Genomic DNA, 576716 nt, shown 5'->3' with positions numbered 1-576716 from the left:
GAACACAGTTGCCACTTGCCGGCGCTTTGCTTTGAATAATGGGAAGGAGTTTTGAGTTATGGAGACGAGGAAGAGAGGGCGTTCCACGTGGAAAGTGCTTAGAAATTTGGGCAATATTTGGGAAAAGACAAGCAGATAGGTTGGAGTGAGTCATTGAGGGTTGGAAAAGGGACTTTAAAAGATAATCATAATTATAGAAATTCCATTCATGGAGTCCTTTCCTGTAGGCAAGGTATTCTATTATGGGCTTTCCCTTCCTTATCTCATGCAATCCTTTACAACAACCCTTCAAAGTAGGTGCAATCCTCGCCATTTATAGGTAAGGAGCTAGTGGCACCAAATGGGAGAGTAACGAAGGCCAAGCTTACATGTGACCAAATGCCAGCATTGGGTTTGAACTGGGATCTGTCTGATTCCTAAGCCTGAACTCTTCCCACTATGGGCGAGGAGTATTAGGTCAAGATTCTTGAAGATTTTGAATATTGAGTTAAAGAGTTCTCAACACAAGAAAAAGAATTTTGTAACTATGTTTGGTGATGAATGCTGGCTAGATTTCTTGTGATCATTTAGCAACATAGACAAATATCAAATCATTATGTTGTACGGTTGAAACCAATATGTTATATGTCAATTATACCTCAATAAAAAAAGACATTCAAAGAAATATAGTCAAAATCACAATAGATAAGTTAAAAGGGAGTAATAAAAAATGCTCCAATAACCTAAAAAAAAGTTTTAAAATGAAAGAGATGCAGCTTTAAAAAAATAAAATAAAAATAAATAAAGAGTCTGGATATTATCTTTTAGGCAGGTTTTTTCCAAAGCTTGTTCTACTAGATATAGTCTTTAGATTTTAGTAAATGTTTCAGAGGGCAAAGGAAGTCCATTTCTGTAGCCCAGTTCATTGATAAGCCCTCCCAAACACAGAAGAACAGGTCCTTGTACTCTGTTTAATATACTACTGTGCATTGTGAAACACAAAGAGAGGATCTGGTGTGCAGCATTTCTCAAACATCTTTGGCCACGTTTCCATGTTCAGAAAATCATCTGTGGACAGATGCCAGTGGGCACTGGAGACCCTCAGATAACTTCTGAGCAGCTTGGTGCAAACATAGTCAGATCTGTGGTTATGAAGGCATCTTAGGCAGTAGATTCAAGGATGGACACACTGATGTCAAGCCTGGAGACAGGAAGAGTAGTTAGAAAGTAGCTAATTCTACTGAGGAAAAGCAAAAAGAAAGACACTTCACTCATCTGGCTCCTAATGAAAAGACAGGGCTCCAGTGACCCAGATCACCAGGGTGTCCTCAAAATTCTATCCAATTAAAAAGCCATCCCATCTGAGAGAACAAGTTTGAAAACCATGAAGAGCTATACATACAAAAATGGCAAAGGCTAGACAGTAGAGATGCTGTGTGAGCATACAGATGGACTCTGGGTTGCAGTTCCTCCTGCCTGCACCCCAGCCCCCTACTTTGTGTTGGTGCCAGTTGTAAAGATGAGCAATCCAGGGACCAAGGCTCCCACTTCATCAATCCAGGTACCAGGCTCACTGGGGACATTCATCTGCCTCCTCGCTCACAGCTCCCCTCTATGCCAAGGCCAAGTCCGCTCGTCCAGGGATGCCATTGATTGGCAAAGTGTATCCTCGGTACCCCCCAATTCTCCACCCACAATGGACGTGCTGGAGGCAGTGAGAGGCCTTTGATTGTCACTGGTCTTGTCAACCGATACCTTCTTTTCTTGTTTCCTTTGACAGTTGTAGTGGCATGCCTGTTTCATTCTTTGCATCTCATTACTCTCTCTTCCCATCATCACAGGCCTCCCTGGCCTGTCTGGATTGTGGGTGAGTGCTAGTAAAAACATGTCTAATTTGGAATATGTGAATATTTGGACCATTTCTTTTGTGATTTCCTTGTAAACGGTCTGCTAAAACAAACCACAGCAGCATATATGGGGAAATCTGGGTACATGGTGGAGGGGACAGACTACCTTAGAACCAGACAGAATGTTTGGGATTCCCGACTCCATGTCTTGATACCTGTACAACCTTGGACAAGTTACCAAGCCTCTCTAAACCCCAGTTTCAAAACATCAAAAATGGAAATGCGTCACTCTTTCCAGAGTGGGTTTGAGGATTCAAAGAGGATAAGGTGCTCAGTAAATGTAAGCACCCAGCATCTGCCCATGGGGAGGACTTGGTGGTGAGTACAATTGGTTTCTGCTGTTGGCACGGATCTCCTTCCTATTTCACTTTGCTTTTGCCTATCAGCTAGAGCCTACTCAGGTCTAGTGTTTCTGATGGCCAGGCAATTTTCTTTGCTAACTTATCCAGATGCTCCAATTCTAGCTGTATCTGATTCATGTCTCCACTCAGGGACTTAAATGAAAGTTGCTCTCTGTTGACTCCTAAAAGAAATGTGTCAGTTCTATCAACTCTGGGAATTGCTGGGCTCCAAACTCTCCCTCAGGGGAGAATTTTAGCAACATAACTTAGATTATAATTCAGCTAATGCTTAGGGAACACCTGCCATGTGATAGGCATTATGTTCTGTGCTTTCATACAAGTTGTCTCACTAACGTTACAGAAAATGACTTATTTTCTGGAACCATCAATAGCTCGAGGTAGCATTTATACATTCACGTCCAATCTTAGTGCTGTGAAACTTCTCTTTTCTTCTTCCGGGGTGATATTAAATATATTTATCAGTGAGTATGGCTTGGGTACCAACTGATCAGAATGAGCCACTGGAGGATGGCACTTTAAGGGCTTGGGGACAGCAGCTATTTCCCAGCTAGAAGTATTTTAACAATTCAATCTTCAATATTTTAACAATTGATATGACTGATCTGGGCAACCCAGATGAATATCAACCCAGTCCCCTTCCCCGATGGTTCAGACACTGGGGAGATGGCAAAATATTCCTTTACGTCTTTCAGTTGCTATCAGGGGAAACGCTGAAGAGACTACCCTTGGGGTGCCAGAAAAAGAATGGAGACTAGAGGCACGGCTTCTGGGGCTTGGAGACAGGCGGGAGCTGGGTGGGCTAGTGGAGGCAGTGTTGTATAGTGGTTAAGGCCTCAGGCTCTGGACACATGGAGCTGGGTTGAGGCCTCCCTCCATCACTTACTACCTGTGTGATACTGGGCGTGTTGTCAGGCTTGCTGAGCCTCAGTTTGGCCATTTCTGAGATGGTGACAACAGTTCTACCTCACAGGCTTTTTGTGCAGTTTTGTGAAGCAGTGTATGTAAGTCATTTAACACTGTTATTGGTTACTAGTGTAACTGGAATAATATTTTCAAAACACCCCTCCAAGTTCTCTCTTCTCAGTAATCCAGTTTTTTTCCTTTGACGTGTCTGCCCTCATAGTCTGAGGGAGGGAAGGACAAATATACTAAAGAAGGAAGATTTGTTAGATGGACAGCTTGTATCAGACAGGAAGAGGAAGTAGAAATCCCTTTTACTGTTGGGGGTGCAGAGAAAGGGGGCGAGTGAGGAGTCATCAGACAAGTGTCCTTGCTTTCTTCCCCTGCTCCTTTGGGAGACTGGGGAGGGTTTATAGAAACATCCAGATAACCTGGGTGAGTCCCAGCACCAGAAGGCTTGCTCCTTGCTTCCCAGCACATGGCCCAGGAAACTACGGGCCTCTCAGAGAAGGCCTCTCAGCTCGGCGCCTGGACAGAAGGTGCAGCCCTGGTGGCGGGGCACATTTGTTCCTGAGATGGTGCCTTGTTCCCTGTTCCTCTGTTCCCATGGCATCCAGGGTCCCAGAGGTTGTTGAGTGCCCCCAGGGGGACACAAAGTACTGAGAGATCCCAGTGTCCATAACGTCGCTGGGAAGGAGCCCCAGCAGGTGGGACCTCCGAGGTGGAGGCTCATGGCAGGATTCTAGACTTCACCTTGGACCTCAGCAAGATCCCCCAAAACAGACAGTAGCAGCCCCCCTCAGCCAGCACAGGAAACCCAGTGAGGAGCTGAGAAGAGGGACTGCCTAGTAGAGCGCCGAGGACCCAGGGGATGGTGAGTGACGAGAAGCCCCGGCTCTTGCTGCTGGGAGGCTCTGCCAGCTTCCCTCTGCCCTCAGCACCGGCTTAGGAAAGAGAGGGGAGGGGGAAACCTCTTGAAATGGAAGACAGGGCTGGATAGGGAGCACAGGATGGGAGCTGAGAAAGAGCAGAGAAATTGCCACCTTTAAGAGACAATGATACATTTTTCGTCCTCGGCACCCCTGCTCTACTGTCTCCAAAATGGGAGCTTAGATGAGGCTGTTTACAGACATTAACTCTGTGGTATGTAAATTTGGGTAGGTCATACCAGCTATTATTAACAGTGACAACAATGAAGCAAGCATGCCTTCACTGGCCTCCGGTACCCCGTCTGCCAGTGGTCACAGGCAAGGCAGGAACACAGCACCGGGAGCCTTAATGAGGCCCCTGCGCAGGCGCCCCCTGCACAAAATCTCAGCAAGCACAGCCCAGTCCTCTTGTCTTCTGGCTTCCTGTCTGCACCTTGTCCCATTGCCTGGACCTGTTTGGATGAGCGACCTGAACTCATAATCTTTTCCCTTGCCTTGACCAGATACCTCCTTTCGTGTATCTCTAGTCTGCTTCTATTAGAATCCACCTCTGAAATCATAACATTCCAGACATCCCATTCTCCGATCACAACCCCGTCTCCACTCACAGTTGTCACCAGTTAGCTTCAGCCTCGCTCCAACAGCCTGTCACTTGCCCTATCTATTCCCCGCCCCCACCCATCAGCAAGTCCTATCCTTCCTGCCTGTCCTTTCCAGCTTCAGCTCTGGGATCCATCCATAGTGTCAGCCAGTCTCTTGCCAGCATCCTCAACTCAAGCCTTTTATCTCACCCTCCTGGCAACACCCCAACCCTGTACCACTTCAACTCTGAGCCCTTTCTGCTGAGCATGAAGGAAGAAAAAATCACAGAAGCATGCAGATTGGGCCCAAGCTAAATTCCCAATATTCAGCCTCAAGCGGAGCTATGACACTGCCCGGGACTACTTCTATTTTCTCCAGACAGTTTCAGTCCCCTTCTTCCCAAGGGCTTTAAGTGGTCACTCCTATGCCCACTCTGTCTCAGCCAGTGATCTGATCCCGTACTTCCAGAGAAAAGGAACACCACAAGCAGATGTCCTCAAAGCGTCCTCAGGCTTCCTCAAACCCACAAGCGAATATATGCCTAAGGGTACCATTTCTCCTTTTCCTCTGTATCTGAGGCCACGCCACCGTCTGTGCTTTGGACCTCATTCCCTCCTGCCTCCTGGCATCCTTGTGCTATCCCCTGCTTGCCCTGTATCTTCAACTTCTCCTCTCCTGCCTCTTTTCCCTCCACATTCAAAGATCCTGAAGTCATTCCCAACCTAACAAATGAAGATAAGTGGAAAACAATCGCCCTTGGCTCCGCATCTCCCCTCTAGCTATCAATCCCATCCTTCTTCCGCCGTTCTTCACCAACACTCTTACTTGTTGCTTCCGCTGCCTCATTTTCAGCCACTCCTGAGTCTCTGCAATCCTTGGTGATCCACCAGCCCACTGAAAGTGCTCTTGTCAAGGTCAACAAAGACCAACTGGTCACCATATCCAATGACTACTTTTCAGACCTTATCTTATTTGCTTTTCCAGCAGTATTACTCCCTTTACACAAAACACCACCTCCTTTGGATGCCAATTCATCAGATCTTCTTGGATCTTGACATACCTTGCTGGCTTCTTCTGCTCAATCTCTTTTTCAGAGGAGGGATTTCTTTGTCTCGGAAGACCATCCTTTAACCCAGTGGTTCTCAAATGTTAGCATGCATCCAAATCACCTGAGGAGTTGTTAGAACATGGACTCCTGGGCCACACCCCCAGAGTTCCTGATCCACTAGGTCCGGGAGGCACCTCAGAATTTACATCTCTATTACGTTCCCAGGTGATGATGACGCTTCCGGTCCAGGGTCCACACTTTGAGATGCACTGTTGTAGGTATTAGTTGTCTGAGGTGTTTGTCTTTAGCTCCTTTCTCTTGTCTTCACCAGTAGTTCTTGACTCTGGTTGCACATTAATATTACTTGGGAAGCTTTTTTCAAAAACAGGAAGCCCTGGACACCACCTAGGCTGAGTTAATTGGACTAGCTGGGAGGGGGCCCAGGCATCAGCATTTATAAAAGCTGCCCAGGTGATTCTTATGCTTTGCTAGAGGTGAGGGCCACATCTTCCCAGGTGACTTCATCCAATAACGTGGCTTCACTTACTCTCTGAATGCTGATGCCTCATAAGTTTCAGACTTCATCCCAGACGTTGGTCCCAAGCATCAAACTTGTATTTCTAACCACCTGCTAGACATCTGCCCTCCAATAGTTCACAGCACTCTCACATTCCACATGGCCACTCTGGAACCCGCTCTTTCCTACCTGTTCCTCATTTAGAGTTTTGCATTCCGTGGAGGGCACTATCCTCCACTCAGTTGCCCAAGGTAGAAAACTGGTGGTTGGATTTTACTCTTCAACTCTGTATTAGTTTCTTGGGTCTTCTGCAACAAGTTTCCACAACTTGGTGGCTTAAAACAACAAAAAAACGTTCTCTTACCGTTCAGAGGCCAGAAGTCCAAGATCTGGCTTCACTGGGCTGAAACCAAGGTGTCTGCAGGGTCTCACTCCCTCTAGATGCTCTTGGGGAGAAGCTGTTCCTTGCCTCTTCTAGCTTCTGGCCGGCATTCCTTGGCTTGTGGCTGCACAAATCTAATCTCTGCCTCCATGGTTACATTTCCCCCTCCTCCATCTGTGACAAATCTCCCTGTGCCTCTCGCTTACAAGGACACTTGTGACTGCATTTAGGACCCACTGTATAACCCACGATAATCTCCCTATTTTACGATCCTTAAGTCAATCACATCTGCAAAGGCTTTCCCATATAAAGTAAAATTCACATGGTCCAGGGATGAGGACCTGACATCATTGGGGGCCATCATTCAGCCTGCTGTAAGCTCCCTCACCCCCAAGCCGCCACATCCAAATTCTGCCCATTCTACTTCCTAGATGTCTCTGGAGTCATTGTAGTTCTCTCCATCTCCATTGCTATGTTCAAATCCAGGTCCCATCATCTCTTGTCTATACTACACAGTAGTCTCTTAACTCAGGTCCTGGCTGCCCTCTTGCTACCCTTCAGCCTCTTTTCCATAAGGCAGAGTAATTTCCCCAAAACAGTCACACCATTCCCCTGCTTTACCTCTTCCAATGGCTTCCCATGATTTCCATGGGAAGCCCGTTCTCCTGATCCTGGCTTTGGGGCTCCACTCTGGCCTGTGCCTACCCCCCAGCCCAGCAGACACCCTCCCTCCAGCCTCAGTACAATTCTCTTGCTGTTCATCTGGGCTGGTCTTGGTGATCTCAGAGCCCTGCTACACTCTTCCCTCTGCCCAGGACATCCTTCACACACACAGCCCCATATTGGATCCCTGGGGTAGGTTTCCATGGCTACCTATGCTTTCTCAATCACAGACCCGGCACTGGTCAATTGTAAGTGAGGTTTAATTTTGTTTCCCAACTAGACTGTAAGCTTCAGGGGGCCCAGGCCTTTGGAGGGCTTGTTCTCCTCTTTCTCTGCGTCAAGCACAGCACCCACCTTGCAGTAACATCGAGCAATATTTATTGGGTTGAATAACCATGGCCCTTTGCCCAACCATTGCCTTTTAGGGTCTCAGGGACACCATTTGGACTATTTAGACGTCACCAGTATGCAATGAACCCTCAGTTCCTAGTGCAGAAGCCCCAGGTGTGTGCATCTTCATATCACTGGTAGGGCCCACCTGCCTATCCCTCTCTTCATCACCTGGTTTAGGGAGAAATCAAGTTGGCATGACGTTGGTTTTCTCTGATTGACTGGAGAATGATCCTGCATGTACTTGGAGCCCTGAATCTAGTCCTGTGCTCACCACTCCAAGCCCTTGGGCAGGGCCAGACTCTAGAGAACCCATTACCATGATCGCAAACAATATTATACCTACAAGACTCAGGCATGTTTCTCCAGTAGCTCCCTGCTTGCTGCCTTTCACAACACTAAAGACCACATATAGGCATGGGTCAGGGGCACAGGTCAGACGGTCTTTGATAACAAATGAACCCAGCTATAGGTAATTAGAGCAAAGTCAGGCCATCGCACTAACACAGCATAAGACAAGAATGTGGATAAAGAGCCCTGGGCATAGTGAAGTCCCGGATGCTCTCACCTCTTGCCCAACTTAACTTCTTTCCTCCCGTTCCACTGCCTTCTTTCAAATCTTTTAACTCAGACTCCTGTTTCCAGCTCCTCACCTCTGCACTGATCTCAGAGTTTAGGATTTGCCCTCTGCCTCTTGCTAGTCTGGATATCTCATGAAGCACTCAACAGCTAGAACTTCACCATCATACCAGCCTGCCCTTCCCTAGCCCCACAAAATGAGATGGGGAAAGTATGTGTGGGTGAGTGTGAGTACAGTGTGACAGAGCAGTTTATTCATTTTCCTCTTCAGTTGTCTGCAAGCCTTCTCTTCCTTTGCCCCCAACTCCCTCCCTGGCCCCAAGACTGTCAGCAAACAAGACCCTTCTGGGCCCCAAGGATCTATTTCTCTGGTCTCATTGTCATCTGTGTTCCTCCACTCACACTACGTTTCAGGACTCTGTGCTTGTCATGTGCTGTTCCTGTCCCTGGAATGTCATCTCCATCTTCTCTGCCTTGCAATTCCTGACCATCCTTTGGGAGGAGCCAGCTCCAATGCCCCTTCCTTTCTAAAGCTTCCCCGCTGCCCCAAGGCAGAGGTAGAAATCCCCTCCTTTGTGCGCTCACAACACCTTGTACTGATCTCTGTTAAAGTGTTTGTCATCTTGCACAGCTGTGGTCTGTTTGCAAGTCTGTCTCCCCAACTAAAACGTGAGCTTGCTCACTAGGTCTCATTCATTCATCTCTGGATTGCCTATGCCCAGCCAATAATTTGTGCTCAGCATTTGTTACAACAATGCATGGACCCAGAAGAGAAAGTCCTCATCCAGCAAGCCTTGCTCAGCCTCAGGCAAATGGGGAAAGTGGCCCTCGGAGAATCAGTGACAGCGGCTTCCCTCCCTTCCTTCTCCCCAACTCATCGTCCAGCTGCTCCCACCTCTTTTGTGATTTAATTTTGATTTGGCCCTTCAGCCTCTTGGCTGGCCCCTTCAGAAAGAGTCATCAGCGATGAAAGCTCTCCATATCACCTCACACCTACAGGGCTTGCTCAAATGATGGCCCTGCCCATCCTGGCCTCTCCAGCACCTGAGCAAGCTGTCCAGGGACACAACTTTAGATTGGATGGAGGGCAAAGTGGTTTGGAAAAGTCTGTGCACCTGGCAGGGTATTATGTTGGCGGCATTGGAGCTTAGGAAATTAATGAAAAGGGAGGGAAGACACTGGGATTTTAGACTTGCAATCAGGGGCTCTGCGACCATCGAAGCTGGCAATATTAAGGGAGCTAATGTGCTGACCGCGGGAGCTCAGCTGGTCTCCATTTGCTGAGCTCTGCATAGCAGCGGGAGCTGGGCACTTTTTCCTCGTGCCAGACAATGAGATGCTGGTGGAGAGGCAGCAGGCACGCCGCTGCAAATGCCAAGCAGGCACAGCTGTGCCAAGATTTGAGGGCGCAGATGATTCCCTGGCAGCCCAAGAGGCTTAACCCATCCAGCTATCCTCACTGATTCAAAAGGAAATCTGGAAGGAAGCTGATACTCCTTGGGCCCCAACCACGTGCTGGGTGCTTTATATGGTTCCCCTCATTTAATCTGCCCAGCAACTTTGAGGCCTCTGCCTCCCATCCTACCTGACAGAGGAAAACCCCAAGGCTCCTGTGAGTTAGTCCTTTCGCACAGCAGGGCCACCTCTTGCACTCCTACAGGCTGTGTCCTGCATAACGGCTCTTGGCCAAGCACACAAAGCGGGGTGGAAATCTAGCCACCCTCTGGTTGTGAGGCTGTGTCCAGAGGGTGCCTTTCTAATTTGCAGAGGCATCCCAGAGACTGGCCACCACCCTGCTTGACAGCTAGAATGGAGGTTGATCTCGGGTTGGTCCAAATGCTCCATTGGCTACCTCCTTGTATATTTCAGTCTTAGCCACAAACTTGAAGGAGGTCCAAACTCAGGTGAGGGCAAAACCAAGAGAAAGGGGAAGAGTTAGTGCTGGGAGGAATGGGGACCCACTGGCCTAGTTTCTCAATCATCTTATTTCTTCTAATCATGACCTGATCATTTGTTTATGGGTCCCGCCCAGCTGCTTCTCATTTTTCAATATAAACTTCTTTGGGATTCAGTTGGGTAGGGTAGGGAGACACGGACGCATGTTATCTTTGCTTTTACTTTTTTTAAATCACTCGTCAATACCACCACACGTTCAATCCCAGAGTTCTCCTGGGTATGAGGCAGCTATCTTGATTGGTTTGCTCACAGCTGATGAAGTTGGGGCCTGGAGGGCAGCATCTTCACGGGGTCACTATAAATAGTACAGTTAAGCCTAGCCAAGCACATCCCAAATGCTGGTTTCGTTCCTGCCTCAGCTTCTGCCTCCGTGACTACCCTCTCCAGCCCGCCCTACAGACCTCTGGCAGATAAGCCTTCACGAATCAGGAAGTTCATCGTTTTTCTTCCTAACTCAAAAGCTTTAAGGGAGTCCATATTGCTTAGAGGATAAAGTCCTAACTTTATCTAAAAGTGGTTCTCAAAGTGTAGTCCCCAGACCAGCAGCATCGATATCATCTGGGAACTTGTTAGAAATGCAACATTTTAGGGCTCCTCTCCAAGACCTACTGAATCAGAAATCCTAGGTGTGGGGTCCAGCAATTTGTGTTGGAACAAGCCCTCCAGGTACTTCTGATTCTTGCTAAAATCTCAGAACTTCTGGCCTATCCTAAATCCTGACTTACCATCTCTTTGTTATCTTCTACTCCGACCAGATCAATCCTCTCTCGGCTCCTGGTCATGGGCTGTTGGTTTATTCTTTTCCTCTCTGCTCCTATGGTGCCCACTGGCGATGGCAGCAGCTGGTTGTCTTCTCAACCTCCATCCTCCCTTTATTACCAATAGATCTGTATTATGGAGACACCATTGTGCCTAGCTGTCCACATTTCCTTTGCAACTAGGTATGGTCACAGAATTAAATTCTAGCTAATGATTTTAAGTGGAAGTTAAGGGGGAGGGACTTCTGAAAAGGAATGACAGCCAGCCAGGGTGGGCCCCTTTTTGTCTTTCCACTTTTTCCTCTTCCTCCTGACTACTGCCTGGAATATGGATATAATGGCTGGAGCTCTAGCAGCCTTCTGGGACCTTTGAGGTAACCTTGACAAGGATGTTACACACAGCCAAGTAGAAAGATAGAAAAAGCAAGGGTCCCATGGAGCCACCATGACAGCCCTGGAATCTGATCTCTGAACTTTATGGGGGAGAGAAAATGTCTGTGTATAGAAGCCATGGAAATTAGGTTTCTGTTAATAGCAACCCAGCAATTTCTAACTTAAAATGCCTTCCAATTTTTTCTTTATTTATACATATCCGACCTGTTCTTTAAGGCGTGGTTCGTTTCCTGTCTTATTCATTTAACAAACACTGAGAAGCATCCACACTGTGCCAGGCCCTGAGTAGGTCCTAGGAATGCAAAAGGGATGAGCACAGCATCATCACATGCTGGCAGGATTATGGACTTGTCTTTCTCCCCTGCCATCCAGGAGCTTGTCTGCCCTTTAAGGGCAGGGCCTCTGTCTCATTCATCTTCGGATCTTGAGGCTGTAATGTGGAACCTGATACCTGGGAGGGGCCCAGTAAAGGTTTAGGCCTTGAAAAAATGGCTGCCGTGGACTCCCCTGGAAGCTTCAGCTGAATGACTTGCTGGCTTATAACAGCACAGCTGGTAGTGGTTATAAGTGGAATTGATACTCTATTGGGATGTTTTTGGTTGTAAGAAACAGAAAATCTGATTTAAACTGGCTTAAATGATAAAGGGAATTGATTGACTTAAACCCAAAACTTTCAGAGGTAGGGCTGGCTTTAGGCAAGAGTAGTCCTAGAAGGTTCCTTTCTTTATACTCCACAAAATTCCAGGAGTTCACTCTGACTGAACGAACTTTGGTTCCTTGCCCACTCCTGAACCGTGTGTGGGGTTGGTGAAGATGGGCTATGTTAGGCTTGCACTAACATTTATGGCTTCCAGGCAAGTGTACAAACAGAGGCTTCCAGGCGATAGCCCAACCCTTTTCTCCTCCACTCCACGCTCCATCCCACATTGTGAGGGCTTCATATACATGCTCGTGGATACCTCTGCTCTTGTGTCCACACTCCACATCTGGCCTAGGCGTGTGCCCACTAGCAGCAGGATCTGCCTTTGGGAGGACAGAACTGGGGAAGAGGCTGGTGCAGGCCCAGGAAGCAGAGCCTGGATACCAAGGGCATGATCTACAAGGGGAGGCGCAGGCTCCTTGTGGGCCTGTCCCCTTAGTCCCTCAGACTCTCACCTTGTGGTAAAATGCCATGAGGTGAGAGCTCTGAACCAGGCTCAGAGCTGGGCTCTCTGAAGTGTGGGCCCTGGGCAGGGGCCCTGTTGCCTGCCTGCAGTTCTGGACATGGTGATTAACTTCAGCTAATGGGCCCATCTCCAGAACTGGAGGGAGTACCACACCTGCTCAAACCCCAGGCCTGAGTAAGGTAGAGTATGGCTTGGAAGGGTGAGATGGGAATGGATGCTGAAGGGGCAACCACCAACTATGCCTACAGTGGCTCAGCCCGACTGGCTACTGTGTCCATGCTCTTCCTGCTGAACCATGCCACCCGTTAGCCCAGAAGAGCTTGCCTGCAGGATCCATGTTTTGTTCACCACTGAATTCCCGTCACTATTCACAGAGCCTGGCCCAGAGTAAGTGCTCAATGTATATTTATGAAATGCTGAATGGTTGAATGAAAAAGGCTTCCTCTTATCCCCATCACTCACAGTTTTCATCAATTGTATCTTGCACATATTCTAAGTCTTGTTGCTTTCGGCCATCTCAGGTAAACTTTTTAGTTGACCCAAGGTCAGGGCTGCAGGGGGCCTGGCTTGGTTTCCTCCCTCAGAAGAGGTGGCATCACTCAAAGCCAGACACATGCTTCTAAGGGGGAGCTCAGTGATTAAAGGGCACCATGTCTTTTGCACACCTCATGTCCTCAAAAGCTGCGTGTACCTGCGTGTGGGGTGTGCATCACAGCCAGTCTTCTAGACTCTCAGATGCTGACATTAGAATTTGATCACACCAGAAGTATAATTTGGCCAGTCATCACGAAGCATTTTGCTTTTGTCTAATTTATCGTTATCAGTGGCCATCCGTGGAAATAACTACACTTTGCTGCTCAAAATAGCCGACCTTGTCTTCACTCCTGTCTCCACAATCAACGAGGGTCAGCCATGTGCTCCTCACACGCCGGTTCATGGCAGCGCCTCCTCTGAAAGGGAATTTTCCTGTCCCTGTGATGAGAATAAAATGGATGTTATCTCCTGCTTCCAAGAAAGAGCACCACATTTTCTGAGACATGAGCTTTGACCTGTGAAAATGGCCATCCTCTGTTGATGCCTGGCCCTGGACAGCTGGGTCCAGGGCTCCAGTGAAACAATTGTACAAGACACACAACAGGAGGCCACTCTACGGAAGGACTCAATCTGGTTATTTTAACCCTTTCAGTAAGTGATCTGAACCGGCACATGCCTAATCCCAGAGGGTATGATGTAGTCCACACGTCCCAAAGCCCCCAGATAGGTTCCGGGGGCTGACAGCCCACAGTGCGGGGACCCATGTTTCACTTGACTTGTTCTTGACTTGAATCTTTTCCCTGCTCACTCCACCCACCAGTTCCTCCTGAATCAGAAGATTGCTATAAATTCTCTGGGGTATTCGTTGGGGGACTGTAAGAGCTGGATTCCAGATAATTCCTCTGTGCGACTGGCCCATAGCAAGTTCTAAATAAAGAGTAACAAATCTCCTGAGACCATCAATCTGTGTCTACTTTATTGCCTCGTCTCTGCAGCACCAGCACAGTGGTGGGAGATATCAGGGCTTGTAATTAGTAAGGAATGAAGGAATGAATGAATGATGGAATGAATGAATGATTGAATGAATGAATTCACTGTCCCTGGACCCAGTACATGTAACCCAACTAATTCTTCCCCTAGGATTCATTTTCTCCCAATACTATAGCCTACCCAAAGGTATAAGAATAGCTACTGTCCCCCATGTTTCGAGGGTGTCTCAGCCCCAGAGAATGATCAGTTCTGACATGTTCAATATTGTCTGGTTCGTGGGAGTCACCTGTTGCAGGTCCTGGTACAGATATAAGTTCTGTGAGCTGCGTTGGCAAGCCTGATGTGCAGTTGTATGCAGTGCTGGTCTTTGCTCTGGTTCCCATCATTGCTATACTGGCCAGGGCTGACTGGGGAAAGAGGTGATAAAAGTGAGTATCCAGAACATCAAGGCCTCATTTAAGCCTAGTGCTTAGAACAAATGTTCTCTAGTTTATATTGAGACCCTGATAACAAAATGACATTGGTAGTTTTCAGTTTCAAAATGAAGGGGAAAAAGGAATCAAATCTCAAATGCCATGTCTCACCAGTGAAGGATGTAACCCACACAAGTTACAAATGGCTATTGAGTGGACTTATGACTGATGGTTGGGACATGGTTACATGGTGTTTTGGATGTGACAGGATCTGAAGAAGTTGCCAAGGAAACTATTGGAGAAATATTATTCTTGGGTTTAGATAGATACCCTCTGAACACATGTTGTTGGTAGGTTAAATAATTGTCCCTCAAATATGTCTGTGTCCTGATCCCTCGGATCTGTGAATATTACCTTACATGGCAAAGGGACTTTGTAGCTGTGATCAAGTTAAAGATCTTGAGATGGGGAGATTACTCTGGATTACCTGCATAGACCTGATATAATCCTGATTGTCCTTATAAGAGGGATGCAGGAAGAACCAGAGTCACTGGTGATGTAATGTTGAGGTGATGTAATGATGGAAGAAAAAATTGGAGTGATGTGTTTTGAAGATGAAGGAAGGGGTCACAAGCCAAGGAATCTAAGTGCAACTAGAAGCTGAAAAGGGCAAGGAAAGAGATTCTCCCCTCAGAGCCTCTATGAGCCACCAGCCCTATAGAAACATGGGTTTTAGTCCAGGAAGGCTGATTTCAGACTTCTGACCTTCAGAACTGTAAGAGAATAAATTTATGTTATTTTAAGTCATGGAGTCTGTGGTAACTTGTTACAGCAACAATAGGAAACTCATACAGATGTCAACCATTAACCCTGCATTTACTATGTCTTATCATGAGTAATTTATTGTGTCTCTGACCTCCTACCAATGGAAGACATACGAGTGAGGAAGGTTTGTTTGGCAGTGAAGTGATTTGGTGTAGAACATGTTAATGACTTATCATGCAGTATGAAGAGACTAGAGAGGTGGGCAATTCCACGTTACCCGTTTGCAGAGCCATTCTGCATTCCAATCACTTGAGGAAGTGAACCTATGATTTGGAGGAGTGATAACCAAGAGTAGCTTCCACTTCCAGAGAAAGGATGAGGGAACAGAAATGTGTTCCATAGAAAACAATCTTCTCGGGTTGGACCTCTCTAGATGTCACTTTAAGTCTCCATAACTCAGTTTTCCTAGAGTGGTTAAGAGCATGGACTTTTGGGTTAGAAATATCAGGGTTCAAATCTTAGATCCACAGCTCTCCAGCTTTGTCATCTGGGGCTGGTTAAACGATGTATTTAGGCAATATTCTCATCTGTAAACAGGAAGAATAAAAGTGACTCTATAAGATTAAATAAAATACCGTATGTAAGTAGGTTATCCTGTGGCCTGGCACATACTAATCACTCAATAAATGGGTATTATTATTATTTACTCACCCATGGAAGGGCCATTGTAATCATCTACATGAATGCCATGAGGGCCAATACAAATCCATCTTGGGAAGTACTTATCTTTTGATCAGTGTATTAGTCAGGGTTCTCCAGGGGAAAAGAATGAATAAGATATATCTATATTAATAGAAAGAGATTTATTGTAAGGAATTGATTCACACAATTATGGAGGCTGAGAAGTCCCAAGATCTGCAGTCAGCGAGCTAAAGAGCCGGGAGAGCCGATGTGTAGCTCCAGTCTGAGTCCGAAGGCCTGAGAAACAAGAAAGCTGATGGTGTATGTTCTAGTCTGGAAGCCACTAGGCTCAAGAACTGAGCAGAGCTAACTGTTCAGTCCGGGTCCAAGGATGGGAAAAGAACCCCAGTTCAGTCAGGCAGGAGGAGTTCCCTCTCGCTCAGCCTTTCTGTTCTATTGGTCTACAACTGATAGGATGAGGCCCATCCGTGTTAGGGAGAGCAACCTGCTTTACTCAGTTGACCAATTCAAATGTTAATCTTATCCAGAAACACAGACACACCTAAGGTAATGTTTGACCAAATATCTGGGCACCCTCTGGCCCAGTCAAGCTGACATAGAATTAACCATCACAATCAGCCAACAGATAAAATCAATGGGCAAATTCTGGTACTGTTTCACAGCTTGGGTTAGACAATAGGAGTGTGTGGTGTGTCATGCTCTCTTTCCCTTGACTGCCCAGTAGTGGGCGTACATGTTGAGTGAAGCCTCTATTAGCATAGACCCCTGAGTGGCTATGGTGAGTAGAATTCCCTGCTGACCTGCAATGGACATGTAACAATGTAGCAAAGGAGAGTCTTCAAAGCTTTCCTGAGCACCAGCCTGACATTTAACAGCATAAATTTACCGCTCCAATCGGACAGCTCCAAATCACATCCCAAATTTAACACATTTGCATGTCCAAAACCAAATTCTTACTTCCCTCCCTCCTCAAACCTGCTCCTCTCCAGTTTTGCCCATCTCAGTATGTGGCACCAGCATCCTCCCAATTAAAGCCAAAACGCATATCCTTCCTTGATTCTTTCCTATATTCCCCACATCCTTTCGTCAGTAAATCAGTTCAATTTCCAAACTGTTTCCTGAGGTTATTCACTTCTCTCCATGACCAATAGTATGACTCTAATCCAGACCAGGACCAATGCAATTGCCTCCTAACTCACTTTGCTCTCATACTCGTTGTTTTACAATCCATTCTCTGCACAGCAGCCAGAGTAAACTTTAGAAATGGAAAGTATATCTTATCATTCTCCTGCTTAAAATCAATTTATTAATTCACTAACAAATTTTTACTGGGCACTTAAGCACAAGGCACTGTTCCTGTGCACTGGAGATACAGCAATAATTAAAGCAAAGTTCCTCTCCTTGTGGGCAGAAATAGGCAAGCTCACAAGCAACTGCTGTATGTAACAGAAGAATAGAAGGCATAGATGCAGGTGGACCAGTAGATTTAATGATGGGAAGATGAGAACCCTCTCATGGATAGCTATATTCTTTAAGACAAATAAAAAGCAAGGTCATTAGCTGCAAGTGAGGCAGAGGGGCAAGGTATAGGTGGTTTAAGGTGAGAAGGAAATGTATGGAATGGTTGTCATGGAGAGAGGGATGACAAGGGGACTAAGGAACTAGAGTCGAGTCACCGGCAGCTCTGAAGGCTCCCTTGAGATCGTGAGCATAACTTTAAAGTCAAACAAGTCTGCCTGTGCGTTTCTCTCCAGACTCCATCTAGTTCTCTCAAGGCAAACATAGAGTATTTAAGCAGGGGTGGAATTTTGTTAGGTAAATGAAATGGCAGAAAGAGGTGAAACAGGTTGAGGATGTATAAAAGAAAGTGTTACTAGTGATGGTCCATGGATTTAAGCTGAGAAAGAAGGAGAGTAAGAACTTGAGGGAGTAGTGGATAGTAAAAGAATGGCAGACTCAATGGATTGGAGGTCCTCGTGGGACCAAGGAATGGTTGCAGTTGGGGTACTAGAAGGAGTAATGGTGGGGGTGGGGGTGGGTAATAGCACTTAAAATACAGTCCAGACCATGATGTGTCTCCCAACTTCCTCTCCAGACTCCATCCCATCCCACACTGTACCTAGGTCCTCAGCTTGGGCACACCAGTCTCTTTTCTCTTCTGAGAAACCTGCTCAAACTGCGCTCTCCTCTTTTTTGCCCTCCCTGTTCCGGATGCCTGGAGAGCTTTTCCCCCTATGCGTAGTCCTATGACTGGCTCCATCTCATCATTCAAGCCTTCCTTGACCTCCTATCTAAAGTATTGACCCACTCCTTCCCTCACTGAGGTTACTTTTGATCATATCAACCACATAGTATTTGCCTAAACCTGAAGTTATTACATTTATCTGTTGACTTGTTTATTTTCAGTCTGCCCCTCCCACCTAGAAGGCAACAGAAGCAGGGACCATGTGTGTCTTGTTCTCTGCTGACCCTCCAGCACCCAGAATAGTGCCTGGCACAGGGGAGGATCCCAAGGACCGAGGGGATAAATGGACAAAGGCATGAAGAAATGAATTTTTGTAAAGAAACTTTCCCTTCATCACCTCAAAAATTGTTGATCTACAGACATTTTTTCTTTTTCCCAAGCAAGTGTAGTGTTTTGGGTGAAATCACATGGAAACCCTTTCCAGTAGGGGCGGCAGTTGTCAACTGTGGGTAATTTTGTCCTCCAGAGGCATTTGGCAATGTCTGCTGACATTTTGGTCATCCAATGTATTATTGGAATCTAGTGGGCGGCGATCACGGATACTGCTAAATGCCCTACAATGCATAGGACAGCCCCCCACATCAAGGAATTATCTGGCCCCAAATGTCAATAACGTCAAGGTTGAGAACCCTGCTAGAGGCTAAGAATAATCACCCCGTGAGAATCACCGGCCAGACCAAACACTGTGTGGAACTTGAACGTACCTCCACAGTGCCCTGGAGAAGTGGAGCTCTCCCTTGACGTTGGAACTCCCCCACAGGCCCTGCCAGTGCGCTGTGTCTCTCCAGAGAGATACAGTGAGGGAAGCACCGGACTGGCACCAGCCAAGATAAACAATCCAGAAAATATACCCAGTTCTTCCAGGAAAGGACACAACCCTGAGGGCAGACCTGCATTTGTAACTGGTTGTTATTTGCCAACTGGGGCTCAGGCAGCCTTGAAGTGGACAAACAAACAATTATGTGGATGTGAAAGCACACATTGCAGGCCTTGATGGGCCCCGCATTGAGGGTTTCTCAACCCCTAAAGCCCTTCCTATTTATCGGGAGAGACCCCATTTGCAAAACATTTATTCAAGGCTTAATTACTAATAAATCCCCACATGGAGACACTCCATTGAAAGGCTGCACAATAGCCTGGCTTGGTAATCAATGCCCATTCATGCGCTAATCAGTGGAGAAAAATGGTTGTGAGAGGTGTGGGGAGCAGGCCCAGGGAACAGAGAAGAGACTCCCTCTCCCCTTCCCTTTGGGGCTTTTCTCTAATTAAGGCCCTGTTCACAGGCTAATCAGTACCAGACCCTTTCAAGTTAGGGAAGGCGTTCCCCTGCTGGATCTGTGCTCTTGTGTAGGCAGATACTCCAGTCCCTGTGGATTTCCTTCAGCCTGAAACATCAGCCCTGCTCTGACCAGTTGGGGTCTTGAGCCCTGTTTTTAAATAGGCTGGGGATCATCTCTGGGCTGGTCTCCACCCATACATGCAACCATCATGTATCAAGTCCTGGGACTGGGAGCTGCTCTACATGCATTCTTCTATTTAGCCCTTATCACAAATATGGGATATGGTTTTATCATTATTATTCTGATGCTAGAGATGGGAAATGAGGTTATCTGACTTTTCCCAAATCATATAGATAGTAAGCAGAGGAATTGGTCTTCAGTTCACCAATGAATTAAACGTTTATTTTACACACACATGTGCCAGGTACTGAAAATACAGTCCAAGGGGGAGGATGGATACAAAAGCAGTTAATTATCACATCACAAGTGGAGGCCCATGAGAGGGGCCTGCTCCATTCCAAAACCCAATGACCCTCTCCCCTGATTGAGTAAGGCTTCATTGGTAATCCAGGTGAGGGACACTAGTGACTTGGACCAGTGTGTAAATGGTAAGAAGCCATCAGATTCTTGTAAGGGAAAATTAATTCCTATGTCATTAAAGTTACTTCAGATAAGGATAATAAGAGAAAGGGCATTTATAATCCCATTTCATTTATTAACATAGATGTAAAAAATCTTACACAAAATATTAGCTAACTGAAATTAACAGTGTATTAAAAAATAATATGCAAGTGATTCTTTGTGGATAAATAAGAAAGATAGCAACCCCCAATAGAAAAATAGTCAAAGTATGTGAACATATAATTTACAGTAGAGGAAGCCAAACATATCTGAAGAGATGCTTAAAATCATTAACAATCTAAGATTATAAAATAAGATAGCACTTTCTGTCTAATAGATTGGCAAAATTAGAAAGCTGGATAACGTCAAGTGTTGGTGGCGATTTGGGGATGGAAAACCTTGGTCACTGCTGCCAGGAGGGCAGATGGTGCGGACGTTCCACAGAGCACAGCTGGTACTTTTCTCTTAATTGAGTCCAATTAGGTAGATGCACACTGAACGACTCAGCAATTCTATTCCTCTCTATGTCGTCCAAAGAAATTCTTACACATCTCCCCAAGGGGCATATACAAGGTTCTTCATCGCAGCATTGGTTGTGGTGCCAGGAAGCTGGAGACACCTGGGCATCTGTCATCTGGAGATTGGGTAGGTGAACTTGAAGGATGCACATAGCAGAGCAGGGAGCAGCAGCTTAGACGCAACAGATTAGCTGTAGCCATAGCAACATGGATGAACTTAAAAAAACATAATTAGTGAGAAAGGTAAGAAGCAGAATATATAACTCAATAACATTTATGAGAAAGTTCAAATACATGCATATAAAACAACATAGTTTTGCAAGAACACATACAAACAGAAGCGCATAAGTAAGTGCATTTGGATGGTTTCCACCTTGGGAAGGAGACCAGGAGAGGGGTGTAGAGTCAAGGTTCCAGCAGGAAACAGATGGTGCACCCAAATTAAGATAATTCAAGATAGATTTGTTTACAAAGGGGTGAAAGGGTGTAGGGAAACCTCAAGAGGGAGTAGAGAAATCCAGAACTGGTGGAAGTTGAGCCGTTACTTCAACCCAGCCTGAAAAGACTCGAGGAGGAAATGGTTACTGGAACCTGAAGTGATTAGACTTGTGAAGACAGGGTTGTCAGGAGAGCAGCAGTGGATTTCAGCAGCTGAGGGACCCAGCTAGGCTTGAGTGACCCAAAGGAAGAAAAGAAAATTAGGGATACCTTACCCTGACCTCACTCTCCTCCTCCCTTGTTCTCCATTGCCCCCACGCCACTTCCCATTGGCCTACTCAACAGAAAGCCAAGGGGCAAGGGAGGCCATTGATGTCATCCACTCAGGTCTGCCACTTGGACAGAAAGAAGAGGGAAGAAGCATTTGGGACGAGTAGATTTGGAGGGACAAGTGGCAGTTACAGGACTAATGGGCTCTGAGGAGAAAGGGAACTAGTAAATAAAACAAACAAATAAACATAACTGTGGGGGGGTGCTTGCAAAAAACCCAACAAACCAAGCAAATAAAGAGAGTTCCCTGTCTAGGTGGAATCTGGGGGCCAGCTGCAAAGGAAATGAAACAAACTTTCCCACACATTCTTATTCTACATTCAACACAAGTAAATTTGTTTTGCATGTTCACATTTATGATACTTACTATAAAGTTGGCGAGTTAGCGCACAAATTAAAGCACTAGTGTTCTCCAATAATGGTAAAATTTTGGAAACATAGCCTTTGAATATGCAAGTTTTTATTAGACCTTTTGAGAAACAGATAAATATCTAGACTTTCTGACTCAAACGTTGATGGAATCCTTGCAGACTTGAAGCATCCATGTAGGACTCTGTTTTAGGACCAGAGTTTAAAAATTACTTTCTTGAACAAATGCATAGCTCTCTGTGATTATCTAACCCAAGTCATCAATCTCCATAATGTGTCTTCTCTTCCAGCTCCTGCCTTTGATTAATCCAAATTTCTTTTAGTTTTCTTTTATTACAGAGTATTAATGTTTAAAATACCATAGTCTGTAAGAGTGCAATTAAGTGGCCTCTGGAAAATTCCATTTCTTCTCATTTAATGACGAATCTTCCAAGAATGACTTAAACATAGTGTGAACAGATGATAGGCCTTTTTTCTTCCTGCTTTGTATCACAGTTGGAAGTTAGAAATGTCTAGCGCATGTGAGTGACACTTGCAGAAATGAACCACAATGAGACCTAGGCTTTGAAATCAGGAGTGACTCTCGATAGGGTCTGAGGCAATGGCAAGGAGCCCCAAGGTAAGATGGCTTCCACATGGATTTTCCAGCAGACACTGGAGGGAGGGGCAGAAATGCTCAGTAAAATCAATAGATTAAAACGTCTAGCTTTGTTCAAGACTAGACTTTGGCAACAGACCAGTAAGTGGTTCAGACAAACTAAACACATTGGTTGAATGTTCCAGGAAGGGGAGAAAACTGTCCCGAGGACTGGAGACCATACCACACTGATCTCAGGAGGAGTGATGGAAACCTTGCAAAGGGATACCAGGCAAATCAGAAGCCCAGAGCTGGGCTCTTCAGAGGCAAGTACGAGGAGGCTTTAGGGACAGAGATGCTGTGGATAGGAGAACAGCTGCACAGAAGTGCTACGACTTCTGAGGCCAGGAGTGCAAGCCTAGGACCAAATAAGGACGGAAAGCAGGTTTGGGAGATACCAGATTTGGTGTCTCCAGATACCAAATCCACACCAGATTTGAGTGAGCAGCATCACTTCTGTTGGATTTTGGGACAGTTGAGACATCTGGGTTTAGGAACAATTTTCCTTACTCTCAATTCTATCCAGCTCACTTGATTGATCCATGGTTTCTGTGATCTTGTTTTCCACCTTTTTTTCTATCTTTGTAACCCTTAAAGTTGGTGTGTCTTTCTACAGCAAGATGGGTATAGATGGGGAGGTGGAAACTCACAGGGGTCCTGCTGGTGTGACGGTAGAAGGTCCAACAGCACAGCACCCAGGAAAATCTGGGCATCTGGGGGTCTGAGAGCAAAAGGGCAAGGTTGAGCATGACTCTGGAGGCCGGCAGGATCCTGAGAGGGTACCACGGCTGGTTCCTGAAGGTAAAGTAGGCTCCTGGGAGGGAATGTCCAAGCCTGGCATGGCTGATGCTATCTTCTTGGGCTCTGCTCACTCACCAACCATGATCCCCTTAAACTGACAGTTGAGTGCACTTATAGTATTCAATTGAGCCCTGGCTGGGAAATTTTAACGTGTGAGTGGTCTTAACCTTGTCAAGGAGGTAGGGTTTCTGGAAGTCATAGTATACCTCATGAGAATAATGAATATTCAAATATTCACAGTAAATTTCTTGTGGGAAAAGACCAGAGGAAAGTATTGTGTATTGTGCCCTTAATCCTAGCACAGTGCATGGCCGCTAGTAGCTGCTAAATAAATGTTTGTGGAAAGAAGGAAGAAAAGGAAGAAGGTAGAAAGGAAGGAAGGAAAGGTAATCAATTTAACTAGAAGAAATGTTTTCCAGACATTATTTTCTAATTGTATGTTAGAGATTTTCCTTTCTTAGTTTGCTCTTATGTTTAATCATTATATTGGCTTATCAATACTTGCTAGCAAAAAACGTCAGTAATAGGGAGGTACAATTTTAAGAAAAATTTTGGAAGGACAATTTTAAAACAGAAAATTCCAAGTTCTCCTGCAAATTACAAGAGCTACTTTTATCTCTCACCCCCTTTTCAGTAGTGGTCTATTTTGGCCTGGGTCAGAACTGGGTGCTTTGTGGGAGAACTACTGCTCTCAGGGGATAAGCTGACGACCGAGGGAGGCCACTGCTCAGTTGAGGTCTACAAATATTTCCTCAGCACCGGTGTTGTGTAAGGGAGCTGGAGGAGGGCACTGAGAGGATGTGATGGTCAGTTGACCTGCGAGCTGGACCTGGGCGATCAAGGGTTCCCCACCCTCTCTCCATCCTTGGAATGCACATTCTGCCCACTGTTCCCGCAGTGGGAGCTGTTCTTCAGACTCAGACTTGAGAGAATAAGGTGTTGTTGAGACCATCTGGACAGTATGCACGAGGGAACCCAGTAAGGCCCCTATCTAACTTTTTAAGATTAGGGCAGGCAGGTGAGGAGATATGCTCATTTTGTGGCAGCCCAAGACAAGCCTTCTAAGTGAGTTCCTTCACTTGTTAAACCTGCTGCCTCCCAATCTGGATGAGGTCTACCTCTTTCTTCCATCTCTCCTTGCCCTCTGTCTACAGCGGCCAGTTTACAAACCAATAGGAGTTGCCTTGCTTGAGGTGTGGGCTTAATACTTTCCTTCCTGGAGGAGGTCTAGAAGTAGAAGGCAGCCTCTGATTATTTCTGCGTAACGCAACATCCATCCATCCTTCCATGTTTCCTCCCATCCTTCCAGCCTTTGATCCATTTATCCACCCATCCGTCCATTTATTTAGTCATTCAACAAAAACTTATTTAGTTACAAGCATAATGCTAAGCTCCCAGGATGCAAATAATAATCAACCTGAATGAAGTAGGCGAAAGCTGGAGGTGTTGGAGATTCCAAGTGTTCTCGACCTAGGGAGTACATTGGGATCACTTGCGGAGCTTTCAAAGCACTGACACCTGGATCCCACTCCCAGAGTTCGGATTTAGATGCTGTAGGGTGAAGCCTGGGCATCAGCCTTTTTGAATGCTCTCCATTTGATTCTAATGTGCAGCCACGGTTGAGAACCACTACTTGAAGGGGATGAGTTTGAGTTTCCTGGACAGATAAGGGGAGACAAGATAGTCCAGGAATAAACGTATACAGAGGCACAAAAACGTGACAGAGTAAGTTGCCTTCAAGGAATAACGAAGAGTAGACAGTTGGAGAATAAAGGATTAGCTGGGACACAGGAGAGATGGGCTGGGCTGCTGTGATGGATGAGAACAGCATGCAATGGGAGACAGCACAGGCCAGTTAATCCCCTAAACCAGGATTTGGAAAGACCATTTAGAGAAGGTTGGCGTTAAGTCTCTCCCTTGCAGGACAGCTAGGATCTGACAGGTGGAGATGGGATGAAGTCTCTCCAGGTGGAAGGGACAGAATAAGTCAGGTAAAGCTGTGATATGTCTGCGAGAGCTGGAGCCTGGAGTTCCCAGGCTGGAGAGAGGGAGTGACATGGTGAACAAGAGAAAAAAGATTGAAATTAGATCACAGGCTGAGGATTTGAGATTTTACCCTGAAGGCAATGGCGAGCCATGGAAAGTCTGGAGGAAGGGAACATCAACCTGAGGCATCGTGGAGGAAGCCTAGCAGGCGGGAGAGCCTGAAATGAGGCTAATGAATAATTTCTAGGCGGTAGACTTTGCCTGTCTCTAACATGGTTAATGGGCACATTATTCTAGTCTGAGTGAGTAAGAGACATTTTCCTACCCTTTAAAACTCAGAAGCTGATTTAAGTGAGGAGTCATTTTAAAGATCAATTCTGAAATTGTTGTTGGTAGAGAACAGCCTGTGGGGGTGGAGACGAGGGTGACAGGGTGGAAGCAGAATTGGGTTTTGATGAAAAATCCCATTGCTTAAATACACGGAGCAATCAGCAGAGGATGAGCGGTGTAGCTTCCGTGTTACCTGTTCCAGGAAGATGGGGTCTCCAGAATGCGCCTGTGCTTGCCCCTCAGTCGTGTTGGGGCTGGGCACTGAAGGGACACCCCAAACAGCTACCTGATCCCCACAAATAGCTCAAAGCAGAAACAAAAAGGAGACAACTCCTGCCCTCGCCTTTGTGGTGGTTGTTAGCGCTGCCAAGTGAATTCTGACTCCTAGTGACCTGTATCCGGCTGAGCAGAACCCTGGTCTCTGTGTTTGTGCCATCCTTTTGAGCCTTCTGGCGCTGTATTGGACAAGGCTCTGCTGCTATTCACAGGGCTTTCATGGCCAATTTTTTCAGAAGTGGGTGGCCAGGTCCATCTTCCTAGTCTGTCTAGTCTGGAAGCTCTCCTGACCTGTCTGCCATGGGTGACCCTACTGGTATTTGAAATCCCAGCAGCATAGCTTTCAGCATCACAGCAACATGCAGTCACCGCAGTGTGACAACCGACAGATGGGTGGTGTGGTTCCCTGACCAGGAGACAAACCTGGGTTGCAGCGTTGCTGAATCTTAACCACTAGACTCCCAGGGCTGGATACCCTCCCCTTTATTGACCAAAAAATTTAAAGAAAGAACAAATGGGTCAGCCCTATCTCTCAGTCTGTGGGCAACAAGACCCTCCACCTACAGGTTAGGCCCTGCTCTTTCCTAGCTGTTCTGAGCAGGCAGGGGCCCTTCAGCAATGTACACCCATAGTGGTGGGCACAGTGTCTGGAATTTACTAGTGAGTGCAAGGCTGGCATTTCACCAGAAAGCACTGGTACAGAGCTAGTTTTTAAAATACTGAAATGTTTTCTTGGGAATTAGAAAATTGCTGCTGCTACCCGAATGCCCTTGTACTGCCTGGCTGTCCCACCTCCTTCCCTGGGGTCCCTTTGGATACTCCAGACCTCTCCAAGGTCCGGCAACTAAAGGGCCAGTGTTCCTGGCACAGCAGGGGGCTCCAGGCTCCCATCTAGAAAGTCACCTGCTCAGCTGCCAGGTTTTGGGTATCACCCTATGTGTGTGTCCAGGGGTCTCTCCTGAGAGCTTTGTTCTCGTCCTCTAGTTCCTAGCTGAACCCATGCCCAGCCCCCCTGCCTCTTCTTCCTGGGGCCTGGGCTCTGCCCCATTCCCCACCTCCCATCTTGCGTGCCCCTCTGCTGACTAGGATCTTGCTTTGAACTTAATGGACCAGCCTTCTCCGAGCATCACTGCTAGATGCCCCTCTATGTACACATGCCGACCTGTGTTGTCACAGCTCTGAAGTGTAGCCTGGGCCTGGTTAGCACAGCCTCAGAGCACCCTCCTTCACCAGGCCTCCAGAGCACTGGGCTTTGGTCTCCCAGTTGACCTCCCTGTCCAGGCCCTGCCTGAAATTGCAGCATACCCCAGCAGCCCAGTGCCTTTGAGCGAGGACAAATGCAGTGTCACATAGGATGATCTCAGGAATCTGCAGATCCTCACTGAAGGCAGTCGATGAAAGCCTGAGAGGCAGAAGGTTAAGGCCAAGGCCTCGGGTGGGCAACAGACACGTGCTCCAGGACTGGTGCTACCATGCACAGGCTGGTGACCTTGGACCATTTACTGAACACCTTAGAACCTCAGTTTCTTCTTCGCTAAAATGGGGGAAAGCATGCTAGCATCCCAGAGTTGAGATAAGCATTAAATGAGATACTATGTGAAGTACTGGGCAAGTAGAGGTGTTCAATAAGCGAGAGCTCTTATTAATAGATTATATTCCTCTTCTCTTGGAGCTTCTAGGCCTGTGTTTCCCAGGCCTCACTCTGACTGAGCCTCTGGACAGGCGGATTGGTCTTTGTTCCCTAGCTACTCCTCCCCCAAACCTGACTACAGATTTTAGTTCAGATGGCCCTCTGGGTCTTTCCTCTCTTGGACACTTCACCTGTCAATCTCAAATTCTGGCCCCTGCCCATCTTGTTGGCTGTGGCAGACATCGCTGAGAACCTACCTAGTACCCATTCTTCCTTTCTTGCTTATTAACAGGGCCCTGCTTTTGTCCACGACAGTGATATACCCAGCCGAAGTACTCACCTTCCCAGACTCCCTGAAGGAGGGGTGGCCAAGTGTTTATTTAGCAAACACTTATGTTGCACTCACTATGGGCCAGGCATGATTGTAAGCACTTTGCAATTTAGTTCTCATGGCATTTCTAAGAGGTAGGTACTATTATTCCTATTTTATACGTGAGAAAACCAGGAAAGGTTAAGTCAATAACTCAAGAACACAACTATTACATGGTGGAGCCAGGATTTGAACCCAGTTAGTTTTTCGAGTCGGTGCTCTTAACTATCATGCTTGACTGGTTCCAGCCAATACAAATTGGATTTCTGAGAAAGTTTGTGCTTTTCGGACATGGCTGTCAACCTCTTCCTGCTTTCTCTTTGCTGCTTCTTCTGGCCAAGAATGCTAATGGAAGGTATAAGGTGGAGCCATCATCTAACAGCCAGGAGGTGACAAGCATGAGGAATAAAAGCCACAATACAGATGATGAGAGCCCAGGACGGTGAAGACACCATGGGCTGCTGTACGACTTCTGGATAGCCTCCCCTGGGCTCCTTGTTATGGAGAAAAGGAACCCTCTACTTGGCTAAGCCACTGTGGTTGGGTTTCTGTAGCTGAATGATGAATCCTAACTGGTACCCTAGCCCCAGCCTCTGGCAAGGAGGATTGCACAAGGGCTCACTCACATCAGAAGCTTTTTCAGGACACAGCCTGCTTCAGCTCACATCTGATGGCCGGGAAGTGGCCCCTTAAGAGACCCAGCTGTGGCGCTGCTCATCCACAGAGCGAATGAGAGCCTTTGAGCATCATCACAGCCTTTCCCCAGCTCACTCCAAACTAGCCGTCAGTGATGGTAATGGAGAGGCTTGATTAGAACTCTCTGACACGGCTAGGAGTCTGGCTCTGTTCTCTCTGCCTCTCTGCCTCTGAGTGGAAGAGAAGCGCTGTATGGTGTGAGGAGGGCCCCACAAGATACAGATGACCAGAGAAGACTCAGGAAGATCGGCCTAACAGAACCTTGGCTGGGAGAAAAGAATAGCTTCAAACTCTGTCCCCTAATTTCCCAGCAGGATGCCTAGCACATAGAGCCTGCTCAGCATGTTTTATTCACGCCTTTGTTTGAACTTCAGGGTGGAGAAGGGAGAAAGGCATTCATACATGGACGTGCTAAACAAAACAAATAGTACGAAAAATGATAGGATAAAATCTTTCCCACTCCTCATTCTACTTGTCTCTCTGTTGCCAAATTTCTGTTTATATTTTCAGAAATATCCTGTGAATATATGTTTAATCAGATAGACTAGAAGAAGCTACACTAGCCAACAACCCAAGTAATAGTGGCTCAAAATTAAAAACAAACAAGATTTATTTCCCACTCATGTCATATATCCATTATGGGTTGGTAGGGGGCCCTGATCCCAAAAGTTGAAAGTCACTGGGCCGGGGGAAAGAGAGAACTAGAGGGTCTTGTGTTAGCAATTAAATGCACTAGCCTGCAAGTGACATTCACTGCTTTTGCTCAAAACTCATCGGCCAGAATGAGTCACACAGCCCCTCCCAAATACAGTGGAGCCAGGTTGTCTAATCAACTGGGGCTCAGAAGGCGGAGAACCAGGATTGTTGGGTGAACAGCACGATTGACTACCAGACACAATTTTGCACTTAGTTTTTGGTTTGTCTTGTACTTTGGAAATATGTAAAGTGTTTAGAACAGTGTCTGTCTCATAAATATTTTCTATTATCATTTTTTACCTATATTAATTCATATATAATATATCTTACATCACTTTTACCGATAGACCCTTCTTGTTTAGTAGATGTCTCTTGAATGAGAGAATGGAAGTTAAGCCCTGGCTTATCGTGTCTCTGGAGCTGTGGGGAATGAGGCGGAAGGGGAAGCTGTAGATTAGGAACTCAGCAGATACAATGCAGAGACAGCCCTGCAGAAAAACTCTAGGCAGCTCAGAGCAGAAAGATGTGGGTATTGGACTTTCTGGCCATGTTCCCACACTGTGCTGAGCCTCAGGACCTCATGCCAGCTCTTCATTTGATGGCCTTCAGGGTCCACATAATGAGGAGCACTCCTCAGCTGACTTGTCTTTTTTGCCTGGGAAAGGACAGAAGTTGGCGTGCCACCAAGCCCTGGCTGCCTCTTGGATCAAGTTCCTCCAACCATGCAGGACAACCCCACAAAGCCCTTTAAAAGGCACTTGTGATGATTTAATTAAATCTGACAGATTTTTAAAAAACCACTAACTGGAGACCTCAACCTCATTTCCCATCTATTTTTTTCCTGCTTCTAAAGGTTAACAGCAAGCTTAACTCCTTCCTTTGCCCTAGAACTGTAGTCATAATGAGCGTCCCAAGGGAACATCCCTTCCTCTGCCTTTAATGAAGCCACTTCATCTACTTCCTGAGAAGGGGGCAGTGTGTGCAAGCAGCAATCTATCATCATCTGGAGAGCTTAGAATCTCTCCCAGCATCAACTTGAACCTCTGGAGCTAAAGTGCGTTCAGGCTGGGATTCATTGGCAAAGACGCTGCCACCTCAGCCCAGGATGGCCATTGTCACAAGAATATGGCTAACTCTGGGGGTTACACAGAGGTTCTTAGAGACTCCTGAAGCTGCCAGCGATTGACAGTGGGAATGGCTTTGGGACAAACCTACCTCTGAGCTGGTGGGCCATGTGTGGAGAAGAAGAGGTCAGGGAAAAGTGACTTGAGAACCAGACTCTTAGCTACACTGGATTCAGCCTGCCTTGCACTTCCCAGCGGTGAGTGGATTGTTACTGAAAGCCTCCTTTGACTAGTGAAGGGGGTGCACAGGAAATTAACAACTTAATGTGGAATTCTCTCCCCCGATCCTCAGGTTAATACTGAATGGTCAGCCTCCACCACATATGACAGCACTGAGGTTCACTTTTCTTAGGGGAGTTGACCGCAGTCACGTGACTTGTAAGCAGCAGACCCTGGGCCCAGACGAGGGTCTTCTGACTCCTTGTCCAGTGTTTTCTCCACTCTCCCCTGTGGTCTCTCTGCTCATACTTACCCTACGCCTCCTCCCACCCGGGTGTATTTTTATGCTGCCCCCATCTCTGCTGTGGTGTGTTGCAAGGTCTGCTCTTCCCCTGTAAAGAACTCCTCCCGTTCAGTCCACCATCCCCCTCATCACCGATTGCCCAAACTTATCAGTCCAGGACCCATTCTCTGAAGACCTTGTTCTCTAAATCTAAAGGGACAGAGTTTTAAAGCCTGGGGGGGCACTACGCCCCCTAGTGGGGGGATTGGAATCCCCAGGGCGAAGGGGAGAGAGCTGTGAGCTTGAAGAAGCGTAGTCAAAACAATTTTGCTCCACTCTATTTTCCGTCCTGATATTCTATATCCTTTGAAGTTCCAGATAACTCTGAAGAAGCCCATGAGATTTTTATGTTTGTCAAGAAAGAGCTCACATTTGGAAATAGTGAAAAATGTGGATTTAACTACTATTAAGGTTGGTGTGGCTCTCATTGATGTCTGTATTTTAAAGGACTCTTGGAGACACGAGGCAGAACCCCACAAAATAAACCCCCAAAACGGGATCTTGGGCTCCATCGGGGCCAACCCTTTGTCAAAGAGCCTCTTCTTTCCAGCCACACCATTAGGTGGGTAGCCGGGTCTTTGGATAGAGGTGTTCCAACTCCCCCTTTCTCACCAACAGCCTGCAAAGCCTTTACAAGCAGGGCCAGTTCTGCCCTCTCATCTTTCAGCTTCCCTTTAATAGGAATTTTCAGAGCCACAAGATCCCAGTGGTCACAGGTTGCTGAAAAAATGGTGAAAATCAAGAAAGACTCAGAAAATCTTCTGAAAGAAACACATGTGTGTCTAGATGACATTGAGAAATGCCTGGTTCCATCCAAGCCCATTTCCTGAGGACCCTCTCCCCATTCCTGCCTCTAGACAGGAGATACCTGTTACCTCAAGAAGGGGCATCCCTGAGGCTGGGAAAAAAGGGGCATCAAATTCCTGGCTTTTAAATGAGGCAACTGAAAAACTGTCATCATCCATGCCTAAGGGAAGAATATTCAGAAGAAGAGCTGCCAAAGGTAGTGTTTCCCCCTTGAACAGAGTTTAAAATGTCTTTGGCTTGCAGGAGAAGGAAGAGCTGGAAATGGAGAGAGAGAGAGTGACAGGTGATGCCATGCTGAGATTGACCTCAAGTAAGGGGCTGTGTTATGAGTGAATTGTGACTCCCAAAAAGATACATTGAAGTCCTAACACCCCCCACACCCCCAGTACCTGTGAATGTGACCTTATTTGGAAATAAAGTCTTTACAAAGGAAATCAAGTTAAGACGAGGTCATACTGTATCCAGTGACTGGTGTCCCCATAAGAAGAGGAGATTTGGGGCCGGCCCGTGGCATAGTGGTTAAGTTTGCATGCTCTACTTCAGTAGCCCAGGTTCGTGGTTTGGATTCTGGGTGTAGACCTGCACTGCTTGTCAGCCATGCTGGGGTGCTGGCCTACATACAAAGTGGAGGAGGATTGGCATAGATTTTAGCTCAAGGCTAATCTTCCTTAAGCAGAAAAAGAAGAAAATTGGCAACAGATATTAGCTCAGGGCTAATCTTCCTCACCAAAAAAAAAAAAAAAACCCACAAAACAACAACAAAGAGGAGATTTGGACTCAGATGCAGGGGAGAAGGCCATGGGAAGGCAAAGGCAGAGATTGGAGTGATGCATCTACAAGCCAAAGAACACCAACCATGTCTGGCAAATACCAGAAACTGGAAGAAGCAAGGGAGGATCCTTCTCCAGCACCTTCAGAGAGAGCATGGCCCTGCTGACAACTTGATTTCAGACTTCTAGCCTCCTGAGTATATTTTTGTTGTTATAAGCCACCCAGTTTGTGATAATTTGTTCCAGCAGCCCTAGGAAACTATTACAGGTGGTTCTCTGAAGGAACACAATTCCCAGAGGAATTGAGGGATCCGAGAATAGAGAGAGGCCCAGGAGGCAGCATCCTTGCACCACCATGGCGTGGGAGCAGTAAAGACAAGGTGGCTGTCAAGGTCAGGGAGAGCCCGAAAGTTCTCAGTGGGGTGAGGGAAGAAGTATGAATTTTCCTGTGTCCTCAAGAAGGGAAGGTGCCATTCTGCACCTTCAGCCGTGCTTACGCTCCCATCCTCCACCTCGAGACGCGGCTGCTGATCCAGAAGGGGTTTGCGTCAGCTGACATTGTCTGGGACCCTGTGGCCGGGGATCAGAGAGGAATACAGACACATCAGCAGATTCCTACCCGGGCAGACACCACCCACAAGGATTTGAGGGGGCTCCTAAATGACATCCCTGTTCATCACCTAAGTTAGAAATAATGGACAGATGGACACAGAAGTTGGGCAGTTATAAATCCAAGTGTCATCTTTATAAGTGAGAAAGGCAGGGGAGGATGTTGCTGAGCTGAGTGGAAACAATGGGCCTATGACTACTGCACACCGGTGTGCAGTGGGCTGACTCGTTCACAGAAGGCACAGAGCACTGTGCCCCTTCGCTGGGAGGGGAGAGAGGAATGGGCAATTTCTGCATACAGATCCCAAAAGGAGGGAAACATGAGAGAGGCAGGCCTAGCTCCTTCTCTTAGATACCTCACGGAGAATGAGGAAAGGATCTGGGAGTATTGCTCTACGAACGTCTCCCCAGCTAGAAACGAGGACTGGGGAATATGAACTCCTTCCTTTCGCCTCCCCAGGACCAATGCTGCGATGCTGCGTGAGGCTCCCTGGACTATGATGCTACTCCCAGGAAAAGAAAGCGGGCGGGGAAACCCTGAACTGTTTGAGTTTAAACCTGAAATGCTAAGTTTATCCAGAACTGACTAAAATTATATCTGCTGCCTTCAAATAGAACGTGGCTTCAAAGAGAATTTGAGTTGTAGCAAAATCAAGTCTCCTTTCTTGCTAACCTGAGTTTATGAACTAGGTTCGTACCTGCTGCATGAGCAAATGAAGAGCCACGGTGGGAACACTGGAGGGATAGATGAATCACAAAACATGACCTTCCGGATTTGATTGACATAGGGCTACAGTCAATCCACCGTGCTGGGGCTTTCTTTTCTCCGAGAACTACAGCAGAGACCCTGCATGCAAGGTAGCTGTCCCTGAGGAAGTTTTCAGGTCATCAAAGCACTCTACTAGTTGATGCAGGCAGCTGCCCAGAGAGGGAGGGAGAATCCCCAAATCCATCACCTCCACTTTATACGTGATGCTAAAAGGTCGGTGTCAGAGTTGGGACTTGCCTAAGGCCATAGGGTAGGCCAGGGGCCAGGCTGGGATCGGAATTCAGGTCTCCGCATGCCCGGGAGGCCCTAGCTGCCTTTAGAGACTGGAAGCTTCCTGAGGCCAGGGTTGTTCTGCTGTTCTTTCCTAACTCCCCACACCACCCTTGCCCCACGTCAATGCCAGCATAGGTGGAGGCAACCTCGTTGTAAATAGCTTTGATGCACGCAGAGGGATTCTTTCCAGAAGGATGTGACAAGCAGGCTCTTGCAGTAGGGCCTCGGCAGAAAATCACCGAGGTTTGTGTCCATTTGCATTTCTACCTAACTCCACTAGGAAATTAGAGTCTTCCATTCTTCAGCCTTCCCTTTGGTACTAAGCAGTTCATCCCTGTGCCACATGGGCCGTTAGGACATGTCTGTATCATGTGTTGGCAGTCCCCAGGAGCTGGTACCATTTTGCACCTTCATCCATGCTTACCCTCCCATCCTCCACCTGGAGACATTGCTGCTGATCTAGCAGGGAAATGCTCCTTTTAGGTTACCCATGCCAGTTGGAGCATGAGGTGCAAGAGTTAGGCAAGGGTTTACTTTATTTGTAAAAGTGATAACTTTTTCCTTCCAGAAAGACACAAAGGAGCCTAATAAAGTGTTCTATCTTTCTTGTCCCTTCGAATAAACTCTGGCTTTTATATGGCATTTATTTGGCTTAACCAGGAGCCTGGTTAAACATACAATTTGTTTATGCTTCTGATACATTTTAACCAGCATTTATGGAGGGGCTGCTTTGCACTAGCGTCTCGTGGGGGCAAGATGCTGATCGAGTTGTGGTTTCCCCTCTGGGGAACTACAGGGGAAGGCCTTTGCCTGAATGCAATGCACCTTCTTCATATGCACGGGCACCCAGCCCTGCCTTCACAGAGCAGAACGGGAGGGCTGGGCAGGTCCCAGGGAGGAGAGACAGACAGCACTGCCAGAGTCTGCGTCACTCGGGAATTCGCAGTCAGGAGCTCAAGTAGCTACATCTATAATTGGCCACCAAAAGGGAAAAAAAGATGCATGTTACTCTGTCTAAAGATGTACTTATTTCCGTAGATGGCTTTTCCCAAACTCAGCTGAGGGATCAGACTCTGAAAGCAAGAAGAAGCTCCCGCAGATGGATTTGACAGTTAACGCTGGACTCTATTCTCCAGAAACGTTCCTGTCGGCTTTTGGTTGATATCATTTACCCAAGGGAATAAGGAGTAACAAACGTTGAAAACATTTTTTTCAGATTTTTTATGCATAGCATTTTTATTACAACATGGATAAAACCATAATAGATGTCAAAATGGCACGGTCTGTTTTTACTACTTACCTGCATGCCTGTGTGAATGCCTCCACGTTGACCGGTCTTCGGAACTACCTTTTAAAAGTTGGTTGTTAGATTATTAGGTTGTCCCAATTTTTTTGTGAGAATAAATAAAATGATTAAAGACAGCTTTGTGCATGAAATTTCCTCCTCTTTGGATTTGCCTTGTAATTTTGTAAGTGTAGATTTTTGCTATGTAGGAGAATTACATTTTAGGTTGTCAAATCCACCGGTCTCTTATCATTTCTGCGTGGTGTCCATCAGCACCACTCCCAGGTTCTAAAGCCACCTAGGGCACAGAGACAAAGGAGAGACAGAAACCACCTCATTTTAACTTACCTGGTGGTTGGTTGCTAAAGCCATCTGTGAGCATGCTTGCTGGCAGGAGTTCCTGGATGGTTCTAGACCATGTTTGTTTCTTATCTTGACTTCCTGATTTTCTTGTGAGTTACGCCCTGTTCCATCAGGAAATGAGTGATGGATTTTCATTCAGCCTCCTTGTTCTTGGGGCACCGATGGGGAGCCCAACCAGTTTGGGAACATCTCTTCACTTGTTTTCCGCCACTCTTTCCCCTCACCCTCCCTACTTCTCCTGGTACCTTCTCATTGCCTTTACTGGATGCTCTTCTTCAGTGCCTTGATGCATATGCTCCCCAAGGCGCTCTTTCTAGCAGTTTTTAAGGGGTACCAAGCAGGCAGGTCGTTTTTCTTCCGACATGTCTTGGGGTATTGTGCGGGGATTATACAGATGCCAAGCCATTTGCTGGGCTCCCATTCTCTCCAGCCACGGGGGAAAACAGACTTCCCCGGCTCAGAGAGCCGCCACAAGATGTTTCCTGTGGGAAGCATTTCCTAACGTTGTATCTCAGAGGGCTAGGTCGTGCCTCGTGTGGTCACTATCCTCTGGACTCCTTTGGCTGAGGGATAAAATCTAAACCCTTCCCTTGATATATAAAGCACTCCAGGTTGGTCCTGGCTGCTCTTCTGAGCCCCGTCTCGTGCTGCTTCTCCTCTCTCATATTCTATACCCCAGCAGCGCCAGCACATGGTCCACTCTCACATCAAGCCTTCACTTTCCCCACCCCCATGAACCTGTGCCCTTGCTCTTCTCTCTGTGTAAACTACTGTCCTCCCACCCACAGAAGCTTTATTTGCCTCTGTGCTGGCACATCTCAGGGTATACCTGTTTACTTAGATCTTTCTCCTTTTCTAGATCATGATATTCACAAGGGTAGAGTCCCTGCCTTCTGTGACCTATAGCATTAGTTCTAGCCCAAGGCTCAGCCCAGTGTGGGTGATCAGCTTATGCTTGTCACATGAATGCTTAAAGCTACAATAGTGAAAAGGAAGAAGGGAGGCTCTGTGGAGAATAAATACATAATCTATATGGTAAAACAGGGAATGATATTATGGGAGGTACATACAAGTTTACTATGAGTTATCAATTTTCTTTCAGCACATTTTACATTTGCTGCTGGAATTCTAAAGGGAGGAGCCAATATTTGCTCTGACACTTATAGCGCCTTGAAACGGGATTAGGAAAGACAAGATGGCAAGCAGCTAGCTGATTCTTTCAAATTCTCCTCCCATCACCAGTGCCTAACATGACAGCTTGTTTAACCAGGCTCCGGGAAAGGCCACCACTGGGACTTAAACTCTTCCTGCATTTGACCTTCCACTATGTGCATGGTTATCATACCTTGAAAAATTCAATTTGGTACTCAAGAGTCTGCAAGAATCTCTCAAAATAGCCACAAATATTTGCATAGTGCTGACGCTTACACAATTTTGTCTTCAGAACAACTCTGGGAGGTTGGAAGGGCGTGTTTTGTTGTTTTCATCTCCATTTTATGAATGAGAAAACATACTTGGTGATGTTAAAGAACTTGCTGAAAGACAGACAGCTAGGAGAAAAGTCAAGATCTCGACTTGAATCTCTCTGACTCCAGATGGATCTTCTACCAATAGTGATTAAGAGAGAGTAAAGAGAAAGAAGAGTCTTCATCCAAATGAGTAACTTTGTATTTATTTTAAAATGTGCTTCATTCTTTGGCCAACAGACATCTGTAACCACATCTGAGTCTATGTCAGGACTTTTTCTTCCTCTTGTAGTGGGCAAGGGATCTTCATTTCACACATCATTGACAGTTGGCTGCCATGATTCCACCATGGCAATGCAAGCCATTAACAAGACCAAAATTTATTCTAAGATGTAAGAAGAAAAGTTATTTTCTTCTGAATTGTATATGTTTTGGTTTACGAACAAAACACATTAAATGACATTCTGATTAAAAAGAACAAAGGGCTTTGTAATGGATGAGCAGTATCCCCTAAAAAGATAGGTCCAAGTCCTAACTCCCAGTACCTATGAATGTGACCTTACTTGGAAATAGGGTCTTTGCAGATATAATTAAGTAAGGATCTTGGGATGAGATTAATGGACTGGATTAGTGTGTGCCCTAAATCCAATGACTAGTGTCCTTAGAACAGAAAAGAGAGGGAGATTTGAGACAGAGAGGGAAAGACCATGTGAACACGGAGGCAGAGTTGCAATTATGCTTCTACAAGCCACGCAACATTTGAGCCACCTGAGGCTGGAAGAGGCAAGAAAGCATCCTCCCCTAGAGCCTTCAGAGAGAGAGAGAGAGAGCGTGGCCCTGCCAATAACATTGACTTCAGACTTCTGCTCTCCAGAACCGTGAGAGATTACGCTTCTGTGGTTTTAAGCTACCAGTTTGTTTGTGGTCAATCAGCCCTAGGAAACTAATACAGATTTTACTACCTGGAAATGGGGTGCTGCTGTAACAGATACCTACAAATGTGGAAGTGGCTTTGGAATTGGATAATGGGCAGAGGCTGGAAGAATTTTGGGGAGCATGAAAGGAAAGTCCTAGATGGCATGTTCCACTGGGTTTGCATTTGGGAGCTGCGGAGCACCTCAAGGAGTCCCACCAGTGCCCTCGGTGAGTGAGGACATTTCCTGCCCTGGCGAATCCTCTCTGCTCACAGAAGGCCAGCCTCTGGCCCCGTGTCTTGTGTTCAGTGCCCTCCTGATCGAGAGAGTGTCGCAAGGCCCCTGTTGAGTGGGAGCCCCTTGGTGCCTGCCAGAAAGCTGGGTGTAGAGGATCCTGTCGTGGGGGTACCTGCAGAAACTGACACTCCAGGCCAGAGGCAGAATGGAAATCAGGACAGCTGTGGTGGGGACTCTACTGCTCAGGTGAAGGACTTGGCTCACCTAGCACGTGCAGGGTTGGGTGTCCCCTCCAAGTGGGAGGCAGCAGGTTCAGGGAGAGGACCAGACTGCAGGTTTTGGAGCCAAAAAGACACGTAAGTGAACCTTGGCTCCACTGCTTAGTGACTCCACGACTGTGGGCAAGTCACTGAATCTCCCTGGATGTCGTTGTCACCATCTGCCAATGGGGATGATCACACCCACCTAACACGGTTACTTTGTGGATTAAATGAGACACCAGGCATAGTAACATGGTAACAAACCTAACCTGGTGCCCGGCATTTGGTGGGCACTCAGTTACTGGTTAGTCCCCCTTCTCCTCTTTGAATGGGACTATCTTTAAATTGAGTTCCAGTTGACAAACATTGGTTGAGTTCTTGCTCTGTCCTGTGTATGTGCCACTGCTGGGAACAGAGATGAATCCAATGAAAAAGTCCTTGTCCTCAGGAAGGTCACAGTGTAGGAAGGGAGAGAGACAAGTAAATGTAATTGTGATGGCCAGAGCACGGCAACATGAGTTGTTTTACAGGACAGAGGTTACAGTATACAGCACCACAGCATAAAAAGTCTCCCAGTAAGGCATAATTCTCTCCTCATCTCTGGGGTGAATAACCAAAAGGTGCCATTTGAGAGAGAAGAGGAGCTTCCCAGGTTTTCTTAGTCTGCTCAGGCTGCTATAGCTAAATACCATAGACTGTATGGCTCCAACAAAAAAAAGAAACATTTATTTCTGACAGTTCTCGAGGCTGGGAAGTCCAAGATCAAGATGCTGGCAGATGCAGTTCCTGGTGAGGGCCCCTTCCTGGTTTGCAGATGGCGACCTTCTTGCTGAATCCTCACATGGTAGAGAGAGCAAGTGCTGATGTCTCTTCTTATAAGGGCACTGATTCCATCATGGGGACCACACTCCCATGACTTCATCTAACCCTAATTACCTCCCAAAGACCCCAACTCCTAATACCATCACATTGGGAGGCAAAGATTCAACATACGAATTTTGGGGGGGTCACAGACATTCAGTCCATAACACAGATGGGCCCAGGGGAGAGGACCTTCAGGCAAAGGCCTGAAATCCTGAGCTGGTGTACTGAGGGATCTGTAAGTAAGGATCTGTAAGTGGATGTCTGAAGGGTAAACTTTCAGTTGCAGAGCAGGAGAGATGATGCTAAACAGATAGCAGAGCCAAAATATAAAGACCCAGTACATCATGCTGAGGCATCCTGAAGTTTCACTGAAGGGCTCTGGGGAGTCACTTAAGACTTGTAAGCAAGAATAAGAATGCTGCCATCAGCTATGCTTTCAAGGAACCCCTCCAGCTGCTGAGAGCAGGATGGATTAGAGGAAGAGAAGGGTGGAGGAAAGGAGACAGTGATCCTCTGTGACATGGCTCAGGGAAGAGCTAGTAATGGCCTAGACCAAGGTAGAAGATCCCTCCCATATGCTCCCAATACAGAATTTTCTCCAATCCACCTTCAAGGCACCTGAAGACCTTCCAGTTGGAGTCACTGGTGAATTGTTTTTTAATTGCCTAGGAGGAAGACAACATTGGTACCAACTTGTTTGCTTGATACTACCACCCAAGGCCACTTGGTGAAACTTACTCAACTTCTCTAAGGTGGGCTCTGCCGCCTAGAAAATGGAGTCGTGCCATCACTCAGAGGTTTAATGGGATGACGTATGCAATGTGCCCAACAGAGCAATGGCACCAGTGAGCGTCCAACATAGTTAGCTATGAATACTGGACAGGTTGAGGAAGGAGACGAATGCCCTCATGTCACACTCAGATCTCCTCCTCCTTCTCTAACCAGATTTACAACCGGGATAAGAATTGGCTCCAGCTTTGATGTGAAAGAATTTATTGATGAAGAAATCTGTCCTGGCTGAGGGATGCAAGACCTTTGGGGATTGAGGGCCTTTTCTCTCCCTTTGCTAAGACCCAGTGTAAGCCGTGGCAGGCCCTAGTTGGGGCTTGTAATGGTAAAGATGCTCTCTGAAGCACCTTTTTAACGGGATTGATGCCCAGGCCTCCTGAAGTCTCCAGAGGCTCCGTGAGGATAAGACGGTGGGTGGCTGGGTAAGCCCTTTGAGTGGATTAGGTGTGACACCAGAGCTCTGTGTGTGTCAGCTTAATCACTGTTTTTATTATAACAACTCTAATGGAAAATTTAGAGACTAAAATGCATCGCTTCTAATCCCACAGGTCTATGAAATTGATTTCATCTAATAAGCTGCTTTTCTGCCCTTGTCTATTTGCATATATGTGTACAAACACATACATATATCTGCATATCTATACACATACATTTTTACTTTTATTTGACCTATAAAAAATATTTTGGTTTGGAAGATAAAAATTAGAATATAGAGCTCTATCTATGTTGCTTATTCTTCATACTTGTCATTTTAATGAGCACAAGCAATTTCTTCAAGATGGTGTATGATAATTTGCTTTACTGCTTTTCTCACTGTGGGCACTTTACGTCATTTTCAACATTTTTTTTTTTTCAGTTTTAAGCAAAACTGCAGTAAATATATGCATGCATGTAATCTTTTTAGGAACTGTTGCCTTAGGGCAAATTCCTGGTAATGAGGCTCCTGGGAAACAGTAATGTGTAAAAATGCTGGCTTTGGAGTCAGGCAGATGTACATTCAAATCCTGGTTCTACTGTTTACTAGGAGTTTTACTCCAGCTGTGTTGCTTTCATCTCTTCATCTGACGGCACATATCAGTCAGGCATTGCTGCCTGACAAAGAAGCGCAAGTTATTAGTGGGATGTGACAATAAGCGTTTAGTAGGGTACAGGTCTGTGGCTGGCTAGGGTTCAACCCATCTAGACTGGGCTCCTTTCTTTGACCCTGCTTCTCTCTGCAGGTCTGTGGGTTAGCTGGAATGACTTTGTTCCACTTATCTCTTATCCTCTTCCTTCTTGCAGGTGTGTTCTTCTCATGGTGATAGCACACACACACAAGAAAATAAAACCAAATGCACAAGCACTTTTTGAGTCTCTGATCACATCACATCTGCTAACATTTCATTGGCCAAAGCAAGTCATATGGCCAAACAAGACGAAGGATCAGGGCAATATACTCTGCCTCTTTAGTGGGAAGGACTTCAAGTCACAGCCAGAGGGAATGGATACAGAGAGGAATAAGGAATTAGGGAACGTTAATGTGACCTACCAGAGTGGGTAATAGTAGTTAGTATCCACCTCACATTGCTGTTATAATGACATAATGATAGAAAGTTTCTTAGAGCTTAATAAACTTTACCTTCGGGGGAGGAGGGTTCATTTCTGTTTTCAGTTCTCCATTTTGTTCCTGAGCTTCCAACATTTTTGCATATGATTATTTATTCAGTAATTTTTTTTGTTGTTGCATGAAGTTGGCTATTATTATTATTTGTCCCAGTGACAAAGAATCCTAGCTTTACCCTAGTCCCTACCATAGGTAGTCACCACCCTCTACCTTTCTGTGCTCCTCTGGCACTTTGGCCAAATCTCCACCAGCATTCATCACATTCTATCGTATTTAATCATTTCTGCATCTACCTTTTCTGCTACGGATGAACTTCAGGAGAATGGGGGCTGCCACTTAATCATCTCTCTTGTCCCAGTGCCTAGCACAACATCATGTTCATAAGTGCCAGAATGAAGAAAAATGTCAGCACTCTCAATATTTTCTGTGTTTCTTTTCTTTCCTCCTCTTGGTCATGTTTTCCTCTACCTTCTTGCACATATAGAATATACTTATAAAAGCTGTTTTAATGTCCTTGTCTCCTATTTCTACGTTCTCTGTGATTTCTGAGTCTGCTTCTATTGACTGATTTTTCCTGTGGTTACAGGTTGTATTTTCCTGCTTCTTAGCTTGTCTGGTAATTTTTGATTAGATGTTGGATATTGTGTATTTTTATGTTGTTGGTTGCTGGATTTTGTTATTGTATGGAATTTTGTTTTGGCATGCAGTTAAATTACTTGGAATCAGATTCATCCTTTTGAGGTTTGCTTTTAAGTTTTCTTAGGGCCCTTAGAGCAGCCTGTAGTCTAGGGCTAATTTATCCCTGCTAATAAACCAATGCGCTTCCAAGGATTTTACCCATTACACGTGTATTAAGAAGTCTCTCCACTCTGGCTGATGGGAACATAAACTATACGCAGCCTCATGTGAGCCCCGGAAATTGTTCTATGCACTCTTTTCTGGTAGTTCTTTCCCCAATCTTTGGTAGTTTCCTCTCAAGCATGTGTAGATCAGTACTCAGCCAAAGACTCAAGACCCTTCGTGTAGCTTTATCCTGCCTCCCCAGAAATTCTAGTTGCTCTGGCCTCACTGAATCCCCTACAGTATCACCTCATCTCAGGGAGATGACCTGGCTCTATGTGAGTTCCCACTCCCTGTGCTGCAGCCTTGGAAATACCTCCGGGCAGTAAGCTAGGGCAACTGTAGGGCTCACTTCAGTTGTTTCTTTCTCTTGGTGACTACAGTCCTTAGCTACCTAGTGTCCCATGTCTGATAAACATTGTTTTAGATATATTTATCTGGTTTCCTTGTTGTGTAAGGTAGGAGGGTAAATCTGTTCCTGGTTATTCCATATTGGCTGGAATGGGTATAACTTTTGCTATTGCTCTGTGTCTGGGTGTTTTTAGCTTGTGAGAGAGCCATGCTCCCACCTCTTTCATGTCCTTGACATCACCAGTTTTGTATCTCTCTGACACGCTAGGCCAGTGTTTCTCAAGCTTGACACTGTTGACATTTTGGGCTGGAACATTCCTTGTTGTGGAGGGTTGTCCTGTGCATTGTAGAATGTTTATAAGCATCTGAGGCCTCTACCCACTAGATGCCAATAGCACATTTCCCACCCCAGATATGACAATCAAAATGTTTCCAGATATTGCCAAATGTTCCCTGGGGACAAAAATCATCCCCAGTTGGTAACTACTAGTCTAGGATATCAAGTTGATAGCAAAGCCCTCACTCATACCTTTCATGTAGTAGAGGATTTTCTATCCCTTGGGTCACGTACAGAGATGTGCTCTTCCAATCAAGAGTTTACCTCACTGGGAAGATGTTTCATTGGCCAACATTTCCAGTAATCTTTCAGTGACTTAAATGCCTTTTGTTCTGATCACTTTGGCAGAGAACATGAGAGAAAGACTCTGAACCTGAAGAGTGAGGTTGTTACCTACACATCAGTTTAAGGTGAAGGGGAGATAATTGAAAGAGTTCATTTTCTCAGTAGGAATGTCCTTTACAGGAAGTTTCATAATGGAAGCACTGATAAGAACCATGGAAATGGTCTTCTTAGTGTTTTTTGTATGTTCTGGAACAACAACAACAAACAATTATTGAATAGTGACCCCATAATTTGCATGTGGAAAATACGCCATTAAGGCTAAGAAGAACGGATTTATCTGAGTATTGTGGAGATTAGTGTTCTCTTACCATGGTTCAATAGATATAACCATTGCTGTAAACATGAGGACAAACAAGAATATTATCACCAGTTAACAAAACGTGAGGAAAATCAAAAGGCTGTTGACTAATAGAAACTGAAATCCTTCCTTTAATGAGCTGCCTCATGCATCTTCCACGTCTTTAATCTAGTGAATAGTTAATCTTTTTCTTTGCATTTGAAAAATTGCGCAATTTGTTTTCATTGAAGAAAAATCAGAAAGTCCAAATTACCTCAGAGAAAAATACCATAAAACAACCACCAGAGATAAATACTCTTCTCACCTTGGCGTATACCCTTACAGACGCCCTTTTGTCTGTCTCTACCTCCACACCCCCGCCTCCACCCGTATACCATCTATCTTTTTTTAAACAAATTGACATCCTGTTATATATAAAGTCTTGTAACTTGTTTTTTTACACATGACAGTATATCATAAACATCTTTCTACATTAATAAATATACAGCTATATAATATTTAAAGTGGGTACATAGTATTCCATTGAATGAATGGAATATACTTGAATCAATCTCCTATTACTAGACCCTTATGCGTGTTCTGAACTTTATCTTTATAAGCAAGACAGTGATGGACATCCAATTGTATACATTCCCATCCACTTTTCTAATTATTTCCTTAGGACGCTAAAGTATGATCTCTCAGTTTATTCCCAGAATATGGGCCATTTACAAGGCATACTTCTTTTAAAATAGAATCTGTATTAGTGTCATGATTAAACTCTCATTTAGTGAGGGTCAGGAAGGAAGTTTGTGAAAGTGGCCCAAGGGCCAGGGAACTGGAGAGAAACTTCCTTTGCTCAGGGTGCCAAGGATGATGTACTGTTTCTTTAAAATCCCGTATTCCAAATGGCGTCTTCAACTTTATCCTCAGTTTGTTATACAAGTGAAACATGGAGAATTTTTTAAAATAAAAAACAGAGGAAAAGAAGATGACAGTCACCCATTGTATTAGTTTTCTGTTGCTACATAATGAATTACCACAAACTGAACTTAAAACAGCAAAAATTTATTATCTCAGAGTTTCTGCGGGTCAAGAGTCTGGGCACAGCTTAGCTGGATATTCAGCTGTGTCTCATGAGGTCACTATCAAGATGTCAGCTGTGCTCTGGTTCTCATTTGGAGTTTGGGGTCTTCTTCCAAGCTCATTCAGGTTGTTGGCTGGATTCAGTTCCTTGTAGTTACAGGATTAAAGTCCCTATTTTGTTGCTAACTATTAGCCAAGGACTACTCTCAGCTAGAGGCCACTGACAGTTCCTTACCATAAGGTCCCCATGGGCAGGTCATAACTTTTCTTCCAGGCTAGCAGGAGCTCTCTGACTTCTCTTATCTACAACTTCTAGACCCCTTTTAAGAGCTCACCTGATTAGGTCAGGTCCACCTAGGGTCATCTTCCTTTTGATTCAACTGACTCATGGTCTTAATGACATCTGAAAAATACCTTTTGCTGTATAATATAACATAAATGTAGGAGTGAATATCCCATTGTATTTACATGTCCTGCCCATACTCAAGTGAAGGGGATTATACAGGGTGTACATGCCAGGGGTTGGAATCTCGGGGATCATCTTAGAATTCTGTCCACCACATCCATAATTCTAGTCTCCTAAGAAAACTGCTCTTGTTATGTTCTAGATTTTTGTCACCCCTATGGTCAGGTATTTCCTTAAAAAGAAATAGTTGTAATTATAGAGTTCAGTCACCATCAAATCTTTTTTTTTTTTTTCTGCTTTATCTCCCCAAGCCCCACCTGTACACAGTTGTATATCTTAGTTGCATGCCCTTCTAGTTGTGGGATGTGGGACGCCACCTCAACGTGGCCTGACCAGCGGTGCCATGTCTGTGCCCAGGATCTGAACCCTGGGCCGCCGCAGTGGAGCATGCAAACTTAACCACTCGGCCACAGAGCCGGCCCCAAATCTTTTATTCTCTTCATAATAATATGCCAATGTGTCACTGCAAAATTTAGATGAGCATTATTTGAAATTTTTGGTTGATGTCTGATATAGACTGAATGTTTGCTTGCCCTCAAAATTTAAGTATTGAAGCCCTAACCCCAATGTGGTGGTATTAGGAGGTGGTGTCTTTGGGATGTGATTAGGTTTAGATGAGGTTGTAAGGGCAGAGCCCCCATCATGTGATTAGTGCCCCTCTTAGAAGAGGAAGAGACACAAGAGCTTCTTCTCTTTGCCATGTGAGGACGCAGCAAGAAGACAGGCATCTGCAAGCCAGGAAGAGAGCTCTCACCAGGAACAGAATCTGCCAGCACCTTGATCTTGGACTTCCAACCTCCAAATTTGTGAGAAATGAATGACTGTTGTTTAAGCCGCCCAGTCTATGGTATTTTTTATAGCAGCCCAAGCCGACTAAGACAATATTATGAATGGGATTTTTTTTCCCATTATATTTTCTAATTACTTCCATTGCCAGGATTTTCAGAATTTTCCACTTGATTCCTTTGTCATCAGTTCCTCATCATGGATGTCAGGGGACATAGGGGTAGTGGATTTCTATTACTTTTTCTATTGTTTTTATAGAGGAGAGCTGAAGTACTGGAACCGATGAAGGATGGCTTCTCCCAGACAGACTTTCCTTCACCGATGAAATATTTATGATGACACGTTGCCTAGCAATGGTCACCAGATCCTCCTGCATACATAAGAGGGAAATTCAAGGGGGCATTTCTCCTAGAGACGCAGCAAAGAGAAAAACCAGCCTAATGAACACAGCCTCTGCTTCCTTGATGAAATTCCTCCTAGTTTCAGGCAAAGAAAATGTTCATTGGGGAAATGGTCGTGTAGGCTAGAATAATTTAACAGCTGGGTGAGAGTGGAGCAAGAGGAAGACTTTAAAGAGATAAAAGCAGACAGACTGTCAGGGCTACGTATCTGTCATGTAGCAAAATGTTTTATTTTTCATCACTGCCCACTGACGTGTCTCCTGACAACACTGTCCTTGTCCCTGTCATCTTGCCTGGTTCTGACTGTCAAACTGCTTGGCTCATTAAGGTAAACCAGGGCACCTGAGTTGAGGTCCACAAATTAAGGACCCATTCTTTTCAGGGGTGTTGGTTTCCAGGCATTAGAACATTTCACAGAGAAGGGGGCTAGGATGGAAGTCCCATTTAAAATGAATTGTGTTAGAATATAATTCTGTTAAAGGATGGGGTGTTCAAAGACTGTACGCTTCCTCAGAAGTCACTTTTCTCTTCCCAGAGTTATCATGAAACCACAGAATGCCAGAACTGGAAGGAATTGTTGAAACCACTGTGACAGAGCCCAGTTTTCTTCTTTCTCTGTCTCCCTCTCTCCCTCCTTCCCTTCCTTCCTCCTTCTCTCTATTTTTAATCACCAAGAACATTTTTCCCTCTCCTCACAAACTGCACATTTTGCAACTAGAGTCACCACACCAAGTAAATGTAATTCCAGGCAAAAGCAAAGAAACTGAACACCTTCATTAACAGGTGTGGCCTTAACACAGGTAAGTGTGCAATTTCTTTTAAATATTTTGCAATATTGAAAGTAGCTTGCCAACCTCATAATTTCCTTTGTGGATGCCAAGGGGCAAAGCATCCCAAGCTTGAAATCATGAATCTAATCTATGTTCCTCATTTTCCAGATGATGGAAATTTCCAGAACCCATGTAAATTACCTCGGTGGGCTCCTGAGTACTAAGCAGGCAACCTGGATCAAAGACCTTGGAGAGTGATCAGAGACCACGATGGTACATTGGAATCATCTGAGGAACTTAAAAAAATACTGACACTTGGATCCAGAGATCCTGATTTAGTTGGTGTGGGATGGGGCCAGGGCTTCTAATTTTAACGTGCAGCTGAGATTAGAGACATCGTAAATGCTTTCAAGTGTTGAGAGTAACTGATCAGGGATCTTCTATTGACAAGCTCTCTTCTCCCCATCCCCACCCTATTCACTTTGCTAATAGAAAAAGGACTTTAATTCAGAAATGAAGAGAGACATCAGCTGGGCTTTCAAAGGCAGGGAGGAAATCCTCGTGGCTTATAAAAGCCACTCTAAAGACTCTTGCAGACATCTTGTGAACAGTTTGTAGGTCTGGGCAGAGGCGTGCCTGTAGCCGAGAGGGGTGGAGCCGGGATAGTAACGAGTTGTCTGTCATTGGACAAGTTGTAAGAGTCTCCAGAAGTTAAAGGAGTCTTAGGAAATATGGGTCTTGATAGATAAGAGGCATGTAATAGGAAATAGGGGAGACTGTGGCAAACTGGAGACTGGGCACCCCCGAAGAAGGGCAGCTCATGCTGTCATGCAAAAATAGGAGCCAGGTGGTGGAAGATGTCCTAATTTTTCAAGGTAAGCCAGAAATCCAGACTTCTATGTGAAATCTCCTGCATTTTACGTTTTGGCAACACATTCAAACATTTTAAATCCACTTCTGGGTATCAGCTGGTGGCGCTCAGCCTGGGAAGGGCAGCAGTTTGTAATCTCTGAGCCACATTATTTCTAAGATCTCTTCCAGCTCTAAGTTGCTAAGAATTCTTATTTGGGGTGGGTCTATATGAGAGTTGCACCACCTGTGACAACCCCTAGAGAGCCCATTTGGCTGTCGCTGTTATTTTACAGTTCAAAAGTTTATTTTGTCTTGGCTCTCCTCAGCGCCAGCTACTGTAGCCTGCTTGCTCTTAAGTACTCATGAACAGTGGAGGCCAGGCACAGCTTGATCTCCTCTGGGTCTCAGCATCTCCCTACTCTAATATGGGGATGACAGCTGAGAACTGTGGGCAAAGGCTCCAGAGCAGTGTGCTTTCTATATGCCATGACAGGTGCTCCTGGGGGTGAGGGAGCGCCAGCAATCCATGCAGGATGCTCTCCCCAGAGCTGAGGTCAGAAGATGATTTCCATAGGTTAAACTACTTGTCACTGAGCCTCAGTAGAAGACTAGATTCCCCTCCACCCTCTCCCAGCTGGATTAGGCTTCTAAAAATATCTCCAACAGCAGCATACTCTATCTGATGGGCTTGACAAGTTATAGTCATCAAAGTCAGTTCCTGCTGCTCAGCCAAGAGGAGTCTGTCCCTGGTCAAAGTTTCACTTACTTGAAATCTGTCACCTTTCCCAGGTCAGCAGAGAGCTGATGGACATTTTGTTTAATATAAGAGTGAATGCTCAGCTATCCAGTCTGACTCAACAGCGATAGCCACCAGAGAACCTTCTTGTCTTTGTGATCTGGACTTCAGTAGAGAGGGACCTCTCTACATGTCAGCCCCGAATCAGATCTGTGAGAAGATTCTGTTTCCTAGCTGTTGGGCAGCCTGGAATCTTGCTCCTCAAAAGCTGTGGGGCATCTTTATTTGTTCAACACTTCTGGGAAGCACTTGAGTAGAAGGATCGAGATCTGTTGGGAGGTTTATATCGTACAATACTCAGTGGAAAAGTATACAAAATGGATTGCACACTATTATCTATTTATCTAATCTCTCTATTAAGGAATAGAAAGAAACCCTCTGAAGTATTCAAATTGACAACCTCTGGGTGCTAATGTGACTATGGACAAATTTTACATGCTTTATGCTTTTCTATATTTACCAAACAACCCACCAACATCTGGCACTACCTTAACATACTTTTAAAACGTTTTTAATAGTTTATATTAAGAAGCGTTTTTAGTTTTGTGTAAACGTTTGGGGTGAAATGTTATTAGGGTTTTTTAATTACTTTAAATGTTATTTTACTCTTAGCAGGATAATAGAGTTAGTAACTTCTGATAGCGATGGATATTAGGTTCTTTACATTAGATAAAGTTGCTTCAAATCACAGGAACCAGTTGTGCAAATAACTGAACAAACTTTTAAAAATATTTATATCCATTTGATCTGGTAGTTCCATTTCTAAGAAACTATCTTAAATAATGTTAAACGTAGAAAACACTTAGGCATGAAGATGTTCATCACAGTGTTATTTATGAAATAAAACGCTGGAAATACTTTAAAATGTTTTTGTTAAGGAGTTAAGTTATATCTAGTTAACGTAAAATATGAAATCATTAAAAATGATAACCATAAAAATTTTAGTAAAGTGAAAATGCTTATATTTAATGTCAAAAGCAAAAAATCTAGCAAACAAAATTGCATATACAGTCTAATCACACATATGGAGATTATAAGTAGTATTTACTCCCGTGAATTGTGATGAGAATTAAATGAAATAATGTATTTACGTCCTTACTAAAGTATTGGATACGTTATAGCATTCAATAAATGTCAGCTCTTAGTTTTCTGTACACATGTAAATGTTTATATTAAAAAGAATAGAGGAAGGGTTATTCAATAATTCTTTTACTTTCGTGGAGTTGTGAGCGAGTTGCAGGAGGATTTTCTTTCTATTTTTCACATTTTCCAAATACTTCTTAATGAACCAATATTCCTATAAATATGAGGAAATAAAAGCATATAAATGAAAATAAAATAAAGGTTACTCTACGTTTGGATTCCCTATTAAGTCAACAGAGTGACAGAGGAGAGGGAGACTCTTGTGATGCTCTTGTAGGACCCCCTGAGTGGTCCAGGGTTGGGTGCTCTTGCCCCACTGAGTGGTCCCGGACTGGGCTGAGATGTTGGTAGTAAGGGCCACAAGGCAACGCTTAGGAAATCAAGTAAAGATGAAACACATGTGACAGACTTAAAATTCTCAAGGAAGGAATAATCTGAAACACATCTTAAGGATGGATTGGAGAAGGAGACATCCATGGGTTTGCCTCCTCTTTCAGGAGCAGTGGCTTGGTGCAGTGTGGAGATCTGCCTCGACAAAAAATTATAAACTTCTCCATCAATTTCAGGGGTACCTGTTGTACTTTCATCTCAGTCAATCAGCAAAAAGCAACTGAGTGTCGATTGTGTCCTGTCCATTTTGCCCTAATCCAATACCTAGCAAAATGGCCTCTGGGAGGGCTCTGCTGGTCATGGCGCTGACCTGAGTAGGCAAAAGAGGTGGTCATGGTGGGTGGGGGCACAAGATGCTTATTCAGGAAGATGGATTTTTGAGAAGAAATATTAATTTAGCATTCTAGGGGGTCTTCCTACTGTGGATTTTATCCTCCTAGCCATTCCATTTCCTGCAATATTTCCATCCCAGAATGCATGTGTATGTAAAGTACTTTGGGAGGCTGGTGTTTGATAAAAAGCATTCTCAGCTTCATCATTTTGATGGGCATGTTCCATTAAATGATCTACTCCCACTGGGTGATAGAAGACGTCAAGGGTGAGTCTCTTTTACAAGAGTTCTTGACACAGGCTTGGAATCAAGCAAAATCTTCATGCTGGAAGCTGTTTGCTATGCAATGGCCAAACATGGTGGTCTCCTCATTGTACTCTCTTCTCTGCATTGGATGTGAAGACAGGCACCAGGGTGGGGAAGGGCAGGTGGCAGGAGGTCTCTGCCATACGTTCAGCTACTCACGTGTCCTCCTGGAAGGACTTTCTCTCTTGGGGCATCAGAGGATGCCATTTTTTTTGCTTTGGGGCTGCTGGAGGTGTGTGCCCCTGCCTTTCTTCTCTGTAGAGCTTTAGGTGGCGTCATCAGCACAAAGGTAGAGTTAGTTTCTTACTTGCCCATCTTTATTTCCACTTGGATTCAGGGCTGAGGAACTAATTTCCTGCCTTGTTGCACTCAGAACCTGGAGGCAGTTTAACCTTTGATGACTGAGTTAAACTCTCAAATAGGCTGAATAATCATTAGGCTTTAAATTAAGGATTAAACACTCCATGAGGCTCCCAGTGTGAGCGCACTCTGAGTACAGGCTGCTTCCATGGCTCTCAGCGTGGAGGTGAAGAATGTGATCTCAGTCTCTTGAGGCTCAGCTTGTGCTGGCAGCACAGATTCCATCCCTGAACTTGTAATGTAAAATCTTTGCTCCTCTTCTCATAAGATCCAGGGACTTCTACAGTACCCATGTGCAACTAGCTCAAAGCAGGTTTGGTAAATATTTGAAAAATCAAATCTCTACCCTGAACACATTCAAGGTTGGTCTACCCTTAATAACTCTGCTTGTCATCTTTGCTACTGCTTTGCTGTGTGATATTGGGCCAGTCACTCAGCTTTCCTAGGCTTTCTAAGATGAGACAGTTGGATCAGAATGCTCTAGCTTAAACTTTGATGACTCTATTTTAGGCAGGGACTTCAGAGTTCCTATTTTCTTCTTGCTTCTGTTCTCATGAAATAATCTTAACCTTCAATGCCTCCATCTATCCAACTATTATATAAGATATGGAGATAAAATGTCAGAAGAGCAAATATTTTGAACTTCTGCCACATGGGCAAAACACTTTGGAAATTCAAAAATATGCCACAATCTCTGCCCTTTGGCAATTATATTCTATGGGATGCTGGTTCCATAATATTTGATAAATCTTTAGGGGAAAAAAGATGTTTGGGGTTGAATGAATTTGGTTAAGGCTGCATACTACATCATCCTCTTAAAAATATGCAATGCACACTATCTTTGTGGCCTGAGATATCCTGTTTAACTTCATTTAATCAGCATCTTCCCAACTATTCAATCCACGGTGATCTTATTTATCTGCTTAGCTCACAATTACCTCGCCCACCTAAACTCACTTACTCTCTCAGAACAGAGGGCATTTAGAAGCCATTTTGGATAATCTGATTCATTGCCTAGCAAGAGTTGATTAGACTAGAGATGGGTCCCTCCCTTAAACTGGGCCAATCAGCTATAGCAGTCCCCCTTTAACCTGCAATGTACACTGAAGCAGCAAAGAACATCAGTCTGTAGAGGAAGCAAGAACAAAGCAGAGAGGCACTGAGGGACAGAGGTGAGAGAGCATCTGCATGGCATCCCTGATCCAGTCCATTCCTTAGGCCCCGCTGACTGAGGGTTCCTGGGAGACTTCTGTATCCTTAGACTAGGTTCTCCTTTTCTGCTCAAGCCACAGTGAGTGGTTTCTGTACCTTACAATGGGAAGAATCCAATTTACTTTTTTGGTTTTTTTGGGGAATGCCAAATAGCGTTTCCTTGAATCTGGAGAGTAGTTGGCCATAATTCCTTCTAGAGTACCTTGGGAGCTGGTGAGAGGCTGAGCCAGGGAGCACTCTAGCTGTCAGACCAGCGTTGTGGCAGAACGTCAGCATTTAGCTGGTTGGTGAGTAGGTAGAGTGGTTTTGGTACAGGTCATCTCTTGGGGCAATGGTGCAAAAGAGGCCTAGATAAGCAAAATTGTGTCAGAAACAAGAGTGTGGCCGCTTTCACATGCAAGTTGTTACTCTTTTGAAGGACAACAGGGGCTCAAAAGTATGTTAACCATGTTTTTTATTTTATGATGTTTTGACATTTTGGGGGGGTTGCTTGCTGGCTAGGGAGAAACTGTCCCTTGCAGGGCCAGCCAATTCCTAGAGATAGTAAACGACTTGCCTTTGAACATGCCTTTCATACGCAAACCAACCAGTCTTGGGTCCATATCCCCAACCACCTCCTTTATCTAACTCTCACAAACCAAGTCAATAGTCCCCTGCCCCAAAGCACCCAGGGATAGGTACCAGATAACTAGCAGCAACTCTTATGCCCCAAAGCCCATTGGAATTATTCAAACTAGCCAATCCTAAGATGTTTACTCTGCCCTGCCTTGCTGTTCCCATGGAAACCCCAATAAAATCTGTGGTCTATGCTTTCCCCTCGCTCCTGCTTCTTTCTCCTGACCAACGCTGGTGCTTCCTCATGTCACCCTGTGTGCCATACCTCTCATTTTTAGGGGAACCATGAGTAATGCTAAACTTTTCTTTCAATGGCGTTGACCCCTCCATGTCATGACCTTTATAAATTAAGGCCTAGGTGCAAATTAAAAAGCATCAGAGGGAAGGAGCTAACCTATGAGCCATTTCATAAAAATCTTCAAGAGTAGATAAATATGTTCTTTAAAATCAAAGAAGGCAAAGTTCAGAGAAGTTAAGTCCGATAGCCAAGGTCAGATAGGCAGCACCAATGGAGGTAGACTCAAAACATGCCACCCTATGCCGAAGCACATCCTCTTAACCACAGCTAAGACAGAGGCTCCCTGATCCACACTGTGCTCGGCGCTGGGCACATGGGATGAACATGACAGATAATGGTCTTCATCCTTATGGAGTTTATGCTCATTTTAGTGAGGAGACAGACACGGATAAATGAATCTACAAAGAAATGGATACTTTGAAACCAAGAAAGCCCTAAAAGTTCAAGGTAGTCAAGGAGATAACTAAAAGATCATTCTAAGTGAAAATAGCCTTAAGTTGGAGGAAGGTGAGGATTTTCGTTACTGAATGGAGATGAGTAGAGCCGACTTAAAAAACAAAAGGCAACAGATGTTAGTCAATATATCTTATTTCACCCAATGTATCCCAAAATATCATTTCAACACATAATCAATATAAAATATTAACAAGATAGTTAACATTCTTGTTTTCATAATAAATCTTTGAAATCCACAATGCATTTTACACTTACAGTATATCTCAATTTGGACTAGCCACATTTGAAGTGTTCAATAGCCACATTTGCCCATTCAATATTCCGTATCAAACAACACAGTGGCAGATTATCTAGATATAAAATTCTAGATTGATAGTTAGATTCCCTCAGCCCTTTGGAAATACAATTCTGGCATCTGTTATGCTAATACGAAATATGATGCCAGTCTGATTGACATTCCTTTATAGGTAATTTGGGTTTTTTCCCCTTCTTTGATTGCTTTTAAGATTTTTTTTTTTGTCTTCAGTATTTTGTGCTTTCACTATAATGTTGCTGGAATTAATTTCTTTATATATTTTTTGCTAATGATTCCATGTGTTGTTCAACATAAGAACCCAAGTCTTTTTAAACTTGGGAACGTTTCAACCATTTTTGTTGAATAATGTTTCTCCCCCCTTTTCAATGTCTTTTTCTAGAAGTGACATCAGGTACATGTTTAATCTTCTCATTCTATTCCCCATGTCTTTTGACAGCTCCTCTATAATATTCATCTTTTTTCCTTCTCTACAGTATTTAGTGTATTTCTTTAGTGTTTTCTTCTGGTTTACTTATTTTGTCATCAGCTACATCTACCTAATCTGGTTACCAAAGGTATGCTGGGGTTTTTAATTTTAATGACTAAGTTTTTAATTTCTAAAAGCCCCACTTAATTCTCTTTAAAATGTCTTTTCAAAAATTCTGAACTGTTCTTTCATTACAGTTCCTATCGCTTCTTCCATCTCCTTAATTCTTTTGCTCGTTTTTTAGTCCTTCTCAAATGGTCCTATTACCTCCAGTTCTCCATGTGATACATTTGCAGACTCACCCTCATTGTCTTCCATTTTCTCCTTGGGTTTATAATTTCGATTATGAATTCATCTCCAGTAGGGGCTGCCGCGTCTATAGTGGGCTGTGGAAGGGTTTGCGTAGTAGGGTTTTGTGTTTGCTTTGGCAAGAGTTCTAGGAGTTCCACTGGTTCAGGAATAGTTTTGTGTTCCTTTCTCAGTTTAGGGTTTTTTCACCGAGTGGGTGGCTTAATTTTGGACTATGTATCCATAGTTTCTATTTTTCCATTTTGTAGAGTTTACTCACTTTTTCTTTATCCCTGGCCCCAGGAGGACAAGTTTCCTTGCTCTTTTCCCAGACCCGTGGGCAAAGCTTTGTTGTCTTCCTTTGGAGGATGGAGTATCTCGTAAGGCTCCAGGCTTTATGCAGGGGCTTATGTCTAGCTCCCGAACTCCTAGGTTTGATGCTTCACATGGGGCTAAAACCCTAACCTCTAGAATTTGTTTGGGCTCAGTATCCATGGGAGCCGTAGTCAATGAACTGCCCCCTTATTACAGTTGCTTAGCTTCGAGGTCCTCTTTCATTTCCAGGTCTGGTCTTCTTGTTTTCTTTTCAAGCTTATTTTATAACTTTTTGAGAACCCTTTCCCATAATTTCCATTTGTCGTGGAAAGGTCTTGTGTCTTCTAAATCTACCATATTCCTAGAAGCCTTCTGTGCATTGCTTTTATAACTTAAATAAAAGGTAAGAAAACTCTTTCTTCTTCTTGCCCCACATACTTCATGTTCCCTGTCGTGGTTTTAAACAGTCTTTTCAATAAATGTTGTTGAGATAAAAAGTTTTTATGACTGTGTTGTTATGTTGTTATGACAGAGCTAGGAAGAAAACCATTTGTAGGCTTTCTTTGCCAGAAGAGCAAAAGAGGCTATGTGTAGGGGTTTGGGATCAGACAGGGTCCAAATCTTGGGATGACTCTCTGGCTATATGACCATGATGTTTGGACTGTCAGCCCCCTGAAAGCAGATACTTGCTGTCTGGATCTCCACTACCCTGTTCCCAGCACAAAGTAGGCCCAGAAATATTTGTTGAATAGATGAATAAGCAAATAACTTCAATTCTCTGATCCTTTGTATCCCTGTCTATAGGATAAGAGTAACACTGCTAACATTGTTATGTGGTAGTGCAGCTTAGAGTTGGTGTGTGTAAAGTACCAGGCACACTGTATGTGCTAAAAGATACGTACTGTACATGGTTCTAGAAAAGAGAGGACCATGGTTTTATTCAGAGAGTGGCCAACGTGGATCATGTAAGATTTTATAACTAGTCTCTTCTATGACTCCTTGCATGCGTTGTGCATTTCCCAATCATTCAGATAGTGTTGTTCACCTCTGCACATCTCCTAATCTATCTACATCTTTTGGCTAAGAAGGCTGTCACAATGGATGTAGTTCTCATGGCCCCCTGCACGGAGCTCTTATCTCCCTGTCATTCATGTACTGCCCTCTCATAGACTCCTTCCCTCATAATTAGTGCTTGTTTTTCTTATCATCCTTTCACTCGATAGCTTGCTGTCTGCTGTCATCCTTAGCTTTCCCTCAGATCCTTTGAATGCTTTATAAAGGTCAATTTGGAATCCAATCTTGCCCTTCCTCCCTTTTTCTTGTAACTATGTTGTCTCTGCAACTTGAGGCTATTGCTGAAATAATTTTTATCCTTTGCTGGCTTCCAAATGGCTGGATAGCTCTGTTTTTTGCCTGGATTTTTTTTATATATATACTTTTAGATCTACATGTGATTTAGAAGTCTTTGTCAAGGGAGTTTATTTGGTCTAGCTTTTGAAATCTATGTGCTGATTTTCAACTTGTGAATAATCCAATTACTCTTTCATGGATTTCCTACCCTGTCTCCATGCCTGTGCCAGGTACTGTGGAGGCAAACAACAAAGGAGAACGTTCTGTCTCTGAGAAGAGTACAGTCTTATTGGGGAACATGCCACAGGTGGCATTATAGGATAGTATCAAATAATGTATAACCAAGTGGGAAATTATGGGACTCAGGCTATGAGTGGCACATGAATTCAGAGATGAGCAAAATCCTTATGGCTGGAGTCATCTACAGAGTTTCATGGGGTAGAAGATTCTTCAGCTGGGTCTTGAAGGAGAGGGAAGATTTGAACAGGCATGAGGGAATTACAGATGTGGAGCACAGGTAGCCTCAAGCATGGTGTTCCGGGGACACAGAGAGGACACTCGCTATTACAGAGCAGAGTTTATGCTGAGTGGTTAAGGTGGGTGATTATAGAAGGCCTTACTAGGATGGGAGGGGCTCTTCCCAGAAGAAAGCATGTAAAGAAACAGATTGCAGAGGAAATACGTATGTGCCAGTTTGGGTTACCTTTGGTGGTCTTGGTCTTATACCATCCACCCCGCATAAACTTCACACTCACACTGGCAGTTCTGGACTGGCCAGCGTCAACTGGAGAGGATTCAGAATTCGCTCTCTCCGTCCAAGACTGCTCAGGATCCACATCTTAAGTAGAAGCTTTTACCAACAGAATCTCTGAAAAGGTTTATACTTTTTCCTTCAGCTTGCTTTGGCTACATCTGCTGATTACAGAGCAGTGACAACTGTCCTGAGTGGGCCTCCTGCCCTTGTGTCCAACTCTGTGTGTCTTGAACCAATTGTGATGGTGGGAGGAATTTGAGACATTTGTCATTTGGCCAAGAGAACAACCCCTGCCATGGCACAGAAACTGTGTCCTCTGTGGCATTCCCCACGAACCAAGCCCAGACACGCCCCAGCACTGCAGCGGCTCAAGGTTTGCTGTCCACTGTCACCTGGGCTACTTGAGCCTTAGGAGTGACCAAGTGCAAGCCAGGCATGGTTCAGAGTAGCCCAGTGAAGGAAGCCGTGCTTCTTGTTCAGTTACAGCTGAGGATAAGAAATGTGGCCGTCGGTCCCCTGGATTATTTCCTGCTTCTCTTACTATCATCATTTCCTTGACTCTTTCTCCTGTTCATTTCCAGGAGGGGTAAATTCAAGTGTTACTTGCTTTTAAGAACTGTCAAGGAGTGAAAAAATATAGTTCCTACCTCTCAATATAAAGATGTCTCAAGTGACTTTAATGGACAAATGTGTCAGTTTGGGTAGGAACAGGCTAAATGAATCAAGGATATTTTGCCTTTGGAATGAGTTTGACTTGCTGGATTTTGCTAAACTGCATAATATCTGTAGTAGGAAGCAACACTTCACCCAGACCAAGACTCCATGGGGTATGAAGTAGCTCAAGGAGGTTTTCGTAAAATCCTTTGGTTTTCTGTCACTATAGTGTGTTAAGAGAACCGACATCGACAGCAGGGAATGGTGTGCTGGGGTGGAGTTACTCTTGTTTGAGTTGGAGGAGTTAGGAAGGGGCTACCCTGTGTTTAATTTGAGTGGTCTACCTGGTATTATACAAATTATTCACACACACACGCACACACACACGCTTGACCTGATCTTGCCCTGGCAATCAGAAAAATGGCCTGATACTCAGATTACAGGGATACTAGAAAGATGACTCAGTAAAAATCATTCAATTAATGAATCAACAACAACAGCAACAATAATAGTAAAGAGATACGTGGTTTCTCCAGACCTTCCTGACCTTTGTATTATTTGTGCCATCATAGTTTCTTTGTTTTCCTCTGCCCACTGTGACACCATAACTGGTGTAGTCAGTGGCCAACATCACACTTGTGCTGTGGCCTAAATCTAGACGTTGGCTGAGTTCATTACCCATTCTTTGACTGCAAGTGATTGCAAGTGGAAAAGCAATTGTGTCACATGCAAAAGTGACCAATGAATAGGTGCCAGAGACCCTGTTTGAAATCCCCACCTCCTCCAAGTTATGCAGAAGTGGTGAATTAGGCTGCACGCAACGAAACTGCCTGGACCACAGGAAACTCACCATTGGAGCATCACCTTTGAGTTTCCGGTCATGGATGTACTCTGGGGCGAGATGCCTGATCATGGATGACAGTGCAGTGGCGCACAAAAATGAGGGTGCTTGAGAGACCCAGAGATGCCACCCATCCTGGTGTTCCTTGGGTCTTAGCTACTTGTGACACATGGCAAATCTCAGGGGTAGCAATTTGCCTTTAGGTTGGAAGTAAAGTTACCCTTTTTGTACAACAGATGATCGTGATGATTACTTTTGCTTTAGGCAAATGCATAAGAGGAAAAACAAGCCCACAAGGTTTGGAGGGGAGAGAAAAAGTTAAATATTAAGATCTGAACTTCATTCCTTAGAAACTGAGAAGGAATTGGGAGACAGGACCTGTTTTTTCTTTTTATTGCTGTTGGTTTTGTTTTTCAGTTTTGTTTTCATTCTAAGTAGAGATGACTCAAGGGATCATTAGTAGGTATTTGAACAACACCCTTTTCTGTTTTGTATTCCTGAGTATAGAGACTACCTGACTGCAAACCTGCGACTTAGGAATGGCCTTATACAGTGTTTCTTTTTCAACCATGTCTACCTCTCCTCATCTACTGGGTCCTGATTACACTTTAAGGCCAGTTGGTGGAATGAATTAAAAAGGTCTTTGTTGAATAGTGTAGTGTTGATCTGAAAAAAAATCTGTTTTTATTGGAGGAAGGAAATGTATCAGGTGAAATAATGAGAGTATAAAATGTGGCTGGTTACTGGATTTGCAAGTTTGGGCATGCAGTTCTGTGTGCTTTATTTATCTATTTAACCAGCATGTGTTGGTCTGTGTCCTCACACCAATCCAGGTGCTTGGGATCTAACTAAGCAAAGACTTGGAGGAGAGGGTGTCATCCAGGGAGAAATCTGGAAAAAGAGTGCTCTGGGCAGAAGCAACAGCAGGTGAAAACAGCCGGCATGCCTGACATGTTCCAGGGACTGCCAGGAGGCCAGTATGGCAGAGTCAGTACACAAGGGCAAGTGAGGTCCAGAGGCACTGAGGGGTGCCAGACCACACAGAGCCTCGTAGGCCACTGAACATCTTCAGTTTTTACTCTGAGGAGAGTTGGGAACCATGTAGGGTTCTGGGCAGGAGTGATATCATCTGACTTACATTTTAAAGAGATTAGTTTGGCTGCTCTGTTACAAATAGACTGTTGAGGGGCAAAGACAAAAGCAGAGGAACCAGTTAGAAAGCTATTGTAGAAATCTGAGTCAGGGTGGCAGCAGCGAGGCAGTGGGAAGTGATCCGATTATAGGCATATCCTGAAAGTAGAACAGCCTTAGTTTCCTGATGGATTGAGTATGAGAAAAAGAAGATGACTCCATATTTTTTGGCTTAAATACCTGCAATATGGAGCTGGCATCACTATGATAGAGGAAGCCAAGGTGAAATTAGGCTTTGGAGGGAGGATCAGAAATTTGGTTTTGGATGTGTGTATAAGAGAGATCTATTAGCTGTACAAGCAAATGTACATATCATTCAGATAGTAGGCGTTGGATATATGAGTCTGGAGTCTGAGAGAGAGCCTGGGCTGGAGATGCCAGTTTGAGAGTCATAAGCAAATGGATGGTATTAAATCCCTGGAACCAGATGGGGTGGAGAAGAGACAAGGTCCAAGGACTGAGCCTTGGGGTACTCCAACATCGAGACCTCAGGGAGGAGGGTGAAGTTGTGAAGGAGACTGAGAAAGCACTGCTAGGGAAATGGAGAAGTAAGAGGAAAACCAAGAGTGTGGTATCAGGAGCTTTGTGAAGGAGGAAGGAATGGTCAGTGGCACTGAGCACTGCAGATACACCTAGAGGAGGACTGAGGGATGACCAGTGAATGTAGAATCAGAGACAGCAAACACGGGCACCCTTATTTGTTGAGGAGTTTTGTATAAAGGCGAGCAAAGAAACAAGATGGCAGCAAATGGAGGAGGAAGTTGGGTCAAGAAAAGGAAATTTTTAAGAGAGAAACTGCAGTTTTGTATGAGTTCCAGTAGAGGAACTGTTGATGCACAGGAGACACAGGAAAGAATGGCTGGAATGCTTTGAGTGTCCTGCTGGCTGGAATGTGGATTAGGTGCTGAGAGAACTAGCAGCTATCTTGGGCTATGAGGTGTCATACTAAGGAAAGCAGAACAACACAATGGAAGGAGCTTGGATTCCTAATCATCATGGAGCTGCCATACAAGCTCCAGGCTGCCTGCTTCTGGACTGACCTTTCACGTCAAAGAGAAGTAAATCTCTTTCTTTTCTTCCAACAGGTTCTTAAGAAAAATTTCAAACATAGAACATTTGGAAGTATTGTCCAGTGAATACCTGCCACCTACTTTCTATATCTAACATTTTTCTCTTCTTGCTTTATCACATATCTAACCATCTATCCATTCCTCTATCCTTCCATTGATCCAGCTTATTTTTGGTGCATTCCAAAGTGAATTTCAGCTTTCAGTACATTCCACCCCTAAACTCTTCACCATGTGTACCACTACCTAGATTTTAATATCTGTTTACAGTTCTTGTATATTTCTTTTGAGATAAAATTTACATAAAATGAAATGTTCAAATTTTACTGTAACATTTGATGATTTTTGACAGATACATACACCTGTAAAACCCAAATCTTCATGGACATATAGAACAATACCATTACCCCAGAAAGTTTCCTCGTGCCCCTTCCCAATAACTGCTTGCCTTCACCTCCCTCCCCAGAGGCAACTATTGGGCTTTTTTTTTTTTCTTTTTTTTTTACCATATATTAATTTTCCATGTTCTAAAACTTCAGATAAATGGAATCATGTTTTGCATAAGGCTATTTTTCACAAAGAAAAATGTTTTCATATTAAGCCACATTGTAGCATTAATCAGTAGTTCACTCCTTTGTACTGGTGAGCACTATTCTATTGAATACTGCTAAAGTCCTAGTGAATATACTGAAGTTTGTATATCCAGTCTCCTTTTGATGGACACTTGGTCTACTGGCAGTTTTTGCCTGTTATGAACATTCTTGTACAATTTATGGACATGTGTTTTCCTTTTCTGGTATGGAATTGTTGGGTCATAGAATAGGTAAATGTTTAGTTTTATAAGAAACTATGAGACATTTTATCAGAGTGGTTGCACTATTTTACATTGCTACCAACAATGCATGAGAGTTCCTGTTGCTCCTTATCTTTACCAACATTTGGTGGTGTCAGTCTTTTTAAATTTTGGGTACTCTAGTGAGTATAGTGGTATCTCATTGTGGTTTAATTTGCATTTCCCTGGCTGTAATGATGTTGAACATCTTTTAATTGCTTATTGGCTACATGTGAAGTATCTGTTCCCATCATTTTCTCATTTATTTATTTGGTGGTTTGATGTTTTGTTATTGAGTTTGTATTCAGTTGCTGCATTTGTCAGATATTTGTTTTACAAATATTCTTTCCCAATCTCTGGCTTGTCCATAAATTTTCTTCGTGATGTCTTTTGATGCTCAAAAGTTTTTGATGAAGTCTAATTTATCAAATTTTTCTGAATTATGGTCACTACTCTCTATGTCCTATCTAAAAGAAACTTTTACCTACCCCCAGGTTGTGAAGATATTTTTCTAAGTTTTTCTCAAGAAGGCTTATAATTTTAGTTTTTGTAATTAGGTTTATGTATGATATGAGGTAAGGTGGCAAGATTTATTGTTTTGCCTATGGATATTTAATTATTCTAGCCCCTTAATTGAAAATGGTATATTTCTTCATTTATTTAGTTTCTTCAATTTCTCTCAGTAATACTTTATAATTTTCAATATAGAGGTCTTGCATGTCTTTAATGTAGAAACTAAATCCTAAGCATTTTATGTTTTTAAATACTACTGTAAATTGAACATTTTTTATTTAATTCCATTTTTAACTGTTTTCACACTAATATGCAAAATACAATTGATTTTTGCATATTTATTTTATATGATCTGATCTTGCTAAATTCATTTTGTAGATTCCTTAGGATTTTCAGTTTAAACAATCATGTCATCTTCAAACAAAGACCTCGTATTTTTTTAAAGAATTTATTCAGTTCATCTTCAGTTTCAAATTCGTTAACTTATATTTTCTTACTATTTTTATTTTAAATATCCATTATTTCTGTAGATATTTCCCAGTTTGAATTTTGTGTTTTGTTATTGGCATCTTCTCCTTGTTTCACTCTTATTCATCTTTTCCAGTAACATGATTTTGGTTTTATTAAGCATGACTTTTTTCTTGATAAAGTTTCTTGGTAAACATATTTAAAGTTATATAATCCCAAGATAGTACTGTTTTAGCTTCAAAATTTGACCTTCAGTGCTTAAATTCATTATAAATATTTCTTAATTTATTTTATAATGTACTATGAAAACACACAATTATTTGATAATGTGTATAGCCTCCAAATATATAGGATTTGAAAAACTATTCCTTCTCTATCAACTTCTAATATTAGTGTCTACAATCTATGTAATATTTATACTTTGGTCTTGATGGAGGATTTTTTTGTGTCCTAATACAAGGTCAATTTTTGTAAAAGTCCTCTGTGCATTTGAAAAAAATGTTTCTTCTCTGTTTGGTGAAGAGTGTAAATATATCCAGTAGCTAATGTCTGAATATTATTAATTGCATCGTAATTAATAATTCCCAATTTGCCTTCTGAACTCTGGTGAATTTTCTAAGTACAATTACTTGTCTATCTATTATTGATTTAGCTATTTCTATTTTATATCTATTTCACTGAAGTTGTGTTGATTATTTATTAATATTACAGGATATATTGTCATATAGATTAATGATATTTATGCTGGTCTCTACAGTGTTCTTCTAAATGTTATAAATATTCTTCTTTGTTTCTTGGAGTGTGTGCAGTGTGTGTAATTTTTTCAAAAAAATATTTTATTGAGGGGCTGGCCCAGTGGTGCAGCAAGTAAGTTCACACGTTCCACTTCAGCGGCCTGGGGTTCACTGGTTTGGATCCTGGGTGTGGGCCTATACACTGCTTGTCAAGCCATGCTGTGGCAGATGTCTCACATATAAAGCAGAGGAAGATGGGCATGGATGTTAACTCAGCACCAGTCTTCCTCAGCAAAAAGGAGGAGAATTGGCAGCAGATGTTAGCTCAGGGCAAATCTTCCTCAAAAACAAATTTATTTTATTGAGTTCATATTGGTTTATAACATTGCGTAATTTCAGGTATACTTTACTATATATTGGTTTCTACATAGACTGCATCTTGCTCGCCCCCAATAGTGTAGCTTTTATCTGTCACCATACATATGTGCCCTTTTACCCCTTTCACTGACTCCTACACCCCTTTAGTCTGTTCTCCTTATCCATGTGTTTGTTCATCTTGCACATATGAGTGAAATCATATGGTATTTGTCTTTCTCGGTCTGGCTTATTTCACTTAACATAGTAACCTCAAGGTCCATCCACGCTGTTGCAAATGGGAGGATTTTGTCTTTTTATGGCTGAGTAGTATTCCATTGTATATATATGCCACATCTTCTTTATCCATTCATCAGTTGATGGGCACTTGGGTTCCTTTCACGTCTTGGCTATTGTGAATAATGATGCAACAAACATCCAGGGGTGCATGTATCTCTTTGTATTTTTGATTTCATGTTCTTTGGATAAATACCCAGTAGTGGGATAGCTGGATCACATGGTATTTCTATTTTTAGTTTTTTGAGAAATCTCCATACTGTTTTCCATAGTGGTTGCACCAGTTTGCATTCCCACCAGCAGTGTATGAGGGTTCACTTTTCTCCACCATTTATTTTTTGTCTTGTTAATTGTAGCCATTCTGATGAGTGTGAGATGATATCGCATTGTAGTTTTGATTTGGATTTCCCCAATAACTAGTGAAGTTGAACATCTTTTCATCTGCCTGTTGGCCATCTGTATATCTTCTTTGGAAAAATGTCTGTTCATATCTTCTGCCCATTTTGTGTGTGTGTGCACGAAGAAGACTGGCCCTGAGCTAACATCCATGCCAATCTTACTCTATTTTTATGTGGGATGCCACCACAGCACGGCTTGACAAGCAGTTCTAGGTCCATGCCCAGGATCAAACCTGTGAACCCTGGGCTGCTGAAGTGGAGCACACGAACTTCACCACTATACAACCAGGCTGGCCCCTCCTCTGCTCATTTTTTGCTTGGGTTGTTTGTTTTTTTGTTGCTGAGTTGTGTGAGTTCTTTTCATATTTTGGAAATTAAGCCCTTGTTGGATATATGACTTGCAAATATTTTCTCCTAGTTGGTAGATTGTCTTTTCATTTTGTTCATGGTTTCCTTTGCCTTGCAGAAGTGTTTTAATCTGATGTAGTCCCATTTGTTTAGTTTTTCTTTTGTTTCCCTTGCCTGAGAAGACATGGTTTTCAAAAAGATATTGCCAAGACCTATGTCAAAGAGTGTATTGCCTATGTTTTATTCTAGGAGTTTTACAGTTTCCGATCTTACATTCAAGTCCTCAATCAATTTGAGTTGTTTTTTTGTGTATAGTGTAAGACAATAGTCTACTTTCATTCTTTTGCGTGTGGCTGTCCAGTTTTCCCAACACCATTCTCCATTGTATGTTCTTGGCTCTTTTGTTGGAGATTAGCTGTCCGTAGATGTGTGGTTTTATTTCTGGGAATTCAATTCTGTTCCACTTATCTGTGTGTCTGTTTTCATACCAGTATCATGCTGTTTTGATTACCATAGCTTTGTAGTGTATTTTGAAGTAAGGGATTGTGATGCCTCCAGCTTTGTTCTTTTTTGTCGGGATTGCTTTGGCTATTTGGCATCTTTTGTTGTTCCACATAAATATTAGGATTCTTTATTCTATTTCCATGAAGAATGTCATTGGGACTTTGATTGGGATTGCATTGAATCTGTAGATTGATTTAGGTAGTATGGACGTTTTAACTATGTTTATTCTTCCATCCATGAGCATGGAACATCTTTCCATTTCTTTATGTTGTCTTCGATTTCTTTCAACAATGTCTTATAGTTTTGAGTGTATAGGTCTTTCACTTCCTTGGTTAAATTTATTCCTCGATATTTATTTTCTTTGTTGCAATTGTAAATGGGATTGTATTCTTGATTTTCTGCTAGTTTGCTATTAGAAATGCAACTGATTTTTGGATTTTGATTTTGTACCCTGAAACTGCATTTGTTTATTATTTCTAATAGTTTTTTGGTGAATTCTTTAGAGTTTTCTATATATATAGAATCATGTCATCCACAAACAGCAAGAGTTTTACTTCTTTGTTTCCAATTTGGATACCTTTTATTTCTTTTTCTTTCCTAATTGCTCTGGCCAAAACCTCCAGTACTATGTTGGATAAGATTGGCAATAGTGGGCACCCTTGTGTTGTTTCTGTTCTCAGATGGATGGAATTCAGTTTTTCACCATTATGTATGATGTTGGCTGTGGGTTTGTCATATATTACCTTTACTATGTTAAGGTACTTTCCCTCTACACCCATTTTATTGAGAGTTTTATCATAAATGGTTGTTGGATCTTGTCAAATGTTTTCTCTGCATCTACTGAAATGATCATGTGATTTTCATTCCTCATTTTCTTAGTGTGGTGTATCACATTGATTTGCAGATATTGAACCATCCTTGCATCCCTGGTATAAATCCCACTCAATCATGGCATGTAATCCTTTTAATATATTGCTGTATTCAATTTGCAAATATTTTGTTGAGAACTTTTGCATCTATGTTTGTCAGCAATATTGGCCTATAACTTTCCTTTTTTGTGTTGTCCTAGTCTGGCTTTGGAATCAGGGTGATGTTGGCCTCATAGAATTAGTTAGGAAGCATCCTATCTTCTTGAATTTTTTGGAATAGTTTGAGAAGGATAGGTATTAAATCTTGTAGGGTTTGTTAGAATTCTCCAGAGAAGCCATCTGGCCCTGGGCTTTTGTCTTTTGGTAGTTTTTTGATTCCTGTTTCAATCTCTTTACTCATGATTGATCTATTCAGATTCTCTGTTTCTTCTTCATTCAGTTTTGGGAGGTTGTATGATTGTAAGAATCTATCCATTTCTTCTAGAGTGTTCAATTTTTTGGCATATAGTTTTTCATAGTATTCTCTTATAATCCTTTGTATTTCTGTGGTATTGTTGCAATTTTTCCTTTCATTTCTAATTTTATTTATTTGAGCCTTCTCTTTTTTTCTTAGTGAGTCTGGCTAAGAGTTTCTCAATTTTCTTTATCTTCTCAAAGAACCAACTCTTAGTTTCATTGACCCTTTCTAATTTGTTTTAGTTTCCATTTAATTTATTTCTTCTCTAATTTTTATTATTTCCTTCCTTCTGCTGACTTTGGGCTTTGTTTGTTCTTTTTCTAGTTCTGTTTAGGTGTAGTTTAAGATTACTTATTTGAGATTTTTCTTATTTGTTGAGGTAGGCCTGTATTGCTATAAAATTCCATCTTAGTACAACTTTTGCTGAATCCCATGAGTTGGTATGTTGTGTTTTCATTTTCATTTGTCTCCAGTTATTATTTTTATTTTTTTGCACTGAAGAAGATTTGCCCTCAGCTAACATTCACTACCAATCTTCCTCTTTTTGTATATGAGCTGCCACCACAGCATGGCCACTGACGGAGAAGTGATGTAGGTCCATGCCCAGGAACTGAACCCAGGCTGCCATAATGGAGTGCACTGACTTAACCACTAGGCCACCAGGGCTGGCCCTGTTTCCTGGTAATTTTTTATTTCTCCTTTGATTTCTTCATTGATCTAATGATTATTCAGTAGCATGTTGTTTAGTCTCCACATATTTGTGACTTTCCAAGCTTGTTTCTTGTAGTTGACTTCTAGTTTCATAGCATGTGTTGGAAAAGATACTTGATATGATTTCAATCTTCTTAAATTTATTGAGGCTTGCCTTGCTTCCCAACATATGGTCTATCTTTGAGAATGGGCACTTGAGAAGAATGTGTACTCTGTGGTTTTGGGATGGAATGTTCTATATATATATATTCATTAAATCCATCTTGTCTAATCTTTCATTTAAGGCCACTGTTTCCTTGTTGACTTTCTGTCTGGATGATCCATCCATTGATGTAACTGGGGTGTTGAGATCCCCTTATATTATTGTGTTGTTGTCAATTTCTCCCTTTAAGTCTATTTGTAGTTGCTTCATATACTTTGGTGCTCCTGTGTTAGATGCATATGTATTCATAAGTGCTATTTCCTCTTGGTAGAATCTCTCTTTTATCAGTATATACTGCCCTTCTTTGTCTCTCATTATCTTTTTTATCTTGATCTCTGCTTTGTCTGATAAAAGTATGGCAATGCCTGCTTTCTTTTGCTTGCCATTTGCCTGGAGTATCATCTTTCCTCCCTTCACTCTGAACCTATATTTGTCTTTAGAGCAGAAATGTGTTTCCTGAAGGTAGCATATTGTTGGGTCTTGTTTTTTAATCCACCCAGCCACTCTGTGTCTTTTGATTGAAGAATTCAATCCATTTACATTTAGAGTGATTATTGATATATGTGGGCTTAATACTGCAATTTCATCTCTTGTTTTCCAAGTGTTCTATATTTCCATTGTTTCTTTCCCTTGTATTTCTGACTGCCATTTGAGTTTGGTGGCTTTCTGTGATGGTTTTCTCAGTTTTCTCTTTAGTTACTATTTGTGGCTCTGCTCTGATTTTTTTGTTTAGTGGTTACCATGAGGTTTGTATAAAGGATCTCATAGATGAGATAGCCCATTTTCTGATAGCCTCTTATCTTCATTAGCCTGAGCAGGTTCTATCCTTTTCCTCTTCCTCTTCTGATTTATTCTTGTCACAAATTATTCTTTTTTGTGTTGTGAGTTTGTGACTAAATTGAACTCAGTTTATAGGTATCTTTTATGCTTTCCTTCCCTTTATATTTTATGTTATAATTGTTTGCTAACCTGTTCTGATAGAGAGCTATGATCTTCCGATTTTGTCTGTCTATCTCCTTGCTCAAAGCTTTGTAAACCTTTGCCATTTTGCTTCAGGTAGGAGGGCTTCCTTCATCTTTTCTTGTAAGGCAGGTCTAGTGGCCATGAAGTCTCTCAGCTTTTGTTTATCTGGGAAAGCTTTTATTTCTTCATCATATCTTAAGGATAATTTCACTGGATCGAGTATTCTTGGTTGAAAGTTTCTGTCCTTCAATCTTTTGAATATATCTTTCCCTTCTCTCCCAGCCTGTAAGGTTTCTGCTGAGAAATCTGCTGAAAGCCTGATGGGGGTTCCTTTCTAGGTTATTTTCTTCTGCCTTGCTGCCCTTAATATTTTTTCTTTGTCATTGATTTTTGCCAGTTTTACACTTATATGCCTTGGGGAAAATCTTCTTGCATTGATGTAATTAGGAGTTTTATTCATTCATGTACTTGTAAGTCCAATTCTTTCCCCAGGTTTGGGAAGTTCTCAGCTATTATTTCTTTGAAAAAGATCTCTCCTCCTTTCTCCCTCTAGTATGCATATAATCCTTATGTTACTTTTCCTAATTGAGATGAATATTTCTTGAAGCATTTCTTCATTTTTTAAAAATCTTAGTTCTCTCTCTTCCTTCACCACAAGCATTTCTATCTTCTAATTCACTAATTTTGTCCTTCATAAAATCTGCCCTATTTTTTATGGTTTCTACATTATTTTTTTACCTCACTAATTGTGTTCTTTGTGTCCAGAATTTCTGTATAGTTTTTTTTTAGGAGCTTCTCTCTCTTTGGTGAAGTATTCTTTCTGTTCATTAATTTTATTCCTGAGCTCGTTGAACTGTCTTTCTATGTTTCCTTCTTACTCATTGAATTTCTTTATGACAACTATTTTGAATTCTCTGTCATTTAGATTATAATATTCTGTGACTTCAGGATTGCTTTCTGGAGACTTATCATTTTCCTTCTGCTCTGCAGTGTTACTGTAGTTCTTCATGGTGTTTGATGAATTGATCCTCTGCTGGCACATTTGTGGCAGTATCAGGTCTTGGATTCCACCTGCCACTGCTGGGGTTGGGGGCAGGAGATGTGTTTCCTGATCCTTCCCTGTCCTACTGGTAGTTGTGCTGATTGGGCAACTCTGCATTCACATGGGCTTGCTGCAGCCACTTAGTGCATTGCATTCATGTGAATGGGGCCTGTTTGCTTGGTGGGTGGGTTGCAGCCAGGCACTGTACTTGGTGGGTGGGTCCAGCTGAGCTGCTGTATGTGGTGTAGCATGAGGCTGAGCCAGCATCACTCAGTGGGGAGTGTTCACAAGGGTGGGGCTGCCTTGGTAGGTGGGTGTTCCCATGGGCCAATCTACCATTCTGAAAGCATTCACATGCAGGCTAGTCTGCCCCTGCCTCTACTCATGGTCATGCTGCCCACTGTGTGAGGATCCATGACCTGGATTGCTGCCTCTGGGGAGAAGTCTGTTCACCTAGTTCCACTGCTTCCCAGGGATCGAGTCCACCCACCTTCAGATGTATAGCTGTGTGGATCTCTCAGGCATCCTATTGTGTTGTGTTGAGAATCCTCTGTTGGTTAATGAATCTCTGTTTAGTTGTAACTTAGAAGGGAGAGATAAGGGAACAACTCACTCTGCCATGATGCTGATGTCTCTTGACAAGACTTCATATTTTTTTAAACCTCTGTTACAATGATACTTTCTGTTACTTGCAGGAGTACTTAACTGCCTATTCATGAGTAGCACTAGTGAAATTTGATAAAGAACCAATGCCAAACACAATGAAGGCTCATTACACTATTTATAGTTTCCAAAAATGCCTCCAAATGTGTTCAATAATAGGAGATTAGTTCAGTAAATTTATGGTACATAAACTTGTGATGAAATATTATGGAGCCATTAAAAGTCTTGTTCTTGGATGATTGTTAAGGTTACGAGAGAAAGCTGATGTATAGTGTGGGGGGAAAACCCAGGATACAAAATAATCAGAACAGATTAAGTTATGTTATATTCAAGAACAATTTCAAAATCTTGATGTCTTTCCACAGCGAAAGTTTTTGGCACATGCAGGTCAACAGTCACTCAGGAATCCAGGTTGATTGTGCCCTACCATCTTGTGACTCCGGTATCTGAGTTACATGGTCCCTGTAGTTGCTGCTACAGGAGAACAGAGATTGGAGAATGGCTGGGAAGTGGTACAGTTAACTTCTCACATGTCATTGACCAAAATTAGTCCCATGGCCCTTTCCAACTTCAAGGGGCTAAGATGGTCACCTTTATGACCAGAAGAGGAATAGAACCTCATATTGGTGAACATCAGTCATGTCTTCTGCAGTAATGATTCCAAACTTTCATCCAAGTGTATAAAATTAATATTGCACTGTACAGAAAATATATCTGTGGCCACATCTGCCCTACAGTCCACAAGTCTGCAACCTCTGACTTAGACATAGAAATTTACATCTAAAATCAATTTTCAAGATAAAAATTTGAGATAAAAATTTCTTTGACATTATAAAAATTACATAAAAACAAGAAAAAATATTGTAGCATTATGGAAAAAACAGAAAAAGTGATTATCCATAGGTCAGGCATTTTGGAAAATTTTTGGATGAGAGTAAATAGATTCAGATTGATGGATATGCTAAGCAGAGACAACTATCCTGCAAGTCAGCACAAGGAAAGGTGGCTGTATGGAAGTAAGTGGGTGGATGAATGTTTTTCAGTGGCATCTTTGAAAACTGCTAGCATTTCTGTGACACAGGTTTGAAGCACAAGTGGAGATGAGCAGTACCTGGAGAGGGAGCCAAGTGACCAGGGTTCTTTGCTCTGTGCTAGTGGCCATAACTCTTCCTTGTGACAGCACACAAGCAAACATGGGGGCTTATCTGCAGTGGATCCAGAAGGTGTGGAACAGGGTCATGGAGAGAAAGTGGGCTGGTGCCACAGCCAGTGTGGGAGGGAGAAGTCACTAGCACAATGACGGATTCTTGGACGCCTATGGCCTCCCTACTAGCTTTTTCCTGACTTCCCTTGGCAACTGCCACTGTGATCTCCTCATTCCTCCTAGATCAAGTATTTATTGAAAGCCTACTGAAGGCCAAGCAACGTGGCATGATGAAGAGCAGGCTAAGCCCAGTCACCTCTAGGACTCCACCAGCATTCTGGTCTGCTATCGCTGAAAGGAAGTTTCTTTCATGAGCTACCATGGCCCATACACCTATGTTCATAGTGAGCCAACATGCTCACCAACTGGTGACCTGAGCTCAAAGATGGAGTTCACACTATCTCTCTGTATTGTTCATATCAGTCCACTGGTTCTGATGTGGGGTAAGGAAGCATGTCAGAATCACCTGGCTAGGTGTTTAATTTCATTTATTTATTAAAATTTTTTTTAAGAAATCCTGTAGTTAACACCTTAGTTTTTTTTGTTTGTTTGTTTTAGTTGGGAAAGATTCACCCTGAGGTAACATGTGTTGTCAATCTTCCTCTGTTTTTTTTCTTCCCCTCTCCAAAGCCTCAGTACATAGTTTTGTAAATCCTTCTAGTTCTTTGATGTGAGCCACCACCACAGCATGGATACTGACAGACGAGTGGTGTGACTCCACACCCAGGAACCAAACCTGGGCCATCCAAGTGGAGCATGGTGAACTTTAACCACTAGGCCATCAGGGCTGGCTCAGTGTTTTATTTTTTAATACTCTTATCTAGACATCTTTCCTGGAGATTGTTATACTTCTGTTGAGATTAGGAAAAGCAGCACTGAAGGAGGAAAAGAGAAACTGGAAATGTATATTTTGAAAACATTTGCCAAGTGATTCTGATATACAATTCCTCAAGGCACTGATTTCAATTTTTCTTTGTAAAATGAACAAACAAAATCAGCAGTTTGAAGAAATGTATCAAGCTGAGTGGCCAGGAAACGGGAAAGAATTCAAAAACATGAAATTCATATTTTTCATGAGATTGGAGAGGACATCACATTTATGAAACAAGAGAAGACAGCTGTGGGGAAGGACAATTCTAAAAACAAAGAAAGATCTTGGAAATAAAGCATGATCTTCACAAGACAAAATATAATAAATATCTCAATGGATACTTCAGAAAACTATATTAGAACTCAGGCCAACAAATGTTATCCTCCTAGAACACAAAACCAAAATTCAGAGGTGGGAATTACGAGTGAAAGTAGAAAAAACATTAAGGATAGAGCCAAGGACTCAATATTTGTAGAACAGAAGTTCCAGCAGGAGAAACTGGAGAAGAGGAGAAGCATTAAAGGAACCCGTCTAAGACTTCAATCGTCACACCACGTGAAACCTCAAGTGTTCTTTATCTAAGTTGAGGCTCCAAGAGGTGAAGGCTGGGAAAGAATTACTGTACACAAATTATAGCAGCTACTGTAACTGACCAAGAGCCCTAAGTTGATAATCATAACTTTCTTTTTCGTCATCCTCTCCTGTTCCCCTTACCTTCTGCCGGCACCTTGGGTGGATGGGATTCTGTTGTGTTGGAATAATGCCCACTCTCATTTTCACAAGATTAAGTTGTTTTTGGTCCCATCTTTATTGGATGGCTGCAATTTTCCACCAATACAGTGAACACCTGCCTCCCAGAGATAGTCCCACTTGCTCCGATAGCATAGCAGCAACCCAATTTCGCCTTGGTAATTGGATCAATCGCCTTAGTAGAATGACTCCTTCTCTACCTGTTAGTTCAGTAGTATGAGGAATTAAAAATGGCTAGGCTTCCATGTCAGGCTGCAATTTCATTGAAATATGGCTGTGATTCCTGGTGGAAGCTTTCTCACCTTGGGCGCTAGGAACTCCAACTCCATCAAACCCAAGGTCATAGCAAAAGAAAGTAAAATTTCTTCAGCAAATTATTTGGTAAAAGAAGGAGAGAGACAACTCCCACTTCCACACTTTACTTTCCAGACCTATGCATTCTGGCAGTTGGAGTAGCCCCAATATTGGCTGCTGACTTAAGGAACATACTGCATCCTGTAAGGTAGCTCCCCAGCCTTGCTGAATGTCATCTCCCCACTGGTTCTGTAACTAAGGCTTCACCACTTTATCAAGCCAGCTGCCTCCAGGTGACGGGGCACATCGTAATTTCATGGGCATGAGCTCATTGCTATACTTCTTTGCTGTAAAAAGATCGCTTTGTTGGAGTTGATGTTGTTTGGGATATCATGGCAGTAGATAAAGCATTGATCATGGTGCCAGCAGAAGCACTATAGACAAGAAAGAAAATCCATTAACATAATATACATTTATCCTGGTGAGGTCAAATTGTTGCCCTCTCCATGATCAACAAAAAGTGGAGAAATGGCATTTGCTTAGGTCGATTGTTGCATACCTGTGGCCAGCAGCTGTGCTGATTTTCCAAGTAATTTACCACCTTTGGAACCAAAGGTAAAATTGGTGTCACCACCTGATGGTTTGTGATAGTGTGAGTTATTTTCCACACCCGTGTGGGTTTTGTACAGGCCAAATAAACTAGTTAAAGGGGACTGTGGTAAAAACTCCTACCCCTGTATTTCTCAAGTCTTTGATGGTGGCCCTCTACGTGGTAGAACTGGACAACTAAATCATGTTTGGTCCCTCTAGACTGATTAAGAGATGAATTCAGCCCAAAACTCCATCCACCATCTCATCTTCATAAGTCACCACTCAGACTATTGGACCATGGTGGCAATTCAATCTCCAGGGCTTGACATCAGTTCAGAGGCAGAAATCTTATAACCCTTGGAAGATCTGGGTATTCTTTCCCTAATGCACAGCCATCCTCTAAATAGATGCAGGTCCCTCTGGGGAAGGCCTGGAGGAAGATGCATAGCATATACCTGTGTCTGAGTGATAGGGTCCTTTCTCAAAGGATACAGCCTAATCCAGGTCTGTGAACAGTTTATGTCTGGGAAATGGATGTGAGGCCATGGAAACTCATGACAGTGACTTATATTAGGATTCTGCCCACCAGAATATTAAGTACAGCTGAGTAAGCTGCTCATCTATTCTATTTCTGGGGACCCCATAATTAAATTAGCTAGTTTTGCAGATTCTGTGGGTCAAAATACTTCCATTTTCACAAAAGACACCATTGCTAATTTTAGAAATTGTTTCCACATTGTCTCTGATGGTTAAGCGCTGCCACTCAGCCCCTGGAACTACTCCTGGTACCAATTACCATGTCAGTCCAAGCCTGTCAAGAAACAGATGGAACACTAGAAGGGTGACTGGGAGAGTTGAAGGAAGGGCCTCTTTGCAGAGGTGTCGGTTGGGTTACAGGAATCCAACCCCATGACTAGTAAGAGGATAGAGCTGCTACGTGCACACTCCCTGCCCCTCAAGGCCTGAAGGGCAAGAGGAGGGAGTGGTTTCCGGAAACTGGAGTGGGGGCGTATAACAGAAGCTGTGGCCTTTGGTAGCGAAATGCAGCTACTGACTAGGTGCCGGGAGGATGCCAGGGCAGCTTATGTGCTGAGCTTCTCCCTCCTTCCTCACTAACACCCCTTTAGATTTCCTAAAGGTCCCTCCCACTGGTTGAACCCAAGCAATAGATGAAGGGCAAGGAAGCCCCCCTCCCCACACAGAGCAGACTAGAAAAGGTGGATTAGAGAGCCTGGGGAGAAGAGGACCCAGCACGGGGAACGCACCCAGTATGCGTTCAAGAGTGAAACTATTAACTAGCTGTGAATAAAGAGAAATTCTCTAACTTAAGTCAAGTATATCTAGCAGAAAACAAAAGCAAAAATTATACCTATATGTGAAACAATAGAACAATGCCACTTAGAAATATCACTTTGTATAAACTCTTAAAAACACATATGCCCATTTATGGGTCAAATTGTCTTCTGATAGTTTATTCTAAAGAATCACATCCACAAAATTGATAGTACATTTATGCTCATTGTGGGATTCTATATTAATTTAAAAACCATTGGAAGTGTTCAATAATTAGAGGTTGAGTAAATAAAGTATGGCATAGCTGAACAATGGAATGCTGTGCAAAGAAAAGCATTTCTTCTTTCTGTTGCTTTTCAGGTTTAAATTCTATTAGCCTTTCCTGTGCACCCAAACTGTAGATCAGGCACTTACCAGTCACTTTCTCAAAGTTCCATTTATTCTCCGTTATTCCATTTGATTTAACATCAGGCATGTGTTTTTCAATTAAAAAGCTTTTATGGAAGGACTGGTCTTCAGAAGACATCAAGACAGCTGCTGTAGGGTGCACAAAACGATTAAGATATACTCTCTCCCACCAAGGAACTCCCAGCTGAACAGGGCGAAGGCGGGACATGCGTTATGCACACAATGTGGTAACTGCTCTAGGGAACCAGGATCGGAAAGAGAGGGAGCTGTCTTTCCCCTGTTTGTAAGGAAGGCTTCATGCAGGAAGAAATACCTGTTCTGCATCTTGATAATGAGATGGGATTTGACGGGTGGGCATAAGCAAAGGGCATCCCGAGGAAAGCGAGATGGGAAAGCAGACTGTGTTCGTAAACAGTGAGTGGTGGGGTTTGGCAGTGTTGCTCTCCAGTATAATTAGGATTAGTAGGACCTTAGTGACTAGCCTGGGACCTTAACCATCGTTGTTTCTATTAAAGGAAATGTTCTGTTTTTTAACACAATGCGCTTTCAAGTGAAAATCTCTTCAGGAATCAGGGCTTTCAAAATCTTTGAGTCTTCCGTGAGCATAGTTGAAATCTGCCAATAATAATAACCCTGATTTTCTTCAGCTCTCTCTGCTTGCTGTTAGATTTCACTGGCTAATTTCTAATGGTTGGTGCCTCCTTATTGCTTATGTTGGAGATTTGCTCACAGACTGTGTGTTTCTTCCTGGGATCAGCCCCGTGGGGCCAATGTTTTCTTATCAGCAACGTGTCATTTTATTTGGGGTTGATTATATGTGTTTAACAAGGCATTCAGCTGGAAATATATCTCATAATTTTAATTGTCGATCACTATTCCTGGTGGAGGGTGTTTCTTTTACCATATGGGATACAGACATGAGGAGGATTGACAGAGGGCAAATATAATGACCATTAATCAGGACTGTTCGGGGCTGGGGGACGCGGGGGAGTTCTCTGAGTTTATCTCTATGGATGAATGTGACAGCTGTTGGCCACATGCTATTTAAGATGTAAAAGCAGTCAACATTGAGACGTAGAAACCTGCTGGAATGAAAGTTCCTTTGGGAAAAACTGACATTTGGAACATGGCTTGTTTGAGAGAGGCACACATGCGATGTTTTGTGCTCTTCTCAGCAGAAGGGGGCTTGGAGGGCATGTGGAAGGTGCAGAAACGAAGCAGGTGCTACTTTTCCACAGCTGTTACCCTGAATCTGCCAAGCAGAGGCCAGGGTGTGGCCACCTTTTGTAATTAGTCATCCCAGGCCTGCTCTGCTGCAGGTCCGAGTCCTGGATCTTGATTGCGTCTTTTGACCATGTTGTCTGGCAATACACACGTCAACTTGGGGAGTGTGTCAGTGGTTTCCTAGAATGTGATCAGTGGGAAGGGGGTCAGGCGTGTAGTTACCAGTGGGGGGAATAGGGCAATGGCTCCTTAAATGCATTCTGTGGGAGGCCTGGCACTCTATCATCTCGAGCACAAAAAGTGCAAATATGTGAAAGTCAGTGGTCACAAATATTTCTATCAGCCACCTTCACCCACCGTGTCCAGTTCTGCCACAATGTCCACAGGATGCCCCAGCCAGAGCAAGATGGAATCTCTGCAGTTGGCTTGAAAGGCCGGCCCTCTAGACCTGCCATTACCTGATCCAGGGGGACTTTCCAACCTGCCCCGCTTTGGCTCTAACATTTGAAGCATCTCATGCGCAATCCAACGCAGCTTCCTTCTCTTTGCCATGTTTCCTTCCTCCCTGCCTTGGCTCATTCTATTCCCATTAACCTGGAATCCGGATCCTACTTCTCCTTCAAATAGTTTTCCCAACTGGGAGGGACGGGCACCTCTTCCAGAAGTTACATCTCTTGGCTCTTTATGTGCACATGTTTCAAGGCACCAATCAGATCATTTGGGTGGACTTCTCTCACCAGTGGACTGACGGCTTCCCAAGGGCAAAGTGTTCACCTGGTTTGCAATACCTTGCATAAAGCCTAACAAAAAATAGGCCCTCATTGTGTGTTCAGGGCACCATTATCTGTTTTTCTCTCTAAAACATTTTATGCCTGTTAGTTTCTTCGAGGCCCTTTTTGAGGATTTTGGCTCATTTCCACAGCTGACTTTAATTGGTCAGGTTTTCGTGAACTTTAGAGCTCAGATGGTGCTGAAGGGGATGAGAGGAAGAATGCATTTACTAAGCATCTGCTTTGAACCAGATTCTAATATGATCTCATTGTCCCAATCACTCTCCAAGAAAGGTCTAAGCAATCCTTCCACTTTCGTATAGTTAAATTCCATATACATGTTCCTTTGTACCTTGACATCCTTAGCTGCCTTTTATGCATCCGATTTTATACATTATCTGATGAGCAAATATTTGTGGCTATCATGTGAAGTCATGGTCACCAGCCAAAGATCCCTGAGCAGAGAGCCAGCAGGTCTAAGGGTGTGGAGGTTGCCTCCTTTTCCTTGGGTTCCACCTCAGTTCCCACTTGGGCTCCACAGGGCAGGGCCTTTCCAGAATAAGAGACAGCTCCAGGTAGCCCTTAGACACCAGGATGCTCTGAGAAGAAAGGAATCCAAGAGAAAAGAGAAAATCTCAAGGAAGAGGCTAATGGAAAGAATGCAAATGGTCAAGCCCAAGAGAATGTGCCAGCTGGACTTTTCCAAGCTCATTGCACTTACAGGGAAGGCTCCACAACCAACTACACTGGCCCAGTTGTGTCCTGGGGTCTGACAGATATCAGTTCCCTGCTTCCTCCCCAGGATTAGTCAGTGGGGGAGGCAGGCAGCTCTGAAGTGTCTACCAAGCCAACATGGCTTATAAAGCTTCTTATGATCCCTGCATCCCTCCTTCATTTCCCCAGAGTTTCTCTTAGCACCATGCTCTTGAACTCCACTTTGCTGCGATCCTGTGCTACTTAAAAGACCCATGAACATACCGTGTTCTCTTCCTTCTAGGCCTTTGACCCTGCTGCTCCTCTTCCTAGAAAGTTCTTCCCCCTCCACTCCCCGACTCACTCTTACTTCTGCCTGTGCTTTTCCTCTCAGCTGAGACACCATTTCCTCCAGCAAGGCCTCTGTCTTTCCCTAACTCTTTATGATGACCTCACTGAGGGCCTTGTCACACTCCACTGAACCTGTCTTTTTACCCCTGTCTCTGAAGCTGGACCTTGAGCTCCTTGAGGGCAGACACTGTGTCCTATGCACCTCCTTTATCTCCAGCACCCAGCATGCTGTTTGCACACAGGGCACTCAGGGAGTATTTGTTGAATTAGTGAAGGAATTTGTGGCTCCTCATGCATACTTTCAGTGAATGGTTTGCAGTAAGGCAACGTGAAGCATTAGAGAAAGTTATCTGCAGACTGGCATGAACATATTTTAACATCTCCGTGGGGCTCTCAATGTGAGAAAGAGTTCAATTTTCCCAAGACTATTGGCAAAATTCCTAGGACCAAGGGGCTCAGGGTGAAAGAACCTTTTGATTTTGAGTAAGACCCTGCAAAGAGTCACCAGATAGGATCTCAACTGAGAAAGACATGTGGCCCTGTTTTTTCATTGTTAGTTAAAAACAGTGGTGTTTGCTGTTCTCTGCATGCACCCATCCTGAGGGCCAAATATGTGGTCACTCATGGTCACATAAAGTTGGTAGGGACATAGCTGATGGGCACAAAGCCACGTTAGCCAATGGCTGTGGGATTGAGGCTGCCAGAGAGCCAGCCTGGCCTCTGAGTTGGGGACAGCATTCCAGTTCTCATGCATTGTGACTACTCCTGAAGCTCTGAGAAGTGAGACATCCTCCTCTGCTGGCCTCACATCCAAGTGAGAAAAGCAATGAGCCCCTGTACATGCTGTCCTCATGTGGGAGCCTAGGCTCAGGCACGGGGGTGGCTGAGAGAGGCCAGGATGTGGCCCAAGAGCTCTTCAATGGAATAAACAAGCCACAAAGCAAGCTGCTGTTTATATTTTATTTTAAATAAAGACAAAACCCCCAAATTTTAGGTACTGCTTTGAGAAATCTCCTGTGCATATGAACTGCAAAGCTACTTACACAAACATTCATTTCCTTAATACATCTTATATTTGTTCCATTCTAACATAAGTTGTGTTTTGAGGAAGATTAGCCCTGAGCTAACATCTGCTGCCAAGCCTCTTTTTTTTCCTGAGGAAGACTGGCCCTGAGCTAACATCTGCTGCCAAGCCTCTTTTTTTTCCTGAGGAAGACTGGCCCTGAGCTAACATCCATGCCCATCTTCCTCTACGTTATATGTGGGACACCTGCCACAGCATGGCTTGACAAGCAGTACACAGGTCCACACCCGGGATCCAAACTGGCGAATACTGGCCACCAAAGCGGAATGTACAAACTTAACCGCTGCACAACTGGGCCGGCCCAACATTTGTTCCATTCTAAAACCACACTGAATAAATCTGGCAATTAGAGATTCCCCCTCCCCAATTGCCCTAAATCCAAACAAAAGCAATCACTACTAATGCATTGACTTCTATTTTTTAACACGTAGATATTTTAGCATAAGAAATAATTACTCTGTAATTACAGTTATCTTCCTTTTTACTCAATGTTATCAGCATTAAAATAGCACAATCTTAAAAACCATAATTTAAAATATGGTTCATTTTTCATTATAAATTTAGTGCATGCTTATTAAACAAAACTTAGGGAAAAAAGAGCACAATTTGAAAGAACTATGCTGCAAACACAATTAATGCCTATATTTCGCAACATTTTCTTTCAGGTGCTTCTTGGGCACAGAATCCTAAAAATGTAGCTGTAATTAAGCTGTAGATGCAATGTTGTATCCTTTTTCTTTTTTAACTTAACCTAGAAATGGTTTGTTGCCATAATACTATAATTATCACTTAGTCTTCACAGACATAATTCTTAATGGCTATGTACTATTCTATTGACTAAATGCTGGGCATTCAATTGTTGACAATCCGTCACTTTTATAAGTATAATTACAACGAACTTCTCTCTTATTTTCTTAAGATGGATTCCAATACACTATATGATTTTTTAATTGTGATCATGATTGTTACCATTTGTACTTGTTTAATCGCCCAATTCTGAGGCATCAGCTCTTTCTTTAGGAGATGGGTTGCTGCCCTTTGAAGTACGACAAACCTTCACTGGACATCCACTGGGTTGAAGTCAGGGGGTCTTAGGGCTTTCTTTAATCTGAGGGGAAGTTTGCACTGAAGTGCTGGGGCCCTGGGGTCTGGACGTGCCAGGCCTGGCACAGTCTGTGCCCAGTGGAGACAGCTACCTCTCTGTGAAGGGCAGCGCTTGGCTCACAGCCCCACTGCCAACAAGAGGCAATGCTGGGGACTCTTGGTACTGAGTGTTCTGCGCCATGGAAACTTAATATTCTCAAAATCACCACCTTGAGGTTGATAAAGCTGGGATGTACTTTCAAAATATTTTAAAACCTTTGAAGAACACAGTGGGACATCAATAACAAAACAAAAATAATTATGAATACCATGGACACATCCACCTTGCAGAATCTGTGAGGATACCCAGCCTTCAACAAGCTCACTGGTCCTGCTCATTTATGCCTACATTTTTAATTATGGCCTCTCCTGTGCTTCTTAATCGCCTCGCTTTTTCAATCCAAATCTACCTTTTGTCTCTAAAAGCCAAGAGCCTCTTTGTGTAACTGGGAAAGGTCAGGAGCTCAGGGGAGCTGCAGCTTCTGGAACTGCAGCCTGGGAAGGAAGCAGAGGTTTGATAGAGGATAATCTTTTACTGTCAGTTAAAGTTGGCAAATAGACTAATTCCCAAATTGCCTCATAGTCTCAATTCCTTAAAACAATCTCTATTGTACATTTCCTTCTAGATTTCAACATGTAGGTTATTTATAACTAAAAATCATACCACGCTAATTTGTTATCTTGCTTTTCCTTATCCTGTCATAGTTAATCTCTTACTGTTTTCCACTCAAGTCTGTAGGCCAATGATTCTCAAAATGTGATCTCTGGACCACTGCATCAGTATTACCCAGGAACTTATTAGAAATGCAAATTGGGGGTCCCACCAAGATCTACTGAATCAGGAACCCTGGGGGTGGCGCCTACCCATCTGTGATTTAATAAGCCCTCCAGGGGACCCCAATGAACCGAGTTTGAGAACCACTACTGTAGGCTATCATATTAAGCAACACCGATGTGCCTGACATTCTTTAAACCCTGCTACCCAAAGTGTGGCCCTTGGACCAGCAGCATTGACACCACCCGAGGGCTTGCTAGGAATGCAGAACCTCAGGCTCTCTGCAGACCTACTGAACGAGAATCTACGTTATAAGAGCAGTATGAATCATCTGAATCTTGTTAAAATGTGGATTCTGCTTAGGTGGGTTTGGAGTGATGCCTCAGAGTCTGCATTTCCAATGAGCTCTTAGGTGATGTGGATGCTGTTGGTTTGTGGACCACACTTGGAATAATAAGGCTCTATTGGGCGTATACTTTAAAAAAAACATAATGAGCTTTAAGTATATATACAAGTGCTTTACATAAGCATCTTATAAGTTAGGCACTAATATCTCCCTTTTATAGATGAGAAAAAATGAGTCAGAGAGGTGAAGTGACTTTATCAAGATTGCACAGCTAGTTCCTGCAGAAGCCAAGTCAACAGGTATGTGACTCTTTTCCTGCTTTCTATTATATGGTTTTGAGTGTTTAATACCTCTAAAACACACTCAAAAGTAATAATAGTGAAGGAAGCCAAAATCCAATCTCCTGGTGCCATCATCTTCTGTTCTCTTAACTTACTTAGCATTTGTATCTGTAGCTCTGTTTTTGACTCAATCTTTATATTGGTCATATGCTTAAATTACGGCAGTAGAGGATGTCATTACTTATGTCTACAGATACAGCAAATCTCATATCTCATGTATTATTCCTACCAGAGACCAAGATGTGCTAGCTCTATTTTTTGAGCTTTGCTAATAGTTTATTCCACAATTACCGCTTTCTTCTTAAATATGTGTATCTAAAACTATTAGCTGCCTTATGAAATGTGACTGCAATTCAAATGTGGAATTCTTCCAGAAGATTATATTTCCAGCCTCACTCAGTGCTGCCAATTCCCCGTGTTACATACCTTAGGGGTGAGACACACCTGAAACTGTTAGTGTCTCTGGCATCTTTTGGTCGGAATCAGCCCCTGTATTTCTGTGTCCTGGAAGGAAAGCAAATCATTTTTTCTAAAGCGGGTGAGGGGAGGAAAAGGGAAGGGAATAGGGTTTGAGCTGCGTCTGTGTTTCATTTTGGACTTAGCTTAATGTGCATGCGTTCGAGACTTCTCTTCACCGTGAACGTGGCTTTGTGTGGAGCCCAGAGTAACGTATCCCAAACCTGTTGGGACATGAGCTGGAGGCACAGGCAGAGTCTTCAAAGACGCGCGTCATCGCTGCTTTCTGTCCAGCTCTCTCCGCGGACACTCATTTTCTGAAAGGAATAGGTTTCATTCCGCACCTGTTCCTGATGTGTCAGTCAGCCGCACGCAGAGTCTAAAGCTATTACCAAGGGAGGGGAAAAGAATAAAAGCCCTATTGCACTTTTAGATTACCTTTCTTGTTAAACGATCTCATTACTTCCAAAGTAAGATGAAATACAATATAATTTTAGCATACGTCTTGGCAGCCTCTTCTTTCCAATAAGAGTGTGTTGGGGGTTGGGGGGTGATGGATAAGTGGAGAGGAAGAGAGATGCAGCTTGTTCCATGTCATCAAGAATCTCAGTCCATATTCAGTGGTAAACATAAAGAGATCACCTCACCACCCTGGAGGAGGTTGGTGCATTTATCCCGACTAATAAATGAGGGGTCTCACATACAGGCAATTCGAAGATCAAGCTGAAGGGATGCATGAGAGTCCTGGCCGGCACACTCAGCATCAATAACCTGCTGCTTGTGTGGGAGAGAGGCTGGTGCATTCCTTCCTTGGAGCTTAGGGCCCAGTGAGGGCAAATTCATCCTCTAACAGGCACCACAGTCTGATTCACACACCATGTGCTCATGGAAATTTCTGTGGTCTGTACTTAAAAATAGAGTCTGTGGGACTTGTGGACACAGATCAGTGGTTATTCCTGTAATGGGAAATGTGCATTTCCTGATATTTAGTAATGACTTCTCTCCTGGCCTTACACCACCTAATTACCACCCAATTCAACTTATAGTGGGCTGAGCAAGGCAGAAATTTATTATTTGCCTTTGTACTTTAATTTGGACATTTTCTGGTTATTCACACTGACTCCAGCCAAATGAGGAAACCACACTTTAACAACTTGTTTCACAGAAGCTGGAAAACTGTCTTGCTGTTTTATCCTGCCCCCTTGATGATGATCTTTAACTCCAACTGGATTATGAGTCACGAGGCCGGGGATCATACACATAATACACATCTCATACACATGAGTAGAGTGCCTTGTCCATGGTAAGTGCTCGGGAGTAATTATTTAAATCTTCATAGAGAGCTCTGGTCACGTCAATATTTACTTAACAAATCTCATTGGCTTCTCATGTTCTAAAGAAAGCTCTAACTCCTTGACATGCCATCCGAGCTCCATGCTGTGACCTCAATTCAATTTTTGTCACCTATTCCTTTCCTCTGTGAATGAGTCAAACTAAAAGACTCAGTGTTCCAAAAGCCCTGTAATGTCCTCTTGTGACGACATTTCCCTCTGCAGGGGATGTTCATCCTCTCATCTATCAAAATTCTACCCCCTTTTCAAAGCCCAGGCCTGATGCTGCCTTCTTCTGGAAGCCTTCCCTGAACCTCCAGCCAGAATTCCCATCCCTCTCACTTGTTTCCTCTGAAGGACTCATTTCACAGTTGCTAACACGTATGCTTACAGCTTTCACTTGTTCCCTCTGCCCAACACGGCATTCAGTCTCTGCCGTTTTAGCTGTTTTAAAGCCGTTAGAGACCCACTCAACCCACTCTGAGGATACCAAGGGCAAATTTGTGAAAGCAAAACAGGCAAACTGAAGAGGAACTACTCTGCAGAGGCAGGGGTGGGGTGGCAGGGGAGGACTTGGTGAGATCTGAGCCCATTATGCAAGAGGGGAGGCAGCAGAGAAACCGTCTGGGACAAGATGGGAAGATGGGTCTTGTCTAAAGTGAGAGGACTTCTTCAGGGTCTAGTGAGTGAAGGGCTCCGAGAAGTTGCAGGGCACTCAAGAATATGACAACAGAATTTATTTTTGGTCGTTTGTTTTTCAGTTTTTATGACGTCCATTACGTGAAAAATAATATATGTAATATATTATAAATTATGAAACATACTTATGAACTAGACACTCATAAGTCTACTTCCCAACTTAAGAAACAGAACATTACAAAAGCCATTCAAACTCTCTAGTGCTTTTCTCCAACCCCATCTCCCTCTCTGCCCCCACAACATCCATCGCCCATTATCTCACCAACTAGAGTAACGATTGCTCTGAAATTTTTATCATTCCATTGCTTTCATTACAGTTTTGTCAGATATGCACGTGTGTTTAAATTGTAACTTGATTCCATTTTTCTTTGTTTTGCATTTTGTATGAAATGGTATCATACTGTTTGTATTCTTCTGTGACTTTTTCATTCAAATCATATTTCAAAGCTTCATCCATGTTCATGAGTGTAGTTAAAATTCATTTACTTGTATCTCTGCATAGCATTCCCTTCTGTGACTATATCACACTTACTGGTCCATTCTTTTATTGATGGATACTGGGATTATTTCTACCTTCTTATTATAAACAAACCTGCTACTAGTATTCTTGGACATATCTCCTTGGGCATTGGTGCAATAGTCATTACCATAGCTGGATTTGATTTTTGTATATGGTGTAAAGTAGGGATGAATTCAATCTTTTCAAGATTGGTAATAAATCCTAACAGTATTTATTAAATTATTCATCCTTTTCACAGAGATATGTCAAATTTCTATATAATGTGGATCTGTTTCTTGTTTTTTTGGTCTATTTTCCATGCATTCACAACAACCAGACTATCTTAATTACTATTTATTTGTAAGTCTTGATACTAGTAGGAAATTCTACCTACTTAATGGTTCTTCTTCAAGAGTATCTTGGTTACTCCTGGTCTTTTTCTTTTCCATTCCCATTTCAAATTTAGTATGTCAGCAATGATGGAAGAAAAGGGACTAGATTTACTCTCCTACTTTAATACTATAAAATGAGTTGTGCTAAAACTGTAATGATGTTTTGAGTCTCTCCTTTACTTCTTCAACACATTTAACATACCTACTTATATCTGATAATTCTGATATCTGAAGTCTTTATGGATATGGTCTATCATTGTAGCTATTTCTTTCTGCTTTCTTTTACTTAGGATGATTTTTTCTTATATTTTATTTATTTATTTTTTTGGTTTTGGAGCTTGTAATCTTGGGGACACTTTCTGTAATTTCTCTGAGACCTGCGTTGCATTTCTTTAGAGAGGATTTGTTTGTTTCTCCCAGAGAACTGGAACCACTCAGACCCAGGTCCCTGTTAAGTAGAATTCTCCTTGCAAGGTTTTGGCCCACAAATCAGTTGTGTGACTTCTGTATGTGTGCTAATTTATGATTATGGGAGCTCAGGAGAGGCTATCTTTAAATTTATTATTTATTTTATTTTATTTTTTTACTGTGACCCTAGAACCTAGACTTAGCAAGGTAATTATCCACAGAGGCCTCGATGGCAACGACTATACCCACTTCCCTCCTTAGCCTCTGCTCCTTTTTCAACTCCATTTTCAATCAGGACTGCAAGGGATTTCTTTCTTTTTTAATTCATTGTCCATTTATTTGAAAGTGTGTGTGTGTGTGTCTGTGTGTATGATGCAGAATTATTACCTAACTTGCAATCAGAGAATTTCAGAATCTCTAGGCTATCATATTGTCAGAGATAATAGTGTTCTACTAAGAGTTGCTTTATGCTATGTCCTTGGATTTGTGTTACATTCTTATACGGCACACAATTGGATTTCTTTTAATGCAATGCTGCTCTGGTTTGAGCCTTGTGTATCATAACTTAACATATGGGTTGTAGCCCCGTATGTAGTGCCTTGTGTTCTGACCATGGTACTTTCTTATCTCCCAACTAGAAAGCAAGCTCTTGAGGACTCAGAATGCATCTTACTCATGACTATGCTTTCAGTGGTGTGCTGGCAAATTGGCTCCCTGAAAGAAAAAAGCCCTGATTTGTAGTGCTTGTCAGTTTCTGCGCCGTAAATACTCCAGCCATGGCCAGTTTCAAGCTACCAATGGTCTAATAACTGGATCAGAAAATTCTTGAAATTGTAAGTGTGGGCTCTTGCCAGCTGACCGAGCTGGCTCCAGCACACCACTCCCACAACTCCTCACGTGACATGTAACACAGAGGATGCTCTCAAATACTTGTTGCATTAAAGTACAAGTGATTTTTCAGTACCTCATGCAGAGCTATTAAAACTCAGCAATTCCTCCCATTTTTCGGATTTTTCAAAGTAGCTACCCAAATAAAATTGCCTCTCTCTACCTTTTGTCATTCTATTATCTTCCCAGTTCAGCCAATGAAATGACTAAATGCCTTGTTCTGTAATGTCTTTTTTCGATTTTCGATAAGCCTGCAAAATAAAATGACTAGAATGAGAATGACAGCTTCAACACGATGTGGAAAGCAAAGTTTGTCATAAGCAAGTTTCAAGGTATTTAGTGCCTCGACAGGTAACTAAAAAATGAAGAGTTGGCTGCAATGCCAAAAGCACGTTTTCTGTTTTGCAAAAATGGAAGAAAAGAAAAACTCCAGGTCAGAGTGAGTTCTTCACAGAGTGAGATAATTGTTTTGCAGCTATAATATGCACAGAACTCCTAATTGATTTAATTGGCCCAGTTATATCGACTGCTGGGTAAAGATATCCAATAAATTCCTAAAGACACGTAGGTTTAGAGAAGGTAGAGCTGTTTCCAGCTTTAGAGATGAGTGGGCTTCGTGAAAGAGAGCATGTTTGAGTTGGTTCTCAAAACGTGTGCAAGGTTTAGCCATGCCAAGTTGGGAAGAGTTTCAGGAATAGAGGAAACACCTGAAAACCCTACCACTTCTCTGCCTTTCCCTGAATTTACGTCCATCTCTGGAGGACTGTAAATGCTATAGCAATTTATAGATTTATGTACATGAAGAGGTCCTGACTGGTGAAGGATAGCTAGCTTCCTCTTGAAGAAGGTAGGAAGAATAAAACTCCTAAAGTCTCTACTTCTCTCCTTTTTCCAGTTAATTTAGGTTTTACTTTGAAAGGAAGTAAGAATTTTGGACAGGAATTCCACCATGGAATTTTCATAGCACACTCAATTTTTAAGGAAAATAGCTAAAATGAGTTTCCCTTGAAGTCAAAGCCTTTTAAACTTCAAAGAGTTTGGGGATGTGATTTGGTGAGATTGATTCAAATGCTTGCTTAGAACCTTACGGTGTTTAATATATGTTTTGTCGCGTGGTTGAAAGTTAAGCAAAGATTTGACAAAGTCTGAGTTTTTCAGGTTGTCTAAGTTTCCCTAGCAAACATCTTGAAAGTTTCTTGTAAACAGATGATGATTTATTATCCCCATTGTCTAAAGCCAGAAACTTGGAACGCAAATTCTCCTTCATCGCCTGCTTCCAATCAATCACCAGTCTTATTCATCATACGTCATTAATATTTCCCAAATCTATCCACTCTCCTCCACCCCCTTTATACTGAGCAGAGGCTGTCTTCATGCAGTAGTCTGTCTTCATGCAGAAAGCTGTCAATGCATCTCTTTACTTCTACCTTTGTTTCCCTTCCCTACCAGTTATGATTACTTTCTGCTGCCTATAATAGAAAACACAAATCACAGCAACTTAAACAAAATAAACATGAATTTTTCTCTAAATAAAGGCGGTCTGGAGCTAAGCAGACTTCTAGGGCTGGTATGGCAGCTCCACGGACAACAGGACTGACTCTCTCTGTTTCTCCTTTGCCATTCTCAGCACGTGGCTTCCATCCTCAGGGTTGCCTCATGATTGCAAGATGAACACTATTGCTACAGCCATTCCATCCACATTCCAGGTAGCAGCAAGAAGGAAGATGGCAAGGGCAAAAGAATTTACCTTCTAATCAGTCCTGCTTTAGAAAGCTTTTCTAGAAGCCCTACCCCTCTACTTACAGCTCATGGAGCAACCCTATTTGTAAAGGAGCCCAGGAAATCTCATTTTTTAATTAGAAATCTTGCTGTTCCCCGTAAATAAAGGTCCCGTTAATAAGAGAGAAGAGGAAAATGGCTACCAAGGAGGGAACCAGCAGGGCTTGCCACATGTATTAATTTTTGCAACTCTTAGTGAAATGCAAATTGGTCACCTCAGTCGTCCAAGTAAAATCCTTTTGTTGTTCCCTGTTATTTCCATACAGGGCCCTGTATTATCTGCCTCTTCTCTTTTATCTTTTGCCATCCCCACCTCACACTCTGTGTTCTACGCATGGACCCAAGCTCCTTCCTCCTCCCCAAATTCCAGGAGTTGTTTCCTCCTTACCTCCCAAGTCCCTTCGCCTGTTGACTTCCTACTTGTCGGCTAGATTCAGTTTAGACTTGGTCAGAAGTCTTCTGTGCCCACTCAAGGATGGCTTGGGTGTTCCATCTCTGTGCTCACATAGCACCTTTTCCTTATCCTGTTCACGCCATTAGCACATTGTATTCTGTTTATCTTTTACTTGTCTCTTTCCCCAAATAGATTGTAAACTCCTGGAGGAAAGGGAAATCGTTTCAGTCATCTTTGTATCTCCCACATCTAGCATAGTAAGAGCACATCGGAAGACCACTTAATACATTCTGGTTGGATGAATAAACTAATTATTAAAGCATGGGTTGGTGATGGGGTCATTCGTCTTAATGACTCCAGCAATGGTTGCCAGCCCAGGAGTGGGAGCAGCGGGGAACATGATCAGGAGGTATGTCAGCGGAATAAGAGGAGTCAAGGGGACAATAAATGACCCATCAGAGTTGACTGCTTGTAGCTCCACATTCCACAGTTTGCCTGTGAAATTGATAGAAAACTGTGAAGTGCAGATGAGAGTTTTTCCGTGTGGCCATCAGAAGATAAATCCATATCAAGGATTCTTTTAGTACAGTCTGAGATTAGTGGTGATTCATGAGGGCCGTCTTGGAGTCCTTGACCTGAACAAGACCTAGTCTAGTCTCTTGACCTGAACATATATGTAATTTATAAATTATAATTTTACTAATGATATTAAACCGTTGAGATTTCTTCTGGAGCATCTCATAGAAGCACCATTTTTCCTATCCATTCTGATAAATTATGCTATCATAGCATCTGGTTTTTGCTCAACTGAGGAGTTGGTGGAAAGTGGATTCCTGCTGCCCTCTGAGATCACAGGCCTGTGTCTGGACCACAGATAAAGCACAGTGAATGTGGGGCATCCTCCTGTCTGCTGTGAAGGCATCACACCCTGCAGGGCCTCTTGTTATTAGGGGAAGTGAGACAGGATCCTGCTCTGAAGCCACTTTAATATTTAAGTTTTAGGCATTTCTCCTGAAGAAGATAAAGGGGAAAGAAATAAGAAAGGGGTGGAAGTAGAGCCATGTGGAGTTTAGAAACCCACTATTGAGGCTGGCTGGTGGCATAGCAGTTAAGTTCACACGCTCTGCTTCGGTGGCCCAGGGTTGGCCGGTTCGGATCCCAGGTGCAGACTTACACACTGCTCATCAAGCCATGCTGTGACAGGCGTCCCACATAGGAAGTAGAGGAAGATGGGCATGGATGTTAGCTCAGGGCCAGTCTTCCTCAAAAAAAAAAAAAAAACAATTCTAGTATTATGACAGAGAGGCAATTAAACAGTTGGGCACCCCTTGTTTGAGAGTCAAGCCCTGTGTCTGGCATAAGGTGAAGAATCAAAAATTACTTATTGAATGGAGGAATGAATGATTTTGGAGTACCAATTAGACATTTTAATGAATGAATCACATATTCTTTCTCCTGCTGACGAGATCCCCAAACCAGGAAGTTTGGGAGTCTGGCATCACCTAACAAGACCCAAATGTGCCTGATTTCATACTTTGTCTTCAACCAGCCCATTAGGATGATATGGTTGAAACCCTAATTTTATTGTAGTTCTCAAGTTTAACCTTAGTTTTTACTTCCCCTGTGTCATTTTGATGTCTTTTTCTAACATGGCTTAATTATACTTCTCCATTTCTAGCAGAGAAACCATTTTATTATGGTTGGGAGATTTATGGCTAATGATGAGCAAGAACTGGAAGAAAAAGCTGAATCTAGTGAGCATACTCACCATTTTGTTTAGAAATGTTGTATATTTAACTCCCAATTACCTACACTAATAAAGGGAGGGGCTGTCCATATAAGAACCATTTGACATAAGGAAAAAAAATTTGAAGTAAAAACCAGTAAAGTCAGACTTCCACAATTTGGAATTTCTGATCATTCATCTAGAGTCAATCTAAAACTTTATAGTCTCTATGAAAAGTTTAAATATGCCATTACAAAAAGTCTTACATGTTTATTAAAGGCTGTTCTTGTTGAATCTCCCCTGGGAACCACTTTGTAGTTGTTGGTAGAAGTTATTACACTCAGGAAAGAATAAAGTTTCATTTCTTGAAACATGATCAATAATTCTGATGAAACTTCTTCGTAGTTACTCTGCCTTAGTCAGGGTCTTTTTTTTAAGTCTCAGCATGAAAAGATTTTCAGGGGCCCATATTTATCATCCTGAATTTTCTTTGGCTTAAGCTAAATATTGAAATTATTTGACCTTCTTGGAGTCGTAGGTGACCTGGAGAAGGGACCCATAGAACCTGTTCATTGGTATTTGTGTCACTCATGTTTTTACATTGTTCTTGGGGTCTGTGTAAGTATGAAGAGTTATGCCAAGTCACAAAAGTACTCACAGGAAAATCTATCATTTTAACTGGCCGCTCCGCCTAATTAAGGAAAGAAGATTCAGGCCTTTCTTATGAGAGACTGAAATCACATTAAGAGCCCTTCAAGAGTTCAGAGGAAGCCTGTTTGATGTGGCTGAAGTAGTGCGAGTTCAAAGCCGCTTTGTTCTCCTCAGCGTGGTTGTGCTCTAGACAGCCCAGAGCATCAACCTAAATAGCTTCGTGCTCCCTAAACCCAACAAAACCCAATTGCCCACATCACTGACCGCTGGAAAGGTCCGAAGAGGCAGGACATGGCACCATTAGCCAAGGTTAAAGAGCTGCTAGTAGTGGTGCGAAGATAACCCAGCATTCCAGAATTCTGGAACAGCTCTCTTTCCGTGAATTTGCCACCAATTCTTTACTCCACAGCAACATTTGGAGTCACAAGGTCTGGCTCTGAACTGGGGAAATTGCTTAATGACTCTAAACCACGAGTTTACAACTAGGGTCGATTTTGCTGTCCAGGGGACATTTGGCAATGTCTGGAGACACTACTGGCACTTAGGGATGCAGCTAAACTTGCCACAATGCACAGAACAGCCCCCATAAGAAAGGATTATCTGGCCCCAAATGTCAATAGCACTGAGGTTGAGAAACTCTAAGCTTTTGTTTACTCCTCAGCAATATGGAAATGACATTCCCTTCATAGGGTTATTGAAATAATGAGTGATCATGACAGCAAAATTCTTAGTTCAGTACCTGGCCCACAATGGATGCTCAGCAACAAACAGCTACTAGGCTAAGGAAGATGCCATGACATGTAGATTTAGTGGGATATTGTAGGGCCCGGGCCTTGCTTGCTCAGCAAGAGCCCACAAGCCCATTGCAGTCATGTGACCTTCTGGCTCCCTTTCGGGCAGGATGCCCAGCTGCTGGAATTTGTAACTAATCCAGGGCCTGGCCAGCCCAGATGTTACCTTGTCTCATTCAAAGAACATCACATCTTAAAGGAACAAGAGATCGTCCACATGAGCTACCATTCCTGGGAATGCTGGCCATGTCAGGGACAGCCCCTCCTGGCAAGCATCTAGCCTTTGTGCCCCCTGCCTATATAAGCAACCTCTTCCCCACCTGCAATTGTGGGCGTACACTTCTGTCCAGCCGGCCGCCACTGGAGCTCGCCTGTAACTCGCTCCCAATAAACCCGTATGTCTCGTCGCCATCTCCGGATCTTTTCTTCGGTCTTTCCACAACCTATCCTGTGCTGCTTACTCAACTGGACGTGTGGCCAGACAGATATGAACAGAGAGCCCACTGCCATTGAAACCCTTTTGGACCACTGCTTGGCTTCATGCAGCCCATCTTTCTTTTCAGGTTCACGTCCACCTCATGGAGTTTTATGCCTTTTCTTATACATGACATCTCCCCGTGCTTTAAGATCTTTATTTTTTTAATTCCTTTATTTGGCAGGTAGAAGAATTTATCAAGTTACTGTTTTCAGCCTGAATGTGTGGATGGATGTGTTAAGTATCTGCTTCTGTAAGGATGGTTTTCTACTCTCCTCATGTCCACAACAGCCCCAAACCCTGGAAACGAGGCATTTATGGCAATTTCTTCTGGCATTTAGAATTAAGAAAGAGAAATCTGAGGCCAGTCTAAATCTTTTCCTTTGTAGGTAATCTAGGTTTTCTACCTGGACTTGGAAGATACTGACTTTTTGCTGGAAATGAAATGATTATTATCATAATTCACCAGAGTATGTTTGCCTGCTTTTCTTTTTCATTAATGGCTTGGGAATTGATGGGACCTTAAATTTTAAGATGTTATTTACACAGGTAATTTTTTTTTTAAATAACAGCTTGGTGGAGATATAAATCACATGCCAAATAATTCACTTATTAAAGTATTTAGTGTTTTTTTTCAGTATATTCACAGAGTAGTGCAACCATCACCACGATCCATTTTAGAATAATTTTATACCCTTCCCACAAAACCCCATACCCATTAGCAATTATTCCTCATTCTCACCTTCCCCACTCCGGCCCTAGACAAATACTAATGTACTTTCTTAATCTATAGATTTGTCTATTCTAAATATTTCATATAAATAGGATCATACAATGCATGGTCTTTTGTCACTGGCTGTTTTCACTTAGCATAATGTTTTCAAGGTCCACCTATGTTGTAGCATGTGTCAATACTTCATTTCTTTTTATGGCCAAATAGTATTCCATTGCATAGATAGACCACATTTTGTTTATTTATTAATGAGTTGATGGGCATCTGGATTATTTCCACCTTTTGGTTACTATGAATAATATTGCCGTGAATATTTGTGTACAAGTTTTTGTACGGACATATGTTTTCGTTTCTCCAGATACATATATAGGAACAATTCTTAGGAATGGAATTGTTAGTGTCATAACTCTATGTGTTTTTTTTTCCCCAAGATTTTACTTTTTTCCTTTTTCTCCCCAAAGCCCCCCAGTACATGGTTGTATATTCTTGGTTGTGGGTCCTTCCAGTTGTGGCATGTGGGACGCCGCCTCAGCGTGGCTCGATGAGCAGTGCCATGTCCGCACCCAGAATTCGAACCAATGAAACTCTGGGCCGCCTGCAGCGGAGTGCACAAATTTAATCACTCGGCCACGGGGCCAGCCCCATAACTCTATGTTTATTTAAACATTTAAGGAACTGCCAGACTATTTTCCAAACTGGCTGCACCATTTTACATTGCCATTAGCAATCTATGTGGGCTGTGGTTTCACCACATCCTCACCAACTCTTGTCATCTGTCTTTTTTGTTTTGGCTTTCCCAGTGGTAATGAGGTGGCAAGGGAATATTTTTAACATTTACTTTCTAGCTTTATTGAGATGTAATTGACATACAACATTATGTAAGTTTAAGGTATATAATGTGATGATTTGATATATGTATATATTTTTAAATGATTACCACAATAAGGTTAGTTAGCACATCCATCACTTTACATAGGTACCGTTTTTGTGTGTGGTGAGAACTTGTAAGATCCACTTTCTTAGCATCTTTCAAGTATACAACACAGTATTGTTAACTATAGTCACTATGCTGTACCTTAGATTCTCAGAACTTAGTCATCTTATAACTAGAAGTTTTTGCGCTTTGACCACCTTCATCCAGTTACCCCAACCCCCACACCCCTGGCAACCACCATTCTACTTTCTGTTTCTAAAATTTTGGATTTTTTTATATTCTACATCTAAGAGAGATCATATAGTATTTATCTTTGTCTACTTATCTCACTTGGCATAGCATCCTCAGAGTCCATCCATGCTGTTGAAAATGGCAAGATTTCCTCCATTTTATGGATTAATAATATTCCATGTATATATTTATATATAGTTTTTTATCCATTCATCCTTTGATGAACACTTAGGTTGTTTCTGTGTAAGATAGAGTTTCATTCTTTTACTTGTGGCTATCCAGTCTTCCCAACACCATTTATTTAAGAGACTGTCTTTTCCCCATTGAGTGTTCTTGGCTCTCTTCTCACATATTAGTTGACCACATATGCACTAATTTATTTCTGAACTCTTGATTCTGTTTCATTGGTCTCTGTGTCTATTTTTATTCCAGTTCCATATTATTTTGATTACTATAGTTTTCTAGTATAGTTTGAAATCAGGAAGTGTGATGCCTCTAGTTCTGTTCTTTTTTCTCAAGACGCTTCATTTATTTAGGGTCTTATGTGGTTCCATACAAATTTTAGGAATTTTTTTTCTATACTTGTAAAAAATGTCGTTGGAATCTTGATAGGGATTGTACCAAGATGACCTCGGATGGTATGGACATTTTAACAATATTAATTCTTCCATCTGTGAACTTGAGATATCTGTCCATTTATTTGTGTTTTCTTCAACTTCTTTCACAAATGTCATGGTTTTCAAAGTACACATCTTCCACCTCTTTGGATAAGTTTATTCCTAAGTATTTCATTGTTTTTGATGCTATTGTAAATTGGGTTGTTTTATTACTTTTTCCAAATAGTTCATTGTTAGTGTATGCAATCACAAGTAATTTTTGTATGTCGATTTTTTATCTTGAAACTTCACTTTATTCTAACAGTTTTTCAGTGAAGTCTTCAGGGTTTTCTATATGTAAGATCATGTCACCTGCAAAGAGAGACAATTTCACTTCTTTCTCTCTGACGGGGATGCTTTTATTTCTTTTTCTTGCCTGATTATTCTGGCTAGGACTTCCAGTACTGTGTTGAATAGGTGTGGTGATACTGGGCCTCCTTGTCTTGTTCCTGATCTTAGAGGAAAAGCTTTCAAACTTTCACAGTTGAGTATGATGTTATCTTTGGCTTGTCATATATGGCCTTTAGTATGTTGAGGTACATCCCTCTATACCCAATTTATTGAGTTTTTAGTATTAAAGGATGTTGAATTTTGTCAAACGTTTTTTCTGCATTCTTTAGATGATCATGTAATTTTTATCCTTCATTCTATTAATATGGTGTATTACATCTGTTGATTTGTGTATGTTAAACCATCCTTGCATACCAGGGATGAATTCCACTTGATCATGATGTATGATTCTTTTAATGTGCTGTTGAATTTGGTTTTCCAGTATTCTGTTCGGAATTTTTGAAGCTATATTCACCAGGGATATTGGCTTATAGTTTTCTTTTCTTGTAGTGTCCTTATCTTGCTTTGGTATTGTGGTAATACTAGCCTGGTAAATTGAGTTTGGGAGTGTTCCCTCCGCTTCTATTTTTTGGAAAAGTTGAGAAGGATTGATATTAATTCTTTTTTGAAATGTTTGGTAGAATTCACCAGTGAAACCATATGGTCCTGGGCTTTTCTTTGTTGAGAAGTTTTATATTACTGACTCAATCTCCTTACTTGTTATTGGTCGGTTCATATTTTCTGTTTCTTCGTGATTCACTCTTTGTAGGTTGTATGTTTCTAAGAACTTATCTATTTTTCCCAGGTTGTCCAATTTGTTGGTGTATAATTGTTCACAGTAGTCTCACGATTCTTTGTATTTCTGTGATATCAGTTGTAATGTCTCCTCTTTCATTTATAATTTTATTTCTCAGAGTTTTTTTCTCTTTTTCCTTGGTTAGTCTAGCTAAAGGTTTGTCAATTTTGTTTATCTTTTCAAAGAACCAACTCTTAGTTTTGTTAATCTTTAAAATTTTCTATTCCCTATTTCACTTATTTCTGCTCTAATCTTTATTCTTTCCTTCTGCAAACTTCCAGTTTCATTTGTTCTTTTTCTAGTTCCTTAAAGTGTATTTTTAGGTTGTTTATTTGTATGATATTGTATTTTATAGTAAGAAATATACATTTGGTCTTCATCCCATTTCTGGCACAGAACTCCTAAAACCTTGGAATTTCCTGTAATGAAAGCAATAAAGGTGACTTTTGTTATGTTAATGTGGTTATTAGATGTTTGGAACTTTCAGTTCTACCCTCCAGACTCTGTGTAGGAGAGAGGGACTGGAGGTTGAATCAATCACCAATGGCCAATTATTTAATCAATCATGCCTATGTAACGAAACCTCCATAAAAATCCAAAAGGATGAGGTATAGAGAGCTTCTGGGTTTGTGAATATCTGGGCATTTGGGGAGAGTGGCACAATCAGAGAGCATGGAACCGCTGTGCCCTTTCCCACATATGCATCTCTTCCATCTGGCTGTTTCAAAATTACATCCTTCTATTATAAACCAGTAATCTAGTAAGTAAAATGTTTCTCTGAGTTCTGTGAGCTGCTCCAACAACTTAAGTGAAACCTAGGAGGAAGTCATTGGAACTTCTGACCTATAGCTGATCAGTTAGAAGCATAGGTGACAGTCTGGACTTGTGACTGGTATCTGAAGTGGGGGGAGGTGGTGCAGTCTTGTAGGACTGAGCCCTTAACCTGTGGGATCTGATGCTGTCTCCACGTAAATAGTGTCAGAATTGAGATGAATTGTAGGACATGCCTGGTGTGGGGAAAAATTCATACATCAGAATTGAGTGCAGAATTGTAATATGAGATTTCTTTTTCTTGATTTATGTGTTTATAGCTACAAACTTCCCTCATAGACCTGCTTTTGCTGCATCTCATAAATTTTGGCATGCTATGTTTCCACTTTCTTTTGTCTTAAGATTTTTTTATTTCCCTTTCAGTTTCATAGTCATTCTATGTGTTTTGGTTGGAGAATTTAATCCATTTGCAATTAAGGTAATTACTTATAGGTAAGGACTTATTGACATTTTGTTGTTTTTTGACTATTTTGTAGACCCTTTGTCCCTTGCTTCCTCTTTTGCTGTCTTCCTTTGTGATTTGATAACTTTTTGCTTTGACTCCAGTATTATAATCTTTTTTGTATCTACTACAGGTGTTTCCTTTGTGGTTACCATGTGGCTTACACACGATGTCTTATAGTTATAATATCCTATTTTAAACTAATAACTTTAATAGCATAGAAACTTTAAACTTTTATTTTTCTGCCCCTTACATTTTTAGGTTATTAACATTGCAATTTAAATCTTTTTAAATATTGTGCATCAAATAACAAATTAACATAGTTATAGTTACTTTTAATACATTTGTTTTTTTAACTTTTAAACTAGAGTTGTGATTTACATACCACCATTACAATATTAGAGAATCTGATTTTGACTATATCTTTACCTTGCACATTCATATGTTTTTACAATGTTAATTAGCATCCTTTCAACATATAGAATGCTCTTTAGCATTTCTTGTAAGGCAGGTCTGGTGGTGATGAACTCCCTCAGTTTTTGTTTGTTTCAGAAAATCTTTCTCTCTCCATTTCTGAAGGACAGCTTTGCTGGGTATAGTATTCTTGGTTGACAGATTCCGCCCCCCCCCCCCGCACCCCGATATTTTAAATATGTGATTCCACTCTCTCCTGACATAGAAAGATTCTACTGAGAAGCTACTGATAGTGTTATGAGGGCTCCCTTGTATGTGAAAAGTGACTTTTCTCTTGCTGCTTTCAAACTATTCTTGTCTTTGATTGTTGAAAATTTAATTATAATGCGTCTCAGAGTAGTCCTTTTTGGCTTGAAACTATTTGGGCTCCTTTGAACCTCATGAATCTTGATGTCCATTTCTCTTCTTAAGTTTGGGAAGTTTTCATCCATATTTCTTTATGTAGACTTTCTGTCCATTTTTTTTTCTTTTCCCCTTCTGAGATTCCTGTAAAGCATTTGTTGTTACTTGTCCCATAAGTCCTGTAGGCTTTATCTGCTATTTAAAACTTTTTGCTTCTCTGACTACATAATTTCAAACAATCTTCCTTTGAGTTCACTGATACTTTCTTCTGCTTGGTCAAGTTCTGCTGTTGAAGCTCTCTGTTGAATTCTTTGGTTCAGTCATTGTATTCTTCAGCTCTAGGATTTCTGCTTGTTTTTTGATGGTTTCTGTTTCTTTGTTGAACATATTTTTTCCTGCATTGTTTTCCTAATTTCACTTATTTGTGTCTGTGTGTTCTTGTAGTTCACTGAACTTCTTTTTTTGTGTGTGTGAGGAAGACTGGCCCTGAGCTAACATCTGTTGCCAATATTCTTCTTTTTGCTTGAAGAAGATGGTCCATGAGCTAAAATCTGTGCCAATATTCCTCTACTTTGTATATGGGATGCTGCCACAGCATGGCTTGATGAGCAATGTGTAGGTCTGCACCCAGGATCTGAACCTGCAAACCTCAAGCCATTGAAGTGGAGTGCATGAACTTAATCTCTATGCCACTGGGTCAGCCCCTCACTGAACTTCTTAAAAAGGATTATTCTGAATTGTTTGTCAGACAGTTCATAGATATCCATTTCTCTAGAGTCAATTATTGGATCTTTATTAGTTTCCTTTGGTGTATTCATGTTTACCTGATTCTTTGTGGTCCTTGATGCCTTGCATTGGTATCTGCACATTTGAGTAAGCAATCTCCTCTTCCAGAACTTATAGGTTTTTCACCAGGGAAAAAATTTTACCAGTCAGCTCAGCTTGGGGTCCTCAGCTCAGATGGGTCAGCTGGTAGTATCCATGGGCAGGTAGGACTTGCTCTCAGGGTCTCTTGTTGGGCATGGCCACTGCCCATGCTCTGAGGTCAGGGAGTGCTGCTGGCTGGGCTCCATGTTTGGGTGGTCCTGCTGACTGGACTCTGCATTCAAGCAGGGGCCACTGGATGAGCTCCCTGGCTTGGCAGTACTGCTGGATTTGTTCAGCTCTGGTCAGGTTGGGTTTCAGGCTGTGTTCCCTGGCAGGGTAGTGCCACTGGTTGGATTCCACAATTTGGCAGGGCTGCAGGCCATGCTCTGCAATTGCTCCTGGTTGAGTGGGGTCTCATCCTGTGCTCCAGACTTGATTTTGCCACTCTGTGTTGAGGCTGGACTTTGCAAACAGGTAGGCCATTGGCTGTGCACTGTAGAGTGAGGTTGCTGGCTAGCATCTCTTATTCGGCTAGGTCTTCAGCCATACCCCACAATTGGATCAGGATGGGGACTGTGCTCCATGGTTATATGAGGTGGCTGTCCAGGCTCTCTGGTCAGGTGGGGCTTCAGGCTATACTCCACAATTGTTTGGGGTCACTGGCTAGGCTCCCTAACTGGGCAAGGCCACAGGATGTGTTCAGTAATTGAGCAGGGCCATATGCTGTGCTGTGTGGCTGGGCAGTGCTGTAGACTTGGCTCTGAGGCTGCTCAGGGCCACTGTTCAGGCTTCCTGGTTATGCAGGTCCGGAGGCTATGCTCAACAGTTGGGCAGGGCTGCTGGCTTTGCTCCTTGCCTAGACTGGCCATAGGATATGCTCTTCAGCTTTTGTGTGTCTGTGGCCATGCTTTTTGGAGGGATGGGACTAGAGGCTATGCTGAGCAGTTGGGCAGGACACAGAATTTTCTCTGCTGCCCAACTGTAGTCATAAAATGGGCTCTGTGGCTAGCATGTCCCATTGGCTGGGAATCCAAGTCAGGCAGAATTGCCAACCAAGCTCCCTGGCCCAACATAGCCACCAGCTTGGCTCTACAGATGGGTAGAGCTGCTGGCTGGGATCTCCTCTCAGGCACCACTGCAAGCACGAGTGCTGTCTGCCAAGATCTGAGCACTGGTTGCTGTAAGCCCCATTTGCTTTCTCTGTCTTGATCTGATTGCCAGTGGTCAAGCTCCACAGGTTCTTCCAGTAATCTTCATGAGGCGAGACCTGACTGAGCCTCCCAGGAAGTGCCCCTAATATTGAGGAACCTGGATGACCGTCATGGGTTCTCCTTTTCCCACTGGAGAAATTGTAGATCTAGTGAGGGTTTCTCTGTGCAGCACTGTGATGCTTGGGCAGAGGCAATGCAGTCAGTTAAACTCCTCCTTTTACCCTTCTAATGCAGTACTTCTCAGACTCTGTTGTCAAGAGCGGTGCTTCAGCCTCATCCCTAGGTTCTGGAATTTTCACAATGATGTCTTGCCTATGGATGGTTGCTGGGTGGTCTTCTTGTGAGGGGGACTGAAGTCGGGATTGACCTATGTCTCCAACTTGATGATGTCACTCCTGGGAATTTTAAAAATTAGGTCTTTTATTATAATTTTTCTTCCATTTGCTCTGTTATTTCTTTTTGGATTATAAAGTCTTTTATCCATTTACTAGTTGTCTTAATCTCTTTATCCTTTACCTCTAAATCCTGTTATATTCTCAAGCTGAACTACTAAATCATTTGATATTTTGTAATATTTACTTAATTCCTATTTCTTATTATAGTCTTTACATGTACTCTAGCCCCCACCCCAAGGCCCTTGACAACTCAGTTTTTCATCAGAAAGTGACATTTTAGTTTGAACCATATGAGACGGCCAGTTTTGTAGCTCAAAAGTGTTCAAATATATGTAATTTCATACAGTTCAACCTAATGTCTTGATTTCAGATTTCTCTTTTTCCATAGACATAATGTCCTCTTGACCTGTTTTCAAAGAGTGATCTAGAGATGTGTCTCCTAGAGGAGACATTTCGTAGTGTGATGTTTGATTCCTCAGGAGACCCTTGTGGAATACTGAGTCTATTGGGGTCTAGTAATTTTTCTTTACTCACTGTTTAAGAGGTAGGTCATCTTCTTTTTAGCATTACAATTTATGATGGCTTTTTCCTAAGATTGTATGGGCTCCTCATTCACCCATTGCCTATCTTTGAATACATTATTGTGCTAAAAGGTCTTTCCAAATAAGAATTAGAAGGAAAGGAAAGAAAAGAAGTAAAGGGGACCAACATGCCCATACTACCCCATCAAGGTAGCTTAGGAACCAAGTTGCATTTCTATCTGTCCATCCTCAGCCCTCCATTACTTGGATCCCTGACCAGATGGAGTAGGGTAGCGAAAGTGGTTGCTGAGGCAAGCAGCCACTTTATAGGCAAGTTCTCAAAGCTCTCCCAAGTGTATCCCAGTTTGCCTCTTTCATCCAGCCTTTGCTGGTAGGATTCAGGCATATCAGTGTATGGTCAGAGCTTTAGTAGGAAGTAAGATAAATGAAGAATGTGGTAGGAAAATGTCCACTTAGTTGGTGCCCCCCCATATTTTCTTTAACTGTATATACCAAGCAAATATTGAGAGCAGATGCTGTAGCCAGAACCACATGAAGTCTTTTATGTGGGATCTGCCAACTGCCCATGGCCTGGTCTGTTATTGCCTTCAGCACCAAAGCTGTAGATATTTTTCTTCTTTTTTTCCCAGGGGTTCTAGTGGAGACTCTTTCTTGCAGGAAACCAAACCAATAGGAAACCCATCCCCAACTGAGTTTAGCTGTGGAATCATATTCTGGGCATCATAGGTCAGCATTTCTTTTTTAAAAATTTCATCTTCTTTGTGATTGGATAAATGTAAGGGCTGACTCGACTGGGCCATGGAGTGCCCAGATATTTGCTCAAATATTCTTCTGAGTGTCTCTGTGAGGGTGTTTCTGGATGAGATTAATATTTACATTGGTAGACTGAGTAAAGGAATGCCCACCTTAAGGTGGCTGGGCCTCATGCAATCTGTTGAAAGCCTGAATAGAACAAAAAGGCTGACCCTCCCCCGAGAAAGAGAGAATTCCTCCTGCTTGACTGCTTTCAGACTTGAACATCATCTTTTTCCTGCCTTAGGACTTGAGCTGAAATCTTGGCTCTTCTGGGTCTCGAGACTGCCAGCTTTTGGACTGGAACTATATCATTGGCTCTCCAGCTTGCCAATTCGCCCTGTAGATCTTGGGACTTGTCAGTCTCCATAATCAAGTCAATTCCTTCTAATAAATTGCTCTCTCCCTCTTGCTCCTTATATCCTATTGGTTTGGTTTCTCTGGAGAACCCTAATAAATGCTTCATGTTGTCCTGAAGTTCCTCAAGATTTCCTGTTCTCTTTTTCCTGTCTTATTTTTCAATGCTGCTATAGATGTTTTTGTATCTCCTTGGTCATTCTCATGAGTTTCTAGAGGGGAAGGGAGATAAGCACGTGAGCTCAAATCCCCATTTTGAAACCTGAAATCTACCAAGGTTTACAAAGCAGTGAGGAAATCGTCCTTTCTCTTTCTGTAAGTTCCTTCTCCTTTTTCATGCTACCACACATCCCCCCAGCTTCCTCATTGTTTCCTCCTAAATCATGACACATTTCCTCTCCCTTCTCTCTCCTCATAGTCTCTACTCTGGGTCTCTTAAAAAAAATACCTCCATTTCTGTGCTTTTTGGTAGTTAAATGCTAGCCATGTACCTCCTCAAAGCCTGTCATTTTCCTTTTTATTCCACTCACTGACCCTGTAAATGACATTTGATGCACAAGAGCTGGAACAGTCATTAGCTTAAAATGTATTTTTTTTTTAGGAAAAAATCTCTCTCAGCTCTGAATCATGTCTAAAAAAATTTTTTTTTTTTTTAAAAAGGCACCCTGCAATAAACCGTCTCAATGTCCACGTCTGGCCCTGTTGGGGTTTGATTGCACAGGAAAGCAGAGGAATGTTAGGTAATGTAACTGTGTGCACGGTTAGGTGAAAGACTGAAAGTACCAGCAACCCTAAGGGAAGGCTCCTAGGAGGGACTATTTTTTTCTTTTTCTTATAAAGATAATCTTTATCTTCCCTCTGATACTTAAAAACCAAGCTTCTATGTCTTTCCTGTTTATTCGGTTTAAGTAGAATCCTTGGAAGAATCCAACACAAAGCGATGTCTATTTGAAGCCACATGTCTTTTGAGGTGAGTTGGGTTGCATCTTGGAGTTATCACTAACTGAATATAGTAGGAAATTTCTCCCCCAATCTGGAGTCAGACACACTTAGGTAAATGCCCATACTGCATGATGCAAAGGGATAAGAGCAATATGACCAGATAACCCTTTTCCATGTTAGGGCTCATTTAGGTTACTTCAACTTGCACATTCTGTCAGGACATAATGTCATCTGCTGGTTAAAGTATCCTGAATGGACCCCCACATAAAACAGGGACATCCAACCCCTTCTGTACATATTCAGGCTGTACCAACAAGCCCCAATCCCTTTCCGAACTAGAGTCCTTGAGCCTCTTTAGAGACCCAGAAGTCCTTTAGAGTTCGTAAGGCCCTGGGGTATTGCTCCAGAGAGGGCTTACACGACATCCAAGCTGTCGTCAAATTGCATGGTGATCCACACACTAGTGACCCAAGATGTATGTAATGACAAACTCGATTGAGAAGAACTTAAGTGCAGGAAAGTACAGAGCACATGGCATTCCCTCAGCCCCAATGTTATCCCTTAGAAGACATGCTTAGGAAGCAGAGCTGGGTGTGCACTCCAAGTGAGGAAATGCCTCTCTGCCACCACGTTATGTATTTATGGGCTAGATTAAGGTGGGATAGGGAATATCTAGTTTTTTATGATACAAACAGGATTCTTGGCCCAGAAAGTAGCCTTGTTACTCAGTTTGAATACTGATGTTGCCGACAGAACTTTTTGTCCTTTCAACAGCTGATTCAGACCAGCTGAACCAATTCACTCCCTCTCCATTAGAAAGGGCCATCCCACACTGTGGTCATCAGAGACCAAAGGTTTGTCTGTCTTCAGTCTGAAGTCTTTCTTTGGACCTTTGGGACTAATTGAATATAACCTTCCCCATCAGGAAAATAATAAGACTTTAAATGGAGCCTTCAAAGCTTGCTGATGACATCAGAGGAGTCACTGTGTGATGAGAGAGGTCTCAAAAATACTATAAAGCACACCACAGGGATCTGAAGAGCTCTTCTGAGCCCAGCATGGAGCCCAGCCTAAAGCAAGAGGAGAAAACCCCAAGGTGCAGACTGAGAAAGATCCTGGAGCCACACAGCCTGATCCTGAGATACTGCTTGGATTACTCACTGAGCCCAAGGCTGAGGGCAGGAGATGTTTTACACCACATATACTTCTCCCAGGGCTATGTGCTTATCTACATGACCTGGGAAAGGGGGTCAAGGCTGTTCTGTTCAGGACTGAGATACTGATTGGCTCTGGAAAATGTGTTTTAGGGTAGCCAGTAGGTTGAAGATTATGTCTTGGCCTTAGAAGTGCCAATCCAAGTCCAGAATGTTCACACAAACTGGTAAAAATCTGTTTCCTAGATGCCATGAGGAGGCCCCAGTGCTGGTTCCAGAGACCTTAAGGACAGGTGTCCTGGAGGGTTCTTAGCCACTATGAAGACTGTAGAGATATTCCCAGAGTAAGAGAGGTGTTACATCTAGAAGAGGGCAGTGGACAGCTATATGTCCACATAGGAAAACATGTCCTGAGATGGGATACACAAAGGGTACACATACAGAGTCAGGATAACATTCAATATTCACTTGGCAATGACAATTGTCCATGGGAGAAGATGACTTGTGTGGTTTTAGGGAATAGTGATGGGGTGGATTAGGCCTGGTTGTAGTGATGGGGTGGAGAAGAGCATCACCAGGTCCCTTAGGGATAGTTTCCAAGACTTCTGGGAAGTGAGGTGGCAGAACAAGAGCATCACTGCACACTTGAGAGTTGAACATGATGGGCATGGATAATTGGAAGAGAACTGAAGAGGGCGGAGAAAACAGGGACTCTGGATTCTGCAAGTCATAGTGATTTCCTCAGCATTCTCTGACAATAGGATGCCAGCAAAGTCACCCAAAACTCAATCAGATTGTGAGTGACAAATTCAGCACCAAAATACGTTTTCACTGTGAACTGCTATCTGGGACAGTTAATACAAGACTATTCAGGGATCTCTGTTTATACAGACAATGAGCCATTTGACTTTTCCCTATTGTCTCTGTATACAGCTTTGACTTTCACGTGGGTCTGCCAGTCTTCTTACATATCTTCCATTATTAGCTGATGAGCACCTGTTCAATGTCTATTTTTTTTGGTCCCTCTATCCATGATTTCATAGTCATATATCTTTGTGGATGGCCCCTAATACTCCCTGACATTTACATCCTTGTACAGTCCCCTCCTACATTGATTCTTTGCTTCTTTAAAAACAAAATTCAGTGGAAGTGATAATATGTGACTTCAAAGCTAGGTCATAAAGTCATTGTGGCTTCCAACTTACTCCTTCTTAGATTGCTTGTTCTGGGGGAAGCCAGAGCATTCAAGAATTCCTGTAAAGAAGCCCACATAAAGAAGGATTGAGGCTTCCAACCATTACCCAAAACCCAACCATTACACCAACACCACGTAAGGAAGCCACCTGAGAAGTGGATTCCAAGCCTACAGACGGCTACATCCCTGGCCAATATCTGATTGCAGCCTTGCAAGAGATCTTGAACCAGAGCCATCCAGCTGCTCCTGAATTTCTGACCCCTAGAAAGAGAGATAATGGTGATCATTGTTTTAAACCACTAAGTTTTGGAATTACTTATTATGTAGCAATAGTTAACTAATAGGAAAGAGGACAAGAGCACAGAGGGGAAGGGCAAAGAGGCAAAGTGAATCGCTCCAAGGCAGTGTGACTGAGACTTGATTGACAAACTGGAAACATGTGGTTGGCCATATTTCAGTATTGCTATGGACCAGTGACTCCTGTGCACCTCCCATTTTCCCATGTTGGTCGAAAAGTGGTTGTCCTATGTCTCTCCCACCAACATATGTTGGGTGAGTTGGAGCAGAAAACTGGTCTTTTCAGTTCAGAGGTGTTCAACTCAACAGAAGCTGTACATGAGCAGCTGAACTCAAGGAACCACACCTGCAACACTTCATCCACATCTAGATCCGAGTAAAATGGATGGTGAACCTGAGTCTGGTGCCGTAATAAATGAAACCTGTGGAGGAGCTTGGGAAGGTCTGAGTGTATTTTGCATACAGAAGGAATGTAGATAATTTGTGGCCAGTGGACAGATGGTAGTAGTTTTAAAACATATTCACAAATTCTTTGAATCCTCCCACAAAAAGTGGAGTTTAATTCCCTACCCTTTGAATATAAATCAGTTTTAGATACCTGCTTCTAATTAGTAGAATGCAGTTGAAGTGATGTTACATGACTTAGAAAGCTAGGTTAGAAAAGATGATAAAGTTCCCATCCTGGCTCTCAGTCTGTACTTTTGCCCTTGGAGCTTTTGAAACCCAGTCATCATGTTGTGAGGCAGCCCAGGCCACATAGGGAAACCACATGTAAGTTTTCTGGCTAATAGCCCCAGCTGAGGTTCGAGCAATACCTTCCAAACATGTGAGTGAGAGTGCTTTCAGATGATTCCAGCCTTTTGTGCTCACAGCTGATGCCAGCTGGAGCAGAAACTAAATTATCCCCACCAAGCCCTGCTCAAATTGTAGATTTATAAGCAAAGTAAATGTTGTCATTGTTTTAAAACACTAAGTTTAGGAGTCATTTGTTAGGCAGCCACAGTAACTGTGACAAGATCCTCTGTCTTTTCTTTCTTGGCTCCCCCAATTTTTTTCATCTTGGAGAGAAACCTGAGACACATTCTGGGGTCCCTTTTCATTATTTTCTCCTTTGAGGTAGGGTACCATTAGTCTCACCCAATGGAAAAAGAAAATGTAAAGACATTGTCCATTTGAGAAGGACATGCCCATATTAAATCAACTTTCATTCTCTGTGTCAAGGGTGTATTGTGAGAAATTCTCCCTCAGTGTCCCAGCTCTCATATAACTATGGTAACACAGCAACTGTCTCAAAGTGGCAAATACCTTAGCGAGGTAATCCAGTTTATATTTATAACCTCAGGGATATTTCTCAATAAGAGTATGTATTCCCAAATGCACCAAGTACTTGATAAAGAATTGGACAGCAATAGCCTTTCCTACCATTTTTAATAAACCTACATAATTCTCTAGCCAGGGGTCATATGCTAATTCACCCTGTCTCTTATGATGCAACTTCACTCAATAAAACTGTCATCCCTTCTTCATGAAAAAGGACATCCTAAGCTTTTAAAGGCTCCTCTGCATGTTGATGATAGCACTCATGTAGGGAGCTAGATCTCATATGTAATCTGGTACCTCTTTCCAGTGATGGCCTCCTTTAGTCCCCTTTATAATGTGCTATATGAAATTAGTTTCAAACTGCCTCCATAGCTGCAATACCAGCCATTCTTCTTTCCTTCTGGAATAACTTCCCCTGTCTCTGAAGTGGCCATGTGTCTTGTCCTGTTGGCAACACTGAAGGTAGTGGTAGGGGTCTTTCCCCGTGGCATCTCCAGGATAAGTCATTGGTTCTACCAGCTGCCCTGGATGCAGTGAGAGAGTCTTTCCTGTTTTCTCCCTTCTCCTAAGGGCTCAAAAATACTTAGAAATGCAGAGTAACCAGGGCATCAATTCATGAACCATGTTATCTTCCCTCATAGCCCTCTCATAGCACTTCCACCTTCTGCCATGTCCCTCAGGAACCATCCTGTCACCAACCATCAAACCTCAGCCAAGTGACCTTGCCACTGCTCCCATGGGGATGTCTTATAGCCCTTTCCAGTTAGCCTCTTTCCATAATTTAAAAAAACCATAATACCAAATCAACTGGCACTGGCAGGGACCCCATAGTAAATCCCAAACATCAGGTAGGGTACATGGTAACCCACACCATGATGCATTCATAATGGAAACAGTGATAATATTTATTGAGAATAAATTTATGAGCATAGAAGAAGTAGAGTGCACAGAAGTAAGCTGTATTTGAGTCAATGGTAGTGCAAATGCTGAGAAAAGTGCCCCAGTAGAGGAAACTGGACCTGCACTGCTTTATTTATTGGCTGAGCTGGGAGAGGTAGAGGAGACCCAGTTTTCCATATAACAAAGTGGTTTACTGTTAGCAGCCTCGAGCTCAGCTATGGAGTATCCATACCAATGCTACTGATATGAGCTAGAGGCCTTGCTGAGGGATGGGAAAAAAGACGGGGGTCTGCATGACACTGGGAACCAAAGGTTAGTTTCTACTTACAGGCAGGGATGGGACTCTTGAAGCACTTACACTGCTTTTGTTGGGACTGGATGAACAGGGGGCAAAGAACCACTCAAAGCACAAGCCCGGTGAGAATTTTGTTTACATGGTTTAAGTTGCCCTATCAAGACAATCGGGACATCTCCCAAGAGCTCTCAAACTACTTTGAAGAGTCCTCTTATCCCTGCCTACCTCTCCCTGTCCTAACCCCTCTGTGTTTCAGTTTGGGTCATTCCTATGGACCTATCTTTAAGTTTACTGATTCCTTTCTTGCCTGTGTTGAATCTACTGATGAGGCTAAAGGGCATTTTAGATATCTTATGTAATTTTCATGTCTAGCATTTCCATTTAACTCTTATAGTTTCCATCTCTCTGCTGAAATTAACCATCTGATCATGCATGTTGTCCATCTTTTCCACTAGATCATTTAAGATATTAATCATGGTTAAGTTCCCTATCTAATATTTCCCACAGTTGTCATCTCTGAATCTACTGGTGATTGATTTGTCTCTTGACAATGTGGGTTTTTTCCTTTTTTATGACACGTAATTTTTGTTGAAAGTCAGATAACTTGTACAGGAAAGTAGAGACTGATGTGACTAATTCTTATGTCTGGAAAATTAGCACAACTTTCCTTCTACTAGGCATTTACCAGTTGGGCACTGGAGCCAATCTAGTCACCAATTAAGCTAACATGCCGTGATCTGTAGGTCTGTCCCCAGCACATGTTCCCACCCCTCCTCATCAGTAATGGTTTTGTTATGTTTTCTTTCCTTGGCCACAATGAGTTTTTACCAGTACCTTAAGGGCAACAGAGTTTGCTGCTGTTCCCCAATGTTTTAAGCCTTTAGTTCAAGAGGGAAAATAGAGAAGGATCCAAAAGAGGAATTCATATCCTTTCCCTTGGTGATTACTATTCCCTTATGAGATGCTTTGTTAAAACTCTTGCCCTACCTCTACCTCTTTTGTGAGCACCCAGTCAGGTATGTGGGTATAGCCTGCAGATGGGTGCAAATTCCCTTTAGGTCTTTGTCTCACAGGGGTTCTCTCTCTAGCCCATATTTGGTCTTTTGTAATTGGTTAAAAATATTAGCTGAATTCTTCTTACTGGTGTCTGGAAATGTCTACCCTAGTTAAGAAGTCCTCAGGCCCCACCTCTCCTTAAAGGAACCTCTATTTCCTTAGATTTTCTTGCCCTGAAACTTCAGCTTTCTGTTGGGTTCAAGATGAGTTTTAAATTTGGCAACCATCTGGCATTTTGTTGGTATTGTTGTCATGGTTAAAATGATGCTTTCTACAATTTTCTACATCCTAACAGGAAACCAGAAGATCCTCTCATTCACTTTAAATGAATCAACACAACTACAGAATCCTCCCCAGTAAAAACAAACCTTGAGAGTCACTTCATAAGTCTTTAATGATATATCCTGCCTTGTATTATTAATTACATAAAGACATAATATTCTTACTTATGGTCAAAAGTATTTAAAGTCTATTTCTTGGCCCTTCATTTGTGGCTGAATCAGTTATCTGCTGTGATTTCTTCAAGGTGAATTTTCCCAGAAGTATCCAATGCAGTGTTATTTTTAGCTTGCACCATTCCTGTCTAGTTAATTGTTTATTCTTCTTTCTTCTCAGTTAATTGCTTAAAAAATCTCCTAAATTTTGCATTTTCTTAATCTACAACATTTTATAGCATTCCTATATAGGAATCTGATCATAAAATTTAGGTAACTTGGCATGTATAGAAGCGTAATATCTGAGGTGTCAAGAAGTCTACAGTGACTGGAAACTTTGACTTTACCTCATTCTACCAATAAAATGAAATGACACGCTTTCCATTCCATTTTGTTCACTATGGGGTATAAATTATATGGTGATGGAGATATTTAGAAGATATTGGATAAGATATTTTAATACTGTAACCTATAATAATTTGTGAAATTTCTCTCTGAGTCAGGTTTGAATGGAACACATACTTTGGTGATGTTGATGGACATTATGTGATCGATAAAATCCTAAGACTCTACAAGCAGAAATTATCTTTGCTACTAAGAGATCATAGCTACCTAGGGAGTGGAGATCTTTGTATCATATAATCCCGAGGAAAACTAGATCCTTGACATTTCTCCTTTAGACACAATTATGTCATGAAACAGTGTGGGTCTCCAGCTGAAGTAGACATAAAAACCAGATTTTATGATACAGTATAAAGGAAAACATTACTTTAAAACTGTGATTTTTTTCTCATTATAAAAGTAGTACAATTTATTTTTTTAATGTGAAAAAACCAGAAGATTTAAGAAAGATTTCAAACAATATTTTAAAAATAGAATAACAAAGCCTAGTTGGGCAGTCTAAATGGTTGTATTTTTTTGTAGTCTCTCACAGATATATCCACATATAAATAATCCTAACTTTAAAATTATTCATATATACATAGTTATGTATATATTATCAGTGTCCTACTATATACAGTTTTCTACTCTGCCTTTTTTTTTAGGTATCATTGCATTGGAAGTATTTTCCCACGTCATCAAAAATGCTTCATAAATATTTTTAATGGCTGAATAATATTCTGTTTCATAGTTGTGCAATAATTGAATATAAGCCTCTTGTGTATTAAGATTGTTTCCACTGTTTCAGAATTGAAAATAATGCCATGATGAACTTCTCTACATATAAATCTGTCTTCATTTTTGATTACTTCCTTAGGATCCAATCATAGAAGTAAAATTACTGATTCAAAGAAGATGAAATTTTTTATAGCTCATGACAGGATATTTACAAATCATGTTCTGGAGAGGTTTAACAAATTATATTGCCACCAGTAGTTTATGAGAATATATGTCTTACTGAATCCTCACAAATATTGAGTACCATTATTTAAAAAAGTCTGTGACAGTGGTGAATCGTGAAGAACAGTATTTCCTCGATATTTTACTTTTTATTTCTTCTCTTAATACTGGGGCCAAACATTTTCCTACGAGTTTATGTGCCATTTGCATTTCAATTTTTATAAAATGCTTGACAATGTATTTTCTTCTTTCTACTTTTTCATAATGTTTGGTTTTCCAATGTGACTGTGCCATTTTGCATTACCAACAGCAATGTATGAGAGCTCCCATTGTTTTACATCCTCTGACTGTGCTTAATATTTTAAGTTCTTTAAAAAAATTATTTTTGACATTATAAAAGGTGTATAGTGGTATTTCATTGTGGTTTTAATTTGCGTTTCCCTAGTGACTAATGATACTGAGTATTTTGTTTTTTGGTGTTTATTTCCTATCTGTATCTTCTTTGTTGAGGTGGCTGTTGAAATCTTTTGTCCCTTTTTATTGGGTTGGTTATTTGCTTATTATTGAGTTTTGAGAGTTATGTTATTTATTCTGGATACATGTCCCTCTTAGATATGTGACTTGAAAACATTTTCTGCCAGTTTGTGGATTGTGTTTTCATTCTCTCAACAGTGTGTTTTGCAGAGTAGAAGTTTTTATTGTTGGAGAAGTATGGTTTATTGTGTTTTTCTTTAATAGAGCATACTTTTGGGGTTGTATCTAAAAACTCTTTGTTACATCACAGTGCTTATCTCATTTATTTTTGTCTATAAGTTTTATAGTTGTAGATTTTACGTTCAAATCTATAATTTATTTTGAGTCTAGTTTTTACGTGCTGTGAAGTATAGGTTGAGTTTTATTTATTTATTTGCATATGGACATCCACTTGTTGCAGAAACATTTGAAAACACTCTCCATTCTCTGCTGAGTTGCTGTTGTGTCTCTGTTAAAAATAATTGACCATATTTGGGTGGGTCTATTTCTGGATTCTTTATTCTGTTTCTTTGATCTGTGCATCTAAACTTTCATCAGTACTACACTGTCTTGATTATTAAAGTAGCTTTAAAGTAGTCTTAAAACCAGGTGGTTTTTGTGCTCTTTGTTCTTCTTTTTTCAAAATTGTTTTGATTATTCTAGTTCTTTTGCCTTTCATATAAGCAATAGATTCATTTAAAAATATCTACAAAAAATCCTGCTTGGATTTTGACAGGGATTTCATTGAATTTGTGATGATTTGGGGAGAACAGACATCTTAATATTGTTTCTTTAATCCATGAACATGGTATATCTATTTATTTATCCTTTTTATGATTTCTTTTATCAGTGTTGTGTAGCTTTCTGAATATGGATCTTACACATATCTTGTTAGATTTATACATAAATATTTCATGCATTTTTGTGTAATCAGTATTTTTACATTTTTCTAAATTTCCAGTTGTTCATTGCTAGTATACAGAAATACAATTGATTTTCATTTGTTGATCTTGTATTCTGAGACCTTGAAGCTTCTTCGCAGATTTTTAAAAAAATTCCTACATAGACAATTATCTGTGAATAGAAACAGTTATATTCTTTCCCTCCCAATCTATATTCCTTCAATTTCTTTTTCTCGCTTTATTGCACTAACTAGGAATTCCAGTACAATGTTGAATAAGATTTCTGAGAGTGAACATCCTTTCTTTGTTCCTGATCTTAGGGAGAAGTCATTAATCTTCCACCATTAAGTGTCATGTTTGCTACAAGTATTTTGTAGATGTAATTTATCAGGTTAAGAAGTTCTCTACTTCTATTCCCAGTTTTCTGTGAGTTTTGTTTTTTTTAATCAAAAGTGAACTTTGAATTTTGTCAAATTCTTTTACTTCATCTATTGATATGACCAAATAGTTTTTCGTCTTTATTAATATTATGATTTACATTAATTGATTTTCAAATGTTGAGTCAGTCTTACATTCCCAGAATAAGCTACACTTGATTGCGAGGTATTATTGTTTTTATACATTGCTGGATTTGATTTGCTAATATTTTGTTGATTATTGTGTTTTCTTCTGGGAGATATTGGTCTGAAGTTTTGAAGGGTTTTTTCGTACTTTCCCTATTTGTTTTCATATCAGAGTAAAACTGCCTTCATAAAATGTTTTGGGAAGTGGTTTCTGTTCTTCTATTTTCTGCAAGAGATTGTGTCATATTGGTATTTTTTCTTAAGTGTTTGGTAAAACTTGCCAGTGAAATCATCTGGGCCTGAAGTTTGCTTTGTTGAAAAGTTTTAAATTACAAATTCATTGTCTATAATAGATACAGTACTATTATTTTTTCTGGAATGTTTTGGCAGTTTCTGTTTTTCAAGAAATTGGTCGTTTTCATCTAAGTTGTCCAATTTACGGGTGTAGAGTTCATAGTATTCTTTTACTATCTTTTTAATGTCTATACTAATGTCCTCTTTTCCATTCCTGATATTGGAAATTTGTGTTTTTTTCTCTTGTTCAATATGGTTAGAGGTTAATTAATTTTGTTGATCTTTTCAAAGAATTGGCTTTTGGCTGTATTGATTTTCTCTATTCTTTTTTGTAATAATTTTATTGATTTCTGCACTTTATTGTAGACTTTTAAAATATGTAAGCATTTTTTGCTATAAATATCCTCTAAGCATTGATTTAGTTGTATCCCACAAATTTGGATATGTTGTATTTTCATTTTTATTAATTTCAAAATATTTTCTAACTTTTCTTGAGACTTCCTGTTTCATCCATGGGCTAGTTAGAAGTACATTGTTTTATTCAAGTATTTATGAATTTTTCAAATATATTTCTGCTACTGCATTCTAATTTAATTTTGTTTGGTTAGAGAATATACTTTGTATGATTTCAGTTCTTTTAAGTTTTCTAAGATTTCTTTGAAGGCCCAGGATATGGTCTATCTTAATGAAAGTTTCATGCACATATAAAGAATATGTATATTTTGCTAAAGTTGGCTGGGATGTTCTATCTATATCTGCTAGTTTAAGATGGTTAATAGTGTTGTTTAGGTTTTCTATATCATAGCTAATTTTCTGTCTACTTGTTCAATTGACTACTGAGTTGATTGTGTTGAAGTTTCAAGTATACTTGTGGTTTCAGTTCTATCAATTTTTGCTTTATGAATTTTGAAGCTCTTTTGTTAGGTAGATACACATTTAGAGTTGTTAATTCTTCTTGATGAAATCACTCACGTGTTAGTCAGCTAGGGCTGTCATGACAAAATGCCACAAACTGGGTGACTTAAACAACAGAAATTATCAGATTAATGATTTGCAGATGTTTCCTTCCATTCAGTAGGTTGACTTTTCATTTTGTTAATGGTTTCCTTCCCTGTGCAGAAGCTTTTTATTTTGATGTAGTCTCACTTGTTTGTTTTTACTTTTGTTGCTTTTGCTTTTCATGTCAAAATCAAAATATCACCAAGACTGATGTCAAGGTTATCACTTATGTTTTCTTCTAGGAAATTTATAGTTTCAGGTCTTATGTTAAAGACATTCAAGTTTTTAATCCATTTTGAGTTAATTTTTGTGTATGGTGTAAAATAGTGGTCCAGTTTCATTCTTTTTTTTTGCATGTGGCAGGACACCTAACTTTTCATTCATTTCAGCTGCGTCTACCTTGACCTCATGAAACACAGATAACATAGTTGCTTTAAATCTCTCTCTGATAATTCCTACCTCTGAATCATCTCAGGGTTGGCATCTGTTGATTGTCTTTTCCTTGAGAATTGGTCACATTTTCCTCATTTTTTATAAGTAGAGTAAGTTTGGGTTCTATTCTGGACACTTTTAAAAGTATGTTATAAGACTCTGAGACTGTTAACATTTTCTGGAGAATGTTGATTTTTGTTTATTTTAGCAGGCAACCTGGTTGAGTTTAGACCAAAAGTTTTATGTTGCTTTGTGTGGATGGTAGTTCCAACATCAATTCAATTTTCAAGGCAATTCTTTGCTCTTTTTGCTCCGTCCCATGGATGCACCATTCATGGGTGGTAACTTATAGTTCAGTTTCCAAAGGCTTTGTTATGCTGCTTTTGGTCTGTCTCATTATGTACAGCTCAGGGTTGAGTACATGATTTATATTTTTTCATAGGCAGAATTAGGAGATCCACTTCTCCATTACTCTTTGATTTCCTCCATACTCTCTGGCATACAGGGATCCCTTTTCCTGGTCCTCTGGCAACAGAAAGATGGAATTTATCTTGGAATTTTACCTGACCACTCTGCTGCCAAAGATGCAGCTCCATGATTGAGGCCACTGTCAGGAAAAAACAAAGAGAATACAATCATCATCATCATATCGCCACATTCTTTGGACGACTGGGCCTTTTCCTGGTTTCTTTGCCTAGAGTTTTTCTCAGTGTTTTGGCTGCTCATGCTGTCATTGCTGCAGCTTGAAAACTACGGCCTGCCTTTGGGGCAAGACGAGGAGAGAGAAAAGACGGAAAAAAATTGGAATCTTCCCCATTATCCATGGCTCTCAGGGTCCCTTTTCCTGATCCTCTGGTCAGAAGGAAAATTTCTCTCTGAGTTTTGCTGACTGTAACACCATGCAGCTTTGTGACTAGGACTGCTTTTGGTTCGAAATTGTGAGAGAAAAGATAAAAACAAAATAGATTAATCACTCTATGAGGGTTTTTTTTTTTCAATTTTTTACTCCCCTACCCAATTCACATGCTTTTACTTACTTTTTAAGTCCTTAGGTAGATGCTTTTTCTATTTTGTCCAGAGTTTAGTTGTAATCGATGAAATAGGTTGTAGTAGACCTACTCTATCCTGACCAGTGCTGAAAGAAGTCTTTCTTTTCTTTTCAAATTTATTAATTTCACAAGAATATGAAATTACTGGATTCTCTTTAATTTTCCCTGGTGTGTTTGGGCTATTTTGATCCACAGGTCCAATTCTCCCTATAGTTCAACTATTTTCTTCTATTTTATCTTTGAAAATTATTTTTCTTCCATTCTGCTCTTCTTTTCTCAGAAACATTGGTTATCCACTAAATCTTCAATGCCTGCTTTCTATATCTAGCATATTCTTTTTCCTGCCACTTTTTTCTCTTTGTACTTTTTCTTTGTAGTTTTCTCTTCCACATTAATGAGTCTATTTTCCACACTATAGTTTTAGTTCTTTATAACTTCTAATGTTTTAAATTCAAGAGTTTTTTTTGTGTCCTTTAAAAATTTCTCTAATAATTCCACTTCCCTTTTTACATCATTAAGTGTCTTAGTATTTGTTTTTAAAAAATTTTTTGAGTGCATAGTGGTACCAACAAAAATGTCTGGAGCAAGTATTCTTTAAAGTATGCTTTTCAGCTATCTTTTTAATGCTGTGTGCATTTTCTACTTTTAGAGTACAGAATTGCTGCATATATTTTATATTGGTATTTTGTTTATTCTACCCACTAATATGGGCAAATTCATCTAAATATTCAATTTGTCTCAAAATAGTATAGGAGGATTATTTTTGGATCTTCTATATGTTTTTCAAAGCATTTTGAGAATACTTTTATTAACACTTAAGACTAAAGGTTAATTGATGTAGAATAATGTTTTTAGTTTAGTCATTTTTTAGCAGGCTTGGCAAAGAAGTTGAGATTGTGATCTGACCCATATAAGAAACTTGATTTCTTAATGTTTTTTCTCTGTTGATCTTGCATCTCAAGGTTGAGATTTTTTCTCATTACATTAAAATCTTGCATTCCTTGGATAAATCCCAAATAATAATAATTAATTGGATTTTCAAGGTAATGTCAAACTCAGTCTGAAATATTATATTTGGTACCTACATTGCTACTTGAGGGAAATTGATCTATAATTTCCTTTTTTGTGCTATTCTTGTGAAGTTTGGTTGGGGAAACATTTGGTTTATTAAAGGTGACTCATCATATCAATTACTTATTATAAAAATGATAATCTCTACCATTTTGTTTAATATGCAAATTCCTTTCTAGATATTTGATGTTCATTATCTCTTATCCTCACAAAAACGCTTTGAGATACTTATTATTTTAAATATTTTCCATAGGACGTTTTGAGTCTCAAAGCAGTTAGGTACTTTTTTCAAGGTCACACAGCTATTAATTGAAGAGGTAGATTTCAAATATAAATTCTCAAAAGGTATCCCAAACATTCCTTTTTTATGGAAGAGTGAAAAAGAACTCAGGTATTTTCTTGGGAATGAAATGTTCATTACTGTAATTTTTAATGTAGTTGGAAAAATAGAGAAGCTTTTAAATTCATATTTTATATTTGAAAGTATAGAAAGAAGTGGCAATAGCTAAGTAGGAAGAGACTTAGATATTCTAAGAGGGAGGGAGAGAGAGCATTTAAACATTACACCTCCCAAAGACTAAACTTTCTATAACTATTGTGAGGGAAAATCATCCCAATGTAAGTGAAGTTCAAATAAACCATAAAAGAAAGTGAGACGGTTACGTGCAACATAACATTTCCAAGGGGAAAAAGTTAGTATTTATGTCCACCAAGATGTCTTCTCCTTACTCAGTAAGAGAATTGTAGGTGGGCACGTGGCTAGAATACATTTCCTTAGCAAGTTCTTCCCAATGTAATGGCTTTTAAGAGGCAGTTGAGCTCCCACCACACTTCTCTCTACTTCTGAGTAGATGCAGATATTTATGAAGCCCTAGCTGGGGGTAGAGTCACAACATGAAAGGTGCTTGAGTCCCTGAATCACTGCAAGTAGACCACTGCTAACCAGGAATACTTGCTTGGGATTTCTATGTGCATGAACAGTAGACTTCCACTGTGTTTATAGTTCTTTTACATTTTAGTGTCTATTTTTACAACAATTTAGCATACCCTAATGCAATTGTTTGTTCCATAATATGGTGGTTGGAAGCAGGAAATTTTAGGAAGCGCAGAACTCAACTCACACAGAAACCTTTACATCAATCCCATTCTTCTTGTCTCTAACCCTTCCCCCCAAGTAGGATATTAAAAAACAAACAAAATATTAAGTGACACAGAAATCCAAGAAATCAATATGCTGAACTTTTAGAGAGTAATTTCTAAGCTATGTACATGAATGAAAGCAAAAATAATTATAGTTGGTTCTGAAAGATAACATCCTGGTTATGAAGAATGTGCCATTTATAATAGCTAAGAAGAAAGAAGAGCACCAGGAATGGCCCTAACCAAGCTAACCACATGCCCATTATTCACAACAGAGTCTGTCCTGGAATGATTTTTCTTAGTTAACCTGAAGTTTTCCTCTGTTCATGGCAACTAAGACACAGCAAATCAGAAGCATAAGAGAGATTAATAAAGATAAGTTCACTTAGAGCAGAAAAATGACATACCACAGCCTAACAGATAAGGAAACTGAGGTGTAGAAAGGATGACTAATTTGCCCCAAATCACACAGTGGTAAGTGGCTGAATAAGGTTTTAAATCCATTTAGACCTGAATTTCTAAAGGATAGATATAAATGCTTGTGAAAGTGGAAAGAAGGATCTCCAAGGCATAGTGTTCTTGGATCCTTCATGTTGGGGTAAACAGGGCTATTGAATTGTTCATTAGACCCTAAAGATGGTATAATAGGCATAATAATCAATAGTTCCCATAATGAACTAGAGTCATCCAATATAGGGAAACAACTTCTTTTTAAGAAGGCATGAACTTCTGCCTCCAGAAAGATGGAGGAGATATACTTTTCCCTATTCCTTTCTCTAAGTACAACTGAAAACCCTAAACATTATATATAAAACAAATCTAATGAGACTCTTAAAAGTGGAGAGAAGTAGACAAAACTGTTAGGCACCTCACGACTCAAAGAACAACATGGTGATAAGTACCTTTGGTTTTCATTTTGCCTGATATATTCCAGACTTGGAGTAGAAGAAGCCAGCAACCTGGAGTTGCCAACCAGTGAAGAAAAAAAAAAGCTCAAATAAAATCCTGGTCTCTCTAGCCAAAGGACCAGGAAACGGGCAGCCTAGTAGGAAATAAAATTTTTTAACAATAACCACAGCCAAATACAACAGCTTTGCTCTCATCCATGACAGCCAATGCTAAGTGGGGAGCCAAGACTTCTACCCTCACCAGGGTGTAATGAGGTACCACAACATCCCCACTGGAATGATATCAGAGAAGGCCAAGTAGGGGGCCAGGACTTTCATCCCTGCAAATGGTAACAAGGCTCCCCCTCATGGTATCAATGGAGCCTGCCTCCACTCCCATCTGGCAGTAATGAAATGCCCCTCACCCTCCCTGCTGAGGTACTATCAGAAGAGGCCTAGTAGAGAGTCAGGACTTACACTGCCACCCACTGATAATGAAGCCACCCAAACCTGCATGGTATCAGTGGAGACCACATTGGCAGAACTAATGAGACACTCCTACTCCTAGCAAGGGAGGTATCAATGGAGGCTACTAAGGAGATGGAACTCCTACCTACACCCAGAAATAATGAGGAGCTCCCCCTTGGGTGTCAGTGGAAGCCAAATGGAGAACCTGGACTTCTACTTTTGCCTGACAGTAACAAGGCTGGACTCCTCCCCTTTGCCCCTGGCAGAGTAGTGTCAAAGGAATTCAACTAAAACAAAATATTTAAATAAGATTCAGAGTCTCATAGGATAATGCACAAAAAGTCCAGGTTTAAATAAAAAGTCACTTTTGAAAGAACCAGGGAGATCTCAAAATGAATGAAAAAAAGCCAATTAATAGATGCCAACACCAAAATGACAGTGATGTTAGAATTATCTGACAAAAATTTTAAGCAGTCATCATACAAATTCTTCAAAAAGAAATTAACAAACACACTTGTAACAAATGGGAAAAAAATTCTCAGAAAAAAAATAGCAGACATAGAGGAAAATCAAGTCAAAATTTTAGAACTGAAAAATACAATAACCAAAACAAAAAGCTCAATGCATTGGCTTAACAGCAGAATGGAGGAAAGAGAAGAAAGAATCAGTGAACTGAAAGCTAGAACAATAGGATTTCCCAATTTAAACAATGAAGGGAAAATAGATGGAAGAAAATGAACAGAGCTTCAGAGACATGTGGGACTATAACAAAAGATCTAGTATTTTGTCATCAGAATCTTGGAAGAAGAGGGGAAAGTGGGTGGGACTTTCAGGGAAATATGGTGGAAGACTTTCCAAATGTTGGTAAAAGACATAAACCTGCAGATTTAAGAAGATGAAAGTATCCCAAACAGGAGAAGCACAAAGAAATACACACCAAGCACACCATATTCAAACTTCGGAAACCTAAAGATAAAGAAAAAAATCTTGAAATCAGTGTGAGAGAAAAACAATACCTTACCTATAGGGGAAAAACAATTAGGACAATAGATTTCTCATCAGAAAACATGGAAGGTAATAGAAAGTGGCACAAAACTTTTCAAATACTGAAAGAAAAAACTGTCAACCCAGAATTTTATATATGGTAAAAATGTCTTTTATGTGAAGGGGAAATCAAGCATTCTCAGATGCAGGGAAACTAAGAGAATTTTTCACCACAAACCTACCTTAAAAGAATAGCTGAAGGAAGCTCTCTCTCAAAAAGGAAAACGACAAAATAGGAATCTTGGAACATCAGTAAGGAAGAAAGAATATGGTGAGCAAAGTTAAGGATAATTACAGTAGATTTTCTTTCTTCTCTTGAGTTTTCTAAATTATATTTGATGGTTGAAGCAAAAGTTATAACACTTTCTGATGTGCTTCTAATGTCTAGAGAGGAGATAATTAAGATAGTTACATTATAAACGTGAGAGTAGAGGGATGTACAGGGAGGTAAGGTTTTTATACTTCATTGGTATGATGGTAAAATGATGACACCAGTAGACTGATAATTTATGTATACATTATGTAATACCTGGAACAACCACTAAAACTGTTAAAGAGATACACTCGAAAATGCTAGAGATAAATCAAAGTAGAGTTCTAGAAAATATTCAGGTAACTCACAAGAAGACATGATTTAAAAAAACAGAGAAACAAAAGACTGAAGAAGCAGAAAACAAGAAATTAAATGACATACTTGAACTCTTACATATGGATAAATGCATTAACTGTAAATGGTCTGAATATATCAGTTAAAAGACAGAGATTGACAGAGTGGATAAAAAATCATGACTCAATTATATGCTGTCTATAAGAAACTTACTTTAAATATGACAGTTTAGGTAGTTGAAAGTAAAAGGATTGAAAAATATTTATCATGTATATATTAATCAAAAGAAAGCAGAAGTGGCTATATTAACGTCAGATAAAGCAGACTTCAGAGGAAAGAAAATTGCCAGAGACAAAGTGGGACATTATATCATGATAGAAGTGTTAATATGCCAAAACAGCATAGCAATCCTACATGTATATGCATCAAACAACAGAGTTGTAAAATACCTGAAACAAAAAGTAATAGAACCGAAAGGAGAAATAGACTAATCCACAATTATGGTTGGAGATGTCAACACCCCATTCTCAACAATTGATAGACAATGAGATAGAAAATCAGCAAGGATATAGAAGAACTCAACACCACCATCAACTGTCAGAAGCTAATCAACATTTATAGCATATTCCATCAAATATTAGCAGAATATACATTCTTTTCAGGTTCCCCCTGAACATATAGATCATATCCTGGGTCATAAAACAAATCTAAACAAATTTTAAAATAATTAAAACCATACAAAGTGTGTTCTCTAACCAAAATAGAATCAAACTAGAAATTAATAATAAAAAGATAACAGGAAAATCCTAAGCATTTGGGAACTAAACAACACACTTCTAAGTAATCCATAGATCAAAGAGGAAATCTCAAGAAATGTTAAAAAAAATAACTTGAACAGAAAGAAAATAAAATACAATATATCAAAATGCATGTGACACAGTAAAGCTGTGCTGGGAGCAATATTTATAGCACTAAATGCCCACATTAGGCAAAAAGGAAAAGTCACAAATTAATAATCTATGCTCCTACCTTAAGAATTTAGAAAAAGAAGAGCAAAATAAACCAAAAGAAAGCAGAGGTAAAGAGGTAATAAAAGTAGGAGCAGAAGTCAATGAAAATGAAAATGGGAAAACAATAGAGAAAATCAATGAGAATAAGAGCTGGTTCTTTGAAAAGACCAATAGACTTGACATATTCTAGTAAAACTGAATGACAGAAAGACAGAGAAGATACCAATTACCCCATCAGGGATGAAATAGGTATGTTACTACAGACCCTACAGACCTCAAAAAGATTGTAAGGGAATACCACAAACAACTCTACACACATAAATTCAACAACTAGGATGAAAAAAATACTATCATAACTCACTCAATATGACATAGATCATTTGCATTGCTCTGTAACTGCTAAGGAAATTTAATTTATAATTTAAAACCTACACAGAAAGAAATCTCCATACCCAGATGCTTTCACTGGAGAATTCTACAAAATGTTTCAAGAATGAGCACCAATTTCACAAAATTTCTTCCACAAAATAGAAGAGGAAAGAACCCTTCCTAACTTATTCTATGAAGCTAATATTACCCTGACACTGAAACCAGGCAAAGACAGTACCACCAAAAAAGAAAAAGAAAAAAGAAACCTGCAGACCAATATCACTAAAGAATATAGATGCAAAAATCCTTAACAAAATATTAGCAAATAGAGTGCAGCAACACACAAAAGGAATTATATATCATACCCAAGCAGGGTTTATTCCATGGGTATAAGCTGATTCATATTCAAAAGTCCGTCAATGAAATCCACCATATTAACGAGCTAAAGACGAAAACCGTATCATAACATCAACATCATAAAAACTCTCAGACAACTAGGAATACAGGTGGAACTTACTGAACTTGCTAAGAGCATCTACAAAGAACCTGTAGCTAATATTATTCTTAAGGCTGAAAGACTGAGTGAATTCTTTAAGTCAGGAACAAGAGAAGATTATTTCTTTTGTTCCTGTGTCACCCCTATTCAACATAGTGCTGGAAGTTCTACCCAGTGCAATAAGGCAAGAAAAGGAAATAAAAAGCATGCAGCTCAAAAAGGAAAGAAGAAAATTTTCCCTATTTGCAGAAGACATGATTATCTATATGGAAAATTCCAAGGAATCTATGTAAAAAAAAAAAGCAGTCTAGAACTAATAATATCAGGAAGTTTGCAGGATGTAAGATATTGTATAAACACATGAAAATCAATTGTATTTCTACATGCCAGCAATGAGTACATGAATATCAAAATTAAAAATTTAGTACTGCGGCTGGCCCTGTGGCCGAGTGGTTAAGTTTGCATGCTCCAGTTGGATGGCCCAGGGTTTCACTGGTTTGGATCCTGGGTGAGGACAGGCCACTTTGAGGCGATGTCCCAAATGCCACAACTAGAAGGACCCACAACAAAAATATACAAATATGTATTGGGGGGATTCGGGGAGAAAAAGCAGAAAAAAAAGCTTGACAACAGGTGTTAGCTCAGGTGTCAATCTTTAAAAAAAATGTAGCACCATTTACAATCACTCAGATAAAAAGAACACAAGTGTAAATCTAACAAAACATGTGCAAGACTTATATGCTAAAAACTATAAAACTCTGGTAAAAGAAGTAAAAGACGATATGAATAAATGGAGAATATGCTTTTTGTGGGTGACATAATAAATCTGTCAGTTCTCCTCAAATTGATATATAGGTTTAATGCCATTTCTATCAGATCTCAGCAAGGCTTTTCTGTCACTACTGACCATTTTAATCCAAAATTTACTCAGAAAAGGAACTAGAATAGCCAGAAATAATTTTAAAAAAAGAACAAAGTGGGAAGAATCAGTCTACCTTCTTTCAAGATTTATTATATAGCTACAGTAATCAAGACTGTGTGATATTAACAGATGGATAGACACATACATCAATGGAGCAGTATAGAGAACCCAGTGTAACAAACACATACAGAGACCCAACTGATTTTTGACAAAGTTGCAAAGCAATTCAATGAAGAAAGGATAGCATTTTCAACAAATGGTGCTGGAGCAATTGGACATCTTTGTCCAAAAAAAAGAACTTCGATCTACGTTTAACAACTTATACAAAAATTAGCTCAAAATGGATCATGAACTTACCTGTAAAATATAAAACTGTCAGAAAAAAATAGAAAAAAATCTTCGAGACTTAGGGCTGGGCTAAGAGTTTTCAGATTTGATACCAAGAGCGTGATCCTAAGAGGAGAAGATGATGTTAGACTTCATCGAAATTTAAAACTTTGCTCTGTGAAAGACTCTAAGTGGATAAAAAGACTGGGAGAAAATATTTGCAAACCACATATCTTACAAAGGACTAGTATCTAAAATATACAAAGCAGTAGAAGAAATCAAACAATTTGATTAGAAAATGGGAAAAAGATATGAATGGACATTTCACCGAAAGGATATACAGATAGCAATTAACACATGAAATGTTGTTCAGGATAATGCAAATCAAAACCACAACTAAATATCTCTACACACGTCTTAGAATGGCTAAAATATAAACCAATGAGAACACCAAATGCTAGTGAAAATGCAGAGAAACTAGATCACTTATACGTTGCTGGTGGAAATATAAAATGGTAGAGCCACTCCATAAAAAAAGTTTGTTAGTTTCTTAAAAACCTAAAATTGTGACTACCATGTAAATTGGCAAGTGCCTCCTAGGGATTTATTCCAGAGAAGTGAAAACTCATATTCTCACAAAAAGCTGTATGTGAATTTTTTTATTGTGGTAAAATATACATAACATAAAACATACCATCTTAAACATTTTTAAGTATACAGCTCATATTAAGTACATTCACACTGTTGTGAAGCTGTCACCACTACCCATCTCCAGAAATTTTTTCATATTCCCGAACTGGAACTCTGTACCCATTAAACAATAATTACCCTTTCCTCCCTCTCCCCAGCCTCTGGAATCACCATCCTACTTTCCGTCTCTATGAATTTGACTACTACAGATGCTTCATATAAATGGAGTCATACAGTATCTGTCCTTTTTTGATGGGCTTACTTCACCTAGCATAATGTCTTCAAGGTTCATTCAAGTTGTGATATTTGTCAGAATTTCTTTTTTAAGGATGAATGATATTGTACATGTATCCTACATTGTTTTCCAGTTTTATTGAGATATAATTGACATACAGCACTGTATACGTTTAAGGTGTACAGCATAATGATTTGACTTATATCTATTATGAAATTATTACCACAATAAGTTTAGTTAACATCCATCACCTTATATGGATACAAAAAAAGAAAAAGAAAGTGTTTTTTCTTTGCGATGAGAACTCTTCAGATCTACCCTCTTAACCAACTTCTACATATACCATACCGCAGTGTTAACTATGGTCATCGAGTTGTACATTACATACCTAGTACTTATTTATTTTATAACTGGAAGTTTGTACTTTTGACCACCTTCATCCAGTTCCCCTTTCCCCCAATCCCTGCCTCTGGTAACCACAAATATGACCTCTTTTTCTGAGTTTGGTTTTTATTTGTTTGTTTGTTGTTGTTATTTTTGATTCCACATATAAGCGAGATCATACAGTAGTTGTCTTTCTCTGTCTGACTTATTTCACTTAGCATAATGCCCTCAAGTTCCATCCATGTTGTCTGTAAAGGCAGGATTTCCCTTTTTTCTTCTGGCTGAATAATATTGCATTGTATGCATTATACCACAACTCTCTTACCCATTCATTTGTTGATGGACACTTAGGTTGTTTCCTCATCTTGGCTATTGCAAATAATGTTACTATGAACACGGGGGTGCAGATATATCTTTGACATAGTTTTTTATTTCCTTGGAATATGTTCCCAGAAGTGGAATTGCTGGATCATATGGTAGTTCTATTTTTATTTTTTTGAGGAACCTCCATACTGGTTTCCATAGTGGCTATACCAATTTGCAATCCCACCAACAGTGTAAAAGGTTCCCTTTGCTCCACATCCTCACCAGGATTTGTCATCTCTTATCTTTTTTATGATAACCATTCCAATAGATGTGAGACGATATCTCACTGTGATTTTGATTTGCATTTCCCTGATGGTTAGTGGTGTTGAGCACCTTTTCATGTTCCTGTTGGCTATCTGTATGTCTTCTCCGATAAAATGTCTATTCAGGTCCTTTGCCCATTTTTTAAATTGGATTATTTTAGTTTTTCTCTATTGAGTTGTATGAGTTCTTTATACATTGTAGATATTAACCTCTTATCAGACATGTGGTTCACAAATATTTTTCTCATTTTGTAGGTTGTCATTTCATTTTGTTGAACATTTCTTTTGCTGTGCAGAAGCTTTTTAGCTTGATGTAGTCCCTTTGGTTATTTTTTATTTTGTTGCTTGAGCTTTAGGAGTCATATCCAAAAAATCATTGCCAAGATGCCTGTCAAGGAGCTTTTTAAAAAACGTTTTCTTCTAGGAGTTTTACGGTTGCTGGTCTTACATTTAAGTCTTCAATCCATTTTAAGTTAACTTTTGTGAGTAGTGTAAGACAGAGGTCTAGTTTCATTCTTTTACATGTGGATATCCCATTTTCCCAGCACCATTTGTTAAGTAGACTGTCCTTTCTCCATTGAATATTTTTGGCTCCCTTGTCAAATATTAGTTGATCGTATATGCATAGGTTGATTTCTGGGCTCTTGATTCTGTTCCATTGGTCTAAGTGTCTGTTTTTATGCCAGTACCATGCTATTTTGATTACTATTGCTTTATAATATAGCTTGAAGCCAGGAAGTGCGATGCCTTGTGTTTTTGTGTTCTTTTTCAGGATTGCTTTGGCTATTCAGGCCTTTTGTAGTTCCATGTAAATTTCAGGATTTTTTTTTTACTTCTGTAAAAAATGTCATTGAAATCTTGATAGGAATTGCTTTGAATCTATACATGGCTTTGGGTAGCATGGACATTTTAGCAATATTAATTCTTCTTATCCATGAACATGGGATACTTTTCCATTTATTTGTGTCTTTGATTTCTTTCATAAATGTCTTGTAGTTTTCAGTGTAGAGGTCTTTTATCTCCTTGTTTAAATTTATTCCTAAATATTTTGTTTCTGATGTTATTGTAAGTGGGAGCATTCTCTCTTTCAGATAATTCATTGTTACTGTACAGCAATGCTACTGATTTTTACATGTTAATTTTGTATCCTGCAACTTTATTGAATTTGTTGATTAGATCTAAGAGCTTTTGGTGGGTTCTTTAGGATTTTCTCTACGCAAAAATCGTGTCATCTGTGAATACAGCCAACTTTACACCTTCCTTTCCAATTCTGATGACTTTTATTTATTTTTCTTGCCTGATTGGTCTGGCTAGGACTTCCAGTACTATGCTGAACAGGAGTAGTGAGAGTGGGGCACCCTTGTCCTGTTCCCAATCTTAGAAGAAAAGCTTTTAACCTTTCACCATTGAGTTTAACATTAGCTGTGGGTTTGTCATGTATGGCCTTTATTCTGTTGACTTCTGTTCCTTCTTAACCTAGTTTACAAGTTTTCATCATGAACAGATGAAGAATTTTGTCAAATGCTTTTTCTGCATCTATTGAATTGATCATATGATTTTTTAATTTCATCATGTTAAGGTAATATATCACACTTATTTGTGTGTGTTGAACTATCCTTGCATCCTAGGGATAAATCCCACTTGATCATGGTGAATTATCCTTTTAAGGTGGTGTTGAGTTTGGTTTGCTAGTATTGTATTGAGAATTTTTGCATCTATATTCAACAGGATTTTGGCTTGTAGTTTTCCTTTTGTTCATCAGGGTAATGCTGGCCTTGTAAAATGAGTTTGGGAGTGTTCCTTTTGATTTTTTTTTAAACAGTTTGAGAAGAATTGACATTAATTCTTCCTTAGATGTATGGTAAAATTCATCAGTGAAGCCATCTAGTCCTGGGCTTTGCTTCCTTGGGAGATATTTTACTGATTCAGTATCCTTACAAGTAATTGGTCTGTTCAGACTTCCTATTTCTTCCTGATTCAGTCTTGGTAGGTTGTATGTTTCTAAGAAATTGTTCATTTCTTCTAGGTTGTCCAGTTTGCTGGCATATTGTTGTTCATAGTAGCCTCTTCTGATCCTTTCTATTTTTGTGGTACTGGTTGTAATGTCTCCTCCTTCATTTATTATTTTCTTGATTTGAGTCCTCCTTCTCTTTGCCTATGGTTAGTCTAGCTAAAGATTTGTCAATTTTGTATATTTTCAAAGAAGAAACTCTGGTTTTGTTAACCTTTTCTATTGTTTTCCTGTTCCCTATTTCATTTATTTCTGCTCTAAACTTTATTATATTTTTCTGCTAACTTTGGGCTCAGTTTGTTCTCCTTTTTCTAGTCCCTTGAGGCAGAATTAGGTTGTTTATTTGAGATCTTCTTTGTTCTTAATATAGGCATTTATTGCTATGAACATCCCTTTCAGAACTGCTTTTGCTGCATCTCATAAGTTTTGGTATGTTGTCTTTCCACTTTTGTTTGTCTCAAGATACTTTTTATTTCCTTTTAATTTCTTCTTTTATCCATTAGTTGTTTAGGAAAGTGTTAATTTCCATGTATTTGTGAATTTTCCAGTTTTCTCTCTGTTATTGATTTCTAGTTTCATAGCATTGTAGTCAGAGAAGATACTTGGTATGATTTCAATCTTCTTGAATTTGCTAAGACTTGATTTATGGCCTAACATGTTGTATACCCTAGAAAATGTTTATATGCACTTGAGAAAAATGTATATTTTGCTGCTGTTGGATGAAATGTTTCATGTATGTCTTTTAGTTCCATTTTGTCTATAGTATTGTCCAAATTTACTGTTTCCTTATTGATTCTCTCTCTGGACAATCCATCCATCATTCATCATCCATCATCACAGAGTGGAGTACTAAAGAGCCCAACTAATATTGTATTGATGTTTATTTCTCCTTTTAGCTATGTTAGTTTTTGCTTTACGTATTTAGGTGCTGTGATGCTGGGTGCATAAAAATTTACAATTGTTCTATTTTCATGATAGATCGACCCCTGTATTGTTATACGATGCCCTTCTTTGTCTCTTTTTACCGTTTTTAGTTTAAAGTCTATTTTGTCTAAGTATGGCTACCCTCCCCCCTTTTTTATTTGGTTACTATTTGCTTGAAACATCTTTTTCCATCCCTTCACTCTCAGTCTGTGTGTGTCTTTAAGACCAAAGTGACTTTCTTGCAGGCAGCATTTGTTGGATCTTATTGTTTTATCCATTAAACCTTTCTGTCCTTTTATTGGAGAATTTAATTCATTTACATTTAAAGTAATTATTGATAAGTAAGGACTCACTATAGCCATCTTGTTAGTTGTTTTCTGGCTGTTTCACAGATCCACTGTTTCTTGCTTCTTATTCTACTGTCTTTTTTTTTGTATTTTGATATCTTTTATTACCAGTATGCTTTGACTTTTTTTTTCATGTTCTTTTGTATAATTACTATAGGTTTCCCCCCTGTGGTTGCCAAGAAGCTTATATAAAATATTTTAAAATTATAACACCCTATTGAAACTGATAACAACTTAACTTCAATAGCATTCCTAAACTTTAAACTTTTACTTCTCCTTCCCTCACGTTTGTGGTTATTGATGTTACAGTTTACATAATTTTTATATTGTGTACTGATAACAGATTATTTTAGTTATGGTTATTGTTTACTATATATGCTTTTTAACTTTTAAACTAGAGTTGTAAGTGAATTATGCACCACCATTACTATATTACAGACTCTTTCTGTGACTATATATTTACCATTATCAGTAAGTTTTATGCTACCTTCTTTTGCTTTTATGATAATTGGAGTCCTTTTACTTCTACTCAAAGAACTCCCTTTAGCATTTATTGTAAGGCAGATCTAGTGGTGATGAACTGCCTCAGCTTTGTTTGTTTGGGAAAATCTTTCTCTCTCCTTCATTTCTGAAGAACAACTTTGCTGGCCACAGAATTCTAGGTTGACAGTTTTTTTCTTTTTAATATTTTGAATGTATCATCTCATCTCTCCTGGCCTGAAGAGTTTCTGCTGAGAAATTCACTGATAGTCTTATGGGGGTTCCCTTATATGTAACTTCTCTCTTTTCTCTTGCTGCTTTCAAAATTCTTTATCTTTGATTTTTGATAACTTATCTATAATGTGTCTTGGTGTAGCCCTACTCATGGTAAAACTATTTGGGGTCCCTTGGGCCTCGTGGATCTGGATGTCCCTTTCTCTCCAAAGGTTTGGGAAGTTTTCAGCCACTATTGCTTTAAATATACTTCTGTCCCTTTCTCTTCTCCTTCTGGAATCCCTATAAAGTAGATATTGTTTCTTTTTTTGTGTCTCATAAGTCTCATGGACTTTCTTCATTCTCTTTCATTCTTTTTTCTTTTTGATCCTCTGACTTGATAATTTCTTCTAGGTCACTGATTCTTTCTTCTGCATGATCAAGTCTGTTTTTGAAGCTCTCTACTGAATTCTTCAGTCATATTTTTCAGTTCTAAGGTTTCTGTTTGTTCTTTAGTGGTTTCTATTTCTTTGTTCAATTTCTTGTTTTGTTCATGCATTATTTTCCTGATTTTGTTTAGTCTTCTATCTCTGTGTTCTTGTAGTTCACTAAACTTCTTTAAGAGGATTATTCTCAACTCTTTGTCAGACAGTTCATAGATCTTCATTTCTTTAAGGTCAGTTATTGGAGTTTTATTTCCTTTGGTGGTGTCATGTTTGCCTGAGTTTTTGTGATCCTTTGAGCATCTGAGTAAGTGGTCTCCACTTCCAGACTTTATAGGTTTACTTTGGCAGAGACAGTTCTTCACCAGTCTGTTCAGTGTGGATTTCTGAACAAGTCTGCTGGTAATATCCTTGGGCAGGTGGGGCTTGCTATCAGGGTCTATTTTTGGGAGAATCCACTGCCTGTGCTTTGAGGTTGGGGGTGGTGCCACTAGCTGAGAACAGTTGGATAGGACTGCTGCCTTGGTTTTCTGCCCAAGCAAGACTGTAGGATGGGCACCTCAGTTGCCTGGGTTCTCTGGTCAGGCTTCCTAGACATTTGGGACTGGGTGCAGTACTCAGCTGGGGCTCTGAATTAGCTTCCCTGCCCTAGCAGGGCAGCAGGACAGGGCCCCAGGTCCTACACAGCTCATTGTGTGGGGACTGAATCAGGCAAGACTGTGCACTGAATTCCCTGGCCAGATGAGGCCACACTTTTTTCTCTGCAGACAGAGAGAGCCATAGGCTGTGTTCTTTGTTGAAGTGCCACTGTAAGCAGGCTTGTTGGATGGCTACACAGCTTCTTCTGTGTCGTGGTAAGGTTCCCTGGTCAGGCTAGTTGGAGGCAGTATTCGGCAATAGGTGGGCCTACAAATTAGTTTCTGTGTCCAAGCAGAGCAGGAGAACAAGCTCCAAGGATGGAAAGGCTTTTTATTTGTGGTCTTGACTCATGCCCCAAGTTCCCTGTCTGAAAAGGGCCACTGGCTTTGCTCTGTGAACACTCATCTCTGCCTGCTTTACTCTTTGCTTGAGCATTGTTGGGCTGTGCATATTTCCAGGTGTTCTGAGAAGCCTTTCTGGTCAGACAGAGCTGGGAGCTACACTCAGCATTGGGAAGGGCTGTAAATTATCTCCCCTATCTGGGTGGAAAGGGAAGCCCAGCTCTAAGCAGACTCTCAGGTGTTCATGGTCGGTCTTTGTGGTCAGGAGGGGCAGGGAGCTATTCAACAGTAGATGGGGCTATGAATTAGCTCCCCTTCCTGGGAAGAGGCACGTCAGGCTCCAGGGATGTCAAAGCTCTTCATTTGAGGACCTAAATCGGGCAGACTTGCAACCCTCTGAGTTTGCTGGTCAGACAAACTTGAGCAGTTCAAGTTAGACCACTGACCTGATTCTGCAGATGTGCAAAGCCACTAGTTGGGGCTACTACTGCTAAGATCAGAGAGCTAGTTGTTGCAAACCCCTCCTCACTTCTCCATCACAGATTCCCAGTGGTCAAGTTCCATAGATTTCCTGCAATTCTTGTGGAGTGAGACTGGAGTGGGGGCTCACAAGAAGTGCCTCACAATGATTGGGGAACTGAATGCTCACCCTGGGCTTTCTTTTCCACTCGAGGAACCATAGGCTTAGGGAGACCACTTGAGGTGGTTCTGCACCTGCCTGGGGGAGGGGCAATGCAGTTAGTGTGTAGCCACTCCTCTTACCCTTCTGATGCAGTCTGTCTTGGTCTCTGCAGTGCAGGGAGTGCTTTATCACACCTCCATGTTCCAGGATTTTCTCAGTGGTATCTTATCCATGAATAGTTGTTAGTTCTTGTGAGGGGAAGCTAAGTCAGGAATGACCTATGCCACAATGTTGGTTGTGTCATTCCTACCACATTTAAAAAAAATCTGTTCATCTATCAATGGACTTTTCATTGCTTCCACCTTTAGGCTATTGTGAATAATGCTGCTCTGAACATGGGTGTACAAATATCTGAGTCTTGCTTTCAATTCTTTTGAGTATATACCAGAAGTGAAATTGCTGGATCATATGGTAATTCTATTTTTAATTTTCTTGAGGAACTGCCACACTGTCTTTCTTTATAGTAGCTGCACTATTTTACATCCCCACTAGCAGTATACAGGTTTCCAATTTTTCCACATCCTTGCCAACACTTATTTTCTGTCTTTCTTTTTTCTTTTTTTTTTTTTTTGATAATAGCTGTCTTAATGGGTGTGAGGTTTTTATCTCATCATGGTTCTGACTTGCATTTCCCTAGTGATTAGTAATGTTGGACATCTTTTCATGTGCCTTTTAGCCATTTTTATATCTTGTTTGGAGAAATGTCTATTCAAGTCCTCTGCCTATTTTTAAATAGGGTTGCTTGTTTTCTTGTTGAGTTGTAGGAATTCTTTATATATTCTGGATATTAACCATTTTTCAGATACAGATCTTCCTCCACTTATGATGGGGTTACACCCTGATAAACCCATTGTAACTTAAAAGCATTGTAAGTCAAAAATGCATTTAATACACCTAATCTGCTAAGCATCGTAGCTCAGTCTAGCCTGTCTTAAATGTGCTCAGAATACTTACATTAGCCTACAGCTTGGCAAAATCATCTAACTCAAAGCCTGTTTTCTAATGACGTGTTGAATATCTCATGTAATTTGTTGAATACTGTACTGAAAGTGAAAAACAGAATGGTTGAATGGGTACAGAATGGTTGTAAGTGTATCCGTTGTTTATCCTCGTGATCCAATGGCTGACTGGGAGCTGTGGCTCACTGCTGCTGCCCAGCATCACAAGAGAGAATCATACTACATATCACTAGCCTGGGAAAAGATCAAAATTCAGAATTTGAAGTAAGGTTTCTACTGAATGCATTTTGCTTTCACACTATCATAAAGTTGAAAAATTGTAAGTCGAACCATCGTAAGTTGGGGGCCAAGATTTGCAAATATTTTCTCCCATTCCTTTTCACTTTGTTGGTTGTGTCCTTTGATGCACAGAGAGTTTAAATTTTAATGTAATACAATTTATCTATATTTTCTTTTGTTGTCTGTGTTTTTGATGTCATATCCAAGAAATCATAGCAAAATCCAATGTCATGAAAATTTCCCCTGTGTTTTCTGAAAGTTTCATAGTTTTAGCTCTAATATTTAAGTCTTTGATCCATTTTGAGTTAATTTTTTTTTATATGGTGTAAGATAAGAGTCCAACTTCATTTGGGGGCATATGGATATCCCGTTTTCCTGGTACTATTTTTTGAAATGACTGTTCTTTCCTCATTGAATGGTCTTGGTGTTCTTGTCAAAAATCCATATATGCAAGATTTATTTCTGGGCTCTTTATTCTATTCATTTAATCTATATGTTTGTCTTTATGGCAGTATCACACTGTTTTGAGTACTGTAGCAGTGCAGTAAGTTTTGAAATCAGGAAGTGTAAGACCTCTAACTTCGTTCTCTTTCAAGATTGTTTTGGCTATTCAGGATCCCTTGAGATTCCATATGACTTTTAAGATGGATTTTTCTACTTTTTCAGAAAACATTGTTGGGATTTTGATAGATATTACGTTGAATCTGTAGATCGTTTGGTTAGTATTGACATCTTAACAATATTAAGTCTTCTAATTCATGACACAGGATGTGTTTCCATTTATTTATGTTTTTAATTTCTTTCATCAATTAACATGAGCTTTTATAGCAGCGTTATTCATAATAGTAAAAAACTGGAGATCACCCAGATGTCCTTCAGCGGGTTAATTGTTAAATAATCTGTGGTACGTCCCATAATGGAATGTTACTCAGCAATAAAAAGGAATGAATTATTGATATACTCAACAGCCCAGATGAATCTCCAGAGAACTACGCTGAGAAAAGCCAATCTCCAAATGTTACATACCGTATGATTCCACTTATATGACTTTCTTGAAATAATAAAATTATAGAAATGAACAACAGATTAGTGGTTACCAGGGATTAAAGATGGGATGAGAATAGGGAGGAAGTGGGTGTGGCTACAAAGATCAATAGGAGGGATTCTTGTGATGGAAATGTTTGACCGTACCAATGTCAATATCCTGAGTGTGATATTGTACTAGAATTTTGCAAAATGTTACTATTGGGGGAAACTGGGTAAAGGGTGCATGACATCTCTTTTTATTATTTCTTACAACTGCGTGTGAACCTACAATTATTTCAAAATAAAAAGTATAATTTAAGTGAAAGAAAAAGGAACAGAAATGTGTAATATCTTGTAGAAAAATTTCCATAAACTATTGTTAAAAATAAAAGGAAATTTAATGCTATTTTGGAAACCACTGGCTACTCAAGGTCTCTTGAGAACCAAGGGTTTTTGATTTGCCTTGTTTTCATGATGCTTATAATAAAAGTATGTGTAGCAGTCACAGCTCTGGGTGGTTTAGGAACACTGTTGTTATTAAAAACTAATTGTCACCAAAGATAATATGGAGAATCTGTCTAGAAGAGTGTGTGATGTTCTTACTTAAGTCAGACAACCATGAGTTCTAGTCAGGCAGCATTATCTAAATGGCCCCAAGCAGGGGAGTAGGTTGGCACCTTGTTTGCATTCACAGGAAAGTCTGCACTTGCCTGACCCAGAGACTGAGTCCCTTCTTGAATGTTGAGCCCTAGACACCTCATTCACCCCATCCTAGTCCTGGCCCTGCTCCCAGCCTTAAAAAGCTGGATGTCCTGAGCAAACTAATTTCTCAGCTGTAAATTGGATGAGTGATTCAAGATTATCTCTAGAGTTCTAAGTCTAAGATTAATAATAATAGCTAATGGGCATGGGCTTCTGTTTTAGCATTAGGCATTTTGTCCATTAACTTATTTAATCTTCATCACAACCTTTTGAGGGGTATCTTCTTATCACTCTCACTTTACAAATAGGAAAACTGAGTGTCAGAAAGCGAAGGAAATTTCCTGAGAACACACAGCAAGACGGTGAGGAAGCTGGGAAGAGGGGACCAATGATCCCAGTTTGCCCAAGACTGGAATTGGGAGTTCCAGTGCTAAAACTGGGGAAGCCCCAGGCAAAACGGGATGAGCTGGTCACCCTTGCTGGGAAGCCAATCCTAAATTAATAAGACTCCAGAGTCTATATTCTCTTGGCTGTACCACACCACCTCTCAGTTTCTTAGAGACCCCCCTGAGAATTGCAACTGTCAAAGCAATGAGACAAATTGTGTTTTTTCAAGGGGAAGTGGGCATAAAGATGCTATCAGGAAGAATAAGAGAAAGTGGCACACAAGGAAACCTGTATTTACATTCTATATTGCTCAGTTTCAAAAATAATTGGTGAAAAGAAAGAACAGCAGACAAGCAATTAAATTTGAAATGTATTAAAATGAGAAAATCAGGGAGATGAGCAGGGAATTTATATATATTTTAAATGTCTTATAGAAGTTTTAATAAATAATGTATGCTCCTTAGAAACAAACGCTAATAAAATAAATCTAGGAGGATGGTTTGCAGTAGGATTTGAGATCAACAGATACAGAACATTAATCCAAGATTGGCAGAGTTAATGGCCCCGCACACAAGAGAGCTTGCTTTCTCAGAATTGCAGTTTGCACAGAGTTAACCTCCCTTCTTTCCATAACCTTGCCTTTTGAATAAGTGTTCCTTTGCTGAAAAAGTGTGATACATTCCTCAGGGAGCAGAGTAGCACATCAGGCAAACACAGAATTGGCAACAGCTTGGAGGATGCCAAACCCAGTGACCGCTGGAGCAGAGTTGGGTAGCAGATGTTGTGTCACCATGGCAACCGGTTGGGCGGCTCCAAATGAAGAAGGGACTCAATTTCTGAGGATTGAGAGCTGAGGGAGGCTTTGACCCTGCCCTTCTCCAGAGCTCTGTGGCTTTGAAAATGTTGGGGGCAAAGGAAGAAATAAAGGAGAGGCTATCATAGTTTTATTTCCTCAGTGCCATTGTACTGTTGGTAAAGGAGAAAGACACTTTTTTTTAAATATCAATCTTAGGAAACATCTTGCCAGCTGTGAACTGAGTTGCCTTGTCTCTGGGAGACTTGATAATCCCACTCCTACTTGAACTGGTGGCTCCTTCCACAACCTTCCTCCGCTTCTTTTTGCTTCCCAATTACTGTGCTGGTGAAGGGTAAGGAATCCTGCAGAATGACTGCTTATGGGTAAAAACAAGGATCTATGGGCCACTTTCCCCCTCACCCTCTGGCTCTCGCGTTCTGCCCTGAAGCACAGGCACTCACTGGGCCATCACTACAGGGGCCCAGGGTCTATTTAGTGTGACTCACACACTCACTAGGGCCTCCACTGCCATCGCCAAGTGAGGTTGTGCACACACTCGCCGAAAGACTGATTGCAGCGAAGGGCGATGTTAACACAACCTTCTAATCGTTCTCCGACACCATTCTACTGCCTCTGTGTGCTCTGAATGAATTTTTTCTAGAAAACGTAATTATCTTGTGAATAACACAATTATATTGCATTCTGTTTTTTGCGTCAAAAGCCTTAATTTTTGAAATGTAAACAATTAAAATATTTCTCGGTGTTTTAACCCCACTTGGGCATTTCTTTGCCTTTCAATACATTGTGACCTTCAAAAAATAGCAGTACGCCCTGGCCTCCCTCACCCTCCAGGAGGCCTGGGAATCTGCATGCCATGCTGGGAAGAGCAAAGGCTCTGTGACCTGGGAGGTTCTGCAACCTTTCTGAACCTTAGCGGCCGATTCTAGAACAATCCCCTGGTCACAGATAGAAAATATTATCATTTCTATTTATTTTTCATCTCAGCCTACAAAAGTCTAGTTTCTGTATTTGTGTTATAGTGTACATAATATGTTAATGCAATGGTGTCTATGTGTGCATGTGTGTATAATTTTAAACTTAGTCTTTATGGAGGTTGTATCCTGTAATTTTTTAAACAGCTTTAATTCACATATAATGCAATTTATCCATTTAAAGTATATGATTCAATGACTTAGTATGTTCAGAGTTGTGCATCCATCATCAAGATCAGTTTTAGAAAATTTTCATTATCCCAAAAAAGAAACTCTCTTAGCTGTCACCTCCTCCAGTCTCCACTCCACCCCATCCAGTCCCTGGCAACCACTCATGTACTTTTTGTCTCTATCAATTTTCTGATTCTTGATATTTCATACGAACAGAATCATACTCATGTGGCCTTTTGTGTCTGGCTTCTTCAGTTAGCTTGGTGTTTTCAAGGTTCATCTGTGTTGTGGCATGTAGCCGTACTTTATTCCTTTTTATGACTGAATAAGATTCCACTGTGGATATGTCATCTTATTTATCGATTCATCATTGCTCTTATGCGTAAGCAACCCAACTTTGTTGTAGACCCTGACCCATACAATCTCTATATTATACGTACTATGCATCGAAGATGATTTTCAAAATATTCGACAACAGCAAGGCACTAACTAACAACAGATGTTGTAAGCATTGGAGTTGGGTTCTGGAAGGCCCACTTAGTGCCCAGGCACACCCTTGATTTGCTGGGACCCAAGCAGTGGGGCAAGGTTCTCAGGGGGCTCAGGGCAGAGGCTGTTTACCAACTGTCATGGAAGCATTTCAATATTTTAACAACAGATGTGGCAGTATCCGTGCATGTAAGCTGACATCTTCCTGGCAGATCAGCTGTGAGGGTTAAGTGAGGCCAGGCACACAGAGGGCCTGGGGTCTTGTTCAGAAATATGTAGTCCCTTACCACATGTAGCAAGCACATCTGCATCTGTCAGCCTAAAGTCACTGCTCCTTGTTCCTTTCTATCTAGGATTGCTCCCCGCGGCTGAGCGAGTCCCTCTCCTAGGAGCCTATTTTATTATGCACCTAAAGGGAGTCATAAGGTCTATTGCATGTGCATGCCCATCCCACTGAGATATCAGATGGAAAATCTTTTGCATGGGCCCCATGGTCCCTTCCCTGGAAAGAGGACAAACCTGGCTGGAGTATGATGGAATAGACTGGTTGCGAGGCCCCTGGGATGCAGGAAGGGAAAAGTTCAAACGAAATCCTACCTTTTCAATTCTCTTCTTGCCTCTCCTTGGCCTATATCTCAAGCATATTCCCTAATTCAGTCTAGGGTCAGTTGATCGCATCTCATTTTTACCACTGAAGTCACAGAATTTAGGAGGAAACTGAAGCCCAGTTACTTGCTGAAGATCACACATAGATAGCTAGCTTGTGGAAGAGCTGAGTTGAGAGCAGAGGTTTCCAGATTACAGGCAAGGGCTTCTTCCAGAATACCAGCCCTGCAAGAGCAGCCAGTTTGACAGCCACGGCTGAAGTGACCGTTCAGTTCAGTACAACAAACGGCAAGCTTCGCCGAGCTCCTCCCTGTTCAGTAATGGTGCCCTACACCCGTGCTGCGTTCCATTTATACTCATAAAGTGAGTCCACGTGCCCAGTCTCTTTCCGGCCTCATAGTAACTGTACAGTGCAATCGAAGGAGTTTTCATCTTAGAGGATCTTGGCCACTGGAGGACCTGGATTGGAGCCAAATGATAGTTAAAGAGAAAACAAAACTTATGAGAATGAACTCAAAGGATTTAGACCGAAGAAGAGAAAGCTGAAGGGGCAGATGGGTGACATGTTTGGATGTTTTAGATAACAAGGACTTGCTGCAAAGGAAGAAAGAGCATTTGGTGGAGGAATAGCATATAGCGGAGTCCAGTCAGAATGTAAATGGAGGGGTGACCCTTGCAGACAAAGTTTCCTGAAGGCCTGGGGGCAGTATTGGTGGATCAAGACCTATGTTCCCAGGAAGGTTTGTTACAATCCCTTTGGGTTATTTGAATGCACCAGCCTGTGTTCTGAAGGGAGAGCCAGGAATTGGAAGGAAAACAGCAGAAACTCCTCCTGAAGGGTGTGAAGGAAGCCACGGGTCACCTGAGCCAGGGGCACAGCGTCATCTTCTCTGCTTCTCCCACCTCTATATTACCCAGAATCGGGTAGGGTATCAGCCCCTCTGGGCTCCTCGAAGTGTTCAGAATCAGCAGGAGCATTGAGCTGCAGGTGACGGAAACCCCAGCTCCAGCTGGCTTAATCAATAAGGAGAGGGTTTATCTCCCATAACAGGACATGGGGAGCTAGCTAGGTCAGGCTCTAGGCATGGAACGATGAACTGCTCATCAGCCCCATCAAGGCCCTGGGCCCTTCATCTCTCCATGCCGTTGTCCTCAGCTTTGTCCCAGAACTCTTTCCTTGAAGGCTGTAAGGTGGGAGCCAGGAGCAAATGGGGTGACATGTTCTCATTCATAGAAGAGAGAATGCCCACTTGCTTCCCCGTCATGACATAAAAGCCTTTCCTTTTCTCTTGATTGGGCTCAAAAAGGTCACACATGCCCACTCTTATGCCAAAATCAATTACTAGGGAAATGCCATGGCCAATTGGCTCTTTGCTTTTAGACCAAAACAGTGTGGATGAAAGTTTGGGAGTTAACAGCAAAGCCCACTACACTTCCATTCCATCTGGACAAATTTGTCACAGTGCCCGCTAGGGTGAGGAATGAGCCTGGGGTCACCAGCTCTTATAGTTACCACCTGAGGACCAGGGTATTTCTGAATCCAAATTCTGTCTTCTTTCTACTACCGTATATGCCACACTCTCAAACTTCTATCACTCAAGTAACACCTTCACATTTTTTTTTGCAAGATCAGCACACCATCTGTGGCATTTCTTACTATTTTTCTTTAAACAAGCTCACTTATTCTTCATAAATTTGCTTAAAAGTGAAACTTTATCAACATTGGAAATAGGAAATCTGTATCTCTTGCCAAAATTATAAGATTGCCATAAAAACAAATGTGATAAACAATGTTAATTTTATCTAGACACTGTTGCCTGCAAAGGTACTGATTCTAAGACAGCATCTTCAAAAGGGAAGGTTAGCAAGTGTTTGAAACTGTTAACAACACACCAGCATCAAACAGAGACTTTCTCTTTAACCTAAGCAGATGGATTGAAAGAAATTTGAAAGTGGAATAACTTTCCCACTAGATGAGTCAATGTTATTTAAAGACATACATGTATACCACCTTTCAGGAACCAGTGTGATAACCAATAAGTCAAGTGAATAACGAATTTTACTCCATCATTCTATCTGGGTCGTGCTAGACATAACCACATGGACCATTAATGACTGGTGCTCCACTTTTTGGGGAACTGTCTATTATACTCTGCTTCCTTCCTTCAATTTTCATAACTCCTCTTTAGCACTTGGTAGTGACAACAATTGCAAAGGTATTGACACTGTTTGCTAGACATGGGCCCCTCATCAGGCTACAAACTATAGATATATATTTATTGAGCACTTACTATGAATTGAGAGGGTGTAATGTACTTATATCTATAGTCTACTTATAATCTAGGCGAAGAAAGAGGACCCAACAGTTGGCATGAAGAAGGGAAAAGTGTGAGTGGGGTTGAAACAGCAGCCTCTGCCCTCTCCGCCCATAGCTCAGAGGCAGCCCGAGGGGCCTGGAACCCTTCAGTCTCTGGCTGGTGTCCAAGGGATGAGGCACCTGAGTCACTGCTTGGCTCCCTAGATCTGGAGTGGATTTGACTCCCCAGTGAAGGCAGAGCCAAGAGCCACACTGTTGGCACCTCCCTCCCAGGCTCACCTGGATGCCAGCCAGGCCCTGAGGAGAGAGATGCCTTCTACAAAACACTTTAATGGCCAGCATACATAGGGGGCTTGAATCTAGCCAGGGGACTCAGCCAGAGCCTGAGAGCAGGAAGAAAAAGGTATGATGTGGCAGCTGCCCCAGGTGAGCTGAGGCCCGGGGTGCCCTCCCTGTGCAAGGAAGGATGCAGGGGCTGAAAAGAGCTTCCCTGGCAGGGCAGTTCCATTCGCTTTGTTTTAGACGATTCCATGGGCTGGTCCTTAGCTCGGATCGACTCCTTTGTGCTGGCGTTGGTTGGAGCACTGTGCTCATTGCTATGGAAGGGATGCTTTTGGAGGAGGCAGGCGGGGCAGGGAAGTGAGTGCATGCCCTGCCCTGAATGGTGACTTACTGTTTCAGGCTCCCCCAGTGAGTTCTTCCCCTGGGCATAAGCAGGGACACCCTCGCCCTTTGATCCTAATGTCATTCATCCATCATCTTCTAAGGCTTATTGAGAGCTGAGCCCAGTCATGCTCAGGGCCCACACAGATCACCCTGTAGGGCACTGCGTGGATCTCACCAAATGTGCCTCTTCTTCTCATACGGGGCCACGGCCATGTTCCTGCTCTTGGTCACTGACCTGCTGCCTTTATACTCCCTCTGTCAGCAGTTGGATTAATCATCTCTCCTTCCCACCCCTCCACCAAATTATTCTGAATTATCCTAAATTATTCAGCAAAACCTGACTAGCTCGAAGGAGGCTCTTTCATCCCTCTGTTTAATGTTTTTTATTACCTCACTAGGTAAGGAGTGTGGAAACTTCTTCTTGATTTGGGTTAGGACTTGGGAAAAGTTTTTAGATGTTAGTGTCTTGCACTGAGTTGGGCTCTGCTCTCAAAATCAGCTCCAGGTGGTACTTCCCCATCCTCAGTTCTGCCATCCCCCCATGTGGTGAAAACAGCACAGATCAGGAAGCCAGACAGACACTGTGAGATTCTGGGGTGTGGCGACCCCTCCAACCCTCACATTTCTCCTTGGCCAAGTAGATACAGTGGATACAAATTTCACAAATTCAGGTGCACAATATATGTAATTTTACTTTTCTATAGGAATTTAATTTATATTTTGAATACCTATTCTGCATGATAGAAGAAATGTACTGTCAAATAATTTGGGATTTCTTGCCCTTTCCCCAGGTTTGCACTTCAGTTCTGGGAGACTTATCTAAAAATGTCATCATTCCCAGGGCCCAACTGCTCCTCAAAGTCATTTGAACATCTGCGGAGCTGTTCTCCCCCTGTGTGGCTCTCTGTTCTCTATCCGTGCAATTGCCAGAGACAGTCTCCTGTCTGGAGGGTCCCTCCATCTGGAGCTCTCTCCTCCCCTTCTCAGCAATTTTTGGGAGCACAGGTATCATTCTCTGATACTACTCCAGTGGTGTGCTGGTAAATGTTTAACAACCAGTTCTGGGGCAGGGTGGAGGGGGAAGGGTGGAGAGAGAGAAGTCCTGATTTGTAGCTCTTGCTAATTTCCGGGGTGTAAATACTTCCACTATGGCTGATTTCAAGCTACTAACGATTTAACACTTAGCTCACCAAATTCCTCAAAATCTACCAATCGGCTCTAGCTAGCTGGCTCAAGCATGCCACTGCATGACACATCTTGTAACCAGTTCTCTGGAGATGAACTGCCTCCCTGACATAAGGCCCAGCATAGAAGACAGAAGTCATCTTGCCCTCACATCCCAGAAATGAATCTGGGATTTTTCTACCTGCTCAGGCTCAGCCCAGGGAGAAGGGCATAGGCCACTCTTGCAGGGGCCCCCCAGCATCTGTGCTCTCTCATCGCTTCTTTTCTGACTCCTTCTCCCAGCCTAGGGAACGTTTTTCTAGTTGGTGGGATGGCTTTGAGTGGGAGGCGGTGACTTCTAATACTCAGTCCACCTCTCAAGCTTGAGTGATTTCTATTGCCAAAGGGCTTTTCAGATGACTCTTTGCTCTGCTCTCTGTTATCCTATTCCTTCCTTAAAGCAACTAACACAAAATGGCCTACCTGATTGGAAGGAGAAAAGGGCCAAGAGGGAAAAGTCAATACAAAAATGAAAAATTCATCAATATTTGGAAAGCATTACTCTATTGCATAGATATAGTAATACTTCACAGGATTTTGGCATGGATAAATGAGAAAAGATACAGGAAGAGCTCCAGGCAGAGTTTGACATGGAGAAGATGCTTCATGACATGTGGAATCCTCTTTCACCTCCAGCTGAAGGAATCGCAACTTCCACTGGTTTGTATTGCCTTGAGTCAAGCATGGCTCCCACGGGTGCTGGCCGCCCTGTCTCCTTCCTCTCCCTCACCCTGAGAATGTGGCACTATCTGGGATCAGAGTGGATATTCTGTGCACCTTTCCATTTAGAAGTTAGGAAACAAGCACCCAACTTTACAAAGAGTTTACAGATCTTGTGCACAGCAAATATTAGCTAAAGAAGTTAAGGCATCAATGACACGGAGAGGTTAAACATGTTTAAATTGTTTGAGACTCTATTTTAGCTCTCACTGCATCCTCAGGGTAAAGGATATCTTAATGATATCATCGTATCTGCCCATTTTAAAGGGCTTGCCATCATTTTGCTTTGTGTTCTAGTTAACTGTCCTTTTGACCTCAGCCTCCCTGCAAGATGCACATCCCTGGAGACAGGCCTAACACAGAACTTCTTGGTGGTCAGAAAATGACTGTTGAGTTGTTTTCTTGATTCCTGGTTTTGCTATGGTTTTCTTCTATAAGAAGCCACCCACTCAAGAAAGAAATGGAAAATGTTTATTTCTTCAATGTTGCACTACTTGACTCTCAGCTTACGGCCCTATCTGGGTCTATCATTTCTACTGGTTCTAGTCTAGATGACCTTCTGTACAGGGCATGCTAATTCTTCCTTCTCTGGGGAAGGGATTGGAATGTGATACTCCATTCTGGCTTCACTCAGAGTCTTCAGCCATGGGAAATGCCTTTCAACTTCCATAAGATGGGGCTACCTTTAGAAACAGAAATGATCCTTGGAAACCAGAGGGGGCTTATTTTACCCTGGGATGGGAAAGGAGCGGGATTTCAGTTTGCTCCATCCTCTGCTGTACAGACACTCAGCGTAGCTACTTTTGATCTTGGGGAGATGGAAGCGAGGATGAAAACTGGGCAGAGGGAACTGGCGATCATTGGTTGGCCATGAACTCCACCACATCAGCATTCACATTGGATTGTGTGTGTGCTAGCTGACTGCAACCCTGGAGAGGTCCTTGAAGAAAATAACATGTCCAGGCTCCAGCCTGCAAATCAGATCAAATGCAAGGCCAGACTCTCGGCATGGGCACATAATGAAAGGGACTCTCAATACCATTTTTTTTTCCTTTTGAGAAAAAGTGGATGGGTATCTTTTCAGCTATGAGATATCTGGAGGTTGGAATGGGAGAAAGAGGCTCTCTAAATCTTGCTGCAGATTCCCTCTGAACTTTGGGTCTCTATCTCCATGCCTATGGTGGCATAAAAATATTTTGCAGGATTAGCAATACAACATGTTTCTAGTTTTCTGTGCTCCCCTCTCCCTTTATTAAACCTTTTAGTCCTTTCCCATTTAACTAGCCTTTGAAGCATCTATTACCTCAACAAAGCATTGGCAGAGCAGGAAAGCAGAGAGAAGAGTTTGGGAAAGCTTTGACCTTTAGGTATCAAAATCTAAGGCCTTGAAGGGTGGTGCTTGATTGGAAGCAATTTCTCTCCTCCCCCTCTCTACTAAATTAAATAAAAATCCCCTGAGATGGGAGAGAGAGAGGAGAGAATCAGAGAGTGGGTTAGACCCAGCAGTAAACTCTGGTGTGGTTCTAAGAAGGTGCCTTGAGTTCCTGTCAATCATTCCAGGGTGGGGTAATTAATGATGGAACCCCCAGGTAGGTTAGAGGATGATTCAAGAGCGGTCCTGTCTTCCTGCTAGATCAGAGCCTGGGGAGCTGGCAGGCTCTGTAGAATCCCTTTGAGTCCAGCATGGCATGGGGAGGAATAAATTAGAAATGACTCCTGGCATTTCTTTAGGCAGAAATATACTGAAACAGTCTCAAGAGTTTCCTAGGGCCTCCAGCAATGGTAGGCAGCAGCTGAAATTTCTCAGAAGAGGCGTGTGGAAGCGGCTGAGATAGACCTATCTCTGGAGAGCTAGTGATGGGGAAATGGGAATGTAATAGTGACCTTACTTCAGTCTCTATAACTTGCAGCAGACGTTTTTTTCTTATAGAAGAAAAAGAGGTGGTGCCTCCAATTTCTTGAGGAATCCAGACTAATACTTGCCCAGGGATCCTTCCTAGGCCTTTGACTTGGAAACTCTGCAGGAGAAGGTCACACCTCCCAGCCTCTTCCTCTTCAAGTAGGCTATAGTGTGATGTTCTATGCCTGCACCGTCCAGGATAGTAGTCCCTAGATACAAGTGACCATTTAGATTTAAGTTAATTAAGTTAATTAAAATCAAATTAAATTAAAAATTCAGTTGCACTAGCCACATTTTGAATGCTCAAAAGCATGCATGGCTGGTGGCTGCCATATTGAACAGTGCAGTCTAGAGCATTTCCATCGTTGTTCGAAGTTCTGTTGCTCAACACTGTGGCCTTTGCCACTACCTCTGCTAAGGCATTACTACTGACCACTTTTTTCTCCTCTGACATGCATGTGCATGTACACACACACACACACACCCACCCAAGCAGCCTGAGCCAACAGAATCTTGTTACCAATCTCTGAGCTGACATTTCGCTGGGTGTGGCCATGTTCAATGAGTGGTGTGTTTTTGCTGACATTTCCTAGTCTCCACTCTGCTCTCACCACCATCATTTCTGACCTTGATACTGAGTGAAAGCAAACCAGGCCCATGAAGCCTCAGAGTGGGCAGTCACCCAGGGGATTTTCTTGCTCCTCTAGCAGCTATCTCAAATGTCATAATCTCTGTGAAATCTGAATCACTTCATGACATGGACATCACACACTAATATGGTATCCTTTCGCAAGAGAGCCCATAGAGGATCAGCAACATGATGGCTTGGGGGGACGATGTTACCAGGCCCTCCCAAGGGCTGATTGTCTCACCATACTAGAATAGCAAGTTTTCCAGGAAGAACCTAAAGAATTTTCTTGATCCCCAGAATCTACCATTATCATTAAATCTGTTAACTGATGTCATTCTTCCAACTGAAACTAGAAAAGGAGAGGCCAGTGCCCTCTCAAGGAGAAAGAAGTCACAGAGGTGGGGACTACCTTATAAAATCGATTGTGGGGACAAATATAAAGTACCTAGGACAGTGGCTGCTACTTAATTTGGTCTCAATAAATAACAGCTGCTATTTTTATTTCTCAGCTGCCTTCTGGGATAATCTTCATTTTGAGGGTAAAGCAGTAAGAGGGAGGGAAAACAGCAGTGGCTGCCTCACCACAGGTCACTTGCTCTCGCCATCTGGCATAATAAGAAATTGTCCTGCCTCATCCTTCAGGCTGGACCTGGTTTACTCTGGTGGGTGTTGGGTTTTTTTTGGGTGAGGCTGTGGTTTCATGTGCCAGGAGAGGGTGCATTCTGGAACAATCCTTGGGGTCTGCCTTGAGGGTCTTTTGGAGAAGGAATCCCAGAAGGGTTGAACATACAGTAGATTCAGGGGACAGTTATCTAGGTCTGCCTAACCTAAGCTGAAGTGACCTCAGCTCCACTGTGCTGGCCAACAGCCAGTGGAACCTCTGGAAGAGAAGGAAATGCAGTTTCCAAGGCTCTGAGTGTTCAAGGTGAGTTGACCTTAATCCCTATAAACTGGCCTCAGCAGAGTCACAGGAGAAAAGACTGTGGACCTCACTCTTCTAGAAAAAGAGTGGCTCATTCTGCAGAGTTTGTACTGGATAGATTCAGAGGGAATGTGTAACTAACTCAGGTTATACTCAGAATATCCTGGAAGAATGTAGCTCTTGGAAATGAACAGCGAGGAAACTGGACCAAGGGGCAGGAGAACTCACTTCAGCCAGAACTGGGTCCCCAACCTAAAGTTCAGGATGTCCCTGAACTATGGGAAGTGTGGAGGGCTTTGGATTGTAGCCAGAGGAGATGATGTTGGTCTCTCAGCCAGAAGGTGCCTATGTTGAATGTTCCAGTCTGCTGAGGAGCATGCATTCCTCACTTCAGAGCAAGACTGATAACCCCAAAGGTCCCCCATTGCCTGCCACTGTCCTTCCCGACAAAAGGGCTCCACTCTAGCCAGATGGACAAATCATAGTTGTTTCCTACAAGGATGGACTAAGAATTGATACAAATGTCCAATATTTCTCCAGAGGCTATGAAATCTTATATGGGTCCCTGGACCCAAGCAATCCAACCTACTTGAAAATGAAATCCTGGTATCCCCAAGCAAGGGTTGGGTACTGGTTCTGTGCTGTATCTGCCTGCACCTCAGATCAGGAATTGACTCTTGATGTCCCTGCAAAGACAGAAGAAGCAGTGGAGGGGAAAACACTCAACTCTTGGAGAAAGGCACACTAAGCTCTTAATTCTAGCTCTGTCACTTACCAGTCAAGTAACTTGGGTAAGTCACTTAACCCTCAGAGTTCCAGTTATTTCTTTGGGTTGTTGGAGAATCAAGAAAGATCACAATTGAGTATAGAGTAACCTTGGGAACTCTAAAGTCCTATCTAGGCCTAAAGAATTATCAGTCCAGAGTGGCTGATTTGGATTGGGCTAAAAGAGATGGAGAAGAACAAGACACTTCAGTTCTGGTCTTCCTCATGTAAACTTAGGAGAGATTTGCTCAGTCATGGAAGATGTGTATGGTTAGAATGGCTCTGGGCATCAGATCTTCCCCCTGGCAACGTAACTTACCTTTTTAGGCTACTGGACAGGAAATTTACTTAATGCATTAAAAATATCTAGTGTACTTTTATATGTATCAGGTATTATCTTAAGCACTGTCAGAGCTAAAGAATTAAACAAGACATAGATATTGTCTGTAAGGAATATATCTCAATAGAGGAACATAGCATATGGACCTAAACATGATTAATACAATGAGTATAAGTGCTGTGAGAGCAAAGGATTGTGGGATCCAGTGGGAAACTCACTCTTGGTGAAAGAGTAGCGGGGAGAGTGTGGATCAGCAGAATCTCCAGTGACTCACCACCGAGGTGGCTGGTGCATTGAGCCTTCCCTAGCCCAGCTTCTGCCTGTAAGACCCCAGCAGAGGGGCCAATCTGGGTTTTAAAGATGCTTTAATATGATCACCCTGGGGATAACTGGGATGTGTAAGACATCACATGGGAGCTATTATGTGAACTAGATATTGAACTGTTTGCAAAAAGCCAAGCTTAATGAGCTGAACCTAGAGAGCACCATGGTTCTCTATAATATTTGTGCTTGATGTTGAAGGATAGGTGGGATTTAGACCAATGGAGACAGTTGGGTTATAACAGGATGTCAGGTAAAAGGAATTGAAGCTAAGTGCCCAACCATGCTCTTTATGTAGGTCATGATGGGCAAAAGATGAGAAGGTGGCCAGGAACTCAATTCTTGATCACCAACGATCCTGAAGACCCAAATCCTGTCATACCGTGGTACCTCCTTCCTCTGTCCCCACCCCACCTCTTTATTTAGGATAGGTGCTGAGCAATGTAATTTCTGGATCTCACCATATGAACATTTAAAGCATAATAGACATTGCCAAATTGTCTAGTGGGATGATTGTACCAATTTACACTGCAGCAGCATTTGAGAACAGCAGTTACCTTGCGCCCTGACACACAAGATTATCAAAATAAATTTTTACCATCTCGATAGGTAAAAATGATCCTTAATTCTTTAAAGATTTGTATAATAGTTCCTTGATTACTAGTAAGTTTGACTCCTTATTGTACATTTGTGGCTCCTCTTCTCTGAGCTTCTCGTTCATATTATTCGCTCTATTTTCTGTTGGATTTACAGACGATGATGGCAATGGCAGCCCCTGGAGCTGTGTAAAGCAGCAGCTTTGATTCTCTTTTTCTTGTTGATATGTAGAGATTTTTTATATAGTCTGACAGTAATATTTTGTCATTTATAGCTGTTTCAAATATTCTCTTCTCTTTAGATTTTGTATACGCTGTTTTAGATTATACAGATATTTTAATTTTGAAATGGTGGAATCTAAATCTATCAATCCTTTTAATTATGGATTTTTGTATTTTGGATCTTTTTAGAAAATCTCCAAACCATCAACGTATTCTGTTTTTCCTAAATCTTTATAGTTTTTTAAACACTTTTAGCTATGTAAAGCATGTAGGATTTATACTTTTCATTGGTGAGAGGCAATGAATCAAATTCCTCTCCAAATCACTCTCCCCAAACCATTAGTTGAATAGTCCAGTGTTTTCCCAGTAATTTGAAATGCTCTCCTTTAACATATGCTAAGTCCTCATATGTATAAGAATCTGTTTATGGATGCTATTCTGAGCTTTGATTTATTTATCTGGTCCTGTGCGAACGCCACACCTTTTTAAGTACCAGATCTTAATTAGCATGTTGATTTTTGAGAGAACTACTCCTCATTTATTGTTTTTTTTTTTTTTTTTGGAGGAAGATTAGCCCTGAGCTAACTGCTGCCAATCCTCCTCTTTTCTCTGAGGAAGACTGACCCTGAGCTAACATCTGTGCCCATCTTCCTCTACTTTATATGTGGGATGCCTACCACAGCATGGCTTGCCACACGGTGCCACGTCCGCACCCGGGATCCCAACCAGTGAACCCCGGGCCGCTGAAGCAGAACGTGTGCACTTAACCGCTGTGCCACCGGGCCGGCCCTTGTTCTTTTTTATTTGTATTTTCAGAATAACCATGGCTGTTCTTGGGCACTTCCATTTGAGTTTTGTAATCAGTTTGTGAATTTCCATAGAAACTTCTATTGAGATTTTCTTGGGGATTACATTGAATCTTTTGGGGAGAAATTACATTTTTCAAGTACTTGGCCGTCCAATCTCGGAATATGGTAATACTCTCTATTTTTCAAGTTATTTCCTTTGGCTTTGAAGATGGTTTCACAGTTTTTGTTTTTAAATAAATAATGGACATTTCTGTTAGGCATTTTCATAGGTTAGGTGTGCTGCTCTCATGAAAAAGCAATGTCATCATTGTTGTTGTGATTATTAAAATAATAAAACCTTTGTAAATGAACTGGGCTGGGTTCAGCCTTTTTTGTAGCTATGGCTTTGCATTTTGCTTTTTTAGAAATTTGAAAGCTAAGCCAGTAGGAAATTTATATTCATCAGTACTCAAGCAACACAACTGTCTCTACACCCTGTCTGCCCCAGATAGAAGGATGTGCAGATTTCTGCACATAAGAGATGACCATGAATCTGAGCCTACACAGGCAGAGAAGTGGTAAACATCAACTCACCACATTACTAGTATATACGCACAACTACTGATGGTCTAATCACATTCACACTAGTGTCTACAAAAGATGACCTTATATTGAAAAAAGAAGAAAAAAGACAATACAAGAATCCTTCTAACACCATAAGTTTCAGTTTCAGGTAGATATTTAGAAAGATCATTAAATGGTCTTCCAAAGGGTTGAGCATAGTCCCAACTTGGTTGTACTTCAGCTTTAGTCTTACCAGGTTCGATAATTATTGAACTTGGTTTGGTTTAAGGGTACATTTCAATGAGGCTTGAAATTCTCAGAGCTAACCATGATCTAGACTCAGAGGGCATGTTCAAGTGTGCAGTAGATGTTGCATGTACCCGTACCCATTTTTAATTCTGCAATAGCTTTGTAGGAAAATTTCTTTTTCATGAGTGAAAATATGAAAGTGATTGAAATGCTCTTACAGGCCAGTAAAAGCTGTGGCTCTCTCTGGCCACCATCTTGGAACTCAATAACCAGATGGTTTTACTTTCCTTGGTGGCAGGAGTGAAGTAAGCACTACTGGGAAAGACACCTTTCCTCTTCGAGATTTTTCTGGTGGTAAAAGAAAATTTTATGCCTTCCTTATCTCTATGTCATGGAAGTATTTCAAGCACCTAAGAAGTAGGCCAGTGTAGACTGCCACCAAAACTCATAAATGAAAAGTTGCATATAAATTCATGTAACTAACAGATGCCAATGATCTTGAAGCTTTAGGAGTGATAAACAGTAGACAAAGATTTAGAAATGAAAACTTAGACCTATGTCAGAAGTATAAGAACAATTAGAGTATTGGACATCTTCAGAAAGGAAAAGGAAAAATCTTTTATCATTCAGGGTCCATAAATTTGGACCCTACTAATCATTACTAGTTTGTTGTAGAATTCATGAGAATGAAATAAAGAGTTTGTAAACTCAATTTTTAAAGCCATTTTGAGATAAATGTGCACATGACCATTAGATAACTTGGAGAGTTTAAGGATAAAAAATTATCTAAATTTGTGAAATGACCATATTATATCACATTCCTTGGCCATTATTTAAAATAAACTTCTCAAACCAGGTCACATATTTTTCAGTTGAGATATTTGCCAAATTGACTTCACCACAAAATACCTTGTCTTCTATGGATCTATTCTGATAAAAAGATGAGGAGGTCTGTGTCTGTGGTTTTATAAAACCATCATAGTCATAGCTTCTCAGAAGTACATGGTGTTTATAAGGATTGCATGCATGCTGGGTTTTGGAAAATAATTAATACATGATTTGAATTCAGAGTACAAGCTTTCAAAAAATATGATCTAGTTGGAGAAGCATTTCTGAAATACCTCTGGGGAACAAATTTCTTTCATTAATCCAATCAGCCATTGGATGTCATCCTTCCAATTTAATTACGTTTATCTGCCACTGGGTGACTTTGCCGCTTATGCGTGTAATTTCAGTGGGTGCAAATGGTGATGGCAAATAATTGTCCTCTGGGAGATAATTGCTCTTATAATTATTTACCCATGCAAGTTAGCTCTGTTAGAAATTTAATCCTCTGTCAGATGACCTGGCAATAGGAGACAACATATTTCCTATGTACTCAATTGGAGCAGGAGCCCTTATTTTCTTGGACACTTTCTAGGCAGGCACAGCACTAAGTCCCTTATATACATCACCCTACTGAATCTTCACAATCTTCCTATGAAGTGGGCATGATTGCCTTTGCCTTATTGACGAGGAAAGCACTGCCATTTAGATGGCAGGTAGAGGAACCCAGATTCAAACAACCCAGGCCAACAGGCTGGAATGAAATGATTCTTATTTCACAGGGTCTTTGCAAGGCTTGAATGAGGAGGCGGCATTTGTAAAGAATTCAGCCAAGTGCTTGGTACGTTATGGTCCTTGTGTCTGTTCATAGAGATTTTACTCCTGCAACCACTGCCTGCCTCCTTCCAGAAACCCTTTCCAATGGACAGGCCAAGCCATCACACCTGGAGCCTTTGAGGCCTTATTCCACCCCACCTCCTTGAGAATGCTTCATCTGGCTACGCTGGTGTTTAGGAATCCCCTCCTCTCTGATTTCCCGTTACTCTCATGACTCTGTTTCTCAGGAGGAGCACCTGAACGTAGAGTATATCATAGAGATCTTTTTATTCTATGGAGGCTTGCTTTTCCTCAATCTAGATTGTAGATTTGTTGAGTGCATGTCTTGCTTGGATCTCTCCACAGGGCCTCAGAGGGAACAGGGCTCCATACCAGGCCCTGGATCAATACTCTGAGTAAGTGTGACCCCCATGAATAATTAACTACCTGAAGGCCAGAAGGTGCTGAGGGCTCAGGTGCAAGGTGGCTGTTCAGTATGGAAAACTGGGAGAATTCTCTTGCAGGAGCCTCCTGTCATCAGTACCACCCATTGACTGGCCTTCCTTTTTTGATGATAGTAGCATATTTTGGCAGTGTGGCGTGCCAGGGGAGATCTTGTGGGTTTTTCCCTCTTCAGAAAAACTGGCACTCCCAACTCCTCCTCTTTCTCCCTAGCCTGAGTGTGCCCCCTGCCCTCACACAAAAAGGGCTGTAGAAGAGGGTGAGTCACCATTTTGGAGGAGAAGCGATGTTTATGAAGAGAGGTGTTGACTGATTTTCTGCCCCAAAATTGAGAAAAGCGATTGCTCATAAAGCTCGGGGTTATATTAAGAAGGGGAGGCTGACATCCTGCAAGCCGGGTGTGTGGGCTTGCCGAGCTGTCCTGTCACCATCAGAGCAGGCAGGGGAGGAGTGCACTGGAGAGATGGGTGTGGAGGGGCCCCTTTACAGAAGGGGCTCAGGCAGCAGAGATGCCCAGTGACAGGAGCAAGCTTAGCCACGGAAAGTCCGATAGGCAAACCATGCTTCTTTCTTCAGCTTCCACTCCTCGGTCTGGAGCTGAGTTCAGGCAGGGAAGAGGAAGGCGGTGGGAGAGAGCAGACCCTGCTTCCTATCCATCCAGGCCCCCAGAGGCACAGGTCTGGGCTGCCCTTGTCAGGGAGGGCCTGAATGGAACAAGTGCCTGAAGTTCTTGAATGGTTAGTACCGGATCTTAACAAGCAAAGCAAAGCTGTTTTAATAAGTAAAAATGACTAAAAAATTAAGGAATTGACTGGGAAGTCATTACAGGAGCAGCTACCCAGCAGGAAAGAGGATTTCTAAAGAACAGAGTGGTAGCAAATATTGGTAAACAGAAGCTGGTTTGTATTTATATGGCCGAGGATAAGATTTCGCAATGAAACTCATTACTTCTTGAGTCCCAGAGGGACTGACGCTGGGCTGTACATACATTGCATTCTCATGATGCCTCTGCCAAGGAGGCTGAAACCTTCCCATTAAAGACTCACATAAAGATGAGGTTCAGAGTGATGACTTGACTTGCTAACCTGGCAGGGCTAGTAAGCAGCTGAGCTGAGATGCAAACCTGTTACCTGCTCTTTCCACCAAGCCTTCCTGCTCTCTGACTGCCCCAGCTATGCAGCGCCTATGCTGTGCAGAGGACCTCACAGTGTCCTGTCTGTTTTAACTAAAAATCATGTCTTTGCTTGAAACCTAGCATACATCAGTTTGACATACATACCGAATGGAGGAACCACTAACCATCCCCCCCCAATGCTCATATTCCCAAGAAGTGTAGGATGCTAAGAAGTAGAGGGTGGGACCAAGTTGGAGTGAGGGCCTCCAAGTACTTGTCAAGTCCTGTCCTCAACCCAGCATAGGTCTGAGTTCTGGATCTCTCCTCCCCGGTAGCTGCCTTGGTGATTTTTTTGGGATTGATCCACTGACGCCATCTGAGGAAATTACAACGATATGCTCCTTCAAGGGTCACATTCGCAGGGACAGTTGCTATTTGAATAAAATATTATCTCCAATGTCCTGCTCAAGCCCTATGTTGCCTTTTCTAGCACTGCATTGTAACGCCTAATCATTTGCATAAACCTTAAAGAGGTAGCCAATGATTATTTTAGAAACAACTGAAGGAACTGCCATTTTCTTTGGGCTCTTTTTTTACCTATACTGAGCACTGATTTTACTAGGAAAATATAGTTGCCTCAATAGAGAATAATTCCCCAAAGAAACTGAAGAGTAGGCACAGGGGCGAGTTAAGCATCTGGGGGAAGAGGAAAACAGCTCGTTGCTAAGCTGGGGGTGTAAAGCATGAGGCTGGAGGCTTCCCACGTCCATCTCATTGGGAAGATGCTCCAGTTGCACCTGTGGATTGTGGCCAAGTTCTCAGTGACAGAGATGTAGAGAAGCCTCATAGGAAAATGTCCCCTTTCCAAAGGAGGCTGGTGCCTTCTGCCATATCAAGTTGGAGTCCCTGAGGTTGTTCTCTATATAGCTGGTGTTCAGGGTTAATCGCCTTCTTTATCTCATCCCTTAATTCCCTAGTGAGGAACACAGAAGCGAGACTGCCCACTGAAACACTTATAAAGATCTAAAAAGCCCTCCTGTGGGGGTCCAGTAACCACATGCTTGTGCATCCCATCCCTGGGAACACTAGAACTTAGGAAGCGTAAGATTCTTTTTTAAGTGCTTTCTGGAAAGCAAAAGCTAGTCTCTGCTCTGTGCATTAACTATAGACATTTCTCTGCAGAGTTACGGAAACAGTTCGATAGCAGTAGTTCCTAAAGTAACAAGGCCTAAAAGAGGAAAACAATAAGCAGCTCTCTGTGAAGTGAATGTGCTAGTGGTTCTGATGCAAGGCCACAGAAACAGCTGTTTCTATTTTGGTTGAGCCAAACGCTTGGGTGCATGACTAGCCCTTTCACGGAGACTGAGAAAAACGTCAGGTTGGATTTTCAGATCTGGATTGAGGTGGACCAAATGTGTATGTGGTTCAAAGCCCTGGTGGCCCATGGTAGCTGATAGGCCCTTGGGAAGAGATGGCACTGGAGTTTAATACAAGCTGTCTATTCTCCCAGAGTTGGTTGAACGATCCGTGTGAACGGCTCTCTCATGGACCTGCTTAAATATTGAAGGATGAATAACTTGATTCCAAACAAGAAATAATATGTCTTTGTGAAGTTAAGATAAAATGGAGGAAGAGTAAGTTTTCCATAAATTGACCACCTTTAGCGGGGAACAGGTAGCAAGAGAAAAGAAAGTGAAGTGTAGGTGAAAAACAAATGTCAAATTTTGGTCTGAAAGCATGGACGCTGGGCGCAATACCCTCTCCTGCTTTCTTCTTCTGCCTCCAACTGAATTTCCAGTGCAAATGAGGAACCACTCACTGCACTTTCAGCCGCTTCAGCATCTTTTCACATCAGGACAGAGAATGTTGAAATTGCACTTTCTTGAGATTTTTCTGCCGGAGAGAATAAATCATGCTGCTTTGCAAAAAATAAACAATCACATAAGTAACAAGACCAGGCTAAAAAAGAAGTTCTCAAGGCACCAATGGGCCAAGTAATAGGGCCCCAGAGAAGATAACTAACCCAAGCACACCCTTTCCTGACTCCAGAGGGAAAAAGACAATGCAGGGCTGAGGGAGGTGCTAGGTTGACAAGCTTTGATTTAAGGTTAGTTCAACTGCAAACAACGATGGGGCTGAAGAGCGCAAGATCCAGGCTGGAAGGAGATAGGAAGAACGTGACCAGCCCCACAAGAGCAGTGGGGCTGTTTGGGGTCTTTTCTTCAGAAGATGAAGGGGGAGCATCAGTTCCTGGTGCTCCAGTCTGGCCAGGGATGTGACGAATGTAGCGTGACTCTAAGATGCATGTCAGTGGCAGGCATCCACCTGACCAACCTGTCTATATGAGGTAGGAGTCCAGTCAGTGGACTAAGGATGTGCAGGTGAAGCTAGCTAATTAGGAAAAGGCCTGGCAAGGATTGGGAAGGTGACTGGAGCTCCATCCATGGTGAGGCTTGTAGGAGCGTCTATGGACTTAGAGAAGGGAAGCCAAATGCTGCCGTTGCCTCTGAGAAATGTGACTGTAGTTAAAGCCAGACAGGCTGATGAGTCTGAGGCTGTTGGTTCATCATTCATTCATTCAAGTGTATATTGGTTGTCCATGAAATGTCACGTCCTATACTAGACAGATACTCTGACAGGAGGCCATTCCCTGTTCCCCAGGGTTCACAGACAGTGGGAGAATTGGAAAGGAAAACCAGACAGTAACAGTACAGGATGATGGGATGTCTCAACCAGTCTATCAGTGCTGTGGAGCATCTCATTCCAGCCAGAGGCTGGGTAGCAGTGAACAATTACCATTTATCAAGTGCCCATTCTGTGCTAGACACTGTGCTTGGTGCCTTCACACGGGATCTCAAGTCTTACCACAATGTAGAAAGCAGGTGTCAATATTCTCATTTTACAGATAATAAAACTGGGGATCAGAGGAGTCAGATCCCTTCCTCAAGGCCACACCGGCAGCAAGTGCTGGGGGCAGGATTTGAACGTAGGTCTGTTTTGGCTCCAGAGACCATGCTCTTTTGAACAATTCAAAGCCCATAAATATAGGACACACACAGCCAGAAACACTCTTCTAAAGAATCTTTTAGGATTGTCCTATCCAGAGGCACAAGAGAGAAAGATAATAGAGATTACAGCATGAGACAGAGGAAGAATTAAAATAGTGCTTTTAATATAATTTTCAGCAAACGTACAGTATGTACTTTACATCATATATTTCTAAACTGCTCATCTGGAAAATATAAGCTGCAAAAATACAGAATACCACACTCAAAATCTATTGAGTATGTGCTTTTTCCCCCTCCATTCTGTGAAGCAGGGTGATTTTTGAACTCTCCTAACAAAATCCAATCTCGGCCGATTTCAGAACTGTTGGAGCCCTCGGTGAGAGAAGCATTCCCAAGTTGGGGTTTTCTAAAGCATGTCAGCAGGCCACCCCGACAGGAGCCACCGGAAGGAAGGCAGAAGGGAATTTGCATACCGGCTCAATATTACTCTTGAGGGACCCGGGAAAAATGCCTACTCCGAGGGTTTGGAGGACTCCTGACCACAGCCGCCTCCTTAGTCCTCGTCACAGGCCTGTGCCTGGGGCCTCAAAGGACCACACACTGGCCGGAGAATCCACACAGGGCCCCTTGGGTTCTCGGGTGGGCAGAGCACACTAAGTCAGGCCCGCGAAGTGTGCGGGCAGTGTCAGGCTGTTCTCTGCAGGCAGAGGATGAGGGCCAGGCCCTCAGCTTCTCACAAAGGAGTCTTCTGAAGGTGAATGTGACTCGGGGCAGGTTTTCTCAGTCTCAATGTCTTGGTACTCTGTGCCTAAAGGGGGAGGAGGGAAGAAGAGCCAAGAGGAAAGAGAGATCGGTCTTTTCTGGTTTTCCTACTTTTTTTAAGGCTTATATAATAGTATCATGGCTTTCCAGTGGAACGGAAAAGGGCAGGAAGTCATGTCAATAAAATGCTGGGTTTTGCTCCATGTAACCCCAATGGAACCAGATTCTAAGCCCAAAGACCTTTTGCAAGGCCACATCTTTCTGAGAAGCATATCTATCTATGTAACTATACCAACACCCACGTGGATGTTTCTTCTATGAGAATTAAACAGATGTATGACAGTCATGAACTTATCCTTATCTTATATAAATCACCAGTGACAGACTTCGTGTTCTAGGACTCGAAGTGTCACTGTAGTCTCTACTGGAGAGGTGGCTAAGGGCCAGAGAAGACCTCCTGCGTCTTAATGTCATGCTCTCTCCTCTAGCATTCTGGACCAGTTTTTCTCATGTAGCCACAGATCTTTACTGCATGCTGAGTGAAACAATCTCATCGGAGCAAGGTTTTTAAGCCTATGCCACACTTCCAAAATAGATGCGGTGGCTTCATTTAAAAGGCATTAAAAACTCAGCTAGTCCCTGTGATGATTTACAAGCTGCGTAGATCTCATTGACTGTGACATGCAGCTTTCCTGTTCAATGATAGGCAGAGGGGGGCCATACCAGTCCCCACTCATTTACTTGTCCTCTTTAGACTCTGACTCGCTGGTACAAAAGGTGACAATTTGGAAATGTCACTCCTTTCCTTGGGATTTTGCAGCTGAGATCTGACTTATAGAAGCAGCAGCCCATAGCTTCTGGAGCATCCTTCCTCAACTTTCCCAAGGCTCGGATTCTTGTAGTCCTAGGGGAACTGCTGGAAGCCTTGGGGGCAGGGGCTTGGGGAGAGTGGGACAGAAGCAAGAGAGCTGGGGTTGGTTCTTGCGTGCAGAATGAGTAAGACAGAGGAAAGCTTCTGCTGACGTGGCTAAGATGGAAGGAAAGAGGAGTGTTTTTAAATGTCTCCAATGTTTCATTATTAATGTAAAAAAGTTTTCTCATTTTAGTTTCCTGTGCCTGTAGGCTAAATTTTGAAGAGGTTCTCACCTCCAGCTAGCTCTTGGCTCATTTCTTTATGAAAGTACAGACTTCTGTGGGGCTTTTCCTGATAAGAGATGCCCTGTTGGCCTCATCGGAGCTTCCTAAGAAGCCAGCTCTGTGTTCTCACTTTGGTGGCTATGTGGCATAGGGGAAAGAGCACTGCTTCAGGAGGCAGACAGACCTGGCATTGGCTTCTGTTGACTTTTCTAACTAGCTGTGTGAGCTTGGGAAGCTTGGGTTTACTCAGCCTTAGTTTTCTGATCTGTAAAGTGGAAAAAATTATACTTACCTTATAGGGCTGCTGTGAGAAAGCTGCTAGGAGCATGACCTGGGATCATGCCTTTATGGCACCTGGCACGTGGGCAAGCAGGCTCTTAATAAACTTGAGCTCCCAACCCCTTCCTTCCTTAAAGGTGCTGGACCAGAGCACAATTTGTGTTAGTGGGGTTCCTCTTGTAATGCAACTTCCTACATTGCATACTTCCAATTCATTTTATGGCCTTAGATTATAAAACCAAACCGTCTCGACAAACATATCTCCATGAGAGTTATCTTGTATTAAGTTAGCATGACTTTAAGAAAATCACTGTTTCAAGGGATTTAATGGGATGACAAAATCTCAACCTACAGAATGTTAAACCTCCAGAAAATTTACTATGTTGTTCCATTTGCTCATAGCAAAAGAACATAATCACTTTACCTTATGGAAAAATTCAGAATTTATGCTAATCATTACCTAGTGATTATTGGCCTCAGTCATTAACACAAAAATAGAAAAGTCTAGAAACTCTGTTCCTAAAAGCCTAGTATCTGATAATAGAGTAAGACATATCCAAAGGGTGACCTGTGTCACTGCGTCTCAAGGCCCTGGGCTGAGCTCTTGAAGTTGATGCTGTGGATGCAGTGGTGCCAGCGGGAGAGGTGTCTGGGTCTCTCCACTGGAGCTGATGACCAGCACTGAGGAGTGCTTTGAACGTGCATTTCAGAAAGCATTAGAATGCAGGAATCCCGTTTCCTCTTACCTGTCCACTTCCGGTAGAATACCCCATACAAATTGATCACTGAGCTCTGTGGTTTAGACCAGGAATAACACAGGAAGCACGGACATCCACACAATATAGCTGTCATGGAGTCCTGGTTGCTATATCAGGGGGCATGTGAGAGGGTGTGGGGCCCCACAGTCCCTTTGAGCCGGAGTCTTCCTGATGAAGCAGTCCCTAAGGTGGGGAGGGTCTCTGAAGTCTGCCCAGTAGGGGGGGAATATCCACAAAGGCTAAAAACACGGGCTTTGGATTCATAGCCCTGGGTTTGACTCCCAGCTCTGCTTCGTGACCTTGAGCCAATTCTGGAACCCTTCCAAGCTTCATTTTCCTCTCCTGTAAACTGATGCTAATAACCGTCTCTGCCTCGTAGGCTATTATTGAGACTAAACGAGCTAATACATGTAATAAGCTGGTCCATGGTAAGTGCTTGGTAAATGTTAGCTACTATGATTGTTAGTTTATTAGAGCTTACCAATTATTCCACCTGGCTTATCTATTAGCTTTATAGTGCCAATGTTTTATGTTGATGGGAAGGAGGGAGGAGATTTGAAATACCATTCAGTATCTGGATTCCTTCTTTTTCTAGTTCCTACGTTTTCACCTCCCATGCCTATTTCTAGGCTCATTTCCCTTAGGGAAAAAGGATGATTACTCTGGTGGAACTATCAAGTGAGTGTCAGAGCTGGAAGGGACTGTTGATTGTATAGTTCAAATTCCCCTCATTTCACAAGAGAAAGACATGTTGCCTTCAATTATAAACCTGACAATAACGGGGTACTTACCTCATTCTTGGAAAATGAGATCCCTGAATTAGATTCCTGCGGTCAGGAACATCAGGGTTGATGGACACCTGGCTGAAGGACCCTTCCAACACATGACTCAGCCCGTGCTAGAGCAGCCTCAATTGCTCGAGTCCCCCAGACATGCTGGGCTGCTTCGGACCTCAGCCTGCGCTCCAGAACAGAGATCAGCACACTATGGGCCTTAGCCAAACCCAACCCTGGCTTGCCTTGGCAAATAAAGCTTTGCTGGAACACAGCCCACTGCAGCCATGCATTGTCTAGCGCTGCTTTCATGCTACAACTGAGATGAGCAGTTGCAACAGAGATCTTCTGGTCCTCAAAGTCTAAAATGTTTACCACCTGGCTGTTTACAGAAATTTTGTGAACTGCTCTCTAATTCTTGGTTTCCAGCACCAGCTCTCTGAAACCATCCTGATTCTCGATGCCACAAGGCAGAACGTACCACCACCATGAATCAGCGCGCCTTGCACCCAGACAGACAGACTGACCCAGCTCTTAACAGCATTCTAGTGCTTTTGTTTGTTTCAGGTCTGTCTGGCTCATTGAACTGTGAGCTATTGGAGGACAGGACCATGTCTTTTCCACGTTTTGTATCTGGTCCAGGGCCCGGCATATTGCCAAAATTTTAATAAAGAAATGAGTGAATAAATATGTTTAGAAAATATCAAGCTCATACCACGTACCTCCAAATGACACTAACCCTGCAAAGGAAAATCATGCTACCACGTGGATAGTCTCTGAGCAGTATGAATTCTGTCCCCGTCTCCAGGACAGTCACAGATTTCTGAGATACAGGCGATGCTTTGCTTTTTGAATTTCCCATTTTAGGCTTTTTAACTCATATTCTTTTGCCATGATAACCAAGCAGTCTGAGGTCACCTACAGATGTGAGAAAGGGGAGGCGTGGGTGGGTGGCTGTGTGCAGAGAGTGTAGATTCTACATGTTATCCTAGGCAACCGGCCCTGTGAGTGGCATCTGAACAAAAATATCTTTCTTGCATATTCCACCAGTTAGAGATTCTTCTGTTTTACCAATTTCTTCTCTTTTTGTGCGTGTGTGAGGAAGACTGGCCCTGAGCTAACATCTATTGCCAATCTTCCTCTTTTTGCTTGAGGAAAACTGTCGATGAGCTAACATCTGTGCCAATCTTCCTCTATTTTATGTGGGATGCTGCCACAGCGTGGCTTGATGAGCGGTGCTAGGTCTGTGGCCGGGATCTGAACCCGCGAACCCCAGGCCACGGCTGAAGTGGAACACATGAACTTAACCACTACACCACTGGGCTGGCCCCCTTACCAATTTACTTTTGAGCAACCACAATACCCCAGAGGGCTAGGTCCAAAGGCTGACACTTAGTGCCAGTTGCTGTAGGAGATGAGGTCCTCACAGCTGCTGAGAACTCAAGAACTTGGACTGAGTTGGGAGAGGTGGGTATAATGCACAAGGAAGGAAGGGCAGAGGGAGGAGGAGGAGGACTGCATTTATGTCCCAAACTATTTTTTGAGGCTGAATTTAAATCCACTAGCACCTTCTCTTGGAGAACGTGGCAGCTCGTAGGAGTTTGACCTGGATTCTAACCTGACGGGAAACACAGATCCTGGTTGAGAGGAGGCTGACGAGAGGGATGAGCTCAGGGGAGCAATCAAGTCTGCTATCTGTCTGGTACTTTCTCCCAGCTTCTGGACAAACGCCTGGTTCCTCCAAGCCATCAAGACAGATCAAAACAGCCCAAGACAGCAAATATTCTGTCTGTTGGACTAAAAAAGTGCTTGCCTGGTTTTCTCCTCTCATCTAAACCAAACCAAACCAAACCAAATGCACGAACAACAATAAAATAGAGTGTAACTCCACAAAACTGGAACAGAAGTTTATCCTGTCCTTCTCCCTCTGCTCTTGACTGTATGACCAGCCACATTGATTTCTACACGTTGACCTTTACTGCTTAACACTGCTGAGGAGTGCTTTCAGGACCCCCCGAGCAGTGCACAGCACACAGGTCTGGCAGGCCCGACGGGGTGGAGAAACCGTGCTTCCCAGGACCTGAACAGCAGGCAGCAAGAAAACCAGTCTTGCAGGTGCATGGGGAGCCCACAGCTACTTTTCCACCCAGAGTTTCTCTGGGAATATACATGTATATATTTCCACTTTACATGCTCCTCAATGAATGGCCTCCTCTGGAAGTGGGGAAGAGAATCCACTGGCAACCAAGGCAGAATCCTTTTCCCTGAGAAAATTCCTCAGGAGTGGTGTGGCTCTCATCCTGGGGACTGGCACTGGCTGTTTGCCCTTGTACGGAACGTTTCCGTGGGTCACCTCAGGCCTGCGTGCTTTACAACAAGAAGGGATGGGAAATCTTGCCATGCCTGAGTGAGGGGAAGCTGTAGGTCATTACTGGGGACAGGGAAGTGGAATCAGGAACCTGAATGTACAGACACCACTAAACTAAACTTTGAAAATCATCACCAGAGGAGACTTTCCACTGTAAGGTGGTGAGAAAGCAGCGATTTTTAGGGAGAAGCACACTCCTTCCTGCTTGGGAGACATTAGGAAGTCTGTCAAAGGATTCCTTAGAAGCTCTTGGTTTCCCCTAATTACTCTGCTTGTTAAGTGCTACTAGCAGGCTCCTTAGGGGGGACCATGAGAGGAAGCCTCTCTTGCTCCTTCGTTAGCTGTGTGGAAAGCTCGCATGCTGTGGGCTTCTGGAGTGGCAGTGTCCCCACAGTGCCTTGGAGCTTCACAGCCTTCCTCTGTGGAGGCCGGAAGAAGGGAGCAAAGCTGCCCGTCTTCCCTGACTGTGTACAGCCTCGGCTGAAGGAAGACGGCGAGCCCGTCCCCCAGAGAGAAGGGTACTTTTACGAAATGGGTTTACTTCATTCGCGGGAAGAATATTGGTAAAAACCTTCTTGGTCTGTATGGAGGAGTCAAAAAATCTGTCCAAAGTGGCAGCAAAGGGAGACCTTTTCATCCATCCCTGGGCACGTTCCCCTAAGATGCTGGAGGAGTTGGTAGCAGAAGAGAAGAGAACTTGCGCGTTCCCTTTTTAGTTTATTCCATCCCTTACATTTTTCTTTGCTGTTAAGTCCAATGGAGACCTTACCGGGAAATCTCTTCATTCAAAATACCACTCAAAACCCACCAACCAAGGGACCGGATCTTTGTATGTACAAAGGTTTTTTTGTAGCACAAAAGCAAAATTAAAAGCAGGCTAGGTTTTCTGTTCTGTAGTATATGAGAGAAATTAAAACTTTAAAAGGTGACACCACAGACTTTAGAGCCATCTTGCAAAAGGGGACTTTAAATTTATATCCAATTGTTGATAAAACTGAGCCCTGGAGTTGTTTTCCTTTGTCATCCTAATATCTTATTCTCATTCATTCTAAATCTTAGGGAAAAAAATCCAAAATGCAAAGAGTTTTAAAAAAACCGGTTTTTGAAAAAACACAAACAAATAGCCCCAGGAAACGCTACGTTATGGGGCCTCGATGTGTGTGTACCAAATTTGGACAGCTATGCAATGATATCTGAGGGCAGTGACCTATGAGCAATACGTTTTCAAAGCAAAACTAACCCCAAACCTCTACAGAAAGGTTTCGAAACCTCAGGAGTGACAGAGCATACATATTTTATGAATTGGTTGGAAAACAATCCTGCTGTCTACTGGTTAACATATTGATGAGTGTCCCCATTCTCACCAACAAGGGCAGACTAAAACTAAGCAGATGAAAGGGCTGTTTCAGAAGCATCCTGTCCCAGGCAGCTGATCACAGTGGCTGCGCACCACGACACAAGCTTCTCTTGTGGTTGTCCTTCCTCAGTGGCGTTTCTCTAGTTTTGGGCTGTCACTCAAATGCCCCATTTACGGCGTTAGTTAAAAATTTGGCACAGCACCCCTCTCCCCACCCCCTTTCTCCTTTCCTGACTCTTTTCTTGCCCTCTGGGTGAATTGCAAATATGTGTTTGAGGTGAAAAAGCAAACAAACCAAACCAGACAGCTCTTGAGGTCTTTCCCAGGGCCATGAGTGGCCTGGACAAAGGTCACAGAAGATGCACGAAAGGTAAGTTGACTGGGCCCTTTAAGCGGGGGTGTGAGCATGTGCGCACTTGCACATAGGCTCTGTCCCCTTATGGGAATGGCCTTATAAGGCCAAGTCTGCTGGCTGCAAGAGGTTTTCCCATAATTCTTACCCCAAACAACGAGAGGTTTGCTCTCTAGCTGTTTGAGGTTCAGCCACTTTCAAAACACACACAAAGGCCTCTTAGTTCAAGACTGACCCAGAAAACATTACTGACACTTCCATGCACTGGCCAGGAGGGAGCTTCAGGAGCTTGTGGGTCTATTCCTTATCACAGACACCACAGACCGCTCGACAGCTTGTGCTATGGAACTGTTCTTTCTCTCCTTCCTCTCCCCAGAAGCACCGCGCCCATACACACAGCCCACATCTAAGCGAGTCTCCTCCACAGGCTGAAAAGAACGCCTCTTGGAATGTGAAACATGAATATAAAAGGGCTTCCCGTGACAGTGATCACTGAATCACGGGGAATAAAGCGAGAAGGAGAAGGCAGATTTGCAATTCATCACATTATCCCCTGTTGTCTCCAGTGTGATTCTTTTAAAGGCTGCATATACACTCTCTTTTTCAAGCGTTTTCTTTTTCTTCTTGTAACACATTGTATATTCTTGTTGTTTTCACAGAATATCCAAATGAGGATAAAATGATAAAAAATTACAATAGATTAATTGCATCCCTTGAATCACATTATATTTTTGGTGCATTAAAAAAAGGAGAAAAGTAAAAGCAACCAGCATAATAAATTCGGCCGAGAGAACTGTGTTAGTGACTAAAGGGTTAACACAGATTTTAGAAGTAGTTAAAAATAGTATTAGAGGATTATACATACAACAGTTTGAAATTCATATGCATTGCATTTTTTTTCTCTTTAAAAATGGCAAAATGTTTGGCAAATGTAAGCAAATGACTTGGACTATGTTGGGTTTCGCCGGCTCTGAGTGAAGTCAGTCATAGCCAGGCGAGGCCCACTGCTTCCTGAGGTCACTCTGCGGGGCTTGGGGGGGGGGGAGGCGGGCGCCCACCACTGGGAGGTGCTGCGGGGGGAAGGTGAGGTGCTGGCCCCCCACGCCCCGCTCCCCCTTGGGCCCTCAGTCTTGAACATGGAAATGGAGCTGGTGAGAGGTGCCAATTACAGACTCCAGCATGGATCACCCATTAGCATCGCTGAGAGAACTCTGGGGCCTTGAACCACATGCAGACTGGGTGAGTCGTCTACACAGTGACCCATATTGCGAAAGTTAGAGAGAGGAGCGAGCTTCCGTTCCTCCGACTTGCGCGCCTCCCCAGCCCCCCGTGGAGGGGGAGGGTGGCACGGGGTGTGTCACTAGTGCTTATCCTGGCAATGTTGTCAACTTGTGTTTCATAGTAGACTTTTTTTTAAAATATTTTTTTGTTCTGTATGTGTATGTATATCCAGAAATGTCCATCCTCCAAGCTGGCCACCACTGTTCCCTGAATTTGCCAGTGCCTGTTGCTTGCAGCTGTCGGCATCCTGAAAAAGCACGAGGTGCCTTCCAAGAGTAGACTCTGAGCCCCAGCAGGTCGCACACCAAACACATGATCCCATGCTTTCTTTATTCTGAATCCTGTCTGGCTCTGATTTTGAGAAAAAAAGACAAAGGTCGTGTATATGTGTGCGTGTGTGCATGTGCGTATGTGTCTGTGTGTACTGAGGTTTGTTTTTTTTTTTTTGGAAACCTTTTTTCTTTTTTTTAGGAAAAATGACCCTTTGATTACTAATACAGAGTTCAGCCCTCCTTCAGTCACTATAAAACGGACTCCATGTTTTCACACCACTCATGATCTTCAAGGTTATAGATAAACTTTGTCCTATGTGTCTGGTTGGTGGGCACAGGGTCCCTCCCCAGATTGTCTAAGGTCAGAGTAGAGGCAAAGAACTCACTGGTGCTCAGCCCGCCCTCGTGGTTTTTGATGTATCGTTTATAGTTTTTCCGCAGGCACTGCCACGTGGTGGTGTAGAGGACGAAGGCAAAGGACTTGAGCGCGATGGCGATGCTGACGTACAGATATCTGTAGACCACGTTGTCATAGAGGACGCAGGCGCCTTGCTCCCCACAGAACGTGCTCCAGAACAGGCAGGTGGAGTCGATGCCGGCCCCAAAGATGAGGGGTGGGGGGATGAAGCCTGCGGGAGGGAAAAGAACATTTACTGTCCGGGCTCTGATGGCTGCTTGGGTGTAGGGACGGGCTCCTCCTCCCTGCATGTGCACTTCTGCTCACACGACTGTGGGTTAACGTGTCATAATTGGTGGTTCTACAGCACAGGGGCGAAAGGACCCTGTCCGGAGGCTGAACTGCTTGAGTTCGAATCCCAGCTTCGCCTTTTGCTTACTGCACAAACCCGTGCAAGTTACTTAAGCCCTCTGTGCTTTAGTTTCCTCATCTCCATACAGGAAAAGCATTTAGAACAGTGCCTGGCACACAGTAAACACAAAATAAATGACAGCTGCTAACATCATCATCCTCATCTGCAGAGAGCCTGACAAGGAAGAGAGAGTCCTTCTCGAAGCGACACATTCTTGGTGTCACTCGAAGTGCAACCTCGTAGAGGGCATGGCCAAGAGGCAGCCTACTCTGTGTATCGTTCTTCTGCGGCTGTGTGTGCTCTTGAGCAGAGGGAGCTGGAACCAGGAGGGCCAGAAGTTGAACACGAGTACACTAGACCTTGTGTCAGTGTACACGCGTATATATAGATGGGGGGTTCATGGGACCCCTGAAGTCCAGCCACGATCGCCAGAATAAGAACGTCTGTGTTATATACACTTCAGGGCCTCCTTCCTCAGGGGCCTTCAGAGGGCAGCCTGGGAGGGGAAGGGTTGTTGAAGGAAGCAGCACTTCCTTGATTTTAATGATCGGACTGGAATGGCACGAGATGGGGCGGCATGGTCCCATCAGTGCTAACGAGGTTGGCAGAGCTCCCCAGGCCCAGTCTCCTCAGCACATCCTTAGCACTCTCCAGCGCTGTCGCTTGTTACCCTAAAGAGAAACTCCTGAGAAAGTTTTAGTTGAAACCTCATTAGACTTCCAGGCAGCATGAGTTAATGAACTCCAAACTCAAAATCCCACACGACCCGCCCCCTCTTTGCAGCTTCCAGGTCAGCTTGGTCTTGGCGAATGGAAACTTGTATCCCCAGCATTCACCGCCCAAAGGCAACTCTTCCTTGCCAATCAGCGTGTGTTCTCCCTGTGCAAGTGCCTTTCCTCATTTAACTGAAAAAGAGCCAACACGAGGAACCACCATAGCAACCACATAATAGAAATGAAGCCACACTCCACATTATTTAGGTAAAGAAATAGAGCTCTGGAGCCAATTTAAATGATGGATAGACTTGGGGAGAAACAGGACAAGTCTGGCTGGTTCCTACTGGCCCCATGGGATAAAACAAATCCATTCACCTTTCTACTTCTGAGTTTTATTAGGGTGTGATGAGCTCCCAAATCCTTCTGCCTCGCTAGAGGGACCACCAACCAGCAGGCAATGGGAGCTAAGACAATGACACCTCTGATAAAAGGTTTGCCATAGGAAGGAACTGATAGGAAAAGGCCCCTTGCTCCACAATGCATGGGTGCCCGAAGAGTTGTGCACTGATCCAAGTTGGCCTAATCAAGACATATTTTAAGCACAGTGGAGGAAATGTGCAATTTAAAAGAACCATTCATGAATACTTCAACGAAAATATCCCTCTGAAAATGCCATATGTAATACCTTCATGTACCTGCATCTGAGTGAGAATCTTTATAATATTGAGTTGTCTTTAAAGCAGGGCATACTGCTACGCGCCATCGATGTCAATTTTATCCTGTCTATTGTTAAGTTCTCCTACCTGATGACAAGGCCCTGGAGTCAGACATAGCCTTCAAACAGAAATTGGAAAGCTAAGCATCTAGCAAAGATTTTCACATTATACTCAATATTTTGGAGAACACTTGTAGAGATGAAAGAACATTTAACTTAAGGAGCTGGAAGCTTGGGGCAAGTCACTTGATCTCTCCGTGTCTCAGTTTTTTGATCTTTAAAATGAAACTGATACCAATTGCTTGGTCAAGGTCAGGGCGAGCATGATGCAAATGAGGTCATTGTTATACAAGCAAGGGTTTGGTCCTCCCATATGGCCAGAACTTCTGCTACCTTACTTATGTTGCACAGGTGATAGTTTAGAATAAATCTCAGTCGAGTACCTTAAGTAGAACCTATATGAGATTCCTTTTAGATTTCTGAATAGAGAAAATATTAGCTTTCATTCCTGCCAAATTCATCTTTTCCTTTTGATCGACTTAAAATTTTCTCCACAGGGGAACTCTAGCTCTCAGCCCTGAATTCCAGGTATGCAGAGAACACTAGAGATGATGAACTGGCTGGATCCCTTTCATTAGAGGCCTTTGCCATTCTAGATCTCATCTGATTAGTCACAGAAGGGAGTGCCACTTGATGACTCATTTGCACAGGCAGCCACTCCATCTTACACGTTTATTACTCAGGTGAACCAACTAGAAGCCCGGGCAGTCCCTGCAAGATCCTGGCTCTCCAGACACCAATGGGAGACCTCTATAGTATGACGACCGTAACGATACCCACTGTCTGTCGCTGCCCCTCACCCCAGCACTGCACACGGTGCTCCTCACATGTCAGGAAACCCCTCCACAACCTTTTTTACCCATAGAGAAACCAAGGCTGAGAGATATTAGTTGTCCCAGGCTTGATATTTCAAAACCCCAAACCCAATAACCTCCTTCCTAAAGTTTGGTGATTTGAGGAGAGGGTTTTAGAGTTCTTATCAGGGATTCCCAGGGCTACAGACACATTTTATTTACCCTCTGCTAAGCTCTTGGGAATAAGAGGCTTGTGGAAGCCTGGTTTTGAAGCTTTTGGAGTGAAACATACAGGGGTTCTGATCTTTGCAAAGTGTGAAGGGGGAAACACACACACACGCATGCATGCACAGCAGTTTTGATCTTTGCAAAGTGTGGAGTTCTGCCTTCTCCAGTTTGTTAATGCTGTGTAAGAAAGCTGGGAGATGGTTATTCAGTATACAAACTCTCTCTGAGTCTTGAGAACACCTCAGGCAGTGTTTGCTTGGTGGTGGGGAGGAAATACAAAATTTGGAACCAGAGACAGCTGATTTTGGATTTCAACTCTACCACTTGAGAACTGTGTGACCCTGGTCAAGTTACTCAACTTTATTGAATCTGTTTCATTGTCTATAAAATGGGCACAGTAATGCCTTCTGAGATTTTTGTAGAGATTAAGTGAGATAAAATTTCTGAAAGCCCCTCATAGAGTGGGCTTTCAACAAATCTGGTTCCTTTCCTGTTCTTTGGTTTTTCACTTGGATAAATGAAAATCTATCCTCTTTTATTTATTTTTTTGGTGAGGAAGATTCACCCTGAGCTAACATCTGTGCCCAATCTTCCTCTATTTTGTATGTAGGATGCTGCCACAGCATGGCTTGATGAGCTGTGTGTCGGTCCATGCCCAGGATCTGAACCCATGAACCCCAGGCCACCAAAGCGGAGTGTACAAACTTAACCACTATGCCACTGGGCCAGCCCTAAATTTGTCCTCTTTTAAATCAGCATCTCCAGAGAAAGATACACAGAATACCCTTCAAGCCAAGATTCAGTGAATAACCCCAAGTGTCAAGAATTCTTCACGTCATAAGTATAAGTCAGGCTGCTGCTTCCTGCAGAGAGGCCACATGGGTAAGGTGTACGTGAGAGTGTATTTCTGCTCTGAGCACCTTCACTCTGTTATGCCCTCAGTTGCCTAAGTAGGGCGGGTGAGGATGGTGTAGCATTTCTTTACAAACTGTGTGAGCCTGCAGAAGCAGTCCTCTCCTTTTTTGCCCTCTTTTCTCCTGGGGAGGAGCAAATGGATGAAGCAGGCATTAACTGGGGTCCCATCACTGGGACACCAGGAACCCACCGTATGTTGTGAGGAGGGGATCCGGAGGCTCAATGCTGTTATGTGCTATTACAGGGCATATTAAAAGGATTAAATCTTACTTCCTATTACATTCAGGCCCAAATTGCAGCCATATATATTTCAATGCAAAAATTGCCACACCACTTAAGGAAATTGTCTCTGTTTTCCTGAAATCTATTAACAAAGATGAAACCTCAGGGTCCTTGGCAATTTAATTCACTCCCCTGGTTGAAAAGGCCGGGTCTATTTATATTCTTTGGTCTAAACTTAAAAGGTGAACTGAAAGGCTTTTGTAAGAAAAATAAATTCTCATTCCTTTATGGGACAAAAAGGAAGCTGAAAATTACTCTGCCATTTACATTTCAAAAGATAGCCCTTCCTCTCCAGCTTACCTGCCAAGACTTGAATTCACCATGGAATCTCTATTTAACCTGATGGAATTGCTGTTATGTCCAGCACCAGCTAGAGAGGGATGTCAACAAGTATGCTCTCCTCAAAGGATTAACGAACTTCAGTAATGCCGAGAAAGAGACCAGACTGCCAACATTGGCCTGCATCGTCCATGGACATCTGACATTCACTTTTCTTAAAACCAAGAAGTTGGGAGGAGCTACTCCGTTCTCATTTCATTCCTGGGCACCTTGTTAAAGTCACTAAGGCTCAAAGACCTTAAATAACCTGCCAAAGGCCACGCAGTCAGTAATGGCAGAGCTGGACTCAAATCCAGGCATGCCTGACTGCAGAAGGGTCCACGGTAAATATGTGGTCATAAATATGTGGTAAATATGTGTCACCTTAGCACGCATATGGAAATAGATCCTGGGTGGTGCAGGTGCTTCAGGAAGTCAGATGTATCGTTAGTATTTAATAAATGTTTGCTGAATAAACAAACAAATGCACAGGTGAGTGGAAGGGTGTTCCATGCATTCCAGCCACTGTATCCTGTTCCCCACCACCCCATGGCTGGGTGCTGCACGGCCTCTCATCTGGGATCCCTGGCACGCTGTGCTCTCTTCTTCCAAAGCACTCACTGAATGTGTTCCTTTCTCCCCCTTGCCTAAAGAACTTCTTTATATTCAAGACTTCACAGCAGGAGCTCAACGAATGTTTGATGAGCCACATCAGGAGTTTGCAAGATGTACTTCTCCTAGACTAATTCACAATTCACCCAAGACCCAAGGACAGTCCCCTCAGGAATGACACCTGTGTACAGAGGTGGCCCCTGAGGCTGATGGTCCCAAAGCTTTTTGTCCAGCATGTTGTTCTGGAAATCTAAGAGTAGGGGTTTGTGGGAAGAGCGTGTGTGGTGGCGAGCCCAGCCAAGCTCTTACAAGTCCCTGGAGACACCTGAATGTCTGTTACCTTATTCTATTAAAGGCTACTCCATAGGGCCAGTCACAGGTCGAATCCTCAGCTTTATCTTGTGCTTCTGCTGCTTCTCTCTTGCTTTCATCTAGTCAGTTGGGGCATTCAACAGATGTTCCTCCACAATATGGCTTCCATTTGTCCTTGCCTTTTAATCTCTACCCGGCTTGGCTTCCTCTCACCTCAATGCTTTGAGTAGCTGTCCTGCATCCTGCTGCACCAGGTTGCACCTTTCTCTCAGGATGATCTTCCTAAGTCAGAATTCTGAATGCATATCCCCTCTCCCATCTCAAACCATCATTTGCTCCACACTGGCAACTACTTAAGTCAAATCTTTTTTTCCCTTGAAATTCAAGGTCCTAACTCTTCTAGTCCTATACGTTCCCCATACTTGCTTCCTTCTCTTACTGGAGCCCCCCTGAAGGCAGGATCTGGCTCCTATTTATTTTGATATCCTTTGCAGCACCTACAACGGTGCCTTGGACATAGCAGGATTTCAGTGAGTATCTGCTTCCATTAATTTAATTAATCCACCCACGGCATGCAGTTGACCCCAGGAGCAAGATTCTGGATCAGACCTTTGAGCAGATGGTTTGCCCACACCCAGAGAGAAAAGCAGTGATCAGGGCATTTGCAAAAGGATGAAGGAGTGGATTTGATTACATCAGGGATTCTGCTATGGGTAGGCGATTCAGTTTACTCTGAATTTACTGACCTTATCCAGCTCCCTGTCCTCCTCCGCTCAACTTCTGCCACTGTCCTGGGTGACGAATTTCTCCATCGACATGCAATTCCACACTGGGCCCTTTCAACAACTCATCCTCAATGTCAAGGTTGTTCACTCCCTTTCCTTTCTGGTCATTCCACACCCTGGGTTTTGTCATCTCTCAGAGCTTCAGATGATAAACCTTTGGCTACAGATTCCAATTCTTTCCCCATGATTTATTACATCTAGTTCTTAAGCTCTTTTATCTTTTTGTCCTCTCTTCCCTCTTCTATCTTTACTGCTTCCTTATCCAACCTAGGCACCACGGTCAATCACCTTAGCCCCACTGTGACTACTTTCCTTAATTTCTTTGCTCCACACTCCTCCCACCTCACCTGCCATTGATACCACTAACCACATTCCCTCTTCTACTCCAGGGCTGCTAAGGGCTATCTCGGAAGCTCTTGGCATCACACTGACCTGTGCCGTTGCAGTCTCTGCCCCTGTTCTTTCTAGCAACTCCTTTCCATTGGCATCTAAAGCCACAAGGGAAAATAATCTCACATTCACTTCTGGGTCTTGCCCTCTTTCTTTACACTACTCACAAGTATCTGGAAAGAGTGGTCTCCCCTTGCTGCCCCCACTTCCTCATGCTCTGACATCAAAGATGGAATCCCTTTTCACATGTACTGTCCAATACGATAGCCCCTGACCACACGCATCTACTGGAATGAAAATCAATAAAAATTAAATGAAATTAGCTTACAGAAGCCACACTTCAAGTGCTCAATAGCCCCATGTAGCACAGATATGGGGCATTTCCATCATCAAATAAAGTTCTGTTGGACAGCATTGGTCCATACCACTCCCAACTTGCTCCTCATCCTGGTCTTCCCATTTCAAAAAATAACACTCCCATGTACCACGTGACCCAAGCCTTTTCAAGGAGCTGTCACTATGGATTCTTCCTTCTCAGATATTCCAGTCTGCACATTTCCATTCGGAGACTAAGCCTTGACAGGTCTTCCTCCGCCCACGTCTTCCCATTGTGGTAGCCATCATCTCAGCTCGGGCCTCCATCAGCTACTCTGCTATACCAGTGGCTTAGCATTCAGTCCCTACATTCTCCACGTGGCAGACAGTGGCCCTTTCTACAAATGCACAATGGATCTTATCACTCTCTGGTTGAAGTCCATCAATGACTTCATTGGCTTTAGAGATAAAGGTCAAATCTGACAACGGGGCCACAGCCCTTCTGCATCATGTTCCTGACAGCTGTCCTCTCCAGCCCCATCTTTTGCCGGTCCCCCCCTTGCCCTCCACGCTCCAGCCATGCTCGGCTCCCTGCAGTCCCCAACCAGGCTGTAGGTTTTGCTCATTCCCAGGCTTTAAGTCCCTCCATCTAAAGCACTCTCTCCTTCTTGCTCATCTGTATAACACTTCATCATTCTTCTTGTCTTAGGTAGACATCACACCCTTGCAAACCCACACCCTTGCCCCATCCCAAGGTCAGATTAGGTGGCTCGTCCACATGTTCCTGCTGCACCTGTGCTGACTCCCTCTCAGATCTCATCACACTCAACCTTCATGGCCCCATCGCATCCCCATTACCCATGCGGGGTCACATACAAAGGCGGACAATGTCATGGAATCTGCTATCTTGGTTGGCCCCTCATTAACAATACTCATGGTTAATCTTATTGGGTGCTGCTGGAAATGGAATCAGGCCAAATACGAGCACTTCTTTGGTAAGCTGCTTTTAATTAAAAGGTGAAACCGCGTCATAACCTTCTAGAGCAGAGTTTTCTAAACTCTGATTTCTGACCTATAATGGGCAATAAAATCAATATGGTGGGTCATGACCAACTTTTTAAAAAGCATGGCATAGAACAGAATAGAAAATATCAGAATGCATCATACATATCAAGGGTGGGTATTTTTTCATGAAATTTTGGTTTCCGCTATATCTATGCATATGTATGTGTGTACTGAGCTATATACTGTAAAACTTATCTCCTGCTGTGGGTCACAGTCACAAAAGATGAAAAATACTGTTCTAGATAATTCCTGAGGCAGACATACAAATAGTGAAACTGCTTTAGAGCAACATACAATGACCTTAACAGTATCACATTATACACGCTCTGTAATCCTCAGTTCTGTCTTCAGGTGTCCTATAATTTTTTCATTAACTTTCAGAAATATCTTGCAATTTTTTCATTTTGTGCTATCAAAATTATTCTGAAGGGTAGCAATTTTTCTACCAGCTATGTTGAGTCCTCAGCATCTTTTTAGAGGTGCAGAGACCTCTACAGCAACTCCACAGATGAGGGGCCCCACCTTCCCTGGTCAGGTTCGGAGAGGACTCCCTAAGAGCAGGGCTGTGCTCACTTACCTGGGAGTGGTCCACGGAGCTTTGAACACATTAGGTGCTCAATATACGTTAGTTGGTTGAACGAATGTGTATGGAGAATGGTTCCACCGTTTTCAGAAATAAGGGTCCCCAACTTGCTACCTGATATTACACATTCATCTATCCATCCATCCACCCAAATCAGGGTGAGACTGGTGGGCATGCTGACACACGCATATTCTACCCTCCCAGTGATAAGAGAAAAAAAATCAGCATAATTATTACTCTGTGTGGTTACAGAGTTCTACAAGCCACTACAACGTCCAGGAAGGCCTAAGTGTTTCATTTGAATTACTACTGAACTTGTTTTAACTGGGTATCTTCACACCCAGAGCATTTCTGTTTTCCACGAAATTGAAATAAGACAAAAATGACATTTAAGTTTCCCCATGTGTACCAACACACATGGATCGACAGTGACTAGGGAGATTCTGGGGGCCTTGTGCGGGCACAGCTGGAAGGACTGCAGCAACTCACTGGAATAATTCCAAAATAATTATTGGAATTATTGAAAGGGAAGTGAGGAGGGGCATAGGCCGTGTATTTGCCATTCCCCAGGGAAGACCTTATCTCATTAATGGATCTAAGGGTGAATATGTTTCTTCTTTCATATATCAATTACATCGGAATTAATCTCATTATAAAAGTAATAGACAAATACATTCATTAGAAATCTTAAAACAAATTTAGAAAATACTTTTCCATAATTATAGATACAGCCCTATAACGATGTTTCAGTCAATGATGGACTTCAAATACGATGGTGGTCTCATAAGATTAGTGCTGTATGACCTAGGTGTGTAGTGGGCTATACCATCCAGGACCTTGTGTGAGTCCACTCTCTGATGTTCACACAATGACAAAATCGCCTAACAACGCATTTCTCAGAACTTATCCCTGCCATTAAGTGACACGTGGCTGTACTTTAAAAACATTTGAGTAGACAGTATATTATAGACCACCTTTTCCCCCCTCCACATATCATGTGCCCTTTCCAAGTCTATAAATATTTTCTTTCCAGAATTTTAAAAGGGAACATAAATCCTATTGGGATTATAGACCATAATGGATTTAACTAATTCCCTGCTGTCGGATGTTTGAGCTGTTGCCAATTTTTCAATTTTACAAATGTTTTTATAAACATCTCTATAGCTAATTCTTTGTGCTCATCCACGGTTACATACTTGGAATGAGGAATTTTATTTTTACTCTAAAAATATAGGCCGTGAGTATTTCTCTTTCCACATTTACCATTTAATGTCCAGTAAAGAGGACCACTGCCCTATTATTCAAGGAAAAAAATTATCCTATTTTGATCTTGGCCTTGACAGAGGGATGTTCATAAAGCAACAGTGTGGCCTAGGGGGAGACTTAATGCCTTCTATCCAGAGCAAACCTTGGAATGTAGGCTCTGGAACATGAAGGTCAAAAGTGCCTCATCCCGGAAATCCAAGAGAAAGAAACTAAGTCAGTTTGGAAAAATTTAAAGCGTGTGAAGTTCCCATTTGCGAGGCATTGTGAGAACGCCTCTCTCTCCCAGCTGGCGGCCCCATAAATGAAGCATTTCACAAGCTGCTCATGGGTTGCTTAATGAGGGCGCCGAATTGCACCATCAAATTTTTTTCCCTTTGGTGCCATCACTTTTCCTCCTTATGCTGATGGAATTCAGGGTGGCATGAAGGCAGGGTTGATATAAATGAAAACCGCGATATCCAGGTAGTTGCCTGAGTTTAAGTCTAAACTATCAGCAAAATTTACAGACTTAAAGTTTCTCTTGTTTACTAATTTCATTTTTTTAAAAAAAAGAGAAACTAAAGAAATGGCATGATTTCGCTGATATTTACTCACCTGGTCATGCAAGCATCCAATTCATTATTGAGGGAATAAAGAGAGAATACGTACCCAACAGACGAAGGAGGAGAAAAAGAACTCCCAGGGCGTAAGACTTGAGCTCAGGGCTGACTGTCCTACACACAAAGAGATGAAGAGGGGAAAAAAAAGATCCTTATCACTCCACTTCAATTAACAGACCCCAGAGTTATTCGCTACTGTCCATCAGAGCCTGGCTTTAGAAAATTATTAATAGTTTTGGCGGTTTTTTTTGCTTTCTCTGCCGAAAGTCTGAAAAATAACTACAACTGCAGTGGCAAGATAATTTTAAGAATTTAACTGTGTTTTTTAATAACTGGAGCTAATCTTGTCATTGGAAGGACGGAATGCAAATTTGGTCCATAAAGTCTTCATTTAAAGGCATTTTGCTTTTGCCAGGACAGGGACACATCCTAAGCTGAGAGGTCACGTGTATCAGGGAAACATCAACTAGGAAGACCATTCCCCTTATGCTTCATAAACAGCCAAGAACCCTGAACACCTTTGTGAAATCAACCTGACTAGCATGGTTTGACACCGTGCATGGACCACTTGTGAAATAATCCATCTAAATCCAGTTTGAGTACCTTTAAAATTGGAAAGGTACCTTCATAGAGTCATGGTTCTTTGTTTTGAACTGACTCAATTTCCCTGGCTTTGGTTCACCCAGAACAGTCCCTTAGAATGATCTTCTTGCACATTTTCTAGAACACTCTCAGAGTGCAACATTTTCTAGGATGAGAATGACAATGAAAGAGGTTTGGAAATGATGACCGATTCCAGGTAGAAGGTCCTCACAGCTGGTAAGAGCTCTCCTTTGTAATACCTCTTACTCTTGGAACTAGTATTTATTCAATGCTTGTCTTGTCTCATTGAGGCCAAGGACTTCTTGCACCTGGTTGATCATCAGTGCAGGGTGTGGCACACAGCATGTGCTGAGTGAATGTATAGGCGGGTGAATGGATGGGCAGACGTCTCCTACTTATGACCTGGGGTGGCCTCATCACTAGCGTGGTGGTGAAGGAAAGTGAAGGGAGAGATGTTTGACTGTCCACATGCACATGTGCTTCAGGTCATCCTGAACACCACTGGCAGAGAAGCTTCCTCTTACCCCATCCCCCTCATGAGTCCCTAGGGGAGATGGGGAGGTAAGTACGTAACTATGCCCCCTGGAAGGACTTGGCTAGGCCTAGAGACAGTCCAGTGTGGCTGAGCCTTTGGAAACACCAGGAGCATTTCAGTGTGGCTGAAAGACCAGGAAGACCCACGTGATGTAGGAAGGACCTAGGCAATCAATTCTGTAGAAAATAAATGTTAGAAACAAAGTTACCAACAGGATGTTAAGTCCAATGGGATGCCCAGTACATAGGATACTTAACCTGTCTATGGACTTGGTAGCTAGAATAATATTCTTAACCGACCCCAGGGGTCATTCATCCAACCATCCCATGGCATCCATCCAATGACCTACCACCTGGTTTGAGCCTCAGATGGGCACATCTTTGGCTTCTCGGTATAGAAGGCAAAGAGACACTGTCAAACCAAAAGGACATGGAAGCAGTGTTCACAATATTTTGCCCTATTTCTGAGATTTTCAGGGAAAACTAAAAATGTGTTATTCTTGGGGAAAATATACATTTCTTCTCAATTATAAAAGTACAGTATAGGTAAGTAATCCCAGGGCAGCAGGTCAAGGCTTTCACTGAGTCACGGGGAAACCACTCTCTGGCTGATTAAGCCAGACACCTGCACAATATCAATGATGAGATCAGTGTTTCTGGACAGAAACATGATCAGTTCTCTTTAGAACGTGGATGTGACAAAACCCAAGTTCTTTTATGTTAGTATTGGGTCCATGGTTCCAGTTTTTGCACATTCATTTGAAGGTACTGACATGAAAGACCCAATAAATAAAGGCAAATTCTCCTTATCAAGAAAACCCACTGGCATAATGAACTGGAATATTTATCACTTGAAATTTGATTTCCTTTTAGCTATTGTCACTAGGAATAAAGAGAACAAGGTGCTGAGATCCCCCTTCATATCCTGTTGGGAAACTGGTTCCCACAGGAGGAATAATCCTTCTCAGGTCTAGTTATGGAGAGATGGAAGGCTCAGGTCTGAAGGTTCTTGAAAGTTCTGGGCAAGGCCAGGGACGGAGTCTTAGCTCCACAACTTACTGGCTGCATGAGCTGGAGAATGCTGCTCACTCACTCTCTGAGCCTCAGTCTCCCCCTGCAAATGAGGGATGCTAATAAAGATGTAAACACAAGAAGTTGTGACGAGAGCCCAGCAATGGCACCAGGGGCTCAGTGGGTGCTGGCTTGTCCTCTTGCCTATGGACCTCCCGAGCACTGTTGCTGGCAGGTACGCTCCTGTCTGGTGTGAGAGTGAGAATGGGTCCACTGCTCTGGGATGGGGCAAGGGCTGGTGCACATCTGGGCTATGGCCCAGACTGCCTGTGCCCTTGTGCCTGCCTGGAACACCTGTGATGGCAAGTTGGACTCGGACGGTGACAGAGTAAGTGCTACCCTGGCCCTCTTGAAAGGCACGTGTGAGCATGTGCTCCCGCAGGCCCAATGGAGCACCCAGCTATGAGGTAGACCAGGCCCAGCCTAGGTCATTCAGGCCATCTGGTGCTGATCCATTTAAAGGGAATCAAATATTTCCCGCAAATCTCCAAGAGCTGTTTATCAAGCTGTGAAACTGGAAGTGATTAAGATTTCAGCCGACTTTCTGTGTTGGGTCCGTCAGTGACAACTACTGAGCTGGGTTTTTGCAGAGGAATCACGGGGGGAGAAAAAAAGGAATCGGGGGGAGAAAAAAGAGGACAGGTCACTGCTAATGGTTGCGAGGGGCACTTTTCCAGCTTCTTGGTGCCTTTTGTGTGTGACTAGCATAATATAACTTCATGGGAATTTCTAATAAAAAACAAACCACTGTAATGCAGCCACCGCAAACCCATGTCTGAGATCTGATGGTTTGTCCATATGCATATTAGATATAATCATCCTCCATACATAATTTAAATTCAATAGTTCATTTCATAAACACTTGTCAGATTCTTAAGAATTTTCATTATTCCACCGAAGTGTGGTACTATAATTTAACTCACTATTCCAATTCAGGTTTTTCTGCTATTATAGTTAACATTGTAATAAAAATCTGTCTGCATTGAGCTTTTTTTCTTATAGAGAAGTATTTTCCTAAGTAGCAAGGGGCAGGGTTACCACATAAAAAATCTGAACATTTTTATGACTCCTGATTCACGTTGCTATATTGCTTTTTTGAAAGGAGCTATAGACTTTTCAGCACCGCCAGCAATATGTGATTTGACCTGTTTTGCTGCAGCCTTGCAAGCACTGGGCGTGAATTTTTAAAATTTATTTTTCAAATTCAGTAAGTATAAAATGGCAATTTGCTATTGTATCCTTAATGCTTCTACACATTAACAAGGCTTTGCTAATGACCTTCTGGAGAACATAAGTACCCCATATAAATCCTCCTCCTCCTCGGAAATTCATAACAAAGACGTGGAAAAGCAGCAGGCACGGCGAGAAGAGAGAAGCTGGATAAGGCAGTGGGGATGTGCATTTGTACAGGGCACATGCAAGCATTTCATTCCTACTTTTATTCCCAGCGCTTGGGATTGAATTGGTTTGTTTAGATAACTGCATCCCAGGAAGGTGGGTCTGTCTGTGTCTGGGGTCACTTGCTCTGGTTCAGATGAATGCTGGGGGATGGAGCAGTTCCCTTCTAGCTTCCTCGCACAAATCTAGATAACTCTGCACATGTATGAGTGACTCAGAATATTACTCACTAATTCAGCTTTGAGGCAACTCACGTGCCCCCAGGTCAGGCCCTGAGAGACAAGGAACCACAGAATTATGGATGCCACTCTCTCCAACTATCTCTTTGTACAACAGCAGTCACTGCTTGCCTTCCACGAGTCACTGGGCATGGCATTACACGCTCCACAATAACCCCTCACATCTCCACAGCGTTTGTACACACATGGTCTCGGAGGGACCCACACCCTGCTGGATGCAGGCAGGACCAATGATGTCACCCCCAGCTCCAGATGCAGCAACAAGTCCAAGGGAAAATCTGCCCAGGTCGTACCGCTAACTGTGGCTGGGCAGGGGCTGGACGTGGGGACTTGGCTAGTCTAATGTCATTTTCATCTTACTCCAACAACACCATTCTCTGCAAAAATCAATGCAGGACCACAGTCCCTTTCAAAATCACCTGCAGAGTGTATTCTCGGGAGGACTTGAAAGCGTAATCATCTCCCTTGGGCCCTGCTTTCTCCTCTGGGTGTGAGGTCCCGATCAAGTGTAATTGATTCCTATCGGCCTAGGGAAGCTGCCTGCAAGGCTCAGACCTGAAGTTCTGCTCTCCAGGACTGCAGACACAGCCAGGCAGGGGGAGAGGCGAGGCTGGGCTCTCAGGTCCCTGGGGCTAAGCTTACCTGATGAGGATGATGACTGAGGGCGTCTGTGCCATTGCCCCGATCATGCTGCAGACACACATCACGCACAGAAAGGTGAGAAAGGCCTCTTGGCACCCGGGACTGGGGCATTTTCCGGGAACCACGGTGGCGTTCTCAGGCGGGACGGTGGTGAGGCACGCACAGCCCGTGAGATTCTGAAAGGGAAGCGTTCAGCCCTTTTAACTGGGGGTGTCTGCAGTTTCCAAACCCAAAACCATCCATCAGCTGGAGCTGTTCATAGCCTAATTCTGCATTCTGTAGCATTCCATTAATTAGGCCTGAATAAATGAGTTAGCTTTTTAAGAAGGCTGCAAAACACACGCAAATAGAGGAATATTTATGGGAGGAGAGCCGATTCCCTGTCTCCCGTGTATTTCATCAACATGCTCAGGAATCCCTCAATAAGCTGTGCTGCAGAGAAATGTGTCCCCCCAATACAATTAGAGAGGAAATTGCATTTCCACAATATGATAAAACATTGCCAAATTAACACTGTAATTACTTGCCAATTTGTCCTCTTTTTTTATTCAGTTATAATTACACCCAAGTGTGTTAAAAGAAGTAAATCAGGTAAACCTGCATATTGTTACTGGTTCCGTGCCCGATGTGGCACTTGGAACAAAGGATGTGCAATGTCATGCACGAAGTCCTTGTGCCTGTGGGGCCACGAGATGCGGGAGCTAACGGGAAAGTTCTTGAGTGGCTGAGAAAGAGAAGCCAGGGAGCTTAGAGCAGACTGTGAGCCAGCCAAAGCCCAACGAGATATATTTATTAATATATGATCAGAGGAGAAAGAAAAGCAACTGTATTCCATTTGATCTTCTGGGTGGATTCCTGCCCAGCCGCCCCTGTGCCCAGTCCTCGGTTCCCACGCATAGTCCTCGCTCTCTGGGGCAGGAGGACAGGCATAGTCCTTGCTCTCTCTGGAGGGGTGGCCGGGGGGGGGGGGGGGGGGATTTCCAATGGCAGAGGGAGGAGCAGAGGCTAGGAGAGGCAGTGCCCAGCGAGCGCCAAGCCAATTAAGGCTCGATAATAATAGTGCAGAGGCCTCTAATGAATACAAAATGAAAACAATCATAAATGATTCATTGCTTTTTTCTCCAGGTCGTCTTGGCTTTCAGAGCACACGCCGCCGATGTAAATCCTCAGGAGGGCCAAAGAAATCTCTGGCTTCACGTTTCTCCTCCTTGGGCCGCTCTCCCCACATCCTCATCCCTCTCCCTTTCCTCCCCGCTCTCCTTTCTTTTCTTTCCCCACAGAATGTACAGATGGGGGTTTGTTATCCCATAAGGCTACATGGGATGCTTTCGGGCGCGTCCAAAGCCTTTATGCTCCCCCTCCAACAGGGTCTCCCTGAATGGCTGTGCCCCGCACTGGGGCAGTTGCCCAGGATGCGGAAGTTGGGGGAGATACTGGTGGAGCTGGACCCTTTGTCCTAAGTAGTCTGCCCAGAGCGGGACCCTTTGTAAATAGCCCAATTATACCACCCAGGGGAGGTTATGGGAGTTCTCTGCACGCTGCTGAGGCCCTGCCCCCTGCCCCTTTCCATGTACCTCTGCCTGAGACTTCCTAGCTCTTCTTCAAAACCTAGTGCTGAAACCTCCCTCTGCCGGGCCTCCCAGGCTCCAGTCCCCTTCTGTGAGGCCCCGTGAGCCCAGTACGTCTCTCTGCGAAGGCACGCTCCACACCCCACTGCAGAGGCCCTGCCCTGATCCCAGAGGAGACCTTGTGCTCCTGGGATAAGAAAATGTCTTACGCATACCTCACTGAGCATCCTCTCGTAGCACAGCACTGAGACACGGCAGACAAAACTCAGCAGACGGTTTTAGAATGCATACAGGAACGAGTCTCCCTAGGCTTTATTAGGAAGCAGGTCTTCTCCCAACTACGACTTAAACTGCCACTTCTCTCCCTGCCTGGGAGAGGAAACTGCTCCCTCCTCCCCAACCTCCACCTCACAGCCAAACTTTTCTAGCTGTTTACACTTGCTACCTCCATTTCCTCATGGGCCACGCTCTCACCTCACTCCAGCTGGCTTCTGTCCCCACACCCATGAATGGATCATGCTGTGCTAAGCTCTCCAGTGGCCTCCATATCCTGACCCCACCATCCATTTCTCTCTTACTGGAGCTCCCAGGAGTGCACGCCCGTGGACCACTCCCTCCCTGGCTTCCAGGGCTCCACTCTCCCGGTTTCCTTGGTTTCCTTCTTCCCTTTCCAGTTGCTCCTTTTCCACCTTCACTGATGGTACCTTCTCCCCTTTCCTACATTAAAATGCTGGTGCTCCTCAGGGCCCTGGTCTGGACTCTCTTCCCTTCTCACTCTGCACTCTGCCCTAATCTATGCCATTTGTTTCACCATCTATGTACCCTCTGACGACTCCCCTAAATTTAATCTCTAGCTCATATCCCTTCCAGACCCACGTGGTACGTCCTCGCCTAAGACTCTGAGCACGTTGACAGATCAACACTGAATCCAGGAACAAATGCCCTGTGCTGGATTCTGTGCCATCAGCCTGGCACTACCGTCCCATGCCCTCTCTTCCTTCTTTTCTTTCCCCACAGAACGTACAGATGATGGTTTCTGGGAACTACTTCCCCAGAACTCCCTTCCCTGCATGGATGAGAGCTGGACAGGAGGGGAACGTGGGAGAGATTTAGAAGGTAGAAGTGAAGCAGAGGCCATTACTCTCAAGTCAGACATGGGGATAGACATACTCAGAGGTGTCTGCCTATAAGGTACCAGTCGGCCCTAGCACCCCTTTGCATCCACCCTCTTTTCTGCCGACCCTGCTGACGACAGAGGCCCGTGTCCACGCCTACTGACTTGGCTGCAGGCCCGCTGGCATGGTTCCCCAGATCCTCCCCTAAGCAGCCATATGAATTCAGCCTCCTGGGATTTTCCCACAAGCCCTGACTTACTCACCTGAGCTGGTGCTTCTGGTGATGTAATAACTGTTCTCTGATCCTTCATCTCACTTCTTCCAGATCTTAATTCCCCAACTCCTCCATGTTCACGTAAGCTCTGATTCCTATACTAAACCATGAATTTCCAAAATACTTGTGGGTGCTGTTCTCCTGACTGAACCCTGACAGATACACAACTCCTGGCCCCAATCTCCTTTCCCTCCACATATCTTGCCTTAGAAATGGTATCCTAGGAACCCTATAGAAACCAGGTGGTAAATCTGGACCGCCCCTTACTCCTACGTCAAATCGATCTTCCTCATGACTCTAAGGCTAATGAGGACTGAGACCAGTGTGGTTTTGCTCCCTCCTTTATCCCCAGCTCCAGAGGACAGGGCTTGGCTCATGATAGAGATTCAATAGCTGTTTATTGAATGAATGAATAAATCCTCAAGTCCCATTCATTTCACCATATCCCAAATTCCCTCAAACCCTGCCCTAGTTCAAACCACTCCCATGCTTCTCTGACTCTTGCAGCAGCCTGTGAGGAAACAGAGATTTGGGACTGGGGACTTACACCCACACGCACTCACAGAGTACTCAGGCTTAAATGAGGCCCAGGCCCCTCACGGATGGCTATGGCCTTGTTTAGTCAAGTACCCTAGGAACTCACGTAGCCTCTCAGGAATGTGATGTGAGTATTGAGTGAGTGATGAGAGCCAGAACCCTGTGAATGAAGCGTGTGATGGTGAGTTTTGTTCAGTTCAATAAGTAATCTGGAACTGGTACTTACTCCCAGCCCTAGATCTTTGCCCCACCCCTAGGCTATGGCTCAAATGCATTACATTTGCTATAAGAGGAAACCGCCTGGCCCCTCTCTGCTCTAGGAAGTGGAAAACCACCTCTAAATGTATCCACTCTGGATGAGGTGTGTGGTCATGGCGCTAATGGAATGGGATAAAAACGAGACATCTTCATCTCAGACCATGGCTAACACAGTGATCGCGCAGCCCTGTCTGGTCTGGGTGAGGCGAATGTGTTCAGAAAGCCAACATCCGCGAATGGAGCGAGTGGACATGGCAGGATCAAACTGTCGTGGGATTTGCAGCCAAGACAGAGGGGAAACAGGTGAGAACACACAAGCTAGGGACAGGACAAAAATGCGCTGGGGCAGCCCCCACCAACCTGACAGGAATGAGGCATCTGGGGTTATTAACACCAGAAGAGAAGCGAGAGACGGGCATGTGACCAGTGAAGATGTCGGCTTGCTGGCGCCGAAGAGAAAGGTTGGAAATGGATGGATGCCCTAAAGTTTCTAGATGAATCTGCATTTATTCATTCAGATTTAATTTATTCAAGAAAAGCCGTGAACGAGGCTGGGGAGGAGGTAAGCCAGAGTAATCTGAGCAGAGACTTGATGGGTCTCCTTTTCAGTTAGAACAGCCCATCCGACACAGTGAACAGGAACCACCAGGCAGTCCTGCAGCCTGAGGGGGAGGCTGGGATGTTCCTGGGACCCCTCCAGCAGAGAATCCAAGTGAAAGTGCTAGCCTGCAGTCATAAGGCCAAGGATGGGGAACATCCTTTATTTGGGCTGAGGCAACACAAGAGAGCACAGATGGACCTGGCTATTGTGCTAGAGGAGCTGTGGGGACTCTGGGTGCATAAGGCGTTTGTCAGAGAAGAAACTTCCACACAGGTGTCCGAGTGTGGCAGGAAGAACCATACAGTTTTTCTTCCCAGGGTGTGTAATCAGAAGAGATGACTTTCCACCAACAGGGTTTCATACTACCATCCCAAAGGAAAAGGAAGCAGAGGGACAGCCCTTCAGCTGCTATTAAGTGGGCATCTAAATGGGAACCCCTAGACCAGCAAAAGCTCTGAGCAGTAGGAAGTTTGAAAATAGAGAAACTGAGTATGAGAGAACGATCACTTTAGTTAAGGACATGATAGAGGCTGCGATTCTAATTCTCATCCTGTCTGTATACAATGGTACTGTCTTGCCTGACCAAAAAGCAGATGGACCACAAAAACTGCCTGGAGATCCCACGGCCTGAATGAAGTGGTATGCCCCAGTGCTTTCCTGGGCAGCCCCCAATATGCGTAACTATTAAGAAAGAGCACCAGGCTCCAGGAGATGAGCTTATGATCCCTGACCTGGCAAATATCCAATTTTCCATCCTGTTTCAAAGGAATGTCTTCCCAGTCAGCCATTCTCTGGATGGAAATGCAGTCCCCGCTGCTTCCGTGAGAGTTGAGTTCTCTGCCCAGTGTCACACATCAGGCGGCAGGACCTAGTTTTACTGGAAGTAAGTGTTCCCTGATATCTCATGTTGATAATCAGAGGACCGCTGTGCTCACAGAGGAACAGGCCTGACAGGCTTTGGAACCAGTGGTGACTTAGAGGACAGAGTGAGACTGTCTTGTAAATTCGACAAGAACTTATCCTATAGACAGACTTGTCCAGGCACAAAAGGACATAAGTAGAGTATGAGTCACACTGCTGTTTGTAAGAGCTGAAATTTTGCACCAATCTGAACACCCGTCAATAGGGATTGGTTAATAGATCCCGAGAGAGCCACACAATAGAAGATTATATAGCTGTAAGGAAGGTATGAGAATGCTTTTTATATGCCAGTATGGAAAGACCTACAAGACAGATTATTAACAAGAAAAACCCACAAGCAACAAGGTACAGAATAAGGCCCTATATGTGCATTACAAAAATCTAGAAGGATATAAACAATAAACTACTAATAGTGATCACCGATTTGGCAGGCTGGTGGGTTGAGAAGTGGGTGAACGGGAGACAGAGATGGAAGGGAGAATTTCCACTCCCTCCTCTTTACACTTCTTGAGTTTTGAACCACACCAATGTATCATCTTTTAAGAAAATTTAAAACTCGAGAACATTAAAAAATAAAGAAGAAATCAATGAAAGAAGAATAGCACAGTTATTGAAAATGGTACTCTTGTTCCGTATTCAGTCATTAATTTAAATCGAGAAATGTTTCTATTCGCATACAGTGACCGGGATAAATAATTACGATAAAGCTGGAGATCATAAAAATAGAAAAATTGCTCTCCGGAATCTCGGGCTCATTTTCTACTGATGAAGGAAATCATAAGCATGCTGTTTTGACAGCTCATATTGTAAGAACAAAATATTCGTTAGCAGTGTTTCAAAAATACTGGCAAATAAAGTTGTTTTCTTCCCCCCAACATTCAACACCAACGAATCAATTCCTATTCACTGTACAAATAAAACTAATTTCTAGGTTGAAAGATTACTTTTCCAAGGGGCTGGGTATGGGGATGATGATATTATTTGTATTAAGAGCCTGCCGTGAACTTGTAAGGTAGAGAGTCACTCCCAACATTTGGGACCACTGTTTTTGCTTTTCCTTCTGTTATGCATTCAGTTATCAGGAAGAAATGACAATTTCTATGAAATGTCGGGCCCTAGGCCTGTAGTTCAGAAAGGGAGTTTGCCAGAAAGAGTGCTGACACACACAGTGCTCTGTCCTGCTTTTGTCTGCTCCATCTTCGATCCTTTGTGCATGACATCCTAATAACTGAGACGTCGTGGGACTGGTGACACCACCACAATAGATTGAGACATCTTCCTTTGAATGACAACATACTCCTATGTGTCCTGGCCATCTACGGATTCTTTCATGATTCAGTGGAGTTCCTCAGACATTCTCCTGTCATTTATTACTGTCTTCTTGGAGCTTAGAATCTCTTAACCTCATTGGCCCAAACCAAGCTGGTATTTCCAGGCAGAGACCTCAGGGCTCATCATAAAGAGCACCGCCCGCAACCCACACGCCTCAGAGCAAAGGGGATATTGAAAAACTGCAAGAAGAGATGTGCTGCCTTGTTCCCTTGCAGGGTTGCCGGCTGAAGGATAATGGCCAGGGAGAAAAATTCACAGATGAAAGCAAGACCTCTGTCCACCTTCCACCCCCCTAACCTGTACTGCACGAGCCACAGCACATCCTGTCAGACTGTCAGAGCCTTAATTATCTCCTGCCTAAGGGGAGGAAGGGGCTGTTTCATGGGGAGCAGCGAGGCTCGCTGTGGGCTCCGGCCATCTCAGGGAGGGAGTGGTGGGTAGAGCACGGAAGTGGAAGAATGTGGCTGCAGCTCAGGAGGAACAGCAGGCCCCTGGGTCTCTCCCTTTATCCTTCTCTCTCCCTACTCCACACCAAACCCTCACCCACATCACGAGGTTCAAGCCTCCGCGCCACACCTATGCCTACACGCATTCCCATGCTGGAATGTCCTTCTATGCCCATCCACCAGGGAAATACCCACTCATCCTTGACGACGAGGGTCCAGCCCTGCCCCTGTTCCTCCTCCCGGGAATAATGTCCACGCTCCCTCCTTCTGGGCACACCCGCCCTGAACCAACTCCTCCCCGAGCAGGCATAACACTGCAAGTTCACTAATTTCTCTACGTATCTGTTGCCTTCTACTAGAATGTAACCAGCTAACCTTTCACACCAGATTTTTTTAAATAAAAAGTTTCTCCTTATTGGAAAAGGGATGCATGGTCATCTTAGACAATTTAGAAACATACAGAAAAGTGTAAAGAAATACATAAAAATGATTTTTTCAGTCCCTGGCCAGAGAGAATGTTCTATGAACAGTTGGCTATCTACCCTTCCAATCTTTTTCCGTGCAAGGACATATAAATATTTAGGTTTTTCGTTTTCTTCACTAAAGGGATCATAATCTATACTGTCTACTGTTTTATAATGTGTTCTTTTCACAACACTATCCTGTAAGGCATAAGGCCAGCTGAGCTGCGGCTCTTGCACGTCCCCTTGTACATAACTATGAGCACAGTACATCTCATCTCACAGTAAACAAGAGCTCCTGACCGTACTCATCTCTGTATGGCTAATGCACAGCCCAGGGCCCGAGATATAGGTACAGAGAGCCCAGTTGGGCCTGATTTCAGAATATTCACAAGTCCCTTCGACAAGCCATCCCCTGGATGAGTGCAGACTTTAAATCAGTTCTGGCAGATGGGGTCAGCCTATAAGAGAGTGTTTACAAACTCCAAACCTTTGGGGGTCAGAAAAGAAACAGATAAGACAAATAATCCAGGTGTAAGGGGTGGCCAGTGGTGGGGACTGTGGCTAAGTGGAGATCAAATATCTTGTCTAAAGGATCAGCCTCTTCTCAGCTCCAGCCACTTGGTGTGCAGGTACCACGTTAGTCATTGTCTAACTTTACAGAGGCCAGAAGCCTTGGTTCAGGCCACTGTAACCACATCTGCAGGGCAGACACGGTGTATAAGCAACCAGTCTGTTTCTTGGGCTGTCGCATGCTGACATGGCACCTCTCATCTCCGGCTTGGTTTCTACAGGGGGTGAACACAATAATGGTGACAGGGGAAAGGAGATGGAGGGAGGAATGCTCGATGTCAGCTAGATGCTGACCTGTTTCTAGAAAGACAAAATGTTAAGAACTCATCCCTCTACTAGAGGCTCTCAGCTAGGAAGGGTGCTGCGCCCCACAGGGAGCTATGGAAATATCTGGAGATACTGGTGGTTTCACAGATGAGGAGGGGGCTGCTCTTGGCATCTGGTGAGTAGAGCCCAGGCATGCTGCTCAACATCCTACACTCCACAGGACATTCCCACAACGAAGAATGATGCAGCCCAAAAGGTCAATAGTGCCGAGGTTGAGAAACTTGGTACTAGAACAGTGGTTCTCAACCTTGGTTACATATCAAAAACACTCAGGGGAGTTTAAAAAAAAAAAACCGACGTCTGGGTCCCACTCCAGAACAAGGAGATCAGAATCTCTGACGGTGGGGCTCTGGCCTCATATTTTAAAAGCTCCCAAGTGATTCTACTGTGCAGCTAGGACTGAGGCCTGTGACACTGAATGACGAGCTGCCTGCATGCGGCCATAATGGGGCCATTCCCTCCCCTTCATAGAACCTACGCGGGGCTCTGCTCAAACAGGTGCTCGATAAATATCTGTTGCCTGGATGGGGGGATAGATTACCCGTCTATCACTAGTCCCCTACAAACCACTGTGCTGGACTTGTATTGACTTTCAACGTTCTATTGGTGGCTGATATAAGCTTTTTTTTTTTTAGTCAATTACTCAGCACATCAAAAGGATACAACTTCCAGCAGTCAGTCAGCAGCATACCAACACGCTTTCTGTTGGAATAATTACTCCTGAGAGTGAAAGGTACAGCAACAATCTGGACAATATATTCATGCCAAAGGAAGCTTGCAAAATTAACTTGCAATCTTTTTTTGTCACCCCTCCTGGTCATATGCAATGAGGAGAACTAGAAATCGCATATTAAATGCAATCCTGGAAACTTCCATTGCCATCACTCCAGGAGCTAGGAAAGAAGAAAGCAAATACGAAGAAAAGCCCCAACCAGGGGGGAGCAAAGTCTAGTATCAGGAAACCGCTCACGCTAACCCGATTTCCTTAGAATCAGAATTATTTCATGGGTGACTTATTCACATCTAATCGAGTTACGGGAAATTTTCCAAGTCGTGATGGAAGCTCTAAGTGGTGGGAGACAACTAAGGATTGAGTCTTTAGGACTGAAATCTGCACCAGCCAAGCCACCCGCCTGCCAATTGCTATTCGAGAGAGTGGTACTATGGCCCGTGGCTCTCTGGGACTCTGAGGTCAGCAGGGGGTCTCCGGCTGGGCATTCAGGAAGTCTGGGGCCTTTGTCCAGAGCCATGGCTGGTCCTGGGATTGCAACCCCATCCCTGGATGCTGGAGCCTAGTGAGGGAGATGCAGGAGTAATGGAGCCATTCCATCAGGTGAGGTAAAAGCCTTGCGAGGAGACAGCAGGTGCCGGGGGCCTCTGTAGGAGGGGCACCAACACAGTCCTGGAGGAAGTGACGAGGCTTCTCAGTGACAGAGGAGGAGAGGCTGAGCATGACGGATAAGGAGGAGCTATGCATGTGAAGGGCTGAGACAGAAGACCATCCCTGACAAAAAGAACGGCATGTGCAAAGGCCCACAGCCAAGGGAGAGCTGGGTGTGTTGGGAGAATCCCAAGAAGTTCCACAAAGCAAGTCCTTCTTCTAGAGGTGGAAGGAGAAGGGAGGTTGAGCCCAGAGAGGCAGCCAGGGCCAGACTGTGAAGGCAGAATGGCCTGACTGTGGGGTGTGTGCACGAAGAGGTTCTTTCAGGTAGGAAAAAGGTGGGGATCCTAAAGAGGGAAGTCACAGAGTCAGAGGAAGACACTGGGTTTGGCACCAGACAGACCCTACGGTCCCATGCCAACTCCACCACATTCTGCTGTGTGACCTTGGGCAAGTGACAAAACTGTAATCAGGGAATAAAAGTAGGACCTGGGGCCGGCCTGGTGACATAGTGGTTAAGTTCACGCACTCCACTTCACTGGCCCGGGGTTCCCCAATTCGGATCCTGGGCACGGACCTAGCACTGCTTGTCAAGCCATGCTGTGGCAGCATCCCACATATAAAGTAGAGGAAGATGGGCATGAATGTTAGCTCAGGGCTTGTCTTCCTCAAAAAAAAAAAAAAAAAAAAAAAATAGTAAGACCTAGACCTCCTTCCCAAGGTTGTCGTGAGGATTAGTGAGATAACGTCCAGCGGGCAGAGGGCACAATGGCTGGATTCACACCTGGAAAGACAGAGGACTTCAGTGGATGGTGAAGGAGTGCATACGAAAAGCTGAAAGAGGGAGGAGAGAGGAGGAAGCCTCCAGCTCGTAAAGAGTCTGTCTGAGCGCTTGGAGACAAGAAGGAAAGAGGGAGAGAAGCGGAGAGGGAACGTACCAAGAATACAATCCACCATTTGGCTTTTTCTCAAAATACTGCAGCAGAGACTTAGAAGATTGCAATTGCTTTTTGCTCATTTTTGGATGGTGGCCTGAGATTCCTCTGACTCTGGGCCAAGCCTCCGTGGGCCGTGAGTGACACGTGGAAGGCCCACACAGGCTCCGGAAGGAGCTTACTGCTGTTGCAAGTTTTACGGTCGTGGTTGTTTTTAAGGCTGTCACAAGGGCTGCTTTCCAGGATACGCGTGGCTCTGTGTCCCCAAATCCCTCATCCACCCATTGGAAGCCAGGGCATCCAGAGACTGTCTCCATGGGGACGGAATGCTGTTTCCATTCCTCACCCTGGTCCAGGGGGGTCTCAATCTCTGCTTTGTAATCGCAGGGGAATAAGCCCCTCGCTTTGCCTGCACCCCAGCAGACAATGTGAGGTCTCCAGGAATGTGAAGAAAAGGCAGGTGTCTGGGGACAAATGACATGTACAGAGGGAAACGGAGAAGCCCGCCAGTGAATAATTGCATTCCACAGCGTGCTGTTCCAGCTTGCTGGCAGCAACGTGGGCCTGGTTAGGCTCTTACTCAATAAGACGGTTGGACTTGCAAGATCAGGCGAGATGCAATTTTTAAGACAATTTTTTGGTCAGAGAATGTTCTGGAATAGAGACTTGTTTGGTCTTAGGACGTTAGCCTATACTGAGTTAATTTAATTCTTATCAGAGGACAATAACCCAAAATGACTTATAACTTTTTGGATATTAAAATGTTAATGAAAATTGTTGCCATGAAAAATAATAGCTTGTATTTTTATTTAAGCCATTCTCAAGGCCCTGTCCCCTTTTAAAAAATCATTTCCATTCACATAAAGAAATTGCTTTATCATCTAATTTAAAAAATCCATTCCTCCCCATCTGCCCCCTGCAGGGATTTATTTTCTCTATAGAAAAATGCTAATAACTGGCCAGGAATCTAAATGTTAAAAGCAAGGAAAAATGAAATCTCTGGAAATGAAAATAAATGATCAGTTTTTCTTCTTTCAGATAAACTACTGTTCCTAAAAGATACAGGCTGTGGGAAAGGGAGGAAAGAAACAATTTCAACTCTAAATTCCTTGAAAGCAGCCACTCAGCTTTCTGCTTCTTTTCCTTTTCATCTATGTGTTCCTGGACATTTACGGAGTACTTCCGGGAGCCCATGCTGGCTCATGAAGCTCACAGATCAGAGCAGATGATGAACGCTGTTGGCATGTTGCTGCAGTGAAATGAGACAAGTGCCTCTAGGAGAGGAACCCCCAAAATAAAGGAGGGAAGGGATGGTTCACAGAGGAGGGGGCATTTGAGTAGGGTATTGACAGTTAAGTAGGAGTTATCCAACTGGAGGGAGAAGTATGAAAAGACACATGTTGCGTGGGGAAAGCTGAAAGGAGGTACAGCTGAAGAGAATGACTGAGGACAGACACATACAAACCCAGTTCAGTGCCTAGATCTTCTAGTCCATAGAGCAGCATTGGAAAGGGTCATTTGAAGTGACCAGAAGGGACCCATTCTGATCTGTGAGTCCAGTTAGGCAACTACTGCACTGGTCCAGGCAGGAGATGAGGAGGAAAGAGCCAAAAATAAAGTATAGTGGGAGGATGAAAAAAGGTGGGAGGCATCCAGTTGGGAGGAAAAAGGCAAAAGGAACTGAAGAGGGAAGAGGCTGAATTTGTATCAGATAGTCTCAGGTTTGGAAGAGGTCTTCCTTAATACTTTGCATACTTCTGTTGATGGGGAGCTCACTACCTATAGAGTCATCCTAGTCCACTGACATGTTTTGTGAGTGCCTGAAATCACAATCTCTTTCTCTGGCTCCATACGTACAGCTTCCTCTGAATTTTTACTTTCAGCTGCTCAATACGCTTTTTGAAACGTATCTGATTTAGCAAGAAGGCCTGAATGGCTTGCAGTCCTCGCATCCTGCTGATGGTGGATCCTCCACTAGACAGCGCAGAGGCTGAGGAAAAAGTCACAATGCAGGAGAGCAAAGTACGGAACACGCGTGGTTGCCCACTCCTGGCCGTGACCTTGGGTTTTAAGCTACTCTGGCTGCCTGAGGCCCCTGCCCCATCCCATCCCGTCAGAAAATCACCAATACCGTGCTGTTGCAGCCAGCAAAGCAGGCAGACAGGTAGGTGACGCCATCTGCTCCACACACTGGAGTGAAGGAATCGGTCTGGCATTCACAGTTTTTATTGCAGGGCGAGTAGGGGTCCAGGGCCGAGGCAGGCGCTGAGCTGGAAAAGAAAGGAAACACGGAGCCCATCAGAGAAAGGTCGGCTTCCAAGAGGACCCCCCACAGGGCCAGCCCTCTGCTGGGGTGAGTCATCGGGCACCCTTTCTTCTTCCTCCTCCAATCTGAGCCCTCCCCGTCCTGCAAGGACTAGCCAGCCCCACGGCTGAGAGCTGTGCGGACTGTGCCCTGCGCCATGGTGCCAGGCTGGGCGGCTGGCTGGGTGGGCTCTTCGTCTTCCCAAAGGAGGAAGAAGCTTTGTACCATTGGCACCAACGTTCCCTCTGGACTGGCAGCAAACGGGGCTCAGCTCAGGGCCACTTCCTCCCTGACGCCTCTCCTGGTTGCTGAAGCCTTGGCTCACTCCCCCCTCCACACACCAACAACTAAGCCCAGCTCAGACAGACGGACAGTCTGGGGTAGTCCTTGTCTCTGTGTCTCAGTCCTCCCCAGCAGACTGTAGGCCTCACGATGCTAACACACTACGACAACTAGACTGGCTTCAATAATTGTTGCCTGTTTGATTGATCCAATTTCTTGAGAAAAATAACACCAAGATATTTTAAATTTTCTTCTGCACCATTCAAGGCACAGTTACTGACAGCAAGCAAACTGCACAGAGCAGAAGGATGCAGCAGGTATCTTTTCGTGCTGTAAGAGAAAAAGTCTTCTTCGGCCCCGTTATTGTCAGCTAAACCTCCCAGGGCTCGGAGCACTTCACGATAATAAAGAGGATGATGGCGATATCTGATCATTTGTGTATTGCGTGTATGATTTCATGAATTCTCAGTATAAGCCCATGGCGTTCAGGGAGGAGGAAACTTTGGCACAGCCAGGCTGAGTCACCTGCCCAAACGTGCCTAATGCATAGATGGTAAAAGGAGGGACTGGAGCTCTGCTAATATTGGCAGACTTAGTGCTTGATTGTAGGCCCTCAGCTTTTCTTTTTTCTTTTTTATTGAATAGCTTTATTACAGCAAAACTCTGTGCTTTGAACCACTATAAGTCCACTAATTGCGAGTTGGCACGGTAAGGGCTGGCGGGCTTTATCTCCAAACACTGCTATTTACGGCATACCCAAACCAGAGGGCACCATATTTGGAGAGGGAGGAGCTGGGGCCTAGGGTGGGGTGGGGATTGGAAGAGGCCCTTGTGGTGATGGGAACAGGGATGAGGGGCATATGGGGCCTGGATTGTGCAGGGATCTAGAGACAGCTGCCTCTGCCTGTCTTCTCCCATTCTGCCTGCTCGCCCTTGCAAGGGGGCAGATAAGCCTGGCTCCAGTGAATCTTCTGGCTTAACTGCATGCAGGAGAAGGCCTGGTGGCATGCCTGGAGGAGGAGATTGGTGTGGAGAGAAACTGGTATTCTGCAGGCCAGCCAGGCAGCAGCCTCAATGCTCCAGACTGGATTCCCAAGGCAGCCTCCAAGTCGCATGTAGAAAAGGGGACAGCTACTGACGCTGGATCTATAAGGACTCCCCCGAATTCCCTTTACAGGTCATTAGGAGTGGACTCTAGATCAAAGTCCTGGGATAATAACTAGGAAATAAGAAAAGTGGCCCATAAGAACCAAAACTTCTTTCCCTTCTTCTCTCCCTTCCGTTTTTTCCCCACCTCTCTCCCTCCCACACTTATCAATACTTATCATGGGTCAGACCCTGTAATTACTATGTGAGTCTAATGATAGCTTCTCCAAGTTTAAGGAATGGTTGAAGTCTATTCTGTCTTTTATTTTAAACTGCATTTTAACACAAAATTTATTCTCATTATCTGTCTTCCCATCATTCCTAAAGTTAAATGCCGAAAGTAGTAATTTGAGTACCCTGGGGAGTGAGTGTCTGATGGTCCCCCCAGCGCTCTCCTGACCACCCTGGGAGGGAGCCATTGAGGGAACGCTCAGTCCTCTCTGCCCAGAAGGTTCACACTGATTCTCTGACCCCTGGAGGAAGAGGCAGGGGCATCATCAATTCCTCTGCCCCTGGTCACTAGGGACACAGCTGGCTCCACTGATGTACCGCGGAGGAAGAGTCCTGGGGTCTCTGGGCAGGCAGGGGTGGCAACAGGCATTTCTGGGACTTACGTGTTTCCATAGGGAACAGTAACCCCAGCCACGGGGCCCGTGTCACAGCCCAGGAAGAGGAAGGAGACGTAGCAAGCTGTGGACACCAGGTTGACGAGCATGGCCATCCGAATGGCCCCGAGGGCAGACAGGCTGAGCTTCTTGACCAGGAGACCGCCCAGGAAGATTCCCAGACAGGCACACGGGATCGCAGTCATCCCTGGGAGAAAGCAGAGGGCCAGGACCTGTGAGCAGGGGAAGCAGGGTGGCGCCTCGCTGACGGATGGGGGCCAGGCCCGAGGCTGAGCCCTACGTAGACAGAATCCCCCGTGACGTCACCCAGGGCCACTTCCTCCACAGCACCCCGAGTCTCCATTAAGGGCCTCAGATCTGCCCTCAGGGACCTCACAGAAAGAAAAGCTCAGTGATTAGGAGTCCAAGTGCATACACCACTCATGCTGAGTCGGGTAGCCTCATGGGAAGTACACACAGCTGGTGTGGCAGCAATTCAGAGACAGTCAGACCGAGTGGGAACACGCATGCGCATGTCCGGAAAGTACCATGGACCAGTGACGCGCTCTCTGTGCTGCTGAGGGTATGCAGGAAGGGCACTCGCTCATTGCGGATTTTTGCCCCCTGCTCTCACTAGGCAAGGAGGCCTTCGCAGAAGGGTCTGGAGGTTGTTTAAACAAAGGTCTCGGAACTCACCAGCCCGTGGAGATGGCGTTTTAACCAGCTCCACAACCTCTCAGGAAGGTGCATCAATCAAATCAATACTTTTTGTAGCTCTTGGTGAGTAATCGGCATGAAATTTGTTTTTCTCTTATAAACAGAGCTATCTGCAAGGCAGCAGGACTGAAAACCTGTTATTTCTGATTCTCAGAGCCTCATGGAATTTTAGGAGGACCAAAGGGCCCTCGGGTTCCAGCCTCCCGCTTGGTTTTCCTCTGCTCTGATTCACTTCATCTAACACTTGGCTTTAAACCGCCCTGTGTCATTTATCCACCGTGTAGACTGTGCATGGCCAATTTCCCAGGCGAGGCTGCCTCTGCCTTGCCAATCAGGAGACCTCTAGGTCAATCAACTACATCAACCAGCTGGTATGTGCTAAGGGAATGCAAATTAATTTTGATATTAGGGTAAGAAAAACATAATCAGGGAGGCTGAGCTCTGCGAGAAAATGGCACAAGTCACGTTTTTCAAAACACATGTAATATTTCTGTATCATTGGATGCTCTTGGATTATCTGCACTTCATTATCCCTCATTCTGGGAGAGAAATGATCCTCACAACCTGGCCCCTGTGTGCTCCTCTACGCTCACCCCATGCCACATTCCCCCCAACCACACCCACTCCTCCTCCTTTCTCTCCCTGAACAGGCCAACCCTTTCAGGCCCCCAGTCTTCGCACTTGCTGGTCCCTCTTCTAGAACATTCTTGCCCTATGTCTGTACTTGGCTGGCCCCTCTGCTTGTCAGAGAGGCCTTCCCAGACCACTCCATCTAGTGTGGTCCCTCACTCCAAGCTTTGATTCTCTATTGTTTCTTGCCCTATTGCATTGTTTTCAAGGCCCTCCCCACTATCTCAAGCGGCCTCCTTTATTTTGGGTCTTTTTGTTTCTTGTTCCCTCTCTCCCTCCTAAGACGCAGCTTCCCTGAGGACAAGCACCTTTTCCATCCTGTTCAGTCCAGCACAGTTCCCTGTGCTTAGCATGGGGCCCAGCACAGAGGGAGCACACGAGGATTATTTTCGGGATGAATGAAACTTTGAGCAGACTGGGTCTGTGTGAATGAATGCTGGTGACAACGTGCCCGGGCCCAGACAGCAGGCCTGTGTTTTGTTTCCCTTCCTAGCAGAGACAGTGGGGAGTGTCACCCGCGATGATGGTAACTATGGCAATAACAGGCTTTCGGCACCTTTTCTCCAAGCCATCATCAGCCTCCCCCCTCCCTCCCTGCTGTGTGTCCAGCCTTTATAGTCAGGCTGTTGTTATGAGAACTTCCCCCAAACTCCATCGTCATTATTTAACTTACGCAGATTGAGTCCTTTTTATCTTCATGCATAAACCAACGCCATCAGCCCCTTAATCATCTGCGTTGCTCTTTTTTGAACTCTGCCCCATTTGCTGATGACTTTGTGGGTGGCCCAAAGGTCTGTCTGCGGGAGGTACCGATGGGGGAATTTCTGACACAAGCCTTGCCTTATGCTCCCAGGACCTCTCTGCCCCTAAAGGCCCACTGCCAGCTCCTCTTGCAGCCAGCCCTCCAGAGTGCTCGCTGATGAGAGTGATGCCACAGGCGGGACACCGGGAGAGGGCAGGTGTGCTGCCTGCCTGGACTGATGGACGGGCCACCAGGCTGCCTCTCCGCATGGCGGCCAGAGAAGGCCACCCCACCCCCCCACCCCCCCCCCCCCCCCGCCAAGCGCTCTAACAGACAGAAGTCAATGGGAAAGAAACAGGCGCAAGGAGGCAAGATTGGTTTTTGGAACTATTGATTTGTTCGTTGATAGAAAACTGAGGGATCTGTTCTTAAATAGAACACAGCCCCAGCGTCGGAGCAACCGTGCAGATCTAATCAAAATGTAAGAAACAGTGGCAAAGAAACCAGCAGGTAGAGAGAAACTGGATGCTGAAGGGTGAAACCTGAGAGATCCTCGGATAACAAAGAAATTATAACTTTAATTATAAAGAAATACGTTGTACTCTGTCAGACAGGGATTAAAGAGCTGGCTGCTTTTTGCTAATACTTCCTGGAAGAAGCACTTACAAAATAGTGGATGGTAAAGCGTTATTAGTAAAAAAGGAGAAAATAAAGCTTGTGCTACTCTAACAGTTTCGGGGGAGAAGTGCTGTGATCCAGCCACATCATTGTCGTAGGGTTTTAATTTTTTTTCATTGTCTACATTACGTCGTGTGAAGTGTTAAAGCTTAAGGGACCAGCCAATAAATTTCTACATCTGTATACACCCGTAACCACAGCTCAGTTAAAGCTCAAAACATTTCCAGCAGTGGAGGAGGATCGCTGTGTCCCCCATGCAAGTTGGCTTCCCCAAGGGTAACCATCATTGTGGCCTCTACCACCTCAATTCACTTTTCTTCTCTTTAACTCATATAAATATGTACTCTTTTGTGTCTGATGTCTTTCAGCTCTGTCAGATCCATCCACATGGAGGCATGTATCAAAGCTCTTTCCTTCTCACGCTGTGTGACAGTCCACTGTATGAACGTGCCATAATTTATTGACTTGTTCTACTCTTGACAGACACTTAGGAAGTTTCCAGTTTGAAGCTATTATGCATATGGCTGCTCTGGACACTCTTACATATGCATATCTCAATGAGTGGACTACACAGTCATTTCTGTTGGGTATACGCCCAGTGTGGAACGGTTGGATCCCAGTGAAAGCATATGCTTAGCTTTAAGAGGCACTGCCAAAGAGTTTTCCAAAGTGCTGGTACCATTTCGCATTGCCACTGGCAGTGGAGGAGAGTTCCAGTTGCTCCGCATCCTCCCCAACACTTGGTACTAACAGTCAGGTGGATGTGGAGCAGCATCTCACTGTGGTTTTAATATGCATTTTCCTGATGACTCATGATGGGTTAGCACCTCTGCATTTGTTTATTGGCCAAAGTTGAAGAGAAGATCAGAAAACATTGCCTTGTCCACTCCTCTCAGAAGATGACCTGACTCTTACTTAATAGAAAGAATTCTATGGGGATGGACTCTCTTAAACGTCCAGCCAAAATCTGCACGTTCTCAGGGGCCACCCTCATGTCTTTCTCGTTCTCTGTGCTTTCAGAACAGAGGAGCTCTTCTGTCAAGGGCTATCCACCCACATTCCGCCTCCTTTCTGCAATCACCTTCTGCTGGCTCTCTTCTCTCTGCTTAGAAACTCACTCAAGTCTTTCTTGTCACAACAGCAATTGTTTCCTAGCAACACCACCATCACCACTCCTCTCTGTCGACTCCAACACACACCGCCCACCACATCCTTTCTCCCCTCCTCCACTGCTAAGCTTCAGCAAAGTGTCCTGCAGTCACTGTCTATCCCTTCCCTCTCATGGGCGGCTCTCCACAGCACAGTATGGGCTCCCCTGCTGCCACCTCAGGGACACAGCCCTGACACAGGATGAAAGACATCCTGGTGATTAAAGCTAACAGACACTGAGCAAGCTGAGCGCTCACACTGCTGACCACTTCCTTCTTCTTGGAATGATCTCTTTCTTGACTCCGTGACCCGTAGATTTCTTCCCGGTGCTGTTTCTTAACCTTCTCTGCAGACTCTTCGCTCTTCTATGTCCTCAGGGTGAGTGTTTCATCTCTTCTACTTCTGCACATTCACACTAGGGAAATTCCACCCCCGTGTTCTCAACCACCATCCACATGCTGATGCAAACTAACCCAGATCTCCTTCTTGAGCCCTCAACCAAACACAGGACATCATGGAGATACACTTGCACAAGCATCTCATACTCAGCAAATTCAAATCTGGACTCATCATCTTCCTGACAGATCTGACTCTTTCCTGCCATTTCCAGGTTTCACAAATGGTCCCTCCAGCCATCCAAGCCACAAAACTGAGAGTCATTCCCGACTCCTTCCTCTCTCTCATCTGCTGAGGGACTATCTTCCTCCTAAGTGATGCTGCTTCTCACGAGAGCACATTGGTTTTCCTTAGCATGCCAACTCCAAAAAATGGGAGGCGGATATCTGTACTCTACTATTGAGAAGGACGGTAAGGCCCTGCTTGAGCGTGGGGAGGAGTGCCACGATCCACTGATTATGCCTGCCATGGGCATGGAGACCATAGGAGCAGACGGCTTCCAACCCCTATGTTTGCTGACTGTGTGTTTCATGCTGCCAAGAACATTCTTGCTTTTTTATGGGCATGACCAGAGCGTGCTCACCTTTCAAGATCCACCTTGATTTCCCTCTCCCTTCATCCTATATTCCTCCATATTCTCCAGTTCACACCAATCTATTGATTTCCTGGCCTGTCACAATTCTTGCTACGTTCATGTTATATCTTAGCTCTTTATCATTGCATACTTTTAGCAATTAACCCAACTGGGCAAATCTTACCCCGAGAATATACTTTGAAATTCCTTCTACATATGGACCACACGCACGCTGCTGCTGGAGGAACTGCACAGCCTGGGCCCTTTGGCAGGCCTCAGAAAATTCTTACAGTATTATATGCACGACATGCACGACAGCCTCCCTCCGCCCTCCCGGGGGACTGAGGAACAGACTCACCGAGCAGCTGGTTGGCAGAGGAGGTGGTGAGGTTAAACTGCTGCTCCAGGTACTTCCCCAAGAAGGCAGCGAAGCCAGCCACCACCGCAATCTCCATGCAGGCGGCCAGGATGATGCAGGTGAACACAGGGTTGGAGAGCAGGTGCTTGGTGACCTTCGGAATCACTGCAGGGAGAGAGCAGCAGAGGGCCAGGGTCACACACACTGCACTCCCAGGCCTCCTGCCCCCAAGGCCCCTTCTTCATCCACTTTCGCCCATCTCTGTAAATAGCATCTAGAGTCACCCGGTTGCCCAGGCCCAAACCTCCATCCTGTAAGTCACCCATAATAGTGAAAACTCCGGCTTCAAAACATATGCTGATATATTGCCAATTAAACTGACAACTACTAAAACAGAAGAGACTATACTACGCCTCTTCTTCCAGTTCACTGGAAACACTGAAATATTTTATAAGCAATCACCAGTTCTTTCTATCCAAAAAAAGGAGTTTCGGGTTTGTGTCTCAAAAGGGAAAATATAACTTAATTATATATCATAAATTATAAATGTATAATATTATATGAATACATCTAAGTAAATCTATCAATATACCTGTGATGAATATTTATAACTGCATATGCGTGTTAAGAAAATGTATTTAATCTTAACACTTTCAAGAAAGAAATGAAATTTTAATGCTCTCACATATACTGAATACAACCCTCCCACCCCCGACCTTCACAGCTACCCTCCCTGGGAAAAACTTCCATGAGCTCTCACTTGGGGGACCGAAGCAATCCCACCAGGGTCTTGGTTTTCACTCATGATCTAATTATTCCCAACACAGTAGCCAGGAGGATCAGCTCAAGTCACTTTCCTGTTCAGAACTCCATGATGGCCAAGATTCATACCCCATTAGATGATGGCCATGGTCGGCCCCTCAGCAATCTGTTCACACTTCCTGCCACACCCCTCCTTCCCTCCAGGCCAGCCCTGCTGGCTCACACCATTTCTTGCCTGCACCCAGGTCCTCCCCACCCAGGTGTGTGCAGTGGGGGCTCTTCCCTCTACTGGAATGCTCTGCTCTCGGGTCTTTGCTGCACATGTTCCCTCTTCCTCAAGGGGTCTTTTCTCATCACCCAATCCAACCTAGAAGAAGCCGCCCACGCAGCCCTGGTGCTCAGGCTCAGATGCGAGTTGATGGTGGGCAAAAGCACTTTATGGTTTGTGAACCACTTTAAATACCACCAGAGCAGGAAACCAGATGTTGTTGAGGTCATGCATTTTGATCTTATTTTATTAGGTTCTTAAAGTACGTGGTTTCATAAACCACTAAGATATCCTTATACTGGTGCTTTTAAAAATGAGAGATTTGTTTTTTAAATCCTTTAAAAGCAATAACATTATTTGGCTGTTTCCAGCGGTGAGACCCTTGGTATGTGGTCTTTGACCAGATCTCCTCAATTGTGGTGTGATGAAGGATCCTGGCAGTATGCAAGAAGGTTCAGGGTGGTGGTGGGGGTACCAGGACAACCTCAGCAATTCAACATTTATGCCATTATTTTAATGACACTTCCAAAATATTTAACTAAAATCAAGCTGATATATCAATTGTGTGGTTTCATGGCTATCAGAGCTTAAGACAAGGCTAGGTTAAAACAAGTAGATTTATTCAAAGAGAAGTCTTATGTAAATAATGGTACAGGTAGTAAGCAGATAAGGCAAAAGTTTGTAAAAGTGGTGTGCAAATGATGAAAGTCAGGGGAACTCTGTTCTGCCATAATCATAATAACGTGGAATATTTGGCATGTGGGTTCTGTTTCCACCTGTGTAAACGGAGAATATAAATGGAGTCCTGGATGAAGCAAGCTATCATACTAAGTTTAGGAAAAACCGACAGTGCCCATGGTCACACGAAATAAACAGGTGAGCAGGGAGTCCAACGCTGCATTCCAAGGTGATGAGTTAGCCAGCTGTCCTGAAGAACAGAACTAATTATATGGGCTCAATCTCATCTCCTAGGAGACAAAACTTCTAAATGGCCCAACTAATTAAAATAAAATAATAATAGGAGATACGTAAGTTTTTAATAATGTTAACAGACAAGCTCAATAAATCAAAATGACAAAACAATGGATCAGGAACTGGCAGTTACACAAAACTTAAAATTTATCACTTCTGGGAAAGTTACCAAGTTTCCAGAATGAAAATTTATACAAAAGATAGGGACTTACAGGTCCTTTAACATAATAAAAGGAACTGGGTTATGGGAATGGACTGAGCCAGATGACTGGGGGCTCAGAATCACTGTGGGCTGAGCAAGCTGATCCTACGTCCCAACTGAGAAACAACCAGACAGTAAACAGAGCTGGTGGCCTCAGCTGTTCTGGGGTGATTTCTTATGAAATTACTAAAACCTTAGGAAGGCAACTCTTGGATCAAATAAATGCACACACACACATACACACAAACAAAAACTTTAAAAAGGATATGAATCAGAGTAAAGACAGTGAGGAAACAACTTTAAATCCATGGTATTCCCACATTTATATCCTGCTTTATTGCAACTATATTCGCCTTTACACATGTGTTTTATTTTTTACAGGGTTCCAAACATTTAGGATAATCTGATTTTATTAGAAATGCTATTTCAAATAAATGTGTAGAAGCGGGTAGACAAAGTCTACATGAAACGTTGGGGAATTTTCCTTTCTTAAACCCACATTATCAAATATTGTACCAATATTCAGAGGAATGGTGACTGTGTAATGTTTAAAAACGTGGGCTGCTCAACAAATACAGATGAGGAATACATTGGGCACAGACAGAGGGTAATGAGGTAAGTGTCTTCATGTAGAAAGGCCCCTTGGATGTTAAGACTCTGTGATCATAAATGAATGAGTGAAGGCTGATTTGCTATAGTGTGTGGCACACTGTGATGGAGTAATGTACCTGTGACAAGGACTGGTTGATTATGTCACAAAACACCAAGCTTCACACTAAAGAGAGTGGTATGGATCACACTGGGTGACCACAGTGTCTCCTTGTAATGAATGAATTTGAAAATCCCCCACTATTTATGTTTTGGCAGATATCACATTGTTGCTCCATCACTGTGCTCTTTTGGAATTAAGATAGCTAAACTCTGGAAACACTGCCAACAATCAATAGGCAGGTTGGGGACATTCCAGGCCAATGATCCTCTGCCATACTTTCCTTGTGGGCCCCACTTCCTTTGTGAGAGCGCAGACTCTTCAGACTCGGGGACTTCAGGAGAAGGAAGCACACCGGCCACACTTGCTCACAAATAAAACAGCTGCTGAGCTGGCACCACCAACATCCTCCCATGAGGAGCTTTGGTCTCTGGCTCAGAAATGATGCCAATGAGGATCTGAGTTTGATCAAATTATGTATCTGGGCCTCGGTATCTCCCTGTCCTTGATCAAGGCCATCATGATTTGCTTGGGGATGTGGAGGATTCTTGCTCATCAAAGGCAGCTCCAGTCAATGGAATGTTTTCATACTTCAGCAAGCATTTAAATTATTCCAGAGATAATTCCACTTCAGTGGGAAGGATTCCTTGTCAAGATAGGAGCCTGCCTGCTTTTGTCTTAATATCTAATGATTAATTTTGCCTTGAATTAGATGTGAAAATCATTAAGTCTGAGGATCATGTGATTGAAGGCCCAGGGAAGCCTCTTTATTTGCACGAAGAACATTCTTTTTTCCTCTACCAAGCTGATTTGCCTCCAGAAAAGACAGCCTCCTTTTTTGTTCAGCTATTTTCCTCCCAGATTCTTCCTCCCTTCCAGGGTTTTCCTGCAATGACTTGGAGTGTTCTCAAAAGAAGAGTCCTTTTCAAAGGTTCAGCTTACTCTCCAAAGCCCCAGTTTCAAAAGGGGTATTAATGAGCTTGATCCTAGGGCTATCCCAGTGTTTCAAGCTTGTTCATTCAAATGGATTGTGAAGCTCATAAAATTCTAACTTTCTAAGGAGGCAGTAGTTAATGAGGTGGCCCAGAGAAACAGAAACTGGTGAACCAAGGCCACACCAGGCCACTGAACACCTACGGTCTCCCTTAGCCATTTACCTCCCACCTACTGATTTAGCCTCAGAGCTTGGCAGCTGGGGTGGGAGGCAGGCTGGCGCGCATCCTGCAGTTTCACCAGCTGGGGAAACCTTGTCACCTCTCACCGGGAGCACAGTGCTGTCACCGGCAGAACAGTACAAAGCTGGGATCAGCGGCAGGGGAGCGGCCTCTCGGGAAAACAAGTTTTCTACGGCTAGTCTTCAGAAGACATTCCTGTAGGATTGAGACCCTCTTGGGAACTGTGCGTCCTCCGGGAAGGAGGAAGGCAGGTTTGGAGAAGTTGTGAGGACTAATGCTAATGGATCATTTCCTACATGCCAACTCCTGCAATCCTTACAACAAAACTGTGATCTTGAGACTATTAAAATCCTCCATTTACAGATGGGGAAATTGATGCAGAGGGTGGTCCTATGGTTAGGGGAGAATGGCAGAAACTCAAACCCTGGCACCTGTTGCCACAGAGCATGCTCTAACCAGTGTGCTTTCTGGTCTGGGTTCTGAGAGGTGCTGCTCTTGGTCTGGGCACAGGCCACCTCTGGCAATCAAAGGTGTGGCTTAAGTCTTAGAAATAATAATAATAAAACATTCCCACTGGGGTTGAGGAAAGTCATCAGATCTGGCAGGCCTCAGGGACTTCGTCCATGTTTTTTGAAGGAGGAAGGAGAGAAATGAAAGAGAGAAAGGATTGGAGACATAGAGAGGAGAAGCCCTGATCACAGAACAGGTTTTGTTGAATGAGGTTGCAAAAAATAATGACTAAGAACCTGGGCTAAGGAGCTGGGTCACTGGAGTTTGAATTCTGGCTTCAAGACTGAGTAGGTGTGTGACCAGAGCACACCACTCCATCCCGTGGATTGTCGCCAAGATGAAATGAGAGCCATGTATGTAAAGCAGGTCACCCAGTGCTTCTAGCACACAGGTAAGAGCTCGAGAAGCATCACAATAATTAACATAATGGAAGTAATCCTGGGCTACGTTAAGGAGACAACCCTCAAGCTGTGAGGACATCGGGCTGGATGCAGGACTGCCTATGTGGAAGATGTGGTGAGTAGGCAAAATGGGAAAGAAACTGGGTGGGTGAGCGGAGCTGCTGGGAGCCACTTTCTGAGGAGATTCCCCTCTTGCAGAGGGCCATGCAGAAGGTCAGGGGATCAGGAGGTACAAATCCTTGTCCACTGCCTACCCTGGGAATTGGAGGTACCCTGGAAAGTGCTCACCGTGGAGCTCCGTTACACTTCACTTTGACTCTCAGATATCTCTGCCCTTACTCTACTGAAACTGGCCTTGACTTTCTTTTTCTTTAATAATTTTTCTGTCAATACACCATGGTTAAAGTTCTCAAGAAGGGGAGCTGGAACCAGCGTATGCAACTGTTCAGTAATTGTGACAATGACAGCCAGTGCTTGCTGAGCAACCACTGTCGGATGGGCACCATGCCAAGGGTTTCTCATTTAACTCTCACAACCATTACAACAGGGGCTGGTCTTATCACCTTCATTTTAGACACGAGGAAACCAAGGCTTCCTTGAGAAGCTGAAACCTCCCACCCCCCATATCGGAGTATAAAACTGAGAGGTGAAGGACGCTGGTTTAGAACTCAGGTCTGCCTGCACTCCAGAGCCCACCTCTAAATCGTCAGGTTTCTGGGTGGGGACTTGAATCGACAGAAGAGCGATTTTCTGAAAGGTGAGTGGTCATGAAGCACTTCCCAACACATGCGATGCAGGAGCCAAAGAGAACAGAGAGATGGAAGTGCTGGGTGAGCTAAGATAAACGAAAGTCTTCAAGTCACAAGCAAAAAACTGAAAGCAGGAGGAAGAGATAATGAAGACGTAGAAAAACAACATAATGGAGGCACAAGAGTGAATCCAGGGTCGAGTTAATCATAGAAAAAATGAATTCTCATGGCACAGCAGGCATGTTCAGCAGCCACCTAGCTGGTTCCCCTGTACCCCGTGTAGGCTGCCATCACCACACCAACGTCCCCCACCGGACCTTGGTCCTGGGCCCTCCTCGCTATCCCACTTGAGGAGCCACCTGAGAGCAGAGATGGAGCAGATCCATGCCTGGACATGGGCACTGTGCCCAGTAAGAGTAGATGCTTAATAAATGCAAGGTGGATTAAAGAATCCAATAAAGAAACAAATGAATGAATTACGAAGTCTTAAAAGGTAGCTGTCATAGTCTCTTAAGAAACATTAACTGTAGAAACAGAGAGCAATTTATGATTGCACCATTAGTGATATTCCACAGGTTTATGGGCCACGATGGAAGTGGGAATAATTAGCTAATGTGGTCATTTCCATCGCTGCTTCTGGAGGCGCCCAAACCATTCCCTTGTCTCCTGTGGGAGGTGAGGCCTGCGGTGCCCAGAAGTCTTCTGGAAGCCAGCCCTACCATGCAATGGGCTTAGACCAGCTGCCTCGGGCTCCAGCTTTGAGCCCACTGTGGCCTTGTCAGATGAGCCTGTCCCCCAAGCTGTCAGACAGCTCCACCTCAGGATGTCCAGGAGCCCAGAGAAGCTTCCTGGCACCCCCTCATTGCCAGCTTTGAGAGAAGGAGCTACAGGTTTCCATTTGCCCATCTTTGGTGAGGCAACAGGCAGAAGGCAGCACATCCCTTGTATAGAGAAGGTTGAGCTTTGAATAAGAAAACACGAAACCATCTGCACAGCAAACGAGCATCCTAGACTGAAACCCAAGGGTCAGATGGGTGTGGATGGGTCAGGACAACCTAGATTTAAATCATCAGCTCCTCACAGCTCCACCAAGAAAGCCCCGAGAGACAAGGAGTATTGCAGCTGCCCGTTAGCTGGTTTAAAGCAAGAACCAGGCGTCCACAGAGCTGTGAGCTGCAGCTCTAAACCAGTGTCATCCGGTCATTTCCCTCCCTCAGGAGTGTGAAGGCAGGAACAGGGGATCACCAGAGGGTTTCAGAGATGGAGACGGGAGCCTGCGAGGCAGCAAGTTAACATGAACAAAAGAGTCCTGTGTTCACATAAGTCTAAGCAATACGCAGTAAAACCAAGTCAGCCAGCTTCTCTTTGAGCCGGCCTTCTCAGCGCCTTCAACACCACGCACCTCAGTGGTGGCAGGGCTGACCGCCTTTAGCATTCATAAAAATTCCAATGATGGGAGAATTTGTCTCTGGAAGCGTGAAAAGAGAAACAGTAACATTCAGAAAACAAAAAGTGAGGCAAAACATCCAAGTTGACATAAATGCCCATCTCTAAGCCTAGGCTTCTAATGTTGGGTTTACAGCAGACCTTTTCAGGGCCTTCAATATGCTAATATCACCTTCAATATGCAGCATCAGCCTCCAAGAGGATCACATCAGAGTGTCCCAAGCTTATTTTGTGAGTGGGTCCCCCCTATTTTATCTTATATACAACTTCCAGGGGAACAGGTCTGATGTGTTAGGCCCTGGTGGAGACCCCTCAAAGGGCGCCCCCCTCCTGTGGAGTTCATTTTCAGCTGGCCTCCTTAGACTCACCTGGGGAGGTTTAAAGACATCTGGATGCCTGGATTACCTGCCCCTAACCCCAGACTCATAGAATCAGAATTTCTAGGGGTGGGGTGTGTTTTGAGGTACCCCACAGGTGATACTGACTCAAATCCTGGTTGGAAAACAATGGCTCATAGGATAAAGCCCAGACACTTCAGGAGGGCGAGGCGAAGGCCCTCAATAATTCATTCATAATTTTACAGAACACTTATTGGGCAGCCTCAGATACCAGGAACTCTGCTTGGTGCGGGAGCTGACACCAGCCTGTCTTCTATCTTGACCTTTGATCAATTCTATTTCCAAAACCAGATGCCTCTCTCCCATCTGCATCTTGGGCATTTCTGTCCCCTGCCTCTGCTCATACCTGCTCCCCAGCCCAGAAGCTCTTCCCTCTCCATCCACAGGGATCCTGCTCATCCTTCCAGATCGGGCCAAAATGCTGCCTTCTTCACGCACCTGTCTTCAAATCCTTCCCCGGTGGTACTTGCTACATCCCTTTGAACCTCTCATAATCCTCGCCACCTTCTATCCTGTATTCAAGCAACATTTCATAAGTGCCCCAAGTTAACATGAACAAAAGAGTCCTGTGTTCACATAAGTCTAAGCAATACGCAGTAAAACCAAGTCAGCCAGCTTCTCTTTGAGCCGGCCTTCTCAGCGCCTTCAATACGCAAATATAAATTATGAATCTCCCAGAGGGTCGTACAGTATACAGATGGCTTCCCAGCTTTTTTGGCCATGTAACGTCTCTTCTCAGTTGTTTTTCTTGTTGATCTGTCTTTCCCTGAGCATCTCAGAGGACTTGTGCTCCAAGGAACTCCCACTGGGAAATGCTGCCTTCTAGTTATTTCCTTTCTTCCTTCCTCCAAAACACTTATGGGGCGTCCACAGTGTGTCAGGCATTGTGCTAGGGGCCCTTGTCTGTGTTTACCTCAGGTGCTTTGCTGAAATAACTGGAGAAGAAAAGCCACGCTTGCTCACAGACATATCCCCTACCACCTGTCCTCCGCACATCCTCCATCAACGCTGATAAGAACACAAGGAAGACGCTGACCCATCTGGTCCCTGAGGACCTATAAAAATGGCTCCTGTGACATGGCAGCATATGACCCACAGGCTGGCACAGATTCCAAGTCTTTAGGAGGGCAGATGGTTTCCTTGGCCAAGGAATCAAGAAAGAAGAAATTAATGGGAAACCCACATGAGATGGGAGAGAACACAACCCTGAAGACAAATCGCATGATAAAAACACTCAGCCATTCAGGCTGCAGAACAAGGACTCTCTGATCACCAGGTTCCTCACAATAACATTACGCTGAAAGGCACAGGCCCCTAATTAAGAAAAATGGAGCAGAAGCCGACTGCTGGCTGGCAGAGTATGGAGGCCTGGCAGAGATGTGGAAGCCAGAGGCGTGAGCTGGGTCCCGCGGCCAGGCCAACCCACATGGAGCCCCTGCTGAGCGGTGGGAGGCACAGTGGAGGGGCAAGTGTGTGCCCTGCCCAAGAAGCAAAACACCTGCCAGGCAGATGCACAAGTAAAGATATGCAGCCTAAAGTCACCAGTGCAAGCCAGCCTGAGCAACTGGGCTGGCAGACCCTCTGCGATTCAGCAGCCTGGGCACCAGGAGCAGACCCTCCCCACACAGGTGGGTCACCTGTGGACTAGTCGTGGCAGTCAGCACAGGTGGCGCTCCCGCCAAGCCTGTGTCCGTGAACGGGTCAAACACGGGCCAAAACTCTGGGAGGGGGCTGGGGGCAAGGAGGGCTTTAAGGAAAGCAGCCAGTTGTGCTGGGCTTGGCAGTCATGTCCACTGACTCGCATGTCCCTCCATTTATCAAATAGGTCTTGAGCACCTGCTACGGAAGGGCAGGAGCAAAGATGCATGAAGCCCTTGCTCTTGTGGAGTGTATGGAGTAAGTGAATAATCACTCGTACAAAGGTGCCATTATGACTATGACAGAGACAGCAACGTGCCTTGGAGCAGGTGCCATCAGGAGGGCAGGAAATCATCCTTGGGGAAATGATGTGTGAGCTGATGCCTGAAGATGGGACCAGAACTCCAGTGGAGGGAACAGCAAAGCAATGGAGGAAATACAGAGGACTAACAGGAGGCTGGCGAGGCTGGGGTGGAGGGAACAGGGGGCAGTGGGGTGAGAAGAGGCTGGAGGAGCAGAACATCACAGGGATCTGTCCCTTTAAGCAGGTGGTGGCAACAGGATCAGGTGTGTTCCAAAATCATCATAGAGTGGATAACAGACCAGAGGGTTGTGAAAAAATCACAGTGTGGATAACAGACTGGAGGGGTCTGGGCAGACTGGAGTGCAGGAGGGACCAAGAGCAGGATGGAGACACCCCTAGGTGGTAAAACCAGCAGATCCCAGTGCTGTATGGCATTAGGGGGGCGGGTAGGGAGAAAGGTGAGGAGGGTGTCAACCCAGGCAGACTTCAACTCCCCTAAAAGGGTAGGTCCTCTCGAGTTTGGCTCTGTATTTTCTCTTTTGGAGAGGGAGCAAGTGGAGCAGAGAGTACGCTTCTCTGAAACGGGAAAGGCTTCGTTCATCTGCCCCAAGCTGGTTCCCTTTTTCTCCTCACTTGGTTCCTTAACAGTCAAGTAAATCCTTGTGGGAAACAGAGGAAAGGGCTCAGGATTGGGAGTCAAGAGATCCAGGTCTGGTCCCAGCTGCACCCTTCATGGCTGCAGGACCCTGGGGACATGGTTCAAGCCCCCCCAGAGTTCCATGTCCTGAGCGGTGGCACAGAGATTAGTAACAACACCCCCCTGAGCAGCCGGACTGTGAGGGCCCAGTGGGAGGCTGGTGTAAGTGCTCTGGAAGTCAGAAACCATCCTCCACGTTTTGGGAGTGGGTTTTAAGACTCTGAGCCTGAAGACCCACCCTCACCCTGCCAGCTGAGCCATCACCTGCTTACACTCGGTGCCGCTATCTATTCTGGGACAGGAAGAGGCCACTTGGCAGTCAGAGTGAAGTGCGCAGAGGCAAGTGTGCTCAGCTTTGCATCGCTCTGCTCTCCCAGTGATCAAAGGCAGGCCTCACCCTTCAGATTTTAAACCTTTGGTACAGTTCCACTTGTCCCAGCTAGAGAGCCCCTCAGAGGGTCGGCATGTGCCAATGCTTGCAAGAAGTCATCCTTCCCTCCCTTTCAGGCTGGCCCCTTGTCGAGAAGACCCATTGTTTAGGGTACATCTGTGCTGCGGCAGCTGGAGTTTCAGGACACTCTGCTGAAAAGTGAGCGAGCACCTGCTGATGCCACTTTTTCTTTAACAGAGTCCGTTTATTGCCCAAAGATGCAGCCTAATGCTGTGGTTACGAAGACAGGCACTGGGCCCTCCCCAGGTTCAAACGCCTGTCCTTACCATCTGTAAGCCTCATTTTCCTTATCTGTAAAATGGTACTGATGCCTCATGGGGCTGGGGGGGTTAAATGTGACAGTGCATGGAAAACAAACATTAGCTGCTATTGTGTGTGTGTGTTTGCGCACATGTGCATGCACGCTGGCAAGAAAGTGTCCATTTGTTTATGCATTCGATCAACCAACATCACCCATGTGCCAGGCCCTGTGCTATGCAGTGGGAATAAAGAGATGAACGAGAGCTTCGTCCTTGGAGAACCCACAAGCTTTAGGGCGGATGCAGACAAGCAGACAGGCCACCACGTAGTGGGGTAAACAAGTGCTGTGCACGGGCTATGTGGACGACAGAGGAATACAGCTAACCTAGCACTGGGCATATGGGGGCATGTGCGCCCAGGGGCTGTAGGGAGCGCTTCCTGGGAGGTGGGGGCCGAGTCCAGCCCAGAAGTGGAGCAAGGGAGGTAGAGCATTCTAGGCAGAAATAGCAGCAAAGAGGACAGTGCACGATGTGTTCCCGGAATCGTACAGAACGTGATGGGGAAGGTGCGCAGCCGTGTAGCTGCAGAAGGGACCCAGATCCTGACCATAAAGGCTTCTCTAGGGCATGTGACACTGGAGACAGTTTCCAAATGAAACACGAAGCTGTGGATGTGAGATTTAACACACGAGCTGATGATAATGCCGTCCATTTGTCTATAACAGCTCCTTGAACTCCTTCCTTTTACAAACCATTGGTCTAGCCTTTTACAAACCATTATGCAAACTCTCAGCATCTAGATCCAGGCCACGTTAGGTGCAGTCCTGGCCCACAAACGGCTGACGGGATAAGAAAAGGGAGGAGTGGACACAAGAGACAGCTGTGAGCAGGCCAGGTATGTCCTGAAAGATGAATCAGCAAAATGCCGTGAAGAACAAGATGAGGGAGGAGGGGCTTTAGAGCCAGGGTGTAAAGGAAAAGTTATTTTGGTGGCACAGAGATGCAAAAACTGTGTCTTGGATTTGCAGACTCCCACCTGGAGGAGACACTGGAGTTTGACAAACCCAAGCATTTGTTCGCCTGCTGCCTGCTTTGTAAATGGTTATGTGACAGTCACTACTGAATGGGGACTTCAGGGCTCCACAAGTAAGCAGTAACAGCTTTTCTGCACAGTATTGGAACAAAACTACAGACTTTCCATCTCTCCCCTTCTTGTAACAGTTGCAAACCCAATGGATGGCTGACTTTGTTGGAAATAGACCTTCAAAGGCTGCTTTTTCGGGAGAGTGCCATCAAAAGTGAACCACAGGCCTGAATTCTTACATCTCTGGAGCTCGGCTTCCTCATCTATAAACAGGAATAAGTAATAATACTGACCTCACGCAGCTGCGGTAAAGATCACACCAGACATCATTATGTTAAAGCCAAGGAAAGTTAAACAGCATGGCCAAGGCTGCATGATCAGGAAGTGGCTGAGCTGGATCTGAACCCAGGTGAGCAGCCTTACAGCTGTCCCAGGATCAGGGGAGGCTGTCTAGTCCCAGTGGGGAGGAGGATAGACTGGCTGCTCTTGGCACAATGCCAGCTCTTCTCAGGGGGCCTTTGCTATCTGTGGAGCATGGCAGGGGACACTGATGCTCAAAGAGAAACTCACTTGCAAGCTCAAATGAAACAGACAAGAAATTGCAACATATAGATTTTTAGAGCAATGTTAATTCCTCTGATAAGAGCAATGCTCAGCTTAACCATACCTGTTAATGTGTAGCATGCAGCATGGAGACCACCAGGTCTCTCAGTCTTCATGCAAATTGGATGAAGAGTTTGGGAGCAGCAGGTAGCACCATGTGGTGCTTTTGGTGGAAATGTCCACGTGGCAAAAACATTTTCTCATGTGGAAAAATGAAGGACCGGGGTGGCTCCCTCTCCATGTGCCAGCACAAGTAAAATCTGTTTATTAGCACAATAGCTCACTTCACTGTATTCTGGCTCCTGGGGATTCTTCTAGACACACTGCCTTCCTTTCCTGCTGGGACATCCTTCAGGTCTATTAATGGACTATTGCTTCTGGGAATTGCTAATTCTAAATTAAAAATCATTAATTATCACCTCTCATAATTAACGGCCACAACGGGTGATCATATGGTCTCGCGAGTCTCAGGCCATCTACCCAACTGTGTACTTGTCACTTGGCCAAAGCTTGTCCAACACTCACCCTGTCATTGCTTCGACCTTGCCTACTGCATGCCTGTCCACAACATGAGCTCCTGAATATAAGCTGCCTTGGTCACCTCTGTGTCCCTGGAGCCTGGCAGGGTCTCGGGAAACGCTGACTGAACTGAACGAATGAGTGAATGAGTGACTAAATCATAACCCAAGAATTCTGAAGCCGAGACATCCCTCATGACTCAGCTCTGCCTCCAATCCAAGAGGTGGGCTCTGCCTGCCTGCCCGCTGTGTTTCCATAACCTTCCGTGCTGTCTGGCTCTGTAGTTCTTGGCACCTTAGACCAGCTTTGCTGGCTTATGGTCTGCCCCTCCACTGGATGGTGAGTTCTTTGATGGCACAGTTCTATCTTTTTTCTCTCTGTATCCCCAGAGATGAGAGATGACAGATGACTGGTGCAGCAATCAGAGCCATGGGAAGGCAGGGCCATCATCCTGGGATGAGGAAAGACCTGGTAAGGCTGCCACTACCTGGGTCCAGGGTGTCCCTCGCCAGGCTCACTCTCAGGCCAGCCCCCTTCATTTCTGTGGATCTGGTGACTGGGCTGCCTATGTATGTGGCTGGCTGTGAGCAGCAGGCATCACCCTCTGGCCACCTGGGGGCTCCTAAAGTGGCCTGTTTGGTGGCCTCTTTTATTAAGCACACACTCCTGGGGGGCCAAGCCAAGGCAACCTCAGAGGACACAAATGGGGTGGCCTTCTTGTCTACTGACGCATTCTGGAACTTACAGGGATGAATTCTAAAGATCTTCTATGGACAGTTTCAAATTATGAATTTGGTAGAAACTATCACAGAACGTGGGGTCAGACATGACATTAGGTTATTAAATTAGTCTCTTCTGGGAATTAGCACGAGTTCTTTCGATTCCTCACCGACTAACAGGTGCTATTAACAGACAGTCTTCCACGAGCCGTGCTTTAATTCTCATGGCCACGCTGTCACTTAGGAATGGTGTTACAATTTTACACTGGTGGAAATGAAGCGTGGAGAAATTAATGATCGCAGAGCTGGTGAAGAGCAGAACGGGGATCTGAGCTCACGCAGCCCGCCCGAGGTTCCCTCCGTGGTCCTCAAGCATCTCCACAGAAAGTGCACCTCGTTATACAAAGCTCATTAGGGGGACTTCCACCAAATGTCTAAATCGGGCACCTGGAGGACTGCAGCTGTGCCTGTGAGGGCCAGCCTGGCTGTGCGCCCAGTTCCTGCAGAGAGGTGACTGTCCACCTTTCTCCCACCCCGGCTTGCTCCTGCTCACTTCTAAAATCCAGCAGGTTCCGCAGGGGGCACGAGGAAGGGGTTTTGTGAATTAAGGCCAGGACAGACACTGAGCAGCTTTTCAGGCTGTGCTGTCATTTCTCTCGCCTTTCAGAGACTGTGCCAAATGTGGAAACAACCCAGGGGGCTTCTCATTCTCATTCCGCATCATTGTTTGTGTCTTACCACATTGTAGAAAAGAAGCATTTTTTTTTTTCTTTTAAAAATGACTGCGAGACCCTTGCTGCATTCTAAAGTGTGACTTTGTTATGAAGACTGAGTTAATATTTCTTTCCAGAGGAATGCATCTCTCGTCTCTCATGGAGGGGATGGAAGGACAGAGAGAATCTAAAGAAATACACTTCGGATGTGGCTTTTTAAGAATGCCTGGATCAGGCACAGGGATGCAACTTCAAACAGCCTTCACTGCCGCGATGTGCTCGCAAACGGCCTGAAAGAGCCCAAAAGAGCTCCAGGAAACGTCTAGCCTCCTCCTTCCCCCTCTCACTTTCTTCCTTCTACAGACATTTACGTTTATTATACGTCAGGTGCTGGTCAGTCACTGGAGAGTCTGCAGGAGAGATTGGTCTGTGTCCCTTCACTAAATAGTAGCTATTGGTCCTTTCCATCTCAGGGATAAGTTAAGCATCATATTGGCGGAAGCAAATCGTGTATAACAGATAGGATTCTGCCTCAAGGCCCCGTACACCCAGTCCCGAGTGCCCCCCTTTCCCTGACCCGCCTCGATTGCCCCATGACTCTGGCCCCTGCAGACCAGGTGCCTTCACCTCTCAGTTGTTGGAAGCAGGAGGCGCTGCTGTCCGGCTCCAGGGGGTGCCTCAGGACCCCGTTGCTGGGCTTGGGCCTCTCATACTCTCTTTCGGGGAGCATGGCCTGCTCGCTCTCCATGGCAGGGTCTGAGTGCGGGGGCAGAGACTGTGGAAACCCGAACATCAAGAGGGAAGAGAAGAAGAGTAAGGCACCGCAGAGCAGGAAGCCACCCCACCAGGCTCCGATCCAGCGGGGGTCGTCCGGAGTGATGTCCAGGTTACCTGCAATGGGAAAGAGCACAGTTACTGGAGGGGACATGGTGGGGCCGGGACTTAGCTGGGGTTTTGAGTCAGTTGCACAGACAGGCCGAAGGCTCTGGAAACAGCTGGGGGTGGGGAGGAATGGATGCCCAGTTAAGCAGCTTATCGTTCCACATGGGCGCTTCTGTTTCTCCCAAGGCTGAAGGCTGATCGCTCTCCCTCCTTCATTTGCTTGTCTGCTCTGTACTTGTATGAGTCTAAACAAAAACAGCGAGAAGCCAGACACCCTCAGAATTTAGGCTGGAACTGACTGGCTTGGCAGAGGCCCCAAGGTGTGCTAACAAAACACAAGGCAACAGAAACGTTTATTGTTCAAGTGTCTACATTTACCAGGTAAATTCACTCACACCCCGACAAAAGAGCAGCTAACCTGAGATCCCATTCAACGCTCCACCCCCTGTCTTAAATCGGGTTCACAGATCATAAGGGGTGGCACAGAATGGAAGTCAAGAGCCAGGAGACCTGGCTTGAAATCCTGCCCACTCCTCGCTGTGCGACCTCACGCCAGCGATCTGCACTCTCTGTGCCTCGCCTGGCTGACCTACACCACACCGATACTGATGACAGTACTTACCTTATGAGCAGTTGAAAGATGGAATGAGCCACATCCCAGGTAAGGTGCTCAGGATACTGCCCGGCCTGTGCTCGAGCATTACTCGACGTTTGCTTAATATTTATGGCTAGGGTCCTGCTTCCAAGCTGCTAGTGGATAGGTTAATTCAAACCTTTGTGGTGGCCTGCAGTTTGGGGCCAGCCCTCTAGTAAAAAGCTTTGTAGCCAACTTACATGCTTAAAGGCAGTATGCACATGGTTTGGCTGTCTTGTACTGTTATTTCTTTGATTTGCAGCTGAAGCCATAAAGATATAACTACAGCTTGCCCCTGGGTTGATTTTTTTTTTTCCCCTTTCTCTACAACTGCCTTTCACAGCAGCGCTCCCAGAGGAGCTGGTTGGAAATGTCTCTTTGAGGGTAATCCCATGCCCAGGGAGCATCGAATGAAATTGTTGGAAACCTGGGCCACAGCCTATGAGCTAAGAAGTAACAGGGCCACAGGCCTGGACCAGATGGATGGACAGGCTTGGGAGGAGAAATGACCACAGGCACCAGACGACCGCTACACCATCTGTAAAATGCTCTCCCTGAAGACTCTTCAGCTAACACTAATGAAAACGCCAGCCATCATTTACTGAGGGTTACTCAGCACCAGGCATTATGCTGAGTGCGTTCTTAACGGTTCCAATCACAGCTGCCCACAATCCTACAAGATAGAGTCTTGTATTATCCCTATCTTAGATAGAGACATCAAGGCTTAGAAAGGTTAGGCACCCTGCCAAAGTTCACAGAGTGGAAGATTGGAACACAGGCATTCAGACGCCAAGGGCCATGCTCTTTACTGTCTACTACACTGCCCACCCCCTTTCTTTTTTTTTTGAGGAAGACTAGCCCTGAGCTAACTGCTGCCAATCCTCGTCTTTTTGCTGAGGAAGACTGGCCCTGAGCTAACATCCATGCCCATCTTCCTCTGCTTTATATGTGGGACACCTACCACAGCATGGCGTGCCAAGCGGTGCTATGTCTGCACCCGGGATCCGAACCGGCAAACGCCGGGTCGCCAAAGCAAAACGTGCGCACTTAACCACTGTGACACCAGGCCAGCCCCTGCACTGCCCCCTCTTGATTGTCTGGACTTTGTTTTGGGCTCCCTGGAGGCCCTGTAGCAGATGATTAATTCCTACACTTCGTGCAATGGGCCTAAGACCATCGACTCTTCTGGTAAATGGCAAGTTGGCCTTTGGAACATGAGTGACCTTTGTTCAGGAGACCTTCATAGCAAACTAGCAGCAATAACCAGGGCACTGCAAGGGACCAGGTGCCTTTTTGTAACTGCACGCCAGAAAGGAGAGAGTGTAAGTATGATGCGCTTGGAGCTGAATCCCAGCTCTGCTACTAACTAGCATGTGATACTGGGCAAGTTACTTACCCTCTCTGAGCCTTCGTTTCATTATTTGCGAAATAAAGATGACATCCACCTAGCATGCTTGCAAGGATGAGAGGCAATGAGCAAAAATACCCTGATACATAGTAGGCTCTTCATATATGGTAGTTCTTATTATTTTTACTTTTAGGTATGTATTTACATGAATGGCAATTTTAAGATACAGATCTTTTAGAAGAGCATGACACGGGAAAACACAAGGTGATCTTGAAGCATCTTTATGCAAACAAGAGAAGAGCTAAGGAAGTAAGATTGCCTGGGGTAGCGAAACAAGAATGTTTTCACCAGTCACTGACTGTGTTTCTTCACCTGCTGCCAAGCGATGAATGAAAACAAAAGACTTAGGTAAAGGGAGCTACAGTATTTCCCTCCATTGTCTATGGGCTCCACAAGGGGGAAGTGAAAGCTGGCAGATGTGAGGCAGCAGAGAGAGAGAAACCCTGGCAGTTGTTTGGAGAAACAAAATTAGTAGCATGTAGTCATATTTTAGGTAGGAAGTTAGTGACTCTCCTCTGTGTGAGAAAACATCCCAGGGAGAGAGGCTGTGGTGGGGGAGGCGGATGTTTGTGTGAACGTGTCGTTTCGCTCCCTGTAGGCATGTGCACGCATGCGGAAAGCCAACATTTGCTCAGGATTTGTAAGATGGGGAAGAGCAAGTGATGTCAGACCAAGGCACGCCTGCCACTCAGGCCAGAGAGCGTCTGTAGGAAGACGTGTAGAAGGCAGGACTTTGTGGATCTAGGAAAATCACAGCTGGCCATTTGGGAAAGTACTGATTTTTTTTCCCTCCATTTCAATTATCCAGAGCACCGTGGCAGGGAGAGAAATAACACGCTGAGAAGAAAGCACTCAGCCTTGGGGCACGCTGCCCGCAGGAAGGGGCCGGCGTAGTGAGCAGAGTTCCAGTCTGATTTTGGTGGTTCCCGGGAAGACGACTGATGCATGAAGCCAGTTTGGGAAACATCGTTTCTGAGGCATTTCCTTTCTTTACCCACCTCCACAATAAGAGTATTTTTATGACGCGTTTTGGCTAGTCAGGGTGAAAATCTCCTTCCACAGGCCTGGCAGCTGTCACTGCTTAGGGGATACTGTCCTGGAATCACTGAGGCTGAGGGAGAGTTCCTTCTGTGTCAGCTGGCAAAGGAGGGTGTGGTAGACATCACTGATGTCTGCCTTCGGATCTCCTCTTCTGAGAACAAGGAGGATTACTCTTCCCTAAGTGTGAAGTTAGGTATGGCCACAGGCCACAGAGTTTTGCCAATGAAATGTCACCAGGGGAACAGGTGTCACTTCTGGGTGTGGAGGTATGTATGAGCTGGTGTGTGGCTTGGCCGTGCTCTTCTTCCCTGCCTGATCATGGAAGCATCTGGAATCCTCTTGAGATGGTACCTGAGAGGCTACAGTGAGCAAAATGTTCCGCTGACCTGTGTCAGATATACTGCACGAGGAAGAAATAAACCTTTAGTATTATTCTAAGTCACAGAGATTTGGGGGATGTTTGTTACCACAGCAGAACCCAGCCTACCCTGACTAGCACAAAAGGCTTAGGAAATAAAAATGCATGCTCTTTAACAACAGTGGTCCTGGGCAGGCTTAGAAAAACAAAAGTGTTATTTTAGGTACAGGCGGGGGCAAGGCATGAAAACCCCTTTACTTCTCTTTCAATCTGGTTCTACTTAGTATCTTGATCTTAAAAAATTACTGCAGTTTAAGCCTTTTGGCGAAGGCTGCTGTCAGTAAGATGCCCAGAGCAAAACTAAAAAGCACTAATCTCTCTCACTGACTTGAATATATCAAATTGCCAATGACACCAGCACCATGGATGAAGAAAGACGTTGAAAGAAGCAAGTGGGAACAGTATCTCAAGCTTTGGGAACTGCCTGAGCAAAGGCGTGACATCCTCAAGGGACCCTTGAGTCAACTAGTGAAACTCCCTCCAGGCACCTGTCTATCCCTTGGTCATTCCAGGCACTGCGAAAAGATGCTAGAACAGGAGCTGAAGTGGAGCAAGGACAGCTACCCGCTGGGTCGTCAGGATGGAAATGTCTGCCTGCCATGAGGCTGCCCGATTCGGGTCTGCCTTTGTATAGGTGTCTACAGGCTTAGAAGGACTTCTGCTTTACAAGATTCATTTTTCTAACCCTTCTATGTCTTGGAACAGTGTTTTTGTGGTTTTGTTGGCTAAGTTGAGCAAGCTTTTGGCAATTGTTTGCTCCCTCTGCTGAAGGTCACGTAAGCACATGAGGTTGAGATTTCCACCCATTTCCCAACCACTACCATTATAGGTTGAAAACAAAAATCACGGGGAGCAGGGTCAAACCAGTTTAAAACTAACCAACCAAGCCATGCGGATACCCGAGACTGTGGGAAGGGCAGATCAAACTGGGGACACTTACTTCTTACTCCAGGGCCACGCTACTGATGTGTAAGTGATTCTAAGCCTCTCTGGGTAGTTTTATTTTTTTCTTCAGTCCATGTACCTATTTGGCTAACCTATTTTGCAAAACTTTTGCCATGGGACTCAAGAATTCCAAGAGTATCAAGTTACAGACCTAATTAGAACTTGGAGACAGGGAGGGGCTGAGGGTCGAGGGCAGTAGGGAACCTTCAGGATCCCAGCCCTTGGGCTCATTAGTCCAGCATGAAGGAATCTGGCGACAGCCGCCAGCCCCAGCGTGGCAGAGAAGGAGGCTCACAGCTTGTCGACCTTTTTCGTGAAGCAAACAGATGGATATATTTTATTCCAGCTGCAAACACTATGCGGCCGTACAGGGCTGGCTGGCGCACGTCTTAGGATGGATGTGCTGGTGAAGTCAGGTCATCTCAGCGAGACCTTTGTCCAAGGAAAGGGGCTGTCTTCTGGCTAAATTCCTAGGGAGGTTTCAGGGAAGCAAGCCGCTCAGGTTGGGGTCAGACAAGCCTGGGGTTTGGATCCTACTAGCTGTGGAAATGAGTTAACCTTGAGAGTCCCTCATCATACACCAGGCACGGGGCTAAGTGCTTTGTGTGATTAATTCATGTGATCCACGCACAGACCCACAAGGAGAATGTCCCCAGGATCACACAGCTCGTGAGAGGTGTGGCTTGGATTCACATGGAGGTCTGATGTCAGTGCCGAACTCAGAACTCACAATCCTGCATGAGGACGCCTCGTTTGTTAAATGGGGTGAATAGGACCCACCCTCCCATGGGAACCTTCTGAGGTTCAAATGAGGCCATCTATGTACAGCTTCAATAAGTGGTCAGTTCATGGTTCTGTCATTATCCATCCCCTTCTTCCGATACAGCCACAATGTTAAGGTTGGTCAGTTCAATGCTTCGGGGTGGAACCTGCTGGCAACTCCTTCTTTTTTCTAGATCCTATTCTCGACTGGCATCCGTGTTACAAAGATATTCTAAAAAAGAAGTTCTGGGGGCACCATCGTTCCTTCCCCTGGCTGTCACAGGAGGCATCTACTCTGCATGAGAAGAGGGACAAAGGGAGCCACAGAGGGATCAAGCACAGATGCAAGGCACAGCCACAGGATCCCCGTGTCTAAGTGCAGCGGGGGAGCACTCCCGGGAGCGGCCCCGAGGTCTCTCTGCCCCATAGCTGGCCCATCCCTAAAAGCAGCTGCCTCCCATGCACCCCCAGCTTCACCCACTCCCAGACTGCAAAAGGCTGCCTCACTGGTCTCTCCTTTTTACCTTGTTTCCTTGGCTGCCACCAGGTTGCATGAGCAAAAGCACGTTCTCTCCTCCATCTGCTCTGTCACAAGGGCCCTCCATGGACCTGCCACCCCACAATTCCAGGCCACTGCTCTTCACAGTTCCCCATCCAACTCTCAACGGGGATTTCAGAAACATGTGGCTGTGTGCATGGCCCCTGTGTATTCGTGCTTAAGGACACACCCCCATAGGCTGGACACACAGGGGCTGTGTCTGAGTTGGTGAGGAAAAGACAGGGGAGCGTCATCTCTAAAGAACTGAGAAGGCCCTTCCTCAAAATACAGCCCAAATTCACTCACAGAGAGAATGACAAGTTTCAGTCACAAGATCAGAAAAATAAAAATTGCTGGGAACTAGAATTCTGTGGCTGGCTCCCTAATAGAATAAATTATATTTTTCTGCCCTCTACTGGTCAAGAGCAGCACCGGCCTTCCCAGGGCCTTCAGAAAAGACACAAACAAAGATGGTGACTCACAATGCATCCTTCCATTCCTTAGAGACACAGGAGACCGGAAGTGAGCTATTAACCTGTTAGTCGGGCGAAGGCTGTCGTCAGCAAGATGCCCAGAAGGAACAGAAACGCACCCATCTGCCTTCTGTAAGGGGAGGCTGCAAGCTGCCAGTGAGTCTAGAACCATGGATGACGTGACTTCCCTCTGGGCCTTGAAGGATGAGGAAAGATGTTGAACAGAATGGGGTGGGGACAGCACGCCAGGCTGAAGGAACAGCTGGAGCAATACTTAGGGGACTGTGAGTGCACCAGCTAAGCCCCCTCTGGCCACTTGTCTACCCCTTGGTCATTCCAGGCACTAAGAAAAGATGCTATTTCATCCCCAGGTGGGAGCTTGGTGAGGGGAATCTTGAAGCAGAAATATCCACATGCACGCTTGCTCAGGAGACCTGGGTCTTATACACAGATACACCGCTTGGATTGGGCACATCCTTGTGCCTCTCTAGGCCTCAGTTTCCTCATTTGTCAAATGAAAGAGTTGGAAGAGAATGATATGTGAGGTTCATTCTGGCTCAGAGACTCTGGTAATCCACAGGCCTTGATTCAAGGGGGTCCCTGCTGACAGGCTGAGGGCAAAATATGCTGCCCAGCCACCTAGCTTCTCCTTCCAGGTAGCCTTCCCATGGCACTGGGAGTGCACCCCTCCCCAACCACCTTTTGCTATTCCTGTCTTGCGCTGCCTTCAGTGAACGCAGCAGAAGCTGGCTTTTTTGTCCATATGAGCAAGATGGCAGCTGACTCGCATCACATGTCATTTCTCTGAGGCCACCCCTCATCCCACTCATTACAGAGAGGGTTCAAAGGCGACCACTCCTGCACCCAGCAGCAATGAGTCCCCTCCCGAACAGACCCAGTGCTTCAAAAGAATAAATAAAAAAGGCTGCGTGTGCTTGATTTTTCTTTTTTCCCCACTTGAAAATCTGTAACATCGTTAGCTACAAGTAAATATATCAGTGGGATTAATGGAGTGAACCAAAAAGTGACTTGATTGGATTTAAAACTGCATTATTTCTTTGGGGTGAATTAGCAAATTTAGCACTGTCGAGAGATGATGGATGGAGGACCCGGGGACTGAGAGTTCTTATCGATCCTGAGAACAGATCAGCAGAAGGACGAGAAGCCGGAATGGCTTCCCGCACTCTGTTTTCACAGAGAAAGGAAATATGGCTTCTCTGCTCACTAGACTTCACAGGAATACAGGCTTCTCTTTTGGGCAGGCGGTCGAGTTGTGACCACATATGGTGGGCAGGGTCTAGGATGGTCTCCAATGATCCCCACCCCCTGGTATTCATGTCCTTGTGTAATGATCCCTTCACCTGAGTGTAGACCAGAACAACTGGCTTGCTTCTAACACACAGAATGCAGCAGACACAATGCAATGTCACTTCTGAGATTAGGTCATAAAAAGACCATGGCTTCTGTCTCAGGTGCTCTCTCATGCATGCTCCCTTGGGTTGTTTGCTCCAGGGAACCATGGGGAGGTAGCCCTGTGGAGACGCCCATGGGAGGGAGCCTGAAAGTGGATCTTGCAAGGCCCAACAGCCATGGGAGTGAGCTTGGGAGTGGATCCTCCTCCAGGTGACCTTTGAGATGACAGAGGACCAGGTAGACACCTTGGTTGCAGCCTCTTGAGAGACCCTGAGCCAGAACCACCCGGCTAAGCAGCTCTTGGATTCTAGATGCACAGAAACAAACTGGGACATAGTAACTGTCTTGTTTTAAGTCACTAAATTTAGGGTAATTTATTACACAGCAATAGCAAACTAATATACTACATGACTTGCCATGGACACTGAAATGTGAGTAGAAACAACGTGTGTGTCATTTCTGAGCAGAAGCTTCAAGAGCCAGTGCGAAACTTGCCAAAGTCTGGTTTCCTGCCTTGGCAACTGTGCAGGCTGGGGTCAGACCAAACTTCTGTGAGCCTGGGTCCCGGAGTGACCACAATAAGCCAAGTCTCACCCTCCCCAATACCACCAACCTACACTGGATATTCAGTGTGAGCAGGAAATAAACTTTGGTTGCATAAACCACTTAGATTTGAGAATTGTTTGTTACCACTGCATAACCTAGCTCATCTTGACTAGCACTCTGGTCAGTCAAAGTGTGCTACGGGATTGGGGAGCCCAGAGCAATCAAGAAAGGCATTTGCTCTTCCTGCTAGGAACACAAGAAGTGTTGCTTGAAACGGTTCTGAGGTATGCTATGCTTCCTTATAGAGGCCACCACAACCGTGTCCTATAGAAAGAATTTTCAAATACTCTGTCTCATTGACCCCATTCGTATACTTGCACTTTCAGAACACATGCTCCAACTTTTGATTAGAAAGTAGGGTCCTCATATAAGTTAACTGGCCAACATTCAGTGAGAATGTGTACATGCCAGGCATTGCCACCAGTATCCTCTCATTTACTTCTCACGACAGCCCTGTGAGGCAGGTGCAATGATCATCACTCTTAAGATGAGGAAAATGCAGCTTTGAGGAATAAAATCAACTATAGGAAGTTATTTCAGCCTCTAGGTAGACATTGGCAGAACATAGACTTGAGTCCAGGCCCTCTGGACCAACCCTCACGCTCTTTCCTTCTATCTCAGGTGGGCCACTGGCCACAGAGGTGGACGCATTAAGGGGGCCGCTTAGTAGGAAGGTTTTGGAACCCATAGGCTGAAGGCTCCTTTACAAGGAAGGAAACGCTTGGGGATGGTGGTAAGAAATTGAGATATATTCCTTACTTGTGTCAATGAAGACAGCATCCACATAGATTTTGGTACAGAAAGAGCCCAGGATAAATCCACAGGCTGGTCCAAATACCAGCATCGTGAACAGGATTCCTGAAAGGAGATGAAACAAAGATTAGATTTTAAAAAAAGGCAATTGAATGAGCAAAATAGTCAAAAATCAAGGAAATTATTTTACATTGATCAGAGGAGAAATCTGATTATACAAATGACATGACAGGAATTAGTCTAAAAAATCCCAGAGGAGGGAAACCCAGTATTTCTAATTTTGGAAGCTCTTGAAGCGCTATTATGCAGGAATTCTATAGTTTTGGTAGATTGCTTTGAAATATTTGTGGGCCCCAAGTACCCAAAAATCATAACATATTAAAATACATTCACATCCATCATTTAGTATTTTTTCTGCCATAAACATTTTGGAAAGGATTTTTGTAATTTCGCTTTTACGTTTATCTGTCTTTACGTAATTCATTTAATTTATGGTTGGCGAAGATTTCTCAGCACCCCTTGTGCAAACTCAGGAGTTCTTGGGAAGTGAGAAAAGTCGAAGCCACAAATTATTTTCAAATGTAATGAAATGTTTACGGGCATTAAATTTCCCAAATAAGAAAGCCGACATAATGGTATGCTTGGAGAACATTTGATTAGATGTCATATTAATTTCAATTCTGCAGTGTCCCCTCGTCACTCAATTCTGCAGTGTCCCTTGCTATCTGCGGTCGCTGTAATAGCTGTTCAGGACTCCAGCTTTTCCGCAGGACTTGAGAAGATGGTACTAGGCACGTGCTTATGGAGCTGACAGATATAGTACCTGGAATTCTGCACAAAACTTTTGGATCATTCTGGGAAAAGTACTGAGGCCACATGAAAACCCACAGGCTGTATCTATTCAATTAAATTTCAATTTGGCAAATGTCTCCAGAGCACTGACAGTTCCCAAGGCCCTGGGAATAAACACATAGGTAAAAAAGGAGCCCTTCCCTCAAGAAGCTGGCTGCCTTGAGGGGACAATCAACAATATGTGGTCAATCCAACCCAAATAGGCAGCCAGAGGGTGGTTGCTAACAGGTCCACATGGGCACAGGAAGGACGAGGGAGGAGATGAATTTGACCAGAGGAAATCTGGGTCCAGTGGAGGGTAATTTTGGTCTGTTCGCAGGGGTAGACTAACTCGCTGGAATTCTCTCGGAGATGTCATCATGGAACCACTCAAATATTCATCCAATTAACACTTACTGAGCTCCTTCCCTGTGCCAAGCAGTATTCTCAGGGATGGGGATTCAGCATTGAACCAAACAGTCAAAAACCCCAGCCTTCCTGGAGCTCAGACTTGGAGGGGGGAAGAAACACAATTTCAGAAACTGTAGTCAGGAGCTCAAGTGGTTTCTAAATTCCCAGCAAAGGAAGCCATGACTTCCCGATTTACAGACAGGAAGCGGAACCTCAAAGCAGTTGCTGGAAGACAGCTTGTAAGGAATGCTGTTTGATGAAGAAAGGAATGAAAAGAGGATGATTTATCTCGTAGAAATGGGGCTGAATCCACTCTCAGAGAAATCCTACTCAGTGATTTGGAACAATCTAGAAATTCAGGTGTCTCAAAACTGCCTCTCCCACAGCCACCCAGAGACGCCTGGTCTCACAGTTATTCCGGTCTATAGGAATCTGGGGAGAAGCAACACCCACCTTATTAGTACATTGGCTCTGGATTGTCACAACTTAGATTAAGATGACCAAACAGAGAAAGTTGGGGGTATTATCGGAAAAGTCTAGAATATGAGGCTCTTTCAGGTATGGGCTAGAATTACGGAGGGTGACCTTAGTGGGGTAGGGTCAGGGAGCAGAGCTAATCTTGGCCGCATTCCCTGGGTGGAGGAAAGTGAAGCACGAAGTGATGCTGAGAAAGACATGGGGACCGGGGCATGGAGAGGGGGCGTCCAAGGCAAGGGCAGCACCCAAGGGAGACTGAAGATTTCTGCTCCAGGGCAAAAAAAATTGTGAAGCCAGCCACATCCTCCCTTCCAGGCTGCGGTAAGCCATGGTCAGTCACTGGCCCTCTAAAGATGGCTCAGCAAGCAAACCAAGTACTCAGGCTGTCCCTAAAGAACGGGACACAGGAGGGGCTGGCTCAGTGGTGCAGTGGTTAAGTTTTCACGTTCCACTTCTCAGTGGTCCAGGGTTCACGGGTTTGGATCCCGGGTGTGGACATGGCACCACTTGGCAAAAGCCATGCTGTGGTAGGCATCCTACGTATCAAGTAGAGGAAGATGGGCATGGAAGTTAGCCCAGGGCCAGTCTTCCTCAGCAAAAAGAGGAGGATTGGCAGTAGTTAGCTCAGGGTTAATCTTCCTCAAAAAAAAAAAAAGGGACGCAGGAGACAGGAACCCAATTCTCTTGGCAAGGGTGCTGCAAACACCCTTGTGACTCACCTTCAATATTCCCAGCAGGTGCTCTGAGCCCCAGCAGCATCCCCACTACGCATGATAAAATGCCTTCTTTCATGCAAATTAAATAAAACCCCCATCAACGTAATAATCACTGATTCATCCCCTACTGATTGAACAAGGAGAACTATCATTAATACTTAACAAGTCCAAGGACCAAGCTTTCAGTATCATTGGAAGGAAACAACCAATGAACTGAAGCGGCTGTGTCGAGATTGTTCCGTCCCCTCTCCTCCACTTGGGGGCAGTGGAGTAGAGTGTGTGGACTGGCCAGACATCAGGGGACAGCTGAGACCCCAGGTCCTGGGCCTCCTGCCCTGGTGCAAATTGTGACACAGAGGAAGGGCATCCCACAAGCTCAGTTGCCCACCAGAGCCCTGCAGGGCCCAGAAGGGCCAGCCCTCCCTTCGAGCAGCTGAGACAGGCAGAGGCGTACCACAGAGATGTCATGCACCAAGGTGGCCTGTCCATCCAGCCAAGAGCACCTCCCACTCCAGTTCCTCTAGCAAACCCTCGGATTGCGGCACTCCATTTTAACAGGATGGAGTTCTCCTCCAATGCCAAAGAAGCCCGAGAGGACCCAATTCCAAAAACCAGTGACAGATGTGGGACACACGTATTTTTGCATGAAGGGCATTTCCCTCTCCCCCAGCTGGAATTTCTGGGGCCATATTCTAAGTGGCTCCTTTATCCTCTGAGAGATGTCTAGTAAATCCCCAGCAGCAATGGGTTCTCGAACAGTCCAGTAGTGGGGATGTGGGAGCAGCCTTCATGCATCAGGAGGCACCCTTTATCACTTAGAAATACCTAAGGAAAACAGCTCAAATCAAGCAGCATCGGAGAGCATGGCCCTGGTCTTCAGGGAAAGCTGTTCCCTGAGAGGAGCCTATGAGACTGGCTGTGATCTTACAGAAAGGGACTTCTGAATTTGCTTCCTTGCTGTCCCTTCAATTCATCCTACTAGGCTGTCATTTTGTTCTTGTTTAGCGAAACCACCCCAAATGTTCTACCTAAACAGACGAGAAAAAGATTGTCCGGCTCTAAAATCCAGAATCCCTGTGTTGAACAGCGAGCTTCTCCGGGGAGGAGAGAATGTTCCTCAGCAGTCCAGTGCTGCCCCCTGCTGTCTGCCAGATTCATGTACACTTGAGAGGAGGGGGTGACGTGGAGGAGGAGAGCCAAGACTCAGGCGATCAGAGACGCCTGTGAGGCACCTTCGGTTCTGCTACCTTGAGCCCCACGCTTTGCATGCATTATCTCCTGTGATCCTTTCAAGGGCCCCGACAGGGGAATCTACTGTGCCCACTTCACAGCAGAAGAAACAGTATCTCTAAGAAGTTTAGCCCCTCACTCCCAGCACACAGCTAGAAAGCAGCACAGCCAGGGTCTGAAGTGGGGTTTCTTCCACCCGTTAAGGGAAAAACCATATCGGAGGCAGCTCAGGAGACAGCGTGGGCCACCTGGGTTCAAATCCCACCTCCACGAAGCTTGGGCAAGGTATAGTTTACCTCTGTGTGCCTCGGTTTTCTCATCTGTAAAATGGGAATGATATCGGACCTATTTCACAGGGCTGTGGAGAGGATTTATGACTTCTTATTTGGGAAGCTCTTAGAACAGTGTTTGGCACACAGAAAGAGCCATGGAAGTGTGAAATAGCTGAGGCCCGTGTCTCTTCTACTACAAGAAGGTCAGCACACACAGGTTCCCAGTCCTCCTCGCTCCAAAGAACACTTCCCCTCCCATACCTCATCGCCTAAAGCCACAACAGGGGAGAGGGGCTGGAGCCGGGGGAGGCCCAGCCTGGGACAGGGTTCTTACTGGGAAGCAGCTGGGACCCCGAGCCTCAGCAGGGCCCAGACGGACTAACCATTTGGAGTCCACCCCTGCCCTGACTGCCTGCTCACCAAGCACATTCTGATGCTAAAATAACACAGCTTCCTAGGGATGTGAAGACTGGAAAAGGTGGCAGGGCCATTCAAGAGGGAATGGGACAAGCCCTGTGCTGACCTCACTCTGGCATCCTGGTCTGAACACAGGCTTTCTGTACATTAGATTAGTGTAAATCTGCAGTTCCCAAACTGTGTGCCGAGGCACCTTGGGGTACCCCAGTGAACTCATAAAACGTTTTAAGTTTTTGAGGGAAACACAGACATCTCTGACATCAGTTAGATGTTACTCATGAAACTACTCATTCAAGGGAGCTTGATGGTTTCAACATCGGATCGAGCTACATTCCTCTTAATTCCATCGTTATCTTTGTGAGCTGAGTTTTCAGTAGTTCCTGTGATAAAAAGCAAACGCTGGGTGGAAATGGATGTGGAAAGGGAAAAGAGGGTGGTGGAGTCCATTCTGGTTCCAAGGTTTGAGAACCGCGCGGTCTCCAGCGGGGGCACACATGCCATTAGTAAGTGATCATGCTTATTTACAAAGAAAAGAAAAATATTTTTTTCTTTCAATTTACATGTATTATTTTTTCAAACATTTATTAAGTGGTTTGAACCTAACTGCTTGATAAACAGAACTGCTGGGTATCTTTCAGACTCAGGGCTCTGTGAAAAATATATTGGAGATGCTAAGGGCACGATGACCCAAGACAGTCTGGGGCCCTCTGCTGTAAACTTGAGGCCCACGCTATACAGTCTGCAGAGTTAGCACCAGGCATCTCCAGATGATGCAGAAGAAGAGACGAACTAGACAAGAACTCTGCCCTCGAGAAGCCTGCTGTCTTACTGGAGAGACTTTCAATCATTCTTAGTCGCTGAAAACACACGATGGGCACCTACTGGGTACCAGGCCCTGTGTCAGGAGCCTGGATAGAGCCATGAACAAACAGACAAAATTCCCCCTTTCCTGTGGAGTTTGTCTTCTGGAAGATGAAAGGCCATAAACCAACAAACTAACCCACCATACGATGTCAGGGGCGGTGCCAAAGAGGAGAGGGCATGATGGTGGGGGCTAGAGAAAGACCCCCCAGTGCACTGAGTCCTGTGCATAATACACACAGCACTGTGTTAGACGTGCTATCAACCTGGGGCAAGGGGACTCGCAGGTTAGGGGTTCCACTGTGGGAGGCAGAGTAATGGCCCCCAAAGATGCCCACGTCCTAATATTGGAAGCTGTTACTGTTACCTTAAAGGACTAAAGAGAATTAAGGCTACGAATGGAATTGAGCTGGCTAATCAGCTGGCTTTACAATAAAGAGATTGTACTGATTATCCTGTGCACCCAGTGCAATCATTTGGGTCCTTTAAATGTGGAAGGAGGAGGTGTCAGAATCAGAGAAGGAGATGAGAGGACAGAACCACAGAGAAGGCATCAAGAGAAAGACTTGACTAGTCACTGCTGGCTCTGAAGATGGAGGGTGGGGCCATGAGCCCAAGCATGTGGGCAGCCTCTATAAGCTGGAAAAGGCAAGAAAAGGGATTCTCCCCTCCAGAAAGAATCTTCCAGAAGGAGGGCAGACCTCCAACACCTTGATTTTAGCTCAGTGAGACCCATTATGGACTTCTGACCTCTAGAACTGTACGATAAGAAATGTGTCATTTTAAGCCCCTAAGCTTGTGGTAATTTATTACAGCTCCAATAGGAAACTAAAACAATTGTCAAAAGCACATTTGAGGAAATTCTCAGATCTTATAACTACAAATATACCTGTGAATCTCTGAGAACAGGATGTTGCATGAAGCTGTTTGTTAATTATTTGGCCACGCGACATTGTTTGTGGGTCATTTTTCAGACCTGGTGTTGACTGGGGCACAGTTCCAGAGATGCCAGAGGACACTTCAAGCCTGATGGGGCAGAGGTGGTGCCTTATTCTTCTGTCTGTTCCTAGTTTGGCCGAGTGTGATGATCAGTAAGTTCTTGAACTGTTGAAAGGATGTGTAAGGGAGCACACCAGTTATAGCAGTGATGCAAAAGAGGGAGTGAGCGACTCTCCTTGGCCGTGGCCTGTCCGAGCTCAGCCGGTGGGGAGGAGCAGAGATGGGACTCAGGCCCCAACCTGCTATTTCCCTGGACGGTGTTCTCTGCAGGGGTCTCTCTCAGTGCTGGGGACCCCCCATCCGTCTGCCTCCTCCTAGATGCAGTGCTCAAGGGGACTGACAAGACAGCCTACAGAAAGGGTCAGGCCAGACGCACAGAACCAGAAGAATTTGGAAAACCCAAATGGAGCCTTCTATTTGGAATTTACTGGCCCAGGAAGAATTAGTCAACTTTACTATTATTATTAATAAATGATAATTATTAAAAGTACTAAGAAACATTTTTTGCGTGTTTGTGGAATGTGACGTGCTGATTCTAAATTGCGTATAGAAATGCTGAGGGCCAAGACCAGCCTAGACACCTTTCTTACAAAAAGAATTGTCAACACTTTCCAACTGGAGATCAAGCCTTCTTTTAAAGCTATAATGATGAAGACAGTGTGTTTCTGGCACAAGCAACAACAAACAAGTAAGAGAAACAGAAGAGAAAGCCCCAGAAACAGACCCATACTTATGTGGACACCCAATTTATGACAAAGTGTGCATACACAGCAGTGGGGGAAGGATGATGACCTTTTCCATAAATGGTGCTGGGACAACTTGAAATTACAGGGGGCAAAAAAAAAAAGCCAGCCTCCCCACACATGGAAAAATCAATTCCAGGGAGGTAAGAGACTTGTGTGAAAAGCAAAACAATAAAGCTTCTGGAATACGACAGACAAAATACTCTCAGGATGTTGGGGATAGGGAAAGTCTCTTAAACAAAACAAAGAAAGCACTAGCCATTACAAGAAAAGCTTGATAACTTAGTCTACATTAAAATTAAGAAGGTCATTCATCAGATGCATCAAACGAGCCCACTGAGAAGTGAAAATGTGGGCAAATATATGGGTAACACACATCCTTACAAAGACACACACAAGAATCAGAGGGCTCATATCCAGACTACTTAAAAACTACTATAAGTCAATGAGAAAATGACAAACACATTGGAAAAGAGACAGAAACCTTCACAGGTACTTCGCAGAAGAGGAAATTCAAACCTCATTAGAACTGAGGGACATGCAAATTACAACCCCAATGAAACATCATTACATTTTCAGCTGACTAGAGTTTGACAATACCGAGTGTCGGCAAGGATGTGGGGTATCTGGGACTCTGTACGCTGCTGGTAGAAGTATAAATCACACAAACACTTTGGCATAACTCTGGCAGTGTCTACAAAACTGAAGATAAACTAACTCCGATGATCTACAATTCTAACTCCCAGGTAAATAGCCCACAGAAAGTCTGACGTACTTGGAGGCACATCCAAGAATGCTCATCCTAACACTGTGACATCCCCAAACTGGAAACAACCCAAAGGCCCACCATCAGAAGAACAGACAAACAAACTGTGACATCTCCATTCTCTGGAATTACTACACAGCAAAGAAAACAAATCATCCAAAACATGGATGAATCTTAAAGATATATGACCAAGCAAAGAACACAGACAGGCAAGAATACATCCTGGTGCGATTCCACTTGTACAGAACTCAAATCAGCAAAATTAAACTATTTAGTGATAAATAACGAGGTAGTCAAACTTCAACGAAAAACTTTAAGGAAAAAAAAATGAATTGTACAGAAGTCAGGACTGTGGTTACCGCTGCTGGGGAAGGCTGGTGGGGAATTACCATCAAGAAGAGGCAGGGCGGGGAGTCGGTGCTGGTTTTGTGTTTGGTCTGTTTACAGGCTATCTGGATATTTGTTTCAGGGCAATTTTTCAAGCTGTAATATGTTTTCTGCGCAAAAACATGATTGTTACATTTTTCCCATATATACGCAAGTGTGATATAAGTACCTATATACACACAGCTGTTGGCTGTTTACTGAGTGCCTGCTGCATGATGCCAGGAACTGGACTACGTGACTTATACCTGTCATCTCACGACTCCTCCTAACAAAGCAGTGAGCTGGGTGCTGTGATCCCAGTTCTACCAAGAAGAAACTGAGGCTCACAGAGGTTAAGCAACTTGCCCCACGGCCTGTGGCTTCTAGGCGGCAGCTTGACCCCTGTACCCTCTGCAGAGCTGGGCACCCAGTTAGGCCAAGCACAAATAAGCAAAGTTAAAGAACCAAACCAAACCAAACCCCAAACCCTGCTATTCACAGGCAGAACCAAACCAAACCAAACCCCAAACCCTGCTATTCACAGGCAGCTGCCTCCTTCCTACACCTTACGCTGTGATGAGGGAGCCACTCATGGGGATGGATGGCTACTTGGAAACTGAAGCCCGCTGCAGAGGGCAGTGTGGGTGGTGATGAGGGGCTCCCAGAGCCAGCTGGGTGTGTATCCTGGGTGTGCACTTCGTCCATGCTGGCTTCCACTGATGCTTCACAGCTTTGCTAGGGCCTAGAAGAGCCAGGGAAGGGAAAGACGCGTGGGCCCCTGCTCCTCTCCGTCGGCCCTGAGCCTTCTCAGCTGGGCTCACCACTCCCTCGGCGACAAGCAGGAGAGCCTATCCATGGGCTAGCCACAGCAGCGCCCATGTACCGTGTGAAGGAGAAGACGCTGACATTTCCCTCTGAGCCTTTCCTCTTCTCTTTGGAGCATGCCATGGGGCCTGGCTTCCATGCCAGCAGCCCACAGGGCCGGGACAGGGGGGTGGAGGCTGTCCCTGAGGAGCTGCGGGCATCTGCCAGCTGGAGGCAAAGCTCTTTGTGTTGCTGAAAGCAAAGCCAAACGAGCCATCCAGAAACCAAGGGGCTTCCAGCAGCGCCTCTGCTCACTCTGTAATTAGATAAACCCATTAGGATTTCCAAGGGTCACTGCATGGAACAGGATAGCATGACACCTGCCTCAAGGGTGGGTCAGGACATGACAGAAAGGGCAGGGTCAGGCTCCGCTGCCACCTGTGTGTCTGCGAGCCCTGGATAGATGCTCCTGTGCCTCAGTTCCCACCTCTGTAAAATGGGCCAACAATAACCCCGACCTTTCTAGGGTCTTTGAGGATCAAATGGGCGAGAGCACAAAACAGGCCTCAGAGAGCTTCCGGGACAGAGATGTTCTCGAAAAACATCAGCTGTTAGTTATTCTTCTCGCCGGTGCTTCTCGGAGCAGGATTTTGTTTTCTGCTTTATGAGTTTTACTTTTGATTACTTGGGTAAGAGATGAGTATTTTAGAGAATGTGGAAAATAGGGAATCATATACAGAAATATCATTGTTCTCATGTTTCCTTTTTGGCGTCACTGTATTTGTATTGCATTTCTTCCTGTGTGTTTCTGCATTAGTGGGACCAGATAGGGTAAGCTAAAAACAAAACCCATTTTCCTCACTTTAAAAGAAACACTGAAGAACGATCTGAGAATAAACTAAGGATGGAGAGGCGCCGCGACACAACAGTCAAGAACACAGACCCAGGAGCTGGCCAGCGTTTGCACTCACTAGCTGTGTGACCCTGGGAAGGTTATTTACCTTCTCTGGGCCTCCATGCTCTCACCTGAGAGTGGAGATAATAACAGTTCCTACCCCAAAAGGTCATCTCAAGGTTTAAGTGATTGACGCATGCCAAGGGCCTCCCACAGTGCCTGGCATACAGTAAGTGCTTAATCAATTTTAGCTATTATTGTTACAAGGAAGATGGCACAAATCGCCATCTCTCACTACCTAGAGAGAAACACTGATGTTCATTTAGATATCCCCTTCCAGTCTGTCTCTATATATAAGATTAATTTTTTAGAGTAATTTAAAAAAACCACCGAACACAGCTCTCCTAATAGAAAGCCTGGAAACAAATGATAAGATTTTCTAAAGAATATATATTTAAAGAATAGAATTATCTATTGCCGTACAATTTATGGGGCTGGGGAGGGAATTTCAAGGCCCAGGCACTTCTCGGCTGCTGTGGGGAGAGCGGGAGCTAAGATCCTCTGGAACCAGACTGCCCATCGCCCACGGCCCAGCTCCCGATACCTTCCCGGCCGTGGGGACGGAGGGCCCCTGAGGACACTGTGATGCCATGTGATAGCCCTGACTTCTTTGCAGGGACTGAGCACAGAGCCAGGCAGGTGAAGGGCGGAGCTGAGGGTTCTGTGATTGACAAAACGTAAGATCACTTCAGGGGAAGTCTGTGGCTTTCTCGGGAGGGATTCTGAGATGTGCTTGATACAACTTCAAGAAAACAAGACTGTTCTCTCCAGTAGCAGCTCGCTGGGCTGGCACATGTGGATGAGTGCTGTGGCCTCTTTTCAAAGGAAAGTGGTCTAATTCATCTTTTGTTTTTGTCCGATTATAAAAGCAATGCCTTCAGAAAGAGGGACAGACTACTATTATCTTACTAGCCTGAGACAGTCACTTTCTTCAAGTTTTTACCCCTCCTGATGTATCTGAGGTCAAACAAAAATTCCCATGACCCCTTGATAAGGTATCACGTTATCTTTCTGTAGATGAGAAAATGCTCAGAGAAGTTAGTCAATTGCCCCAAGGACACACAGCTTGTACATAGTGGAGGTGGACTTGAATCCAGGCCTCCAGGATCCCCTGGGTTCTTAGAGAAAGAGACGGTGATCATGGTGCAGTGGTGAAGCCTTTGGAATGAGTCAGACCTAGGCTGAGATCCTGGTTATGCTTCTCAATTTCTGGCTGACTTATTCCTCAACTCCAAGTCCGGGACTAAGATCTACTTTGCAGAACTGTGAGAAAAAGATGCAATGCAGGCAAAGCTTCTGGTGCCTAGAACGCAGCAGATGCTTTCTAGAATTCTCTTTGTGTCTCAGGATGATGTGTCCAGGAAGGGAAGCCTACATAGCTGGTCTCCCCCAGGCACGTGTGTCTTTAGCTGGACTCAGAACCCTGGGCAGTCCCCTGAAGCGGGCAGTGAGGAGAAAGCTCAGGTCGGTGGCGGCTCTTCCCCACTAGAGGGCAGCGCCGGCCTAGAAAAGAGAGAGTCCAGGCTTCTTAACTTCCTGGTCCTCCACTTCCTTGCTGCCCACGAAACCCTCACCGGAGATTGCTGTTTTCATCTCCCACTTGCCTTCCGTGCCCTCAATTTATCCAAATGTACTCTTCCGTCCTGCAACCTGCCTGCTGAAATTTCTACCCTAAGAAGGAACATGCAGGCATCGCACGTGCATGAATAAAACATGATCCGTAAACAGCAGGAAGCCTGCAAACACGCGATGCTTATTTCTCCGGTGCCCACAGCCAACAGCCTGACGGCGTTATGTAACTGACCTTTCTTCTCTCTGTGGGGGAGGCGGAAGGGGAGAGAGGACGAGGAGGTGACCGTTCCCTGAACACAGATGATGTGCCAGACACTGCACGAAATGTGCATAAGAGAGTTATCCCCATTGGAAAGTTTATAAACAAAACACTGATGTTGCTAAGGCTGCGTGGCGTGTGCCAGAGCCACAGCCCACGTGCCCCTAACCACAGCATCATAGCTGTCGCCTGTTAGGTCAGCTACATCACTGGGCCTCAAAGTTGGCTGCACACTGAAATGTCCTGGAAAACAAAAAATTACTAACGCTTAGGTCCCACCCCCCGGGATCTGATGTGGCTGGTGTGGGATGCAGCTTGGGTCCTGTGATTTTTCCCAAGCTCTCCAGGTGCAGCCATGTTGAGAACCTCTGGGCTCTGCCCTTGCTGACCTGAACCAAGGACCCACTTGTTACCCAAAATGCATCTGGGCACACGGGAAAAGGGAAGGATGTGAACGCTACTGATGTCAGCCCTGCAAAGTGGGAGTGTGGTGTGGCCAGACCAAGGTCACTGAGCATGGTGGCAGGCCCTGAATCTCTCTTGTGCAGCCGGCTAAAGCAGCTCTGTATGCCACCACAACTTTGAACTCGACTACAGAACCCTGCCCAGCATACCTGGCATGGCCCCTGATGCTCTCCGGTGTCCGGGCCTTCCTCACGCTGGTCCTCAACCAAGTTTCTCCTCTCCTCCAGGCCCTGAGCAGTGCACCAAAGTTCTATCCTCCACTCAAAGCCTGCCTTAAGTATCACCTCCTCCAAGGGGCCTTCCTAGATTTTTCTCTCCTTCCTTCTCCTTCCCTCTTCTGCCACAGCACCTAGCCTCAGACTTTTCCTATAGTTCTGCTTACATCTGCCCGGAGGCAAACATAAAGTTCGATATATTAAGCATGCCATAATAATTGCAGGCCAAGGGAAGGCAGAGACCTAGTTTTAAAAAAATCCTATTTTGCACAGGGGAGATGCAGCCCTTTGCCTGGCAGAGGGATCCTGTGTTTGTCGTTTGTACTGTGAACTGATTACTGCCCCGGCCCGGGAGAGGCAGGAGGCCCTAGCACCATGGAGAAGGTGCATCTAACGAAGGTTGTTCTAAAAGGCTCAGCTTCTTTGGGATGCTCGCGTTTGGTCATTTGATCAAAGCTACAGTTGTCACTAGTCTTGGTTTCTCAACCTAGCTGACAGCAGCTTTTTTTCTTCTTCTCCTGCTCAGCAGGGCCTTACCAGGGTGAGGGCATATGTCCCACACCTGGATGCGATGCCCACAGGGAGGAACCCACTGTCAGCATGGGCCAGGCCGAGGCTCCCTGGTCAGTGCCCCCATGGGACGCATGTATCAGGGCTGGGGCTACCGTCTCATTTTCCTGTAGCTTTCTTTGTACCTGGCCGGTACCAAGGAGCAGGGCAAGAGCTGGCTGACTCTTCAAAGCAAGTGAGAACAGGCCCGCCCTCCTCCCATCCTCCGTTACAGCCTGGGGAAACCCTGGGTCCAAGAGTGATGAGACTGCACCAGCTGACGAAATGAGAAAACGTGGCTGACAGGTGAGGGCTAGGAAGCTGTGAACCATACAGGCAGGCAACCCACCAAATAGCAACAGCTTGCACCATCCTGAAGGGCCGACATCCTGTTTGCACCCTGAGTAGCATCTTTCCAGAAGCTCTCCTTGGAGAACCTCTGAGATGAGAGGATGGCGAGTCTCACGGCTTCCTGTTGTCCTGACCCTCAGCCTCCAGCAGGGGGCAGTGGAGAGATGGCGGGGCCTGGAGTCCAGAGGTTGGGCTACAGTGGCAGCCGCAGGAGGCCACGCTCAAGGCACTCAACCACTCAGCCTGGGCAGCTATGGCTGTAAAACGGGGCAGTGACCTACCCTGCTTCCCTCCTGTCACAGGCTGAACTGTGTCCCCTCAAATCCATTTGTTGAAGCCCTAACCCCCCAGTACATCAGAATGTGACTATATTTAAAGAATCGATTAAATCAAAATGAGGCCATTAGGATGGGCCCTAATCTGATAGGACTGGTGTCCTTATAAGAAGAGACACAAGGAGGGCACGAGCACAGAGAAAATGCCTGTGAGGACACAGGGAGAAGGCAGCCACCTGCAAGCCAAGGAGAGAGGCCTGGGGAGAAACCAACCCTGCTGACACCTTGATCTTGAACTTCCAGCCTCCAGAAGAGTGAGAAATAAATGTCCATTGTTCAAGCCACTGAGGCTCTGTTTTTTTGTTGTGGCAGCCTGAGCAAACAACACGCCTCCCAGGACTGTGTGAGGGTCACATGTGACAAGGCATGAAAAGAGCATCTGGAAGTCAGAGTGCCACTCAAATGGTATGGGACCTTAGACACATAAGGTGAATCGATAAACATTAATCACGCCATCCCAGGACTCCCAGAAGTCAGGATGGAATCAACACACAGCACCCTGTGCGGGCATTACTCTGGTTAGGACCAGCAGGATGTGAAACAAGTGGGGAGCTCCGCCTGTGGGACCCCTGTCCTATTCTTTGCCTCTGACCTCCTCACTGTGCCCAGCATGGGTAGATTCTCAAATACACTGCTGAGTCTTGTATGCAAGGCAAGTGGTTTTCACCCAGGGTGGGAGCTGAACGGGGTGTAAGAACCACAGACAATCGGATGAAAAGACGACCCCATCCACAGCCTCGGGCCTGAGTCGGGTTTTGAAGTAGGACTATTATTAGTGACGAGGATGTGGGTGCGGTGGTGATGGTGGCACTGACCTCTAGCCAGCTGAGGGCTGGGTACCCGCACTTTCTAGGCACCGTCTCATTTAATCCTCCCTAGAACCCTATCAGCAGATACACTCCCATTTTACACATCAGGAAACTGAGGCACAGAGAGATTAAAGCAACCTGCCCAGTGACACATGTACAGTAAGTGGGAAGTGCAAATAAGAACAAGGACAGAGGATTTCAGAAAAGCAGTGAGGGCGGGCACAGGGCACTCCAGGAGAGAGCAGAGGCAAAGGCAGGGAGGTGAGAGAGCCCCACTGGGAGGCAGACAGTAGGAGGAGACCCTTGCAAACAAGCAAAGGGTCTGGAGTGCTGTCGCGGAGCTTCTGAGGGTCTGTGGCTCCCTGTCGTGGGGAGTGCCAGCAGCTCTTGGATGTGGTGTCTTGCTAACACTGTGTGTCAGGAAGATTAAACCTGGAGGCAGGACGGGGGCAGGCAGTGGAGGGAAAAGGAGCAGGCAGCAGGGAGGTCAGCCGGATTCAGAGGGCAGGTGTGGGGTGGGGACGTGGACTGGGGTTAACCAAACTCCACTGAAGTCCCCACCATGGCACTCTGACCACCCGAGAGTGAGCAGACGCACGTCCCTGTGCCTCCCCCAGGGGGCGCTGCATCTTGGAGCCCTGCATCAGAAGTGGGGCCCGGCCCAGGGGACTTCGAGGACCTGGGCGTACCCTGGGCCCTCACTGGCTGCTTCTCAAGAGGAGTTACTTGCTGAAGAGGTCCTGTCTCTCTCCTCATCTCACAGGCACCCCTACAGCTTCAAAGGACCTTAGAACCATAAGGAATTTCCTCAGGGGCCTCAGGAGACTCATGGAGGGAGTGCTGCTGTGGTCACCGGGGCTCAGAAAGCCACAGTGATGGGCCCAGGCCTCAGGGATACAGCGGGACCCCGCGTCAGAGGTCAGGGCTCCCCTGACCGCAGATGGAGCTCCCAGAGGCCCATTCTCAGTTCTTGGTGCGTATTTCTTATTCACCAAAGTACTCAGGTGTTCACCCAAGGTGACCTCATTTTGTTTCCATTGCTCAGAACTGACAACCCACTGCCACTTCCATCTGGCCATACTGATGCCATCGCTAAGAGCAACAACAGAGTGACTCTCCATTGAGTACCTCTCATGTGTCAGGTGCTTTAGACACGGTACATAATTTAATCCTCATGACAACCCAGAGACAAGGGTGTCTTCACCTCCAGTTTACAAATGAAGAAACTGAGGCACAGAGAACTTGGGCTACCAGCCTACGGCCACACGACTGGATAGAAGCCAAGGTTCTGTGGGCCCCCAGTCCTGCACTTCCTCCCACCCACCATTTGGCAGGAGGAAATGGCAGCAGAAGGGTTGTGGGCCCTGGAAGTCCTTCTAACAAGTTCTAGAGGAGACGGTGTCTGCAGGGTGCAGAAAGCCTGCTCTGAGCCTTGGCCCGCCTGTCACTCGGAAGCCTAGTGGCCTGAGGGAGACTCAGGCATACATGCACACACACACACGGGGCACTACACAACTCCTTCAGCGTCGGGGACCCAGGGCCGTGGTTTATGCATCCTCCACTTAACAGGTGTGCTGTCCTCCATCAGTGGAAATGGGAGGCGAATGCTAAGACATTTTGTCTTGTCGCCAGAGGGAGCCAGACACCTTCTCATGATAGGGGACTGCTGCTTCAGGAGTGTGGCTGGAGGTCTGCAGTTCAAGGTAGGAGGGCCAACCTCCTGCTCCTCTGCCGGCGGCTTCCTCGCCTTCTATGGTAGCAAATGGCAGATCTGTGATCCTTAGTGAAGGTCCTCACACTGTGTCTGTCAAGAAAATGACCATTTCCAAAATGCCTGGGAAGGGGAAGGGAGGCCTTCAAGATCAAAACAGGTTACCGCAACCATGGCGCCTTGACCTCCCCACCCAGCTGAGTCCGTCCTTGACTATATTAATCCACCTAAAACTGGTGGAGTAATACTCCCACCCTGCTTGAAACCATCAGGGGCTTCCTACTTTATAACATAAAGTCCAAACTCTGGGCTGGCACTGTCATGAGTAGGGGCAGGGCTGTGATGCCAGGCTGCACCAACACACCTGGTGCCAGGTGGACCGGCCTCTGAGAGCAAGCTGGGGACCGCAAGATGGGGGTGGCGGCCCACAGCCTTGCACTGAGTGCACACTGAACTGTGGGGACTGGTCCAGCGCTGAGCCAACAGGAGAGGGACACATGGCAGCAGCCAGCATGGTGCTCAAGGAGGCCAGGGAGCTCCTATCCAGGTTTGAGCAAAGCATCACAATCAGGCACTGGGGTGGGGAGGGTCCTGGGCTAGTGGGAGGTCCTGGGCATTGTCCATCTGCCTATCAGTGGACCCAGGTCCCTGAAGAGGAGGCCTTCCACATAAGCAAACGAGCAGAAGCCCGGCTGTCACTCAGAGGGGACAAGATGGGGACGGGAGTTGGGATTCTGGAATAAAGCAGAACTCCCACCATCAAAACTGCCCTGCATCCAGGGGGGCTGACAGCACTGAAGCCCTGAAGCAGGCCCCAGAATACAGGGTTGCAGCTGCAGAAATCCCTATCTAGAGGCAGGGCGGGGGGGTCCCCCTGTCCCAACTGGGGCAAGACTAACAGACTGCAGGGATGACAGCTAGTGGGACCCGATGGCTGCATTCTCCCCTGCTTCCAACCTCATCCCCAGTGGCGCCCCTCCACCAGGGGTTTTGTCTGAAGAAGCATGGAAAACGGTTGAGGTGGGAGTGAAATGCAAATTTCACCCCTGATTTATCACTAAGGGTGACGCGGCTGCTTGTTGACGTGACAGTCTGGTGATTTCAAAGCTGACAAAATTTGAGGACGGGTTATTAAACGCTGCATTTCTGTGTTCTGTGAGAAGGGAGCCTTCACTGTCAGAAGTCGACAGACCTCACTAGGAAGGAGTCCTGACTGACCAACTTCATTTCCTTGGTGGTTTCCAATAGGGTCGGGAGGCTGCTCAGATTGGGGGAAAGTCATAAACACGCATCTCGAGGCAAGCACAGACTGGACAAAAACACTGGTTCACTCTATGAGAGAAGGCTGGCTGAACGTCCTCCAGGCAAGAGAGCAGGTGCATGGAGTCTAGTCAAGATGAGGGAGTCTCACCCATCCCGTCCTCAACATACGTGATGGTGCACTGGCACACTGTGCACATTTGAGAGGGGAGGTCAATACACCAGAGGATGATTAAAGACTCAAGATGAATGACACAGGCTGAATCCATGGACCCAAACTCTGAGGGAGAAGCGTAGCCAGTGTTCACGGACAGGAAACTTTAGGATGGACTGGGGAAAGTGTGGTGCCACCAGCTGTTCAGGGCAGGAAGTATCAGCACGACTTCCCATCAGTGAAGCTGTTGGCCCAAATGTCAATGCCACCTCAGGGGCATCAACAGAGTCTGGGGCACAAAGGGGTGGCCCCCCATCCTCATATGGTCAGTCCCCAGGGTGGTCAGTCCAGAATATGACGTTTAGAAAGGGCCATGCCATACTGGATTTTCTCCTGGAAGAGCACCTGGGAGAAGGAGGGAGCTAGAAGCCATGGCACGAACCAAGTAAAGGACCGAAAAAGAAGAATGAGCCTCAAAAAGAAGAATAAGCAGGAGGTATGACTGAAATGCTGTCATGAGGGATAACAGCTCAGCCACCGTGTATCTTTCCAGAAGCCAGAACCAGATTTGGAATGCAGTTATAAGAAAGCAGGTGACCGGGAACGTTGGGCACAGATGGACCGACTGTCTTAGGAGGTAGTGAGCTCCTCGCCAGCGGGGGTGTTCAAGTGGAGACCAGGTGTCAGGGTTGACGGGGAGGGAGTTCCTGCTGGGTGGTAGAAAAGCAGACAAAACGGTCCCCAATTCTCAGATTCTAGGATTTTCATCTGGGCAAACTGCCAGGAATTTCTCAAGCTTCTCCACCATCCCGAGCACACAGAGGGTGGGGATTCTTCTCCCCAACTGCTCCATGCACACAGGTGTGAAGCCCCTTCTCCAAGGGGCAGCAATGACTAAACTCACAGGGAGCAAGCACGACATGGGGGGTGCCCATCAGAAAGCCGAGTCACCACTGGCCATCCTCCACTGCTCTGCTATCCGCTCTCTCCCAACTCGGAGGCTGAATCAACACCAGCTGCTTGATTTCCCTGCGTCTCAGTCCCGGAAGACAGCTTTTCTGGAAAACTCGTCTGTGCAGACACTGAATCTCTCCAGAGAAATTGAGAGGCGGGATTTCAACGCACAGATTGGAGAATGGGGGAGAAGTCGCTGAGGGATGTCCACTTTTCAAAAGGCAACGGGACAGATGGATAGATGGATAGCAGGACTTGAGACAGCACCACATCCACCCGGGTGGGTCTCTGACGCGGTCCTCAAGGCCCACACTAGAAGAGAACTGGAGAAACTGTCTCAATAATTGGGCCAAACACTATGCGCCTCCCTTTCCTGGGAAACTGCTTCTGGTTCTGCTTGGAGATGAGGGGGAGGGGGGAAAAATTACGCAAAGCCAGCAAACAAAGTCCGCTTCCAGCTGCGAGACCCGGTTTGGGGGTTCACCGAAAGGATCAGATCAAACTCCTCCCACCAGAAGCCCTGGGCAGCCAGCAACTTGTGCTTTTTTTTTTTTTTTTTTTTTAACAAGGGGAAAGAGACTGTCTCAGTTCTGACACTCGACAGGCTGGCTCAGGAGAAGACAGTTTCTCCAAAGCAGGGGCTCCCAACCAGGGGCAAATTTCCCCCCAGGGGACCTCTGGCCACATCTGTAGACATTTGTGGTTGTCACAATGGGGTGAAGGGACGCTACTGGCATCTAGTGGGTAGAGGCCAGGAATGCTGCTCAACAGCCTACGAGGCACAGGACGGCCCCCACAACAAAGAATGGTACGGCCTCAAATGTCACCAGAGCCAAGGCTGAGAAGCCTGCTCTGAAGCACCCAGGCTGCAGCTGATCTCAGAGCCTGGCGTGGCCCACAGTCAACCTGCGGGGCAAGCAGGTGGGGCTGGGAGCAGGAAGCGGGGAGACCACTGGGATCCATTTACCACGGACTGCCATATGGCACTCAGAATTCAATAAGCTTGAGGAGCTCCCTCGTCTCTACCAGAGAAGAAGAAAAAACCCCTGATCCTTCCAACTCTAAAAGCTCTTGATTGTCTGTGAAAGCCAGAAGGAACTTTCTCGTCCACTGGTTCCTGACCACCCCTGCTGTGAAGTCAGCTGCGTCCCCATAACACCCCTGTCATCTGTGTCCCCGGGGTGGGGCGTCTTGGTGAGGCAAGAGGTAACGAATGACTTGAAGACAGCTGATCATGGGTAACGCTGCAGCATCTAGAAGAACCGAGGAGCTCACTTTTCACAGACGATGGAACTGAGAGGTCACGTTGTCCTGCCCAGAACCCACCCCCGCCCCCAGCCTATTCCCCAGCCTAGGACTTGACACCAAAGTCCCCCGAGCTCTCTTGAGCAAAGCTGTGGTTTTCAACCGCGCTCCCTGGTGCCTGGGGCTGCCAGGCAGAGGGTGGGGGAGGGAGCTGAACGTGGGAGGCCAAGGTCTGGATTGCACTGTAACCAGGAGCCCCTCCTTCGCCATTCTGTCCTGTGGACTTCTGTGTAAGCTTTCTGTAGTGGGATGAATGACAGCCCCCAAAAACGCATGTTCACATCCTGGAAGCTGTGAATGCGACCTTATTTGGTAAAAGGGTCTTTGCAGATGTAATTAAGTTAAGGATCTCGAGATGTGACTGAGGTCCTGGATTACCTCGGTGGCCCCATAAACCCAAGTGTCCTTATAATACACACATAAAGAAGAGACAGAGGGAGAAGAGAAGGCCATGTGGAGCCAGAGACTGGAGTCACAAACCAGGAGTGCCCGGAGCCACTAGAAGCTGAAAGAAGCGAGGAAGGATTCTCCCCGGAGCTTTTGTGGGGAGCACAGCCCTGCCAACACTTTGATTTCGGACCTCTGGCCTCCAGAACCATGAAAGAATAAATTTCCGTTGTGTTAAGCCACCAAGGTTTATGGTAATTTGTTGTGACAGCCTTGGGAAGCTAATGCAGTTTTCTTTAAGGAAAGAGTCCATGGCCAGAAGTTTGAAAATCACCAGTTCTAGTGGGCCACCTCCCCTAGGGGTGATGCTAAGTCCAGAGCAGGGACTCAGAAACCAGCACTTCAGTGACAGTGGAGTGAACAAGAGTGTGAGGTTGGGTTGAGCCCAATCTCCTTTTTCATCCATTAAAGGGAAAAAGGAAGGGTGGCTATGCTTATTGGGCTTGGAATTGCTCAATTCTTCCAGAAATTTTGCAACATCCAAATCCTTTGCAACATCCAAAATCCTTTGAAATCTATTAACTGAGAAGATACTAGAATCCACAAGTTAAAAAAAAAAGTCCTAGTGCTGTCGTTGCTCTCCAGGCACCTCCCATGGGGCGCCCCAGAGGGAAGAACTGATCAGTGGCATGAACTGCACCCTCGGTGACAGCTGCAAAAAAACAGGACCCTGGTTTAGAGACCTCCCTAGGTTCTGGTGCAAGTTACTCAGTGGAAGGAGCTCATCCCGTCCTGGCTCCCAAATCACGACAAAGACACATCCTGTGTGCCTTGCCTGCCAGGAACGACCCTACAAATGGCCTCATAAACTCTTAGTCACAGAGCAGTCTTCAGTCTTCAGACATGGCCAGCTCCTCATTTCACCGGTGGGGACAGCAAGAGCAGGAAAGATGAAGTAACATGTCCCTAGGTGTCACAACTAAAGAATTAGGGGCAGAAGAGAGGCCACAGCCCACCCAAGGACCTGCTGCTCTGTCATAGCGCCCTGCACTTCCACCTGCACTGGCGGGTTGGCATCATCCATCAGGAAGCCCGCTCTGTGCCCCCAATCATTTGGTAAGCCCTAATGCTAGAAGAAAATTATTCTGAGACAGGCCACACTTAGCTTCAAATAGACTCCGTCTCTGACACATATTTTTTAAAAGGCTAGAGAGGGAGTGATTATAGCTCCTACTTCACCTGTTCCTGAGTGTGAATTACTCAGCTGGACACACAGGGGGCCCCACACTGTCCTTCGAATACCGCCCATCTGCACTCCATTGTGGCTGGACTAGAGGACCCGGTCTCCTCTAAATGGCAGACTGTGACCCTCCCCAAGCGCAGGGCCATGCTGCCTTCATCCTCACACTCCAGGGAAGGAGCGGCAGGCTCCACAGCTCCTCACTCCATCTGTGAGCTCGCCCTCCTTGAGGTCCAGCTCCGCCAGCCACCCCAGGAGGGCATTGCCAATGTCCTAGCCAAAATGCATCTCTCCCCACAACACCCCTGTGGGAGGGAGTGTCCCAGCTGTTCTTAGCAAATACCCAGGGCACGGCTGCACCTTTTTCATCCTGGCTGGCTTCTTTTCTTTTGCTTCTTAGTGTCTTTCTGTGCTCCCTCTACCCTAAATATACTGAAATAAATAAGTAACTTTAAAAGATAGGCATATTTTTTTTAAACTGTGGTAAAATTCACCTAACATAAAACTTATCACCTTACCCACTTTGGAGTGTACATTCAGTGGTGTTAAGTATATTCACGTTGTTGTGTAATCTCCAGAACTCTTTTTTAAAAGATGAATATTTTTAAAGGATGAAAAATTTCAAATATAAAAGTAAAGAGAACAGTGGACCGGCCCGGTGGCACAGCGGTTAAATTCACCTACTCTGCTTCGGTGGCCTGGGGTTTGCCATTTTGGATCCTGGGTGCGGTCCTAGCACTGCTCATCAAGCCATGCTGTGGCATGCATCCCACATATAAAGTAGAGGAAGATCGGCACGGATGTTAGCTCAGGGCCAATCTTCCTAAGCAAAAAAAGAGGAGGATTGGTGGTGGATGTTAGATCAGGGCTAATCTTTCTCAGGGGGAAAAAAAAAAACAACTAAAGCGAACAGACTAAAATAAGGAAGACCCGGATACTCATCACTGGCGCCAACTGTCATCACTCATGGTCAATTTTCCACGTCTGCCCCATCTACTTCTCCCACCTCTGTGTTATTTTAAAGCAAATCCCAGACATTATTTTGTCCATAATGTCAGGACCTACCTTTAAGATAAAAACAAAACCATGATGTTTCTATCACACCCCAACATTTTACAGAAGCTGCAGAAGGTGGTTCACCCTTCAAAGCCCCTTCACCTGCCTTGTCCTCTAAACACGGTGTGAGGCGCCATCAAGACCCATTTTGCAGACCCAGGAACTGATGATGAGGCTCAGCGACTTCTCAAGAACACTGATGCTGCGCCTGAGACTTCTGAATCCCAATTTCATGTTTCTTCCACATCCCTTACACTGCCTCTGGGAGGATGACTTGGTTGGACCAGCTGGTTCTGAACGAGCCTGAGGCCCACCCAACAGAAGCACACCCTCACCCCGCTCTGACCTTCCCGAGTTCTCATTTGAGTGGCCTCCCAGTTTGGCTTCTTTAAAAATTCCTGCTCGATTGTCTTAGTATAAAAGTATAAAGGTTATTGCAGTAAGTCACCTTAACTATTTCACATTCCATTTTTCGTCTTTGGGGAGAGAGGCAAGAAAGGCAGATTTATGTCACCTGGGTGGGTTCTCAGCCACCACTCTTGGGGAGGGCTTTCCCCAGTGAGTCACTTGGTGACTCATTTATCCTTCTGCTCTGTGGAGGGCGGGAGCCTTTAGAGGAGAAAGAACCAGAATGCAAAGGATTACTCATTGCGGAAAGCTGCCTCCTCCCCCAGCAGGCCCCACTCCCATTCTGGATTCCCCCTGCCCCTGGGGCCCTGTTGATGAGGGTGGATTTTGACGGGGTTGGAACTGAGAATAGCAAAGAGCATGGCACCAAACTGGTCTGATTTATATCACCAGGAGTGATGCCCTCTTGTGCAATGAATGCAAGGACTGCTTCTTTCTCAATGCTTGCTCCCAACAGGAGTCCTGGCAGAAGTATACCACCGCAGGCAGGACCACTGGGGATGACCTTTTCCTGAGAACCACCGACTGTAGACTCCTGCATACAGAGTACTGTATTGCATTTTCAGAATGTCCATCACACTGCACTGAAAACATCTGCTTACACATCTGGGTTGGTCTACCTAGACCAGAGTTTCTCAACCCTGACACTATGGAAAGGATAGGGCGAATAATTCTTGGTTGTGGAGGGCAGTCCTGTGCATTGTAAGATGTTTAGCAGCATCTCTGGTGTCGGCCTATTAGATACCCTCAGTCTTGACATCAAAAACGTCTCCAGTAATTGCCAGATGTCCCCTAGGGGTAGCAGTGGCCTTGACTGAGAACCGCTGATTTAGAGCATGGGCTTCCTGAGGTCTAGAACCTCTGTCTCAGTCGTCTTTGCCCCCCTAGAGCCCAGCACAGTGCCTGGCCCGGAGCAGGAATCCCCAACTATTTGTGCATCTCTACGAATCACCCTGTGAAACAGGTGTGTGACCCATATGTTACAGACCGGGCAGCTGAGGCCCAGAGTGGTTCTGAACCTCCTAGCTCACACAGCTAGTGAGTGACAAGGCTGGTAACTCCAGAGCTGGGCTGTTTCTGTGCCCTGTGTAAGGGGTGGGAGCTAGCAGGTAGCTCCAAAGAGAAGCTTCACCTGGGATCCTTCTGCTTTCCAGCTCTGGCCGCCCACGAGGCGAGGCTGTTAACACTGTTGGGACAGAATATTCCAAAGTGCCTGTAGCTGTTAATTAATAAGGAGTGTGTTTCAAGGCTTCATTGAACCTGGAGCCTCTGTGCTGACGGGGATCAAAGTGACTGGAGCCACATGGTCCTACCAAGCATGAGACGAGCAGGTTAATATTTTTTTCTAGTAGCTTAAACCTGAATAAGTGATAATACTTTGAATCAGGTTTGCAATATGAAGCAGCCAGAGGAAGCTCGGTGCCCCAGTGCAGTTGGGCTGTGAATGAATTTACTTACAGACTAGAAGTGCTGTCTTAATTAGGTTTGGAGTCTGCTTTCCTTTTTGAAGAGGAAAGGAGAACAGAGAAACCGTCTGATTCATACTTGAAAGTGGGAGCGAGGTGGTGGTGGGGGATGGACTCACGTGGTTTGCAATCTAGAACCAGATTTGCTGAGCAGAGTCTAATTTCCAACGCGGCCACTGCAGGCTTCTAGCTAAGTTCTCCTTTAAAGGCATGCCAATTATGAGGGACACAAAGAGCTTCACGCATCTACACCTGGAGCTCAATCATGCCTATACCACCTGACATTGCCCAGCAGTGTCCTTAGGAGGTAGCCTGGGTCATGTGTCATTACTCCGCAGTGGTCAAGTGGGTACAAAGGGAAATAGTAACCTGCACGGATGCTCCCAGCGCCTGAAAGCCAGTCCCCAAAGGTGCATGGTCAACCTGTAGTTAGGGGAGGCTTAAGGAGTCTTATTTAATGATCTAGTTGCTGACACCTGACACCAGGTTAACGCCTTAACCACACCATACTTGCAGGTCTCCAGATTGAGAAGGCCACTGTATTTGTGTTAGGAGAGAAAAAGAGAAGCCAAAGAGAAATGGTTCCAGTGCAGTATCTGGGTGTCACCCCCTCAGCTGGCTTACTATGCTGCGAGAGGTCCCCAACTTCTCCCTCAGAGATGTAAGACACGTGGCCTGGCACCTGGGTAGTGGGCACTAGGGTGCTGGCAGGCTGAGGTGAAGGGGTGGCATCCTAGGCTGAGGACACCATGTGGGAAGCAGAGGGAGGTGAGGATGGGATCTGACCCAGAGCAGAGGGCGGGACAGCAGGTCTGAGCTGGATCACGGCAGACCCAGCGTGCCTGGGGTCACAGCTGTGGTCTGCAAACAGCTGTGGGGAGACAGAACGGTCTCCAGGTGGAAGAGCCATGCCCTAGGATGCCTACCCTGGCAGCTCTCTGGACATGTGTAGGGGGGATTAAAAAACAAAAAGAGAAAGATGAAGACACAGTGCCTTGTGAAACAGTGAGGGAGAGGCAGTGGACCCTGCTGGGCAGTGAGAACCCCAGGAGCAGGGTCCTATGAACCACCCCTTCCTCCTCAGTCCTTAGCATGCTGCCTACAACACATCAACTCTTGAAAAGAGGTTCGCTGAGTTGATTCAATAGGCCATGTGCTTATCGCCATTCTCAATCCTTGTTATTTTGGGTGAGTCTGTTTGCAAAGAAAACCATGTTCTCAAGTTGCTGGTTAAATTCTTGGTGGCAGAGGTAGAGATCCAGGCAGGTACGAACGCCCCTGGAACCACATAGTCCCTACAGACACAGGCTTGGGCGCGGGCTCCTTGATGGTGCAGAAACCCTCAACAAGCAATTATTTAAAATGTGGTGAGCAGACTGGAGCTGCTCGAAATCTAGGAGCAATGGACACTGAAGAGAAGATGCAGTAAGAAGTGAGTAAGAACTTGACAACTAGGAGCTCACATCGGATTTTAAAATGCTGGTGTGGAAGAGCCTTCTAGAAGAGGCCACACCATGGGATGCAAGTGATGAAGATGCTGGAACGGACCATCTCATTGAGGGCTCAGTTTGCTCTGCCCTCTAATGATTAGATGCATGCAGCGAAAGTCTTATATTTATGTTAGATCTTCAGACCTTATTCATCTTATAACTGAGCTCGTACCCTTTACCAGCCTCTCCCTATTTCCCCCACCCCTCAGTCGCTGGCAACTACCATTCATTCTACTCTCTCTTTCTACGAGTTTGATTTTTTTTGGGGTTCCACAAATAATTCATCGCATGCAGTATTTGTCTCTGCCTGGCTTTTCTCACTTAGCATAATGTCATTCAGGTTCATCCATGCTATTGCAAATGACAATTTCCTTCTTTCTAATGAATGAATGATATTCCATTTTATATATATACACACACACACACACACACATACACATAGACATTTACCAAATTTTCTTTATCCATTCATCTGTCAACACTTATTTCCATAACTTGGCTGTTGTGAATGATGCTGCTATGAACATGGGAGTACAGACATCTCTTCAAGATGATGATTTTGTTTCCTTTGGATATATAACCAGATCTTATTGGAATTGCTACATCTTATGATAGCTTTCTTTTTAGTTTCTTGACTAACCTCCGTACTGTTTTCCACAGTGACTGTACGAGTTTACATTCCCACCAACAGTGCACAAGGGCTTCCGTCTCTCCATGTCCTCACCTACACTTCTCACCTCTTGTCTTTTTGAAAGAGTCTTGATGTGGAGGGAAAAGCTCTTGTTTCTCGACACTGATACCCCACAGGTGTCTCCTTAAAGCAGCAAGTCCCACCTTTGCCACACGGAGCACAAAGACAACATGTGCATGGCCCCCAGCATGAATGGACAAGGCTACTCTCTCCTGCAGAGACCAGCCCTGAGCTAGCTCACCCCAGGCCCTGCCCAGCCACCTGCGCTGAGGGATCCCACTGTGTAGTGCCTGTAACCCCGGCTAGTCCCTGGAGAGAGGCATCCAAGAACCACAATATTTGAGAGAGCTTGGCGATACTGTAGCCAGCACCTTCCAAACTTGTCTCTTTTTGCAGTGAAACACTTTCCTCAAAGGAAAGCTCATGCAGAAGACCAATCCAAACCAGATGAGCAGAGAGCAGCTCTGGCTGCAGGGGGTCAGCCTGCTTGACCCCTCCTCCCAGCTACTCTGGGGCTCCAGAGGTGCCTTAGGGAACCCTCGGGCTCCATGGAAAGTACTTTCAAATTCAAGGCTCTAATCTAGTCCAACCCCTTTATTTTATAGGAAGAAAGAACTGCCCTTTCTTCTCCAGGATGTGAGTGTCCCCATAGGGTCATCACCAAGACTCTACGGCCCTTCTGAATGTGCAGCTGGAGCAAGCAGCCTGGCACCCCTGCATGGTGCAGAGGGCTCTGGGGTCCCTTCCCCTGGCCTGCAGGATGGGGGTATGAACATGCTCGTGGTCTGGCCATGGAGGGACATACCACTGGGCCTTAAAGCACGCATGCACACAAGCACACACACAGACACGCACATACGCCCTGGGTGCCATCAGCGGGACAGGTCCTCAGCGTTTCCCTATTTAAGATCCAGCTTGCTCTCATCTCCCAGCATTACTTACAAGGCATGAACAAGCCAACCAGGACTCCCAGAGACATCCTAGAACGGCATCTGAATTCTCGTCAGGTCCACAATAGGCTTGTCTTTCACGTGTTCCCACATTCATCCAGATGTTGACTTTGATGTTAACTGAGGAACAGGGAGGTTTCCATCCACAGAGAACAACTAACCTTGACGGGCCCCTGAGACTCACTGGATCCTCCCCCCAAGTCTACAAGGCAGGTGCTATTCTTAGGCTCCCTTTACAGATAGAGAAACTGAGGCTTGGAGAAGTCAAGCAAGCTGTCCAAAGCCACACAGTAGAGTGAACAGGAGAATGTGGATTTGAACTCACCAGTAAGATGCATTCCCATTTCCCCCCAGGAACCAGCTATGTCTCCACATTGTATTCAAGGTTTGCATCTCTCAGAAGCACCTTTTTTCTTTAATAATAATAACTACAATCACTGCTATTTATAGAGCACTTATTACATCCTAGACCTTTTGTATGCACACTGTCATTTCACTTCACAAAAATGCCAGAGATAGGAACAATTCTTTTCTCCAACTTTGAGATGAGGGAACCAAGGCTTAGAGCCGGGCACTGTGAAGCCAGCACTGGAGGCTTTCTTCATGGGTTCTTTCCATTGGATGCCCCTCCCCTGAAGGCCTGGAGGACATCACACGGGTGCTCGCCCTCCGGTACCAACTCCCCGTTGGAATTTGGACTTGGGCCAGCCTTTTCCCTCCAATTTCCTTCAAGACAGATTCATTAGGTCAACCCTCTGGAGGTTGTTCTTGTTCTCCCAGAAGTTCCGCCCGCTGCTGAGGATGTGCTCCCACCAGGGATAGTGAGCACGGCCCGAACACCTGGGCCTCCCGCTGGCAGAATCAAGGATGACTGGTCCTCGCTCTGCTTGTTTCATTTCTGTGACTGTTGCCCATAAAAAGCTTCCTGGCTTCTGAGCTCCCTTCCCTAAGAGGCTGGGGAAACTTCTAGCCTCCTAATGCACAGCTTCCTTGTTTTAAACTTTCCAACCACGGCTCAACAGGACCGCCAGATAACTTTTTATCCACTTCTAAACAGAAATAGCAGGGGAGCTGTAAACGTTTTAATATTAGATTGTGGTGATGGTTGGACAACCCTGTAAGCTGTGCATATAAAACAAGCAAATTTTATGGTATATAAATTATACCCTAATAACATTGTTTAAAAAAAAGGAAAAGCAATAAGAAGCGTTTTTAAAAGAGCTATAAAGGGGTTTGAGCACATGGGTCCTCCTTAATTACTGCAGACAGCAAAGGCTACAGGGGAAAGGCTGGCCACATATTTACGGCAACTCTCCTGAATGATCTAGTGAGTTCTCCTTTTCTCCTTGCAGAAACACTGGAACTGAGACCCCAACTCATCCAACTCACCCTTAAGCTCAGTTCAGCAGGTGGGGGTTAGGGGGAGGAGGTTGGAGACCCAGGAGCAGAGTTTAGCATAAGGTGCATCTACTAGGAGGTTCATCCACGAGGGGTCATTAACTGAGGTCCCAGTAGGGCCCTGGTAGAAGACTGTCGAATGCGGGATCCACAGCTGGACCAGCTGCAAGGGTGGCCTGGTGGAGGGGTTACCTTGTCCCCAGTCACTGGTAAGCTCAGAGTAAACACATCTCTAAAAGTCTCATTCATCTCATCTATAAGATGACAATACTTTTAGCACCTACTTCATAAGGTTCCCCTAAGAGTTAAATGAGATAATCCATGGAAAAAGCAAAAACTCACAATAATGCCTGGCTCAATGATGTTTTAAAAAATTTTGTTACACTCCTTAAAGGGAACAAGTGTAGGCGGAGTCCTCACGTTGCCCCTGACAGTGAGTTTATACGATTTCATTCAGTCTTCACAATGATCCTTTGCAATGATTCCCCTTTTAAAGACACAGAGAGAGAGGCTCCCCAAGGTTAAGACACTGGCCCAGGTCACGCAGCTAACAGCTAGCAGAGCTGGGATCTGACCCAGGCCTGGCTGACTTTGAAGCAGTTGTCACTCCACTACGCCATTATGACAAAAACCCCACCCACGTTTCCAGGGTTTGGACTGAAATGGATTTCACTGGTTATCTATGCACATGAGGGGTCCACGTCAGCATCTCTCACATTGACAACACGTCCATCTTTGCTGAGGTCCACACTCTCAGTTGTCATGGCCACATGCTCAAAACAGGCCCCAGTGGAACATCACAGCACATCAGGTTCCCAAATGGTTAAACTTCCCTCTAGCTTGGAGCTCAGCACTTAAAAGCAGAACCTGAACTAGCCCTAAGGGGCTATTTTTAGCTGCCCATGTTCGTTGTCCTTTTTGGGCGATCTGATAGTGCAGGCTGAGCTAATGCTTTCCGTCCTGGTGTTTTCCTCTTATTAACTCCTACCTTGAGAAATGCTGAGACTCCAAAGGCCTGGCCCAGTTATGGGGCTGCAATCCAGACTTATCTAAAGGGACCAGAAAGAGGCAGGCAAGCCCTGATCCAGGCACCCTCCCAGGGCTGCCCTAGGGTGGGAGAGAGGTTGGATGGGAGCCAGTGGTTTCCAGGCACACTGATTTCCAGAGAAAGCCTTAATAAGCATCCGGCAGAGGGACCACAACGATAATCCCAACGGCCACGCTCCAAGCCAGGAGCAGGCCGCCTGAGCAAGAGGCTGAGACAGTGGCCCGGCTTGTCAGAGACTGCCTCTGGGGGACGGCTCTGCTCTCACCACCCTGGAGTAACTCCGTGAACAGCTTGAGTTTACAATTAGAAATTCACTCCTTGGGCCAACTGGTCTGCCGGTCGCCAAGCCCTGCCACCCTCTTCAAGTTTTCTAACGCCTGCCAGAAGAGTTGCCTTCTCCAGGACATAAGTTTGACCACACCAACCCCTCCAAAACTCATCAGTGATCTTTCATTGCCTTCTGGGAGAAATTCACACTTCTTCACACGGTTCACAAGACACTCCGGCCCCCTCCCAGAGCCTCTTCCCCATACGCCGCACTCGGGGCTGCTGTGTCTGCCTGCATCTCAGAAAGGCTCATCTGACTTGGATAGGGTCTGGCTGCTCCCTGAGCCTCCCCCCAAAAATTGATACGCACTCAAACATCACCTCCCCCACAAAGCTGCTCCTTCCCGCCCTGCAAGCTCTCAGAATCTTATTCCTTCCAGCATAATAAACGCTCAACCCAAGTTTGCTGCATTGAATTAACTTAAGGCATCTGCCTTCAATTAAAATATGCAAATTCATCTGGAAAGGGAAGCATTTCATTCCTTAGTCACCAGCACTGCTGTGCCAATGCCTTTGCTGGGTGCCTCCCTGAGCGCAGCATGGGAAGGCGGAGTGAGGACTGAGGGCCAGCAGAAGGGCAAAGAGGTAACTCTGGGAAGGTGTTGCCTCCTTCTCTGGGTCTGACAGAGGAGAGTCCTGGGGCAGCCACCAGGCAGCCTGCGGCCCCTCCTTCCACACCCCCCACCCCAGTTGAGAGGGTGTTTCCAAATCTTGTTTTCATAATGGTATGATGGAAATGTTATTAACCAAACCACTGAAGATTTGACCAAAAAAGGTCTCTGCTAAATGACAGCAGTTTGTCCTCCGACATTTGGCTCCTGCTGTGCATCTGTTCAAAGTGGAATCAAGGAGCTCAGTGTCTGATGGAAGAGACTAGACTGGGAACTGACCCTTCTGGAACAGACTGCGCCCTGGTGCAGCAGGAGGTGACCGTCTCTAACCAACTGCAACCGTCTGCTGCACTCGAGGTGGTGTCCTCACGTCTTAGTTACACGCGGAGAACCTGAGGCCCTGAGAATATGTGATCTGCCCAAGGTCTCCGTCTACCCACGACGCTGTAAGTCTGACCACTGGGTCACACGCCAAGCAGCACGACGTGCAGGGGGCCTAGGCTCCTCTCCCCTTCTTGAGAGCGCTGGACATTACAGAAATTCAGCCACAGCCCTGGGGCTGACACATGTGACATTCAGGTAAGTTTCTATCAGAAAAGTATTCCTGTAAGGAAGGGAAGAGGACTGACACCAGAGCCCCTCCGAGCTCCGGGCCCGGGCTGAACACAGCCACATGCTGATGCAAGCTAATGTCATCTCTCTTTGCTGTGTCCGAGGAGGCTGCCACTCCTGGGCACACAGATGACACAAGTGCAGACCCCTAGCCATGCAGAGACCTCTGAAGCAGCTAACAGGGTAGCTCCCAGGGACATCACAAGGATTCATAACCAATAGTCCCCTCCGATCTATTTAGAGCTCACCTTTATCAAGTGCTTACTCAGAACCAAGGGCTTTTATCTTATTTAAGAAAGTAAGCAAAAGGTGAAGATAGGATCGGTTATTTTCATTCACATTTTACAGGTAAGAAGTTGAACATCAGAGAGGTTAAGCCACTTATCCAGGGTCACACAGGAACTCGTGGAGGAGATAAGATTTGAACCCAGAAAGGGCTGACTCCAAAATCAGCTCATTTAACAGCTCTGCCACACAAGAAACAAGAGACTGGGCTTTCCATCTTCTTCCTACCCAGCCCAGGAAGTATTTAGGGATCCCAGTGAGTATTTAGGGAATATTCCTGAATGAGTGATCAAACGAGCTCTTGTTTGTGCACGCATTACCTTCGGGGAGTAGAAAGGGTTATGCTCATCTCCTTCTACCACAAATTCAGGGATCCCCTGAATGCAGTCCATCACCCCCTCCTCCTTCCTCTCAGTAAACGCTCTTCTGGTGTCCAGATGGAACTAGGAAGGACCCTCAACTCCCGGGGGGGCTGAGCCTCCCTGCTTACAGCTCCCCTGGGTTCTCTGTGCTCTTCCCCTGCGGCTGCTCACTTCAGAGGCAGGAGGGCTGCCCTTCTCCCAGAACAGCAAGGCCAGAAAAGGTGAGCTTGCTGCCTGACATGAGCCAATCGTAAGAGAAGGTCATGCAGACAGCAATCCCTTCCTTTTTTCTGCAGTCTGCTGTGGAATGCATATAAGAAGCCCTGAACCACTTCACAAAGAGAGAGAGAGGGCGAGGGACCTCTGAGAAGGCTTTTAAGAGACAGGAGTCTGGGGGTGACCATCTTCAGGGTCAGGTAGAAGCCATTCTTGACCACGAGGAGCCAGGTGCCAGGTCCTGCCAGATCGGGCTCTGGGGAGCCACAGATGCTGCACCCCGACTTCAGCAAAGATGGGCTGCACTCCTCAGAAAGGCCAGGGAGAGCCAACCACCATGGACGTCATGGGCCAGGGTGCCTCTCCAGGACTCCTGAGGGAGTGGTGCTCTTGGGGGACTCAGTGATCCGGGCCTTGCCCTCTCCTCTGACTGCAGGGAGAAGGAGCTGCAGCCACAACTACCTCACCCAGCCCAGGACACGAACCTTTCCTCCTAGGTGAGCCCAGCCACTCGAGTAAGTGCAGGCAGCCCACTCTGTCCCCATTCCTGGTGGCACAGCCTACTTTGGGCTGGAGTCGAAGCAGAAACTTGGATTCTGGTCCCCGTGCTGCCGTCTTTCTCCCTTACCTGTGCCTCAGCTTCACTGAATAGTTCTCCAAAAGGCAAACACTCCCTCCCTACTCCATCCTACAGATGCTAAAGATGAATTAGATTATTAAAAATATGCAAAACCCTCGGAGGCCCTGAGGATTCTGGTGAGAACCAGAACCAGAGACCGCAGAAATAATTAGAGGAGGTGATAAAGGCTTCTTTGTAGTGGTGGGGATGGAGCTGTGGGAGGCTGAAATTCTGAAATTCTCCTTCTATCATTTTTCGCAGTGAGCTTTTCACTTGAGACACCAACAGGTGTCTCCAGAGCCCCCAACGGAAAGGGCATCTTTTCACGCTCAGAGTCCAGTTCAAAGCAGAATGCCCTCAGAGAGCACCTCAACTGACTGAGAAGGGCCCCTCACTCACTGTGGGAGATTCTCACCACACCTGGGGCCTGTTATCAAGGGACTAGGGGTTCACTCACATTCAATCTGTAAGAATTCTTGTCACCTTAAAAACTTTCTGGAACAGAATGAGATGTAAAGTGTGTGTGTGTGTGTGTCTGTGTGTCTGTGTGTGTGTGTGTGTCTGTGTGTCTGCCCTCCTTGTACAGGTATCTGAAAGGCCTGGACGTGGCTAATGGCTCAGGTCTTCCTCTCCTGGTTGACATTTCCTCCGTGCTCAGGGTCTGCTGCGGTGCCCCGGGAAGGGCTGGGGCAGCATGCAGAGGCAGTGAGAATGGGGCCTGGGAACTCTGCGGAGGGCCGGGGTGTGACTGTCAGTGCCTCTCTGGATAGCAGGAGGAAGGTGGTGCAGCCCGTGCCCTGCCTTGCCTACAGCCCCAGCATGACCACGTGGCCAAACCTTGTGGCCCCCCACCAAGGGGAGCCCTTTGTGTGACGGTGGACATGCACAGGCAAGAACAAGCCCATGGGGGTGTCTGCAGGGGCGATGCGGGCACTGGGAGAACGCCGGAAAAGCCCCTCCTTCTCCGGCCCCTCCTTGCCAGCATGCTGCCCACTCTCAGCATTCCTGCAGCTCCATCCCCACCAAGATGGCCAGCAGGGCAGGACATACAGCCTCCATGCATCTCTTAGCTCTCTCAGAACCCTCCCAGCAGCTCCACTAGCCCTTAGAGCATTAGAGATTTCACAGCTAATCACAGTAGGAAAACTCCTCTGGAGTGATTCAGTGAACAAACTGTGGGCAAGTCTCAGTCTTTCAGGACTCTCAGAGGAGCAGCTGGTAATGAAGCAGGAGCTTGATTCAAACACCAGCAGAGAGGAGAGGCTTCTGCTGGCTTCTCTTCCACTTTGATCCCTGGGATGGAGTTCAGCCGGAGCCCTCCCTCTCATCCAGGTCTATACTCATTTCCACTTGCTCTCAGCCCTGTAATTCTGATAAGGCTCAGGTACCCTCCTCTCCTCCCATCAAGGTTTTGGTTTGTAGATCTAGGGAAACCGGCCACTAGGCTTACAGTGGAACGTGGAGCCCTGAGCTCATGTGCCATCTGGTGAGGGGTATGGAACCCAAGGCGGGCACAATGCCAGCCGCTGCGCACAGGCTGGCTAATGAGTCAAGTGACAAGCTTCCTCACAGGCCAGGCATGCGTCCTGCCAAGCCCTGGGGAGAGGCGCTGGACACAGGTCGTGTTGGGAAGGTGACATCTCCAAGGAAGCACTTATGTCGTCAGAGAGGGTGCCCTGTGCCAAGGCCGGGGAAGGGCTTTGGGAAGTTGGTGAATCCAGCCCCTGCCTCAGGGCAGAGGGAAGGCTGAGCCCGCCCAGCTGCAGGGCACACATCTGCTTCCTGGGAACGGACAGGCAACGTTAGAAACCTGTTCCTGGGCCTTGGCTTCAGCCTTTCTCTAACAAAGGAGTTGGTCTACTTGGTAAGCAGGGCTGGGCAGGACGGGCTCACCACTCTCACCTACCCCAACACCCTCCACTGCTTCCTGAACTGTCGATAAACCACAACAGAACACTGATAAAACAGGTTGAGGAGCGTCCCCCAAACAGAGATGCTCAAATCCTAACCCCATACGTCTGTGTTCCTCTTCCACGGGCTGCCAGATGGTGTCACTCAATGGGGTGTAGCTGCACTCCGAAGGCATCCAGCATCCTGCCTTCAAGGTCATCTGAAGGCCACCCTGACGGAATGGACTGAGGGTGTAGGTTGAAGCATTGATCTCAGTCTTCTGGTAGATTTTAATTCAGAGTAATAGGGGAAAAACTCAAGGAATGAGTCTCACTTATTCTTTAACTCTCTGCACAGGTTAGAGCTCACAGATCTCTTAACACTAAACAGTAGAAGGGGCACTGAACTTAGGCCCCCAGCACTTGATCTGTTTCCCAATGACTGAAATAACACCCCCCACTTTCGGGGGATGCAGGGACGCGACACAGATCAGGGTTGTGTGCACACATGTGCCCGCCTATACAGGAGCCAGGAGAGTATTCAAAGACGGCCGTATTTAATCAATGTGACGATGCAGCTCAAGCCCAAGTCCAGCTTGATCCTTACCAGCTGCACGAGCGTGGCCAAGTCACATCCCTTGTATGGGCCTTAGCTCCCCCATCTACAAATCTGGGGATAATACTACATATCTTTCAGAGTTACAATAAAAATGAGAGATGACAAACACCCTGAGCCTTGAACACTGCCTGGCATAGAGTCAGCCTTCATTTAACGTTAGACATTACTATCAATCATTATTAAAGCAGAGTTTGAATTTGAATTGTTTTTCTCCCGCTCTCACCTAGGGCAAGGAACCTCTCCGTTCTGCAACCCAGTGTCCCCATTTGTCCACAGAGGGATGGGATGGGACAACGCTGAGGACCCATGCAGCCTCTGACAATTAGTGATTCCTCTGTAAGGTGGCCTAGGAGGTCCTCCAGGAGAAGCATACTAAGGGGCAGCAAACATTCTTGTCAACATCTGGACACTGCTCACCTGCCTTCTCCACTGCTCTCTGAAGAACAAGGAGACAGCGAGGCTCGAGAGTGAGGGCTGGGCTGGGCTTTCCATCCCAAGGTGGGGCCCAAAGGAGACCCATCTCTCTGGGACTTGCATCCTCACGGACTGACAGCTCTTAAGTGTATGTATGCAGAAGTGTTTTAGTCCTCCAGGAAGAGAGGTATGTCAGTCCCCGAGACCCACCTCAATGTCTGATCAAAACCCACTTGCATTTTGTCTTCAGCACCTGCCACTCTTAGCTCTAACACTATTTTCAGGGAAAAGTAAGCAGCTCAAAAGCAGTAAGAAAATGACTACAATGCCCTCTATCCCAGAGCTAGCTTTTCGTGGGGTCCCTCTGCACAGTGAAATGATGTTCCACCTGGGGAAAGGGGCACAGGATCCACCATTCCCTCAGCAGCCTTGCCTCAGCCCAAGCCTTCCTATCTGCAGTCCAGGTGGAAGTCGGGCCACAGCAACCTCAGCTTCTAGCGACAGAGGGCCGAGAATTCTCCTGTGCCTGCCCAGCTTCCCAAGCTGGCCGCTCTGACAAATGAGAAGGGCAACTGCCAGGCGAGTGCTGCCTTCTGGAAGGGGATAGACAAACTCTTAGATACCTGGGAACATATTTTCTAGCTGGAGAGAAAAAGTGGCGTGATATTTGTCCATCCATAATGAAAGGATCAAGAGGATAATACAGTAAAGAAAACAGAGAGCTAAATATATACAGACACAAAAATGGGAAGGGGCTGGAGTTGACCCCGAGGATCGTGAAGTCCAGGTGCCCCATAAACCCAGTCATGCCACTGCTGGCAAGGCATTCTTAGGAAGATGACAAGAGGGGTAGCTTCTCTCACTAATGGGGGAGGTGGTGAGGTCTGGGCAGACACACCCCGTCCTGGCATCAGCAACAGCCAAAGAGGGCAGATCTGCTCTGTATATTAGGAGAGCAACTGCCAACAGTCTGAAAGGGAACTTACAGGGAATGTGGCTCTGGATAGAAGGAGGCCCTCGGAAATAAAGTCTCGCTAATACCACACGGGAGGAGAAAGGTCGGATGAGTCTATAGTTTAAATGGGAACTCACAGATCGACTTAGAGCTGCTAATGACAGATGACGGAAGGAGCGACATGTTTTTAAGGATGGATACAGAAGAGTGGCAGGAACCCCTAAGCAAAAGGTGGGCCCTGCTACGGCCCAGAAAGGGATGAGGTTCTAAAAAGTAAAGAGCTCAGAAAGGCATTTCTAGAGCAAGACGAAGCACCAGCAGAGTATGGGCCTTCAATTCAGAGCAGATGGTTCAGCAAGAAATCGTCCTCAACTACAATTTTACACATTGTTTTTTTCCTTCAAGGAAAATGTTCTTTAACCCTAAAGGGTTGAACAAATGTGGCTATGAGGGAACCAGAACCCAGAAATAAAGGAAAAAACTTCTAAACATGTTGTCCGATGACCTCAAGGCCCCTTGCTTGCCCCGGGAATTGGATGGAGTCAAAAGTTCAGAAGTACATAGAGGCTGCATGGGAAAATTATGTAAAAACAAAGAAAATACAGAAAACCAGCACTAGGCAAGTGTCCAGTCTTTAAAGACCGATAGGCAGATTCTGGAAATAATATCAGTAAAATAACAGAGTGTATTTAACCAATGGTTTCTGGAACTTTAACAAAAAAAAACCAGCAATAAATATGAGTAAAAATGGGTTTCCCGAAAACAAATTGAATCCAACCAACCTCATTTCCTATTTTCATAAAGTCAATAGATTGAATAAATTAAGGGAAAGCTGACGGTGACCCTCATCTGACAATGTCTCCCCAGGCAGCCTTGATTCAAGATGGCGGAACGCCAGCCACACGCAGACTCCCATTGGTTGACTGGTACAGCAAGCTGGAGGGGTTGCATGGGGCCCAGTCCCTGCCTTGTCAGCCACGGTGAGACCTGCTGGTCAAGTGGTGGGTGAGTATGAAGTGGAATGCAGGAATCAAGACTGCCGGAGGCAGCGACAGGCTGCAACAATGGAGCGGAATGAACACCACGAGAATGGACAGGGAAAGAAAGTTTTGTATTAGACAAAAAAATAAACCACAGAATAGGGATCTTTGACTGACAAAGAGTTTCAATGAAAAAAGACCTCAGATCTCTTTTGCTTGACTAGAAGTTCAATGTGGTGATAAAGCTGTTAAAAAAAAAATTTTAAGTACTATAGAGGGGGCAGGTGAAATGAGCAAAGAGGGTCAAAAGGTCAAACCTTCAATTATGAAACAAGTCCTGGGGATGGAAGGTGCAGCATGGTGACTATAGTTAATAATAGTGTATTGTATATTTGCAAATTGCTAAGAGAGTAAATCTTAAATGTTGTCATCCAAGAAAATAAAATGTAACTATGTGTGGAAATGGATGTTAACTAGACTTAGTGTGGTGCTCATTCTGCAATATATACAAATATCCAATCATTAGGTTGTATACCTGAAACTTACATAACGTTATATGTCAATTACATCTCAATAAAAGAAAAGTCTAGAGGGAAAAAGCATTACCTGCAGCAACTCATTTAATCTTCAGAACTCCACAAGATAGGAACAGAAACATCCTTATTTTAATACAAGATGAGTCTGGAATGTCCTGTGGTTTGTAGTGCCAAAGAGGAAGAAGTTCCCAAAAAACCCCCACACTGATGGGGTGTGTACATCAAAAGGACACAAGAATCACTGAAAGAGCACCCAGTGGCCAAAGCTGGGACAATTTAAGCAATAATATAAATAAAGTAGTATTGGATTACAATCCAAAGTATGAAATAAATGCCCATGAGCCTACACCCATATAAATCAATAAGTAAATAAATAAAGGGAGGAGGACAAAATTCTGGTGCATAAAATTCCAAATAATTTATGTAGATGCTCTGTCCTGTAGGAGGTGGAGCAGAACTCCTCACTCCTTAACTGTGGGTGGCACATGGTGACTTCTTTCCAAAGAACACAGTACGGAAAGAGGGAAAAAGAGTCACTCTACAGTGGAGAAACTGACTAACACTCCCTCTGCAAGTTGATCGAGGTCAACATCCACAGAGATAACTCATGTTGAGAGTATGTGTCCTTGATACGATGGGATGAGGATGGCGCTTGACTTCTGGGCTCTTCTCCCAAACCCCTATCTCCAGTCTACTCATGAGAAAGAACAGCAGACAAATCACAACTGAGAGACCTCCTACAAAATACCTGCCCAGTCACCCTCACATTGTCAAGGTCATCAAAAGCAAGGAGAGTCCGAGAAGCTGTCAGAGCCAAGAGGAGCCTAAGGAGACATGACATCTAAGTGTGATGTGGTGTCCCAGATGGGATCCTGGGACGGAGAAAGGACATCAGCTAAAGACTAAGGACATCTGGATGAAGTGTGGACTTTGGTTAATAATAATGTTTCAACCCCGGTTCATTAATTGTGACAAATGTACTATACTAAGATAAAATGTTAATAATAGGGGAAAGTGGGTGTGGGGTAAATGAGAATCTGTACAACCTTCACAACTTTTCTGCAAACCTAAATCTACCATAAAATAAAAAGTGTATGGACAAAAAAGAGGAAAATGGGGCTCTGAGAGGCCACACGTGGAACCACAGTCCTGCCTATGAGACTTTCTGATTGACATCTACCTCCCCCTTCAACTGTACCCCTGGGAGTGCAAGGGCTGGCAGGTTTGTTCACATCACATCCCAGCTCAGCGCTGACAACACGCCTGGCCCACAGCAGATGCTCAGTAACACTTGTGAATAAACAGGAAGACTTGGGGACATCTGAAGGGTTGTTGGGTGAAAGGGCTGAATCTAGTTTAATTATATAATTCTAGAGCAGTGCTGTGCAATAGAAGTTTAACATGAGCCACGAATAATTTAAGTTCTTCTAGTAGCATAAAAGTGAAAACAAATAGGTGAAATTGATTTTAATAATATATTTTATTTTAATCCGAGGTATCTCAAATATTATCATTTCAACATGTAAAAGATAAAAACTAATATAAAAATATATTGCTATAAATATAAATTGCATTTGTATACACATATAAGTTTATTAGTGAGATATTGCATTCTTTTTTTCATAGTAAGGCTTCAAAATCCAGTGTGTATATTTCACACTTATAGCACACCTCTGTTGGGAGTCACCAACATCTCAAGAACTCAACAATCACACGCGGAGTGGGGACATAGGGGGAAATCCTGGCTCCAGAGCCCTTCGGAACAAGAACTTGGGAATTACAAGGAGCCAGCTCCACAGAAGGGAATGCCTTTAGCACTGAACTGTGTGTGCAGCTGGAATAGGGGACCTTGGAAAAGAGCGATCTCCCGGAGCCAGGAGGAATCCACGCAGAGGCTGGTGACTTCCTGCTGGACCCCTAAGAGAGAGCTCTTTCATCGGCTTGGAGTTCAGCCCAGCCGAACTCCTGAGGTTCCATCCAATTCTTACACAGCTCTGAGTCTGGGATTTACACTCTAGAAGCCTGCTGCCACGATAATTAACATCCATATGATGCCTTACAGAATGCAAAACACCACAGCACACACCATCTCACCTGATTCTTTCCAGCTCCTCCTGGCAGATGTTACTATCTTTTTTTCCCCTGAGATAAGGGAACAGAGGCTCAGAGAGGCTAAGTGCTGCACGGGTCCCACAGGGTTAGCCCATCCCAAGGCAGAGGAGAGGAACAGACACTCAGCTGGGTGTAGGTGCTCTGTCTAAGGAAATTCTCTCAAAGGCCTCAGACCAACCACACAAGTCCTGAGCTCGCTCAGCAGCTTGGGGCAAGGAGGGGTTGAGGATAGGCTGGTGGCCCCAGGAAGGGGCAGTACGGGGACTCTGTGACAGGGGCACTGCTTCTGCTCTGAAATGGAGGACCCTGGAACAAAAGGACAAGGAGAGCAGAGCCTGGCTTTGCTCACAATGGCTGTCATTTGGTCTTTAAAGTCACACCCATGTGAGGTCATCACCAACCGCTCCCCAGAACATCTGCCCAAAATAGCACTGACATCTGGATGTTGCAGAAAAGACTCATTGCTGTGGAATTACGAAGAGCATCTGACCCTCACCACGCAGCACTTTTGCTCCCGTCTGGCTTCAACGAGCAGGACAGGGAGAAAAGCATGAGTGGAAAATGTGTGTGTCTTCCTGGAACAGTTAATCTGCTGGTTTCATGGCTGTTCCCCCCACCACTGCTGATCCCTCCAAGACCAGCACAAACCTGGCACACGCAGGAACACCACGCGGCAGCTCGGTGCGAGATGGGTTCAGAAAACAAGATCTCCTCACTCCCTCACTCCAAAGCCTCTCCTTGATTCTCACTCCAAGCTGAAGCTCCTGATCTTACCACACTCTCCCTCCCTTGCCAGCCTTGGCTCCCAGTTACTCCTGCCAACTTAAAAAAAGTCAACTTCACTTTCAAACCCTGACTATTTGGTTCCACTGAGCAAATCCAGGAGGTCTTGTGTATCAAAAGGGTGTTTCCTGTGCCTTCGTTTATGCTGTTCCTTCTCTTAAAATCTCTTCCACCTACACCTCAACCTGGCCAATCACACCTCTGCTCAAGTTCCAGCTCAAATGTCACCTCCATGTGGAAGGCTTCACCTCGCCATGATGTCCCTGAGCATGACGCATTGTTACCCAGTTCTGACTACTTGCACCTCTGCCATCGCAAAAGAAACAAACAAGATAATTCCAGAAACTAGGAAGAAAACACAACATGAAAATGTGGCAGAGGGACACAGGTGGGAAGCAAATTTGTAAGGGCGGTCAGAGAGATCTACTCCAAGAAAGTGGATTTGAGCTAGGACCTGATAGATGAAAAGAAGGCAGCTTCTGGGGGCCGAGGGTTCCACATGGTGGGAAAAGCAAGTGTGAAAGCCTTGGGTGGGCACCAACTTGAGCCATTTCAGGAACAGCAAAAGGGGCTGGGAGGCTGCATCAGGATGAGCAGGGGCAGAGTGGAAGGACACAATTCAGGGAGGACGGCAGGCTCTCTCCCCGGTTCGTGATAGGCAGGCTGGGTTTATCCTAAGTGGAATGGGAAAGCACTGGAACGTCTTAAGCAGGGATGTGGCATAAAAGATGACTCTGATTGCTGAGTGAGTAATGGATTATGGAGTGGATAGAGGAGATGCTGGTGGTGATGGTGGGTTGGACTAGCACAGTGGGCAGGGGATGGAGAGAAGTGATGGACTGGAGTGTATCTGGAGACAGAGCTGAGAGCATTCACTGATGGATGAGATGCAGGGAGTGGAGGCAAGGGCTTTCAACCACTTGTGCACCGTACCCAGGGTGAGCTCCTAAAGAACAGGAGCCCGTTTTATGAGTCTCTGGATGGCGCACCATGCCTTGCTCTGTGGGTGCAGGCACTGTGCCATAACATCGCATCCAGAGCAACAAGCCCTAGAAAGTGCTCCCCGTGTATGTTATTTCTATTTCTGTTGGAGGTCACAGTACACTGCACTGTCCTCTTTGCTTTCAAATCAGTTGTCCCTTCATGCCCCACGAGTCCCCGAAGGGCAGGGGCCAGGCAGAGTGTGTGGCCCACAGTGGGTGCACCATCATGCCAGGTGAACGCCTACCGGAGGCTGATGACTTAGTACCAAGAGTCACGGAGAGCAGCCTTGATGGAAAAAAGCCCACAGATTCCGCAGGAGACAGGAAGCAAGAGGCCACGCTCATTTGCATGTGACAGTGACCTAAGTGTGCTAGTTAGGGATCAGTCACACTGACTTTCAGTTACCCAGACCCAGGCAAGGAAGGGACTAGAACCCCTGGAAACACCCTTGACAACACGAAGGGGTTCTGGGCCTCTGGGGGCCTGTTAGATGCCCTCTGAGCTCGAGGAAATTCTGCCAAGATTTGCTGTTCCTTCTCTTCTTAACTCTTCTACAGTTAAAAGGCTCCATGAGCAACTCGTGTTCTTGCTCAGAGATGCTATTGTCAGTATGTATTACCAAGCTTATCCTTCTCCCTCTTCCCTCCCTTGCTGTGCCTGCAACAACTCTGAATATTTCCTCCCGGATATCTTCCTGAATGGCCCCAAATGTCAGTAATCTCTTGGAAATTGGCCACTGCTGCTGTTAATGTCTGGGTTCTCAGACCCCTAACAGCCTTTGGATTTGTCATGGGCTATTAACTAGCTAACTCTTCATTAAGTGCTGGTAAAGATCAATTTCTGGGGGGTTGATTTGGCTCCATTTGTTTGCTAAATGGGAGAAACAGATGTGCCTGCTCACATCTCCCTGGGTTTCACTTCGTAGGACACTGTGGCCTACGTACTGGTCCGCAAAATCCTTGCCTTCAGAGTGTTGGGCAAATTGGCCTCTGTTGTCATGGTGATGGCCGAGCAGGGGCAGCTAAGGGGCAGTAGCAAGAGCTCAGGACAGCCGGTAGGCCAATCACCTCTTCCCTTCACCTCTCCTGCCCCTAACACACACTGCTGATTGGACCAGGAACAAATCACTCATCCTAGCTGAGCCAATCACATTGCTTCTCCTGGGAATCTGGATTTCTGACCCAGAGACTGAGGCATTTGAACAAGGCTGGGGACAGGGCTAGCACTGAAGCTATGAGGGAGGCAGAGACCAGGAGGGGAGGCCACTGGGTGGAAAGATACAGGCGTAAGCTCAGCCATGGGGCACTGAGAGATGAGAATGTAAACTTGGCTCCCAACCTTCCAATGCTATTTCTTCTATGAGGCTCTGTCAAACCTCATTTCCTGTCTTGCGCTGCCTGTAAAATATCCCATTGTATCCTTAAAATAAACCCTCCAGAGGGTTGTCTTTCCCTCGCAGCCATACATCTCTAAGATAATGGGCTTTGACGTCAGACCAACTTGGATTCCAATCTTGGTTCTGGCACTTCCTGTTACCATGTGACCCCTCCCGGGCCCAGCTTCCTCATCTGTGAAACGGGGCCAATGCCCCTCACTTCACGGGGTTACTGACAGGATTAAATGAGTCACTCTAGGTGAAAGCTCTTGTTTCCCAGTAATAAATACCCACTGAATGGTTCTCAACGTGGGGGATAGGAGAGGATACCTGCCCCCAAGGGGACAGATGGCAACATCTGCAATGTCTGAAGACATTTTTGGTTGTCACATCTGCAAGGCATGAGGGGGCCACTGGCATCTAGTGGGTAGAGGCCGGAGGTGCTGCTGAGCTCCTACAGTACACAGGACAGCCCTCTCAAAGGATTATCCAGCCTCCAAGGTCAATAGGGCTGAGCCTGAGAAGCTCAGCCATTGAGTCTGGATCACTGCTGTCAGCGAGGCCAGGGACTTCTCCCCATTGTCAACATGGCCACACTGCACAGCAGCAACAGCACTTTTTCCCAGACCCTCTGTGCCCCCCAAATCCCCCTACCTCTCCTCTACCCCCTGCTCCCATCACCCTTCCTCTCCCCAACCCAACTCTCCTTTTCTTGAGGGGAATAAAAGTACCTATGCCATGCTTGGTTAGGAGTCTCTTCGTTCTCTGGGAGAAGCCCATGGGTTCCTGAAAATGAAGGCTGAAGGATGAAGACTTCACACTTACTTGCTCATGTCTTTGGCTTGAAAAGGAGGAGGAGAAGTGCTGGGGACGGTGGTGGCACATGGAACCTACCCAAGTGAGCTATAACCAACAGGGGAGCCAGGCAGGCCAGGCCAGGCACCTGGCAACCATACTTCTGGCTTCCACCTCTCCTCGGTCCCAGCTCATGGGACCTATTTTTCTCACCCTAATTCAGCTGTGTTTGGGGCTGCTCTCCCAAACACCCATTAGATGGTCCAACTTTACATGGAGGGTCTCATGACCATCTCGCTGACGAGGGAGAGGATACAGCACACTTTCAGTCACAGAGAAGTCAGCATCGCTGCGGAAATGGAAAATGGCTTCAGATCTCAGAGTAAAGGAGAAAATGTGATTATAGCTCTGGCCATGAGTACCCATGAAGAGAAATGGCCCAGGGGGGTACCGGGACTAGGGGTCTTCTGAGACTTCCCCAGGAGAAAAGGTGGCAGGTGGCAGGCCTATTTCAGACTCACATTGGGTATGGCAAACTCAACACCATTAGAAGTGGCTGCCAGGTCCCAGGTCTGACGGAGCGGCAGGGATGGCAACAGAGGCTCCAGGCAATGTTGAAATTGAGGTGTCAGGGGGTTGGATAGTGGGGTTCTGGGGAGGTTTGTGGCAGTTCAAATAGACCTCTTAGGGACAGAGCAGGGAAGCAGCTCCTATGGAGAATGGACTATCAAAGGCCAGCAAGGCGGCAGTCCTGGGCCCCAGGCAAATGGCTGGGACCCATTAGGGGCATAGATGGGTGACAGTGGGCACCACAGTTCAGTAGGCACGTAATTTTCTTGTGGACCTGATCCTAGCTCTTAAGATCGCAGGCTCTGAGCAGTAAGGTGAGTTCAGCCTGCCCTGGCTGCTCAGATGGGGTCCAGGTACCCTGCCAGGCTCAGGAAGACTCAGGCATGGGCTGGGGCTGAAACCGCAGCTGGTAGCAGGAGGGCCCGAGGCTGAGCAGGAAGGGAAGAGGCTCAGGCCAATCCTAGGCTGACAGAGAATGCCGAAAGCACTCTGAACTTCAAACGATGCAAAGGAGTAAGTGATTTGAATCACTCACGTTTGGCCATTTTGAATGGAAGGGCTAAAGACGCCTAGTTAATTGCATGACTTGTCTTCTAATATCTTTTTAATGGGCCAAGACTGTGGTTTTTATAGTGTGGGCCCCAACCAGTGGCATCAGCAGCATCACCTGGGAGCTTGTTAGACATGCAAATGAGCAGGCCCCGCCTCAGCCTACAGAATCGGAAGCTTTGGGACTTGGCCCAGAAAGCCTTGTTGGAACAGGTCCTCCAGGGTGGCTAGACAGTCTGAGAACCACTCGCCTAAAGCAGAGAGACCCAGCTAACGGGCAGTTAAAAACTGGATTTTAATACTCTGGGGAATGAAATCCGAAGCTGGGGTCCTACTCTTCTTATGGCTCTGTTCGACCTGGAGTCAATCAAGGATTCCCAGCTGAGGAGCACAGGGCTCAGCCAGACTCTCCAGTACTGATGTGGTGTGGTGGCTGCAGACACTGCTGCATCAGACAAGACAGCCCGTATCACACGTCGCTAGAGCCACAGACTCTGACACATTAGCATAGGAAAGATAAGTCCGTATAATAGACAATGATTTTTTAAAAGTCAGTGTCTGCCTGTCTACTATAGACTGTCCAATATGGCTTACACCCCGACACTGGAGATGCCTGTTAAGCCTCTTAGCTTCTTCGTTGATAAGGTGAGCAAGTCCCCTGCAGCTCTAAATCGGTCTAAGATTAAGTCTAGGGGTGTGCATCAGACGGCTAAAAGAATCTTATAATCCAGTTGGGAAACGACAGTGAAATCCACGAGGCCGTCCACTGCCTCCGTTAAGTCTTAGCGCCGGCCCGCAGATGCACAGCGCTCTGCATTCTTACCACAGTCACCGAGGGCAGAGCAATGGGCATGGATTCAGGATAAAAGGCTGGGCTCGAATAACCTGCGAACTGGGTGACTAAGTCAAGGGACTGGAGACACTGATAATATCTCCTTTGCACGGTGCTTTCAGGCATAAGTGGGAAAGGAACATGCTAAACGTGGAGCCTGCATGGAGGAGCAGTAGCTCACTAAATGCAATGTGCCTTTGCGTTCTAAAAATGCTAAATCCTCCGATACAGAAAACGAATGGCTGGAGTTAGTGAACAAGGTCATTTGTTATTTGTAACGCTGAAAAGCTGGAAGCCACAAAATGACCTGCAGTAGGAGACCGCACAAATCAATCAATCGTGTATCCATGTGATGGACTATTACACAGTTTTTTTAAAATGCTGTTTAAAAATAAATTAGTGAGATGGAAAAATCCTCATAGCAGTAAGAGAATAAAGAAAGATAAAATGCATAAACAGCACAAGTCTAATTACGTGAAAATAAAATATGCCCTATATAAGCATGTGCATTTAATCTTTCAAAGATACATACAAATTATAATAGTAATTTCTGAGTGATGGAATGATGTTTTTTTAATCTCTTCTGTAAACTTCTCTGTGCTTTACAAGATTTTACTATGAGTCTGTATCATTAAAATAAAATTCATTTATAAACGTCAGAAATGAGAGGAAGCAGGATTGGAGGTTTGGCGGATGGTTGGAGATGGTGAGGTGGAAAGAAAGCTGAGGGGGGTTCAGGCCAGGGAGGAGCCCACGGAACCACAGAGGGGGTGTGGGGAGGGTCTGGTGGGGGCTCAGTGGACCTGCTTGTCTGAAGCCAAAGACTATGCTGGGCGTTGGGGGAAGCGGTCTCACTGGACAGACTGGGTGGCAGTTCAGGAAGAAGCTGGACTTGCTGCAACAGCTGACAGAGGAGCCACTGCAGCTTCTGGAGCAGTGGGCCGCAGGATGAAGAGCAGTGCTGTCGGGGCTGCGTCAGCCCCTGAGTGCAGGATGTCCCGAAGCATGGGGACACACAGTGAGGAAGACGAGGAACCACTGAGGGTAACAGGATCCAGAGGAAGGAGCTCTGGGTTTGGGATGCCTCTGGAATGAAGATTCAGAAGGATTTCCCATCTGCTCTGTTATGAAGGGACAGGCCAGGAGGAGCCAGGGGTGGCCCCCATTTGCTGGCCTGAGAGGCTGAGTATGTGGCAGAGCCGTCACTGAAATCCACACAGGAGGAGATTTTATCTTGTGGTCTGGGGGACAGAACGCGCCTGGAGCTAGGGCTTATCTGGTTAGGGTGAGGGATGACTTCCCAGAGAGACAGGAATGGGGTGCAAGAAACTGGCCTGAAGAGGTGCTCATCCTTTGGGGGGCCAGAGGAGGAAGGGGCCCAGAATGCGAGGAAGCAGTGGTCAGCAAGGGAGGAAAGGAGCTGCCGGCCCCTTTCCAGGAAGAGAGGAGAAGACAGTGTTTCAGGGAGGGTGACGGCCGAGATGACGCAGAGGCCACTGGTCACCTTTGAGAGGTGGCGCTGACTCTACATCCTAAGAGGCCAAGAATTCATATACTGGGCCATGAAGCCACTGGGCCCAGTTATGGGAGGAGTAGGCGGGAACCAGACTGAAGCTGGGAGGAGCAGCTAGGTCCAGAGAAAAGACCCTGTGAAGAGAGGGGAGTAGACGCAGTACAAGCGCAGGAGCCCGTCTGCAGGCACAAAGGAAGGAGGCTCTGGACCAAGCGACTGGACGGAGAGAGGAGGAGGGGCACAAAGAGCTGCTTCAGCTTCTCCGGGCTTCCCTGGACGGAGCTCCACAACAAGCGTCTAGTTTCGGCCTCTCAGGGTTCTGGGTAAGAACTAAATGAGTTAACGGACGTAAAATGCCTGGCACAGTAGACACCTAGTACAGTCACGCAGCGCTTAACGACGTTTCAGTCAACGACAGACCACATACGTGGTCCCATACGATCAGTTCCATAGTGCCTAGGCATGCAGCAGGCTCTACCATCTAGGTTTGTGGAAGTACCCTCCATGACGTTTGCACAAGGATGAAGCCGCCTAACGAGGCATTTCTCAGAAGGTATCCCAGTCATTAAGCTACGCACCACTGTACCAGGAAGTGGCTTCCATTATGTGGAAATAATTAAAGAAAATGGCTGAGGTGCGATGAATCGAAAAATGTGAATCAGGAGCCAGGTGAGAACCTTACTTTGGAAAATAAAACATGAAAACGTAGTTCCTCTATGTATGGAGCCCATCGGCTAGCCGGCATCCAAATTTGGGCAATCTTAAACAAAAAGGTATCACAGGTTATGTTTATGTGACACTGAGTTCTCCATCTGGGGTTGGACGGGGTGGCCAAGGATGGATCTCAGGTGGTGGACCTGAACACCTGCCATCAGCCTGCCTGGGTCAGGGAGGGGCCGGCAGTCCTGACATTTGGGACCTGCTTGCTCTGCTTATGCAGCAGAGCGAGAGCCCCTGAGGCTGTGTGATGTTAATATGTTAATTCTCACAGGGTCCTCAAGTGGAAGGTCTTTCTGATCCTCAAGAAACTGGCTTCCACCCACTCCCAAATTTCTCTAGTCTCTTCCTAAGTTTGGATTCAAAATCAAGTAATGTTGACACATAACAAATGCATGAAGGATACTGAATATTTGTGAGGAGGCAGCTATCCGGCCGCTGTTTGTTTTCCTGGCCTGCACTGGGAAAACAGAGAGTACCTATAATCCCATGGATGATGCTTTCCTTCTGTCTGCACGATGCCTTAGTTTTGTCGCTCAAACAAGTGCAACACTTCCTTGCACCACTTGCCCTTGGGGCTGAGGCCCAGCCAGGTCTAGGAGGCTGGCTTCACCAAGGAACCAGTCAAGTCAACCGGCATCTATGGAAAGCAAACACACGCCTTTGGCCAATTACTAACATCACAGCTCAAACAACTGGGCCAAATGACTCTCAGCTCATCAGGCAGCCATGGCTGTAACAACTGCACAAACGTGGGTCACAAGAAATCAAACAGTTAGCCCAGAACAGAACAGCTCATCCTAGTCATCTTGTTTCTACAGAACAGCTCGTCCTACTCATCTTGTTTCTAGACTCTCCCATCTTCTAATCACTCTGGCCCCCTGAGTCATCCTTCTAAAAATATCCATCTTAAAACCTGCTGATGACTTCCTATGGCCAAGATCACCTGAGCCCCTCGGGGTGGATATGGCTCCCCACAAAATGACAACTTTTTAATTCTCCTTGACCTGTGTCCTACGCTGGCTGGTTTCTCAATGTGCATTGCTCTTTCCTACGTCTACCCTTTTGCATCCTGGGGCACATGCGCTATGGATGGAATATCTGCCCTCTTCCAATGTTTAACTAGTGATCTCCTATTCACCCTACAAGGCTCAGCTGAATTCGCACCTTATCTGTGAAGCCTTCTCTGCCTCTCACCTCCCAGACCCCCATGTGACAGCCCATGGCCCATTCTCGCCGAGCACAGGCAACATCAGGTTCCTCTGTGAGTTCCTCTGAAGCAGGAAGTGCCTCCTGAAGCTCGCATGGCCCGTGGCCCGATGCAGTGCCAGCCAGCAAGAAAGCTCCTAAGGGTTCAGAGGTGCATGAACAAGCTAACCTGCCTTGAAGCCTCGCCCCAACATTAACTGGCCCGACAGTCTGCGTGCTCCAGAAGTCATTCTCTAGGTGCCATAACAATAAAACAGTCACAGCTAATCCCTGAAGTCATCCTCTGCTATTGTCTGCAAGAGTCAACATCTTTTCACTTTTAAAATTAATTTTAGGTTCGCTAGGCAAAATGATCTGAGTCGGTTTTGCACAGCCTCTGCCTGGCACATTTTTGACACCATGTGAATGTCAAATGGTGACAGTAAAAGGAAGAGGAAAAGCACTTGTTTAAGGAGAGACGCCAATGGCTCTGATGAGAAGGGAAACAGCATGTACTGCTGCATCCGTCTGGCTGAGAGGACAGGGCAAGACTCGGGGGAAGCCATTAACGCTCCGAGCAGCCTGGGGCTCATGGGCGAACTCAGACCTCTCACCCGTTCCCACCCACTCTCTCGAGAAGGTGAATTCCGCTCCCCTCTTGTACCTAAGACACTTCAGCTTCTCAGGCCTTTGTGGTTCCAATTTCTAACACTGGGCATGTGTGGGAAGGATGGGAGGTGGCGGTGGGGCCTCTAGATAAATGCAAGATCCCTCAGATTCTGGAACTCTATGATTCTAATCACACATGTATACACACGTATCCAGTGAAACCCGATTGTCTCCATCTGCATTTAAAATACATGTGTCAGAAAGACCGTACAGTTCATTCTGAGAGCTAGGGGTGGGCACAGCCTACCAATACTTTCCCCTTTCTCTGAACTCTTAGTGTACAAAAGACTGTCCAGTTCAGTCTTCTGCTGTGTATCAGGTGATTTCTCAAGAGTTCTGGTCATTTAGCAAACGTTATTTGATTCATGTGCTAAAGAGTCACCTCCAAAAACAGGGCTACTAGTCCATGGTGATGGCAACTATTTTTCACATGGTCATTTGTCTCTCCCTCTCTGACCCTGTGATGCTTGTTTAGCAAGGTGAATGTCCTGGATAAACACCTGTCAAGTGATGGAAACATACCTGTATTATACATGTACCAAAAGGGTTAATGGGAACCAAGAGCTGTCATACATCTCAGGAAATCTGAAATCGATCCAGTTCTATTTCTTCTCCAGGGATGCTATAAGAAAGGAGACAGCACTAACGTTTACTGAGCCCCTCTGTAGGCTGGACACTTTCTACAACGCATTACCTTCAATTTAATGCTCACAGCAGTCCTGTGAGATGGGCACTGCCAAGCAGGAAGCAACAGGTCCGAGGCCAGCTGGGCCCAGACACCACAACATGTGGGAACCAGGCAGGACACTCACCCACAGGTCTAGAATTGCTCAAACCATTGACACCCAAATCAATTCTAGTGCCTGTCAAAAATGCATATTCCCAGGCCCCATCTCAGATCAAGTCAATCTGAATTTCTAAAAGTGGGATCTGGAAATGAGCATTGGAAACAGCACCCCAGATGCTTCTGATGCTTGAGAGCCACAGCCAAAGGGCAGCAATTAAAGAAGGTTGGTGTCCACTCTGCTCTCCTTAAGAGCCACCACCTGCCACTACCAGTGGTAATCACCCTACTCTCCTGAGATGCCCTGTCAAGGCACAGGCAATGGCAGAGACAGGTAGCATGGTCCAGGCACCCCAACGCCCTCTTTGGGCTTCACTGCACAGGTAGAGCACCAACAGGGCCATGGGAGAGGATGGCACCAGTGTCACCATGGGACACTGCTCGTAGAACACAGACAGGTTTGCAGGTCATTATTCTACCTTGATTACCCACTCGATGTCAAGATCAAGGGAAGGAGGCTCTGAGGTGAGAAGTGTGACTCACGTGGAGCCAGCCTTCTCCTTCTGGAATGTCTGCCTTCAGCCACTACCCACTTCCTTGCCCTGGAACTTGAGGAAGACATGCACTTGTTCTCACCTCACACTGGAATATCTCCTGGTCCTATAGATTCAAACGTCCATTAGAAATCAGGATCACCTTGGGGCCGGCCCCATGGCCCAGTGGTTAAGTTCGCGTGCTATGCTTCGGCGGCGCGGGGTTTTGCTGGTTCGAATCCTGGGCACGGACATGGCACTGCTCCTCAGGCCATGTTGAGGCAGCATCCCACATGCCACAACTAGAAGGACCCACAACTAAAAATACACAACTATGTACCAGGGGGCTTTGGGGAGAAAAAATGAAAAATAAAATCTAAAAAGAAATAAATAAAAAGAAATCAGGATCACCTCACACATCTATAGATGGCTAATTTTCAACAAAGGAGAGTCTCTTCAATAAATGGTGCTGGGAAAACTGGACAGCCATGTACAAAAGAATGAAAGTAGACCATTATCTTACACCATACACAAAAATTACCTCAAAATGGATTAAAGATTTGAATGTAAGACCTGAAACCATTAAAACTCCTAGAAGAAAACATAGGTAGTACACTCTTTGACATCAGTCTTAGTAGTATCTTTTTTGAATATCATGTCTACTCAGGCAAGGGAAACAAAAGAAAAAATAAATGGGCCTACATCAAACTAAAAATCTTTTGCATGGCAAAGGAAACCATCAACGAAAGGAAAAGACAACCTAACAACTGGGAGAAGATATTTGCAAATCACATATCTGATAAGGGGTTAATATCCAAAATATATAAAGAACTCATACAACTCAACAACAAAAAAACAAACAACCCAATTAAAAATGGGCAGAGGATCTGAACAGACATTTTTCCAAAGAAGATATACAGACGGCCAATAGGTACATGAAAAGATGGTCAACATCACTTATTACTAGAAAAATGCAAATCAAAACCACAATTAGATATCATCTCACACTTGTAGAATGGTTATATTAAAAAGATAAGAAATAAGTGTTGAAGAGGATGTGGAGAAAAGGGGACCCTCATATACTGCTTGTGGGAATGTAAACTGGTACAGCCACTATGGAAAACAGCAGGGAGATACCTCAGAAAATTAAAAATAGAAATACCATATGATCCAGCTATTCCACTTCTGTGTATTTATCCAAAGAACAGGAAAACACTAATTTGAAAAGATATTTGCACCCTTATGATCCCCATAGCATTATTTACAATAGACAAAACTTGGAAACAACCTGTCTATTGAGGGTGAATGGATAAAGAAGATGTGGTATACACATCCAATGGAATACTATTCAGCCATAAAAAAGATGAAATCTTGCCATTTGCATCAACATGGATGGACCTAAAGGGTATTCCATTAAGTGAAATAAGTCACACAGAGAAAGTCACATACTCTATGATGTCACTCATATGTGCAAGATAAAACACCACCACCAGCAGCAAACACACACAGACACAGAGAATAGACTGGTGGTTACCAAAAGGGGAAGGGGAAGGGGGAGGGTGAAAGGGGTAAAAGGGCACATTTGTATGGGGACGAACAGCAGCTAGACTTTTGGTGGTGAACACAATGCAGTCTATACAGCAGAGAGATATAATGATGTACACCTGAAATTTACGTAATGCTATAAACCAACGTTACCTCAATAATCTGGATGAAATCTGAAATATTCAAGGAACTGACTTATTACCTTCATGAGAAAACATCTTGAGACTGTAATAATTGTTATTTTTGATAAGATTAAGACATACAGGGATGCAATACTGTAGGAATGAAGTTGGGTGTCAAAATTGTATACCTCCTTTAAAACAGCCAGCTTCTTCTACAGCCCTGTGAGTTTTCCTCCTCCATAGATCAGTTTTTCTGTTTATAGAAGATGAATAATGATCTCTCACATGTGTACAGAACTTTATACTTGGCCAAGTACTTTACTCACAGTAGCTTACATATTTTCTTCTGGCTAGCCAGGGAGGTTGTTCAGGCTGGGATCATTATCTCCATTTGAGAGATGACAGACAATTGGACAGATAAGGTGGCACATCCATACAGCCAGCTCTACCTGTTTCCACAGAGAAAGCAGCACCTGAGCACAGGTCTTCTAGCTCCAGTGCACTTTGCTATGCTGTGTCTGACCCTCATGGGAGGCTCATGCTCATCTCCAAATAATTTCTGGTGTGAGCAGAGGAGGGCTTCAGGTCCCATTACTGCATGTGTGAGGCTAACTGCTCTTCTCATTAGGGGACACTAATGGTCCAGTGGCCATGGTTGAGGACAGACCACCATGTCATTAAATAGAGATGCAGGTAACAGTGCTGAATTCAAGTCCGTCAAGCTGGAATGCTCACTGCTAGGGCTACGCTGGTAAGTTGAGGTAAAAAAATCAAAAACAGAAGCTGAGAGGAAGGGAAGTCTCATGCATCAGTACGTCTGGGAAGCCCGCTCACATTCTAGCAACTGAATGAATGGCTGGAGCAAGGCAGTGTGAGCTGCGGAGGACTTCAGGGCTCTGGCTGCGTCTTCCGTGGGACTCTGCAGTCAGTTTCACACCGAGAATGAGAATGAAGCAACAGCGTGTTGTCGGCAACTCAAAAACCAGTGTCAGAGTGATACAAAGACAGCATCAGAAATCTGTTAGGAATTTAACTTACGCTGAAGGTGGACGGTCAAGGCCGGTAAACAGGGCCTGTGAAACAAGTTCTAGGTTTAGCTTTCTAGAAGCTGACTCTCTCTCTATATGGACACATGACTTTACTATTAAGATTTTTGTTGAAAGAAGCCTAGATTTTTGAATCAGAAATCTGGGTTGGACAGCTAGCTTGACCACTTCTTAAAAATGTCACCATGCACCAGCCTCACAGACTCAGGTTCTTATCTACTCACAAATGAGTTGTTTGGAGGGTCTAATGAAGAATGTATGAATTTCCCCTAATTCAGGCCAGGAAGAAAAGGCAATCTCGTTTGGCAGTAAAATACGTCATCTGGCATAGACATTATTACCAAAACACAACCTGGGTGAAAATGACTATGGGTCTTACACAGGATGGCTGTAAACAACATACAGATCATGGAGGACTGAGGCTCTCATGCTTACAGAACACAATCAAGCATCTCAGGGCACGCTGCTGCAGTATGAGCTCCATCAGTAGAGGTACAGGCTTTTTGGTTTTATTCGCTTACTCAGAACAGTGCATGGCCCACTAGAACGCCCCTAGAATTCAGTTACTATTTGTTGAAATAATGAACCTCTAGAGTTGGTCACCAGGGAGCAGGAGAACCTGGAACCAGGACCTCTGAGTCAGTGTAACCAAAACAGCCTCAGGTCTGCCTCCCCTAGTCCCATCTTCTTGGAGGTCACACTGTAATGATCTGTTGAATGAAAACTGTACTTTCACCATGAAATCTGGGTGCTTCCCAGCCCAGAAGGTGGAACGTTACAAACCCACAGAGTCACAAGACTTCAGGGCTGGAAGAAGTCTCTGAGGCCCCCTAATCTCACCCTTTCAGAGAGGATGAAGCCAAGGCCCAGGGAGGTGAGCTCCTAGCTACATAACTGGTTAGCAGCAAAGCTAGAACTTGGAATAACTGAAGCAATGTTAATTTTTTTTTTAACTTTAAAAAATAGACTTTGGCTTTGAAGGAGGCATATGGCTCGCTCTCCAGGTGAGTGAAAAGGTTGTATTAATTGGGGCCTCTGCCCAGGAAGGGAGGAGGCAGGGCTGTCAGTTTCTAAACCCAAGGGCAGCTCTCAGGAGATGAAGCCCCTTAATTCTTGGCCAAGCGGAATTTTCAGGAAGAGAAGAAAAACTTGAACAGAATCATTAAAAAGCCCCAGAAGGTTTCTCAGATTCTAAACAGCCCTTCTTCAACAATAGGCTGGCACAGGAAGCGCATAGATTAGACTTCCCAGAACAAACTCTCGGACTGGCTTTAAAAACTAGAGGAAAGTATGCTCCAGGCGAGATTCATTTTGGGTTTCATGAAACCCAGCCGGCTAGAAGGATTGTCAGACACGCAGGAGGAACCCAGAAAACAGATGGGGCGTCTTCTTCTAATTGCAACATGGCCTGAGGAAGTTCCTCAGTTGGAGGGAAGCCTGGCGGTGGCGTCCAAGCCCAGGGCAGTGGCCCTGCCCCAGTTACTCCGGAGAGGATGGTGTTTCGGCAAACAGGCAGTAGGCAGGCCTGGCCAACACCACAGTCCACACTGAGCGCTGTGTGAGTGCCCTGCGCTGCCCTACCCAGGAGCTCAGATGCAGACCATCCTCCAGGGCCCCACGCAGTGGCACCATGGGAAACTCCTGTCATCTCCCCCCCATCAACCCCTACAGCCCACCGGCTCTGCCAACAGCACTCTGCTGCACCCCTACCTCAGGAGAGGAAGGAAGCAGACTGGGGACTTTTCTGGGTCCAGGAGGGACCCTGATGAGGGCAGGTCACACTCTCAGGGACCTCTCTCGGATGGGCCTCCACCACAAGAGAGGGGACTATAACATCCGGGGCTCCACGGTGTTAGGACTCACTCCCAGTTGTCATTATGTTAGGTCTGTCCTCTCTCTCAAAGCTGTCCTGGAGTGAGCCCCCTGAGGCTGGCAGAACCAAGCCCTCTGTCCCCAGCAAGGCCCGGTGGGAGTGAAAATCGGGCAGCCGGCAGACTGGTTCCTGGTTCTCTTCGGCACTCTGTCTGCCTCAGAGCCGTCTTAGAATTCACAGTTCTGTATGCGTATATTTATCTGGGTTTGTATATTTTATATTTAAACAGATCTGGGTTCCTATATCCCTTTGGGTCATACAACAGGGATTTTTCACCAAACATAGTGCTGCCAAAGGAAAAGAGTGACAGTCCCCTCTGGCAAAGTTTACCTTCGTTTCACTATGACATAACATACACAGCACGGAGTGACTGTTATTGGTGTCCTCACCAACCTGGTCTTATTTCTTTATCCAAATTCTTCTAAGGGCCTCAGGAGGGGCAGCTTGTGAGGCCACCAGGAGGAAAAGCAGGAGGACCCCTGAGCGGCCAGCTCTGGTCTAGTGCCTGGTTCCCTCCGGAGGTGTTCCCTGCCCACTGGACTAACTGTTCCCAGCGTGAAGAACCCTGCGCCCGGGAGCCTTCCTGTCCTGGATGCTCCATCCTGCTCTGCCCCTTTAACGCTGACCTTGGACAAGCCATTGACCATCTGTGAACCTGTGGGGACCTTACAGCACTGTGGTGAGGATAAAATGAGGGCGATGTAGCTCACCATCAATAGGTGACAGCTGGGGCCATTAGTATTAAAGCAGGGGCATAACTGATCAATGGAGCCGATATTCTCCCTGGCCCTTCTCTTACAACAGCTACATGTCACTGCAGGAGGGGACATGGATATGAGGCCCCCCCCGGGTGTGAAAGTGATGAATCCAATGGCCTCTGTCACCCTACCTGATCCACCCGCCACCCTGGACCCAGGTGATCCCTCCTCTACCTGGAAACACTTTCTTCTCCTGGCTGCTAGGCTTCTGCATGCCTGTCTCCCCGTTGCTCCCTCTGGTCTCTAGCCCAGGTCCTCCTCTTCCGCCCACTCGGCAAGGGAGTGCCCCTGGCTCCCTTTTTTATCTGCACCCACTCCCTGGGCCACCTCATCCAGCCTCCAAGTTTTAAGTACCATCTCTACACTGATAACTCCCAAACTGACACTTCACTGACCTGTATGCTCATGCAGCCAAGTACCCACTCACTGGCTTCCACTGGATGTCCTGGATGACTGGAGTGATCTCAAATTTAGCACGTCCACACACAAGCTCCTGACCTCCTCCCCAAATCTGCTCTCTCTGCAGCCCTCCCCCATGCTAACGACAGCCCACTCATTGGTCCAGTTACTCAGGCCCTCCTTGACTTCTCGAATTTCCCATTCTCCACACAGAATCCATCAGAAGATTCTATCAGTGCTCCTTTTTCAATACATGCACGCTGTCCCCTGCTCCCAGCTCCCGTGGATCCCGTTGGATCCCTGCATTGAGTCCTGCCATCCTCCTTGCCCATCCCCAGCCCACTGTCAACACAGCATATAGGGGCCGTGAGATCCTGTCACTTCTCTGCTCAGCACCCTGCAATGGCTCCCATCCTTCTGCATAAAGCCAAGATCACCCCAACAGTCAACAAGACTCTGTGATCTGCCACGGCCCTCTCTGTGCCTCTCCCCCTCCCTCACTGTGCCCCAGACAGGCTGGCCTCCCTGCTTGCTCCCCAACAAAGCAGGTTTGCTCCCTCCCCAGGACTTTGGTCCTTGTTGCCCTGTCTGGAAGGCTCTTCACTAGATAACCTCATGGCTTCTCCCTCATTCCCTTGAAGTGTTTTACTCACGTCCTAATCTCAGTGAGACCTACCCCATCTACACCAAAACCGAACCCCACCCAGCACTGCTATCCTCTCCCTTTTCCATCACAGCATGAATCACCATCCACCACCATCTATTCTGCTTAGCTATATTGTTTATTCTCTCTCTCTCCTCACTAGAATATGAGATCTGAGAGGGAGGGATTTTTGTCCATTTGTTCACGGCTGTATCTCCAGCTCTTAGAACAGTTCGTGGCACATGATAGAAACTCCAGCTGAATGAGCACACCCCAATCCCAGCTTAAGACACCCTCTGTTTTTCCCCCATTCTCTTTTGAGCACTGTCTCGGCATTAATCCCCCTTCAGTTTTCCACTCCACATGTCCAGCCAGCTGCCCTAGCTTGAACATGGCTACTTCTGTACTATCAGGACAGGAGGTGGAGGGAGAGTATGGAAGGAGGTATCACCCTGTTGCTCTGGGGGTGGCAGGAAGATGACAATCTTCCTCCAAGGGGCAGAACACCAGGAGGAGATGAGTGTGAATTTCAACGCTTCCAGGCACTTGGACAACGTGCTCTGAAACCTCCTTCAACTTGACTCTCCATTCTAGTCATCAACTCTACTACACAGGCATGGCCTCAGTGTCCTTATCCACAAAATGGAGACGGATAATAAGGCCCCATCCAGGGAGTTTTTTTTTAATATATGAGATTCTTTTGTAAACTCCAAAATTCTATAAAAACTTCTCTAACATTACAAGGCTTCTTGTATATTTCTTTCTCTGATCTGTCTTCTATTTTCGAAACCCCAAACCCCACACTACCTGCTGAAGACGCTGACACGGACTTCCCAACACCTCAAAATCAAAATGCTCAGACACGACCTGTTTTCTCTCATCTTCCCCTCATTTCTCATCCTGACTTCCCACCACAGGCCGCCAGCTGCACAGTCTTGAAATCACAGAGTAACTGTCATCTCTTCCTCATCCCTTACAAGCCCAGTTCAACCAGACTCCCGATCTTTCTAGTACTGCTCCTGTGATGTTCCTCAAAGATCCCTCCTCCGTGCATCTCTGACTTGGTCCATGTCCTCCTGCCGGCCTGCCAGGAGCATCACAACAGCCCTCCAAAGGGCCCCGCCCACCGGCAGAGCCACTTCCCCACTCCAACCTACCCAATCAGGGCAGCCAGAGCTTTCTGCCAAAACTCCAGGGCATCGGCACTATTTAAAAGCTTCTGATGGTTCACCCATTACATACATAGTGAAATCTGAAAATCCACAGCCTTCTCCAAAATCCCGCCCTTCCAGCTTCATCTCTGTTTATACCCTCGACAACCCTCCACTTACTCCAGGGTGGTGGAAGCCCAGCCCAGACCTCAGACTCTAAATGACACTGTCCACTCGACCTCCCAGCCTTTCCTGTGCTGTCCCCTCACAGCCTCCCAGAACAGCAAGCTGAAGCCCTCTTCCGCCTTTAGGACTCGGATCCCACATGCTCAGGGAACATTCTCGGATGCTCCCGGTGAGGTTTCATTCTCTTTCTCACGCCTGACCCCCAGAGCTCCCGCATGTTCCCTGGCCATGTGCTTGCACAAGGTGTGGCCCTCTGAGTTTGAGACAATTCTGGAGGAAGTTTTACACCAGCCTTCTGCTGGGGAACTCTGTATTCTGGCCCCTGTCTTGGCCAAAGATCGCTACTGCAGAGACCCACCGTAAAATGAAAACCATGTGGGCAGTGGCCCACGGGTGAGGGCAGGCTATCACCACCACCAACGATGGTAACCACCGAATGACTAACGTGGCATTTAGTCCTGTGCCAAACCTTTGAGTGGACACAGCTGACATCCTATTTACAGATGATATGTTGGGGCAGAGAAAAGTCTTAACTACCTGGCCAGCACCACATAGCTGGTAAGTAAGCGGCAGAACCCAGAACGAGGCATCTCGGTGGTATCCCCGAGACTGCTCTTCCCAGAACCCTGGGCCCTCCCAGGAGTGAAAGTGGACAAGGCAGCCTTAGGGACCGACCTCAGACACACACCACTTCTACAGTTTGTACAATGCAATTACAAAGAGAGTCAAGGTTAGGGCTCCATGAAGGCCTTTTGAGGCCTTAAGGAGCATGAGGCCTCATTAGCAGAACAATTGAGCAGCAAAGGCAGCCCCCTTATTTGGGGTTGTAGAAAGTGTTTAGCATCAGATAGCTGGTTTCAGCCAAACAAAACCGGCTCCTGTTCCTGCTGTGCTCGCACAAGTTCTAAAAGGTTAACGTAATTAACTCTCTTTCTTTCTTCTCAAGCTTTGCAAATTCTCTTTATACCGCTATTATTTCTCCACTGACTCATCTCTTTGAAAAAACCCCTCCTGTTTAGCTCCTTTAATTTCTTTCTCATTCAAAGCTCCATCGATTTCCTTTGTCTTTTCTCTTCCTTGCCCCTGGCTTTCAGGCGGAGCCCTGGCAGGACTAAATGAAGCTCAAGCGGATCCAGAGTATCTTCTGTGCACAACAGTTTTCTAAAAGGGTAACAGACCTTCACAAAACTCGAAATGCCCTCCTTATGTCGCCCCACCCCTCAGAGGGCGTGACCCAGCTCAGATGAGACGCCAAACTGCAGCCAGTGGCGCATTTACGCAATTCCACGACTCCATAGGTTGGCATCTGTTTTTCAACTAATCCAGCCCCCAGCAAAGAGCGTTTCTTGTTTCCATGGTACTGCTGACGCATCTCTAGTGTCCTCAAAACGTGAGCACAGAGAGGTCCCATGAGGGCACAGGGGAGGCATGGCTTGGGCTTCAGGAGATGTGGGTTCGAATGCCCCTGTGCCATGGTGGGTGTGACTTACTGCATGCTGCTTAACCCTGGCAGAGTCTCTGTGTCCTCATCTGCAAATCCAAGGTCTGGGAAAAGATGACCTCACACACTCGGTTACATCTAAAATTTCCTAAATTTTTTACCCCTTAGGGCAGAGTTCTTCAAAGTTCACGGTGGGTTTCCTTGGTTCTATCAGCAGTAATGGTAGCGGGTGGTTAAATCTTTCTTAGGTGGGATGGTGGTGACTGTGCCCTTTCCTGTGGCTCTGGCACGGAGAGTAATCAGTCAGGCCTATGCCAAGCCCACAGACCTCCTCCCCTCCTCCCCCACGGCCGGGCTTCTGCCAGAGGCTCTCCAGAAGGCAAGAAATTGTCCACTGTGGACTCCCAGGATGAAACTTTGTATTTCGTAAAGGTCTTCTCCCCTGGTATTTGTCTAAGAAAGGCATCAATGCATAAATCTCAAGGCCACCAAAGGAAAAAAAAAAAAAAAGATGCAACTGTGTCTAACACACAGCTTTTGAAAACCAACGAACCCTTTGGGGCATTTTGCAGAATAAAATACACAGAAAAAAATCAACAACAGGAGGATGGCATTAAATTATTCAAAGGAACATCATTAAAGCAAACTTTGCAATGCCGGTGGGGGCCTGGGCAGAGCCCGCGTTCAAGATAAATGCCCAGTTCCTTCGGGACTCCTAGTACCAACTGTTACAAAATTAGCGCTGAGAGCATTTTATTACAGCAATAACGCACCTTAAGAAGTGTGATGGGCCGGGCGGGCTGCAATTCTGTGCCACTTCTAGAAAACTGACCTGTGGCCTTCCGGCTCACAGACTCTTCACCTGAGCCAAGAAGGTGCCTGATTGAATCACAGATCTTTTACCTTTCACAAATACCAGAGAGAAGAGTTCCATTAAAATGTATGAAGGCAGGTGAACAGGCCTCAGCTGGAACGGGAACCCACCTCCTTGGGGAGGAGGCCATCCACCTTTCCTTTTAACAAAATCCTATCAAATAATTCATTCAAACAGTGTGGCTCGACTACACATATGTGGATGGGGAAAATACTGAAAAAAAATAGACAAAAATGTACTTTATTCCTGGGTTGTGGGAAAATGGATGATTCTTATTTTCCTTCCCAGCCTTTCCTATGTTTCCAAATTTTCTATGGGGAGTATGTATTCCTTTATGAGAAAAAAATAAACATTTTTCAAAAACAAACGTTCACATGGGTCTTTGCCCAGGCAATGCCTACATTTAAGTAGGTAAAAGATGAAAAACAGAGACTCTGTAGATGGACACTCATCAAGCCTGGGTATAATCCTGCTTTGGTCCAGTGCAAATATCTTTAATCCCCAGAGCACAGGGGCCGGGCACTCATGCTCACTGCTGTGCACGGCCTGGCCGGGAAGGGAAAACAACCCCTGACAGCTGTTCCCACATCACCAGGCACAAATCCTAAATTTGGCATCCTCTGGAAGCCAACGAGTTCCTTTTCTTTCCCCGCTCAGAGATCTGACGCGTAAATACAATAGGCTGCAGCAAGTTTTCAAATAAACATTTTCCAATGCCATGCAGTGATTAGAGAATCACCTTTCCCAGAAGAGATTCCATCTACCGCCTCTTCTGTAAGAAACTGGCAACAGGATGTAATTTAATTAAAATATTTACTTAAACGTATGCCCTTTGGGGCCTGAAAGAAATGGGATATTTTTCTAAGCAATTGGCAGTTGGGAGGCTGTTTGACTGTGGGTCAGGGTTTTCTGACGTTTAAACACACACCCGGGCATGTGCATGTGTGTACACGTATACACACACACACACTCGCTTCTGAAGCAAGAAGTCAACACTCCTATTCAATATGCCAGCAAAAAGCAAATTGCTCTCATTTCCAGATCCTACAAAAATCTTTGGGAATGCCAGGCTTCTGGCATTCTGCACTTGGCTTCAGAAGGGATGGAAAAAGCCCCAGTTCCAGAATGTTCTCCATGAAATTAGAAGTAATGGTTTCATTGTGGAATAAAACCCACTTAAAAAAAAAAAACTCAAGACCTGACCATTCTAGCTTAAAAAATTTATTATAGATTTGAATATTGCATTAGGTCTAATATCCCAACAGTCTCCTTTCCGGGTTGGACCATTTCCCAATTTTGAGGGCCGGTATCTGTGTCTCTTCTTTCCTTTGCTTTTCTCTCTTTATTTCTATTTTATTAAAAATGCATCCCCAGAGCCTAGAACATTGCCTGGTGCTGTCGGCCCAGTAGATATTTATTGAATAAATACACTTGCTGGCTGGAGCACGGCAGGGAAAGTCCTGGGAGAGTCAGGGAACAGGTGCGTGTCTCTGCTCCTGGGGCCAGCAGCCCAAGGCCAAGTTGGAGGGGCAGATTTCAGCCCTGTGGCTTCCCTATGATACCAATGGGGTCCGGACACCTGGGTTCCGGTTCCTACTAGACCACCGTCTGGCTGGAAACTTGAAGCAAATCCCAGGAGGCCTGCAGCCTGCACCACTGTCCCTCTCACTCAGCTCCATCACCACCTGACAGACAACTGCCCAGCTTCCCACACTCTGTGCTTCCTCTCTGCCTCCACTGGGCCAGCGGGGTCTTCCTTTCCTTCACGTGCTCGGCGGCACCCGATGTAAACAGCAGCGAGTCAGCAGAACCAATTGGTCTTCTGCCCACTGTTAGTTGTCAGCGGAAATTGTAGGGAAGATTCTCGAACAGGTTTGTGCCTACTGAGAAGAACACTGTGATAGGAAGAGTCAATTTAGTCTCTTAAATGTCCACAGACCTTCCATGCGCTCCTAAGTGTCCCTCTTGTACACGTGTGGCTCACCTGAAGATGAAAATAAACTAAAAATCAAGATGCGGAAATGTACACTTTGCCATGGCCCCCATGGTTTCCACCCACTGTCAGGACAGATGAGATTACTTCATGCTGTCCTGTGCATGACCTGTTCCTCCAGCCTGTGCCAACGATTTAGCATATGTGGAAAAGTACACCTTCATGTTTTCATTCGGGTCATGGATAAAAATGTTGAACAGTGCAAAGCAAAAGAAAATTCCTGTGGCACTCCACACCAGAGTTCTCTCCAGACCAATGTCAATCCATCAATGAATGCTCCGAGGGCAAATTGTGCAGCTACAGTAGCCCCTGGGAGGCAGTGTGGGTGTGCAGTCAAGAGCACAGGTGAGGAAGGCAGAGAAACTGAGGGGAGAATCTTCCTCTGCTGTTGTTGGCTGTGTGACCTTGGGCAAGTTGCTTAATTTCTCTGAGCCTCAATTCGATCATCCACAACATAGGAAAAATACAGCACCTTATTCATATAGTAGATCCGAGGATAGGTGAGACAAGGCCTTAGCCTGTATCTAATACACAACTTATCTCTCAATAAATCGAAGTGTCATGTTGTTTAACAAGTTCATAAGGATATTATGAGAAAATTTGTTACACATCTCCAGGAGCTCACATCTTGGGCATCTATTTGACACAACAGCAACCCTATCAAAAATGTAGTGCATTTATTTGGCTTTGCTTGTTTTTAGAGAGCTCATGACAACTCCCAGTAATCTTCTATCAAAGCTCCCCCATCTGTTTAATAATCCACTGTAGACATTTGGTGGGGAGTGCCATCACTCGCTCGCGGGCACTGTCTATTGTTCTCAGGATCCATCTTCCCCTGTTTAATAAAAACCATGACAACTTTCCCACCTCCTTGGCCCACCTCCTTTTCTTCCCTCTTCATGACTCCCTTTAAAGAACCAGGTAGCAGATTCTAGGAGCTCGCATCTCCAAATTCTCTTACGAGAACAGAAAGCAGAGCTCAGAGAGCCTTGAGGCTCCCTCTGTGCACTTGTTTTAATTACTATGGACTCCAGCTGCTTTGTGAACCTGTTGGCTCCACCCTTTCCAATTTGACGCATCCTAATCAGTGGGAACAGTAAAAGTGAAATTGGAGCTGACTAGTTCTTTCTCTTTGTCATCTGTTGGGCGTACCACCTGCTCTGGTCACTTCCGTCCCCTGAGTGGGAAACTTCTTAAAGACTCAGAAGTGGAAGAGCTCACTCAAAAAGAAACACAGACAGAAATAAACAAAACCCCCTTCCGCCTTCTTCCCCCCATTTTGCAGATAAGAAAACCAAGACTCTTCTCGTCTGTTGCCAAATCCATGAAACCAATCAAATCGAGAGGTCATATCCGAATCTGCAGTTCTCCTTTTTGAAGAGTCACCGGATATAGAAGCAGAGTCCTGCCCCACATTTGGTGACTGGTGGTGGACGGTGGCTTGGACGTGAGCATGGCAGAGAATGACATCACAGCCTCCTTTGCTGGGCACAGGGCAGAGCTTTCCAGTGATGCACTGACTGGGGCAGAAGAATCAGGAGCAAGGACTGAGATATGTAAACGGTGTCAATAACAGATCATCCAGCCCAATAAAATGCCTTTATGAGGTAATTAGCAGTTCATAAAATCTGTTAAGTAACTTAGAAACCTCTGTCCCGCTCCTTTAGCGTCTTCCGCTGCTAAAGGGCCCTTGGGAAACATTAGCTCTGACTCCATGATGAATCATGGCATTGGCAAGGTAGACGGCAGCCACTGATGGGGGGTAACTTAAAAAATTCTTCCTGCTTTGCTGACTGAGAAGATAGTCTCAAGTTACCCCAGTTTCACAGTCAACTGTCACAGGAGACTGTTATGGAGATGGTCGGGGAGGAAGAGAAATGACAGTGGCCTTAACCAGAGCCTTGATCCCCTCCCACGTGGAATGGAATGGACAGTGCCTGGCCCTGGGCTTAGCACTGCTCAAAAACCATTGGTAGCTGCCCATCCATATCTGCTAGTATAGTAGTGTTGCCTTTGTTTGCAATTAGCATTCACTGAGAGCCTCCAGTGTCCCCCATGTATCTTCACAGGAACCTTATGAAGTATCATCCACAGCCTTAAATTAAGAACCTAAGACTCAAGGAAGGATAGACTTGGCTCACTTTTCAGCCCGTATCATCAAGTGCTTCTTGATGAATTTGAATTTAAAAATCTTTTAGAAGTAAGAATCTTATAACATAAAATAAAAAACACAAAAGAAAAATCTCTTATAGCCAAAAAGCTGGAAAGAAAAATAACTTCTACTAATCTGCTATTAAGGGATGATAGTCATTGTCTCTCAATAGTCGTAGGGCATCTAGTACCTTTAGAGTACTATGGCACAAGGACATGCCATTAGGAGGATGGATGGACGGGTGGGTGGATGGGTGGGTGGGTGGGTGGGTGGGTGGATGGGTGGATGGGTGGGTGGGTGGGTGGGTGGGTGGATAGATGGACGGGTGGGTGGATGGGTGGGTAGATGGATGGGTGGGGCCACTCCTTCACTTCATTCAGGTCCCTGTTCAAATGTCACCTCCTCAGAGAAGTCTTCCCTGGCCTGCCTATTGTAAAATAGGACTTCATTCTCCCTGTTCTGTAGCCTCTGAGCCTGCTTTGCTTTCTTTAGAGCAGTCATCACTACTGTTATTTTATTATATTTGTTAATTTTTTCACCTCCCTCACACTAGGGTCTAAGTTCCAGGAGGACCGGGGCTTTGCTTTCTTGTGGCCGTACCCCCAGGACTCAGAGCAGCACCTGCCCATAGCAGACACTCAATAAATGTTTGTTAGCTAGCTAAATGGGTGGGTAGAGGAATGCATACACATATGCATCACTTAGCACAAATTTATATCAATATACGTTAGTATAAATTCCACTTAAATACAGATTACCATGATTCCAAAAAAAGTCTGAATTCATCATAACAGTAAGCTGGGCAGCATAATATTTTCATTAACGTCCCAATGGACCTGAGGCCCAATTTCCTTTGAAGATGAAGGCCTGGGGGTGGAGGGGGTGGGGGGAGGTTGGGAAGTCCTAGCCTCTTACATCTCAGCCAGTGACTTCTATCTATGAGACTGTAATCTAGATATGAATAGAAAAGAGAGATTCTGCTAAAGAAAGCATTGAGATTAACTCTGCCCATGACATGCAGAGCAGTGGGGTCACATCAGTTTCTTTCATTGGTTTTTTCATTCATCTTTTAACTCCACAGGGGACAGGCCTGTGCTATGGCCGGGGCCCTGAGGCCTGGTGGACCCACAGCAGGGAGGGGACAATTTAAACACTAAGGGCTAAGCCAGGCATAGTGGGATGCTCTGTGAGCCCAAGAAGCAGAGGAACCAGGAAACACATTGCCCAACCGATTCGCTAGCCGGCTCCAGAAACTGAGCCTGGCTCGACAGAAAACACATCCTCCCCACCAGCACTGTGAACGCAAAGAAAAGGATTTCAGCCCCAGAAGAGGGAGCTCAAAAGCCATCCAGCATAAAGATCTGGCTCTCCAGGATGAACACCTGAAGGAGGAGGGTAACAGCGGTCTCGACTTTCAAAGTCGTTTATTAAAATATCAGTCTCGCTCTTTCACAGCCAGACGCTCTGGAAGCTCCGATTTTCTTCCCATACAGATTACCAAAAGATAAAAGAAGAAAAGAAAAAGAATTCAAAAAAATGCAATGAATTTCAATCCCTCAGTCTTGAAAACACAACCAGGCTAGCCATTTGGCACCAATGTGGCCATTTAGGATATAAACAGCTCCTAGACCTTCTCCTTGTATGTTCTGGAAAGAAAGGTGGATTTCCTTTAAGCTGAGTCTCATCCTTGGGAGGATGCAGAGAAGCCTCAGGGCACCCTTGAGGAGCCTTAGCACACTTACCGGCCATCTCCTCAGGTCACCCTTGAAGAAGCCAAGACCCAAAGGGCACAGACAGGTTCTAGTTCAGACTCTTCCCTGAAGCTGTGTGACCGTGGGCAAGCCACTCACTTTCTCTGAGTTTCCTCCCCTGTAAAATGAGCAGGTTTGCTGGAATAAGCATCCACGCGGCGATTCTAAGACTTCTTGCTGTTTCCAGGAATCAGCTTCTCTATAGGCTCTGCTCAGTACCCAGAATTCCACGCTTCCCTGGAACACAGGAAGGAAGGCACCGTACGTTTCCCACGGCCCAGAGTCCCTTGTTCCTTGGCAACGTCCTGTCAGTTCCTGACGCCCCCTGCTTCAGATGTCACCTGCTACTTCGAAGGAGCCCTCCCTGACTGACCACGCAGAGTTAGTCTCTCCCACCCTGCACATGTTTTCTCATGTACATGTCATACCACTTATCAAAGCAGCTTTTAACCACCTGTTTGCAGCCCTGGCTGTGCCCCATGACAACAAGAAACCCGGTTCAAAGAGAGACGAGAAGAGTAAATACGTGATGGATGAATTCATAAACAAAAGAACAAATTGTTTTAGTTTTACGTCTTCTCTCTCCGGCGCTTAGTAATAAGGTAAAAAATAATGCATTTTGAGAAAACTACCACTCCTACGAGGCAAGAGGCTTTTCCTCCATTCCAGAATGCCCCACACTTCAGAGCAGTAGGCCAAGGCCACCGATTTCCTTCATGGCTTTACTGGTGACTATTCCCTGGGTTCCCCACCACCCCCTAAGGTGTTGTCACACCCCACCCAACCCTGAGCCGAACCATGTGCAAAGGTCTTAGAACATCCTGACTCTCTAACAGGAGGACACGGCTTGTTTTTTGTTCCCAACCACAATCGGTCTAGCCCACATACCACACCTAAGTCAGCAAGAAAAATTATATAGCTGGAGACTAAAAATAATTTTGGAAAAGAAAAGCATTTCTAAATACCCAACTTCCTTTGCTAAAAATCTTGTCCTTTTAAAGCCAGGAATTTCCTGGTATCACTTTTTTTCCTTCCCCCAAGGGCTCATGAGGATTTTATGCCAATGGATGGGAACTTTGGCTTCAGACAGGACTTCCTGCCTCATCTCTACACCTTCTGGCTGAATCCAGTCCCCAGACAATAAGATGGATTGACTGCTGCCTGCCTGTCACTCGCAGCAGGCGTGAGCCTCTCAGGACAAATCGGCTTTGGCCTTAGCTTTCTAAAAACTGAGGCGTCACTGTAGTAGGTGGCATGGAATGACAAGACACTCTGCCTGCCTCCCACAGCCTCCCTCCAGGCTCCCTTTCCCCGGGTTCTCACTGCTCCTGGAGCCTGCTTGCCTCAGAGTCATCGTCAGAGTAACATCTCTCCAGAGCAGGTGCTGCCTCAGAGCAGAGCTGTGGCTCATCCATTCTTGTGGCCCAAATGCGTGGCACATAATGGGAGCTCAATAAATCTCTGCCGACAAATGAGTGAAGAAAGACCTCGCCTTTAAGGCAGGCCTCCTGCTGCATGACCCCCAGCACATTGTGCTCTGGCCCCCCAAAACTGTGACGAGCAATTAGGACAACAACAAGCACCACAATCACACAGATGACAATGGGATGGTGGCTGCCATTCACTGAGTACTTGCTACGCGTCTGGGAAATCCCATGTATTATCTCATTTAATCCTCACTCCAATTCTCCGAGGATGGTATTATTATTAGTATCCCCTTAACAGACAAGGACTATGGTTTAGAGAGAATATACAATCTATATGATGTCATGCATCATAGAGCCAGGATTTTTTTTCTACTGTCATTAAAATCACTTTTTATCATATACCACAGAAATAATGAAATGATTGAAAATATTTCTAAGGTGGCTTGAGAGAATCCATATTTCTGGAAAATGCTAAACTGTGCACTATGCTACCTTCTGGATTTGCTAAATTCTCCACTTTGCCCACAATGATAAGACGTGGAAACAAGTCTCTTTTGAGTGCTGAGGTCAAGGAGAAGGCAGCCAGGCTCATGTCAGGGGCCTGTCTACTGGCAGCCAGCTTTCTCTCTGCAGGGGAGCATTGGGTTGTGTGTGAGCTGTGCCCCCCCCCACCTCCTTCTTGTCCCCACGTCACTTACTTAACCAACACCACCCACACAGAATCCAGCATGAGAGTCAATGGTGGTCGCTGTAAAAATATAAGAAAATGAAAATAAATACAATTCGACTGCTTTTCCATATTAGTTAGCCCAAAAACCTGCAATGTAATTTTTTACTCTCCCAGGGCAGGGGTCATGCGGGCCAGCCCCACATGGTTTCAGGAATTTAGTATTTCTGCCAAATAAATCTGCTGAGATGGGACTGTTAATTCATTGAGCCGACAGATTTCAACCCTGCTTCAAACCAGAAGCTTCATGATATGACAAAAGTACGTGCTGTGGGAAAAAAATATATATTGTCTGAAGTTACAAGTCTAGCTCGCTGGTGAGAAACTTCACGTCATTAGAGAGAAGCTTGTATCCTGGATATACAACAGTCGGGAAAACCCGTCCCCACCTTGTAGCTGGAACATGACCTGAGGAAGATAATGATAAGGGGCAACAGCTGTCTCAGAGGCCCTGCATCCGTGTCTCTTCCCCAACAGGGTCCCCGTGTGACCTGTGTTTTAGAAACAGGGAGAGGACACAGTCCTCACTAGCCTGCTATGAAGACCACGATGATTCCTTTCTCCTCTTCCAACACACCCGGGCAGGGCACTGCCAAAACCTTAGGTCTGCCCCATAAGGCACCCTGCAGGGATAAGGAACCCAAGCAGAATGGAGCCACCCACAAGCAGCAGGGGACACGGGCAGGCTCTCCAGGGGCCACTGACAGATCTCCCTTTGACAGGGTCAAAGGCCTCCCTTTCCTGCCTGCCCATGAACCTCTGCCATCAGGTAAACTCTGGACACCATCAGGCAGGCCTCAAGAGGAGGGTGCTGTCATAGGAGAATCACCCCCCAAGCCACTCCCCCACAAGTCTGCAGAAACTCTCCGTGCCCCCTCAGGGCTCAGCTCAAGTCTCCCTGCTGAGCCCTGAGCACTTCCAGCTCCAGCAGCTCACCCGGCCAAGGGTGAGGCTGGGCCTTGCATAGCAGTGATGAACAGTTTATAAATAAAAAGAAGCCTCTAAACTTAAAGAAAAAAAAAAAAAAAGGAGGAGGGGACTAGCATCTATTGAACACAACAGTGAAGAGCGACACGCTTTATCTGATCTGAGTCTCCCAGGAATTTCATGACATGAGTACTCGTTATCCCAAGTTACAGAAGAGTAAACTGAGGCTTTGAGAACAAGGCCAAATACATAGTCTGCCCAAGGTCACAGAGCCGGTAAACGGCAGAGCCAAGCTTCGAAGGCCGGCAGTCTGACTCCAGAGAACCGTAAATCCCCTTCGCTCTCATGTTTCCTCTGCACCAGCAAGCCAAATGGGCCCCAGAGAGGCTCTGTGGGTCCAGGATGCTGAAGGGGCCAGCTTTATACAGGTCTTTAGATGAAACCCTGGCACCTCCCCAACGAGTGGAGGAGAGGAAGGTCCCAGGCCAAGAATTCCAGGACTGACCTGACTCACGCCCAGACACACAACTTCTGCCTGCACAGCTGAGATAGAATGAGCAAGACCACTCGGGCAGACCTGAAAACACGAGCCAGTCAGCCTGGGTAGCCCCCAGGAGGAACGGTGTCAGCCCCTCCTGGATGCACACACCTGCCCGCCTTGTTAAGGATGCACACATCCCTAGTTAAGATAGATCACAGGAGCAGTTCAGCTGGAGTACTTTAAAAATAGTCTCCTGGGGAAAAAGAAAGTCCCGTGCGGCACCTTGTCCTAGGCTGGGCACAAGGACAGTGCTGGCAGTGGCATCAGATGCTGCCATCACATGCTGTAACGGAGGGACAGCCAGGTCGCACCCGACAACTGCAGGGGCTGGGCACTTAGGTTTGCAGACCTGCAGGGTGGGCATGGGGAGGACACTGTGGGCACCCATATGCTCGGGACTCCCCCAGGCTCTCCTCTGTGTTCACCCAGTCAGGTGCAGCCCACAAGCGAGACCTGGGCTGCCAGCCAGATGCCCCTCCCTCTTGCCTCACTTTTCTGACTTGCCACAGCAGCCCTGGCTTCCATGCCAGGGTGAGCTCAGGCGGCCAGGGGCCTGGGGAGGGCACTGATGTAAACCCGGCTGTGGAATTCACAGCTTCCAGTTCTGGCAGAAGGTGAGCAGTGGTGTCACACGGTGAGGGCTGCCTGCTGCTGCTCCTGACACCATGAGCAAGCCCTGTGGGGGCACAAGCCAAAACAGGCTGGAAGGACTTGCCAGCCCCGGGTGTGGAGACTTGAGGGTGAAGCACCTGAGGCCACTGCTCTGAATCACCTCCAGGGCCCCTGCTGTCCTGCCAGAGCACATGCACAATAAAGGATGAGCGGTGCTGACAGCAGCCCCTCATCCAGGAAACCCAAGTGACTTGCCCAAGGCCACACAGCTTCTTAACAGCAGAGCTATTAAAACTGAAGTACCTAACACTTATCTAGTGCCCTTCACATCACCCACACCTCCTCCCCTGGCCTGGACCCTGTCATCTTCAGCCTGTCCCCCTCAGTCCTCCAGAGGCCTCCATCCCTCACATGTAGCTCTGTGTCAGCCACAATCCAGCCCTGACCCACGTTATCACCTCTCTGCTCCATCTCTGTGGTCTCGGTTTGAAGCCCCGTCCCCCGCACGTCCCAGCCAGCCTTCTCCCCTCTCCATCACTCGCTTAGCTTCCCTCAAGAACTTCTTTCCTTCCAACTTCTCCAAATCTGGGATGGTCTGGGGCCTCCCTCTGATTTCAGATAGTTCCTGCACATCCCTGGCTCATGTGTCCCTCCAGAAGCCTCTAGCTCTCCACCCTGTTGGACCAAACCCCAACACGGGGTCCCCTGTGCACATTCTCCTGACCACCGTGGGGAACGCCACTCATCCCTGAGGGCTCGCCTCACCCTTCACTGTCCTCTCACTGATTCTGGAGCCCATCCTCCACAACGGTCACTTTGGGGTTTCTCATCCCTAAATGTCCACTCTCTCACCCTCCCCTACCACCCACAGCCATGGCTCTCTCCTTGCATGTTTCTAAGATGACAGTGGCTATCGGGTGCAGCACCCCTTCTCCTGTCCTCTGCACCCCCACAGGTTCACCTCTACCCCAACTTCTTTCTTCTACTGCCCCTGTATTTGAGAACGGGACTGTCTTTGCCCTTCTACGGATAAACTCCTTACTCACGTGTGGCCCTTTCCCACCTTCTCCAGAAGGGGCTTCATTCTGTGGCTCTTTTCTTTCCAGCACATTCAACACTAGCTCCTTCCCCCTCAGGGAACATGATTTGGTCTCACTCACAGCGTTGGCAGTTTGTTGATTCCCTCTGCTTCCTTAGACTCTTTCACCACCACCCACTCTTTCCCTACCCCTTAATCCCAGCTCCTCCAACTCTACCGAAATCACATTCTTAAAAATCCTCTGGACCTTTGAGGGATCAGTTCCAGTAACCACTCTCCCTAAGCCTCCTCCTCCCTCATGCACCTATAGCAGCTAGAACTGTCCATGTCATCTCCTTTGACTGTCTCATTTGCAAATGGCGCCTCACTGCTTTTCACGGCTCCCTCCTCACCTTGGAGTTCTCCTTTATCTGCTCCTCTTCCTTCTTTGGCCCATCACACATGGGTGTTGAGTGGCTGACTCTCTGCCTTCTTTCCCTATACTCTCTTCCAAGGAAGTGGTCTCCACTGTGACTTCTACAGAGATCCACTCTACAGAGGAGATTTCCAAATATTCAATCCACCCCGAACCTTTCCTAATATCTTAACCTCACGTAACTCACTTTGAGATATTAACATTCAGATGCCACCTGAAACCTGCCTGCTCAAAGCTCATCCACCGTCTTCTTCTAATCATCCCTGCCTCCTCCCCTTCCGTGACTGTGACCACCTGTCACTCACTCAGTCTTTGTGGTCTTTTTCCTTAGTCCTGTCCACTCTTGCTTTGATAAATCTCTGGAATCCCTTCTTTCTCCTCCACTTCCACTGTCACCATGCCGATTCAGGCTCTTGTTAATTCATTAAGTCATGCAATAGTTCTTCACATCGGTCTCTCTGCTTCCCTCCTCCCAGTCCCATGCTGTACACTACCACCGTATCAACTTACAAAGGCCACAGAGACTCCCACTGCCTATATCCTGATGTGGTCAGGACCAGTTCCCTCCTTTGGCCTTCAAAGCCTTTCCTAGTCACCCGCAACAAACCTGCAGCATCAGAACCTGGCTTGCTGTCTCCCAGCCTTACATCTCTGGGCCTTTTCCACACTGTATCCTGTCTGGAATGTCCACCTCCTCTTTGGAAGTGCCCTAGCCTGAAATCCTTTCTCAGCACTCTTCAATCCTATAACAAGTAGTGTCTTTATAATTCATTTGGTAATGAATTGCAGCCATTTGTCTTTATGCTTAGGTCCAACTAAACTACCAGCTCTTACCTTCACCAGGTGTCTTGGCCACTGTTTCTGAAGCCATCCCCCTCTCAGTGCAGCCCCTCCTGACGGAGGAGAAGTGGTCAGGCACCCCAGCCCCACCAGCGAGCAGGGACTAGACTCAATCTTACAGTCAGTAGGCAGAGGCTGCGCCCCCAACAGTTATCCTGAGCACACAGCAGCCTGTTCACCCACGACCTCACTGCCGCATGGAAACACGCCCAACTTCTTGCCCACTTAGCAGTCCGGCTCCCCCTTGGGAATGGAAGCCTGCCCTGGACCCAAGCCTATGAAAAATGGAAGGCTCCTGGCATTAAATTTACCGAAGGTCATCCCCAGGCCTAGCTCTTGCCTGCCCCAGCCTGCCTGAGGACGGACCTTGCCTGTCATAGGCCTCTCTGAATAGCTCTATCACCTGGAACTAGGAACTGTTGCTCACCTGCCTTTACATATCCCCTGCGGTCCCCGGCTTCCATCTGCGCTGCCTGCTTAGCTATCGAACTGAGTCAGAACGCACCAACCCCTGTGGGGACTGCAAACTGGACCTTTCCCCCTAGAGACCTTCCCTCCAGCCAGGTCACTTGCCTCCACATCAGATCCCGGCCTGATCCTTCTGGCTTTCTCCTCTTCCTCTTCCTTCTCCTCTTCACCAGGCCATGTTGCTGAATTCCCACAATGCTCTGGGTCTGAAAACGCCCATCCCTCTCCCTCTACAGAGAAGAACAACGTCCTCAAAGTTTCCATTTCCCTCATCGCCCCCAGCACAGAGCCTGGCACACTGGGCACTCAGTAATTTGTATGAATTTGATTTTTGAAGGAAAGTGTGTGAGTGGGCAAATGGAACAGGAGAGGTGGGTGATCCGGTGACCAGGATGGGCAGGGGGCAGGCTTGCTGTCTCCTGCTGCTCTTTAACCATTAAGCCTCATTTCCTTAGGACTGTTTGAACCCACTTCTAACAGGCCTGGCTGATTTCCTGTGTTTACAGAGCCCAGGGCAAGTACAGTTCAGTGCCCCTAATAGCAATAAATTATGGCTGTAACTTAAACTACAGGCCTGGAAGGAAACCCTAATCGCGGGGCATTTTCACCCCTGCAGCCCTCCAAAGGTGCCAGTTTTCTTTCCAGCTCTTTCTCTGCCTCTTTGCACCCACGCTTCACATCCGTGCCCAGGTATTTGGCTGGAACAGGAGCTGTGCTCAAAAGAGCCGGCAGGCGGCCAGCTGCCCACACAGCCCAGTGAGCTGCCCAACAGCCTTATTTTCCTTTCTTTTTCTTGGGCAGCAACAAAGGCATCGACTTTCCCCCATGTATTTCTCCCCTGCCAAGGTCCAGACGAAGGGAAATGATGCTGAAACTCCTGCCTAGATGAGGGGAGATGAGGAGGCCTCAGCCTGGCTCCTTGGAAGAAGGCTTGTGCCCTCGTGGTGCAGAAAAGATGGGTGGGGTGACCACATGAGGCTTGGTCATCACTGTGTCTATTTGTGAGTGCTATCCTTATGTCATTTGACAAAGTGAGAAACTGAGGCTCAGAGAGGTTCAGCGTCTTGCCCAAGGTCACAGAGCTGTAGGGTGCAGGTCTGGGAATTAAACCCAGTGTGTTTGACTTAAAGTCCAAGCCCTTCCCCAACCTCCTCCTGCCAGTAGGATCTCTGAAGGTCCTTTCAGATTCCACAGTTGTATGACGGCTCTGCATCTCAGCTGGATTTAAACCCAAGTGATGAAGCTTGATGATCAGTGACATTTTCTATATCACTGGAAAATGACCTTTTGTATATTCTTAATAGTTGACGTTCTCGACTGACAAGTATAATCCAGCTGAGCTGGTGGCCCAGACGTGCCTCACCGACGAAGGGCTCCCTGCGTTGCGCTCCTAGAGTACATCAGACCACAGGGACAACACTCACATCATCTGGCCTTCTGCTGCAGTGAGATCTCTGCCCTAGAAGGCCTGTAGCATTGGGATCAGACCTTACTCCACCGGCTACCGTGGCAGTGGCCAACACGGCAGCTGGCGCAAAGTACAGGCCGAGTGTCGAGAAAATATCAGAGGTATGGAATACGCTCTCCCTCCAGCAGCAGGCAGTACAATGCAGAGCAAGCCACAATCTCCATGAGACCCCATGTTCCCATCCATGAAATGGGAATAACGATCCCAAATTCGCTGTGTTGCTGAGAGACCTGATGAGCTCATGGGATCCCAGTTTAGGATTCACACTCCCTTTGGATGGAGAAGAGCCCCGGTTGCCCTCTTTGGGTGTCTGGAAAAGCTCCTAGCTTCAGGGTCTGCTAGGCACAGACCCACCCACCTGCACATGGCTTGGCTCCCTCTCCTACCAGCCCAGCCGAGACTTCCGTCCCTCTTCCTCAGGAAGCTGTGTTGTCAGAACTGCCGGGCCACTGGCTATTTTCCCGGCAGACCACATGACAAGGAATCTTCCAGTTTACAGTCTGTGACAGCTTTGGTCGATAAGCTGCTACCAGAGTTGTACTTTCACATTCAACAAATGACATTTTCTTTTTCATCAAGAAGAAAACTTCTCTGAAGTTATTCAACCTTATATTCCCCTGTGATTCATTCGTGCTCTCTCCAGCCGCTTGGGGATTCTCTGAAGATGCTTCTACCTCAATCCAGCAGGGGGTACGGCAGACCCTCCCCTACTCCTGAGTTTGGGGGAAGTGCTCCCCTTCCAGAAGGATGGCTTCCACCTGATGAGGCTTTTCCTGCAGCCCACACAGTCTCTGAGCTTCTTAACCATTTCTACAGCCAAACGGTCGGGGGCAAGAAGGGGAGAGTCTTCACAAGGCCACCACCACCTCTGGGTGTAGCTCTAATTTCTTAAGTGCTTTGCTATGCTCAGTCACGAAATGAATGACACACGTGGTCCAATGGCTTCATGGTGACTTTATTTCTAGAACCGTGGAACATCTGGGAGAGAAGGGACCTTTAAGACCTTCATTTCTGATTTGTTCATTTCACTGCAAGCAAATTGAGGCCCAGAAAGACTGTGCCCTTTTCTGCTCTGTTATCCAAACTGACCCCTAATGGGGAGCCATTCGCTCAGGTGCAAGCCACTGCTACCTCTAAGGCTTGTAACCGAGAAGATTAAAATACAATGGCATTTGTAAGAGGCAACAAGGACAGACCCTGGCAGAAAAGCACTCATGCAGTAAATGATCATTACAGGAAAACAAGCTCGAGTGATGGGGAGCTGCCTGCATCGCCGCCTGCAGTTCTGCCTCTTCTCCTCTGGGCTGTCTTTGCGCCATCCCCTCCCCGTTGGAGGCTTCAGTCCCCATCCACATGCTGATGCGTCACTGACTCTCCCCTGCAGCTGTGACAACTTCACTCAGAAGCGGCAGCCGCCTCTGGACTTGGAAAAAGCTGCCAGGCGGAGTCTTTCCAAATAACACGGCAGACTGAGAAGCCCCCTGACGTTCAGCAACCTCTTGTGTGTAACTCTTCCTGGTCACGTCACCAACGAAGGATGGCGATCGCCGTTACTCATCCGTTCAGAAGCTAGTGCTGAGCTCTGCCGACATGTCAAGCACTGTGCTAGGAGCTGGGGAGCAAAGCCAAGGCCTGCCCTAAGTCAGCTGACACCCCGGAGGGAGAGGAGACAATAGACAAATAACTGAGTAAATACGTCACATGTCAGGCACTGATGGGTGTTGCGGGGGAGAGGCAGCAGGGACCAGGGACTGAGCTAGAGAATAACAACTGGGGCAGGGAGTGGGGTGGGTAAGGGCTGCTGCTTCCTATAGGACAGCAAAGGCAGGCTCTTTGACAGACGCCGGAAGTAAGTGAGGAAGCAAGCCATCTGGATAGCACAGGGAAGAGTGTCCTGGCAGAAGGAAGAGGAAACAGAGGCTGCCTGCAGCATTCGAGGAAGAGCAAGGAGTCTGGGGTGACTGCAGGCGGGTGGAGGAGGAGCAGGGTGGCAGGGCCCTGGTCACAGGGGGCCGTGGAGGCCACTGTCAGGACTCTGGCATGTCCTGTGCATTGGACTGACTTGATCCGCCTGGTGTTTTAGCAGGACGGCCCTGGCTGCTGTGCTGCAAACAATCTGGTGAAGCAGCTACTGTGATGGTCCAAGTGAGACAGAATGTTTGCTGGACCAGGGGGACCCACGACGGAGGTGGTGAGAAGTCGAGGGCACCCTGGCTATGCTTTCACAGCAAAGTTAACTGCATTATAGGGTATCAGATAAAATAATCACGATGCCCCCAGGGACTGCCCAGTAGGTCTTGTCTCATCATTTACAACTGACTTGAGGCTTAAGGAAGCTCAGGTGTCATTATGCAAGAGATCAACAGGGCTTCTGAAGATGGAAACATGAGTCTAGCCACTCACTCAGTCCCCACTGACATCAACAACAGAGCTACAGGAGAAACAGTCACACAAAGGGTGTTGTACAGCCAGGCACCGACATCAGCACTCGAAAGGAAGCAAATGCCTACACACAAGTCCGGCAATTACAGAGAAATGTGCGAGGATGTATGATTACAGACTAATACCCACCAACATGCCATTGATCAGTGGTTCCCAGGATGTGTGGCTGTTAGTAAGTGTCCTGGGAGAAAGTGAAAAAAAAGCTTCTCAAACCAAATGGAGCTGGGAAACATTGGGTTGAATGAAGTTAAACTGGTTTCTCTGTACAGGACTTCTCAGGGCCTTTAGTACGTTAATGTGCCTGACCATTCTCCAAGAGATCTGCATCGAGCTCAGGTATTTTGTTGTTTTAGTGGGGCCCCTTCCAAGAGTAATATTATATGAAACACTGAACACATAGATTACAACACATGAGCATCTACTCTGTGCTAGATCATAATTCAACAAAATTCATCCGGGGTCCTTGCTGCATGCTGGGAGAACAAAGAAAAACAAGGACACCAGCCAGCATGTGGTGGTTTGTGGTCAGGGCACCTGCTCCGCCGTCTACCACCTGCCTGCCTCCGAGGCTGTCAAGAGTGGAGTGAAGCTGCAAGGCAGGGAGGCTGGGGGAGCGCAGCCCACATGGTGCTCCTCCTCCCTAAGGCCCCTGGGCCCCACTGTCCCTCTGCACAAGCACAGGGATTTGGAAAAAGCCTCTAGGGAACGCACATCTTTTCAAAGCACATTCCTTTCTTCACACCTCTCGCCCACCTGAACTAATCAGAAGGGAATGAAGGAAGCAACATTCGTGGGACAAGCTGTGTGTTGCCCCTTTCACACAGATCTCTCCCTTTTAGCCTGCATCACAACTCCACCACAATCATAGCTAACATTTATGAAGCTCGGGGTAGATCATAAGGCCTTTCCATGTACCAACCCACTCAGACCTCAGAGCATCCCTTTAAAGGAGGTGGGCATGGCTATTCAAACCAGAGGAAAGTGAGACCTGTAGACATTTGGTGACCTGCCCCAGATCACGCAGCTCACAGTGGCAAAGCCAAATCCAGAGGTCAGTCTGGTGTCGGAGCCTGCTCTCTTCCTGAGACCCCAGTGCCCACTCTATTTATTGCACAGGCTGTCCAACAAGCAGTGGCCCACGCTGGAGACCTTATCAAGTTGGCTGGCTAACCTCAGAGACTGAGCACGCTGGAAGAACTTAGCCCAGGGCACTGCTCAGAGCCTGGGCCGCCTAACCAGGCCCGAGCGGTAGAAAGATGGAGGCTCAGCAGAGCCCAGGGCACTTGGTATCTGTTCTGCTGTGGCTGAGCTGTGTGCCCTGGTCTGCGGCCCTGGCTGCACTGGCTCTTGCTTATTTCAATTCCAGAGTTGTTCTTCTGGAAAACATTCTGATGGTGAGGCTCACAGGTTCATCGACGTCCCAACTGTAACTCAGCAGAGCACGAAAATTGGGGCAACACGCGCCCCTTGACCTGGACCTGGATGCCGGCTGGGGTCACTGAGAAAGAAAACAAGTTGGTGCAGAGAAATGTCATAGTATACAAATGTCACTTCAATAAAACAAAAAGAAAAGATGTCAGAAGTAATACATTTTTCATTTTCCTCACAAATGACTCCATCTATGATATGGTACAAACTCATTTTACACATCAGAAAGCCATAAAATCTCCTCAAATAGTACCCAGAGCTGAAATATTACTCTTCTGGATAGGCAGCGACTTTATTTCCCTTCTTCGGCCATGACTGATCCTACCCAAGGCAGATTTACTTTTTGAAAAGGTTCACTTTTAGTTTCAGTTTTGTATCTGCACAGATCACATAAACGCTCAGGGTCCTCATTACTGTTTTCTATGCATAATCATCACATTTGCCAAGATCACAGAAAAACAGCACTGAGAAAACAACCTATACCTCTTATTTTTATATATATGTGTATATATATATATATATATATATATATATATCTCCCTTCTGTTCTACCAATTTGAACATAATTTTAAACCTAACTCATTATTTCAGTGTCAATGTCGAATATCCAAAACCTGTGAAAACAAATCTAGATTTTAATAAACTAGCAGAAAGAAGGTCATGGGTCAAAGAATTTAAAATGAAAAATCTTAACTACAATATTTTTAGTCCATTGTACACGCCACTCAGCTAGATACTTGATAAATATCACTTCATCTTCAGAAAACTCATGCAAAACAAGGTTACTATCCTGATTTTAAACAGCACACGAAGTTCAGAGAGGAAACTTGGCTTGCCCTCGGGGTGCTGCACCCTCAGGCAGAGGAGCTGGGACCCGAACCCGGCCAGTGTTCCTAGAAAGCTTGAGCTCTGAGGAGTTTTTAGTGGCTGGCCTGGGTTTCAGTCAGACCCGTGTCAGCCTAAGTGAAGTAATTCCAAGACTCCGAGGTATGTGTGTGTGTGGTCACAAGGAGAAAAAATAAGTCTTCTGATTTTGCTAGTGGGCCATCTGGGACCATGTATGGGGTTGCCCAGTTCATTCAAGAAATGAGGTCAGAAGGGGGGCTCCCGTTCACTGAGCTGACTTCTTCCTCAAAGGTACCTCTCTGGCCCCACTGGAGAGTAGACGTGTGGCTCGCTGGTCCAGGAATGGCAAGTCCCCCCAGGGTGTCAATCTGGCTCCTCCTAAAGGCACCAACTTATTTCTTAAAGAGCTTCTTTCAAAGATTTAGAAAATAAACAAACGCGCACTCTTTTTGAGCTAGCGCCCTACAAACCAGGAGAGCCTGGATCTCCATCCCCCCCGGGGTAAAACACGCACATTAACCTCAGGACATCCTTGTTTTATGCTTTGGGGGTTATTATTTTAATACATCTGACTCCTGATGCCTCAAAAATGACAGCACAGAACAAACAGATGGCGCGCTCTCTCTCTCCACCCCACCCACGGTTTCTGACTTTCACCAGGGTCTACTGCTCCTAAGGACTCTAAACACCTGTGAGACGGTCTCAGCACCACTGAAATCATCCACTCCCCTTGCACCTCCCTGACGACCCCAGGTCACTCTGTGTCCTGGAGCAGTCCTGTGACCCACCACAGGGCAAGCCCCCCTCCACATTCTCCCTATTCGAAAAGATGCCCCTTCCTTTGTTTTAGCCATAAACCACATCTGACACCCTCTCTTCTCTCTCAGATCTCCTCCTCCTTGGCATCATTGATTCAACCTAAGAGAGGCCTCCCAGCCTCATATTCCAGCCACGTACTCAATGTGCACGTCAACTCAAGCTCAGAGTCCGAAATGAATGAACGCTTCTGCCTTTTCCCTCTAGACCAATGCCTGCATAATTTGTGCCTATATATTATCCAACCAACTTTAACATGAACCAGACAGGTTTTAGGAGAATAAACAGTATCTCCTGTACCGTTAGCACTTAACGTGAATTGGGCCTTTCCCTATACCAGAATACATGGGTAATTATGTTGTCCCGAACGTTTCATCACAGGTTTACTCCAGTCCTCTTGTGTGTCGGCTGGAACATTGCTTATTTCCTACAAAAACTCTTGCACAATGCACACCAGTGCTTAATCAGTACAACATGACGTGGAAAGTTACGTAACTCCATGCAGTACAGTCCCCAAACTATCATTTAATGGGCCTTTCCGCTACTTCCTTTAGAAATTACTTCACCTACGTAAAGGACTCCAAAACAGAGATCAAATAAAGGGAGAGATTGCTAAGAGGACAAATGTGGGGGCCTAAAAAGGCGTCTTAACCAGCATTTTCTCTCGAGGGGAACTCCATTTCTGGATGTGGCAGCTTAACGAAGTAGAGTGAGCTAGTAACAAGATCACGGAACACATCCATCTCGTTGATTACCTTCACTGCGTTTGTCTTTCAGGGCACCGGGCATCAAGTTTTGATAAGAGTCCAGTCTTTATCAATGACTGCAGTCATTTAAATGAATAAGAAAATTGTTTTTCAGGGCTTTTTTTTCCTTGCTTTTTTTTTTTTCTTTAACTCAGCGTTCCTTAAAATGCTTGACAGAAATGAGTGTCGGGAACAGGAAAGGCAGGATCGGGCAGAAGTATGTCTGATCCAAGGAGAAGACAGTCACTAACGCAAATCTCAGATATGTGAGACCTAATTAACCTCCGAATTGAACAATTTCTGAGTGTTGCTTTCCAGGCTTAAAAAAAAGCAGATTAGCAAATTACCTAGTCGCATGCCCAAGCAGGAGACGACAGAGCAACAGAGCAGCCAACCAGGATCGGCTGAGCACTCCGGTGTGATGTTACCCACTTTCACGGATAAGACAGTTTCTTTGTCTTTTTTAAAATTATTATTTTTTTCCTTTTTTAAAGATTGGCACCCGAGCTAACAACATTGCCAATCTATTTTTTTTTCTTTCTGCTTTTTCTCCCCAAATGCCCCCAGTATATATAGTTGTATATTTTAGTTGTGGGTCCTTCTAGCTGTGGCATGTGGGACGCCGCCTCAGCATGGCCTGATGAGCAGTGCCATGTCTGTGCCCAGGATCTGAACCGACGAAACCCTGGGCCGCCAAAGTGGAGCACGTGAACTACTCGGCCACGGGGCCAGCCCCTAAAATTATTTTATTGAGGTCATATTGGCTTATAACATTGTGTAAATTTCAGATGTACATTATTATATTTCAGTTTCTGTATAGACTGCATCATGTTTACCAACGATAGCCTAGTTTCCATTTGTCACCATACATATGTGCCCCTTTACCCCTTTCGCCCTCCCTCTCCCCCCTTCCCCTTCTGGTAACCACAAATCTGTTCTCCTTATCTATGTGTTTGTTTATCTTCCACATGAGTGAAATCATACAATATTTGTCTTTCTCTGGCTTATTTCACTTAGCATAATATTCTCAAGGTCCATCCACGTTGTCACAAATGGCACAATTTTGTCTTTTTTATAGCTGAGTAGTATTCCATAGTGTATATGTGTATGTATGTATGTATGCATGTGTGTGTGTGTGTGTGTGTGTGTACACCATATACGATAGCTTCTTTAATCCTCATGAGGGTCAATTAGCTAGTTTATTCCTCAGGTGACAGTTACAAGACCTGAGGCTTTCACTGAGCCCCAAGGTTGGTTTGTAGCAGATTCAGGAGTAGAACTCAGACCCACCTGATTCCATGACTTGTGCTCCTTCTAAGACCACATGGCCAGGCCACTCTTACAGAGGTGAAGGTGACCGGGACATGAGACACAATCCACTACACCTCCGTTCAAAATCTGAACACTGAGTTAGGGGCTGTTCCAACCCAGGAACATTAATCTGCAACAGCTTCCATGTGCAAAGGCCGAGTTTGCAGGACTAGCTGGGTGGCTTTCTATTAATTTTTCAAAGGCCAATCACATTTCTCAGTCTCACTTCCCCAAGTGAGTTCCTCGATCCAGCAAACCTGTCTACAGAGTTTCCCACACTGCTCTCCAAAACAGCTAGGAGACAATTGAGCGATTTATTTGACTAGACAGGCTTCTAAACGAATATAGTGCAAACATCCTGAACTTGTCATTTAACTACTGTCCTGCTCTTCAGTAAGGTGCAGCAAATCAAGGTGCTGGTGTTTATGAGGGTTCAATCAAAGAGTCCCAGAGACTTTAATAGATTTTTTAATTATTCCCATAAAGAAATGACCCAGTTTTCAGGGCTTAGAGCCACATGTCACTCTTGGCATGGTATTTACCGCCAGACACTGCTGCATTAGGTGGGTGCTCAAAAGCATGCCTTCGATGCAGCTAGAACTGAGGTTTCCCAGGATGGAAAATAAAAGATGTTTTAACATTTTAGAAAAATTATCTCAGCTCAATTGAGACTAAGGCAGTTAAGGGACAACGGAGAGGAAGCTCCGATTACCGCTTCTGTGGGCTGCATCTTCTATACTTGCCCCACTCGCTCACCAGCGCCCATCCCTTGCCAAACGCAGTTAAAAGGCTTCCCTCAGAAAATCACTCTGGAGAGTTTGCTGACGCACAGACAACAGTGACAGCTAATCAGGGAGTTAATGTTTCTGGGTTTTAGTGTTCGATTTGTCCAAAAATAGCCAATAATTCACTCATGTGTTGAGCACCACTCAGGCACCCATTCTGTGCTGGGAGCTGTGGGAAGAAGAACTACTAAAACTCTCTTCCCGGGGTGGTCATCGTCACCATGTCACCACCACATCCCCAGCAGGGTAGTCATCGTCACCTCTGCATCACCAAGTGACACTCATAAGTGCCTGTGGTCGGACAGACACAGGCCATGCTGCCTCCCACACAGTCACCCCATCCTGGCAACTCAGAGACAGACACTGTCACTGTCACACCATCATACAGAGGAGGACACAGAGGCCCAGCGGGGTTGCATGCCACAAGCCACACAGCCGGCAGGTGGGAGAGCCTGGACTCAACCCAGGTCTGTCCAGTTCTTAAAGCCACACTCCCATTTACTCCAGCACGGCTCTCAACCTCTCCCATGAATTAGAGTTGACTGGAGATTGCTAAAGCTGACACTTCCCGAACTCTAGCCCAGAGAGCCTCTCCCCAAAGGTCTGGGTGGCATCCAGAATCTGCATCTGTAACAAGTGTCTGAGACGGCCTCCGTACCACAGACCACGATGCACTCGCCGATCTTGCACATTTCAGTTAATCTGGATGCTGGTCAGGAATCTGAGATAGAGGCTGACAGCTCCAGCTGCCGGGCAGGTGAGAGCACAACCCTCATGGGAACCGTGTGGCTGGTCCAGAGCTGGGAAGCGCTGATGGGTAGCACCTCCAGGCAATGCCAACCCTAGTGCCGCCCTGCTGGAGCCAAGTGCCAAGGACTGTGATCTGACCTGGTGTCATCCTCTGGCCCTGTATCCATGAATCCTATGGGGACTGGCCATTGTGTGTACCGGGACTGTTCACTGTTGTTGCTTGGGGCACAAGTTGTTTCAGGTGGGAAAGCTCCTCACCCACACAAGAGGACCATGTCACTACCAGATATTTTCTTGCTCTCACTTGCCAACCCCTGGCCTTTCCCATGAGGTATGGGATTTCTCATCAATACAGCAGAGAAAATAACAGAGTGTCTGCTGAAGAAATAATGAGATGTCCCCTGATGAGCAATAATGAGATGTCCACTGATGTGCTTAATGTCAGGAGGCAGAACAACTAGGTTTGTTGGTGGATGCTGAGACCAATGTATGATGGGCCAGTTGATGGAAACTAAGCAAAAGGAATGTACACTCCAAAGTGTATACTCTCTGGAGCCAAGGACATTTATTAACACTAACCACTGGAGATGAGACAGGACGTGTGTAAATTATTTCAGCAAATCAGTATTCAAGCATCAAATAACATTAACCGAACCCCTAATCATGCATGCATGCATTCATTCATTGAACAAACATTTACACCACACCTGCACTATGCCAGGCACCGTACCAGGCACTGGGGATATAGCAGTAAACAGTGGGACTGAATATCCCTTCCCATCCGGATGTTACAGAACATGCAGCTGGGGGTTGGGGAATATAAAGGTTAAATAACACTTTTCTTACCATCGGGGCATACACAGTCAGGGGGAAGTTGGGGACTGTAATTTTAATGCAGGAAGAGTGATACACTTACCTCATTTCACCTTTACAACACTCTGTGAGGATAACCAAGCGTCCTTACTCCCATTTTACAGATTCGAGAACTGAGGCTCGAGGCATTTAAGTACTTGGTTGTATCATCTATTGGTAAGTACAAGAACTGGGAGGTGGAAATTCAGATGACTCTGTGCAGAGTTAACAGTTAGTAGATGCAGTATGATCAGCACAGGGATCCCTGTGTCCTACAACAGAAGACTTTTCTAATTAACTAAGTTCATTTAATTGAAACTGATATGCATTTGAGAAAATTTAATTCAAATCCTACAAAGATATTCAATAAAAGTGGAGCCTCCTGCCCAGCCCAGGCCCTTCCAGAGAGGCAACTGCTATTATCAGTTTCTAGGAAACGCTTTACTATCAAACTCTAAATATACCATGTGTGCATCAAGCAAATGAGATTAATTGTTCCGAAAGGCTACAATCAGTAAGAAGAGAAATTCTCAGAACGGCAGGGAGGAACCAGTTGACTCGCATTCCATGTTAATGTTTTTTCCTAATAAAGAAGAGAAAAGGCACTAATTACATTCACGCTATGCTGTTCTCAGCACCCGGGCTTTACAGAATATAAGAACTGTTACCAGACCTACAAAAATCCATTACTTTGTCCAGACAGATGCTGAGCGAGTCCTTTGTTCAAGTGCCTTTTCAGAGTGAAACCCATTTGATGGTTTCTCCCTCTTGGTGTCTCGGGCCAAGGGCTGATGTCCGGACAATGCCCGCCTGGGAACAGGGCCCTGGCTGCTTATCAGGGAGAATCAACACCTGTGGTGGTGGCAGGGGGGGCCTTCTTTCCGTATGAATGTACATCTGGACTGAGATTGACGGGCAAACCACGCATCCGCCCCACGGGTGAAGCATCTTCATGTCGTCACTGGAGTAAGATCCTGAGTCCCAGCAGCTAAGGGCTCAATATTGACCCATCAAGTCCTTACCCAAGGGCCCAATGTGATGGTCTCAGAAGTGTGGCAGGAAAAGAGGCAGCTCTACTGACCCTTATAAGAAGGATGCAGGAACCTGTACCAAGTGGGCACCTATCCACGGAGAGATGCTAACTTAGCTAATGAAAAGAAGTCATGCAACCTCCTTGGACCTCAGGCTTCACATTCTTAAAAGGCCTGGCAAAGACACAGAATTCAGTAATACTGGCTGGCTGGCTGGTTAGGTCAAATCAGAAATCCTTAACATACGACCAGCTTTAACATTCTAAGAGTGTAAACCCTTCTGTGTTGATAAAAAGGCACATGTTTACGTTCTCTTCTTTAATCCAGCCTTAACAACTCACTAAGATATTGCCCTGGGGATGCATCTGAGACCAAGAGCCTAATCAGCCTTTAGGTGTCCTTATACATCAGTTTCTGTCCTTCTGCCCCTAGCATGGGACTCAACTGCTCCAAGTGACAGGCTGGAAGACTGGCACACACAGCAGGCCAGTGAGCCCAGGAGGCCGGGCAGGATGCGCTGGCACGCTCCCCCTTCAAATCAGGCTGAACAAGGAGCAATTCAAGCCAGAAGGTTCCTATGGACCACAGTGACCAGAAGGTAGGCATTTATTCCACAGCATTAACTAGGCAGCATTTCGTGGCGTGTGCTGGTGTTGTCCCACAGCTGGATGCTCTTCCCGCTGTAGCACTCCCAGTGGTGGGAAAAGAGGATTCACAGAGACACTGCAAATACAGCACCTTTCTCCCCTGGTCCTTAAAGCATATTAACTGCTTATTTAGAGAAAATGCTTTAGAGCGGCACGTTTTGCTCATTTTCGATTAGGCATTCATAGTTATGTCTCAGGAATGAATGACTGAAAATGAGATATGTGAATTGGGTAGAACAGCTAGGATGTCATCATTACAAGGTAAATTGCACATTTAGAAGATGGAGACAGACAAAGACAGACAGACAGATCAGCCTGCTCCTGAATTTATTCCCCGAGGGGAAATGAACAGCCAATGTGCGAAGCCATTCGCCTACCCGGGATTCAGCAGACCATGGGGCATCCCAGGTTGCCAAGGCAACACCAGCTGAGCACAAGATGAATACAAGTGTGTGCACACGCAGGCACTGGCGCATGTGCACAAACACCTCCCTGTCCACAGCCACACAACTCAAGAGTATGTTCCAAGGAAGAAAGGACTCATTTCCACATAACTCCTCCTGGGAAATCTGAAAGGTGTTGACGGCTGTTGCTTCAAACACCCAAATATAGAAAATAGTTTAATTACCATAACAAGCTTCAAATGTAACAAATGTGAACACTTTGTACTATTGACTTCAGGTCTCTTTCATTTTGAGTCTTTCTTTTTTTAAAAGAGATAAAACATTGCAGAGTTGAAGCCTCCTTTTGTCTCCAGGTCAATCCAACTTCCTTTCCTTCCCAGAGAATACTCACTGCTCTTCTGAATGTTTCCATGCCTCCCCCATGCATGATTTTATAATTTGGGTACTTCTATGTTACCATCAACAATAGAAAGTGCTATTTTATGCCTTTTTTTTTTTTTTTTTTTGCAAAGGAGGATTCACCCTGAGCTAACATCCATGACCATCTTCTATTTTTCAGCATGTGGGCCACCAGCACAGCATGGCCACTAACAGAGCAGCATAGGTCCACGCCCGGGAACCGAACCCAGGCTGCCAAAGCAGAGTGCACTGAACTTAACCACTAGGCCACCGGGGCTGGACCTACGCCTTTTTTCTAAGTTACATGAATGGAATACTACTTTACTGCAACGTCTTTTCTGCCTCAACATTAAGTTATCCACATTTATTTAACCTTTTCATTTAATTGCTATATAGTATTCTATCTTATACATATCAGATACTTTGTCCATTCCCTCCCTGATGGGTATTTGGTTGGTCCCAGTTTTTACCTCTGTTACAGACAATGCCCCAGTGCACATTCCTGTATAAATATATTTCCTCATGTATGTACACCGGGTTTTCTTGGGGGTCTCTATGTAGATGCAGAATTGCTGACTTGTAGTAGAAACCAGCACTTACTCTCCAGTGATTTTTACCAATTTTCATTCCCAGTAGGATTGTCTGAAAATCTCCACATTTCTGCCAACCCTTGGTGTTGTCAGGTTTTTAATTTTGGCCAGTCTGAGGTGTGAGACGGTAACTCACTGTATGGTTTTCAATTTGCATCTCCCTGACTATTAGCGAGGCTGAACATCTTTCATGCTTATTTGCCTATACAGTTTTCTTGCCTCTGATTTCTCCCTGTTCCCATCCTGTACCCATTTTTCTGTGGTGTAGTCTTTTTTCTTTCTGACTGTAGGAATTCTTTAAATATTCTGGATATTAATCCCTGACTGGTTATATGTAGCAGATATTGTCTCGAATTATGTGGCTTGTCTTTTAGTTTAGTTTATGGTGTCCTATTATTAACAAAGTCTTAATTTTAATGTAATCAAATCAGTGTGTTTTTGTTTTCTGTTTTTAGGGTTTGTCCTCTTCCTCCCAAAAGTTTAAAATTTTTGGATTTTCATATTTAGGATTTTAGTCATCCTTTTTAATTGATTAAAATATAACCGATTTTCTTAGTACGGTGTGAAGTAGGATCTGACTGTCTTCTCGTTTCTCTTGGTTTGCAGGCAGTCTAAGCACTATTCATTGACTAAATGGTTTTCCTCACTTCCTCTACCATCACAGCTCTCACTCACCTGCCCACACATGTACAGACTGGCTTCCGGGCACACCAGGCAGTTTAAATGGTATATATTTCTATCTCCCTGTGCCCATACCACATTTGGAATTACTACAATTTACAACCCGGATAATGATTAGGCCAATTTCCTCCCTATATAACCCCCTTACACCAAACTATGTTAATTATTCTTGATCAATTACTTTTCCACATTTTAGGAATTTTATCTTATATTGTTATACACATACACACACTCACATGCAATCCTTGTTTTCTTTTTATTGTAACTGCAGTGAAATTACAGATTAAATTTGGGGAGAAAAAATATCTTTATCGTACTGAGTCATGCCCTCCGTAACATGGTATATTCCACCCTGTGTTTAAGGGCACCGTTTCACGCCCTTCAGTAGAGTTTTACAATATCCTCCATAAAGGTCTTGCTTATTTTTGTCAAGTTTTTTTCTTCCGTACTTTACAGTTTTGGTTGCTAGTATGAAAGTCTATTTTTTTATTTTTTACTTTTTCTTTTCTACTTGGTTTTTATTTCTCTATAGGAATGCTATTGATTTTTGTATGTAGATCTTGTGTCCAAAACTGAATTCTTACTAGATTTACAGATTCTTTTTATATTGATAATCATATCATCTGCAAATATGGAAAACTTTGTTCTTTTCTAATTTATGCCTTTTTTCCTTGTCTTATCAAATAGCTAGAACAGCCAGTGCAATAGCGAATGCAAGCAGTGAAAGAGAGCATTCTTACATTATTCCTAAAGTTGCACAATTAAGTATGATGTTCACTGTATTTTTTTTGGTAGACATTCTTTTTCAGAATAAAGACGTTCCCCCTATCTCTAAATCGCTAAGATTTTCTGCTTTGTTTTTTCTTGTTTTGTGTTTTTAATCATGAATGGATATTACACTTTTTCCCCCTACCTTGTATGCATGGAGATGCACAAGATTTTTAGGGAGAAGCTTTCAGGGTGCATAACTACTTTTCTCCTCCAGGGCCAGAAACACAGGCTTGAAGAGACTAAATTGCCAGTCTCCCAGGTCGGCTAGGTCTCAGCATCCAAGGCTGGGGTCTGCCCTCCCGGTAGGCGCCCCTACAGACCACACGTCTGCAACTTCTCCATCGTTGCCTGATGGAATGCCTCCACACTGTTTTGGTCCGAAATTATCCCTAAATTTCCTTTGGGGAAAAAGATTCTTGTGTGAGCTCGAACTCCTAAGCATTAGCTGCCTATGACACTAGCTCTCCACGACAATCATCATGGGGAGAAAGGGAACTCATAGTGATGCATGGTACCCACATCCTTCCATGGGATTCTCAAAAGGCATGATTGAGGTCGGCATCATTATCTTCATTTTCCACTCGAAATCAGACCTCGGGAGGTTAAATAACTTGTCCAAAGTCTTACCCCAGAAAGCGAAGGAATTGAAGTTGGAAGGCAGGTCTGTGTGACATCCATGTCCTGCACTTCCCACTTCTTATGGCGCTGCCCCTAGCCTCCAAGGCCACCCAACAGAATTACGCCCGGCCACCCGAGGCAGACCTCACAGAGCCAACAGAGCCACTCTGTTTTATTTCATCTTTCCAACTACTTTGTAAATTAGTGGTTGGGGTTGCAAACCGCCCACTTGCAGAGCACTGTGACTAATGTAATTAAGCACAGGAAATGGCTGATTGTTGTTAGTCTGCAACCTAACAATGAAGGTCAGGGGATGCTCAGGAAGTTGATTTTTCCCTTGTGGGGACTCAGGGCAGAGTCCCAAATGGGAGTCTCCTTTGGAGAGCTATGATCATGTGGGCCGGGATGCCAGGCAGCATCCAGGCATAGCCCATGGCTGCAGGACCCTGGGCAGAGAGCAGTCCCCTTCCAGATGACCCAGTTCCCCTTCGGCCAGGGTAAACAAAAGGTGCAGACAAGGGAAGGGAACCCAGGTGTACTGACCCCCAAGGCAGAGGGTTTCATGCCTTATCTCATTAATCCTCAAAACATCCCAAAATGGGAGTTGGTATTTCCCAGGCTTTACAGATGAGTGGACGAACACTCAAAGAAATGATTTATCCAAGACCCTCCCAATCCCCAAATCCCACATGGTGACAGAGCCGGATGCAGAAGCCAGCACACTCCTCCTCTCTTAGGTCTTAACCCAGCACTTCATCAATCCCCTGATCTTAGAACTGACTTCCTAAAACAGGCTCCTCTTTAAGGACAACACCATGCAACTGTTGAGAACATGGACACTGGCCAGACTACTTAATTCCAACCCCAGTTCAGCCTTTTAAAAATTCTGTGACTTCGGGAAAGTCATTTACACACCTCTGTTTCACATGTTTCCACATGGATAAAATGAGAATAACAATGTACCTACTACAAAAGGTTGTTAAGAGGATTAATAGGTTAATATCTGCAAAGGCCTTAAAATAATGCCTGGCATATAGTAAGGGCTATGTATTAGTTATCCATTGCCGCATAATAAATTACCTCAAAACAACAATAAACATTTATCATCTCACACAAGCGTGGGTGAGGAATTTGAGTGGTTTTCACTTGCCGGTCTCTCATGAAGCTGCAATCAAGACATCAGCCGGGGCTCCAGGCTTCTGAAGGTTTGACTGGAGCTGCAAGACCTCCTTCCAAGATGGCTTATTTACATGGCTGATGAGCTGGTACTGGCTGGCGGCAGGAGGCCTCAGTTCTCCATGTAGGATTGTCCTCACAACGTGCAGCCAGCTTCCCCTCACAGCAAGTGATCCAAGAGAGCAAGGTGGAAGCAGCAACATCTTTCTTGACCTAGCCTTGGAAGCCACACATCATCATTTCCACATCATCGTATTGGTTACACAGGTCAGCCCTATTCACTGTAGGGGTCTGAACTCCAGGTGGCAAGGATTACTGGGGGCCAACCTTGCAGGCTGGCTACCACAGGACCAGGTCTATTAAATGAAGAAAGAAATCAGATCTTAACTATTCTTGCATTCGAAGTGCTTGGCATTTAGTGAGACAATCAACACAAACTTAGAACGGATGTATGGATGAAAAGAGGAAAAGCCCATGTCATCCTGGCCAGGCTCCAGTTCAGCTCTCTGCTATTGCACTGCCTGCTTTCTGAGCCATTTCCAAGGAAGGAATTACGTGCTCTCAATTTCTACTCTAAATCATTATCTCACAAATTAGTTCTCAAATTTCATCTTCATATAAAAGTGTTTGAAGTGGGAACCTCAAACCAAAAGTGCTATGTAACTTTCCCCTTCACCCAAGTATACCAATATGAAATACTTCCTTTGAATTCAGAAGACTCAAAACAAGGCAGCCTGAAATTGCATGCCTGGGTGGAAGCGTCTGCACTAATGCGGTTGTACATAGACGAGCATGTGTCCCAAGACAATTGTGGGAAAGTTCTTCCTTGCACGAAGGCAGACTATCAGCTTCCTCCTCTTTCCACCAAAGCTGTACTCAGGAGATACGGCTGGCTGAAACCCAGTGAGCCCAGCAGCAGGCCAGCAAGGGAGGCCTAATGATGGAGGAAGGACCCACCTCTCTGAGGGGCCTGGGATTCCCTTCAAGGTCCCTCAGATTCCTGTTTCTTGGCAGCTTTCTCACATCAGATCCGTGCCAGAGATTTTAGACATGGGGACATGTCACAGCAATGGTGTTCCCACTCGGCCCTAGGACGGCCTTTCCAACAGTGTTAGCAGCTCAACCCAGGATGACATTCTCCAGCTGCACCACTGCCCTAACTCACCAGAGGTGCAGACGTTGGCTCCCCGAACGCACTGATGGTGTCTTCCACAAGGCGAAAGTGTCTCTGAGGACACGACACTCAGGTTAAGCAGGTACGGCTGACAGTCCTGAGAAGCCGTCATACCTTCCCTGGTTCCCTCCGGTAGCATCACAGCATAAATGACCACACCTTGGCCTCTACTAGCAGTAAAGAGGCCTCCTGAGAGCCTGGTAGCCAGAGTACGCTTCACTCTACGTCACTCTTGGAAGAAGATGTCAACATGATTTCCAGGATCATAGGCTTCACATTTGCAGCCTTAATAGTTCCTTTAATGTACCAAGGATGGAATTGTAAAGAAACATTAAAATCATGGAGCTGGGGTCAACAAATGGGTCACTGGTGGTCATACTCTTCCCTAGGCCAAAGCTGACAATAGCTCCAGGGCTCTGCTCCCCAGTAAGACGACACAGTAAAAGTAGGTAAACATCGGGTGGAAATGCTCATCTTTAGCAGTGAGTATATTCGCTAGATCTTGACTGAATGACAAAGTCATCACTGAATTCAGAACATTCTTCCCCATTTTACACTGGCCCTTTGACACTCACTTGGTTTTAAATGGTTAAGGACAAATGCTCACCTTGACATTTGAGAAGGACAACAGCAGAGTAAAATCCAAAATGTAACCCCACTTCCAAGTGTGAATTAGAACTTCGACTGTGAACTCCCATGTGATGGGCAGAGCTCGAAGCAAGGTCCTTTAAAAAACTCCGGTCAGCCATGCGTGAGGGGCTTATCAAAGCCTGCAATTCATCCCTCTCTGATGCCACCCCAGAAATTCTTCCTATATAGTTCTGTGTGTCATTTTTGGACTCATCATTCTCTGAGCTGCTATCTTCTACTTTGGTTTATCCTAAATTCAAATTATCTAGCTCTACACAAGCATAATGAATAAAATCTCACATTATATATACATATAATAATTCTTGGTCTTCACCATCTAGAGCTGTGAAGTCCAACATGGTAGCCAGTAGCCATCTGGGGCTAGCCTGGACTGAGATGTGCCAGAAGTAGTAAGCACACACCAGATTTCAAAGACTTAGTGTGCAAAAACAGAATGTAAAATACCACATTAATTTCTTTCTATTGATTACATGTTGATGTATTTTGAAAGTATTAGGTTAAATTAAATATGTTATTAAAATTAATTTTACCTGTTCCTTTCTACATTTTAAAATGTGGCTAGTGGAAAACTTTAGACCACACATATGGCTCACATACGTCTACTGGATTGCGCTGGGCTAGACGCTCTAAATTAGAGATTGCAAACCAGCAGCTAATGTCCACACAGGACTGACAGACACAATTTGTATGAACTACACAATGTTAGCCCAAAGGGTGATTTTAATTTCAAACAATTGCTAACATTTATAAAATCAAGTGATTAAAAACAAACAAATGGATTACACATTCTCTTTAAAAATAAAGAAATGTATTAACACCAGGCCCACATTCCTACATGGCAAGTATGGCCAGGAGCTGCCCACTTTGGGCAGGACACCTGCCCTTCAGTTCTCCACTGTCCCCACCAGGCCCTATTGCCCCCCAACACTGAGGTGAAGGCCACCCCACTCTCTGCCAGCTTCACACATTCAAATTCTCTTCCTCTGCTGGCATTTGAGGTGAGTCCCATTCCAGAATCGCAGTGAGAGGCCTTCTAGGCAGGAGCATAGCAGTGTGGAGGGTCTGATCAAGGATGTGCAGATAAGAGATCTGGAAAGAGAGGTGGGTTTCAAGTACATGTGTTCAGCTTGGGGACATTTTTTTTGAGGCTGGACATCTAAGTGGAGATGTTCCAGGGGCATTTGGAAATACATAACTGAATATATATAGGAAAGAGCCAGAGGTTAAGAACAATGCCAGAGGGATACCCAGGGGGGCAAGACGAAGAAAGATGAAATGAAATGGCTCAAAAGCCTGAGAAGGATGAGTTAGAGTCAAGAGGCAGGTACGTGGAGGGGAGGGGGTAATATGCAGAAAACCAAGCTTAGTGGGACAGTGCCAACAGTGGGGACTAAATGTACAAATCCTTGGATAGATGCCACCACAGCCCCATTCTCTTCTCTTAATAAAAGCTATCAGTTTATCTCAGGCAAAGCTGGATTTGGAAAAAAGGCAAAACTTCATCAAAGCAATTTCACAAAACTCTAGCCCACCACCACTTCTTCAAAACCAACTCTGCCTTCCCGTGCCCACACCGTGAATAGCCCCTATCCAGGGTTTGTCTCCAGAGAAACCGTCCATTTCCTCCATCTTAACTCACTGCCTCCCTGCCCCCAAGAATTTTTCAATCTATTGTATGTGTAGCAATTGAAAATACACATCCCTTGACATCAACAGGGGATTGGTTCCAGGACCCCTCCTACACCAAAATCCACAGATGCTCCAATCCCTTCTATAAATTGGCACAGTAATTGCATTTAAATCACATACATCCTCTCGGACACTTTAAATCATCTCTACAGCACTTACAATACCTAATACAATGTAAATGCTATGTGAACAGTTGTTATACTGCATTATTTAGGGAATGACAAAAGTCTGTACGTGTTTAGTACAGACACCACCACTGTAGGCCTTTCAATCGGCAGTTGGTTGAATCCACAGATGAGGAACCCAGGAATACGGAGGGCCAACTGTACACATAAGGATGGGGATCACAGACTCTCTGATAACAGATTTTGAAATATTCTAGATGATTACAATCCCACTGCCACTCTTTTCTACATAAATGGAAGAAATGTTCCTTCTCCTAATCTTTTTACTATCTCGGCAAATATTTTCCCAAGTGATTATGCTAGAGCTGAGGATTCAGACACTGGTCCTCTGACTCAGATAATCTACTCTGTGACCAAAATACAAAGGAGATTACAGATGCTTCTGGATAACTATTTTGTGATATTCATTCATGTCCCTAAGCTGGTATCGGCAAATTGCTTTTCATTAGTAGATAAATAACACTTTGGTTCTTCCATGAAACAATTAATATAAGCAGAGTTAGATGCAGACTTCACCGTGATGCCAAGCAACGTAATGGCAATCTCAGGACTTCTCATTACCGTCTTATTTGCACCATGACTCTGCAACTCTTTTGCAAACATCAGTTATTTGAACTCTCTGCATTCCATTTATTGGTTGTGATTTCATTCTATTCATTTTTATAGATGCAGAAATCTGGGATGCTTTCACTAAATCATCTAATCGTGCAGTCCATAAATATTTACTGTGCATCTAGATGTGTAGGCTGGGAATAGGGCCACGACACTGAAGAAGTTATGTCTGATGCCCCTGAAGAGCTCCTCCAATAGCAAGGGGACTATATACGTTACAAACTATAATATAACGTGATCAGTGCTGCATCAGGAGTCCATTTAAGGCACAGAAAGGGTATGGAGGGAGGAAGATAGAGAAGCCAGGAAGAACCTATTCAGGAGGTGGCAGCTGAACAGGATTCTTGAGGAAGAATAAAAACTTGCAAAGGGTTAGTGCAGAGGAAGAATTTATGCAAAGGCCTAGCAGAGTGAACAGCAACACAGTGGGTCTGGGAAACTGAGTAGGTGCAGCTTCTGCAGAAGGGCAAGGTCAGGAGCCCACAGAGAAGGGCCAGATTACGGAGCCTAACTTTAATATCCCCACAGGGAGACACAGAGAGACTGGAGAACCTAATCAAAGACACCAAGGTAAGCTTAAGGTAGCGATGAAACCATACAGGTAATTGATATCTTTTCCCCTTAATTCCGGTTGTACCCATGATTAGACTGTATCCTGCCTCTTTCTGCATTGTAGGATTTGTGGCCCAACCTTGCATGAACCACATGAAACTGCAGCATGAAGCTGCTTGGCGTATCTAACAGTGTGATGAACAAGACACCAGTGGTTTCAAAAGTGTGGTTTCTGGACCAGCAGCAGCGCCTGGGAACTTATTAGAAATGCAGATTCCCAGGCCCAGCACCAGACTTGCATAATTACAAACTCTAGCGGGTAAAGATCAGCAATCAGTCTTGTGACAAGTCCCCCAGGTGATTCTGACTTCACTCACATTTGAAAGCCACCAACGTAAGACACAAAGGCTATTATTTTTCTAGTTGATCTCCAAATTTGCTTTTTCTTCTGATTCCTTGTGCTGAACCATCTCATGGAACAAAATTTTCCTGTAGCTCACTTGATTTTTAATGTTTAAAATTCAACTTTATTTTTAAAGGTTAAATTATTTTTTTCACTGCTTATTTGACCGTCAATGCCAGACATCCCATCTATGCCCTCTTTTTAATTTACATCTTCCCTATCAGCCCCTAGAAAACCCCAAATCTGCAAATAAGAAACACTTATTGGTCAGGTTGCAGATAGCAGCCCAGAAACAGGCTTGTGAGGCAAACTCAATTTCAGATGAGTGTTCCTGAATGGATCCCCTAATCCTTTCCTGCCAAATCCCACATCCCTCAGGATGGCCAGCAGAACACCTCCAACTGGTGCTTTCATATCTGTTGTGCCTGCTGACTAATTATATCTTCTAAGACTCGGGATAACTACTAATTTTTTCTGAGTGCTTTGAGAGCAAGCCACAGGTCAGATTGTCATTTGAGCCATGTCCACTACTGGTGGTATTATTAACAACAACAAAGTAGGCTTCCCATCAACGACACAAATTCCAAGACAGCAGGAACTCTGTCTTGTTCACCATTGTATTCCCAGAACCTGGAGCAGCACCCGGCACCCAATACATAATACATATTCAATAAATACATGTTGAATGAGTGAGTTAATACATTAGCACCTACTATACACTTGGCTCTAGGAATATGAGAAGAACAAGGCAGATCTATACCCTTCCTTCATGCAGCACCGACCTATGTGCAAAAAGCAAAGAAGGGGATGCTGTGAGGTGCCAAAGATGAATAAGAAATGGTCCCTGCTATGTCTGGGTGGGGACACACTGAGACGGACAGTGCCTGATCACCCCAGCTGACCACGGCTGCCCCCAACCAGCTCCACTCTACATTAACCACTCCTGGCATCTGTGGCCAAAAGCACAAACAGAGACGCACTTGCCCTACGCCTAAATGTCAGAAGTTCAAAACCAAGCTAACCCACTGTTAAATAAAACGCTCTAGTCTAATTTTACAAACATACTTCCAAAACTACAAAATTAAAACTATGTAAAGCAACAGCTCATATCAAATAACCGTGGACAGTACAAATCCAAAATTAATTTATTTCCTACCAAAGGGTGGCGCTGTCCAGTAGAGCAACCGATGCCGCTGGTCTGACCTGAGATTTGCTAGGAGCACACATACACACCGGATTTTAAAGCTTAGGACACAAAGAGAATGTAAATATCTTGTCAATGACTTTTTAATGTTGATCACTTTTTGAACTTACAATATTTGGGCTATACTGGGTTAAAATGCATTATTAAAATTAATTTCACCTGTTCTGTAGATTCTTTTTAATGTGACCACTAGAGAATTACAATTACACCTGTGGCCCACATCATACTTCTGCGGGACGGCACTGCTCTAGGAAGAGGCAGCAGTGGTGGGATGGGAAGGAGGGGAGGGATCCTGCTGCCAGTGCCCACAGCAGCTTCCTATTCCCATCGCTCAGGAAATCCATAGGATAAACACCCACTGTGTGTCCTCTTTACTGGGGGGTTGGGGGGGGGGGCGAGACAAGGAGGCTCTTCATCTCCTGGCCAAGGTGCCACTGCTTGCCCGCCATCACCACCCCCAAACCCCCACTGGCATACCTAGTGAAGATCAAGCACAGTGGCTGAGAGTACCCCCTCCCCTCAAAGTCATGCCACACAGCCTCTGCCCACAGATGCTCCCAGCGCCCACCTCCACGCTCCTCAAAGAAACCTAAACTTGGAAGACCAGATCCAAATTTGGAATTCTCAGCCTCCTTGGCACTGGAAGCTGGTCATGAAGGGGGAGAGCTGGTCTTTGGTCCAGGTGCCTCTTCTCCTCCCAGTCTGGGCTCCATCCTGCTCTTCAGAGGCCACTCCAAGTGCACGTAGACCCAGGAGCCCACTGACGCAAGCTCCATGCACTCATTCCTCCTTCCATCCCATCACTGCCAAGAACCATCTCTTGGCCACCCCTTAGACCACTCTGCAGGACAAGCAGGCCCTGGAAGTGGTGGTCTCAGGGCCCTTGGTACAGGGAACTCCAGGGTTTCTGGTAAACTAGAATTCCCGAAGGGTAGCCCTCTAGACCCCAAGAACTTCAGAAGAGCACTCTAGGGGAGCCCTCCTAAAGCACAGCGCCTGGGGGACCTCTTATCTGACCTAAGGACTGTGCTGACAGCACCCACCAGAACAACTAAAGTTAAAAAGACAAGACAGTAATACCAAGGGTTGCTGAGGATGTGGAAATGCTCCTCATCCCCCACTCATTTGGAAATGGACATTGGTGCAACCACTCTGGAAAATCTACGGGCAGAAACCTAGACCTATGTTTATCTACTGAAGAGGAACACACCTATGACCCAGCAATTCCACTCCCAGCTATACAGCCAACAGAAATGTGTACATTCCTTCACCAAGACCCAGAGGCAATAATGCTCACAGAGGCACTAATCATGAGAGCCTAAAACTGGACACCATGCAGATCTCCATCAACAGCAGAGTAGGTGATGAAATGGCGGCACAGTCATACAATGGGGGGCTCCACTGCAGTACAATGAACTACCTATAGCCACACACAAGACGGATAAACGGGACAAGCAGTAGAGTGAAAGCAGCCAGACACAACCAAATACACATGAGATCATTTCACTTAAATAAAGTTCATACAGGTAAAAGTAATATAAAGGACTGGATGTTAAGAGAGTGGTACTTTGAAGAACCAGCTGGTGGGAAGGGACTTGGGGAGCCATGATGGGGGCTTCTGGAATGTTCTATTTCCTGAGCTGGATGGTGGTCACCTAGCTGTGTATGTTTTGTGAAAATTCATCAAGCTGTACACTTAGGATTTGAGCGCTTTTCTCTATGTATGACATACTTAAATTTTTTAAAAACTTCACTTAAAAAGAAAAAGATTCCTGCAAAGAAAGAGTGGGTTGAAGATGACATCAATAATACAAACACAAGTAAATACCAAAAAAATGGCAGGGCCTCTCGTCCACCTAGGAAAAGCCTTTATTAGCCATATTACAAGATTACAAACAGTGACAACTCAGCAAAAAAATGTGAAATTATGGAGAAAATAATTTGAAATATGGATCTATATTCAAAATCATTAATAATAAACCTCACTCTAAGTGTATATTTTTATGTCTTGAGAAATCAGCTGATGATAGTATGATGCCATCAAGACTGGCTAGACTTTTTTTTTTTTTGAGGAAGATTAGCCTTGAGCTAACATCTACTGCCAATCCTCCTCTCTCTTTGTTGAGGAAGACTGGCCCTGAGCTAACATCCATGCCCATCTCCCTCTACTTTACACGTGGGACGCCTACCACAGCATGGCTTGCCAAGCGGTGCCATGTCTGTACCTGGGATCCGAACTGGCGAACCCCGGGCCGCCGAAGCAGAAGGTGCGAACTTAACCGCTGTGCCACCGGGCCAGCCCCCATAGCTAGACATTTTTAAACACTGTTTACCTCATCATTCTTTTGTTTTTCTTGTTCTATAATTTATGTTCTACATGAACAAAGAAACACAAGTACACAATTTGTAAATATAAAGTATTATTGGTACTTAAAATTTTCATTGACCAGTTTTAAGCAAAAACATTTGGAAACCCTTATCTAGATGCATAGGCATAAATGCATTGTTTTATCCAGCTCAGGACAAAGGTGCAAATGTATTTCAACTTTGCAGAAATTCTGGACTTTTGAAATTATTTGTAAATCTGAAATAAGGACAGTCAGATCATCCAGGAAATCACTTCACATTTTCATTTTTTCCTTTACTTGTGAAAACACAGCTGAAGAGGGAGGTTATCAAATGTAACTTGATCCTCCCTTGAAGCTTCAGAAACAGTTTGGAAAGAGGATTTATGTCTTAGTGCTGGGTTCCCACAACTGCCCCTTGAGAAAAGTCAACAAATTGGACAGCCACGCAGCTCACAGCTCCGCCAGGCAAGCAAGTCAAAACGAAGGCACAAACTCCTCTTTTGAGGGGGAATAACCGAGAGCAAATCTGACCCTGCGACCCCCAGTCTGGATAAAAAGAACCCTTATTTGGGTCGGAGAGAGTCAGAAGTGCAGCCGCTTAGCTGGAAAACCATGTGAGCAGAAGCACGTCCACCCTCACGAGCGTCTCGCCTCTTTCATAGCAACCGTCTTCATTTTCCTCCGTGTTTTAATAGCCTAGTAACCACAGTCGGATTCGCTGGAGACACATGGCAGCATCCAGACCCAAGTTAGAGCCATGTTAGGATTCAGGAATGTACCACTGGTTGAGTGTCTTCTAAGGAGACAGGAACCAGCCTAACGAGATAGGGTCCTCCACAAGGCCCCTGGCCTAACAAGATAAGGCCCTGACTAATCGGCAAGCTAGAGAATCAGATAGAGGCTACCAAGATTTGCATTCTGCAGCTTCGGGACTTTCCCAGCCTACACATGCGCCCTAGCACCCAGGAGTTGTCTGAAGTGACCTTAGCCCCATTACCATAGTAAAAATCACACCCAGAGGTGGAGAGCTAGCATGCTAATGATACATGCAATGCATGTGGTGGCATGTTGAATGACAGCGCAAGCCCAAGGAAAACCCCACTTCTACACGCCATGTCAAGGCCCTCCTCCCCAGCCTTTGCCTGATAAAAGCCCATAGTCCAACTCCCTAATGAGCGGATCACCAGCCCCCTCCCTTTCCACACGGCTCCCTTCTGTCTCCCTGTGCACAAGCCCATCAACTTTTATTTTTCTACTCCTGTTTGCTGTCTCTCTTGATTTCTATCCTGGGGGACAACAAGCACACAGTGTACGGGTAACAATAACAGGACATGTAAAACCAGAGATCTGTACCCAACCATACAAGTGCCAGCTTTTCTCCACCCTGTTCCGGCTACTATGGTAAATTTCATGTTGATCTCACACTTACGTCCATCAATGCTATTTTATTGCTTTTTTGTCACAAATATTAAACTTTGATTTTTCACTAAGTCCCGTCCCCATGGTCTCCCCATGCCACAACCAAACAAATGTGCTTTCACTGCCTCAGGAAGGAAATAAGTAATTTACTTTTAAAAGTGTGCTGAGCACTCGGGGGAAATTCAGCCTCATGCTTCCTTCTGATGGGTTTCAGCTCTCTATTGGTCCAGGGGAGTCAATCAAAGATCAAGTTGGAACTGGAGAGCAACCTTCCGGGCTGGCTCAGCTGGGGCAGCTGTCCCATTAGGCCAGATAAAGGATGAGGATGAAGGGTCAGACCTGGCTCTCCTCACAGGGGCAGCATGGAGGATGTCTCAAGAAATAAAGAGCCCCCACCCCATGACGCTCAGGGCCACACTTCAAGAGAAATGTGGGAGAAATGCACTGGGCCTTGTTATTAAAACTCTTACCAGGACAACCTTTATAAAATGGGCATGTCATAAAACTGAAATGAAATGCACAGCCCACAGGACCAGGCCTGGCAGGGGTGCACGCTCAGTTATTGATCACTGCAGCAAAAAGTCAAGAGAATCTTGTAAAACATAACTTGTTAAAACACGACTGCCACATCTGACTAGCCCCATCCCCAGCCTAGTGGGAGTTAGTCAGAGGCAGAGAGGGGACACACTGCTGTGGACGGAGCCTGTCTCTTGCTGCCGCTCCCAAGCAGGGAATGCCCTTCTGTGAAGGGACAGACCCTCTAATTCTTGGGGAGTCTGGGGTGGGGTTGATACAGGTAAGCCACACCTGGAGGGTCCTGTCCCCTCGTCAGGTGTAATGTGGAGAGCGTGGGCTTGGAAGACTCACAGGTCCGCTTTCACGATCTACCTGTGTGGCTCTGGGCAAGCCCAGGCAGCCCCCCACCCACCAACATTCCTTCTGCCACTCTTCACGTGCCAGCAAACTAGCTGTGATTCTGGGACATGGGTCTTCCTCATCAAATGTTGTTTTCTCAGAGACCCTGTAGGGGAGCCAGGTGGCGAGGCCACAGAACTTCAGGCCCCACCACAAAACCCCTTCACCCAGAACAGCTCCACTGTGTCATTATCCATTTTGGACATCTGCCTAAGATTCTATTTAAACAAAGGATTTCCTAGCTAAAAAAAAAAAAAAAAATAGTTTGAAAACCACTGCTCTAGGAGGCACTCATCTCACGAACCCTTAAAGGAACCAACCTCTTAAAGAAAATGTGGAATTGTCTTTCCCACAACTATTTCTCATACGGGCCCTCCTCAAAGTCAAGGCCAGACTGTGAAGTTGTGACTTAAATGGGCCCTCCTGTGTGGGCTGTTACCTTCCAATGGTGGCACCGCTCTGATGGCTAAGAGATCTAATGATGCAAAACAAGGAGCCACGCCTGAGTTTCCCCGTCTTAGGAAGATGTGGTGGGCATAACCCGTAGGTGGTCCCTCTCTGGCAACACCAACTGTTCCTGCCACAGATTTGGCAGGAACTCTTTTTGGCAGCTGCCTGAAGTCAGGAGAGCCTGGCTCGCCGGCTGAGGCAGGCTCCCTGCCTGATGTGGCCAGGGCTTTGTGGCGGTGGGCTCGCCCCGCTCTTGTGCTAACGTGCATGCTTTGAATAAGTGCTGGGGTGCAGAGGAACGCACATGCAGCATGCAACCCAGTGCCTGGTACGCAGCATCCTAACGTGCTCAGCAACACACAGCAGCCGCTTTGAATATAAATGAGTGCCATCTCTAGGCAAAGGGTCATGCAGGGTGCTGGGGAGCGGACGAAAGTCATCAGGCACCATTCTCCATCGTCAGGGAGCTTAGAACCTGGGGCAGGACTCAAAAGTTTACACTGATGTCCATATCTGCAGCACTGTGGGATCTGTTACAATGGTTTTACCAAGAAAGAATTGAGGGAGCTAGAGAAAGGCGAGATTGATTTCTTTCTGTAAAGGCTTTTGGGATAGGATGAGCTCACCACTTGGTTTGCCCGGGCAGTTCTCGCTTGTGAGTTTTGTTCTGAGGGAGTCCCAGTTTGGATGATAAATCTTATGATAGCCTTACATAGCGGGGGACATGGCACACGAGCTGGTCCTTGAGGGACCCATAGAATGTCCATAGGAAGGAAGCATCTCACAAGGGGGTACAGCCAGAGCAAAAAGACACAAGTCAGGAAAGCGTGGGTGTGTTTGGGAAATGTCGAGGAGTCTGCTGCGGCTGGAGCGTGAAGGGCACAAGGAGGGGTCAAGGAGAGATGAGAAAATACGGGCAGAGTCCCAGGCGCTCACAGGCTAGTTCACGCCTTACTTTGGCTGGCGAGGGCATCCTGTGGAGCTTTCTGAGCAGGAGCAGGTGTTCAGAGGTAAGCTTCAGAATGAAAGAGAGGGGAGGAATCAGAGGACAGAGCCAGGAGAGGAAGGAGGGCCTAGCTGGTGGGACAGCAGTCCGGCTTCCCAATCATCTCTCCCCAGCTCAGCCGCTGCCCTGGTCTCTACTGTTCCTGTCACTCAGGAATGCTGGCTCACTCTCCCTAACAGACAGGCATCCCACTCACACCACTTCCTGGACACACACTGGTCCCAGGACCGTCTATTTTTGGCCCTCCCAGGCCAGTGTTTGACAAGAAGGCACAGCTGCCAGGCACTTCCACCCCAGTGGGACATGCTGTTCCATAAAGGGTCACATCGCTTTCTGTGCCTGAGTTAGGGTCGCCTGGACCAGAGGGTGGAGGTCGCCTTCTCCTCTAGAGTCGCCGTGCCTGCTTTTCCTGAGTCTGGGGAAAAGTCAGTTTCTGAGAAAACAGCATTTAATGAGGAAGACCCATGTCCCAGAATCACAACCAGTTTGCTAGCATGTAAAGAGTGGCGGAAGGAATGTTGGTGGGTGGGGGCTGCCTGGGCTTGCCCAGAGCCACAGGAGAAGATCACGAAGGCAGAGCTGTGAGTCCTCCAAGCCCACGTTCTCCACACTACACCTGACAAGGGGACAGGACCCTATAGGTTCCCCAGCCCCAATACAGCTTCAAAACTGGGGCCAAGATGCTGAGCCCTTTAATGGCAGGGCCAATAATTTCTGATCTTCTTTGATATCACTGTGACCAGAATGGGAAAATAAATGTTGAATGACTGAGTGAATGACTGAATGAATGCACAAATGAATGAATGCTACTCAGGCAGTTCCATCTGAGCAGCCTCATCTCCCCACCCAGCCAGCCCCTGAGAGCTGTAAAGGAAACCAGAGTCACACATGCACAGCTAAGGCTGAGAGGACTGGCTGAGCATGCGGTGAGGGGGTCTGAAGGAAATCAGGCAGCAGATCTAAAAGAAACGTGCAAACCCAGCCTCTCCACTGCTTTTCCTTTAGGAGTGTTTTCAGGGTACCACATGCTCAAGGTGAGAATAAATTTATTTTCCCCCTAAGGACACATGTTTTCTCTGTTTGCTAAAGTGGAGCTCAGTGGCAGAGGTCTTACTGGATGCAAGGCACTACGCTAAGCACTTGATGTGCGTTACTCACTGACTATACACAATGCTACTAGGAGACAGATACCATTAGCATCACTATTTGGGGAGGAGGTTTAATAAGATTAAGCATCTTGCTCAAGGTTGCATAGCCAGTTACCTGGCAGAGCAGTGATTTATACCGAGGCTGTCTGATCGCAAATTTACTACTACACTGTAGTGCCATTTAACCTTTTTTCACGGACAAATGGTCATACGCTTTGGGGAAGAGGTAGAAAAAAGGAAGGAAAATACAAACTGAGAGTCTGTTGACTGCCAGACATAAGGTTAGGTGCTTTATATATGTAAACTCACTTGGTGCAACAGTTAACTCCAAAAACATTATCATATCCCCTTTTTGCAAATGAGGCACCTGGACCTCAGAGAGATTAAATAGTAGGTCTGAAATCATATATGACAATTAGTGCAAGAGGATGGAGAACGGCAAACCAATTCTGGTAACCAGTGATGGAGATGGGGTAGAGACAGGAGTATGAGATGGGGGAGTGGGGGTCAGCTTATTCTAAAGCTGAACTAGATCACAGGTTGGCAAAGTTTTCCTGTAAAGGGTTAGGGAGTCAATATTTTAGGCTTTATTGACAAAAACCGGATTTGGCCCAAGGCCATAGATCGTTCACCCCCTAAACCAGACGATGATGACACACAGAAAGTTTGAAATCTCCAGAGACTCCTACTCCTAAGAGCAGTTTTCACATATGAATTCATGGTTTCTGGGAGTTTATTTTGTTCTGTGAACCTAGAATCATTAGCATATACTGTCAAAAGGCAAACCCCTGCGTAAATTTTAAATCAACTCCAGTGGGAAAATCCTAGGGCATGCACAACTCCTACAGCGGGAACAGAAAGGAGAATACTTTCTACAGAAGGGAAACAGGAAGTGCACGTTCCCATACTCTGAGCCTGAGTACAGAACAGATGCTGGGACTTAAATTGACATCCAAATCCTTCACTCCTCTTTGGAGAATGGACCAGGGCTTAGCAATCTGGTGGCATGCGTAATTAAGAACTCTAAAGATCACTGGCTTCCATTCTAAAGGGCACATGTTCACAGAGAGCTTTTTCCTTGTGCGGATGCCAGAAACTTATGTACAGCATCATTTTCACTACAGAATGAAAGGGCATAGTTCACTGAGGAAAGAAGGAATAAAAGGATTCAAAATATCTAAATCAGAAATAATCCGTCTTCCTAAACAGCAATGGGAGGGCATGGGGATACAGGACTGAGGCTACCATTTCCAGGTGAGAAAATCCCGCATATAATTGATTTATGGATTCATCTTTGACCAATGACCTCCAGTAGACGTGCTTCCTAGTCCTGGTGCATCTCAGAAACCTGAAAAACTCCCCAGAAGTGGGTGACAGCAGAAAACCAGCAAGAAGCACAAGGTGGCATTCATTTGTTCAGGAGATTATCTGGTTCAATATCTGATTCAGTAATCGATATTTCTACATTCAATATCTGAGTCAATATTCAATGATTACTGAGAGTCGACTCTGTACCTGGCTCCATGCAAGTTTTGGGGAGACAACGGTAAACAAGACAGTCACTGTCCTTGTCCTCATAGAGTTGAGTCTCTAGGGAGGATCATTTAGAAGATAAATTTTTAACTTCAACCATTAAAAGTATTTCTAATAAGATTTGCCTGCAAAAGAAAGACCTGCCTCTGGTCCTTCTTTACTGAGATGTCTCAGGACTTCGTTTTCCTGGGGTACATTCTCAACATTTTTTTCCTTCCTCCCTAATTAAGCCAAAATGTACTGTGCTAACTGGTTTTGTCTGGAGCCGCCAGGAAATGCCTCCTCACAGTGCATCACTGACAACATGAAATGTGTCACGACATCCTTGGACAGCTGCTTCATTTCACTCTATGGACCAGGAGGACATGGCCCAGCTGGCTGGGAACTTGAAGGTGAAGCAACACGTCACTGCAGATGAAGGAACAGAGGTCAGGCCTATCTGAGGTTACTCCCCGCTTCCACCAGAAGACAGGAGCTGCATAACTATAGGAGGAAATGACTGTGACAAGTAAGCTCTCTACCTGGGCAATTTATTAGTGAGGTGTAAAAAACACAAGAACCTTCTCAGATACATAAGAACTCAGAAAATACATCACTCACATGCCTTTACTGGGAAAACATTTCAAAGACATACTCCAGCAAAACAGCTAAACCCAAGAACTCAAGAATGGGAAAGTCTCAGTGCACAAGGAGGGGCAAAGAGTGAGAAAACCATCTACATTTAAAGAACTCAGTATAAATTGCTGTTAAAAATATGGTTTAACAATTGAATATAAAAGCCAAAAACTAAGCTTAAAGAAATACTTTATGGTAGAAATAATTATGCCATGATAACCTTAGTCTATACAGAATTAGAGACTCTATAACCTTAGATGATATTAACAATCAGAAATTGGCTGGGGGCAGGTTGAAAAAGAAGGGAGAAAAGTGAAATAAATTTCTTATTTTGTCAAAAGGAAGTAAGATCTTACTCCTATCTTTTTTATTCTTGTCTGTAATGATTAGAGAATTATAGGTTTACAACCTAATGAAAAGCATTACTAAAGTTAAAAACAAGCTGTCTATCTTTCAAATCACCCCACAATTAATAAAGGGAAAGATAAAACATATAAACAGCAAGTCAACACAAAAAATAAAATTCCATGTGAAAGAACAAAGACCAAACAATTAGAAATTTTAGTAAAACCCCCAAAAACCTGAATGAGTTAAAAAAAAAATAAACTATAATTATATGCTGTTTGACAAAGCACATAAAACAAGAACTATGAAGCATAAAAATGAAAGAAGGGACAGAGACATCAGGTAACAAATAAGAAGAAGAATGACATTAAAATGAGACAAAGTAAAATTCACATCAAAACAGCATGATACACTATACAATCCCGCAATTCCATTGCTAGGTAACCCAAGAGAAATGAAAACAGACTTGTGAGCAAGTGTGCATAGCAACATTATTCATAATAGTCAAAACCTGAAAACAGCCCAGTGTCCATCAGCTGGTAAATGGAGAAACAAATTGTGGTACATCCACGCAATGGGATACTGTTCAGCAATAAAAAGGAACAAATTACAGATAAATGTTCCAACACCACTGAATCTCATTAGGAAGCGTTAAGCTGAATGAAAGAAGCCAGATACAACAGGCTACATACTATTTGGTCTCATTTACACAACATTCTAGAAAGGCAAGTCTATAGGGACAGAAATCAGACCAGATGGTGATGCCATACAACTGGGTTCGTTTATCAAAACTCATCAAACTGTACATACTTAAAGGGGTAAATTTTATTGTATGTAAACAACATAATAAATCTGCCTTTTAAAAAAGGAAAAAATAATTAACAGGAGCAAACAAGGTCATTTTATGTAGGATACACTGTATGAAGAAAGAATATTTTATTTCAGCATCTGAAAATCATAACAAGGAGACACTGAAGAGGACAACATCTTATGGGAGAATTTAATACTCCCCTTTCAGTCTTTGATCAACTAGATTTAAAAAAAGAAGAACACAGAGAATCATTACTTAACAAAACTGTAAAGGAATGACTAACAAGTAAACAATAATACAAACTCTACCGACTGGAAATTAATAGATTCTAACTACTGCATGTTACCTCACTTTCACCTGTTTACAATAACGCCATCAGATGGTCACCGTGCCCAGCTGGCAGATAAGGAAACTGAGACACATAAAGGTTGGGCACTTTGGCAAAGGTCTTACAGCCAACGGAAGAGGGATTCAGAGCCAGGTCAGCTGTCATGAAGGTAATAGCCAATCCTAGTAATCATATTTGCAAGTCTGCCACTAATAAATGTAAACAGTAGTATTTCCTTATGTCTCCCACCGCATTATCATTCTTCCACCATCCAATAAAGGGTAAAACAAATTCACGGAATTTGTTTGTTCCATTTAAGTTCTGGAGCCCAACCTCTGCCAAAAAGTCTACACATTTAGAATCACACAGATGCAAAACGGTATTAACCTATGAATAGAGAGAAATACCACTTCTTATAACTGACAGCCAAACACAGAAAAAGGTGACCCCACAGAACTGGAGTAGAAAGTAAACATAAACATTTCTGCAAATGTTCCTTTGGCTTACCAATCACGACCGTCCACAGTCACGCTGAACTTGTCTAGAGTGAGATGAAATGTTTAAAGAGCTCCTCAAATTTTTTAATCTGAGGACTATGCCAACAGGATAGAAAGTTCTAGAAAGCAATGCTACAACACAGATGCTCTGGAACCATTCAATTTCAAGTATTCCCTTCTGCTGCTCCCATAATGTCCCAGTGTGCCCCAGGGTACTTGCCAATGGTCAGAAGCTGTGCAGAGAGGCCCTATCCAGACTAAGGGGTCAGAAAAACTCTTCTGGGAGAATTTGATGCCAGACCTCATTCTGGGGGATAAACAGGAATTATTCAGTAAAGAAGGTGGAGCTGAGGCTACTCCAAGGAGAAGGAAGAACATGATCAACAACAGTCTTGAGTGACGATGGTACATTCTGGAAGCAGTTAGTATATATGGCTGCAGTTCTGCTGTCCAATAAGATAACCACTAAGCCCCATGTAACTACTGAGCATGTGAAATGTAGCTCGTCCACACTGAGATGTGCTCTAAGTGCAACACGCAGACTGGATTTCAAAGACTTGGTACCCAAAGAATACTGTAAAATATCTTAATACCTTTCTACTGATCATGTATTGAAATGATATTTAGGATTAAACAAAATATATTATTAAAATTAATTTCATCCGTTTCCACTTTTTTTAATGTGGCTACTTTTTTTAATGCAGTAGAAAATTTACAATTACGCAGCTTGCCTTTGTGGCTTGCATCATATTTCTACTGTTTAACAGAGTGGGGTTGGGGAGTGGCTAAGGATAATAACAACAGATACGATATTATTTTTAATAGTGATAGCTAATATTTATTGAGTGCTCAATGTTCTAAGCAACCCCCGCTCTGCATCACACAGCAAATGGCTGAGCAGAAATTCAAACTCAGTTTTGGCCCAGAGCCTCCCCTCCTAGGTGTGCGCGACAGAGCGGGATAAAGGAAGGAGGTTGTGTGTTCTTCCCTCAAAGTAGTGGCAGGCAGCAGAGGATCCCAAGGACAGTGCCTTCACATCAGAAGCAGACCCAGCTTCCCCAGGAAAATGAGCTTCAGTGTGGAGCTGGGAGAGCAGAGTCACCAGGAGCCTGAGGACCTGCCACCCCGGCTGCCAAATTGGCCTGAGAGCAGCCCCAGAGCAGGACATACCTCCACACCGACTGCTCACACTTGAGTGTAACTCTGCCTGTACAACACCCTGGCTTCCACCCACCCTCTCCCAGGGCAGTTGGGGACCCCCACCACAATCAGAACACCCATTCCTGCTTCTGGCCCCGGCTGGGAACTGCTTGGCCATACTTTGAGAAATGATGCAGCATGCTAACTTAATGATTTTGAATGTCTATTATGTGCAAAGTGTCTAACACCTAAACAAGAAGTCCCCTCTGCACATATTACCTCTCTCTGGAATCCCAACAAGCATATGAGGTGCTGCAGGCCATGCCAGTACCTCGGTGTCACAGACAGGAATCGGGCTGCCAGGCTCAGTGACTTGCCCAAAGTCACACTTCAGCCTAGGGCTCTGCCTCCGGGGCCAGTGGTCTTTCCTCGCCTCACCAGTAGCACTGCTCTTAAGGCTGATGTGTGCCACGGAAAGCAGGCTGCCCTTCTGCTTGGGGCACCCACTGCCTGGTAGGGTGGGAGTGCAAGCTGAGAATGGAACGGAAAAGAGGAGCCAGGCAATGGAGGAGGGCGGCTATGCCAGCACTGCAGGAGCAACGTTGCAGAGAGGGGCTGGACCTGGACACAAGCCCGCGGCCACCACCTGGAATCAGAGCCCGGCAGGGTGCCCTCCTGGCCAGAGAACCTGTTGCCATGGAAACTGATAATCAATGAGCTGCTGGGCAGATTCTGGCATTTAAAATACTCAACCACTTTATGAACATGACTCACACCCATCTATGTGGGTGTGACAGCTCTCAGTTGAGGGCTAACAGTTTTTCTATCTTCTCCTCTCTGCTTACCACCACTTCCTGTGTCCAGGATGCTAAGAGCAAAGGATGCTAAACGCTGGAGGCAGGACAAGTTTGGGACAAGGGGCTGGGGTGCAGGATGGACTGTGGACCATGCCAGCCCCATGAAAAGGCATTCAAATCCGATTTCTTAAAAAATGCACATTTGACAGCCTACTGTCATGTACTAGGCTGCCAGTTCTCAAGATCAGGCCTAGAATTCAACACTCTCCCTCAAAGTTCTTTCTCTCCAAGTTCTCCCTTAAAGGGTATAGAGGGAACCACACTAGCGAATGTCCCTTGAGAATTTACTTTATTTCAGGCACTTTATTTGCACTAAATCATTTCATCTCATAAAAAACCAACGATGTAGGTACATTTATTCTACTCCTTTTCCAGACAGGAAACTGTGGTACAGAGAAATTAAGTTAATTGCCCACAACTGCGCAGTGAGGAAACAGAGATGCTGGGATGGGAACTCTTCCCTGGGTGAGAACCACGGTCCTACCTCACCCTTCTCCCCTGCAATCACTCACTCAACTTCTTCACTTCCCTCAAAGGAACCATTATTTCAGACACACAGACAAAACCCCAGCTTCTTCCTGTTGATCCATCTATTTTTCCAGTCACCCACCAAATCCCACTAATTCTATCTTTAGTTAACTTAGGCTTGAATCTAAATTCTATCCCTTATCAGCTGTGTGTCCTCTGACAATTCAGGTAACCTCTCTGTCTGCTCTCCATCAGCAGAATGGAGATGATAACTCAGAGAGTTGCTGTCAAGTTCAGATGAGATCAAACGTGCAGGGCCTCAGGAATTTGTTCATTCCTGGATATCTATTACCATGTTTTTCCTGGGGAGTGAGAAAGAGGAGAGGATTAAAAAACTCACACCCTTCCATCTCAGTGCCCTGCCCAGTGCCCCGTACTTTCCTATGGACGTGTGCGTGGAGGGGCAGCTCATCTCACAGCTGAGACGCACAGAGGAGCCTGGTAGCGCCAGGAACCAAACTGAGGCCACGTCAGGGTGATCCCTGGGCCTGCGTTCTCACCCAGAGTACACGGGACCAGGAACACTTCTACTCTTTCCAGTAAGTTCTCTGTACTTATGTCCTATAAAGTCACTGCCAACACTGAACCACTGCTCCTGGAGGAACGGGGTTGGGTCCCTGCAAGCCTCTGCTCACAACAGTTTCACCAATGGTTCCCTAGAGAGCCTTGCTTTGTATGTTTCTGCTTAAAGGCACCTTATTTAATATGTCTTCGATTCACGAACACTCAACTTGCAACCCAACTGCTCTGTAACTCAGGCCCGAACAAAGCTTATCTAACACGTATTTTTTTTTCCCCCACAAGGGACATCACAGCCTTCCTGAGCTTAGAAACACGAGACAGCACTTCAGCACTGTGCGTGGGGGCCATCTCAAACAGTGAGATCACCAACAGAAAGCAGAGAAATGCGCCGTTAAACAGATCACAAAAAGGTCACTTGTTTACAATATGAGAGCTGAACCAAGAAGGCAGAGCGTGGCCTCATTTGAACTCTGCTGGGGATGTGCATACGCGGGAACTCCAATTTTTCGCCTCTCTGCGTATGTCTGCAAATGACCACAAAAGTGCCACAAGTATGGATTTTTGAGGTTGCGAATCAATTTTAGTGAGTAGGCGAGTTCGCAAATATGGAATCCACAAATAATGAGGACTGACTGCATAGGCCTACACTTATCAAAGGATTTACCCACACACGCCCCTCTGTGCTACCTGCATCTCAGCACAGGCATGCGGCTGGCTGGACGTGATGCTTGAGGATGGTACACCCCAGCAACGCAGCTCAGCATCCTGGGTCAGGCAAACAGGTGTCGGCCCTGTCTGCTCTTCTGGCTTGGAGAGGCTGTCAGAAGGAAACCTCATGTCTGCATAGGTACCGTCTAGCTAAGTCAAGACACTGCACGGTGGTGTGATCCACTCACACTGCCTATTTCCAGTCAAGACACACATGGAGGTTTGAAGGTTTAATGGGAGAAATGAGTCCACTTATGAAAACATTTTAAAAAGGAACATCTTGTTTCACTGGGGCTCCTTCTGGGTTCCTGGATGCCAGGTACAGCCCACCTCCAAGCTACATGCTTCTATGCAGGGACTGGAGACAACCCCGGGCCTCTCCCCACCGTGCAGCCTCCTCCCATAGCGACTCCGCAGGTCTGGTGACTGCTCCAGGGTGTGCTGGCGCCCAGTCTGCCCAGGCTTGGGGCCAGCTAGCCAGCTTGTGGATTTCATCACAACCTCCCTTGTTTTAAAAACAGAGTCCAAAGACAGGCACACGAGTAGACTGCTCTGTGGCCATATTTTAAATAATACACTAAAATGTAGCTCAGAACACACGCTACCTCGCTCCTACACGTGCAACGAGACCCTTGCTAATGAAGTGCTTTGAATAGCTTGAGAAAAAGGTGCTGTATTTCAATGCCAATGCCCTTTTTTTAATGACCACAAGACTTTTTCTTTTCTGTCTAAAGTTAAAGGTTTTTCTGAGTGAGCAAGAAAAGTCTTTTTGCCTTTTAGCTTTCAGCCAAGGCGGGAAAACGCTATACGTCTTTGATCAACATGGCAAATCTCACGCTAGAGAATTTCAGCTCATAAAGGACTAGCTGGCAAGTTAGAGGCCACACGACCATGGCTTCCAACTCGAATCTTCTTCTGGCCAGCAGGCCCAGGGGCTAACCCCACCCAACTCCCTACCACTCAGTCCGGACCCACCCCCAGCCTCCGCCACCAGGAGACCCGCAGATGTAGCCAAATTTCTTCCATGAGAGAATGGAAATTTCTCTTGGGATAACCAGGGGTCAAGTCTGGGAGACGCAGGAGCACTGGTACCAGAAAAGAAGTGATATAGGTTGAGTGTCCCCAAGTCAAAGAGGAGTTGGGAAGTGTTCTTGATAGAAAGACAACAAAGAAAAGTGACAAACACAAGAAATTTTACTCCATAAGAACAATTAGCTCTTAGTGTCGACATATAGTGGTCAGTAATTTCAAACCCCACAACCCACCCCCCAAATTATTTATTCACTCATTCATTTAGCAAATATCTACTGACTGCCTATATGTGGCAGGCAGGTTTATGCATGTAACATCTGCTTTGTACAATGAAAAACCATGGTTTATCCCTCAAGATGTAGTGGAGAGACAGGTGCATGAGCAAGCGATGCAATAACGTAGAACAAGGACGAAGGATGACAATGTTACATGCAGCATGGCACTGGGAGGCAGCCCCTATGTGTGCGTGAGGTGGGGGTGGGCATAGAAGGCTTCACAGAGGAGACCCTTGGGCTGACTCTACAAGAAGCCACAGGGACTTGCCAGATCCACTGGGTGAAGGAGACAGAGGATTCCATGCAGAGGAAGCAGCACATGCAAGGCACACTGTACACATGTGTGTGCATTGTGTGTGTGTGTGGGGAGTGGGCAGAAACTTCACACGTGCATGGGGGCACTCTCATCTCCTCCCCAGCTCCTTTTCACTCTCTGTCTGTGACTAAACTTCCTTTTGTTGGCACCCGAATTTGCTGCCACTGGCCCCATGGTGGTTTGTGGAGCCCTATTCGTCTTAGTGACCAGACCTGATAAATCAGAGGCACTGTTCTAGCAATAACACCTTCAAGCTGCATAATAAACACAGTCCAGAGAATTCTAGAGGGCCCATCAATTACTCACACTCTCTCTCTCAGAATCTCAGCAGAACTCCGCCAAGTTCACTTGAGAGAAAGCTCACAGGAGGCTAGAAAGCATCATCTGAAAGATGCCAGCTGAACTCTCTTCCCCCTCCTCCTCCTCCATTCCCGAGGTGGAAAAGCGAAAGGAGCCAAGAGTGGGTTGGGAGCAGGATGCAGACAACTTTTCCAGTCTCTGATCCTATCCTGAAACTGAGGGCGCCAGCTTTCCTCTGCAGCCTTCAGGATTACGTCTTCTGTCTGAGAAAGCGGATGAGCACGCACTTTGATGGATGGGCTGTGAGCTGCTCGCCTGGGTGCTTTCCGAGGTGATTAGGCAGAGGAATCGAGAAAATGCTCAGGATGGAAGCATCTGAACAAATAAGGCAATCAGAAGGGAAAGCAGATGTGAGCATTTCAAAATTTCAAAGCACCTTGAGTCTCGCAGGAAGAGGAAGGAGAGGAGGGGAGAGAGGAGCCTTCTTCCTGATTTAACTGCCCGAAGATCTGCCCGTGAGAACTCTTGGCACTGAATCTTGCAGACCCAGTAGACAGGAAAGAGAGCTCATGCCAGTGGGACATGGGACACTGCTGAAGAAGCGACCTTGACCTTTCTTCCTGCCACTATGTCCTAGTGGCCCCAAAATGGTTGGCTGGTTCAAAGTAACCATAGCCTCAAACTGTCCTTTGGATATCTAATAGATAACAGGATCTAGTTATTTAATATCGGATAGAGGAGAGGATCCAGGAAAATATGATCAATAACAGGAGCTGGAAGTCAAGAGGACCAGGACCAAATGGTTGATCTGGAAAATAGGTTTAGTTTATTTCATCTGAGGTTAGCTGCATAATATGTGACTCGTCCAAGAGTGGACTATTATTTTATGTCACGTGCTGTCTGTCCTCATCAAGGGGCAATGCTTCTGGGTTCCCTCCGCACACATCAGCTCTGTGTACTGGGGGGAGGGAAGGAGACAAACAGGATTATTCTCCAAAGAAAAGCATAACCAGGATGGACAGTCTACCCGAGAAAGCTTCAAGCGGGGAGGTTCTTTGTGCTCTCAAGGATTAATCTCGCCACAGTTCACTTCTGTGGAGAGCAATCCAACTAGGAAACTGGACTCTCTGCTTCCTTCTCCCACTCCAGCATGCTCTGATAATTAAAAGCTTTTATCACTTGGAATGTTTATTTAAAATAAACACAAGAGCGACTGCATTTACTTAGATACAGATTCCTATCATCTAATCACTTCTGTGCATCTTCACTAAGGAAAACCCAAGCAACACAAACAGATTGAGGTATCTCAAAATGTCTTCAGAGTCCAACTCTTCTGGAACATTTACAAAGATAGTTTTTACTAGGGGCTGAATGTCTGTGTCCCCCCAAAATTCTTATGTTGAAATCTAAACCCCCAATGTGATGGTATCAGGAGCTTGGGCCTTTGGGAGGTGATTAGCTCATGAGGGTGGAACCCCCATTAATGAGATTCGTGCCCTTATGAAAGGGACGCCAGGGGCCGGCCCCATGAATTAGTGGTTAAGTTCATGGCCTCCACTTCAGCAGCCCAGGGTTCATGAGTTCAGATCCCAGACACAGACCCACACACCACTCATCAAGCCATGCTGTGGCAGCGTCCCACATACAAAATAGAGGAAGATTGGCACAGATGTTAGCTCAGGGACAACCTTCCTCAAGCAAAAAGAAAAAAACGGGACGCCAGAGAGCTCTCTTGTCCCTTCCACCACGTGAGGACACAGCAAGAAGACAGCCGTCCGAGAACCAGGCAGTCAGCCCTCACCGGACACCAAATCTGCCAGCACCTCCATCTCAAGCTTCCCAGCCTCCAGCACTGAGAGAAATAAATTGTTGTTTAAGCCACCCAGTCTGCAGTATTTTTGTTATAGCACCCTGAGGAGCCTAAGACAGTTTTAAAGCCATTTATAAAGTTATCTGATAGCAGAGTTCAAAAATGCAAATTAGGTCTCATCTGTCTTGCTGTCCAAAAAAAAAAAACCTATGCAAAGCTTTTGTCTTCTCCGTGACTAAAGCTGCCCTTTGGAAGTAAAATGCCATACAAATGTGATTTGTGCTACAGCAGCCACGCTCTTTGCAGAAGCAAGGGTTCGAATTTTTTACATTCTGCAAAGCGCCACCATATCATTCAGCCACGGGTTGAAACCGCCTCTTGACATGAGACATGCCAGCTGCTGGCTTTGAGAAGTGTCACCAAGGTCCAGGCATAAGTTCCTTCCACTGCTGCAGCATTCTAATACATCCAGGTTCACTGGGATCTGAGAATGGTTACTGCTCCCAAGGGACCCATTCAAATAAATGTTCCTAAAATTTGCATTTGGAAAGCACATCTCTGCCTAGTGCTGTAACACAAAGCTGAGGCCACAAAAACCGAGTTCTGGGCTCCACACCTCGGTGGGGTCAGAGCCTGAACTGCTCCGCACTGCAGTTTTATGCCCAGCCCCAACAGGGATTTTTCTGCCCCAGGCACTGTGGGGACACAACAACACGCTCTCGATCCATTTGGAGACACCTGTACGTCGGCAATCAGCATCCTCCCCAGCTTAAACCCGGGGCTGTCCAACGCTCCGCTCTCTGACTATGAACCACTCCGTCTGCACTGGTGTCAGCGCTGGCCTGGGTCAGTACAAAGCCTCAACTCCTCTTTTCTCTGCGCCCCAAATCTGTCAGAAAGCACAAACGCCCTGACCTCATCTCCAGCCATGGGTGCATCCACCGTGCAGCAGGGGTTGCCAGCCAAAGCCCTGTTTCTGTCCAGGTCATTTCTCAACCTATCTCCACTCAACCTTGTTACTTCAGATGAGAGAGCTGCCCATAATTAGCCAGGTGCAAATGCCCTGCAGCTGCCAAAACGAGGCGGCTCTGATGCCCTCTGGGTCACTCACAGAAGAGCCCAGCAAGGATGAACTCCATCAATTCTTATCGGAAGGCAGCAAGTTTGAGCTTCCCAAAATCCCCTTCCAGGCTCTTCTTTGAGCTTCCCTTCTCCCTGCAACAAGGGCTAGGAGCTGGAATCCATGTCCCCAGGGCTGGACAGGCTCCAATGACTGGCTCGCTCCTTTCAGACACCTCCAGGAGTCAATGCTGGGAGGAGAAGCAGTTCAGAGCAGAAGTGCCCACACTCACTCTTAAGACCTGCCACACACACACACACACACACACACACACACACACACACACACACACTTGCTAACTTCCCACAATCCGAGTGTGCCCACAGGCAAAGCACTCCTTTCCCACTTGCTCCATCTCAACAGGGTCTGCCCCGAGGCGAGGCCGCCAACTGCCCCCCTGACAAGGCCAGGCTGGGGAGAAGAGGGAGCAGGCAGCCAGCACACAGCAGAAGGAGAGTCCAGGAGAAGCCTCGGCCCGGGTTATGAAGCGAACAGTCAGTGAAGGATATTTTTAGGGAGCTTGGAGCTGAGAAAGCCTCGGAGGCCCAATGAGATTTTTCCTGGCAGTGGAAGTACTTATTTGACCTGTCAGGTCTCATTTGAAAAGTGCTTCTTTAGTACCACTTGGAATTCAGAGGGACCAGACCGGGATCTTGGGCTTCTAGTTCATCAGGGGCTATCCAACCATCAAGGGGTAAACGTCTCCTTCAGGGGTCCCTGAGGAGTCAAGGCCTGACTTTGGGGTTCCCAAGCACTGGGCTGGGGTGAGGCCTCCTGTGCTTTCCCCTTTAAGCATATGTCTGCTCTCTGACTACCCTGCTCTTTAGGGCACTAGATTTTCACGTACACCACTCTCTTTCCAAAAGTTTCTGAGAGCCCTTGCCACCCCAAGCATCCTGACTGACCCTCTCTCGCCTGGCTGTGCACTGTCACCGAGGAGACAAGGCCCCCAGAGCCGCTCAGACATCAGTTACAACTGCGATTCTCCCAAGAGCCAGCAGGATGCCCATAAAAAAGTCTTGAAGTAGGACTTCTGGGCACAACAAAAACTCACAGAAAGAGTGAGTGGTGGCGCAGTGGTTAAGTTTGCACGTTCCACTTCGGCGGCCCAAGGTTTGCCGGTTCAGATCCTGGGTGCGGATCTACACACTGCTTGTCAAGCCATGCTGTGGCAGGCGTCCCACATATAAAGTAGAGGAAGATGGGCATGGATGTTAGCTCAGGGCCAGTATTCCTCAGCAAAAAAGAGGAGGATTGGTGGCAGCTGTTAGCTCAGGGCTAATCTTCCTCAAAAAACAAAACAAAAACCAAAAAAACCTCACAAAAAGAAAGTATAGGATAAGGCCTAAGAGTACGTGGATTCCAGTCCTGCCACCTAGTCCTCTGTGGGCCGGAGCAAGTTATTTCAGTTCTCTGAGCCTCCAATTCCTCATCTGTAAAATGGAGATGAAGACAACTTTCCTGGGAGGATCAAAGGAAACAATTCCCAAGAACCTGCTCGAAAGTACAGAAAGGGCTCTAGAATCGAAAGGGATCCTTGTACTTCAAAGTACTGGCTCCCTGTGGCAAAGAAGGGTGGCTGCTGACGACGCCCGCTCCTGCTCCTTCCTGGGCACCCAGCTCCACCCCCTTTCCCGGCCTCCCAGGGTCACCCCAGGACTGAGCTCTGGCCAAGGGAACGTGAGTACAGGTGGTGGTGCCACCCCCGGGCCACAGCCCTTTGGCCATATTCCTCCATCCTCCTGATGCAGACAAGCACAGCAACCTTACAAATGACGTGCTGAAAATGGCAATGCCAAGGAAAGAGCCACCACTTGGAGGAGAGCAGCCCACGGTTAGTAAGACTCGTTCTGGACCTCATGCGAGCAAGAAATAATGTCAGTTTAAGCAATGATGCATGTGAGGGTTTGCTTGTTACAGCAGCTGTCAGGATCTCAACAAATACATTTCCACACAAAAAAAGGGCACAGGGTATAAGGCACTACTAAATGTTTCACCCAAAGATGACAACAACAAAAAATTATGAACGACAAGGCGTTGTATCTCCTTTTAAAGTTCGGTCTTGATTACACACACAGAGGTCACGTGACGTGGGGATCACTCCAGGTAAGTTTATAATCTTGAGTGATCTTTCTGGTGCCACCCAGGCTCCCTTTTCCTGCAAACTTATTTTCGCAAGTTGAAAACAGGCAGCTTCCCCATCCATCCAATTACCATCCATGTGACAAAATCACCAGCACGGGCCACAGTCAGATCCAGGGTGACCTGGGAACATGTTCTCTCAGGAGGTAAGCACCCCAGACTGCCATCCCCCAAGCATTAGACTCTCATCAGAGAAATATCTGGGGACACTGCTGGGTGGGGCACACTGACGGCCTGGGATGAACTGGCGGGCTGGCCAGGATAGCATTCATCACAAAGGCCCCTGAAGGTCACTGCTGGGGCTTTCCTTTGGGTTTACGACCTTCCATGGCCATCTGCCCTGTGTCCTTCTCCCTCCGTCCCCCGCTGGCCCTTCCCTCAGCACCAAGCCTCTTCCATGGCTGTTTTACCAGGTTCCAGTGATTTCCTGTTTTCCCTCTCCGGTCTCAGGAAATCCTTGCTCCATAACTCTTGAAATTTCCACTCCAGTTGGTACCTTGGAGCCAGCTCCTGCTACAGTCTCGGGCATTTTCCGAGAATTTCCAAATGACCTCTGGAGGACCTTCTTGGGCCCTGTAAGCCTGGGAGATGCTGCACTGGGATCCAGAGAGCTGAGCTCGATTCACAGCTCAGCCACATGCCAGCTCATGACCTTGAGTAATTAGCCCAAGTCATCTGACCTGGCTTTCTTCCTCCACATGATAGCAATAGAAGTACCTTTGCCCCAGGGCTTTCATAAAACTAAATGCATTCATTCATTCTCTCAACACACAGTGAGTCCCTTCCCTGTTCTTGGAACCGTTTTAAGCTTAAAGATATAACAGTGAATGATGCGCTCTCACGGGGCTTACATTCTGGTGAGGAACAACAACAAATAAACATAGAGTATGCTATGTGGAGACAGGTACTGTGAAGAAAAAGCCCAGGAAGGGGACCAAGAGCGCAGGTGGAGGGTGAGAGAGGAAAGAGTGTTCAAGGGAAGGCCTTTCTGAGGCAATGACAGATGCACAGAGACCCGAGTGAAGTGGAAAAGCAAGTGCAAAGGCCCTGAGGTACAACCCATTTATAACATACAGAGATGTACTGAAAAGTGCTCCACATATGTGAGACCTGACTGGTCTCTGGAACCCCACACACCTGGGAGTGAGATGTTTTCAACACACCTCCGTGCCTGCCACAAACCAGTGCTGTCTTCCTTCATTTCCTCTGCACCACCACGGTCCCCTTCAAGAAGACATGCCACTGCTGCATACACCCTTCAGAGCAGCATCAGGGGAATCTGACCTTTCTTTAGGCAAAGAAGAAGAACAGCCTGAGAAGTTCCAACATGGGCTGGTCCTGACGCCATCTTTGTTATCACATCTTCCCCAGCAGCCACGACTTAAGGAATCTTCCAGGAATTCTTTTTGTAATTCTACTGGGGTCGTGGATAATGCAATTAGGAGATAAGGAAATTGACTCGACTGAGATGAGTCAGGATCCTAAAAACTCAAGGATCACGTTTCAGCCAAGTCTGCTTCAAGTCGAGGGTTCTTGGGGCAGACGGACAGGGTGCTGGGGGAGACATTAGGATACCAGATGGGAGGCTGCAGCAATAGTCCAGGGACAGAAATCACGGAGGCTTGGACAAGGAGGGGCACAGAAGCTGACCGACAGGGAAAACAGTCACCTACTGATCAAATTCTCAAACCGTTCTGGGTTCAGTTTTAGGCTCCTGTCTCCCCAAGACCTAGCCAGCGAATGGTTCCAGAAAAGATCTTTCACTAAGATGACATATAAGGCAAATTCCCTCCTGCTTGTTCAGACAAGGTTAAAGATCTCTGCATGCCAGAGGCAACTTCTCGTTGCCAGAGGAGCCATTTATTCCAAGTTGTTTTCTTTTCATCTTTTGCAAACTGCTTCCCTTTGAAAAATTATGCCTACTCCACTTACAAATAAATATGCCAGCAGATCTGCAGAGCGAGGGAAGAACCCACACAGCGAAGGCAATGGGGCTGCCCAGAAGTGGGAAAAAGGAGAACAACCCACACTCGATTTTCCTCCCCAACACCCGGGGCCCATTTGGCACCAAGACCCCCTCAACCATTTGGTCACAGACACATGCACAGGTTCTGGATCTCAGACCTCCTGCTGAGAGGCCACCAGGATTCCCTGCAGCTCAGACAGGGGCCAGCCCCAGCAGGAAGTCAGAGATGACGGAATTACAATAGCCAGACTATAACTCCCTTTCATTCTCCAAAAGCTGTCTCTGACCCCAGTGCCTCCCAGGGATGGGCCTTCTACCCACCTGTTTGGGGAACCACTCCCTCTTCCTCTCATCCTTGCCTTGAACTAAGAGCCCTGGCCCAGGGCTTGGGAACTGCACGCACCAAGAGGCTTTTGCTTTTGATAACAGCAAAAACATGACCTCCCATGGGCCAGGGACTTCACAGTGCACAGAGGCATTCCAGGAGCGCTTTCACCAGTGGCTGACATGGTTTTAGAACCTGTCTAGTCATTATGAACTCTCACCTCTGCCCCGAGAAACACTGGTAATTACAGCTTCCGAACACATTCACAGGCGCATTCATCTGTTCTTCAGTATGCTCATCAGTCCATTTGCTCATTGCTTTATCAATGGCATATGCACAAGGCACAACGCCCCAGCGAGCGGAATATGAGGATGAAATCCATTTGTCAGACCTCTAGTGAGCGCCTACTATGTGGCAGCCTAGGGAGATGCACCTGGTTCCAGGGCTGGAAAGAAAATGACTTAGGACAAAAAGCAGCCCAGTGCAGCCAGCCTGTCTGGGTTCAAATTCCAGTGCTTCTACTTCCTGGCTATGAGACCTTGTGCAAGGACTCCACCTCGCGGGGCCTTGGTGTCCTCATCTGTGAGATGGGATAATACAGGACCTACTCCACAGGGCCCACGGTGAAGACTGAACAAGGAAATGTCTGCACGGCACGTAGGACAGTGGCTCACAGTATGAGAAGGAGCTGCTGTGATTCTTAGGGAAGAGCTACAGGAGGCGGCAGAGGTGGACAGGGTGACGGGGCAAGGCAGGGGACGGGGAGAGGCAGGGGATGGGGAGAGGCAGGGGATGGGGAGAGAGACAGCTGGACTGTGGTATGAGGGTCACAGATGATGTGACCAGGGGCCACAGGGAGAGGGAAGAATATCTCAGCCCTGGGGAGGGTGTAGACAGTGAGGGACCCTCTCAGGGTCCCCCGGAGGGAGGTTGGGGGGGGCAGCGTCCAGGCCGGTGATGGACTCCTTCTGCTCAGATCCTGGTTTGGGAAGGGAAGGGGAGGTGGAGGGCGCTGTGCAGCCCCCCCTCTCCCAGAGGGGAGACTCCAACTTGCCCATGCAACCCCTCACTCTCTGAGCTCTAACCACGCAGGCTCCATCCTGATGAAATCCGGACAGGGCCACTTTCTCAGCCAACGGTGCTCTTCATCCAGCCAACCTGCCCTCCCTCTTAAGCTCAGAGCCTGGATTCACCTCCTGGGGAAAGCCTGCAGGCCCCTGATTAGGCTCGACCCCTGTCTCCCTCCTTCACAGCCCCATCACAACTGCAATATAAATATTTGCTTCTGCAATCCCTTATTGACCTTTGGCCCCCTCGGAGCTGCAGAGGGCAGGAATTAATTACTCAGGGTGGTACCCCTCCCTGTCAACATCGTGCCTGGCCCCAAGACAGCATGCAAGACCTGCCAATACAGTGCGTGGACGATTTATGCTGAGAAACTCGCTAGGGGGCTCAGGGACAAAGTAGAATGTGGACCCACACACATAGCTTCTAATCCAAAGGAATCTACACAGTGTGCTTCGGAACCCCTCAGGGGTCCCCGACACTCTTTCGGGGGGTCTGCCAGGTCAAAACTGTTTTCATAATAATACTAAGACCTCATTTGCCCTTCTCTCTCTCATCCTCTCAAGTGTCCAGTGGGGTTTCTACGTGGTGTGTGAAGACATCATCACTGATGGCCAATGGAACCTGTGCCTGTGTGTTCTCAGTTTTGGTTTCTAATAGTCAACATCCATAGATATAACCCATGGGAATGCAAGATCATTGGGGTCCTCAGGAATTTTGAAAAGTGTAAGAGCCCTGAGAACAAAACATCTGAGAACCGCTCATTGCTCTGATCGATCATTCCCACCCTCCCCCCACCCAAGGAAGATGGAGTTTCAAAGACAAACTGGTCTCGGAGAGCTGTTGCACGAGCTCGGGGATCCCAGGGACAGGGGCAGGGCAGGCAGCCCACAGGCTCACCAAGCAGGATGAACACGACCACCCCACCCTAAGACCGTCTTCGCAAAGAGCCAAGGAATGGGGCCTCCCACATCTCCTGGCAACCCTCCACCCCATCCCCACCCCACCCCCAACAAAGCAGAGCTGGGCGGGGCATCCTGACTGCCAACCTCACTCTCCCCATTCCTGCCAACAGGCTCAGGCACCACCACAGCAGACTCCCTGCCATTCCCATTCACACCCTCAGGTTTCACGGGTACAGGCCCCAATGGGAACCACCCCATCTGCCTGCAACAACCTAATCTACCTGATAAACACCTGCTCCTCCCTGTGGCCTCCACCTCCCCCAAGGGCCCCTCCTAGGCCTCCCACAGAGGCCTGACCCCCATCCTACGCCCCCTTATCCCATGCACCACCTCTGGGTCTTCTCTGCACTCATTTGTCTCCCTGCCTGGGTTTCACAGGACCAGACAGGCTCCTGGAGGACAGAGGCTGCCCTGACTCCTCCCCGCGGCCCGAGCACAGGCTTGGGCTCAGCAAGCATTTACTCAACGAATGAAAACGAGTGAATAAGAGAGTGAGCGAGCAAGTAAGTCAGTGACTTGTGCTTTCCAAAGACGACAGTTTATCTGACATTAGCCACTTTCTACACAGATGTCTTCCTCTACTGGAATGACCTGGGACCTGTTTCTAGGATTAAGAAAGCTCCTTCCTGGTCTTATCTGCAGAATGAGCAATCTCTGTCCAGATTATTTCCCGAGGCAGCCTCCACTCAGGCTGACACAGACCCCTTTCTTTCGATTCTTTGTTTCCACTTCTCAGAGAGACACTGTCCCAACTTGTCCCTAAATCGGAGACTCTCCCAGCTGCCGTTTCCTTGACCAAGGTGACAGCGACAGTGATGGTACAGCTGGAACCTCCCTCTCGGGATTTCACCCCCCTCTTCTCTCCTAGACCCAGCAGTTTGAGGGGGTCGATGCAGATTAGATTCTGGAGCCGGGGTGGGGGCATGGCAGGAGGAAATGTGCAAATACTCGCTGAGAGGATGGAATCAATATGCGACAACTGTAATTCTCAGCACGATAATTACACCACGTTTACAGGGCTCTGCAGAGTCACTCTATTGATTTCAGAAAAGTATCTCTACTGCGTCAGAAACACAGGTGCAAGCCCAGCTCTGCACACCAGCCTTTCCCTTCATTGATCCTGAAAATAATATCCAGATACAGGATGCCTCAGCATGCAATCGTGCATCTTCTGCCTCCGTGATTTTGCTCAGCAATTTATTATCCACTTCCGCCTACCTTACTCAGATCCATTTTTACCCTCGGAAACGGGCAAAGGAAAACTATTCATTTATTCACTCGAATCACTGGTACTGGGCTAGGTGCTGGTGATGCAAAGATGCAACAGTTCTCTGATGGAGTTTCTGAGCTCCAGCCTTTGTGCTACAAAAAACTCGATAGTCTGTTGCAAGGCATTGGTTTAAATGTATGCCTAAGATAACCACCAAATGGGAAAAAATACTTGCAAATTATACATCTGATAAGGGTCTAGTATCCAGAAAATATAAAGAGCTCTTACAACTCAACAATAAAAAGACTAATAAGTCAACTCAAAAATGGGCAAATGATTTGAAGAGACACTTCTCCAAAGAATATACATGAATGGCCAATAAGCACATGAAATGATGCTCAAAATCATCAATCATTAGGGAAATGCAAATCAAAACACTTCACAGCCACTAGCATGGCGACAATCAAAAAGAGAGACAATAACAAGATAATAAGTGTTGGCAAGGCTGTCAAGAAATTGGAGCCCTCACACATTACTGCTGGAAATGAAATGTAAAATGGTGTGGGCCCTTTGGAAGACAGTTTGGCAGTTTCTCAAAATGTTAAACACATGTGAATTATGTGAATTATATCTCAGTAAAATGACATACACTTAAGGATGTGGATAAATGAGGTGAGATTCAGCCAATACTCACCCCAGAGCCACATCACCCCCAGGGAACTCTGGGAAGTGGCCTTAGCATGAGAATATGCACAATAGCTTCAGCTCACCTGTCAAATAAAGTGAAAGCCAGAGAAACAGTTCTTTTTTTTTTTTCTCAGATTGGTTATTAGCTACCTGTTGTTAGAGTCACAGAGGGTGGCGCCCAGAAGTCTTTGTCATCAAATTACTAAAGGCAGAATCAGCATTCCACATACCATAAAACCCAGCATTGCCCAAGACACTGAACGGCACATTCGCCAGCCCTCACCCCAAAAAGCAGGAGCGCTGGCTGTGAAATACAGGAACAAAGGAAGCTGGACAAAATCTAAACACGTTCCAGAGGGACAAACGGTGGGAAGACGTGGAGCATGGGAATCAAAGGGAAACTAATTAAGTGTTAGGGACCTCAGGTGATTAGAAAGACTGGACTAGATGATGGAGCCCACCGCAAAAAGCCAAGGGGACACACACCCGTGTGTGTCCAGTCTGCTCTATGCACAAGGTTCCCCATGGTAGCTCACCTGCCCTGCCCTACACCCCGATCCCACAGTCGGGGATCAGAGTCCCCATTTGGTCAAGGCCGGGATCAAGGGCGGGGCCAGGCCAGTGGCAGGGCTGGACTCCCCCTGCCAGCCAGGCCACGTGGAACACCTCTGACTCTCCTCACGCACCTGGGCCAGACCCCACCACCATTCTTAGGCTCCTTCCTGCTTCCCCAGCCCCGTACCAATCCCTCCACTGTATACACACCCTAAACTCGGGCCACAGAGGCGGGCCCTGCCCCTTCACGCCGCCCGTCTATGTCCCAGCTGCTTCCTGTGCCTGCTACAACTGTCTTCCTCAAGAGTAGCTTCAATTTCTCATTCTCCTAAAAGCCCTCCAGTCAGAACTAATGTTTCCTCCTCCCCATTTCCGCAGCACGCTGTTGAGCTCTCTAGTCCGCCTTCTACAGTAACGACACCACCAACACGTTTACGGGCTGCCCAGCTGCCAGGCTGCTCTGGCACTTCACCTACAGCTCCTCTCTGCATCCTCACCACCAGCCCTGAGGTGGGTACTCCTCTTATCCCTGCTTACAGGCGAGGAAACAGGCACGAGTTCACACAGCCAGGAAACGGAGGAGCCGGGATGGAAGCCGGGCAGTCTGGTCTGCTGTCCACATCCTTCCCCACAGCGCCATCCTCCTTCTGAGCTTGTTTGTGTGTTTATCAGCGTAACCTGTGTACAGAAGCATCCGCATCCCCCTGCCCCAGCCTATTTTAATATTTGTAATGCCCCCTTCTCCAGCGCCAACCCCATCCACACGCAGACACATGTGTGCAGAGGGTAAGCACTCAATAAGTGCAGAGAGAACTGGGGACAAGGATGGCATCTGCTAGAGGGCAGGGAAGTTCACACCAGGCATCAAAATGGAGGGAATTACTCCCACAAATGATGAAGTAAGCAGGAAGATAAAAAGGCTTTCCCAAAGTACTGATTTGTTTAATAATCTAAGAAATAGGTTTTCTGTAAAGGAAACGAGGACGTGGGGTGCACCTTGGTCTCTGAGACCCTTGACAATGAGTGTGGGCACATAGCACCCAGGATACCTTTGGGGGCACTAGTCGGCATAGAGGACCCCATGAGCCCAACCCCGACCTTCAACCTTACATCCCAGACCGACTGCCTTTCTTTCACCATGCCTCTCCTGCTCCTTAGAGCGCCTTCTGTTTCAGGGCAGAAAACCCAGCCCTTGTGTCTGTGGGCCCAGGGCACCCATGCTTGGCCCATACAGGAAGTCCTACTGTAATTGCCCACATTGTTTTGAAAGCTTTTCAATCTTCGAGACAAACTCCTTTTCTCATCAGTAACAACCCAAAGCACAAGGATACACGTTTCCTACAAAGATGTGTCTCCACCTGGCTCTTCCCACCAAGTACTCACTTGGGAGAATACTGGAGCTTAGACCGGGAACCCCCATGCTCCCAACCAGGGGCTCCTGCCGTCCACCCCCATCGTGGGGCCGGGTGCACATGAGCACTGCTGCAGGCTCTCTAAGTCCACCTGCAGGAATAGCGTGTGGGGCTGGCACCACACTGGGCCGCCTCTTCTAAACTTGGCCACAGCTTGTGCTCTCAAAACCCTGCACGCCGACAACACCTCTTGGGAGCAGGACACAGGGTCACATTTGGGCCCACTGTGGAGGGCTGGTTATGAGTTTCGCACGCCCAGCAGGAGCAGAACAAGCTTCCCAGAGGATGGCACTAATTAGCAGGATGGCACAGAAACAACGGGCAGGTAATTGTTGGAGGCCAGGGCCTCATACCCGCTTGCTGGCTCAAGCATGCATCAGGGTGTGGAAAGCGCAGCAAGGAATGCAGAAGTCGATCTCCATTTTCTCTCTACTCGGCAGTATATCTGCCATCGGAATTCTGCTTCTGCTCCCACGGCCCTACTAGAACATCCAGTCTGGAGGATAAACACCACTCAGGAGGAACTGGAAAGCCCACTGCTGACTGGGCTGCAGCCGCTTCCTATAAGTCACATGGGGGGCAAACGGGAGTAGCCCCCAGGACAGCACTCTACAGTGTATATGACAACCATGGGTCCTGAAGTCACCTGCCTACAGGGCCAAGCAAGGAGTAGACACTAGAAAAGCAGACTGGGTGGGAACTGGGCAATTGGAGAAAGCGAGTCTCGTCTAGATGCAGCCGCCTCTTGGTCCAGCCATCACAGCTCCAAGAGAAGCCCAAATCCAGAGGGGATGTTGGGAACTAAACGACGTTTTTAATAAACACTGAAGCGAGCTAAACAACAGAATTCCTGAACGCAGTCTGCTGGCCTCTCGTGGAGAGGATATGGGACACTTTACAGAGAGTCCACTTCCTGCCCATAATAGCCAGAGCCATGAGTGTTTGAGAATCCCAAAAGGGCCAGCACAAAAACCCCAGGGCACAGAAGAGGAGGTGCAGGTGACATGTCACCCCCTGAGCAACAAGCTGAAAGGCACTACCTCTGCCAGCAGCAACCAATCCGAGGCCATGGGGAGCCGTTCAGGAAAGGCCAGGCCTGAGAAGTCTCAAAAGTTCACAGAAGGGCCTGTGCACACAGTGGATTTCTGGGTTAGACAAGCTGCTCTTGCCACGTGGGTGAGCGTCACTTTCTGCCACAGGGCACTCTGGAAAGGCCGGGCTGGGCAAGGAGGGGTCTTATCATTGGAGGTGCACCCAGGGAGGCACTGGGGCTATTTCAAAGAGCCAGGCTTCCTGTGCCCTTTCGTTCTGTCCTCCACAACCCCACCCAAAGTCTGAGAAGGGAATGCACGGGGCCAAAGGCCAAGGCACACCGCCCCTGTCCCCTGGCACATCCTGTGGTCAACTCGTCACTAGGAGGCCGTACGGCGAGCTTCCTTTATGCTGCTTTGTGGGGGTATGGTGCTGGGGATGGAAGAGCGCTCCATGAACACCCGCTGGGGCACACCCCTCGGACTCACCGGTCATCCCTGCCTTTGCCATTCCACCTGGCAAGTGTCCGTTGGCTGAACCTTCCTGGAAGGATGCATACCTGTCCTTCCTTGCAGGGGAATTTGGATGACTCGGGTCATTTGTCATCTTCTCGACAGCCTTCAGGCATTACAACTAAACTGGGAAAACGGGTTCTGATCGCATTCCTCCTTTTTAATGTGACAAAACTACACCAGAGACATTTTGGGTAAAAAATAGTATAATTCTTCCAAGTCGTTTTCCTTAAGTGCACTGTACACCCAACCTATACTACAACTTCAGAAACTGTTTTTTCCTGTGGTTCTCTACCATATGCCTTCCAAAATTACACAACATTCTTCCGATAATCATCTTTAACAGTTGCAAAACATTCCGTCAGTTTCATATATCGTAACTGACTGGACCACTCCCCTTCGTGAGGGTCTTCTGACTAGATCTCAGTTGTTAATGTTACTGGTGAATTCTTACCTTTGCTTTTTCATCTCAGGCCCCTCTACAATGTTCTTCTGTGTCACCTTTCTCAGGCCACTATCTTTTCAATCTTTTTTTAAAAAAAAGACCTTACATACCTTCTCTTTAATACGTTTACTGGGTCAAAGGTACTTTTATTTCCTAAGTAATTATTTTAACTTTTTTTTTTTTTTGGAGGAAGATTAGTCCTGAGCTAACATCTGCCAATCCTCCTCTTTTTGCTGAGGAAGACTGGTCCTGAGCTAACATTCGTGCCCATCTTCCTCTATTTTATACGTGGGACGCCTGCCAAAGCATGGCATGCCAAGCGGTGCCATGTCCGAACCCAGGATCTGAACCAGCGAACCCCAAGCCACCAAAGCGGAACATGCGCACTTAACTGCTGTGCCACCCGGCCGGCCCCTATTTTAACATTTTTGAGGGAAGCCTCCTCGTCAGAAGAAGACAGCAGAGGGGAAAGCATAGACGCTGGGTTAAGGCCTTGTTTCTGTCTCTGGAGATGGCCAATTGTGCCCTGAAGTTTCCATGTGTGACACTCTGAAGACTCCTTCCCTCAGACCTTGGTAGAGAGGAATGTGCTTGAGGGAGTCAACAGCACCAGTGACTTCAGTCTCTCCCGTCTGCTGTGAACTCTGACAGGCGTTTCTGTCCCCCATGACCTTGAGCATTCCTCCGCGGTCCTGCAGCCCTGCCCAGATCCCAGGGTATCAGGGTATTACCGGGCAGGGACGTAAACAGAGTCCCACAGGTTGCCCAGGGCTGATTCCTTTGGCAAAAGTGTAGCCTGGCTCCCACCACTGACCAGCTGTGTGACACCAGACAAGTCACTCAGCTTCCCTGTGTGGAAGGAGCTGAACTAATGAGCTTTAAGTCGTCTCTGCTCTCAAATTACAAGAGGCCTGCCCTCATGTGCCCAGGACCCAAGGTGACCCAGGACTTGCCCCTGGAGTAAGAAGTCCACACTGTGGTCACAATCACGAGCTAGCGCAAAACACTACCTTCCGCTTTTCCTTTGCTGTCACCAAGTGGTATTTACATGTTCAAGGTTCATCACTTCCACTGTAATCCAGGCTGCTGCTACCTTTTACCCCTGCTGCTATAACAGCCTCCTCATTGGTCACCCACCACCCATTCACACAGCAGCCAAACATCAGCAGGTCACGTCCCTCCTATCTAAAACCCTGAAACCGGATTCCTATTACATTGAGAAAAACATTCCAGTGACTTACCATGGCCTAAGGGCCCTGCAGGACCAGTAGCCGCCTCCTCTCCACTTCAGCTCCCCATCTCCATCCTGTTCACTCTGCTTCATGGGTTTTATGCTGGTTCCTCCTGTACAGTAACTTCTCTCTTCTGCCTCAGGGCCTTTGCACATGCTGTTCTCGCTGCTTGTGGTGCTCCCCCTCTCCTCACAATCATTGTGACTTGTAATTCTCGTGTTTGCTTACTTAAGGATTCATTCACTCATTCATTTTTCCCTACTAGGATGTAAGCTCCACGAGGCCAGGGTCCTTGTCTCTTTTGTTCCCAGCCCAATACCAGCCACACAGAAAGTATTTAACAAATATTGCTGAATGAATAAGGGAAGTACAAAATCCACAGCTCAGAACATAAACTGTCCAAAGACAATTCATTCAATTAGGGCCTGAGTGCTCGTTGTAACAGAAATAATGGAGAAAGGTTAAAATCTGGATGTGGGAGCAGATCTGAACATGTACTACAGAAAGTTCCAGGGGAAGTGTGATGCTTCAGCTGCACCGCGAGTGAGAGAGTGAGGCGCAGTGTGTGCGTGTGTGTGTGTATATGTGTGCGTGTGTGTACTTGCTGCCACCTCCCCTCTTCAGGACACATCACCAGTTCCACCTGGCAGGACAGCCCCTCCACCGTACACCAGCCGCTCGAACGGGCTGAGCAGAGTGACAAGGCTCCAGAGGAAACTGGTAGGACCTGTGATGGACCATCCGCCAAGTGAGCACAGAAGCTGAAGCCACCCTGAGTCCAAGCTCATAGCTGCCGGCTGCTCGCTAAGCTGGCACTGTGGGGAGGCCCGTCAAATGCCAGCCGGGGCGGCCAGCATGCACAACTCTGCGCCTCTGGCGGACAGACCTTCGAGTGGCCTTGATAATCATGCTCCCTCTTGCTGGCCTCTCAGCCCAGAACCAGGAGCTGCAGAACCCCTGAGGGGCTCACACTTTAACGGGAGAGCCCTGGAGGCCTAAGCCAGCTTGCCCAACTAAAGAGGGGCCTTGCCCAAGAGATGGAGCAAGCCTAAAAATAATAGTAAACACTTACGTGGGGCTTCCTATGGGCCAGGGGCTGCTCTAAGCCCTGTATGTAAATCAACACATATTAACAACCCTGAGGAGGTATTTTAGAGATGAGGGAAACTGAGGCACAGTGAGGCAGAGCAATGTACCCAAGGTCACCCTGCTAGTAAGTGGTTGTATCACTGAGGACGTGCAGGCAGCAAATAGTACACTCAAAGGCTTCCACTGAAGAGAACCTAAGGAAGGACGACTTAGGGAGGTGCACGCAAGCCTGGAGGACCCAACAAGGGACGCCAGGGCACCCAGGACTAGCAATGATGGGAGTCACCACCAGCCCTTAGGCCTGAAGAGGCAAGAGGAGGAGCTGTCATTGGAGCTCCACAGGAGCTGGCAAGGGGAGAGGAGGCAGCTATGGCAACACCATGGCCCACAGGGATGGAGGGAGCAGGGGGACATGGTCCCAGCCCTCCATCTTTCCTCAGGGCTCCGATGTCCGGCCGGAGCCTCCTGGTGGCCCTCCACTTCATCATCAGGGAAATTACGCAGCCGTTATGGAAAACAGTATGGCGGTCCCTCAAAAAAGTTGAACAGCAGATTTCTGTATGGCCCAACGATCCCACTTCTGGGTATATGTCCCAAAGAACTGACAGCAGGATCTCAAAGAGATATTTGCACACCCACGTTCACAGCAGCGTTACTCACAACAGCCAAGAAGTGGAAGCAACCCAAACGTCCACTGACAGATGAACGGACAAACAAAAATGTGACATTGACGCAATGGAATATTATTCACCCTTAAAAGAAAGACATTTACACACGCTATAACACTGTGAACCCGGAGAACATTATACTACTGAAATAAGCCAGTCGCAAAGGGACAGACTGCACACTTCCACTTACATGAGCTACCCAGAGCAGTCAAATTCAGAGACAGAAGCGGAGGGTGGTCCCCAGGGGCTGGGGGGCAGGGAGGAAAGGGGCGTTGGTGTTTAACGGGTACAGAGTTTCTGTTTTACAAGAAAGAAAACGTTCTGGAGACCTATTCCACAACAATGTCAATATACTGACCTACTGAACTGTACCCTTAGAGAAGGTTAAGATGATAAATTTTACGTGTATTTTACCACAATTTTACAAAGCAAACAAAAAATGGGAAATTAAACCAGACCTGAGGTTTTGGGTGTGTTCTGTGGGGTCCTGGATGGCAAGGACAGAAGGTCCACAAGATGATTACAGAGGAGAGAGGGCAGCCCCGGGCCCCCAGCCCACGCAGGGGGAGCCGCTCTGCTTTATCTGTCTGCTGGGGGGGTTTCCTTCAAGATTTCCAACAGGCAAGGAGTTCCGCCAAACCAGAGTTTAAAAAACCAGGGAGCCTGGTATTTTTAAATCTAAGAGGAAGGGCCGTGGGTCGAGCCTGGTATTTTTAAATCTAAGAGGAAGGGCCGTGGGCCGACAACCAACTCTGGGGCGCATCAGTCCCAGCGCGGCCTGTGTCTGGCGCCCCCTGCAGGTGCACCCTGGCAGCGAGGCTGAGAAGCAGGTTTTATAGGTGCCTACCACGGACCAGGCGCTGCGGAGGTCAGCGCTTTCAACAGTTTGGGATTTCACGGACCGGTCAGATGTACAATACTGAGGGGTAAATGACAGAGGTGCCATCTTTTTATTTCCACAAGTAAAATTTTAAAAAGAAAAGCTACCTCGAACCAAAAATTAGGTACACTTGAACAACAAAATAGTAGGTGGGGGCACTATCTCCGAATAAAGCACAGACTTCAAATCCAATGAATCAAGGTGATGAACTCTCCACGCTGAACTTGTTTTTCTCATTTGTGTCCTGGGTGGGAGAGACCTGGCTCAAAGGCAAGCAGTCTCCAGCCAGCAGCGGTTCAGTACCCTGGCGCTGACCTCTGAGAGCTGTCTCTCTACCACCCGCCCCTCACCCTCACTCCAGGACTGCAGGCTCCCGGAGACCCACTCGCACTTATGGAGCTCCTACAGTATACAAGGGCCCGCGGCAGGCAGAGGAAAGAAGGAAGCCTGAGCACGCTGAGATGTGGTCACACACACAGAGACCAGCTCGATGAAGGTTAATGATTAGAAGATTCTAGACTTAAAAATTAAAAGGGAGGAAAAAAATTTTTGTAAAAGAGGAAGAGTGAGAAACAAACATCCCAAGTGGGAAAAAGGACAAAGCCATCAGAGATGAGAAGCTTCAAATCCTGCAGGATAAAGGGAGAGAAAAGACCATCACTGAGTTAAAGGGACCACCAGATCCTTTCTAACATCCTCCTTTTCCAGAGGAGGAAAGGAAGCCTCAGAGAAGCCAAGTAACTTGGCCAAGGTCACCCAGTGTTAAGTCTCAGAGTTGCAATCTGGCCTTTCCCAAGGCCAGGAGGAGGAGGCCCCCCTCCTCCTGCCACCCCCTGCTCCTGATACAAGTCTGCCTCCCAGGGGCTTGGGCTCCATCCCAGCTGGTCACTTATTCACTCATTTGATGTCCCACCCGCTCACAAACACTGAGCAAGTACTCAGTCCCTTCCCAGGAGAACAGCACGACCTTCTCACCAGGCCAGCGGAACAGCCTGCTTTCTCCCTGCCCCGGGGCGGCTATGCCCAATCACGCAGGGGGACCTGCAGAATTAATTTCGCAGGGTAGCTGCCTAACGACCTCTAATCGCATGGCTGGAGGCTTACACATCAATGTGGACAAAACCAGACGTAAATGTAAATGCACGATTTCCTTCCCACCATCGCCTCTGCCTCCCTTTCAATAAATCACTCTGCTAGAAAGGCAGGGTGGCAGAGCCCGAGGCCAGAGGGCAGAAGTCAAGGGCTCTCCTCTGGCTGGATCCCTTATTAACATTTAGCAGCCCCCACCCAGGATGTTCTCAGGGCTTCTGGGGGATGCCTGGGGCCATCAGAAAGTGGCAGAAACCACTGAGGGAGGCAGTGGTCAGGATGGACATTTACCCAAGCCTCCCGATGGAAAATGAGACTGACTCAGTGCCAGCCACGTGCTGGCTGGGGGCGCATGCTGCAGGAGCCTTGGGCACAGGAGGCTCACTGAAGTTGCCAAGGGCCCCTGAGCCATGATCAAAGCCACAGACGTACTGATGCAAACACAGACAGCAGGGCAGAGCAGCTCACAAGAGCGTGAGAGCGTGTGTCCGGGGTGTTTGACAAGGGGACAGGGGGTGCCAGAATGACACTCTTGGATCACCATCACAACTCCCTGAACCACAAGAAGTGCCATCAGTTCAAATATTGATTTGAAAGTCACTGTTTCAATTGACTTATTTCAGCATACACGGAGGGGCAATCTTGCACCCAGGGCAGGGCCTGGGGCTGGAGTCCGTCTGCTCCAACCCCTCTCAGTCAATCTCCTTGAGCCTCACTTGCTCCCCTCGTCTGTGAAACGGAGACTGGGGGGCGGCTCAGTATGCAGCCAGCACTGACTCTGGCTTGGTAGATATTATCTATGGCTATTATTTTTTTACTGAGACCAGGCAGCTATCAGGCCCTCTGTGGAAGGCACTAGAAACAGATGAGACCAATCCTAGTCTGGGCCCAGAGAAGCACAGAGACCTGAGTTTCTCCAATGACAGGCAGGGATTGCTGTCACTGAGCGTGGCCCCAGGAGAGACAGCAAGCCTGAAGGCACGGGGCAGGGAACAGGGGGAGAAGGGGAAGGAAGAAAGGCCACAAAAGGAACGGCATAGGCCAAGGGTGTGAGGGGAATGTGTGGTGAGAGCAACTGGTGCGAAGAGGGAGCGGGAGGCAGGGGCCGGAAACAGGGGCTCCAGAGCCAGACAGTGGGAGTGCAAAGCCCAACTCTGCTACTCTCCTGCTGTGCGATCTTGAGCAAGTGACTTGGCCTCTCTGTGCTTAGACCAGTGCCTGGCCCAGGGGGAGGACTCAGTAATTGCTGGCTGTGAGTAACACAGCAGCAGCAGGCTGGCATGGTTCTAGGGGGCACTGGGTGGGTTATGGGGGCTGCTGATGGTTTGACGGCAGGGGAGAGGGCCTGGGCAGAGGTGTGGAAGGGGGATGGAGGAAGCAGGAAGGAGGCCAAGGGGCAAGGAGTATAAGCTCTGGGCCAGAACCCCCCTCAGAGGGGAGCCTTCTACATGTGCTCACTCACATGCAGGCCCCAGGAAAGGCTCCATCAAGAGGGGCAGAGCTGGCAACAGGCAGTGTGGCTGACAGCCGCTGCCTTCGCCAGGCCTGGCTGGAGCCAGTGGTCAACAGGGGAATGGGAAGGCTGGCCCTTCTGCAAAGCTGTGGGCAAAACCATGCAGCCCTGCAGAACGGGGAGGTGGGGGGGTCCTGCGGCAGAGCCACACGGTCCCTCCACCATGCCCAAGGCAGCGTCCAAGAGGAGGGCAGGCACCAGGCCAAGGTTCCGCCGGGAGGAGGGGCAGCATCACAGCTAAGTTCAGAAAACAAGGCTGAAATCTACCGTCGACCTAACGATGCTGGCCTTCTCCAGAAACCCTCTGGTCCAGCCTCCACGGTTCCTGCTGCACCACGCTCACACCACACAAATGCTAATGCAGGATGCAGGCTCCTGCTGAACCCAGACCTGTCAGCCACTGAGGGCAAGACAGATTCTGCACTCTGTGTGCCTGGGTTCAAACCCCGGCTCCACCGCACACTAGCTGGGTGACTGGAGGCAAGTTACTTATCTCTCTGTGCCTCAGTTTCCTGATCTGTAAAATGGGAACAAGAGTCCACTTGTTATGGTTGTCTTGAGGGTTAAATCAGTAAACATACATAAAACACTTAGAGCAGCTTGGCACATAGAGTTATTTTAACTGTCAAAGAAATCATCTTGTAGCTATGACAAATACCTAGATAACAAAAGGCCATGTTTTCACTTTTCTGTTGAAGTTGCAGTGTTGTCCATGAGCAAATCCATCCTACACACAGCTGCTGGGTTAATTTTCCTCAAATGTCATTTCATGCCATCACTTTTCAACTGAATGAGCTACCAAATGACTACCAGGAAAGGGGGCCGGGAGGACAAGCAGTGGAGGAAACTAACATTACTGAGGACCACCCATATTCCTGGCCCTGTTCGAGAATTTGAGAGACAAGACCTCATTTAAACTTTACAAGAAGCCCCATAACACAGCTAGTATATCCCCATTTTAATGATGAACAAAGAGAGGCTCAGAAAACTGAAATGGCTTACACAGCATCAGCAGCAGAGCTGGCATCTGAATTCAAAGCCAAAGCCTGTTTCTCTATTAATAAAAGTACTGGGAAGATGAAGAAAGATAATGATGATGACAGCTAATTTCCCTTGAGCGCTTACTCTGAGCCAGGCGACGACGTTCTGAATGCTTCTCATGTGTTAACGCATTAATCCTCAGAAAAGTCCTGACAGGTGAATAGTGTTACTATTCCCATTTGACAGATGTGAAAACTGAGGTTAAGTAACTTACCCAAGATCGCACAACTTGGGAGTGGTGGAGTTGTAATAAGGTGTTCATTGTCTCAAATTAAAACTTTGCACAATCCGTTCTTCCTGGAAAGCCCCCTTCCCTTCTCCCCTTACCCCAGACTTACCAGCCTCGCTCCTTGTCTGTAAAATGCAGCTCAGAAACCCCCTCCCACCAGGCGGCCTCCCCAGAGACCCTCCTTGCTCCAAGGCTCCAGTCAGAGCTTCTCACTCCAGGCCCTTGATCCCCACTGGGCCTGGCGCCTGGAGAGCACTTTCCTCGTGCTACTAAGGCCGAAAGGCGACAGCCGAGCAGGGAGTCCTTATTAAGGCCATCTCTAATGAGCCCTCAAGAGCTCATAAGCAGAAACACATTTTAGTGCACTTGGGTGGTTTCCTCTTACATGGGCAGCTGGGAAGACAGCCTGCTATTCAGCTACAAATTGCAGCTCACACCCTTCCTTCTCACAGAGATAAAACTCAAGAGAGAGGGAGACAGGCTGTCCTGGCTCCCCGGCCCCTTTCAGGACTGACTTTCCTTCTCTGCAGACCCCAGGAGCAGAGCCAGGATGATGTGAGCTACCCAAACTCAGCAGATGAATGAAAGGCCTTCGGTGTCCCATAATCACGGTGACCACAGTTTAGGGACACAAATTGGGACACGTGGTGCCTATGAGGGAAACAGAATGGGATATTAGAACTCAAGAACATCCTGGGGACGGCAGCAACGGAGGAAGGCGGCCTCCGTGTCCGGAAGGGTGGCAGGGGGCAGTGATGCTGAAAGGCCACCTCCCAGATCAGCCTCAGCCTTCACCCTGGAGCAGGTCCCTCCTCCTCAACCCCGTCCGCTGGGGCTCCATAACTCCGGGAGCCACTGAAGCAGTCTGCACACTCCCATATCAGCACTACGCACGTTCTTCTCTGTTTGCACAAAAGGGCACGGAAAGGGTGCTGGTATCAGGGGAAAAGCCCCCAAATTTAACACTGTCATTATAATGTCCTCAAATCCCTCATAATTTAAACCCTCCAGGCCAGAGCTGTCCCAAAGAACTCTCTGCGATGACGTCAATGTTCTATAATCTACACTCTCCAAAATGGTAGCCAAGAGCCACCTGTGGCTCTTGAGTCTTGAGATTTAACTAGTGCAACTGAGTAATTGCATTTTTAATTTTATTTGGCCTGAATTAGTTTCAATAGCCACATGTGGCTAGTGGCTGCCATACTGCACAGAAATCTATGACAGCTTAAACCTAGAAACCATGCAAATTAGTAGATTGGGCTTGTGCTGACATTCTTCCTCTATTTAATGACACACGGGGCACCTACGACGTGTTGGTAATAGCACATTTTCATCTCACTTCCTGTAATCATCACAACATCTCTAATAAGAAAAATGCTACCGTCATTCCCACTGTCCCTAGCAGGAAACTGAGTCAGGGAGCTAGTCAGCGATAAGGAGCCAGGACAAGTACAGGCAGCGGGATCACAAACCCAATAGCAACTCCTTGGTCAGAGGTCTGCGTATGTAACAAGGGGTGTTCTCTCTATCCTTTTCTTGCCACTCGGACCTGTGAAAACTTTAATAATTAGGTTTATAATTTCCTCCTATGTCCCCAAGGCTAATTGTGATGGGACGTCTCCAAGACTCTTTTAAGATCCAAACAGATCCCATGGAGCCTGGGTAAACAAAAGATCCTTCTACTAAGAGGCCCAAAAAGAAGCATAAAAGCTACTAAAAGCGTGGCCATGTGCAGGCACTGCTACCCATGCAGGAGCACACTGTGCACACACATGTGAAACACTCCCTTAGAATTCACCAGAAAGGAAGTGATAAGCTCTCTTGCTCTCCCAAAAACCAGCAAGCCCTGAAAAATGCCCTTCTTTTAGGCCCCAGAGGCTACCACCGTTCATTAAAATTTCTAAGAAAGAAAGGGCTGAGGCTCATCCGCATCTAGTATATTAGACTTGTAATAATCAGGCTGGTTGACTTAAACAGTGCCCATCCTCGTGGCTAATAGGGCTCCCAGCATTCTCAATGCATCAGCTACACCATGTTTGTAAAAGCTCATTATGCTGCCTTTTCCTCTCCTAACTTAACAAGGCCACTTCTCGCCATCAAACGGACAGGGCCTGGACCCCTGACATTTCTTATTCAATACAAGAAACCAGATGAGGAACCTGATCATGGAGGATTCCCAACTGCTGGAGAGGGCTGCCTCCTAAGAGGCATTTGAAGCCTAATGTGTGACCATGAAAAGGTGAAGTTACAATCAGGGTCTCAGGAAGGGCAGTAATTTACAGAATCACAAAAATCATTGGCAAGAAAAACTGAGCTTGACGTTGAAAAGAAGTTCAGCCCAGGGAAAAAGAAAAGAAAAGGAAATAAAAAAGAAACCTCCTATTATGTAGTAACGAAACCGATCAATGCTTGTCAACCTCGCCCCTCTGGCTGGTTTCAAAATATCACCTGTCACAAATAAAAAAGAAAATCCATAGGTTTGCAATGTGGTGACTGTTAAGAATTTGTTAAGAGTGGCCTTCAAAAGATCTCACTGGGTTTTGGGTTTTTGTTTTTACAATAGTTAGAATCTGAGAATCACAAAACCTGGAGTAAATACGTGGGGGAATATTGGCAGATGTCTTCAACAGCAGTAATTTGTCAAAGAAATGGTATGGGGTACCCACCTGACTCTTTAAAACAAGTAAGAAAGGTGAAAAGAAATATTGGGAGAAGCATTAGAGAAGATGGGTCTTGATGCTCCCACATAACCTGCTAGGTGTGCCATAGACGTAACGCCCTGACCTTCAGTACCCAGGCATTTCTCAGTGGGAGATTCTGAGGAATACGACAACCTCTCTCTCTCGGACAGAGCAGGCTTGCTTACTGCTTGCTATAAAAGCAGTGTGTTCCCCAAATTCAGTGCTCCTCTGCTGTAAATCAACTCACTGCAGGAGCAGACATCCACTGGGGCCCTCAGCATCACCTCTGGGATACTGACAAGGCAGAGGGAACAGTCGCAACACACTGATTACTGTGCCAGTAGTAATAAAGTCCTTTATCTCTGACCCAGGAGTCTCAAGTCTTCTGAGCATCCATGGGGTAACAACAGGCTAAGTTTTTAGCTTCTAATAAGATAAGATCAAATTCCAGACTCGAAAAGAAGCTGCAAGGCAAGCTAGTGACCATTTGGAAAAGTCATAAATCCAGGGACAGGGCACACGGGTAGTCAGACCTTTAATTTAACTGCCCAGGCATCATAACTTCCTCACTCATAAAAATCAGAAAATCAAACTCTGGCAATTCTAAAGCGGTCGAATATGGTACATGGGAGCAGACACCTGCATTCAAATCACAGGTCTGCCACTTACTAGCTCTGAGACTTCGGGCCAGTTACCTAACTAACCTCCCTGTACCTCAGTTTCCCCATCTACAGAACGGTGATAATAATAGTACACACCCCAGAGGGTCACTGTTATGAGAATTATCAAGTGAATTTATGTAAAGCTCTTAGTGCATGGGCACAGACAAACGCCACATGAGTATTTGCTATTATTACAACTAGCTCTTAAAAATTCAATGATTCTATGTCTCTATATAATGCTAATTACTTGTAATCCTTTATATAATGCAACATTCCTTTCTTTATAGGATACATTAAGTAAAAAAGTCAGTGGAGAAAAAAGTATATAATGATCTACATTTCATTAAGAAGAAGGGAGATATTAACATATAAATGTATTTGGTTACATTTTTAAAACAGAAAGATAAAAACCAAAAACTTAAAGAAAAATGGCTGTCTCTAAGGTGAGGGAGGGAAGAGAAGTGACAGATTTAGAAGCTAGAATTCTCAGAATATTCCTACTTGTGGAATTGACTTGGAATCCATGTAAATAGTTTACATCATTACAAAACAAAATTGTGTCTTGAGAAGTAATCTATAAAAATCAAAAGCAAAATGAAACAAGTTTAATTGTTTTTCATTGAATTAGAGGCCCAACCACACAGAGAGAAGCCATTTTCAACAATTTTTAGACAGTCATTTAACTATATAACCCTACTAGGATATCCCTTAAGGACAAAAAGAACTACAAAAAAAAAAGCTTAAGTTGGTTTTGGTAATCATACAGCACTTTAACTCTTTTTCTTACTTGAATTCTACCTCAGGATAATAAAATAGCTGAAGTGAGGAATTTTTTTTTTTTTTAAAGATTTTTTTTTTTATTTTTCCTTTTTCTCTCCAAAGCCCCCCGGTACATGGTTGTGTATTTTTAGTTGTGGGTCCCTCTAGTTGTGGCATTTGGGTGCCGCCTCAGCATGGCTTGATGAGCCGTGCCATGTCCGTGCCCAGGATTCGAACTGGCAAAACCCTGGGCCGCCGAAGCGGAGCGCGAGAACTTAACCACTCGGCCACGGGGCTGGCCCTCTAGGAATTTTCTCTTAATAGAAGTAATAAAAGGAGGAGGAATGACAGAATTTGAATGTTATCACTATCAAGGACATGATCAATAATGGCTGTCAAGACCACAGAAAGAGAAAGCCAGACATGTGTCTCATCATGGAAGCACACGTCACCACCTAGGAAGTATTTTTTGCCACGCCACCCCCCGCCAACAAAAAAAAAAGTCAAACCTGAATCTGATCAATCCTCTAGATCCAAGCACCACTTTACAAGAAATGCAGGTAGAGGACAGAAGAACGTGTCAAAAAGCACCATCCAGATTGTACAAAACTGCAGGATAAACAATCCAATCTCTTTAATCTGGCAGAAAGAAAGAGAGAAAAACCTAGAGATTAAGAGACCAGGCAACTAACTGCAAAGCACAGAGCTTGTGTGATTTCACAAAACTCTTTTATCTGAGATGACTGGAGAAATTTGAACACTGGTTAGATATTTGTTGATTATAGAAACTATTATTAATTCTTAAGGCATGACAATGGTAATGTGATTAAAGAGTTTTTAAAGAATCCTATCTTTCAGAAACAAATATTAAACATTTGCAGGGAAAATGAGATGTCTGAAATAATCAAGGAGAGAGAAGGATGGGTGAGGGTATAGACACCAGAAAGGCCGTGTGTTGATAATTACCAGGTAACAGATACACTGAGGTTCATTCAACTACCCTTTCTACTTCTGGATATGTTTCAAATTTCCCATAATAAAATAAAAAATCGATTATTCTACAAATCTCAATTTGGAGCCAGACACAATCAGCAGACACTATGTTCAACTCTTATCACTTATTTACTAAGAGATATGACTTTGGACAAGTTACTTAATTCTGCTGAGCCTCAGTTTCCTACCATGTAAAATGGTCATGATGAACATGAAATGAGAACACACAAGGGCAGCGCAGAGCACAGTGGGCATGTGGTGTGCGCTCTACCACCAAAGGCTTCCCCAGACCCACAGCCTTCTAAGTCCTGGCCATTGCAGATGGCAAGCCTCAGAACCTAATCTTCCACTCTGACGTTAAATTAAAAGCTTGTTTAATGCTCATGGATTCTTTGCTTAATAGTCTCCAGCAGGGGTGAAATGCATTCTTAAAAGAACATGCTTGTCTTCTGTGTGATGAATAGCAATCTCCGTTTCCCCTTTCATCTATACACACACACACACGCACGCACACACACACTGTGCTAGGTGGCCCTTCTCAGGAAGTCAACACCATTTCCCCAGCTGTGAATGCTCACAAGTTCTGAAATGCTTCTCCCAGATATCCAGACAGCCAGTTCTGAGATATCGCCTTCCTTGCTAAGCCTGGATGAGAGGCTTTGCCATGTTATTTCCTCATCTGGATAATGTATCACATCAGGGAACAGCATTTGACACCTATGAAAAATGGAGCCTACACAAGTCCTTGCTTTGAGAACACGCAGAACCCTGTTTCTTTTCTCCAACAACAGCAGCCATGGTCTGGAAGCGGCATGTCATTTTGCAAGGCATTGAGTCATTACCCACACTTGTGAAATATCCCTGAGCACATGTGGTCAACATTTCCCAAGTCCACATATACAAACGCATGTACATGTTCCTAGTAGCCCAGTATTTCATTCTGTCTTCCCTGTGTTTCAAGCTCTTGCTTTTTAGGACAGTCTCTGACAGTCTGATGGGAAGCAGAGGAACACATCTCTTGGAGAAAGAACCCTCTAGGCTCAAGTTCCCATGCAGTTCCTTACTGGGCAGGTCACTCAACCTGTGTCCTGATTTCCTTCCATAAAATGCAGACAATAAAACCTAACTCAAAGGGTTGTTTTGAGAATCACACCGGATAATCTGTGTAGAGAACTTTGCCCCATCTCCGGCACACAGAAAGTGCTTCATAAACGTTTGCTCATATCCTTATGCCTCTTACAGGCTGGGGCCAGAGGTGATTCATCCACCTCCCCAGCACCTAGCATGGGGACTGACACATGGTAAGGTGTCAATTAACGTTTGTTAAATCACTGAGTGAATGAAATGTAGACAATTAAATTTAACATGTCTCTATCAAAAAGGGGTCAAAAGTTATTTTAAGTCTCTCAAAAGTAGAGTACTATTATCCCATACATATGCATTATATTAATATACATAACCATATTGTTATTCTTCACTGGGCATGTAATAAAATTCAATTAAAATCCAATCAGATGCCTTGGAACTTTCAGAACAAAGGTTCCAGAACAATGTGCATCTCTCCAGGTTGGTAAACGTTCAAACCCTGCTTTGGAGCAGTAGCAACATGAAGGACAACTTGGAGACAGGCCAGATAGGGCACAATGACACTTGTCAGAGGTGGCCACAATCATCCAGGTGAGAGGTGCTGAGAGCCTGGCTTAGGGCTGTGAGGGGAGGCACAGAAGGGACTGGGGAGCCAGACACAAGGGACCTTTAGGAGTCATATCAATAAGAGATGGTGGCTTTTAAATGCGGGGGTGGGAGGGAAATAAGGTGAGTCAATGACAAAGCAAACTGGCGAGGAAATTAAGGAGTTGAATTCTGGACTTACTGAGAATAACACACCTTAGGACACCCAAGTGGAGACATCCTTTTTTTTTTTTTGAGGAAGATTGGCCCTGAGCTAACATCCGTGCCCATCTTCCTTTATTTTATATGTGGGACGCCTGCCACCGCATGAGTTGATAAGCGGTACATAGGTCCACACCCAGGATCTGAACCCACGAACCCCAGGCCGCCAAAGCAGAGAGCACAAACTTAACCACTACACAACTGGCCAGCTCCAAGACATGTCTTTTAACAAGCCAGAAATACAATGCACACAAATGTTCATAGCAGCATTATCCACAAGAGCCAAGAGGTGGAAACAACCCAAATGTCCGTCAACAAATGAATGGATAAATAAAATGCGGTCTACACACATACAGAGGGATATCATTCAGCCTTCAAAAAGGACAGACATTCTGGCACAGGCTACAGTATGGATGAACCCTGAGGATTCATGTTGAGTGAAATATGCCCAATACAAAAAGACAAATACTGTACGATTCCACGTACATGAGGTAACCAGAACAGTCAAATCCATAAACACAGAAAGCAGAAGGGTGCTCGCCAGGATTTGGGAGCTGTTTAATGGGCACAGAGTTTCAGGTTTGCAAGATGAAAGAGGTCTGGAGACCTGTAGCACAACAACGCGAATATACTTAACACTACGGAACTGAACACTTGAAAAATGGTTAAGATGATGAACTCTTTGTTATGTGTTTGTTTTAACCACATTAAATTTTTTTCTTTAATTTAAAAAGAAAAAGCTAGAAATGTGGAGCTGGAATCATGAGCTAGAGGAGCCCAGTCTCCCAAATTTCCAACTTTGCACCCATATTCCCAGATTGAACACTTGGTCACTCACACCCAGGCCTGCCCTATGAACGCTCTCTCTCTCCCCCAGGTAGACCAACAAAAAACAGCCACTTGTCTACAGTCACCAGGAAGCTCTCCATAAAGTGTGGCTTAAAGACACACACAGGGAAGAGCGCTCAGCTGCTTGGACGTCACGCCCACCAACACGGCCTCAGGAGGCCTTTGCCACTCTCTGATCCACCACATAACCACCTTCCTCTGCTAACACAGCTCGCTGCCACGGGCATCTATTCTGGAAGTTCTTTAGAACACCACGGGGCTGAACAACTGTAGGCACCCATTATTTCCCCATGTTGAAAGGCCTTGGGAAACACATTATTTTAACTTGTTGATCTCTGCTGGTTCTTTTTCTTCCTCGTGTGTTCCTCTCTGATCCATGAAGTCTTTCTTATCCCATCGTTTTACCATGTTTGTCCCAGCTGTGGTCGAGTGGGTTCTAAAGTCACTCATGACTTGCAGAGAAAAGCAACTCAGCTTAGCCAGCCACGGAGTAAAAAAGCTCAAGTCCAAGTTGCATAACAGGGATGAACATTCACCAATTAAACGTTGCTAGGCCTGGAACGTAAACAAAACTGTCTGGTGAGTGAGTTTCTCTCCCTTCTCTACAGGGAGATTATGAAAACAACTCACACGGGTTTTTTTTTTCTTTGTAGGAACAAAGCTTTATCTGATGAGAGTTTTAAAAATTTCCACAGAGATGCCAGGCTCTGAGCACCCCATACCCATGAGACCTCTCCTGACCTAGCAGCTTATCACTATTTCATACTTTACTGCTAAAATAATGAACAGCTCCAGGTACTTAGTATACCAAAAATAATGAGAATAATAATAAGGGAGAAGGAGAGAGACAAATAATGAGGTAGATGGATTAAGCCACTTTTAATACTTAGCATAGCACTCTTGGCGTCCTATATTATCCTGGTGGGGCATAAGAGTGTCTAAGGATGGGGGAGGGGGAGCAATGGTGGAAAAGATATGGTCTTTGGGATAAAGGAGACCAGGATTATAATCCAGGCCTGGCCCCTCTCCAGCTGTATGACTCTAGACAACTTCCTTAACCTCCTCCAGCTTCATTTTCTTCATCTGTGCAACAAGAATGACAAGCCCTATCTCCCTGGGCTTTAGGAGGAGAGAGCAAGAGACCGCACATAAAGCTCCCGTTCTGTCTGTCATACAGCAAGGACCCCATAAACGAGAACTAGTGTATTCGCCGTTATTATGGTCATCGTTCAAACATGCATGTGCTTAACACACTTGTCTAAATAAGGAGACAGCTGTTAAATTATTTTTGTGACAGCAATGAATCCTAAAATTCAACACCTACAACCAGTAACAAGGCCAATATTAAAAAATAAAGTAAAAGCACCAATGGGGGAGACATTTTGCTCTTTATACTGCCTAATGCCCTTTGAATCTTGTCTTTAGCCCCAGAATCACAGATACTAATGGGTACTTAAACCAATCCAGTTCATCTGGCTGGATGGATCAAGGCAAGGTTCTCTCCCCTGTGATACAAATGCAGAGATGGAGTCCAGGACAGGTGAAATGATTTAGATCTAATAATAGACACCACTGGGTTTCAAATGGTTCCAAGTATCCATACACAATTTTAGAATCTATTAGATCCTTGCTGTGTTAATGAGGCCTCTTGCTGGGAATCCAAACTCCCTTTGTAAACTCCATTAACAAGCCACAAGGCAGGTGGGCAAATGTGAAGGTTCTTAGAGTAAGAACGCCTTGCCCAGAAAGGGAACCAGTGGGAAATCCATCCATTTGTACCACATGCTCAGGACATCAGAGAGAAAGGGAGAAAGGCACCTCTCCTTGGAGCGAGATTAGGATGAGCTCAACTCCAAGCTCCCCTCCACCTCCCACACCTGAACGAGGAGGAAGTGGTAACTAGTAGACAAGAAGGAGGATTCTGGAAGGCAGCAACTATACCAAAAAGTTTGGGATGAAGAGTTTTGCCCATACAGTTTGCCAAGTTCATTCATGTCCCCAGATGATTTTTTGAGTCCCTCACAACGTTATCCCTATTTGTTTGTTTTCAATTGCCCCAAGAGGATTTTTCCGAACAAGAACACATGGAAAGTTTTGACTTTGAGAGTTCAGATTCCATAAAGGACCCAAGTGCATTTTTAAAATGTTTTTGCTTTTAGAGCAAAAAAAAACCAAGTTTTGATTTTCCTATCTGTGCATCAGTTCAAACCAGTACAGAAAATTTGCTGAATATTACCCAAAACACCTACGGTTAGGCTGAGAGAAGGGATGGAAAATTTCAGCCCCAAAGGAATTTGGGGGGGGGGTGTGAAGGGGGGACATAGGAGGCGGATGGCTAGGAGGGCTTGTCCCACTGTTGAGCTGAGCGGGCATTCTGACCTTTCACCCACAGCGATGCTTCCTATTGTAAATACAGTGGCTGCCCAGGGAGCAGACCAAGTTAAGAGCCGAGCGGTGAACAGCATTCCAGTCCCTGAATGCCATCTGTCACTCCATACAGCCTATCACCTCAACCATCGCGGCTTATCTCACCCCAAGATGCCTGTCATCAGGGTCTGCCCAACCTAAGGACTTCATGTGGTGTTAACCTTTTTTTCGGTCACGAACCTCTTCGAGAATCCAGCGAAAGCAAGAACCTTTTGCCTCAAGGAGCCCAGTTAAGCAGTCCTCCATTACTCTTGACATTCTTAAGGTAAATTCCTAAATCTCAGCTCTAAAGGCGACATCTAAGTTTTTACGAGTGTCCACTGGCCACCTAATGCTTTTAGTACCTTCAGATTTTGTCTGTATGTGGGCAAAAATAAGCATGCACATGCATGCGCACACACACAGCTTGGCAGGAATGAAATGGAAAAGCTAAGTTGGGAACAGAGCACACTCAGCTTATCCACTCCTGACAACACGAAGTCATGAGAGGGTGCTAAGGCAGCTTTGGCAATGGCGGCCATGTAAAGGAGCCAGGGTTGGTCACGTTTTTTCCATCCAATAAACTGCACCATTGAATAAGCCAACACTCTCCAGCCCGCACAAGAGATTTGCTATTAAACACTTAACTGTTCCTGCAACAAAGCCTGCAACAGGTTATTTTTAAATACTTTTGTTTTAAATACCTTGATGCTATGAAAGAGCTAGCACTTTGATCAGAGGACAACTGCCTCACACGTGTCTCCTTGGACAAAAACACTCATCCCGGTTGAAGGTGGTCAAACCTCAATGAGAGGAAAGAAATCTAGTCCAACGCTTACATGACACACAGGACATTTAAGGCTGATTCGGCAGGATCCTCTTGGCTGCAAATGTTGGAAAAGATAATTTATGTGCTCAAGTAACTGGGATTCTAAAAGGAATGCTAACTGGGATGCTAGCTTCAGGCATAGCTGGATCCAGGGAGCCCTCTTGCCCTCTTTCTCCTGGTCTACTTTCCTTTGTGCTGTCTTCATTCCTAGGTCAAGTCCTCTGCATGTGGCAGCAAAGACGGACATTGGAATCTCTGGGCATTCACAGTTGTTATAGTTAGCAGTCCAAGATGAGAAAGAGACCTCTCTTTCTCTCTTAGTCCATATTTCAAACCTCATGGTAGACTCTGATTGTCTCACTCCTTGCAGTTCTCTATCATAATTGGCCATGCCTGGACCACATGGTTATTTCTGCAGCTCACAAGAACCACTTGGGATGAGCATAGCTAGTTTCTCAGCAAAAAAACGAGATGCTGCACGGACAAAAGCAAACATCCACAACAAAGACTCTTACATGAGGCATTTTAACACTAAAGAATTCTCTAGCCATGAAGAACTCACTTCCCACTGAAGAGCAAGGCCATTAACCTCTAATCCCAGTGTTAAGAATAGCAAATCACAATCCTCTACAGAAACCAAACCTTCACAGCATCTGCTCTCACAGAACGCTTCCTGTAGGTGAAAGGAGAAAAGGAAATAAAGCCAAGCTGATTCTCTCTCAGACAGGAGAAGTAAATAGTCGAGAAATAAACTAAAGAAAGAAATATGCGTGTTATTCAGAAAAATCTCTCAAAATATTTTTACTTCAAAAACAATACCTGCATTACAGTTGAAAAGAAAATTAAATGGGTCTGCTTTCCCTAGCCAGGTACAGAAAGAGGTTGGTGGTAAAGAGGTAGTAAGCAGTACTCTTTGAGGTTTTGAGGTTCATATGGAAGGAAAACTTCCTCGTGTGCATCTTTACCTTTCCCACAAATCTCTTCTAGGTCCGCCTGGGCCTCTCTGGCCTCAACATCCTGTCTATCAAACACTTCAATGCTCTGCTCTAAAATCCCTTAGCAAAGACGCTCTCACACAGTAAACATCCGTAGGCCCCAACCAGCCCCAAATGGTATTGGTTTCTGCATTCCAAAGTTCCCTTCTGGGATCTGGGAGCAGCATTTTTCTTCATCTGGCCATGCTTAGCTTGAAAAAGTGGGTAAGTTTCTTCTCCATTCTGCGATTCCCATTGTTATGGAGCAGGAGGCAAAGCCTTGGCCAGAAGAGCACCCTGAGAGGGCCGCTCAGCAGTAGGCACTCATTTCTGCCCCGGTGTCCTGTGTTTGCCCAAGAGCCCCTCTCCCCTTCTCCCAACCCAAAGCCCATATCATTTGAAACCACAGTAGATAACACTATTTATTCTGGCGGTGGCAGTCATGATGTGTGACTGCTTTCTTTTCCTCCTTTCTTAGTTGCTTTATTTATCTGCTACTCAAAAGGTGAATGCACTTGGAAATTGAGGGTCTGGCGCAAAGAGCCCAAAATGGTAAACCACTGATGTATTTGTGCTGGCTTACATATCATTGACCCACAGACGGCTTGGAGACGATTTCAATGAGTTGGCAATTCAGTCCACTTGAAACATCTAGATTTCCACGCTCTCTTAAAAATCAGAAGACCTGGCATGACTGACTGAGTTCCCACAGGGCAACAAATGGCTGAGGACGAAGCAAGGACCGTTGGCTCCCCAGCCTCCACGCAGTCTGCTTTTCTCATTTGCTAGCTGAGCCCCTGCAGCACTGAAGACTGCTACTCCTGAGCAGATGTGGGAGGGGGCTTCAAAACAAGGACACCAACACTTAGGGCCAGCCCAAAGCCTCTTTTCATGACACCCTTGTGCCTCACTCATTTATCTTCTGGAAAAAGCCACAGCTAGGCCAAATGGCTGGTTTCCAGCTACACTGAACCGATCTGAACTAATCGGAGCTTTCAAAGTTTCCAGCAAATGTGGATGAGACTATAGCCACAAAAATGTTCATCACCTAAAGTTCCAACAAGGAAATTCCAGCATTTTTAGATTGGTAAAATATAATGCAATTACCTAAAACAATGTTTATTGTTTATGATATACAAAAAAGTTTATATCAATTGATCAAAAGCAGGTTTACTTATAGTATGATCTTAACTAACTAAAAATATATACAAAGAAAAAAGCTTAGAATGAAATATACCTAAATATTGACACTAATTTTCTATAGGTACCTGGATTATCAACCATTCACATTTTCGTTTTTCCCAATTTTACTAAAATGAGAATACATTCTTTTGAAAAATTAAACCAATATTAAGAAGCAACACATTGGAACCCAGAAAACCAACCAACACATCATGTTGGGGGCAATGGCCATACTCTGCGGTGCCTCCCACTTCATACAAACCAGATCACCTGCTGCCTGGGGCAGTGCCAGCACTTCACGTCCTTTGAAATGAGCCACAGGAAGGGGTCTGCAGGCAAAGGGGAGCGCTGCTGATTTAACTCAGGGCTGAAGAGGTTGCTATTCTCAGATCTAGTAGATGGATTACATCCTGGGCTGAAAATCAGGATCCCACGACTCTTGTCGGAAGACATGCCTGTGTGTTTAAATAAGTCACTTATTCCTGCCTCAGTTTCTTCATCTGGAAATGGAGATGATATGACCATAAAGAGGAACTAGATAGCACTTATTGACCTCCACGATGGACATGACACCTGATGCCCAGACAAAGCCTTGCAAGGCAGATCCCACCGTCACTTTACTGATAACGAAACAGGCTCAGGTCAGCTGGAAACGTGTCCAAACTCCTGGTGGCAGGTCTGTGGAGGAGCCAGGATTTGAAACTCAAGACTGGCAGACTCTAGAGCCCACACTCTGAGTCTTGTCCAAGGTCACTCAGCAATGAGCACAGCAGTGACTCCATGAACCATGGGGCATGAATTATGAGCGGCTGAAAATGGATAAGAAACACCCACCAGCACGGGTAACATGGAAGTACCAGATAAGAGCCACACTCGCGTTCCCCAGCACGCTGCTAACACACACGAAAATGGCACATGACCAGCAGCTGGGGAGAGCGAGTGGAACACAGCCAAAACCAATTGACCAGTTTTAGAGTATCATTTATTTAAAAAAAGAAATTAATGAGGGAAACTACAATATCAATGAAGTTGCAAGAATATAATGAGCTATGCTGGCTCCCACAAGGGACAGCTTTTTAATTATCTTTTCAGATGAACTGCAGTCACAGTGTATTTGATCCATACTCGACCCACACTCTTTGGAGAGTTAAAACACATTTTACCCGACGTCAAGTTAAAATAAAAACTCATCAGAAGCAAAATAACTCTGGGCTCCCAGGGCTCAGAAGAGAAATTCGGTTCTCTTTGGTTGCTGGCTGGAATTATAGTGACCTTTGTACTAAATAAACACTTGGCAGATGAAATCTGTGAATAATTCTCTTTGCATCATTAACTGGAACACGGAGGTCTCCACTGGGTTTCAATATAAGTGACAAACAAAGAAAACTTGACACATTCCTGTCTAATATATGTGCCTCCCGGTTTGGAGCAATTGCTCTCTCTATTTGGGCATCCTGCAAGGACCTCATTCTTCTGGAAACGCAGAGTCCCCACAGAAAGGCCAACTCAAAGAATCACTTTCCTCTAGCCCCCTCCCACTCTACCTGCAGCCTTCTATCTCTGTATCTTCCTGTGTGTGTGTGCACACAAGCATGCAACTGTGTGTTGGTATTGCATGTGTGTATATCAGCCAAACACACTCACATGACTCACAATGATCACCAAATAACATCATCCTCATGTGATAAAATTACAGAGAACTATACAGCGACACACCGAGATACACAAATGAGTGCATATAAAACTGGTGAAATCAAAATAAACCTCATGGATTGCACCAATGTTAATTTCCTCGTTTTGATATTGTAGTACAGTTATGCAAGACACTACCATCAGGGGAAATGGGATGAAGGATACAGGGAACTTCCCTGTATCTTGGAACAACTTGTGATTCTATAATTATTTCAAAATAAAAAGTTAAAAAAAAACTACACCCTCAAATAATTTTTGGGGTACCCTAAAAAAAAAACACATCAATGCAGCTCCTCATAAAAAAGTTAGGACAAAAGACACAAGAATCTTGGCTTGGTTTGGGTACTGGTCCCCTTGGTACCTGTTACAGGCTGAATCATATTCCCCCAGAATTCATTATGTTGAAGCCCTAACCCACAGTACTTCAGCATGTGACTATATTTCGAAGTAGGGTCTTAAAGAGGTAATTAAGGTTAAATGAGGTCACATGAGTGGGCCCTAATCCAATGTGACTGGAGTCCTTATAAGAAGAGGAAATTAAGACACACAAAGAGACACCAGGGATGTGTGCACACAGAGGAAAGCTCATGTGAAGGCACAGGGAGGAGAACGCACCATCTGCAAGCCAAGGAGAGAGGGCTCAAAGGAAACCAACCCTACTGACACCTTGATCTTGGCCTTCCAGCCTTCAGAACCGTGAGAAAGTAAATTTCCATTGTTTAAGCCATGCAGTCTGTAGTGTTACGTTATGGCAGCCCCAGTAGACTAGTATAGTACGCACATCCCACATGCCCCATTTATCTGGTTTGTCCCCAGCCCTTGGTTTCTTTCTCTAAGAGGAAACAGCAGCTCAAGTGTAGCAGGAAACCTCACTAAGGAAAGCACACAGGTCCTAGTACGGAAGAGATAAATTTTAGGTACCTCATCCCCAACCATGTGAGACTGGTGCTCAGCTATCAGGCAAGTTCTCCAGAGAAAAGGGATCACAATTTTTCAGGGCCCAGAGGGCAGGACCAGAAGCACCGTGGGGATAGTTGTAAGAAGACAGATTTCTAACAACACAAGGACAATTTCCTAATGGCTATCATGGTTCAATAGAGCAATAACCAGCCCTCTGAGGGTAGCACATCCACAATGCTAGAGAAAGGTGAACAGAAGGCAGAACAGACCAGCTGCCCCAGCCTCAGGAGTCTCAGCTCTGATCCGTGCCCATCCCTACTCAAAGCACCATATGAAACAGGGGCACAACCTCCTTCCAGAACCCTGACCCGAACTGTGAGGCAGCACTTCCCTCCTCTCTCTCCTTCCTACTCCCAACTCTCTAGTCTGGCTTTGACACCCATTCTCCATTCCAATAGCATGTCTCCCCTTGGATTTGCAGCACACTGCTCTCTTCCCACGGCTCCTATGGTTTTTATTTCCTGAAGGCCCCCGGCTGTCTTGTAGAATGCCCTGACTTGCACCTGACCCTGGACCATCCAACAGCCTTGCCACAGATCCTGGACGTACCTCGAAAAAACCCCACTCTCAGACCTGGAGCTCAGCCCCATTCGGCTAAGTTATCTTAAGCGAGAATTACTTAACTGCTCAGGATCACAGCTTACCTGTCTGCTTCATTTATAATGGCAAAAATTTTACAAACCCATGTTCAATAATAAAGGGTATTAAAGATTATGGGATAGAGCTCAAGGGACTATTACGTATGCAGTAATAACATCATAGACGAATATTTAGTGACACGGAGAAATGCTCATAAAATATTAAGAGATAAATGAAATTGCAAAACATTATTTATTATAAACATATTTTTTGTAGAAAAGCATACCAATGCAGAAAAAAAAAAAACTGTATATAGCCATAAAGCTAAGGGTACTTATTCTTTAACTATTTTTTTTTATACTTCCAAAGTTGCCAACAGTGAACGTGGAATATTTTTTAACTAAGAATAAAGTTATTTAAAAAATCCTTACCACTCTCATTTCACCTCTTTCCTCCTCAGAATAAAAAACAAGGCGACAACCAGCTGACACAGCAACCTAATGAAAGAACACAGTGAGGCCATTACATTGCCCCACTCATTCTTCCTACAATACAACCTGCCATGTTGTGAACGTGAAGAAACAGAGCCGCTAAGAAAACTGGGCTAATGACAGGTCACAACACCGGCTAGAGGCACAAGCCAACTCCCAAAGTTGGGCCCCCACCTCAAACCCTTTCCAGTGCCAATCTGCCCGATCCGTCCCTTGAGGAAGAAAGAGGGCCACGTGCCACCCACTGGTCACATCCAGCCTCACCGTGAGGCTTGGCTCCACACTCTGCCGTAGTGAAAAGCCTGCCAGCAGAGCCGCGTCGCCATTCATTGGGTTTTGACTCCTGGTAATGAGCTGCCTTGGCTCCCTCCCCACGCTGGAGAGGAGCGGCCGCAGAATGGTGCCAGCCAGAGAAGCCCCTTGTGAATGGCCCATGGAGGAATCCAAGAGTTTGGCAGTGGCCCGGCCACAAGAGGCCAAAGCAAACAGTCATTTCAGCTTGACTGAAAATATCAGCTTGACTCAAGATAGCCTGCATCACTTTCCCCCGGTTATAGTGGGATCTATGACCAGGCCACAGAGGTCACCCATCTGGTGACCCACCATGCAGGCAACCCAGGGGGGCAGGTCCTGCCACCAGTGACCTGCGGCCCGAGCACTGCATGGTTATCATCTCCCTCCCTGCTGACAGCCACAGGTAGGGATCCGCTGTGAGCAAGCCTGTGTCTACACACGCAATATCCAGAATCCTTTCAATCTCCGAGCCACACTCACATCTTAGGCGTATGATCAGACAGCTGGTTGTGGGCCTCTCTCTCTTACCCAGCTGTGCAGAAGCTAGGACCAGGGGGCACACGCTACTCTACCCCAACAGGTACTCGTCTACACCCACAGTCCCAGTCCCTTCAGACTGCCCTCCTCTCCACAGGGAGTTAAGAGGCCATAAATTTATATCAATCCTGTTCAGTGGGCTCCCCCAAACACTTCCTGAAGCAAAGGTAAGTGGCTCCTGGAACTAGCACCCTATTAAGGGAGATAAATGCTAAAATAGTCTCGTGATCACAAACACTTTTTTATGACCCGTACAGTAAATGAATGAACCAGTTATGCTCTGCTATGCTACGGTCTTCTTAAATTGTTCCTCGAGAATTCAAACCATGCATGGAATCAAAGGCCACCTATTGAGGCCAATCTGTGCAGAAGGCTTGCTCTCTGCTGCTCCCTGTAAACACAGACCCATAAACCCAGTTTGGAAAGACTTAGAGAGTCCATCTCCAGGGGCACGTGCTGTCATGTTTTGGAATGTGGCCAGAGGGACCAAAGCCCCCAAGATCTCCATGCACCATGCAAACAAGAGACTCTCAAACCTCTGGCTGCTTACTACCACAGAAGAAAAGGCGCCCAAGGAGAAATTTGGCCAAAACATTCTTCCTACCAAAAACTCCTCATAAATTGCATAGTCAAGGCGAACTGGAGAAGGCCCCTTGCCTCACACGGTCAGCCCTACTGCCCATGCCTCCCCCTCCCACACCTGAAAGCAAAATGCTTCCAAACCCTAAAGCTTTGCACACACAAAAACCAGGCCCTCTCGAGTGGGAGGCAACCACAGCCTAACTCATCAGGGAAGACTTCCGGAAGAGGGCTCTGAGCCTGAAGCTCCAGGCAGGAAGCCCCCGCAGAGGTGATCTAGCACGGGCGTGACTTCAGGAGAGAGAGTGGAGAGAAAGTTCTAAATTTATTCTATCATTAGAGACAAGAATCATGCTCAGATTTATCTACTGCTGTCATTGCTACCAGAATAAAAACCCCTCTCCCAGGGTCCTAGGGTGACATCAGTTTGGTTAGAGGCCAATCGTCTGACCACCTCAGGAGACTATTTTGGCTAAGTGCTGTGGCCCGTGTCTTAGTCTGCAACAGACTCACGTGGAGTAGCTGTCACTCCAGCTTTAAAAGTAACAAAATGTCAATGATTTCGTTAGCCCCCGCTCCCCACTGCACCAACCTTCACACAGTTATGCAAGCCCCTAAGCATATGGAGGGAGGGGCTGGCCATCTTCAGCCTGAGCAGTCTTCTCTTCTACTTTACGTTCCACAGGCAGGCGGTGACCAGGCTCACGAGTGCTCCACCATGAACGGGGAAGCACATACTCTCTCTGCCTTTCTCACCCTGAGCCTGTTCATAGAGTGTCTGCAACACGTTTGTTCCACAAAGGCGTCTATGCCATAGCTGGGACAGAAAGGCAGAGAGGAAACTCAGCATTCAGGTGTGTAACACCTCCTGTCTCAGAAAGCTTGGGCAGCGTAGGGTGGAAGCTTGGCAAATATGAAGCTTTATGTTAAGCTCTGTTCAAATTCTATTTTAAGCTAAACCTCCATATTATAATTAACTTTATACCTCAAGGCACCCTTCCTTCCGGAGGCACTAAGCTTCTGCAGGTAGAGGTAATTTTTCCAAAGCTTAGCACTCAGAGACTGGGGATATGTCATAACAATCCAACAGCTCGTGGGAGGCAAAATTATACTTGGCACACAACGGATGGAGATGCTGGGCAGGCCAGCCCTAGCCCTACAAATGACCATGTGACAGTGTCCGGAAGCAGTGACTGAGGACCCCTTTTACTGTAACAGCAAGTCACCACTAAGATACTTCCCAACCCTACACCTGCAAATGGCTTCCATCCTTCCAGCATAAAATATCAGAAACTATTATGTGCAAAATAATTTTTTAAAACTCAGATGTACCTTATTTCTTCCTAAATAGCCAGTTCCAGTGCATATCTCCACTACAGAAAAAAACTACTCAAATTTACCAACTTCCAATGATACCAAATACCAACAATGCAATGCTCTCTCCCTTTGAGCTTCAATAGGACAATGACCAGAAGATCGTTTTGATTATTAAAAACTGAAGCTTCCAATGCATAGACCCCAAGGATGCCTTCGTGGCTAATGCCAGATAGCCCAAAGTCCACACACACACACAAAAGCAGATAAACAAACATAAACCTCCTTCTGACCATGTCTGCCCGTTCAAGGTCTATTAACGCTCTAGCCCAGCTGAGCTCAAATTCTGCTGCACATTAGAACCACTTGGGGAGATTTTCAAAAGGGCTCCATGTTCAGGTTGCACCCCAGACCAACTACATCATTACTCCTGGGAGTACAACTCAGGCAGCAGCATTTCTCAAAATCCCAGAGCTGTGCAGCCCAGTCTGAGAACCAGTGCTCTTGGGCTAAATAAAAAGCTCACGGGCCCCCCTTTCTTTCCCCACACACCCTGGTTACTAACACAGAGCAGGAACCCAAAAAGAACCGCACGCCCAGGGCGCTGCTGCAGCTCCTACCTATGTAGAGCGAGGAGTCCTTCCTGCGCACGTGGTCGTCGATGTAGGAGACGCCCAGCGGCTGCACGGGGGTAGCACCGATCCCCAGGAGCACCTGGGCCCCAATGAGCAGCAAGTACATCATGTTGGTGGCGGTCCGGCTGCGGCAGATGAGGTCAGGGTCGGGCCCCTGGTCGCCGCCCGAGCCGTTGGCGGCGCAGACGTCGCGGCCCTCGGCGCCCCAGCGGATCTCGCCCGCCTCGTACTTGTACTGGTGCGTCAGGAACTCGGGCAGCGCCGAGAGCAGCGCGCCCAGCGCCATGACGATGCCGCCGCAGCCGATGAGGCGCGGCCGGTGCCCTCGCGCCCCGAAGTAGCTCACGAAGAGGATGAGCGCCAGGTTCCCGATCTCGAAGCTGCTGGCGATCACGCCCACGTCGGCGCTCTGCAGGTTGAACCTCCGCTCCAGCGTGGTCAGCACGCTCACCTGCGGGATGCAAAAGGAAATCTCAACGCCGACCCAGATGACACCACCGAGGCAGCCCCTTCCGGCCTCACAGGGTCCCTGCTAGTCCCAGACCCTCCCAACCTGCAATTTTTTTTACCAGCTGCAAAAAGGCACCTGCAGAAAGTGATTTAAACCTGAAGGGTCCGCGAAATGTTTACTTACTATGCTCATCCTAATCCAATGGTTAAAGAATTAACTTTGCCAATGGCAAAGAAGTTTTTCCTGGCACTTGTTTCTATCCTGAAAGGTTCTTTGTCTATTAAGGAAGCACAACTTCCACTGCCCCTAGCCCCACCATTTAGGGCTCATAGGACGCCCACAGTTCTCACGTGCTCTTTACTCTATCCTATTTAGAAGGCCCATGCTGCGCGGGCTGGGGAGCAAGGGCCTCTTTACCCAGAGGTTAGCAAAGCATACCTTTAGGAAATACATAAAAACAAAAGGAAACAAAAGCCTGAGTGGCAAAATGGACAAGCTAGATTAGCTCATTAGGATAATCATCAGCTCTTCCCTTCCTTCTAGAAGCTTCCAAACAAAGTTCCTTTCCCTGGAGGCCAGGTAAATACATCCCTGTTCTGTGCAGGACAGCTCCACTAAGGCCCCTTGGAGGGGGTATTTTGAGGACTTTCTCAACCTTTGTATTCTTGTCTGCCCTCCATTTGTTTACCAAATATTTACCGAACATCTGCTGTTGACCTGGCAGTGCCCTAGACGCAGGAGACAGAAAAATGAAGAAGTGATGACACCTGGCCTCAGGATGTCACCTAGCAGAAAAGTAAACAAGTATACAACTATAATGCAAAGCGACTGGATGTTACATTCATGCTGCAAACATCACACTAGGGGGAGTCAAGAGGGGATGCATTAGTTTAGGGCTTCTTGAAGTGGAGAGAAAATGCAAATGGCCTCCCTCGCCTGCTGTTTTCAGGTTCCACTCAGGGTATCATCAGCAAGACCACAGTATCTGTCGTGGAAGGGCTGACAGCCCCAGCTGGACAGGGAAGAACATTCCTGGCAAAAGGAACAGCCTGAGCAAAAGTCAGGTGACATGATTTAACAACAGAATGAAAAAGAGTTGGAGAGGTGGGTTGGCGACAGATTATAAGGAGCCACCGATATCACTCTCAAGAAATTAGGTAAAACCGGGCAGTAGGGTAGAAAGAATGCAGATGGTGGAGGAAGACCTGGTTTGAATCCCAGCTACTATTTCCTTAATTAGCTCTATGATTTTGGCCAAGTTACTTAACCTGTCCAAGCTTTAATTTCTGTGAAATAGGAGAAACAACTACCTGGCAGGATGTATGGGAAGATTAGAAATAAGCTGTGAAAAGTCCGTTAGCACAGACCTGGCAGGAGAGCATAGGGAGAGGCAGCGGAGGGGTGCAGAGCCAGCACTCAGGGGCCAGAACGCCCAGGGCCATCCTGATTCTGTGTGACCTTGGACAGTTGACCATGTGCTTTCACTCTCCCATCTGTAACATGGAGAGAAGAGTGCTGCCTCTTAGAGCTGGTGCCACGAGTAAAGAACATACACGCTCAAAGGCTAGGTAAGGGCCATCTAGAACCATTATCATCATTTCTCTGTGGGCATCCGGGAACATCAGAGATTCTAAAAGCATAAGACTGACACCAGATGTGACTGCAGTGTGGACAATGGATGGCAGAAGAGTAAAGAAATGAATGCCAGCAGAGAAAAAGGCTGGACTATTACTGAGAGAAGGGAGGAAAAAAAGGCCGAATCAATACAGCAGCAGTGGAAATGAGCAGGGAAATTGCAGAAGCATTGTAGAGGCAGAATTCTATCCTCAGGGAGACGGGGCCGTGTCTGCTGATCAATTGGACATGTGCTGCTAAGGAAAGGGAGGAAGAAGGGTCTCATGGGTGTAACTTTCCTCCAAATGTATAAATAAGTGCACTGTTGTCAATATCCGTGCATCCCCACCCTCGCGGCAATGGCCACACATGTGCCTATGTGCAAACACCTGTGATGAGTAGCGTGCCTCTATTCTATTTGCCTTTATTATAGAAAAGTAGAGAAGCCCAGTGACTCCTCTTAGCCTCGTGTTCAACCCCACACATTTAAACAGACTTCTTTAGCCCAGTGGTTCTCAGCGCTACCTTCAGATGAAAGCACCTTTGGAAGCGCTAAAAATTTCAGATGCCTGGTCCCTCCCACGTTTCTGACTCAACCGGTCTGGGGAGCAGCCTGGGCCCTGGGATTTTGTTACAACCCCCCATTGGTGATTCTGTGGAGGGAGAGCAGCACAGTGCTAACACAGTGCACACACTGCTGTGGTCCTTCCTTCAGCACGGGTCCTAGGGCGAGCGCTGAGGAGCAGGGTTCTAACACTGGCACGGCCCCATCTGTAACCAACAACAGGACGTCCGGGTGTCCAGCTATCGCCCGCATTCTAATTCTGATTCCTGTTTCCATTGTGCTTTCTAACCAAGTCAAGATCAGCTCACAACCAGCCTCGGTTATGTGGTTAGACCATTAATTTTCAAACCAAGTATTTGCAATTGTAGATAAATGAAATTTAGTGAGTCCTAGTCTCATTAAAATGGCTTGCAAATATTCCCAAAGAAGTTCTTTCTGAAAGCTCTGGGCAAGTGAAAACAAAGGCTTCATTTATTCACTCCTCTCCTTCATAACACAAACAAGCGTGATGGAGTAAGTGCTCTCACAGAGGCTGACAGTAGTTAATGCAGTGTGGGAGCGCAAAGGAAGGCAGGCGAGGTGGGGAGCTTCAGGGGGCCTTCACCCAGGCCTTTGCACTGAGGCTTGAGAGATGCCCAGAAGAGGCCGGATGCATAAATGGAACAGGGATAGATCTGGGCAGGGTCCTCTGGGTGTCCCAGTTCACCTCGAGCAGTCTGGTGAGTCTGCAGCCTGGTGACCTCCACCACAGGCGTAAAGGACAAGGGAAGTGGGAGAAAGGGCAGGCAGTTGGGAAGGGTTGGAGCAGAAGCCATATTTCATTTCCACTATGAGGCTTAGTGACATACATACCAGGCAGCATATCTGAAACATGACAACTGCTCCGTTTCAGCAGGTGTGCCCTGTCATAAAATATCACGCAGGTGTGGACATTTATGATGACCGATAAGGGTGGTGGGGATAGAGACAGCTGTGGGCAAAACAAAAAATAATCAGCTCTTCTAGAGAGAGCACTGACGCCTGTGCCTGCAGCTCTTGTCCTGCCTCAAACCTGCTCTTTGCAGAGCAAGGCCCAGGGTGACAGGAAGGAGTAGGGTCTGTACCTCCTTGACCAGTGGCCTCTCACAGGCCTCAGGGACACCCCAGTGGATCAACAGTTAAGCTATGCAAACACTCTGAAAAGATGCTTTGCAGATCAATGAGATCGGAGGCTAATGTCTTCACTCACTCAAAACACAATTTTGAGAAGATGGACTAATTAAGTATGCATGAGGCCATAAAACCCACTTGTGGCTTTTATGTGGCATGAACAGTCCAGCAACGAGGACGATGCACGCTAAAGCAAACGGCTGTCTTTACTTAATGGTAACAAGATGGATGGAAAACGTCTTGATAATTAGAGACGAAGGAGCCGCAACTCCAGGAGGAAAAGAAAAGAGGAAGTGTTCTTCTCCTGCGCCAAGTGGATATGAAGTTATTATTAAAAGCATGCAACATTTATCAGGTTTCCACTACCACAATTCAAAAAAAAAAAACCCGGCTGGCACTTTAGAATCTCCGGGAGCAATTGTTAAAAATAGATTCCCAAACCCAGAGAGGAAGCTCAGGAATCCAAGGTTTTATAAAAGTCCTGGGGTCTCTGATGCCCAGCTGGGGCTGAATACCACAGGCATTCCAGGTGTCCACACACATACTCACCGTCAAGTTGGAGCTGTGGTTCTCAACCTTCAGTGGCAGCAAAATCACCAGGAGGGTGTTGGACTGCCGGGCTCCAGCCTCAGAGTTTCTGATTCAGCAGGTCTGGGATGCGTCTGGCATTTTATAGTTCTAACACGCTCCCAGGTGATGCTGATGCTGCTGGTCAGGGGACCACGCTTTGAGAACCACTGCTCTACTGGACCTCTTCTCCTCACCAAGCCTACCCCCACTCAAGATTCAAGAGTTTTTTTAAAATCAGATACAAATTGAAAGCACACAGTCATTTCCAGTTCCTAGAGACGCGCTCTCCTTGTATGGGAAAGCTGGGTCGCATTTTGGGGAGGCTCACTTCTTAGGGTGCCTAAGGCACACTCAGGCCAACTGCAGTGATGGGGGCCCAGCCCAAAAGGGAGACTTCAGTCCATGCTGTCGTAAATGCTGTAAGACAGGAGACACCCAGAGACCACGGCCAGGTACAGATGGGCCCTTCGTCACCTTCCAAAGGGCCAAGGTTACCAGAAACTTGCTGAAGCAGCAGCCAAGTTCTTAGCAGCGGCAGCTGAAGCCCAGGACTGCTCCCAGAAGCCCTCCTTACTCTGGCTTAGGGAAAGGAGCCTGGATGGGAATCACCTGGGCAGCTTTTGAAACACACCAGTCAGCACCTAGCACCCCCACCCCCGGACTCTGATATAATTTGTGCCATCTGGGCCTGGGCGTGAATATTTTCAAAGTCCCCCAGGTGATTCTAATACACAGACAGTTGGAGGTACATGTGTGTGCATACAAGACACAGTGTGTGGACACTGCAGAGGGCTGTGTGTGCAGGGGTGTCTACAACAGGGTAACCTGGCCACATCAGTGCACTACCGGAACAGGGAGCCTCAAGTTCAAATCTAGCTTTGACAGCACTTGGCCAAGGCATTCTTTCTGAGTCTGTTTCCACACCTGGGCAGTGGGGACAACAATCCTTGCTTGAATCAGCATCATGAGATCGTGTATCAGAGCAGCTGGCACACAGTAGGTGCACGTAAAAGAGCTGCCCTCGTCACGGGTGTGCATGCTCTGTGTGACTTCCAATTCAATTCCACACACAGCGTGCCTGCTCTGTGGGAGGTGCAAGAAACCTAAGTATGATGGAGAGGCAATCCCTGCCCTGTGGGAGTTTGCAATCTGGGGAGAGCAGAGAGAAACAAACAACACAGCCTACAACACAGGGAAAGGGAACAGGGTGGCAGAAGCTTCAAGGGAATGAGAACATGCATGTGGCTGCACGTGGAGGAAAATGTAACTGGGATGCAACAAGGATGAACTGGATTTTCAAGGGAGGGGTGGGAGGTGCCACACTATTCCAAAAGCAAAGATCAGCAGTGTATGGGAGGCATGGCATGATGGAAGGAAACTTCAGACCACCCCTGGGCTAAGGGAAGATGACCTTTTGGCCTCAGAGCGCTGTGAGGAGTAATCTGAGATACAACAGCCTTGAAGGCCAGGCTGAGGGTCTGCCCTTGATTTGCAGGTCCATGGGGAGCCAAGGGAGGTTCTTGAGCGGAAGCCATCCTTCAACATTATCTTGGCAGTGTTGCATAGCGTGGAGTGATTCGAAACTGCCGAGGCAGTTATTTCAAGAGTACTGGTGAGAAATGAGGCTTCAGCAGGGTACCACCAGCAGAACGTCAAAGAAGGGCACCCATGTGAGAGATGCCTCCGAAGTAAAGTGCAGTCAAGCCGGCAGCTGATGGGAGGCCCAGGTCAAGGAAGGTGGAGCCGAAAGGACCTTGAGGGGGTCTCCCCTGGCTCCTTCCAGAGCCCCTGTGAGGGCTGAGTGCTGGGAGGCTGTGAGGAGCCGGGGAGAACAGAGAGGCTGCATCTAAAAGCACTTCTGTGCTGAGGGGCATAGGACATGACAGAGGCCAGCAGGCTGCCCCCGGGGACCTGGAGGAAGCTGCACCCTCCAGCGACATGCACAGCAGCAGGGCCCAGGTCAGGGAGCAGATGCTGGAACAGTCCAGAAGATGTCAACCTCCCATGAAACTGCAGTCACGCAAAGCACCCTCGGCCCCCTGAAGAGGGATCAGCCCATTTTTTCTGAGAAGGGCCAGAGAGTAAATATTTTGGGCTTTGGGGCCTCATGGTCTCTGTAGCAACTACTCAGACTCTGCCATAGTAGGACAAAAGCAGCTTCTGTAGGCAATACGTAAATGCTGGGCATGGCTGCGTTCCAATAAAACTTTATTAACAAAAACAAGCAGTGGGCTGGATCTGGCTGCAGGCCGGAGCTCGCCCAACTGCTCTACAGTTCTCCATCTATCCAGTTTGGGAAATCGCATTATTCTACATCTGGTAATAAAAACACTGGCCATTCATAACAAATTTGTGAAGCACTCCTGTTGCTCACACAGCAAAGTCATTCTAGGCACAACATTAATGCAAGTTGGTTTTTTGTTTTTTTTAATCCCAAGAAAGCAATTTGCAAGGCAACTTCAATTTCTCGTCTGATATGCCAAGAACATGCTTTCCTGCAGGAAAGCGGGGGAAGGGGCTTAACTACCTCAACCCAGAGAGCGTGTCCCCGTGATGAAACCGCAGCGGCAATTTCATCAGGCGAGCAAGACACACTGAGGGCTTTTGTTTTTCATCTGAACAGCAGCTCCTTGGAGCAAGTAATTTAGGGCACTGGGGAAATGGCACACATAAGGCATTCACTTGTGAATTCCAGGATCCGAGGTTTACAGAACCAGGTAACAGAAGACAAGACATGAGCACCTCCTGTAACTGCCCTGGTGGTAAACAGATCATCCGCCTGCCCACCTCACAGGTCAGCCAGGGAAGAGAGACATTTAGTCAATGTTGCTTTATTTCTGGTGGAATGATTTAGCCTGTATTATACCCACAGAATATAGGGGTGTAATTTTACAACCATTTTTCTTAAAAAGCAGAGTAAGAATTACACGGAATATCTCTGATTTAGACCTAACTCTGGCCTCCAGTCCAGGCCAAAGACATCAGTATGTGTGAGGGGACGAGGGGAGGAGAAGATGGAAAACACGGGAGATTTTCGGAGCCACACACTAACACTGGACCCTTAGGCAGGGCACTTAACATGCCTGCAACTCCCTTTTCCCATCTGTAATGTGGAGATGATGATTCTGCCTTCACAGCTTGGCCATAAGCTTCAAAGTGGGGAAACGCTCTGTGCAATGCTGTCACTGCGAGTGTAGTTATGCCTGGGGTTGCAAATTAGCAACGTGGCTTCGCCGTTCCCTGCAGCAGTTATCCTGAGAGCCTGCCAGCCGTCTCTGTACCTGGGTCTTTTATAATAGGCATCATCATTTCCTTTGATCACTCCATCTGAGAGCGAGAGTCTCAGACCAGCTTTCCTTAGAAAGGCCTCATTGGTTTCTGTCTCCGAGTCCTCCTCTCTGGCATTTCCTGCATCTTTCTTCATTATTTGCATCTTCCTCAGACTATTTTTCCCTCCACACCCCATTTCTTAGTTTCTCTCATCTCTCTCTTCTCCTACTAACTTTCTTCCCTTAATGGCCCTAAAATATAAAGGAAGCATATTTTGTATTATTCCTTCTATTTCATGAAATCTTATGTTCAATTAATTCTGAGAGAATGTGTAACATTTTGTGAGTCTCTTCTAAAAAAAAAAAATCCCTAAATTTAATTGCTTCCTACTTATAAATCTCATCATTGATTTTTCTCTATAGCTCAGTGGTCCATTATAGAAAAACAAAGATTCTCCATCCTGCCAGGTACAACTAGTGGAATTTTCTTCCACTGAGTTACTGAGCTTTAAAGTTCTTACCAGAAATTTTTGCATCAGGCTGATTATTATTATTAGTTTGTGTTTAGAACCTTTCACACAATAACTTGTGACATTCTTTCAATTGACAATTTACATGGTGCTGGTCTGTATTACTGGAGAAACTTCAAAAACAATAGGAGTTAAATGATTTTCTCAACATTCAAGAAAAACGTATAGAGGAGCAGACATAGTCTCAAGAAAGGGATTTCCATCTAACATGCTCACAATTTGCGCGCACACACACACAAACTCCCTAGGCAGAACTGTTTCCACTGAATCAGGCTTCTCTATACGCTGGGCCTGGGCTCACTGTCAGATGAACTGAAAACCCCACACTGAGGACCCTGCCATGCCAGGGACTCATCCAGGGGCTGAAGATGCCCTCAGCCAGCTCACAGGATAATGGAAGCAACTATGAAAACAGGCAGTTATCACAAAGTGTTCACGAAGTTTCTCTGTGCCAGAATACAGAGAAGCAGTCAGCACCCAAAGAAACACAGTAGTTAGTACCCAGGAACACAGGAGGAATGCAGCATCAGGGCAGGCTCCGGAATGGGGGTAACGTTAATTACAATCACGTGGAGCACTTGTTAATTACTTATGCCAGGTACAGTACTGATGGGTTTCCATGTATCAACAAGTTTATTCTACACTATGATTCCAAGAGGGAGGCAGCTTTACTATCCCAATTTGACAGATGAGGAGCCTGAGGCCAGAGGAGATGACCATCCCGCTGACGGCCACGCAGCCAGTGGGTGGACGGGGTGCCAGGACTGAAGCCCACCCGCCCGACCCCACACCCGAGTGACCAAGCACTGTGCCCCTGCCTCAGTGAGGTCCCCTGACCCCCGGGGGGTGAGGGCTATCAGGCTCTATCGGGTAAGCAGAGACAACCCCAAGCAACTGGTAACCAAAGTTGCTGTAAAAAGGAAAAAAGCTTAGTTATTGTTAAAAGCTATGCAGGGAGGAAACGCGTTATAAAGTCAAAAATAATTTTGAAAACACTGGGTTGAACAAAGATAAACAGGTTTCTTTACGACAAGACTTAGATTTCCAAATTCATTGTTAGTCATCCATGAAAATATATGTTATGTAGCATTTCCTGAAACTCTCCTGACTATGAAAACTTTTTTTTTTTTAAATACTGAGCATCCCTTGAAAAAAATATACTTTCAGAAACACTGGGTTAAGGCGGATATGAGAAATGTTTTTAATTAAGTACATAAAAAGCTCTGCTTCTCCTAGAAACTAATTTTATTGCTTCTTTCACCCTACCTACCTCCAACCAAAGGCTATTAAACAGGATGATGACAGCTGGATTTCCCTTTTTGCTTTGCTTACCAGGAATCTCAGAGTCAATCCTGCAGCCATGCTAGAAGCAATGGTGTGGGATGCCAAGGCTGCATATAAGCATTTCATTTCTTTTTCTTCCTGGTCTTCAAATTCTACTTATAATTCCACAGGAGTATATTACTTATAAACTGCATCTACCAGGGCAGGGTACAAAATCATTATACATAGATTTCTCAAGAGCAAACCACCAGACAGGTAGGCTTAAGCCCTAATACCAAGATAATCTACTTCCACCTAATTATATCCTCTCTTGAAAATGAACCCCACAAATAAGCTGATAAGAAAATAATACGCTTACCAAAGCTTGCGTGTCCAGGTGTAAGATAAAACCAGTCAGAACAAAATGGTTTTGTTCTGCCCATGTGCAGCATTCACAAAGCTTCCAGAAGACTAAGAAAGTCTAATTCTAGTGTCAGAACAGTGAAAGAAAGAGCACAGGCCTTAAGGGTTCATTTTCCTCAGTCTGCGCACACCAGCAAGCTGCTCTGACCCAGCTGTCGGTGTTTCCCCTGTTCCTTCCCTGCATGTCAGGCACAAACACCCTCAGCTGCACCCAAGACACACAGTGATCGATCAGAGGACCCACGGATGTTACTGCTCAAGGAGATGTTGAGGAAGACCTAGCCCATTGCCCACATTTGACTGGGAGGAACCGGAAGCCCAAAGGAGGGAAGTAATCTGCCCAGGATCACACACTTCTAAGTGACACGATGTCTCCTGATGCCCAGCCCAGTTCTGTCCCCAGTGTCATAAGAAAAGTAGACATGTCACTCCTTGGCCTCCCTCCGCCTACTACTTGGATGGATGTTACCTTGTTCAAGGTGCTAAAAATGCTGCACCAATATATATCAAACTTAGTACCAGAAGGTGTACCTGCGATTGAATAAAGCAGTGGAGAGGTGAACGGAAGTGCAGGTTGTGAGCACAGTGCCTCTTCCTGCAGGAGCCAGAGGTGGGATCCTATTGGGAAGAAGAGGTGAGGAGGGAATGCACTGCAGGGCGCCCACCTCACCTCCACTCGGGAAGAGCTGCCCTCCTCCACTCAGCATGGGTCCTCCGCCCGCTCCTCCCTTCTTGTCTCCATAAGACCTTTCTCCACCGTTCTGCCCTCTTTCCTTTCTCTTCTCGCTCTCCCCTGGCTCCTTCTTTACCCTAGCCACAAACTTGCCCAATGCTCATGCATGTAAAAACAACAGCTTGAAGTCATCTTTCTTGTCACTGCCTCCTGCTCCTCTTTGCCTTCCATCAAACGTCAGAAAGGAAGTCCACAGTTCCCTGTTTCCTGGGCTCACGTCAACCCCATTGCACTACTATGTGATGGCCACAGCAAGCTGCCCTGGATTAAGGTTCCCAGTGAGCTCCCACTTCTTAAATGCCCTATCGTACCAGGTTTCTTCGATCTCGGACACAGCTGACCACTCTGTCTTGTGACAAGCACAACTCAGCTGTCCTCCATTCTCCTCTTCCCTCCCCACCTCCTCTCCTGTAGTTCTCTATGGCCAGAATTCTCCAAGGTCACATCTGAGTGTTCTTGAGTCACTGCACTATTCCCATGGGGAGATTCCCACATTCTCCTGTCTGTCTCCTCCATGCTGATGACACCCATCTCTTCCTGCAGCCACACTGCACCTCAGTACTCCAGAGCCCCCTCCCCTGGATGGCCACAGCACCCAGCCTCCACAGTCTCACCCCAGCATTCTGCTCTTGACCACCCACCCCAGCCCACGCAGCCCTCTTATCCCTCTCCCCATGAACATCAATATTTCACTGACATCTGCAAGGTCCCAGGCCCTTGACACATGACAGTCATCCCCGGTTCCACATCCCACCCACCTTTGCCCCTCGTCCTGTCACTCCCTCTCCTCGCTCCCTCATCGGGACCCCTCCTGTCTAAGCTCAGCTGCTCATCCCCCTTCCCTGAATTCTCCCAATGTGTCTGCACTGGCCGCCATCCTCTTCCCTGTCTCCCCCATTCAATCCATCCCCAATTCATTCTCTACTTAAAACTCTCTGGTGATGCCCGCTGCCAATTGGAAAAGCCGGAGCTCCTCACCTTGGGGTAACAGACCCACTGAGGGCTGGCCACATGCTGCCTCTCAGCCTCTCTCCTGCAGCAATCCCGACTGGCACTTTCCTACACTGGCCTGGATCTCTCTCATCCCCTGGCCTTCGAATTGGCCAAAATACCGCCCGGCTCCCTCCACTCACCTGGGAAACCCCTACTTCTCCAGCAGCAGGCAGTCCAAATGCCACCTCCTCTGGGAACCCTCCCTGCCTTCCTTCACCCTCTCCTTTGCAACCATAGAACTTCATACAGACTCCCATAAGGCTGTCATTATTTTGGCATGTCTGGCGTCCCTCATAAAGGCTGAAAGCTTCTTGAGGGCAAGGGCTGTCTTATCATGTCTACAGTCCTGCTCCCGAGCACAGAGCCGGGAGATGGGGGGTAAGCCAGGTCACTGCATCCAACTGTGCAGGACGTATGCTTTCCTGCACGAACGTGTCCCACTGAGGGGGTGAGTGGGAACTGAATTCAGTTTGTACTCCCTTCCCCCCAGCTGTGTCCACTGGAGGAAGGAGGACCAATTTCCCATTGCCACGATGGCTCTGTATGGACGAACGGCAGCCTGGGTTGGTGAAACACACTATAAGGTCCCCCTGCCCTCCCACAGCTCCCCGGTGGCCCTTCCCTTTGTGCAAATACCTAACTAAGCATCATGGCCAAGCTTCACTGTCTACTCCTGGAGGTGCCCAATGCAAGGAAACTTCTGCATTGGTGGCAATCGTGCCAATTAACTGTTTGGAAACATGAGTGTGCAGACCTGTCTCAAACTCAATATGTTATGTGAGTAGCACTGGGCATTTTAGGCAGTTCCTGGGGCTGGGAGGAAAAACACACAGGAGCCCAAGACAAAGACTGCTTGGCCTCAACAAGGCACGCAGCCATCTGTTCCTTGGGTCCCCTGCAGTCTTTCCTCCTCACACCTGCAGTTACTCTGAGAGCTGCCCTTATTTTCCCTGAATGTCAAGCATCACTTAGTAAAGATGATCTGAGGGTCAGGTGAGCTGACTATGTGCAAGGCACCAGGCCAAGGATACGGGGGCTAAAGTCCTAAATAAAAGATAGTCCCTGCCCTCACTGAACTAATCATAGGAGCTAACATTTGGTAGCATTTACAAAGAGCCAGCACTGCTCCCATGACACTATGTATGCTAGTCCATTTCATTATTACAACAACCTCATTAGGTAGATACTATTATTATCCCCATTTTGCAGATGAGGAAACAGAAGCCCAGATGTTAACGTTAACTTAACTAAAGTCTTGCAGGTAGTAAATGGCAGTACCAGGATTCAAGCCCAAGCAATGTGGTGTCAGAGTCTATGCTTTTAACTGCCACACGGTTTTTCTTCTGTAGAAGATGGGAAAAGAAAATGGGGCTGAAATCACAGTGTGAGAAGCTTGGGAAATCCTCTCCTCAAAGAGCAATGGTAAAACTGGACAAAACTGTCACAAACAACCATTTCAAGACTCTGGAAATCAACTAAAACTTACAACAAATTGAGGAGCGTGTATTCATGAAAAACTTCTGAACCTCGGGTAAGAACAGTGGGAATCTGGGGTCTTTCCCTCCCTCCCATGACCCTCCCATGTTGGCTGGCACAGTTCCACTGGGCGGGCTGGCTGACCATGCAAACCAGCAGCCTCATTGGAGGAAGTCTGCTTGATTTGAAGTGGAAGGTGAAAACCTACACTCAGTGGTGCTGTCAGTAAGGATGGAAATCCCAATAGCAAAAGAACAGAGAAGTCCACTTCAGCTACTCTGAGGGCATGATGCTGGTTGGGGCAAGCACCAGACTGGCAGACTAGACAGAAATTTAACAGAAAGATCAAACGTAAGGGTCCTCGATAAGCTCTCCACATGTCTCTGGTTGACTGAAAGCCTGTGCACAAGTGGAGGAGAGACCAGAGAGGGTCCATGGTCTCTACTCACTCCTGGCTGACTATAAGCCTGTGTGCACAGGAAAAGGAGATGCAAAGGGGCCCAGAAGAAAATAAAAGCTGGGAAGACTTAAAAACTGCCTTAATTTTGAGTAAAATCTTAGTGCTTGGGGCATCTGAACACAAACTCTGACCAGTCATTGACTATGCAGACATAGAGGTGACCCCTAGGAAGCCATGCTTAAAAATAAAAACAGGAATTTAGGACATGAAAAAAATGTAAAAACCCATAAGAATTCAAACAAAAAACTGAGCCAAAATATCAATGGCCACATACCACAAGACACAGATTCCACAGATTTAGTCCAGGCAAGTAATTAAACAAATAGCAAAGACAACAAACCTCAGGTGGGACGGGGGGAGGACAGAGAACTGAATCCAGAGTTGCAAGAGTATATTATCTAAAATATCCAATTTTCAACAAAAAACTGAGTCATGCAAAAAACAAACAAACAGGAAAGCAAGGCCCTTCCTTAACAAGGGGAAGAAGCAGTCAATAGAAGCAGTCTCAGAGAAGGCCCCAGTGTTGGACATAACAAAGACTCAAAGCACCTCCTATAAATATGTTCAAAACACTAAAGAAACTCATGTTTAAAGAATTAAATAACAACATGATGATAATAATCCAGTAAATAGAGAATAGATAAAATATTACAAAAAAAGACAGATGTTAAAAAAAAATGAACCAGTGGAAATTCTGGAGTTGAAAAGTATAACTGAAATGAAAACTTCACCAGAGGAGCTCAGTATCAGATAGATGTCAGAAGAAAGAATCAGTGAACTTGAAGATAAATCAGTAAGTGTTACCAATCTGAAGAACAAAGAAGAAAAATGAACAAAATCTCAGAGACCTGTGGGACCCCAGCAAGTACACCAATATACATGTAATGGGAGCCTTATTAGGAAAGAGGAGTGAAAAAGGCACAGAAAAAAATATTTGAAGAAATAATGGCCAAAACATCCAAAATGTAGTGAAAAATATGAATCTATAGATTCAGGAAGATCAACAAACCCCAAGTAGGGAAAAAGCAAAGATATCCATGCCCAGACACATTATAGTCTGCTCATATATATGTTGAAAGGCAAAGACCGACAGAAAATCTTCAAAGCAATAAGAAAAAAAACAACAACACTCATCACATACAAAATTAACAGCTGACTTTTCATCAGAAACAACCTACATCAGAAAGCAGTGGAAAGGCAAATTGAAAGAACTGAAAGAAAAAACTGTCAAAAAAGAATTCCATATCCAGCAAAACTATCACTTGAAATTGAAGGCACAATAAAGATATTCCTAAACAAACAAAGACTGGGACAATTCATGGTTAGCAGATCTTCCTTGCAAGGAATACTAAAGGAATTCCTTCGGGTGGAAAGTAAATGACACCACACAGTAACTCAAATATACACACAAATAGGTACTAAGAAATAAAGAGCACCTGAAAAGTTAAATATGTGTGTAAACACAAAAGGCTGTATAAATATATTTTCCCTCTTCTCAACTTCTTTAAAAGGCATAGGATTGCATAAAACAGTAACGCTGCATTGTTTGATTGATATAAAGATGCAATACATATGAGAATAGCACAAAGAAAGGGGAAGAAATGGAGCTGTATGGGAGCAAAGTTTCTAGATTTTACATAAATTAAGTTAGTAGTGATCCAAAGTAGACCGTGATCACTTAAGATGCATACTGTAGATACAATCACTAAAAAAATAATCCAAAGCATAGGGAGAGAAGGAATTAAAATCAAACACGAGACAATATCTATTTAACACAGAAGAAAGCAATAAAGAAGAAATAGGGAATGAGAAAGACATGAGACATAAATTACAAAATGGCAGAGCCAGATGTAAACCCAACCACATCAACATAATAACAGAGCCCCAAAATACACAAAGCAAAAATCGGCAAAGAGAAAGGAGAAATAAACAATACAATGATACTAGTTGGAGACGTTAATATCCTTCTCAATAACTAATAAAACAACTAGATAGAAAATCACTAAGGTTACAAATGATTTGAACAACACTTTCTACCAATCTTACAACTCAACAACAAAATGACAAAGAACCCAATTTTAAAAATAGGCAAGTAATTTGAATAGATATTTCATCAAAGAAGACATACGAATGTCTAATAAGACTTTGAACAGATGCTCAGCATCGTTAGTCTTTAGGAAAATGCAAATAAAAATCATGAGGTACCACCACCCTCCCACTAGAATGGGTAAAATAAAAAAATACAGACAATACCAAGCATTCACATGGATGTGGAGAAACTAGAAGCCTCAGACATTGCTGGTAGGAATGTAAAAGATGAGACGGTTACAGCCACTTTGGAAAACAACTGAGCAGTTTCTTAAAAAGTTATATATAAATTTACCACATGATCAGCAATTCCACCCCCAATCTATCCAAGAGAATTGAAAACATATGTCTACACAAAGACTGCAAATAACAGTATTGTTCATAATAACCACAAGCTGGAAACAACCCAAATGTCCATCAATGGTCAATGGGTAAGCAAAACATGGTATATCCATAAATCCACTAGTAATCTACTCCAGTTTATCTACTAGATTCCAAAACTAAGGAATAATATTCGGCAATGAAATGAAACAAAGTACCAATACATGTTGCCACAACATAGATTAATCTCAAAAAGATTATGCTAATCAAAAGAAGCCAGATGTAAAAAACTGCATATTGTATTATTCCATGTATATGTAATGTCCAGAAAAGGCCAACCTACAGAGAAAGAAGGCAGGTTGCCTGGGTCTAGAGCGTAGGGTGGGACTTGACTGCAAATAGGCACGAGCAAACTTTCTGGAATGATGGAAATGTTTTAAAACTGGACTGTGGTGACAGTTGCACAACCTTAGAAATTTACCAAAAACCATTTAATTGTATACTTAGAAGGGATGGATTTTATGGTATATAAATTAGACTTCAATAAAACAGAAAGAAAAAAAAAGGACAACGTGTACAAATAGCCAGAAGGCAAGGCCAAATGTGGTAAGTGCAGTAAGAAAATGGGGTAGAATGGGGGGGGGGTTCATGAAAAGCTTCCAGCAATGACTGGAGCTTGGACAGTGGTGATAGGTGAAGATGAAAGAAAGCAGAGGAGTGGAGAGAACCTAACAAGCAAACGCATAGAGGTGCGAAAGGCTGGGGGATGTTTGGTGACCCATGCACCATCCAGTTTGCCAAAGCACAGAGGGGAGGAGAGGTGGGGAGAGAAAGGTCTACGGAACAGCCTCACTTTCTGGGCCCGGGTCAGCTCTATTCTAAGCCATCTTCTTATTCTAGATCAGTGGCTGGGAACTTAGTGTTGGTCTGACTATTCTGGAATCCCTCAAAACATATCCACAGTTCCAGAAGATTCTGGGGAACATTTGGGTGGAGCCCAGGAGTCAGTATTTTGAAATCCCCCTGGGAGATCCCAATACTGTTTAAAACGGGTAGATAATTAGAATTCTCTAAAAGGGTTCTGACCAGCTCTTCGGCTGGAAACACACCAGCCTCTCTCTGCCCCAGAACCACACCTGGCAACTTCTTCACCCCAAGAAGAAAGCAACAAGTTTCCTTCTAGGCATTATTTTTAGTGAATGGAGAATATGGGGCATCAAGAGTAAAATTGGAGAGCAGTGTTTTTCAACCTTTTTTCATTATCACCCCTTCAAGAGCCTTTTTAGACATTTCTTCCTAATTTCCCCCCCTGAAAATTTGAATACCAGACATACTGTATATCTGCTTATATAGTGTATGTATATCTACGCTTTCTACATAAAAACAGTAAAAAGTCTTTTGTACTCCTCTCCCACCCACAGGAGGTAATTTTCCCTCCACTAGGGGTGATATCAGCCCCATTGAGAATGCACGCTCTGGGGTCTCCTGGTGCCAAGAAGGAGCAGACGACCCCAACCGGCTCAGTATCATGCTAGTATCCTGTGGATCGAAATGTAAATTTCTTTAGCTGAATTTTTCCAGATCAACTGGAAATGAGGAAGTGAGGGCAGCCTTCTCAGTCCCTCTAGAAGAGATCTAAATGGCTCCGGAGGCCAGAGAATAATAGAGCCAGCCCCAACAAGGAGAACAATTATGGAAATGAGATGTTCTGTGTTTAATAAAAGCTCGAAGCCAGGAGAGACACAGCGCTTGGGGAAATTGCATAGACAAGCGGCTCTGAGGTGGTATTAGAAATATCACCAAATATAAAAGACAATGCACTCTCTGGAAAAACTGCTATCTCCAGCTTCTAGAATGGAGGCATTTGCCCCTCCAGTTGGATATACAGGGCAATGCATTCTTCACCTCGGGAAGAAAGTGGCTATTGCCTAACTCAGGACCAGAGAGCTGAGAACACGTTGCTATGTCCACTGCTGACCTGGGGTCATGGCTCTGTTCTTGAGCAGGGAGCTGGGTGTACAATGGACAGTCACCAGATGCACCCCCGGGAATGCTGGAGCCATATCATCTTAACTGGGTCACATTATCTCCCTTTGACTTCATGCTTACAAAATAAGATGTGTTGAAAGAGACACCTTTGCACAAGCCAAGAACACCAGAAACAAACCATGAGCACAAGTTTTCTGCATCTCATTTAATTTCTACTCAGAAAACTACGCCTAGAGCAAAGACTCACTCACATGCTTGACTTCACCTGGCTCTGCCCCTGCACCACACTCTCCTCATACCGACATGTCACCCACTGCAGGATGCCACGACAGGCCAGCAAACAAACGAGACAGTCTTGCAATTACAGGTCTTGGACACCCAGTTCCAGCACTGCCCTTGGCACACTGCTGCCAGAGTCTGGCTGCAAGGCAGACTCAGCTTGGCACACAGGAGCAAACCCATCCACCGGGCTGCCAGTGTCCAAGGAGACTGGCTTTATCAAGATGACAGTCCCAGCATTTGCATGAGCAGAGAAAACACCTGCCACAGAGTGCTCTGTGACAATCCACAGAGCCAGGATCAAGGAAATGGTCAGAAATCAGAAGGGTGTTGATTTTTTATTTTGATCCAAAGAATGTAAAAACCAGGGTAAAGGATTAGTTGTAACATCCAATTTCTTACTTTTTTTTTTTTTTGAGGAAGATTAGCCCTGAGCTAACATCTGCTGCCAATCCTCCCCTTTTTGCTGAGAAACATCTGTGCCCATCTTCCTCTACTTTATATGTCGGACGCCTGCCACAGCATGGCTTGATGAGCGGCACACAGGTCCGCACCTGGGATCCACACCAGCAAACCCCAGGCTGCCGAAGCAGAGAGTACAAACTTAACCGCTGTGCCACCAGGCCGGCCCTTGTTTTGTTTTAAAAGCAATAATCTGTGTAGACGTGGCAAACAGTGTGGTAGGAACTTACCATACTTAATTGTTAATTCTCACAACTCTCCAGCTGCCAAGAAGGCATTATTCTATTTTCCAGAGGAGACTCAAGATCAGAGAGTTATATATCCTTCCTAATATCACACAGCTAGACAGTGGCAGAGACTGGATTTCAACTGTAGGGGAGGAAGACAATTCCTCTACCCTCTGGGTCCTTCCGGCTGGGCTAGGAATTAAATTGACATAAGACAGCATAATATGAGAAAATCAAACAAAGCTTTATAACATGTATACATGGGAAACACTCAGGAAAACTGTGCAACTGGCTGAAATGGCTGAGCCACCACCTTAAATACCATCTTCAGCTAAAGACAAAGGAGGATGTTGGGGTGGTGGTTTGGGACCTCAAAGGGGAGGAAGGCAACTCACATGGAGATGGAAAGGCAAATGTTTGGTAGACAGAACTTTGGTAAGAGTGGGCTTAGCAAGGATCCTCCCCAAAGTCTATAGATACCCAGAGTTATCTAGGGCAATGGCCTGTCCTGGGGACAGGCATTTTATCTCAAATTCTTTTAGGCAGTTAGGGGAAAGGTCAAAGTTTCTTCCAGAGTCTTTTGTTCTCAAAAATAATCAAGCCAAAGAGACACATTTTGAGGTGGCCAATTCTGACCCCCGACACAAGCCAGGACTGTCAGGCTCCTAAACCCATGATACCTCTCATCAGAATCATAGCTGGCATCATAGAGACTTTTCTAAGTACAATGCTGACTGTTCTCTTATAAGATACAGCACGTCCTGATGATAAACTTCTTATATAAGGCCCACATTTATTCATGCTGAGAAGACTGTCCTCCATGTGCCATTTCTTCCTGGAGTGCCATCTCTGAGAAGCAACTGTGGCCACCCTATGGGTTTGACTTATTTTGTAGGCAAAGAAAAGTTTTTTTAGCTTTATGATCAGAGCCATCACTCTGAATCCACATCCAGGAAATAATGTGCTGGCTTACAGAGTACAGGGTAGAGAGGTGCATATGGTTATGCTGGGAGCATTTCTACAAACACAAGAAAAGCCCCAGTCTTAATTCTAGGACGATACTATGAAATGAAGACAGCACATTAAGGGCTCTCTCAGACCACGCCTGTTTCCTCCTTTGAAGCAGCTATCTCTGAAGTTACCTACAATCCCACAAAGAGAAGAGAAACCAGTGGGAAAAACAAACATTGGGAATTGGAGGAATCAGGCCTCTTTGGAAGAATAAAACCACAAACAGAGTGAGTGGTTTTATTGAATAGCTTCCACTCAGAAACAAGACAGGATATTGGTCGTCTTGACTGAGGTGGGTCGAGACAGTTCAATGTCCCCCGCTCAGCCGAGTTAAAAAATCCATGTGGGCTCTGAAGGGAGGATTTGCATTTATTAGAGGTGAAGAACATAATAAAAATGCAAAGTACCACATGATAATTTAATAACCTGTAATGATGAATGCCACAGCACTTGGGAACTCAAAAGATCAGACAGAAGAAAGCTGAAGTACAAGCCTGGCACAATAACCCTAAATGTTTAGACTGGAGGAGTCAAGAAAATAGCTTCAATTTCTCATATAGTACAAAATGGGACAGATTATTAAGAACTACTAGAAGCGCCATGAATCAATGGTATTGGCTGGGAAACCAGATGGCAAGTCACAGTAATTTTCTCCCAGTAATCAAATGTTAGTTTCATTTACAAAAAGCTTCCATATGGAATCCTGACTCAATAAAACATTCTGTGCTGGCCCTGGAGGATCAATGCAGTTGAGCTAGCCCCTTCTCCAAGGGAGTACACTCATTTCAAAACAGCGCTAAATCCTAAGGCCTGGTAAGAGGTTTCACTTACAGCAACGCTCTGCAGCGAAATGCATCGTATTCAACTTCTCGACACTTCCTTTCCCCATTTCATTAAGAAACAGATCCAGAGCTAGAGGCACCACTTCCGAGTTGCACCTCCTCTTTGCTGAAATTGATCCTCCCATCGTCAATATCTCCAGTGATCAACTCTCATTTCTCCCGCCCAGACACCAAGGGAAGGCATTGTGTTAATAACACAAGCTTGCTTATATATAAGGAGTCACCAGCCTTCTTGCCCTCAGGTCATTTTGCTTTAAAGCTGCTTTTTCATGTAAAATACATCCCCTGGATTGTACCGCTTGAGATTGGACATAAAGAGATGTGCCTACACTGCTACAGGCTGTGAAATAATTGCCAAGGAGCACCTTCCCAAAGGACAAAGGAGGAGGGATTCCTGTGACCCCACAAAGCCAATTCCTTGAGTCTCTGGAGAGGGCTCGCAGACACAAATCCAAGACGCCCGTGTGGATCCGCAAGAACGGGCTCACCCTGGAGTCTTGAGAGTTCTTCCCAGCTAGCTTCAACCTGCTCCTAAGACACACAGGCTCTGGAGGGGCCCTGTTTTGTGCCTCTTTGTAGCAAGAGCATAGAATAGGGAGTGAGCGAGCCCTTGCTAGGTAAAGTGGGGCGCAAGCACAGGGAGCCTTGACATCACCTGAGAGCCTTTTAGAAATGCAGTATCGCAGACTCTGCCCCAGACCTACAGTCAGATTCTGCATTTTAACAAGGTCCCCAGGAGATCTGCACAGTAAAGTCAGAGAAACACTGCCTCAGGCTACCTGCTTTATAATCCCCCAACCTACACTCCATGGCATCACAAACCTTCTTAGCAGCCTCCTGAAGGAAGACAGAAGGAAAGTGAGCTTATTCAGCCAGTGTGAACTCCAAATATGACCAAGCGTCACTGTCAAGGTATGTTTGGGGAGGAGGGCATATGCAAACTCGCTCTGTGACCTTCACATGGCCAATCCACTCATCAGTAAATTCTGTCAACTCCGCCTTGGTACATCCCCATCTGTCCACACTTCCAGCAATTCAATAGACACCTGGAGGACAGGAGGCATCACTCAGTATCTTCCTAGGGTTCTCCGTGGCACCTAGAATAAAGTCCTAACTCCAGACCCTGGCCTTCCAGGTGCTGAGAAGTCCCACGCTGTCCCCTTCTCCAAGTTCATCTCCTACCCAGTCGTCTGTGCTCGCCATTCCAACCACACTGGCCTTCTCCCTGTTTCGCCAACAGGCCAAGCACAGTTCCAACTTCAAGACAATTTGCTGCTCCCTCTGCCTGCAACACTTATCTCAGGTCATGACAAGGCTGTCTCCTCCTCACCAAACAGGACTTAGCTCCGACGTCCCCTCCAAAGGGATTTAAGGACAGTATCCCTTTGGATGCTAAGCACCACCATCCCTTCCAAGCCCACCACCATGGCAATAACCTCTTTTATCCTCAGTGCACTCAGGTACTTCGTCTGGAAGTGGTCCATTGGGTCCTTGTACATTATATACTCCCCCACTAGCATGCAAGTTCTTTGATAGCCAAGACCTTCTCTCTCTTTGCTGACTGCTAGCGCCTAGAAGAGTAACTGGCATTTGGCAGAAACTCAATATTTACTTATTGAATGAATGGATAGATGCATGGATGGATGGATGAGGAAGTACTGGCCTAAAAGTTCTAGTCCTGTGGTTCTTGTCGGGACCCAGGGCCAGCTGCCCTAACATACCCCACAATGCCATATTATTTTGAATTAAGTTACCTGTTTTGACCCTCCTCTCTCTGCTCCTCCTGAAAGCAGGCAATAAGTCTCCCATGTGAAAGGTACTCTTTCTGCACCACGAGAGAGAGACATCCTTACGACCAGAGCTAAGGAATTCAGGGCCAACAAGGCTGTAGAAACAAACCTCATTACTTTTACTGATTTACTACCTCAAGCCTAAACTTTGCTCATATTCCTCAATAATCACATATCCCAAACCCAAGTTTCGGTGTCCCGTCAATTCCTCACAAATGTATGGTTTCTTTGTGCAAAAAGATATGCAAACTGCCTGCTTTGTTCACTCTTTGAGCATCATTTTATGATCTCCCATACGCAAGTATTAAATTGGTGTTTCTCCTGTTCATCTGGTCTTGTGCAATTTTATTATTTGTCCAGCCATGAGAACAAAAGAAGGGTAAAGGGGGAGAATTTACCCCTCCCTGACATTCTCTGTTCTGGCTGCATCTTAATCATGTGTGGCTGTCTGAAAAACACCAATACCAGACCACCTGAATCAACCTTTGAATGCTAGAGTGTTCCACGTTGTCCTCCATGGTAGCCACCAGCCACATATAGCTATATAAATTTAAATTAAGACTGAATAAAATTTAAAATGCTCTTCCTCAATGGCACTACCAACATGTCAAGGGGTCATTAGCCACATGTGGCTAGTGGCGACCCTGCTGGACAGCACCAATACAGCACATTTCTATCATCATAAAGAGCTCTATTGGGAAGCACCATTATAGAACATAATCTGAATCCAATCTATTATGTGGCTCATTTATGTATTGAATTACACCTATTGAGTACCTGTTCCTAACCAGACACCATACCAAGTGCTAAAAATAATGGTAATAATAACGATAACAAAAATAACAACAGAAAACACTTTCATAGCGCTTAGCACGTACCAGGTATTGTTCTCTAAGCTTTACATGTATAAGTTCATTCATTTGCATATCAGCCACATCAAAAAGATACTATCGTTATCCCTGTTTTACATAGGAGGAAACTGAGGCAGAGAGAGATTTAAGAAGTTTGCCCATGGTCACACGGCTGGTGAGATGAGGAGTCAGAATTCAAATGCAGATCCTGTTAGACAGACTTGTACAAAGAGGGAGCTGGAAAAGACTGGAGAGAGCCTTCACATTTCTTAGCAGTGATAACAGAGTCTCAGCTGACCAAGGGGCTTGCTCAGTGGCATAGCCAGCGTGTGGCGCGGCCCAGGGAGGAGCTCTGCCCCTCTGGTATATGCTGTTCTTACCTCCTACTCGTGTCAGAGGGAAGCAGCACAGGAAACAAGGTCTGGGCTGGAAAATTCCTCTAAAACCTTAATGGATAAGGCCTACCTGCATTCAAACCGCCTTGCCCGCAGGCAGACTCTGTGCCAGTTCCAGGATTCAGGGCAGCGAGTGTGGTGTTGGGCAGGGCCTCTTCCAATAGCTCGGGGCTCTGTGAATCTGCAGCCACCTCTGTTTAGGGGGTGCTTTTCTCCACATACTAACTCAAACCTCTGTCCCAGTGCTTCCCATGACTGAGTGAGGTGGGCTGGTGGAGGGGGACAGAGCAAGCCTCAGGGCTAGATACACCACACCTGCTTCCAAGAACCATCATCAACTTAAGCAGGAAGACCACGGAGGAGCCTTATGCATCCTGTTACCTCATTTGCAAAACGGCAACACAAACAGCTTGTAGGCTGCTGTGGGGGTTAGAAATTACATCCTACGAGCATCAGAGGGGCAAAGAGGACAGGCAGCTTGTCCTTTCAGTGTCATACGAGGACACTGTTTAACAGACGTACCCAAGGATTACTTAACCTTCGGGGGGCGGGGGGGGCTCAACACACTATGGCCCTCCAGCCAAATCCTACCCTCCACTGGCTTTTGTCACTAGGGTTTCACGGGAACACAGCCACGTCCATCTGATTCCTCATCGGGCCTGCTTTCCTGTTCCAACAGCAGAGTTGAAGAGTTGTGAGAGAGAGGCATATGGCCTGCAAAAACCTGAAATATTTACTATCTGGCTCTTTACAGACCAGCCAAGCCCTGATCAAGAGGAATATAATACACCTGGGTTTGATTTTGCTAATAAGCGCTCAGAGACTGTGTAGCTATGTGCTGTTAAAAAGAGGCAGCAGGCCCAGGACGGAGTCATTCGTCCCCCAGGACAGCAAACAAAGACTTAACGGCAGTTTCAACCCTGCAGAAATGTGACCTTTAAAACAGGCCATCTGAAAGGTCTTGATCAACACTAGTGAGGTAAGCTCCAGGATAAAACTCCTGTTCCTTTCTCCTGAAAATAAGATGTCTAGGCCTGGAACAATTCTTTCTTTTTGCTAATAACTTCCTGGCTCCACTCTCCTCCTATAAAAACCTTCCAACAACTCCTCTGAGAATCTCTCTACTTGTTAGAGGGGGTGCTGCCTGATTCACGAATCGCTTAACAAAACCAATTAGATCTGCGAATTTTCTCTGTGAAGTTTTGTTTTTAACGGTGTTCACTTGTAGATTTCTGAACAGCAGAAAAGACAACCTCAAAAGTTGCAGGAACGTGGGCCTGCAGGACATCCACTAATTTTGTATCGAACTGCTACAGATTGAGTTGCCCAGGAGGCAGACTCTGAAATGGACACTATCAGGTCAGTGTTTATGAAGTCAACCCCCGCAGAGGGGAGGGAAGGGAGCAGGACTCCGCAGAGAGAGACGCTGTGCTGGGACACAGTTGCGACAGCAGACTTGGCTGACCCTTGGGCAGTTCTGAAGGTAGGATGACCCTCAAGAGATGCAAGTGGGGGTGAGAAGTCTGGCCTTCACACCCACTCATAGATCAGACACGGCACACGCTGCCCTGGGAGGAAGCATGACGTTGGGCCAGGTGACTCTCCAGCCAAGGCAATCCCTGAGGGCAGCTGACAGCACTTCCAGAAGCTGGGCTACCTCAAGGCTGATCGGAATGGTACCTCACCATTTCGCCCACACTTACCTCCTGATTCTCTTCTATCGTTCCTTTTTTGCAAAATGCCTATAAATACCCAGTGCCTGAGATGCTCTTTGAAGCAGCTTTACCAACTTACTGGTTCCCTCATTAATGAGTTAAATAAAATGTTTGACTCAGGTTCACACTATCATTATACGAGGCGCATGTTGTTCACTTTCTCACAATTACTTTTTGACAGAATGCACACATTAAATGGCAATATTATTATAAAAATAATCATGGAGAAAGTCATTATTTAAAAAGAATCGGAAGTTCACACACAGCAAGGCCTTCATTGCTACATCGCTGCTGAGCTGTGCCGTCCAGCCAGGACAGCGCCGGGGCACCAGGGAGTCGGGGCAGCAGCGAACTCCTCCTCAAAGGTCAGCCCGAATGGCCAGCGGGAGGGAGGAGGGAGCCTGCCCAGAACACAGAATGCTGGAAAATAACCAAAGGGGAACCCTGAGGCTAAATCAGGCTGCCTCTGGAGTCAGTGTCTGTCAGAGCCTTTATCTGGCTTGTGCTAAAGGATGGGGAGCAGACAGCGATTTCTGGGGAGTCTAGTTAGGTCTCTTTGCTCTAGGAAGTGAAAAGGTAGACACAGCATGTTAACCACGCTTGCTCCAAAATGCCCAGTAAGAATCAGAACTGTCAAGGCCACACACAGAGGGATAAAGCCCTCGGGGGCCGCTGGGAGGACTCTGTGCCTGCTGGGGAGACTTCAGGCCAGTCATGAGTAGGTGTCAAGGCCTCTGCAAGAGGGAGGTTCAGGGAAGGCTCAAGGAAGACCCCAGACGTAATACACACTCTCTGCAAACACAGCACATGGCCGTGGTGAGGGGCAACATGCAACTGACTTAGAAATATAACAGGAGCCAGCCTGGTGACACAGTGGTTAAGTTTGTGCACTCGGCTTTGGCGGCCTGGGGTTCTCCTGTTTGGATCCCGGGCACAGACCTACATACCACTTATCAAGCCATGTTGTGGCAAGCATCCCACGTAGAAAATAAATAAAATAAAGGAAGATGGGCACGGATGTGAGCTTGGGGCCAATCTTCCTCAGCAAAAAAAAAAAAAAAAAAAGGAAAAAAGGAGGATTGGCAGCGGATGTTAGCTCAGAGCTAATCTTCCTCAAAAAGAAAAAAAGAAATACAACAAAAGGATGGAAATGGCTGGATACAGTGGTGGCGAGATGGATAATTATAAGACAAAGCAAATATCATAAAAGATGTTAACTGTACAATCATCACAGTGTGTATATGAGTATTACAAGTGGACAATTCAACTTTTTTACACGTTTGAAATATTTCACAATAAAATATTAGGGGAGGGGCCAGCCCCATGGCCGGTTGGTTGGGTTCGCGTGCTCCACTTCAGTGGCCCAGGATTTCTCTGGTTCGGATCCCAGGCACGGACATGGCACCACTCATCAAGCTATGCTGAAGTGGCGTCCCACACAGCAGAACCAGAGGCACTCACAACTAGAATATACAAATACGTGCTGGGGGTTTGGGGAGAAGAAGACGAAAAAAGAGAAGAAGATTGGCAACAGATGTTAGCTCAGGTGTCAATCTTTAAAAAAAAAATATTGGGGGAAAATGATTATTGATAGTATAATGGGAATGAAATATAACATCAATCCTTCTATAGTCCACAAGTTAAATGTGTACATACTTATAAAATATACATATTTACATGCACGCATACATATATATAATATTGACAGAACGAATAAAACATACATATGTGCAGACTATTGGGCATACAAACAAAGGGAGAGGGAGTCAGTCTGGGTTTGTATTTTGTTCTAGCAAGAAATTAATGCCACAATATTTCCTAGACTGCAGAATTCAGGAAACTCCCTTCAAATAAGTTATTCTTAAATGTAACAGAAAGTTGCTCGGGGCAAATGATATTTATGAAACAGATGTCACAGAATAACAACAATTCTGAATGATACAAAATGAAATCATCTGAACAACCAAAAAAGAAAAGGAACAAAATTCAAATACCATTCATTCTCTTGAACTGCCTTGTTGATGCGCCTGGGCCGATGGCCTAAACGAACAGGTGGAAAGCAAGGCTGCCCAGCAGACTCTGGGTGTCAATACTTCCATGCTATATTTGACACTGGTGAACAGCAATCACATTTGCAATGAATCTGCCTTAAAGGCTTGCTAGTAAATTCATAGCACAAGCCAGCACTGTGTTAGAGGCAACATGGAGCCTCAGACGAAAGCACCAGTGCCACCAGCCAGTGTCAACAGGCACAATAACCCACGGGTAGAAGGAGAGGCCGTGGCAACCCAGGCCCTACCAGAGACCCAGGGAAACCCAGGCACTGGGATAAGCGCTGAGCAATGCGTTACAGCCTAAGGGGAGATAGCAGAGGCGTGCGGTGCTGCCAAGCCCACAGCGTGCTACAAATGCAGCCGAGATTCAGTAGGGCCACCCGCAGTCCTTTCCTGGGGACAACAGAAAACTGACTTTTATCTAAGGACTTTGCATCTCCAATGGTATCACCTCAGTCAAGGAATAATAGAGTTTGCTGCACAGAGAACCAACAACGTCCACTTAGCTGGAATATATTGATTCTTCCATAAGAAATGCTCATACATCACCTATTACTAATATTAATACAAGCAATTTTTACTGTGCCCTTTATGGAGCGGGTTCTGTGTTAACCACTTTATGGATTAATCCTCCTAGTCCTCATACAATCCTGTAAGAGCTCTCGCTACCCCATTTTGCAGATAAAGCAACTGAGGTTCCCTACGCCCAAGGCCATCCAGCGGGAGGACTGGAATCCAGGCAGTCTGACCACAGAGTCACAGAAAACCCTAGCTCTCTGGTTGTGACAAATCACAGTTCTGTGTATGTCATTTGTCTAACTGGAAGTGCACAAACGAAATTAAGGGAATGAGAGGCAAAGAGCAACAGCAAGTGTATCTACAGGAGCGAAGACACACATAGGGGACACAGTGCGAGAGCAGCGGCCCACGCAGATCCCACAGGCCGGTCCCCAAACCACACCCTGTTCAGAGGATGCTGCCAACCCATCTCTGAGGCTGGGAGACTCGCGAGTTCCCGCTCCTGACGCCCGGCCAGCCCTTCACTCTGCGGCAGCGAGAGGGCGGGCGCTGTACTCAAATCGCCTAATAACGATCCAAACCGAACCACAAACAAGGGCATAATTAAAGCTCTCTGACTTTCGTTTAAAGATATCTGAAATCTGCCAAGTGCAGATCACGGCCGAGACAAAGCAGCAGGTCCTAAAGTTTATTTGGCCTTTTCTTCTCCTGCCTGGAATCCTATCTGGGAGAGTAAAGAAAGCTAATTATCTACTGAGCACAGACAGGGTGCCAAGACCTGGATGAGGCGCTTTCCACAAACATTATCTCATTAAGCCCTGGCACGAACTGTGTGACACAGGTATTTTTAACTTCAATTTAGAGATACAGCTGGAGAGGCTCAGAGAGGTTAAGCAGCTTGCCCAGGGCACACAGCTGGCATGGCAGAACAATATTCTAAACCTCAGCCGTCACATCCAGCCTGGTTTCATTAACCCATGCAGGTACGTCGAACATCTTTCATCACAGACGGTCGGGGGACAGGGTGAGCGCAGCAGGCCCTCAGAAGTTCCCAGCATTGAAATCTGTGTATCAATGCAAAGTGGCAAATCCCCCGTGCAGGGCAGCCCAGGAACCCAGGGCACCAGCTGGGCTCTAAACAGCCAAACGGCCAGCCATTCTGGACGCCAAGATGAGAATGAGCATTGTTTGTCACCAGCTGCTGCTAGGCTCCCATGCACACAGGCAGTACCATGTCACTTGAGGGGGTGTGGCCGCGGGCCAGGGGTGCAGGGCTGCGGTGTCTCAGCTGGCAGACCAAGAGAATAGTAAAAAGCCTGAGGGTCATGGCTGGGGGGTGGGGGGCCTGGACAGCCCAACTCAGTCACGAAAGGGCTCAAGCCATCCTGGACTTAGAAACAGCAGAGGGAGGGGCAGGGGGGACAAGGGACGACAACCTTCTAAAGGAGAAAAGGAAAAATACTGCAGAATAAAAGCAAAGCATCACCAGCACATGCGGACGTGCTGTATTAACTCGGAAGTCGAAGGCATTTCTAAACCCATCTGTGACCCGTGCTGAGGAAGCGGGCACTTGACAGCGACAATGACACCTGGCGTTCACACGCGTCCATCTCCTCGTGCCTTCTCACAAAGGGCCGTGAAAGCCGGCCAGGATCCCACTAGGAAAGCGAGTCTTGGCCCCACATCAACGCACGCACAGAGGGAGAAGAAATAAACTCTCGTTCCTTCCCCCAGTCCACCGCAATGTCAACTGCAACCACCGTTCTTTGACCTCCAAGCGTCGGGTTCTGAACGATAATAAATAAATTGCAGGATTAGAAATGGAGGATGCAGGCACTTGTCAGCACCTGCCGTCTCGCAGGGGCTCATTAAATGCCCGTTATCCCTCATAGTCACAACTTTTAGAGAGAGTCAACAAAGCGCCATCACAGCACATCCTTAATTCTTGTCTCGAGTTAAGCTGGACAACTCAGATTGATGTAGTTCTGTGAGTCCTGAGAACAAAGCCACAAAGATAAGGGTGTTGAATGCATCCCAGCCCTAGGGTGACTGAGCAGTCAGGAAGCACAGAAATAAGGTCACACTGGAGAAACAATACTGATGCTGGGAGCCTGGACGTTACACCTCTCCAGAAGGGCAAAGCATAAAGGGGCAAATGACCAGGTCCAAGTTCACACTCCTGCAGGGGCCCCAGGCAGGAGGCACCGCAGAGGACTTCCCACACTCGCCCCACAGGGAAGACGAAGCAGGAGACCACCCTGATGGGGACAGTGGACCAGGGGCTCAGAGGAGGCAGATCTCACATAATGGGAGGACGTGGGGAGGAATCTTAATTGCAAAAGAAGTAGGAGATGAGCTCTGATGTCATTTTCCAGCTAATAAGAGTTTGCTCATGAAAAAAGATACCATCCTCCAGCTTCCAGTATGGATTTCTGTGCTGTCAGTATTGTAGAGGAAAACCTCTCATTGAACAAGTAACGGAGACCAAGGGAAAGTGCAGGACACACTGAAGGAAATGAATAATCAAAGGCAAAGATGCAGAGGCCAGTAGGGATGCTGGGGAAATGGACTGACCATCTTACCAGCCCCAAATAATACTTAAAAGGGATCAATTCAGCCTTACTATGGCTCACAGGGCCCTGCAGCTTCTGGTCTTCTGGCTCCCTCTCTATTGTCATCTCCAACTACTTTCCTCCTTGCTCCCTCTGCTACAGACTCACTAGCCTTTCCCTTCCCTGATGATGGCAAGCATGCTTCAACCCCAGGGCCTTTGCACTTCCTATCCCCTCTGTCTGAAACACTCCTGCTCTGAAAATGTCACCTGCCCAGAGAGGCCTTTCTCTACCATCCCCTATGCTAGCAGTCAAGTAAAAAGGAAAGTGGATGGGAATCAATTCAGACAACATATGGCTGCTCACAGTGGGGGGTTCTATCCCAAACACCTACTGTGAATGGAATCAAGGACAGAGAATGACGCACGTGTTCAATGGCCATCACAGCAATATAAGGGTTGATATATCTTACAAAAGCTAGAAACCCACCGGGGGCCATTCTCTGCATCACTAGAAGACCATGGGGGTTCCAGACCCAGCTGCCCAGCAGAGGGTTCCCTTTTCCTGTAAGATATGATTTCAGACACTCCGGTGTTTGGCTGCTCAAAAAGGAGGCATCTACCCAGCTTCTACCGGAGACACACAAGCCAGGGTAGCGTGGAGAAGCACACTCTGGCCTCGCACATCCTGGGTCTCCTGTCACAGGAGCTTGGGAAACTCTTGACCTCTGAGCTTGCTCCAGGAGAAGCCAGCATGGCCCTCCCTGCCCTGACGAGTGGGCTCTGGGGAGGTAACCCCGGAGAAGGGGTCAATAGGAGAAAAGGCACAGCCGGGTCTGGAGCTGGCCAGCGACATGGGAGGGGGCAGAGAAGGAGAAGACCATCTCCCTCCACTCTGTGCGGACCCTCCCACCAGCTGACCTAGAGCAGAAGAGCAAGCTCAGCATCCCTCTGCGCCTTGCCAGCCACTTCCTTCCTGGGCCCCCACATGGGGTGGGTAGGCCTTTTTCTACTAAAGGAGCAAGAATCAGGACATCTGCACCTTTTCCCAGAAAGCTTTCCTGATGTGCTGGAGGACATCGGATTTAGTGCTCCTGGACCACAGGTGAGCTCGTGAGGGGGGCTCCAACTGCTGAACCCCAGCAAGTGGGGTACGACCTGATTAGTTAACTTCTGTAGAGCTCAGTTTCTTCAGCTCTCAGAGAATACTATTTTGAGAGTTAAATGAGATGATATATGAAAAATACTCAGCAAGGGCCTGGCAAACAGTAGGCATTCAAAAAATGCTTCATTCGAACAAATGATTCTGATGATTTAAAAAAGAAAATGTCAAAGTTAGATCCAGACTCTCATTATCAAATCTTTCTGAAAGATGCAAATTGTGGAAATCACTTAAACCCTATTTAATACTAGGAAATAGACATTTTACAATAATTTCTGATTTTAGTGATTCACATAATCTCTGTTGAATAAATTAACGATGGTTTCCTTATTTTAAAACAACTTTTTATTACTTAAATAAAAGGTTCTGGGGCTGGCCCAGTGGCATAGTGGTTAAGTTCACACATTCTGTTTCAGCTGCCCAGGGTTTGTGGGTTCAGATCCCAAGCAACGACCTACACACTGTTTGTCAAGCCATGCTGTGGCAGCGTCCCACATACCAAGTAGAGGAAGATGGGCACAGATGTTAGCTCAGGGACAATCTTCCTCAAGCAAGGAGAGGAAGATTGGCAACAGATGTTAGCTCAGGGCCAATCTTCCTCACCAAAAAAAAAAGAAAAAAAGGCTCTGGAGTCAGAATGTCTGCTTTTGGTACCCCAGCACTGCCACTTTTAAAAGTGTTTAGAAAGTTTTCTGATCTCTCAGGACCTCAGACTCTTCATCTATAAAATAAAGATAAGACTCATACTTATTTCACAGGGTTTTGAGAGGATCAAACAAGTCAGTACACACAAAAACTTCAGAACAGTGTAGAATATTATCACTATTCTTATTATCACTATTTTGATCATCAATGCATTTTCCATGATGCTATAGCTGCCACGTTTTCTGCTCTGTCCCATATTTCTGTGCAAGAGGCTAGGCAGAGAATTGACATTCTGATCCGAAAGAGGCATTTCTTTTACTGAGAAGCCTAGGGTTTCTGACATTCCCTATGGCACCTCAGTTGATGGAGTAAAAAGGAACCAGAACGAGGGGATTCGAGGGTCTCGGTACCAAGTCTTCTCTTTCCATTCTCAGGACAAGCAGATTTCGCAAAGCCAGCATCCCAGGGCCTGGTGAAAGTGAAACCCAGACCATTTACTGCCAGCTGTAGAAAACAAAAACAAAAAACAAGAGGGGGCAGGGAATACTTTTTTTATTATCAACCAGCCTCAAAGCTTCTTGGCAAGCTGAAGATTAAGATGAGCTGATAGAGAGGCCTAGAATCAGAAAGGCTGGAGCACACGGCTCCTTCCTGGGTCCTTGCCACTCTGCTGACAGAGGGCGGCACTGGGCTGGACCGCACCATGGCTGGTGGCCCATCTGCTATTCTCTTACTCACCAGGCGCTAAAAGTGCAGCCCAACCAACTTCTTAAAGAACAAGGTAATATCACAGCTCCTTCGGGTCCCAGGTGACACCTAACTGCAAAGAAAATCCCAGTTCTTTCTAGTCTCTAATTTACTGGCTTGGATGGAGCTATACCTTTTGCACATGTTCAGTCAAATCAGAGTGTGGCTGAAAGGCCATGGATGGTGACCGTGGGAGCGGAGGGGGAAACCGCCCCCAGCCATCCCTTACTACTAAACTTCACGTCTCTCTGCTTCATCATTCACTCATTCATTTAGCAAACATTTGTCAAATGCTACTGTGTGCTCAACCCTGAACTGGGAGCTGTGAACACAAATGCACACGCTTCACCAAAATGTTACTAAAAGAGGAGGAATGGTTTACCCCAGTTCCACTCAGTCAAGGCATGTCCTGAATGTGTGCCTGGGAAGGGACACGTGAAGCTGCCACCCTCCCACTGAGCTGAGCATCAGTCCTCACGTGCCCTCTTCTCGAACATGTATCTCACCGATGCTAAGCATGATTTCAGTCCAGGCATTTTTCAACAGCACGACCCCAAAATGCACTACATACCTTCTGGGCAACTGAGAAATATCCCTGGGTGATATCCCACCCACACACCATGTGGGTGTCCCAGCCTGCTTTAGAATTTAGAATTGCAAACTCCTCAGTAAGACACAGCCATCCCTCAAGGTACCGATCTTAAAGGTTTTGTGTTCTAATAGGGTCGATTACAAAAGAGGCCCCAAGAGAAGGGCACCTGACCTGGCCAGGGAGCGGGAGGGGAAGGTGATGGCGGGGAGGGGACAGGGTTACCCCACTCAAGCATGACGCCCCACGTCATTGCGAGAAGATGACAGGAGATTGCCAGGCAAAGAAATCACATTGCTTACACAGGGAAAACCATTTCCTAAGGTCTGGGCCAAGGGCACAAGTTTCTGTTTCCCTTTTCAGACGTCTCACAAGCTGCTATTTCCCACAGGAATCTGCATCCACTGTTTAGTGCCGACAGAAAGTCCGAGTGCTGACTCTCTGACCAACAGCTGTTGGTACTACAAGCCCCTGATCCAATACAACAGGTTTCTCTGAGTGGCTTTCAAACCTGCAGTCCCAACGCTGAACACCCTTCCTTTCTCTAGGTCAACATAAACAGCAGAGGACAAGGGGAGAGTCTGCTGGTCGCACAAAGGCAGGTAAAGAAGTCCTTCTATGGGGAGGAATGTCAGATCACTGGGGCCATTAGCTAGGGCCTCTTTCGATCAACGTCAAACCAGAAACACAGCCCTGGAGCTGGGACTCTGAGAATGATTTTGGTGTTTAAGATCTGTCACGTGACCGGCTAAACAATCCCTGGGCATATCTTTTAAAAGACCACATGCAACACTTTTCAAAATGAAAATCCATCAGTGAGACACGGAAACGATTCCCTCTGTAAGCCATCCCAAAAACAGAACAAGATCTTCCCCAAAGGGTGCAGGGGACCAAGCAGGCTGAGCAGCTGGAGTTACAGCTCCTTTTATCAGGAAGCGTAACTTCTTGCTCCCCTTTGCAAGGAAACTAAATATCTCGGATCTCAAGGCCCACCCTGCAAGGAGAGACATCACCTGGCTAGCCAGCTCGCCTGGCTTTAGTTGGCTCTCTCCACCGCGTTCCTTCCCTCTAAATAATTTGGGTCTTACTGCTTCTGGAGGGAGCCCTGCTAAAAACTCCAGAACAGAATAAGAGACAGAGACTGGATCCCTCTCAAGTGCGCACTGATTCTGTGCTGTTAGGACCCCATCAGCCCTCTCCCAGGTACTTCTGTTTAAAAAGATACGCACAACCCAATGTCCTTCAAGGAGTGAATGTTTAAGTTAATGGTGGCACATCCATACCATGGAAGATTACTCAGCAATAAAAATGAATGGATTATGGACACATGCAACAACTTACATGGCTCTCCAGGGATTTGTGTTGAGTGAAAAAAGCCAATCTCAAAAGGTTGCAAGCTGTATGATTCCATTTATATGAAATTCTTAAAATGACAACATGACCGAGATGGAGAATAGATTAGTTAGGGAGCAGGGGAGGGCGTGGCTATAAAGGGTGGCAGGAGGGAGGCATGTGGTGGAACTGTTCTGTGCCTTGACTGTGGTGGAAGTCACAAGAATCTACACGTGATGAAATTGCAAACATTAGACACACACACAAACGGGTGCACGTAAAACTGGGGAAGAAATCTGCGGGTGGACTGTATCCATGTCAGTTATGGGGACTGGGCCTCCTTCGGGATCATTTCTTACATCTGCATGCGAATGTATAATTATCTCAAAATTAAAAGTTAAAAAAAAAGATGAGCTGGTTGAAGTTCGAGAACACAGGCTAGCTTCATTCAGACACTCTGCACAGTGCCCTGAGCACTTATTAAATAACGAGATCCAGGTGCCCTCTCTGGGACTCACATGCCACCACCTCTGCTGTCACACACATGCCTGCAGTCACATAAAACTCTCCCTGAAACCACTAAGACCACTGGCACCTTTTAGGGATCTTGTTAAGAGTTCAAGTGCATATTAGAATTAATCAGCCACTGTGTGGAACATAAGTTTCACTCAGAAGCCAAAGACCTATCCTATAACAGTATTTTTATAGAGGGGAAAATGGACCACTACTTATAAAAACCACACCTAGAGAGGTGACTCCATGCATCTGTTGCAGCCATGAGCTGTGGGCAGCTGGAACAACTATATGAATCCCCTGATCTTCCTTTTTCTTTCCTTTGTTTTTTTTTTCCTTAATTTTCTGGCATTATCTTTGCAACCTAAAAAACACACAAATGCTCACTTTTGTTACATGCACACGCATCATGCTAGCTATAACTGCAGGAGCACACCATTGTCTCCAACACACTCCTAATTTTCCCCAAGCGTAGCATAAATTTCAAACCATCAAATAAAATGATTTGATACTGTCCTTGGGGATGTTACGAACCCTCACCCCCACCAATGACATCACTGTTTCCATAGTAACTAATGTACTTCAAAGTGGGGAAAATGCAGATAGTGGCTTAAAAAAAAAAAAGGCAGGCAACGTAAGCGATAGAAATCAAGCACATCGCAGTGTAAGTGGTGACGCAGAACGTACCTGCGTTACAGAGCGCCAGCTCAGGGACAAGCAATCAGTATTTTAGTAGAATCCTTATGCTAACAGATATCCTATATAACAGCGGCCTATCAAATTACACAGTTGCCTTTTGAAACATGGCTACCCAGCTGAATGCAGGGGGGTCAACGTGTGTGTTCAACACAGGGGTACAGATCACAGGCTGATTTTCAAAACAGCCACATCCTTTATTTCATAGTTCTGTTGTAATTATGTCTGAGAACAGCTTTTTCAGAAATATTTGAATGCCAGGAAGACTGTAACTTCTCACGAGAGCGAAATGGAGAAAACGGGTAGAGACGGAAAAAGGCTCAATTCTTATTTCCCAAATGCAAGAAAAAGTTATAAAATATCCACGAAATGCAACATGTCTCTCCTTAAGCAGAAGGTGCTCCTGGCGAGGCAGGGGTCCTTCTTCAGTTACTGTAGGTATTTCATGGTCTAGATGTTGGTGAATGAAGATTTTTCCGGACACGAAAATCCACACTTTGAGCTGTAGGGGAGGCAGCTCAGAGGTGACAGTTCGGGATGGTTTGACACAAAACGAGAGTCTGGTTTTAAAACATAACAGACTGTTTGATCTGTCCCTGTCAAAATGTCATTCTTAACACTTAACATTTAACATACTCAACAGAAGCTTCAAGCAGTGCCATCATTTACTCTCCGTGCTCTGGGAGCCGATCTCTAGAAGACCGTGAGATGACACCATATCCTGCAAACACCCAATGAGCGGCTTTCCTCTGATGCCCTTTAGCTACACCAAGGCTGAGGAATGCACCCAGACTCAGGGAGCCATTGAAAACGCCCAAACCCAAGCCCGGCCTAAGATCCTACAGGACGATGGTTTCATTTCTGGGAGCCTAGATTTGGCCCCATTTTATCAGCTCAGTTCTTTGTGTTTCAATAAAGCTCTGAGATGTAAGTCTTTCCAGGGGACAGTCTCTGGCTGGCCCTGCCTCCTAGTGCCTGGGGGGACCGGGGAGGTGACCCAGCTATACGCCGCCCTCCCTAACTTCCAGCTGCGTGCTCAGCCCAGACTATGAATCTCCACTTGCTGTGAGGCTCATTGAGCTACTCTCCTCCTAAAACACTTCTTTCCACAGGTCACATGACTTTCTGCAAAAAACCTAAGATGCTTCCTTGTTGTCTACTAGATTGTCTGGAAGTCAAGGCCTTCGCTCACCCAGCTGCCACCTCCACCAAACGCGACCTTCTCCCCTCCCCTCAAGGGCGGACCTGGCTGCCTGGATCAGAGGTCTTCACTCTGATGTTAGTTCCTCCTACTTCCGAGAGCACAGCCCCCCTCTGCTCTGGATCTTGTGGGATCCACATCAGCGTGCTCCTCTTTCCCATCTCCACCAAGGGACTTTTTACCTTCAGCCGCCACACTCACTCTTCCACAAATCTCGGCCATCACCCAATGTCATTCGCAAAGCACCACAAGGCGAGCTCCTTCGGAGCGGAGATTCCTGTGTGTTTGGATGGTGCTGTTTCTCCAACACCTACAAAAGGGCCTGGCAAGTAGTAGAAGCTCCATAAACGGGTCTTGAGTTAAGATGGCAGCGTCACAAACATCTTAAACTCTTGAAGGGCCAGAGAGAGAAGAGAGCGGAGCTGGATAGCAAAATAAAAAATACACCCAAGGAGAACGGCCAGCATCCTTTTGAAAGGCTGCATGCCAAATTAATTAAAACATTAAATAGTTATTTAAGGGATTAGGAGACAACATAAAATATCAGGGAGAAGATTCTTCCACATCAGAACTAAATTTAATGCCTCCGATCAATAAAAACTATCTTAAAGACCAGGAAGTAAATCAAGTAAGAGAAGCCGCACATAATAGGAAATGACTTTAGGAAGGTGGTTGGTTTCCATCCAAATGCTGAAGTAACGTATGGAAATGAGGTTTATCATTCAGTGGAGTTGAATCACTTCCATTTAGGTCAAACAGCAGGACCCCAAACATACCGGCAAAAGTAAGATACCCATAATTAGCTGTTATAGTGTCCCGGGGCCAGGAATACGAATAGAGGGAAGGCCTGGGATAAGCACACACCCACCTCCATCACAGACCAGAGCCACACAGGCGGCGAGGGCAGAGCAAAGGAGAGCCCAGCACAGCCATCTGGAAGGTGCTGTGCAGAACATAAGCAGGCCTATTCGACTGGCTTGGAAAGGCCCACAAAGGCAGGGACATCTCCAATTTGCAGGACCTCAGAACCCCACTTACCCAGCTGAGACAACATCTGTGCACACACGTGCCTTCGGTTTCCCAGGCAGCCAGCCTCAGATGAGCAGGAGGGGCCTGCCCAGAGGAAGAAGTCCGCCTAGGCTCCTGGTTGAAAGGACTGGAAAGAATTGGAAAAGACACCCCAGGAGTGACAGCTAAAGGCCGGAATTCACTAGCACGCAGCATCCTCTTTGGGCAGCCGGGACCCGCAGATCAGAGACCACAACTCGAAGAATTCCTTAAGATTTTAGAGCAGAGGTCGGCAAATGTGTTCTGTAAGAGACCAGAGAGTGACTATCTTAGGCTTTGCAGACCTTAGCGTCTCTGTCACAACTACTCGACTCTGCTCTGGTGGCGGAAAAGCAGCCGTAAACAATAAGGTGTAAATGAGCCAGCATGGCAGTGATCCACAAAACTTGACTTTCAAAATCAGCCTGCAGATGGATTTGGCCCTCGGGCTGCGGCCCCTGCTCTAGAACCATCCTTACTGCATCTGCTCTTGATTTTCAGCCATTCCTCCCCAGTGTTTCTCCACAGTGCATTACAACAAAACCCTCAAAGCAAAAAAGGCCTGAGAAACTGTCTTCAGGGACCCATGGGAGGGGCGCCAATGGGAATGAGGCGGAGATTTACTGAGCACATGAGCCAGGCACTGTACAAGTGTTTCACACGGGGTAACTCATTTCACTCTCATGAGGACACTCTGAAGTGGGTATTTTGCTCATCCCCAAATTACAGATGAGAACTGAAGTCCAGAGAGTGAGGAACCAACCCAGAGTCAGGCATGAGGGGCAGAGCTGGGCTGGAATCCAGTCTCACCCCAAAGCCAAGGTCTGACCCCGTGGATATATAAACTGGACAGACAGTGCCCACATCACATCAGTGGGCCTGGGGCAAAGACCACGACCCGCCATGGGTGGGGAACAGTAAGAGGAAGGGGAAGCAGAAGGGGAGGAGGCCTGAGAAGGGTCTCCATAACAGAGGAGCAACCAGGGTCCCCAACAGTGAGCTGTAAAGTAGGGACAACGCTGAAGGACTGAATGAGATACTATGTGTCAAGTTCTGCATCAGTGCCCAGCACACAGCAAACACTCAATGAAAGAGAGAGAATTATTATTGGTACCCAGGTTAGTGCCTGCTCAGACTTGGGCAACAGCCTCATCTGTTAAAAGGATGCTGGCAGAGATTACTTGCCAACTTCAAGGGAGCGAATGTCCCTTTCATATGCAGAGGTCTGGCTGTCACTACCCATCTCAACCCAGTGGTCAATCATAGTTAGCACCACGAGTGGGGGTCAACCAGACATTTTAACAGGAAGTACTTAAAAGAATGCTTTACCAATTATCTAATATAATCAAGCAAAACATAAATATAGTCAAGAAAAAACTAACTTCCAGTGCACAGGAAGTACAGAGAAAAGAGGACAGGTTGGATGGAACCACGAGGAAATAATCAGATAAATTCAGAATGGGGAATGTTCTGTAGTATGTTCTATATAATGATGACTGGACTGATTTCTTCAAAAAGCCAACATAGTAGGAAAAAGTAGAGGAATTAGCCTAGATTAGAATTGTTCTAGATTAAAAGAGACTAAAGTTGTATACACATGTTCATGGCAGCATTATTCACAATAGCTAAAATGTGGAAGTAACCCAATGTCCATCAGTGGATGAACGGACAAGCAAAGTGTATTATATACATACAATGGAACATTATTCAGCTTTACAAAGGAAGGAAATTCTGGGGCCCAGCCCAGTGGTGTAGTGGTTAAGTTCGGCATAGTGGTTAAGTTGAGCATCCTCCACTTCAGCGGCCCAAGTTTGTGGATTTGGATCCCAGGCATGGGCCTACACCACTCACCAAGCCATGCCACGGGGGCAATCCACATAGAAAAAATAGAGGAAGATGAGCACAGATGTTAGCTCAGAGCCACTCTTCCTCAAGCAAAAAGAGGAAGATTGGCAACAGGTGTTGGCTCAGGGCCAATCTTCCTCAGTAAAAAAAAAAGGAAAGGAAAGGAAATTCTGACACAGGCTACAACATAGATGAATCTTAAAGACATTACACTAAGTGAAATAAGCCAGTCACAAAAGAACAAATATCATATGATTTCACTTACTTGAGGTATCTAGAATAGTCAAAATCATAGAGACGGAAAGTAGAAGAGTGGTGCCAGGAGCTGCAGAGGGCAAACGAGCACGGGGAGTAATTATTATTTAACGGGGACAGAGTTTCAATTTTTCAAGATGAAAAGAGTTCTGGAGATGGATGGTGGGGAGTGTTGCACAACAATGTCACTGAACTGTACACGTAAAAATGGTAAAGATGGCAAGTTTTATGTTATGTGTGTTTTACTGCAACAAAATAAACTGAGAAAGAAGGGACTGAAAGTCATATAACAAATGAAATGCATGATCTTTAATTGGTTTGTGGATGTTTAAAAAATAAATAGTTCCAGAGTTACAGCTAGGGATGTCAAGAGTGATGCCAATAGAGATGTTTTGGGAACATTTTGAGGAATTTGAATATGTTGGGGGTATTAGTTGAAATTAGGGAATAATCAACTTGTTAAGAGTGATAATAGGGTTATGCTCTTAAAGGGAAATTATCATAGTCTATAGAGAGGCATACTAAAGTACTGAGGTGTGAAGTGTCCTCACTTCTATAATTTACTTTAAAATGGTTTGAAAAAAGGTATACGAGGGGCTGGCCTGGTGGAGTAGCACTCTACTTTGGTGGCCCAGGGTTCGTTCGTGGGTTCGGATCGCAGGCACAGACATACACACCACTCATCAAGCCATGCTGTGGAGGCATACCACATAGTAAACAGAGTAAGACTGGCACAGATGTTAGCTCAGCAACAATCTTCCTGAAGCAAAAAGAGGAAAACCGGCAACAGATGTTAGCTTAGTGCCAATCTTCCTAACCAAAAAAAAAAAAAGGTATATATATATATATATATATATATACATTTCTGTGTCTATATGAAGCAGATACGCCAAATCTTAACAATTGTTAAACATTCCACACATGTAAGATGGCATTGTACCCATTTTCGTTTGTGGCAATAAAACTGAGACCCACAGTAAATAAATGACTCCCCAATCAGGAGTCTTTCAGTAAATATCAAAATGCTATTCCTGGTAAGTCGTGTGGGATACTTTTTGCATAAGGTACATGTAATTTTGTACTAAGGTTTAGAAAAATGACCATTTGTTGAAGAAGTGAACATTAATTAGAGTGTTGTTCACACTGGCATGGAGGAGTCCGTAATTTTGTGGGGGCTGTGATGGCAGAATTATCACATAATGGCCCTTGTTTTGAGCAGCCGGCTGTTCAGAGCGAGAAGGCAGTCGAGGGCTGAGCATGCAGGTAACAACACGCCAGGAACAGGGGCCCTGAGACGGGCTGTGGAATGCACACAGGTCACATCAGAGATCTCACAGCACCTGCAAATGCCATTTTGCACTCAGAGGGGAGGAAGGGACAGACCACAGTGGTCTCTGGCCCCAGTGAAGTCAGGCAATGTCCATTACCTTTTCCCTCAGTTGAAAAAAAAAAAAGAGGAACGACAACATTCTCTCGCAAGTAGTAACGTGTTAAAATGATACCAAAACACCCAACGTGCTTGAGCATTCAATTCAGCTGCAATTTCTTGAGGAGCTGTAGCCTGAGGAAAGAGAAGGGATTTCAGGTCCAAACAAAACTGAGAGACCCAGGCTCAAACACCAACTGTATTAGCCTGGGAAGTTACTGAACCTCTCCGAGCCCTGGTCTCCTTATCTGTAAAAGAGAAATAACGACATCACCTCGCAGAGTTCTTGTGGGAGTCAAATCTGATCATTTATGTACTTCTGGGCATAAAAGGAAACACTCCTAAAATGTCAGTTCCCCTCTCTACAGAAGATTCCATTGTGACTCCCTCTTCAGTTATGACCCATCCCCTTTAATTTCATCATCCCGTTTTATAATTCTGAAATGCAAAAGAGAGAATAGTTAGGAGAAATTGGATTCTATATTAGCAAAATAAAACTGTAAACAACCTCACTAACAGAAATAAGGGGCTGAAGTACGACACCATAGAGTGGAATATCATGCAATCTTTTTAAACGATGCTAGGTACCTCCCAACTAAAACGGTTCAACCTTCTGTACAAAAGCTTCTAAAACTTAACCCCCCAAATTTTAAAGCAAAAATAAAATAATCACCAATCAAAAAACAAACAAGAAAATGAGCACGCCCCAGTGTCATAACACTCAAAAAGTGTCTGCCAAGAAAACTAAAGGAATATTCTAGATGAAAGCAGAATGGAACACTGTCGCAAGCCTCATAACCCTGCATTCATCGCTCTCAGGAAGATGAACCAGCAAATAAATAAAAATCCCAAAAATTTTCATGAATATCACCAAATCTGGAGAAAAACAACCTGAGTAGGTTTCTGTAGATTCCTTTTTTCGGGCTGGGAAATAGTGCAAACATCCACTGGGGAGGAAGGTTGAAAAGGAGGCCATGAACCCATGGTGCTGATTACCTCTGCTGGGAGGAAGTGAAGGCTCCAGGAGTAGGCAGTGAAATCCCAGGCTGATCCGAGGCCAGAGAATACTGCCCAAGGGTAGGCAGTGTGTGCCCCCACACAGGAAGACTGAACCCACTTAAAAGGACCTTTAAAAGATCCCAGAAGCCAAAGCCGCCAAGCCCACGTCTTCTGGCCACGACTAGTCAGCATCCTGCACACCACCTGCTATAGCTCAGCTAGCCTCAGCCACTCTGCATATCTTCAGGCTACAGAAAGCATGGACAGAAACTAAAAACCAGCCTGCAAACGTCAGCTTGGGGATAAGGGGGGAAAAGAAAGAGGCTTCAAATCAAGAAATCACCCACACCTAGAACAAAAAAGATCTAGGCAGACTCGCTCACGCAAGAACACAATGGGAAAAAAAACACAAAAAGCCCGGGCATATATAAACACAGACTCCTGGGGGAAAGGAAATATGAAGCACTGTAGCAAAGAGAAAGAATTGAGCCTAAAAGAAAACAAAACCCAAGGAGAGGAAGATTCCACCCCAAAAGATCTTTGAGGCATAGAACTTAATATGAACATGAGTTCAATAAATTGAGAACTCAAAGGCAACATTAACCCCCCCCACCAAAAAAGAAAAAGAAAAAAAAAGAATGAGATTGTAGACCTGAAGAAATAAATTAGGGGCACTAGCCCCATGGCCGAGTGGTTAAGTTTGTGCACTGCTTCAGCGGCCTGGGGTTTTGCTGGTTCAGATCGTGGGCGCAGACATGGCACCACTCATCAGGCCACGATGAGGCGGCATCCCACACGCCACACCAGAAGGCTCTACAAATAGAATATACAACTATGCACTGGGGGGCTTTGGGGAGATGAAGAAAAAAAGAAAAAAGAAGATTGGCAGCAACTCACATGCCAATCTTTAAAGGAAAAATGAAATAAATTGGGGACTAAAACAAACATTAGAAAAGTAATATATAAAATAAAATCTACAGAGAACTAAAGAAAGATGGCTTCAAATCAATGCATTGACTAGAGGAACGCTAAAAATAAACAGTGAATGTAGATGAAAATAAGGAATTAATCAAAGCAAAACAAATCACTAGGAGTTCAAAGACAATCCAACATCTAGATAACTGGCATCCTTAAAGCAGAGAACTCACTGTACAGGACCAAGAAAGTACTCAGAGACGACAGAAGAGAATTCTCCCGAGACTAATAAAGAACTGAATCTGTTGACTAAAAGAACACAGGAATTGCCACAGAAATATGACACACATCATGCAGCAGTAATACGCATTGTGATTAAATTATACATCAAATATTGGGGAAGAATTCCTCAGGCGTCTCGTCTATAAGCAAATAATCTATAAAGGAGGAAAAATCATGCTGGCCCCGGACTCTTCCACAGTAACATTCAAGGGTGGAAGACAGCGACTTCTTTAGAGTTTTAATTGTTTGCTGGTAAATTTGAGTGAAATTAAATTCACTGCTTCGTATTTTAAGAACACATATTTTATAAAGTATACCCAGCCAGCCAGCCATTTTTCCACGTAAAACAGAAAGAACTCTGAAATGATATACATAGTGCTAATGATAATTGTAAGAGAGATTTACTCTGTCCTCCTCCCAGAATTCATACCTTGATTCATACTAGAGGAACTCGTACCTTCTGGAAGTAGAGAAAAACTATCTGCTCTTCTGACCTTGCTCACTCAGTCTTCCCCAAAGGGGTAAAATTAGAAAGCAACCTCACAGGCTTGCCCCAGCCTCTTGCTTTTCCTCCTTTTCTGTGAATAGTTCTCAGGATGCACACATTCTTTGCTCCTCCAGGAGATAAGCTTACCTGAGCAGGTGGGCCCTGCTGGGACACACAGCCTGTCATCTGACTAGGAGCAAAGTAGGGAGGAGCCCGAATCTGGCCACAAACTGAGTTTTCTAACCTAAATTCCACATTTTCCCATACAAACTCCAAGCTGATATTTTTATACCCCTGTGGCTGGCTATCATGTCTACAACCCAATTGGTTCTTAATTGGGAGTGTGAGGGGGAGGCAGAGAGGAAGGTGTGATTAATCATCACTCCTCAAACCCCAACATCAGTCATGATTATCTTTGAATGGTAGGATTTGGAATTTCTTAAAACATTTTTAGCTGAACTCTTCTTCATTTTAAAATTCTTCCTAATGGGGTTGGCCCGGTGGCGCAGTGGTTAAGTTCGCACATTCTGCTTCTTGGCGGCCCCGGGGTTCGCCAGTTCGGATCCTGGGTGCAGACATGGCACTATGTGGCAAGCCATCCTGTGGTAGGTGTCCCACATATAAAGTAGAGGAAGACGGGCATGGCTGTTAGCTCAGGGCCAGTCTTCCTCAGCAAAAAGAGGAGGATTGGCAGCAGTTAGCTCAGGGCTAATCTTCCTCAAAAAAAAAAAAAAATTCTTCATAATGAACGGGTATTGTTTTTACAAAGGCAATAAGGTCATTTTTCTTTAAAACCATTACACCAGAGAAGAATATCTGATATTACAGAAAAGTGGTCATAATGGTTTAGGGGAAAGAGCAGGTTCAAAAGAATGCGTAGTGTGACCTGATTTTATCATAAAAGAATAGTAACAACCATAGTGATGTACTACAGAGAGACACAGGGCTTACCCTTATCTTTGGACAATTATCTCATTTAGTATTCGCAAGAACATCTGAAATCAGTATAAATATCATCCCAATCTTAGAGCTGAAACGGAGAATTGGAGAGGCCAAGTGATCTGCCCAAAGCCACGTGAGATTAACCCGCAGCAGACACGGACCTCACAAAGCCCATACCCTCTACCGCTCAGTCCTCAAAGTCACGAAGGAATGTGGGTAGACCCAGACAGACTGAAAGGATGCGCACACAATGTTGACAGCATATCTCCAGGTCATGGCAATACGGATGATGTTTCTGCTTTTTCTTTTAATGTATCTATGTTTATCTGTATTTTCCAAATTTTCGACACACGTATTCCTTGCATAATAAGTAAAACAGTAATGTCTTTATATTAAGGAAAAAAGCCACAAGCATGAACTTGAAGTTCAAGTTAATGGTAGAGCCAAATGATGTGGCCATGTGGGGCTCCAGAGCTGTCTCAGCCAGTGCCTGGATTGGCCACCTGCAGGCAACAGGTGTGGGCCAAGAGACCAGAGGCATGCTGGCTGGACTCCACTTACCCTCTGCACAGACTTGGAAGCTGAAGGGAACCAGCTCAGTAAATCCCCCATCCACCCCTAAACCCACATCATCCGGGCCTCATCCCACCAGCCAGTTAGCCGTGATTATAGGATGGCTTCTCTCCGGACCCTCGCGATTATTCTGAGGAGGGGTGCCCCCTCTCAGAAGCTTGCCAAGTTCTTCTCAAGGAGAACAGGCAGGCAAGTCGGAATGGCCTGCACCCAATTTTTAAACTGTAAACCGCACGCCCACTTTTTGTTTGGAGACACTTCTTGTGTGTGAACACAGTTCGTTCTGTTACCAGCTTTAAAAAGTTATCCAGAACTGATACATCCGAGGCCGAACTGAAGTGTTAAAAAACAAAAAGTCAAATATGACAGGACCTTTCCTAATTTTAGCTCATCTTATAGAAATCTCATTTGTAGACAACTCAAAAGAGAGGCTGAATACAGAAGTGCCATTGTCTCTGGATGCTACGGCTCTCCCCCTCCTCCTCCACTGCCCCCATCCTGGGGAGCACAGCGTTCCAGGACAACCGGTGTCCTCTAGCCCTTTGGCGATGCAGCCATGCTTGCTTCTAGCCGAGCCCGAGGATGCCCTGATGCAGCTTCCCTCCACAGGCTGGCAGGCTGGCTTCTAGCAGGATTTTAGGGCACCACTGCAAAGCTGGGGGACGTGGTGTGGAAGAGTGGAAGCCGAGCCAAGAGAGATGCCGACAGCCCCCACGCTGCTGGCTGGAGCAGAGACTCGCCAGCGCTAGCCCTGACATGCCCCTGTGTGCGGCCATGGCCCCGGGTTCCCAGCCTGCCCCTTCTCCTTCACAGGCTTCCCAATCCCGTCCCACTCTGAAGGCTCTGCCCAGCCAGCCTCTTTCAGCACTAGCCCTGACATCTTGTTCCCCTCGGATCGCTTGACCAAGCTTAGGAAAATTATTTTCCATCTGCAACCAGAAACATTCTCCCCCTCCTCCCAGGTCCACCTCCAACACCGCCGCCCACCTCAACCCGACACTCTGCTTCTACGATAAGAGACCACACTGTCTGGTGTCATCCTAGAGGACTAGCTTCGAGGTTCCAAGAGGGCTAAGCCGCTGCCTGGCCCAGGACCTGAAACAGTCAAATAAACAGTTAATGAAGAACTTATAAACACGCCATCTCCCCCACTAGGATATATAAACTCCACGAGGGCCAAGAACACGCCTTACTCAACTCTATATTGCTCACAGCACTCAAGGAAGTTGTCCAAGTTAATTAGTTTGGCAGAGACCAAGCTGAAGTCTTTTAAAAGGAGCCCGTGCTGAGAGATTCCGAGAATCATTCAGCTCCCACCTCCACCAAAAACACATGGAGACGAGTGAGATTAGAATGCAGAAGTCTGGTCCTGATGTAACCCATACCTGGCTGAATCCGAGACTGGCCGGCGCAGGGATGAAGTCTCTTCCAGTCTCACCGACTCAGACTGGGCTTCAGGGAAGAGACTGGGCCAGCTGGAAATTTTACCAAGCCTGGTTCCTGGTAAGGAGTCCAGGCGTAAGGGACGGGGAGATGTACAAGTACACACACACGCGCACACACTAAATGTATATGCGCACAATGCTCACCCCCATGTATTTCTAGGCGCTTTTATATGCATTTCCCTTAATCTGAAGATGGGATCATTCAGTCCACTCCCTGAATTCAGCTGTGCCCAGAATGGGGCAAGGACTTGTTCAAAGCTACTCCTTAATCTGGTCAGGCTCACCCCCACCAGCCTAACCATCACCACCAGAGACAGAAACACAGTTATCTTCCTACCGAAAGGAAACAAGGACTGTCACAGGGCAGCCCTTCTTCAAAGACAGGGCTTCCTGGAAAGAATGACTCTCCGACCAACGTCCCATAATCTTCTTACCCAATGCAAAACCCCAAAAAGGGCAAACAGTTTGTCTTTTCCTTCCTTTTTTGTTCTTCATCAGACCCTCAGACCATTTTAGGGTCCTCTGCTCTTCCTCTTCTCTGGCATTGTGGGTTGAATTGTGTCCCCCAAAAGACACGATGAAGGCCTACCTCCCAGGATCTGTGAATGTGACCTTATTTGGAAACAAGGTCTTAGCAGATGTCATCAAGGTAAGATGAGGTCATGGGGGTGGGCCCTAAGCCAATACAACTGGTGTCCTTATAAGAGGAGGAGAAGGGAGAGACACAGGGAAAATGCCATGTGAGCTCAGAGGCACAGCTTGGAGGGGCACAGCCACAAGCGAAGGAACGCCGAGTCCAACGGCCACCATCAGAAGCTGGGAAGAAGCAAGAAAGGATTCTGCCCAGAGTCTCAGAAGAAGCGTGGCCCTGCCAGCACTCTGATTGCAGACTTCTGGCCTCCAGGACGTCAAGGAAATAAATCTGTTGTTTTAAGCTACGCAGTTTGTGGTAATTTGTTATGGCCCCAGGCAACTAATACACCCGCTTTCTTCCTTGAGAAATGCCCAGAGAACATATTCAATATTCGTCCACCCTCCCACCTCGAGGCCCAAGTCCACCTCACAACCACAGGATAAACTGTCAAAGCCACCTGCTCCCTACTACACACCACATCTTTCTATATCCAAGGGAGAAAATGTAACCCCCATTTTGGTCTAACATCGGAGATACTGAAAATGTTCAAGAATGACCCTACCGTCCTATGAACGCCACAGAAAGAAAGTTTTAAATAAAATATGTGAAGACTCCACTCCCCTATCCCCACTCCCAAATAAAATACAAAAGAGCTCAGAACTAGTCCAGGAAGGTGGGAATTAAGATACAGTCCATGGCAAAGGTGGGACTGGATCTTTATGGCCTGTAAGAGGCCAAGAGCTCAGCTGCATTATCCACCGAATGAGGATGGTGGGAAGCTGACAAAGGAGGGAGCTAGAAGAAGGGCGTTAACAATGTCCGTCATGTAAGTCTAGCACAAGAGTCCCACTTGAGAGTGAGCTGGGTTTTGACTCCCAGGAGCATATCCTCATGGAGGTCTCACAGATCTGACTGTGACATCCTGCCAGGGCTGGTGAACTGTGGCATTGTTGGGGTCAGAGGCCAAGGCAGGGAGGTAAGAACAAAATTAATGAACAACCAGGAGGTGACAGAGCTAAGCTAATACCCGTGACAACCAGAGCTCAGCTCACTCGGCACGAAGAGGAAAGGAGCCACAGAGGCGACAGACCTGAACACTCAGCTTCCTTTTCTGGGCTCTAAAATGTTTCACTTGTCACACTGAACAGTCTCCGTGAGAGCCTTGGGTGCCAGGGGTCCTTGAGTTATTTTTAATTGCTGCCTTGGTGTTATTATTTTTAAGTGACAAAAACATTCCCCAATGAAATTCAAAGTACCAGAAGACAAATATATGTAAATGTATGCATTTTTATCTGTTCACTAAATTAAGGATAGGTATGATGCTTATTAGGAACACTGTGTCTATTAAAAAAGGAGGAATGTCTTAAAAGAGAGTGAGAGTGATTTTTTTCCAGCATTCGCCAAAACATTAATCTTATTTGTTTATAATGATTATTTCCAAAAATAAAATTCTTCCTGCATGCCTTACCTGCTCACACCTGCCAGCTACCGTGGGCTGGCTCTGGAGGGTGGGCTGCACATTTGGGTAAGTTACTTAATTCTGTGGCCTGATTTTGCCTACAATAAAAGTAACAAATGCAGAACTTCTGCAATGTTATCTTTAAAAAGACCCACGAATAGGTCTTTCAAGGCCGGCCAAGGCCAACCTCGGGACACAAGGACAACACATCTACTAGTCGGCCAATTCCACCTGTGCATCTGAGAAGTTTCTCGGGGCTGCATTTGGACTTGGCCCAAGTGCCGCTGGCTCCACGCGCCACTCCGAGCCCGGGTGCAGCAAAGCAGACCTCCCCATCTGCTCCACCCACTGCAAGCTGCAAAGCTGCAAAGCTGCTCGCTGACTCTGATCTATTTATATGCATCACCACGGATTGGCACAGGTAACTGGAAGGTGCTAATTTATGTTTTTTGTTTCCAGAAGATATCCTTTCCTCGGCTGGCTGAGAAACGTGCTGTTGGCATGTTAAGCCTCCAAACCGTCATCATTTTTACCAGCGCTGGGAATGCAACGCAACACGCCACATAATAAATCATGAGGCTTGCCCTAAATTTTTTGCATAAAGATAGGAGAGACCTGTCTGAAGCTCTTCTATGTCCATTTCAACTGGTCTATCTATTTCCCTTTAAGACTTTTTTTCCCCAGCACTCACCCTGGCCAAAACATAAGCTCCTTGTCTACAGCACAGGAGGCTGGAAATCCGAAATCGACCATGCGGTGTGCTGCGCTGTGCACCCCACGCATGTGTGGCTTTGAGAAGAGGCTGGTGTGATGTGCCACACTGAAACACAGGCACATTATGCAAAACAAGACACAGTACATTTCAAGTGCCACCACAGCAGCTCTTCAGGAAATGAAATGGCCAAAGGATGGAGCCCGTCACATTCAACAGTGCTTGTGTTCCAGGACATCCCATGGAACCGCACAGCAATCTCTAAAGCCAAGCTTAAAGGGTGCCCGCCCTCTGCAACCTTGATAGGTGTGGTGACCAGAGATGCAGGACAAGCCTCGAGCACCCTGGAGAGAAGGGGGCTGGTGCTGAAGCAGTGGCCAGCCAAGTTCCAAGCCGATAGCTCGAGGTGGCTCGATAGGTCTACTTCCAACCATTCTCTGACCCAAAAAGCCAACGGAGAGATGAACTCATCAACACCTTTCTTTATTCTACAGGATGCCTCACAATAATGGAATCTTACATAATAAAAACATATGGGTCCATGCTTAGAAATTTTTATCTTCATTAAGGGAATTCTTAGCAGGGTAAACACAAGATTCCAGGTACAGTATTTTAAGGCTTATATAATCAGTCAGAGGGAAGCTTTCCAATTTCAACTTGCTTATATTCAAGGTGGTAATTTCTCATTCTCAGCAGCTGAGGATGGGCGAGCAGCAGCGTCAGAAGTGGGGAGCAAAGCCAACAACTGGAGAAGGAACCTAGTGTACCTAAGCCCTTTCCAAAATGGGGAGGAGGAGGGAAAGACGATAGCCATTCCCAAAAAGACTGCACAATAGTCTTTCATTAAAAGACACCATTGTCGCACTGTTCTCCCTACACCAACCTTGCAAGTGCAGAAATGGAGGTAAAAATCATCATTTCTACCTTCCTCAGGTTCCTGTAGTTGCGTGGGCAGTGACTTAGGGAGCAGTCTGCTCACTATAGGACAATATTCCCCAGGACTACTTGTTGAAAGCCTGCTCAGCTGCTTCCTATTTCTGCTAACTCCGCACAACCAGGAGCTCAAGTGCCACAGCAGCCTTTAGACCTAGAAGGAAAGGTTTCAAGGGTTACCTGGACAGCCAGGTTCATTATCCAGAGACCTGTCCTGAAGGGCAACTTGCCAGACAAACCAGAATCTGCCGCCACACAGCACAGAACTCACATGGGGAGTGTGGGTGGATGGGTGGATGGGTGGATGGATGGACAGGTGCTCTGAGAATCCTGGATGCAGGCTATGGCTGCAACCCATCCAAGCAGGCAGTGGTGCAATTGCTGCATCGCTAGGGTGTGGCCGAGGTCTAAGTTACTGTGCAGCAGCGCGAGTCCATTCAGAAGCCTGGAATATGCTGTTCTTCTCTCTATGCATCTGTCTATCATCCAAAGAGCTGGCCCCACCCCCACCCCCTACCATTCAAAAAGTAGGGCTCGTAGCAACCTATGTTGCCTTTTGCTTTTAAATATTTTCAATGAATGTTGACTGGAAATCATAAATGAGACCTTTGTTGTAAGCCCAGGAAAATTCTAATGACCAACAATTACATCTCAGACAGGGAAATAACTATTCCCTGTTCAAAGAGGAATGTCCGGTCATTTAAGAAACATCTGGGTTGGTTACCATCATTTCCATTAAGGAACTGAGCTACCAAACCCTCCATCAGGAGCAGCTTCCTTTTCAGAAGGGCTCAACTCAAAGCCACAAAGAAGCAGCGAAATAAAGAAATAGGGAACAGCCAAGTGCAGACATTCTGCCCACATCCAGAGGGACATTTCACTCTGCAGGTTGTCACCGGAACGCCCAGAACCAAGGCTCCCCATGCTCACTGACTCCACGACCGTGACTGCAGAAGGCCCAGCACTTTAGAAAGCTGACAGGTTTCCTTCCTCGGGGAAGTCGACACAGGGCCACTAGGGTCTTGGGACCCAGGAGTCCTCCGAAGCATGTTTACTCTTATGAAGCCCGTGGCACTTGAACGTGAACCTAAGAATTCACCTAAAATAAACGCTGCAACTTGACCCACTGAGAAGAGCCCAGTTCCTTCCCCATCCTTCCCAAGGACAGGTGTGACCAGACTGGGGAAGGAACGCTGCTTCCAAAACTCCAGATGCAACGAGCAGGCCGTGCAGAAGGGATACTCCTAAACAATCTATGAGCCATAAGCCAAGAGGGACGGCTCCACGGGATGAGAAACAAGACTGTACCAAGAGTTCATGTGCTCTGCTTGTGAGAAACCAAACAGGATCAAGATCAGGGAAATGCCCACAACTGAGCCCTGCTTAACACCGCAAGGAGACCAAGGGGAAGACAGTGGGTGCGGCGTGAGACCCAGGCCCTTCCTGGCAACCAGGGCTGAGACGCGAGGTCGCACGTCTTAAACAAGGCTGCCTGGAGGGCAGCATATGTCCACAACATATGCCCCTGGTTCCCCCACCCCCGACACCCCAGGATCCCCTGAAGTGGACATTTTTCATCCAGAGAGGCAGAGCAAGCTACAAGAGCCCTGATCTCCAATTTGGCAAATCAAGCCCAAGCCCCACACAACACCCCCAATCCTCAGGTCCCTGGGAAGGACTTCTGCTGTACCAAGGTCAAGGAGGAGGGTTATGCCATCATCATTCAAGCAATTACTGAATACCACACCCTTCGAGAAGCACTCTGTCACACGCCCACTTATTGAAATCTCTCAACCATCTGTAAATTACACTCTATCATTATCCCCATTTTTCAGATGAGGATATTGAGGCTCAGGTAAGTCAGTCACTAAAAGCTGATAAATTAACAGATCCAGCTTCAAACATAGGCCTTTTGACGCCAAGTCCAACATACTTTCCACTGCTCCTCAGCCGCCTACAACGTAGAAGATCATTCCAGTCTTCACCCTGTGGCCACAGACCAGAGCAACAGCTCCCCAGGACCTCCCACAGCGAGGCTTCAGGGTACCTGCGCCTCCCAGGCCTCCTGTGCTGACCTGCTCCACCCACCTCAAAGCACCCATCGTCTTTAAGCGGTCAGCATAACCCTTACCATAGTGGGCTCCTCTCCCACACGACTGTCACTTTTATAGCATAAGATAAAATGGGCTGATGTCATCATAATAAAGGAATAAAAAGAATTAGTAACTTATTTATTAGTACTTATTTCTTGCTTGTAAAAACTTTCTACCTCCCAGACAAAACATTCACGCAGAATAGGAAACCACTTGAGTGCACAATTCACTACACCAAAACCAAAGGTTAAGGGAAATAATTTTATTTCTCATCGGTTGGGGCTACACAGTTATTATGTTTGCAGTAAATATGTGTAACCGTATGAGTATTAACAATAATAGCTAGTATGTATGAAGCACTATACGCCAGTTAGCGCTCAAAGTGCTTTACAGGCACTGATGCAGCGAATCCTCACAGCAACTCTCTGAGGGTAGGTACCCCCGTGATCCCAGTTTTAAAATGAAAGACCAAGGCACAGAAAGGTTAAGTAATCAGCCCAAGGTCACAGAGCTGGTAAGGGGAAGAGACAGGAATGAATCCTGGGTCTTCTGACACTCATCCCATGAGCCACGGCTGCCACAGGTACATGCCTGGGAGTTTTAACCATCTAACTTTGGGTTTTAACCTTTTAGCAACACTGCGTCTCGTGTTAACACATAAACCCTTAGATTACATAAAATACAAGTGTCTTTGAGCCACATCAACTCACTTATCCCGTGAACCAAAGCCACCGATTCCACTTTTTTTTCCTGTTTATTATCTATTTTGTAGATTTGGATATAGAAACAGAAAGCAAAAATAAACTAAAAGAGGAAGGGTGCTATCTTTCTGGCCTGCCAATTTCTTAGAGGGAATAAAATATACGTGACTTGTCTTCAGGGGAGTTCTAAATCCACGTGTAAGCCATACAATCAAAATTACCATTGAAATGTCCCTTCCCATGTTCCAAAAAGTACAGAACACAGCACTCAGTGAATGTAAGCCCGTACAAGAACATGTAAATATATAAGGCGCACAGGAATGTACAGAAAATAATAGAGGACATACGCAAAATGTGAGTGAGGAGAAGTGAGGGTATGCACTTAGAGTGGACTTCATAAGAACACAGTTATTCAAGGACGTGTGCTCTTAAATCTGTGCAAGTTAAACGTGTTTGTGAAGTTGGCGGTGAGGAGCTATAGAAATGCTGCTAGTACAGAGTTTTAGATTCCACCACAGCAAGGGGTGACCGCCTTTCACACACCTGCCTGCCCACGGTCCCCCCTTCCTCGCCTGGCACCTCAGGGAGTCCTTAATCCAAGGATCATGGTCAGCCCAGTAGGAGTCCTTGCCACTCCCATGGCCTCTGCAGGAAGCCTGGCACAGACCGTAAAACCAACGTTGCCAGCCTCTGCCCGCTCTCTGTAACCAGCAAATAACACTCACAGGACTTCTACGTGAAATGCATCTCTATCCTCGACGTTTTTGCAACGTTACACTTACGCATCCCCAGGCCAATCTGGAAAGGGAACCCGGGTGCTGAGCAAGGCAGCACCTCCAAGCTTGCTGTAAGATGAGCAAGGTAAATGCACAGAGACCCGCTTGCTCAAGCTGCCCCAGCCCAAGGACTTCGTGCAAGAGGAAACTTACCCAGCCTGACACAAGACAGTGTTGCTCCCACAGCAGGCAGGAAGATGCGGCGTAAATGCTGAGCCACTGATCAGCAAGGCAGGGCCACTGCAGAGGGCTCCGGGTCACCCTTTCCAGAAGGGCTCTCCAATTGAAACGGGACAGTTACAAAATTCAGGAAAGAGACCTTGTTCACTTGACAACTAATTCCATTTCTGTGATTGTTAAACACAGAAGAGAAAACCTGCACAGAAACTAAGGTGTGTACACAAAGCTGGTCAAAAGGAATTTTCAGAAATACTTTTTTCCCTTCGTAATTATTAGCTAAACATTTTCAACCAAGCTGTAAGAAGAAAAAAAAAATCAGGATAATTTTATTTCTTACTACCTGGGGCTATATAGTAATTATGCAAATGACAGGGAATTTGTCACTTTGAGGAATTGTGTGTAAAATAATTTAAGTAAAATACAGTTGCCTTAGTCATCATACTAATTTGACAAGGACTTTAAAAATGTCCCTCAGCTATCTGCTTCTCAGTTAGATATGCAAAAACCCAGCTTCAAAACGATGCTTCTTTAGGGAAAAAAAACAAAAAACAAAGCAAAAAATAACAAATCCAGCAGTTTCACCTCAGCCATCAATTGCAAGCCCACTGAATGCTCTGAGGCCTGAAAAAACAAGTGACCATAAAGCGGTGAGATGGAGCTTTGTGACACACACTCAGTCATTCGTCTATTACTCTGTCACTACAACCTCAGACTTCATATTTCAAACTCTGAAGAGGGGAATGCCCAGCCTTGGTTCCTGGGAACCGCCTGTGCGCCCCACCCAGAGATGAAACTGGCCTTGCTAAGTTTTCATCCAGAGGAAATTCAAAGGCATACGCACATGAGCCTCAGTGACAACCCCCCAGAGCTGTCAGAGGTTTTAATTTCCTGTACATATCCTTATCTACTCCAGTCCTCAGTAACTTGATCACATCCACCAACCTCTGTATGCAGGGCTGCCGGCAGCGAACGGCCTGAAACACTTCAGTGGGTCTCCAAGAAACACCGTCAAGCGCACACAAAATCACTCTCTCTCTCTGCGCTTCCCAGCTACCTGCACCTTCTCCAAACCACCCAAGACTTAAGCAGATGTTACATCCTCGCAAGTAGGTCAGCTCAGACCGGAGCCACCCGAAGCAAAGACCCAAGCAGAGGAAAATTAAATTGCATTCTCTATTCAGCCCACGATGACAATCAAACTGAACAGGTCTCTCTTCCTACGCTGAAAAAAATATTTCATAGCCAGTCCCAGTTAAGCGACTAAAGAGAACCATCCTGTGGACTACTGGTTTATCTGAAGCATGATTTCCAGTTAAAACAGTCACAAGGGTAACAGATGTCAGAATCTACAGCCGGGCCAGTTTGTACCCAGATTACCTATCACTGAGCCTGGGCATCAGGATCAGTCTTCCGCACTTCCCTGGGAGATCGCGACACCCAGGCAAAAAGTTCCTAGACGACGATAGAGCTTAACAATTGGTGGCTTTCTCATACACAGTTTCCTGTCCTTGAGTTTCCTCCCTGGGCAGGTTCTCGAGGGAAAACACACAGACACAGACGCAAATGTACACACACACACGCGCAGAGTCCTGCTTTGCAAAGTTGCTTCTTAAATCACAGGCAACGTTGTGCTCCAGTTCTGTAGCTGGGAAGCCTACACCAGCATCACCGAAAACACAGGGCAATCTGTCTTTTCAGAAAGTAACGGGAGAAAGGAAACGCAGCCTCCAAGTAAAAAAAAAAAAAAAAATGGCATCTGGCAAGACAAGACAAGAAGGTAGCTGCTTGGATTTCTGGAGTCAAATAGGAAATAATGTCATTGGCAGAGAATCTGTGATCACCCTCCTCTCTATGAACGTAAGTATTGTTGGCAGTGTCCCAAAGTGTGCCCTTCATCAGTTATCTGCAAACGCTTCCTCAGAGGGGCAGACCAATTGCCGACATAAAGATCATATATGACACACACCTTGCACACGGACCCTGCATGTGTGATCACCTACAAACACGAGTTCTCAAGTTTCCCAAGCAAGCCCTAATGAAGGAAAAGGGTGAAATTCACTTTTCCTGCAAACAGCCTGCAACACTTCATTCTCAAACGATCCATAAAGAAGTCTCAGAAAGCTGCAGAAATAACAAACTTTCTATTCCACCTCCCAAATAACAGATGAAGAGAAAACTCCCAAGTGGCCCAGAAGAGCAAAACCCACGGCGAGCTGACTCAGTCAAGCCTGGCAAGCAAACTATTTATTTTCATGAGCTTCAGATGGCAATGGAGAGTCGAGGGCAGCTGGGCAAGGCACAGCCCTGAGCACCTTCTGCCTCCACTCCTAGTAATCAGAATGAATTCAATTTCCTAGGCCTGTCCTCTCCTGGGCCTCCAGCTGCTTTCTGCTGGTCACCTGTTGAGTCCTGTTACCCTACCCTTCCGAACCAGGCTTTCCATCAGCCCCGGCTGGACGTGCCAGGAGGCCTCCACCAGGTGGACTGAATTCCTCCCGTGCCTGCCACTTGCTTACTCTGGGATTAAAGTCAGCTTCCTATGTCCTGGGGCCAGCCCTGCCTCTGTGCATCCACCACTCCACCAGCCCTCTGCTTCTTAACTTCTCAAGGAGCTGAGGCCACTCCTCTGGGGGAGGCCCAGCTTCATCTCTTTCTAAAACCCCTAGATCATTGCCAGCTAAAACTAAGCCCAGGCCTTTATCACTCCTGGTGTGAAAAGTTCTGTTGGCTCTTGCCGCACATGAATAATGCACTCTATTGAACAAAACTGGTTGGAGGCAAACAAACTGTTAAACTGGAGGCAGCTGTTGATATCCTAATTACCTCCTTTCAAACACAGACCCACCCGCTTAGGGGTTACACACTTTGCATATGCTACAGTACAGACCCACGTGTATTTTATTAGCGTACATTTGCAGCCTAGTTAGACAAGTACGTAGCAATACACGGTACCTATTTTGATATTTTAACAAATTCCCTCCAAGGAAAGTCTGATAAACTACCCCCAAGAAATGGTTATTCCCTACCCCCAAAACTCCAAAGGCCACAGGTACTGTCTGCAACTGTGTATTGTAACTATAGACAAAAAGTGCATTTTATGAAACAAAAATCTAATGAGAAAAGAAAATGTGCTTTCGGCCACAGGGTTCACCTGCAGCGTACAAGTCACTTCCATCTCACAAGGAGCAAAAGAAATGCATTTGATTTTCAGAAGTCCTGTAACTCTGTCACCCCAGGAAGCCAGCTGAGTTTGAGCCCTCTCTCACAACCACAGAACCCACTTTACCCCACATCAGAGACCAAGCCTGCTTGTCCTTCCCTCTGACGGCAAGCCCCCAGTCTCAGGAGATCGCTTATGAATGGCCCACAGCACCCAGCGCCTGGCCCTCATTAGCCGTACCCCAAGGCCAGGGATGGGGGTTTTAGTGGTACCATCAGGAAGAGCATGGTTCTTTCTCTGAATGTGCTTATCCAACAGCCAAAATCTTGTCAGATTCTATCTCCATCAAACTTGCCCACTAACACTCAAAGTCTGTGACATTTGATTCCAGTTTCGGGTCAATAGCCAAGGAGTGATTTAACCCTATACACTCTGAAAAACCTCTTCCTGTTTCAGAAGGGCTGTCCTTGGGTCTGGATGTCACTGCCTGGAACTCACGCTGGGACCACCTGCGCTCAGCAGGAGAAAGCGGCAAAGTAGGTATTTGACAGTGCTGAGTCATTACAAGCTGGTTCCTCTGATACGTTATGCACCCCTGGGCCGTTTGAGCACTAATACCCCCTTTCAGAAAGGCAAATGAAATAGCTGTACATTGTGCAAAATAATGCAACCCCCTTGTGCGCGAGAGACAACGGTAGGGAATTTAGGTCGAAGAGCGGGTAGCAGGAACTACACAAACTCGCAGCTGCTCTCCAGGTACCGTAACTTTATCCCAGACGCTGAGAGATGGCTGTTGGGCTACACAGTGGCAATATTCCCTTGCAGCCCAGCTCAGACCAGGGCCACACTCGGGCGCATTTTACTCTAAACTGTTAAATCCCCCTGTAATTGGCGGATGGAGAAAGCGCCGGGGGAACATGATGCATAATGGATTTGTTCTCCAGGCGGATGGAATGGAGAGTAGAGGACGCAGGATGCCAACTGGCTTTTCTTCCCATGTGCAGGTCATCCGAAAACCGCGATGCCTTCCTCTCCAGGGGGGCTCCTGAACTCACCCTCTGGCTGCGCTTTCAAGCCGGGAGAGGAATAGTTTCACGCCCACCTGCCCGCTGCCTCTCCTCCCCGGGTACCCCCAGCCCCCGCCGGCCGCACGAGCAGCTGCCGGCATCCGCGGTCCCGCCTGCTCCCGGCTCGCTCGGCAGCCCGGGCCGGCAGCTCCCCCGGTGGCCGCCTCTGCACCACTCGCCAACCTCCACGCCGGGCCGAGGTCATGCCCGCCTGCCCCCGGCGCCCGGGCGGCCCCCTCCTCGTGCCAGCCGGCCGCCCGGGGAGCCTGGCTGGGGAAGGGGCCCCGCGGCGGAGTTGGCACGGGGACTCACCAGGTAGGCGCCCACCGTGCCCTGCGCCAGCATCAGGGCGCACTCGGACACGAGGAAGATCTTGATGTTGGAGAAGCAGGACACCTTCTTTTTCTTCTTCTTGTTCCTCTGCGCCTCGTCCCCCTGCAGCTCGCCGCTCCGGCCGCCGCCCGACGAGCCGCCCGGCTTCTTCCCCTGCATCCTTCCCTCGCTGCCGCCGCCGCTTTCCCGCTCGCCCCGGGTGTTGGGGCCGCTGCCGGGCGGGGGTGCCCGCGGCGAGGCTGCGTGCTGTCCCCGCCCCGGGTCCGCGGCGGCCGCCCCCGTCCTGCCGGGGCTGGAGAGGTGGAAGGCACAGCTCCTCACCGCCGCCGCCGCCGCGCTCGCCCCCTTCCTCCTCCTCCTCCTCCGCCCTCCCCTCGCCTCCTCCTCCGGCTCGGGCTGTGCCAATCACAGGGGCTCCTCGCGCCGCCCGCCGCCGCCTCGCCGCCCGCGGACGCCCGCCGCGGCCATCGCCCGCTTCCCCTCGCCCGCGGGCCGCGCCTGCCCTCGCCTCCCCGGCCTCCACCCGAGGCCCGGGCCTCGGTCGCCGCTGCCCGCCCCCGCCGCGCCGCTCTTCGCTGCCCGTGCGCCCCTGGGGAGGCGCGAGGGGAACCGGCTTGGGGCGCCGAGGGCAGCCCTGCGGCCGAAGCGGGGAGGGTCCCGCTGCCCGGAGGACTGGAGGGAGGGGGTGTCCTTGCGGAGGAAAGAAGGGGGTGCCCCAGAGAGAGGAAGGCGGTGCCCGGCCCCTAGGTGGCGCTGCGGGGCACGGGGCGCCGCCGCGGACGCTGAGTGGTACTGCAGGAGGAACTGGGGCCCCGGAGATGGGGTGCAGGGGCGCCCCCGCGGGGCAGCGACCTGGTGCTCCGGCATCGGGGCGCTAGACTGGAGGGGAGGGGCTGTTTCTAGGAAGAGAGAGAAGACCGAGGACCCAGGAAGGGGTTGGCGCGCGCTCTTCCCCTCCGCCCCGGTATCTCTGGGGACAGATGTTGCGCTCTGGGGTTTGGGGAAGTGCCAGAGGTCAGAGCCGCTTGAGGCTTCTGCAGCCTGCGGCCTTTGCTCCTGCTCTACGGAGCCATTCAGCGTAAACAACCCCAGACCGAAAGGAAAGAAAGGAATTGAAGCAGTGCAACGAGGAAGTTCGGTTAATCCATGGAGAGCCGCACAGATTATCAGTCGCCCCCAGCCATGGTGTCTAGGCAGCTGCATGGTCGCAGCGACCCCAGCAGAGGGCCTTGTCTAGCCCTCCATCTGCCTGGAGCCCATCCTCAGGAATGAGGCTGCCCAGGCTGGAGCCAGCGGGGAAGAGATTAGCCGCGGGCCTGCCTTGGTCCCCACCCCTCCCCTAGCTTTGTGGCCGGGGGCCGCCTTCCTTGGCCTTGGCCTGAATGCCCGGGGGCCCGTGGCAGCTGCTCTTTATAATCACCAGGAATTTGGCCCACAAGTCGCTACGGATAAGATTTTGGAAGCTCTAAAGGAAGCTGGAAGGACTGGACAAGTACCAGGAAGGGCTCAGCAACTTCTGCCTGGCCCTTCGTGGGGGTTCCACCAACCCTTGGAAAAGCCCTTCCTTAATAATTGTGTCAAAGAAAATGATCCACTCTCTGAGGCTCTGGTGTACCAGTGCAGGCTTAGATTTGAAACTGAATAGCAATTAACACTTCCATAATTTTTACTTACTCCCAAAGAGCTTGAATGAGAATGGATGGTGTAATGGTGGGGGTGTTGTCTTGCCATACCGTTTAAATATAATCTGCTGCATCCTTCTGTGGTTCTAGACATGATCTCACTTGGTGTCCCTGTCAGATGCTCCCCTCCCCTTGTCTGGGCTGTCTCCTATCTGAATTGGCTCCCCCCACAGAGGTCTTTTTCTATTTTCCCCAATTCTTGTCATCGGGGCTACACCAGTCCCCAAGAGTCTGTCACCTTACTGGAGCCCCTCCTCCCTTACTCCCAGCACCCTCCCCTCACTCATAGCCAACTTTCCTGCAGAATCCTGCCTCTCACTCCCTTGGCCCTTGCCATCACTCTGGCATCCTGGGAGCCCCTCCTCACCTTTTTCTGAGAAGACCCTTGATGGGCCAGCTCACTTCCCCTCCTCTGTGGCTGTGAGCCCCAAGCTGAGCTGAGACATTTCGCTTGTCTCTGCACCCTGATCCTGCTGCTGTTGGAAGGGCATTCAGAGTCCATTCTAGTCTTCAAGTCTTGTTTACATACTTTGTAATAACGAGAGCTAATGTTTATTGTGTGCTTACCCTGGCCAGGCATCATTTGTTCTAAGTGCTTCACCCGCATTTACAATTTAATCCTCACCACCTTTCTCTAAACTAGATACTATTATTAGCCCTCTTTTACAGATAAGAAAACAGAGGCCCAGAAAGACTGACTAACCCTACCAATGTCATGAATCCAGTAAATGGCAGGGCCAGCCTTGGAAACCAAGGTGTCAGCTGTCACAGTCCTGGTTCTTAATGACTTGCTATATATTATCTTGTTTATCACCCACTAGTCTGTCCCTTGGGAAGAGTGTAATTCATATTGATCCTATTTTATAAATGGAGACTCAGAGATGTGTAGTGACTAGCCCAGTGTCACACAGCTCAAAAGGGACAGGACGTGAATCCTAATCTCTTTGCTCTCTACACATTGCCTCAGGTACAGTCTGAGAGGAGCCCAGGCTTTTTTCAGTTCTGACCATTTGTTTTAGGTAAAAATTTAGCTGTCTTTAGAGAAATCAAACACTGTCACTGTCAGAGAGAGGATTTTGGATGAGGGTTGTAGATTCCTCCTGTAATTAAGGGTAAGCAGCCATGAAAATAATCCTGTGCCTGAAGCCTTAAGAATAATCAAAGTCAGCCTGAAGGAAATTAGGCATGAGCCTCGTGACTGTCAGAAAGAAGGAATTTAACACGTTCAGTTCCCTTCCTTCCAGCTCGTCCTTTATTTACTCGCAGATCGGGGTCCAGGGATGATGAGGGGCGTGTACAGGCAGCAGGTGCTTCCACTGGGCTTCTCTCCTGTGAAGACAGTGGGAGCCGCAGAAAGACAGTAACGTCCTCGTCTCTGCACAGCACGTGACTGCTGATGGAGTGCTGTGACGCGCTGTTAGATCTCATGACAGGAAGAGCTGATCCTATGAGACCCATTCTACTCGTAAGAAAGAGCAACAAGTGGCCTTTTGGAGCTCGCAGCTAGCAAGTGGCAAGAATTAAAACCTGCATTTTCCACCCCAAATTGGTGGGACCCCCCCAAGGAGGAGGAAGGGGATTAAGCGGGGGTTTAGACCCCCCATGATCTGTGGTGCCCCCTCCAACCAGCCTCTGAAATGGACAGTTGACCATCACATGAAGAGCAAGGCAAACAGAGCTTAAACACCACCCAGCACCTCAACTGGGCACCTTACATGCGGCCTAGGAGAAACGCTGTGGCCACCACTTCCCAGTGGAGCCTGTTTCGTTCATCTCTCCCCCTAAGGGTGGATGGTGGATTTAGGACCAGTCAGGACAGTATTATGAATGACTCTGGGACCCTTGTGATTATGTTGGCCTCTCAACTACTTTTCTGGGCCAGGTGACTTTTCTAAGTTAGATGAAAATATCGCTAGCTAAGGCTGTGGTTCCATGATTCCCGCTCTGTTGGCTACTAGAGGTATCCCAAACACTGAGAAGCCATGTGATCTAGACATCTGATCTAGGGAAGCAGAAAGAAGATTGGATGACAAGGGAAGATAAACTGGCTTTTGATTCCTAAAATATTGATAAACTGCCTGTAAATGTTTAGTAATTAGGATTGGGAGAGTTTTTCTCCCCCTCTCTGGAAAGGACCATCAATTCATTCACGTAGGAGAGAATTGGGTTAACTTCATGGGCACGGAAAAAGATGACAGTATCTTCCACTGTTACTGGGCTGTGGCAAGGTTTCACAGCAAGCAGCCTCCCTGTAATTCAACACATGAGAAGCTGTTGTTCAAGTAATTCACATGAGCCATCTTTTGCCAGCTTCAATTTTGTTCACAGGCAAATACAAAGTTGAAAAACTAAATGCAAAGAATGATTTCTGATTGTCACTGGGATGGAAAATAGATACTTAGAGTCTCACCCTATGGGTGGATTTTTTTGTTTTTCTGAAAATATACCAATCATGTATTGTGTCCAACCAAGGATAGAATTGGGACTAGGCCAACTTCTGTGCCTTGAAACTAATATTTGGGCTGAATTGAAGCTTATTTTTTCCTCCTCAGAGTTTGTCTCTCCCCACCCCCACTTTCCAATTAGCATGGTCCATATCCTTTACTACCATATGGCCTGTGTTTGCTACTTACTATATTCATAGTGTATATTTTAAATTATATCTCTTAATTTAAATCGTATCTCTTAATTTGAGTATATCCTAAAGCTCAGTAAAGAAGTGAAAATGATAAACATCACTGTGGATGCAATTAAAAAATGGTGAATCCAAAATCCAAGGGGAGAAAGAGAAGAAAGAAAAAAAAGAAAGAACATTAATGGAAATGGGAGAATAAATATGAGAAAACTCAGGTTTTAGGAATGTGTTATATTTATGGAAAATGAGTTTTGAGAAAGAAGCAAAATAAGAAACATTTACCGATGATGGTGTATTTGGCAAGCTCATCATTCGCTGCCTTTGATTGATATGTATGTACATAGACTGTGTTTCTCCAAATAGACTGTTAGCTTCTTAAGATTAGAGAGAGTGTTTACTTTAAAAATAAAGGATCATTTGTCCTGCTCAATGTCTAAAAGGCCTCTTGCCAAGAAGCTTAATACTTATGATTAGGACAGGAAAACGACCCAGAAGTGTCAAGGTTTATAGAAGGTTATAATCCTTCCAGATACTCTCCCCAGGAACCCCATTTTCCATCCCAGCGGCAACTGAACACCCCTCTTCTTGCAGCAAGAGTGGTCCCCATCAGTGCCTTTCATAGACGCAATGCCTTTTCTCTCTCAGAGGACGAGGTCTCAGCTTTTCCCTCAGAGTCTGCAAAATGCACACAAACCTTTGCATTCTAAGGATGGATACTGATAGTAACTGTGGGCAAATGAAATTAGGCAGCACTGAAAATGTCATGGAGGCCCAACAGCATCTCCAGCAAAGAAGTATGAGGCTTAGAGGTTAATTATAGGTTACGAGTTTCATGGTTCCAAGCCCAGCAGAGAGCAGCCACAGCTGTGTGCCTTCCTGAGGGCTGGGGGGCGCCAGGCCTGTGCACCCCAGGTGGGCATGGTGCAGTGTAATGCTTAACCCTCCCGCTGATCAAAGAGGATGAAGGGTTCCTGGAGAGCATGCAGGAAGAAAATGAATGAAAGAAAATCCACAAGGTGTTGAATGCCCCTAAAACCTGAATCAGGAGTATGAGTATAGAGAAAGCATATCGAGGTGAGGGAAGAGGAACAGCCCTGCTCAGATTAGGGTCCTCCCCCAGCCCCCAGCTTCCTCACTCTAAACCCTTTCCCGCCCCTCCAGGCACTCTCCTCCCCAATGGAACAGCAAGTAAGGAGGGTTGAGGAGTGTGACAATCTGAAGAAGAAGGCTATCTTACCTCTGTCTACCTGTAATGGGCTGATTTGTGTCCCTTCCTAATTCATATGTTGGAGTCCTAACCCCCAGTATCTCAAAATGTGACTGTGTTTGGAGATAATGCCTCAAAACAGGTGATTAAGGTAAAATGAGGTCATGAGGGTGGGCCCTAATCCAGTAGGACTGGTGTCTTTATGAGAATAGATTAGGACACAGAAAACACAGAAAGAAGGGTGACCATGTGAGGACACAGGGAGAAGAGGGCATCTTCAAGTCAAGGAGAGAGGCCTCAGAAGAAGCTGATCCTGCCAGCACCTTGATCTCAGACTTGCAGCCTCCAGAACTGTGAGAAAATAAACGTCTGTCGTTTAAGTCACCCAGTCTATGATATTTTGTTATGGCAGCCTGGGTAAGCTAATACGCTACCTTAACCCTCTCCCTAGCTCTTCACACATCCTTATACCCTGGCCATAATTAATTGCAGTTCCTTGAGCCCACCATGCTTTCTCCTCCTTCAAACTTTTGCACCTGCCTTTCCTTCCGCTTGGAATGCTCTTCCTCCCCTTTCTTCAGCTGGCTGGCTCATACCTACCAGTACCTTAAGATCCCCCTGAAGTGTCACCTCCTCCAGAAAGCCTTTAAAGAGTACTCTTCATTGTGCCCTTCCACCCCACTATGCCACCACTGCCTCCCTACCACCTACATCCCATTGCCACCTTTGCCAACGTCTGCCCCAGCATTTATTCCATTGTTGAGGGTACTCACTGTTCTTCTCCCTGGCTAGCCTTTGATCAGTGTCTTTCATCTCCATATTTCTGCCCCTGGAAGAGCCAGGCCCCGAGCAGTCAGTAACTACTGGGGAGAGAACAAATGAATGAGGACACAAGAAGTACCCTTCCCCACCTGAGCCATCCAACAGCTGTGGGACAGGACAAAATGGCAGGAGAAGCCCATGAGCATTGGGAGGAGAAGAGGAAAGGGACATGATAGCGACAATAGCTATAAAACCACGCCTGGCCAGGCAGAAAGTGAGAGCAAGAGGGACTACCCAGGGCCCAGAGTCTCGATACTCAAAGTGTGGTCCACGGACCAGCAGCACTGGCGTCACCTGGGAGCTTCTTAGAAATGCAGATACTCAGACCTCATCCCAGATGTTCTGCATCAGAATTTAAATTTTAACAGGATCCCCAAGTGATTCATCTGTGTGTTATAATTTGAGAAGAATACAACCGGCCTAGGATGCTATCAAAAGTGGCCTGGGGTTGGGCAAATTTAAGCAGCATTTTCATATTTATATTTATTCCCCTCTTCCTTCTATTTGGGGCTTTGGAAGAGAGGACTAATGAACGACTGGCTCCAAAGAAGATGCTGGTTGTTTCCTTTTCCTGGAATCACCATACTGCAGAGTCCCGCGGAGAGGAAGCCTGGGTGACTAATAACAGGGCAAGCCACTGAGGGAGGGGTCCACCTGCTGTTTTGTTTTGTGTCTGATTGTTGTTGTGGCAACGCCTCTGAATCAGAATGAAAGTTGAGGTGCTAGACTTCCGGATCACGGGGGCTGCCTGAATTTCCCTCTCCCAACTCCTGTTAAAATACCCACGAACATCCAAAAGGACCGCCAGGACTTAATTGAGACGAAACCCCAGGATCCTGAATATGGGTTGTCCAGTTTCTCAGGAGACTTGCCCTTAACACAGATCACAAGGGATGGCCAAGGAAGCGTGCCCCCTCCCTCCACAGGGAGAATGGAAAGGAGGGTTCTTCATCAGGGACCTGGGCTGATTCCCCACTCAGAAAGCCTGATAGTCAACCCCTGGCTGCCTGAGGACACTCACCCCACCTCTCTCATCTTGTTAAATCTATCTGTGCAATTGCAAATCCCAGAAAAGCACAATGGGCCTAGGGGAAGGGGGGCCAGGGTACAGAGTATGTTCTGGGATGCCAAGTAATACAGTAATATAGGGAGTGGGTAATATAGTAATATAGGTCTGGGTGGGGATGGGAAGCACATCTAATAGTGTATAACAAGCCACCCCAAAACTTAGTGGTTAAACAATGAAATTTCTTTTGCTCAAGGGTCTGCAATCTGGGCAGGGCTTGGTGGGGAGAGCTGGACTCTGCTGTCAGCTGGGGCAGCTGGAAGGGTGAGGGCTGGAATCGTTTGCATGCCTGGCTCCTGGGCTAGGAAAACTCCAACAGCTGGGGGCTGGAATAGCTGGGCCTCCTTGGCATCTCCATTTGTTCGTGATCTTTCTTCATGATCTCTCCAGCGTGGCAGCCACGGGGAAGCTGGACTTCATCCATGTCCACTCTGGGCTCCCAATGCACATACCTCAGAGAGGAAGCCATGTGGCTTGTATGACTTAGTCTTTAGTCATACAGTGTCATTTCTGCTACATTCTATTGATGGAGGCAGCTACTAAGCTCCACCTAGACTCAAGGGGAGAGAACACAGCTCTCCCTCTCAGTGAAGGAGGGTCAATGCCACATTGTTAGAAGAACCTGTCGGATCTTGCTGTGGCCACCTTTGGAAAATATAATCTGCCATGTACATTGAGGGCACTGCATTGTTGCAATTAGAGTTTCTCATGTGCTGTTTCAGGCCACAGAAAGACAATGGAATTTCAAATTATTTAATAATTAATTCACTTCCCATTTACAAAGGAATAGTCAGGGAAGCAGGAGAAATTCCTGCCACCGTCTAACAGTACACACTGCTAGCTAGGCATCGGAAGCTAAGCTGGAGACTATGCATCTTAACTTGCTCGCCAATTTAATATTTAAGAGGAAGATTCTGGAGATCCAGAATACAACCAACTTGGATAGATTTCTCCTTGTTTAAGAAGTGAGTGTGCCTGTGTGGGAGGAGGAATAAGGATACACAGAGTCTATGAAAAATATTCTGTAGCATAAAACCAGGGACTCCCTAGACCAATGCGACAGAGAACAAACATACTTGTTTAAAAAATAGTTGATTATATAAAACAAGAAAAATCTTAATCTTGCTGTTTTGTATTCTTAATAAATACTAGATAGTATGTACTTTCTGAAATAAGAAATAAAGCATTAGGTGAAAAAGGTGAGGCTTGAGATTGTAATTGAATTTGAAAAGGAAGTTGACAAATAAGAATTGGATTCAGGTAAACTAAAAATAAAATTGTGGAATTGAAATCTGATTTTGAGGCAGTAAAGATCAGAATTGAAATTGCAGAAAACCAAATAAATGCTATAGAAAACAAGCTAGGAAAGTTTTCTATCAATGTAGAGAAAAGAAACAACAATAAAAATGATGAGAGAAAAGATGGATGATTTGATAGATCGAAAGTAAGAACTTAATATGTGGATAAAAAGAACCCCCCCCACACAAGGAAAATATAACCAGAAGAAATGATGTTGCTGCAATATTGAAGGAAAAGAATGGAAGAAAACTTTTCAAATTGAAAAAAAATTGAATGTACAGTTTAAAATAGCACACCATTTTCGGGCAAAATTAATGAAGAAAGATGCACAATTAGACATAATCTAGCAAATTTGTTTGAATATAAAGGATTTTTTAAAATTCTACAAACATTCGGACAAAACATTAAAGTTTCTTGTCATCAAAGGAAAATAGGCTGAATGGAGAGTGTATTACAAGAATGGATGCTGGATGGTAACGGAGCAAAGTCTAAATGGTACTCAGAGAAGATGCTTATGACTCAAGCTGAAATGTTGTTACTTTGCAAAGAAAACAAAAAAAGACGTTCTTAGATATTCAAATCAAGGGCTCAAAAAAGATACCACCCATGAGCTTTTCTTGAAAAATTTGCGTCAAGATACGCACGAATGAAACAACATATTAATTAAAGACAAAAAGTCAAGAATAGCAAAAGTGGGTTCAGAAACATTGTGACAGTCCCAGCTAAACATACAGAATTAAGTTTAAAAAAATGTTGTAAATAGAGTATCAGTACAGATGGAAAGATTTTTGGTGTTGTTTCTTGAAGCAGAATAAGTAAAAATAAAACTTATAAAAAATAAGTCCGTGATTCCAATGATTTTTGGCAAAGAATGGGAGAAAGAAGGGTAGGAGGGGAATTAGAAGGGTACAAAATTCCTCATCTTAGAGAAGAAGGAACCAAAGTTGTTATATTACTCATAAATTTGATAATTAGGGAATCTACACTCTCAGGTGTGATTTTGGAAAACCTAATTAGAAGAACTTGTAAGAGAACATATGCTTGGAAAAATGGGGAAAATAGAAACCAAAAAGAATTGTAATACCGGGAAGAAAACAGTATAACACAATGGTCAAAACTGTAGGCTTTTGAGTCAGGAAAATCTGTCTTTTTCTGGCACTTATTAATTTTTGTCTGAAAATTTATTTACCTACTTGGAGCCTCTTTCTCTATCTGTAAAACAGAAATAACATGTACTCTATAGTGTAGTTGTAAAGATTAAAGGAAATGTTTATCTAAAGAACTTGGTCCAGTGCGTGGCCTCGGTATGAGTCAATAAACATGTTGTTGTTGTAAATTGTTGTTACTGTCATTATTTTTTTTATTATCACTTGTAGTAAAAGATTGAAAATGCTTGAGTCTCATTGTGTGCCCTTCCTCAGAGAAGCTCTCCTGGTTCTGTTTTCTGAATCCTTTCCTCAATTGTATCTGATTTTTTACAATTCTTTGATTTGCATCCTGTCCTAGATTTCTGATCAGTTCCTCAGACTCAACATTTAGAATGTTCCTTTCTTTTCCCATGATCACGTGTGAGTTTTTCTTGTTTTCATGCCTGCAGCTGTTTCTCCTGTCTGTGTTCAGACTCAGTTGCTCTAAAATGTAACTGAGCAAAAACCCCAGCTATCCCAAATAATTACCCACGACGAGAGGAAGGACAGTTATAACAATAAATTTAAATGATTTAACCTCTTATATTAAGATACTAAGACTTCAGGATTGGGCTGAGAAAATCCAACTCTGATCTGTCAATGAGAAACATATCCAAAACAAAAGGACACAAATAGATTAAAAATTTAAAAATGAGTAAAGATTTACCTTCATTTTTTTTGTTTATATTTTTCTGGTATTAATATTAAATTCAGAAAAGACTAGATACAAAGCCAAGAAATGTTAAATGGGTCAATGTGTGCATAAAAGTGTGCAGTGTTCAAGGAAGATATAAAAGGCACAAATGTTTTATGCATCAAATACGTAAAACAAAGATGGACAGAAACATAATTGTTTCATGTGAGCGTTTTATAGAATTACCAGTCTTTGAAAAAACAAGTAGAACAAATAGATAAGTTTTAAGGGATTTGGGCTATATATAATTCAAAAGTATTTAAAAGAAAATCAAGAAAAAACAGAAGAAAAGATTTTCTAAAGATAAGCATAGAAAAATGAATGAATTATTAAAAATATAAACGGTCAAGTTAATCCACAAATTCAAGCACTGGTTTTACTTTTAACACAACTTGAGAATATATAAAAAGTAAAGAGAGAAAACAAAAATTAAAAGTAGAAAATAATTATAAAAATGAAAACAAAAATTATGACAAGAACATATTAAAAAACATCATGCTAATAAATTTGAAAAGCTGAATTAAGTGGATATTTTCATAACAAATCTTACCTGACCCTCGGGTAATCACCTCTAAAGATGCCCCATTGTTTGAAAATTTTACTGGTCGTAACTTTCAGACTTTCAGAAAGATAATTCCATGTTATATGATTTTTCCAGATATAAAAACAAAAGCTGAAAATATAAACGTTCATTTTATGAAGTCAGCATAACATTGATATAAAACTGAAAAAGAAGCACAACAAAAGAAAAATAAATGCTGTTATAATTTTGCAACAACGTGTTAAATATTTCAATGACATGAGGAAAATCAAAAGATAAGCCAATGTTATCTTTCTCATGACAAAGCGATTCTAAAGTTCATACGGATGAATAACACGTGAAAAAAAAACATTAAGAACAAATTGAAATAGAACTGGAGCAATTAGATTAAGGAGGCATGTCCTCCAGGTATTAAAATATATGGCGAGCAACATTGACAAAGCAGTATGGTACCAGTTCAAGAACCGGCAGACAGATTGATAGAATAGAACGATCAGCCCTGAAATAGCCTCTAGCATATATCCCAGCTTAATAAAGTCAGCACAACAAAAGATGCGAAGGGAGAGGTGCTTCATCAAATGGTTGAGAAGATTGATTAACGCAAATTATAGCCTCACCACGCCACAGCCCCAAACGAAAACAACAATAAAAACAGATGGGTTAGAGAACCACACATAGACAAAAATAGACATGAATAACTACCAGATCTCTGGGGAGGGAAAGACACGCTAAGCATAAAAGCAATGGAAGTAATTACAAAGGAAAAGCTAGATAGATTTTATTATTACGCGATTAGAACTCGTCTATATCAAGAAACATCATTCACAGCAATAAAGTCACAAACTGGGAAAAGTAGTCTAGCAACAGGGCAGAAGGATAATCTTATCAAAACATGAATGGCTCCTACAAATCAGTAAGTAAAACTCTAGAACCCCAAAAGAAATGTGGGCAGAGGATCCACAAAGAAAATTTAAAGAAACACAAAATCCAGTGAACATGCAAAAATGTTCACCTTGATGACTAATGAAACAAATGCTAGTTCAAACAAATACAAGCTACATGCTATTCACCCACTAAAATCGTAAAACACTCTCTAGAGAAAATTTTCCGTGCCGGTGAAAGTTTGATGGAAAGGCTCCCTAATAAATTGCTGGTAGAAGGATGGATTTGTTCGAACTCTGTGGAAAACGATTTGGTAATATCTACCCAGGTACTCAAATTGTTCCTTCCTTGGATCAGTAATTCCCCTCCAATAAATCTATCCTAAGAAAATAATCAGAGACATGAGCAAAAATATAAGTATATCGCTTTATTGTTTAATGTTTATTGAATAATTATGTATATCACTGAAAATGGGAAAGAATGTGTATGTTCATTAATAGGAGACTGACAAAATTACATTACATTTTCAAGAAAAGACAGTACTGGGGCCGGCCAGGTGGTGTAGTGGTTGAGTTTGTGCAGTCTGCTTCAGCAGCCTGGGGTTTGCCGGTTTGGATCCTGGGTGTGGACCTATTCACCACTTATCAAGCCATGCTGTGGTAGGTGTCCCACTTGTAAAGTAGAGGAAGATGGACACGGATGTCAGCTCAGGGCCAATCTTCCTGAACAGAAAGAGCAGGACTGGCGGCAGATGTTAGCTCAGGGCTAACCTTCCTCAAAAAAAAAAAAAAAAAAAAAGACGGTATTCAGCCATTTAAAAATATCTTTTATAAAATATTATAAGAAGGAGGAAAGCTCTTAATGAGTAAGAAAAGGGAGGATTCTAAATTGTATGTGTGGTATGATCCAATTTTTGTTATATACGCACGCACACACACACATACACGCATACACATCATACTTAGGACCATGGATCTGGAGTCAGAGTTAGAATTTGAATCACAATTTACCACTGACTAGTTTATGACCTTGGATACTTTACTTAACCTTTCTGAGCCTTGATTTACCCACCTTTGAAATGCGAATAGCAATAGTACACATCCCAGCACGTATTGGAAGAGTTGTGCAATGTCAGGTGTCTAGCACAGAACCTGGCTCATAAATGGCAGATTTTGCCTTCACCTACATTTCTGAGTTGAGATTTTAAAAAAGTAAACATGCAATGGATTACAATTTTTAAAAATTTCTCCTGAATATTAAAACCTGTTTACACATTCCATCATTTCTGAACCCAAATTGCCTCATTCCATGGGAACCCTCCAGCAAATTGACATTTTTCATCCCCCCTGCCCCAGCCCAAAGGCATAAAATGAAACCTAGGTTGCTGTCAAAACCAGTCTGCTAAGATAATTTTGAATAAGAAATCATGTAGGAGTCCCTTTGTACGCTCTCCTTTCTAGCTCTTATCTCTCTAAGCAAGTGTTCTCTCATATCCTGTCCAGAGGCCTCTTCCTAACTGTAAAGATGAGAGGATATCTTTGGCACAACCCCCAAGGTGGTGTCGACCCCCAGCTCCACCCAAACCGTAGATGGACGCTAAACAAGTTGCAGCCAGAGCAAACTCTTGCGGAGTTCCAGACCCCTTGAATAAAGGAATCAGTACGTCTGGAGTTACCAGTCAAGGAGGAGCCTCGTAAAAAATGTAAGAAAACCAGGACTTCTAGAAGGAAATATAAACCAGGCTGAGACAGGGGAAAACATGCTTCTGTCCTTTTAATGTTCTCATTGAGGAGGACATGCAGAGACCACGTCTTTCTTCCTCTGTATGCCTGTATTCAAATATGTTGGAAGTCAATGACTGAGAATTGCAGGGGAAGATATAGAACAGGTGGTACAGAAAATATGGACCAGGGGAAACATGGGATCCTTCAAAACTGAATCCCAAAAAGAGAAGAGGCTTCAAGATGAGGGAAGCGAAGCCTTTCTTGGAATAGCAGAAACTCAACGTGCCACCATCCAGAGCAATTACTCCTCAGGGGCAAGAAACACTTACGTATATTTCCCAGGGGCCGGGAAGTCATCTGGGATGAGATTGGAAATCAGTGTGATAAGGGCCATGACGAGATGGCGGAACAAAGACCAGATGCTGAAAGTCCTCCAATGTCAGTGTGACGTGAAGACAAGCACAAAGCCAATATCGCGGCTAGAATTATGAAAGAAACAAGGTTCAAGCTGAGGTCATTTGTTGCATCAATACGTTAGAAAGTCTTAGAGGTCGATAAAACCTCATGCTATAAGAAGAGTCAAGTACAGCAACTTAATTATGTTAATAATATTGGAAAAAAATCAGTGTGAACGCATGAAGTTAAAAAGCAGTATTTTTCCAGCTAGACGCTTTCAACAGTGGTAGCGTTTTGTTCACTGCCTATTCTCACATGAACTCCCAAATGCCCAGAGTTGGATCTCTCATACTGCACTGGAAGGAACTAGTACTCCTTGTGCGTGTGCTCCCCCACACATAGACACACGCACAGTAGACTGGGCCTGAATACCCTATTGTTGCCAGAAGGCAGAGATAGTCTCAAAGATGCCAGGGACAGAGCTGAAAGGACAAAGGAGCCAGCTTAGAGGCCTCTCACCAGCCAAATTGTAATTTGAGCGTCAAAGAGGGTATAATAATTGTGGTTAATTGAAATATGATGAGTTTGTGAAAGCCCATAATTTTGTAATGATATTAAGCAAAAAGTTTATATAAAGTGTACTAAAGGCGATTAGGATGAGCGTAGGAGTTTGGCTATAAAGGGATCTGTTTAATTTTTTATTAGTTTTAATGAGAGGAGGTTAATATAAATTGGTATTTTATTTCTTCTGCTAATTCTCTGTTTGATTTTAAAACACAGAGCGTCTAGCTGCATAAGTAGAGAAGGAGAAATACAGGGAACTCTGAGTTAACCAAATCGCCCTGGGAAGATATACAGAATCAAGAGCAGGAAGGACTCGCAGGCCAGTGCTCATACACAGTAACTCGGCCCAGAGGAGGTTCCGAACTGCGTGCCAAGATGACAAATCGGCCAAATGTCTTAAACAGGAGCGCTCATTGCTCAGCCTTGGTTCTACCTCTCCTGGGAGATGAGCCCTCTAGATGGCTCCGCTAATTATCCTGAGACATTAGTATGGCACCCACAGGTTTTCAAGAATGCCAATAGACCAGCTTATCACAATGACAGGACAATGGGCTGTGTCACACTTGGCTGAGAAAGACCTCAACGTTTGATAGGGAAATTCCAGGCTACTAAAAACTGAAATCTACAGGAAAAGTGTGGACCTAAAATTTTTCTTAATTAATGTAAAAGGCGAAGATGGTCTTAGAAAGTTTCAGCCTGATGTCCATGGCTTTGTTTTGAATGGCCTTGGAAGAAATGGCCTGGCTTATCCCATAACCAAGAATCAACTGATTAATCAGATTCTGTGACCTTGGCTGCCTGAATGGATAGCCATTTTCTTTTGGATCTGGGTAAGAATGCTGTAACGTTGGGGAGATTTTTAATTAATTACTGCTGTAATTTTAGGAAGCATAGAAGTAGTATTAAAATAATAAAGGAATAGGGAAGACAACGAGATGCTGAAATTTTAGGAATAGGTTTGGGTGTAAGTATAGTGACTTTTTTGGTGATCATTGTTTTATTTGTTTGTTTTGGGTTTTTTTGTTTTTTGATGTGTTTTTGGATGCGTTTTATTTGTTGTTTGATGTGTTTGAAATGCTCAAAAGAACATCAACTAAAACAGGGCATGAAAAAATGTCCTTTAAAAAAAATGACACACTGAGGATTTTTATGAACTTTTCAAGGTCTGTTTCCACTGCAGTTTTGGGAGTAGAAGCCCGATAGTAATGGGTTGAGGGGTAAATAAAACAGGGCTGGGACTGGCATAAGGCAAATGAGGCAATCGCCTTGGGAGCAAAATGCAAGGAGATGCCCAAACACTAAGCAATCAAGATTAATAATATTTTAAGGCAGTATTTTTAAAAAAGTAAAGATTAATGCAAAAAGGTCCGTGATGAACAAAATATCAACATTTTAAATACTAGAGGGTGGAAATTAAGAGAATATGGACAGTAGGGGTGCACAATGGGTTCTTTTTCCAAAGCTGACTGTGCAAGGAAAGAGGTTATGCTAGGAAGAGACCCAAAGTCCATGGAGGTGAGTTGGCTGGCTTGTTGGTTTAAAGATGGGAGAACCTGAAACGTATTTATAGACTGAGGAGGGGGCCTAAGCCCTTTCCTTCCTCATCCAGCCGTGCAGTTACAGGGGGCATATGGATTCTTCCTATGTACATAGTATTAGGGTGGGAGGGGGAGGGGAAAGACTATCGTGGGAAAGCAGGATGTCTTGCCTCAAATGGAAAGCAATTCTATCCTCCCGGGGAATGCACAGATCTTCTTTTCCTTTTTCCCAGGCTGTGAGGATGGGATGAGCCCTTGTGACAACCTCATGCATCCCCTCTGCCCACTCCCTGCCTAATTACCACAACCGCCAGGAGTTTCTAGCCACGCCCACTTTTCTTTTAAATTGGCACCTTTTATCTTGGCCCACTTTTCTTTTAACTTGGCATTGGTGGGTGGGATCAGGGAGAGAAACTCTACCCCTTGTTATTTGAAGTGCATTCTGGGGACCTACCACGTGGCCACCACCTGGGAGGTTGCTAGAAACGCAGCCTCTGGGCCTGCCTAATTGAGAAGCACCTCTTATCCCTCTGGTCTCAAACTTGTGGTGCGTCAGAGAGACCTGGGGGTCTTCAACAAATGCTAATACCAGGATCTCACCCCAGATCCTGATTTGACGGTCTGTCCTCAGCCCCCTCCCCATCATGGCCTGGGTGTCAGAAGTTTTAAAAACTCCCAGGTGATTCTAAAGGGCAACAGTGCAGGAAAATTTGAGAACCACTGCTTTGTGCCTCCTGTCCGTCACCTTCTAAGCCCATTTGCCAGCTTCTGTGTGGTCATTTCCATGCAACTAGGGGAGGGCAGACAAGAAAGGAAATGATCATTCCTTCCGCCTTTGACTGAGGATCATAGGCAGGCAATTGGATGATTTCCCCTTCAAGGGTATTGTGCCTTAAACTTTTGCACAATGAAGCCAATGAGTTACCTGTAAGTGCGTTAGTGGCTGGTTCTGTGTCTTCCACACTGCTGGGATCCCAGGGCCTGTGCACGCCAGAGCGAGTGCTCACATGTTATCATGTCCCTTTGAAATTCCGATGAGCGCTCCAGGTTGGAACACCCTCGTGCATCAGGGAACAACTTTTCAGCTTTTATTTTCAAACTTCAAAGTTCAGTTTTGAAATAAAGGGTTTATTTCCCCGCATAAGCCTACAGTTTTTCCCAGGACAGATTTATGTTTAATCAACTTTTGGGGAACTTCCTTGGTGTCAGCAGTTTGCTCTCTTTTCTCTGAAAACTGCTTCAGAACTGCAACAGCTGAGTATTTGCCTTATTTTTGATCTTTGAGATGATATAGCAGCTTTCTTCCACACAGCCTCAAATTAACCGTCGAAGTCAGGATTTAACTATTTCGAGGCCTCTTTTCTTTTTTTCAAACCAAATACAATTATTTGATCTAATAACTGGCCAATAACACAAACCTTAAAATAGGAAGGAGGAGGAAGAGGAGATGGGTAGAGGAGAAGAGGAAAAGGAAAAAGATGAGGATTCACAATGCAACCAACAGCTTTGATGAAAGAGACTTTGGGAGCAGGGTATGTCTCATTCATAGAACAGCACTTAGCGTCTAGTAGGCACCTGTTAATTACTGTTTGAATGAATGAATGATCAGTTAATCTGCCATCCACTGCTCTCTGTCAAATCCAAAGGCTCTTCTCTGAATGAAATCACCACAGGAGCATGAAGTGGGGAAGAGAGGGTAGGGAGATTCTTTTTCTGGAGTTATAATGCTCCACCTAGGGTCCAGCTGAAAATTAGGGGCCAGCTCGTGAGAAGTTCCCTACCTTTTCCACCCAACATAGGATTTAGCTGCAGGAAGCATGGCTATCCACTCAAATCTCATTCCTGGGGACCACCTTGCCCATTTCTGTTGGGAGACGGCAGATGAGTGGCAAAGAAGCAGCCGGCTGTAGCCCTTTCAGCTCCTGGGATGGACTGTGCTCCTGCTCCCAGGGAGAGACCTGCAGAGGAACCTCTGTGAGCTCCATATCTAGCCTCGCAAATGCAAATTGATGTTTAGGTCTGCTGTTCACACAACCCAGGCAGAGAACAGGGCGAAAGCTGAATGCGCTCCTACGAATTCACGTGAGTCTTTTGGTCACTTAAGATCGGAACCCTTGCTGGAAAAAGAATGGAGCATTTCATCTGGGTGAGCTCGACTGTAACTGGGCACTTCTGTAATGTCCTACATCATTTGCTTTTATTAATAAGCTCTTATAGCAGAATTCTGAAAATCTGAGTATGCTGTTACTGTCTAATCTTATAACAAACTGTTATTTCAAATCTCAAGTTTTGAAATGGCCCTGTAAAAGCAGAGAAATCTTCCATTCCTGTTTGCTGCAGAGCCACACATGTAAAAATAATTATGAACTGTGCTTTTTCACTATCACTTTTTTGAAGTCCCAGGAAGCACCTTTGGAGGAATGCTGGGCTGGGCATAGGCTTTTTTTTTTTTCTGCTTTGTCTCCCCAAACCCCCTCGTACATAGTTGTATATCTTAGTTGTGGGTCCTTCTAGTTGTGGCATGTGGGACTCCGCCTCACCGTGACCTGACGAGCAGTACCATGTCCGTGTCCAGGATCCGAACCCTGGGCTGCAGCAGCAGAGCTCGAGAAGTTAACCACTCGGTCACGGGGCCGGCCCCTGGGCATCGGCTTTTGCAGATTTGAAGAGGACAAACTGAGAGGAAGGGCATCCTCCATACACCAGATGGATAGCCTCTTTCCATGAGCCTGCTACAAGTCATCATTTATTCTCTGATGCCACAGGCTGTTCACCCTGTCTGGTATGTTGGCCCCTGGAGATGAGGCTGTCCTAAGAAAGGAGTGAGAGGGAATGGTTGTAATACCTCCCCATGCAAAAGCCGTGTGTAATGGGGTAATTTATCTTATTACAGACCCACATATCAATTCACAGTGCATTTAGTGCATCATCAGGGAACAAAATCAGCTTCGTATTGAGGAAAGTGTGAGTGATAATTATAATCAGAGAGCTTAACCCTATTTACTTTTAAACATATGATTTTTGAAAGTAACTTATAAACAAGAGTTCATCCTATTTTGATTTCAGTTTTTAACAAAACTGATTTAGGAAATGACGTTTTCCTTTGGATAGTAACACTTTGGATGTCACTTTGGAGACATCTCACTAAAAGGATTAAAGTTAATGCCCCTCTTTATCTGAATGGGCTTTGCACAGGCTGCTTCCCTTGTCTGGAATGCTCAGCTCCTGGGTAATTTGTCCCATTTCTCAGGCCTCGGTTTATGTTATGGACTGAATTGTGTGCTCTCAAAATTCATATGTTGAAATCCTAGCCCCTAGTACCTCAGAATGTGACCTTACATAGAGATTAGGTCTTTATAAGGGAAGTAAAGTAAAATGACGTCATTGATGTGGACCCTAATCTGATAGGACTGGTGTCCTTGTGAGACGAGGAGATTAGGACCCAGACACACACAGAGGGAAGACCACGTGAAGACACAGGGAGAAGACGGCCATCTACAAGCCAAGGAGAGAGGCCTCAGAAGAAACCAACCCTGCTGACACTTTGATCTTGAATTTCTGGGCTCCAGAAATGTAAGAAAAACCATTTCTGTTGTTTAAGCCCCCAGGTCTATGGTATTTGTTATGGCAGCCTGAGCAAACTCATGCAGATTACCCATCACTTCTTCACAGAGGCTTTTCATCTGAGTTAGGTCACTCTATTATGGTCCCTTGTGCTACTCTTTATTATTCTTTCACAATTCTTGTCATAAGTTATAATCACTGTATTTTATACAACCTAAGATGCCATTGATTATAAAATGCACCATTATTGTATGTACCTATGAGGAAGTTTCTTTTTTTAAAAAAAGCTCAAGGTGGAGAATTTAGCATGGGACCCCACACACAAAGCTGGCCCACCAACGCAGTCACAACAGAAATAAATCCAGCAAATAGAAAAGGACAGCAAGGAAACACAACCTTAGTCCCTGGCGGAAGGAGGAGGAAAACTCTCGCCTGGCAATTTGAATCAGAAGGTGATCATCATGCAGGTTTGTGGTCTGAAGTCCAACCACAAGTGTGGCTCAGAAAACCTCAATCAGAGAAAGTAGCTTAAAGGGAGTCTCATGTTGGGAGTAGCCCCAGGTAAGAGAAACAAATGCAGATCCTCTCGAAGAACTTGACTCCCTTCCAGGCCAACTCTAACAGAATACATGTTAATGGTACAGTGAGTCTTGATATCGGATATGCTGACGTTTAAAAAAATAGACGTATCGTAAAATAAATGAGATAGGGTATCATTTATTAGCAAGGATACTTGCTTAATGTCTCAGATTCATAGGTAGCATTGACATCTGTTTGCTCACAAGCTTACCTCCTTTTCCCAGTAGAGAGCTGGTACATAGCGGGCATTTGATAAATAGGAATGGAATGAATGAGTGAGTGAAGCAAATTCTTCTTGAGCTTCGCCCACTGAAGTCTTGGCTTTTTTTAAAAAAAATCCAGTTCTATCTACTAGTTACCTTTGTGTGCTGAATGAGTTTTGATTGTAGTGGAAAGAACATTAGATCTGGAAACCTGGAAATCCAGGTTGGCATCTTTATTGACTAGCTCTAAGACTCTGGGCAAAGGCTTCAACTTTCTGGTTCGCTGTTTACCTCTCTGTAAAATGGTAGGGTTGTATCCTATAATCTCCACAGTCCCTTCCAATTCTAGTAGACTGCCCTTCGATTTTATAAAGAAAATAATGAAGCAGACAGTTGGGGGGTACTTATCACTACCGTCATCACTAACCTTCTCCCAGTAATCAGATACGCAGTTGACATGGAGCTGAGAACTCAGTCATGCATGAACTCCTCATATGACTCTCTCTGCTTCTTTACTAACACCTCACTATGTGAAGACAACACCTTTCGTGATTGTTTCAAATATTTTCATGCAGTGATGTAAATGGCAGTAGATTGTGCATAAAGGATAAAGAAACTGAGCCTGAGGAAAATAAAACACGATTGGAAGAATCAGGTATTTGTCATGGATAAGAGAAAGTCTACCACTTTGGATCAAGGCAGAGACAAATTACTGAGATCAAGACAAATTATGAGTAAGAAGTAAGGTAGATTTATAAGAAATAGGCCAACATAAACCCTGAAGCTTTGAGCCATGTGGAAGACAATTTACTGGCAATCAGGAACCAAAGGATTCTTAGGGGCTGAAGGTAGAGAGCAAAGCAAGGAGAATGTGAGGGAGAGCCTGCGTATCAGGGCCAGAGTATCCACTGCTGCCCCGGCTCAGGAAACCTCCAGTCCATTCTGCCCAGTCCCACCTGGGCCGGGATGCAAAGTTCTCCTCCCCTTGTGAAAGTTCAAGCCTCCGTTTAGGTGCTAACAAGTGTCTAGGGCCAAACAGTGTGCTGTCCAGAGGCAATGGATCAGCCAAAGAAAGGACCTCAGAATAGCCTCTAAGTAATGCTAACAGGGCCCCTATCCTCTACCTGTGGACAGCCCACCCTCCAGCAGCTCTCACAGTCAGAGGGCTTAATCTGGGTCTTTCTTCTGGTCTGGCAATGGCTTCCAGTCTTCTTCTCCATAGCACGGCCATTTCAGATTTGTCCCAAGACCTTCACTGTTGACCTAAGGTTATGCCATGGAGTTGGGTTTGTTTTCTTCTCCAGGAAGGGACCTCTTCTTTCAAGGATTAAGAATCCATGAAGCGGACTTGGAGATAAAGATCTACACCCTCCCTTTTTTCCTTCTGCCAATAGTCCTACAGTCCTACATCTGTGCCTGCCCATCTGTCTCGTGAAGTTTTGACCCAGGCCTCCCTGGCTGTCTAATTTTTGTCAGGTCAACCCTGCAAAATACAGATGCATGTGATATGCAAACTATTAAATGTCCTAGGAAAGACCTCCCTCTAAACGTAACTGGGTGGTGCAGCGTGAGAGCTCCTGGGAAGCCAGGGGGTAGAGCAATGCCCAGCCAGCACCTGTTTCTTTCTTGAGCCAGACTTTGGAGGCAACGGACAGGATGAGGCAGGTGGTATCAGCCAGAGAGCTAGTCTATGCAGAGGAAGAAAGCTTTGCCTAATGGTGTGGCTAGATTCCATTGAAGATGGAGCCAGTGTTGGGAAAGTCAAGCTTCTTTGGAGAATGAGAAACAATCCCCATTGATAGGAGGTGACACTTTCAGCGAATAATGAAGTTCATCTGACCCACTTCTGGGGGCTTGGAAGATGGACAAAAACACAAATGCAGGACAAGACCTAGTTCCCACTTTCTTGGAAAGAGTTAGATTCCTGGACAAAAGGAAGTGTCCTTAGAGTGGGGGAAGGGTACAAATGTTAATTAGGGGAAGAATATATTGAATTTAATGGTTTTTAAAAAAATATGGAACTGTGTGATTTATTGTCTCTAGTAAATTAAGCAATAATTCCGATATAATCCCAGAGAAGACGGGGAGGCATACGCTACCTCTGGACAAGGGAGGGCATATGTATAAGCAAGTCCCGGAGAGGAGGAAGAGGGGAAACACCTGCCCATCTGCCCAGGTGGGCTGTGGGAAGGAAAAGGAAGCAGGAAGGGGAAGCAGCAGTCAGACCTCCATGCACTGACATCCTTGCTCCAGGTCGATGATTACGTAGCGCCATAACACACGACCCGCCAACCATTCTTCCTGACTTCATTCGTATTCGACTCTTGTTTTGTCTTCATATTTAATTTAATTTGTTTTTGAAATTGTGTGTGTTCGTAATCCATTGCAAATCCCTAGGGAATGAAGAGCAATATGCCTTCATTATGGGAATATTTAAGGATGAAGAAATAACCAGTATTGGCTCAGTTCAGATAATTCGAAGGTCTTCAATTTAGAAAAAACTGAGGGCTTTGAGGAGTTTATTTTGGGAATTTAGGAAGAACAGTTGAATCCCAGCTTTTCAGTTTTTTCCCTGAGTAATCATGTGGGGGGTGTGTGTATGTGTGTTAGGAAAATGGCAGAGATAGAGTTGGTACTAAGGGTGTGAATATTGCATGTAACTGAAAAAGACAATTCTATATCCCTTATATGTTTTCAAGAAATTGGAACATATCATACTTGTACATACACACACACGCACATGCACACACACCCATATGTCAGTTTTCAGAGAATTAGAACACGATCAAATTCACTTAACACTAAAATATGCTGAATATAATTTTAATCTTTCTTTGATGATTCAGAAGCTATTTTAGGCTCCTTATGCCTCTGGGTTATTACTATGAGCATAAATTATTATCGTGCAATTCTTCACAGCCTCGGTTGTTCACATTTTTCTGATTATTTTCTCATGAATGAATGGGAGCCTTCCATAGTACCTTAATTAATTAGTATGCAGAACTAGTAATAAATGTGCAGATCGTTTTAGGGTATGATTGGGTCAACTTACAGGAAGACAATAAACTTGTCCTAAAATGGAAATATATGTGAAGACTTTGCTAGTTATGCCTTTCTGGTGATTGATTTCCCATATCAAACATACAAGAATTTTAGGGAGAAAGAGTTCATATTTACTTCAGGAGATAGGAGAAAATTTTAATGAGGAGGTTGCATTTGAGCTTGACGTTGAGGGATTAGTGAATTAATTCATGGAGACCAGAGGGCATTCCACGCAGAAGTAATAGCAGGAACGCAGGAGCAGAGGTGGTCTGGAGTTGAGTATCCTCGCTACTCAAAGCTGTGGCCTGAGGAGCAGCAGCATCATCACTTGGCCGTTGATAGAAATGCAGAGTCTCAGGCCCTCACTCCAGCCCTACTGAGTCAGAATCTACATTTGAGCCAGAGCCCTCAAGTGATTCATATGTACATTAAATTTCGAGATATACTGGTATAGAATATTATATGCATTATTTGTAAATAAGGCTGAAAATGGTATCCAGTTATGAAAGGCCCTGATGCCATCCCAAGGAATTTAGACTCTGATAGGTCATGGAAGCGTTGACAGCTTGTGAGCAGACACTGATGTGTAGGCCGAACACCACTCAAGTGGGATCAAGGCTGGTCTTACTGTGGGGGCAAGGTCTTAGAAGTCCCCTGATGTGTTAAGTTCCTCCAACTGTTGACTGGAGAGAGGATGGGTGGCGGCAGCTAGGCTGGCAGGGCAGCATTGGGGACGGGATCAGTGTCACTTTACTAACTGCTGATGTGCAAATAACACTTCGGGAATGTTACTCTGGCTTCTGTGCTTTGGATGGATATTAGTGAGGAGACACAGAGCCCAGGAGAGAATCATTAAAAGGCTTTGAGACAGTCTAAGTAAGAGACTTCACTCCCTAGTTTGCGAAACTACAGAGAGAATGGGAATGAGGATAAAGACAGCTGAGACATCGCGGAGGCAAACCATCAGAATCTCATGTATCCAACGAAGTGTGATTTATTTTCCTGTGACATACTAGGCATTGTGCGAGGCCTTGAGGCCTCAAGAGAAACTATGCTCTTCTTATAAAGTAACTCCAAACTACAGATGGAAGCAGGCATACAGCAAACAGTTTCTAGGGTGGCAGAGTTGATGTTGAGCCCAGGAATGTTCCAGAAGTAAAAGATCCCCATCTGAGTTAACCCATATAAGCAGAGGCATGGAGGGTTGGAGCAGGGGAATGGAAAAGCATGACCAACCTGAAGAAGAGTTGTTTCACATTCCTGCAAAGTAGGGTTTCTAAGGGGACTGAGAGGGGACAAGGCTGCAAGGACAGGCAGGAAGAAGATTCAAAGGGCCTTAGGGAAATTTCACCTTATCCCATAGGCCATAGGAAGATGCTGAAGGATTCTAAACAGGAGAACAATATGGGCAGAATTGGATTTTCAGTATAACTTTGCCAACATTACAGATGATGAATTAGAGGGAAGTGACACAAGTGATCCTGGAGAGAAATCAAAGGAAGAGAGAAATTGGAGAAAAGAGCAGTCAACTGTGCTAGAAACCATGAAAAAAATCAAGTCAACCAAGAGCTCGGGAAGAAACGCCTGCAGTTAAGAGGTTATTGGTATCCTTGGAGAAAATGGCTTCAGCGGAGAGCTGGTGTGTACTAAAGAGCTGAGGTGTGTCTAAGGAGGTGAGGGAGTAGAGAATATGGTAAGGAGTAGCTGCAGCTGATGGAACGTGGAGCCCATAAAGAGAAGAGATCAGGGAAGCATGTTTTATTTTATCCATCAAGTTGTCTCTTGTGGAAACAAAAGGTATTGCCTTCCATTTTCTTCTAGCATAGTGCTATACCTGTGTCTGATAGTTGCCTAGTGAGTGACGGTCTGTGTAAATGAATGAAACATCTGGGATATTTCGCTTTACCTTGGACTGTCTTAACCCTTCAGTTGCAGAATTTTAGTATGATTTCTGATGAGAATAGCACCATCTGGCTGAACGGATTTTTTCTGTCAGATTGTTGCATAACAGTAATGAAGGGAGCGCAACCATTTTGACCAATGTTGTTTTCATTTCTCCTCTTGTTGGAATTGTCCAATTAAGCTAAAAATGAGCGGTAGGTGTGCACCCTCCCCTCAAAACATACTTAATTAGTTCAGCTAGGCTTCAACTTTAAAAGCACTTGAAAGGTTTCTTTACTCTTCATCTGAGTACACATGGAGAGAGAGGGAGGGCATGTTGGCGTTAAGAGGTGGAGTCATAAAAGACAATAAAACTTGTCTTAAAATGGAAATATATGTGAAAACTTCACTAGTTATGCCTTTTGGGTGATTGATTTGGGTGAAAATGCAGTCAATGCATCGTTTTTATTGACAAAAAAAGAAAACCAACATTTATTGAGCATGTGCCAAGTTTTGACTACTGGGTTAGTGACCTTCATTTCATTCCAACAACAAACCCACGAGGTGGTTATGTTCTGTCTCACGCAGAAACACAAGGACAGGGGCTGGCCCGGGTTATTTGCTCCACGTTCTCGGGCTCTGAGCTGTAGCACGGAGACTCAGAGCTGCCTGACTGTAAGGGCCGGGCTTCCTCTCCCTCACCACTCTACCTCCTGGGGAAGTAAAACTCAGGAACTCTTAGTCGTGATAGGAACTAAAATTTCCAGTAAGATGGATAGAAAAAGGAGAAATAAAAAAGGAAGAAAGGAAGGAAGTCAGGCCTCTGAGGGTCTCTGGTGGAGCCTCTGAGCTGCTTTTGGATTTGCCGTGTGGTCGGGGGCCACCTGAGTCTTTCAGAAGAGGCCACAGACATGGGGGAAGCTAAAAACTTTGAAAAAAGAATGGCCTCTTCAGACAGGAGTTAGGTGATGTAGATTCTGGAAATTTTTGTAAGATAACAATGGCAGCTTTTGCTCAATGATTGGCTTTGCAAAGAACACTAACTCTAGGTTACTGATATATCATTACCAATTCAGGGTTAGTCATATGACTATGAGTTCAGGGATGGTGATCTTCATGAATCTGTTAGCCCCCTCTGAGTTCCCACTATGCCTTCTCTGATAACTGCCAGTGGTGGCTATTTATTGAGAGCTTACTACAGCTGGGCCAGTGCTGAGGGCTTCACATTTATATGATTCCCATTTATTCCTTACAACCACCCTGTTAGGTAGATATTTTTATCTCTGCTTGCACATGAGGACATTGAATCTTAGAGAAAACTTGCTTAAGGGCACATAGTAAGTGCAAAACCACAGTTTGTATTCAGACCCGTGTTGATCACAAGCGTAAGTTCTCAGGGCCACCATGTCTACTGCCTTTTATACATCTGGTTTTTCCAACTGTGTGTTTGCTTCACTGACTTTCTCACTGGATTGTGAGCCACTTGAGGGCAGAGCTGAATGTTATCTCTGGACGCCTGGAGCCAAGGACAGTGCCTGACGCACAGTAGGCACTCAACAGATATTGGAAGGAATGAATTGATGGATGGAGAGAAGTAGGGAGGGCAGGCTAAGTGTCATTAATATTTCTTGTCTATTTTGGTCTTTTCTTTTTATAAACATAAATCCTTCTGTCTGTATATTTAATGTGAGAGCATTCTAATATACGTTTATTTCTTAACCTGCTTTTTTGGCTTGTAGGGTATAGTGAGCTTCTTTCAATGACACTAAATATCCTTCTAAAAATTATGTTGATATTAAAAAAATATGTATTCCCTATTTCCCTCTTTTCCCACCAGAAAAATAAGTTTCTTATTAGGAAAATATCAAAATGCCTTACTTTGAGATTCTCTTATGGGCCATATGAACTTCTAGAACTCTACACAAAACTTAATTTTCACAAAAAAAGAGCCACCCTCAAAGTAGGACTAGATCGAGTTCTAAGGACAAAGATTGGTAAGATTATTTCCAACTTTAAATATCTCATCCCAGAGCCACAGCATTTCATGAAATGAGCAAAAAGTCCCCAACCAGCACAAAAGGAAACTCTCAAGCTCTTAGTAAATTACACTGGTGCTCTAGATTTTTATGTTTTAGAAGGAGAAAAGTAGGTTACCACAAAGACACTGTGTATTTAGACATGAACATGTCTGGTTAGTGTTCACTGCATGTCAACATTTTTCCATCAAGGCTGAGTGGGGCCAGGAATGTGAGTCAGGGAGTGGGAACCTTAGAACTTAACCCCTGGAGCGTGCTGTGTTTGGAGAAGTCAGGTAGAGTCTCGTGGCTCTTGCCCAAATCTGGGCACTTTGCTTCTTTGGTTCTGAACCAGCCTAAAGCCTCGTGCCAATGCTGGAGTAAAACCACATAGAGAGAGGGAGGGCCTGGGAGGAAGCAGAGAGAGGGGGCACCTGTGGGGAGGGACAAGGGCTTATTCTGATTTGACGTGTGTGGGTCCTGCCTATCCTTCCCCCTCTAGAAGCAGACTTGGGTCTTCCTATCCTAACCAGCTGAGCTTGCTTCCGTGCTTTCTTCAGGGGCACGTGGTAGTTACTCCTCCACAAGAGTTTTGGCATATTTTGGCCTAGTTGTCAGAGTTCTAGGTGAGATGTGGGAAGAACGTATCTCTACCAGATAGCACAACAAGTGCAAAAACACACATCAGGGTGGCTAGACCCTAAGTCCATGGGACGGGCATAGACCCCTGCGTGCACCTCATATCCTAGAGTCACAGAGGTTCTAGAATCTACTTACTTAATCTTGCCAAGCCTCAGATTACTTATCTGTAAAGCAAGGGTAAAAAATATACTTTATAGAATAGCCGTGAGAAGTAAATGAGAAAATATGTGTAAAGGAATAACATCATACCAGTCTTGTGACTAAAGTCTTATCATCCATTTAATCAATAAATATGTACTGAGCACTGACTTTGTGCTGGGCACTGAGGTTCCTATGATGAGACAAACCAATGATTCCTCTCTGCAAGGAGATTATATTCTAGTAAACTCAGCAAATGTTAGTCATTCTTTGTTACTATTACTATATGGTGTATCAGTTATCTATTGCTGTATAACAAATTATCCCAAAACTTAGAGCTTTAAAACAACAAACCTTTATTATCTTAGTTTCTATGGGCCAGGAATTTGGGAGCAGATTAGCTAGACGGTTCTGGTTCAGGGCCACTCAAGATGTTGGCCAGGGCTGAAGTCATCTGAAAGCTTGACTGGGGCTGGAGGAGTCACTACCAGGATGACTTGCTCACATGTCCATTGGTGGGAAGCCTCCATTGCTCACACATGGGCCTCTCCATAGGGCTGCTTGGGTGTACTCACAACATGGCAGCTGGCTTCCCCCAGAGTGAGTGTTCCAAGAAAGAGAGCAGGGAGGAAGCCGTGATAGCTTTTATGACTTACTCTCAGGAACCACATCCTGTCACTCCCACCCTATTCTATTTGTTAGAAGTGAATCAGAAAGTCCAGCCCATACTCAAAAGGAGGGGAATTGGGGCCCACCTTTTGGGAGGGAGGAATTTGGAAGAACTCGTGGATATATTTTTAAACCGCCACATAAAATTCAGGAGAGAGACCAGAGAAGAGAGTGGGGAAGTTGATGGAGGCCAGACTCAGAAGAGTCAAGCAGGGCTTGCTGAAGAGCGAGGGTTTCCAGCCAGAGGCAACAGAGATGAATCTTGCTACTCTCACAGAAAGTAGTATGTGAGTATCAGATCTGTGAACAGAGCACGCTGGAATCACAGAGCTGGCCTTCTCTGAGTTCCTTCTGTTGTCAAAGTTCCCCCCAAATGAAAGACCCGCTATTTGGAATGTTGCTGGTTTCCTTTCCATTTCTGTTTAAGATCTGTTGGAGAGCCTTGTTCTTTCTGAAGCACAGGGAACAGAACTTGGGACTCTTTTTCTTTCTAATCTGTAAAGAAACATCTTCAGGTTCAAAAACTGATTAATATTCATGAAGCCGGGATAGTATGTTCAGTCACAATAAGTAAGCAGAAAATTTCTGATTTTCCTGGACACAGTTGAAAAGCTTAGATGCTCAAGTCCTTGGTCTTCTGCCACAGTCGTCTCTCAGCTGATGCACATATGCTCACTTCAATAAAAGAAATGCAACCAAACTTTGACTGGCCTCATTTTATTTATTTCCTTCCGAGAGAACCCTTTTACATGGAAAAGGACCTGGGATCCTTTAAAAGAGAGAGAAAATTCCCCACACATCGCGCAAAACACAAGCAATAACTTAAAATGCAGGACATCAGGAGTCAGGCCTTGGCGTCTGGTCCATATGCGTGCTTAGTCTTAGGGGCCACCTCACGGGGTGAGCAGGCACCTTCAATCTGCTGGTTTATAGACAAAGCAAATAAAACTCATCTGTTTCTCATGGAACTGTGTTTTAAGAATGAGTGAGAACAGCAGCAAGATTTCCATTGGCAAAGCATTTTAGAAGGCAAATTGGGCCATTCCTAGATTTTTTACAGCTTATTTGTTGCCGTAGACTGTTTACCCCCTTGCTAATGATCTGTGGTTCGGTCAATACCCTCAAGAGGAAAAAGCATAAAATACTTTCCCCTTCTTTCTTCTGTTTCCTGCCCTCCCCATGAGACAAGTGTTAACTTTATGTCATTTCCACTGGCAAAGTAAGGAAGAAGATTTGTACCTAATTTAGCAGCTCAATGTTTGTCCTGCTCAGAACTTTTTAATAGGGATTCCATGACTCCTAGGAGAAAGACAAATGTCCTCACCTTGGCCCACAAGGCTCTGCATGGCCTGGTCCTGTCTCCTTCTCCAGCTGCATTATATACCACTCCTCCCTGCCTCTCTCTGCTCCAGTCACATTGGCTTTCTCTTAGTCCCTCATAGTTTCCATGATCCTTCCTGCCTCAGGACTTTTGCACATACTGTTCATGTTGTTCCCTACGCACATAATGATCTTCCAAATCTCAGCTCCAGGCACATCAGAGGAGCCTTTCCCAACTTTCCTGAGTAGGGCAAATCCCTCTTTTCTAGGCTCTCCAGGTACCATGTAACTCTTCTTCCTAGCCCTGTGTTTGTTGCTACTCTAACGTATGTTGATTTGTTCTTCTTCCTTGGTAGATGGAAGGTTAAAAACTGCATCTGTTTTTAATCACCCTGGCACCTAGGTACTTAGCACAGTGTCTGGGACATTATGGATACTTAATATTTGCCGAGTAAATGTGTGAATGCACCAGGGTTTGACCTCGAGCCCTGACATTTCTAGCTGTGTGAACTTGGGCACGTTACTTAAATTTTCTGGCTTTAAGTTTGTCCTCTTTCCAGTGGAGTTGATAATATACACTGACCTCATGAAGTTGTCGTGAAGATTAAATGAGGGAATTGAGGGTAAAAATACTTAACACAGTGCCAGGCATGGAGCAGAAAACAAATGTTTGAATATTTGTATTGATCTTCAACCATCACATATCTCCTCAAAAAAAAAAAGTGGATTTCATATACTTAAAGTCAGTATGATTTTTAATAGAGTCTAGACCAATGCTTACCATTTTATAGATGAGGAAATAGAAAAAGAGAAGGGTTTAGTTTCCTGCCCAAGATTGGTGGTCACCTAAAGTCCATTCTTAATTTTGCCCATGAGAACATTACCTTCGTAAGTCCAAAATTCACTCACAAGTATTGAACATAAGAAGCCAGTCACCTCCTTTTGCTGTTGTTTTCTGGTCTTTATACCTTTTTCTCTCCATCAGAGCTTTCTCCCTCACTTTTCTCCAAGGTCTTCTCTTCTCTCATATTTATGCCTGAATAAACAGAGCAATAGGAACACTCCTTCCTAGGAACTGAATTTGGATCTGTTGCTGAGAGCACTGGATTCCGTTGTCTGTTCTTTACGCCACATTCACAGAAGCCCAGGCCCAGCAGAGGGGAGAGAAAGACGACATCTCCATTGAGGAATGGTGCCCAGACACCCCCATCAGACAAGCTGCATCCTGAGTTTGGGGATGTGAGAGGAGCTCCAAACCCTACCCATTGGTAGAGTGTTGACCCCACCCTGTACATTTAAACAAACCTGACCCATTCACACACCATGTGACTCGAAGCCAGTGTAAACAGTCTACAGACATTTCAGCTTTGATGTCACAGTACCTAGGAATCGCTTCACACCCTTTCAGATTCTTGATTTTGTCTACTTTTTTTTTGAACTTGTTCCTACCTTTTGGACTTGCCAACTGAGTTTGGTATCTTCAGCTTGGTCCTCAGCCCTGATAATGATAATGAGGATAAAACATAATTCATATTTATCATACGCTTACCATGTGCCAGATACAACATATATTCTTTGCAATCTTTATAATAACTCTTTATTATACCCAGTTTACAGGTAAGGAAATTGAAGATCATAAATTTGAAATGACTGTCTCAGGGCCACAGAATTTATAAGGGGGTGAGTTGAAATTTGTACCTTTTCTGACACCCAAGCTTGGCCCTTCCGACCATGTCACATTGTTTCTTTATAGGCTTTATCTTAGGCACATCCTCTGTCTTTTTCTAGTCTTGATTTCCTGAGAGAATATTTCCCCTTGGCTTCTACTCTCAGAAGCCAAGCCCTGGATGTTGCCCTCAGTTGGACCATCCCAGTCCCTAGTAAAATAAGACTGTAGTTTCTTCAACACTACCAGGCATAGAATATATTGTCTCACTACTGAGTTTAAGGTCTTCCATCTTGATTATGGGTGAATCAGAGAATGAAGCGGGATGTAGGAAGGAGCAGGTGGCTAGTAATAGTGATGTAGGAGGACCGTGGGGCATGGGGAAGATGAAGAGACAGGGGATGACAGAAGAAACCTGTGCAGAGACAAAATGGTATTCAGTAGCCAATCAAAGATTCTTTTATGGCACAATAGCCCATTAAACTGTGGGGCCCATTTATAATGGGACCTCACCCAAGGGTGCATTTATTTAATCATCATCCCTCCTCTCCCCCACCCCCACAGGCCCATTGGGTATTCTTAGCATTGAGAATGTATGGTCTTATTTCATAATTGACCTGCCCCAGAAGGCCTGAATGCTAGCAAAGGAGCCAGCTCACTGGAAAAAGGACAAAGACTAAAAGATTGTGGTTATTTTAATGCCTCTACTGAATGGACTGACCAAGGCATTGGGGACCTTCGGTAATGGCACTTAAAGCAATAAACCATGTGCAAATTTCAAAGATAATGTTAGATTTCAGGATCATTATAGCTTATGGCCATTTTCACCAAGCACAGTCCAACCACGGTCTCAAAATAGCTGTTGTCTTTTAATGCCTCTATGTAGACAACCACCACATCTTTTCCAATCCATGAGCCACTCCAAATCTTACAAAAAAATATTGGCTGCATTCATCTTAGATAATGTCTCCATTGAACACAGAGATGAGATCAAAATGATCTCTTTCTCTTAGCTGGCTTACACTGATGGGCCATGTGGTAAGGAGCCCTAGGTCGACCCACTGATCCTAGGAGTATCCTGACATGCCAAGGCAGACAATAACAGCTGAACCTTTGGATCCAGCCAATATTGGTCCTTCTCTGATTATCTTAGATCCTAAATGCTCTCGACATGACCCCTTTTAAAGTCACAATAGTTAATTTAGACCTCTGCAGTAAATTTATGGAAGATGCATTAGGAAATGGAAATCTGTCTTGACCTGGATGAGGCCTGAGATAATGTAAATTCCCCTTTAGCCATAAAGAAGTCCATGGTGGGTCTGTTCTGAATTAGCAACATGTGGAGGAAGTGATTCTGATGATGATGATAGAGCTTAAATTTCTAGAATAATTGCTGGTTTCCAATAGGCTCTTAGTGACGTGAGGCTCATAACAATAGCAAAAGCCAGAGTTATTGCTCAGATGTGGTCTCTTCATTGTTTGTTCAAGTTATTTCCTTTTCATAATGAGAACAAAAGGGTGCTAGCAGTACAAGTTTTGGCGGATCTTATCAGGTAGCCCTCGACTTTTCTTTAAATTCCACAAGCTTGCTATCCCTGAAATGACTACCTTGTCTTTTCATTATTTATGGAGCTATCTATTCTTGCTCCACAGTTCTCCAGCCTCCATCCCCAGTTACCCTCGGCATTCATTCATGGTCATCCTGGATTGCTTATTGTGCCTCTTATACCTTACATGTTTTCCCAATTTTGTGAACCCATACATATTCTCAACTGTCTCTCCGCTCTCCCTATGAGCTATTCCACAAAGTAGATTCCTAATGGTCCTTCAAAGTCCAATTAGACACAAAGAGGGCAGTGGTGGAGCACAGGTAACTCTCAGTTTGAACAGCAGGGAAAAAACCACAGGAGGAAAAATTCTCTACTAACCTCTCAGCGGTCTCTTCCTTTATATCTGACACATAAGCGAGAGCTCAATAAATATTTGTTGACTTTAAAAATTTTTAAAATTCAGACATCCCTTCAGATTTCCTTGAGAAGCTCTAGGTCTCTTTAAAACACCTAGTATCCACAAATATGGACCCAAGAAACCTTGGTGTTGAAAGAGTGCATGGCTACCACACTAAGAATCCTATGGCCATCATAGCCTGTAAGGTGTTGTAAGCAAGGAAGGGGCCTGAGTTCTTAATCTGAAGAGACTGGGGGCAGATGCATTGAGAAAAGCTGATGGGGTTGGAGGTAATGTTCTTTTAATCCTTGTGCTCTTAACTCCCTGGTTCCATGGCCACTCATGTTTCCAACATTTGCTGCCAACACATCACCCACAGCGGCTTCTACAGCCCTGACCTTGCCTGCCAGCAACTGGAGGAGCAATTGTGTTCCGCACTTAAACTGAGTCATGAACACATTTGCCAGAGGCTACTCTGGGGACACTCTTCCCTATCTGCAGAAAGTATGAAACTAAATCAAATAAATATAAACAGAATCATCCTGGGCAGCCTCGAGGCTGGTTTCTGCACAGCATGATGTCCAAAAACCATAAATCGGACTCAGAAGAGCCTTGAAAAGCCATGTAAATATTTGGAGAAGTTCTTCTGAGGAGGCAGAGAGGAGGCAAAAGATTAAAAAATACACTGAATCACGATATTCTTAAACCTCAAAAGTTTGATTCACTGAATTCAACCCTTTAGTAAAGTGCATTCTTCCAAATGCATGAATTTGTTTCTGATTCCTCAAACTCAAAGCTGCATATTCAGATTGTAAACAAAGATCTGACTAGTAAGAGAGAGGCAAGTTCAAGGACTGATGCTGGCCTCAGGGTCCTTGGGTGGCTGCATAATACACAAGACTGGCATTTCCAGAACAGTCTCTTGGCCACAATCCGGGACATCCAACAAGCACATTTCACATTTATGTCATTCTAAGTTTATAAAAGGAGACTTCAGCTGGGGGAGGATAGCTTTTAGGAAAAAAGTCCTTTCTATGATAGTGTCCCCTCTTCTCTCCAAAGAAATGATCCTATAAGACATTTTAATAGATATTTCTTCCAATGACATTAAATGGTACTTCTGAAAAGAAAAAAATAAATAAAAGAACAAAAAGCTATGTCTCATTTTGCTCTCTCCAGTGCCAAAAAACCAGGCCTACATTAGGAATGCCACTGCTGAACTTACCCTATCAGTGGCTGTGCTACTGAACACCATTCAACTAATATATTTTTCAGAATTTAGATTTGCACATCAGTAAAGCAAATAATACATTCATTACCAGTGATTTACTAATGCCTGATAGTGAGACCATGTTACAGCTCTTTAAGTTTTACTTACACTTGATTTTTTAAAGGAACAATGGCTAAAGAGACAATTTTCTCTGTATTTGTGGTTTTTCCCTTCACCGTCTTTTAATATATCCTTGGGATCAAAATGAATTCATGTATGTGCTTCAGATATTCAGTGTTAGCTTGAGGGTAAGTAGGTGATGTGTTCAGTCTGTGATACACATTCAATGTGAGAGATGGATGGAAGGCCCACCCAGGAGATCATCTGGGTGGATGGTCTTGAAAGTCAAGTTAGTCTGAATGTCCTGCCCTAGACTTAGAGTCTGTTGCCAGAATGCACTTTTGTGAATCCAGTTGAAAGGAACCAGTGTGGTAATGGGGAAAGTTAAGGAAAAAGGATGAACAGGGAAGGGAGGCTGACTTTTGAGACTGGTGGCCAGGAGAGGCAGAGACACAGGGTAAGTGTAAGGTACAGCTAGAATGAGCAACTCTGAACTTTGTCCAAGAGAGGAGTAATGGTTGGAATTCTTTACATTGGTGTTGCAGAGGTGGATGTCAAAAGCAGAAGGTCATAAAGGTCCCTCTCCACCCATGAACTGTGTGGCAGACACTCTCAATTATGCACTAACATCTCTTCTATCCTTCTTGCTGAGTAAAAATACCCCAAATATTAGCCAGGTACTTGACAGCCAAGAATCAAAGATTACATTTCCCAGACTCCCTTGCAGCTAGATGTGACTGTGACTGCATTCCATTAGGATGTAAGCAGAAATGGAAGCGCCCTGAAAGGGAGAAGTCTTGCTCTTCTCCTACAATTTTCTCTTTGGAATGCCAACATGATGGCCTGAATGGAACAGCCATCTTGGACCCCACATTGAAAGCTGCCAGATGACAGCAGAACAATAAAGTGAAAGGATCCTGCTCTGAACTGCCTACATTTTTAGAGAAGGAAATACACTTCTTTTTCTTTTGTTCACGCCTCTGTTATTCTGAGTTTGTCTGTCAATTTTAAGTACATAGGTGGAGAGGAAGGAATGGATAACAGCAGGAGTCTGGACTGTGTTGTTTTCAGACATCTGACTGTCATAGTCCCTCTTCCTGTTTTGCTTTCTCCCCGCTCAAAGGGTGAGGGAGTGAAACTATGATCATAAACCATGGATTGACCTGGAGAGAAAAGGGCTGAACCAGAGTTTCCTGGAGTTTTCAGACTTACAGGTTAATATCTCAGTTTACACTGTAACAGCCTATGGTACTAAAAGACCATCAGATTTAACATAAAGATGAACTTTTACTGGCACACCAGGGCCACCTCACTCTCCAGCTAAACTTCAAGGAACACAGAAATTGTTCTGCCTGCTTTTGTATAGCTTGAAGAATGGTTTTTACATTTTTAAATGACTGAAAAAAAGGTAAAAATAAGAAGACTATTTGTGACACATGAAACTTATATGAAATTCGTATTTTGGAGTCCATAAATGAAGTTTTATTGGCACACAGTCTTGCCGATTTGTTTACTTATTATCTGGCTGTTTTCACATTCCATGGGCAGAGTTGAGAAGTCAGGCTAGAGACTGTATGGCCTGAAAAACCTGAAATATTTGCTATCTGGCCCTTTATAGAAAAATTCTGCGAACCCCTGAAGTAGGTATAAGCAGCAGATTTGGTTTAAATCTTGGTCCTATCACCGGCTAGCTGAGTTGACCCTCAACACAACTTTTAACCTCTCTTATCTTTAGTTTCCTCATATGTAAAACTTGGATAATAGTACCTTTTTTGATAGAGTTTTGGGAGAAGAAAGTGAGATAAACACTTAGGAGATTGCCCAGCTTGAGGTATGCACTTAAATATGATAGTACTGTTATCTCAAATTCTTTGCTCCACGAAAGCTTAAGTCTTCTGTTCAGATAACCTTTCTCCAAGCACACATGAACAAATTTTATTTCAGATATCAGTCTGGGTAGTCAGTATTGATTGTAAGCTTAAAGCAAACGGCACTAGAGTGTAACCAATATGCCTGTACTTCTGAGACAGTTTTTAAATTTCAGCAAGAGCACTTGACCCAAATAGCTCTCGATTTGATGAGCTGTATTGGTGACATATGTGTTGAGCTGTGAATTTTTGGGTAATTCTCATCTGCTCTGGAAGCTTTGACTCCACAGGTCCTCAGCAACACATGTAGAGCCTGAACTTTTTCTTTTTTTAACGTTCACGAGGCTATACCCATATAAAGCTGATGACGTTATTCATTCACTAGGTATTTATTCAGCTCCTACTGTGTGTGTGTGTGGGGGGAGGCACTATGCTAAGTTCTGGGGATAAACTATGTAAGTGACCGTCATGGTGTTACGAAAAAAAACAGTTTGGAAAAACAGTTAAATGCTTCCAAACCCACCCTTGATTTCCTGGGGGCAGTGAGTTGGTGACAATGGTCTCTGTCTTTGTGGAGTTCCCTGTCTGTAGGAAGTCACAGGTAACACATTTTGGGAACGATCAGCCAGACCCTTGGAGCACACAAGGGCATCCTGTTAGTTTAGTTAACAGAGGATTTGGGTGAAATACTGTTAATCACTGAACTGAAAGGAAATTTACGAGGGGTCCTAGTTAATATTTACTTTTATATTCTTCTGTTTTTTCTTCTGGATCACCTATGACCATCATAGGATGTTATGTCTTACTAAACTGTCCTATCTTTTTTTTTTTTTGAGGAAGATTAGCCCACAGCTAACTACTGCCAATCCTCTTCTTTTTGCTGAGGAAGACTGGCCCTGAGCTAACATCCACGCCCATCTTCCTCTACTTTATACATGGGACGCCTGCCACAGCATGGCTTTTGCCAAGCAGTGCCATGTCCACACCCAGGATCAGAACAGGCAAACACTGGGCTACCAAGAAGCGGAACGTGGGAACTTAACTGCTGTGCCCGTGGGCTTACCTCCATCCTATCTTTTCTCTGAGGATTGTTCTGAGCTGGGTTACGAGAATGTTCTATTGTGCTTAGAGGAGGAAATTTTTTAAAAAGCAATGATATAATTGTTTTAATGAACTGTAAGAAATATAAGCACTTCATAAGATGTTTCATTTAAGTTAACAAAGCTGTTCTTAGTGTAAACATGTGGTCGGAATGTTTGTCTTCAAGCCGTTGAACTTGGTCTTCCTGTTGAATAGAACGCTTTGCCATTGTAGTATTTTGGCTCTGAGGCTCACAAAAACCAAACCATCACACCAACATGGCATTACCATATTTCTGTGCATCAATTTTCAAGGTATTTAAATAACTGTATTTTTAAAATCTTTTAAATTTCATTCCAATTCCTGGTAGTCAAATTAGATGAGGCAATTTTTTAAAATGGACTCACTTGGAACTCTGAACAATTCTTCTCTCTCTCATTTTTTTAAAGATTGGCACCTGAGCTAACATCTGTTGCCAATCTTCTTCTTTTTTTTTTATTTCTTCTCCCCAAAGCCCCCCAGTACATAGTTGTATATTCTAGTTGTAGGTCCTTCTGGCTGTGCTGTGTGGGATGCTGTGTCAGCATGGCCTGATGAGCAGTGCTAGGTCTGCATCCAGGATCCGAACCAGAGAAACACTGGGCCACTGAAGCAGAGTGTGTGGACTTAACCACTCAGCCATGGGCCAGCCCCAATTCTTGTCTTTTTGACTTATCTTTTGGTAATAAAAAATGATCAAAATAGCTAGAATTCCAGTTGTAGTCTCATTATCTTCAGGAAAAAAAAAAAGGAGAAGACTATGTTGAGTGGTACAATTAAAAAAATTTTTTTAAAGAGGATGCTTTTGTAGTATGCACTATATCTCTTTCTAGAATGCTCTTCACTCATTATCTTCCTGAGAAATCCTAGCCCCCTTCAGGACTCAGATCAAACATTAGCTCCTCTATGAAACCTTCCCAGTCTTACTTCTTCCCCGGCGGAGCTGGTGTCTCCGTGCTCTGCGAATCTGTAACACTTCATTACGCTCCTCATACTGCGCTGTAATTATGTGTTCACACTTCTGTCTCTCCCATTAGACCCTGTGGTTCCCCAAAGGTATATACTGTATCTTGCTCATCTTTGTATCCTCTGCTTCTGAAACATTGCCTGACACTTATCAGAGCTCGGTAAGTGTTGGATAAACAAATTAATTAGGAAAAGACCTGATAGGAAACCAACACTAAACAGTTTGCCCTGGGCTCCGTTTCAAGATAAAGACCTGGTCTCTACAGCTGCTCCTTCGCTGAGGGCAGGGTCCCAGAGTCCCTCCCTGGCACCCACCAAAAATTAAATGTATGACTGGTATGATTTAATTCCGACTCCTGCTTTCTCCACATCATTCTCTTCCTCAAATGCTCCAGTTGGCTTTTGCCTTCCAGAAAGTATTTGAAATTTTTCATTGCCTGATAATCTTGTTGCCTTTAATCCCTACTCCTCCTCAACCCATTTTCTTTACTATTAGTGGTTTAGTCATTTTTGTACTTTTCTCTTATTTTAGTGGGGTCTTGAGAATGAAAGGAGACAAAAAAGAAAAATACCTGGTCTTTATCCCAACTTATAAATTAGAACTCTTGACTTTTAGAAAGATAAATGAGGACAGCCGGAATGGAAGACTTCTTCTCACAGCAGTTCCCTTGAAAATGACAGTCTGCAGTAATCTCTTGTGTCATATTTGCAAAAGATCTGATGCAGTAGTTACAAAAAATCAAAATAAATGTCATGTTGTTAATAGAAGCCCAGTGTCCATATAAAGGAGATGGGTGGGGGTGAACTAGCTCCCTTTCATTTTCTACCAGCCAGATCTCATCTGCCTAATGTGCTCACTTCAACAGGCGTGCATCCAAATGGAACTAGGCAGGATGAAAAGTCTAGAAATAAAGCCATATATTGAAAGGTAGGAGAAAGACATGATACATTGTTTGGAGAACACATGACTTAACAGTCCAGGACAATCCTTTTCTAGTATCTGAGGAGTGAGCATGCAACTTGGGAAGTAGTTCTGACTTTGAAGTCCAAATGAACTAAGGTCGAATCTTGCTCCATCACTTATAAACTCTAGAAATTGGGGTTAGTGAGTTAACCTCTGGGAGAACCTGTTTCCTTATCATGAATTGAGGAAAGGAAAACTTTCACTCCAGGGTTATCTTGGGTATCAGAGAAGATCAGCTATGAGCTAGTTCAGTACCTGAGCACGGAAGCATTACGGAACTCAATTCTCATTAAAACCCAGTAAAGCAGGCAGTGTCATTCCTGATTTATAAATGAGGAAGCCAATGTTTGCAGAGGCTAAGAACTCGCCCATACTTGTAAATGTAGTTCCACTTGGAGAGTAGACCGTCAATAAACAACAGCTCATTCTTAGCACATGAAAGAAGAAGAGGCCTTATTCTGGGTTGTTCCAGAAACCATCGGGAGCATTCCAGCACAAGGAAATTATGAGTTTTAGCTTAGGGAAAATTCTTATTACATTTCAGAGCTGTCTAGCAGTGAAGCAATTTTCTCAAAAGCTCAGAAAATTCCCTGTCCTTTGACATATTCACGCGAGGCTGGCAAGGGTGTTTCAGGGAGTCTGGAACTCAGATTTCCTCACTGGGTGAAAGGCAAGACTCCATGGCATGTCACTCTCTCCGGTTCCTGGCTGATAATTCCATTTAGAGGCCTCCCACCTAAAAGCATGCACAGTCTGACAGCTATGTGTTTCTCCATCCCCTCACCCAGCCGTATCTTCCATCATAGCATCCTGTCCTACGTAGGGTAATACATGTAACAAATACATCTTTACTTGTTACCTTGTATCTTGTATTTTCTGCCATCCAGACCAGAATGAAAGCTCCATGAGACCAGGGACTGGGTCCTTATTCCCTGCTGACTCCCCAGAGCAACATCTGGCCCTCATAGACACTTTGTAAATATTTGTTGAATGAATGAGTAATAAATACCCCAATAACATCCTCAAATCTATAAACAGGCTTGGAAACACATCTATTCTCTCTGTCCTCCTTGTTCCTTCTTCCGAAATCCCTCGTTCGGCCATGATGCCATCACACCGCCATGCACCCATTCTTCAGATGACTTGGCATTCCCCGTGAGGAAGCGTTCCCTTGCCGTTTTGGGAAAGACCTGAGATCCGCTGCTGGCAGCCCTACCGAATCCTGTGTGTGGTGTTCTAGCCCTATATCAGTCCATTTGCCATTCTCTCGAACTTAAAGACATCCCTTAGTTGTCAACCTGTATGGGACAGAGAATACTCCTTGTCCTATGTACCATTCCAAGGATCATGATGCTGAAGAAGGAGAAGAGCCCGTTCCTTCCCTGTGAGAGAGAAACAGCAAACAAATGAGAAGAAATAAATAAAAACCTATTATGGGAACACTGCATTCCTCCCCCAGTATTTCCTTCCATGAAGAGGGACCTCCATTAGAGAAATGCTCCCGGCGCCTCTCCCCCCTCTGGCTTAGTCATCTCTGGGAGAAGAGAGTGGCTTCTCTGAGTGGTGTGTTGGGGAGAAGGAACCCTTCCTCCTTCTTCCTCTCTTAGGAGATGGCTACTGAGTGCGATTTGTGCTCTGGCATGTTCTCTGCCAAGCTGTCAGCTCAGCAGTCATGGCTCTGCTTCTGTTGGGAGGAGACCTGACATTTTCTAGTGCTGCCTGCATTTGCACGGAGATTTCCGATTGACTTGGGGTGCGGTTTCAGGAAGCCTGTTACTGTTGCACGTCTCATCTGAGTCTTTCAATCAAGTCTTTATCGGTACTAAAATATTTTCAACTTCATTTGTTTGCCTTTTATCTCTCTTTCAGTTGGTTCTAAACTTGGGTGGCAAGAAGAGGTACAATTTATTAACCCCTTCAGATCCTAGTGAAATTGAAAAGCGGGACCATAATACGGTTGAAATCCTCTCGCTCACCCGGGTAGAGTGGAACAGGAGGACTGGGCCCTCACAGATTCTCTCCTCTCAGGTCTAGGAAGGTGATGGTTTCCCATGTTTGTCTCTGTGTATTTGAGATGGGGATTTATTGAAAATAGGCTACCAAGGACTCAAGGATGGGGCTTACAGCCTGCCGATGAATACAGAAACCAGCCACTCTTCTCTCATCTTCCTAAGACTTCAGCTAAGACATTTCAGGTGCAGGTCCGTTGGCTGGGGGGGCATCCCTGCTTGCATGCAGCAAACAGGGGGGCGAGGTTTCATTCTGGTTATACTGTGTTTTACAAAAACTCACCTTTTAAAACTCAAACATACAGGGGCCAGCCTGGTGGCGCAGCAGTTAAGTTCGCACGTTTTGCTTCAGCGGCCTGGGGTTTGCTGGTTCGGATCCAGGGTGCGGACATGTTACCACTTGACAAGCCATGCTGTGGTAGGCGCCCCACATATAAAGTGGAGGAAGATGGGCATGGATGTTAGCTCAGGGCCAGTCTTCCCCAGTAAAAACAGAGGAGGATTGGTAGCAGATGTTAGCTCAGGGCTCATCTTCCTCAAAAAAAAAAAAGACAAAAACCCAAAAACTCAAACGTACCTAACTGGGTAGTTATTTGTCTTACAAAACAATTCCACTTACTTAAATAGTCTATTAAGATCACATCGGGCATGATTTGGGTCATGGAAATTCAGTCAGCATCAAACTTTACACCGAATATGGAATAGAAAATAAAACATGGGCCCAGTTTTACCCACTGAGTTGGAGGCTCATGACGAAATCTTGGAAACACTTGCAACCAAAGTGCAAAGACTAAAATACATGTCTAATTGCTCTCCTGCGCACGAGGCTGACGAGGTTTCTAAATCTGCCTGGGCATCCTCTCCTGGCCAAGAACGGTGACATTTTCACCTCTCGCCGTCTCACCCTCCAAAATCTAGGGCAGCCAGCAACACTATCCCTGTCTGGGGCTGAGGAGAAGCAAGCCCAGCTGAGGGGCCCAGCTGGGCCATCGCCTCAGAACGTCTCAGATAGCTGCTTAATTTTTTAAATCCACACTTAACCCTTGGGCCCCAGGCCTGCGCTGGTTCAAAGCAAGGGCACAAAGGGACAGTGTGAGCTGTTTGTGGTGTGGCTTCACGAGGATCAGATGAAGAGATCACACCGTGGGCCATGCCGGTCATACAATCTCAGCAGGAATTTATTCTGGGCTCTGCTTCTCAGAGGCTAACACTCACCACTTGGTTTGGGGACTGGAATAGCACGCCCTTTTTAGAACCTACAAACGGCTCCCAAGAAGTTCACCTCGAACAAAAACCCTGAGCCACATTTTGAGGATTTGCCGATGTCTTACCGCAAACCTGCTTATCTGTCCTGATAAGGTGTTCTACTCGTTTCCCGCTGTTACGCACACACTCCTCGGACCCAGAAAACACTGCCAGTTTCTCCTCTGAAATTTAGCTCTCTTCCTCCACAGTCCTACTAGTGTCTGATGCTCATGGGTCATGACCCCATCTGTCTATCTTTACTTACAGTCGTATCTCCAGTACATAGTCCACTGCTTGAATCATGCCTCCTGTGACTGGGCAACCAGCTGTTATGACGAACTCTAAAGCCACGGTAATTAAACCAGTGTGGGACCACTGCACAAATTAACAGATAGATTCCGGGGGCTGAAGAGAGATGGTCCAGAAACAAATTGAAGGATATGTAAAATGTAATTCTGTAATTTACTCATCCTACAAATACTTACTGGGCAGGTGTACTCAGCACACAAGATTGTGGTGAAAATGGGTGAATAAGCCACGAATGGCTCCTGCCTAATGGAGCCACCAGGGGGTGGTGGGAAAGGCAGATATTAAACAAAAAGTTTTATCTGTCATAAGTGCTCAAAACGCATGGATTTTATGCTGCCATCTCAGGAACATTGAATTCACTGCTCCCTCCATTTGGAACGCTCCCTCCCTCTTTTCCCAAGAAATTGGCAAGCTTGTTCCCTCACTACATTCAGGTTTTTCCTGAATGCCTGTCCACAGAAAAGCCTTCTCTGACCACCCTTTCTTAAATATCAGGGCCTGTCACCCTCGATATTGACCCTCTTTATTTTTTTTGGTTACACTGATCTACCTAATACTATGTTATATAATACAGCTCTGTGTCTGTTTATCGCCTGGCCCGGCCACTGGAATGAAATCTCGTTGAGAACAGGAGCATGGTCCACATTTGTATCCCCAGCTCCTGAAACGGTGCCTAATTGGGGGTAGGCACTGATCAAAAATATAATGAGAGAATAAGCGTTAGCCTTCCCAATCAGCACACATTAAGCAACAAATGATTTGGGGATAATTAGTTTTCCATACACTCCTACATTATTCTACATTTATCAATAAGTGCTAAATAGGTTGAACTGCTTAATAAATATATTAGTGAAGCACACGTCAACAAAGAAAAGACAACACATGATAAATGTATAGCCAGGTGGCTTGTCACAAAGTGATTGCCATGTAACTACACCCAGACATAGAAAGAGAACATCACCAGCTCAACAGAGGCAACTGTTGGGACCTAGCCAGTTATGGTGACCAACCATCCCAGTTTGCTCTGGATAAACCTAGTTATAACACTCAAAGTCCTGGGTCCCAGTTAACTCCTCAGTCCCGGGCAAATCAGGATGGCTGGCCACCGTATTTCCAGTCACCACCACACTTCTACCAAAGTCACCCCTCTCCTGATTTCTAATAAAATAGACTAGCCTGTCTTCTTTTGAACTTTATATCCATGAAATCATGCAGTTCTTCTGCTCATTATCTTCATGAAACTTATTCATATTTTGCGTGTAGAAGGAATTCATTCATCTCGCTGCTGTAAAATATTCCATTTACTTATTCATTCTGCTATCAATGGACATTCGGATTGTTTCTAATTTGGGGCTACTAAGAATCAAGCTGCCGTGAATATTCTTGAACACGTCTCTCGGTGAACCCAAGTGTGTGTTTCTGTTGAGTCGATCTATTCCTAGGGATGGAACCACTGAGTCACAGAGTATGAGTGTGTGCAGATTAGCAGATAATGCCAAACACTTTTCCAAAGTAGTCACATTAATTTGCACTTCCACTGGGAGTGTATGAAGATTTCAGTTTCTCCATAATTGAACAATATTTGGTATCGTGAATATCTTTAATTTTACCCATTTTTCTAAGGGTGCAGTGTTGTCTTACTGTGGCTTTAATTTGCATTTTCATGGTGATTATTATACATTTTTCAAAGTGCCTGGTCAAATCTGTTGTTCAATATTCTACTGAGTTGTCTATCTTTCTTTATTCATATATTCTCTCTATATTCTAGATAAGAGTCTTTATTGATAATATGGAGTAAATATACTCACTCCTTGTACTAAAAAAGGGAATCTTCTATAGTTGGTTTGCTAAGAGATTGTTTTTTGAAATCATGAATCAGAGTTGAATTTTGTCAAATACTTTTTCTGCATCTATTGAGATAATTATTTACTTTTTCTCCTTTATTCTATTAATGGGAGGAATTTTATCAACTGATTTCTGAATTTTAAACCAACCTTGAATTCCTACAATAAGCATAAAATTTATCCTACTGTATTATCTTTTTAATATATTCTCTGTTGATTTTTTTTTTTGAGGAAGATTGGCCCCAAGCTACCATCCATGCCCATCTTCCTCGACTTTTTATATGTGGGATGCCTCCCACAGCATGGCTTGATATGTGGTGCATAGGTCTGCGTCCAGGATCTGAACCGGCAAGCCCCAGGCTGCCGAAGCAAAGCCCATGAACTAAACCACTACCCCACCAAGACAGCTCCTAATATATTCTTGAGCTCAGTGTGTAATCTAATTTTTTTGATCTATGCTCATGAGAGAAATTTACTCATAATTTTCATTTCATATAATGCCTTGTCAGTTTTGGGAATCAAAGTGATACTGGCTTCATAATACTAATTAGAAAATTGTCACTCTCTATTCTCTGGAAGATCTTGTGTAAAATTGTTGCAATCTTCTTTTAATATTTGAAACTATTCATCAGTGGAAACACCTGAACTTGGAGTTTTCTTTGGGAGGTTTTGTGTGTGTGTGTGTAAAACAACCACCATTTTATTATCCTCAAATTTTTGTGGCTCAAGAATTCAGGCAAGGCACAGGATGAACAGCTCTTCTCTGCTCCATGACGCATGAGGAAAAATGCATCCATTATTTATAGCTAGAATTTTAGGACTAGGATTATCATGGAAGACAATCTAGCCTATCTGGTCTGAAAGCCATCTGGTCTTGGAATTTTCTTCGTGGGAAGGTTTTTGTTGTTGTTGTTTTAACTCTGTTTAGAGTTCAAATAACTTTTTGAATCTTTGATTTGACACCTGTCTTTAGTCTTCTGATGTTTTTCTCAGGTATCATCTTCAAATATTGCTTCTGTCTCATACTTTTCTTCCTTTTATTCTGGTGCACCAACTATCCAAATATTACAAACATTAGATCTTCTTAATGTATTCCATATGTCTAACATGACCTTTATTTCCTTCATGCTTTTTTCTCTCCGTTATTTAGCCTGAATATTTTCTATTGACCTATATTCCAATTCACTAATCCTCTTTTCTACTGTGTCTAATCTACTGCTTACCTCATTTAATGAGTCTTTAGTTTTCATATTTTCAGTTCTAGAATTTCCATTAGTCTCTTAAAAAAATGATGTTTTCGGAGCCATCCCTGTGGTGTAGTGGTTAAGTTTGGCACACTCTGCTTTGGTGGCCCAGGTTTGCAGGTCCAGATCCCAGGCATGACCCTACACCACTTGTCAGCTATGCTGTGGTGGCAATCACATATAAAGTGGAGGAAGATTGGCACAGATGTTACCTCAGGGCTAATTTTCCTCAGCAAAAAAAAAAAAAAGGAAAGAAATTTTCTAATGAAATCCTCCTTTCCTAACTCCTGGCATGCCTGGTAATTTCTTTATTGAGAAACAAATATTGTATATGGAAAATTATCAACAGCATAAGATGCTCTGGCTGACAGCTTCCTCTATAAGAGGTTTTATTTTTTCTTTCTGGCAGCAAGTTAGAATTGGGTCAGATCTCTTTAATCTGGCTTGGGATTGAGTAGTTTGGACAATGGTTTTGGTTTTCATGAAGGATGGTCTACTTCCAGTTTACCTTTACTCCTAAGGTTTATTCTTCCTACGGTTCTAACTGGAAGTCTGGGGTGTTTGCCAGGGTGCCTTCTGTTTGGTGAGCTCTAACCTTCAATTTCTGTCTTCCCAGCTCTGTGAGATTACCAAAATCTCTGTTTGGCCCTTCAGCCACTTAGATACCACTTTATACTCTGATTCTTATTCTCTTGGCTCTGAACTGCTTTAGAAGTAGCAATGCCCCAAGGGGAAAGGTGTCTAGAATGTCAGGCTCACATCAATGTGCTTTTCTTTTCTGCTGCTTTGATAGATTTTCATTGACTTCAGATGGGATCTTTTTGAATTGCACTCATCTGGGTGTTCATGCTTTCATCTTGTCATACCTTTGTCCTGAACTGCTTGTCCCAATTGTGTATGTGTCCTGCATGCCTACATGTTACTGCTCCTCTGCCTTCAGATCTTTGCATTCATTCTCCCACTTTGGGTCTCGCCTCAACTTTCAGCCCTGAAATTTGAATTTGTTTCCCCAGCCAATCCCATGCTCCTCTCCTTGACTAAAATTCTCATTTGATTCTCCTCCTGGTTACACTGCCTCAGGTTAGCCAGCAATGGTGATGAGCAGAACAGATGGGACAACATGGAGTCACAAAGATGGATGGTTTGGCAGAAGTGCTCAGCATGTTTCAGTGTCCTAAACGCTCTCATTCACAAGATCTCAGCTTCTTTCCTGCATTTTCCAGCCAAGTTCTTCACTATTTCACTCTTTGTTCTCTACCCAACCTCACTATAACCTTCCTTCAAGCGGGACTCAAAAGGACATTTGCAGCTCATCTCTGATTATCTTTGTAATTTATTTGCATATGACTTTTCTTTTTATATGTCATTAGCATTTGCTCAAGGTCAGAGAATTTTCATGGAATTTTATTCTCTATCACCATATCATTGTCTTTAACTTATTGATCAAGACTCCTTCTCCCAAACCCACAAGATTAAAATATTGTATTTCTAACCTATGTCATAAAGCCTGTTTATAAGCAAACAACCACATAATTTTACCTTCAGATCTTTTAACCACATATGCTTTATGTACTTAACTTTTAACCAAGTAAATATCCCTGCTCTAACACAATAAATTCCACCCAGGTAATATTATCCATCAAAAGGGGGAATAACATTGAAAGCAAATAATCCAAAAGCCAAATCTGTCATTTTTTTTTTCCGGTCGAGTAATGCTGCTATGTTACTGCCCTGCCCTCCGTCCCTCTAAGCCAGGGGTTGGCAAACTATAGCAAACGGGCCAAACGTAGCTCTCCTCTTGTTTTTACAGGGCCTGTGAGCTATGAATGATTTTTGCATTTTTAAATGATTACATTTTAAGTGGTTCTATAAGCACCAAAATCACATGTTTGATTTTGCCTCTGGGCCTGCAAAACCTAAGCTGTTTACTATCTGGTCCCTCATGAAAGAGTTTGCCGACCCCTGCATGAGCTCAGAATGAACCGTATGCTCTTAAGGTACTAGGTAAGGTGCAAAACGAGGGGCAGTTTAAGATATTGGTTCGCCATTTGTGGTTGTAGGAACTGCAGCTTTTCTGTGTCAGGGGTCCTCAGGCTGGGCTTTGCTCATTTTGAAATACAGACAGGATGATTGTCTGGAAAGTTCAAACTGAGAAATCACTTAGATTGCATATTAGTAAATATCAGGTAGAAGAGTATCCTTCACTGGAGAGTTCATTGCAGTTTCCTCTCTCAGTCACACAGTGTCAAGACCCTCCTGAAAACGTAAGTGCATGTTCCAGTGTACGATCCTTTGGTTTCCATAGTTGATCTTCTGCCGATCTGCTTCTCCGGGCTGGAGCGGGGAAAAGGGGTGAAGCAGAGAAGGCAGTCCTTTGTGAGATGCGATGTTTTGGAATCCAGTCCTTAGTTTTGTAGGCTCCGGAACATGACTTTTCTTTTCACTCAGGAATGATCAGGCTCTTGGGCAATGACTCATAGTAATTCAACTCACAAGCAGACGCCAGTTTGTTAATTTTCACTAGGAGGAGGACTGGTCATGAGACCTGGGACTGGCTATTTCTGCTGTTGGAAGCCTTCTTGTCGGGGGGCGGGGTGAATTGATACAGGAGGCCAAATGGAGGTTGTTAGCAAGCTCTGCAATGGACTTAGAGACTGACATGGTCTTTAAGGCTATTTGCATTATAGTCTCATAATCCTTGAGTACATTTCTACCTAAAGAACTTGAGTTCATCTAGACCGGGGGTCAGCAAACTCTGGTTGGTGGGCTGGCCACTTGTTTTTGTAAATGAAGTTTTGTTGACGCACAGCCACGCTCATTCATTTATGCATTATCTGTGGCTGCCTCTGCAACAGAAACCTGTGGTCCACAAAGACTGAAGTATTTACTATCTGGCCCTTTCCAGGGATCCACTGCCTCCTGATCCACAGAAGAGTTTTTCAAGCTGTAGTTGTGACTTATTAGTGGCTTTTAAATCAACTTAAAGACTTACGACCAGAATTTTATTTCAAGTAGAGTAAAAAAGAAGAAAAAACAGAGTCCAATTGATTTTCAAGGCAATTATTATTTGGTGAAACCTTTGTTATGGTATGTTGTGATGGTTAATTTTATGCATCAGTCTGATCCGTGGCCCAGATACCTAGTTAAACATATCTGGGTGTGTCAGTGAGGGTGTTTTCTGAAGAGATTTGCATTTGAATTGGTGGACTCAGGAAAGCAGACGGTCCTCCCCCAGTGCAGGTGACCATCATCCAACTAAGAGCCTGAATAGCACGAGAAGGTGGAGGAAGGGTGGATTCGCTCTGTGCTTGACTGTCCCACCTGGGACGTTGATCTTCTCCTGTCCTCAGTGCTCCTGGTTCTCAGGCCTTCAGATCCAAACTGGAGTTACATCATTGGCTTTCCTGGGTCTCCAGCTTGCAGATGGCACACCATGGGACTTCTCAGCCTCTGTAACTACATGAGCTAGTACCTTTTAATAAAGAGTATATATATATCCCCTATTGGTTTTGCTTCTCTGGAGAACCCTGACTAATACATATACATACACGCAGACATGTATGTGGATCCTGGCTCACAATGTAAAATGTTTTTTCTTACTGAGGGTCGTGTTAAATAAAGTTTCAAAAACACTGATCTAGCAAAAGTTCTCTTTTCTTAGACAATTCTGAGAAGCACTGAAGAACTCTAACTTTAAAACACCCCTTTTTCCAATCACTATTATTCATAATTTATAGTCATAATATTGTGTAGCACGTCATCATTTTCAGATGTCTTCTGCACAAATCCCTGTGAAATCTTCACACCAAACTTGTGAAAAAGAAACTAGGACCCCTGATTTAGAGTGCAGAAAGCTGCAGCCTCTAGAGTTCAGCTGCCTTGGTCAAGGCCAACAATTTTTTAAGGTTGAAGTTGATCTTGAAACCTGTGTCTTTCAACTCGTTGTCCAGGGCTTTTCCCACCAAGTATTGTCTTTATAGGGTCTAAGAAACTCCTTCTTGTCTGACAAATCCTCAAAAATGTTTTAGGATTTTCAGAGTTATCCTCTTTATATTCTGTTTTTTGCTGATGGCTTTGCTATAAAATGCTCTGGAGATGCCTCCCTCCAAACCAACCCTATACTCTCTGGAAGGCCAGGAGATGGCAGCTTCACAGTCCCCCTCATCCTCCTCTTTGGGGTCAAAAAGGACTTACAAAGATAGGGACCTTCTATGACATGGCAAGACTGGGAAAGTGGAGTGACAAAGGCCAACCCAGACACCATTTTGCCTCTGCCTTGCCCTCTCTTCCCAGGGGTGGGGGAAACGAATTATAAAATTATCAGACGGGAGGGACCAAGGGTTCTTGAGTCACTGGAGAGTTGGGCAACATCATTTGGGAGATTCATTTTTGGCACAGGAAAACGCCTTCTGCCTTGACCTTGTCCTGAGAACTAAGAGAACTCGGGGAGGCAGGAGTGGACTCCAGGCTTAGCTGCTGCCATTGGGGGTCACACTGCACTGGAGGCCTTTACCCGGATGAACTCAGTTGAGCTCCCCACAGCTCTCCATGACAATGAAGTTGAGAAAAGCTGGTGGTAGGTGCTAAGCCTCACAGGTGGCATTGGCAGAGTTGGGCCTCAAATTTAAGCAATCTGACTCCCAAGCTCGTGTTTTTGACCCCTGTAGGCACTGCCCCCTTGTGAATGAAGTGAGTAAAAAACCTCTTGAGGCTCTCTCCTTCTAGATTGCGCAAGATAACCCACCCAAGTAGGAAACAGGGGCTTGGGGTGAAGCTTACCTAGGAATCAGGTACACACTTGGCTGGACCCTCCTCTGGGTTGTAAGTATCTGCACTTGATCCCAAAAGATGAAACGCACCAAGGGCAGCAGGGGAGAGGGAACCCTGCCATCTGCTGAAGGCAGTCGGAGAGAAAGACAAAAAAGTAACAGCATGGAGACGAAGCTCCCCCTCTAGTTTGTGGAAATGGGCGTGAGGGTTAAACTCTTCCTGTTGTCATCTTGAAACTCAGAGGAAGACATCTGGTTTGAAGATAATGGTGTAAAGGTGACATGCTTTCCCTGCCACCTTCTTCCTGTAAATCAACAGAAATAAGGAGGAGAATGAGAACCAAAAGCACCAACTCCATGTTCAGCATCAGGACCCCCCTAACAACAAGGCAGCTGAAAGATGTCTGGGAGCACAGGGGTATTCTATGAGCCCTGAATGCCGAGGTTCTGCCTGGGTTGGGCCAGTGGCCACAGAGAGGGCAGGGATGGCAGGGGCTGCCATTTCCCTACCCATTTCCCTTCAGCAGATACAGCTGAAGACATTTTCTGAAAATCCTTCAGGGCCTGGAGAGAGGCTAATGCTCATAACAATGAGGGGCGATCCCCCAGGATTTCAGACGCTGGAGCTTCCTCCCCTAATTTTTGGAGCACTATGGGAAATGGGAAGGAGTTCAGGAAAAGGTTAATCTTTCAGCAGTCATTTTGGTTTGGGAGGACTGGGTTGTTAAATAAGCTACACCAGGGTTGATGACTTCTTGAGGAAATCCCCCTGGCCAGGGGGTTTCCAACCAGCATCTTACTGCATCCTAGAGACTGATCTGAGGTCTCTAACAGGGCCCTCAGGAGTGAGGGGGAAGAGGAGGAGGGAGAGGAGAAAGCAAGGTACTGAGCTGTAACCACTGTCTGGGAGGAGGAAGGGGGAAGGAGAGAAGACGCAAGAGATTGGTAAGCATCTTCCTCAAGGACCATGAACTGCGCTTTTACATCATTTTAACAAAGGGTGATAAATTATGGAACTACAACTGGACAAATAAGGGCTTTGGGCTTCCAGAAGGAATAAATTGTAAGAAAGTAAATATTTGGGGGAAACTAATGGAAGAGAAGAGTTCTTTAGTAAGGTTTTGTTTGTGCAGACTCGTCTCAGTGAGATCTCCATCTCTGGTCATGCAGGTTTTTCTTCTCTTGCTGGTGTGAGAGAGGGCGGAACCTTCACGAAGAGAAATTTATGCCCTCTTTTTAGGCAGATGGGGGATGGTAGGGAGCTTTTCCTGCGTCTGCTGTTTTTCAATTGCCTTCAGCTCAAAATAATAACATTATGTCAAAGTGGCATATTTTCAGGTGGCATATTCTGACTGGGGTGGTAGTGGTGTTACAGGGGGTAGAAGGTCATCTGAGGCATAGTCTTGAGGTACAAGCTGAAGTATAAGGATGGGGAACAGGTCAGCATAACCACCTGCTACTGATCATGGAAACACAGCTTCCGATCATGGCGGAGATAATACTTGACAATCTTTAAAATAAGGTAAATACTTATTTTAAAAAATTCTATTGTGACTCTGGATCAAGGCTGATAAAGGTAGCCAAAAGAGCAAATGTGTCACCCATCCACCCACCTTCCTATTCATCGTTCATCCATCCATCCATCCATCTGTCCATCCGTCCATCCAGCTAATCAAGTGTGTGCCAGGAGCTACACAAGGCAGGCTAGATGCTGGGGACACACAAATGAATACTATATACTCCATGTACACAAAAAAGACTCATAGTTCTGCACCAGAGAAAGACAGGTGCATGGATAATTATACTGAAACTTGATTAGTGATATGATCTAGTTAACAAACAAATACGTCAGAGAGCTGGGTGTGGCTGTTATCCCCGAGTTGTGACAGAAGTTTCTCACCCCCACTGGAGGCACAGCATCATGTGTGGCTTTCCTTCTCTTGTTTGAAGGCTGGAGGAAATCCTAAAGGGGCTTTTCAGTTCTGCCAAAGGATTGTGTTGTTTCTTTCTCATGGCAACCAGGCGAACTGGGGCTGCCGGTCCAGACCAGCCAGCCCCCAAGTTGGATGAGGCACCGGTAACCAAGGAGCCCTGGGCAACTGACCAGCAGGTGTGTTTACAATGACAAGACACGGTGATGTTAGTTCTGTTTAGCAATGATAATTCCTTAGTGAGGAGGGACTGGAAATTAATGCTGGAGCCAAATACTCACCCCACCTGCAATTAATTTGAGCTGTGGTGTGTGTATGTGTGCACATGTACCCCTCAGGTATACAGTGTCTGGATATATGAGTATATGTGCACAAATATATCTGTCTAAGCTTATCAGCCCTTTAGCAAGCCAATTTAATTTTGTACACTTGAAATAATTTTTTCTAAAAAAATCATAGGTTCAGTTTTTCTTAAATACCTTTTCATCAAAATTTTGAAATTCAAAGAAGAAATGTTATTTGTAGCTATCATTCACTAAGGTCCTACTATAACCCAAACTCATTTCATATCCACAACTTTCTGAAATAGGTACTGTTGATCTCATTATAAAGATGAACAGACCTTGAGAGAGGTTATGTCTAGTCCCGTGCCCATGCAGCTAGTAATTACCAAAGGTGCTATTTGAGCTCAGCTTGCCTGATTCGGGGGTCATTTCTCTTTCTGTCCTATTATGCTGCTCCATCCCATTGAGGAGAAATAACTTCAGCCAAAGGATGCAACTTCCTAGGCCTTTAAGATTCTGGGACCTGGACTGGGTAGGCCATGGAGAACAGACCTGAACAAAGTTGCCCCCATAGAAGGGCTGGCTTCCATGAAGCATCCATATGTGCAGCTGGAGAACAGCGTCCATAAAGAGCAAGCCACTTGTCCACCCTACAGGTTGTCACTGAGTCAGATGAGAGCCAGCCAGGCCAGCAGTCAAGCCTCAGAGAGTGTCACTGTTCAAGACTGTTTGGGAAAATGAGTTTAAAAATGGCTTCTCTGCCCTGAAGGTCCTCATACAATTTGAATAGAGCGAGTTTTAAGCCAAGTCAAGCTCCCATGAAATTACCTACCCACACCCCACAGATATCTAGGGGAGAAGAAAATTGACCCCTGCAGAATTCACACTTGGAAAATAGACACGTAGGGCGAGATTATTTGTATTCTAAATGATCATTCTGTTTTCTAAGGATTTCCTACAGGATAACAGCAAGCTCCTCTAGCATTTTTCAAAGATGGTAAGAAGGACAGAGTAGCTTTCTAGCCCCTCTTCCAGGAGTACTCCTGTTTGGTGATGTAAGGGGTACTGTGATGGAGAGAGGCCTGCTCACTCTAGCGCACAGCTCTGCGTGCTCAAGGGAAGGGGGAATCGACAGTGAAATCAAAGCCAGAGGGATGGGATCTTGGACCACTTCTTGGGATGGGATCTTGGTGGAGAGGTGGTTTGTCAGCGATCTTCAGGAGGAGAACCTGTTTCACTAGAAAAACAGAGAGAGTAGGATATGGCATTTTGAGGTCAGATGTGGGCAGGAAGGATGACAAGAAGCTTTGGCTTCCTGACTAAAATGGACCAGCCAGAGAGGGATACAGGGGGCATATGTCACGTAGAGGGGGGTCATCCCAAACCTGCAGATCTTCAAAGTTGATCTGGGCATAAAGGGATCTGGGGCTGTACACTGAGCATCTCAGCATCAGGTCAGGCTTGGGGTGGGTTGCCCCCCAATCCTGAGACTCTTGTCTAGGGACTGAGTATTTGGTCATCTGGCCAGGTCTCTGTCTTGCCCTCCAGTTTCCAAATGGATGGAGGCCCTGGTCCTGAATACCACTTTCCTTTGGTCTGCTCTGGACCTCCCTAGAACCTCTCTCCTGCTTCTTTGTGCCTCTCCAAGTGCCTCTGCTGCATCTACTGGCTACTTGGCCCTTCTTTGTTGGTCACCTTGCCCTTGCTTGGGCACAGCCCCTAACCTAGGTAGTGGATTTGGACCATGGGGCCACGTACCCTTCTCTACAAGAGTGACTCTTGCCCTGACTCCATGTGCAGATGCTGCACCTTCATCTAGCCTGGGCCAACACTTGACCCTGGTCCCCGCATTGTGGGGTTGAGAGAAAATCAGCATTTTGGAGATTACCTGACCAGGGTTCAAGTTTCCATTTGGGTACGTGACCTTGGAGAAGTTATTTAACCTCTTTGAGCCTCAGGATCCTCAACTGCAAGAATGTGGATATTTTTATCTAGCCAAAGGGTGACAGTAACAATTAAATGAGATATTCTGAATTCAGAATCTAGCACAGTGCTTAGCGTGGGAAGGACTCAGCCAGTGCTCCCTTCCTCTTTGCTGGCTCATCTAATTATTTCTCCCAGTACCAGTTATGATGTAGTGAACCAAGATTTTCTAAAAAGCTTTTATCTGCCTAAAAATATGTTCTTAACTATCCGAGAAGGCTGCCACTAGAGTGACTTTTGCATTAGATCCACAAGCAAAGGCATTATCAATAAAAGTTGAATTTTTGACTGGAAGGAACTCTCTTGTTGGCGATATATTTTCAGAATTTAGTTTAGTGAGTCAGCTGATTGGTAACCTCCATCCCTGAATTGTGAACTTTGAGGCAAGTGATGTTCATGGCCGAGGCAGCCTTAGGCATGAGGATGAGGGAGGTAGCAGTGGGAGAGGTGGTAAGGGCTCCAGAGTGGGAGGCAGGCTTAGTGGGTGAATGGACATCCTATTTTCCTGGACTCTCCCTGCCACCACGGTGCCAGGATGTGATGGGCAGGGGGGAAATAAAACCTCTCAACAGATGCCAACCCTGGCAGCTGGCGAGATGGAGGCAGGGCACTGTGAAGATCCTCCGTGTGCTCTCGAGGCAGGGGGATGGGGTCCGCGTTAAGCATGAATAATAAAAGGCCAGATTCTTCCATGAGCTCTAGAGATTGAGAGTCTGGAACTTTGCTCTATTTTTAATACCAATTTTCTCCCAGCCTTGCTCCCCTCTCATATATAAAAATGACCTCAAGTGCAAAAATGGATTCCACTAAAGTGAGAGAGCGCCAAAGAATTTCTAACTGATTAGAGTTGGAAGTTTTTCCTGTTACTGCTACAGTTAAATAGATATTGGCAAATAGTGTAACCTGCGGGGAACCAAACAGAGTGTGGACGAGCAGGTTATAATTAGAAATATACATCATTCGCCTTTCCCCAAAGAGAGGAGAGCGGTATTTAAAGGGACAGCGAGACACGATACACGAACAGCCTTGATTCAGCAATGGTTGAGAGCCACCTTACAAATGACTGTATATTTTGCAAATGTAGTTAAAACTCTTTCTCCTTAATTTTTACTAACGAACCTTAGCTTCATTGATGTGCTTCTCAGAGCTGAATCTAGAGATGTGTAGGCGCAAAATGGTTACATGTCAACAACAAATTACATTCGGAAATACACTGCCCTTTTATCTGTAGTTTGTATTGTGCCTGCATGTATTGGAGAGAAAGATGATTATCTTGTCACTTAGGAAAAAATGAGATAAGTGTATTTCAAACCCATATGTATAAAAAGACCTGTTCATTTCCCCTGGCTCTGATGAAGGCTGTAGGAATATAATTCCCTTAGCCATCAACAACTGAGTCCAATTCAGTTGTATTAGACAGACGTTGATGAACACCAACCCCGTGCTAGGCCCCTTGGCGAGTGGAGGGCTGAGGACCGGAGGGTGGGTGGGAAGGTGAACAAGGCAGTCTAGCTGAATAGTCAAGTGCATGGACTTTGAGGTCTGACAGATTGGATTTGAAACTTCCCTCTGCTCCTTTCCAACCTCACCACCTTGAACAAGCAACTTAAACCCATTCTCCTTATTTGCAAAGTGGGGATAAAAATAATGGCTAGGTTTTTAGGGTGGTTGATAGGAGATAACGCTCAATAACTTTTAGCCAATAACATTGGCAGTGGGTCCATCTTGGAGAAAGCCCAACTCGAGGTGGAGGTGAGTATGCCAACAGCACATTTCGATATATTACAGTGAGTCCTATGGTAGGGCTATACTCTGTCACACAAGGGCCACTCTGGGTCTAAGGGGTTAATACCCAGTTGCCTGGAGCCAGCACTTGAGCTGTGTTCTAAAGGAAGAAGAGATAATCAGATGGAAAGAGCATCATAGATACAGGAGATAACTAGGACAAAAGTGGGAGGCACAAAGCACTGTAGGTGATGCAAGCTGATGACTAGTGGTGCTGGCCCACAGCCTCCTGGGTGCTGTGAAGCTAACAACAGAGAGAGCAGTGTGTGGGGCAAATAGAGAGGGGCAGAGTGGTAAACAGGAAGTGACAAAGTGACAACTGTTTAAGCTACTTAACATTTGCTCATCAAACACTTTCAAGGCCTGGAGGTTTTGATAGAGAGCAAAGTTGTGTGAAAAAGACAAGAGGCAGGCTTTGGTTTTCTTGAGTTTCTTGACATGGAGCTACGTTTACAAGGCTCTGCATGATCACGAATTTATTGGAAGTTGGCAAAAGTGGGGCAACACTTGACGGCTCAGCAGAGCCACAGATAATGGGCTGATGGCACCATGTTAGAACACAAGAGGGAAGTGCACCTGCAGATGAACCAAAACAAAATGATGGAGCTGGGAGCCTGTCTTTGGTCTTCCTGGTAGGGCAGGGGAGCCAGTACGACTCATCTCCCTAGGAATCAAAGGGAGAATGGGACTCTGAGTGATGGGGGTTTCCAGACTGTGGCTTGCCCTGCATCTGTGGGCAGACGGGACTTCCTTCGGGCCTGAACACATGCTGTGTGAGGGGCCACTGGGCCAGAGAGGAGTAGGCACATGAAGCTTCTTGAGCTGTAGCCCCCAGTGGCTCGTCAGCTGGATCTCAACTGCGAAGAAGAAAGATTCTGGCAGAATTGTTCTATACTAATCTTGGTATCAGAAATTCCCCAAGGAAAGAAGCTGTAGAGGTGTGCATACATGGGACTGCTGTATACTCTCTATGTAAATATTATCTGAATGGAAAGTCTTGGAAACGTTAACAGGTTATATGCATATGCGTTACAAAAAGCTGAAAATAAAATGAGTGGAACAAAGGGTGATGTGTGAGAGTATTCTTTTGGTGAGGATGACCCAAAGTGGGGAAGGGAAAGGAACTGTGGTGGGCAGGCTTGGAAAATGGCCCCCAGTGAGCCCTGCCTGTTGATTGATGTTCACACCCTTGTGTAATCCTCTCCCCACGGGTCTGGGGTGGACCTGGTGGCTTGCTTCTAGTGAGGAGAATATGGGAAAAGTGAGGGGATGTCCCTTTTGAGGCTCAGGTATAAAAGACTGTGGCTTCCATCTCTCTTTGTCTCTCACCATCTTAGTCTGTTCACTTCCATGAAGCCACCTGTCACGTGGGAGAGGCCCATGTGACAAGGAACACAGGGTGACCTCCAGTCAGCAGGCAAAGGGGAACTGAGGCCCTCAGTCCAACAGTTGATGAGAAACGGCCCCAATCAGGTCATAAGATGGATTCAGACCCATCTGATACCTCGATTGTAGCCTGTGAGAGACCTTGAGCCAGAGGACCCAGCGAAGTCACACCTAGATTCCTGACTCACAGAAATGGTGAGATAAAAAATGTATTCCTGTTGGGCCTGGCCCGATGGTCTAGTGGTTAAACTCAGGGTTCGCCCGTTCAGATCCCAGGCGTGGACCTACGCACGGTTTATCCAGCCATGACGTGGTAAGCGTCTCACATATAAAATAGAGGAAGATGGGCACAGATGTTAGCTCAGGGCTAATCTTCCTCAAAAAAACCCAAAATAAAATAAAAGCAAATAAAAATAAATTTTAAAAATGTATTACTGTTATAAGCTGCTAAGTTTTGGGGTAATTTGTTATGCAGCAGTAGATAACTAATACAGGGAGTAACATTAATTGAGTAGTACTCTGGTGTGGTATCTTACATAGTTTATCTTATTTAGTTTCCTAACTTCTAAGAAAGCTGTATGTTTAAGAATATATAATGTTTAAGAAACTTGCTGAAGGTCACTCAGCCAGAAAGTAGCAGACAAAGATTCAAACCAGGACTGACACGCTCCCAGTGAACATGCCAAATCTATGATACCAAGTGAGAAGGAAAGCATTCTCCTGAATCAAAGGTTGTCCGGTGGAATCATGGGCACCCTTAGATGTGAGTGCACTAGAAAGATCTACATGCCCCTAGATATTGCTCCTGCTTCTTTTTCATGCTGTCAGTGCTGTGGGTCATTTTGTGGTAAAGCCTTGCCTGCATCCAGACCACTGATTCCATGCAAATTCATTACCTCTCTTTCAGCCCAGGACTCAGGTTCCTAAGGTTACGGTAAGCAACGGAGCTCTGGAGACGAGAGGGTGAGAAGACAGCACATGTGGTGTGGGGCACTGGTGCAGAGGGAGGCAGAGGCAGGGTGCCAAGGGTTGGTGAGCAGCCCAGTATGTGGGCCAGAGTTGTTTAGAAGGTACTGGGCAGGACACGGGCAGAGTGGGCTGGCTGTGTGGTTTCTTTCCCAGAGAAGTAAGGAGGTAGCTGAAAGGGGTCACGGAGAGAGACAAATTCTGTCACTATCTGACCTCTGGCTGGCACTCCGAAAACTCTAAGATTTGAAAGCTTTCCCTGTAACGCTATCATCAAGCTCTTAGGGACTGACTGAGCCATCATTGGCGTAGGAATCACACACAGGCTCTGAGTGTGGAAAAGGGTCCTGCTCTCAAACAGAGCAATGATTCCAACAGGGATTTTAATCTCACTGGATTCTGCTCTGGCATTGGTTCTAGCGCACCAGGTAACAGAAAGCAGGTGAGAAACAAACTCAGGCTGGTTACCGGAGGGCTGGGGAGCCGCTGGGGGCGCTAGACTCTGACAGGCGTCTAGCTGGGAAAGACCCACGATTCATTTAGTCTTCGGCTGTTGTAGGAATTGCGTCTAAAAGACACGCAGCCTCAGAGCGAACCCTTTCAGTGAAGGCAGCTCACAATGCCTTTTTGTGCTTTAATGTTATAAAATATTTCAAGCACGGAGATATATAAAATAATTGTAATAACAGAAATAATAAAAAGTATGTACCCACCACCCCCTTTGTTAAATTATACTATTTTTCCATATTTGCTTCAGATTTTTAAAAAGAAATAAAACATGTCAGCTAAAGCTGGAGCCCCTTCTGTAATTGCTCTAGTGCCATTTCTTACCTTACTCCCTGAAATAACCACCATCTGGAAGTCAGTGAATCATTTTGGGGCACATTTTAATACTTTTACTATATACTCATATGTACATAAACGATATATTTTGCATGACTTTAAAGCTTGTATGAAGAATATCATATTATATCTAACCATTTTACATTTGTGCTGAGATTTGTCCATATTGGTATGGTACATGTTTCTCCAGTTCATTCATTTTAGCTGCTATTTACTTCCCATTCTGTGAATATTTTATGCATTTTTGGAATCCATTCTCCTGTTGATAAATAGGTAGGTTTTCTTTTCTTTTCCGCTGTTATACACAATTCTATAATGAAATTCTTCCACTGGGCTCCTCGCACACACAATAAGAGTTTCCCTGTGGAGAGGTATCATTGCTGAGTTGCAGAACAGCCATGTCTTTAGATGACTACATGTCGCCATAGAACTCTTCAGAGTTATTGTACAATTTACACCCATTGCAGTGGGTCCCCTCAAGTCCTCTCTAGTCGGCTGAAGTCTTTCCTAGCTACGGCACTCAGGACGGAACAGGATGCACTCGGATGTGAGTTGATCCATGAAAAGCTTGATGGGACCCTCTCTTCCCTTAAGCTTGTCAGTGAATTTCTTCTAAAGACCCCTGACCTCATTTTGAGCAATCACTTCCTCTGTGGTTCATATTGTCCATCCTCTCACCAGTCCATTAAGGCAGCAGGAGCCTGGAGGCTAATAATGTTCTATGAATCTATGCCATTAATTCCTGTCTTTGGAATTGAGACATTTCTACAAATGAAAGCTGTACACACACACACACACACACACACAGAGTTACATACAATTCCAGAAGCTTCATTGGCTCCTGAAGCAAATCAGTGGGTCTCAAGTTGACCTTGCACTGCTGTGTTGAGGGAAGAAGGAAGAAGGATCGGGAACAGTCTGCCCTACTGACATATGTCTAAACTGGGGACTATTAGGCAAATGCCCCAATGCCCTAAAGATTTGTAGGAATTTTAATGAAACTTAATATGTTTTTAGAGTTGTTAATGTTGTTTTAACATCAAACTTCAACTCTGCTCCACGATGCTGCAGGGCAGAAGGAAGAGTTTAAACTCGGGAGTCAACAGAGCCAAGGTCAACTCTGCCACTTCTCGTTTGGGCGAGATGCATAGCCTCTGCTAGCCTCGGTTTCCTCGTCTGTCAAATGGACTCATATCTCACAGGATTCTTGTGAGGGTTAGTCTTAGTCATATCTATCACAATGTTTGGAACGAGATAAATATTGAATAAATGCTGGTTTCCCTGCCCTACCATAGCCCTTTGAATGTCACCTAGTGATCTATAGACAGAGGCTGGCGTTGGCGTTTCTCTGGGCTGTTGTGGGCTTGGAAGAGATTGCGTTTGTCACATTTCCTATGCAGACTTGTCTATCAACACAGGTGAATTTCCTCAAAGACCATTTTTGGGGGGCTATGTTTTAAGGAGAAAGCCAAAATTCAATTTCATTTATTTTCTGCATTTGCTCAATATTGTGTTTCCATACTAATGGGAAGTTGCTGCTCCTTCTTCACCACAGGCCCTTGACATCTCCCCAGGAGCCTCTGCCTTCTCCTCCCACCAGGGATGCAGTTGCCTCTAATGATCACAAAAGAATGCTTGGTGTTTCCTATTTGATTATATCGCAGAAGAATTATTGTCCAGGGTGCTCTCTGGAGCTTTGAAGAAACTCCTAATTCCCCATGTGTCTTTCAAAGCAATGTATTATTTCAGGCACCTGTAAAAATAATAGCCATGGATTATTTGTAGATAAATATTAATGCTGCATTCATATGGAAGCAAAGCACAAATTGAATATCTTTATCTACATAAATCCCCAAATAGATTTAATAGAAATTTCATTCCAAGTCATATGTTATTTACTCTCGATGTTCAATAAAAATTCACGCCAGTGAATGTAATGCTTTTGACACCTTTCACTTAACAAATGTTGGAAAACAGGTCTTAAGAGAGATTTGAATTATGATTACTAAAACTGTTCCAATTCTGTCTCTGTCAACTCTGAAATTCCTAGCAAGAACTGCTTTTCTCAAGAAGAGAATTGCCATTTTGAAAACATATATTGATGATGAGGAATTTCCTGCCCCAAACTACCCCTAAGCATCACAGAATTGGAGCTGAAAGGGACCTCAGAGGTGAGCTGTACCGAGCCCCTTATTTTCCAGGTGCCCAGAGAGGTGAAGTGATGCACTGGAGACCACTCAGAGTTAATGGGAACTAAGGAGCAAGATGGCGTGTCAACAGGTCTTATGACCACCCGTGCCATGAGTTGGAAAGAGAAAAATGAAGTCAAAGCCATTTCCTTTATGTGCCACAATATCAAACAACAAGATCTAGCCATACTGGAAACTGAAAACTGCCTCAAGCCAAACAAAGAATTTTGGGTCTATTATTTCAAAATAACAAATATACAAAAGACCCACCCTGCCCTTCCTCTGTGTTGAATTCAGCCAAGCATTCTGCGCATGTGTGTGTGCACGATATATATGACATCTCCATTACTATCTCTTTATCTCTCTCTCTCTATATATATATATATCTAGATAGATAGATGAATTCATAGATATCTAGTAATCTCTCTCTCCATATATATATATAGATGGGGAGGGGCGCAACCACGATCAAAGAGAAAGAAAGAAGTCAGGTAGAGACACAGGCTAAACGATTGAGTTTTCAGTGACTTCTGTATTTTTCTCACAAAATTGTGAATCTTTTATTATATTACCACCAAGCCATTTCCATTTAATGGAAAGAGAGATGATTTTCCATCTACTGCCTTTGTTTTGGCCTCTGAGACATCTGCCAGTCACATAAACATGTCAGTGACATCAGTAATAAAACCACTAGTATTTACTCAGCCAGGCAGAAGGTATATCTTCCTGTGAGGCCAATGTCATTTGAAGCACCACTGAGTCACACTCTGAGTCCCAGGAGGAGGAGGCGGGACATGGTTCCTACCCCACAGGAACTAAATATTCAGTTTGCCGTAACAGAAAACTGGAAGGGGAGCGCAGCGCATGCAATATGTGACAGAATCAAGAGTTGTAATGATTTTGATGGCATATATTCTGAACAAAAATTTTACCAAGTATATATGAAGTGCTGTCGTTGGGTATAAAAAAGAAAAAAAGAATTTCACAGTACAGGATAGGGGATACCTGACTTGTAGAAAAGCTCTTGGGAGGGAGGAGCGTGTATTAATTTGCTAGGGCTGATGACAAAGTGCCGGTAACGGAGTGACTTAAACAACAGAAATTTATTGTCTCACGGTTCTGGAGGCACGAAGTCTGAGATCACAGTGTTGGTAGGGTTGGTTCCTTCCGAGGGCTATGAAGAAGAATCTGTTCCATGTCTTTCTCCTAAGTTTGAATGGTTTGCTGGCAATCTTTGGCATTTCTTGACTTGTAGAATCTTTGCTGTCACCTTCATGTGATGTTTTCCTTGTGTATATGTGTCTCCAAATTTCCCCTTTTTGTAAAGACATGACTCATAGTACATTAGGGACCACCCTAATGACCACATTGTAACAATTACATCTGCAATGACCCTATTTCCAAATAAGGTCACATTCTGAGGTACTGGGGGTTAAGACTTCAACATATGAATTTTGAGGAACACAATCCAATCCATAATAGGGGGCTTTCAAGATCTAAATCATAGCTTAGATGATACTTATAGTCTAATCAATACAAACTGAGTCTAGCATAATCCTTGAGTATATTTATTAATGTATGGTTTACAAATTCTAGCAGCAATGGTCTCACTGGCCTCTTTTTAAGCACATTCACATTGTTGTACAACCGATCTCCAGAACTCTTCGTCTTGCAAAAATGAAAGTCTGTACCCATTAAACCCAACTACCTACTTCCCCCTCCCCCCAGCCTCTGGTAATCATCATTCTACTTTCTGTCTCTATGAATTTGACTAGTCCAGGTAACTCTGTTAAGTGGAACCATACAGCTTTTGTCATTTTGTGACTGGGTAATTTTACTTAACATAATGTCCTCAAGGTTCATCTGTGTTGTAGCATATGACAAGATTTTCTTCCTTTTTAAGGCTGCATAATATTCCATTCTGCATACATACACCAGCTAACTATTGATTTGAGCTCTTGGGTATCATGAAATTTGCTTGATCCAAACAGTGGACAGACCAATGGGGATATTCTGATGGCTGAAAAGGGGAAGAGGGTCAGAGTTCATTTTAGCCCGGGTTTGCCGAGGAAAAGGCTTTTGTGTTATTTCTAGGTAGGGAATGAGGGTCTCGAGGAGGAGGGAGAGAAAGATGCAAAGCCAATACAAGGATGACTTACTGAGTTAGCTACCACCAAGTGCCCCTGGTTACCAAATTGTGAGGGGTCAAGGGTCCCAGGGATGAAGGGATAGTACTCTAAGAAGCCTTATAAATGGTCTCAGGACAGTGGAGGGGAGAAAAGGGGAGGATTTATCCTGAGTCCTATCTCTCTTTTGTTAAAGATTCACTCTATGGGGGTAACTCTCCCACCCTTCAAGGTCTGCACAGGGGGACACCAAGACGCATTCTGCAGCCTCACATACCTCCAAGTCAACAGGGATGGCCCATGATGCCCAGGAGAAGTCGCAAGCCAGAGGAAGGCACTGCCAAGTTGTGCCGGCATGAAATTCGTGAGAGCTCACACAGAGCTGGTTGTGCTGCAGTAGCTGGAACAAGAACAGGTGAGGCCAAGGGCATCTGGAGTGGGTCAGGAGAGGAGTCTGGTACCAAAGGTGAGGGAAGACAAATGACAGGAGCTGGGTCCCCATAACGTTCCAGGCACTTCGCAGGTAACATCTAATGCAACCCTCCCACCAACCACAGGCCTTACTTGGGCTCAGATAAGTTAATGAACTTGCACAAAATCACACAGTTAAGAAATACAATGGGCCAAGTTTGATCAATCCAGATCTGATTCTAACCCAGTACTTTTTTATTGAGAAATTAAAATCCTGTTCTACCCGTCAATCACGTTGTGAATTTGTTTGAATTCACCTGATCAATTCCAAGATTCCTGGCTAAATTGAGTTTCCAGACCTACACAGCTGAAGACCAGAATCTAGAATATAGTGACCTCACTAAGGGTAGCTTCTCTCTGTGGTGTCTCCACTTTGTCTCTCAATCAGCTTTAAATTATATGCAAGTCTGTCAAGAAATCTGTTTTGAGTTGTTCCAGAGGGTATAGATTACTGGGTGAACATTTCATTTCCATATTATAAGGTTTCACAATCACAGGATGTCTACGGAGGTGAAACCTTTTGGTGTTAGATGACCTGGGTGGGCCAGGGAAGCACTAGTTTCCATGAACAGAAAGATCTTATCACTGAGTTGTAACTCCATACGTTAAGCATTAGGTGGAAACCGTATTCTCTTCTCTGGGCCTGGAGCTGATTTCGCTCAAGGAAGATCTGAGCTGCTATGCCTTCTCACCTTTTCATTGTTTCATCCTTCCTTCTTCTTTTCCATCCCTTCCATTCATTTCTTTCTTTCTTCTATTCTTCTCTCTTTTATTTCAATTTTCTATCCTTCTATTCTTTCATTTTTTCTTCTTCCATCTTTCCTCCTCTTTTGCAAACTCCCTTCTGTTCATCCTTCCACTATTTTTTTCTTTTCTTTTTTTTCTTTTTTTTGTTTTTTACCAGTTATGGCTTTTTGGTTGCAAGCAATAGACACAAACTCTGGCTAATTTAAGCAAAAGAGAATTCTGGAAAAGGATATTGGGGAGCATTAAGAATCAGCAATAAGGTCAGAAAAGCAGACTTGGGGAGCAGGACATTATGTCACATTGGACTAGCAGAGTTCTCCAGATGAAATGAATTGAACCCAACAATGACATCATTTTAACAAAGACCAAATTTCTAGGAGAGTGTAACCAGTTAGCCAACTAAGGTGGTGTGTTCGGGCACCTTGGACGTGTAGAGTGAAAGGAAGGGTCTAGCAGAAGGTCTTTGCAGAGACCTCTCAGCTTCTCTGGTGGGAATGCAGGGCACTTTCATAGCCTCCTGGGTAGGGGGTGGGGTAGGCAAATTCCCAAAGGAAATCGATTATGAAAGAGGAATTGATGCCCGGTGGCCAAAATATTATTAAAAAATGGCTCTGTTTGCTTTTCTTGCCCCTTCCCCCTTTTTTCCACTTTATCTCAGAACAGTAAGGCTTGAAGGTGGCTTCCATGAGCCAGTCACCCCTGGTGGAGGTCTGAGGCAGTGTATTCTAACGTTTCCTTCCAAATGATCATACATTATATCATATAGCACCGTGCAATCTATCATGTACTTGAGTATCCAGGATCTCATTGCATACTGACATTTGCTTTATGCCATGGGCTGAATTATCCCCCCCCAACCCAATTCATATGTTGAAGCTCTGGCCCCTAACATCTCTGAATATGACTCTATTTGGAGATAGGGCCTTTAAAGAGGTAAGTTAAAATGCAGCTGTTTGGATGGGACCTTATCCAATCTGACTGGTGTCCTTTTAAGAAGAGGAAATTTGGACACAGAGAGAGACACCAGGGACACGCACACACAGAGGAAGGAGCATGTGAGGACCCATTTGCAATGAGAAGGCAGCTGTCCGCAAGCCAAGGAGAAAGGCCTCAGGAGAAACCAACTCTTGATCTTAGACTCTGGCCTCCAGAACTGTGAGAAAATCAATTTCTGTTGTTTAAGCCACCCCGTCTGTGGTATTTTCTTATGGCAGCCCCAGAAAACTAATACAGTCTGTATGTAACAACTGCTATTGCTCAGGTAAGGAAACCAAGTCTCAGAGAGGTCATGATATTTGAACATGACTCACGCAATGAAACCAGATCTTTGGGTTTCAATTCAATTTTCTCTCTGCTACATCATCCTGCTTCTTTATTTCTTGGTACAACCTTCCTGCTGTGGGAGGTCAACCCTGCCCTGGTGAGTCTCTGTCCTTCCCCCTCCAAGCCCTAAGCTCACAGAAGGAGTAGAAAGAGCCTGTGGATTTTTGGTTGGCTGTATACTGTCGAGGACATCACTGTCCATAACTGTCAGTCAACCGCCTTCCTTCCTAAATGCACTTCGTCTCCTTTGGTTCCTCTAGCTGATGAAAGGAGACAGGCCAGTGACTCGGTGACTGCTGGTGATAGTGGAGCAGCTGGGGTGGCAGGCACTCTCACCAAGTGTGCACTATGGAGCTTTAAGTGAATTTGATTTATCACTGATTTCATCAAGGGATCTTATTTCAATAGCGATTAGCCATCTTGTTGAAAAAAGTCATACTCAATTCGATGATGCCTCTATCAAGATTATATACAGCAAATAGTAATATTATATTGAAAGGGGCCCTTGGTCAGCCCAAACGATGCTGGGTTTATAGTGTGAGTCATATTGCATTTCATTATCCTATCCTTACAGATTTAACCTCTTGCTCCCATCTAAAGTGTGTATTTTTAACTGGAGTGGGACATATGCATCTATAAATAAAGAGCTCTTCCAGCGGGAGCTTTGAGATACCAGCTAATGAAACAGATCCCCTTATGTCACCCATTATCTACTCAGGTATCAAATATCTCAATGTCTCTTTGGCTTTGACCTCCACGGCAGCCAGTTCTTCTTCCTAACAAGCTACCTCAAAAAGTAAACGTGCATTTCACCCAATTCTGAAACCTTATATTTCAGAGTATAAAACCAATCCAGATGGATGCTCCTCAGTTTTATCAGAATGTGCGATAACATACTCAGCAGGAGAATTTGTTGCTAACACACACACAGTCCTGAAATAGCAGGTGGGTGCCTGGCCTTGGAGGGCTCCGCGTGTATTTGCACAGATGCCTTCCTTCGGACTGCAGCCCTACCAGCATGCAGAAATGGGGAGAAGTACTTTGGAATGCACTGAAAAGTTCTTAGCACAGTCACATTTCTCTTTCTTCTGGGTAACGCCTTTCGCTTAGCGGCTTTAGACCAACAAAGAATGCTCATTGATTCTGACATGGGGGAGGACGAATTGCCTCGACGTGCAGAAGTATAATACTGTTACCAAATGAAACAGGAGTCTGAACAGCACAAGTCGTACAAACAAAGGCCAATCTGAAGGAAAGGTGGGCATTTGTTTTCAAGTCAACAAAATAGCCTCTATTTCTCCATTTGTACCTGCCACATAAATAATGCTCATTGGTATGCTTAAGCACAATTTTAACAAGAGGGAGATTTTGTGAGGACATTCACATGCTTCAACATTGAAACAGAAGAGCTTGTTTGCATAGAATTTTATCTAGCTGCGTATTAGCCAAACACTCAGGACAAATGTTGGGAAAACATGTAAGGTTATCCACAAGCTTTAAAACTGTCAGGCTACAGATGTTAGGATAGACAAGCCCTTACCAGGAATTTTGTTTAATAGCATTCCTCTGCCTTTATCACTCTTCAGTACCAAATTGTCAATGTGAGTTTCATGGTTTTTGTGAGTTCCATGTTTATACAAGTGTAAACAACTTTGCTTTTGTATCTAATCCCATTTCCTTGATTTGAGTGGTGGGGGTGTACAAAGGGATGAATTGACCCCCAGGATTTGATAACAATAAATAACATTTAATGAGATATGGATTCCGAAAGATGGGGCGCAGGTGGGCTGAAGAAAGCCTCTTGCACATTACTCGGTGCTCACAACCATGGAGCTAGTGTAGAGTAATGTGCAAGAGAGAAAGGGTCTCAACTCAAGGTAGTGGGGAGAGGAGTTGTAAGAGGCTTTTGTGGGTATTCATGCCCAAGTAACTAGAGAGGGAGATTAATGAAAGCAAAAAGCCATGGGTATAAATTATCAGGTGTGAGGGTGTTGGTTAGGTGAATACAGTATAGATGAGCAGAGAGCGTTAGCCAAGTGGTTATGAGATCTGTCCAGTGGGGGTTTTGAGGTGAGTAGGGGTGATGCAAGGCTGGGTCAACACCAATAGGCCTCCTTCAAAAAGACCCATTTCAAATAGTTTCAAACCAGTATTTTTACACAAATATTTCAGCTAGAAAGCAACTTCAGATAAATTAAAATAAGAAGATAAAAATCAAGTCAACCCTTATCCAAAGGTAAAATGTGTGAGTGTATATAATTGTTTTCAAAATGGGAACATATAATAATAACTTATGAGCAGCTTTTCATGTCAATAAATATATTTCTGCAATGTAATTTTAATTGTTGGGTAGTGTCCAACAATATGAAGTGATTTATTTAATTCCCTACTGTTGGGCATATAGAATGTTTCAGGCCTCTAATAAATAATGTTATATTGAACAACTTAACAACTAAATGTGTGTGCTTACTCCCAGGAACAAATTTTAAAAATGGAAGGGCTGGAACAAAGTATGTACACAATTTTAAATCTTTTGATAGATATCTCCAAATTGTCCTTCAAATATTTGCACTAAAGTTGATTCTCACCTGTAATGTACGGTCATTTATGCCTGCTTGTATCCTTGCCAGCAATGAGTATAATAATTTAAAAAATTCTGCTGGGTCAGTTTCAGTTGAATTTGCTATTTCTGCATTTGGATGGGGATGATCTCGTCAAGCCCTCCCCACAACTCACACACACACATAAACACACACACACACACACACACACACACACAGAGGCATGTTTAACTGAGACTAGACCAGTGTCATCGGTGAGCTGCAATATATAAAAGTGCAGTGCCACCAAATATGACCAGAGGATTTCTTGTGAAACATTTTCACATATACAAGAACACAAGAGTGGTGGGGCCTGGAGACCATCAATACCAATTCTTACGAGCCATCTTAAGAAGCTGTAGTCAATCTGAATGTTCACACTTCTCCATGACTTTTGTTTCTACTACATCGGTATGAGCATTGTCAACTAATTGTCAGACTCCTATACTCCAGTGTAAGTGTGCGTGTGGGTGACTGACTTGTATGGAGGTTCATTGTGTAAGGGCAAGGACAGAGATACTGATGACAAGAATTCCAGAAAAGGGTCCAAGATGTCATAAAATCATAGAAAAGTTGGAAGGGAGTTAAGTCAGGAGTCTGGGATGAAGGAAGAAAGGAGAAGCTTTAATGGACATTACTAGATGTCACAAATAATCCCATTCTTCTCTACTTCCTGGGCACCCGGAATTCTGTACTTCCCAGCTCCTATAGTTTGATGGGGGCCCTGTGACTGTTCCAGCCAATGGTGTAAGTGAAAGTAGTGTTCATTGCTCTGCATTGTAGATTTTGAATTCCCAGTGTGTGACCTTCAGTCTCTCTCTTGCCCTGCCTTGGTGACATGGAGGGCCTGGATCGAGATCGTGGAGCATCAGTTAATGGGTCATTCAGTGTCTAATGGAGCAGAACTGTCTGCCAACCTGTGTTGGTCATATATGTTGGTATGAGTAAGAAATAAGCCATTGTTGTGGTAAGCCACTGAGATTTTGGGGTTGGTTTGTTATCGTCGTCAAGTCTAGTCTAGTTTATTAATGCATAACAATCAAGTAGTTAATTCCAACAAAGGTCTTGAGGAGTAAGGGAGAAAGATTCCTAAAGAATTCGCCAGAAACTTTTGTAGTCGTGGACCCTTCTGCTCAACAATCTTTCTTGGCATATCTACATGTAAAACAGCTAGAAGCAGAGCTGCCTCCCCCACAGGGCAGCCCGGGAGGAGCCTCTTCATAAAGTGGCTTGGAACCGCTGGCCTGAAAATAAACAATTAGCATCTGCAGACTGGTGAGAGTATTGTGCTCAGATAAATCAAACCGGGCTGACAGATCAAGCCAGTTTAGGTGGCTGTTCAAACTGCCCTGACTTGTTTTTTTTTTTAGAAAATTGCAAATAAAAAAATTTATTTCAGAGACTGAGTGCGCCATTTATGAATACACTAAAACATAGTCAGTGCAAATTCAGATTTATAATAGGTATTTTAACAAATAACAAATAATAGGTATATTTAACAAAATGACAGCTTTTCTGAAAGGTCATAGGCAAATGAGTGACTTGTTTCACCTAGGATATTTAATTGGTTTGAAATAACAAAATTAACCCTTTTCTAGATGTTGAAGCAAAAACTTTGAAGACGTATAATTGTTAAAAGACTCTGACAACTGATGCTTCATTGTGATGTCCTTGGGATTCTAAAAGACCCCAGTGATGGCTGACTCTTCCTCATTGTATATATTAAAAAATCTAAACACCGAAGCCTATTCTTACAACTGAAATATAACAATCTTCTTCCCTCTTAATAAGACATCTCTTCTAAAAAGAATTTTATACATAATTTGATCAAATCGAGGGTCAGTGTGCAAATTTCAAAAGGTAGTTTTAGAGTTTAGAGACACTAAGCTAGTAAATCAGGGCTATTTAGCTTCTGGATTCAAGGTTACACCAACTGGCCAAGAGTAAAGGGAGGGAATGATACCAGAATAAACCCTATGTCTTTAAGGCATTAAGTGAGCTGCCAAAGAGAGTGGTCAAGGGAATACTTCAAGGGGAGAAAAATCTTAATTGAATCTTGACTCGCTTCCGATTTGGGGAAAAGAGTTTCATGTAGGAACAGTTGCCATAGAACTTTTTCTACCGGGAGTGAAACTCCCTGGGGATTTCAAGCAGCAGGAAGCCCAGTGGAAAGCTCACAATTTACCAATTAATGTGATTGATGTGCAGAGCAAAGACTGGAAAAGACGGCCAAGAGAAAAATCACCCCAACCCTGAATTAACAGGATTGGCTGTTTACATCCAACAGGTTAGAGAAGTGACTCCGAAAACTTTGTTTTAGTTTGTGCTGTGTAGGCAGCTGTAAAGGTCCGTCCTATCCAGGAGCAGGATTTTTTTTTAAGATTTTTTATTTTTCCTTCCCCTGAAATCCCCCCAGTACATAGCTGTATATTCTAGTTGTGGGTCCCCGCAGTTGTGGCATACAGGATGCCACCCAAGCATCGCCTGATGAGCGGTGCCAGGCTCTTGCCCAGGATCTGAACCGGTGAAACCCTGGGCCACCAAAGTGGAGCCTGCAAACCCAACCACTTGGTCACGGGGCCGGCCCCGAGGAGCAGGATTTTAATGGTACATATTTGATAAAGAACAGCTGTGTGCTGCCTTGGAAACTTAGCAGAGTCAATCCTCTGATGTCAGAATATTTCTCCCTGTCATTATTAGAATACTCAGAGCTTCTTGTTATAAATGACAAATATTTGGAGTCTTTCTGATAATCTTCTGTCACATTATACTTTGCTGCAGAATCAGGAGAAGTTTAGGAGGTTAAGGAAATGCAAATCAGATCTTCTGAACTCTGAAGACGTCTTTCCTGATTTTAAATCTTACACATCCATTTTGAGGCTTAATAATTATCTTTGGTATTGCAATTAAAGTTTCTGAAAAAATTCCACCATATGGAATGCAAATGCCAAATAATATATTAGACCAGCTAAGTAGGTGTGATGGTTAATTTTGTGTGTCATCTTGGCTGGGTCGTGGAGTTCCCAGATATTTGGTCAAACAATATTCTGGGTGTGTCTATGAGGCTGTTTTAGGATGAGATTAGCATTTGAATCCGTAGACTGAGTAAGCAGATCGCCTCCCTATTGTGGGTGGGCCTCACCAACCAGTTGAAGGCCTGATAAAACAAAAAGGCTGAGTCTCCTACCAGTAAGAGAGAATTTCTTCTGCCTGACAGACTTGGAGCTGGGACACTATTTTTTTCCCTGCCTTCAGACTTGAACTGAAATGTCAGCTCTTCCTGGATCTCCAGCCTATAGGCCTTTGAGCCAAAACGACATCATCTCTTGTCCTGGTCTCAGGCCTTTGGACTCAGACTGAAACTAAATCATTGGTCTCCTGTGTCTCCAGCTTGCTGAGTGCAGATCCTGGAACTTGTCGGCCTTCATAATTGTGTGAGATTCCTCATAATTGTGATTATAAGTAATTTGCCAATTCCTTATAATAAATATTTTGATGGATGGATGGATAGAGAGAGAGAGACAGATAGATAGATAAACAGATAGATAGAGATATATCTATCTTATTGGTTCTGTTTCTCTGGAGAACCCTGACTAAAACAGTAGGAAATGACCCCATGTCTGGTGGAAGGTCAAGATGCTTTCTAGTAACTGGCAAAGAGGATACTTAAAATAAAAAATACTTCCATCTTTAACGTGAACAGAGTGACTGCCTTAGGATTTGTTTCAGATCTTGTGTGTTGTTTACTTAATTAGGATAATTTCCAGAGAATGTATTCAGTGTTAATCCATTGCTCTGGAACTAAATAAGAGCTATAGAGCAGAAACATCTGAGGCACCCTTTAAACAGGAAGTCTGATGTTATCAACTCTTCTCTAGAGTTAAGAAGTGTGGATCGGTTTTTGCCTGCCTGAGTTTTCAAGTTTGTGGCAATTAAAAAAATTGTATTGCTGATTTCTTTTACACTTGACTCATAATGAGCAACCTCAGGGCACAAAATCTGAAGTATTCCTACTTACTCCAGATCAATTATCTCACGCCTATGTTCCTTGGCCTGGAAAAAAAATTCCTACAATGTTCTATGTGGAAAACACCCCTGCTAGTTATCCTTGATATTCTAGCTCAAACGCCACTTTCTTTGGGAGTCTTTCCTTATCTTCCAGAAACTCGGGGAACTCCTCTAAGGTTCCTAAATGCACTCACCTCTCTATAGGAATTATCCTATTTGTTCTGTTTCTTTTAGCTCCTGCCTTCCCACTGGATGGGGAAGACAGGACCTTATCTTTAGCTTTTCCATACTGGTTTGCTCTATTATGAATCCTGGTACTTGTTGAGCACTTATGTTCTGAAAACTTTTTACAAATTAATTAATTCAATATTCAGGACAGCCCTATGGGTTAGATTTTATTAGGGTCTCTATTTTAAGCTGGGGAAGCTTAGATGTGGAGGGGTTAAGTAGTTCCACACTCTTGTATAGATCATTCTTCTTTCCCAGTTGGTCTGTAGCGCATACAGCCTAGAATTTTCTTTGTGGAGCAAGTCTCCAGGTGTCTGCTGCCTGTAGTTCTGGGATTTCCTTATTCCTGAAGAACCTGGCATTTGTGAGCTGGAGGTAAGCTACCTACCCACGCGAGTGTGGTGCCCGCCATCAAGTCCCCAAAGAAGGGCAAGTCAAGTTCAAGGGAGGCTGATACAGGAGCTCAGCAAGTCCCCCAAAATTTATGTCACCTTCATTTGTTATTTTTTCAGCATCATTGAAGCATAATTAACAAATAAAAATTGTATATATTTAAGGTATACAACGTGATGTTTTGATATATGTATACATTGTGATGTGATCAACAAAATCAAGCTAATTAACGCACCCATCACCTTACATCGTTGCCCTTTTCTTTTTCTTTCTTGGTGAGAAAGCTTAAGATCTACCCTCGTAGCATATTTCAAGTATACAATACAGTATTGTTAACTATAACCACCGTGCTGTCCTGTAGACCTCCAGAACTTATTCATCCTGCATAACTGAATCTTTGTACCCTCTGACCAACACCTTCCCATTTCCCCCTTCCCGCCCTTCCAACCCTTGGCAACCACCATTCTGCTCTCTACTCGTATGAGTTTGCCTATCAGAGAGTTCACATAAGTGAGATAGTACAGTATTTATCTTTCCATGTCTGGCTTATCTCACTTAGCATGATATCCTCCAGGTTCATCCATGTTTTTACAAATGGCAGTATTTCCTTTTCTTTTTTAAGGCTGAATGGCATTCTGGTGAATATATAAACTGCATTTTCTTTATCCATTCATCCACTGATGGACATTTAGGTTGTTTCCATATCTTGGCCATTGTGAATAATGCTGCAATGATCATGGGAGTGCCGATATCTCCTTGAGGTCCCGTTTTCATTTCCTTTGGACGTATAACCAGAAGTGGGACTGCTGGATCATATGATAGTTCTGTTTTTAATTTTGTGAGAAACTTCCATACTGTTTTCCATAGTGGCTGCATCACTTTAGATTCCCACCAATGGGGCACATGAGTTCCATTTTCTCCACCTTCTTGCCAATATTTATCTTTTGTCTTTTTGGTAACCTTCAACTTTCTCTTCAACATTTAACCTCTGGGCTGGAATCAAGACACTTTCAGGAGGGACCCCACACCACACTTGGCCCATCAGGGATTTCTCTGAGGTGTTCAGTTATAGCCTTGGAGGGACACGTGGGACAAGACCTGGTGGAGCACCAGAAGATCAAGTGAGGAACAACAGATGCTGCAGGAAAAGATTATATAAGAGTCTATCTCATTTCCAGAAGAGCCACATGTCTGTGGGAGGTCCCTGACCTTAGATGGTCAAGCTCAGTTTAGAAGCTTCCAGTTTTGACATGGTTGAAGCCAAGAAAACCAAAATACTTGTCTCTAGCAAGGAAAATTCGTACCTACCAGTATTTTCCGTCTGGAGCGTCACCCAGCAATCCTTAGGTTTATATTATGTATCTCATCATTTTCTCTGTGTTTATGGGAATGAATCTCTGAGTAAATGAATAAATCTCTGACTAAAACAGCTTAGAGAAGACTGATTGCACAGAAACAGAATCTCCCAGTCTCTAGCAAATCTCTGAAGCAGCCCTGTGATTCTCTCCTTAAATAAGAGTGCAACTTACGTTCGGTGTGACCTCTCAGAGGGCGCCTCCCTTTGGAGTGGATATAAAGTTGTTTCCAGCCTCCTGAGAAACAGATAAAGAATAGCTCTTTCAAAGAAGCTTTGTGCCAAATGTCCAGGGTGTTTTATAGCCCTTGTGGTGGACCAGTAAAGTAGACAAGAGGCTGGTGAGTTGTTGGATTAATACTATGCAGTTGAGTATTTAAGAGATCTCCTTTTTCACAGTAATGTGGGTCCAAGGGAGGCAACGCCACTCACACAACACTTGAATCATCACTCAGTGAGCAGTAGTTAGTAGAAATTTTGCTTAAATCCAAAGACGTTGTTAGAAAATAAAAATTTGGATTCATTCAGAATTGTATTCTCCTGTGCCCCCCTGTGGGTGTGCTCCTCCAACCAAGATGAGCATCTCTGCTCTAGGAAATAAAGACACCAGGGATCTCCTCCGGGGCACCAGCTCTGCCTTCACAGGCCAACCCCATACTTCCTTGCTAAATAATTTCCCCTTTTCATGTCCTCCTATGCCTGTGAAGAGAAATCCTTGTTGAAATTTTATGTATGTACACATATTTTCCTTCATTATAAGGGAAACTGGACCAGGAGACTCATTGTGATCAGTCCTTTCTGATTGAAGGAGCCCATGTTCCCAGGAGAATGAACTCGGCAGTGGTGTTCAAGTGGTTCGAGTGGTTCTAAACAAGCTACTGGGACACAGGGCACTCCATTTAATGTCCCCTCAAGGTGAGAGGCCTTTCTGCAGAGGGCACCGATGCCCCTGCCTCCAGACAGAGCACATTATGATCTGAACCTTTGTTCTGCAAGCTGATCTAGGCCACTGTGTTCCCAAGGTGGGGATTCAGGGGTATCAGTAACTCCCTCACCTAATTAGAAGGGTCATGGGCTCACCAAATGACCTTATCACTCTTAAACTTGATATTTGGCACAGACTTGGGAGCATCTCTGAATTATAATTTCATGCCCAGCTATCACTGTGAGCAGTATAAAATGAGAATTTGTGACAGGGGCTTATTTTAAAGTCCTTGCCAGTCAGTGGAGACTGTGGACCATGGGAGACACAGGGTTGCTATTTTCTTGTAAAATGTAACTAATAAATATGTAAATCAGACTATCTTTATTCATAACCTGGCAGGGATGGGACGCGAGATAGCCAAAAAACACTATGTTATCTATAACATTAAGTGATTTAATATCTCAAAACCTCAAACACTGGGAAAATAGCATGAAAAAACCACTTTTTCCTGGTCAACTTCTTGGTGAGCAATATTTAACATGCCTGTCAATTCTTTGTGTGCACAAGCTTGGAACTTGAAATGATGGATATATTTTTGCCTTTCTTAAGCCACTTTGTGCTTTCACCTGTGCCTGTAGTGCTCTGTTCTTTAATGAAAGAAGCCTGGGTTTCTCCCTTCTGGTAATTACCTCGCTGTCAGAACCTGCTTCTTCAACTGTGGCCCATCCTTCTTATTTTGTTATTAGGAGGCTTGGAAGTACCAGCAAAAGCCCTCTGCTCCTGCTTTTATTTTCTTTTTGGGCTCCAGGACCCCACAAGGTGGAAGAAGCCCCTCTACTGCTCTCCCATCCATCCTCAGCCTCCAGCCTGCTGATGTCTGTTTCCCCCGAGATCTTCGTTGCTGGGGAGCTGAGAAATGACTTTCCTGTTAGAAACCAGGGAACTCTTTTCCTTCAGAGATGGGTTTTTCTCTGGGTCATCCAATTATCCTCACCCAGATGAGTAATCACTGAGATGCCCTGCACTCTTGGAATGGGAGGAATTTTGGAGGTCACCCTGCTGGGTTAGCGCTTTGGATCCCATGAGGAAAGAGCCCCGGAAAGCCAGAGATGGATCCTCAGCCCAGCTCTGTCATGACCCAGCTCCGTGACCTGAACTTGGGCGGCTTCTTTCACTTCTGAGCTTTGCTTTCTCAGCCACAAACCTGGGATAATGATGCGCACTTGGAGATGAGAGGAGGTCCCTGAGGCGAGGGGCTAACACAGCAAGTGGCACAAGGTAGGCGCTCACTAAATGTGAATTTTTCCATTCCTTATCATTTTCTTATCCAAATGGGGAGTTTATTTGAAACTTTGTGTCATACAGATGAGAAGATTCTTCCTCAAATGGTCAATGTTCATCTAATGGTTTATGTGGCCTTTTTACATGTGTTGTCTCGTTCCATCCTGGCAAGGACAGCCAGTGTGCATCACCCACGTTTTATATGTGAGCACGTGAAGTCTCAGAGAGGGTAACCCTTGTGGTCTTCCCTCACACCATTGTGTGCGTCCTCTTAATCCTGCTGCATGTTTTCTTCTTCCCATAAGCTTACCGTGGTCTAACTCACATAATTAGCACATTTCCTATTTATTGTCTGTCTCCGCCTGCTAGAATCTGAGTGTCACAAGGATAGCCACCCATTCTGCTTATTTTCTGTACTAGCCCAAGGGCCTAGAATGGTGCCTGTAACCCAGCAGACGTTCAGTATTTGATGAATGAATCAACCAAACTTATGCAATTACTGAGTGTCAAAGAAGGGCTCAAACCCAAGACTCCTTCTCTAAATTCCATTCATCAGCTCGCAAGGGTGTGATACTGATTAGTATTAAGTAGCGTTCTAGTTGATGAGTTGGAGAGGTGACAGGGAGGGAGGAGCAGAGAAAGAGGGAAGGAGGAAGGAAAGAGGTGAGGGAAGGAAAGAGGAAGAGAAAGGGAGCATTTAGGCAGGTACTGCATGGGAGCTCGCAGATGCTCTCTCCTTTAATGCACGAGGTAGGTATCGTCACCCCATGTGAGGCCTGCACAGCTGCTCTGTGGCTAGAGCTCTGAAATAGATGCTGTGTGTTGAAGTGTCTGCCCCCAACTCCCTCATAGATTAGGCACCACCCCCACCAGGCATTTCAGCTCTCAGTATTCCTTTTAGAATTTCACCATGATACTAGAGGCCTCTTACTCATCTCTAGACATGATCCATAGGAGCGAGAGGAGCAACATGTTTTTCGACTGTGCAAACCCAGGATCTCAACACTCTGGGTGTAGGCAGTGCTCAGGACTGGCCCCAGAGATGGGTGTCATCATCTACCAGGACCGATACAAAGCAGTCATCTTAGGGAACATTTAATATCTCTGTGTACTACCTAGAAGGAAAGACACTGGGAGGTCTGGTCAGGAAAGGAGTGGAATCATTTCCCAGAAGCTGCACCAAAGTTCCAGAGAAGAGGAAAATTGGAATTTAAGACATTTTGAGTCTACGTAGGCTGCTTTCTGGAAAGGAAAGCTCATATACCACAATCCCAAACCCAAAAGTCTATTCCAAGAAACCTTTATTTTACTGGTTAGGGAGATTTCTTGTGCCCAAACCACTGTGGGAATAGTTCCTGTCTTCCTCAAGTCAGCAGATATAAGAGCAAGAAGACCTTTCCTCCTTCACCAGAACGTGGCCCCTGAGAGCAGCTTTATTGTCCCTGTGCCCTTCTCTCCGCCAATGCGGTTACACACTGTGGGCCTCCTGGGCCAGTTCCTTCCACATATAGTCAACTCCTGTTATTCCAGGTCATTTTCTTCTGTAAAGACCCTGCAAACACAGAATTAATGCGTCCTGAGCCTTTGCTTCTAGGGGAGATCCTGAGTTAGGTTACTGTGAGCTTCTAGTGACATTTTCATCAATTGATCAATACATAACTTTGTTTTAGGTGTGTTTCTGTTTAAAGACACCTTATTTAATAGATATTGTTGACTCACTAACGTTGAGCTTGTGGCCAACAGTGTTATAACTCATGCCTGAATGAAGCTTGTCTAACACACCTATTTCCTCCATGAGGCACATCACAGCCTTCTTGGGCTTAGAAATACTAGACGGCATTCAGCGCTCCTCTTGGGAGTCACTTTTAAACAGCAAAATCACCTACAAAAAGCACAGAAATGTGAAAAATGTGGCACTAAATAGACCACGAAAGGGGCAGTTGTTTATAGTCTGAGAGCTGATACAAGAAGGCAGAGCATCACGTTGGTTGATCCAGGCTGGGAATGTGCACATTGGGCCACTCACATTTTTTGCTGCTCTGCATGTCTGCAAATGACCACCAAAGCACCAGGAGTATTGACTTTGAGTTAGCAAAGACAATTTTAGCAAGCAGGCAAATTCACAAACATGGACTTTCTGAATAACGAGGATCAACTGTATTTGCAGAAAGTTGTTGGCAGTGCTGTGAGGTTTCTGGAAGAGACCTAGATCAATAAGCCAATGAGCTCTAACTGACAGTTCATCAACCCTTGCTCACAAGATGTCAAGCGTAACAGTCTTTGGTAGAACCTCTATGGGCTGAGCAATATTCTATCCTGCCATATCATAATCAAATTATCCCACCTTCATTCCATATTTGGTCCTGGAAGCCAAGATGTGGCATTGGGGGTGAAGGGCCAAGTAAAGCAGAAATCATCACCATGATCATCATCATCACCACTATCACCACTATCATCATCAGCATCATTATCACCATCATCACCATTATCATCACCATCATCCCCCCCCCACCACTATCATCATCATCCACAACAATACAACATTAAGCATTTACTGTGTGCCAACACTGTTCCAACCACTCTACATGGTGAGCCTTCATAACAACCCAGGCAGGTTCTGTTAGTATCTTTATATTATCAAAGAAGAAACTAGGTCTCATAAGGTTAAGTCCGGGGCTAGTTTCAAGAGGGAAAAATGTTTGCCTCTCATGTGAACAGTAGGTGAGTTTCTTTTAAAAACTGCATGGTGGGGCCAGCCCCGTGGCCGAGTGGTTAAGTTCTCACTCTCCGCTTCGGTGGCCCAGGGTTTCGTTGGTTGGGATCGTGGGCGTGGTCATGGCACCACTCGTCAAGCCATGCTGAGGCAGCGTCCCACATAGCACAACCAGAAGGACCTACAACTAGAATGTACAACTATATCCTGGGGGGCTTTGGGGAGAAGACAGAGGAGAAGAAGAAGAAAACTGCTTCGTCAAGGTCAAATCTTTTTTTCCCTCTGTTATGTACCTTTGACAAAAAGCAGATGTGCAGAACCATCCACTTCCAGATGGTTGCACAACAGTGTGAATACACTTATTGCCACTGAACTGTACACTTAAAATGATAAGTTTATGTTGCATATATTTTCCAACCAAAAACACACACACATGATCATCTGTATTTTCCCAAACTTGTCATGTGGTTTAAAGCCTCTGTGCCTTTGCATATGCTGTTCCTTTCATCTTAACGCTGTTTCTCAGATTGTCTGCTTATTCAGTCTTCAAAACGTGCCCCAGCAGGGTCATCTCCTTTCTGAATCTTTTTCCTTTCTTGCTTTTCTCACCCTCTCCACCCATGGAGTCAATCGTTCCCCTCTCGGAAGCAATTCTGGGCCTCTAACCTATTTTTTATTATTACACGTAAGTGAATTCATTGCAAATATGTTTCCATGCATCTTTTGCTCCTGTTCTGGTCTGTGTTCGTCAGGCCTCGTATAGTCTCTGACACACAGCAAGTGCTCAGTAGATGCATGTTGGACAGAAGGAAATTTTTCCTAACCTATTTACCATAACACTCAAGTTGATCACGTCTGGAACTAGGCCTGAGATGTCAAATGAAGGGAGAAATTGCCATCCGGAGTTTGGACACATGTTTCTCTCTGGCTAAGAGATTTGTTTGAAAGTGGCAATTGCTTTTTATTATCAGGGCGGCCTGCCTTCCATGATGTTGATTGAAAAACTCTCTAGGAATGCCATCCATGAAATTATCTAACCTTTTCTGTAACAAAACTGATATCAGAGGACATTTTCCTTTTACTCAGAGCTTTCCTGTACATCACTTTATCTCACCCTCAACCATGGATGGGGTGGCAGTCTGAGGGGGTGACAATATTTGGACTGAAAAACTGGAGACCTGGGTTCCTGTCCCCAAACTGCCACTGTCTTGCTCTGTGATTATGGGCAGGATATTAAATGTTCAGGCTCACAGTTTTCCCCTCTGCATCACAGGACAAATATTCCTTTCTTTGTCTTCTTAACAGGATTGTCCCAAGTATCAGATGAGACAGTATGTGTTAAATACTTTGAAATTTATAAAGTGTTTTTGAAAATAGGTGTCTCTGTAATCAGGTTTATCACTGTAGCATCTAGCTTCCTTGTCTCCATATATATCTCTTTCAAGCTCTAAGTGTGTTCTACCATAATAGGACCCCACGACCTTGCAGAGAGAGCATATTACGGTGTGCACGTCATTGCCTCCCACCCCCATGCTCATGGGAGATATCACTAATCAACCACAGCACGATGACCTGGGCTTCTGATCTTTCTGAATGCACTGCTCTGTGTAGGGCACTGTTTTTCAAATGATCTGTCATGAAGGGCCAGTTTTTACTCTCCTTTAATTTCCAGCTGCCTGCAGACTGAATTGCAGTCCTACCCCACGTGACTAGAACACAGCTCGTGCTGCACGAGATTCACCATGTGTGTTCGATCACACCTGAAGTGGTTAACACCTGCTCAGTGACACAAGTGTGCTGATCACACTCTTGGACGTTACGGTGACATTAAATTGCTTGAGAGTCCCCAGAGGCTTATTTTCTGTTTCTGCACTTGGACTCTGCTTTGAATAGCGCTGCTCCAGGCAGCAGATCTCAATCGATGTGGGTTAGCTTCTGAGATTAACCCCCTTTGCCACTCCTGACCCTGGCTCTTCTTCTGTGAAATGAGATGAACAGCGCCAATCTCTCTGGCTTCTTGGGAGAATCAAAGGAGACAATGTGTGAGAAAGCTCTTTGTAAACTCTGCCATGTTATCCAAATGTTGGCTTATGACTCTGATCTCCATATCCATTTCCTAAGTCCTTGAAAATTATACAACAATACATATAAAAAAGCTTTGCTCAACCAATGCGCGGTATTTTCTCATTATCATGATCTTCTCTTTGTGTTTGTTTTCCTAGACCAAGTACGTTCATAATTTTTTGGGTTCTGTTCTTATTTGCTACCATTTCAACCCTACGTAAGAGGATGTTAAATGTCACTTGTCTGTCTGGGGCTTCCAGGAGGGCCCCAAGGCCTTACTCACAACAGCACAGTAGGTGCCAAGTACCCCCACATCCTTGGCAGGGCAAGCCGCGAGATGGAAATCAGTTCTGTAAGGAGCAGCCCTTCACCCAGTTCCAGGCTGAAGGGAGGAGGGGTGGGGGTAAGAAGGAGAGTTTCTTTGATGGAGTTGTTAGGATTCTGTGCTCTGCCCTCTGTCCCGGGGTGGGTGGAGGGGCCTTCTGCCTCACTTTAAGTCAAGTGAGAGGACTTTGAGGCGACCACCCAGAGAGTCCAACTTGTGCCCACTGGCATCTGGGGCACACAGAAACATGTGTCTTATTATCATCAAGAGAATCCAAAGGGGAGCTGCCGTGGCTGACACTGCTCCCATCTGATTATAGAGAGCAAAGGTGTGTGTTCTCCGGGACCAGACGTGGACTTGGTGGAGTGGACCAAAGGAGACATCCCGGAGGGGACAATGTGATCCCAAGAGGGAGTACAATCAGAGGTCCAGAGCCTGAGGGGGGACGTCTTGCCTGTGCTGAGAAAGCTGCTCTCAGAGGTCTGCTGTGGTAGTGTGTGTGTGTGTGTGTGTGTGTGTGTGTGTGTGTGTGTGTGTGGTGAATCTGCAAGGACTGTGCAAAAGTGCCCACGAGGGCAAAACCCAGCAAACGTGTACCTTCCACCTTCCATCCAGAGGGACAAGGCAGATGACGACATGTCAGCGTGCAGGATGCTTTCTTTTCCCCCCAATCCACTCACCCTCTCGGCCCTGCCTGGGATGTTCAGAAACAGCATCCCGGGAAAGGCAGAGACCAGGCGCCCAGCCTGATGCGAGCTTGCTTTGAGTGGGGAATTCACAATTTTTAGATTATTGTACTCTACTCCACTGGAATTAGGTAATTATTAGATTGGACTCAACGTTTTGATGCCAAAACCAAGAGATTACTTATTTCTTATTTAAAAAAGATTTAAAAAGTCCTGTCCGAGATTTCATCCAGGAATGGGAGAAGTTGTCTTTAAACGGACAGGGGAAAAAGAATTAAATTGATCTTCTAGCCCTCTGTCAAGTTAAGTTCATTTAATAAATGAGTTTTATCATTAGGTTATTTTAGTTCCCCTTCCTGGACTTTCTACAGCCACAGGAAGTGTCGTGAGGTGAGGACATATACTGCAAGGTGCAGAGCTGGAAAAGCAGTGAAGTCCTACTTGAAGAGAAGGTTTTCTACTCTTATCACGAATATCTTTAAAAAGACCTGATCAACTCTCATGACCAAGCTAGTCATTGTACTTCCTCTGAAGGAACCTCTCTGGCTTTAATAATTAAACACAACGCAGCCACCACCACCACTGCTGCCTGCACCATTTCCCCCATCACCTCCACCTCCACCATTACCTCCACTTCCATCAACTCTACCACCACCTCTACCACTCCACCACTTACACCTCTGCCTCCATCTCCACCCCCACCTCTACCACCTCCACCTTCACTTCATCCACCTCTGCCTCCATCACCTCCACCTCCATCACCTCCACCTTCACCTCCATGTCTGCCTCAACCTCCATCACCTTCACCACCACCTCCACCTCCAGAATTGCCACTACCAACGCCACTGCCACTGTCACCACATCATCATCTCCAGTAACACCACAAAAATTATTGCCACCACTACTCCTGCCACCATCTCCACTCTATCACCTCCCCACCACCACCACCACTAAGGTGTCCACTACTACCACCGTCACTATCACCACCACCACCATCACTACAGCTACCATTGCTACCACTACTGTCAGTCTCCATCACCACTATCACCTCTGCCACTATTTAGGATGTATTAGTATGTGCCAGGCACAGTGCTAAATACTACGTGCGTAATATCTCATTTAGCCTCACAGCTCTCTTTGGAGATAAATACTATTATTATCCTCATTTTACAGAGCAGGAAACAAAGGCTCAGAGAGGTTAAGCCACTTGTCCAAGGAAGTCGAGCTGCATTTAAACCCCACTTTTACTTGATAAAAATAAATAAAGTCATAGAAGTCCTGTTCTTGGAAGAATCTTCATTTCAGCAGCATCTTTCACGAGGTCCCCATGACTTAAGACATTGCCCCTTCTCACGGTTTATTCCCTTAAACATACTCTTAAGGAGGTTTAATTAGCAGAGAAAATATATAACAAACATAACATTCCTAAAATACATTTCAGGGCTAAAAATCTCTCCAAATCCAAATCTCCAAAAGCTCAAGAATGTTTTCAAGTGCACGTCAACAATGGAAAGCGCAACCAGTGGAGAGTGAGCAGGAGAAACTCCGTTCTCCTGGACGGGCCCTTTGTGCTTCCTGGTGGTTGCTCCATTATTAATTTCCTGAGCCATTTACTTATTCCCTAATGACAGCGGTTTTGCAATTCTTGGCTAAATCACAGCATCAATGAGGTAAGTGTTTTTGGAAACCCTTATGATTATTTAATGCGGAAGAAAATTATCCCCGGTCTCCGTGTCATCTTCAAGCCTTCTTCTTGGACTCTTGCTCTCTGACGACTTCCTCTCCTGAACCAGCATCATCCCCCCATCCCCACCAACACCATGGAGGTCATTGTTCAGCTTTCTTTTTCCTACTTCCTTGTGCTCTTGATTAATATGGAAGGAATCACCCACCCACCAGTAAAAGGACCTGGAATTTGGGTTGGTTTGGTTTTGTTTCTCACTAAGTGGCATCTCTATTCTCTTGCCTAGTCCCCCTCATGAACAGCGGGACACATTCATAGTGATAATGATAACAATAAATTGGCTACATTTAGAGGTATAATTTCTAGGTGTAGAATGAGATGACATAGTTTGGAAGACAATGGTGTTGGAAACCATCACTTTTCATCAGAATCAAAAGGGGCTCTGGGTTGAACTCCAGGATGGAATATTGATTGCCAGTGGATGTCCCTTGAGCTCTGGCGATTTAGTACCATCCTTGAGTACTGCATGAAAAAAGGGCAGGTATGCATAAAGCACTTCTTGTGCATACTGAAGCACAGTGGTTTTCTAGACCAAAACGCCTGTATAATTGTCTAAGTTGCAACCCGAAGTAGTCATTTTTAAAAATGAAAGACCAATTTTACTTGAAAAAATGACTGATAGGCACACTCTAGTTTTTCAGACTTGGGTATTTGCAAGACATTTTTCTAAAAAATATATGAAATGAGGCTGTTGCTTTAAGTGAAACAACTGAAATTTTTAAAAATTGTATGCTATGTTTATTAGTTGTGAACTGGATAATTTTTGTATTTATCTTAATAAATTTTCAGTACAATCTCTAGTCTTCTATGTACGTAGTTGTAGTTTCCATAACTAAATGTTAAATTGACTTCTCATTTTAAAATGTTTTCTTTTATTATTATTAACTCAGGCGAGGGAAACAAAAGAAAAAATAAACAAATGGGACTACATCAGACTAAAACACTTGTGTATGGCAAAAGAAACCATTGACAAAATGAAAAGACAACCCACCAGATGGGAGAAAATATTTGCAAATTTTATGTCTAACAAGGGGTTAATTTCCAAAATATGTAAAGATCTCACAACTCAACAATAAAAAAATCAACAAGCCAATTGAAAAATGGGCAGAGGATATGAACAGATATTTTTCCAAAGAAGACGTACAGATGGCCAACAGGCACGTGAAAAGATGTTCAGCATCACTAATTATTAGGGAAACACAAATCAAAACTACAATGAGATGTCACCTCATACCTGTCAGAATGGCTATAATTACCAAGAAAGGAAACAAGTGTTGGAGAGGACGTGGAGAGAAGGGAACCCTCATACACTGCCAGTGGGAGCACAAACTGGTGCAGCCACTATGGAAAACATTATGGAGATTTCTCAAAAAATTAAAAATAGAAATACCATGTGACCCAGACATACTGGGTGTCCATCCAAAGAGCTTGAAATCAGCAATTCCAAAAGTCCCATGCACCCCTATGTTCATCGCAGCATTATTCACAATAGCCAAGATGTGGAAACAACCTAAGTGCCCATCAACTGATGATTGGATAAAGAAGATATGGTATATATATATACAATGGAAAACTACTCAGCCATAAAAAGGATAAGATCATCCCATTCACAACAACATGGATGGACCTTGAGGGTATTATGTTAAGTGAAATAAGCCAGACAGAGAAAGACAATCTCTGTATGACCCCACTCATATGTGGAAGTTAAACATGTGGACAAAGAGAACAGATTAGTGGCTACCAGGGGAAGGGAGGGGTGGGGGATGGGCACAAAGTGGGGACATGGTGCACCTACAACACGACTGACAAGAATGTACACCTGAAATTTCATAAGGTTGTAAACTATCATAATCTCAATAAAAAGTTAAAAAAATTAAAAATGGAAATACCGTATGATCTAGCTATTCCACTACTATTTAGCCAAAAAACATGAAATCATTAATTCAAAAAGATATATGCACCCCTCAGTTCATTGCAGCTTTATTCACAATAGCCAAGACATGGAAGCAACCTGAGTGACCATCAAAGGATGAATGGGTAAAGAAGATGTAGTGTATACACACACACACACACACACAATAGAATACTACTCAGCCATAAAAAAGACAAAATCATGCAATTTTTTGACAACATGGATGGACATTGAGGGCATTATACTAAGAGAAATAAGCCAGACAGAGAAAGACAAACACTGCGTGATTTCAGTCTCATGTGGAAGATAAACAAATACATAGATAAGAAGAATAGATTGGGGTTACTAGAGCGGAAGGGAGTAGGGGGAGGGTGAAAGGGGTAAAGGGGCACATGTTTATGGTGATAGATAAAAACCAGACTGCTGGCAGTGAACACGATGCAATCTATACAGAAGTTGAAATATAGTAATGTACACCTGAAATTTACACAAAGTTATAAGCCATATGACCTCAATAAAATAAACTTTTTAAAAAAGTCAACTGAAATTTTGTTGCCAGCAACAAAATTCAAGGTTTCAAGTGAAAATTAGACTTACGGAACATTTGTATTTGCTATTGTGAGTTGGCAGTTTGCAAAAATTACTTTCCTGATGAGATTGGTGGTGATATTAATAAATGTAATTTTTTGATATTGTATAGTGACATATGATACTTAGAGGATCAGCATAACTCAGTGAATTAATACATTCCAAATGATGAATGAACAATTTTATAAAAGCACATGGGAGTTAAATATCTACTCAAAACACTAAATGAGCCAATGGATTTTAAGGTGACAGTGTATGAAAAAAGTTCACTGCTAATGTTTCAGATTCTATATTGCAAATAATCTTTAAGAAATTGCCACTTGTTGAGTTTTGGTGTAGTAGTAAAGAATATCCACAATTACTGAAAAAGGCTAATAAAATCTTTTCCAAGTACATGGCTTCATGGTGCCAGACTTTCTTCATATACTTCAAACAAACCAACACGTTGCAGCAGGTTGAAAGCAGAAGTAGGTATGAGTATTCAATTGTCTTCTTTATATGAGACAGTAAAGAGATTTCTTTTTTTGTGTGTTGGGGGGTGCGGTTAGCCCTCAGCTAGCATCTGTGCCCATTTTCTTTATTTTATATGTGGGAAGCCTGCCACAGCATGGCTTACTTGATAAGCTGTGCGTAGGTCTGCCCCCAGGATCAGAACCAGCGAACCCAGGGCCACTGAAGCAGAGCGTGCAAATCTAACCATCATGCCACTGGGTGAGCCCCAAAGAGAGTTTTTAAAATGCAGAACAATGCCATTCTAAGTGATATTTAGGGTTGAGAAATACAATTTTTTTTTTGTTAAAATGTATGGTCCTTTTGTTAACATGTAATGTGTTTATTATTTTAATGAATTATTAAGTTGATATTTTTAAAAGTTTTCCAGTTTTAACTCTTAGTTGGTAAATCTTAGTAGATATAACCCACTCAAATAGCTCTTCAGGGCCCTAAAGGAGTTTTAATACTGTGAAGGATCCTGAATCCAAAAATTTAAGACTGCTGTTCTCATAGGGGCATCAAAAATGAAAGCAAGCACTACATATTTGTTTGTTTTATTGTTTATTTAAATATGTATAAAAACATTGAATGTTTACTGTGGGCTGTACACTATATTAAATCATGCACAAGAAGATGCAAAGAGAAATATGGCAAAGTCCTTGTGTCAAGAGAGTTATAATTAGGTAGGATAGATGAACAAACATTAAATAATACAAAGAATTAATTTATTCTTTCAGCAAATATTTTTAAAAGGTGCAAGATCCTCAGCTGAGAGTGGAGGCAACAATGATGAATATGATAGTCATATTCTGGAGCTTAGATTCTAACATAAATTCGTCAATTATTTATGAATTACATTTCTGATAATTGATTCTAAGATGGAGAGTTCTAAAAGAGTTGATCAGGGAAACAGTTAATCAGTTAACAGCTGACAATCAGTTAATCAGGAAGGCTGTCCCAGAAGAAGTGATGTTGAACTCAGATCTCCATGAAGAACAGGATTTATCCTAGAAGAGGGGAGGGGGGAGACAGGGGAAGAGTGTCTCAAATAGAATACAGAGTGTGTGAAATGGACCTAAGCAGGCAGGCACTTTCTTCCTTGAGGCTCTTAATGAGTTGCTGTGGTTGACAACGAGGAAATCCGCTTCTCCATGATCAACAGATATTCCTGGCTTATTCTCTAAAAATGTCAGCCAGAGAGCTCCTTAATGATTTATTGCCGTTGGCAAACATCTTGACCCCTTTATAGAGCGTCAACACTTTGCTCTCCTGGACAAAAACTGTAATCCCTTATTGATCCTAAATGCTTTATTGGACAAACACTTCCTTCAAACACACGTTTTCAGATCCCTTCTATAAATGAGCTTTGAAGTTTGATAGTTTAGGTCAAGGTCCAACTTTGTCTCCCCAGTGAGCAGCCTAGTGTCTCTTCTTCCCCACCTGAGTGTCATGAGGCCCTCTCCTCCTTTGCCAACTACAGGACAGCTCTGCAAGGGAGTCTTTGTTGTACTTAGATCTAAAAGAAAGCCAAAAAAAAGAGAAAGCCTTAACATATCAAAATATGTTAAGAAACTGGCTTGAGGTTGTGCCTGACCCTTGGCTGGCAAGAAGTCTTCTTCTTTCCTGCAATGTAATTTTTATAAAAGTTAAAGCCTTGTTTTCAAATTCTGAGTCTGTGTTCTCCCCCACTCCGATATCAGATCACAGAAATCAAGGGGAAAGGTGAACAAGATGAGGATGAGGAAAAAGGAAGTGGTCGTGTTGTTGGGAGTCCTATAGATTTGGATAAAGATTTTATCTTAAAAAAAGAGGAAAATCATTGAAGGATTTAAAGTTTGGGAAAAACATGATTAAATTGGTGTTTTTAAAATGAGAAATTTGACTCGAGAGAGAAGATGACTGGAGGAGGGCAAGAATGAATGCAGAAAGACAAACTGGAGCCTATTGCAATGATCCAGTTGAGATGAAATCTTCGCGCAGTGGCGTGGCCATAAAGATGGAGCGAGGTGGACAGGTTGGAGAGAGATTTTGTCAGGAGAAGCAATAGGATTTGGTAACGTAATAGATATACATGATACGTTGCATAGGAGGTGTCAAGCCAGGTTCCTAGCTTGTGTAATAGCATAGATGGTGGTGTCATTCACTCACATAGGAAACTGGAAAGGAAGTGGGTATGGAGCAGAGGTCATGAGTTCTGATTTGAACATACCGAGTTTGAGTTGTCAATGAGTGATTGTGGTAGACATACTAAATAGGCAACTGCATACATAGGTTTAAAGTTTAAAGAAAGTTCTGGGGTATGGAACATATGTGTTTGGGAGTTATCAATGTTCAGATTGTAATTGAAGCAATGGGAGTAGATGAGCTTGCCTTGGGAGAGCATAAAGACTGGGAAAGGAAGAGGGCTAGGGTAGAGAGTATAGAGTAAGTCCTGAGCAGAGAGTAAGCTGGACAGGGAGGTACTTAGTGGCAGGAATGCAAATTGACACATTATTGCTATAGGATGGAAAGGGCTGCTTGAAGAAAAAATAATCTTTTTGAAAATAAGCCATACCTAACTATTGTAGAAACCTGGAAGAATAAGGAAAAAAAATCAATCATCATTATATAACTCAGAGATCATTATGATGAACATTTAGTGTACTCCTTTCTAGCCATTTGAAATATATTTTATATCACATATTTTTATATCAGTGAAATTAAAGAGCATATATTGTTTAATATCTTGTTTTCTTTGCTTCCCATGATTTGAAAACATCATTTGAGCGTGTGCCTAATATTCTATCACGTGAAAAAGGAATGCTTTTAAAATTTTCCCCAATAGCATGAATCATAGGTAGAAATTTGTCCTCTGTCTGGATATAAGGGAGCAGACTGGATTTAGGTCTGATCTGGAAGGGAGAGGAGGACCCGTTTCAAGAAGCATTTGTGTATGAAAATCTTGAGACTTTCATGAAGTTCTAATTACTTTCCATGAGCTCAGCACTTGTTTGTCTCTTGAAGAAGTTGTTCCTTTGATTCTCTTTTCAAACCTGTCGACTGAATGAGGGAGCTGAAGGTTTGAATACAATACCGAATTCTAGACACATTATTATAATTGTACAAAGATAAATAAAGGTTGCCTAAATTATAGGCAAAATAAGCCATCTTCTGCCATTCTTGGTTTTCTATAATGAGAAAAACCCAAGAATAAACACACTGGAGACTAACACACATTGTCTGTATCTTCCAGAGGTAGATGGAGTCACATAGCATGTCTTGTACATGACAAATACTCCAGCATTTGTTTTTACACATAGTTTAGAATGTTATAATTGGAAGGGCTTTATAATGAATAAATGGAAGGAAGGGAATAAAAAACAACAAAACAGGGGCTGGGCCGGTGGTGCAGAGGTTAATTTCGCACATTCTGCTTCAGCGCCCGGGGTTCGCCGGTTCAGATCCCGGATGTGGACATGGCACCGCTTGGCAAGCCATGCTGTGGTAGGCGTCCCACACATAAAGTAGAGGAAGATGGGCACGGATGTTAGCTCAGGGCCAGTCTTCCTCAGCAAAAAGAGGAGGATTGGCAGCAGATGTTAGCTCAGGGCTAATCTTCCTCGAAAAAACAATGGCACTGAACTGTGAAGCTGTACAAAAGAGTAGCAAGCTAGTATTATTTCTAGGGAAGCCTATAAAACTGGGTACCCATTCATCTTGGATTAGTGATGGAATTTGGGGAGCCAATGCCCTAATAGCCTAGTTGATTTTTAGCACTTTGCAAGTGGCTACCTCAAGAAAATAGACAACCAAACAATTGCTCCTTTTTTCTTTTTTTTGTAGCTCAGTACAGGACATTTAAGTGGCTAAACTTCGCTTCTCACCATTGTGACCAAACGACCATCCTCAGTCCAGATTTAAACCTTGATAAGTCACGTAACCTCTGAGCCTCATATTCCTCACTGTGACACTGCATCACAGAGCTCACTCTAACCCTGGCATGAGATAATGTGATTCAGGCAGATCGTAGACTGTAAAATCCTCTATGAATGAGAGTGATGTAGGAACAGAATTTTATAGACAAACATCTGCAAATATGACTTGTTTCTGCCAGCTCTAAGGTAGGTCATAGCGAAAAGGAGGAATTATTTATCCCTCATCATCGTCTTTTGCCTCTGAATTGCATCTGATACTTGATACAATAATGTTCACTTGCTTTGGAAGTCCTTGAAATGGTCTCTTCATGTACTGTGCCTCTCCTGGGACTGTTGGACTCCCTTTGAGGTTTAATTGATGAAGACTAATGCAGAGCCCTTTGGAAGACTCTTTGGCAAGTAATTCTTGGAGAGAGTTGAGAGACGAATATTAGTGCAGGCTTAATCACAGTGGCTCAACCAGCAATGGTGATGGACAGCATATGGTTTAGTCCAAGTGCTTTTCACATACACGTAAGACAACCGTGGACCTCAGTCTAGTGTTCAATGTGGATATTGCCTTCCCTATTCCATTTCTCTTGCTCAAAGCCAGGTGTGATGGTGTGGCATAAAATCCACTTCAGTCAGTACTTTAAATATCTCTCAGTGACAAAATGGAAGAGCATCCAACAAATGTGTGATTCAGTGATGTGCCAAACTGGTCCAGGAATACGGTAGCCAGTGACTCTGGGGCTCTGGCCATATTCCCTTAACAAATATTTTTGGTTTTGGTTTTGGTTTTCTGCCAGGAATGAATATTGTATAGCCCATTTCTGTGAGGGGGAGTATTCATCCTCTACCCTCCCTCCACGACCAAAGAAGGTGTCTAGGTTTTTCGATCTTTTGCAGATGGTTCACAGGTTGTCTCATTCTTTACCGGCTAATGTTTCTTTGTGGCCCTAGTCCTAATTCCTCTGCCTTCCTTCAACCCTCACTCACTTGTCCAGCTGAAAATGGGCTTGCCTCCTTGTGTGGCCAATATATCCTTAAAATCCTTCACGTGTTTTTGCTCTTCTCCTGGGTTTCGCCAACAGCCTTGCATCCACTGCCTTTTGGCATTTTTTTCATTGAGGAGAATGGCCTCATAACCTGCCTTATTTAAATTATTCACTCTTGGCCTTGCTCTTACTTATGCTTTTTCTTTTAATTTCCTTGTTTGTGCAGTTGAATTAATGAAAGCGAAATGTGCATATCATGCAACTTCATTCTATTATTCGGGATCAGCCCACGTGCTTGGCTCATTGATTCCATTATCTCAGCTCCAACATCATATTCCACCTGTTTCTATTCTGCCCCAGAGAGGAACTAGAGAGGGCCAGGGAAACATTCTGGCTCCCCTGGCCACGCTTTTGTGGACCAGATTCTTTGGCCTTCTAGGTTTGGCTGAGGTTCATCAGATTCTAAGCTTTGGGGGCCTCTTGCAAATGCACCAAAGCTTAAGAGTGCTCCATCTCTCGCTCTGCTCTTTTTTGTCTGTCTTCAATTATTTGGGGGCACGTGTATTTGGAACCTTAGAAATTGGAAGGCACAGAAATCAACCCTTATGTGCAAGTAGATAAAACTTAAAGCTCCTTTAACAAAGGATTTGTAAACTGTTTTTTAAAATAAATTGGGATAGTTTGTCAATCTCTTTCTCTATGTTCAAGAAATGAACATGACAGAAGGCTTGAGAAGCCTCTGGACTCTCCATAGGGATGGTCTCCAGGCATCCATGGACATCCCAGAAAAACTCACATGAATGGAGAGAGATTCATTTTCTTGAAAGATCTTCTATAGCCTTCATGAGATTCTCAAAGGAGTTAGAAACCCCCCAATTATACCCCGTTGTTCTGAAGAGGATTTCTTAACCAGTTGGGGAATGCCTCACATCTGATTAACTACTCCTGAACTCCCAGCCAAAAACGAAAAGTGAGACGGCTGATTCATTTTAAAATAAAAATTATTATGAAAATAATATGCCTTATTTTATACTTTGGATTTGTATATTATATATATAATTTAATGTTTATATATAAAGATAATTTTATATTTCATATTTCTACATAATTATATTATGTATATATAAGTATACACATAATATATATATTTGCATAAAAATATACAAATCCAAAATAGTTATATGCATTCTATATAAACTAGAGCAGACGTTTGGTCATGTAGCACCCCTCTGCCTGCCTGGGTCTCACTTTCATTTCTGGAACGAGCTTAACAGGGCTGTGATTCTGGTGCTTTCCGCTGTGCAGCCTTCTGTTTGCTGGGCATCTCTCCCCACCTTTGTAAGTGTGGTTAACGTGCCTTTTGGGAGAAGCTGCTGCAGCTTTGCACTGAAGCTCCTGTTTATGCTTCTGCTCGGGAGATTGTTTTCTCATATAACATACAGACAGTTTTGTTGCCATCTTTGAAAAGAAAAAACAGTTTCTTGTGACTTGAGCAGAGAAAAAAGGTGAAAACATATTTCCCTGGATTACACCTTGAACAGGTGTCTCCACCATTGAGGACGCTCATCTTCTTACAACATTTACATGGAACTTAGCGCGTACCTTTTGAAGAAAAAAAGAGATAGTTGGTGTTAACTAATAACCAAGTTTAACCAATTTCCCGTTTGTTTTTTTTAATGATGTATTTAAATAACGACTTCAAGCTCTCATTTGTTTTGCTGGGGTGTAGGGTATGTGCTGTGTTACCCGTGTTAGCACAGATCTGCTCCCTGTAAATAAGCAGTGCTGTGTCTGGGGAAACGCTTGAGGTCTGAAGCCAGAGAAATCTAGATTTGATGGCCAGCTAACAAGGTGGCTTACTGCTTCTGAATCTCAATCTCTTCATCTCTAGCAGTGGCGATAATAACGCTTATTCTGTAGATCGTACGGTCCTGGCACATGGTGGTGGTTATTTCTATGAATTTCAGAGATAAGTGTTCCATAAAGATGCAGTTATTAAATGCCAACTGCACTGAAGAAGCATGGGTCCTACGGTGACTTGGGACCAGAGGAAATCTAGCTGCTATGGAGAAGACAGCCCCCTCGATTTTGCTTCTTGGCAATTACCCTTCACCTCCTTTGTTTGCTGAGTCCATTTGCTGTCTACATTGATTCACCAGTGCGATGTGTTGTAGTGGAGATGAACTTGAGAAATACATTCAATGGATTCACCAAAGAGGCCAATTTTTCCATCAAATGCATAATGAAGCTTCTGATTGTCTCAAATGATTTATCCTAGTGACTATTCATCAAGGTTGGTACACCATTTTTTTGGTGAAGTTGGAGATTTTAGCAAAAGATCTAAGACTTGTGGTGTTTATGAATTCTTAGAGAAAAATCCAACAACTGAACTGATAGCTGTGGTAGAGTCCTTGAATTTATTAAATTGTGCACAGTTCTTAATAGCGCAGCCTTTCGGAGCGATCTTTATAAACTGGAGAATTAGCCCACTCCTTACATTTTCCATTTTTTCTTTTCTTGATTTTTTCTAGTAATTGGACAAAGAGGCAAATCCTCTTTGGCCTATGACTGAATGTTCCCAAATGGAAAGTACCCATGGAGCTTCTGCCAGATTCTGTGACTCGGATGTGATCTACTGGTCTGTTTTTTGTGTTTTCTAAAAAAAAATTTTAAACTTTTTTCTTTGCAATAAATTTTAGATTTACAGAAAAGTTGCAGCATGAATACAGAGAATTTTCGTATACCGTTCACCCAGCTTTTCCTAATGTTAACATTATATATAGCCGTGCTATATTTGTCAGAACTAAGAAATCCACGTTGGTACAATACTTTTAACTAAACTACAGACTTGATGGCCAGTTTTTCCGCTGGTGCCCTATTTTCGTCCTAGTACCACATTGCACATAATTGTTAAGTCTCCCTGGTCTTCTTCAATCTGTGACAGTTTCTCAGTCTTTCCTTGTTTCCCATGACCTTGCTAGTTTTGAAAAGTGCCAGTCAGATATTTTGTAGAATGTCCCTCAATTTGGGTTTTGTTTGATGTTTTCTCACGATTAGACCGGGGTTAAGAGCTCTTGGGAAAAATACCACAGTGAATTGCCCTCCTCCTTGCACCATACCAGGGAACACATGATGTCACTATGACTCTCTGCTGGTGATGTCAACCTTGACCATTTGGTTAAGGTGGTGTCTGCCAGGTTTCTCCCCTGTCAGGTTACTATTTCCTCTTTCTATAAGCTACTTTTGGGTTCAGATAACGAAGTCCAGCTGAGGCTGAGTGAGGGAAAGTCCAGGCTTTTGAGCCATGTGTTTTCTCCATCTCTGCCATCAGGGCCACGTTGTTCACTGGCCCTCTGAGCAAACACCAGTATAGATGGGAAACGAGACTGGCTGACATTTATGTGACAGATAATACTGTCTGACTGTTGATAGCCTCCTCCAGTATGGATCCCCTCTCAGGAGCATTATGTAGGATATGAATAGCCTCACATTCTGCTACCAGTTGACTAGCTGGTGCCCCAAGGGAGTAGTGCCATGTGGGTGGCCTCATTCTCAAACCTCATAGGTCTGCACAGTGATGCTCTCCTATTGGGGTTCACCAGGGCTTTCATAATGCATCCTTGTCCACTCAAGTCATGTTGGACGTCATTGGATTTGCAGGATCATAAGAACCAAGTGGAGATCAGCTTCCAGGGGCACAGAGCTCGTGGGAAGGGTGGACAGTGGATCTGCAGGGGCATGGAGAATATTCAGCATGGAGGCTTCCCACAACTGCCCTATCTGAAGAAGCTCGCCCACCCCTCACAGTGACTCTCTACCAAACATCTAATTTATTTCTATCATAGCACTTCGAATTATCAGAATTTGTCTTGTTTATTTATTTACTTGTTAATTGACTGTATCCTCTACTAGAGTGCAAACTCCATGAAGGCAAATAATCTATCTCCTTCATTTCTATATCCTCTGTGCGTGGAATAGTGCACGGCATATATTAGATGCTCAATGAACATTAGTTGAACCCATGATTTATTGTAAGGTCTCTTCTAGCTCTAATACTCTTTCATTCACTGAGTCAATAAGCATTCAATAACTATTAGATATTCTTATGATGGTATATTTTATTTCAGCTTATCACATAGTCTGCATAGCTCATGGGTTCTAGAAGCCCATTATTTTCCATCAGTCTAGGAAATCTCTTTTAATGAGACAGCCAGCTGTGGAGTAGAATAGCTATGAACTTCAAAATCAGGCAGCACATCTAAGTAACTGTGACCCAGTATGGGTCATAAAGCATTTTTCAAATGTTTGCCATATATGTGCAAACACACACACACACACACACACACACACACACATCAGCGTGGCCTTTGCTTTCATAGAATTCTAGGAGGGCATATGTATGCCGCCTTTTGCCCTTGTGAGAATGGCTCTTTGTAAGCAGGGAAAGGACTGGTCCCAGTCCAATGCAGCATTGGTAAATTCCTCAGCCAAAGATCAAGAACAGAGACATACTGTTCTGTTCGACCCCTGTGTCTGGGTTATTTTAACTCCTCGGTTCCCATGTCCACTTAACCCCAATCAGTGTCACAGGGACAGCAGCCAATTTCCATCTGCTGGGCAGACTGAGGTCCAGTCAATAGTGGATATCCTTAATCCTCCGTGCTGATTAACGATGGAAGCAACTGTATGCGAGACTGAGCTGCCCAAAGGGTCATTGGCTGAGGGCCATTTTGAGGGGACAGTCTTTAATTTATATTTTAACCAAAAAATGACCCAAACAAAGAAATCATAGAATTTTTACAGACCAGAGACTATAGCTCCTTTTTTTTTTTTTCCTCCTTGCCAGCTGGCCTCAGACTTAAAGTTCCTTGTCTTGGCTACACCATGAGGGCCAAATGGCAGATGCAGGACAATTGTGTGCGTATGTGATAAAGAAGGGGCCCTCCTGAAGGTACACTTATTACCTCTCAAATCCTCCTCAGCCTGGGAACCCTGCTTTGCAGAGAGGTGTGACCCACCTATGCCCTCTCTGGGACCCTCCCACAGGATCGGCGATTCCTCCAAAGTCATTCCCTACTGGCAATTTCATGGTGTCGTTCTCCTCATGGGCTGAAGCTTCTTCTCCCCTGGGGGCTGGGAGCTCCTGTCCCCCCGTCTTCTTCCTGCCCTATCCCCTCCATCTCCACAAGACTTACACATGGGCTCATGTAAAGTTCTTTATTGAATAAGGAAGACATTTTCAGAAGGGAAATAAAACATTCAGAAAGGCACAGACACAGTTCTAGCTAATATGGAACTTTTCCTTACACAAATAAGGATGGGCAAAGATGGGGTGTCCTGTCAGGGGTGTATTTGCCAAGAAGCTAACAAAGTTTTAGCTTCAGGGCCCCTCACTTGCATGGACCCCTTGTGAAGGCCCTGGGAGGGCACAGAGCAAGTGATTCTAGGTTTTTGTACAATTGGCAGAAGCAAGATATTTTAATTGCAAGCAATTAAGAACAACCCTCTATTGTCATTCTATTTTATTCTCTGTCGCACACCCCTGTCTGATTTGGGTGCATTGGAGTGACCATAGACATTTATGTTTCAACGTAAAATATTTATGTGGTTGCCGTCATAGCACACTGACGTGTATAGTCACTAGTAGCTGTTCTGTATTGGGATGGCTTCTAGGAGGAGCCATCCTGCTCCGTGTGCTGACTCTCCCAGCATCATCACACAAAGGAGCATGGCTCCAGGGCATGAGAAGGTCTCATATGAGGCCCAGAGCCATGAGTATGCAGGTGGTGGAGGAGAGACATGAAGATATGAAGCATATAGAGTCAGATACTAGCCTGGAAAATTCTTCCAAATCTAACAGCTCATAAAAGAAAGAAAGAAAGTAGATACTGGCTTTCAGGAATTGACAACAATCTCAACAAAATCATATGACATTACCAAAAATCATTTTTGAAGCTAAAGAAAATTTCCTACATGCTCAATAATAAAAAATAAATTTTACTGTTCTATGCTAAAGCAAGGATTGAGCTATCTTCTTACCCTCTTTATAGGAAATATTACAAAATTCCAGCATATGTAGCCCAAAACTATAGGCAAACACTCTTCCAGAGGTGTGTCAAACAAGCAAACTACTATGTTATTTACCGCGCTTGTGATAATGCTTTTAAAAATTTGTAATCTGTTGTAATTTCTTTTTGCATTCTAAAGAAATCATCACCTTTGAAACTAATTTTTGTATCTTTCATATTGTATTCTTTTTTCTAAGAAGGACCCTCACAGTGTATGTTTCAAGCCCTGTGAAATCATGAGTGGGTCCTTCCCAGGACTGTCCTTTGACTGTGGATGTGATCTTTCCTTCTGCCCTCAGGACAGTGGTGTACAACCCCATAAGCCCTTGCAGTCTAAGAAGCCCATCGCCTGCTTTGGGAAAGCCCACCCCCTCCACAAAAGAGATCTCATCTTCCACCCTCAGCAAGTACTCTGGTCTCAGTCTCCAGGTTCTGAGACGTGCCTTGGGCTCCAGGCAGGTGGGTGACAATACTTCCCAGCTGTTGGAGGTGAGGATGGGCTCAGGGGGTGGGCAAGGGTAACAGTGGATCCTTCCATCTCAGTGTTCTCTTCAGTTATGATCTGTGAGTCCCTTTGCCAGGCGATCTAGGAAACTCATCATCAGAACACAAACATTTGTTTTTCTTAAAGTCTATACAATACTAAACCACAATGTGGTCTCCTGATTTATGACAGAATTGCCACTGAAGTCCAGAATGGCTTGTCAATAAATGTAGTAATTGGATATCTATATGGAAAAAAAATCAACTTCAGTGCATCACAGATCTAAATGTGTTAAGGTGAAGCAATAAACGCTTCTAGAATAAAACAGGAAAACATCTTTGTGACTCTGGTTTAGGTAAAGTTTTCTTGAATAGGACTTAAAAATGTCATCAAGACACCGCTAAGAGAGTACAACGGCAAATTACAGAGAAAGAAAATATTTGCATACAAATATATAGAATTCTTTCAAGTCAGTAAGGAAAACACTATCAACCTAATGGTCAACAAGAGCAAACTACTTGCCAGGCTTTTCACAAAGGAGAATACACACATGGCCAATGAGCTTACAAAAAGTAGACATAGGGAAAGTGCAAATTTAAACAAGAATGATATGCCACTACACACCCGCCAGAATGGATAAAATTCGAAGGCTTGGCACCACCCAGTGTTGGAGAAGATATGGAAGAAGTGAGCTCTTGCACAATGTGTCTGGGAACATAAATCGGAACGACCACCTTGGAAAACTGTTCAGCAGTATCTACTAGGGGAGAATATTCAATGACCCAGAATTTCTACTACCATGTATATACACAACAGTGGCATATGGTATAAAAAGATCATTAGAAGCTTTGTTCGTAAAGCTCCAAAATGGAAATAATCCAAAGAGTAAAAATGAATAAATAAATTGAGGTTTATTCTTACAGTGGAATATTATGTAGCAGTGAAAAAATAAACACTTCTGCATCTTGAACAACAATGTAAAAACATAGATAAATCTTGCAGACACCATTTTGACTGAAAGAAGCCAGACATAGAAAAAGTCCATATATGATACAATTTATATGCTTATGAACAGGTAAAAATTACCTATGATGACAGAAGTCTGGACAATGGCTCCCTGTCTCGGGTAGTGACTGGGAGGAACATGAGGGAACGAACATTCTGAAAGACTGGTAAATGCTTTCTATCCTGACCAGATGGCAGTTACAGGATGTGTGTTTGCAAGAGAACTTAGATCTGCTCACTTAAGATTTCTGAACTATTCTGAATGTATATTATACTGCAATTTTAAAAAGAGTTTGAAAGAAGAGACTTGACTCATTCACTTATTTAAAAACATCTCCTGAGGGCCTACTCTGTGCCAGGCATTATGCCAGAACTTAGGTATATAAAGACAAATGAACAAACTCACTGGCTGGTGTTGAAATAAACAAGCACAGTCTGTGTATTAAGTACTATCGTCGACTGCGGGGCCTCAGGGAAGGCTGTGGGTGGGGGAAGGGTGTGTGTTTTGTCAGAAGGCGGAAGTGTTTCCATTCTCAACTCTGGGTGGACTTGAATTTCTCGTGCTTGGGACACGGTCAGTCTGTTCATAGTAAAAAGATCAAACGTGAATTTTTATTGTTTCTGATTTTTAAAAAAATCTTTATACCTTTTTTTTTTGAGGAAGATTAGCCCTGAGCTAACATCCGCTGCCAATCCTCCTCTTTTTGCTGAGGAAGTCTGGCCCTGAGCTAACATCCGTGCCCGTCTTCCTCCACTTTATACTTGGGACGCCTACCACAGCACAGCTTGACAAATGGTGCCATGTCTGCGCCCGTGATCCAAACCAGTGAACCCCAGGCCACCGAAGCGGAATGTGTGTTCATAACCACTGCACCACCAGGCCGTCCCCTATAAGTCTTTTAAAACAGCTGGGGACATCTGAATACGGATTGGGTATTGGATGACAGATGATCCTAGAAACTTTCTATCACTTTAGGTGTGATAAATCATATTGTTGTCATGTAGAGAGTGTCCTAGTACAAGGAGATGTGTGCTGTAGTGTTTAGGGGTAAAAGACCATTGGAATTACTTTTAAATGTTTCAGGAAAAAAGATACACTAATACACATAGATGGATAAAGAAAATTTGGCAAAATTACCGAAGGCAGGTAGCGTGTATATAGGTTATCATTTGATATTCTTTCAAATAGTTTGAACATTTTCATATAAAGTTGGAATAATAAAGAGCAGGCTCAGACGTCAGAAGGCCAGGTTTCAATCCAGGCTCTGCCATTTACTCGCTGTGTAACATTAGGCAAATTAATTAATTTCTCTGTACCTCAGGTTATTCAACTGAATAATAATAGTACCAACCTTGCTTTTTGTGTGTGTGTGTGTGAAGAAAAAACTTTAATGTCCCAACTCAGTAGTCTTCATAGAGCCCATTTTTCACCAATAGCCCTGGATCTTAATTTGTATTTTCAATTTGGACTTATTCTTGTCCTGAAGCCTCACTTCACACTTATCCCCATTAAAACGCACCCCAAACTTCTCTGCTTTGGCAGGCAGATTCTTAAGCTCTTTCTGTGATCCATCTCTTTCCATTTGGTTCCTCAAAGCCCTGATGAATGTCCAGCCTTTGGAAATCTTGGACCTTTCTCTCTTCATTGTCTCCTAGTCACTTAGGAAGATGCTAGGAAAGGCAGGTGCTCACTCTCATCCTGAGGGACTCCCTACTTCCACCATCTCAGTGCACAGAAGTGTGTTAGGAGTAACAGCAAACTCATGAAACCAGGCTCAATGCAAAGTCTGATATGGGGTCCCCAATCTTGGCTGTCTACTCTTGGTATGAACAAAAGAGCTCCCTTTCTTCTTCAAGTGGAGAAAGGGGTTTGGAGAAGCAAGGGCAAGATTCTTGAGTCGAGTGTAAAGTCGAGAAGGGAGAGGCCATGGGTGCTAAGAGTGGTGGGAGGTCTTGGGAGCTGTGAGGCTCCCTCCCTCTTCAGCCCACATGGCAGCTCTCTCCCACGTCTTGAAGGTTGGGGAACAGGTTGAAGAAATAATGGAAGATCAAAAGGAAAAAACTGGAAGTTCCCATCTGCTTGCTCTCTCCATCTCCAGAGAGGAGAAAGTAGCCACATTCAATAGGACACTGGCCACATGGACACTGGTCCCTAGTCACCATCACCAGAAGAGCCCACAAATTATATTGAGGACATTTCATCTCAGACACAGCTGTGCTCAGGCCACTGGAGTCCTTTGGCAGCTCTGGCTCAATTTTTCCATTGTGGATGGGATGGCTGCTGGAGTGGGTGAACAGAAACCATCTGGGAGAGGAATTTGAGGGCAATCCAGGGAGTGGAGGAGATTCACCAGACTGCCACGTGGATGGAGGTGGAGAGCATGTTGGCCAAGTTTGGGGAACTGCAAGAACTGAGGAAGCAGAAAGAGAAAGAAAGGAAAAGATGGTAATAGGGTCTAAAGGGAGGAAAAAGAGGGCATGATGGAGATGCTATGATGGAATCCAGCAGCTTTTTCCCTGGGGCAAGGGCACTAGGAGGACAAGCCAATAGTAATGAGGGGTGGGTGAGAAGAAGGCTGCCTTCTGTGAGCAGACAGCAGCCCACTGAAGATGCCTTCTGCCATGGTAGCTCCAGGCCTCCTTCCCTCTTCCCTGCCTCCTCTGGCTGGGTGTGAAATGGAGATAAGTGCATGAAGGATGCCCAGTGAAAATAAGAAAATGTTGAGATTCTGTGCACAATGATATATATTATATTGATTTAGTATTTTTTACTCTATTGTTTGTTACTTCTCTTCCCATCCTCTCTTTTTGGTAGTGCACACATTTAGGGAATGTGGATTACCCAATATAGTAGACATCCCAGGTATGCCACCTAAGATAACCCTAAGAGGGAGACATTGCAAGATGGTACTTTGCATTCTTGGGATTGCCTTGAAATCAAGGCAATGAGCCAGTAACACAGAGAAGTGATGAAATAAACTCTTCCAGGCCTCTGGCAATTCATATCTTCAATGTATTCCCATTCTTAAAAAAAAAAATTAGGCAGATTTATCTCTTTTCCCCAAATTCTCAACTGGGCTTGGGATCCTCTTTGAGCATGCCAGAAAAAACTTAACAGTTTCACAAGGACAAAAAGTATTTTCTCAGTCTTCAGTTTATGCCTAGGATCTGAAGGCGTGAGGGAACTAATTATGATGTGTCCATACCTACTAATCATCTAAGCCCAGCGAACAGATTTGATTTGATTGATTTTTGTGGACCGTCCCAGAAGAGGGTGGGAGATCTAATTTCTTATCTTTTTGTGAGCTGGTTTATTTTGTATACATCTTGGAGAGCTCAATATCCAATCAAGTTTGTGTAAGATTTTGATTAAATCTGTCCCTCTGATCATTAATGGATTATAGCAAAAACGCCTAATAGACTAGGATAGAAAGGGCTGGTGCTTAGAGTGGGCACTTGACCCAGGAGATTTAGACTCTGTACCCACAAGTATGTTTTTCTCTGCCGTCTTGGGCATAATTACTTTATGTCTTGGTCTCTGCCTCTTCAAGATTGGCCTCAATGTGCCCTTTACATACTTACTTTTGTGAATAAAGAACAAATTGAACATTGCAAACTTCCTGGAAAAAAACTTTGCATAATCTACCTGTTACTGACTGTTATATAATGACTTCCCCAGAAGAACTCAGGGGCACACCATGGCCAGGTTATTACAGGACATAATTTATGACCCTCTTGCTCAGAGACCATATTACCGTTTCCTGTTTTGAAAACTCAGCTGCCTTTACATATTCTTTCTTATTTAAAAAAATGGTCACTTGCAAAAGCGGCAGGGACTTGAAGTGGGACAAGATTGGTTTGGGACCTTGAAAAAGCTCATGTTTCTTCTTTCCAATAGTCAACTATAGTTCTCATTCCCTCTTATAATGTCAAGGAGATACATGGATAAAATCCCTTCTAATATTGGTCAGTCTCGTTTTACTTTTTAGAAGTGGAGCTGCACGGAGTGCTGCAATCTTGTTCAAGTGTTAATCTAGTATTTGGAGATAATAATTTTGGCTTTGTCACCAATATTCTTGGTCATTAAACCATGTCCTGTAGAGTTAACGCAAGGTCAGATGCCTCTTTTTCAGATAGCTAAAAATGGGGTCTTCAGATTCAGTGGAAAATTGTTCTCTTGCCCTTTCAATTGCCCGGGAATTTTCAGAGACAGAGATATTAAATGTGGCCACAGCCCGAAGTGTTTCTTTTGACTATCCTTCATGGTGGTAAATCTTTGTCCTTTAAGTCTGGCTTTTTTGGGAAACAGCCTGAAGTCATCTAGAACAAATCTGGTATGAAGTAAGGAGAGCAGTCAGTCTGGTGGTGAGTACCTTATTCTGATCAGAAATAAAGCGAATGAATCAAGTAATGAGAGTGGCTTCTCATCGCCACGCTTTCTTCCATCTTCTCCTTGTGCACCTGAGCAATGACTTAGATAAATGTCTATTTGGGGCAGGTCAGACAGGCAGGCATCTATCTAGCAGGCAAATTATTAAGTGTATCACAACGCTGAAGCTCACTAGATAGAGAGATGGCCTACCATGTTGGAAAGAACATCACTTTTAGAATCAGCCCAACCTGAGTTTAAATCTCGACAATCCTGTGGCCCTAGAGAAATCATTTAAACTCTCTGAATTTCGGTTTCTTCATCTGTAAAATGGGAGAGTTCAAACACTTGTCTCGAAAGGGATTTTGAGTGTTAAGTGAGATTAAATGTATGAGGGACCTGATATAGGGCCTGACACAAAGCAGGTTTTCATTCACTGGTTGTGATGGCTATCGTTCAACCTTCAAGTCCCAATCCATCAATTCTGTCTTTGAAGAACAATTCCTAAGCTGTGTCAGTTCTTCATCCTCAGTGTGTTGCACTTATAGAGCACTTAGCACCCTCTGCTATAATTTTCTGTATATTTTTCAGTCTCCCCTAGTAGATAGCACTCTTTCTGAGAATAGGAACCTGTTTCATTCATATTTTCATCTCCTGTACCTCTCTAAGTGCCTAGGTCATAGGTGAGGATTGATGCTTGAGTAAATGCTGAAAACATCTGTCTCAGTTAGGATACAGACATAAACTGTAACAGCCAGAGACCCAACAGTACACTGGTTTAAATAACATGATTTATTTTGCACCTGTTTCCAGGTGAATTTTCCATGTCCGTGGGGCAGCTCTGTTCCACGTGGTCACTCAGGGAACACAGTTTCTTCCATGTATTGCTCTCCCTCCCCCTAGGGCATTGTCATCGTCTGCCTGGTGAATTCTAAATCCCCTCCTGTGGCAGCTGGTGAGTAGAAGAAAGATCACGTGAAGGCATGCTCAGTGATGTAAGGCCCAGGCTTTGCAAGTTGACACATGATTTCTGTTCACACAACACATTTCTAGTCATGCAACATAGCTAACTTCAGGGAGGCTGGGAAATGCAGTTGTCCCTTTTGTCCAGAGTGCCTGGCTCGTGCACCGATGTTCATCACAGGGAACCTAATTTCCCAAGCTTCCTTGTCTCCTAGCTTTGGGTAAAGTCGGCATTGGTGGGAGACTGGAGGCAGGAGCAGGAGAGAAGTCAGGATAGTTTTCCCCCTCTCTGCTTTAGCTGTCTTCCCTCCTCCTGACAGCCCCTCTCTCCATGCGCCAGGCGTTCCCAAGACATGGCCATTGTGCTTCTGGCTTTTGCCTCCTTCCTTTGCCCTTTAACCACAAACGCAGGGGCAGCTTTCTGATGCTGAGAATTTCTGCCTTATCTCACCTTCTTCTGCTTCTTCTAAAGAAACCAATTCCCTGTGTTAAATTCCCTGCTGTTGAAAGACCTGGTGGAGTTTGTGTTTTCCTGATGGACCCTGATTGAAACACACAAGAAGAGGGGAATGGTTTTTTTATGCATAGATCTGTCTCTAACACAGTCCACTCCTCTGTCTCCAAATATCAATGTGTACTCTTCTTCCCAGACGTAGAACACAATCACTGTTTCCCAAAGGAGACAATTCAAAGTACCACCTGGTTTCTGAGTTAAGCTCAAAGTCGACAACTTCAGGCCATACTTTGGCTCTTCATGGTTCAATAACTTATAAACAAAAAGACAATTTATCTGAACTTTCCCCCTGTCCTCACCCCCCCCCCCCCATTCAATATACAATAATGGAGGAGAAACAGACCACGTGCAATAAAAATTCTCAAATTGAACAGGGAAGGGTGAGGAGCACATAGCAGTCCCTTCTAGAACAACGGAAATCCCACAGGGCAGGCATTGTGAAGATTCACTGCCTGGCAGGGAAATTAGCTACTTGGTTAGACTTTGGCCCTGTTCTGTTGGAGAAACTCTCCCATCCATTTTCCTCTGCTTTTCCTGACCCTGCCCTTGAGAGGTTCTTCCCGATGGTCCATTATTCCCTAGAGTCACATCTGGAGTGGTTCCTGGGGAGTAAGACCTCCCTGGCAGCGGCAAAGCTTTTACAGCCCACTCCTACTCCTGAGAATTTGGGGAATCTGGGAGTTGCTTGAAGACCTGGAAGTTATGGGCTTTTGCAAATGAGTTTTATCATTTCTTTGATGATACAATTCCATTGGCTTTTAGTGAGTTCCATGTGCCAGAAACCACACCAAAGTTCTTTCTTAGACATTATCTTAAACCTGCCTATTTTGTTATACCCATCCCTCCTCCTTAGTTTGATATCTGCACACACTGAAGCCTTTGGGAACAATAGGTTGGGTTGGAAGGCAACATTTTCAGTTTATACTTGGTCAGCGATGGATACCTTTGTTTAACTTAGTGTTTGACCAGGAGAGCTTAATAGGTCTTTGAAAAACGTTTTGAACAATAGCCCTCTCTCTAGCTACTTGGGTCATAAATAGGATGGCCATATATTTGTCTTTCAAACTGAGACACCTTGAGCCTCCCAACAACGACTACGTCAAAGACTGGCTCAAGTAAACCAGGTATGGACGCAGTGAGGACCTTCATCTTCGGACTCTCTATTCCCTTCCATCTTTGCTTACTCACTGCCTAATCCTTCCTGGAACTCAATTTTTTTCTTGAAATACTTTATGAGGAGCAACCAACACAAACTAATCTCCTAGTTCTTTATAATCCCTTCTTCTTGAGTTACTTGCTTGGTAGTTATATGTTCTCACTTCCAAGTTAGAGAAGGAAACAGCTTTATTAAATACTTTCCCTGAGCATAAAAAAGTCAACTTTGCAACCTGTAAATTCATTGCTGTGTCAGCCAGCACTCAGTGCAAGAAACAAAAGTCACCTCAGGTGTTTTAAACAGAAAGAAATCTAGTTCAGGGAAATGAGTGCTCATGAAATGATTGGAAAGGCTGGAAGAGCAGGAGCTAAGGAGCTGCTGTTCAGCTTTAAAATCTTGCCATGGCAGCTGTGATTTCAGTTCCCTGCTGCTGCCGATGTCACAGCAGCCCAAGTCCATGAAGCTGCTGATTAGATAGTGGAATGTGGTGTCGGCTGCCATAAAAACTCATATCAGCTGCAGCCTAATTGTCAGCTACCCCCACCACAGGCCGATTAATGTCTCCCTTCCTTCTCCTTTCCAAATCTCCTGAAAGAACCTCCCAGAAGCAGAACCTCAATAATATCCAGAACCTTCCAGGCAAGGGAGTCTGGGAAATAAACAGAGGGTGTGTCATTTAGGGGCCTTCAAGGAGCAAACACCAAGATAGGATTAGGTAAGATTAGATGTGCAAGATATTTACTAGGGGAATTGTCTCTGAGTGATACAGGGGGAGAAAACACAAGTAGGCAGAGAAACTCTCCGGACTCCAATGCAGAACGGATAGCTGTACAATGAGAGAGAGGAGGAAGAGGGTAGGACAAGCCTGTAACTGAAGTTCTAAGGAAGTCTTGGCCAGGCCAATGGAGAGTCCCCAGCAATAGTTGCCCATTAAAGGAATCCTATGTTGGTGGCAGGAATGGCCTGGCACTAAGACCCCTGCTGTGCTTAGTTACCTGCTGTCAGCCACATGATGGAAGTGTGGTCTTGGCACACATGGGTGGATGCAAATGGAGGGAATCTGGAGCTGCCCACCAACCATGCTCCCTGCAGTAAGTTCTCTTGGAAATCTGAGTGGCACCCTCCTCGGCCACCCCAGGAGGGGCAGAAGGGGCTAGAAACAAGTGCTAAGTCCAGCAATATCTAGCACAGCATCCTCAGTGGATGTCCCTTCGATCTCCCCTCCCCACCTGTCCAGCTGACATAGCTTGTGTTGCTAAAAGCAAGAAATAACTGTTTTGTCCTTGTTCTTGACTTATCAGAATTCTTAGGGGAGAAACAATCCATCAAGAGCATTATGTAAAAATAAAATAAAACTATTTTAATGAAAAGTGCTTTAATCTGATTAAAGAAGGCACAAAAGGTCAGCTTAGATTAATACACTGGGTAACCTTTCTACTCCCTGTAAAATTCTTAGAATACCAACACAAGTTGAGCTGCCTTGTTTTCTGAGTTTTGCTGTAATGCCATACCCTTTACAAAAGTGGATTTTCATATACATATAAAAGTGCAGCAATTATAATAATAGCTAACACTTATTAGTATGTATTATGTACTAGGCAATTTACCAAGTACTTCGCATATATTAACTGACTCAGCTAGTATCATGGCCATCGTCCTCACTTCACAGTGGGGAAACTGAGAATGGTTATGTAGTTCACCCAAGGTCTCGCAGGGAGAAAGTAGAACAGGATTCAGTCCCTTGCATTTTGGTGCCGAGTCTGTGTCCTGTTGCCCTGCTCATACTCACTGAGCCCTTTCCACATGCTGAGCACTGTCCTCCAGAGGTGGTCCACCAGTCCACCACCCCCGTGAAGCGGGTTCTTCACTCAGGTCTGCAGCCTCTTATCTAAGACTCCTTGAGGCCAGATGGTTTTCAGAATTCAGAGTTTTCACATTTTTGGAAGGTAGAGCAATTCACATACTAAATGTAACCCCTCCCCCTATTTCCCCCGTGAGGTCTGGTGCCACGCTCCATAATCAATATGGATATTTACACCTAGAGGGATGGATAGACTGGAAACAGGCTCCTGTCAGTGGAGGTCAGGGTTTGTCACTAATGGAGTTAAGAAAAAGTTTTAGGTTTTTTGAAGTGTTTGAATTTGGAAATTGTGGATAATGGGTTGCAGATATATATAACGACGCTCATATTATAGGTGGAGAAACTGAGGTACAAAGAAGAAAACTTCCCCAAGATCCCATAGCGAGTAAGTAATTGAGCTGGATTTGAGTCCCGGTATTTGGATGGAGGTCTGGCATGTCTCCACCTACTCAATTCTTCCTCTAACGTGCAGTGGCAGCTACTCTCCATTATCAGATGTTGACTCTGTTCCAGGCGTTTCGCACACCCCATCTCATGAAATCCTCTCTACTGCCTTAGGAAATAGGACTTATCTCCAGTTCTCAGTTGAAATAACTGAGACTCAGAGATTAAGTAATTTCCCAGGGTCACATGGCTAGGACGTGGCATAGCCAAGATTTGATTCAAGGTCTGGTGGACTCCAAAATACCACACCAACTTAGTTTTAAAAATGGAAGCCCAGTACCTCGGAGAGCCTGACGAATGGCCCTCACAGAACTGAGGGCACGTTCAGCAATAAAGACGTTCACCACACCAGCTGTGGTCCTGATCTCAGGGCAGCTGGAGTCTGTACCCATAGTGCCCTGTGTCACTGAAGTATGTCTTCGCATTCCTGGCATCTCCAACAATGCCCTTCTTCACTCCACTCTCCCTCGATGGCAGAGTAATCTGAGATTCAGCCAGAAATGCTCTGCAGGGTTCCTTTCATCTTCTTGTCCCCATCCTCATGGAAAGAAGTCCTAATGCATCAAACGTGATAATTCACTCACATCTGTCCCAAGAGACTCAGGACATTGACCATGCACACGGTTTTGTACCTTCACCAGCAGAGGGAAGGAACACAGGAACAGAGGGTGGGATTCCATGGTTCTCTCCTGGCTGAGCTGAGAGACGGCTGAGCACGGGAGAGACCTGTTCCACATAAACGCCACCATAGGCCACCCTTCATTTTCTTCCACTTTGCCACAGAGTTATGGCAATTGCATGGCCTGGGTTTTTAGCACAGTCCAAATACGTATCACATGTGCATGTTATATAGTGTACCATGTAGTAATTGGTTATTATATACTGGTCTTTGTGCTAAGTGCCTATAAAATGACTCCAGTCAACCTCTCCTATAATCTTAGGTAGGATTATTAAATGGTTATTAACCCATTTTATAGATTAGGAAGCTAAGACTCAGAGAGACTAAATCTCATAGTTAAAGTGAGGCATAGAGCCAGGATTCAAGCTGAGGTCTGTCTCTCCCCAAAGCCCTTATATTTACTCCTGTGCCTCTGAGGGTCACTTCCATTATGTACGCTGCACTTGCCACACACATGCCCTGATTTGGGATGTGGAAATTCTCAACTCTGCATGTTAGGTAACTTCTGCTCTCCTGATATTTGAACCTTACTCTGATTTCACCTAAAATTTGGTCTAATCACACATAAAATATCCCTCAAACATGTTGGCCAGTCAAATCAAATGTACTGGTGGGCAAAGGAATGCCATATTCTATTTCCATTAACTTCTTTCATCTCAAAAATATGTGTGGAATCAAAATAGGTATTATTATTATCATCTTGCAAATAAGGAAAGCTGTAGCACAAAGAGGTTAAGAGATATGTCCAAGCAGGTTTTTCTCACTCATTTAATCACTGTTATGGATTATATTGTGTCTCGTAAAAAGATATATTGAAGTCCTAACCCCCAGTACCTGTGTATGTGACCTTGTAGAGAAATAGGTTCTTAATAGAGGTAATCAAGTTAAAATGAGGTTATGAGGGTGGGTCCTAACCCAATATGAGTGTCACACTTATAAGATGGGGAAATTTGAGCACAGACAGACATGCACAGAGGGAAGTTGGTATGAAGATACAGGGAGAAGATGGTCATATAACTGGAGGGATGTACCTGTGAGCCAAGGCATGACAAGGATGGCTGGCAAACACCAGAAGCTGCAAGAGGCGAGGAAGGGTTCTTCCCTAGAGCCATCAGAGGGAGCATGGCCCTGCCAATACCTTGACTTCAGACTTCTGGCCCCCAGTACTGTGAGATGAGACAATACGTTTCTTTTTCTTTAAGTCGCCCAGTTCTTGGTACTTTGTTAGGGCCACCCTAGGCAACTAACGCAATCGCTATTTATAAGCGTCTGTTCTATGTCAGGCATTGTACTAGGCTAGAGACAGAACAAATAATAAGACACAGATTTTGCAATCAGGTGCCGAAAACAGATATTTAATCCACAATTATATGAATCAATATTCACGGTTGTGACACACACAAGAGGGTTCCCTGTCCCGGGGAAGCTGCAGTATGACCTCTCCTGGGGGTAAGGAGAGGTTTCCATGAAAAAATGAATTTTAAAGCTGATATTGAAAGTGTCAGGAGTAGGGAGGGGGATTTGACAGGCATGAATGAATATTCTAGGCAGAGGAAACAGCGTGTGAAGTAATGAATATAATGACAGAAGTGGGCATGGAGAGAGGCTGAGGAGAGAGCCAGGGGCCTCATTATGCTAATGTCAGCCTTTTGATTTCAAGTCCTTTGTCTCATTCCCACCTGAGCATTGGACCAGGTCCTTCCTGTGCAGTGAAGGACGAGTCTTAGCTAAAAGAGTTGATAACTTGTACCACTCAGCTGGGTTTGCCCTTGGCCACTCAGAGGCCACCAACCCCCTGCCTTGTCCAGGTCTCAATCACAGGGGCTCCAGCTAGAAGGACTGATTGCTGCCTCCTTTGGTCTTAGCTGCCATTTACCCAAACACAAGGGTCTTTAAAATTTTCCTTAGTTACTGTCAAATGGTCTGTAACTTCAGTTTATTGCTGTAAGGGTCTTTTTTTCAATTTCTAATATTGCATGACTCTTAGCTCTGCTGGATGAATAAAGGAATATCCTGTGCAATATAAAAGGAAATGACTTATTATCCCCATTGCCTAAGATGTGGAGGCCATCAAGGCTCAGAGAACTGGCCCTGGGGCTGCAGACACTGGGTTCCAGTCTCTGCTCATTCACCGTCACCCTAACCTTCACCTTTGGCTATTCATTAGCAGGATGGACAGAAAAATAACAGCATCTGCTTCAAATTAAAGTCCTTGTGAGGATTAAATAAAAATCACTTAGCAGAGTACCTGGTCCTTAGTAAGCACTCAATGGATGTTAAATAGTATTAATATTATTATTATTACCATTAATTAAAGCCTGCTACAGTAGGGCACACTTTTAGACTTTTGGGCAACTAAGTACATTCACATATTCTTTGCAATCAAGATCAAGCGCGGGTAAGTGATTAGTGACTGTGTTGTTAATTAACTCTCTCCAGTAAAAAAGGACCTTGGAGAACTCTGCACTTAAACAGCTGATTGCAATACAATAAGCTCTATTATGCAAAGACTCTCATTGGGGGCCCTCTGCTTTCCACTCAGAGAAAACAGAAGTTAGAGAGCAAAAAGATCACCACTTCTCTCCTTTTTAATTAGAAAGCACTAAGAAGATGAAAATGCATAATAAGGTTCTGCAGTAGTTAAGTGTAATTCGAGTAATGTGTGCCTGGGGACTCTCTCCGTCATTACTCCTCCATGCAGAGCAGTGCCATTAAGAAGCAGCAGTCAAGATGCCCAGTGCCAGAGGTTGGGTCTCAGGTCAGCCTCTTCCTAGCCATGGGACATTTTCAGGACACTTAATCTTTACCGAGCCCCTTTTGTCACTGGTAAAAATGACAAGAATGAAACCTACATCTCAGTTGAGTTGTGAGAGTAAGAAGGGGTAATGTGATAAGTGATGGTACTGACCACCATATATCGAGAATGTAACACAGCCCAGCATGTGGTAGGCACCCCATGGACATTAGCTCTTGGTATTATTTTGGGAAAAATCAAGCATCCAGCATAGATTCTTCCATTTGTGAGACCATGGGTCAGAAGAGTTTGGAAGGGGGTGTCAAGAAGATGACTTCTTCCTTGTTTTTGGAATTGAAGATTAAATCTTCAAAATCAAACAGGCTGCATGAAATCAGAAACAAGAATGTGTGGAGAGGAGGCAGGAAAGGAAGGTGGGGGGCAGGAGATTTTCAAGATTCTTTATTGCAGCTTCAGGCTCTGGAAAGTTCTTAGCAGCAAGGGTTAAGTGGCTTGAACTAAAGGAGTCAGTATTGCACAATGGTTACGTGGAGAGGCTGCAAACTCAGACTGCATGAGTTCAATTCCCACCTCTGACATTACTGTATGACTTTGGGCAGGTTAAGTGCCTTCATATACTCATCTGTAAAATGGGTGCAAAATAGTGCCTACCTCTTTGGGTAGCTGGCACTTAGTCTAGTGCCTTAGCACGTGCAAGCATTCAAAAGCATTAGCTATTAACAGACCTGGACTGACTTGCAAAATCAGTGATTAATTTGTTTCTGGGATTAATTAAAGTTACAACTTGATATCTTATTATTCAAGATTCAAGTCTGGTCAAAGTTTTACCACTTTGATTTTGATCAAGCCAAGCATTTGATCCTAGAGATCCCTGAGATACAACCAGTACACAGAAGCATTTCAGGAAAAACATTTGATGCAGTGGGGGGTCCAGTGCAAGTGTCTTCATTGTATGAGCACTGAGAATTTAGGTGATTTCACATTACAATCGTAAGAGTTAATATTTTTCATATTTGAGACTCAGAAATATTAACTGGCTTTTTCTTTGTGTTCTCCTCCTTTGCTTTTTAACTGTTAGGTCCACACTGCCCACTGATTCAGGGAAGGCAGGCAGAAAGCCAAAAAGAAGAGTTTGCTTGGATTTATTTCCAAAATTCCCAGCCTTAAGGAAAATGGAGATTTTCTAAGCTATTGAGAAGAGGAGGGGAGGGTGAATGAATGGGAAGTGAGAGAAATAGAGATATTAGTGGGTCCTGGAGAGGAAAATGAACTTGAACCTGAACTCTGCATCTTGGGTTTGAGTCCTTGAAGGGTGAAGACCTTGGGGAGGTTTGAGAGACCAAGTCTGCCAAAAAGACTACATGAGAATTGTGGGGAATTTGTGGCTTTGAAGTAGGGGAACTAGGAGCTCTCGTTCAACATTGACCAACGCTAGGATCCAGTGCCAAGAGTGGAAAATTCCATGGCTCCAAATTGTCCCCTGCCTCTGCCTTTCTTCTGTGTTTTCTTTTTCAAGTCAGCTGATGACTGTTAACGAAAGTAAAACTCTCAAAGCAGTTCTGGGCAAAGGCAGAGGGGACCCGGTGATCCCTTTCTAACGATAGAACCCTATTCAGTCTAATGACTGAACCCCAGGGAGCAGGTTTTCACACTGTGCTTGCCCTGCATAGGCCCAGGGTTCCAGGGATGCTCAGGGCATTGGGACGCTTTGTGGATGCAGCTCTGACCTGTGGTAGACTGGAGCTAGCTCTTGTTGGCTGGCAGGAGCTAATTGTTAAATTTTCAGAAATTCTGTGACCCAATTGTTGAGTAGAATCATTAAAAATTAAAGAAATGAACTTACTATTAAATAAATTATATTCAAATAAAATATGTTGAAAGCAAAGGAAATAAACACTCAAAACTCATCACTTTTTATTATTTTGCTACATGTTCTTATTGTCTATGCTCTTGAGATTATTTATGTCCATTTTACCCATACAGTGAAATGATTACATAATGGAGTGTTACTGCACATCTCTCCCCAGTTTCATGTTCAGTGAGGTTGGCCATGGGGGGAGCTATCTATACACTACAGAAATTGGCAAAAGCTACAAAATAGGACTTTTTCCTCTCTGGAGATCCAGTTGTTACAACGAGGGGAGTTAACACTGGCTTAGGGGTTTGCAAAATCATGAAGAAGACCAGAGTGGAAGCCCAGGCTGTTAACTATTGTACAAGTGTGGGTGTTGGGACTTGAGCATGGGACCCCCATGATCAGAATGGAGGCTGCAGCGGTAACTGGGTGAGGGGCATGAAAACACCACAGGAAGAGTGATGCGGAGTCTAGAAGGGGAACCCAAGGGTACACACAGGACCTGCCAATCAGGGTATCCTAACTAGGACACTAGCACCATATAATGGCCCACAGTGGGTGCAGGAGAGGGAACAGGCAGCTGAAGTATTTTCAGACGCCAGCCTGTATCAGCCAGGGTGCACTCAGGAGACAGAAATCACACCAGTTATCTAAACAGAGAGAATGCAATATCAAGAATTATTAACTGGGTATAAAATTGTTACCCAGTTAAGTGAGGGGAAAAAAAGACAATTCCAATGTTTCAAGGTGTCACAACTGCAGAAGTAGCAACACCTCTAGTGCTGGAGACACAGAGTGAAATTTTTTAAAACTGAGAAACTCAGAGGAGGATTCCTGAGGAATTGAACTCAGATCCTTTTGGAGGGATGTTTCTTGGCTGCAGTGGGGTCTGTGGGATGGGGAGTGTGCAATAAGCCATTTTCTGCAAATGGTGAAAAACTAGATTCAGCTGTTGACACAGGAAGGAGCTGCTGCTGACAAGGTAAAGAAGCGAGGCTGTAGGGAGCCTGAAAGGAACAGGAAGTGAAGAGAGAGGTGTTCCTTCTCCTTCTGCAGCCTCTCAGTCGCCCTCTAGCGCCCCCTCTTGGCAGTGCCTAACAGGACGCAGTTGGCCAAATGGAAATATGACTTGCAGAGAGCTCAGAGAATGGGCCCCACCCCAAGTGGTGTAGGGCCATCCCAAAACTTGAGAGATGATTAGACCTTGCTGTGGGCAAAGCCTGAAGGTCAATGACAGATGGAACTTTCTTTCTGCTAAATCTGAAACCAAAAGAAGAGGTGCCCTCATTGCCGCCTTGCCAAAATACTGCTCTGACTCCTCTGTTGTCAATTTGGGGAGGAGAAAACATCGCCTCAGCTTTTTCAAGGGTTGAAAGCTTAAGGAGTGGTGTTTAGGAAGTGAGACAGGATTCCGGAAAAAGAAAAAAATAGGTGTTTGAGAGAGAAGGATGTGAAACCAAGTGAAAGCCTTGATGATCTCATGTCCTGTCAGCATTTATTTAAGTGGCCCATTTAGAGTGGGTTTCTCTTAAGTTATTTGCATTAGACAGGAATCTAGTCATTTTATGTGTTTGAAATTTGGGGGCGTATTTAAAGTTTCAGGCTGTCCTCTTATTCCCAGCTGACCTCCTTTCTAAAAAGAATTGAAAAATCCATATCTTTGCTTTGGCATCTAGCAATGGTCAACAAAAGCCTTGGAGGTCACCTTTTCAGATGACGATACAAGCTTCCGTAGAGAAAAACTTTCATCCTCTGGAAAAGTATTTTAGCAACTGAATCTCAGGAGCCACCATCCACTGCTCACGTCTCATGGGCCAAGCTCTGGGTTAAATCTGAACGGCTGTAGTGGGAGGGAGAACCAGTCCCAGCCCATAGGAGGTGATAATTCAGTGGAGGAGGCAGCAACACAAAGAAGAATGTACTTGGCTGAGGAATGATTCTACGTAGGGATGGGTTAGGAGGGTGGCAGTAGTTAGAAAGTGGGAATTCTGCAGAGAAAATAGAATATTTGTTATAGCCTCTGAAGGCTGAGTAGAAACTTGCTAGGTAGAGACAAGAGGAGAACATTCTAGGCAAAGAGAACTAGCAGAAGTAACAAGGAGGGGCTCTGAAGGTGTGAGGAGGCCAGGTCAGAAAAAGCGCCTTACATGTCCCATTGAGGCATGTGACATTTCTCCTGCAGGGGATGGGGAACGATCGGAAGAAGCTATTTATGCAGCAGCTATGCAGTTACCAGTTTCTCAGCTGTCCATTAGCCAAATCACACCTGCAAATAAAACCACTTTAGAAAAACTCTGAGGCCGACCATGTCCTGACCTCCTGTGTACACACCTTCACTTTAGCCTCATCTGATTTGCAGGCTCTGGCTAGTGGTTAATGAATGTGTCTCCTTTTTGTGCCATGGCTGGCCAGGGATGGCCCACATCAGAGATGCCATCTTTCCCCTAAGAGCTGCACTTTCTGCTCCACATGGCTCATTGCATGAAAACAATGCAAAGGCTTAGGTACAAGAACTGCTGGTAAGTGGAGAACTGCGTGGCTGGCATTGATACTCGTGCAAACACTAAGCTTTGGCTGCTCAGAGAGAGGCCTCCAACTGGCCCCCTCTTCTGTCTGCCTTGAGTTGTATTGATTAACCATTGTTGTGTAACAAGCAACTCCAAACCACAGAGCTTAAAGCAACAATGAAGTGTCATCGCTTATGCCTCTGCAGTGGGGCTAGATGGCTCTGCTCCATGTCTTTCTGATACTCTTCCTGAGATCAGTGGCCTGGCCTGGGCATAATCTCCCCCTAGCGATGGCAAAAGAGCAAGAGGGCAAGCAGGAACACGTGCAGCCTCTTCAGATCTAGGCTAGGATCTACCTCATTATTATTTCCACCCATATGTTATGGGCCAAAGTGAGTTTCATGGCTCAGGAAAGTACACCTTGCCCACTATGAGGCAATCAAGGGTGCAGATCCAGGGAGGGGTGAGAATTGGAGGCAATAATGCAATCTACCATGGCTACCTGCTGATTGCATTCTCCGTCTGTCTATTCTTCCAAGTCCCTCCTCCTCATTTGCATGGGCCCTAATTGAGATGGAAACTCAAATTTCACAATAGGGCTCAGATTTCACTTTGGGCAGACTATTGACAGTACAAGTATTGTACGGTATCAGCTTCACTAAGCTGGAACTACATATCCCAGAATTCTCATCCCTCTTCCAAGGTTCCTGGTTACAGTTGGCCATGTGAAAAATTAGTGCCGGATTTGGAAGGTCAGTGTAGGACCATCAGGCTCTGTTGTAGCTCATGATCTGTTGCTTGCCTTGTTGGCAGGGGGCAGCAGCCGTGCCTGCAGCTCCTCCATCAGCTGCTCTGAATCTTGCCTAAGGTACAGATACAACTCCATGGTAAAAGGCACCAATATCACTTGCACTATTGAAGTTGGAGGCAGACCTGTGTTCCAATTTATTCTCATAGATTCCAGCTTGTTCTTCCTTCCCCCACTTCACATCCATTTTTCTTTCCTAACTGCCTGCATTGCTGACTTCAGCCCTAGCATCAGAGGAAGAAGCAATAGCTTCACAGAGACCACTTACTTGGCTTTCACAATTGTGTAAGGTCCAATTCTTACAATAAATCTCTTATTCTATGTCACTCAACGTGGTTCTGTTTCTCTGGCCAAACCTTGATATACCTACAGTTAGAATAGATAATTTAAAATAGTTGAAAGGTAGATTAAGGGTTAGTCCATTTATTTACTTGTGTATTCATGTTTTCATTCACCTATCCATGCATTTACTGAATATTTGCTACATAGTAATCCTGTTGCTCTGAAAATTAAAGGTCTCTAGTCTAGATTCTATACAACAGGGTTGCAGTCCTGGAGACATTCACAGTCTACAGACAGCAACACAATACATAAAGGATTATAATGCAATATGCATTATAATGCAACTGCTATAATAAAGAATCACAATGTGCCACTGGGATACAGGAAGGTGCATCTCATATTGTTTGGGGAGATTAAAGAAAGATTTTCCTAAGAGGCATGGATGAGTAAGGGTCACTGGCTGGTCAAGATTGGGAAAGTCTTCAGGAATGGACGTTGTTACATTCATGGATGGGAAACCACCACTGAGAAGTGTATAATTGAGTTTCCTTGCAGAAGTCTATGTTCAGTTCATGACTCTTAATGGTTTTGAAGAACGTTTAGGATGACTTAGCACCGAGGTGTGTGGGGATACACTCCCCTGTGAAAATCAACTCCTTTTTCCATCCATTCCTTACTTACCAATCTGAAGTGTCCCATGGAAACAGAAAGAAGTGTCAGGTAGTAAGATGGCAGTCGAGTCAGTATCACAGGTTCGGTCATTGTGGATAGTAGAACCGTAACAGGAAATCCCCATTCAGTGTCCCCCTGGTCACCACTGTCAATTGGTAGCTACTATTTGATCTGCGCTGCCCGCAGATTTAGAACAGTAGTACTTCCATTAGAAAGCATTACTCTCTCACTATGGCGGTGCATACTTTCTGGTAGGAAACCCTAAATTTCGATCTTCATACAGCTGGTCATGAACCAAGTTTTCTCTCTTTCTGTTGGCAGTTCTTGTCCATGGATGCATTTTCCTTTAGCCGTTATAGCTGCCCTCCATATTGGACACCATTGCTGTGCTGCCAGGAACTGCTGTCACCAATATGTGCTGTAAGATGGCATGAGCCCATTGACAGGGCAGACCAACCTCTTGCAGATGCAGCTGTGAATTTAACTTGCCTTTTATGTGCTTCTTTATGTTTCATATCCTACTAGCAGTGTAACCTGGAGAAGTTATTAAAACTCAGTGCTTCAACTTCTCATGTATAATATTGGGATAATAATTGTGCCGACATCATAAGATTGTTGGGAGAATAAACGAGTTAATACATATAAAGTGTTTAGAAGAGTGCCCGGCTTATCTGGTGAAGCCTCTAGAAATGTTCATTGTTGCTATTATAACTCTCCTCCTCCTCATCTCTTTCTGTCCTCTGGCTGGCCTAGAATAATTGAACAACACTGAGCAAAGTTCTGAGTCAACCACAGTAAAGATATGAAAGAACGTAAAGTCCTGCATCCTGAAATACAGTCTGTCTGGTGAGACAAAGGGCTAATTAACACTAGAGACTAGATCATGAGGCCGTTCAAGTTTCCTATAGAAGCACCAATTGTGCTTTTAAATTGGTGGCCTATCTTATCTCTCTTGCCCCTTTCAAAAGACATTGTACTTGTTGAAGCTCTTAGAGACCGAATACTCTATGATCATAAAATATTATAGAATCAATAATGGCTCTGACCCAGAAGGAAACAATCAATGTGAAACCTAGTATTAAAGAGGAGCTGAGTTACTGAAGGGAAGGAAAGAAGGCGGCTATAAACGTGTCAGAATAAAGGGTTTAACCAAAAGTGAAACCACGTGATGAGAAAGATTATAGTGGTGCAGAAGTTGAACTGTATAAAAACAGAAAAAGAGAGAAAGAGAGTTACCCTAACAATGAGGCAAAGGATTTGCTGATATGGGTGGAAAAAGAAGCAGGAGACAACAGCAGAAGTGTTTAAGTGAGAACTGAAATTTTCAGTTATTTGTGGGTGTGTCACGGAAGAGGGAGGCCATGGATTGTCTAGAACTCAAACTGAGAGGCAGGAGGAACAAAGCTCAAGCAAACAGAGAAAGGCCTAGGTGAGACCAAATTGGAGGCAGTGTTGGACCCACAAGTGAGGTTTAAAAGTGAGAGGCTGGGAGAAAAATTAGCATAGAAAGCCAGCCCTGAAAAATTGAAGACTAGGTTATATCGGAGATGAAGGAAGGGAACTCTGAGCTGATGAAAGGAAAAAGTGTGTGGTGGGAAGGAGAATCTCTCAAAACAATGTCGTGAAAAGAACTCTCCAAGAAATAATGGTTCCATCCAACGATATTTATTGAGTGCGTGCAATGGACCATATGCACTAGACTTGGAGAGATTAAACAATGGCGCCAGCCATCATGATCAGAATTACTGTCTTCAAAACTTTGCCACTTCTAGTGGTGCACAGCAGAAAGTGTCTACTTCCCATTTGGTTTTACAGAAGGTATTTTATTCGATTCTCCCAACAGCCCTCTGGGATATAGGGGGCAGATAATATTGTTTTAATTTCATACCCCAGGAAGTGCAAACCCAGGACCATAAAGTGAATGGCCCACGTGGCACAGAGGCCAGATGAAGAGTAGGACTGGGGACCCAGCCAGAAGCTGCCCCGTAACCGGTTACCATTTATGTTGATTAAACCCAGGGCATTTCCTGTGATACTTGTAAATCTGTATTTCTAATTTTCATTTCTAGAACATTATTCTTCTAAGAAGCCTGAGGCATTTTCACATTTTAAATTCTGATTCATTCAGTGCTTCTTGGGAGATATAGAATGGCAAATAATTCCCAAGGTAGGTGCTTAATCAAAAAACAGAAATACAGCAATTTACATTTCCTTATATAAGAAAAAAACCCTTCTGACCTCCTGGTAGGAAAGTAAATGTAAATTTGTAATGAAACGAGGTTAGAACTAATAACAAAGTCTGAACATAATGAGAGAGTCCCAAGGAAGAACTAGGATATTTGTATTCAAAGCCGTCTGCCCAAAGGGTCTGAAGCCAAGAACATGAAAGTGAGGCATGACCACCCAGAGCAGTGCCATCAACAGGATCAGAATCGTGTCAAGGCTGGACGTAATCCTGGAAAATCTGTCTTCACAACACGGCCAGGGTTTTTCTTCTTTTTGTAATTGCATTATTCATGCCACAAGGTCTAAATTAATTGATTTGGTTTGTCAGAAACGCACATTTTCAGGGTTCTCTGCTTGGAGCTTGCTTTTCTAAAGATATGTGTTTGTTTTCACAGGTTTGGTCTGTACTTTCTAAGAGGAACTAGAGCTTTTTCAGAAAAGGAAGTAACAGAACAGAAACCTAAAGTTCCTTCTCTTTCTAAAAAATCGTATCTGTGACCGACTTCATTTTCCCCACAGTGTAGCAGCAATCTGTGCTGTTCCTTCCCTTCCCCCTTCACTGGACAGCCCTTCCTTCTGGACCCTGGATTTCTGCCTCGCTCCCCTTGCATGTGGAGGAGGGTCTCCAGTGTCGCCCATTCCCAATCGTCTTCCACACTTCCTGGAAGGAGACAGTTTTAGAACGCAGCTCTGACCCTGTCATTTCTATCCTTAAAGTATCTCCACGGCTCCTCATAGTCTTTAGGATAAGCCTCTTGTTCCTTAATTTGGCACAAAAGTTTCTTCAATCTCTGCCTTTATTACCAGCCCCATTTTTAAAAAATTCTAATTCATTCACATTCTTGATCTAGAAGATTAGTCTGCACTTCCATGTCTTTGCACATGTCAAATTATCTGACTGGAGCCCTCTTTTCTTTCTTTACTTCTTAGGCCTGTGAGCTCTTACACATCCCCTATATGAGATACCCCACCTATTTATCCCTCATTTCTCTACCTCACACTTACCACACTAAATTTTAATTTTTGATTTCCCTATTTATTTCCACTTCTAGAGCACTGCTATCTGATATAACACGTACCCCATATGTAACTTTAAATTAACTAGTAGCTACGTTTAAAAATTAAAAATAAAACTCCAGGTAATTAACTTAAATAATATATTTTATTTAACCTAATATATCCAAAGTGTTGTCATGTAATATATGTTCATATTATTAATGGGACATTTTACATTCTTCTTTTCATACTAAGTCTTAGAAATCCAGTGTGTATTTTATAGTAAAAGCACATCTCAATTTTGCCACTAAATTTTCATCAGAAATATTTCATCTTTACTCATATTTCATAACAATTAGAATTCAAAATAGAGACTCACATTCTCAAATTGTTCCAAGCATACTTAGAAGTTTTCCAGTAGTGGAAGTGAGTATTAGTTTTTAAAGTAAATTGAAATTAAAGATGATTACAAATATACTCCCTCAGGTGCATTTCGAGTGCTCAATACCCACAGGTGGCCAGTGGCTGAGTATTGGGCAGTGCAGATCTAGGCAGTAAGGTCCTAGAGGGCAGGTGATCCTTCCACTTGCACAACTCCAGGGGGCACCCCCTCTGCTGTGTCTTGACCTGTAATGGGACAACCTCAGGGCATAAACAATGTCTGTCTCATCTCCAGGCCTCCAGAACCCTGGTACATAGCAGGTGTTCAATACATGTTTGAGCAAAGGGATGATTGGGAATGTGGGTGAGTGAAGAAGGCAAAAGAAATGCATTGAAGCTGGACTCTCTTAATTTTTGAAGAAGATGTGTGAGCATAAAGAAGCTCCCAGGTTCTCCTTCTGAGTGACAAGAGGTTTTATATAGTGAGATGAAAAAGAACAAAAATCTTTTAGCCAAGTTTATTCCCAGAAAGTTTGCTCAATTTTTAAGTGCCTCTGTGATTCTGGATTCCATCCAGACCCTGAGACGGCACCGTCTTAAAAAAAAAAGAGAGATTTCAGTGGCAGGTGGATCCCAATGGGAAAAGAGTTCCAGAAATGTGACAAGAATTTTATAGTTTCTTCAGGAAGATGTAGGAGCTTTGCGCAATTCTGTAACATGCTTAAAAAGGAAGGATTTGGACGTCTAATTGCTTTGGGCCTACATAGGGGTTACGTTAGAATGATGCAGAGGCAGGTGGCAAGGCCACACCTACTTGACCTTCTCCTGCCTTATATGAAAAGAAGTGCTCTCATTCTGATAACTCCACAGCACAGCAGCCAGGAGACAAAGGGCAGAGACAAGGGGAGGGAATGTGTAGGGACCGGAGTCCTGGAAACAGAGTGCAGTGTGTGGTTGGAAGTGCCGCGGCTGCACTGAGAGTTTATTCGGAACAAAGTGTTTATAAATAACTGCCCTTTGCCTGGCATGTGTAAATGCTGGAAAAAGATGGAGAGCCTGTCGTTGCTAGAAGCACTGCCACTTCCACGAGTGGTTTGAACCTGGCTTAGGGAGTACTTGGATTCTTGAAAGAGACAGAATAGCAGTCTTGTCTCTCCTTCCCACGGCCAACCCCAGCCACAACTCTGCAGGGCGTGAGGCAAAAATCTCTGTGCCTGCTTGAAGCTGTGGGAGCCTCCGTGCCAGTCATTCCTGCACTTCAACTCAGGACAAACAGCTCCTTCTAAAAATGAGCAGGGTACCAAGGCAGCAAGCAGCTTTGGCCCACAGGACTGCCCAGGGCCACAAAACCCTCTGAGACTCGTCTATATTTACCACTCTCTGTTCCTGAGGGCAAGATAATCCATATATCCTCATCCTTAGGAAATATATTTAATTCATTCTTGGAAGGACAGCACATTTCACTTGCCTCTGCCCACTAATAAGCACGTGTTAAAGATGGGCAAGGATGGGGTTACTGTGAAGCGAGATGTCTAACATCTTTTCCTTCCCCTCCCCCCAGGTCCTGCCTTCAGGACCAAGGCACTCATCTCTCCACCTTCCTTGACTGTTTCCTGCCAGCTGCTCCTAGCTGAATTTCTCCCCAGGAATTGTCCTTGGCTTAAGGGAGCGGCTTCATCTAATGTTACCCCCTTGACTGGGATATTCTACACCCAACGGCTGGTCATGTTGGGATTCAAAGGCTCAGCCCCATTGCTTGAATTCAGGACACCTCTGGAGGGTCCTCCCAGCTCTAGAGCTCCTCTGGGATTGGCCAAGGCCCTTGCTGAGACTGCATTGCAATCCTACTTCCAGACTTTTCCCGGCAGATCATCTTTGCTTCAGTGGAGTCCCAGATGAAGTAGTTGGCTTGAGTTAAGATCCATGATATAAGAAAAATATCCACCTGCAAGTGCAAGAATCAGCTTCACTGCGGAAAGATGCTTATAGGAACCCAGCCTGACGGGGGCATAGAATATTTAGATCTTCCAAATCATGCTTGCATCCTGTGGCATAAAGCATGATACATGGAATATCTTTTGTGTGTGGGGGGTGAGGCACACATCATTGAATCCATGAAACTTATAAGTGTGTATAGTGTGACTTCATGATAACTTATATTTACACTTAAGTGTATGTCACCTTCGTTAGACTGAGGAATTTGAGGGAAAGACGTGTCTGGCTGAGGGTCTGGCACATACAGGTGCTCAATATTTCAGCTAAGCCCAAAGGTGTCCCTTGTTCCCTGTCCATTCTTAAACATTGGTGACCTTTCCAACAACCCGCCTTTGACTGCCCAACTCTTCTCAATGCCAGGGGCTGTTCTCACCCTCCATTTAGCCACTGCCATTCATTCACTATTTTAACAGCTATGTTTTAGGCGTGTCAACTGTGCCAGGCACTTGGGAGACCGAGATGAGTAAGACAAACACAGTCTTTGTCTTGACGGAACTTACATTGTAAAAGGAACTACAGATTAAGTATTATACACGTTGCTATGTAGTTACAGTTGTGGGAAATTCCTCTAAATACGTGTACACTCTGCAAAAAGAGTTTACAAGGGTAAGACCCAAGCTAATCTGGGAGCTTAGCAGAGGCTTATTTTGGGGAGTGACATTTCAGCTAAGGCTGAAGGGTGAGTACAAGTCAGCCTGGAGCAAGGGGCCAAGGGAGGAGACTGGATCTGGAGAGGAGAATTTGAAGACAGACCCTTAGCATGGCCACATCTGGGACCATTTTCCTCCCAGTAACTGTGAACTTTCGACTCCGAATTTCTCATGGCTGTGGAAGGGACACCATTCACCACCACAGTAGCAAGTACACAGCCTTGCATACAAGGAGTCTTCTTGAAAATTAGGTAGACCTCAGCTTCAGGAGAACAGGGTGTCTACAAAGCTTGAATGAAGACCAGGGGTGGAACACCAATCACACTGGCCCATCGTGCACAGGAAGGCTATCCCCATTGGCTCATGTTCCATTTAGGCATGAATGGTGCGCTACACAGCTACATTTTTGCTCGGTGAAATGGAATGCAAATTTGTAGCACCGGTTAGAGTCACAGAAGGGAGATGGAGAATGGCAAACTTTCAGTTCCAAAGTTTCATTTAAGAAATGACTCAGCTCTTGTCTCTCTTCAACATCACCTACAATTATGAAAGAGGAGAGGAGAAGAGCAAGAATGAAATTCTACTTTGTGTCATTGAAAAGCAGAACATTTACCACCTAAAACATACAACTTGCCAGAAGGCACCAAGCAGATTCCAAAAGTCTCCAGTCTATGGCTCTGTAACTATGGTGAGAGGAGTCATATAGAACAAGATAAATATTAACAGTTTGATAGCAGCTTCTTATTCCAAACATTCTGCACTGATGTCTCAAATCGTGTAATACATGTATTATTTCAACAGGTAAGTTTACTGAACAAATTATATATAAGTGAACATTTATGAAATGCTGCATAGCATATCTGAGGAAAGCTTCTAAAAGGAAATAATCAATAAGAACTACGCTGTAGGTATTCCACTGGAGCTGTCTGGAAAAGGAAAAGGAAAATAAAGATAGCGGTATTTCCTGGATCCTTTGTTAAACCGGTGGCAGTGTGGGAAAGGCTCAGAGGAGAACGCATGAGTCTTAAACTGTGAGGCGTTGGCGACCTTGGCTCAAGGTTCTGCATCTGACAACTGCTCGCAGTAACTGAACTGCCCGAGACCCTGGAAGTTCCCTTCCACTTCTGGGATTCCGTAAGTTTTACTCTGAGGTTTGTCTTGTTCTCATATGACGTCTTGGGGCTCGCACATTGTCGGGAATCTGCCTCATTGAAAGGCACAATTGCTTTGGGGGCTGGCTTAACTCCCCAAGTGAAGTATCTGGCGAAGACCTCATGACATATGAAATCACACTGTTCAAAATAAAGAAATAAGATATTGCTTTTCCCTATTTAAAAAAAAAACACACAACTTCATCGGGACATTACTTAGAAACAGTGATTTAAATTTTAGGTCTTCCCAAACAATCTGTTTGCAAGAATGCACGTGATAAAAGGATGTTGATGCAAGCACTGACATTCTGTCATTCCTTTTTGTAAGGACATTGCTGATATGACCAGAGTGAACCCTGGAGCACCAACTCACATCAACCATGTAAAACAAACTCCTCGTGAACAAGGAAGACTGAAGTGGCCCTTCTTGGATGGCAAAGCCCAGGGAGTAGCCTGGTGTGACCTACCCTCCTTGTAGAGTGGGGACGCAGCCTGGGAAATTACCTCTGGGATGTGGAGTCCCATGAGTGATTATCTCCTAGAGCAAGTTAACAAAAATGAGTCAGAGGAAAGCAGTCCCAAATTCCCAATTTCTCCATTCCTCAGCAATATTTTGGAATCAACGCTTCTTCCTTTGCTCCAGATGCCCCAGCTCCAAGACTGATTTTCATGACATCATGCTCCATTAACCTCTCATTGGAGGCAGCGCTGTCTGTGATTCGAAGATTGGGAAAAAAACAAATCAAAACAAAACCTAATATTTCGGGGACTGCATGTAGGCCAGGACTTAGCTTCCACCCTGGGCCCATCTGCCTCCAGGACTGAATCTTATCTGATCATTTCCATGGCAACAGCTGTGGGATTAGAATAGGATGAAGGTTTAGGAAGAGTTGCTGGAATTCAGTCGGTTGACACTGAGGACTATTTAACTACAGACTTGTGTTGCCATGGAAACACAAATTTACAAATCAGGCAGGATTTTTGTAGCTCAGTGCACAGTATTATATTCTTAGGCTGCTTCAAATCCCCAATTCCATCTCCTTTCCCATCAGGGAGGAAATATCTCACCAGATACAATTTAATTATTCCTCAGATACTTTCTCTTTTAATTTGTAAAGCAGAAATATGGATTGCCTAGGACCAGGGCCAAAATAATTGTTCTTAAAATGCTTTTCTATTTTATTTTTTAAAGGAAAATTCAGCTTAGTCTAAAGAATCTCAAACATATCATGGTGAATATACTCACACAAGAGTCAATTAAGTATCATACAAGTCCAAACCAAAATTATGCAGATTAAAAAAATTGATATTTATTTCTTGCAGGGCCTGTCACTCCTGGATTTCTAAGTCATTTGACACCAAGTTAATTTCAGGAAATCCACAATACTTCGTCGTTGCCCACTGTGTTAGAATTTACAAGCCACTTTCACCAATGATAGCTTGTTTGATTTCACACCAAGCTGATGTGGAAGGAAGGGTAGAAGTCAGGATCTGTAGTATTTGGAGATGAGAAGCTGTGGTCTGAAGTGTCAGGTGGCTCCCCCAAGGCCAGGCAGCCTTTCTTTATTTCTCATGATTTTTTTTCCATCTCTTTGGTCTGTTGATGGGAATACCCGTTAGGACTCCTGTGAGGACTGACTTTAACTTCTTACAATGTTGCGGACAGAATCCCTCAGAAATTGATTCATTTTATCTTTTCTTGCCTGTCCATCCTTCTTCAAATTGCCCATCTTCTTGGAGGAGCACGTTCCTCAGGCTGGGAAGACCCAGGTCCACTCTTGTCTCCGATTTCTGAAGTGGGAGGGGCTGTGGGAATCAGGATGACAGCACGTCTCAGAACTAGCTCCTATGGACACCACTGCAGTGCAGCAGCAAAGGGCAGGTGCAGAAGGGCTGGGCTCAGAACAGTCCCACTCCTGAGCTGAAGCAGGCTCTGGGGAGCAGCCTCACCTTGCAGGCACTGAGACAAAGTCCAGCACAGGAGCCGGGGAGAGTCACAAGGCAGCAGAGGAACAGGAGCTGGTGTGGGATGCCTGACAGGAGGTGGCGAAGTTGTGTCAGGGACTGTTTCCCACCATCTAAGAATCCACGGTCCAGATATCCAGGGTCCTCAGGGAGGGCTGGGAGGTCGAGAGAAGCTGCAAGGAGTAAGACAGAGGAAGTGGAGGTGGCCAGCACATCGCTGAGATGCAGCTCAGGCAGAGGCTGAGGGACACAAGGAGACCCTGACTGTGCTGAGACCCTTACTGGGTTCAAGGTGAGCTGGACCAGCCACCAGGAGGAATATATGTTGACTTCCAAGCACTGGCTGGGACGATTAGGACTGGGCTCAGTGGCTGGTGTTGTGGCACGCAGGGTGGGGGTGGAGATGGTCCAGCTACGGAAAGAAGACACTTACAGAGACTGGGCTGAGGGATGGCCACATCAGGGCACCACACCCCCTCTGGTTTGGAGCTGCATGCATG

At 45.0% G+C, this 576716-nt stretch overlaps 1 protein-coding gene and 1 long non-coding RNA gene across 3 annotated transcripts; both read right to left on the bottom strand.

Moving 5' to 3' along the window:
• Positions 1–158392: 158392 nt before the first annotated feature.
• On the bottom strand, positions 158393–447379 carry SLCO3A1 (solute carrier organic anion transporter family member 3A1). 2 transcript variants are annotated; one of them, XM_044761768.2, is made up of 11 exons: positions 446602–447379; positions 386869–387334; positions 227590–227688; positions 218338–218601; positions 203152–203316; positions 197917–198115; positions 195701–195839; positions 182841–183016; positions 178403–178467; positions 167976–168218; positions 158393–159058 (listed from the first exon to the last, which is right to left on the bottom strand). In XM_044761768.2, exons 1-11 carry the CDS (start codon positions 446779–446781, stop codon positions 158976–158978), a joined length of 2079 nt encoding a protein of 692 aa, XP_044617703.1. In that variant the 5' UTR covers positions 446782–447379; the 3' UTR covers positions 158393–158975. The 2 variants fall into 2 exon arrangements, with proteins under 2 accessions (XP_044617703.1, XP_070351964.1); XM_070495863.1 differs by lacking the exon at positions 158393–159058 and having other exon boundaries at positions 167740–168218; positions 446602–447378.
• Positions 267426–308069, bottom strand: LOC123281883 (uncharacterized). Its single transcript, XR_011497474.1, has 3 exons — positions 297393–308069; positions 295259–295504; positions 267426–292884 (listed from the first exon to the last, which is right to left on the bottom strand). It is a non-coding gene; the product is annotated as an uncharacterized lncRNA (long non-coding RNA).
• Positions 447380–576716: the final 129337 nt, after the last annotated feature.

Source organism: Equus asinus, chromosome 2, assembly GCF_041296235.1.
Source record: "Equus asinus isolate D_3611 breed Donkey chromosome 2, EquAss-T2T_v2, whole genome shotgun sequence".
Classification (NCBI taxonomy): domain Eukaryota; kingdom Metazoa; phylum Chordata; class Mammalia; order Perissodactyla; family Equidae; genus Equus; species Equus asinus.
The sequence above is the reverse complement of the archived record's forward strand: the minus strand, read 5'-3'. Positions and strand labels throughout refer to the sequence as shown.

What these genes read in the sequence shown, in the direction of transcription:
- SLCO3A1 (XM_070495863.1), bottom strand. Translation starts at nt 446,781, where the DNA reads ATGCAGGGGAAGAAGCCGGGCGGCTCGTCGGGCGGCGGCCGGAGCGGC. An exon ending in GCACGGTGGGCGCCTACCTG is followed by an intron (nt 387,335 to 446,601) that starts GTGAGTCCCCGT and finishes TGCATCCCGCAG; the next exon opens with GTGAGCGTGCTGACCACGCT. An exon ending in TCTCCTCCTTCGTCTGTTGG is followed by an intron (nt 168,219 to 178,402) that starts GTACGTATTCTC and finishes TCCCTCCCGCAG; the next exon opens with GCTTCATCCCCCCACCCCTC.